Genomic DNA, 494,982 nt, shown 5'->3' with positions numbered 1-494,982 from the left:
GGGCTCTGGGCTGATGGCTCAGAGCCTGGAGCCTGTTTCCGATTCTGTGTCTCCCCCTCTCTCTGCCCCTCCCCCGTTCATGCTCTGTCTCTCTCTCTCTCTCTGTCTCAAAAATAAATAAAACGTTAAAAAAAAAAATTAAAAAAAAAAAATTATTACTTGTAAGAGCTCCTAATATGTTAAGAAGATAAGGACTTGTTGTGGGATATGAACTGCCTGTATCTTTTCTCCAGAATAGTGTTTCCTATTTAAGCTTGTTATGGTGGTTTATGCAATGCAGATTATTCAAAATTATTTTTATATAACTAAATTCATCAATATTTTCTCTTGATGCTGGTGATGTTACACATCTTACATGCTTATGGACCACGTGTATACTTTCTTTGGAACACTGTCTTTTAAAATGCTTTCTGCAAAAGAGCCCAAATGTCCATCAACTGATGAATGGATAAAGAAGATGTGAAATCCTGCCATTTGCAACAACAGGGATGGAAATAGACGGTATTATGCTAAGTGAAATAAGTCAGTCAGGGACGGACAGATATCATATGTTTTCACTCATATGTGGGCTTTGCGAAACTTAACAGAAGACCATGGAGGAAGGGAAAGGAAAAAATAATTTCAAACAGAGAGGAAGGCAAACCATAAGAGACTCTTAAATACAGAGAACAAACTGAGGGTCGATGGGGCGGAGGGAGGAGAGGGGAAAATGGTGGTGAGCATTGAGGAGGGCACCTGTTGGGATGAGCACTGGGTGTTGTATATAAGTTATGAATCATGGGAATCTACTCCTGAAGCCAAGAGCACACTGTATGTTAGCTAACTTGACAATAAATTATAATTAAAAAAAAATCCTTTCCCCATTTTTTAACTGTTCACATTTAAAATGTTAAAAATTTTTAAATGTTAAAAAATGTTTAACATTTTTTAAATGTTTATTTATTTTTGAGAGAGAGAGAGAGAGAGAGAGAGAGTAGTGTAGAGGCAGAGACAGAGGGAGACAGAAGATCTGAAGTGGGCTCCGTGCTGAGAACAGACATCTCGATGTGGGGCTTGAACTTAACGAAACACGAGATCATGACCTGAGCCAAAGCTGGGTGTCTACCTGACTGAACCACCCAGGTGCCCCTAAAATCCTTTCCCCGTTTTAAAATTAGTTTATTTGCATTCTTATTATTGGATTCAAAAAATTTTTAATGTATTCTGAATACAAGTCTCTATTAGATCTCTTCTCTTATTCTGGGAATTGTCCTTTCATTTTCTGGGTGGTGTCCTTTGAAGCATGAATGTTTTACATTTTGATGAAGTACAATTTATCTATTTGTTTCTTTTTGTCTTGGCTTTTAGCGTCATATTAGGATCAAAATCACAAAGATTTGCTCTTGTTTTCCCTTATAAGTTTTATAGTTGAATTCTCACACTTAACTCTATAATCTCTCTTTTTTTTTTTTTTTTAATTTTTTTTTTCAACGTTTATTTATTTTTGGGACAGAGAGAGACAAAGCATGAACGGGGGAGGGGCAGAGAGAGAGGGAGACACAGAATCGGAAACAGGCTCCAGGCTCTGAGCCATCAGCCCAGAGCCTGACGCGGGGCTCGAACTCCCTCCCGGACCGCGAGATCGTGACCTGGCTGAAGTCGGACGCTTAACCGACTGCGCCACCCAGGCGCCCCTATAATCTCTCTTGAATTAGCCTTTCAGTACGATGTGAGGTAGGGGTCCAACTTCATTCTTTTGCTTGTGGAAATCCAGTCATCTGAGCACCCTTTGTTGAAAAGACTACTATTTTGTTACTGAATGAATGGTCTTGGCATCCTTGGGGAAAATGAACTGACCATAAACATAAGGTTTATTTCTGGATCCTCGATTTTACTCCACTGACATCTATGTCTATCCTTATGCCAGCGTCACACTGTCTTGATTACTGCAGCTGTGTAGCAAGCTTGGAAATTGGGAAGTGTGAGTCTTCCAGCTTTGCTCTTCAAGGTTTTTTTTTTCTCTTTCTTATTCCAGATCCTTTGGATTCTCACAGGAGTGTTAAGATCAGCTTGTCAAACTCTGCAACAACAAAACAAAACAAAACAAAACAAAATAGAACAAAACAAAACCCAGCTGGGGTTTTGATAGGGAAACCTCACTGTGCCTGTCATTTCTACCACTTCCGGCATAAGGGGGTTGTTATGGATAAATGTAACATCCAGGTGTGTCAGATGACCCCAGGGCACTGGCCACAGCTAATGTGACCAGGAAAGAGAGCCTGACACCAGCATAGCTGTCTATCCATGACTATGTAGCCTTCTCCATGATCTCAGCCCAGAGACACAATGTGGAGTCAGGGGACTGGCTGACCAATCAGATCTCTTCTCTCAGGTAGTGTGAATTTGGGACAAAGTCTTTCAGTCTTTAAGAGTAACTTCTTTGCAAATAGAGAGCAAGAAACTGAGTCTCCCCATAGTAGCATAATAGAGAAATGAGGAATAAAAAGATGCCAGCTGTTGAGGGGACCTAATGACCCATCTTCTAAAACTGTATTGTTTCTTTCTTTTTTATTTTATTTTTAACTTATCTCTGCTCCCAGTGTGGGGCTCCAATTCACAACCCAGGGATCAAGAGTCACCTGCTCTTCCAACTGAGCCAGCCAGGCACCCTTAGAGTTTTATTGTTTCTTAAGGATATCACAGCCTTGGTTGGGTTGGGCTGGGTTCTTTAAGGCATCCTGAGTGGAGTCTCCTTCTTTCCTGCCTGAATTATCAACACACGGGTCTTTCGGGGTGGGAGGAGGCTGTTCAAGAATTTTTTTTTAGTGCTTATTTGTCTATTTTGAGAGAGAGAGGAGAGGGGCAGAGAGAGAATCCCAAGCAGGTTTCACACTGTCAGGGCAAAGCCCGATGCGGGGCTCAATCCCACAAACCATGAGATCATGACCTGAGTCGAAACCAAGATGTTTAACTGACTAAGCCACTTAGGCATCCCTGTTCAAGCATTTCTTGTCCTCATTTCAACCTCAGATGAAAAAATGCAGACCCTAACACCTGAATAGTGTGCCCTTTACTTGTGGTAGGTGGCTAAGTTCCTTGGGCACGGGGGCAGGAATGTCTGATCCCACGCAGCAGGACCTGGCACATAGTAGGCCTTCAAGAGATATTTGTTCAATGAACAAAATGCTGGATAAACACACTGTGTCCCCTGCAATCTGTTCCTCTCCATGATGGTCAGGAAAATACAACTCAATCCTGCCTTCTCACTCGGAGCTGGCTGTCGGCTGTGGAATCGAGTCCACAGGCAGGCCAGACGGAAGATGTGTCTCAGAGTAGCTGCTGAGTTTCTCCTCAGGACAGGCTAGCTCGGTGCAGGTTTCTGGATGTCCTGTCCAGATGCAGCCACTATAGGCAGATGGGTCCTGACACACAGATCTGGGGTGGGGTGGGGAGACTGGACTAAACCAGGCTGGGCTGGACACGCTCACCCTTCTCCTTCCTTTCCTCTCTCCCCTCCCCTCTTCTCTTGCCGCCTCTCCTTCTTCCAACATTCTTGCTCTTGAGCTAAGAAAAGGGAGCTTGACCTAATCAAAGATAGCCACAGCTATTCTCCTTTCCATCAAATAATTTATATTTCTTCTTTTTTTAATGCTAAAAACAAAATATTCCTTAGGCCATGCTAAATCCATTATTATTCAAGTATCTGAAAGGCCTTATCTCCTTCCACTCTCCTCCTTGCCAACCCTACTCTAGCCACACTGTTGTCTTCACCGTTCCTCAGGACACACAGGCATGCTCCCACCTCAGGGCCTTTGCACTCGCTCTTTCCTCTGCCTGGAATGCTTTCTTCTCCCCTGATGTTCTCATGGTTCAGTCCTTCTTCCCTTTCAGGCCTTAGGGAAATGTCACCTTCCCAATGGAGTATGCCTTGATTTCTCCATTTTTGCTTATTCAGTTTCCTTGCTTTATTTTTCTCCACGATGTGTACCATCCTTTTATACAATGCATGTTTTTGTTTCTTATTTTGCTTAGCATCTGTCTCACACAAGAGGATGTAAGCTTCTTGAGGGCCAGGATCTTTGCCTATTTAGTTTCCTGCTCTCTCCCAGTGCCTAGAACAGCTCCTGCTCTTAGCATGTGCTGAATTTTGAATTAACATGCGACGTCATGAGGTGCTTCGTCTCCCGTTATGCCTTGCTATGTTTCCAGTGACCAACTCTGGCCTTGGGGATCACTCTGCCCTCCACCAGGTGGGAACAGAGGCATGCCACTGGGTAGTCACAGAATGGTTGCCCAGTATCGAGGGCCACAGGCAGGCCCTTGAGTGGCCCAATACAAGTGACTACGTTTGTAGCCATGAAACACGATCAATACTGAATGGACAGTTTGTCCAGTGAGGTGAAGTGATCAGCTGTATCCCAAAGGCTCGGCAATCCAATTGTCTACAGACTTTGTGGTGCAGAGGTAAATGGTGGCAAAGACAGGACAAATCAGGGGCGCCTGGGTGGCTCAGTCGGTGAAGCACCTGACTCTTGGTTTCGACTCAGGTCGTGATATCACAGTGCGTGGGCTCGAGCCCCACACCAGGCTCTGTGCTGATGGCACAGAGCCCGCTTGGGACTCTGTCTCCCTCTCTCTCTGCCCCATCCCTTGCCCTCTCTCTCTCAAGAAAAAACAAAACATTTTAAAAAATAAAGACAGGACACATTATCACTTGGGGTTTGAATCCTAGTGAAGTCTCTTCAAATGGCTGTTACCCAGGATCAAAGAGGGAATCTAGAGAAAGACCAAACATGACCCCCACCACTTTAAGGGTGTCATGTTGCTTATCACGAGTGTGATGGGAGGAGGAAGTTGGAAAACTCATTTGATATTCTGTGGTCTGAAAGTCTTTATCTCCATTTCTTTGTTTGGATTAAAATGCGATATATGTTGTATACGGTTCAGGATACCCTTCCGCCATTAAAACTAAATTAATGGTGGGAAGGTGACAGCGATTTGAGAGATGAGAATCATCCTTAGTGCTTCTCCAGACACCTCACAAAGTTAGGAGAGAGCTTTGCAGGGAACAGTTCCCCCAGGGAACTAGAATTGGAAATGCTTGACGTGTGCTGGCTTGGAAACGGTGACAAGCTAGGATCTGTGATTCTGAAGTGGTAAGTGTTGAAAGCTTAGATGGAAGCATGCCACTTTTAATGATCCATATTTCGTCCTAGAATTGGGTCATGAATTACCCACAATCTCACTTCATGGAGCATGAGTTTCATTAGGCCATTTCTTCCTGTGAAAACCGGGCACTTTTACAAGACAACAGGGCAGGGTGCCTATCCTGCATGGCATGTGAGTAGTCATCTCATCAGACATGGGTCCAGACATCTTCTCTACGTGCTTTTGAGGTGCCTGACATCTGAACATGTACCTGGGATCTAGAAGATTCAGATCACCATTGACTCGCAGCTCACACTGTCTTTGTTACAAGGTCCCCAGAGCAACAACAGCTATTAGTTGGAGGGTCAGAACGTGCGCTAACATATGAGCAGAGATGGCAACAGAGGCTGCTATCGGCAGTAACGAGAACAAATACGTAATGCGACGGGGCAGCTGAGAGAGAAGAGAGAAAACTTGTGAAGTAGGTCAGCACTTCCAATGAGCAGAGGAGGTTAAAATTTGTCTCTTTCGCACATGTGGTCCCTCATTCAGCAAGCATGTAGTTGAGCACCATCCCTGTCCCAGGCATGTTGTAAATGACAGGCGATGCCAAGATGAAAAGGGGCAGTCTGTGTTCCCAAGATGTGCACAGTCTAGTAACCGCCGAGGGGACACTGCCCCAAGGCGTCTGGCACATTCCTTCAGAGGCATTGAAGCAAATCAGGAAAACTAAGCGATATGCAAGGTATGTGGCCCATGATGCGGTGATAGTTAGATGTGACAAGAATACACCACATTTAAGAAAATGTGAAATTAAAAAAAAAAAGAAATGGGAAGGAAATGGTAAAAGACAAGACTCTACAGTTCGGGACAGGACATAAACAAGATGAGAGGAAAACACAGAAAGTTGTTGTTTTTTTTCTTTCAAATTCCTTAACTCTAAAAATCGGATCATTCAAGTAGTATCTATTCAACTTACCTCGTCTGGGTAAAGGTTTTTTATTTTTTAAATGTTTGTTTTATTTTTTGAGACAGAGAGAGACACAGCCTGAGCAGGGAAGAGGCAGAGAGAGAGGGAGACACAGAATGTGAAGCAGGCTCCAGGCTCTGAGCTGTCAGCACAGAGGCCCGACGCGGGGCTCGAACTCACGATCTGTGAGATCGTGACCTGAGCCGAAGTTGGACGCTCAACCGACTGAGCCACCCAGGTGCCCCAAGGTTTATTTTTTTAAATAAAATTTTTTAGATTGATATTTTATAAATAAGGTGGAGAAGAATTTCTTGTTTCTAAAGAGCTCTTCTAATAATGGTGATGGCAAGAAGTGACTCTGGATAGTCATTTTTTTGTTTGTTTGTTTAAAACTTTTTATTTATTTTTAGAGAGAGTGAGGGAGAGCAAGAGAGAGAGAGAGAGAGAGAGGGAACAAGCTGGGGAGGGGCAGAGAGAGAGAAAATCCCAAGCAGGCTCCACAGCGTCAACAAAGAGCCCAACACTGGGCTTGTACTCACAAAACTGTGAGATCATGACCTGAGTTAAAATCAAGAGTTGGCTTAACAGACTGAGCCACTCAGGCACCCCTGTTTGTTTTTGTTAAGTAAACTCTAACCCAACGTGGGACTTGAACTCACAACCCTGAGATCAAGAGTTACATACTCTACCAACTGAGCCAGCGAGGTGCCCAGGCACTGGACAGCTTTAAGGATCCCAGAAAATCTGACCCCCCTAAACTGTATTCATGTAAAGGAATGGATTTTTCTCCAATGTCACTAAAAGAATCATGCCAACATCATTTCCTCACAAGTCCCCTGGCCCTGCCCCCACTCCATCTTTTGCCACCAGACTGTGGCACCTAGGACTCTCTCCGTGTGGATATTCCAGGGATGTTTAACTCTTGATCATGCCTTGGCAAGAGCACAGAGGTGGTGACTTTGTGAGAAGTAAAAGGGGGTGCTGCTGGGTTGAATACTGACCCCAGCTCTCCCAAGTGAGTGTCCACTGGAAACCTAAGAATGTGATTTTATCTGGAAATAGGATCTTTGCAGATCCAAGTACTTAAAATAAGATCATATTGGATTAGGGTGGGTCCTAAATCCAATGACCTATGGCCTCATAAGAAGGCCACATGGAGACATAGACGCCCAGAGAAGACAGCCATATAAAGACGGAGGCACAGAGGGAGTTACGTTGCCTGAAGCCACTGAACACTGGGAGCCACCAGAAGCAGGCAGAGAAGGATTCTCTTCTAGAGCCTTTCAAGGGATCATGACCCTAGTGACCAACACCTTGATTTAGGATTTCTGGCCCCTGAACTGTGAGAAAACATGTTTCTGTTGTTCTGAACGAGCTGACTTGTAACGTTTTGTTAGGGTAGCCCCAGCAAACTATTTGAGGGGGCCTGACAGGAATCATGGCTACAATCAAAACAGCAGTAAATATCGTTTCAAAGATTCAGGGAATGGATTAATGGCTCTTCATCACTGGAACGACCGTGTCCCATCTCCCCTGCTGCACTGAAGCCTCTGAAGCAGGCCCAAGCCCTCAAGATGAAGGGCCATTCGAGATGGTCCCTTAAAATCAGCACTGTAGGTTGTAAGTGAGGGGCGGGAAAGAGAAGCGGCCTCAGGCCTGCCCACGCCTATTGTGGGGCTGGAATGAACTCTCTGGAGTCTCAGAAAAGATGTCCAAGTTTAAAGTCCTTGAAACCGCTCACAAAAACCAGCCTGAACCATACAGATGGCCTGAATTTCCACTCTGTGGCAGAGATTACTGTGTGACCCTGGGCAAATGGAAGCTCTCTTTCAGTCCTGGTTTCTCCTTCCTGAAAACCAGGAATAAGACAGTACTAGACTCTTACTTTCCCAATGTTTACCATGAAGCTGGCAAAATCCATTCTCCAAAGTCCAGAGGTGCTCTAAGTGGAATGAACACATATGCCATTGGGCCCCAGAAACTTCCCGTTTTTGCTGTTATCCCAGCATGATTATCAACAGCTCCCCTTGCACTCACAAAAACTGGCCCACTGTCGGTCATGAATTCTATGGTCACCCAGGTTTTGAGGAATTCTCATGGACGTGGCAGAGAAAAAGTTACAACGCGAGCCTGACCTTAGCCGGACCCTGCACAGAGCACCACAATCATCTCAGGCATGCGCCCTACAGCGATGCAGTTAGCGTTGCTTGCCCTCACTGTGTATCTTTCACATATATGCATATTATTTTCATTACAGTTCGTTTCAGTACAGATGGAAAATACAGTCGGTATGTAGGACTGTATAATATTGTGTATTGAACACAAAATACCCAGTGTGTTTAATAATTGGGTGATTGGCGTGCCTGGGAGGCTCAGTTCTGTGAGCGTCCAACTCTTGATTTCAACTCAGGTCATGATCCCATGGTCGTAGGATCAAGCTTTGCAAAAGGCTCCATGCTAAGTGTAGAGTCTGCTTGAGATTCTCTCTCTCCCCGTCTGCCCCTCGCCCCTGCTCGTGTGCATGCATGCACTGTATCTCTCTCTAAAAAAAAAAAAAGGTGGGGGGTGCCTGGGTGGCTCAGTCAGTTAAGCGCCTCACTCTTGGTTTTCGGCTCAGGTCACGATTTCATGGTTTGTGAGTTCGAGCCCCACATTGGGTTCTGCGCTGACCATGTGGAGCCTGTTGCAGACTAGGAGTCTGAAGTTCTCTCTTTTCCAGCAAGAGAGTGGATGCAGAATTGAATACCAGAAAGGTTAATATCCAGGAAGAGAGAAGAGCCCCGAAGCGGGATTTCTTCTCTGTATTTACTGAGTGCTCAAGATCTTACCCGTATGGTGAACGTGAAGAAAACAAGATCTTACACATGTGAACATGGAGAAAGCAATCAGATAGTAATCATTAACTTGCGTAAGAAGCAAAGGGCCTGGGTGACAAGTGGAATTTATGATCAGAGTGGAAGAGTATATTGGCATCATTTGGAAAGTGATTTCCTGCAGGTGATGTAACAAGTTGCTTGTGTTCCCATTACAGTATCTCACCAGCCCTCCTTGGGCGTTTTTGCCCCGTGGTGGTGGCTTTCCACCCTAAGCTTTTTTTCTAACCATTTATGTAAGTAGAACCTATTTCCCCACAGGATTCTGCTTGGGATACTCTCTCTCTCTCTCTCTCTCTCTCTCTCTCTCTCTCTCTCAATAAATAAATAAATAAAAGATAATAAAAATTAGATGATTGGTGTTAACATTTTATACGATGCAGAAATCCATGATGAACGGTTGTATAGACATCTGAGATGTTTGGTGAAGTCTGGAGCAACTTGATTGCACTTCTGGGTAAGCCTAGAGTTCTCTATGATTTTTTTTTATATTTAAAATAACAGAATATAGTCTCTCTTGTTCTGCAAATCCCCTATCTGGCACATTTTCAGGAGCAAATGAGATTGGTAAGGAAGGATACTTATATGTCACTGGGTTGTGAAAACTAACTAGCACACACATATAGCAAGCACAGAGCTCACAATGGCTGCCTCGTCCCCTCTGTTGAAATGAAAACTTTATGTAGAGAGTAGGAATCCCAGCCCCCATGCCCAGTGTGCAAGAATCCTCACCTGCTTTATTTAGAGTTCTCATTTAGGCTGCGTGACCCACATTTCATGTTGCTTGGAGGGAGCTCGCCTTGCCTTGGATTGTGACGGGAAATTCTGGGGCACTCCTGTGCCACCGGGCAACTGGGTCCTTGGTCACCAACCAACACGGTCATGGGGGGTGCGGAGGGCTTCCCCTGCCCCTGCATGTGGTTCCTTGAGCTCTCCAGCCGGCCTCCTGCTGGGCGCCCCCTGGGGCGCGGGAGGTTCACCGCACAGCCTCCTGGGATCCCTGCCCCCACTGCCTCCACCTGAGCCCCAAGTGCTGCCGTAACAAATTACCACAAACACCACAGATGTATTATTACCTTGCAGTTCTGGAGGGCAGAAGGCCAAAATGGGTCTTAGGAACTAAAGTCAAGCTGTCAGGACCAGCTGGCTCCTCCTGGACGTGTGAGGGGAGAATCTGCTCATTTGCTTTTGCCACCTTCGTGGGGGGCTGGGGAGAGGGCACCTGGGTGCTGGGACGCCCAGCGTTTTCCTCCATCTTCCAAGCCAGCAGGGTGATGTCACCACACCACCGGTGATCCTGTTCACCTGCCTGCCTCTGGCAAGGACCTTGTGCTTACACGGCATCCACCTGGGTACTCCAGGCTGATTTCCCCCATCGTGAGTTCCTTAACTTAATGCTATTTGCAAGGTCCCCTTTGCCGTGTAAGGTCACATACGCATAGATTCTGGAATTCTGGAGGGGCCATGACTCAGCCTAGCACACCTCACAGAGTCGTTCCTCCCTGGGGCCTTGCTGCCTCCCAGGCGCTCCTGGAAAGCAGGGCACAACCCCCTCTGCTCTGGGAACCCCTCTTCACATTTGTGTCCATGCACTCGCCCCTTAGCTCTCCCCATCCCCACCTCAGCCCGGGGGAACGTTTTTTCAAGTTTGGAGGTGAAAGGAAAGCACCCCCACCGGGGCATTTTGTTCAGATCCAGAATCTTCTAAGCTCCCCCCAAGATTTGGGCTATGGTAGCACAGACATAAGTAATTTCTAGGGTGCTTCTGCTTTTTGGCCCGGTACCTCCTTTTCCTGAGGTTATGGACCAGAGCAAACCATCTGATTAAAAGAAGGGTGGGGAAGGGGGGAATGTGACAGAAGTCTGTAAATTAATATCTCAAAGTATTATCCAGTCACATTTGCAAACCAACATAGCTCTGCGTGAGGGATAAAGGCAGAGGCGTGTCAGGAAGGGGTCCCAGAGGATTTCCACCCGAAGGCTGGCTCTTCAGCCTCTCTCTCCCTCTGTTGACTTCTCACCCTTATTTCCACCGCGGCCACCAGCCCGTGTGGCTCTGAAAGCACCCTGCTTCCCCTTCAAAGTATTGCCCCTAATCTGCACAGAACTTTCGCCCGTGCTTCCCTCAGCACACCTAAGACAGGCTGGCACTTTCACAGAGAGTGGTACTCCGTATCAAAACAGACAGAAGGAAACAGCTACACAAAATACAAACAGCATAAAAATGATTATGACTCTGCCAGGCAACCGTCTGGCCATGGTAACAGCCGGCTGTGACAGCCGGCTAAAAAGAGTGTCTGGGGGCGCCTGGGCGGCTCAGTCGGTTAAACAACCGACTCTTGATTTCCGCTGAGGTCACCATCTCACGTTTCGTGGGTTCGAGCCCAGCGCTGGGCTCTGTGCTGACACTGCAGAGCCTGCTTGGGATTCTCCGTTCAACTCTCTCTGCCCCTTCCCCTCCCCAACTTGGGCTCTCTCTTAAAATAAATAAATAAACTTAAAAAAAAAAATAAAGAGTGTGGCTTTCTCTCTTCTCTGCCATTTCTGCTGTCACCCCTATCCTTACCTCTCACTCTAGAGCAGGTGTCATATTATTGTCTGACACACGACAGCAAGCCAGGCAACTCTTCTTTCTGGTCCCCATTAAATAGAAACCCACATCTCCAAATCTGCCACCCACCATACTGCTCAGCCCTGGTTCATCAGGGCTGTTTTTGAGGACGGCACCATGGTGACTGACAAATGACCACAAATGAGAACCAAGAGACGAGGCAGGATCTCGGCCTTCAAGCCTTAGGCTCTGAGCTCCACCTGTGGAGAACTTCAGATGTTTCACACAAGTGAAGAAGACCCCCTAACACGTACACACACATGCACAAAATATCTTGAGAATGTGTAACTGCATTTTCTGTACATGATTACACACTTAGGGAGCAGGCAGGTAAATTTTCAAGGGAGAAGGTATATAGAATTTTAGCGGATAAATCACAATTTCTTCAAATAGAGAAATGACCCAGTTCAAAAGTGGGCAAAGGACTTAATAAACATTTTCCCACAACATATGCAAAGATATGCACAAGATCTGCAAATGGCCATGAGCACATGGAAAGATGCTCAATATTATCAGTCATTAGGGAAATGCAAGCCAAAACTACAAGATACCGCTTCACACCTACTAGGATGACTACAATTAAAACACACACACACACACACACACACACACACACACACACAGAAGATAAAGCATCAGCGAGAATGTGGGTAAATTAGAACCGTCATACATTTCTGCTGGAAATGTAAAATGGTACAGCCACTGCGGAATACAGTTTGGCAGCCCCTCAAAAAGTTAAACGTACCATGACCACATGACCCAGCCTTTCTACTCCTAGGTATACACACGGTGAATTGAAAACATATGCCCACACAAAAACCTATACATGAATGCTCATAGCATTATTCATAATGTTCAAAAAGTGGAAACAATCCAAGTATCCATGAGCAACAATTAACATTATTTGAACAAAGGTCCACAAATTCTTAGCAGCACTGCTGACAAAAACTAAAAAGTGGAAACAACCCAAACATCCCTCAATGAATAAAGAAATCATGGTATCAGCGTAAAATGGAATACTACTCACCCATGAGAAGGAATGATTCATGCTACAATGTGAATGAACCTCAAAAACAGTATGCTAACCAAAAGACAGGCACCAAAGGTCATGTACTGTATGATTTAGTTTATATGAAACATCCAGGAGAGGTAAACCCATGGAGCCAGAAGGCAGATTGGTGGATGCAAGAGGCTGAGAGTGGCCGCTTAATGGGTAGAGAGTTTTCTTTGGGGGCAATGAAAATGTTTTGAAACTAGATAGAGGTAACTGATTGAATGATATTGTGAATGTATTAAATGCTACCGAATTGTACATTTTAAAAGTGTTAATTTCATCCTATGTGAATTTCACCTCGTTTTTAAAAAACGTTTATTTGTTTATTTTGAGAGAGAGAGAGAGAGAGAGAGAGCAATATGCACAAGTTGGGGAGGGGCAGAGAGACAGAGAGACAGAGAGACAGAGAGAATCCCAAGCAGGCTCCATGCTGTCAGTGCAGAGCCCAACATGGGGCTCAAGCCCACGAACCGAGAGATCACGACCTGAACCAAAATCGAGAATCATCGCTTTACCAACTGAGCCACCCAGGCACCCCTCATCTCATTTTTTTTTAAAGAGGAAAAAGAAATACAGAACTAGAAGAGGACCAGAGACTGAATCCTGATCTATTACTTGTTAGCCATTTTACTACAGGAATGTAAATTAAAGTCTCTCTGGGCTTCAGTTTCCTCATCTGTAAAGTGAGACTGAAAATGTTTGCACCATCCACATCATAGGGCTATTGTAAGAACAAAATGAGACATTGTTTAGGACATATGACTGTCATGTCACAGTTTTATAAGATACAGCAAAACCTTCTATTGTGAGTAACTTGTTCTGCGAGTGTTCCCCAAGATGAGCAAACATTTCTAATAAATTTTAACTTGATAAACAAGTAATGTCTTGCAAAACAAGCGGTACCGGATCAAATGTCACATGATCACAACTGAGCCCATGGTTCTTCTCTCTCTCTCGCTGTGGGATTGGGGGTGATCATCACTGCAATGTCACATTTCCACAAAATCCTCAGAAGTAGGCAAAAGCAAGTGTCATTGGACAGGTTCCTTGTTAAAAAAAAATTTGCACGAAAAGAAAAAGATTCCACTGAGCCAACATATAGCAGTGATTCCATTAGTGATAGTGAAAGTTGTCCTACACAATCACCCTCCTCTCTTGTCTCCCTCACACCAGCCACAGAAGTTTGCAAAGGTAATCGCAGGTTAATTTGTTTCTTTTTCTTTATATTTTATTTATTATTTTGTATTATATTACAGTATTATAATCATTTTTATATGAACATTTTTGGGTTGTGGAATGAATCCTCTGAGTTTTCATTATTTTTTATGGGGAAATTTCCTTTGATATACAACTGCTTTGGATTACAAGCATGTTTCTGAAATGAATTATGCTCTCAAACCAAGATTTTACTATACTAGATACGATTATTCAGGTATTAGTCATTAAAATATACATTCCAGGGGCACATGGGTGACTCAGTTGGTTAAGAGTCTGACTTCAGCTCAGGTCATGATCTTGGGGTTCATGAGTTCGAGCCCCACATCGGGCTCTGAGCTGTCAGCACAGAGCCTGGAACCTGCTTCGGATTCTGTGTCTCCCTCTCTCTCTGCCCCTCCCCTGCTCAAGTTCTGTCTCTCTGTCTCTCAAAAATAAATAAAAACGTTAAAAAATATTTTAAAAAAATAGACACTTGATAAGAACATCAAGAGCTTCCTTTCATACTTTTGCAAGATCCGCATTATGATAAATGCACTTGCAACATTCTTTTTTTAATTAATTTATATATTATGAGCAAAGGATTAAAATAGACAATCCTTATCCAAATAAGTAAGCAACATCTTCAAAATTTATTCCAGGCTATCAAGCCTCATTATGGAATTGACCCTCAGGGAGGAAGATAAAACACATGACACAAATTCTTTGATGGACAGGTGACGGAAATGTGAGTCATTTTACATGCCCAACAGGCACAAACACATGGTTCCTTGTGGTATATCAGTCTTCCCTGGAGTAGGTTCTCACAATATTTTCAACAGAGTAGTGATAAAAATATGGGCAGGGACAGTAAAAACATCTGTGGTTTAAGAAAGCATAAATAGGATTTATCTCATGGTGGCAAGGACTTAACGTTTTAGAGGCTCTGTTAGTAAACATAAGGTCCTCCCTCCCAATTTCAATCTGGTTTCAGTCTAATTCAAATCAGGATCATGGGAAATTTGAGTTAAAAATATAAAATAACAGAGGCACCTGGGTGGCTCAGTTGGTTAAGCATCTGACTTTGGCTCAGGTCATGATCTCACGGTTCATTGGTTCAAGCCCTGCATTGGGCTCTGTGCTGACAGCTCAGAGCCTGGAGCCTTCTTCGAATTCTGTCTCCTTCTCTTCCCATCCCCAGCTTTCACTCTGTCTGTCTCTCTCTTTCTCCAAAATAAATAAACATTAAATATATATATATGATATATATTAAATATATATTAATTAATATATACAGTAACATAAAAATCTCTACATATTAAAGAAATTAAGAAATAGTACCAACACATCAAAAGATCTCTCTCTTCCTCTCCCTTCTGCTTTTTTTTTAATGCCACAAACAGTCCCACAGGAATTTGGTAATAAACAAATAAACAGATGAAGTCTCACGAAATCATTAGGGTTTTTATAGTGTATTCAGGAGGCTGGTAAATAGTTACTCTTCTTTGATTTTATATCTCTACCCTATCTCCCCAAAGTATTCTAGCTCATCATGTCTTGAAACATTTTAAAGAGTAAAATGCAAGTGAGCTGAGGGTTTTACAGGATTTCACAAATAATCTGGACTATTTAAGTATAACTCTATTTTTCTTTAGAAGGCCATAATCATTCCATGCCACTGTGAGATTCTGGCCATCTAATAATAAAAGCATGTGGTAAAATGATTCATTATCCACTATTTAGTAATGTGCAAGAAAATCCTCTAACAGAAACTAGATGTGTGCAGTTGTGATGAGTTTCAGGCAAAATTATACTCGCTTAGTCTAGTTGGAACATGTGTTCTTATTGTTGTAAAACTGTTTTGTTTTGTTTTGTTTTTTTTTTTTTTTTGAGGAGAGGGAAGGGGCAAAGAGAGAAAGAGATAGAGAGAGAGAGAGAGAGAGAGAGAGAGAGAGAGAGAGAGAGAGAATCCCAAGCAGGCTCCAAGCTCAGCACAGAGCCCGGGACTCGGGGCTCAGTCCCACAACCCTGGGATCATGACCTGATCTGAAATCAAGAGTCCAAAGCTCAACCGACTGAACGACCCAGACACCCCAAAACTGGTTTAGTTTCATTGCTAAACACACTCAAAATGTCCAGCGGTGAACACCCAATCCTCCAAATTCTGTAAGCCCATTGTAATTACAGAGCTGAGAGCCAGGCCCCAAACACGGGTCATCCTATATAATCAAAGATCCAACGTAGTTCTCAGAAACCAAGGACACTTCTTAAATTTTGAGTGTTTGTACACTAAGTTACATATATGAATAGTTCATTTTTAATTAATCTGAGACATGCATGTTCTGACAAAGATTGCCTACTAACATAAGACAGTAAGTTGATACATCTCCCTAAAGAGCTTAACGTTTTTGTTAATATAACAAAAGTTGAAGTCAATATAACAGTTCTGTTCGTCTTTTTAAACCATTAAAACTAGTTAGCAGCCCCTTCTTACTACTTTCAAGTTCTATTAATCAGGAACCTGCTCGGTGAACAGAAACGATCCAGCATTGCTGAGTACGTATGATGTGCTCGATTCTTAGACCATCCTAGATATATAATTTCACTAAACTCTCATCAAAATCTTGTGAAGGTTATCACCTCCTTTTTAGAGATGAAGACACTGTAGCTCGGAGAGTTTAAGTAGGTGGTCTGAGGCCCCATAATCAATGGGTCAAACTAGGGCTCAAACCCAGGGTCTTTGGACTCTAGGAGCAAGGCTTACAAACCCAAGTTAATGAGTTAATTACGGAACCTAGCATCTAGACACCCAACGAGCTTCCTGGGTGATGAGACTGGAGAGCAAGAACCAAGCCTGTTCCTCTAACAAGGATTTTCTAAGCACCTGCTAGGTGCCTTGTGAAGGGTGAGCTAGACAGACCCGGCCCCTGCCTTCACAGTCTAGAGGTGAGTTAAGACATCTCCAAAGCCAGTGCGACTCAGTGACTCAAAAGAACTACAGAAATGGTAATGATAACATGGCATGGGAGAGGGGCCTTCTGACTCCCAAGCAGACTCTCAGGATGAGGGGGAGGAGGAGAACATAAATCTTGTAACTGTGTCAAGTATAGTAAGTTTAATAGGAGACCTGTGATTGATTTAACAAGCATTGCTGGAACACCACCTTCGTCCAAGGCACCAAGCTAAGCCTTCCTTTTCGTAAGGGTATTCCAATGTTTCACGCATTTCCTGTTTCCTAAATACAGGCATCTCCTAAGAGAAAGCTGTGCTTCCATGGAAAGATCGCAAGTATTTCTTAAAGATCTCATTGATTATCATGAAAGTGGTACGGCTGCAAGAGTCCCTTCCATGTGGGGGAACTGGTCGGACCTGAGGACACAAGGGCAGGGTGTTCCAGACCAGATTACATGCAGGCAATGACCACAGAATTGAAGCATTCAGGCCGTGTCTCCCTCCAATGCATCCAACTGTGGAAACTCAATCAGGTCCAGAAATGAATCAATTTCCTTTGCCTGTGTCCTTAAATTTGATGAATAGAGCCTTTGCTTAGAGCTACTGAAGCTGCTATTCATCTCAGTTAGTTGCTAAATAAAACGTTGTTCTTGGATGTAATTCTGGCGAATATGACTTTGGAGATTTTTCATTTAACTATGTAAGTCCAAATTATTTCCCTAGTGATTCTACATTTGAGCTATTTTTGTTCCACATGCTCCATATTTTTTTCCATGTTAAAGACTAGGAATCTAGGAAGACCAGGTTTTCTTGTTGACCATACAAAAGATAAACCCAAGTGCAAGTGCCAATTTTTGTGACAAACAGCTAAAGTCATCATCAAGAGTTACTTTTCTATTCAACGCAAATGGACAATCAGGAAAGAGTTTGGGACCTTTAGACACACAAAATTTAAAGTAATTATGAAAGATAAGGTTTAAATCAACAAATAAGCTGTATCTGAAGAGAGTAGCAATGATTTTGACTTGAAGTAGAGGGGCCAGTGGAACTTCTCCACAGAAGAGTTCAGAACGCCGTGGTCTTTGCGGTTAAGGACTTGCCTAGTCATGTAACTAATAGTGAGTAGAATGTAATTGGACCTTGAGTCCTTTTTTTCTCTTCTTTCTTTAAATTTTTAAGCAGGGGCACCTGGGTGGCTCAGTCGGTTGAGTGTCTGACTTCAGTTCAGATCATAATCTCACAGTTTGTGGCTTCAAGCCCTGAGTCAGGCTCTGTGCTGTCAGTCTGAAGCCTGGAGCCTGGAGCCTGCTTCGGATTCTCTGTCTCCCTCTCTACCCGTCCCCCTCTCATGTTCAGTCTTTCTCTCTCTCTCTCTCTCTCTCTCTCTCTTTCCTTCTCTCCCTCTCAAAACTAAAACATTAAAATTTTTTTTTTAATTTTTTAAAAAATGTTTTTATTTTTTTGAGACAGAGCATGAGCATGGGAGGGGCAGAGAGAGAGGGAGACACAGAATCCTAAGCAGGCTCCAGGCTCCGAGCTGTCCGCACAGAGCCTGATGCAGGGCTCGAACTCACAGACTGTGAGATCATGACCTGAGCTGAAGTCAGACACTTAACCGACTGAGCCACCCAGGTGCCCCCCCAAAATTTTTTTAATTAAAAAAATAGTAAAAATTTTTGAGTAAATTTTTATTTTTATCTAAGTGAGGTATGCTCATCATTCACAAAGTCAGAAAGTATCAACTAAAAGGCTTTTCATAAAAAACACTGGTCCCTGACTCACCCCTTTACCATACCTCTCATCTCTGTCTTCTGGGAGTACCCCTTTGAATTGTTGCTTCCAGCATTTACACAGCTTTGTTTTTCTAGGTCCTATAACTTTATCCATAAATTTTTATTATGAAAAATTACAACAAGCACATATCTACATCCACACAGTTATGCACTCACATTTTTGATGAATTCTTTAACAAGTAAGTCGCAACCATTGGTCTTAGATACTACGTGTAATTATGCTGTCTTTGCTTCCTCTTTTTTAGACATTATCATGTGACTTTCTGTTTAAGGGATTTAAGGACTGACGTTTTGTATACCAGCATCTATCTCTTTCACATCCCCCATCCTCCCAGTATCATTACAGTACAATTTTTGGATAAACACATTCAATGTTGTATACTCTTTGTTTTTCCTGAAATGAATAATTGCCTTGATTTTTTTTCATTTTCTTACTGTCTTTGCTTAGTTTCTTACTAATTCTCCCTGTACCTTCAATAGCTTTTTTTTTTTTTAGTTTTTTAAATGCTTATTTATTTATTTGAGAGAGAGAGCACATGCAAGCAGGGGTGAGGGGGACAGAGAGAGGGAGAGAGAGTATCCCAAGCAGGCTCCATGCTGTCAGCACTGAGCCTGACGCTCGGCTCAATCTCATGACTGTGAGATCATAACCTGAGCCAAAACTAAGAGTTGGATGCTTAACCAACTGAGCCACCCATCCTTCAATAGCCTTTTAAAACATTAAATAGCCCCTGCACAGCCTATCAGTGTGTGTGTATATATAGGCTATATATGTATATATATATATACACACACACATATATAGGCCATATATATATATATATATATATATATATATACACACACACACATATGTATGGGCTTATTAACACACACACACACACACACACACACACACACACACATACGGGTTTATTTCTTTAGACATCTCTCTGAGAAAACTCTACTCTCCATTGGTTGCCATCTGGAACTGCCTTTGCCTATCTCCAGGTTTAGAATCCCTGTCTCCTGACTCTCATGCTTGGCGCACCCCCTCATTTTGGCAGAACACCACCTCTAATAGGTTCATGAGGAGAAAAGAGGAACATAAGGGACGATGTCTATCTCCTGAGTCACACTGTTCCAGTCGGGACTGGTTTCCCTCCTCACCTGTTGTGCAGCTGTCATCCTGGCATCCTGTTCCCAATTATCCTGAGGATTGCTGTGACCATGCTCATGTGTTCCAGCTCTGCATACAGCATGCTGCGTCTTCCTCTTTCCTGGCTTATTTCCTCCCTTGCCTTGGTGGCACAGTCTCCAGGAGCTTCCTGAGAAAGGGTGCACAGAAGGGAAAAATTTTTAGAGCTTTCACATCTGAAAATGTTTTTATTCTACACTGGACTGATATTTCGGCTGGCAGTGCATTCTGGGCAGGAAATAACTTTGCTTCAGAATTTGGAAGTACTCCTCAATTGCCTTACAGCTTCCCCTGATGCAGCTGAGAAATGTGAATTCTGATTCCTTCACCGTTTTTCTTTTAAGGTTTATTTATTTATTTTGAAAGACACAGAGAAAGTGCCAGCTGGGGAAGGGCAGAGAGAGAGAGAGAGGGAGAGAGAGAATCCCAAGCAGGCTCTGTGCTGTTAGCACAGTCAACATGGGGCTCGATTTCACGAACCATGAGATCACGACCTGAGCGGAAATCAAGAGTGGGATGCTTAACCGACTGAGCCACCTGGGCACCTCATGATTCCTAATCTGTTGTACGTGATGCTTTTTTCCTTTTCTGAATCGTTTAGACTCTTCCTCCTATTTTAACTGTTTAAAGTGACGTCCTTTGCTGTGGATCACCATAATTCATGGTGCTGGATACCTAGTGGTTCCTTCAATTGAGATGGGAACCTTTTCAAAAATTAAAAAAAAATTTTTTTGCTTCCTCCCCCTCTTTTCTCTATGCTCTCTTTTTCTAAGCTATTGTTGAAACATCTGTATTAGTTACCTAATTTTATTGTCTTTAATCTTCTACTTTCCATTTCTTTATCTTTTTTCCTCCATCTTCTGGAAAATTCAACTTTCTTCTTCAACTTTTTTTTTTTTTTTTTGAGAGAGAGAGAGAGAGAGACAGAATGCTCACAGGGGAGGAGCAGAGAGAGAGGGAGACACAGAATCTGAAGCAGGCTCCAGGCTGCGAGCTGTCAGCACAGAGCCTGAAGCAGGGCTTGAACTCATGAACCGTGAGACCATGACCTGAGCCGAAGTCGCATGCTTAACCGACTGAGCCACCCAGGCGTCCCTCTTCTTCAACATTTCTAATCCCAACCCTAGCACTGTTTTTGCTATTTTGCTCTTAGTTTCTAAAAATTATTTTTTGCTCTTTAGAAGTCTTTGGGGTTTTGTTTTTTTGTTTGTTTTGTTTTGTTTTGGCTAATAGCATTTGTTCCCTAAATGCAGTATCTTCCCTTAATTCTCTGAAACTAGTAATGAATTGGGGGGTGTTTTGCCTTGTTTTCTTCTCTCTGCACTGCTTCTAATGTCTCCAATTTGGTTTTCTCCCTCTTGGTTGATTTTAGCGTCTACCTTCAGGGTTAGTGACATCCCTCAGATGTTTGGCAATCTTTGGCTGTTGGCTTACGTTTAACATGGCGAAAATGAAAGCCGAGTGGAAGTTTTGAGATGTTTGGTTTGGGCTTACCCACGGTGGGTTTCGCTGTAGAGCAATCTGTCTTCGGAGAGTTAAACAGCAGAAAAGGCTGAGAGGATTATTTAGTCCACAAACATTTGCTTAGTTTTGCTGTTTACATATGGTAGCCCCCCTCTCTGCCCTCCCGCTTATTGCTGCCTGGCATCTTCCAGTCTGGACATCCTCTGGACTTCTACAGGAAATTAACCTCCAGGGCCCCACGGGGCTGACGAGGGGCCGATGCCCAGGGTGGAGGGCAGTGAGGGGTATATTCCATCCAGGCTACAACGGCTCTCATCAGGCCTCCTGATTTTGCTCTGCATTCCAACCCTCCCCCTCAGATTCCAGAAGCCTCCTCTGCTGCCAGTTCCTAGCCTGTGAGGACTGCACAGACAAGTCAGCTTGGGTCTTCACTGCCCCACTCCAGGTTTAGAATGTGGTTCCCTGCATTTGCTAAGATGCCTCCCATCCATCCATTTTTCAGTTTACAAAACGGTGTTCTTATCTCCTGTTATATCCATCCTGGCCTGGTAAGTTTATCTTTTACCTTAAACCTCTTTACCGTGGTCTTCATAGGGCTTCAAGAAGGAGCAAAATTAGACAAGTATGTTCAATCTGCCAAGTCATCCAGAAAACTCTGTTGTGTTTCTTTTCTACTCTATTATAAATGTTTGTGCCAACTGTGTAAAGTGTGTAATTCAAGATTATATGATAATCTTGAATAACTATGATACTTCTATAAATATGATACTTTTATAACCACCTTATTCAGCTAGAGTAACCATGAGGTAATGACCAGAAATTCTGAATATTTTTAAGAAAAATTTTTTAATGTTTATTTTTGAGAGAGAAAGCAGGAGCAGGGGAGGGGGCAGAGAGAGAGGGAGACAGAGGATGTGAAGCAGGCTCTGCGCTGATAGCAGCCAGAACAAAGTGGGGCTTGAACTCATGAACCATGAGATTGTGACCTGAGCCGAAGTGGGCCGCTTAAGTGACTGAGGCACCCAGACGCCCCCAGAGCTTCTGAATTTTCAAAGGAAAAGATGGTTGAAAATAAGAAAGGAAGAGAAAGCATTTTAATATATTTTGCATGATGTTATAAGTTCCAACTTCCATCAGGGAAAACAGAAATGACTAGGGAAAAAAAAAAGGTAAATGTAGACTAAATCCCCCTTAAATGGTAGAGAGGAAGCTCCAGAAACAAATGTAACGTTGACATGCACAGGAATAAAAGTTGGGAACAATGGATCAATGATACCTTATTGAGTACTTAATAGAAACAAACCCTAATCTGTCCCCTTTTTCTGTATTTTACGTAAAACAACCAAAGTTTTTATTATAATACTGAAACACACATTAATTTGTACATGTCTGTAGGATAGCTGAAATCTACAGTCATGTAGTTAGCATGTTTGTCTCTTCATGTGGACAACTCAAGGAAGATGGTCTCAAAGCAACGAATTTTTCAGCATTTGTTCATTAAAAAAGTTAAAGTGTTGGGTGCCTGGGTGGCTCAGTCAGTTAAGCGTCTGACTTTGGCTGTGGTCATGATTTTGCATTTCATGAGTTTGAGCCCCACGTTGGGCTCAGTGCTGACAGCTCGGAGCCTAGAGCCTGCTTCAGATTCTGTGTCTGTCTCTCTCTACCCTTCTCCCACTTGCACTCTGTCTCTCTCTCTCAAAAATAAATACACATTTAAAAAACATTTTTAATATAAAAATTAAGAAAATAATAAAAAGTCAGTGTCAGACACCTGGGCTACAGGGCACTGCAAATGGAATTTCTTCTGTTTTTAAAAAATATTTATTTTTGATGGAGAGACAGAGCGTGAGCTGGAAAGGGGCAGAGAGAGGGAGACACAGAATCTGAAGCTGGTTCCAGGCTCCAAGCTTCCAGCACAGAGCCCAACGTGGTGGTTGAACTTGTGAACGGCGAGCTTGTGACCTGAGCTGAAGTCGGACACTTAACCAACTGAGGCGCCCCACAAATGGCATTTCTGAAGTAGGTAGTAGAATTTGAACAAGAGGAAAGAGTTTGAAAAATCTTCAGTCAAATAGGTTGTCCTTACTACTCGAAACTTAAAAAAAATATATACCACAATGTATTCATTGCATTGTTATGGGTAAAGAGGATAAGGGGGACATCCTAGGGAATGACCTTCTCCCCTCAGGGAGAAGCAGCCAATGCCAGGCATGATGTATTGAGTTCTCTCTGATGGTCAGCTGCCTGGGCTTGTCCCAAGGTGGATGCCACAGAGATTGAGTTGGGGCTCAAAGCACCACCTAGACAAGCAAGCTGTGTTTTTGCAACAGGATTCTCCCTGCCCCATAAAGCTTCCTTCCCTCTGAACCTCCCCCCTGAACCTCCCCCCACCTGTCAATCAAAGTACTGGTCCTTCACAGTTCTTCTGCATGGGGTTCACCTCATCAGAAGCGAGAACTTAACTTTGGTTTGCTTTTGTTTCTTCCCATTGACTATCTAGCAAAGACAAGCCAAAGTAACCTGAAATGAAAACCTTTTTTTATGATATTTTGGCTGATTGAGCCAAATTGCTTCTGATTTATTTTATATTTTAAACCAAAATACATTTGTGATCTGATGTTAACTTATTCAGTATGGAATTTCCTTCATTCATCCAAAGAATATTCTCTAAAAAATGTCTATGATATCTGGGGAGGAGATAATCATTTCCTCATTTCCTCATGCCATGGGGGAAAAATTCACTAATTACATTTTTAAAAATTATATATATATGTATGTTAACATATATATAATGTATATATATTTAATTAATTAAGTAATTAATTATATATTTAAGTTTATTTATTTATTTTGAGAGAGATACAGAGCACATGAGTGGGGGAGAGGCAGAGAGAGGGAGAGAGAGGGAATCCCAAGCAGGCTCTGCACAGTCAGCACAGAGCCCGAGGTGGGGTTCCATCACACAAACCGTGAGATCATGACCTGAGCTGAAACCAAGCGTCAAACCCTCAACCGACTGAGCCACCCAGGCACCCCGGCCACCGCTCACGTTTGTCATCTCTGCCTCCTAATCCTAAAAATCATGTCTTCTTGGTGACAGCAAGGTCACATGTGGACACGGGCCACAAGGACGACTTGGGGAATGTAGTTTTAGCATTCCAGCCCTCACAGCACAAGAAGGAAGAGAGGGAAGTTAGGAAGGTACTGAGTGAGGCATTTCTGCCGCGCTCTGAACAGAATGGGGGTTCCCGACATTACTCATCTGGGATGGAGCCCTCCCACCCTTGGGCCTGGGGCGTAGCAGCCTAAATAGGAGGATGTTCCCGGGATTCTCTTAAGAAAACAAGATTCTCTGCACAGGATTCTCTTAAGGAAACAAGCTCCTAGATCTGTAAGCAACACCACCTTCCTGTCTCTCACGCTTCTCTGGGCTGGTGGTCCCGGCTGGCTCCCTCACAGGCCTGGCGGCCGGTGCTGCTGGTGGGGCCCGATCCTGCCCCGCGTGGCCTCTCAGCGCCCCCGGTGGAAAGGGCAGAACTGCAAGGCCACTGGAGACTGAGCCTCAGGGACCACCTCACTTCCACCACGTTCTACTGGACACAGCAAACAAGGCCAGCCCAGATTCGGGGGGGTGGGGGGGGGCGCGACCCATCTCTGGATGAGGGGAGCGGTAGAGTGACATCACATACTGGACTGGGGCCTGGGACTGGTTGTCATTAAACGGCCTGCCACACAAGTGGTCAACGAGAACTGATACAAGGCAGCATTCAGGGAGGATACAGAAATTCCACTCTCTTCTTACCAAGGCAAACACAACCATTATTATGATTAATAATTTCCCATGGGGTGTGATAGAGTTAAGAGCAGAAATATTTTTGTGAAACTGCAGTGGAAGGCAGGAATTAAAAAAAAAATTTTTTTTTTAATGTTTATTCATTTTTGAGACAGAGAGAGACAGAGCATGAATGGGGGGAAGGTCAGAGAGAGAGGGAGACACCGAATCTGAAGCAGGCTCCAGGCTCCGGGCCATCAGCACAGAGCCCGACGCGGGGCTCGAACTCACGGACCGCGAGATTGTGACCTGAGCCGAAGTCAGACGCCCAACCGACTGAGCCACCCAGGCACCCTGGAAGGCAGGAATTTTAGTGACCTCTGACGACGGAATTAATAACCTCCTTGGTTTATTTGGAACTGTAGCTTAGAAGTCACCTGCTCATAACAAGAATACCACCGAGGGGCACATGGATGGCAGAATCAGCTGAGTGTCCTTGACTCTTGATTTTGGCTCAGGTCACGATCCCATGGTCATGGGATCAAGCCTCGCGTTGGGCTCTGCGCTGGGAGTGGAGCCTACTTAAGATTCTCTCTCCCTCTGCCCCTCCCCCGCTCATTCTCCTCTCTCTCTCTCTCTCAAATAAAAAACAAAAATAAACAAGTTAGAAAAAAAATGTCACCAGAAAGAGCCCCGTCCAGCCACGAGAGTCTAGACCTCCAGCATCTACATCAAGCCTTGAAGGACTTTACTGGGTCCTGTTACCGAAAATTTCATAGTTTTCAAGTTTCTCTGGCATATTCCCTCAGTGAATGGAAACCTTGGAGGCTTTTCAAAATCGTTCAAAACAGTTTACCATGTGGCCTTGGTAGAAAGAAAGAGAGGTAAAAAGCCTCCTTCTCCCCTATTTAAGAACTTCCATCTGGTCTGATGCTTGCAGACAGGCCGACTGTGGCCCCAACGGCTGGGAAGTCTTTGGGGCACAGCACAGCCACCAGGCGATGCACGAGGGACCCTGCGGTGACAGTCCCACCCAGCACGGACTCTTCCTCCCTTGCCCAGACCTTACATTCGTATCTGTCAGAGGACAGGCACCAGATGAACGCCTTTCCTGTTGTGGTATCAGAAGACTCGAGAAGCTGGGCAGATGGGACTGGGCATTTCTGCCAGCCCCCAGCCACCTTCCTCCCCAGGCCTGGCCAGCACAGAGGAGGCACATGAGGTGTGCCAGGGGCTGGTGTGGCCCTGAGAGCAGGTGGGGATGTGGAGGTCTCACCTGAGATGCGAGCGGGTCTCTGAAGTCTTCCCGCTGAGGCTGGGATTTTCTCCTTCCCCCTGCTACCTTCTCCAATTGCATTTTTCAGTTGCTACATCTGGAAATGACTATGCGGTGTTTATAAGATTTGAAAATCTTAGGGCGCCTGGGGGGCTCAGTTGGTTAAGCATCTGACTCTTGGTTTTGGCTCAGGTCATAAGCTCACGGTTCCGTGGGTTCGAGCCCTGCGTGGATTCTCTATGTGCCTCTCTGTCTGTCCACCCCCCCCACTCTCTCTCTCAAAAATAAACAAACAACAACAACAACAACAAATCTTGTCTTTTGAACATTTTTTTTTGTTTTGTATTGCAGGAGTGACAATACTTACGCTTTTTCATTTCTGTAAGCCATCTTACAGATATCTTCCAAAAACATTTTATACTTATGTATACCATAAAAGACATCCAAGAACATTACATTAGCTGAATGCATTGAAAAAATAAAATTCAAAGTAGGATGAACAGAGTAACCAAAAGTCTGAAAAAGAAATGCCGATATATTAACAGTATTTATTTGGGGGCTTGGGATTTTGAAAAATTTTTTCCTTTCATTTTCCTGAAGCATAATAACTATTTTTTATTATAAGACGTTTGTTTACATACAATTAAAATGAATTTGCTCCAAGTTATTTGTTATATTAGGCTTACACTTAGAGCCACATGTTTAAGGAGCAATTAAGAATTTTGTTTTCACTCCTAAAATAATCCATTAGCTTGTTTGTTTAGATTGATGTGAAAACAGTGGCCTGCAGTTTATCTTATATTTGACTCTAATTTTATGGCCATGGATTAGCCCTATGACAGTGAGTACAGGCTAGATTTACAATATCAGTGTCTCTTCTCTCCAAAGAAAGCATATTAAATGGCCACTCGGGTTCCCTGGGCCACATCAACCTGAAAGCTCCACGCCCTTTAGACCCTACCTTCAGGTAGGAAACAAACAAACAAACAGGGCAGAGGAGAAGAAACATTTTCTGAAACAATTTCAAATATGTACCGTCAGCTCTCTTTCTTGAGCAGGGCTCTTGACCAGAAATCCTCAGAGCTACTAGCTTATCAGCTGATGGAAGAAAGATACTCAGGGAGAAATCCACACAGATGTTGTTAGCCAGTGGCCAGTGCTGAGCGCACAAAATGATAAGAATGCCAATGTTTGAAAGAGCTGGAACTTTTTGAAACAGAGTAGTACATGGATTTTGTCAATCTGATGTTTTAACGAGGAGACAGATGCCACCATGTTCCTTTGCCAACTTATTTTTTTTTTGGGGGGGGGTGTGTTTGTATCTGAGGACACCACTTATATCTCATACTGCAGCCAAAGAAAAAATTGGACCACTGCTCTACCAGGGATCGGGTGTTTTCGTACAACAGTAATGCTGGAAGTCTTTCAATGTCACTTAAAAATCCTAATAATTTGAGCTCTCCCAAATTTCCAGTGTTTAAAGAAAAATCATTCAGGCAATTTCTATCACCAAGAACACAACTGCCAAAGGTGTATTTATAGTGGGATTTCTCTCTTTTTCTACAATCGTGGGGTTTCCTTAAACACACTAAGTCGTTACCAATAGACAAGAGTCAATTTGTATTTCACCTTTTAAATGAAGCCTCATATATGGTATGATTCAGTTCCACAAACATGTTTTGAAGTAGATAACTATGTTCATAGTAACTTCATAAATGTCCCCTTGGATTTATTATTTCAACTGTATCTGGTGAGGGCATTTCATATGCTTATAAATCTCTTCAGTTTCTTTTTCTGTTTTAGTGCTTCATGTTAATGGACTCCATAACTGTTACATAAAACACATCTATCAACAAAGGGTTGGGAACAAACATGTATCCCAAGACTGTTTAAAAGTTGGCAGTCCTGGCGAATAGTAAGTAACAGTGAATAGGAGAGAACATAAATATACACATCAATTAAAGAACAGATTGTCTCCAAAGAATTTTTTAAAACGTTGTCTGAATGGGCAAGGTAGACACATGTAGCACTCAGATCAATGCAGCACCATGTGGGAATCCTCGGAGTTCCGTAGCCCTTGGTTTTAGTACCCTCGCATAAATCCTTTTTGCCTAATTTTGGAATAGAATCAATATTTAACCAATCTCTGACTTCACTCTAAGTTGTAAGAACTATATTCACTGGCTCACCACTTCTCTTCACTCCCCATTTATCATACTGAAATCCAACTGGACTTCCATGTTCCCTGAACTAACCATTTTTTAAAACGTGTATTCATTTTTGAGAGGGGGGGAGGGGCAGAGAGCATGGGGGACAAAAGATCTGACGCAGGCTCTGTGCTGACAGCAGCGAGCCCGACACGGGGTTCAAACTCACGAACCACGAGATCGTGACCTGAGCCAAAGTCAGACGCTCAACCAATTGAGCTACCCAGGCGCCCCTCTAGAGTAGCCATTTTTGACTGTGCACTTTAGAGATTTGTGAGAACTCCATCACACCTGAAATTCACAGAAGCATGGCTCTTGGGCCTCCGGGTTGAGTTCGGTGCCTCAGTTTCATGTAACAGCATGCACCTCACCGGGGTCATAGTGTATGCAAGGTGCCTTGTACACAGTGTTTAGATTTCCCTTCTGCGATCCTTCCACGGGGCTGAATGTTGTCCCACCTGATACCCTCTGGCCCACTGACTGGCATGCAGCCAGGCACTTTACGTAGTTTAAGCCTTTCTCAGGTACACAACCTACCATTGAAGCTCCTTGAGGGCAGGAACCCTTGCAACTGTACGTCTTCGCCAGGGCCACTGCTTCTTCTCTGGCTGGGGAAGGAGCTCAGGGAGGGGGAGAAGGGAGACATCATCTGTCATTAAGCGTGTTGCTCAGCAGAAGGGGGCAGGGGTGGGGGGGGATGGGGAAAACGGTTAACGGGGATTAAGGAGCTCACTAGCTGTGATGAGCACCAGCCGACACGTGGGACAGAGTGAGAATCACTATATTATACACCTGAAACCAATATTACACTATACGTTAACTAACTGGAATTTAAATAAAAACTCCAAAAAAAAAAAAAAAAAGAGTGTTGGTCAGTTTTCTTCAGGTTGGCAAATAAAGAAGGAAGTTACTTTCTAATTCCTTGGAGACTGTGTCACTGAAAGTCTGGCAGGATGGTCCGTAAAGGGGGGAACATTAGGGCAAATAACAGGCTCTGGAAAAATATGCCATGCGTATTAGGCCAAGAACAATAGGAAAGTACCAGCAATTTGATCCCAAACCAGAGCTCTAGCAGGTAGACCCTAATGCCTCCTGATGATCTAAGGGGACTGCTCCCTTCCTCATCTTAACACGTGGAAGAAACGTCCAGGCAAAAAGTTCACCGTTTAGATAGCTAGTTGTTGACAAAAGCCTTAGGCATTTACTTGCTAACCATGAATTTAAGTTACCACAGGTATTTGTGCCAGTTTCACTGTAGTTTGAGGGGGAAGTACTACCTGACTCACCTAAGATGTTATTTATATAAATGAGGATAAAACCTAACACAGGGCACAAAAAATAAAGGGTTTTGAAAGATAGTGAAAGGTAGTTTTGAGAGCCACATTTATTTAAAAAAAATAGCAGAAATCGAAATTTGTTTTTTTTTTTTTTAATTTTTTTTTCAACGTTTATCTATTTTTGGGACAGAGAGAGACAGAGCATGAACGGGGGAGGGGCAGAGAGAGAGGGAGACACAGAATCGGAAACAGGCTCCAGGCTCTGAGCCATCAGCCCAGAGCCCGACGCGGGGCTCGAACTCCCGGACCGCGAGATCGTGACCTGGCTGAAGTCGGACGCTTAACCGACTGCGCCACCCAGGCGCCCCTAAAAACAAAATCTTAAAAAAAAAAAAAAAAGACAGATTAACTCTAAAGGAGGAACAATTAGAATAACAGCAGATTTCTCATTACAAATAATGGAACCTGTAAGTCAGAAGAAATGACGTATTTATGCTGCTGAAAAAAACAAAACCGTCATTCAAGAATGACATTTTCAGGGGCACCTGGGTGGCTCAGTCGGTTAACCGTCCGACTTTGGCTCAGGTCATGATCTCACGGTCCGTGAGTTCGAGCCCTGTGTTGGGCTCTGTGCTGACAGCTCGGAGCCTGGAGCCTGCGTCGGATTCTGTATCTCCCTCTCTCTCTGCCCCTCCTCTGTTCATGCTCCGTCTCAAAAATAAATAAACATTAAAGAATGACATTTTCAGGGGCACCTGGGTGGTTCAGTCGGTTGAGTGTCCGACTTTGGCTCAGGACATGATCTCACAGTTCAGGAGTTCGAGACCCACATGGGGCTGGCTGCTGTCAGCGCAGAGCCCACTTCAGATCCTCAGTCTCCCTGTCTCTGACCCTCCCTCACTTGCACTCTGTCAAAAATAAATAAAACATAAAAAAAAAAGAATGACATTTTCAGATAAACAAAAAATAATTTCTCACCAGCAGACTAGCACTCAACGAAATACCAAGTGGAGTTCTTTGGGCAGAAGGAAAATGATCACGGGTGTCAAGTCAGAAATACAGGAAGTGATGAAGAAAAATGATTATATAAATATGTGGGTACATCTGAATGCATATGAATTTACTAGGCAATAGTGATTACGTGTTGTGGGGATAAAAAGTGCATGATGATAATCGCATACAATTCCAGAGGAAAAGTGTCCTGAGTTTCATATGAGCCAAAAAGAGTAAGAATAACAGGTAATATTAGGCTTTCAAAAATCAAGAATGCATGTTGTAATCTTTGGTAATACTACTGAAAGAGTATTCAAAGGAGTATGTAACTACCACACTGGCAGACAAAGAACACAGAATATTAACATCTATCCCATCAAATCAGGATAAGGAGAGAGAGGAGGGAGGGAGGAACACAAAAGAGGGTACAAAGAGAAAGGAAGCATTAGGATATTAGGATTAAATCTAAACACGTATTTATTTTATTTATTTTTAAGTTGACTTATTTATTTTGAGAGAGAGAGAGAGAGACAGAGCAGGGGAGGGGCAGAGAGAGGGAGAGAGAGAATCCCAAGCAGGCTCCACACCGTCACTGCAGAGCCCAATGAGTGGCTTGAACTCACGAACTAGGAGATCATGACCTGAGCCAAATTTGTACACTTAACCAAATGAGCCACCCAGGTGCCCCTAAGTAAATACTTTAAATGTAAACAAGTTACATATTCTATTTAAGATAAAGATAACCAAACTTTATTTTTAAAAATTATGCTATTTACAAGAGATATATTAAAACATAAGGACACAAGGATTGACAGCCAAGTACAATCACAGAAGAAGACAAACCGTGTGTTCAGTAACCACAGAAAGATGGTAAGTTATAGTAGTATCGGACTTTAAGGCAAAAAGTATCACTACAAATCTCGAATGACACTTCATAATGACAAAAAATTAAATTCATCTAAAGATGGTATTAGATTTGTTTGCACTCAATAAAGTTGCCTTAAAACACATTTAAAAAATACATAAATAACTTAGAGACCTACAAGGAGACATAGATAACCTACAGTCATGATGAGATATTTTAACACACTTGTCTCAGTAACCAATAACAGGCACGCAAGTCAGTAAGGATAAAGATACAAAATCCAGGATTGACAAACTTGATCCCATGGACAGACAGAGAATACAAAATCTTAACAAGGGCAGAATAATACACTGACTACACAGAAAACAGTTTAAAAAAATTGATCAGATCCTATGTCATTAACCAAGTGTCTACGTATTATAAAAGAATACAACTAAGAGACAGGATGTGGAGAAAGGAGAGCCCTCTTGCACCGCTGGTGGGAATGCAAACTGGTGCAGCCACTCTGGAGAAGAGTATGGAGGTTCCTCCAAAAGTTAAAAATACACCTATCCTATGATCCAGCAGCTATTTACTCAAAAGGATACAAAACTATAGATTCGAAGAGGGTACATGCACCCCGATGTTTACAGCAGCATTATCAACAGTAGCCAAACGGGGAAAGAGCCCCAGTGTCCATCAACTGATGAATGAATAAAAAAGACGTGGTATACACATTCAATGGAGTATTACTCAGTCATCAAAAAGAATGAAATCCTGCCATTTGCAATGATGTAGACGGAGCTAGAGCGTATTATGCTAAGCAAAATGAGCGGGGCAGAGAAAGACAAATACCATGTGATTTCACTCAGGCGGAATTTAGGAAACAAAACAGATGAACCTATGGGAAGGGGGGAAAAAGAGAGAGACAGAAAAGCAAACCATAAGAGACTCTTAATGATAAAACAGGGTTGATGGTGGAAGTGGGTGGGGGATGGGCTAGATGGGTGATGGGTTTTAAGGAGGTCACTTGTTACGATGAACACTGGCTGTTACTAAGTGATGAATCACAAAATTCTACTACTGAAACCAATATTACACTATACATTAACTACCTAGAATTTATTTTTATTTTTAAATTTTTTTTTTAACATTTATTTATTTTTGAGACAGAGAGAGACAGAGCATGAACAGGGGAGGGGCAGAGACAGAGGGAGAACCAGAATCTGAAACAGGCTCCAGGCTCTGAGCTGTCAGCACAGAGCCCGATGCAGGGCTCGAACTCACGGACCGTGAGATCATGACCTGAGCCGAAGTCGGACGCTTAACCAACTGAGCCATCCAGGCGCCCCCTAACTACCTAGAATTTAAATAAAACTTTGGAAGAAAAAAAAAAAAGAATACAATCAAGCTAGAAATCACTAACAAAAAGATTTTTTTTAACTCATATTGAGGAAATAAACTACTAATCTTTTTTTTTTTTTTTTTTAAAGAAGGCTCCACTCCCAGTGTGGAGCCCAGTGTGGGACTTGAACTCACAACCCTGAGATCAAAACCTGAGCTGAGATCAAGATTCAGATGCTTAAACGACTGAGCCACCCAGGTGTCCCAACTAACAGACTTTTAAAAAACACATGGGCTTTTAAAAGTGTAAATTAGAAAAATTTTTAAATGGGAAGAATAATGAAAACACTACACATCAAAACTTGTGGGAAGCATCTAAAGTTGTGCTTATTAAGGGGGATTTTATCACTGTAGGTGCACACTGAGCAATACAGAAGAAGAAAGGATAAAAATTGATGAACTAAGTGAAATAAGTCAGAGAAAGACACATACTATATGAGCTCTCTTACATGTGAAAGCTAAAAATACATACATATAAAAAATAAGTTCACGGGCACCTGGGTGGCTCAGTCAGTTAAGCATCTGACTCTTGATTTCACTCCGGTCGTGATCTCATGAGGTTGAGCCCCCAGTTGGACTCTGCGCTGAGCCCGGAACGTGCTTGGATCCTCTGTCAGTTCTTCTGTCTGCTTGAACGTGCACGAGCACATGCACACACCCTCTCGCTCTCAAAATAAATAAATAGGCATCAAAAGAAAAAACAAAAAAAAAAAAACCCAGCATCTAAGTTCATAGATACAGAGAACAGACTGGTTGGTGGCTGTGGTCAGAGGAGAAATGGGTAAACTTTTATTTTTCTCTTACTTTAAATAAATTAAAAAATAAAACTAACTTCTTTGTGTCTTTTCAGAATTCTTTCTTCTCAGGGATGTTGTGATCTTCCTGGATTTAAAAAAAAAAAAAAAAAAGAATTTGGCAGCACCTGAGGTGGCTCAGTTGGCGAAGCATCACACTTTTGATTACCCCTCTGGTCAAGATCTCATGGTTTGTGAGTTCTAGCCCCGAGATGGGCTCTGTGCTGACAGAGCTCTCTCTCTTTCTCTCTGCCCTTCCCCTACGCATGCTCTCTCTCTCTCTCTCTTTCAAAATAACTAAATAAACTTAAAAAAAAAAGAATTTGGCTTATACAATATTATAAGCTAAAATACTACCACCACATGCCTATTAGAATGGCTAAAATCCAAAACACTGACAACACCCAGCACTGCTGAGGACGTGGGACAATAGGAACTGTCATTTATTGCAAGGGGGAAGGCAAACAGGTACAGCCACTTTGGAAGACAGTCTGTCAATTTCGTGTAAAACTAAACATACTCTTGCCATATGATCCAGTAATTACTCTCCTATGTATTTACCCAAAGGAGTTGAAAACTTATGTCCACACAAAGACCTGCACACAGATGTTTACAGCAGCTCTATTCATAATTATCAAAACCAGAAAGCAACAAAGAGATTTCTTTTGCTTGAGTGAATGGACTAACAGTGGCACAGCATATAAGGGACTATTACTCAAAGATAAAAAGAAATGAGCTATATCAAGCCATGAAAAGACACAGAGGAAATACAAATTCATATTACTCAGTGAAAGAAAGAAAGAAAGAGAGTGGATCTAAAGGAGATACAAAAACTAAGAGTAAATTAAACTCAGAGAAAGTAGAGGGAAGGAAATAATAAAGTTAAGAACACAAGCTAATGAAATAAAAACAAATGTAATTACCAGCTCTCTTGGTGAAGCTGTCCAAAGAAAAAGAAACAGTGAGAGGAATGAAAAAGAAGACATTACTCTAAGGCCTACAGATCTATAAAATTATAAAAAGATGTGTTGGGGGGCACCTGGGTGGTTCAGTCGGTTGAGCGTCTGACTTCAGCTCAGGTCATGATCTCACGGTTCATGAGTTCGAGCCCCGCATCAGGCTCTGTGCTGACAGCTCGGAGCCTGGAGCCTGCTTTGGATTCTGTGTCTCCCTCTCTCTCTGCCCCTCCCATGCTTAAGCTGTCTCTCTCTCTCTCTCTCTCTCTCTCTCTCAAAAATAAACATTAAAAAATTAAACAATAAAATACAATTTGAAAAAATTTACACAAAAGTAAAAAATAGAGTAGAAAAAATTTAAAGAAAAATATTTTTAATAAAAATTGAAAATAGAAATGAATTTTTCGGGGTGCCTCGGTGGCTCAGTCGGTTAAGCGTCCGACTACAGCTCAGGTCACGATCTCGCGGTCCGTGAGTTCGAGCCCCGTGTCGGGCTCTGGGCTGATGGCTCAGAGCCTGGAGCCTGCTTCCGATTCTGTGTCTCCCTCTCTCTCTGCCCCTCCCCAGTTCATGCTCTGTCTCTCTCTGTCTCAAAAATAAATAAACGTTAAAAAAATTTTTTTTTAAATATTTAAAAAAGAAATGAATTTTTCCCTTTCTGTATTTAAGAAAAAGAAAAGAAACCAAAAAGAGAAAAAGAAAAAAATTAAAAATAAATAAAAATAAAAAGATGTATTAAACAACTTTATGGGAGAGAATATTAAAATATAAAAAAAATAGAGAAATTCCTCAAAATACCCTACATGTAAAAACTGGTGGAAGAATAGAAACGTTAAATAATTCAACTACTTGAAAAAATTAAGCCTATGATTTAAAACTTTTCAATAAAGAAAACTCCAGGCCCTGATGGATTCTAAGAAACATTCAAGGAAGAAAAGGAGCCACACACACCCGTTCAGAACACAGGAAGGATAGCTACCATTTGCCAACTCCTATTAAAAGGTCCAGAATAACCCTGATGTAAAAACTGACAGGAAATTCCAAGAAAGGAAAATTTCAGGCTGGTCTGACTGATGAATACAGATGCCGACATTGTGAACGTAAGATTAGCAAACTTATCCATTAACATAAAGATGAAGTGTTAAAGATCAGCTTGGTCTGAACTAGAAAGCCAGAACCACTTTACCCACTATTTTTTCCCCAAACTTCAAGAGAAATGCCTTTTTTCAGTTTTCGGTAAGTTTTTTGTTTGTTTTTTTTTTTTTTAAATAAGCATACCATATCTAGCAATATGTAAAAAGGCCAATATGTGTTGGGTGTGTTCCAGAATGCAATACTGGGTTAAGATTTAAAAATCAATGCAACTCACCACATTAACAGACTGAGGGAAAAACACCTTTCAATTCATTTCAATAGATGATGTCGATCAAATTCATCATAAAGACTTTTAACAAATGAGGACTAGAAAGGAATTTTCATAAGCTAAAAATTAATACCCATTCCCAAAAGAACCTTCAGCAAGTATGAGACTTTATGGTGAAATACTGGAAGCTTTCCCTCTGTAATTGGGACTAAAACATGTTGACTTTGTTGCCTAGGGCTGCTATAACTAACTACCACAAACTGACAGCTCAAAACAGAAATTTATTGTCTCACAATTCCAGAGGCTACAAGTCTGAAATCAAGGCATTGGCCTGGCCGTGTTCTCTCTGAAGGCCTTGGGGGAGGATCCCTCCTTGACTCTTCCTAGCTTTTGGTGGTTGCCAAAATCCTTGGAATCCCTCGGCTTATAAATGCATCATTCCAATTTCTGCCTCGGTCTTCACATGGTGTTCTTCTCTGTCTACGTCTTTGTGTCTCGTCTTTTTAAAAGAACACTAGTCACACTGGAGTAGGGCACCTATCCTATTCCAGTATGACTTCATCTTAACTCTACATTAACAAAGACCTTATTTGCAACTACACTCGCATTTACAGATTCTGGGGCTTAGGGCTGCAACTTATCTTTCAGGAGAACACTGTTTAACCCACAAAACAAAGACTCCCCCTACTGTTACTTCCTTTTGTACTGATGGTCCTGGCCAGTGCAATAAGACAAGAAAAAGAAAGGAAAAATGTAAAGATTAGAAAGGAATAAGTAAAACACATTATCTATGGACGATATAGTTGTCTCTGTAGAAAATCCTGAATAATTCACAGATAAATTATTACAATTAGTAAGTTTAACAAAGTCGATTTATTCAAAATTAATATGCAAAATTAATTTTGCTACAACAGCAACAAACAAGAAAATAAATGTTAAAAGGGTATAATTTATAATAGCGCACACACACACACAAACCCAAACACATTTTAGTCAATCTAACAAAAAACATATAAGACCTTTGGGTACAGAACTATAAAATCTTACTGAGAGGGGCGACTGGGTGGCTCAGATGGTTAAGCGTCCGACTTCGGCTCAGGTCGTGATCTTGCTGTTCGTGAGTTTGAGCCCTGCGTCGGGCTCTGTGGTGACGGCTCAGAGCCTGGATCCTGCTTTGGATTCTGTGTCTCCCTCTCTCTCTGCCCTTCCCTTATTCATGCTCTGTCTCTCTGTGTCTCTCAAAAATGAATAAATGTTAAGAAAAATTTAAAAAAATCTTATTGAGATAAATTAAAGAAGACCTAAATAAATGGAGGAATATGCCATGTTCATGAACTGGAATATTACAAATATGGCAAGTCTTTCCAAAAGGATCTATAGATACAAGGCAACCCTAATCAAAATCTCACTTTATGGAAATGACAAAGTGATTCTCAAGATCATACAGACATGGAAAGGGTCAAGAACAGCCAAGAATCTGTCATACAAGGTGACAGCATTTGCATTACTAAATACGAAGACTTATTATAAAGCTATTTTCATTAAGACAATGTGATACTGGCGCGAAGATAGACAAAGATGTCAGGTGGACAGAAGAGAGGGCCTACAAGCAGATCCATGCATGGAGAGACACTTGTTCCATGACAGAAGTAGCATTACAGAGCAGTTAGTAAAGGAGACTTTCCAAAAAATTGTGTTGGGGTAAGTGGATATTCCTAGGGTGAGAAAATGGAATTTCATCCCTACCTTGTGCTATGCACCAAAATAGCTATGTGCAAAAACACAGATGCATTTCACCAGCATAAATTTGAGCAAAAGAATACATGCTATGAGATTCCAACTAAACGAAGTTAAAAAACTAAACAAAACCATAACGTAAGAAGTCGGGATTGTGGTTCCCATTTGGGGGAAAGAACGTGTTAGTAACTGGGAGCAGGTACAAGGGGAGTTTTCAAGGAACTGTTGACTATCCCATCTCTTTGGGGGCAGACAGTTCTAGTGGTGCTTTTGTTGTGATAATTCATTGATTTTCATTCTGTGCACTTTTCTTTATTTGTATTAACCTTCTCAATACAGTGATTTTTTTTTTTTTTTAAAGCAGGCTCCATGCCAAGCATGGAGCCCAACACCAAGCTTGAACTCACCACTCTGAGATCAAGACCCTGAGATCAAGAGTCAGAAGCTTAACTGACTGAGCCACCCAAATGCCGCACAATCAAGTGATTTTTAAAACGTAGGTAGACAGATTCATCCACTGAACAAATATTTACTGAGAAATCACTATATGCCAGACATTGTATTAGGTCTGTGTCATCAACAGGAGTAAAAGCAGGTATGCTCCCTGCTCTGGTAATGCTTACCTTCTGATAACAGAGTCAGACAAAAACGATTACAGTAATGAGTGAGATAAATAAATACAAACATTCCGTGTGATAAGTGCTCTGATATGCTTAGATTGCTACAATTTATATACAAGAAGGGTGACTTTATTGGGGGCGAGAGGTTATGAGGAAAGCCACTAGATCTTTCACTGGACTGAACTATTAAATTCAGAAGTGTTCTACCTGCCCCTCTAAAGTAGAAGTCACTCCTTTTATACATAAGAAATGGTTCCAGTTTAATTTTAGATCTACACTTACACAGAGGAATCCTATCTGCTTAGTCAAGGAAAATCTTGGTTTGAAAGTCATGGCACCAGACACTCGGAAAACCAAGACAGGGGCACCTGGCTGGCTCAGTTGGTTAAGCAGCATCTCCTGGTTCCTGAGTTGGAGCCCCACGTGCTGACAGCTCTGAGCCTGGAACCTGCTTTGGATTCTGTGTCTCCTTCTCCTTCTGCCCCTCCCCAGCTCAGGCTGGCGTGCTCTGTCTCTCAAAAATAAACATTAAAAAAAAAAGAGAGAGAGGAAAAAAAACCCAAGAGAATACTATTCTTAATTTGCAGTTAATTTTGGAGCTATTACTCTAAAACTTTAAAAGTCCTTTGAAGTCCTAATTCAGAAAGCACTGAGCTTTAAAATAACATTTTCCTGATTATAAAGTACTTACATGCTCGGTATAGAACACCTGGGAAATCAGAAAATTACAAAGAAAGCAAAAATCCCTAATTCTGTCACCAGAGCTACCGTAAATATTGTGGTACGTTTCTCACCGTTAAAAAAAAAAAAAAAAAAAAAAAAAAAAAAGCCTTTATATATTTATTTTCACAGATGAGATCAAAATTTCCATGTGATTCTGCAACCGGAGTTTTCCATTAAAGGATATAACGAGCTTTCCCCATATCATGAAATAATCTTCCTAAACCTACTTTTAAGTTTGTAAAACTTGTATCTCCAACTTGCATCATCTCAGTGAAGGGTCGTTCATCACGTGCAATCGAGTCAACACATCCAGGGCTCCCAAAGCTCTGAGAGACGTCCAAACCTTTAAGCTAAAGTCTCGGACGGAGCACGGGAAGCCGGCAGGCGCGGCGGTGGCTCTTCCTCGGATGTCGCGTCACCCACGCGGACCCTTCCGCAGAGACCCGGCCGCGCGCAAGTTGCCAGGCGGCCCCGCAGCGCGGGGAGTCCTGAACTTTGCGGCAGGGTTAACGCGCTCCTACGCCGTAGGTTGCCGGAGATGCCCCGCGCGCGCTCTGCAGCTCTCGGGCGTCGAGGGGCCGCGCCTCCCCCCGGGCCCCGCGGGCTCGCTTGGACCCCCGGCGCCCCGCGCACCCGCCGCAGGAGCGGCCGTCAGCCCCGGCTGCGCCCTCCGCGGCGCGCCGCCCCCAGTCCCCAGCGGGTCGCCGGGCTGAACTGCGGAGGGGCGCGCCCCAGATTCCGGCCCTGCCCCGACCGCCCCATCCCATCCTCCCCGCCTCCACCCCCCAACCCGGGAGCGCGCAGGCGCAGCCGCCCGGGAGTCCGGCCAACGGTCCCGGAGACTGCGGTGGCGCCCGAGCCGCTGCTGCCACTGCCACCACTCGCCATGGGCCCGGGTCCCCGGCTGCTGCTACCTCTCGCGCTCTGCGTGGGACTCGGCGCGCAAGTGCCTTCTGCGGGGGCCTCGCGCGTCGGCAGGCGAGGCCCCTCGGTGACGGCCAAGGTGACTGAGCGGCGGGCAGCAACTTGCCTTCGTGCGCGCCAGGGGGATGGGGGAAGTTTGGGGACTGGGTCCTCAGCGTCCGCGGCGGCGAGGAGGGGGGCTTCCCGGGCGCAGGCGAAGCGAGGCGGCCGCAGGGCTGGCGGGGGGAGGGGGCTGCCGGCGCGCGGGGGCGGCGCTGTCCCGGGAGACTTGGGGGCGCTGGGCCGAGCTGTTTGAACTAACTGAGTACCCCGGGCGGGTGGTCCGGTCCGACGTGACCTGCTGGGGGGCTAGAGGAAGCTTCCGGAACTATTGGGTCCTTTCTCCAGGAAGGAGCCGGCGCGAGTACTTCCTTCGGCGTGGCGGGGACTCGGGAACAGAAGGAGGAAAAGAATGCTGATTGGGGCGGGCGGAAGAGGCGCGCTCTGAGCCGCGGGGGCGCAGTGGGCAGCCGCCGCCGCTGTCACCCGGGCCTGGGGTGGGGGGGGCGGTCCCGGGGCCAGCTTCTGCGTGGGGGGTGTGTGGGTAGGCTTTACGTGCATTGCTCTAGAGACCGACTGGCCTCCTCCTGTATTTAGGACCGTGGTCCTCCCGCTGGGGGTGGGGAGGGAGAGGTGTGCTTTTAGGCTTAGACTTTTTTCGACTTTGGACCCTGAGCTTGGGATGGGACTAGCTCTGCCAGCCTTTTAAAATCTCTATCGGGAATGGAGGGGCGGGGGGAGGGCAGTGATTATCTACCATGAACTGTTTCTCTCCACTTTAAGCTCTTTTTTTTTTCAGCATATTTACCCAGGCTAGAAGATAATGGGAGGGTGCAGAGAGCGAGGGAGGAAGGGAGGGAATCGTTTGGTGCCCTTGATCACCACTTCTGGAAAAACCCACTGGCAGCAGTGTCTTGGAATCTGGAAGGAGGGGCAGCTGCTAGTTGTTTTAACGATAAAGCTGGTGTTTGCCAGTGGAAATGATACTGTGGAGCTAGTGGCCGAGTGCCTAAATCCTCCACCACAGACCCCACGCGAGGTGGTGGGGTGGGGAGAGGGAGATCACCCCAACATCTGATGTAGCCCGAGTGAACAGAAAGGCCATGCGGGTGCGTGTGTGAAAGAGAGAAACTTAGCCCGATTGTTTTGAGCACCGATTTCACTTCCAGCCTCTCCATGTTTTGGGCTGATCTGATTTTTTTTTTTTTTTTTTTTAAGTAACACTGACAAGATTTGCCCACGGTTTAGAAGGGAGTGGGGGATACGAAGTAAACTGCCAGCTGAGATAGAAGTTTGTCAGTTAGGTATGAATTTCAGATAAACCGTGAACAATTTCTTAGTGTGAGCATATCACTGGCAGCACTGGGGAACACACTTGGCCAGGGAAGCTTTAAAACCTAACGGTGCGGTCACCCACCGCAGAGCAAGTGACTCAGGACGTCTGGAGATGTGTAGCCTGGGTTGGGAACTTCTAGAAGGGAGGCCAAGAGGGGAGGAAGCTGGTGGCTGCAGGAGGGGAAGATTTGGAGCCTCTTAGCCCCTAGGCTAGGGTGCTGTCACTGAGGAAGTTTGCATGCACTCTACTCTCAGAATTATTTTTTTTTATGTTTATTTTTGAGAGAGAGAGCACAAGCGAGTGAGGAGCAGAAAGAGACAGAGACAGAATCCAAAGCAAGCTCCAGGCTACGAGCTGTCAGCACAGAGCTGTGACGCGGGGCTGGAACTCACGAGCTGTGAGATCATGACCTGAGCCGAAGTCGGACGCTCAACCGATGGAGCCACCCAGGCGCCCCCACTCTCAGAATTTTTAATATATGTCCTTTTCTTTCCTACCAAATTTGTCATTAAATTCTAAAAGCTAATTGTGTAGGTGAGTCTTCTGCAGATTTGACCCTGTCGAATGACTTTTTCAGTGGACTTTTTAAAACAACTGAACCTACTGGAAAATAGAGACCTTAAAAACTCTCTGAGTCGGGAGAAGTAGATTAACTGGCACTAGTGTTTTCCCCATCAGTCTTTTTCCTTTCCGTCTGATTTCGTTTAAAAGTAGGAATCTGGGGGCGCCTGGGTGGCACAGTCGGTTAAGCGTCCGACTTCAGCCAGGTCACGATCTCGCGGTCCGTGAGTTCGAGCCCCGCGTCAGGCTCTGGGCTGATGGCTCAGAGCCTGGAGCCTGTTTCCGATTCTGTGTCTCCCTCTCTCTCTGCCCCTCCCCCATTCATGCTCTGTCTTTCTCTGTCCCAAAAATAAATAAACGTTGAAAAAAAAAAAAAAAGTAGGAATCTGTTATAAGAGAGGTGGGAGGCTCTGTCACCCACAAGGCCTAAAGTGGCACTCACCGGCCACCGCCTCAGCCACCTGCTCAGCCCAGCCGGAGAGCCTCAGGTCCAGGCTCTGGCTCACCGGTCTCAAAATCCGCTGGATTGGCATGTGCAGCCCTGGCTGTTTCAGCAGATGCCCTGGGGTGTGTGCAAGGTCAGGCACCTAGAGTGGGGAGAATAATGCTGCCATCTTCCTAACTGCCCAACGGCACAGCACGCTGGCACTTTCTACAGCATGGAGGGGCCAAGTGGCTATGGCCTGGTGACCTCCTGTGTGAGGCTCTGTGTCCTCCTCCGTAAGTGGAGACAGAGATACTATCTACCCTCCGGGCTTTTGTGTATTAGATGTGATAAAGCAGGTAAAGTGCTTAGTGGTGATTAAAAAGGCCAGTTGTTACTGTTATTCACGTTACCGTATTAATCTTCCTGTGAACTTGCAGCCCTGAAAGGAGTGGTCATCTCCGGAACAGATCCTCCCTGCATCCCCCCTGGTTGCTCTGGAAAGGGAAGCAGGATTAACCCAACAGGGGTTTGGATCGGGCTCCGAGTGCCTCTTCCCTCTAACCTCTTTGCCCACCTCCAGTGGCCCATCATTTTCAAATGACTTTCAAAAGTAGCCCTCAGGGGATAAAAGAAATGACTGAGGTGCTTACTCTTGAAGGGCAGTGTGGAATTCAGATGCCACCTCGGCCAGGAAGCCCACCCTGATCTGCACAGATAGATAATCATCACCTCCAACCATAACATTTCATCTGTACTTGTCTTGTTATAAACCTGATTTCCCATTATGTTACACCTACTTATATATACATTTTTTCTTTTCTGTGGGACTGTAGCCTCACCGCTTGTCCGCTTCTCAAGGGCACGCAGCAGTTGGAGATGATCTTAGGGTGATAGGGTCTGCCTTGGGTCCCCTGCACCCTCTGTCTACATGTGTGCCCTGGTCCTCCTGTAACATCACCTGGCATTGAACTAGTCACGTTTTGAGGACCCGCTCGAGCTGACGCTGTGCTAAGCACTGGGGACCTAAAAATACCGTTTCTGCCCTTTAAGGGTCCCCTGCCTGGCCCGAGAGAGCCAGGATTAACCGCAGTCCAGTTAGGTGTAACCTGGGACTGCAGAGCTGGCTTTCCTGCTCCCGGCTGGGAAACCTTGGTCAATCACTGAGCCTCCCTCATCCTTACTTTTCTCGTGTGTTAATCGGTGATGACAGCACGTGCCCCTCGCCCAAGGATGTGGGAGGATCAATTATACGAGACACGTGAGACATGTAGGCACAGTGCCGAGACATCACTGACTAGGTCCTGTTTGTTTCCTTCCCTCTCTCTCCTCCTCCTCTCCCTCCTCCCTCTCCTCCTCTCCCCTCCCTCCCCCTCTACTCCTCCCCCCTCCCTCCCCCTCCTTCTCTTCTTGTTCTTCCCTCTCTTCCCCCTCTACTCCTCCCCCTCCTCCCTCTCCTCCCCCTCCTCCTCCTCTCCCCTCCCTCCCCCTCCTTCTCTTCTTGTTCTTCCCTCTCCTCCCCCTCTACTCCTCCCTCTCCTCCCCCTCTCCTCCCCCCTGTTCTCCCCCTCCTACCCTCCTCCCCTTCCCCCACCCCCTCTTCCCCCCCTCCTCCTCCTCCCTGATCTAAGAGCTCCCAGATTCTCCTCCCCCCAGCTTGAGTAATATCCCCCGTCTTCCCTGGATCCTGTTACTTCCCTTTCTACTGCCTAACAAAACCCAGATCTCATAGCCGCAGCCTTCCTTCTGAAACTGGTGAGATTCTCTCCCTGTTGCTTCTGTGCGCAGAGACCACATTTCAGGAGCTCTGCCAGGTGGGGCTCATGATCCTTCTAGTCCCCCCACTCCAGGCTTGCTCCCCATCACGCCTTTTCCAGGATGCCTGCCCTCAGCCCTCAGCCCCCCTCTGGGCCTCCTCTGGCCCCTCACGCGCTTGTTGCCCGAGTAAGATTTGACTTTATCATTTCCACTGGAGTCAGGAAAACTCTGCTGTGTTTTCGTGCTGTCAGTCATGAAGTTGAAAGCTCAGTTTGGGGGAAAAAGCTGTTAGTATGTGTGCTGGGCCGCACGTAAGAAAGTCAGATTTTTTTATTGACGCGTTTTGCTGGGTGACAAGCCCTCTTCTTCATCTTCTGCTGCCCTCCCACATTTTCTTCTTCGTGCTGTCTCAACACTCAAAGGCGATATTTTCTTTTCTTTATTTTACAAGTCTGGCAGGCTTTTCTAGCGTCTTGTATGGTGTCCCTAGAAGACTGTGTCCCTGAGTCTTTTCCAGATGCTGGTTCGTTACTGCCCATCATTGAATTCTCTCGTTGGCTTGTAAATCACTTTGGAGAAATGGCTTCTCTGCGACGTGGGCTCTGCACGACCGGGCTTGTGGCACATTCATGCAGCTTCCTGTCCCCCAGCTGCATTGACTTGTTCTCCTCAAGTGCATCGCCGCACCTCAAGGGCCCGGTCTCTTATACATTCTATCAAGTTGTGCCGTATAAATAATAATACGGTTTTGGCTGCTGTGGCCACGTAAAAACTCTCAAATGCCACACGGAACACTAAATATCACATCACCCCATGACAGACGTGCTGATGTATTGGCAGAAGCTCTTGTCTTGGACTAACGCTTCACAGTCTTTACTTTATGATTTTTCTAAACTGTAAGACATCTTTTTCCTCTGACAACCCTTCTTACATTTTTTTAAAGCTATCTCTTGAATGTCTTTTTTTACCCATTCAAACCGTAAATTGGTTCATATAATCTAAACTTGCTAATAGAATGCCCTTCGACTTGGTAGCCTTTTCAAGCATTCCAGCCCAGAATCCTTGTAACACGGTGATCTGTGAGGCAAAAACGTGGGTGGTTTCGTTTCAGACAGAACAGGTACTTTTAATTTTTTTTTTTTTTTCAACGTTTATTTATTTTTGGGACAGAGAGAGACACAGCATGAACGGGGGAGGGGCAGAGAGAGAGGGAGACACAGAATCGGAAACAGGCTCCAGGCTCTGAGCCATCAGCCCAGAGCCCGACGCGGGGCTCGAACTCGTGGACTGCGAGATCGTGACCTGGCTGAAGTCGGACGCTTAACCAACTGCGCCACCCAGGCGCCCCAATTTTTTTATTTTTTTTAATGTTTACTCATTTTAGAGAGAGAGAGAGAGAGGCAGAGTGTGAGTGGGGGAGGGGCAGAGAGAGGGAGGCCCAGAATCCGAAGCAGGCTCCAGGCTCCAGGCACTGAGCTGTCAGCACAGAGCCTGACGCAGAGCTCGACCTCATTAACTGTGAGATCACGACCTGAGCCAAAGTTAGACGCCTAATCAACTGAGCCACCCAGGCACCCCTCGGATGGAACAGTTTTTTACAACATAGTTTAAGAGAACTTTCTAAGGTTTATCCACACAAGTGACTCACTCATTGTGGGTCTGTGTTTCCTTTTATCTGCTCTAAAATGTGGTGACAGAAAGAGAGAACGCAGTCACCCACCCCCCAATTTCGGGAGCATGACCCCTGAGTTCAGCGGTGGAGTCCCCAGGGTGAACGGTTTTGTCGGGGGTGGGGGTGGGGGGAGCTCTGGATGAGGCTGGGGAGCCGGAGCCTCACAGGGCTCGCAGGGGAGTGGCAGGCCTTTCGGAGAACTTGCTGTGCGTTCTGATGTCTTACAGTTCCCTTGACAGCAGATGTCTATGAGAACTCACTGGGAATTGGGCCCTGTTTGAAGTCACACAAAAATAAATCTGGATGGTTAGACGATTTCTCTCTCCACCAGTTTTTCTCTCCTGCCAAGATTTGGAGCGTCACCCTTCTGGAAGAGCACAGAGCTGGGAAATGGGAGGTGGCAGCTGTGCGGTCGGGGGTGTGTGGGGGCCGGGGAGGGGGGCATGGAGTTTTCTCAGAGACCTCACTGGCTGACCAACTTCAGACCCAGGACCTAGCACAGGGCCCGGCCTGCGGGGGCTCACTGAGTGCTTGTGGAATGAATGTTTACAGGTGCCTTGCACCCACACGAGGGTTTTAGGGCTCCCTTATAAGCTGCTGTGGGGGCAGGGAGGCCTTTCGCATAGCGATGCGTTCTCAGATTTTAACCTTCTCTTACCTTGTGCCTGTGCTCTGCCGGTTCAACCACACGCAGGTCTTCTTTGATGTGAGGATCGGAGACAAAGATGTTGGCAGAATTGTGATTGGCCTCTTTGGAAAGGTTGTGCCCAAGACTGTGGAAAATTTTGTCGCTCTGGCCACAGGCGAGGTAGGTCTCAGCTGTGGGTCCCTTAACTGTGCACAAAATGGGATCTCCCTTCTTTTAAGCCCAGCGTAAATACAGATGTTTTCTAGGAAAATAAGTGTGGAATTAGCAGGTCCAATGAACCCGGGACGTCTTAACAGTATTTTACTTTATTTTTGTACAAAATCTTACTCTTTGGGCACCCTGTGTCCTTGGGGTTCTAGAAATTGAGGGGAACTGCATCATATGAAAACGCAGATTGCTCTGTTTTCACTTATTCACATTAATCCTTGACTTCCACAGTTGGTTTCTTTATTTTGGGTCTGCTAATGAGAACATTTCTATTAGTACCTTGTTGCAGGGACCTCTTCAGGTTCTGCCGATAGCTCGTGTCATTTTCTCATTGTGTCCTTTCCAGATAAACGCTGGGGTTTATCTTTTGGTGTGGGTTATACCTACTCATATATTCAATTGACATAATCTCTTTAGAAAGGCTACGGATATAAAGGAAGCACATTTCATCGCGTCATCAAAGATTTCATGATTCAAGGAGGAGACATCACCAGTGGGGACGGCACCGGCGGTAACGCTGTCTTTTGCATTTTTCCTTTTCTGTCTACCAAACTGACACCTCAGATCAAGTCAGCGTATCCACCCCATGAAGCGAATTCCCAGGTTCAGGAAACCAATTCATCAAGACCACCAGACTAATTCTTCAGAAGCACAGGGTTTGGGCGGGGGCGGGGGGAGGACCTCATCTACCAAAATCTAGTCCTAGGTGTGAATGAGCGAGGCTTCCTAGTTTTATTTATTTATTTTTTTATCTTTCTTTAAATTTATTTTGAGAGAGAGAGAACACATGGGGGAGAGGGAGAGAGAATCCCAAGCAGGCTCCACACCACCAGCACCGAGCCTGACGCAGAGCTTGAACTCACAAACTGCGAGATGGTGACCTGGAGGCTTCCTAATTTTAAACAGTATTGCTTTGGTGTTCCTTATCTTTTCGTGGTGGAGATATATTCATCCAGTAGACCACTGTGCAGTTTTTAAAATGCTAGACTCCCAGTTTGCAACAGTAGAGAAGGCTATCTGACACAGGAAGGAAAGGTTGAGTATAACACCGTGTGCAGGCTGGGGTGGCAGCCAGCCTCAGACGGGGATGCGGGAGAGGAGAACTTGCAGGGGAGGCCACCACTCTGGGAGGGCGAGGCTGGAATTTAGGAGGCAGGATTACAGGTGGCTTTACCCCTTTCTTTCAAAATTCTTTCATTTTGTTGTCAGCTTTTCCAGCAACAATAATAATAAAAAGTAACAGAGGAGTTGTCAAAATTATAACATATGCTTTTGTAAACAAAGGCAGAGCCCTGCGAAGCACAAATAATTAAACTTACGCAACGTCGGATATCCCCGAGGCTGTGGTTCCTCACTGCGGATTGCAGGTGCCCAGCTCCCTGGAACGTATTCCCTCGGGATCGCCGGGAGTTTATGACCTGGACACACACCATAGCTACAACCACATTAGGATTTCAGTTTCGTTCAGGTTTAAGATTTCCAGTTCAGCAAATAACTTGCTTTGATGGGTATTAGATTGCTAACTTTTTAAAGAAACACTCGGGCCATGTGCAAGCACTATTGCTAAGTGTATGCTTACCGCCATGGCTTATCTGTAACAAAATGGTGACCATTCAGCCCTCGGATTGGCCGGGTCCTTCGGGAGAGTTACTTTCACTCCCTGCCAAAATGCCACAGGGGTATGGGGATGTAGAGTGGAGCAGAGAAGTGGTTTGGGTGACTCGGGTCAGTGGGGCCAGCCAGGGTGGATGCCTGGGGAAGCAAGCCCCCGCTGCTGCAGAGCTGGGCCTCTCTGGAAAAGCCTGCAGGTCCGGTGGCAGTGTCCTTTGAGACCCGCATCATCTCAGGGTCCCGCCCTGGGGCCAGGCAGGAACAGTGACTGAGCTTTCCTGTGGCCGCTTTCCTGCTTTTTTCTCCCTCTCTTTTCCTTCCCTGCTGTGTGTGTGCATGCACGTGTGCAAATGTCCACGCACGTCTTGAGTTAAAATTCTCTGAGTTTTGGAGGGAGGACCTTTCGGATCCCTTCACTTCAGTCTCGATCTCTCTGTGAGCAGAGCTTTCTCCAGGCCACCTCGTCTGTCCCTGACCAGTCAGCTGTGAATCGCTTGCCTTGGACACCCACTCCTGGTCCGTCTAACTGAGCCAGGATGTTAAGGTTGGCAAGCGAGGGATAAGGAGCCCGGCAGAAGGGGAGGCGGAGGAGGCGGGCGTGGCAGGCGTTCCAGGTGGGAGAGGACAGAGCAGACACTTCTCATGGTCTCTCCCGCTGTCGTGTGGGGAAACCGTGTTCCGCTCCACTTGGGGCTTTGCCAGAACTCCAGTCCACACGCCTGTGTCTGGTTCTTCTGTTCAGGGGTTGGATCGCTGGGTGCTCCGGTTGCCACCACCCTCTGTCTCCTGATGAGACCGGAGGTCATCGTGCCTGATGACCTCCTGGCGGGCTGCCCTTGCTCGGAGCGCTGATGCAGGAGGGAGCAGCAGCTTTAGTGACAGAAAGTCCTCTGACTTTCCAGTTCTGCTGTGCAGTTTTCAAACTTTGGAACCCCTGTTGCCTCACTCACAATGGGATTGAGAATACCTGTTCTGTAGGGCTGTGAGAATTAGCTGAGGGTGGCAAGTGCTAATTGCATCACAGTTGGGTGCTAAGGTAGGAGTGACACAGGACAAGTGACTTGAAACTCCGGACAGAGATTGAGCCAGGAGGATGGCTCACCCGCCTTTCCATGTGGCTCTACGATATCATCCTGCCCTTCTCTTCCTTAGTTCAGAGTGAATTGTTGGCTTAGCCAACGTTGGGGTCTTGCTTGGAGGCCAGACGGTACTTCCACGTCTTTTGTGTTTATCTGAGTGTCTAGAGCCAAATTGTATCACCTCCTTTGTTTTACCATCTTTTCCCCATCCCCACCTCCAGAGGTTAACCAATTCTATTGAAACCTTATGTCTCCCTTTGAAGAATTTACTTTCATATAACATCTGGTGATTCTCCAGATTCTCTTTTTTTTTTTTCCACTCTGTCTCACCCAGGTATAAGCATTTATGGCGAGACATTTCCAGATGAGAACTTCAAACTGAAGCATTATGGCATCGGGTGGGTCAGCATGGCCAACGCTGGGCCTGATACCAATGGCTCTCAGTTCTTCATCACCTTGACCAAGCCCACCTGGTTGGACGGCAAACATGTGGTATTTGGAAAAGTCCTTGATGGAATGGTAACTTGATATGTTATTATTTCTCATACAAAGCCTTCTATTTATAATGAAGGACTTTTCAGTGATTTATTTTCACTTTAAAATGTGTCTGTTAGAGGTTCATCATTATATGATGACTGGCTTCTTCAGAGGTGAATAAACTGGTATTTTATTTTTTAAATTTTTTTAATGTTTATTTTTGAGAGAGAGAGAGACAGAGCGCGAGTAGGGGGAGGGGCAGAGAGAGAGGGAGACACAGAATCCAAAGCAGGCTCCAGGCTCTGAGCTGTCAGTACGCGGAGCCCCATGCGGGGCTCGAACCCATGAACCGCAAGAACATGACCTGAGCCAAAGTCACAGGCTTAACTGACTGAGCCACCCAGGCGCCCCATATTGTGGTGTTCTGACTGTTAGGATCACCGGGGCAAAAGCTGGAGACTTGACGTGGAAACACTGAGTACTTAATTTATCTTACTACTTGATATAAATGAAAACTTTTTTAATGTAACCAAATAAGACTTGGGTCCCATATGTGTACACAGTAGAATAATATTCTGCCTTAAAAAGGAAGGAAATCCTGTAACGTGTAACGTGGATGAACCTTGAGTATGTTAAGTCAAATAAGCCAGTCACAAAAAGACCGGATGATTCTACTTTGGTATCTAAAGTAGTCAAATGCACGGAAACATGAAGGAGAATGGTGGTTGCCAGGGGCTGGCAAGGAGGAAGAAATGGGAGTTGGTGTTCAGTGGGTGCAGAGTTTCAGTTTTGCAAGATGAGAAAGTTCTGCCCATGAGCTGTGCACTGTGAATATACGTAAGACTGCTGCATTGTCCATGTAGGAATAGATAAGATGGTACATTTTATGTTATGTGTTTCTTACCACAATTAAATATAAACTGTTAAAAAAAAGGACACTGAGCCCCAGGTGCTTCAGGACACAAACAGGTCACTTTCGAAGTCACAGTACAGCAACCAAAACTGCTAGAGAGAACTCAGATTTCTGCTGGTCTGTCTGAAAGAATAGCAGAGAGGTCCGACTCCTAATCCCTGGGAACACGTCTTAAAATCCTTACTCTCTTCAGTTCCCAACACTTCTCCTTAGCAGCTAGCTGCCCACAGAAGCTCTCCCAACTCCTAAACTAGCAGCTGTAAGGTCCGCTCACCCCAACCCTGGACCATTCTTGACTCCCCTGCCCTCTTCCATATTTTTGTTTCATTCTCAGGTCCGAGTTCTGCCTCTTCCCTCCAAACGTTAGCTCCGTTATGGCGATTCTTCCCCACCTTCTCCCCGCTATCCTGATTCTGCCCATCGAAAAGCCAGGAACCGAGCTGACCCCCCTCAGAACCTAACCCACAGAGCAAGCAAGTATTCAGCCTGCACTGCTGAAGATAGGGTTCTCACGGGAGAGTGAGATGAAATATGGCCAACAAGGATGACTTCGCAGCTCACTTTACATCCTGTCACAATAAAGAACACGCCTGTGTTCTCGCGAGACATCACTGTCCTCACAGAACTGTATTCTTACCCAGTCACAAGTGCACCACTCCGCCAGCGTCTTAGGGAACGCTGTTCTTGGCGTGAGCCGAACGGGGGTGTGCGTGTGTTCAACCAGCCTGGGTTTTTGACCAGTGGGCCGAACCAGGTTTTGAACAGTTTAAAAGTAAACTGGTTCAGACATTCCCGCAATGAGTGTTGTGGAATACATCACGCTAACCCGTGAGAGAATGAAGAGTGCACGTGTTGTGTTTTCTTCTTCTGGTCACGGTTTTTCTAGATCTTCTGACCTCTCGATCTTCTTATGGCTGTAACTGACTGCACTGAATTCCTTCCACCCACTGGGGTGCATCCTAGGAGACCTGCCTGGTCTCAGAGGAACAGTCCTTAACATTCTGAGTCATAGACTTCTTTGAGAGATTAATGACAACTATATTCTCTCCAGAAAAAAAAAAAAAAAAAAAATCACCAGACGTTTCTCTCCAGAAGGAAACAATCGTGTGTGTGTGTGTGTGTGTGTGTGTGTGTGTGTGTGTGTGTGTGTTTCGTACTGTTGCCCTCTTTGTCTCAACCCTGTGTGGGAAGCAGGTCAGAAGCCAGTATTCCTAGTCCTGGACAAATCCTCCCTCCTTCAGTGTGAAGCATCAGGTGTGTGCAGCCTTCCCGGGTAGAGATAGGGCTTTCACGCCACTGTGGGGCTGGGGCCTCTAACTCAACCTGGAGGTTAATGGCTGGGGTCGGCTTGAAAATGGACAAACCCAGACCCCGCTCCGCTTCTAAAGGCTGCCTTCTGACCTGGTTTCTTAACGCCTGGACCGTTTACAGGGCAGAGCAGAAACTGATCCCTGCTCCACGTTAATTAACTCTTACTTCGGGTGTGAAGCAGGAAGAAATGTATTTCATGAGAGCCATGTGTGTACAAAAATATCTAATTATGTTTAGAATATAAAATGCTAATTAAAAGAGGGAAATTCACAAATACGTTCTTTCACTAGCAAGGGAGTGGATACATTTTATTCTGTTATATGTAAATTTCCTGAATATGGTAAGTTTACCATGGTTGGCTTGTGTGGTTCTTGAAATCATACCAAGGCCGGTGGGGGGGGGGGGGGCGGTGGAGAAAACCAATAAAAAGCAAAAACGAAAAAACAAAAGAAAAAAAACTAAAAACAACAAAAAAAAAACCCTGGTTTCCCACTTGGGCTTTCAGACTGGGCAGCAGCGATTTCACCTTCTGACCGCCATGGTTGCCAGTCAGAAGCGAGCCATGGGTCTGCTTGTCTTTCCTAGACAGTGGTCCACTCCATAGAACTGCAGCCAACTGATGGGCATGACCGTCCGCTCACCAACTGCACCATCGTCAGCAGTGGCAAGGTAGACGTGAAGACACCCTTCGTGGTCGAGGTCCCTGACTGGTGATACAACGGGCAGAAAACAAAGAACACACTCTGGCAGGGATGCGTGCGTGTGTGTGTGTGTCTTTTGATTCTCCAAAGTTATTGTTTGCCTTTCTGTTTTGTTTTGGTTTGTTTTTACTTCTGTTTTCTACCCCCGATCACAGGGAAGTTCAGAACATCAGCCACTCAGTGTTTACTTTGCATGAACTGCAGTAAATCACTTGCCTTGGGACTTTGCACTTAGAAGACATATCCTCTTTCTCCAATGGTGCTATTTTTAAACTAGAAGACTTTGGATGATCTCTTTTCTTTCTATGAGCACAATCATTATTCTGCTGAATTAAATGTGATCCTCAGGTTGAGGGATGCTGAAGATGTGTATGAAGAAGATGGGGACATGAAGTTTGTTATTTTATATTCAAACAAATTCTCTGCAGGTAAAGAGAGATGTGACTAGTGCAATCAGATAAATGTCATCGGGACTTTTACCTGGTGGAAGGTGCTTCTGTGTTCTCTATATTAAATGCTTTTTATATAGGTCAATTCTTTTTGCAAGAGTTTTTTTTTTTTTTTTTTTTAGTTTAAAGTTCTTTAAAAAAATCCATGTACAAAAATATACGTACTCTGATGTTAACAGTGAACAGACTAGAGGGGGTTCTGTCCATCAAAATACCAACACGATTGGCTAATTTGGGATGGGAATGCACACAAATGACGCCTGACCACATCCCAAACACTTGAGCGGATTAACTCACTAATTTTTAGCCACTGTAACAGTTTGAGAAAGTTCCCTTGAGTCCCACTGCAACAAAAGGGCACCTTTTTTTCCTAGTTACACAGTGAGCACGAAGATTCGGGCTGTGCTCAAACCGGATGAGAAAGTGGAACCCTCCTGGGGCCTTGCTGGAACATACCTGGCTGGAACAGAGTGCCTGGCCTCAAATGGGGGCAGGCTATGCTCAAAAACGGCCCCGGTGCTTCTCCTCTAGGACCCACGCAGTCAGGACCTCCCCAAGATTCCAGCTCTTCAATAAAAAAAGAAAAAGAACAGTAAATAAATTTTGAGAACTACCTTTGAAAAAAAATCCATCTCTTGGGCTGTATTCTAAGCAAATTGTTTCATCTCAACAGGATGGGAGATGAAATGAGCATTCTCACTGCCCATGGGGGTGTTAGCTGCTGTAACCCTCTTGGTGAGCAACCTGCTCATTTTTTTTTTTTTCTAAGAAAAATTCACTGAAGGCCTTCGACATGCCAGGTACCAGTTTGGAGCTCCAGAACAGCAAGAAAAGGACCCCACGGAACTTACATTCTAGAGCTGGAGACAGAATAAATAAGGTGACAGGGTGCTGATGGGGTGAGGAAGAGACACCCATGTGTGTGAAGCAGGTGAAAGAGGAGCCCTGTTCGGTCAAGGAAGGGTCTCCTGAGGGGATGTTGGAGCTGAGGCCTGAGGCTGACAGGGTAGGTGGGGGTCAGGCAGAGAGGCCAGCAGAGGCCGGAGGGTCCCCCGGTGAGAAGGTGTGGGTTCCGGGGCTGCAGAGGAGTCAGGCTGAGACTGGATTGTGCGGGCCTGGGTGCCACAGCCGGCTTCTTCCATTATACACCGTACAATGGGGAGCTATCCGTGTTAAGTTGGGGAAGGGTGTGATGCCGTCTGCATTGAAGAAAGATTATTTTGTCTGCTATGAGGAGAGTCTTTTTCTTTTTTTTTTTTTAATAGGGGAGCTAGTTTACACATCAAGAAACTCAAATGGCACCTGGGTGGCTCAGTTGGTTAAGTGTCGGTCTTTGGCTCAGGTCATGATCTCACGGTTTGTGGGTTTGAGCATTGGAACCTGGGGCCTGCTTTGGATTCTGTGTCTCCCTCTCTCTCTCTCTCTGCCCCTCCCCTGCTTGTGCTCTCTCTCAAAATACACATTTTTACAAATCAGAAGAAAAAAAAAAAGAAACTCAAAGCATTCACATCTGTATTTTAAGTCCTATTCCTGGCACTTTGCTTTTGAAAGAGATGTGAAATGGTCATGGGCCCCAGTGTTTGGTTGGTCCAGCACCCAGTTCTCCCTGCCATCTGGGCATGGCTGCCCATTTTCTTTGGGGAATCACACCACTGCTGCAAGTATTTCGTATCAGTAGGGGAGGCTGACCCTACGGACGGGTACATCCATGGCCTGCCAAACTCATTTATTAGCTCACTTGACAGATATTTATTGAGGGCTGGGTAGAGCTGCTCACAGTGACAGCCTAGTGGTTCCCATGAAGACAAATAATTCAAACATTTGCCACATGAATATATAGCAGGACATCAGGTAGGTGTAAGTCTCTGGAGAGAAATAGCACAGAGAGAGGACAGAGTGAAGAGGTGAGGTGGTCCGGGAAGTCCTGAGTGTAGGCTGAAGGAAGTGAGGGGGCAGCAAGCCCGGGGGACACAGAGGGAAGAGTGTGTGAGGCAGTGGGCCTGGCTGACGGTCAGGCTGGTGGCTTCAAGGAACATCAGAGTCCGGGTGTGCAGAGTGAGGGTGGCAGGGGGTGAGGTGGAAGAGGGAGCGGGGATGTCCTGAAGGCTAACCAGAACATTCCTTCACCCTGGGCCCCGTGACAGGCTCAGGGAAAGGTGTTTGACCCAAGTCATGGTAATGAGTCTCAATCGTGGGACTCCTAGTGGAAATATTGGGAAAGAGTGGCAGTCTTTCCTCTCAGAGACTGTACAGGAGCAAGGCTGAGAATGAAACTGACACAGAGGGAAGCGGATCCAGGAAACGGAAAGATGTATTCTGGAAGACACCATCGAGCCCCTGAGTCCCGCCATGCCTGAAGCCCATCTCCACCCCTAGCTTTTTAGCTATGCGAGCTAATACATTTCCTCTTTTGCTTAAGCCAGGGCAAATTGATTGCTTGTGACTTGGAAGCTAACATCCTTGTCTAACACAGCAATATCAAATAGTTTTAAGTACAAAGGTGTGAATTGCAGGGGTGCATGGCTGGCTCGTTGGGTAGAGCATGCGACTCGACCTCAAGGTTTTGAGTTTGAGCCCCAAACTCATAGAGTTTATGGAAAAAAAAAAAAAAAAAAAAAAAAAAGGATGTGAACTGCAGGCTTATTCATGATACCAAAATCCTGGAAGCAACTTGACTGTCCCAGAATGGTTATAAAATATATGTCCCATAACAGAAGAACATGTGTTCATTAAGACGATGATACAAAACTTAGAGTAACATGAGAAAATGGTTGTTTTTGAGAAAAAAAAGTAGAAATTTTGGATGCAGCTTGATCTCAAGTATGTAAATGCATTCTCATAAAGCAAATGCAACAACATATAAATTGACATGAAGAAAATAAAATGGTGGGATTTTTAAACTCTTTTATGTTTATGGTTTGGTTTTTTTTTTTACCTTTTTGGTCTCCCAATTTTTCTCTAAGATACATTTCTAATAATTAGAAATAATCTATTTTTTCATTTTTTTAAAACTATTTTATTTTAGACAGAGAGTACAAGCTGGGGAGAGGGGCAGAGGGAGAGAGAGAAGGAGGTAGAGAATCCCAAGCAGGCTCTGCACTCAGCGTGAAGCCCGATGTGGGGCTCGATCCCACAACCCTGGGACCATGACCTGAGCTGAAATCTGGAGCCGGCCTATCCGACTGAGCCACCCAGGCACCCCCAAAAAAGGCTATTTGAAAAAGTTTTTTAAGGTAACATGTCAGGAAATTGGCAACAAATACCTGTTAGATATACGAAGTGCCTTAAGTCTCATGTCAGAGGGCACATGAGCCACTGATGTCTCCATGCACAGGAGCACAGAGTTCGCCCTGTAGTGCTTTTATTAGCATGAGCATAATCGTAGACATCTCTCTAGTGACAAAGCAAATAGGAGTTCATTTTCAAAGTGCTGAAATTCTGAGACCACTTATCGCCCACGTAGTAAATTGTCAGGCAAGGTGCTATATGCCAGGCGGCTGATAAGCTCACAACACACACCCTGTTCAAAACTGTCTCTTTCTTGTAGGCTCAGAGTTGCGCCTTATACCAAAACCATCGGCGGACTCACAACTCTAAACTACTGCTTTACAAAAAGCCTCTACTTTCTGCAAAAGCTTTTGAAACTAACAGTTCACTCTTTTGGCCACCGTCTGGTGAAAAGGAAACATAGTAGCCAAGGGCGTATACAGACTCAGAGGAAAATTATACTGGCCATCACCACCACCGTGCCCAAATTATTAAAATTTTGATCCCGAATCACTTTAACAAACAGTTTAAAACATTGCGGTATCCTTAGCCATACGTTGTTTTATTCTAAGTGCTATTTTGCAATTTCGAGGATCATCAAATAAGATAAATTCTAGTAAAATTTGTTCTTGGGACAGACTGATTAGAATGACACTTTCAAAACTTTTAACTACTCCATTTCGGATGAGTTTTTAGGTTTTGAACAAAACTCACCAGCCTCATATTTTAGTTCAGCCGTTTTGAGTTACATAAAGACAAAAACATGGCAAGGATTTTATAGCAGGAAAAGGATTTGTTTTTGTTTTTAACATTCCTATAATTCAGAGGGCTGAAGAAATCTTTGATCTGGAAGGCTTGGAAATCCAAAGCCCCCTCAAGGCATTTTTTTTTTTTTAATTAAGAAAGAGGAAAAACAGTATTTGTAATGGAAAATTTTTGTGCTGTTAAGTACCTAAGGGCTTTCACTTAAGTCTGTAATTCGTCTTGTGGACTTCAGATTTCGGCCAAGCCTAAGTTTTAGGTGTGATACAGTATCACCTGCTTGGAGATTCGCTAGTGTTGCTGACATTCTCGAGTGATGGAAAGAAAACCGGCACTAAAGCAGAATTACAGTGACTAGTCACAGGAATCCTGTCTGGAAGAGGGGGGAAGAAAAGTCCATCTCACAAATATTAAAGTCACAACAATATGCAACCCCAAATCCATACGTGGAATTTTCACCCTGTGACTACTTCTATGAGAACGCTCGAGGCTCTCAGATTTGGAGGATCTGGAGAGAACTCAACATGCCAATATGCCCCCACCGCCCACTTCTGAACTTTTATTAGGAGTCATCTGTTGCCACATCCACTAATTTTTGAGAGGGTGGGAAGGATTTTTCTTCCCAGTGTGCTATTTAAAGTGCTATTCAATTGGCTGTTCAAACTCTGGTCCCTTTCTGTCCTAGGTGGCAAATAGTATGTCCTGTAATTTGGATAGCTATCTCCATTTGAAATTGTTCTTTTTTTTTTTTTAATGTTTATTTTTGACAAAGAGAGCAGGCAAGTAGGGTAGGGGCAGAGAGAGAGGGAGACACAGAATCCGAAGCAGGCTCCAGGCTCCGGGGTGTCAGCACAGAGCCCGACACAGGGCTCGAACTCATGAACCATGAGATCATGACCTGAGCTGAAGTTCGCCGCTTAACTGACTGAGCCACCCAGTCGCCCCTAGATACCTCCATTTGGAAACCTGAATCTTTTCTTCCAACCTGGATACAAAAAGAGGTCTGCTTCCTGTGCCTCTTCTGGGCAGCAGGACCCACACTGTGACGGGACGTCAGAAGGAGAGGAAGAAGAAGTGGTCAGCCTGGAGCAGAGAAAATTCAAGACTTCATTTGTTCCTGTCACAGCAGACCTCAGAACTCCTGAACTGCTTCCCAGCCTTGTACAAGCTGTTCACTCTGCCTCGCCAGCCTCCCGCACGCGTTTCTGCTCCCCGTGGCTTTAGGACTCAGTACAGGGCTCCCTCAGGGAGCCCTCCCTGGAAACTTCCTCCCTGGGGGGGCTCTAACTGCTTGCTTACTTACTGACCTGCTTGCTGTCTCCCATCTCCTCTTGGACTGGAGGCTCCTCTAAGGCAAGGATTAGATCTTCATTGTAATCCTCCCCCTCCCCGGTATTTTACACATAACTGATGCCCAGCAAATACATTCAGAACCGGTAACCAAAAACAATAGGTCTGCATTTATACCATGAGGCACTTAAAATCTCGCAGGACCGTAAAGGTTGTTAAACGCGGCCATGCATCTTCCCACTGTTTCTGCTTTGCTCAAAGACTGTAATCTTCTAACAACTTACGCTTTTCCTCTTTACCTTCTGAGTGGAGGTGTGAAGAGCTTGGTAGAAGTAGATGGTCCAAAATGAGGTGGGCGTCAGACATTAAAGAGGAAGAAACCCAGGGGATGGTGAGGTTAAGGGGCGGTGTCTACGGCGGATGCTAGCCGGCTTCAGTGTCAAACCGTGGTCATGAGCGTGGCTGGCTGTGGGCAGCTGGTGGAGAACCAGGCCCCAGGGGAGTACTTTGGATTTGACCTGAGAGGTGATGAGAAATCACTCTCTCCAGCCTTCAGTACTGTGGAAGTCGTGGCGTCCGCTCTGGAGACCACGGTCGAATCTCCGTTTGTTGGGGGCTTCACGTGGCCTGCCCGGGGGAGGGGGTCAACGACAGAAGTGTGTACATTCACCCCACACACCACCTGGAGACTCAGGTAGGCAGCAGTATGGAGCTCTCTGTGCTTTGCTTTGTTCCCGGCTGCAGAGCATGTTCCCGACCCTCGTGCAAGAAGCGAAAGAGGCTTCGGCACAAACCGATCACCACAGTGGGAAAGATCTAGGCGAGCTTCCTTCAGCCGGGGCGGGGGGGGGGAACAGTGTTGCATCTAGTTTTGCTTTCATGCTGCTGCAGATGAAACTCATAAAGGAGAAGTCACAGTATATCCACTGGAGAAAGAGACCAAGAAGGAAAGGATTTATCCCCAAACCTGGAACTCCCTGGGTGACAAGGGTCCTGTTTGCATTCAGGCTGCTACAACAAAGTACCATCGACTGGGTGGCTTACAAACAGCAGAAATCTATTTCTCACCATTTTGGAGGCTGGTGGCAAACTTGGGGACTGGTGACGAACCTCTTCCTGGTTTAGGACTCACGTGTTTTTGCGACAGCCTTGCATGGTGGAAGCAACAAGGGAGTTCTCTGCCCTCCTGCCCTAATCACCTCCTAAAAGCCCCGCCTCCAGAGACCATCACACAGGGCAGTGGGTTTCAATGTATGAATTTGAGGGGGACACAAACATTCAGCCTATAGCGGGTCCCGACCTCCCACCCCCAGCCCTCATCAATGAATGGCACCACCATCGGCCCAACTGTGCCGGCCAAAAACCCATCCTTGCCTTCTTTCTCCCTTCCTTTTACCCTCCACATTCAAGTCCACCAGCAAGTTCACCGGTAGCTGTGCAATAGATCTCACATATCCGTGTCTCATCCTCGTGCCTGCTACCACCCTAAAGCAGAAGGTCATCTCTCACCCAGATTATTCCAGGGGCCTCCTAACAGTCTCTCTGCTTTGGATCGTGCACGTGGCCAGTCTATGCTCCACGAGCAGCCAGAGTGATCTTGTTAAGTTGGCTCAAGAGGGACAAACCATGTGCATGACCCCAAACTGACGATCGCCTGCTGTTGTTTGCCAGCTGTCTGGAGGGTTTTTAAAAATTCATGTTTTAAAATGTCTCATGCCTAATTAATAAATGAATATGAAAGATAAAAATAAAATTTGTCAACAAACCTGAAATAAATGAAATAAAATAGATCACATCCCTCCTATGAACAACCCATCAGTGGCTTTCCATTGCACGCAGGCTAGGAGTCAAACTCTTGAAGGCCACCTCCCGAGGGGAGCCCTGTGGGATCTGGCCCCAGCCCCTCACTATGCTCCACATTCTCTGGCTTTCCATGGGGAGCTTGGCTACAGCTCTCTCCTGATTCAGGGCTTTAGAACCTGCTGATGTCTCTGTAACACATTCTCCCTACTCGCATTCTTTGCCCAGCTAATTCCTCCAGCATTCTTCAGGTCTCAGATTGAATGTCACTCACTCAGGGAAGGGTCCTGCCCTGCCCCAATCTAAATTAGGTATCTTCTCTGTGCATAAGTAAACCTTCTTCATAGTCCTTCAGAGCCCTTGACACACTTCATAATGACACATTTTGGGGGCTTTTAGGCATCCAATATCACATTATTCTGTAAGTTCCATGAAGTCAAAGATTCTAGTTTACTCAGTTTCAAACTTAGAAAGATATCAAGGATTTAGAAAGACATTTTGCTGCCTTCTGTGCTGAGGAAAAATTACCATGATAACCAGATATAACAGTTCTTGTGAAGGAAGACAATTTCTAAGTGTGATGGTTCTTATCTTTTACTACATTTAAAATACCTTGTTCGTTTTGTTGAGATGCTGACGGGTTGGACTGTTGTCCTAAAGGTATCACAGCCTTCTATTGTACCATCCTGACTTGATTTAACTTTGTGTCCGGTTCCCCTGGAAGTATTGAGGGGTTTTTTTTAATCAAAAAAAAAATTGAAACATATAAAAAAATACACATGAAAATACTTTGAAATGTCCTAGGGTTACAGTTCTCACACTTCCTGTGCACAAGAATCATCTAAAGGGCTTATCAGATCTCCAGGCCCCAGATTCAGAGCATCTAAGACTGTAAGTCTGGGGCAGGACCTGAGAAAGTATATTTCTAACAAGTTCTTGGATGATGCTGGTCCTGGGTCCAAACTTCGAAAACCACGCCCTATGGTGTCGCACAACATAGGTTTGTAATCACTGAATTAGCTTAATCATTTGTTAACAGGAGAGTTTAAGAAATCATCCAAGTGTGTAGTTACCCAACCTATTACCACTCTGTATGTGGAGTTCATGAGCAAACTGTACAAAACAGTTGTTTTCAGAACAATCGGGATGTAATGAAACATTATGGGAACTTGGGAAGATGTTAGCAAATCCTAACTCAAGGTCATTGACTCCACATGCACCTACGAAGCTTCTGCTGTGGAGCACGTAGCCAGCATTGAACTGGGGCTGGGAAGACAGGGTGCTGGCTACCTACTCCTTCCACAGTGGCTCCTGAGATCTACTCCTGGCCCCATAATGGAGTGTAAACAAGTCAGAAAATGGCCCTGCTCTCACAGAGTTCATGTTCTTTGGTTAAATGCTAAGAAGGAACACTTTGCTATGATACACACCACAGTAAGCCAGAGAAAGACAAGTATCATATGATTTCACTCGTATGTGGAATCTAAAACACAAATGAGCAAACACACAAGCAGACTCAGATACAACCTGGTGGTTGCCAGAGGGGAGGGGAGTGGGGAGATGAGCAAAATAGGGTGAAGGGCATTACGAGGCGTGAGCTTCCAGTTATAAAATAAGTCACCGCGATGAATAGTACAGCACAAGGAATATAATCAGCAATAATGTAATAACATCGTATGGTGGCAGGTGGGGACTACACGTACCGCGCTGAGCACTGGGTGAGGTACAGAATTGTTGACTCATTAATGTTGTACACCTGAAACTAATATATGTCAACAATACTTCGACAATAAAAATTCTGAAAACTCATGGTGCAGAGTGGCGGGACCAACGAAGGGCTCTTTGTGGAAGGAATATTTAAGCTGAGACCTAACAGGTGAGTGTGAGCATCTTCTCAAGGGAGACACAAAGGGTGTTTCAAGTAGAGACCAGTAGGAGCTGGGTCTTTAGGGGGTAATTAGGGTTTGGTGCCCTTGTAAGAGGCTCCAGAGAGATTCCTTGCCCCTTTTCCACCATGTGAGGACACGGCAGAGAACGTTCACCAGACACTGAATGTGCCAGTGCCCTATCTTGGACTTTCCAGCTTCCAGAACTTTGAGAAATAAATTTGGTTGTTCATAAGACACCGTGTCTGTGGCATTTCTGTTACACAGCCAGAACCACTAAGACAAGTACCTCCCTGTGGAGCCACCCCAGGGCTAAATTGATGTTCTCCTTAGACTGGGTCCTGCACGAAGTATACAAGTCAGTAACCATTAAAGAAAGGTAGTTCGAGGCGCCTGGTGGCTCAGTCGGTGAAGTAGGGACTCTTGATTTTGGCTCAGGTCACGGTCTCACGGTTTGTGAGTTCAAGCCCCGCACTGTGCTCTGTGCTGACAGCTCAGAGCCTGGAGACTGTTCGGGATTCTGTGTCTCCCTTTCTCTCTGCCACTCTTGTGCTCAGGCTCTCTCTGTCTCTCAAAAATAAACATTAAAAAAATATATATCATTTTAGAATCTGACGTTGTCAGGGATATGAGACTAATACCAAGTAGGTGTGCCAAAATCTGTTCCGCACCCTGGCAAATATCATTAACTGGTTGTTACATCCTTACTCAAAAATCCTTTAAAAACAACTTAAAAGGGGCGCCTGGGTGGCGCAGTCGGTTAAGCGTCCGACTTCAGCCAGGTCACGATCTCGCGGTCCGTGGGTTCGAGCCCTGCGTCAGGCTCTGGGCTGATGGCTCAGAGCCTGGAGCCTGTTTCCGATTCTGTGTCTCCCTCTCTCTCTGCCCCTCCCCCATTCATGCTCTGTCTCTCTCTGTCCCAAAAATAAATAAACGTTGAAAAAAAAAAAAAACAACTTAAAAATTTTTTCGGTAAAATAGGCATAACACTTACCATTTTAACCATTTTTAAGGGTACAGTTCAGTGGTATTAAACATTCACACTGTTGTGCAGCTCTCACCACCATCCATTTCCAGAACTTTCTCTTCCCCAACTGAAATCCCGTGAACGTTAATGCCCCATTTCTCCCTCCCCCCAGCCACTGACAACCACCATTCTACCTTCTGTTTCCATGAGCTGGACTATTCTAGGTACCTCACGTAAGGAGAACCACACAGTAGTCATCCCTGGTGACCGATTTCACTTAGCATATCTTCAAGGTTCATCCGTGTTGTAGCACGTGTCAGAATTTCCTTCCTTTTTCAAGACTGAATAATATTCCGTTGCACGTATCTACCACAGTTTGTTTCTCCATTCATCCATTCATGGACGCTTGGGTTGCTTCCGCCTCTTGGCAAGAACGTGGGTGTTTAAACAATCTGCTCAAGTCCCTGCTTTCACTTCTTTCGGGTCTATACCCGGAAGTGGAATGGTTAGATCACATGGTCACTTTGTATACTTTTCTGAAAAAATGCCATGCCATTCTCCACTAAGGCTGTGCCTTTTTACATTCTCGCCAGCAACGTACAAGAGTTTCAAGGTCTCCGCATCCTTGCCAACAGTTGTTATTTGCTTTTTTTTTTATAGTAGTCACTCTAAAGGGTGTGCCAGAATCCTTATTAAGTAGCCCTTATCATTTGATCACAGGTGACAGATGATATGAGAGCCATGTGTTATTTCTAAACTGTGATCATGAGATTTTGACACTTCTTTAAAATCAAAAAATATTTTTATTGGGGAGGCTAGAATTTTAAAGTAAAAAATTTGTTTAAAATGGTTGGCAATTCACATAGGTTGTTTTCTACTGACATTTTTATTTTTGTAAACCGAGTGGATTACATTTCTACACTTTTCAAAGCAAACTGACTGAGGATTTACCAGGTAGGGACGGTTGGTGTATTCAGGGTGGCAGAGATAGAGAGCTGTTTGAAAAAGTGGGGTGGGTCAAAGAGGACAGAAGGGGTGCTGGTCGGGAAATGGCCAGATGATGGGAGGTGAGGCCCGAGAGCCTGCGCAGGAAGCACCAGGAGACCGTCTGAGACCCAGCCCAGACAGACCACCAGATTCATGAACTAGGAGCACAGCAGATGACAGCTGTCCCGGGCTCCTGCTTTAAGGGACAGTGTGGTTACCCTTCCTTTTATTTTTTCTTCCCTTTACTCTTTTACTGCTCTATTGTCTATGAATCCATGTCTTGGAAAACCCTTGTTTTGTAAAAAAGGGAGAAATGGAATATGTATACTAAACATGATTTTGCATGCATGTGGCTGAAATCTCTGTAGGTACACATATAAACTAAGCACAGTGGTTGGGGGGCGGGGACGGGATGTAGGAGACGGGGTGGGAGATTTTTCTTTTTCTATATATCCTTTTTTATGTTGTTATTAAATTTTCAACCTTGGAAATATATTCCAGCCTCTTTCCAATGTCCATTCCTGCAGTGCAGGGACCAGGCAGTTCCAAGCCCTCCCAGACTCCCTTGAGGCTGGGGATTGATCACAAGGTTCTGCCAACTGGATACGCTTTCATAAGATGGAAAATGGAGGTGGGTGAACACCATCTTCCGGCTGTAGCTGTGGGCAAGCAAAGTCAAGGGTGTTGAGAGGGGATGTTAGTGCAGGTGGCAAAGGTGGACACTCTGTTCCAGGGCCCAGTCCCCAGATTCCTGCTATGAGGCAGTTATAGTGGTAACAATTACCTCCTGATCTTGCTTGCTGATACCCGGATCACAGCTACAACGTAGTTTTTTTGTTTTGTTTTGACCTCAATAGCTCCAGGAGCAGCCTCCTGGCTCCCTGAATTCCTGCTTAAGGCAAAGGTTGTAGCTCCCCTGGCAGGTGGGTATTAGATGTTGCTGGAGGATTCTGGAAGTCATTCCTGGATTATCCACTAGAAGTTCACTCTCCTCATCCTTCCAAAAGATTCTATGAGCATCCAATTTCTCACTATTCCATCCTGCTTAAAATACCTACTGTGGTTTCTATTTCCTATAACAGAATTGAAATGAAACACAAAATTACACATTAAAAATTAAATAAAAAATAAAAGTCATCACTAAATAAAAATCCTCAAAAAATGTTTCCTGAGGTGTGTGCCACCAACAGGGCTTGGTTTATACATTAAAAAAAAAATTCTTACTATCTTGGTAAATCATCAACTATTTAATGGGTACCTACTGGCTTAATAGATGTGGTAATTTAACACTTCAATTAGAGATAAATGTGAGTATGTATGTGAGAAGTTGTGTGTGTGTGTGTGTGTGTGTGTGTGTGTGTGTGTGTGTATAAAGAGATGAGACACAACTGGTGTTTCCAATAAAATCCTAGGAGAAGACAAATTGAAATATTTCTTGATCTCTCTTTTTATTTAACTCAAAATAGCTAACAATGAAACATTTAAAAAATATCTCCCAACACTTGAGCATTCAGTTATTTTCGGTTCATGACACTTGATTATTTAGTCCTTGCGTGTTTCCAGCATGAAGTCACATAGCTATCATAAATGTATCTCTAAAAGTGTGCAGCAGGCTTGAAACATATATATATATGTATGTGTGTGTGTGTGTGTGTGTATATATATATATATATACACACATATATATATATATATATATATATATATATGTATATACACACATACACACACACACACACACATATATATATCCTAACCAAAAACCATGATTCAGTTATTGGTCTTGAATCCAAATATTTTTCTCCCACAAAGCAGCTTAGTAAAATTAATAACCATAAATAGGCTAGCTATGAGTTTTCAATGAAATGCCTGAATAGAGCACATACATTGTTTGCATATATGTTTTTATCCTCGTACTCCTCAAAATACGAACTTGTGTGAGATGTAGAGTGGCGTTAGATGATACACACATTTAACTTACATAAATTCCATAGAGGAGGTAACAAGGAAACGATAAGGAAAATAACAATTAATCCGGTGGCAATTCTACTCATTTAATGAACGAGTAAACCTCGATGAGTGCTGAAGAACCGTGAGGAAATCAAAATGAGGCTTGTCACTCTGGTGTCTCCTCAGGCAAGTCAGTTCACATCTGTCTCTCGGAAAGCAAGCATCTTCCAGGGCCAAGTACGATTCTAGTGTGGAAAGGTATGTGGTTTTATTCAAAAGCGTCCTAAACAAACACCAACTCCCATTGGTCTTCAACAGAAGAAACAGTCATTTCTTCCAACATTGGCAGAAAACCTGGATGTGTTGGATGTACAGAGTTTATTGATGGCGCCTTTCTGAAGGGCAGTCGAGGATGATCTCGATGTTCCATTTTATTTTAGGTACTGGCCCCAGAAGCTGATTCCTAGGTAAGATGCAACCCTACTGCAATGTAAATAGAAATGACATGGTTTTTTAAAAATGCCCTAACATTGACAGCGAGATATAATTTCCAGTTTAGTTCCATCCTCACATTTAGCACAGCATGTTTCTGTGATACTCTCCCGGTGCGGGCACTTCAGAATACACGTATCGCTGACTGAGAAAATCTCATGATGAAAAGATTAGTGTGTCACGAAATCTGAACAACAACGACAAAAAGTTACCAAAGTAGATGAGTCTCTGTATGTTTCAGGATAAGATGTTCAATTAGCAAGTGGTGCAACGAAAGCAGAGAGTACCTTCGTTTTGTTATGCTCGGTGCTCACAGGGACATTCTACAACCTTCTCACCAGGTTCGAAATTGGCAGCTACCTTCTCCTTCTCAAATGCTCGGCCTTAACCTCAGCACTGCCCGGGGTCCAGTTTCTATTTTTAAAAGCACCATTCTAATGGAAATGTCCCTGCCCTGAATTAAGCTGGGACTGTGAATTTTACCACTAGCTAGAGCTGTTATGTCATAGAGTTTAGGTTAATTTGGTAGGTATTGATTTCCGTGAGACCTGCTTCAGCTCCTTCCAGCCATGTAGGATTTCTACCTGGGCTGCAGATGAGGGTAAAATATCCCGTGGAGAACTCCTTCAATAACCACATTTGGAAAATCTGAAAAACAAAAGGAACACAGCTTTTCTTAAGCACATCAGTGAAATACGAAATACAATTGCGTTTGGTAGAATTTAACGAGGTGAGGTGAGGCCCACGGTAACTTAGGGATCCACACCACCTTGTTTAGGATGCGTTATCTGTCACGGTGCCTTGGCCTAAAGCCACTTTAGTGCAGGGCCAGGCACTGCAGGAATGCACGGTCAGATTTGTAGCTTATTGATTTAAGGGATGTTCTAATGGTTAATGCTGCTAGGCCCCAGCTCTTTATCTGAATGTTTTCTCACAAGGAAGATGGATTACACTGGCAATTCAATTTCTAACAAAATCTCAATATACTTGAAGGAATTCCAAGATTTCTACAGGGAATACTCGGCTGCAGTTTTTTCCATTGTGGTTTACAGGAGCGTTTAGTCCAAGTTGTCTCGAGGATGATCGTGCTGTTACGTGAGCTTCCAAGGAGCAGTAACATTGGGGGGCCGTCTTCGTAGCTTAAAAGGGCACATTTACGACAAAAACCATCTTGTCAAACTTGAAACACCAGCCACGTTTTTAGAGGAGATACAAAGGAAACCCAGAGGTGTATGGATGTGGAGCCACGAGCCAGTGATCGGAGCAGGGAGAATACGAATGGTAAGCTGAACAGGGGGACCTATCCATCACACGGCTCAGAGGTTCAATTTCTAAACCTCAAGCTGCACATGATTATACCCAGGATCTATGCTAAGCCACCCACTTTAAATAATACAGTTATTATGTGAGGAAATTAGCTGGTCCAATACTTTACGACAAAAACTTTACGACAAACACTGTTCACGTAGTAATCCAACCTCTAGAGAGTTCCTACCCTGTAAAAGCACTCGCAAGGCAGGGCAGAAATGTTCTCGGAGGAGTGGACTAGGCAGAGGAGCTAGCCATGTGGCACGTCTGTGGCAGGAGGGACCCAGCAAGGATCAAAGACTGAAATGGGGGCCAGGGTGGAAAAGGGAATGAGGGATGCCTGGGTGGCTCAGCCGGTTAAGCAGGTGAAGCGTCTGACTCCTGATTTCCACTCAGGTCATGATCTCATGGTTTGTGGGTTCGAGCCTCGCATCGTGCTGCTCACTGCTGTCAACACAGAGCCTGCTTCGGATCCTCTGCCCCCTCCCTCCCTCACGCCCTCTCTCTCTTTCCCTCTCTCTCTCAAAAATAAATAATCCTTAAAAAAGAAACAAAAAAGAAGAAAAGGGAATGAGGGAGAGGCCTGGGGGCAGGAAGGCCAACTCAAGCACAGGAACTGGTTTCATCTGAAAAGCAACGGGAAGCTCCTGAAGGAATTTAAGCAGAGGGAGAAGGAAATGAATTGTGTTTTGCAAAGATGACCCTGGCTGCCATTGAGAGTAGACAGGAACATGGTCAAAGAGGTGACGAGTTCCACATGACGAGCGAGGGACTTCATAATAGTACCTACCTGATAGGCTGTTGTAGAAACTGGTGGGAGAAACAAAGCACTTGAACGCGACCTGGGCACACGGTGAAGTACCAGCTACCATCAGTACCAAGCGCTGTCTAATTACCGGGGATCTAAGTAAACAGCAGTCCCTGCCCATGCCACAGAACTTCTACGCTAATCAGGGAGGGAAGCAAATGAATACGCAGACAAAATAGGTTTTAAGAATATCTCCAAGGGGTGCCTGGGTGGCTCAGTCGGTTAGGCATTCGGCTCTTGATCTTGGCTCAGGTCATGATCTCATGGTTTGTGAGATCTAGCCCTGCATCTGGCTCTGTGCTGACAGAGTACAGCCTGCTTGGGATTCTTGCTCTCTCTTTCTGTTCCTCCCTGCTTGTGCTCTCTTTCTCTCAAAATAAATAAACTAACTTAAAAAAAATGTCTCCAGTACATGAGCATTCATTCAATCACCTTTGGGCGATGACACTTGATGTCTTATTGTTTGCTCTTATCCAACATGAAGTTAACATAATTTTCCATAAAACATATCTTTCATAATCTGCAACAGAACTTAAGCTTATATATGTTGATCTCAATCAGAAACCATGATTTTGCTAAGTGCATTTTAGTTCTAAAAGTTTTTCTCCCTCACAGAGGTATACTGAAACCAAGAGCCATAAACGGAAATATTGATCAATTTTCTTAAAAATATTTTTAAAAATTCTTTATTTTTAAGAGAGACAGAGAAACAGAATACAAGTGGGGAAGAAACAGAGAGATGAAGACCCAGAATCTGAAGCAGGCTCCAGGCTCTGAGCTGTCAGCACAGAGCCTGATGCAGGGCTCGAACTCATGGACCGTGAGATCATGACCTGAGCCAAAGTCAGATGCTTAACAGACTGAGCCAAGTAGGCGCCCCACAATGATCAATTTTTAATTAGATGCCCAAACAGCATATATGAACATGCATTGTTAGCATATAGGCATTTATCCTTTACCGCCCAAAATATAAAAGTCTATTTGAAGGTTAGTGATTTACATCATCAGCATATTTCGTATGGATTTAAGTAAATAAGCTCGGCAAAAAGGACAATACCATGAATTACTCAGAGAAATTCTGCACCACCTGGACAGGTCCAGCAGTGGCTTAAAGGCAAAGGGGGAAAATGAAACAGGGCACGGGGCTTGAGGGCAACAGGATGGGAAGGTGAGGAAAGACCTCTGTGAGCAGGTGCCATGTGAACGAGGGTGCAGCAGCCAGCTGTCCTCATAGGTGCCAGGATGCACACCTTGTCTGGGTGAAGGGCATTCCCAGCAGAGGGAACAGCACAGGTCAAGATGCTGTATTTACTGTCCAGCGAGTGCTGAGCATTTGCTAGATGCTGGAGATTAGCAGGTAAACACGACAGGGAAAAAGAAGGGAACAAAGTATGCGATCACTACTATAAAGGAAGCAAACGGGCAGGACGCTAATCAAAGTGAATGGAACAGTGGGGTTTTTTTTATTCAAAAAATTTCAGTATTTATTTTTGAGAGAGAGAGAGAGAGAGACAGAGCATGAGCATGAGCATGAACATGAGCAGGAAAGGGCAGAGAGAGAGGGAGACACAGATCTGAAGCAGGCTCCAGGCTCCAAGCTGTCAGCACAGAACCCGATGCGGGGCTCGAACCCACAAACTGTGAGATCATGACTTGAACCAAAGTCGGACGCTTAACTGACTGAGTCACCCAGGGGCCCCTAATGTGTATTTTTTAAACACAGAAGCAAATGCTAGAGAAAGGTGATTAAGTATTCCTCACTGAAAAGGATTTTATAGGAAAAATACTATGCGACTTTACTTTTATATAGCAAAGGAAGCTCCCTCTGATCAGGGTGTTAAGAATGGACCCTCGCCAGAGCCGGGCTGTATCCTGCCAGCCTTCTTTGAACTGACAGCTAAATCAGGGATCTCAGTGCATGGACTGCGGCTACAGAACGGTCCTTTCTCTCATGCTGGTGATAAGGTTTTATTGTCAGAATGTAGGAATGGTTTCAACAGATAATTTATCTACTGCTGTTTAGCTGCCATGCTATTTAGTTACTCTCAGAAACAAAGGCTGAAAATTCACTCTGTGCACAGAGCACACAAGAAGAAATCAGGCACCAGGGGTCTGCCCATCAACTATGGAGACTGGGCAAGTCAGGGACCTCCTTGAGCCCCGATTCTCTCATTAACCAGTGATGATACCTGCCCTGCCTAGTTCATAAGGCTGTTAAAAAAATGCAATGAGATAATGTCTGAGAATGTACTCACAAAGAGCTGGGCAAGGGAACATTTTGAGAGGGACTCTGAATAATTTAAATTTCTTGGCACAAAGAAAGGACCCAACTAAAATATTGATTATATTTATGCTTAAATTAATTCATTATATTTAAGTATATATCTTCTAAAAATATACATCCCATCACCTAAGATGCCATAAATGAAATGGAAGTAGAGATACACATGTGATATATGCAGACAGCTTTTGGGAAAAAGCATTTAAATAAAAAAGAACCAGAGCCTTGGAATCAAACCTCAGCATCTGGATAAAAACATCAGAGACCCAAATAACATCATCAAAAAAAAAAAAAAAATGAAAAGACGATAAATACCTTTCCTCCTTATTACTCTAATTCAAAATCGCCTGGTAAAGTAGAAAGAAAAATTACATTTCTTGCCGAAAGCCCTGCCCCAATTAAAATTCTGAATGTCTCTTACACCAAGAGCACTGTTTTATTGGCAGATTATTAAGCCCTGGACCAATGTCACTCTGTTAGACCTGTATTAAAAACGTGGTTTATGTGGTGCAGGGTCAGATCAGTAAAGAGCTGTTAGCAGATGACAGGTTTGATTACCGCTGGCTGCAGGCAAGACGTATGGATCCCTGAGGAACAGTAGCACCGGCTGGTGGGACAGTTTGCTGGAAAGGTCAAGAACAGGCATGTCAGCATCAGGAGACGACGGTAAACAGAAAACACTACAAACTAGCTTTGAGGGGATCAAACTGCTGTGTGGGGACATCTCAAGGTTTATGTATCTAACCGCGTGGGTGAAGGATAGCAAGCCGAGTTACAGGGAATAAACAAGCCGGGAGCTCACCTTCTAAACATTTCTTTGTGGAATCTGAAGCAGATCTACAATCTATACGATAAATCACTGCTGAATAGCGTTGCTGTCGTCTTTTTTAATCTCGTAGCACAATTATTGATAAAAGAGTATTCTTATTACTTGCACAAAACAATGCAGGGCTCCTATGGCTTCCCTCCTGGATATAACTGTTTACTTCTCTAACTTTCTATCAAATATTTATAATCTGAAAATCAATTTGCTAACAAACGTTTTCAAGAAGATCATGACTTGATACCCTTACACCAGGGTTAACTAAACATTTCACAAAACCACAGTCCTATTCCTGGTTTTATGTAAGTCCTGACTGGCCAGTATTAGTCCTTACCTTGATTCTTCAGATTCTGTCTCATCAAACGATCTAAAAATTTTTTTAAAAGAGGAGAAAAAAGACCATATAAGTTGGGTGACTGTTTACACCAACCAAGGAAAAAAAAACCAGCCAGCAATCCTAGAGCTCCGAAATGGGAAACATTTTGAAAAGAAAGGGGTTTTCCCAGAGTCACAGCATGACTGACGCCTCCTTCTAAGGAATCTTGTGAGCATGATATTCTCGAACGTCAATCTTCCTGACGATCACTTAAAAACCTGATGGTTTTACTTTCAGACTTGTATAAGGGAGAAATGATTTCACTCTGTCATTTCCCACATTTTTTCTTAAAAACATCCCTCTATAAACCCCCACCTCATAGCAAGTACACGCAAGTCAGAACAGGGCACACTGACAACGCCTGCTATTTGGTGAGCAGTGTGTGTGTAATTCTCGCTCTGGGGTGAGTGGAAGGTGGCCCTGAGCAAACACTGCCAGTGAGGGGTCTAGTGTCTGCATCGTCTCGTCCCGCGGACGGCTGGGGTGTAACATGACTTTGGGTGTGGTCAGCTGGAATCTTGTAGTTCGAATGAATACAACCCTTTCCTCTGCTTGGGCTCCCAGAGACTTTGTGATGATGTGTTTCTTCGTAATGGATTTAATTGGTCAGGGGTGTTGCTAACTGCTTTCGGCAACAAGGTTCACGCACGTCAGGGGCCCGGAGCTGGGTGAGGAGCTTGTCTCAGAGTTAATTCTGCAGAAAAACACCTTCCCAAGTGCTGAGGGTAGCCAATGTTTGGTTCCTTGGAAGACAAAGACAGGGGTCTGCAGACCCTCAGGAAAAGGTTCTGCGAGAGAGGCAGCAGGGCAGCAGAGAGAGTTCACACAGGAAGGCCTGGGTTCTACCAACTACAAGGTGGGAGATTGTGGGAAAGATGCTTAATTCTGTGTCTCTACAATAAGGCAATTGGGTAAAATCATCTTAAGGTCCTTCTCAGCTTTATGATTATGTGACTGTATGTGTATGGGGATAGAGACCTAGCTGAAGTATCCACAAATAAATATATGAGTCTCTCAACAGGCTATCTAGGTTCATAACTCCCATCTTGTAACATCACTCCATGAAGCAGCAGAACTTAAAAAGTCAATTCCTTAAGTCTAAAGCTGAGTTACTAAGCCTTGGTCATTTGGCCACAATATAGTGATGAGGGCTGATGAGGAATTCCTTTGACTACAGGCAGGGGGCGCGTGAGCGCTGTCCCAGCAGAGAGAAGGGGTGTGACCAGGCTGGCCCTTTCCAGTACCGATGGGGTTATTGGTTAGGCCAACAAGTGACTGCAGAGTAGTTTCAAATACATGTCCAATGGGTGAACAACAATCCTTACCCACAACTCTCTGCCTTTGGTAGAGAGGGCAAGTGTCGCACATTTAGGAAATCAAGGAACAGCTTGGGGAGCTCTTCATTTTCTAAAATGACAGCCTGCAAAAGTAGAAAACAGAACGGAGAAAGTAAAATTTGCTAGGCGATCTATCCAACGAACTACTTCCAAACATCATGAGCACCCATCTAAGTTCTTAGCAGTATCATTCTTCACACTCTGTATGGGGAGTGGTCCCCATCTTATCCACTAAGAATTCAGGAGCCATGCATGCTGTTCAGTGCCAGCAAATAGTCCATTTCATCTATTCTCTCACCCAGTCGGCATTTACGGAACATCTACTGCATGTCATGTGCTGACAAGGGCGCAAGTCAGTGGGCGACCAGGCAGATGTAGTTCTTGCCTCCATGGGGGTTCCAATGAGAGTATTTTAAAAACCTGGGTACGTCAATAATATTGCTAAGATATGTACATCAAATTTTCCTTACTGAGTGATAAGGTGGTCTGGGCTGTGTGTGTGTCTATAAGAGATTGCTATTGTTTAGGAAATATTACACATGGCTTTGCTAACTGGAAGATTGAGACAAGATCCCTCAGCTCTCACCTCTTTGGGCATTAGGATTAAGTGACATTAAATGCTCTGTGGACAGCTCCACTTAAAGGGTCAGTAACAACTTTACCACTAAGTGTAAATCAGCATATATACTAAAAAAAAAAAAAAAAAATCTATACTGTTCTTCCATTTAGGGAACGCTGCTAAAGACATGGCGTAATGGCAGAACCATGTCAGTTCTCGGCTATCCGAATTATGCAAGTGCAAGGAGAAATCTAATGGAGAATTAGAGAGTGCATTTTCATGGGTACCTATTTTTTACAAAGAGAACCATGGTGTGTGAACCGAGTGCACATCTGCCCCTCCCTCCCGCACCTTTGTTTTTGTTTTTGTTTTCAAAGACCATGGAGAAAGCATCAAACACTGTACAATAATCTCTGAAAGTAACAGAACTCTCTTCAAGGGTCCTTTTCATATTGTATCACGGTTCTCCTCCCCACACCCCAATAAGCATGTGTGGTTTACAGGACAGTAAGAAGTGATGGTCAAGTATCACTCACACGGCTGATCAGGTACAGCTGTGCAGCGTGATGCATAAGGCTCCAATGACAAAAAGGCCAAATGATGTATATTTAAAATACCTAGCTCAACATAATCTGTTGCTTTTAGTCATAATTTACGCACCGAGTGGTTGTATTTCTAGCACAGTTTGCAGATAGTTGCCCAGTTCAGGACATAGAAATGGAATGAACAATATAGGCTGACCCCTGCACTATGCTAGTGGCTCAACCTTCCTGCTGTTCAGTTGCTGGAGAAGACTCATCTGGAAAGCCAGCTCTGCCTTGGTCTCTTCCTATTCCTTACATAGCCGGCTATACCCACTGAGGCTTAAGGACAGTAACTAAAGAAGCAGGAAAACAAAGCAATACACAAAATAGAAAAAAAAAAATCCCTTTTCCAGGGGAATGCTTTCATTACTATTTCCACTGACCTTCACCTAAATTTTTATCTACTTGAGGAAATTTTGGGAGTGCCTCTAAGGTCATTATTTCAGTGCCTGGAACTCAAAGGCTGTAAAAATCATCATATATATGAAGCTCCCAGGAATGTTTGCCGTCAAGTTGCAGTGATTATTTCCTCGTTTCTAGATATCTGTTTAACAGGATGATACAATACCTATCTGAATAATAAAGCTTAATGTTGTAACAAATACAGAGCTGGTAACCCAGGCAATAGTTTTAATTATGTGTACAAGTGGTAGCTTTCAGATTAAAAAAAAAATGGGGGGGGGGGAGGTAACACTCTTATCTCCACCCCCACCTTTTAAAATAAATTAAATCAATAACAAGTGTGGGACACTTTTAATGACCTGAACTACTTAATTTCCAGGATCTTTAGACATGCCATCCATCACCGCAGTATGGAGGAAGACATCTCTTGAGTGTTCAGGGGGTTAGTTTGGTTTTATTAATGCAAGATTTAGGGAATTTTAACAAGGTGAATTGTTTATTTGCCTTGACAGATTGGCTTACAATGCACTGGCTACATCTACAGCATGATCATTAATGACAAAAGACAGGCAAAAAGCTGTTTACACTGCAACACCAGGACAGGAATTAATCCTGCTCAGCCTCCCCAAACAGAGTAACTACTAAGAGATGATCACATTTTTTTTTTTTTTTAGGTAAGATATACTTGCAAAAAAAGGAACATCGAAAACTCCAGAAATTTGTGAGCATTTTTGTTAACTGTTCGCTGAAAATTCTCAAATAATATTTTTCATAAAAGTCACCAATATGGATTTCAGGATTCACAGTGGTAAAGTAAGCAGCATTGGGGGAAGACGGTGGGTCAGTTAAGCATTCAGTTACATGGTGGCAATACCTCCTAAACTCTGCTGAGGCTTGTAAGAAAATGATTAATACTTAAATCCAAACAGAGGTAGAGTGTAAAATGGTAGAGTTTACCTAATGTAATATAATAAGTACAAGTGAAATGACTGTCATTAATTAGCGCGAAGATGCACAAGAGAAATTACATGAGTTTCAACTAGATTGTTCAGTTCATAAACACACGATCTCACTCTCTGAGAACCCCAGCAGTGATGTGGGGCCTCATGACTGTTCATTTACAACTTTTTCTATGAGAAGCTTTCACTGAAGAAGATCACTCCTTAAAACTGCACCCTGGAGCGTTCCACCTTCTTGGGACCTCTGTCAGGTTTAAATACCCAATTTTATTCAATAGGTAAATAAATACATATAAACCTATAATAAATAAAAAATATTCTATATAAATACAAATAAATATAAAATAAATATATAGAAGTTACATTTTAGGTATCAAATTAAATTTCCCCATTGCTATAGCTTGCTTAGTATGATTTTTTATTAATTTTCAATGTTTAGTCATTTCCATTTCTTAGAGAGGCAGGATGGTGTGATAGGACGTATGGAGCTTTAGGACAAGAACTGGGTTCCAACACCCCTTATTTTTCTACCTTATCAGCTTTATAAAATCCTGTGGCTACCTCACAGGATTAGTGTGAGGATAAGATGATGTGATGTCCCCAAGAGTCTTTGGCACACCATGAGTCTTCGACAAAGGTTCATCGTTCCCTCAGAATGTCTTGTTATATCAATTCCCAACAACCTCTTTTATTGGTTTTAGAAGTTTGGATCACTGTCCATCTAGTGAGCCGGGGCTTCTTAACCCTCCATGATTCATGGATCCCTTTCAAAATTGGATCAAACCTGAGAATCTCGTTTGCTGAAAAATATGCATACATATATAACCGTGCTGACAGTGGCAGGGGGGTCACAGGCCCCTGACAGTCCAGCCAAGGACACCCGCTTTCAGTTCCCGTATGACAGTAACGCTGCTGGGCACACTCTTCATTTGGCTGGGAGCCTGCAGCACTCACTGTTGGGCCCGTGCTGTAGGCCAGCTCCCCAAAGGACACGCTGGCCCTCTTGTTCTAGTTTTCTGCCTCCTTGTCAATTGCAACCCCCACTGGGCTGTGTGCTGCCTTGCTATTAGAATTCATTAGTGCTTTCAGCTCTGGGCTGTGGTTGAAAATATTTATCTGGCAGTGGGGCTAACTTTCAGAAGGATTCTTCCTGGTGGTTCAAAATCTACTAGTGCATTGAATTTAGAAAGGAGTTCAGGGACGCCTGGGTGGCTCAGTCGGTTAAGCGTCTGACTTCAGCTCAGGTCATGATCTCACGGTTTGTGGGTTCGAGCCCCGCATTCGGCTCTGTGCTGACACCTCAGAGCCTGGAGCCTGCTTCGGATTCTGTGTCTCCCTCTCTCTCTGCTTCTCCCCTTGCTCATGCTCTGTCTGTCTCTGTCTCTCAAAAATAAATAAACATTAAAAATTTAAAAAAAAAAATTAGAAAGGAGTTCATACTCATGGCTTCTGTGTCTTTCATACGAAATTGTAGAATTTAGCAATCTGTAGTGTTGAGGATTCACAAGGTTAGCAAAACGTGGAGGAAAATATTGTTTATACGCCATCAGTGCTGGGTCAGGGTACAACCGAGGAGACATGAGTCCCCTACATGTGTTACAAGAGGAGCATTTTGAACTGGAGTGCAGTGATGGCCCCAGACCCAGTGCTATTTAATCGATTAACTGATCACTGTGATGGTAAAGGTCTGACACTGGATCCGAGTTTGGACAGATGGCTGGACAACTCACTTATGCAGCAGGACAACACAATTCAAAAATGAATATGGCAAGTTAGAGAAGAACTTGGAAATAAATCCCATTAAATTCCATTTTACAGGTATAAGTAATGAGTCAAATACCCCAAGGGGCAGAATTCACACCACAGATGTAAGACAAAGAGTAGGTGCCTGTATACAAGTGCTGTTGTCTCGAGTGGTAGGTCAGCAAAAAGAGTTGCTTCCAGAACTTTTATAAAACGAGCTAAGCAATCAATCCTCTTGCTCCCCTTAGTGCAATATTATCTAGCACCCCCAAAATGAGAAATAAGAATAAATTTAGAAAGGCCTAGAGGTGAGCAATGAACATGAAGAAAAGACTCAAAATCATTTCCAAAAGAGGTCACCCAATAGCAGGTACCGAGCACAGAATGATGTGTCGCTGGGCCAAGGAGTGTGGTCCTTCGATTAACTGTTTTTGTTTTTTTAAAGGAAGGTGGAGATGTTCAAAGCTGCTGGAATGAGAAGAAAGCACTGTGCAAACCAGCGGAGAAGGTACCTGTCTACTTCTAATTGAAACCTGTGCAATAAAACAAGCAAAAGTGGCCCATGTGGGGGAAGAGCCTGCTATGTTAAGAGTTTCCAAACAGCCTGGGCTCTGAATGTCTTTTAGTTGCGCTTTGATACACATGCAGATTGTAGAAGCTGTAGGATTAACAGAAGAACGCACTGAAGAAATGTGCACGTAATTCATCACGTAGGAGCCATGCAGACTAAAAACCAGGTTATTATTAAGAGGTACATGGGAAACGGGGTAAAATCAAGAAATGGAACAAGTGTGTGCTATACTATGTATGTAATGGAGGGCTGTTGCTGTATCCAACTCGGATACGCATAAAAACTGGGAAATTGAGTGCAACTTGTAAGAAGCAAAAAATAGTAATTATTATTCTTTACACAGTGTTACTCACTTTCAGGATAATAAATAAATGACTTTGCTTACAACAGGTTTCCTGCAGAAACGTCACTCTAAAAGAATGGGTGCCCAAAACAAAAAACAAAACCGAAAAAAACCCCAAACCAAAAACCTCATAGTCTACAAAAACATTTACAAAAAAATTGCCTGAATAGGGCAAAAAAACAACAGCATGGCTACCAGCATCCCCCACAAGCTCAATGTTTACTCCAGGAGAAATGTCTTTTTTATTGAAAAGGTGCAATTATCATCATGTAACACAAATCACAAAATCCCGATTTTTCTACCTTATCAGCTTTATAAAATCATGCTCCCAAAGGATACCATTGATTAGTTGCACATGTTCTTTCTGTGACATCCCAAATACTTAATTGTCAGTTATCTTTTCTTCTTCAGTAAGTAAAATGCAGTCACAAAATTACAGAGGGACCTGTTCTGCCTTAACCTTTGCTAGATGCCATCATGCAGTGGAAAACACTGGTAAAATATCACAGGATAACGCCATCCGACAAGGGAGACATATAAACACTGTAATGATTTCCCACGAGTTTCCATTTTAGAAAATTGTCACTAAGGCGAGCATAAACGGTGACACATCTCCACCGAGGACACGGCGAAATCGAACGCTGGCATTCTAGTTAGGTCCAAACCTACCCAGCAGCCAATTATAACAGGAACGGAACATCTCGTTGAAAACTTGGACAAGACCACTTTGCTAACCTTCCGAGATCGCTGCACAAAGCTGCACTGTTTTCACTGATTTGATCCTTTTATTCTCTCCTCAAAACGTTAAAAAAAAAAAAAAAAAAAATTTCTTCCCTATCGTCGGTCAAGGTTTGTTACAAACTGCAGGGAACCTCTCTTGTCACAACAGCCAGGATGCTGAACTAAGTCGGGAGGTTTTCAGGAGTCTTTAAAGCCCTGTTCCTCCTCCATCTGGTTTGGCTTGAAATGTCCGTTTGTTGGGGTGACAAAGTTCATGACAGGTTTTCCTCTCCTTGCCAGGAAAGATGCTTCATACCAGACCTGCCTCAGAGGTGCAGCTAAGAACAGAGAGGGAGAAAAATCAATGCCTCCTCACTGCAGTAAGCGGGCTGCAGTGTCGCTGTCCTCTGGGACCAAAGCTACCAGTGCACAGAGGCTCTGCAGTCCTCAGGCTTCTGCTCACCTGCACCCCAGCAACTGCTCAGAATTTCAAAATTGAGTCATAGTAAGCTTATCAAAGGAATAAATACTTACTATTGTTTAATGTTTATGTATTTTTTTGAGAGACAGCGAGCAGAGGAGGGGCAGAGAGAGAGGAGGACAGGGGATCCCAAGCAGGTTCTGAGCTGACATCAGAGAGCCTAGGCCGATGCGGGGCTCAAGCCCACGAACCACGAGATCATGACCTGAGCCGAAGTTGGATGCTCAACCGACTGAGCCACCCAGGCGCCCCTCAAAGGAACACTTTTAAAAAGTAAGATGACCACCTAAAAAAAAAAAAAATCAGATGTGTGTCTGAAGAGCCCAGTGTTGCCATGTATCCTTCATTTTGTGTGTGACACCATTCCCAACATGCACCTAACTCTGTGTCTGGAAAAAACTGCACTGTTCACAGAATTCAGAGACAAGTGCTATGGTTTCACAGGGCTTTACAGACTATTTTGGAAGAAATCTGAGGACCTTGAAAGCTGAATGCCACAAGAACCTATTTAAAATGGTAAAGAAAAAAAAAATATGCGAAAAGAAATAATGTAATTTGGCTTACGAAAGATCTTAGAGAAGAAATACCATTTTATAGCTAAAAAGACCAAACTCATCGTGGAACAACAGCAACTGAAACACCAAGCATCTTCAGAGCTATTTTAATATAAAAATTTATGTGCTGTGTACTTCTGGAATATTCATCAAACACCTACTAGGTACAACCACTGACACAATGGTTGGCCAAACAAACAGGGCGTACAGTCTAGTGGGGAAAATGAATGGTGTTCAAACAATCCCAGTAATAAGAGTAGGATTACAAACGGAAACAAGTACTTTGAAGGAAGTGGCTAGCTGTTTTAAGTGCTAGTAACAAAGCATCCTTGTTAACCTATGGAGCAAAGGAATGCTTCCCTGGGAAGGTGATCCAGGAACTGGGAGAATGAGCTGATAGGGCAAAGGAGCGGGATATTTCAGACACACAGCATAGCATGCTCAAAGGGGGAAGCGTGGTCATATTAGAAAAACAGACGCCAGTGTGGCTGTGTCTGAGAAAACAATGAAGCTGAGCTGGAGAGGCTGGAGGGGGGAGGGAGGGCTTCCAGGTCATGTCAAGGATTGTACTCTTTTTCTGTGGATTTTGGGGCCAGTGAGCAGTGTTACCTGTGTGAGTGGTAGGTGGGGTATCCGGGTACACATGATATGATCTGAATGGTATGGTGACTATAAATGGTGACAGCAATAGTGCCCCTCAGATCCAGCATTAAATCCTTTTTCTGGCTGTCTCTAAATTCCTTATTTTATTTTATTTTATTTTATTTTATTTTATTTATTTTGAGTGAGAGAGCATGCACGCATGAGCAGGGGAGGGGCAGAGAGAGGGGGAGAGAGAATCTCAAGAGGCTCCACACCCAGCTGGGAGCCCAACTCGGGGCTTGATCCCACGACCCTGAGGTCATGACCCGCACCAAAACCAAGAGTCAGATGCTTATCCAATGGAGCAACCCAGGTGCCCCTCTAAACCACTACTTAATCAAGCCACTGAGTTCATGGTAACAACTATATTTTCATTTCTACTGGTTCTTTTCTAAATCGACCTGGTCTATTTTTCTTCGATGCTTGATCTTTTCCTATGCCTTCAATTATTTTAACACATCTTCATTTTTGGTTTTCATTAAATTTCCTTTACTTAAAATTCTTGGGGTTTAATCCTGTTGTTTTGTGTCTGTTGACTCTCACTCATAGCTATTTATTTTCTTCTGTGTTTTGTAGTTTTGATTCATAAGCTCATCATCAGCAGGGCATATCTGTGGGACAGTTCAGGTCAGGTTCAGGTATGACCTTTCTGTGTGATTTTGTTTCTGTTCCTAGGAAGCATAACCCTGACAGGGATCCCTAGGATACAATCAGCTTTCAGCCAATGATTACGTTAACTTTTCAGATTGGAACTTACAAGACCCTGCGGAAACTGAAAAATATAAACCTTAAACTCTCATAAAACCTGGTTGGGAAGCATTAGGAAAACTGTCCATGTTCATTATGGCTTTCCTAGGTCAGTGGTCTCTAAAGTAGGCTAGAGGCATGTGGGAAATTCAGCAAGATCACCACGATTCAGGAAAACAGATATTAGAATTTCTTTTAATTTTGGGGCCTGGGTGCCTCAGTCAGTTAACCATCTGATTCTTGATTTCGGCTCAGGTCATGATCTTATGGTTCGTGAGTTCGATCCCCGGGTTGGACTTTGCACTGGTGGTACAGAGCATGCTTGGGATTCTCTGTCTCTCCCTCTCTCTGCCCCTCCCCTGCTTGCATTCTCTCTCTCTCAAAATAAATAATAGACTTTTTAAAATTTTAAATTAAAAAAATAAATCTATTCTTTCTAATTAAAAAAATGTTTATTTATTTATTTTGAGAGAGAGAGAGAGAAAGTATGAGCAGGGGAGGGGCAGAGAGAGGGAGACAGAGAATCTAAAGCAGGCTCCACACCAACAGTACAGAGCCTGACGCGGGGCTTGAACCCACGAACTGTGGGCCAAAACCAAGAGTCGGATGCTTAACCAATTAAGCCACCCAGGCGCCCCTATCCTTCCTAATTGTTAATGTATGGATTTATACAGGAACACAGTTATATAAGTTATTACTAAATGTGCATATATTCGAATGTTTTGCTCAAACATTTTTCATGATAAGGATCTTGGGCCAGTAGACTCTGCCGTTGACAACAGAGCACAATAGAGCTGGTAAGATCTGGTGAGACTCAATCTATCCAGACAACACTTGTGAAACAGTCTACTTAGCTTAGTTTATCCTTTTACTAAGAGAGTAGCTCCATTACCGGAAACGCCCTTCCTGCCTCTTTTCAAATGGCCAACCCCTACCTCCAAGTCTCCGCTCAAGCATTATTTCCCTTAAGAAACTTTCCCCAAACCTTCAGTATGGGCTAAATTCTTTGTGAAAGAAACAAAAACAAACAAACCAGAATCATTTCATGTGCTGTGAGGATTAAGAGTGGACTGAGTCATATTAACTTTCCAGAATTTTGACCTACCAAATATGGACATTTTCACAGTGGTTTAAAACTACAATAATATTTACTTAATGCCTACTTTGTGCCAAGCCCCTCATCTTAGTTAATTTTCACAATACTGTGAGACACCATCATCATGCAAATTCTACACAGGAAAGATTTGGGGCTTGGAAAGGCTAAATCACCTGTGTGAGGTTTCTCAGAGGGTAGGGGGCAGTCAGGATCAGAAGCCAGGTCCCTCCAGGTTGAAAACTACTGGACCAAGTGATGTCTCCATTCGGTCATTCACTCATTCCATAAGTATTTACTGACATGTATTGTACTGTGCTACAAGTTTAGCTCTTTTCTTAGTGAAATTAATTGGAATCCTGATTTTTCCCAAAATATATTTCCCGCTGTATTTATAAATTTAATTGAGCCCGCTGACAAATGTAAAGGAGACACTGAAACTGACTCTCTTAAAATACATTCCTGATTTTCCTTGGATTTTAAATTTATCTTAACATCTCGACTAATTCTTACATCTTACTATTCTTCTTACAGAAGAAGAAAGGCAATAAATTCCATTAATCTCTGCCCTATATTAAAAAAAAAAAAAACAACAAAAACAAAACCACCAACACCTGAAAAAACAAAAGCATAATCCAAAAAAAATCTGGCCTCATAACACTTCAAAACCTATTTGACAATCTCTGACCAACTCAATTCCTTTTTGACTGGGAAGAATACTTTAAAGCCACATTTTATACACTTTTGATCTGTTCCAATGACCTAATTATATGTTGAATAACAATGTGACTCAATTACAGATTATAGATAACACCAGCATTTGTGAGGCATTTCCCTGATGATCCAATAAAAACAAATCAAAACAAACAACCAAATGAAACAAATTCTAAAAGCAATCATAAACTGACTGCTTACCTGTAAGGCAAAAGTAAGACCATGGGATGAACACATTTGAATAAAACTTATTACAAAGCACACCAAACCTGATTTGGTAATTCAAATAATGGGTGTTGGGGGGGTAAGACACTAATTTAAATACAAATTATAGGATATGCTTATGGAAAGGCTGTCTTAATACTTTAAAGAAGAAATAGTAATCAGAACTGGGCTTGTGTGGGGTTGCCTGGAGACAGCCTCAGGAGACTGGTTTTTAATGAAAGATTTACAATTAGAATAGCCTAGGCATGTGGATGAACTGATGTTTTTAAAGTATTTAAAGTGCTTGAAAACAATCTGCTCTCTCAAGTCCCTTAAACCTTCCTCCAACTACCTAATTTATGCCTCTGATTCACTTAAGCAGTCTCCTTCTTCATGAACTGTACACTTGGAGCCAGCTCCGGCACTGGTGGGGTTCATGTGGTGGGGTCAGATCACTTAGGACTTCCTAGGCCTCCACGTCCTTATGGCACAGCAGTTAAGACATAGGACACCAGGCAAGTATCTTTTCTTTTTTTTTTAATGAAGACCCCTAATGCCATTTTATATTTGTCAAATTATGAGTACCGCATTGAGTCTCCTGTGTAAATGCTATAGTTGTTATTTTGCAGGAATTTAAGACCCTTGGATGAGCAGAACTCATGGTGTTTGGTACTCAGTGGGAAGACTTAGTGGAAGAGGCCAGATGGTGAGTGGAGACTGTGTCAAGATGCGGGAACAGGTCCTCAGAGAAATGACACAAAGGATGGAAAGTGGCCCTGGCAGAGACAGTTCAGAGGTTTAAAGTTAAAAACACACCTAGGAGGGAGTAACAAAGAAAAGGGGAAAGAAGCCCTTGACCTCTTGGCTGCAACCAAAAATGTAGTCAATAAAATCGCTTACATAAAACACACTGGTGGGTTAAGAGCAGTCCAGCGGGACCACACCAAGGAGGATGCAACACAATAGCAAGAAGAGAAGAAAGTAGACCTATATGTACATGGCTGTTAATCATTCACAGGAAGTCTAAGTGGGACCCCATTCTTTGCATCCATGGAAAGAGCCTATCTATTCTAGCCCTTCTCCCAAATCTAACGCTGAGATAAATACTCCCATACTTGGAACTAAATTATAGATGTTTATTCAGGGATCATACTCAACAGTGGACATGGACCCTTTCCTGGAGGTTTTCAGGTTATACCAGCCTTTTTCAGATAAACTCCCAGGTATCCCGGGAAGGAGGAACAGAATGAATGCACGGGAAGCTACCCTACACCTAAGCAGAAACATGAAATTTCTGCCTTGCCTTCTGCCACTGGAGGCTGTGGTTCTGACCGTCAGGTGCTCCCCAAGACCCATGCTTCCCTTCATCCTTATAAATGGAACATCAATTTTGTTGGCGGGTGTGACCATTAGCCAAGGTTAAAAAAGCAAACAACAACAAAACCATCACAACACCTGTTCCCCCAACATTCTCCAAATGCCTTTGCCATGGGACACAGAAACGGCCACTAAAATGTCAGTGGAAGTCACTGGATGGCAAAGATCCAAAATGTTCCCGAAAAGGAACGGTCAGGTTCTGCTGGCCCTCCTTCATCTTCCGCTCATCTCTCTACCTGCTTCCTCCCTCTTCTTGCCTGGAACATCAAGTGTGATCTCTAAGTTCAGCTGCCACCTTATGATCAGGAGGGAAAGGCCACAAGAAACAGAGAGATGCAACCCCCGATAATCCTGAGCCACTGAACCAAAACCCACAATTATCTACCATTGGTAGCACGTGAGAAAATACTATGCCTGAGAAAGATAAACCCCAATTTTAGTTCAGTCCTTTTATTTGGGCTGATATCTGTGGTCAAACACATATGCTACTGATGGAAACCTCTTGCTTCCACAGATCATAAAGTCCTATTCTTGGCCCACAGAACAGAGTACTGGGGAGAATACTTTAAAAGACAGAGAAAATGAAAGGAAAAAACCCAACTCTGCAATTCCACCTTTATTACTTCAAAGTGAGTAGAATAAAAAGGAAAGAAGGAAAGAAGGGAAGAGAAACAACCAACAGACCGTGATATTCCATTTTTAACTTACTAAAGATGTCCATACCATAAGGAACAGACTACGAAAAATGAAAAAGCAATTAGGCTCACATATATATTGCACAATCTATAAAAAGCAAGAAAAGGACCATTGTATGAAAAAACATGTCCATCACACACAGCAGGTACCGAGAACATGTATTATGGAACAGGAAAGAAATCAAGCATACAGCTAATGAGATGAAACTAAACAAAGAAAAATGTAAGCTGATTATCCAGAAAAAATAGTCTACCAAATTGGGTCTATTAAACAAATCATAGACAGTATCCCTGTGGAAATAGAAAGGGTTTCATTAAACTTTTTTTTACAAAGGATCGTCCAAATCACTGTAGAATGAGCCATAGGGAATAATTTAGCATTGGCGGGTGGAAGAAAATACAATTCTCCTTACCCGGGTCCTTTTAATCACAAATTTTATGATCTTTTAACAGCTTTCTATTAAGAGCAATTAAAGGAAGATAGTAAAGGTTTACACTAATACTCTAGCAAGTTAAAATGATTATATACATCTTCAAGCAGTTTATAGCTTCAAGATCGTAGCTAAGTTTGAGGGAGAAACAGAAATTTATTTTTTAAAAAAGAAGAAGAGGAAGGAGAACCTGAAAGACATTCAGAGATAACACTTTTGGATTCCTTTCTGCTCCCTGTCCATGGCCTGTCCCTAGTACAGAGGCTGTTGTGGAGCCAGACATCAGTGGGGTAGGTAGAGGTACCTACAAAAGTATGGCCGAACACAACACAGGACCCATTGCATGACAACCTAGACACCTTCTCAGTCCTATCCACTACCCACATTAGTCAACCAGACCAATCATCCCAGGCTCTGGTCGACTCAACTGCCCTCACCTCCAGCCAGCCCCATAGGTGCCCTGGAAAAGGAGCCGGGGAGGTACCTGGGAGCAGTGGACAGCCACACTCCTATTTTTCTGTCAACAAATCTTTTTTGTGTGTTTCCACAAGATTCAGTAGAGGTGATCACCTGGGGCAGCCAATGATCAAGTGAAAATGACACCTGTAATTTCATACTTAGTACCAAGAAGTGATAGGGAGGTAGTTTCAGTTTACAAGAACTGTATGCACTTCCCAGCATTTATCCACCTCCGTTATTTAAAATTAATGTTAGGCAAGTTTCTTAGTTTCTCTGTGCTTTAAGAGGGTCAAGTAATAGTATTCCTCTCAGATGCTGTAGTCATGATGAAATAAGACCCATGGCCATGAAGACACCACTGTGGTACCTGATAGACCATAAGGACCTAAAAAATATCATTATTTCTTCTTCTTCTCCTTCCCCTTCTCCTTCTTCGTAGCAGCAGCAGCAGCAGCAGCAGCAGCAGCAGCAGTATAAGATGAACAAAAAACCCAATCTGACTGTGATATAATGATTTGGTCATTCAGATGATCAAATATGTATTTCTTAGATATATGTGGTCACCATCCATACCATAGTTCCTGAAAATGCTTCCAAGCCGTAAAGTTGAAATCGGTGTCTTGTTATTAATGAAGGTGAATTTCGGACCCACCCAAGGTCAGGGGCTAGTTGCCAGTCAGATCAACCACATGATCAGAGGATTGGAACTTTCAGTACCAGTCCCCACTTCCCCTAACCTCTGGAGAGGGAACAGAGGCTGGAGGTCGAATCAGCCAATGGCCAATGACTTAGTCAACCATGACTATGCAATGGAGTCCCCATAGAAACCTAAGAGAATGGCTTTTGTAGTCCTTTTGGGAGAGCTTCCACACTTGGGGACTCGGAACACTTCCATGCACCCCCAAGCTGGGACCTAAGTTCACGAGCACAGAAGTTCCTTTGTTTGAGATCTCACTCTACATATCTCACCATCGGATTATTCATAAGTAGCCTTTATCCTGTAATAAGCTAGTAAACTTAAGTGATTCCCTGAGTTCTGGGAGCCCTTCTGGCGAGTTACTTGAACCCAAGGAGGAGGTCAGGGGAACCTCTACTCCATAGCCAAGCAGTCAGAAGTACAGGTAAGAGCCTGAAGCTTACCACTGGTGTGTGAAGCCGGGGGTGGGAACAGTGTTGCAGGACAGAATCCATAACCTGCGGGATCTGATGGTATCCCTGGGTAGGTACTGTCAGAATGGAGTTAAACTGGAGGACACCCTGTTAGTGTCTGAGAATTTCTCGGTGTTGTGCGTGGGCAGAACCCCCTCGCCCATGATGGACCTGGATCTGGGAACTCTAAAAGATTATTACGGAAGCTAAATAATGGAAACAGCTGATTTAAAGAAAGGAGACATTTTCTTATATGGTTTTACTTGTGTTATTATTTTAAAAAGCTTGTGCTTTGTATGCGGTCCAACTATGTTGTAACTTCCTGGCCTCTTAATGCAGGCACTAATGCACGCACACAGGCCAAGTATTTGTTCTAAGGAATTTTTATGCAGAACTCATTTAGTCAGATCTTCAAAGCATTATCTCTACGGGCCAGTAAGCTCAGACATGACCTTGCTCTGCTATTACACAGATCCCTTCTTTGCAATGGCACTGCCCTTCCACTATGTGTGAGACCTCCAATGCACCGATCTGGGACTTTCTCATTTCCATCAGGCCCCTCTGGCTTTTCTGCCCTCCTCGTCCAGCTTAAGTTTCCATGATCTACCATCAGAATCAAACACTTCCAACCCCGTGAGTCCCTTTCCCTCTGTTGGACTCCGGACACCACAGTTCTGGTCGAACCCTAGCATCTCTTACCTATGCCTCAACCCAGATGCTAAAATACTACAAGAAAACCACGCAATACGAACAAGCTGTTTTCACTTTAAATTCAAGCTCTTTACTCACAAAATATGGTCTTGCTCCCTTACTCTAGAACAGTCGTTCCCAAACTTCAGCCAGCATCAGAATCATGCTAGAAAGCTTGCTAAAACACAGGCTGCTGGGTCCCATGTCCAGAGTTTCTGATCCAGTAGGTCTGGGGGGTGAGCACTCAGAATTTCCATTTCAACAAAGATTTCACGTTCCCAGGTGATGCTGCTGCTGCTGGCCAGGAGCCAGACATTGAGAACCACTGCTCCACAGGAACCACTTTTCCCCATTTCATACTTTCTCTTCTCTGAATCCCCCTGACTCCCTACGTCTCAGCTGATAACCACTCTTCACAAAGGCTTTGACGAGAATGCAGAAGCCACCAGATTTGAGGTCCCTTATCTTCACCCTACCGACTCTATCCACACGTCTCCTCCATCAACCTCTCTTTCTTCCTCTGCGTGAGTGGAAGAAATGCCCCTTCTTCTGTCAGAGGCCAATTCTTCTAGTTCATGCTCTGGTTCTCAGCCTGCTTCTCAGCCTGCTTCTTGACTTTCCCAAGTATTTCTTTCTTTAGTTACAGCCCTGGTCTCCTCAGCCTATTCCTGATCCAATTCCTTCCTTCTTTCCATCCATCCGCCCTTCTATCATGTCTGCTGAATTGTACCTATCAGCATATAAACTTATTCTAGCATCTCATTTTAAAACAACGGAACAAAACAAATGAAAAAATGAGGAAAAAAAATATCCCCCTAGGAGATACAGCTTATTTCTCGGCTTCCTTTCACGGCAAAAGTTCTCAAGAATGTTCTGCAGATGTTGTGTCCCCTTCTTATCTCCAGTCCATCCATTACACCACTCTCTACAAAATGGCTTTGGTTTCTGCCATTCTCAGCTTGTCAAGATCACAGACCTCTTCCCTGTTGCTAAAGCCAATGGCCACTTTTGTCCAGACCTCACTCAGCTTCTGGGCAGCCAGTACTCAACCAGACAACCACTTGACCCACTTTTCTTTGCAACTCTTCTGGTGTTTTTCCTCATTCTTTTCTACCTGGCCTCAAAATATAGGGATTTTTCAAAGCTTAGCCAGCAGTCTCTTCTCTCCTCCCGGAACACTCTCCCTAACTCAGCAGTACCAACTGCCATGGATTTTTAAGACCTTGATGCTGATGAGGTGCGAATTCACTTCTCCAGGCTGGCTCTCTCTTCTGAAACTAAATACCTATTTAACATCTCCACTGGGAATTTCTTAGAGACATCCTCAATTCAAAAGGTCCAAAGTATAACTTGATATTTCCTTTAAAAAACAAAACCAAAACACAGGGGCGCCTGGGTAGTTCAGTTAGTTAAGCGTCCGACTTCAGCCTAGGTCAAGATCTCGCCATTCCCGAGTTCGAGCCCAGCATCGGGCTCTGTGCTGACAGCTTGGAGCCTGGAGCCTGGAGCCTGTTTCGGATTCTGTGTCTCCCTCTCTCTCTCTGCCCCTCCCCGACTTGTGCTCTGTCTCTATCTCTCAAAAATAAAATAAACATTAATGACAAAAAACAAAAAACAAAAATAAAAACAAAAACATGAACAACCCCATCCCCCACTACCACCCATCACCTTCCTCAATTTCTCATCTCAGCAAAGGATAGCACCACCACCCACCTTTCCCTCACCTTCCACATATAGCCTTTTATTAGCACCCATCTGGAGCTCCTCTCCCACTCGCTCAAAAAGGTGCAGCCACAGGGGTCACCAGAGCCACAAACGTGCCTTTGCTACTTCTGTCCCCAGCCCTTCCCTCTAGCTGCCTTGTACACATCTCCCTGGAGGTGTGCTCCTGGATCAGTGAAACCCAAGCACTCCCTCTTACTCCCTGGGAACTTGTTTTCTGGCTCCCTTATTTGCTTCCTTTAGAGCACACAGCACTTGCAATTATTTCATGCAAATGTCCACCTGGCTTTTACCATTTACCTTTACCTTTTTACCTCTGCATGCAACACAGGGTTTTGAATGCATGAGGATCATTCCACAGGCACAATCGGGGCCAGCTGCGGAAATTGTACTGAGAAGGCCAAGTCTGGCTTACTGTAAACAGAAAACTTTACCACTGGAGTCTGCCATGATTGTTACACTTGCTGGAGGTAACCAGGGCCTCTGAGGCAACTATATGACCAAAAGCAGCAGGAGGTCCAGTTGCTACACGATGGTGTAGCAAGGATTTATTGATAGGTAGGAAATGAAGCAAGGCCTTAGCTGAGAAAAAACTGTAATATGTATTATTTGCAGAATATTTTATGGCTTGCAAAGTTGCCTCACATACACGAGGTCACTTAATCCTCACTACCACCTCTGTGGTAGACAGATCAAAAGTATTCTGTGGATGAGCGGTCATCCAAGCCCAGCAACACCAAGCCCAGATCCAAGTTGGAGAGTCTGCCCCTGGGGGAGGATGAGCTGAGGATCTAGGTCTTGCACTAATTCCTGGCTGTACTCTCTCCCTAAAGGGTTCTAGCAGTTCTGTTCTTTCTCTCACACCCAACTGATCCTTCAAGGGTCAGCAGCACCCCCCTTCACCCTATGGCTGGAGGTGGGCTCAGATCCCCTCCCTCAAGCTCTGGAGCACAGCCACGGTGTGGCTGAATATATAATCAAGATTCAACCAAGGAGGATGACAGAGGGAAATAAACAAAGAACATCATGAGACTAGATGAGGTGCCTTACAAACTGCCAACAAAATAAGCAAGTGCTCATCTACGAAAAATAGCCAAACAGAACAGCGATACCACTATTTCGTGTCTGATTCACCCTGCTACTTGCATGAGACCCTTTTTGACCCCTTTATTACAGCTCATTAAAAGCTAAACATCAATAGGAATAAAAAGGGAACTGGCAAACAGCCTTGTTCAACTTACGTTTGAATGGAAAAAGGTAGGATGAAAAGGAATATGCTTAATTTGTCTTTAATTTTTTACTCCATCAGAGTAAGTGCTGAAAACTATAGTTCCAACTCCAAATGTTTTCATATCTCTCTCTCTTCCCTCCTTCCTTCCTTTCTTCCTTCCTTCCTTTCTTCCTTCCTTCCTTTCTTTCTTCCTTTCAACGCAGCCCACCACGTCGTCATTTTTGGAGAAGGAAAACAGCTACTTGCTAGAGCAATCTTGTCTTGAGCACAGTTTTGCAACCAGAAAATCACGGAGCCAGACAGCAAATAGGAATCTTCTAAAACATGCCCCCAAATAACGAATAACGCGGTGAGAAGCAGCTTCCCGACTGTGATAACTTTTCTTGTTTTGTCTCACTGATATTTTCTTACGAGGGTTTTTGGGTCAGAGTAAACTCCTGAGGACTGAGCTGACATTCCCTCTGAAACTAATTACATTAAACAGCAGGTGCCCACTTCAAGTCTGAGCAGGAGAATGCAAGACGTTCAGGGAATGCAGTGCACTTGGGGTTAATGCTCTCATTTCTTAGGAGCCTCTTTAAGCTTAGAAATCCCCAACTCCACTAACTGTGTCATTTGCATACAGAGAAAAGAAGGATCAATTGGATGCATTGAAATAACAACAACAACAACAAAAAAAAAGATACAATGCACTTGTGGGGAGCGTACAGCAGCTGCTCTTAAAATACACTCTGGAATGTTGAAATGCTTAGCAACGAATTGGCTAATTATATTTTCAGGGGGGAAAGCTACCTTTCAAGGGAAGACTTTGAACAGATGGCTGTGATGAGCATACAAACAGCAGGGGGCAGGAGCTACAGCAAAGAAGGGTGGACTTACCCCTGTGTTTAAACTCTCCACAAGTAAACCCAGTGTTCAAAGAATGGGCATTTCTTCACGAGTTAATGCAAACAGGGATGACTCTGGAAAAAACAGTGGCCTCAATAATTTTTTAGTAGCCGTCTGTCACTGATATGATGAATGACTAGCACAATTAATGGGACTACTTGGCCAACCCAAAAGGATACCTTTTCAAATACACCAGCTTCATCATAAATAAAAACAGGAGCAATACACACATAGTTTTGAAAGAATGGCTCATTACTCTGCTGGCTCTATATGAAGGATCTTGATGAAATTTGAGCAGCCAGTCATGCTAACACTACAAGCTAATTCCTGGTCTTGGCTTCAAAGTCTGCCCTGGTCAGTGACTTAAATGGATTTGACTGAGGTCAACAGAATCTAAGGAAAATAATCTATATTTTACGTAGGAGGTATATGGTAAAGCCAAACACTGCAACAATGCTTAAAAAATCACAGGTTCTAGTTGCCCTAAGGGAGTCAAAGAAGAACAGAAGACAAACTAGAAGATGCCTTTCATTATGCCAAAGTCAATAGGATATGCAAAATTTAAATACTATTCCATTTAAGGGACGCCTGGGTGGCTCAGTCGGTTGAGCGTCCAACTTCAGCTCGGGTCATGACCTCGCGGTCCTTGAGTTCGAGTTCAAGTTCTGCGTCAGGTTCTGTGCTGGCAGCTCAGAGCCTGGAGCCTGCTTCAGATTCTGTGTCTCCCTCTATCTCTGGCCCTCCCCTGCTCATGCTCTGTCTCTCTCTGTCTCAAAAATAAAAATAAACATTAAAAAAAATACTATTCCATTTAAGAGGGAAAAAAAGGGATGGAAGTGAAAGAATGATCAAAATACGACCTAAATTGCTGCACTTGCAAAAAAAAAGTATCAGGAAAGTTCACTTGAGCTCTTTATTAACAACAGATATGAATTTCCTTTACTTTTGTCTTTGGGACTCTTTTAAGCATTGAGAAGAAATATTACTTATTGAAAATATAACTTCCCTTTAGTCTGATTTCATCAATTTCTGTCTTTAAAAAAATTTTAAGTTCATTTATTTCTTTTGAGAGAAAGAGGCGGGGAGAGGCGGAGAGAGAGGGAGACAGAGAATCCCAAGCAGGCTTCGCGCTGTCAGCACAGAGCCCGACATGGGGCTGGAACCCATGAACCGTGAGATCATGACCTGAGCCAAAATCAAGAGTTGGAGGCTTCACCAACTGAGGCGCCCAGGTGCCCTGTGTTATCAGTTAATATTTTAGATGATTGAGACGTCTCTTTTTTTCAGAAGCATAAATAATTAAGTTGTGCTATAATTCTAAAGTTTTGTAATAGATACACCAGTTTACCATGACACAGAGCACTGCATCTTACAGGGTAAATGGGAGAGGATCAAATGGTTGCTAAAAGAACAAGCTTCACCAAGTGGAGTAGGACACAAGACCTCCTTCAGTTCAATCCCTCCACACCTAGGAAGCTAGGAAGACACAGCAGGGGCTCAACAAATGTAAGTTCCCCTTCCCTTTCCTGCTGGATCCACTAGTAGGGGAGGCGTCAGGGACAAAATGAGCATGGAAGAGGTCTCTACTGTCTACCAGCCATTCTCTCCTGGAAAATACACGTGTGTGCCAAAGGAAATGACTAAGGCACAAATAAAAGGAAAGCTCCATTATTTCCTTCCTGTCTTTCCTTTCCCCCACTTCTTACCTCCTCTTTCTCCTAACTGCCTGGGAGTTCGAGTTCCAAAAGCCATATCTGAAGATGCGGCTACAACCTTGCAAGGTGGTCTCCACTGCAAGGACCTGAACTTGAAGGAGACCGCTGAGCAGAGAGTCAAAGACTAATGAATAAGAAAAGGGAGACGCCAGGGGGCCTGGGTGGCTCAGTCAGTTAAGGGTTAAGCATCTGACTCTCCATCTCAGCTCAGGTCTTGATCTCAGGGTTGTGAGTTCAAGCTCCACTGGGCTGGGTGTGAAGCCTACTTGAAGAAGGAAAAAAAAAAAAAAAAAGAAAAGGAGGGACCACCAACTGATAACATGCATTTGGTATTTCCAGTTTATAATAAAAGTTGCTCAAGCTGTGCAGGGGGAAAAAGGAGATTCTGTGGGCACAAAGGAAATTTTGCGGGTGAGAAAAATGTTCTAAGAAATGGATTGTGAGGGGCGCCTGGGTGGCTCAGTTGTTAGGCATCCGACTTCGGCTCAGGTCATGATCTCGTGGTTCGTGAGTTCGAGCCCCATGTTGGGCTCTGTGCTGATAGCTCAGAGCTGGGAGCCCGCTTTGGATTCTGTGTCTTCCTCTCTCTCTGCCCCTCCCCGCTCATGCTCTCTCTTTCTCTCCCAAAAATAAACACTAAAAAATTAAAAAAACACACAAAAAAACAAAAAACAAATGGATTGCGAAAATGGTCACACAGCTCTCTTAAGTTTACAAAGAACTGTCCATGTATAACATGTGTATTCCATGGAAGGGAGTTGACACCTCAGTAAAGTTATAACAAAAAGTGCTTGTTTTCTGTCTTTCCACTCTTCGGCAGGTGACATTCAAGAGAGTGACTGTCAGTTGATAGAGCTAAATAAATACTATATGCTAACCAAGTTTTTCTTGGGTCAGCCAAAAGACTGTTCAATAGGGCTGGTACTCGGTACTGCCACAAGAATGGGGAGGAATTTTTTTTTCTAACAGAAGACTAATTAAACATACCAACTTTTGGTATACATAATTGTAGGTCAGGTGGAAATAGTACTTGCCTACTAAAAATATACTAAATTGGCTCCTATCACCTGTCTTACCTGAATTAGAACAGGTCCAAAAAGAGAAACTCGAAGGAGAGTTCAATAACCTACCGTATAAACTATCTAAGAGAGTCTATCAATCCTAACCTTCATAATTTTGCTTTCATTTCTTTCCAACCAACACAGTGGCATGCAAAGAGAGTGCCGGTCGCTTGGTCCTGAACCATTCTCATCTGTCCCTTACAATCTCGTTGCACCTTCCGCCTCCTGATCACCTGCTGGCCGCATGGACCCAGCGCTTGTTTGTTTGAGACAAAGCAAGAGCACTGCCAGTATCAGAGGTCCTGCCTTGAGTCTCCTTTCTCAGACGCGTCCCACTCGCCCACCTGTAAGAGATGGGCTTCCTTGTCTGCAACTTTCCTTTTCGTTTCACAAACCTGATGCCAACTGCTCTTGTCTATCTACCTTGGAAACAAGAGCTTATTGTTCATAGAAAAAACACTAGGGCACCTGGGGGGCTCAGTCAGTTGAGCGTCCAACTTCCGCTCAGGTTACCATCATGCAGTTCAGCCCCACATTGGGCTCTCTGCTGTCAGCCCAGAGAAGCCTGCTTGGGACTCTCTTTCTCTCTCTCTCTCTCTCCCCCCCACCTCCTCTCTCTCTCTCTGCCCCTCCCCAGCTCAAGCTCTCTCTCTCTCAAAAATAAGCAAACATTAAAACAAAAAGAAAGAAAGAAAGAAAGAAAGAAAGAAAGAAAGAAAGAAAGAAAGAAAAGAAAAGAAAAGAAAAGAAAAGAAAAGAAAAGAAAAGAAAAGAAAAGAAAAAGCACCAAGTAGGTATTCTCTGGGTCACCCTGGTCAGGGGGAGGGATTCAGAGTAAGTAAAATGTGGTGATGGCCAATCAGAACACACAACGCCCTCAACACACAGGCACGTCACACAAGTCTCTTTCCACCTCAAACTCCTCTGGTCTCCAAGTTGGCTTTTCTCATAGGAGGAGAAGAAGAGATGAGAAAGAAACGTGAGGAATAAATGCTCTTTGTTACAGAAGCGAATGAATAAATTTCACCTCCCCAAACCTTTATGGCCAAGGTAGGGGGGAGGCTGGGGGACATGGAGCTCACATGACTCAGGACTCCCCTGGGACCCAACCAGGTGAACTTACCCCTCTCCCCACAAACAAAACAAACTTGCCCCTCTCCCCACAAATAAACAGCCTGCAGTAAAATGTTTCCATTGTAGGGCCGCCTGGGTGGCTCATAGGTTAAGCACCCGACTCTTGATTTTGGCTCAGGTCACGATCTCACAGTTTGTGGTACTGAGCCCCACTTTGGGCTTCATGCTGTCTTTCTCTCTCTCTCTCTCTCCCTCTGTCTGTCCCTCCCCTGCTCACTCTCTCTTTCTCTCAAAATAAACACATAAAACTTAAAAAAATGTTTCCATTTTAAAGAATAACAGTTATGGGAATGTTTTTAGGACTGTCATTTGTACTAACAGTTTATTTACGAGAAAAAAAAAAACCCGGTGGAGTAAATCTGCAAAATTTTGCTATCATTGGGCGAGCAGCTTCATGATAAATTTTTGTTAGGAGTATTTTACTTATATTTAAAATTATAAATTACAAACAAAAATTAAGTTATTCAGCTAAACTTCACTTATATGTGCATCTCTGAGTGACAAATACATGCTTTATGATGTAAATAGATTTGCTATTTGTTCATATTGCTTTTGACAAGTGGTTTTCAGTATTTAATAAGTTTGGAAGGGGGGGGTGAAAGTCACCACGGGTAGGTTAGTCTATCCTTAGTTTTTGAGATGTAAAGTCATTGTTGGATACAGCTTCAAGGGAAATATTTATAAATTCGACATCTGTAACTACCTATTACGGAAAGACATTTCAAAACCAAATGTGATTGCTGACAGAGGCTATGGGCGGACTGTTGTATAAATAGAGATAAAGCACAACTGGTTAAGCAGTGGACCGTCGGCACAGCTTACGCGGACATTTCTGTCTAAGGCCAGAAGGCTCGGCAGTGGACAATACGTGATCTATCTGAAGATTACCTCATTCTACCCCAGAGGCAGGGGGAAAGATTTTATTTAGTTTTCTTTAGATACAACATGCTTAAAATGAGTATTCTCTGATTATTACTCAGTTGGCGATTCACTGGAGACATCTGCCTAAGTGATGACCACCAATGTTCTTTCTCTAAAAACACCAGCACACATCTGATTACATTAATTCAAGTTTCCATTTAAGTGGATATTCATGGTTTTCAAATACGATTTTTTTTTCTCTCCTTAGGATTAGAGGGAGGGCTAGTCGGTCCTTCTTGGCTTCCACCCTGGCCCCCAAACCTGCGCCCCTTTTCACCATGCAGCGGGCATGCAGGGTTGCACGCTGCTCCTTAACTATGGAAGCAAATCGATAGCAGCTGAATGCCATCTGCTTCGGGCCGCAGAACAGAACCAAAGTGTAAGCCATGCATCTTCCCTTATTGAAAGGTTATTTTATGCAAGTAAACAATTCATCGTCTTCTTGCACGCTTGATGCTCATTTACCACTGTGATCAATAAAATATGCAAAACAACAAAAAAATTGAATCCTAAGAGTAGTTCTGATGCCAGCGTGATGGTTAATCAATACCCGGCCTCTGCTCACGAGGGCAAGCGGTGGGGGTACTGCTATTGTAACCTGCGAGACCCACAGCGGTAGACGTGGCCCTTCCCGAAAAGACAGTTTCCAGAAAGGAGATACATTATGCTTACCCTAAAGATTAAACAGGAGAACACATTCTCGTTGAATTAAATCAAAACACTAACATCAACAGGCTTGAATGTTACTGATTCAAAGACAGCACTTCTCAAAGCTCAAGAAAGAAGTAATTTGGGTTTATACGCCTTTTAGAATCTCAAAGACAAATATCAGATGAGATCGCTGACGTGGACCTTTGGACAGCAAGCCCTTCCGCTCTTCCTTACGGTCTGTCTTATTAAGTCTTGCTTCTCAATGTATTCATGTTTCCGGGGAACTCAGTTTTTCTTCTAAAAACAAACTGCTGTGGGAATTTCATGTGCACGGTGTTTCTTTTAGTCATACCACAAGCTGCCTTATTATATTAAACCTCTTGACAATTGATTCAGGCAGAACACTTTTCTCCCAACAAAGAAAACTATATCGTCTCACAGATGCTACCGTATAAAATCCCTCAATTCGAGACTGTTTTCTAGCAAAATACAAAGCACTAAAAAAAAAAAAAAAAAAAAGAAAGAAAGAAAGAAAAGACAAAAAAACCAAAACACATAAAAACCAAAAAACTGGAATTTTTTCCATTTTAACCAGGTCTCTCGAGCTGAATTATGAATTTCAGCATAGCACGGGAATAAGAAAAAAATTAAGATAAATTAAACAGCTTTTCAGAAAGTCTAAAAAAGGAGTTTAAGAGAAAGAAAAACAGTGTCAAGTGAAATAAGGATTGCCCCGAGAAGGTAGCTTTGCTTTTTGCGTGTTTTCAGATTTTCTGTATATTTTACCACAAGAATGACAAGTTTCCTACCAATCAAATACTCTTTAGTTTTCCAGAATACTATTGCAACAGTTTAAAGACCTAACCTTTTTCTTACTTACCCAGATCTACTGAATCTATCACACTTACACGTACCTCTCTGATCACTGGATAGAATGTGTACTGTCCAAAAAACCTATCGTGTCCTCTGTTTTACATATATACCTAAGAGCACTGTTAAAAATCTAAGTGATATAGGAGGAAAATGAGTAATGCTATTTAATCTGTAGGAGGAAGGAAAATAAACAAATATTACAAGTGTTAATGGGGATCTTTAGCATCAAGGAAAAAAAAAACCAAGAAATATCCCACCGGATTTCTATCAGTATGCGTTTGTAGTCATTTCATGTCAAAGAGTTATCTTACAAATACTTTTCTTTACAAAGTAGTTAGAGTAGGCTAAAATCTCCCCAAAGTTCTCCATTATGACACAAGCTACATTAGAGAGCATTGATTGTGGGAAGCAGTTTTCCTTGTCATATTCCTAGTTTCACACACTAAAACTCTCTATTTCTAGCTGCTATTTCAAAATCATCATTCTAGAACTGTATCTAATTCATCTTTGCATTTTAAAAACACCACATAGACAGTGAAATTTAAATATTTATTTAAGTCAAATAACAGTGATGCAATTAATAACAAGAGCTCGACTAGGGAAGTGGAGTAGCTTTGAGTCAATGACCCAACCAGCGGCAAGGGTATAATTTAAAGGCAGAAATTTCCAGTGCACGCACCGTTAGCCACAGTGAACCTGTTACAGCTCTAAAGGGAATTGTTTGCCTCTTATTAGATTTTCTACAGCACAGCCATAAGTGATAAATGTACTGCTGTACTCACTGTCAAGTTAATCAATGCTGCCAAAGTTTTGTTGACCTAACAGTAATCCATAAAGTAAGCAGCATTTTCTCCATGCCTATGACATCTCAGTCCACAGAAGGGCTACGAATCCAAAAGTAGCCACACATGATAAAGACTTGGGGTGGGGGGAAGCTGGAGTCAGAGAGGGTTGATAAGACACACCGGGTGATTTTCCAAATTAGCAGTTATTATGGGTCCCCTGCCTTGATAAAAAAGCATTTAAGATCACGACTACAAAAACAGTTTTTTTTCGATTTTGATGTTCAAAGTCCTAATAAATGACTACCTCTCCCAATGAAAGGCGATTTCTTCCACAACGCTCCCGCCCTGACCTCAGAGCAAAATGAATAAACAAATAATGAAAACACCCAGAGCTTCCAGAATCTCAAATCAAAACAGCCATTTCTAGCGCATGGTCTATGCCTGTCTACAGTTCAATGCACTGATCAAATCCAGTCCAGGGCACCGGTAATAAGAATGGTAATATGGACAAGAAAAAAAGGCCCCAAATTTTGCTTCACTGTAAATCAGGGCATGTGAAAGACATGTCCATTAGAAATGAGGAAAGAAACAACGGGAGAGGCAAAGCCGCCCTGCAAACAAACCAGTGCCATGCTTTCACAAGCAATTATAGACATATGAAATATGAATTGCAATTGATTTTTCTTCCTGGGGTCACTCTGCTCCATGTTTTACGGACTCTAGGCATTTATTTGGGCAGCAAACTGACAAGTTTTGTAGAATGACCTGAGCAGGGTAATCTTTGCTCAGTCACGAGCACTTCATTGTGGCTTCTCATCCTTGACACTTGTCCCTCCCCAAAAACTTACTGGCAAGGGATTCCTTGATAAAGACATGGAACAATGCAATTACCGCCGTAAAGGGCTGGCAGAACCTGACCAGGGGATGCTTAGCAACCTTTTCTGTGCCAATGAAAAATAAATAGCATCAATCTGGAAGAGTGACTGTCATCCTTGTATTTCCACAGCAAATTTTCTTATTCAGCCGGCGGTGATACAGCAGGATACTAAGCTCGTGTGATTTGTCTTGCCAGTAAGAAGAATAGCAAGACAAGGTTGTGGTTATAAGGATAAATAAATACCACGGATTTCTTCTCCTTAAATAAGGCTTTTAAAAACTTCAACCATAAAAAGATAGGATCTTCCCCATTTGTCTGTTTTCTATGACTCCGATTACAAGATTTCCCTGTGTTTTGGTCTTCACAGAGCTCTGAATTGTGAATGTTACTAATCATAAGACAAAGCATTAAAAGGGTCTCTGGAAGACCTCCCTTATTTCTTCTGGCATCAGTCCATAATGCTTAGACATCTTTCCCTGTCCCTACATATAGACAGTTAAAGCATTCTTTGGAACTGCTGTGGAGTATTTTGGAGAGCTTTCCACCGTAGTAGAAAGGAGTAGTGTATTCCACTACATTTTCCACTAATGTGCACCTTATTGGGCAATTTCTAGTATAATTACATTGCAATGAAATAAAAGCCTTACATACAGCATAGCCCAACTATGCAAGAATAATTGTAGGATAAATTCCTAGAGAGGGAAATGCCAAATTGCTTCTCCAGAAGGTTGCCACAACGGGCAGTCACCTTAAAGGTATAGTACAAATGTTTTGTTTGAATCTTTGCAATTCCATAAGTAAATATCTCATTTTAATTTACTACCCTCCGATTAATAATAAAGCATCTTTTTCTCTTGTTTCCTGAGCATTTATAATTTTTTAAATAAGTGAATTCTGTCCATTTTCCTACTGGGTTATCTCTCTCTTAGTGATTTGTAACAGCTCTTTGCATACCACAGCAATCAGACTTCTGTCCTATATATTATGCATATTTTCCAGTCTTTTTGTTTCATGATTCGAATTCGTGGTGACTTTTTTGCTGTATACAATTTAAAATTTCTATGCAGCCCCATTTTAAATGTTGTACATACCAAATAATACAGAAATACCACTATCAACTCAGAGAATACAATGCAGTGAAAAACTGCATGATGAATGTGGGCACTACTGTTATTCCAATCTCAGATTATGTCCCCAACTACCAGAGAGGAACAAAAAATAACACAAGAAAGGGTCAGAATGATACCAGATATCATTAAAACCAAACTATTCATCTTGCAGGCTTGGACAGCCATCAGGGTGGGCTGAACTGAAGTTGGAAGATGTTTAGGGGAGCCCAGGTGGGTGGCAGGCAGGACTGAAAACTTGGTGTGGAGAAGTTTGCCCTAGGAGCTGTAACAGAAGGTAAGATGTGCTGGTGTATGCACAGCTAAGGTGCATTCGGGCTCCAGAGTATCACATCTGTGTGTGGAGAATCAAGAAAGGTCTCACGAAGGAGGGGCAACTGCAAATAAGCCTTTCAGGATGCTCTGGTGAACAGAGATGCGAGAAAGGGACATACGGGGTATGGGGTATCCGGACATACAGGGTACAGAGTAGGGTAAACACAAGGGTCAAGACAAGGGGGCAGGTAGTCAGCTAGTGTGATTGGCACAGAAGAGATAGGAAGAGTAAGGCTGGAATTCTGGACACGTGGCCTAGGAATATGACAGTTTGGTACCTGACAAAGAGCCATGAGACAATTTTTTGGTAGGTCAGAGATGACGGTGAGTAGGAATATCCACCTCAGGGTGAACTAGAGTACCCCAAGCGAATGAGGAAAACTGCCATGAGGATCTAGAAACACTGAATAATGATAATGGCAGGGTGATGACAACCAAGGAAAGTACTTCTCTGACTGATTATGAATAGCTTGCAGGGCACAGTCATGGGACTATTTTTAGTGAAAAGAATGATTTTATAAAGGAACCTATGAATGGCCCAAAATGGCCCAGATTTTTCCAAAATAGTACCCGAGAGGCTCTGTGGAGAAAGTGTCCACCAGAGAGGTGCCAATGCGATGATGAATAATGTTGGAAATAAGCCCGAGGCGCATCCTGGGTACAGCAGTGCCGAATTCCGTTGTGTATCTGGAAGATGAAGACGGTCTCAGTAGGGCATGAGGCATCATCGTGAACGGTTTGAAACAATAACAGAGACAGACAATCAGAGTTCCAACAACATATCCTCTGTTCAGATGTCGCTGCTCTACCTTCCTGCCCAGGTGGATGAGGGAGAAAAAGCGAAAAATCAATTTACGTATCTGCTACATGAAAGGCACGCTGAGGCAAGAGACAATGACTCAAATGTCATCTCAAATCACTAGGAGGGTCAGGGAGCACAGAAAACAGGGTAGAAGCCACAACCCTCACTGAGGAGGCAAACAGCATCTGCGGAAAAAGTAAAGTTAAAATAAAATAATACCCATTCTGTAAATGAGAAGAAAAAGTAGAGAAGGCAAAGCCAGGGAATGCTTTAGTATTAGACATTCCGGGGCACCTGTGAGGCTCAGTCAGGTAAGCATCTGACTTCGGCTCAGGTCATGATCTCATGGTTTGTCAATTCGAGCCCCACATTGGGTGAGCTCAAACCCCACTTAAGGTGAGCCTGCTTCTCTCTCTCTCTTTCACTCTTTCCCTCATGGGATTCTCTCTCTCTCTCTGCCCTTGCTCAGCTGCCTGCTCGCTCACTTGGTCTCTCTCTCTCTCTCAAAAAAAAAAAAAAAGTACTAGACATTCTTTAGACTCTAAGTGTATTGCCACAACTAGAATTTACTCTGGCTTCAGGGATATGGAGGTAAGACTCTTCGTCGAGCCTGAAAATAACCTGCCATTTTTAGTCCAAAAGCAAGATGGGAGTTTGCCAAGTTCTGAACTGGGAAAGGCCCTTCGAAATTTTTTTGGGGAACCTGAGCACTTTGTTTAATAAATTACAAATAAGCCCTACAGGAAAAGAAATTTTTTTTTCACAAGTTCTAAACACACTGTAACTACATTATTTTACTTACTTAAAACACCTTGGCACGAATGGAACAGGGGTTCTGCCAAAGAGGGAGTAGTGTATCCCAAACACTTTTCATCATAGGCCTCTCAAAGGAAAAGGAGTTCAGCCCCCATCCTAAAATATACATATTTACTTAATTATACACCATTAAGGTATCACTGTCTTAATTATGTGCTATGTAAGAAATACACAAAAGGAAATTTTAAGAAATATAAAGATGAAATAAGACATTTATTTATTTATTTATTTATTTATTTATTTATTTATTTATTTATTTATTTTAATGTTTATTTATTATTGAGAGACAGAGAGAGACAGAGCATGAGCATGGGAGGGACAGAGAGAGGAGGATACACAGAATCCGAAGCAGGCTCCAGGCTCTGAGCCATCAGCACAGAGCCTGATGAGGGGCTCAAACTCAGGAACTACGAGATCATGACCTGAGCCAAAGTTGGATGTTCAACCGACTGAGCCGCCCAGGTATCCCAAGATGAAACAAGATTTAAAACAAATTTTATTTTATTGTGCTTATCAATGATACAAAGAATGTTTATTTTTATTAAAAATTACAAATAACGATACTTTTAACATTAGAATGTAACTGAGTATGCTGCCTTAAGGTGATCTCTTTTTTGTTAAGTTTATTTATTTTGAGAGAAAGAGAGATAGGGCAGGGGAGGGGCAGAGAGAGAGAGGGAGAGGGAGAGAGAGAATCCCAAGCAGGCTGCACGCTGTCAGCCCAGAGCCAGATGTGGGGCTCGAACTCACTAAGTGTAAGATCATGACTAGAGCCGAAATCAAGTGTCGGTGGCTTAACTGTCTAAGCTGCCCAGGAGCCCCTCTTAAGGTGGTCTTAAGTGACTATTCTGCACTATGTTCGAGAATGACTGAGAATTTTGTTCATTTCAGAAATATTTGGTGCTAAGAACTGCCTTTGTTGGAAACACTATCTCACAAAGACCGGTAGGTCCAACAGCTGCACTTGCTAAGTCAGAGTACCAATTTTTCCCATTCCAACCTCCAGTAAGACAAAGACGTTTTAATGAGGTTTGGCCAAGAAATTCCCTGCTTTCCTGACGTCACACAGTTGTTCTTGGAGAGCAAGTGGAAAAATGTTGCATTTAGAAAAATCTGGATCCAAGACCCAACTGAAACTCTTCTTGTGAAAGGTTTTTGAACAGGCTAGAAAATTCTGTTTCCAAGTTTTAAGGGAGGTAGAGAGAATTTTAGGTTACACACATTCATCCTGGCAGCCAAATCCCATAATGATAGAAACTTCGTCAGACATCCATTTTCAAAACGTTCTCTCCCAGGCTTGTGTTCTTTCAAAAGCCAGTTACTTTCCCACTTGGGGTTCCCGGAGCCTTCGGAGGTGGGGGGGTGGGGGGTGGGTTGCGCCGAGGCCGCAGCCAGCTGGCAGGAGTTGGGGGACAGCGCCCGCACCGATGCTGCCTCCTTCCTGCTGTTCACCGGGCAAGCAATCTTTAGTTTTGTCTTCAGTCTGCCCTTCCTTTGCTAGGCTCGCTTTTAAGCAACTTGCGCCTTCCGTGAGGTTCAGTTGGTAACACAGCCTCATGAGGCACCTGACAGGCAATAAGCTATAACGAACACGCAATCAAGGGCACCAGGGCGACGCCCCTGGTTGTGGACCCCAGGCTGCCTGACATCTGGACTTGTGAAAGGGTCGGAATCAGTCTGAGCAGCAATATTCATAAAGCTGGCTTCACTTGTTTGTCAGATAAAAAAGAAATATAGTTGCAAGTTTCCTGACTGCTTTCTACATTCCAACGGGGGGACTGTGCACAGTTGGCCTTGTATACGCCAGTAAGAGGGCTACAAGTGCTGCCCCCCAGGGATGAGATGCCTACACCGGCTCTCCTCAAATCGTCTCCCCTGACCAGCAGGTTCTTCAAAAGGTTTAAGCTGATTTACCTGATTTACTTCCTACTATTTTGTCTACTGAGGAAAACAGAGGGGCTTTTCAGAGAGCCTCAGTGCACATCGTCCTAGACGAAATGGTCCATATTTAAACAGACTCACTTCAACCTCAAATACCAGATGACGCTGCTGAGCTGGGACTGGGAAGGACTAAACGTAAAGCGCAGGCAGACTCTGCGGCCCAGCACAGGTCCTCCAAGGGTGTTTATTTTATGAATCAATGAGCGAGTGAATGGATAAAGCATTTCCATTGGAACTTCCTAGTGACAACATCTTGCAGCATCTTGGACATTTCTGCCCAGGATGGCCCTCAATAGTATTTTAAATTAGTCATGGTTTGAGCTGACTTGATGAGATGGTTCCTGAAGGAATATCCTCTAATTTAATTTCCACGGCTAAATAATTAAGATTAGGCATTAATCCTTGTGGCTCTTCGGAGTCCTGAGGATATTTTGGGACTGGGGGCAAACAGATCTAAGGAAGAAGGGAGAGCTGCTCTTCAACGTAGGTCTATTCTATTTTAGGAACTAGATGGTACTTCATATACATTAGCTCACGTGGTCCTCTTTACCAACTCTATGAGGTAGGCCTTTTAAACTCCCTTTACAGAAAAGGTGACTAGGGCACAGACTGGTTAAGTTACAACCCCAGGTGAGACAGCAGTGAGTGGAGGTTCTAGACCGGCTTTTAAATTCAAGGGTCAACTATAGCCCGAGGCCCAAATCTGGCCTGCTGCATCCCCTCGTAAATAAAGTTTTATTAGAACACAGGCCCTCTCCCTTGCTACGTACCGTCTTTTAACATCTTACGGCAGCCTTCACACGACAGTGGCAGAGTCCTGTGGTTGTGACAGAGACTGTATGGCCTGCAGAGCCTAAAATATTTACCAGCTGGTCTTTTACAGAAAAATCATGCTGATTCCTGACTAGTATAGACACTCCGGTGTTTACAACCTTATTCCTTCCTGTCAGAGGGACATTATACTTTTCTCTTTTAATTCATTCGCTGAAGTCATGGGTCAATTTTGATTTAGAACACGTCAAAAGTCTTTCTCACACAACCTGAGATTCGAGAAAGCAAAGAGTTTTCGATACTAAAAACCGTAAGCAATATGGTAACCTTTCATCAATTTCCTTTTTTGATTGGCCAGAAGGTGTGACACTGTTCCCGTGCCAAAAATTGCCCCAAATCATTACTAATATTCGTTCACATGGCCTGTTTTCAGGAATCTGGAACTAACTGGTCTCAATTCATCTCCTCTACTCTTTGATCGCTTATTTATCAGACTGGGAAAGATAGATTTAATGGCGCTTGCTTGAAACAGGTTCCTTAATTGGAAACATCACAGCATTTAGCTCACTTTGTACTCCAGCAATTAAGAACAATTTGGAAAAGTGTTGTTGATTTTTTTTTTTTTTTACACTATTGTCTCCCTGATTAGTTTTCCAAAGATCCAGACAAAACAAATGACAATTGCAGCTAGCACTATTGGTCCCAATGAAAGCCCAACAGCCAGATTACTTACTATGAGAAATGTGAGGCATCCTCATCCATTTCGTCAGTGTCTTACATTTATTTCCCCGTGCCCTTGTCTCTTGTGGAGGTAAGTGGCAATACCTCTTAGAAAAGGCACCACTTTGCACGTACCTTTACACAATTATCTTTTCTCCAAATAAGCCAAATCAACAGAAGAAATTATTTTTCTTGATTAAGGACCCACATTTCTCTTGGGAGGGCCCAAAACAAACAATTAATCTTTCCTTATTTGTTCTCAGAAGTCCCTGCCTCCTTAAACGCAGGCTATCCAGGTACCTGTGGCAGCCAGTCGGCAGCAATTAGGCCTGAGCAGAAAATGAATGGACTCTGGGCTGAGGGCCTAATCTGCTGAGAGTCTGTGTGAGAGGGCAAGGTTAGACCAGGAAAATTCCCTTGTTGTCGGAACAGTGTTCAAAATTACTACCTGACTTCAGCATAATTAACCAGGCTTGGGAATTTATATGAACTAAGTAATTGGAAAGAATTAGCAAGAGATATGGACATTAATCTTTACCAGTTACACAGTGTTTAATGAAATTAAGGGTCTTGTGCTCATTCTCGCCTTGCTTAGTTTGCACACTTTCCCCTTTACCTGTGGAACCAGGAGAATATGCCATATGAAGATCTACAAAAAACAAAAAAACACCGAAAACAAACAAAGACAAACCCCAAAAAACCCCAAAACACTCTAGGTTGAAAATTAAACGGAATCCCAAAACTTAAGAGCAGGCTCTGAAATAAATGATAATGCATCCATAGCATAGAATATAATGGAGCATTTATTAAAATAGTTTTTTTTAAAAAAACTTTATCTATTAGAGATACATCCTGAAATATTTATAGATAAAAGATATCTGTGAGTTTTTTCAAAATAATATGGGAAGGTGGGATATGTCTGGGAATATGGACAAAATTGTCTCTGAGTTGATAATTACTGAAGATGGATGATGGATATCTGCAATTTTATTATATTATTTTATATATCTTGAAAATTTCCATAATAAAAAAATAAAGGATTTTTAAAAACCTTATCTTAGAGGAATACCTAATATAGTTATGGTAAATGTTTGAGATAAGTTTTTATTTTTAAAAATTTTTAAAAATATTTTTATTTATTTTTGAGAGAGAGAGAGAGAGAGAGAGAGCGAGCATACAAGCATGAGTGGCAGAGGGGCAGAGAGGGAGGGAGATACAGAATCCAAAGCAGGCTCCAGACTCTGAGCTGTTAGCACAGAGTCCAATGTGGGGCTCGAACTCATGAACTGTGATATCATGACCCGAGCCAAACTCAGACGCTTAACTGACTGAGCCACCCAGGGACCCTGAGATATGTTTTTAAATTAAGAAAAGAGTTTATAAAACTAGTCTTGCCACTAGTAACATTTTGGAGCAAGTGACTATTTGTTGGGGGCTGTCCTGTGCACTGTAAGATATTGGGCAGGATCCCTGACCACACCCTCCATTAAATGCTGGTAGCACCCCATCCTCAAACTGTGACAACCAAAAATGTCTATATGTGTCATCTAATGTCCCCTGCGAGGAAAAACTGCCCCTGGTTCAGGAACAGTGGTCTAAGTGGAAGAATTACAGAAAATTATTTTTCTCCTTTATGTTTTTCAAAGTTGCTGAATATGAACACCTGTATAAATCAGAACAGTAACAAAAATACTGATATACTAAAAATACATTAATCTGCAAGGAGAGAATTCTTTATCATTTTTTTATTTTAATGTTTATTTAGTTTTGAGAGAGAGAAAGAGAGAGAGAGAGAGACAGACAGAGCGGGAGCAGGGGAGGGGCAGAGAGGGAGACACAGAATCTGAAGCAGGTTCCAGGCTCTGGGCTGTCAGCACAGAGCCCGACGTGGGGCTCAAACCCTCAAGGTGTGAGAACATGACCTGAGCATAAGTTGCATGCTTAACCGACTGAGCCACCCAGGTGCCCCTGCAAGGAAAGAATGCTTGATGTCTGTGAAGAAATAAGACTGTTTATATCAGAAAATAAAAGACCACGGAACAGATTCTTTGATTAAACTGAAGTCATCAACCTAAAACTAAACCTGATGAAAAAAGCCAGTTCTTTCAAAACTCATGAGTCTATCACATACAAATCTGATAAAATACAAATCAAAAGTACCTCAGGAATAATGTCAGTCGGTTAAGTGTCCAAGTCTTGATTTCGGCTCAGGTCATGATCTCACGGTTTGTGAGATCGAGCACTGTGTCGGGCTCTACTCTATGCTGAGCATGGAGCCTGCTTGGGATTCTCTCTCTCCCTCTCTCTGCCCCTCTCCCCACTCACACACGCACGAGCGTGCGCGCGCGCTCTCTCTCAAAATAAACGTTAAAAAAAATGTCAGGCTTCATAAAATCTTCTCTGAATGGAAAGTGGTAGCACCGAAGACAGAGTCAAGCCCACTATAGCCATCTTTGTAAAAGAACGAAAAGTCACAGAAACGTAATGCTGGCTCAGGGTGTTAAGTTTTCATCAGACAAAGGCATCCACATTGTAAGGTGAGTTTGCATGCAAAGAAAAAGAAGTATGTGGCTACCTTTGCATCCATATAGATGAAATGACACGAGGGGGACTACTTGTTTCTAGAAGGGGCTTGGAGCTGGCGTTCTGCAATGAGTCCAAGTCTGTGTGTTAACACCCCACATCTCACCCACCCCCTTTCTAGAAACAGCACGCAGCCCTGAGCTGGCCAACAAGCAGAGACAGCTGTCCAGGACGATTTAGCCCAGACATTCATCTTATCAACCCAAGGCTCCCGTTTAGGGCACTAAAGCTAACTTTATGACTACTAAGAGGGTTTTGGTTTTTAAATCAGTACATACCGCCAAATCAGGTGGTCAATATTTGGTAATTCATAGTCTTAAAAGTCCCCAAGTTTTAAGTTGTAAGCCTCATTCAAGGCACTTTGGTGCATACAGCTTGTTTGCCTTCCCTTCCCTTCTTCCACACAGGTTCCTCCCCATCAGGTGTGAGGTTCCTAGAGCTTTTCACATTGCCTTTACTGCCCTTACCTCCACTGACCTATATGACCTCTGAAGGCTCAATATCCATAGCTCTGCAGGTCAGGCTTCCTTTGCCAGGCTCACCCACCCAAAGTAAGCAAGAATGCACTCTGTGGATTTTCTAAATACCGGCAGGGGCTCCTGGGTGGCCCAATCGCTTAAGCGTCTGACTTTAGCACGGGGTTTGCGAGATTGAGCCCCACTTCGGGCTCTCTGCTGTCAGCACAGAGCACGCTTCAGATTCTCTGTCCTTCTCTCTCTTTGCCCCTCCCCACTCATGCTCACACTCTCTCTCTGTCTCTCTCAAAACTAAATAAGCATTTAAAAAAATACTGGTTTCATGTATTTCCTCGAAAGAAAAAGGTATTGTTTTCTTTAAAGGAGTAATACATATGGCTAGTACCGGAAATTTAAAAAAATTGTTCTGTACTAAAAATTATTTTGTTTTATTTTAAAAGTTTTAAAAATGTTTTTATTTATTTTTGAGAGAGAGAGAGCAAGCAGGGGAGGAGGAGAGAGACAGGGAGACCGAGGGTCCAAAGTAGGCTCCGTTCTGAGAGCAGAGAGCCCCATGTGGGGCTCAAACTCACAAACCACAAGATTGTGACCTGAGCCGATGTCGGACGCTTAAGTGACAGAGCCACCCAGGCGCCCCAAGTACTAAAAATTATTTTTTTTTTTTCAACGTTTTTTTATTTTTGGGACAGAGAGAGACAGAGCATGAACGGGGGAGGGGCAGAGAGAGAGGGAGACACAGAATTGGAAACAGGCTCCAGGCTCTGAGCCATCAGCCCAGAGCCCAACGCGGGGCTCGAACTCACGGACCGCGAGATCGTGACCTGGCTGAAGTCGGACGCTCAACCGACTGCGCCACCCAGGCACTCCACTAAAAATTATTTTAAATGAAGTTCATTTCAAGATGAATGGGAAGCAAGCAAATCACTGAGAAAGCAAAAAACACATTTGATATTAAGTAGCACAATTCTCTATAATTAAAATTAAAAATATTTATACGAGAAGAAATATCATATACTGTGCTAAGTATTTATAGCTTTCGTAGTGTCTTCAGCTTAGCACAAAACAGTCTTCAAGAACTATCATAAAACCTAAGAATCTAGAGGGCAGTGCCTACAAAAATGAAACTTAGGAAACACAATTTTTCTTCTTCACGTTTTGACAATTATTTCGCCAAGTATGACAACTAACCTGCCTTCTCAATTCTGGATAAGTGGTTAGGGTTTTCCTACATGAACAACCAACCAGTGAAACAAGGTTCCAGGATTTCTAACCAGGCACAAGAGAAACGTATGCGCAACAGAATCTGAAAACACTTGCTAGCAATGATGGATTTAAGTTATTAACAGATCAAAAAGAGATGGATGGTGGTTTGCTTTTCTTAATCTACATCATCATCTAGATCTATTTAAAGATACGTGGCACACTAACAAACTTGGTTAAGGTTTCGATGAAATCACTAAAAATAATCTGCCCCGTTACATGGAGTCTGTATCGATCAATAAAATCACTTGTACAAGGAAAGTACTGTTAAGTACTGACAATCCCAGCCATTAATATTATTTAACACCCTGTTCACCATCTTTAACGAGAACAAAGAACAGTTTGTCTCGTGTGATAAGCAGGACCTTTATACTTACTGTGACTTCTCCAGGCTTTTATGGTGATTTGGTGAAGCCCAAATTGTACATCCCTCTTTTCCCGGTACGCCCCCCACCCCCAATACACGAGATCTTGGTCTTTACTTCAGGTGCCTTTTAAAGGAAGTCCTTTGTAAGAAGCGAAACCGCCATCATATGACTTCTTAATTTGTGAGAGAAACTCAAAATTCTAAGGACCTGAGCTATAAGGCACAGATAGGGTGGCCATCGGAACAACATGGGGCTTCCCGGGTATGCACTCCAAGTTCACTCAGCTTCATCAATGACATTACCCTGCCAGGGGTGGATGAAGAGAGAAAATTTCGATAATAATTGAAATTCTGGCTAAATACCTCAGCCAGAACTGGATGGCCAGGAAGAGACACACACATATATCTTAAAAATACCAAAATGGAAGGTAGAGAAAAAGGATGAAAATATTATACAGAGGAAAATTTTCACCTTTGGAAATATCTATGATTATATGAGAATAAAGAGGTGGAAACTCCTTTACGAAGTAAAACTAACTTAATGATAATTCTAAGATCTTAGATAGAAACCTGTTCCAAACTGAACCTTTCTGGTTCTGACCACTCACAATCCTGGAAGCTTATGACACATAGTGCTTTGCAATTTTGCTGGGATAAAGCAAGAGGGAGCCCCTCTCTGGTAAGTGAACCTTGAAAACATTAAAGACTTGAATCTCAGCTCAGTTTCATTTACTTTGTCCTTGTCAGCTCACTTGTGCCTACCTTATGATGCTCATGGAGTGATTAAAACAAAAAAATACATTTTGGGGGGTCTGCACAGTACATGGAGAAAAGGTCCCCCCAAAAGAATATTAATTCCTGGTGCACTTCAAAGAAGTGAACCCAAAATGAAAAAACAGATCTAAAAAATGGCTGTTGGCCACAAAATTGACGTTTTATGTAATGTACGAGTAAAATATCTGGTTTATAAGTGGTTTATGGTCATTAAAAGATAAATCTAGAAGGAAAGGTACAGCATAGGGAATATACTCAGTAACATCTGTACGGTGACAGATGGTAACCGAGCTTATGGCAGTGAGTATTGTGTAGTGGATAGAATGGTCCACTCACTAAGCTGTATGCCTGAAACCGATATAACATTGTATGTCAAGTATACTTCAATTAAAAAAAAGAAAAGGGAAGTGTGGAAGAAAATGTGATTCACAAAACGGTTTAAGGGTGTGCTCCAACTAGTATAGAAGTTGCTTATTAAGCAAAAGAGGACAGTTCTGAGACAATGCCATGATGGTATCAGACACTTAATGACCAAGCAATTCTGGGGGTACCTGGGCTCTTATTCCAGCATTTTCATGTAGCAACAGGTGATAGGCATCCCAACGGCTGTTCACCCAACAATTACCAAAATAAAACGCCACTCCAGCGTGTCAGCCGTAGTTTCTTACTGCAAAATGGGGAACGGGATCAAGTTGCCACAGAATCTTTAGAAGGGTAAAGAAGCTCATGAAAAAAGAAAGATAAAGACAGGTTAAAAATAAAGGCTGGCGTGTCTGGGTGGCTCAGTCAGTTAAGCGTCTGACTCTTGATTTGGGCTCAGGTCATGATCTCAGGGTTCGTGGGTTTGAGCCTTGCATCCGACTCTGCTGACAGCACAGAACCTGCTTGGGTCTCTGTCTCGTTCTCTCTCTTCCCCTCCCTGACTTGCTCTCCATCTCTCTCTCAAAATAAATAAGAATTAAAAAAAAAGAAAAAAGATACGGGAGGCTGGGTGGCTCAGTTGGTTAAGCGCCGGACTTTGGCTTAGCTCATGATCTCAGCTCATGATCTCACGGTTCATGGGTTTGAGCCATACGTTGGGCTCTATGCTGATAGCTCAGAGCCTGGAGCCTGCTCCAGATTCTGTGTCTCCTTATCTCCTGCCTTTCCCTCACTTGTGTTGTGTCTATCTCTCTCAACAATAAAAAATAAACATAAAAAAAAGATAAAGAAAGGCTGGAAAATATGCACAGTGGAATCAGAAAGCCAGCCTACTTTGGAAGAAAGTGTCTTCTTAAGTACACTGGGGTGGGGAGGGTGGTGGCTGAATAAGAGTCAAAGGCAGATAAAAAAAAAAAATTATTCTATGTACCCCAGGGCATTAAGCCTACATACTAGCTATGTAATTTAAAAACAACAACAACAACAAAAACCAAAAAAACATGTTTAGGTCACGACGCAACCTCTTTGGGAACTAACTTGTGGGAATGTTTAAGGTCTATTTTACAGCACATGTATATGACAGGTGGCATTTTATAAAGGCTTCTGCTCCGGTATGGAACATGACAAGTCACTTGCTGAGGCAGGTGGACCCTCCCAGAGATTCCTGCATAATCACATACCCTCCCCTGAATGAACAGGATATCAAATCCATTTTGATTTGGGAAGCAAACACTGTCAAACAGAATCTTATAATCAGTAAAATAATTAAACTTATTTTCCAAACTTTTCTGTGTTTGAAGAACGTATTGTAGCAAATTATGTATGTAACTGCAGAGAGAAGTCCATATGGTAAATCCTGGTAGTAGTATCTGGCTAACCAGGAGGAGTGATTTAGCACTTGAACATTTCACTAAGCCATATTTTCTTGGAAACGAATACTGAGGATCCTAAAAATGCTATATATGTAAATACATTCACAATATATACATTTAAATATATTTCACATATCTTGTATTTATAAATATAAATATATATTTTAAAATATAAATACATATTAAATATAATTACACACACACATACACACACACATATATATAAATATATATAAGAAATTTTTAAAAAATGCATCACTGAGGTAATAAAAAAGTAAGGAATCACGAGCATCCTTACATCAAATGTAAACTGAAATCCTGATAGATAAGCAAGCACCAGAGCTGGTCCTTTCCCACAGGCAAGTCGAACCCTAGAACTTTGAGCATCTACTATGAAAGCTGCATGAACAGAAGAAATGAAGATAAAGCCTAAGCTTTGCTCAAGACAGGTGGGCATCAGGGATCTAAGAGGCGAACTCCAAATGAAGCTGTTGAAGGATACATACCCAGAGGAAGGGAAACAGAGAAATAAACCCACTCACAGGTTTGGAACCTAATCTAATGCCTTTTGTGTGGTCCAAAAAAACTTCCAAGCTAAGAAGTCCCACCCAGTTGGTAGTGCTCCTAGGTGATTAGCAAAAGCAAACAAAAATTCTATCTTGTGTAAAAAGTAAATTGAATCCTGGACATGAAAAAAAATCCCCAAGGATGAAGGTACAAGGAAATGCATTACCCAAGCTAAAAATTGAAACAAACAAAAACCACACATAAATACACTAAGAGGAAACAAAGTACCATGTGCAAAAACTAGCAGAAACAAATGAGACCTATGAAGACATCACTTTTGTCAGACTGAGAATTAAAAAAATAAAAAAAAAAGGGGGGGGGGTACGGAAGAGGCAACAATCAAAGATATGATACCTGGGCATTTTCCAGAGACACTGAAAGGTACCTATATTCAGATTGAGAGAGCGTGTGCGCACCCACACAAACATACACACAATACACAAAAATATAAATGAAAAAAAAATCTATGCCTAGATACAGAATAACTACAGTAACAAAGTTCTACGGTAAAACAGAACACCAAAGATGAAAAGAAGAATCAAAAGAATGACAGATTACATTTAAAAGGCAGAATATTAAGGGCGCCTGGGTGGCTTAGTCCGTTGAGCGCCTGACTCTCGATCTCTGCTCAGGTCATGATCTCAGGGTTCATGAGTTTAAGCCCCGCATCGGGCTCTGCAATGATGGCATGAAGCCAGCTTGGGATTCTGTATCCCCTTCTCTCTGCCCCTCACTGGCTTGTGCTCTCTCTCTCTCTCTCAAGATAAAGAAATAAACTTTTTTTTTTTTTAAAAAGAGAAAATTAAGTGTTTCTATTGATAAAAATTGGTATTTTATGACGTTTATTCTTTCTTACATGTCTTCCAAAAAAAAGAAAATTCGTGTATCTTTAAAAAAAGAGAACCAAATTCCTTCACTCTTAGGATTACCATATGAATCAATTGGATTCTTTCCTAATACACATTACTGAATTTTAGTAATCTTATTTTTCCTATACCTTGCAACACTTTGCTACTTTGTGATTCTAAGTATCATTTCATCATTACTCATCAGTTATTCTCAACTGTGCTAAGAAAATACGAAAATAATAAGAACATCTATAGAACAACAGAATCATTTGGAAAGACAATGAAATAAATAATAATCATTACAATACGCTTTAGCTTTCTTACTGTGTTGCCCAAAGTACTCATTATCTTTCAAGGTTTGGAAAGTTTTCATTGAACACAGTTAAATATTTAGCAATTTTCATTTTCTACCCAAAAGAATAAAGAAAAAAAAAATCAAGGGAGTAAAGTGTTTCCTGATGATTAGATGACTCAGATAATGACAACAGAGAGAGACAGGAATACTCTAGACCACCACGATCCAACAGAAGTAAAATGGAAGCCACAGATATACTGCATAATAATTAAAAATGTAAAATTTGGGGCACTGGGAGGCTCAGTTGGTTAAGCTTCTGACTCTTGGTTTCGGCTCAGGTCATGATGCCGCATTTCATAAATTCAAGCCCCAACATCTGGCTCTGTGTTGATGGTGTGGAGCCTGCTTGGGATTCTCTCTCCCTGTCTCTTTGCCCTTCCCCCTCTCTCCCTCTCTCCAAATAAATAAATAAACTTAAAAAGTAAATTTCACATTTAAATTATTTGGTAGCCACATGAAAAAAGTAAAAAGGAACAATATATTTTGTTCGACCCTATACAAAATATTACTTCAAGTGTAATCATTATAAAAGCTATTGAGATATTTTACATTCTTTCTTGTACAAAGGTTTTGAAATCTGTGTATATTTTACAGAACATCGTGATTCAGACTAGCCGCATTTCAAATGTTTATTAGCCACATCTGACTACTGGCTTCCATAATATATACCAAAATTGGGTGCATAGGTAAAGTCATAGATCATGAAACTTCAGATGCTATCACAGATGAATTTTCTCACACTTAGAGATCAATGACAAAAAAGGAAATACAGTATTCTCTTGGAGATATTCATTCGATAGGAAGAACTTTACCATACATTACTTCACATCCAGAACATGGACCATTTCATTTCGCTAAACGAATGTGGAACACTATTCTTTCACTTTTTATGATGTTTGTGTACCAAGATTTATTTAACACATGCTTTATTTTACTTGACAAAAGCATATACAAAGGTGTCTGGAAGGAAACAGTAGAGTAGAAGTTTAAAAAAAGTTTATTAATTTAGTCATTCTAGTTGTGTCTCTAAATCTAAAAAGGAAAATATTTTGCAATTAGGCAGCAACGATAGAAGCAACTGTCTCTTCAACACATCTATTAACCATCAAGGTTTCCAAAGATTTGGACTGTGAAAATGCATGTCTAAGAAAAAGAACCATTAACAATGGTAAGCTAGAACCTACTAGAGATATACTTAAAATCTGGAAGCTTTTACAAGGCTTACAAGATGATTTATGTTTCAGGTTTATGCAGAGTAGTTCAAGATCAAGGAGGTATACTGTTCAAAAGATGCTGCCCATTTAAAAACTAGGAAAATAAGGACTAAAACTTTTGAGTTTGTGATGCTGAAATTCCGATCAAAATTCTAGTGAAGTTGTATTTCACTTTTCTCATTTGAATTTCTGTAAATTATTCATTAAAAAAACTACAAAAACAGTAGTGATTACTACAAAAAATGGTGATAACCATTTTTCCTGGGAAACCAACAGTTAAAATATTTGAAAAAGATAAAAACAGACCTCCAAAGAAACATCCAGGCAGATTGGGGGGGGGAAAAATCAGACAAAATTTCTAAAACAAAAAAGTATAATATTAAAACCTAAAAACTCAAAGGACAGACTTCCAGTTCTGTTAAGATGGAACAGCTATACTTTTCCCTTTCTCCTGCTGAATGCAACTAAAACATTTTATTGGACATTGTACCTAAGGTTGAGGGAAGAAATGAAACCTGCCAGCACCTAAGGAATGCCACAGAGGTACATTTTATCTTTCCTGGGATTTCGTTTTGCTTCACGTATCTCGACATACAGGAGAAAAAGCTGGCAGCCAGGAAATACCAAGAGTTGCAGACAAATAAAGCCCCAATAAAAGCCCATTTCCTTTAGTAAGAAGGCTGTGAAAACGATAGCCTAGTAAGAGAGAAAACTTTTAGACACCGATCACTCTACTCAACCCAACGACCACAGAAAGAATAGTTGCTCCACTTCCACTCAAGCCAGGGAAAGCCTAGAAGGAAGCCTAGACTTCCAACCTCATGAGACTTCAATGGGGCACTCAATGCCAGGGGGGTGTCAGAGAGGGCCAAGCAGAGAGCCAGGATTCTCACTGCCCCAAGACAGTAACGTGCCCCACCCAAAGCGTCAGTGGCAACCAAGGGAGAGCTGGGACTCCTTTCCTCTTAGCAGTAATGAAGAAGGCCCTTTCCAGCCCAGGTGTCAACCAAGGCCAAGTGGGAAATCTGGTCTTCTACCTGCATCTGGCAGAAATGAGATAAAGTCCCCCCACCTGTCCCCCAGGCTGAGGGGTATCAGAGAAGGCCAGCCAAGATGGGAGGTTTAGATAAGATCCGGAGTCTCGTCACAAAATACAAAAATGTCTAGGAATCAACCAAAATCATTCCTCGTATCAGATCCAGGAAGCTCTCAAACTGAATAAAAAAGACAATCGATAGACGCCAACACTGAGAAGACAAAGATGTTAGATAATGACTTGTAAGGCAGCCAAGATAAAAATATTTCAATGAGTAGGGGCGCCTGGGTGGCTCAGTCAGTTGGGTGTCCGACTTCGGCTCAGGTCACGATCTCGCAGTCTGTGAGTTCGAGCCCCGCGTCAGGCTCTGTGCTGACAGCTCAGAGCCTGGAGCCTGTTTCAGATTCTGTGTCTCCCTCTCTCTCTGACCTTCCCTCATTCATGCTCTGTCTCTCTCTCTCTCAAAAATGCATAAGCGTTAAAAAATAATAAAAAAAAAGAAAAAAATATTTCAGTGAGTAATTATGAACACATTTGAAACAAAAGAAACAGTACAAAAACTCAACAAAGACATATAGGGGTCAGCAAAGAAATAAAAGCTATATAAAGAACAATCCGTGGGAATTTTAAACCTGAAAAATACAATAATCAAAATAAAAAGCTCAGTGGGCAAGTTCAACAGCAGAATGGAAAGAACAGAGGAAAAAGTCAGCAAATGGAAAGACAGAACAACCGAAATGATCTTATCTGACCCACGCAGAGAAAAAAGTCTGAAAAAAAAGAAACCCAGAAGAAGACCCAAGTCTCCGTGGGACTACAGCACAAAACACCCCATGTATCCCTACGATCACAGTCCTAGAAGGAGAGGAGAAAGCAGGGAGCAGAGAAACAAAACTCTAAACAGGAAAAACCCAAAGCAATACACACCAAGGCACACAATGAAGCTTCTGAAAACTAACAACAAAGATAAAATCTTGAAAAAAGACATCTTAAAACCTCACCTCACATACAAGTGGAAAACACTAATATGACAGTGGATTTTATCATTAACTACAGAAGCCAGAAGGAAGTGGCACAGTATTTTCCAAGTGGAAAAAAACAAAACAGGGACCGTCAACCCAGACTCCTAGATCTAGAGTGGTCCAGAGTGATGAGATGTGAAACATCCTAAAATCCTTGTTGTGCTCAAGGAAGAGACTAAAGAGAACAGGTAACTATGACAAGAATAGATGCAAACTAACAGAGGAAGGAAAATGGAAAGAGAAAAAGGGGGGTTGGGGGCAGGGGAAATCTGCCACCAATCCAAACGTGGGCAACAAAAACTAAAGGTCACAAAAAAAGGGACCAAGAGAGAAAGGATGGATGTTTGAACTAAGCTCAATCATAGGAGCAATCCTTGAAATGTAAGTGGAAAATCTGAACACACCTTTTTCTTGCAGATCAAAAAGCCACATTTGACTGAATAGCACACTTAACCAGCTTCATTTGATTATATATAGCTCAGTGCATTCAAGAATTAGAGAAGACGCGTTTTCAAGCACACGATGTCAATTTTAATAAATGTTTCATGCACTAGAGGAAGAGTTAAAAATATAATACTCTGGTCCACCAGACTACTGGCCCAAGGGAACATTGTAGTATATTTTACATGTTCAAAAAACAAATGAGAGGCAGGCTAGTCAGGTAATCGGGTCCTCTGACTATAGCATTCTGCAAGTGCTTTTTGACAAACCCCACACCAGCTGTGGACTGTTTTCTCTAAGTGAACTTTTCTTTTAAGGCATTTCTTTCTGGCTGAGATTATCCTTAGTCTTGATTTCTATGGGTCACTTGGATCTCTAGCTCCCAACACTCACTGCAGAGTTAACTGTTGTTCCCTCCTTATGAATAAGATGAAAACGTAAACTGCTGTTGTTCTTCAGTAAATGACATGAGATGTGTCCCTGTCTCAGAAACATAAATCTCACATTACTGCAACAAGTGACGCATGAGAAATACGCATGAAAAGTCTTTGTCTAAGCCCAGCCAGCTTGCGATTTCACGCTGCTACTGAAGAACGGAGAGGGACCCGCCCACTCGACCAGTCTCAGATAAGAAAATGAGGCCAGGGCGGAACCTCAACCTTGCCCGCTGTTTGTTTTTCTTTTCTGGAAGAGTATGGATCTTTATTTCTGACATACTGAAATTTTGCCAGCTGTGTCCGAGCCCTGGAGGGCTTCTATGGTTCTCTGGGTTCTGCCCTCGGGGCACCTGGTCTATGTAAAGGCTCACAGCCTCCAGCCGGGGAAAATGTTCAACTATTTTTCCTTTGATTATTTCCTCCCCTACTTTTGTATTTTCCCCTCTTCCTTCTTTCTGGGACTCTACGACGTTAGACCTGGTTAGGCCCTCTATGTGTGTCTTGTCTTTCGTTGCAGAGTAGGTGTACCTGTACTTTATGGAACAATTTCACAACCAGAGAGAAGCTATGGAACTTTTCCAGTTGGAAGACACAATGAATCCTAAGAATTCTTTTTTTCTTTTTTACTTTTTTAATGTGTATTCATTTTTGAGAGAGAGAGAGGGAGAGACAGAGCATGAACAGTGAGGGGCAGAGAGAGAGGGAGACACAGAATCTGAAGCAGGTTCCAGGCTCTTGACATGGGGCTCGAACTCACAAACCACGAGATCATGACCTGAGAGGAAGTTGGATGCTTAACCGACTGAGCCACCCAGCTGCCCCTGTAGGATTCTAAATAATCAAGTTATAGATTTTAAAAATTCCCAATCTATCAATCTATCAAGGGAGATGGGGGTAGGTAGTTAAATAAATTGTGAAAGTTTATGATTATAAGGACATTTCTTTTACAATTATTAATATAGCCTTAAGTAAAACTATGTCAAGGCTGAAAAATTAGAAACTCTACAATGCAGCTTGAAAAGAGCCTCCTGAGAGTTAAGAAACTAACATTTCAGGCCATCTCATTAACTAATAAATTCCAGGAAGTGAGGCAGGTTTTGTAACCATACTACACCTCAGTTTCTCCATCTCTAAAATAAAAGAGCAGTGTGGGCCACCTTAGGGAATGGTGTTGCACTCACCCATGGTCCAGAATGTACTAGCTGATCTCTGGACAAGTGTTTTCTGTGGCCCTGTCAAAGGCTAATCTGCCTGTTCTATGGGTGGGAAAGTGAGGCCAGACAGACAATCATGAACGTAAATGAAGGGCAGGAGGCAGGTTGGACTAGGTAACGTCTAAGGTCACAGTGAGCTTTAGATGCTCTGACTTGGGCTATAATACTCTCTCAGGTTTATGGGCCAGAAAAGGGCCAGTTCATGAAAAGACTGGCCTACTCCTTTTTTTTTTTTTATAAGTTTATTTATTTATTCTGAAAAAAAGAGAGACAGAGTGAACAAGTGAGCACAAGCCGGGGAGGGGCAGACAGAGAGGGAGAGAGAGGATCCCAAGCAGGCTCTGCACAGTCAACACAGAGCCTGACATGGGGCTCAAACTCATGAACCGTAAGATCATGGAAGCTGTCTTACTCCTCAAGAGGCTTACATACCACAAGTTATCCCAAAATGATGCATAACCCAGGGTTTTCATTTCACTTGGGACAGATAAAGCATTCCCACTCATCTTTCCAAGTTCCACCTAGCTCCCACTGCCCACAAAGAGAATCAGGTAGAAAAGGGAGAAGAGAAGGCTCCCTGCAACTCCTTGGAGACTGAAGTGACAAGAAAACGAATATTAAACTCACAACAGGAACCAAGCCCTTTTGGTCCCTCAACCACATCTTTCAAGCCCCATTTCTGAGAATAGAAAATTCCAAGCCCAATTTGAGAGTCACTGTAAACTCCTCTCGGTGCCAGATGATTTTATCTGCATATTTATATTCAAAGTACAAACAACTTAAAATGTTTACACTAAGTAGTAATGGAAGTCATGTGTCAAAGACAATGGGAAGAAAAAGAGGAAAGCGTTCTTCACAATGAAAGCTTGAAGATATACAATATCCGTGGAAAATCTGGCTTATGAGTAAGAATGCACTGTTTACCTATTCCATTTAATTACAGAGAACATGACTTTCTACCCTTTGCATACACAATGTCTAAAGTCTCGTGTTTTGGTTTTTTGCTTTGGTTTTGCTCTGCAATGCTGCCAGAAGCTTGGGAACGCTCACAGCTCCATGTACAGAGTCCCAGGGAACACAGCCACACATGTTCCTGTCCTTTGTGGTCCCCCTTTCCTTTAATCTCCCACTTTCAGGGAGAGGCAGTGAAAACCGCCATGCCCAAAGGAAGAGAACAAAAACAGTCAAGACAGCCCTCCTCAGATGATCGCAAGGTCTCCAGCATGTCAACTCTCCTTGGAGAGCACCATCAAGACCAAGAAAACTATGCAAGGCCACCAAGAGGCTCTTGGCATCTCTCTAGTGGGAGAGAGTCATCTGAAGCGTGCGGTGACAGCATATCCTCCCCTTGTAACCAAGAGTGGTTCAGGCACAACCACCCAGAAAAACTCTGTCGTGGAAACTGGGTCCTGGCTTCCCAGAGCCTCCAGCTACCTGCCTGCACAGAACCCACCCTAAGATTAAAGCTTACAGGGGTTACAAGGTATTATTCATAAAAAGGAGAGGAACAGCCGCTGTTTCTGTGATGTAACATGTCTCAGACGGATAGCTCATCACGGCGAATCCATAACCCTCAGGGGAGGTCCAGCTCTGCTCTTCCTTATCTTCCCAGCTATGCTCACCTGGGTCATTCCCATGCATCTGCCTGTCAATTGTTCAGTGTCCTGACTGAACACCCGACCTGTGCCATCCCTGCACCTGCCCCGTGTGGTTCTCTTCGGATTAATGACTACATGAAATATTCATCTGAGGCCTTTAGCCTTTTATATTTAAAAACAGAGAGAAGTTGGCACTGCTCTATCTTTTCTTTTGCTTTTCCTGTCACTTAGGACAAGCGTTGTTCTTTCTTCCCTCAACAGTTCCACTTGCTCCTCTCAGCTGCAGAAAAGAGCCTCCTATCGCATTCTTTCACAAGCACACATTCTAATTTTCAAAGAAGCCGACACTTCATCAGACTTGTTCTCAACTTGATTCCACATATGGACTGGCCAGGCCCAACAAAAATTCAGTTTCTCTATGTCCTCAAAACCCAAAACTAAAGGCTAGGAATGCCATGAGAAAGCAATAAATCTTGGAAAGCAAACGAAAAGCAAAAAGTAATTCACAGAGCTGAATTAAAACATGGACAGATTTGCTTTACATCAGTTTTTACCTTTATACTAAATTTTCACTTCCTTGATCCAGAGAACCAATTACAAAGACAACTTCGTTAAAGCTAAAAGGACCAACTGACAACATATTTTTAATTTTAAACTTTCTTTATTTTAATCTAGAATGTCTGACTGTTGATATATTTTGCATCTCACCCAGAAGTTCTGACAAAAAAAATATCGAGACATAAATTTATTTAAACTGCGTTTTATTGACCGAGGATCTAAACACATCTTACCTGTAAATATGTTTCCAAACCTTGTCGTCGTTGCTCCAAGACTTTTGGGACCCAGTTCCTAACATGTTTAGAAGGGATTTCTGGAGTTTTTATACATTTCTTAAGCTATAAAGATAGAAACAAACAAAAATACAGAAAAAATGTCTCAATTATAAAGACATTATTTGAGGGGGAAAGGCAGTAAAAGAAAATGAGCCACAACTATCTCCAATAAAAAAGATACAAGAAAGTATAATTACAGTGAAATTTCGGTAACAAATTCTTTACTTGGCTTTCCTAAGTGTTTAGGTTTCGGGATAAGCGTTTTATGGTTTTGGTAGATTTTGCTATGCTTGTATATCAGTGAGTATTTCAGACTGGATTACTTTTTTCCAAAAAATTAAAAGCTCAGTAAATGCATTATAATGGAGGTAAAGACATTTATAATCTTTTTAAATTTATTTTTTAACGTTTATTCATTTTTGAGAAACAGAGAGCACAAGCAGGGGAATGGCAGAGAGAGGGGGAGACACAGAACCTGAAGCAGGTTTCAGGGTCTTAGCTGTCAGCACAGAACCCGACGCGCGGCTTGAACTCACAACGCGAGATGGTGACCTGTGCTGAAGTCGGACACCCAACCGTCTGAGCCACCCAGGCACCCCTATAATTTTCAAAATCAATTAATATAATGAAATTTTGCTCAGAAGAAGTAAAGTCTTTCTACATATTATTTCACATAAAAAAGCAAAATAAAATGCAACGTTTCTAACTATCTCGCTGGAAATGACACGTAAACTAGACCAAACTACTTGGAGAGTTTCTCAAAAGGTCTACAATAGAATGAACTTAAGTTTTTTTTAAAACAGAGAGACTGATCCTTCCAATGCTCCTAAGATTTAGGTCCAAATTCTGTTCATGAAAAATCACGGTTCTCAGCTAAGCCTTTCTGGGCAGCAGTTTTAAGGGACAACATATATAAAGAAAAATTCTACTGGAACCTGAGTTAGTGCTGCCTGTGGGAGACTCATCCTATGACATCAACATCCTAACCTGTGAAGGTCACCTTACATGGCCAGGTACTTTGCACAGGGGTCTTAAAATGGAACAATTCTCCTCGACTATCCAAGTGGGCTCAGTGTAATAATAAGATGCCCGATGAGAAGGAAGCAGGAGGCTCCGATTCAGAGAGAGTCTGGAGGATGCCACGTGGCTGGCTTCATTGACAGAGGGAGGGTCGAGAGCCCAGGGGACCTCGAGAAGCTAGAAGGAAAGGGAATGGACGCGCCCCTCCAGCCTGGGGATGCCTTGATTTTAGCCCAGGGAAACTCGTTGTGGACTTCTGACCACAAGAAGAATAAGAAAATAAATATCTGTTGTCTTAAGCCCTCAGTTGGTGCTAACATGTTAGAGCAGCAATATGAAACCAACACACGACTCAAATGGAATGAAGTTTAATGTTCTAATTAAAAATATGGAAAGCCTGCTGAGACTGTGTAGCGGGAAGCCAGACCTGGTGTTGGAAGTAAGAATATACAGATTAAAGGGGCACCTGGGTGGCTCACTTGGTTAGGCGTCTGACTCTTGATTTTGACTCAGGTCATGATCTCACACTCTGTGAGAGCGAGCCTTGCATTGGGCTCTGAGCTGACAGCGTGGAGGCTGCTTGGGATTCTCCGGCTCCCTCTCTCTCTATGCTCCTTTCCAATTCTCATACACACTCTTGCCCTTGCTCTTTTGCTTTCTCTTGCTCGCTAAGATATAAATGAGTAAATAAACAATAAAAAAAGAAAAGAATGTGCAGATTACGACCTGCTGAGTAAGGGGCATACGTCCTGAACACCTGAGCTCCCACTTTGGGGAAATGGACCCTATGGGCTTGCTGTGAATGAAGGCAAGGTTTCACTACACCCACAGAGAGGAAAGAGAGTCAGAAGACTTGTCAGAGACCCCAGAAGTGGGGGAGGGGTGGCAGGTCAGGAACAAGCAGGAGATAAGACAGAAGGGTGGCAAGCACCTATCACTGATCACTTTCAGCTGGTCAGGACTGAGGTCACCAAATTTCCGAGGGCTTGACTCCAAATGGTTATTTTAAAAGGTGCCAGAAAAGCCAAGTGGGAATGTATAGAGGGAATCCTGAACTCAGGTCCTTACCTAAATGTCCGGACTCTGGGTGTGAGTAGGGTTATCATACTGTAAAATGCCTAGACAGTAGCCTAGGAAATCACAATTGTTTTTCAAAGTTTCAAAAACTCAGATAAACAAGTTTTTCTCCTCACACATTGCTCCTTTTTAAAAAAAAAAAATTTTTAATGTTTATTCGTTTTTGAGAGAGAGAGAGAGAAAGTGGGGGAGGGGCAGAGAGAGAGGAAGACACAGCATCCAAAGCAGGCTCCAGGTTCCGAGCTGTCAGCACAGAGCCTGTCATGGGGCTCGAACCCATCATCGAACTGTGAGATCACGACCTGAGCCAAAACTGACTGAGTCACCCAGGCGCCCCCATATCATTTTAAATGGGAAGCTTAGTGAATGTCTTGAGCAAGGGCATGACTTAATATAAATTCACTTTAAGGAGGTCATGAGAGATTCCATAATCAGGCAGCACTATAATGGGGCTCTTTTTCCTGACAGAAACGCGAAGCACTCCTGGAGCGACAGCCGCTGTACTGTAACCAGAAGGGTGAAAGGCGCGTGCTAAGATAAAGATGGTAAAGCAGGAAGACCAGAAGGAACTTGGAATATGGATACTGCGGAACTGCAACATCAACTTGGAGCGTCTGCTTTTAGTTTTGTTGCAGTGTGAGAATCTTCTCTCACCTGTTTAAGAAACCTAATCAAGTTCCTAATATATCCAGTGAAAAATACTCCTGGCTCAAAGGAATCCATTGTTTACTTTTGGTGATTCTAAGTCTCAGATGCCCCCGAGGCACTCACATAGAGATAAAATGTAGGCAGGGGGAAAGGAGCCTAGATCTAGGCATCAGAATACGTTAAGTGGTACTGAGAACCATGAAACTAGATGACGTGACAGTGGGGTGTTTCTCTGTTGGCACAGATGGGAAAAAACTGCTGTGATGGCAGAATCTGAAGACAGCTCCCAAGATCCCTGCCCCTTAGTGCATGTGTGCCTACATAATCCCCTCCCATGGGGCCATATGGGATCAGTGAATGTGGGCAGGACAGCCGTTCCTTTGATGAGGTTACCTTTTATGAGACCCGGTCCTAGCACACAGACTCATGGCTTTGCCATGTTCCAACCACATGGCATAGATGCTGAGAGCTACCCTTGGCCAAAAAATCAGCAAAAAAAAAAAAAAGGGGGGGGGGGGCCAGCCCCATGACAGCAATAAACCTACTTTCATCTAAACAAGCTTAGAAAAGGACCCTGAGCCCCAGATGGGACCATAGCCTTGGCCACACCTGGATGCCCACCTGGTGAGACCCTAAGCAGAGAACCCAGTACACCTGTGCCTGGACTCGTGCTCCAGAGAAACTCCCAAATGATACAGTTGTCTTGTTTTAAGCTGCTGAGTGAGTGGCAGTTCCTTACACTGCAATGGGACATGGCTACAATGGCAGAGATCTCTGATTCTGAGCAGCAGGGCAGAGAAGCAGGCAGGCACCGAGCAGGGGGTGAAACCGCACCTTCAGACAAGAAAGGGTTCCAAGAAGCGGGCACAGTCCGACTGCCCAGCCAGGCTGGGGAAGTCAAACAGTGGGTAAGGAGGGAGTAGGAAGGGATAGAGCAGAGCCTCCATTTTCAAGGAATTCTATCTACCAAGAAAGGAGAGTAATGCGGGCAACATGGGAGTGAAGCAGGGAGGCAAAGGTATTACGTTAAATGGGAAACACTAGCACATGTTCATTTATTTATAAGACTGATCCAATACTGAGGAACAAGGGAGAGAGAGAAACCATTTATGATTGTATGGGAATAAATATATATCTCATCTCTACACCATTTGAGGTATTTCTCAAATAGAGACAAAGCGAAAAATGCTCAAGTATTCTGTGGTAATAAATTTATTCGGTTACAATTTAAACCTCAGGAAACTTCCTTTAAAACTGTTGAATCGTGAGGCGCCTGGGTGGCTCAGTTGGTGAAGCATCCGACTTCAACTCAGGTCATGATCTCGCAGCTTGTGAGTTCGAGCCCCACGTCAGGCTAGGGACCTGCTTCGGATTCTGTGTCTCCCTCTCTCTCTGCCTTTTCCCTGCTTCAGATTCTGTGTCTCCCTCTCTCTCTGCCCTTTCCTGCTCACTCTCTCTCTCTCTCTCAAGAATAAATAAACATTAAAAAAAAAAAAACTGTTGAATCGTGACATTTCTTACATTGTAAAATAGAAAATCAACTCCATTATCTGTCTCTCCTTTTTTTTTTTTTTTTTTTTTTTATATCTTGAAGATAGAGTACTGAAAACACTTTTCCTTTTTATTTATGTCAGGAGTATGGAGGAGGCCGATCATCATAGCTGCGGGGATCTGTGACAGCGTTTGTAGGTGAGTAATGAATTGCTTTAGATGAGGAGAGACAAACCCAAGACAATATGTTTCCAGCAGGGCTCAGCTGCTCACAAGATAAATACTCCTCTGCCACTCCATGGGATGATTAACTGTTCTGGCCATGCTGCATCCGGCCACACGGCCTTTCTGATCCACACGGATAGCCACCAGATTACGTGATACTGAAGGCACAATCCCCTCTGCCTGGAGTCATCTTTTTATTTATTTATTTTTTTTTAATTTTTAAAAGGTTTTTGTAAGTAATCTCTATGCCCAAAGTGGGGCTCGAACTCATGACTCCAAGATCAAGAGTTGCACGCTCCAGCGAGTGAGCCAGCCAGGCACCCCTCCCTTTCCTCTTTATACCATTCAAAGAGTTTACTCAGACTTTCCTCCACACAGATGTCCCACGTATTCACTGGTGATAGTGCCAATCTTCCAGAGAAAGGAACACAGATACTTTCCCAAGCACCTAAACAAAGAGCTGGATATGTGACAAAAAGGTTAAGGAAAGAAGTGAGGAGCCTTTGGGGTAAAATTCAACCTTTCCCTCCACCTCGGTACCCGTCCGTCCTCAGGGTTCCCTCTAGAAGGACTACATGAGGCGCTTTATTCCTGGTGTGACCCCATATGGCAGCTTCGGGTTCTTTTGAAATGTGTACTTCATTAATTTAAATATAAGAATGTACTATTTTATTCAAGCCAAAAGTAGGCAATAACAAGAATGAGGACAGTTAATTTCGTAACAAACCAGCACCGTATTTCCCTGAAACCTCTGGGCCGGAACGGAAAGTGAACAGCTGAGAAGGCATGTAAAATATGCTCCCCAGTTGGCCATGCAGGGCAGGACTTTCTCCGCACGCCCGTGACCGTGGGCCTGGGGAGGCAGAGCTGTTCTCAAGGACCACCATATAAAGTGGTAACTTGCTCGTCTACAGGAGATGCAGGCAGGTGCCACTGGGGCACAGGGGAAACTCATACAAGCCTAAGGCTCTTCCCATCACCGCTGGGCCTCAACAGTAGGGAGAAATCCCCATAACTTTTTTTTTTTTTAAAGATATGAGGCTAAGAGTGAACAGAGAGGAACAAAGCGGGGGCCCGCTTGGGTTGCAGTGTGGTGTGCGTGCTGGTCCCATCTGGGACTACACAGCTACAAAGGAATTACTCGTGTAACCTGGGATGGAAATTACAGGGAACTCAACTCCCACAATCAAAATGAGTTATTTAGCCAAAACATTCTTCCAGTTAATTCATAAATATGCAGAATGTCCTCCAAACATCCCATTTGCCGACTACTTATTTAATGCCTAATAAGTGCCCAACACTAACAGGCAGGGAGGAAGATATGAAAGATAAGATACGGTCCCAACGTGTATAAAACCCCCAAAAAAGTGTCTTCTAGTTAGACAAGACTTAGAGACAAGTAAATTTTAATGATCTCTTACATGCTTTAAATTTAAGCAGAAACGTCTACTCTAAAGGAAGACGAGGAGGTGCCTGGCTGGCTCAGTCAGTACAGTATGTGACTCTTGATCTTGGGGTCATGAGTTTGAGCCCCACGTTGGGCATAGAGATTACTTTAAAAAAATAAATAAATAAAATAAAGGAACAGCAATTCCAAGAACAAAGACCTGAGGGAATAAAAGAAACTCCCAGGAAAGAAGGAGAACATGAAGTATTTCAGTTTGGTTTGAACAGATCAGAACACAGAGGGAAGGCCATTCAGCACAGCAAAGACAGAGAGCGATCTTCTTACACGAGGGTGAGTGGGGAGACTAATTGGCTGCCACCGCTGTTTTCTCATGAGAAAGTGAGAAATAAGGTCAACTAGAAAAGGAGTTTGTGGTTGACAGACTAACGGTTCCCTCCTGCAAAAGATGTCCATGTCCTGACCCTTAGAACTTAAGACTGTGTCACCTTACCTGGCCAAAGAATGGGCTTAAGTCAAGCATCTTGAGCTGGAGACATTATCCTGGGGTATGCAGATACAGCCAATGGAATCTCAAAGGAGAGGCGGAAGTGTCATCATCAGAGAGGGTAGAGGCAGAGACAGCAGAGGTGATGATAGAAACAGAACCTGCAGTGACCGTACTGCTGGCTTTGGAGATGGGAGAGGCCACAAGCCACAGACTCTGAGCAGCTTCTGTAAGTGAGAAAAGGCGGGGAAACGATTCTCTCCCAGAGCCTCCCAGGGGGAATGCGGCCCGCCGATGCATAATAAATGCGTGTTGCTTTAAGCCACTACGTTTGTGATGACTAATCCTACCAGTAATTGGAAACTAATAGAGAGTTTAAGATAAGTGGTCGTGAGGGTCAATGTCCATGATACGGTTGACAACACCGACCCATTTCAATGTATTTGCGCCACAGAATGATGAAAATGGTGCTTTACGGAAACTGATCTGTAGCACAGAAAGAATCAGAAGACAAGGATCAGAAATTGCTAAAGCAATACTTAGACAATTAGTAAGACTCTGGCTTGGGAGGGAAAAAGAGAAGAGGAAAATTAAATGGGGCACATTATAGAAATTTGGAAGAATGAATCAACGGGACTTGGTGACGCTCTGAACACAGGAGGTAAGAGAAACACAGGTAAGACCCCTGAGGTTTCAAACCTTGTGGCTTCAGTGCACCTGATAGGCAGAGGGTGGGTGAGGAGGGTTGTCTAAGAGATGCCTCTAAAAATATAACCACACAATAGGAACTGTCAAACTTCAAGAGGCACTGAGATCACCTGGGATCCTGATTTAAAGGGCAGATAACTGGGGTGCCTGGGTGGCTCAGTCAGTTGAGCATCTGACTCTTGATTTTGGCTAGAGCCATGATCTCACGGTTCATGAGCTCCACATGGGGCTCTGCACTGACAGCGGGGAGTCTGCTTGGGATTCTTTCTCTGCCTCTCTCTCTGCCCCTCCCTGACTCATGCTCTATCTGTCAAAATAAACAAACATTTTTAATAAACAAATAAATAAAAATAAAGGACGCATTACGGGGCTCCATCACGGAGATTCTAACTCAGCATGTCCCGGTAGTACGCAGAATCTTCACGTCATTCAATACTGTTCTGTTACAGATGGTCCAAGGTGCACACTATGAAAAATACCAATCTAGAAAAGCTAAGAGAAAATGGAAGCAGATACTCATCACCACTCTGGAAGAAATGACTACTATTCAGGATCTGAGAGAGTGAAAACTGACATAACAGATAACATACACATTTAAAGCTTTTGTAAGTTAAAATAAATATCAGGGCCAAAAGGTCCTGTGTGAAAAGTACTTTCAGCAAATGGCTAAAATTTTATTAGCAGGCCACACAAACTAACGGGTAAAAATAAATCACACTCGAGTAGATAGACCAGTCCAAAAAAAGGGAATACAACTTCTTTTTTTATTTTTATGTTTCTTATTTTTTTGAGAGAGAGACAGACAGAGCACAAGCAGGAGAGGGGCAGAGAGAGGGAGACACAGAATCTGAAGCAGGTTCCAGGCTCTGAGCTGTCAGCACAGAGCCCGATGCGGGGCTCGAACCTAAGAATGGTGAGATCATGATCTGAGCTGAAGTCGGATGTTTAACCCCATTGAGCCACCCAGGCACCCAGGGAATACAACTTCTAAACAAACTTAAGACACGCCAATGAAAACAGCAACAAGGCAACATACATTGTTTGCTGAAGTAAATAAATATAATTTTGGGGGGTAATATTCAAACACAATGAGATTTTGTGGTACTTTCCAATGTGCTGGCTGCATTTTAAATCTGCTATAACCATTCTGAAAAGAAATTTGGTAGGATATATGCAAATCCTTTGACAGAGAAAGCTTCTTTTTGCAATCTAGCATAAGGAAACCACCCTGAATATGGAAAATATTATATCTAATGAAAGCCATCAATAATTGGAAGTTTACCATATGATGCACACACAATGTCATTTAGTTTGTAAAATAATCCTAAGACGTTAGTACTGTAATTATTCCCATTCTCCAAATGGGGAACGTGAGACACAGAAAGATCTTGTAACTTGCTCCATGAACTTGACGGCCAGGAAGAGGTAAAGGCAGACTCAGGAAAATTCTGCTTCCAGAGCCTACACACTTAACTTCGACCCCGTAATTACCACCATGCAGGAACATGGTTAGCCCAGCAGCATTTGCTTTACTAAAAAATTCAAGAAGAGAGGGGCACGTGGCTGGCTCAGTCGGTGGAGTAATCGACTTGACCTTAGGGTTGTGATTTCGAGCCACACGTCGGGTAGGGAGAATGCTTAAAAATAAAATCTTAAAAAAACAAAAACAAAAACAAAACCTCAAGAAAAGAAGGAAAACAGCCATTATGATAGCAGAGTAGAAATATGTGTGGGTAACAATGGGTTATTTACCCTCTCCCCAAACCTCCTGCAAGGTTTAGCTTTATGGTGTGAAAAAAATGAAAAAACAAAAAACACCTTTTGAATGTTCCCAAAAAATAGAAAGAAATCCTGAGAAAAGTGTAAACGAATGGGGCGCCTGGGTAGCTCAGGTGGTTAAGTGTCTGACTCTTGATTTCAGCCCATGCTTCAGGTCACGATCTCCATGGTTCATAACTTCGAGCCCTGCACTGGGCTATGTGCTGACAGTAACGGAGCCTGCTTCAGATTCTGGGTCTCCCTCTCTCTCTCTGCCCCTTCCCTGCTCTCTCTCTCTCTCTCTCTCAAAATAAATAAACATTAAAAAATAAAAAAAAATAAAATCATAAAAAAAACAATTATTAAAGTTTGGGAGAAGTGATAATCATTAAGAACTTTCTTTAGACAACCAGATGAACTGTGAAATGGGTAACAGTCTCACCTTCTGCCTCCAAATTAGCCTGACAATAAGCCAGGAAGCATTTTTATCTGAGGCACACAGAAGAGCTATGCCCCTGTTATTCTAAAGATGCAAGCACCTGTTAATAGCTCATTTATCATTTTAGAATTAACTTGGGGACAGTGGCCAAACACTTTTAACAAGTGAGAAGTAAAAGTAAAATTTTGGAAAAACCAGGACACTAGCAGCACAGCAAATTGCACACAGCGCAGAAATAGTTGAGGATTGCAAGAAAACTACATAATAGACTTGACTGAATTTAAAAGGAAAATATTTTCGATAAAAATGTAACACCCGAGGTGCGCTGGGCTGGCTCAGTCAGTGGGGCGTGTGACTCACAATCTCAGGGCTGTGAGTTCGAGCTCCGTGCAGGGTGTACAGATCGCTTAAAAATAAAATCTTAAAAAGAAATAGCACTCGGAACAGGTATCAAAATGTAATAAAAAGGTCAAGTTGTACCACAGGCAGCAGCGATCAGTAGTTTGTGGATTCTGAGTAAATTTTTGGCTGATTTCAATCCTTAACACAGTTGTACACTCTAGATGACAGATTTCTGTTTTTTGCACACACCACTACCATGATCTGTCCTTAACTAGCTTCTATGGTAACCTTTTAGCCAAATCTAATACAATCGCAATGGGGCAAGTAAATCCGTAACTAGAACTCTGCCTCACAAAGCCATTTTTATCTCTATGTACCAGCCAGGATGTTTTAAACACACAAAATCGAGACGTTTGAGGGGCGCCTGGGTGGCGCAGTCGGTTAAGCATCCGACTTCAGCCAGGTCACGATCTCGCAGTCCATGAGTTTGAGCCCCGCGTCAGGCTCTGGGCTGATGGCTCAGAGCCTGGAGCCTGTTTCCGATTCTGTGTCTCCCTCTCTCTCTGCCCCTCCCCCGTTCATGCTCTGTCTCTCTCTGTCCCAAAAATAAATAAACGTTGAAAAAAAAAATTAAAAAAAAAAAATTGAGACGTTTGAGAATTTTTACTCTCTCAACTCTGGTAGGCCTGATTATATGATTGTAAGAATAGCTAACCTTCTTAACCGAAATGCAGAAATTGAGACAAGAATCCCAGAAAACCCAGGAATTTTTTTCTGACTCTGAGTATCTAAGAACTGCCTATAATCGCTGGGGAGAAAATAAAATCCTGTTCGAGAAGAGCACAGGGGGAACGACCCTGCACTGGTTGGAAGCACGGCAGGCTCTCGCTCGGGGCGGGCCTAATTGGCAGTCACCCAGCTGTGCCTGGTGTGGAGCTGCTCCTGGAATATCTGCTGGGGACAGCTGGGTTGTGTCGAGGTCATGGTGAGCTAGGAGGTTAGGAAGGCAGCCTGCATGTGACAGGCGCCCTAGTCCGTACCCTGGGCATCAGAGGCTGAGCAGGGGGCTGAGATCTGGTTTTAATCTTAGCGTCAGAATTTATTGCAGGAGGTGCCCAGCAGAAATCTCCCTGGGATCTGCTTCCGTGAAAAACAAGCAAACAAAAACAGAAGCCCTCGCGAAGGCACGGAGACCCAGACTCCAGGTTTGTTCCTCTCTCAGACTCCTAGGTTGGAGCTTTCCTAAAAGCTAACAGCAACGTCTGGTTTAAATCTGTACCCACCTGCGTCCTTTCTTTTGGAAGTGAATCTGGATTTAACAAAATTTTAATTGAGGAATGACTTTTATGTTATCCCCTGCCATCCTAAGAGAAAAGTGTACAGAGGGAAACAGTTTCACTGATTTTTCAATAATATCCTGTTAAAGTTTATACTGAATACTCCATTCTCTTGACTTAAAAAAAAAGTGGGGAAATTCACTTTAAAAAAAATAACTAAAGAACTTTTAATATAGAGTAAGCACACTGTCACATGATTTATGTACTGATAATTTCCAGAACATTTAAGAGGTCTTTAATAAAATTAAAAGAATAGACTCTCTTTCTTAACATATTCACTTAGTATCTTCCCATCTAACTTCTTAGCTAATAAAGTAACAGAAGTGAAGAAAATGAATTGTGGCATACATTTACGTGTGTGTGCATATTCATGCATCTGTTTATATACTCATATATACATATGTATACATGTATATACATATATATATACACACACTGTGTATATATATATATATATATATATACACACACACACACACACACACACACACACACACACACACACATATATATTAAGGTAATGTCAGCACCCCAAAAATAATTTCTAGCCTGCAAAACATTAAATTTTGTCAGAAAATAAAAAGTATTCACTCTTCTCTTCTTTATCATTTCTCCCCAAACTCAGCCATTCCTTTTGAATTCTTGTTTCTTTTATCTCAGACTTTTAATGAAATGAATCCAAGAACTCGAACGCCAATCTTACAAAGTGGCCTTTACAATTCAAAAGGATTGTGCATGTTCTCCTTTTACATTTTCCCCAAATGCTCCTGGACACATGTGACATGCATATTACTTTTCCAGATAACTGTAAGTTGATTTTAATAAATTTCTCCCTGTAAAGTCATCATTTGCTTCTTTCTTTCCTTTTTGTAAAGCACATTAAGTGTATTTCATGGATGAAATAAGGCCTCAGTCTTATTCTTTGTGAACCCATAACACCCAAAGAGCTTACACCCTTACATCTGTTTATGTAAAAGACCTTAACAGAAAACCCACCTACTCAAAAAGCACACCTTTAAGGGACTGAATAATTTATTTTAAAAGGAAACCTCAGTCATGATAAAAGAAACTGTATTGTTCCAGGAACTGTTAATGTTCTCAGAAAACACAGAGAACAGTCTTAACCTTACAGCATCTAACATACAAGGAAAAAGGGAAAAAAAGTTACCTTTTTGTGCAAGGCATGAAATTCGCTGTACCTTTTTTCAACAAAATGTTTTCTTCCATTCATTAGTACTTCTATCTTAAACACCTAAAGAAAAGAAATTTAAAAAAAGATTAATTCCACCAGTTCAAACCTCTCAGTTGTCTGATGTGGTAAGTTTGTGACCATGATATATTTCATCCCTTTAATTACAGTAGCTGAGCCCCCAAAACCCAGAAGGCTCAGGAGACCCTGGTCCAACAGCACTGATTAATGAGCATTCCAGCCAAATGCTTTAGTTAGTACCAAGTGAGGTCTCCCTGTAACGTGTCTAAAAACAACAGAAACTTAAATGCATTCGGATGCTCCTTAAACTTTTTAAATCAGAGCACATTCCTCCCTTAAAATTATTTCACCAATGAGTATGATGGTATTGAAACAAATTGTCTGACAACAGCGAGAGTCTGGCAGACACAGCAGGCTAGAGCATTCCATTACGGGTGGGTATTTCGACGCCCGGCCATGCTGTGTCACCTAGAAGACAATCAGGCAAACAGCAGTGCATTTTAGGTTAATTTCTTCCTAACCTGCATATTCATCTCTAGCCTCAGCTGGGCTTATTCCACTGTTTGCAAAACAGGGAAAATGTAGTAAAGGCTCATTTTCCCTGCATGATGCCAGTGACAGCTTGCGTTCCTACCTCCAGAAGGTTGAAAGGCCAGAAGAAAAGGCTCTCTGGGTGCGCTAATTAGTAGGCACTAACATGACATTTTCTTGATTCTTAGGTCATTGGGGTCAAGACTGGGAACAAGGGATGAGAGATATTGTGAAATCCTCATGAAAACACAATGTTAAGGTGGGGTGGGGGAAGGATGCTTGGCAAGAATGGAAGAGAAGGTGATCTGTTATTTTCAAGAGTTTGTCTTGAACTCCTGTTCTGCTGAGCGAGATGTGGTCAACACCAAGATGAAGGAACACTGTTCAATTACTTAGTAAGCCTTATTTCCTCTTTCAGTCACCCTTCTGGAAAAAGCTAAACTTGAGGTCACAAGACACAAAAGAGTGTTAAAAGCATGCTTACTTTAACCCTAAAGAAAACTACTTAATGGTAGCACATGAAATATGAGGTCACAATGCCGTGATTATGAAATCAGATCCCCTCTGGCTCTGTATATCTACCTTATATGTATTACTTATTTGAAAAGACAAAATTAAATCACCAAACATAAAATATTTGTATATTTGTACTTCTTCGAATCAGAAACAAAGTCGTCTGTTCTTTGACTCCGTTTAAGAAACGTGCTTTTATCAAGCAAATGGTAAATATTTATGAATTTAATCAATATTTTATACTAACATTTGGTTTTTCAGGAAACCTCCCCAAATATACTTTTCTTTGGTCAATTAGTGAAAATAGAAACTATTTTCTTCTCAAAACATATCCATATGCTTCAAAGTCTCATATATATGTATATTATTTTTTTAGAAAAAAAATTGGTTACTAATTCAATAAAGAAAATTCTTTTCCTTCAAAGATGCTGCCAGGAATCCGATGAGGAATACACCCTGAGAAACACAAACAAAAGAAGCACAGCTCCCATGTCCGGGCTTGGTTAATAGGATGCAGAATCCCTTTCTAGTGTCGGGTCCCAGAGTTAAAGCAGGACAGTGTGGAGGCAATAAAAGTAGTTTCCATCTGCTGAACTGCATGAGACAATTGAAGTTATATTCTGAGTCCAGTTACACGAGGCTTCATCGCAAAACCGACCATGATAGATAAAGAACTGAGGGGTTGGTGGAGGGAGGTGGGTGGGGGATGGGCACTAAGGAGGGCACTTGTGATGAGCACTGGGTGTTGTATGGAAGTGATGAATCACTGTATTTTACTCCTGAAACCAGTATTGCACTGTATGTTAACTAATCAGCATGTAAACAAAAATTTGAACACCCAAACCAAAAAATACCACTTTAATTGGCATGTTTGCTGCTGGATACACAGAAGGAGAGTGTTGAAGACTCAGAAAGGCTCAACCTACTGGGTCAGCCCTCAGGGTCACCTCTCTTGAAGGCCAGGGATAAGACACATCACACAGTGGCTGCCTCATGGAATGTCATCCCTTCTATCGACCAGATGGCTCCATTACTAAGTTCCACAGTTACTTTTCAGTCAGTCAGTTCAGGGGGGCGCGAGGGTGTGGGTGGGTGGCGGGGCGGGTGGAGACACACACACACACACACACACACACACACACACACACAGACACCGTGTGTGGTACATTTTCACGCCACTATTTTTACCGTGTTGCCATTTAAAAACCGTACAATATACCTAATATCGTTAGGGGTTTTTCTTTTAAATTCTGGGAAAATATCTTGGAAAGGAAGTTGGTTAATCAGAATTTCCAGGACGATGTGAAGAAATGGCATCAATGTCATAAATCTTATTTTTCTGCGGGCGCCTGGGTAGCTAAGTCAGTTGAGCATCCGACTTGGGCTCAGGTCATGGTGTTGTGGTTTCTGAGTTCGAGTCCCGGGTCGGGCACTGTGCTGACAGCTGGGAGCCTGGAGCCTGCGTGGGATTCTGTGTCTCCCTCTCTCTCTGCCCTTCCCCCACTTGCAGGTGTGTGTGTGTGTGTGTGTGTGTGTGTGTGCGCGCGCGCACAGGCGCTATCTCTGAAAAATTAACATTAAAAAAATTTATTTAATCTTATTTTCTTGAAATCCATGGCAGCACCCCCCACCCCACTTCTTTTTTTTTTTTTTTAAGAGTTTCTGATACATGTTGTCCCTGCTGCCTGGAAAATCTTTTTCCCTGCTTTGTTTTCCTGGCAAACTCCTCAAGGCTGTTACCTGCCTCTAGGGTTGGGACAGCACAGGCAGAGGCTGGGAAAGCAAAAGCACAGGATTTGTTTGATTCACTCATGTCTTTAGCAGATATTTACTGAGGGGCTTGAGGGACTACAATGTACCCAGGGGTTGCTCTAGGCTCTGAGGATTCAGCAGTGAACAAAAGGGACAGGAGCTCAGGCTTCATGGCACATACAGCCTATCTGGTGAGGAAGGCTGACTATAAACACATGAATGAATATGGTGAGGTCAGGAAATAAGCACGTGAAGAACAAGGCATCAGGGTAATGAGACAGAACTGAACAGGGTGCTGTTTCAGACAGCATGCTCTGAGAAAGGTGAGAGCTACAGCATCTAGAGAGAAATACCAGGAAAAAGGTGAATGTGGCTGCCTCTGGAATTTCAGACTAGGAGTAGGTGGACAAGGACTTTTTTTTTCAATTTCTGCTTAAAAATTAAAAAAAAAATTGTTTTTAATGTTTATTTTTGAGAGAGCCGAAGCGAGTGAGGGGTAGAGAGAGAGAGAGAGAGAGAGAGACCCAGAATCCAAAGCAGGCTCCAGGCTCTCAGCTGTCAGCACAGAGCCCGACACAGGGCTCAAAGTCACAAACCATGAGATCATGACCTGAGCCAAAGTCAGACGCTTAACTGACTGAGCCATCCAGGCGCCTCTCCGGCAATTTTTTAAAGTTAAAGTCTAGGGCGGGGTGATTTCCACTTCTGTTCAAGATGGTGTAACAGGGAGTAGATTGACCCTCCCATGTGGAACAACTCAAAACTGGGCAAAATATGTGGAAAAGATGGCTCTCAAGACATTAGACACGAGGAAATGAAGAAAAGTGAGACACAAAAGAAACAAAAAGGAGCCCTATGGTTACCCCAAACAGAGCCCTGAGGTCCCCTGAGTTAGGGTGCAGTTGGTGGGTGTGAGGGGAAGCAAGTTCTGAGGACAGGATGCTGGACAAGAGTGAGGTGCACAGAGGACTCCTGTGACCTGCCAGTGGTCTCTCCCTCCAACATTCAGCTGAATCCTCCCCAACACAAGGGATTGGACACGTTTACCAAAGGATGGGAAGACACAGTGCTCAGAGCTGACAGACAACTGGGCATACAGCCTGTCCCCAAACGTCAGGGTAGAAAACCTTGTAATTCATGAGGCACTAGTTAGAGTTCTCAAAAAGGTCTTGCCTCAGCAGTGGGACAAAATTAACTGTAGACTAAAGGCTCTTTTAGTGCAGCATTAAAAAACAAACAAATAAAACAAACAAACAAAAATCCCAAAAACAACATTAAAGGCAATGCCTAGAGAGTACGAACTGTTTCCAAGTAACTTAACCACATGCCAAGACAAAGCTCAAGAATATTTTTAGGAATATAAAAATACTAGTACCCAACAAGATAAAATTTACAGTGCCTGGCATCCAATCAAAAAGAAGCAGGAAGATACAATCATAATAAGAAAAACCAATCAAGAGAAATTGATGTAGAAATGACAAAGATGATAAAATTAGTAGACAAATGGATTAAAATCATTATTATAAGGTAATTTCTTACACTTAAATATCCAAAAGAAAGGTTGACCATATCCATGGAAGATAATAAAAACACACACAGCAAGTCTGGGTCCCACTGATGAAATCAACAATGTCTTTGATTATCACAAAAATACAATGGATGGGATTTACAGCAGATTAGATATAGCAAAAGAAAAGGTAAGTGATCTTAAAGATCCACCAACAGCAACTATGCCAAACGAAAAAGAGAAGGGGAAAAAAACTAAAAATCAAACAAAGCTTCAGGAAACCATGGAACATCCTGAAACAGCAGAATGTATGTATACTTGGAGTCCCCACAGGAGAGGAGAGAGAGGAGACAGGGCTGATGGAAAAGACAAATAAATTTAAAGAAATCACAACCAAATATTTTCCAAATTGGATGGAAACTATAGCCCCAAAGATCCAACAAGATCAATGGATCCAACTACAATAAACATGTGAAAAATAAAAAATCTAAGGCAAATCATAACCAAATTCTTTAAACCCAGTAAGAAACAGAAAATCTGAAAAGCAGCCAGAGGAAAAAAAAGAGACATTAAGTAGAAAAGAAAGGTCAGTCTGATACCAAATTTGTCAAGTATTTCTGTAAATAAACAAATAAGAGTGATTCCATACACATATACTCATGTTTTTAAACATTATAGAAATATGTGCTACGCGAAGACACCTGGCAGGGACAGGAATGGTGGTGTCCTGAGGTCTTTACCCTCAACTATTTGGAGGCTATGCCCCTGTCAATGGAATCAGACCAATGATCTATATAAAAAGCATACAACTCTGCAGAGTACAAGGTGCTTTTTTTATAGTACCTCCTCCTACCAGGCTCTGTGCTCACACTACCCCCTCGATCTCTTTATACTGTGGTTCCAAATGTTAGCTTGTATGGTTTTTTTCTAAAAAAAAAAAAAAAACATACACCAAAAAAATGTACTGATGGGGGAAAAGTTTCAAAAAGTTCAGACTGTAAACTTAAAAGTAGAAGTTTCTTACAGAAGAGACTTGTATAAGTCCTTGCCAATTCAAGAGGGATCTCAAACATCCTTTCAGAAGTTGTCCGCATACATATAAGCTCTGTAGGTACCCATGTATATAGAAGGTGTTTTATTCTCTTACACACTGGAGCCCCATCACACAGTTGTACTACTTCTACTATTTTTATTTTTTACCTTATTTATTTAATACATGTTGAACATCTTATCAGCACATTTTGAAATACCTAATTCTCTAATGGCTACATAGTACTCCTACGTATAACTGTTACCATACTTTAATTAGGACTCTGAGGTAGATACTAAGTTATGTAAGTACTAAGGTACTAAGTTACAGTACAAGTTACTGTACTGTACAAGTAGAGTACTAAGTTACTGTACTATTCTGTCCCATACATATTTATTGTGTTTATATATGTATATGTTTTATATGTGTGTCTATATGCATGTTTATGCAGTTGACCCTTGAACAGTGCAGGGGCTAGGGGAACCAGCCCTCTCCACCCCCCATGCAGTGAAAAACCTTATATAACTTCTGATTCCCCAAAACTTAACTACGAATGGCCTACTGTTGACTGGAAGCCTTCCTGATAACACAGTTGATTAACATATATTCTGTATGTTATGTGTACATTATACACTGTAATTATAATAAAGTAAGCTAGAGAAAAGAATATGTTAAGAAAATCATAAAGAAGAACAAATATGTTTAAAGTACTACACTATATTTATTAAAAAAAAATCCAGATATAAGTGGACCCATAGTTCAGACCCATGTTGCTCAAGGGCCAGCAGTATACATTTAGGTATATATGTATATATATATATATATATATATATATATATATATATATATATATACACACACATATATAAAATAATGTATATATTATATATGCACCTATACACGTACATATATTATATATTATACATATTATATATAACATAATACATAATATACAATGTATGCATTATATGTGTATCTATATTATAAATGTGTTATATAACATTATATAATCCACATTATATGTATATGTGTATATTATATATGTACACATGTATGTACATATGGAATACACGTATATTTTATAACATATGTACATATATTTTATATGTAATAATATATTCCTTATTTCGGTAAACAGACTTACACACAGAGACGAACACAAGATAAATTACCAAAAATTTTGCCAAATTTGCCCCCACTTATATTTACTAAGTTACAAACCTGCTAAAAAGATATGGAATATATGGAATACATATAATACATATATATATTATATGTACATATATAGAGAATATGGAATACGTAGATACAACTTTAAAGACACTATTCCCATTCCTAAGTATGGTATGATTACATATTAGAGGCAATTTTCTTCCTTTGTGATAGTATCTCTGAAATTAAACTAAAGTCAAGGATAAAATATTTCAAAATTTGGGTGTACACCCGATTTTCCAGGAACTTATTTTAAGAAATAAAATAAACTTTGGCACAAAAAGAGACACATAGACCAATGGAATAGAATAGAAACCCCAGAACTAGACCCACAAACGTATGGCCAACTAATCTTTGACAAAGCAGGAAAGAACATCCAATGGAAAAAAGACAGTCTCTTTAACAAATGGTGCTGGGAGAACTGGACAGCAACATGCAAAAGGTTGAAACTAGACCACTTTCTCACACCATTCACAAAAATAAACTCAAAATGGATAAAGGACCTGAATGTGAGACAGGAAACCATCCAAACCCTAGAGGAGAAAGCAGGAAAAGACCTCTCTGACCTCAGCCGTAGCAATCTTACTCGACACATCCCCAAAGGCAAGGGAATTAAAAGCAAAAATGAATTACTGGGACCTTATGAAGATAAAAAGCTTCTGCACAGCAAAGGAAACAACCAACAAAACTAAAAGGCAACCAACAGAATGGGAAAAGATATTTGCAAATGACATATCGGACAAAGGGCTAGTATCCAAAATCTATAAGGAGCTCACCAAAATCCACACCTGAAAAACAAATAACCCAGTGAAGAAATGGGCAGAAAACATGAATAGACACTTCTCTAAAGAAGACATCCGGGTGGCCAACAGGCACATGAAAAGATGCTCAACGTCGCTCCTTATCAGGGAAATACAAATCAAAGCCACACTCAGATATCACCTCACGCCAGTCAGAGTGGCCAAAATGAACAAATCAGGAGACTATAGATGCTGGAGAGGATGTGGAGAAACGGGAACCCTCTTGCACTGTTGGTGGGAATGCAAATTGGTGCAGCCACTCTGGAAAACAGTGTGGAGGTTCCTCAGAAAATTAAAAATAGACCTACCCTATGACCCAGCAATAGCACTGCTAGGAATTTATCCAAGGGATACGGGAGTACTGACGCATAGGGGCACTTGTACCCCAATGTTTATAGCAGCATTCTCAACAATAGCCAAATTATGGAAAGAGCCTAAATGTCCATCAACTGATGAGTAGATAAAGAAATTGTGGTTTATATACACAATGGAGTACTACAGGGCAATGAGAAAGAACGAAATACGGCCCTTTGTAGCAACATGGATGGAACTGGAGAGTGTGCTGCTAAGTGAAATAAGCCATACAGAGAAAGACAGATACCATATGGTTTCACTCTTATGTGGATCTTGAGAAACTTAACAGAAACCCATGGGGGAGGGGAAGGAAAAAAAAAAAAAAAAAGAGGTTAGAGTGGGAGAGAGCCAAAGCATAAGAGACTCTTAAAAACTGAGAACAAACTGAGGGTTGATGGGGGGTGGGAGCGAGGGGAGGGTGGGTGATGGGTATTGAGGAGGGCACCTTTTGGGATGAGCACTGGGTGTTGTATGGAAACCAATTTGACAATAAATTTCATATATTGAAAAAAATAAAAAAAATAAAAAATAAAAAAAAATTTTTTTAAAGAAATAAACTTAAGCTAAAGAAAGACTTAACCCATATTCCAGGTTGAACAGTCTCTTGCCTTCAGAAATTTGTACTCTACAAAGTTATTCACTTCCAATGAAAGCAAAAATAAAGCTTTTCCTTTAACATGCTAAAAGTATCTAATAAATAACTTAAAACCTTCCAAATACAGATGGGGACTGTATACACAAATAAAGCTTACAGCCCCGTGTTCCAAGTTGTCTGGGTTACAAAATTGTTACGCTGAGGGGCTCCTGGGTGGCTCAGTCAGTTAAGCATCAAACCTGGGCTCAGGTCATGATCTTACAGTTTGTGAGTTCAAGCCCCACGTCAGGCTCTGTGCTGACAGCTCAGAGCGTGGAGCGTGCTTCGGATTCTGTGTCTCCTTCTCTCTCTGCCCTCCCCCACTTGTGCTCTGTCTCTCAAAAATATATAAATGTAAAAAAATAATAATAATAATTGTTATGCTGAGAACATGAGATACACACAAATGGTAAGTACCTGCTTCAAATATGACTTTTCTTATATATGCTTTAATACTTGCTCAGTTAGAAAAACATGGCCCAAATATTAACTCAGGGTTGAAGTCAACTCTGGGTACGAAATATTTTTTTTAATGTTTCATTATTTATTTTTAGAGAGAGATTGTATGTGTGAACAGGGCAGGAACAGAGATAGAGGGAGAGAGAGAATCCCAAACAAGCTCCACACTGTCAGTGCAGAGCCCGATGAGGGGCTTGATCTCATGAACCACGAGATTATGACCTGAACCAAAATCAATAGTCTGACACTTAACCAACTGTGCCACCCAGATGCTCTGAAATATTCTCTTTCTTGACTTGAATGAGCAAGAAAGAAAAAATAAATTTAAGCTTTCTTTTTTTAATGTTTATTTATTTTTGAGAGAGACAGGGACAGAGTATGAGTTGGGGAGGGGAAGAGTGGGAAGGAGACACAGAATCTGAAGCAGGCTCCAGGCTCTGAGCTGTCAGCACAGAGCCCAACGCAGGGCTTGAACTCAGGCACAACAAAGTCATGACCTAAGATGAAGTCGACACAACCGGCACCCCAAGAAAGATAAAATTTAAAAGGTTATTAACTTTAAAAAATTACATCTCTAAAAAAGCCATTAATTGTGTGCCTGTTTGGGGCCTGGCTTATAGCAGGTATGAATTCACCCAACAGTTTTTTATGAGTGAAAGATGGTACTAAACCCTCTAATTATAAATGACTATGATATTCAATGACTAAGTACACAATTCAATAATGCTTGTATAAAAATTTAATTTGTTCTTATTCTGAACCTTCAATCATATTTCCTCTAAGATGCCACAGTAATGAAGTGACAGACATTAATTTAATTGTACTATATTTGGCTGCAGAAAACTGCTAATAACTGTTCTCATGCCTTTGAAAATATGTAAATTTCATACATTTTAAAGTATTTTGAGAAAAAGATGCAGTTTCAAATAAACTACTGCTTAAGGAATAAGAAGAATTCTCTAAATAATTGCCACTATCAAACAGTGCTGTAAGAGTTGGGCATAAGTAAATGTGTGTGTGTAGTTTTTAAATACAATGCTACTTGGGGCCCCTGGGTGGCTCGGTAGGTTGAGCAACCAACTTCGGCTTGGGTCATGATCTCGCGGTCTGTGCGTTCAAGCCCCTCATCGGGCTCTGTGCTGACAGCTCAGAGCCTGGAGCCTGCTTCAGATTCTGTGTCTCCCTCTCTCTCTGCCCCTCCCCCACTCATGCTCTGTCTCTGTCTCAGAAATAAATAAACCCACATTAAAAAAATTTTTTTAAACATGATGCTTCTTTGCAAAGAAAACTCATGATACCAAAAAGACCCCCCTCCCAAAATAAGAAAAATCTCCAAAGAAAGAAGAAAAAATAAAAACACAAGCAAAATTACAGCAAAAGCAAATATCAAATCAAAGGAAGTCTAAGTTTTCGAAGTTGGGAAGATCAAAAGAAATGACCATATCCCAGGGAAAAATAAGACAGTTACCTACTCTGGATTATTATTATTTTTTAACGTTTTATTTTATTTTATTTTTTTTGAGAGAGAGACAGAGAGAGAGAAAGACAGAGCATGAGCTGGGAAAGGTCAGGGAGAGAGGGAGACACAGAATCCAAAGCAGGCTCCAGGCTGTGAGCTGTCAGCACAGAGCCCACACAGAGCTTGAACCCAGAGACCCAAGATCTTGACCTGAGCCGAAGTCAGACGCATTATTATTCACATGAAAAGGCACAAAAAGGCCATCTTAGCTGTGAGCAAACTCAGAAAACAAACGGCCCACCCATACTTTTTGAAAAAATTAATGAAGAATGTAGAATTGTCAGGGCGCCTGGATGGCTCAGTCGGTTAAGCGTCTGACTTTGGCTCAGGTCATGATCTCATGGTTTGTGGGTTCGAGCCCCGCGTCGTGCTTTGTGCTGACAGCTCAGAGCCTGGAGCCTGCTTTGGATTCTGTGTCTCCCTCTCTCTCTGCCCCTCCCCTACTCGTGCTCTGTCTCTCTCTCTCTCTCAAAAATAAAAAAACATTAAAAAAAAAAAAGCTGTAGAATTGTCAAGGGATAGATGAATCAAAACTAAGAACTCAAAAATATATGAAAGTAATATATTTTTATATATTTAATATATATAATTATTTTTATGCATTTATAGTTAATATAGTTTTAAATATATGTAACATATTTAAAATTTTTTAAATATATGTAACATATTTAAAATTTTTTAAATATAATTTGTATTTGATATATAAAATAGATAATATATAATAAAATAACAAATACACATCAAAGTATATATCAAAAAATATGTCAAAAGTAATATAAAAGGCCAGCCATTGTTTTTGTCATTATCAGAGCCTATGATCCATGGACATAGTAAATGAATGTAGAGAAAGGCAACATTATAAAGTGGCCACTATCCAGAGGAGGCTGAGGACTTCTCCAGCAGGAAGCATCATGGCGGCTTCATGGCCACATGGAGACTGCTTTCTCACAAGTTACTTTGTTGCTTGTTTCTACAAAGAAAGCACTTGTGGTTGAAGTACTTGGTACACAGAGAAACAAAAGAGCCTCCAGAGATCCACAGAAAACCCAGTGCAAATGTTTAGCAGCATATACCTTCAAAGTTTGATGGCGAATGATCTTTACCACAGAATTCCACATCCAGGCAAATTCTCCACCAAGAAGAAAGTAAAGTGCTCTTTTCAGATACACAGGAGCACTTTATGGATTATGTAGATTCTGATGGGATTTTCTTTGACGTTATTTCTTAAAAATGGAACTTTTTTTCAGGCCACCTGGGTGGCTCAGTCAGTTAAGTGTCCGACTCTTGGTTTGAGTTCAGGTCATGATCTCATGGCTCATGAGTTCAAGCCCTACATCAGGCAATGCACTGACAGTGTGGGGCCTGCTTAGAATTCTCTCTCTCTGCCCCTCTTGCTCTCTCTCTCTCTCAAAATAAATGAATAAACCTGGGGCACCTGGGTGGCTCAGTCGGTTGAGCATCCGACTCTGGTTCAGGTCCTGATTTCATGGTCTGTGAGTTCAAGCCCCGTGTCGGGCTTTATGCTGACAGTTCAGAGCCTGGAGCCTGCTTCGAATTCAGTGTCTCCCTCTCTCTCTACCCGTCCCCCACTTGCACTCTGTGTGTGTGTCTCTCTCTCTCTCAAAAGTAACATTAAAAATTTTTTTAATAAGAATAAATAAACTTAAAAAAATGGAGTTTTTTTCAAGAAAAGCCAAAAAACTTGTGGCCCTAACCTAGAATAAAATGGTGGAGGGGCACCTGGGTGGCTCAGTCAATTAAGTGTCCAACTTCGGCTCAGGTCATGATCTCACAGTTCATGAGATCAAGTCCTACACTGGGCTTTCTGCGGTCAGCACAGAGCCCACTTCAGATCCTCTGTCCTCTTCTCTCTCTGCCTCTCTCTCTCTCTCTCTCTCTCTGTCTTTCTCAAAAATAAATAAACATTGAAAACATTTTTTTTAATGGTGGAAAAATCCTAAAATGGCAGCTCTGTATCCCCCAAAATATTCAAATTAGAATAAGAAGCCAGAGGGCTCCAAGAAACATGCCTTCAAGAAGAAAACAGGTATGATGAATATCAATCATAGTTAAGAAGGTTTCAGGATGGTATAAAGTATTTGCTTTTCTCTGCCAAGAAAAAAAAAAAAAAAGGCTGCCTAAAAATTCCAAGAAAACCAACCAGATAAAATGGTATACAATGTAAAGTTCCAAACATAAAGCAAAATAAATATAAAGCAAAATAAACGTAATACGCATGAGATAAAGAAAAGAGTGGCTATTTGAAATAATGTTTAGAACACTCTCCAGTGAGCAGTACAGATTTCATAATTTATAAGACAATATTTCATCCTCCACAGTTCCAAACACTTGATTACAAAATGAAAATATAAACAAATATATGTACACACACATATATAATTATAATATCAGGAACATCAACTCTTGTGCTCAATTTTTAGAATCAATCTATATAACACAATTCTTTTTACAGAACAGACTATAAACACTTTTTGTCAGTATAAAAAGTAATGGCATAACCAGCAGAAAATAAGAGGTGAATGGGGAAGGAAACCAAATAGGGTCGAAATTATTTTCATCTTATATCATTGGTAATCAAAGGATACTGCTAAAAATTGGTGGATGAAGAAAATGGATCAAGTTACATTTATTATGTTTAATAAATATAAGTCATGATACTGATATTTTAATAATGAGATTAAAATCATACACATAGTAGAAACTGAGTATGGAGGGGAGGTACGACAGGGGTGGGTGAACTCAGTTCCTATTTCAAAGTGGAGGGACACTAGAGATTTTCTAAGATTCAGATATCAAGAAATAGAGCTTTGAATATATTATTCAGAGTCTGGGTGCTTAAAACAAATCAGCAACCTTTCAACTAACTTATGGTTCTGGAAGGTATTAGACACATTTCGTTTTTCCTTTTACACGTTCATCTAGTATTGGAAGTTTTTCTGTGTATAAACGTTACTTTCAGATATCCTAATAATGACAAAGTCTCTGCTAAATGTTTTAGTTTTAAATCTCTCTGGTTGTAAAGGGAAGGTTTTTCTTCAGTTTGCCAGTGTTTATAGAATTACAGGTTTTCAAAGAATTTATTTTTAAGCAATCTCTACACCCAACGTGGGGCTTGAACTCACAACCCTGAGACCAAGAGTTGCACGTTCCACAGACTGAGCCAGCCAGGCACCCCTAGAATGACAGGTTTTCAGTGTAAACCCTAGTACTGACTAATTTTAGCTGCAGCTCCCTGATTATTTGATTATGAAGTCTTCATTTTTCTTTTCCTCTTAAGCTGTATCTATATGCCATAAATCCAGTCAATTCAGGGTGAGGGGAAAAATGCACTCAAATACATCACGTCATTACATGTTGATTGGCTAACATAGTTTTTCATTAGTTTCAATGGCATATAATTTTGACTTAGACTCTGTAAAAAGGAAATAGTGCTGGTCCTTTGCTTACCTGAATTGTTGTGGCAATGCATCAAATATGGTGGTAAACAATGAAGCATCCTGAAAGACAGATGCTTTATGAGCTTTATTTGTTCTCTTTTGTAACCTGCTTTGCAGGCATGAAAACAGATACCTTTTATCTGCACTACTTTCTAACTTGTGCCAATCTCGAAATACCCTGGAGCCATAGTATCTCCGTTAATAAAACAGGAATGACAAAATGATGTCGAATTATATTCGTTTGTTGGCTAATAAACGTCTTGGTGCTCTGTAAGATGCTCTGAAATGGAACAGGCAATTGCTAATTATGAAGTGGGCAACAAAGTGTCCAGCAGGAAGCACACGATGGTTTCCAGGAGCATGTAGGCCAGCCTTCCTCACAGGCTGCTTGGGGAAGAGATCTGTGCCTGAAAGAGCTTGTCATAGAGCAGAACAAAAAGAATCTATCATTCTTCTCCCAAATTACTCATCTGTAAACTGCCTCGCCTCATCACAAGCTCAAGGCTTCTGCAAAAAGCAACTCTTCCATCTGCCTCCAACCCATCAACCCATCCTGTTTTCCACAGCTTTCCCAAGCCAATGACAGCCAACGCCTTCCTAAATCCTCCCTCACCCAGGCACCAACTACACAGAGCAGGCTCACCTACCCTAGGGCTTATGCTTCCAAGGGAGGCCCTCCAGGCCAAGGAGTCCCATCCTAGCTTCCATCCAGCCTCCATTCCAGTGCCTTCCAGAATTTTAGGCATCGCTGTCTTCCATGCCTTCCCCTTAAACAGACTATCTACATGTTACAATATTATTACTTTTTTTAAATGTTTATTTACTTTTGAGAGAGACAGACAGACAGGCAGAGTGTGAGTAGGGAAAGAGCAGAAAGAGAGGGAGACACAGAATCCGAAGCAGGCTCCAGGCTCTGAGCTGTCAGCACAGAGCCCGACGCAGGGCTTGAACTCACGGACTGCGAGATCATGACCTGTGCTGAAGTCGGACACTTAAACGACTGAGTCACCCAGGCAACCCCAGCATAATCACATTACTTAAAGTGCAGTCACACTCTCTAAGTTTCGCCACATGTATTCCTATTGACGTCATATAATATGTATTATATGCCCCAAACAAACTGGACTTTTTCTAAGGAGAAAATCATCACCAAAAAGAACCTACCACAATGTTGTAAGAAAGCATTTGCAATATATACTAGGTGGAAAAACAGGAGAAAATATTTTATCCATACAAAGCTGCTGACTCTCAAATCTGCAGAACAAATGACAAAGGAAATCAAAATGATGCCAGAGTGGTTGAATTACAAATTATCATGATTTTCCCCGCAATCTGCATTTTTCTTGATAGCATGCATATATTATTTTTACAATGAGAAGGCAAATTTAATCTACTTTCTGCCTTCTTAAGTCCTACTGGGGTAAATGTAATAAATGATTATTGTTCAATTTTTTAACACAAACATCAAGCTCTTACAAAATTCATTTAATGAATTTCCCTAGATATTTACTGTGCATCTCTACATGCCAAGCCCTTCGCTATGCACTATATTAAGAACAAAGGCGGCAGCAGCTAACCTTTTTTAAATTGTCGCTATTTATTTATTTTTAAATAGGCTCCACTCCCCATGCGGGCTTGAACTCATGACCCTGAGATTAAGAGTTGCATGCTCTACAGACTGAGCCAGCCAGGCGACCCTACCAGTTTTTGAGTGCTTCCTATGTATTATGCAGTGTTCCAGGCACTTTCATTTATTAACTGGTTTAATCCACACAAAACCCTATGAGGTAAGTAGGTACCAGTATTATTCCCACTCCATATGTGAGGAAACCAAGCCACAAAGAGGCCCAGAGCTTAAAGACACAGAACTAGGAATGGATTTATAAACTCAGACAGTCTGAGTTCCAAAGCCCACAATCCATTAACTACAGAAACAGTGGTGAGCCAAACCCATCATTCTAGCCTTTGTGGTGCCTACATAGAAGAAAGAGTGAAATTAAGAAAGTAGTCACAACAATATATGATTATGAGGTATGATACAAACTATAAAAGAAAAGTATAAAAACCTATGTGAGCTATACTCAATATAAAAATGCTTATTTTTATTTTATTTTTAATTTTTTAATGTTAAATTTTTAAAAATGTTTATTCATTTTTGAGAGAGACAGAGAGAGAGAGAGAGAGAGAGAGAGAGAGAGAGAGAGAGCAAGAGAGAGCAGGGGAGGGGAAGAGAGAGAAGAAGACACAGAATCTGACGCAGGCTCAGGCTCTGAGCTGAGAGCAGAGAACTCAGTGTGGGACTCGAACTCATGAGCCGTGCATCATGACCTGAGCCGAAGTTGGACAGTTAACCAATTGTGCTACCCAGACATCTCTAAAATGCTTATTTAAAAAAACAAAACAAAACAAAACAAAAAAACAAAACTATGTACATAAGGGAAGACAAGATTTGCTCTCTGGAATCAGGGAAGGTTTCTTTCAAGAGCTGATGTTTCCAAAAAGACCTACGGTAAAGGTAGGCAAAGAGGAAGGGCAAGCACTAGGCAGACCATGTGCAAAGGTCCCAAGGCAGCAGGTGAGACGAGGCAGAAGCTGAGTGTAGGGCACTCATCCCGGAAGCCTAGCACCTCTTTAAGAGGCTGGAAAGCAGACAAACAGTAAACTCAAAGGCTCAACAAGAACAATTACCTAGTGCATAGGGCTTAGTTCTACTCTCTGGAAAAGAAACTGTGAACAAGAGGAAGATCATAAGCTTATTTACATTTGAACGGAAGGGAGACAAAGACAATTACACAAGTAAATGCATATTAGCTGATAAGTGCTACAGAGGCCAAAGAAATCAGGATAATGAGGACAGAGAGGGCCTGGATGGGGGCGGGTATGGCTGTGATATAGGGTGGTCAGGAATGGTCTGACCAAGAAAGTCACATCTGAGCAGAGACCTTGTATTAGTTTTCTACTCGTACTGCACAAACACAAAGTGCCATTTCTACTGTGGGCGAGGAGGGCAGTGTGGCTGGCGGCCTTCTCTGCCTCACGTTCATGGGGCTAAAATCAAGGTACTGGTGGGGCGGTGTTCCCTTAGGTGGTTCACTGGGAGAAAAGGTTTCCATCTCCTTGTGTGTCTAAGACTGTGGTCCCGTTTCCAGGCAGCTGTAGCACTGGGGTCCCCGTTTCCTTGCACTTGTAGAATGGTGGTCCCCTTTTCCTCACTGGCTGTCAGCCTAGTACACGGCTCCTACCTTCTAGAGGCTGCCTGTGATCTTTGGCTTATGGCCCGCTTTCTCCATCTTCAAAATCAGCCAAGTGGTCCTTCTCATGTGACACTTCTCTTACCTGCTTTCCTGCATTCCCTTCCACTTTTAAGGACTCAGGTGATTATACTGGGCTCACTGAGAAAATACAAACTAGCCTCGATGACTCAAGGTCCTTAACCTTAATCACAAGTATGAAGTCCTTTCGACACATAAGGTGACATATTCGTGGGTCTGGGGATTAGGGTATAGACATTCTTGGCCCATTAGTCCCTTTACCATAGGCCTGAAGGAAGTGAGAATACTGGGGGTGGGAAGAGGGGTCCATGGAGATATTTGACATGTTCTGTGCCTGCAGTGATCAGGAGGGAGAAGAGTTGGTAAAAGAGGTCTCAATGGTGGCACCAAGACGTGAATGGAAGCAGAAACAAAAGCACAGACTGACAACGAAAAGTGGAGTCTGTTTAAAAAAAGAGGAACCAGGGTGCCTGAGTGGCTCAGTTGAGCATCAGACTCTTGATTTCAGTCCAGGTCATTACCTTGCGCAGTTCATGAGTTTGAGCCCCACATCGGGCTCTGCACTAACAGTGTGGAGCCTGCTTGGGAGGTTCTCTTGCTCTCTTGCTCTCGTGCTCTCTCTCTCTCACTTGCTCCTCCCTCTTCCCCTTCTCTGCCCCTCCCCCCTCAAAATTAAATAAACATTTTTTTTTTAATTTTCTCAAAGGAAGAAGAAAGAGGAACCAAATATGATGGGGAGGTTTGGGGCCTGAACAACACGAAGGATGGTGGAGCCATCCTGAGCTGGGAAGACCATACGTCCATCAGTCTGTGTCCAGCAAACAGGAGCTCTACAAGCGCAAGGAAACGGGGACCCCAGTGCTACAGCTGCCAGGAAACAGGCACCCCGTGTTAAGTTTGAGATGCATGGGAGAACACCATGTGACCATGTTAAGCAGCAGTGAACTGACAGCCTGGGTCTCAGTCAGACATGTAAATCTGGGAGTCATCAAGAAGACCGGATCTGACCGTGTAGGAAGAGATGCTAACATTGGGGTGTATGGTTTTACCATTGAGGCAGTCGGAAGCCTTTGCTGTGTTTTATTTTTTTTTTTATTTTTTTATTTTTTTTTTTTTTTAATTTTTTTTTTTCAACGTTTATTTATTTTTGGGACAGAGAGAGACAGAGCATGAACGGGGGAGGGGCAGAGAGAGAGGGAGACACAGAATCGGAAACAGGCTCCAGGCTCTGAGCCATCAGCCCAGAGCGTGACGCGGGGCTCGAACTCACGGACCGCGAGATCGTGACCTGGCTGAAGTTGGACGCTTAACCGACTGCGCCACCCAGGCGCCCCTACCTTTGCTGTGTTTTAAAAGCCTTCCCCTTCCAAATTAAATTTCTCTCAAACACCAGATGACTTGGTGCTCAGGTCTTGCAGTACTGACCACCTTTTGGATAAAATACAGATTGTCATTGTTTCTTCTAAAATGTTGAATTCAGGACTCAGGAAAGAGAGGCATTTCTCCACTTAGTGAATGGAACTGACCTCCAGAATTCATAGTTGAAGTACTCTAAAACTCAGCAAGGATTTTCTCATAGAATAAGTATAAAGTATTCCAACTCATAAAAAAAAAAAAAAAACCCTATTTATCCCATAATCTGCATAAACTACAAATGCGAAATTATTTCACCCATCAGATTTGCAGTACAACACAGCGGGTCAGAGTTCTAGCTCTTCAATCAAATTACCTGGGTTTGAATCCTGTGTTTCCTGCTGCTCTCCTCTGAGCTGTCCTAACACTCCATGATTTGGGCCAACGGTACCTTTCAAACAGATCTATTGCTGGGATTAAATGTGATAATCAATGTGAATAATTTGCTGCCCTGTCTGGTATTTAGCAAGAACCCAAACAAGAGTATTACCTACTAATGTCATTATCAACATTGAGTCATGGCTACAACTGTTTTTATCAGCATAAAGGAGGGTAGACGTCTTGGTGGACTAAGAGGGGAAAAGATGACCCCGCATGAGAGTAACTTACTGACCATATCCGTTCATCTCTACGAGTGAGAAGTACTTTTCTCTCCATCACCAGAACTTCTTCACCCTGCAGTGCATACACATGGTGGGTCTCTGCAGCCACCTCTGTCAATATCCAATGGGAATCATGCGCTCCTGAAGAGACTTGACTGGCATCTAAGTCCCAGAGGAATCCTGACTTCGCTCAATCTGCGTTAAAGATTCCAGAGCTGTGATCTGTATCTACCTGTATGGTTTTTGAAGCCCTGTCTCACTGCTGATTCATGATACTGTTGAGGTCAAACAAAATTTCCAGGTCTTCCCCAAGAGCTCTTGAACAAGTGGTTTTCAGAATGGAGGTCAGGCTTTAGAAATGACCTGTTCAGGGCAGCCTGGGTGGTGGCTCCGTTGGTTAGGCCTTCAACTTTGGCTCAGGTCATGATCTCATGGTTCTTGAGTTCAAGCCCTGCATCGGGCTCTGTGCTGATGGCTCAGAGCCTAGAGCTTGCTTTGGATTCTGTCTCCCTCTCTCTTTGCCCCTTCCTTGCTCACACTCTGTCTTTCTCTCTCAAAAATAAACATTAAAAAAAATTTTTTTTTTGGGGCGCCTGGGTGGCGCAGTCGGTTAAGCGTCCGACTTCAGCCAGGTCACGATCTCGCGGTCCGTGAGTTCGAGCCCCGCGTCAGGCTCTGGGCTGATGGCTCAGAGCCTGGAGCCTGTTTCCGATTCTGTGTCTCCCTCTCTCTCTGCCCCTCCCCCGTTCATGCTCTGTCTCTCTCTGTCCCAAAAAAATAAATAAACATTGAAAAAAAAAAAAAATTTTTTTTTTAAAGAAACAACCTGTTCAATAAAACAGTGTCCACTTGAACCCAGTGTACGAGGATATTGTGACTTTTGTGAAAAGTGTCACAAGTCATCCAAGTCATGAGCCAGCATCTTTGCCAACCTTTGGGTCCTGTGCAAATCTAAAGTGTCTTTCTCCTTCCAGGCCTGAGATCTCACCTGCCGACCTCCCAACTGGTCTCTCTGCTCTACTCTTGCCCTGAAACAATGTGTGTTTCAGAGCAGCCAAAGTGGCCCTTGGCAACCCTCTACCAGATCATACCACTGCCCTGCTTAAATCTTTCCAGTGGATTTCCATCACTCCAGAACAGAATTCAAGTCCTTAACCCGCACTACTGGGCCCTACACCCTCCAGCTCCAGAACCCATCCCTCCCCTCCTCCATTTCTCTAGCACACCCGTCATCCTCACCCTGGTCCAGCTATGCCAGTGTCCTTGTTGACTATCAAATGGATGGAGTACATTCCCAACTCTAGGGTTTGACATGCTTCTTCTACTTAAAAGCGTTTCCCTCATTTTGTTCAAATGCTGTACATGGTCACCTTCTCTGAGAGCTGTTATCTAACTACTCCATCTAAATCAGAGACTCTCGTTGCCACCATTCTGTGTCCCCAGACACACACACACACACACACACACACACACACACACGATGCTGGTTGTTTTACTGTTTCTCCACTAAATTACAAATTCTCTAAGAGCAGGCACATCATCTATTTTGTTCACTGTTATTGGTCTGCTGCCTTAAATGGCATCTGGCAATAGAACAGGTTGAATCCACAAAATAAACGAGGAAGGAAAGAGGGACAGAAAGAGTGAGCAAGTAATTAATGGCGGGACAACATGCTGCAGAGAACATGAGTACACCCTAGGCCAGCACAGCAGTCTTACAGCAAAAGGGTAAGTTGAGTTATTTTTGTTAGGAAAACAATCAGTAAGTTAGACATGACAGAGGTAGATTGTGCAAGATAAGATGGTTTCTTATAGAAAATGTGTTGCTCTTGGTCAAAAGAACACTGTTCATGAGAACCCGGAAGCTATGAAAATAGTTTTGAAATGCAGCCCCTTTAGTAAAAACAAACTAGGAGTCAGGGCACCTGGTTGCTCAGTCAGTTGAACGTCTGACTCTTGATTTTGGCTCAGGTCACGATCTCAAGGTTCATGAGCCTGAGCCCCACAGTGGGCTTTGCACCAGGAGTATACAGCTGGCTTGGGATTCTCTCTCCCCCTCTTTCTCTGCCCCTCCCCCACTCACACTTTCTCTCTCAAAATAAATAAATAAACTTAAAAAAAAGAAAGTAGTAGTCCTTTTTTCTAGTTTGTATTTTACTTTTTAAAGAAACTACAAGTCTTCTTAATAATCAGTACTATTCTGTCGAAGCTATACACAATATGGTAGATAGAGCACCAGTCTGGAGTCAGATACAAATGACATCCAGATCTGCCATTTGCTAGTGGTGTTTCGTTGTAGACATTGCTTATCCACTCGAAGCCTTAATTTCCTCATATGTAAAATAGGGAAGATAATACCTACTGCTTGGGGCTGGTGATGGAGTAAATAAATAAGACAAGGCATATGAAACACTTAGCACCCAGCCTGGCATACAGTTGGTACTCCATACGTTCTAGTATCTTCCTGAATATCACTGTGTTTCTTACAAACCTAAATGAAATCTGAGGCTATACGTTGTCTTGATTTCTCTAACACACTGAAGCACCATAATGCACTACACTTATTTCTTAAAAAACATATTCTCGGGGCGCCTGGGTGGCTCGGTCGGTTGGGCGTCCGACTTCGGCTCAGGTCATGATCTCGCGGTCCGTGGGTTCGTGCCCCGCGTCGGGCTCTGTGCTGACAGCTCAGAGCCTGGAGCCTGTTTCAGATTCTGTGTCTCCCTCTCTCTGTGACCCTCCCCCGTTCATGCTCTGTCTCTCTCAGTCTCAAAAATAAATAAACGTTAAAAAAAATTAAAAAAAAAACAACATATTCTCACTACAAAAATCTACACAATTCAGAAGATCAAAAACTTTAAAGCATTCTCTATATAGATATACATACACCTATATACATATACATACATGTGTAGAGAGATAGATTTTTTCTTAACCAAAAAAGGTGTAAAGAGTAAGTTTGAATGGCTGAGAATTACTGGTCTCATTCCTAATGACTTGGGCTCCATATTTCTATAGGCACCAAGAAGGTGAGATCCAAGATTGTCCTGTGTTCTCTCAATGTTGAACTTGGAGTCTTTACTGGACCCCAGAAAGTAAAGGCTGTTTGACTATAGGCAATCTGCAATATACATGTCAGCTTCAAAGCTCTACTGCTCAGCTTTGAAGCATGGGCAGAGAGCAGGTAGGGAGGGACAAGCTCTAAACCCAAGAAAGGCTGCAGACCATTTTGTCAACTCTACAACTGAGAATCCTAAAGAGGTATTCTGTTATTTCCGTTGAGGAGAAAGAAGCTTCTGTTCTACAGAAAGGGGTTAGAGGGGATCTGTCCATACAGAATGGACCTATAAGACCTACAAGAAGTAAGCTCTTTAAGATTGTAGAATTCTCAGCCTTCTTTCTAAACTCAGAATTTCAATTCTTCCCAAGAAAAAAATGTTTATCACGTTTTTTACTGTCCCAATAGAAGCCTGGTTTAAAACTATCACACTGTAGGAGTGTCTGAGTGGCTCAGTCGGTTAAGTGTGAGACTTTGGTTCAGGTCATGATCTCACAGTTCGTGAGTTTGAGCGCCGCATCAGGCTCTGTGCTGGTAGCTCAGAGCCTAGGGCCTGTTTGGGATTTTCTCTCCATCTCTCTCTACCCCTCCCCTGCTTGTTCTCTGTCTCTCTCTGTCTCTCTCTCTCATATATAAAGATTTAAAAAAATTTAAACCATCACACTGTAGGGGGGCCTGGGTGGCTCAATCACTTAAGTATCTGACTCTTGACTGGCTCAGGTCATCTTGGGATTCCATCTCCTTCTCTTTTTGCCCCTCCTCCCCTCACAATCTCCCTCCCTCTACCTCTCTCTCTCTCTCAAAAATAAATAAATATTTTAAAAATAAATAGGGGCACCTACGTGGCTCAGTTGATTAAGCATCCAACTCTTGGTTTCAGCTCAGGTCATGGTCTCGCAGCTTCGTGGGTTTGAGCCCTGCATTGGGCTCTGGGCTGGCAGCATGCAGCCTGCTTGGGATCCTCTCCCTCCCTTTCTCTCGGCCCCTCCCCCACTGGTGCTGTGTCGGTCTCTCTCAAAAAATAAACTTAAATAAATAAATAAATAAAACTGTCCCACTGTAAAGACAATGATGATGAGGACATCAATCACTTTAGCCAAGTATTTATTAAGGACTTAGTATGTTAAGCCCTGTTCAAGGGGTCTGAACTCAAGGTATCAGTGAAGTGAAGTGACAAGGAGTTCTGCCCTCATGAAACATACATTCTAGCAGGGGAGATGGGTAACCACAGATTTATAAAACAATAACTAAATTATACAGTGTGTTTTAGAAAGTGATTATCTGGTATGGGTGAGGCCAGCAGAATCAGGTAAAAGGCATTTGGGAGTGCTGCAGGAAAGTTGCAATTTTATTTCTAGGTTTACTTATTTTGAGACAGAGAGTGAGAGCATGTGTTCAAGTGCTCGAGTGGGGGAGGAGCAGAGGGAGAACGAGAGAGAGAGAGAGGAGAGAGAGAGAGAGAGAGAGAGAGAGAATCCCAAGCAGACTCCACTGCCACCACAGAGCCCGACGTGGAGCTCAAACTCACAAACCATAAGATCATGACCTGAGCCAAAATCAAGAGTTGGACACTTAACCAAATGAGCTGCCAGGCTCCCCAGGAAGTTGCCGTGTTAAATAGAATGGTCAGAGTGGGCCCCACTGGGAAGACAGAATTCCAGACTTGGAAACTGTATCACAGCACTTAACTTAGTAATAGCTTCTATTTCTTGTTTATCTTTTCCTTTAAGTGTCTTGTTTATCTTAAATTTCAGTTAACCTACTTTTTAAAACGCACGGATACACGAGTGTTTAAAAACGAAGTCTATCTAATGTCTAATGAAAAATGCACAACTGAATTGCTGTATTTAACCAATTGCCATCCTTCCTAAGCCTATAGGACACATGCTAGTGGCAGACACGCGGGCAGAAGTTTGGAGCTTAACGAGGCCGGCCTCAACATGTATCACTGTCATTCTTCTGTAGAATCAGCATTTCTAAGCCCATATATAAGGAGGTGCTAAGGAGGAGGCGGGGGCGGGGGGAGGCTATTCCAAGAGCTTCTCATATTGATTTCTTTACCCTAAACAAAGAGATTCTCCTAGTTACATGATATATCATAATCACTTAATTTGTTTCACTCCTTTAAAGCAGGAACAATGAGTTGAGGAAAAGGTGTTGAGTTGCAAAAATGTAATCATTTTGCAGGTGTTTTGTTATCGGTATGGGTCATTTTCCCTTAGTAATATGACATATGTGGTCTCTATAGAGAAACTGAAAATGCAGAACCCAAATCACCCCTGTTCCCTAGAGCCTGGACTAACCTAACGAAGCCTACATCTCAAGACTCTCACACTGTTCCCAAGGGTAACAAGGATAAAGCTTTTCCACAAGCCTCTCTAAGGCTTCATGTATTAGGCATTCATAATTAAACCACCCCCATTGCCTGGACATGAACAGATTTTTCCTCTCTCCATAGTGTTTTTGTACGCACGGAGCCAGTGCAACCATGAACCTCATGCCATGCATTCCCCACAGGGCACAACACACAGATTTAAAGGCAACTTTCTAACAAAGTCTCTTCCTGGACCGGAAAAAAAAAAAAAAAAAAAAAAAAAAAAAAAGGTGCACAAGTAGGGAAACTCCAACCGAAACTAGTACATGAGTTTCATTTGGGAAAGCAAATATTCACTCCCTATATGTCCATTACTCCTCGCCATGGCTCTCCCAAAGCTACCCCTTTACAAAGGTGTGGGGAGGGTGCTAATCTCATAAACCGTGAGATCATGACCCGAGACGAAACCCAGACTCAGAGGCTCAACCAACTGTGCCACCCAGGTGCCCCTAACATTTTTAAACATAAGCAGAGGCTACAGAAAGAGTACACTGTTTTGCATTTAAGTAAATACATGATCAGGGCACCTGGCCGGTTCAGTCAGAAGAGGATGTGACTCTTGAACTGGGGGTCGTAAATTTGAGCCCCACACTGGGTGCACAGATTTAAGTAAATAAATCCTTTAAAAATTAAGTAAATAATACCATAAGAGTGCATATTTGTACGTACTAAGTGCAAAGAAAGATGGGGCGGAAAAAAATACCAAAATGTTCTAAAGGAACAGATAAGATTTTTCTCTTCTTCACTTTTCAAGATTTTTTCCTCCAATTTTTCCTCATCGAAGATGTGTATCTCATAGCATTTTATAAAATTTTGAGTGAAAATGTTCAAAATGAAAAAAAAAAAAGTTGTAACTCAGGCATCTTGGGTTCCAAGTCCCTCTTGGACATCTAGCAGCCATATAGACAGGAAAATCATTTCTCATCTCTATTGCCTGTTCATCAGCCGGGACAGCTCATGTTTGACTTGTGCATGACAACTGCGTACTTCTCGATCGCAAGTGGTTTTCTCGAAGTCTGCCCTCAGGTACAGACTGTGCGGTGTGCACATTTCTGGGCTATGCTTCACACAATGACGAGGGAAAACAAACGTTAACTCATTCGCAACTGACCATGCACGCTTACCTTACTGTTCAAAATCACTGTCTTCCGGATCAGATTCTGTTCAGGGGATTGCCTTCTGCTACCTCTCTTTTACCAAACAGCAAATTCAGTTCTCGAAACAGGCGACCCTGCTCCTCTCCTATTCCTCCTCTACCTCGTGTGCGGTTTCTGGCTGTGAAATCAGAAGGCTCTATATAAGCTCCAGGTCGGTCTGTGGTTTTCAAAAAGACTAGACCACATGCCTTCTCATCCCACCAGCTTCCTTTGTCAAAATGCTCCCCCCTCTCTCTTCCTTGGCCTGAGAGCAGGTGCTATCGTCTGAATGTGACTATTCACCTGAGTTCTCTAGTCTCTGGACATTTCCTCTTACCTTACAGGGACACATCCCAGTGCCACAGGTTGTGAGCAAGCAGAGGCTCTCAGAAAGGATGTGGCCGACCGTTTGCTGTTAAAGGGACTCACCCAGGAAGTCCACGATAATGTGACCCATCACATCAAGCCCTTTTAAAGGCATTGTTCTAAAGCTGTAATAACCTTGTGCCTCCATAGTGTGAGCCCGGCTCACTGACTTGATGCCTGTGCACTATGTAGCTAGAGGGTCTGGTGCCAGGAGGGGAGACAGAGCATGAGAGCCTCCTTGGCCTTGGTCCTGGAGAGTGTGCAAGAACACACTGTCCACCTGACAGGGGGAGAGGAGGTAGTATTTCTGTTCTGCACTTTTACTTAACGTCATTGGAGGTCAGTTTTTATTATTTTCCCAGGACCTAAGCAACTCTGAGTTGATAGACTGTTGGCGTGTCTTTCATATGCTTTCTCAAAACGCAATCAAACTAAAATGACTAATTTTTCCGGCCACACAGTCAAAACCTGACACCAAATGCCACAGAAGTAAGCCACGTGAAGCCCGTCCACCATCTTCCTGGTCGGGTTTCTTTCTGACTGCAAGACAGGACCCCCAAGTGAGTACAGTTTTTAATTTGAAGGTATTCTCACTTCATTAACGCAATTGTTCATTTTTTACTTCTTTGTTAGTACCAAGGAGAAATTCCAGGCTTTAAAAGATTCAAATGACTTGTTCCTAAATCAGGCCTGGACTCTCTCCTTGCAACATGCCGATTTACATGAGATCTCTTGGAGTTTCTCTGCTTCCATAAAATGCGGATGCCAGTGGCCATCAGGCCTGGGTTTGCCTCTCTGCACAAACAGTCCAAAACAGTTTTCCTGATCTGTTTCAACTTGAAGTGTTGTCAATATATGGATTGTCTTGCTTTCTAATTCAGTGAAAAATCTAGTTTTCCATTAGTCTCTGCCTTTCTAATTTTCGATACAGCTTTACTAAATGTAATTATTAAAGGCAGATTCAAGAAAGCAATTACTGAGCTACTGGTTTGTATCTCTGAAGTCTTAATAAGTGGCAAAAAGTTGGAACTGCACCCAGAGTATAAAATAAATTTTTCTACAGATTAGACACACACACACACTTGAATTTGTATGGGGAGAGACCTATTTAAAATAGTACATAAAGTGTGCTTTCGTAAAACACAAGTTTTAATCTTCATTTAAACTTTGTTCAAAGGCAATGCTGTATGTTCTAAAGAGGAGGAAACGACATTTCAGAAATGTCTTTCTGCTCTGTGTCCAGGACTCTGTGACTCTGGTAAACCACCTAACTCCCCGGATTTCCTCTTTCCCTCCATCTGTAACTATGTGAGAATGTTAAACTAGATGGCCAACAAGTACCCTTTCAGCTCTAAAGGCTACAAAATATTTATTAAATTCCTAATGTCTGCTAAGCTCAGTAATACACACAGGACAGAACTTCCAAGGCTTAAAATTTAGTCAAGAAGAAAGATAGAATTAATATTAAGCAGCACACAAAAGTGCTAGCCCAATGAGATAAACCAAATTAGATTTCCAAAATGTCCTAGGAAATAGCTGTAAACGGGGTCTACAACTTCTCTGGTAGGCATCCAAGGACACAGTTTGGCTTTCCATCTCCTGGCAAATGGCGGTACGTGCATTACGTGGTCACTTAACACTGGTCTTGGGCAAACAACAGATTCTGTGAATGGAACCACTATATGCAAGCCAAAACGCCTATGAAACACTCACGGTCATGGATCAATCAGTTAATCATCCTCACTCATCTCAGTAGGGTGATATTATTTACTAACCAATGAGAGGCACAAGGTACAGGTGAATGTTATCATTTTACAGCTAAAAAGACTAAGGATCAGAAAAATAAATGCCTTTTCAAAAGCATCATAACCACGCAACAGTTATGGTCATGAGCAGCCTTTTTTGCAAAATGAATTATCAAATAGTGCCATAGGTGCCCTTGTCCCTATGCTGTCTACACGCTCCAGAAAAATCATCATTGCTCTTAATGATTTGGTCTGTCAGCACCATTCAAAATTGTGCTAAATGATTTACCTTGAACTCCATAAAACTAGAGTAACCATTCTAACTAACTCTTAGATTAATTTAGATGATATGCAAAGAACTCACCTTCATGATTTCTAGAATCTGTGCTAATGGATTTTGGATAGGGTCCTTACCCCGAGGCCTAGAAAGGGATGATGAGCATTATTACTACCACCATTAGCTGCAAATGTAAAACCACCCTAGCGTGGTTTCTTCAAATCCTCCTTCACAAAGGTCGGACAAGCAAGTATGAAGCCAAGGGGAAAAAATTAAAAACAGACACAAGCAAGCAAGCAAACAGCATGCTTCTTCCTTTAATTCCATAATGAAGTTGAAGACCTGCATACCAGGGCCATATTGAATCACTCTTCTACAGGATTACCAGGCTCGGTCTGGAGGCCACATTTTTCATCATGTCATTGTCACATGAGATCGTCTTTTCCATGGAGAAGCCAGAGCAAGACCAGAGGTCTATCCCTATGGCATGTGTAGAGCAGGGAGAGATGTTTACCCCAGGGGAGCAGTCTTTAAGTATTTGTAGAGCAAATGAAAAGGGACTGTGGTGAAGTTTTGTCGATCCCAATAACAAAATTAAGGCCAGCCAGTAAATTTTCTGTACAGTCTAGAGCGGAGAAAAAGAATCATGACTTAGAGTTTGCCATGCAAGCATAACGAGCCCACATCCCAAATCACCCACCAGAGAAGGCTGACCTGACAGTTTCCAGGCAGTCCAGGCAGCTTATGTAAGGAGGGATTACAATTCAACCTAGTTTCGGGTCAGAGATTGTACTATGGGAAAACAGACGACACACCACTGTTAAATAAACAGGCTCTTTCTTTAAAGTGAGTCAATAAGGGCAAAGAAATAGCTACCACAGAATTTGAGATGCATAAAGCCAAAGGCCCCAGATCTACCATTCGAAACAAAAGCATTTTACAAGGAAACACCAAGATTGGGACTCAGAGTCAAAGCTTCTAAAATATAAAAGCACCAAGAATTACAAACACAAAACCTGAAATAGTCACTTGACAGAATTAAGAAAAGTAGGTAAACATTCAACTTCTGACCTTAAAACACCAAAACCACAAAGCAGGGCTCCGGTGATGAAACGCTACAAGGGGGCACAAGGAACGTACCAGAAGGAACCAACCCCACAGAGGAGCTAGAAACAGAACACAGATATCGAGGTACCCCTGGAAACAATGTCAGCAGCACATCTTCCTCAGGCAATCAGAATGAATAAGTCACGTGCATGGACAGAGACTACTAGTAAAGAAACAAAAACTAGGCCGTGCCAAGGGCTGTGAGTTTTATCTCATTTCTGGTAGTAAGTAGTCATGCCATCTTAGATAAATTATTTACTCTCACTTATGACTCCAGTTGATTTGTTTATTCAGTAAAAATGTATGGATCGCTTCTTTTTTTTTTTTTAATTATTTTTCATGTTTTATTTATTTTTGAGAGACGGAGAGACAGCATGAGCCGGGCAGGGGCAGAAAGGGAGACAGAATCCGAAGCAGGCTTCAGGCTCTGAGCTGTCAGCACAGATCCCAACATGGGGCTTGAACTCAAGAGCTATGAGATCATGACCTGAGCCAAAGTTGGATGCTTAACCGACTGAGCCACCCAGGTGCCCTGTATGGTCACTTCTATGTGGCCACATACACTGGATGGTGAGGTTACAGTGAACTAACAACACAATGCACGGTATGACAAGTGCTCTGAGGGACAGACCGCCAAGAGAGTATGAAACAGGACAGCCAGTTAGGGCTCAGTCTCTAAGGAAGTGATAAAGACTTGAGAGCAAGGTGGGGGTGGTTTGAGGCTGAGAGGAAGGCTACTTTAACAAAAGTAGCAGATGCACTTGAGGAAATGGGAGGACTGCAGCTCTTGGGGAGGAAGGATGGAGAGTAGGTAGGCAGGGGCCAGGTCACGCTGGGCCTGAGGACCCTTGGGCCTTTCTCAAGGGAGCAGGGAGAAGCCACTCAATGACTGTAAGCAGGAGCTGCCTTGATGAGATGTGCACAACAATCCTTCTGACTGGGAAATAATGGATTCTGCCAAGTTCTGAGAGGACGGGGAAAACCAAGCAGGAATGTGCTGAAGTCTTCCCCAAAGTTCTGTCCCACATCAAAAATTTTACGTTTCTTAACGTTTTCATGTAAGCATTTTATAATTACACCACGTCAGTTTAAAAATGGACTCAGTCGGAGCGCCTGGGTGGCTCAGTTGGTTAAGTGTCTGACTCTTGGTATCGGCTCAAGTCATGATCTCATGATTCATGGGATCGAGCCCTGTGTGGGGCTCCATGTTGACAGCAGAGAGCCTACTTGAGATTTTCTCTCTCCCTCTCTCTGCCCCTCCCCCATGCGTGCGTTCTCTCTCTCTCTCTCAAAATAAATAAACTTTAAAAAATAATAATAATAATGGACTCAGTCATACAACAAGTTTAAAATGGGACTCTAAAAGTTTGCAAACAAAGTGGATACTTGACATTTTAAAAATGAAGTCACTAAGACTTTTTCTCCCTTCCTCACGCATGTAAGACCAAGAGAAGGTTGCTGGTTACCAGGAGAGAGCAAACCACCATAGGTCTGTGGGCCCCAGTCTAAAGAGGGAAAGCGAGGGGTGGAGCCCCCTCCAGGGTAATGAAGGCAGTGCAACTGAGCAGTCTGCAGGTGTTGGCAGAGGAAACAAATCAAGAAAAAGTAGTGGTGGGGGAGTGGGGAGAAGAGAGTGGAAGAAGGAAGGTCCTATAAAGGCTAGTCTCAGAAGAAAGGCAAAGGCAGAAGGCGCCCACAGGGCTCTATCAGTGCTGGACCAAGGGTGAAGTCAGCAGCCCACTTAGAGTGGCAAAGAGAACACCAAAACCACCAGTGAGAGATAATACCACTGAGAGGGGAGAATTGTGAACGTGAGACTGAATTGAGTTGTCCTATAAAGGACACTGTGGGGGAGAACAGCGAAGTCCTCAGATTAACCCTCCATGCTGAGAGTATCTGATAACAGGGATCTCCATAAAGATGGGCCATAATCTACAATCCCCATGTTAGGGTTAATGAGTATAAAACAATGCATTCTATTAGTGACAGGGATTACATGTTACAATGGCCCACTTTGGGTTCCAGTCAAAACTGCGTAACGATGAGGCTGACACAGGACTCTGATGCATAAAAAGGAAGGGCCTGGCTCTTCCAGAGCATCACTGGGAGAAGGTGTCATGGGTGTGCAGATTTAGCAAATGTATCTGTAGCCTATTCATGCAGTGTGGGAAGTACCTGGAGTACCGAGAAGGTTCTTCAAGTGAGTGCTAGGAAAGGGCTGGGGAGAGAACAGAATGGATTGTATACAAAGCAGTTCCCCCATGTATCTGTTAGCAGCCTTTCATCCTACTTACACCAAAAACCGACTGAAGAGGGAGAGGGTCAGGATCCCACACTCTGTCTCCATCATCACCAAAGCCACCCGCTACCTACAGCCCTTCCTCCTTCCTCTCCCTCTCCCACTTACTCCTCAAAGCCCGTCTACCTGCAGGCTGAGCCTTTGAGGAGCCGTGGGGATGGCCCTAGTTTTGAACCTCTCCCCACATCTTATAATGTGATCCTGAAATTAAAAGGAAAAGAATTTCAGAAGTGAAAATGAAAATAAATAAGACCAGATATGGGGTGGACACAAATGGAGCAGCCAAAAGACAGTCTCCAGGCGCTCAGATATAAGGCAGAATACCTCAAATCCTGAACATCACAATGGCAGGATTAATGTTCTACGGCAACTTTGTTCTACTGGATTTTTTCATTTAGGTTTCCCATTGTCAAGGTGAACCTTTTCTCTGGTGATTTTCTCAAGTTCCTAATCTTCTGCCTTTATAGCTGTGACTCCTATGGTAGGAAAGTGATGGTTCACTATTTATAGACTCAATTGTTATCTTTCAGCCCTGAACCTACAAGCTCTCAATCCACTCTGGCCTCAAGGCTGCATTCCTCATTAGGCAAAGCCATGCCCTAGAAAGAATTATTCCATTATGTAGTTCCCAAAAGATAACCACACCAATGTCATCTTGTCATTACTACAGGGTCCGCCTCTGAAAATAAGTCATCCCTCTAGCAAGTACGGTTGACCTTCGAACCGCACAGGTTTGGTCTACATGTGGATTTTTTTTTTTCAATACAGTACAATAAGTGAATCTTCTCTTAGGATTTTAAAACCTTCTTTTCTCTAGCTTACTTTATTATAATTTTGTGGTATATAATATATATATAACATACAAAATATGTGTTAATCAACTGTTTATGCTCTTGGTAAAGCTTCCAGTCAACAGTAGGCTATTAGTAGTTAAGTTCTGGGGAGTGAAAAGGTATACATGGGTTTTCAGCTGTGTGGGGGATGTCAGCACCCCTCACGCTTGTGTTGTTCAAGCGTCAATATTTATTAAATATTTTTGTGGGTCAGGTTCTGAGCTGGAACATAGCGGGCAGCAAAAGAGACATGGTGTTTCCCCCATGGAGCTCCGAGAAGAGAAAGAGGTTAACCAATTTTAAGCACAAGATTATGACTGAAATACCAGCAGGAAAGAAGTCATCCTACAGGGAAAGCTGGCTGAGTGGGGACACTGAGGGACACACTGCACTCTACTCATGATGTGGGCACGGGCTAAGGCAACTGTCCTTACAGGATGCACACGCCCACGTGGTTTACAGTCCTCTCCACTCTGATACTCACTCACCTCGCTTATGTTTGGAGACCAAAGACCTGGGTTCAAATCCCAGCTTTACCACTTATTGGCCATGTGTCCTACAGTTATTTAAACTCACTGGGCATCAGTCTTTCTTCATCTCTTAAGTAGAGATAATAATACTTTCTCTGTAAGGATCTGAAATAATAAACATAAAGTACATAGTATGGTGTCTAACATACAGTAAGGGCCTTATTTTCGTGACCTAACTGTCCTTGAATTTTAGCCCGTGGTTCTAAAGTCATTTAAACTAGTATTTAATGACCCCTCAATTCTAATATATTTGAATGCCTTTGTCTAGCTTTGATAGTGAAGAATCTAACCAGAGGGTTCTTGGAGTGTCCTTTGTTAATACGGTAATGACGGTATTTCTTTTAGAGTATTTAACACAAATTTCAACATGAAATAAATAAATGTATTTTAATAATTCAGTATTTTGAATAGGTAATACATGCATTTGATTTTAAAAGTGTAAGGGGGGCCTGCATGGCTCAGTCAGTTAAGCGTCCAACTTCAGTTCAGGTCATGACCTTGCGGTTCATGGGTTCGAGCCCCGCATCGGGCTCTGTGCTGACAGCTTGGAGCCTGGACCCTGCTTCAGATTCTGTGTCTCCCTTTCTCTCTGCCCTTCCCCCGCTTGTGCTCTGTCTCTCTCTCTCAAAAATAAATAAAAACATTAAAAAAATTTTTTTTAAGTTTAAGAAAAAAGATATGAATAAACAATGAAGACTCCCTTGAAACCCAAATCGCTCTGTGAGCAAGTCACACAAGTTGCTTTGGGCGCCCAGGCTAACAGGCCTTTCAGCCTGGCGACGTACAAGTTCAAACCACATCAGTCTTATGTGCCTCCCTTCTACACAAAAGGCGCACATTACACACCCAACCATCGCTTGCTTTTTAACTTAGCAATGGTCCTTGGCAGTCTCCCCACGCGACAGGACACAAACTGTCCTTTTCCTCCATTTACTGCTACGTAACATCCTAGCTCAGGGATGCTGTTATAATAAATGCTTTGCTCCGTGTCTTTCTGGGCTGACACAAACTTTCCTAATTATAGTTTTGGCAGTAGGTGATGGAGAAAATGGATAGAAATGTCAGTATTTTTGTTTGACTTCATTGTTCTTAGTCAAAAACTAACAGCAACTAATTGTTTCTGTGATACTTCACGTAAACAACCTACATGAGCACTACCCTACCGTCTACAGTAATAATTTCTCCTTCAATTACTCTAGAACATCTGTTCTGTATTTTACACGTAGCGGGATCATTTTCCTTGATGTTTATACGGGAAAAGTGCCGGCTGCTAGTGTCCAATCGGTTACCCCGAGATGTCAGCTGTCAACCATGTCTCCTGCAGCAATTTCCCTCTCCTCCCCTCCCTTCCCACTCTGGGTGAGCTGTCAAGTTTCTAGTTTCTGACGTGCATTTACATCACTCAATGACATCTGACAGCAGTGAAAGGCCACAGAAAACTGCTTATTGATCAGAGCAAAACTAGTTGACGGAACAGATGAGGTTGTATCACAGAAATGCAGCCACATTCAGGTGATGACATTTTGCCCCCCGTACACGAGAGCTTAATGGAATACAACTTCATTATATCCTGCCACTAGTACTTACGGCCCCAAACCCATCTCCTGACTGTTTTGTCTATGTGGTGATGAGGACAATCTATTTGTGCTGGTATCAATGGATTACTAACCTGATTTGTTCATGAACACTTGCAAACTACTTGTGAATCTGTCCTGACAAATACACCAAGAGACACTGAAATCTCAATCTTACTAAAATCTAATTGGGCTGTCCTTTAAAAAAGAAAAATGGAATGACCACGTAGTGAGCTGTAACTGCTCAGTTTAAAACTTTTATGCCACTGGGTAAAGAAGTTTAAATGGGCATTTCTTTGATTCTTGTTACACTAGGGGAAAAAAAAGGAAGGAAATAGGAAAAAAAAAGGAAGGGGGGGTAACTTGAGAAACACTCAAAATTTACTTATTAATGGAAGAATTTGGGAATTTCTAGGAAGTAAAATACCAGACGAAGGCCCTCTGCATACAAACTGCTCCTTTTACTTTTAAATTTTTTATTTAATTTTGAAAGAGAGAGAGAGAGAGACAGAGACAGAGACAGAGACAGAGACAGAGAGACAGAGCATGAACGAGGGAGGGGCAGAGACAGAGGGAAACACGGAATCGGAAGCAGGCTCCAGGCTCTGAGCTGTCAGCACGGAGCCAGACGCCTGGCTCAAATCCATGAACCGTGAGATCATGACCTGAGCTGATGTCGGATGCTTAACCGACTGAGCCACCAAGGTGTCCCTGTTCCTTTTACATGTAAAGATAACAGTTTTAACCACCTGCTATTTCCTTTGCCAATAAAGACACATGATTGTAAAGTTGAAATCAGTACGTGTCTGGAATAGGGATCAGCAAGCCACACACCTAATACTTTGCCACAAACGTAAGAAAAGGAAAACATAGTGCAAGGGACAAAATTACCAGCCTCCCATCCAAGAAGGGAAAAAGAGCTAACACTTTACCCTGAGGGTTGTCTGGCCTTGATCTTTCCTTTTTAATTTCTCCTTTGAGGTGGGAGAGGTCTCCCAAATTACAAATTCCCAGACAGCCACTGCCCCCGCCCCTCCAACACACACACACACACACACACACACACACACACACACACACACACACAACCTGGCCACATTTGCATCTTCTCTGGACATGATTCTTTTTTTTTTTAACCAAGTAGACTTTTTACTTCAGTAAAAAATAAAGATAACTTTAAAGTGAGTATGAAAAGAAATACTCATTTTTTAAGATATGTTTCTTGCTGAAGGTTCTGAGGCCACAGACTGCTCTCTTCCTTCGAGAGACTGGTAAAACGTGAAGACAAGTGAAAGCTTCCGGAGAACTTTTTAGAGGGCTGGGGAAAATGGGATAGGATTAAAAGTTACATGAGAAGCAAAAACTTTCTCTCTTGTGAATGAATATTAGTTAAGGTCGAGGAATTACTGAAATTATCTCCTGCAGCACCAATGGCCTGTATCCGAAGGCTGGGAATGCAGCCAAAGGACAATGAATGGACAGGTGGTCACGGCCTGCTGCTGGTTCGAATACCTGTCCCTCCCACTTACTGTCTGACCACCTCCACCAAGCTGTTTAACCTCTATGCAGCATCTCACTTTCCTCTCATTTATAAAAGATTTATAAAAACAAATGCTCTCATTTACTGAGAGCAGATGAACTTGAAGAACTGCTCTTAGAAGTAACTGAGATCATACGTTACAGTGCTCCACATATTACCTGACACTAAGAAAGTAGTTAATAAATGTTAAGTCATGGGGCACCTGGGTGGCTCAGTCGGTTAAACATCCAACTTCAGCTCAGTTCATGATCTCGCGGTTTATGATTCGAGCCCCACGTTGGGCTCTGTGCTGACAGCTCAGAGCCTGGGGCCTGCTTCAGATTCTGTGTCTCCTTCTCTTTCTGCCCCTCCCCGCCTCTCAAAAACAAATAAACACTCCAAAAAAATAAAAAAATAAATGTTAAGTCATTACTGTTTATTTTTTCCAATCTTCTTATAGATATAGTTAAAAAATTTTAAGGGGAGGGGTGCCTGGGTGGCTCAGTCCGTTAAGCATCTGACTTTTGATTTTGGCTCAGGGCGTGATCTCACAGTTCATGGGATTGAGCCCCAAGTCGGGCTCCATGCTGAGTATAGAGCCTGCTTAAGATTCATTCTCTCTCCCTCCCTCTCTCTCTGCCCCTCCCCTCCTCATGCACATACTCAAAATTTGTACTCAAAAGCAAATTTTTTTAAGAGTACAGAACAGAAGAAACTAAAGGTATAGGGCACACAAAGAAAATAAAGAAATGGAGAGGAAAGGAAAGAATATCCATACACCTACAAGGAAAAAATGGCATCTGAGCCAAAAGAGGGTGTTCAGACCCACTGCCGTGGCCTCCTTGCTTGGCAAAGCTTCCCGTTCCCACCTTACCGTGTTCTATTTCTTTCAGGCAATGACCACTGCTCTCCTCCGGGCTTCAGTAACACTCCGGTGAAGCCGTTACAAGCTTTGCGTGGCGGCCTCCCTCTGCGACCTGAGACCTTTTGGAGACAGAAGCCACATCTCCTGTGGAGTCCCCAGAGCCCAGCATGGTGCTCTGTCGACACACACAGAGCAGAGCAGTCTTGCTGACCGCACATCTTCCAGTCCGCCTGCCCCAACGCCACTGCTGGCCAGGCCTCAGCGGGGAAGTTACACAGGTCTGAATAAGGGACTTTCTGGTGTAGCTGACTTTTTACTTACAGCCCCGGCTTCCGTGATGAAAAACAGTACACAGTAAAGCAGAAAAGTGTTACGCGTGTTCATTTCAAACACGTTTGATTTTTCAAGAAATAGTCTAAGGATTGCCATGTCACACATCACACTATAAAAATGCTTCAGCTTCCCCAGACCAACACGTATGCCTTAGGACACTTGTCAACTCAGTGCTTCTGAACCACAGGCTACGTGTTGTTTTCCAAATACTTTCGCTTCACACACTGTGTCCTCTGCCTAAAAGGAAGCAAAAAATGGACTCAGATCAAACCCACTCTGCTGTACTCACAGTGAAGAAGATACAAAAAACCGGTGAATATAATCGTGTTAGGGACATGATGACAGACTACAGACATAGCAAGCAGGGTGGGAAGCCAAGTGTGGGGTGATAAGCGGAGAGAGGGACCATGTACCCCAATGACCCTCAGACGTAAGTCCCAGCACAATGATCAGCATTGCCACGTTTTACTTCCCAAAGTACATCGGTTTAGATGATAAGTTTTGTGGTCACCCTAAGACTGGAGAAAAACCGACCCCATGCAGGCTCTCTGGTCTTAGAGTTCTTTGTAGACACATATTGCATTTGTGGTTCACTGGCCTCTATGCCTTCGTTTTTATACACATACCCTGCACCTGACTCTTAGCCATTATTCCAATTCAGTCTCCTATTTTTTTTTTAAGTTTATTTATTTTGAGAGATACAGAGTGCAAGTAGGGGAGGGGCAGAGAGAAAGGGAAAGAGAGAATCCCAAGCAGGCTCTGCACTGTCAGCGTGGAGCCTGACTTGGGGCTCAAATTTACAAAATCAGGTCAGATCCTGACCTGAGCCAATACAAAGAGTCCGAAGCTCAACTAACTGAGCCACCCAGGTGCCCCTCCAATTCTGTCTCCTAATTGAGGCCCTGCCACATAGTAGGTACTTAAATGTGGTTGAACTATTAATCCTGAGACATCCACAATTCATTGGAACAGAATATAACTGGTAGGTCTGAGTTTGACAAGGAAAACCGCATGGTCTGGGCAAATGCATTTAAAGTTGAATTCTTAAGCAATGTCCCAGAACCTGAAAACCATAATTACAAACATAATCTCAGAGACAAGAGTAACATGAGTTGGAAAGTAAGACTGTTAAACTCCTGCTCAGAAAATCTGGTCATATACTCCAAACAGGTGTTTCCAGGGCCACACTGTGATGCTCTACTATGAAGACTTTTGGAAGTAGTTAGCCAGCGCCACCTGTATTTACTAAATCTCCTGAAGGAGTGGCTGATTCAGGCAAGCCCTAACCAACAGAGTGAACATCTAGACTCACAGGCTTCTCAAGGGCACCAACAGAATGAACCTACACATCAGGAACTAACGCTCTGAGACACCCACCTACCCGTCTCCCACCAGCCTCTACTTTTCACTCCTTGCTGATAAGCTCAAGATGATGTCAGGATCCTTACTTACAAAAAAGCAAAAACCACAAACAGAAACCTGAAATGAGACATGCCTACTGTAGTCCTGTGTTATATCTATACAGTCAGAACGAGGCCGTAAGTACACCATGCGTCTTAACATTTACTTCCACCAATGACTTTAAGGATTTGGAAAAACCTTTCTGAAGTGAAATACGTATATTCTTCCACACTTACTTAAAACGCCTGCTGGGAGATAACACTTTCGCCATGCCCCAAAGAACCACCTGTGAGACACTCAGGAGGGGTAGATGCCCCATGGCTGCTCCGAGCCTGCCTGCAGCAACAGACCATGGTCCACATGCACTCAAGGCCTGAGGGAGAGGCATTTCTTCCCATGAGACTCCATGCAGTTTGAGTCAAAGGCAAAAGAAACACCAATCTCAGATTCATTATCAATGAAAAAGCATTTCACATTCTTAATCGTGCTCCCTTGGTCACAGAGTTCATTTTATTTTTATTTATGTATTTGTTTATTTATTTATTGTTTTAATATAATTTATTGTCAAATTGGCTTACATACAACACCCAGTGTTCATCCCAACAAGTGCCCTCCTGAATGCCCATCACCTATTTCCCCCTCTCCCCCACCCCTCCAGCAACCCTCAGTTTGTTCTCTGTATTTAAGACTCTCTTACGGTTTGCCTCCTTCCCTCTCTGTAACTATTTTTCCCCCTTCCTTTCCCCATGGTCTTCTGTTAAGTTTCTCAAGATTCACATATGACTGACAACATGTGATATCTGTCTTTCTCTGACTTCAAAACATTAAAAACAGATCTACCCTATGACCCAGCAATAGCACTGCTAGGAATTTACCCAAGGGATACAGGAGTGCTGATGCACAGGAGCACATGTACCCCAATGTTTATAGCAGCACTTCCAACAATAGCCAAATTATAGAAAGAACCTAAATCCATCAACTGATGAATGGATAAAGAGGATGTGGTTTATATATACAATGGAATATTACTTGGCAAGGAGAAAGAATGAAATGTGGCCATTTGTAGCAACATGGATGGAACTGGAGGGTATTATGCTAAGAGAAATATTTTTTAAAGTAAGCTTTATGCCCAACATGGGGCTTCACTGAACCCACAACCCTGAGATCAAGACCCAAGCTGAGACCAAAGGTCGGACATGCAACAACTGAGCAACCCAGACATCATCCCCCCAGAGTTCATTTTAAACAGCATGTTGAATAGAATTAACACGTTCTGGATTATCTGATAACTTTGTACATTACTAATACTTTAAGGGTCTATAAAACAGACAAAAGTATAACTTTGAGATCATTTTTTTCAAAGTATGTAATTTGAGATTTGTAAAAAGGCATGTAAACATTTCATAACCTTGGGGCGCCTGGGTGGCTCAGATGGTCAAGTGTCCAACTCTTGATTTTGGCTCAGGTCATGATCTCACAGTTCAAAATAAAATTCATGACCTTAAGTAAGAAATGGACATATTTTTAAAGTACTGGGGCATTCCCCTTGATGACTGTGTAATTTCAACAACCTGTCATTCTCAAGTTTTTATTTTTATGTTTTCCTTATTTACTTTGAGAGAGAGACAGAGACAGAGTGCTCGAGCAGGGGAGGGGCAGAGAGGGAGAGGGAGACAGAATCCCAAGCAAGCTCTGTACTGTCAGTGCAGAGCATAATGTGGAGCTCAAATCCATGAACCGTGAGATCATGACCTGAGCTGACGTCAAGAGCCAGATGCTTAACTAGAGTGAGCCACCGTGGTGCGCCTTCTTGCCCTTGTTTTTAAAACTATGTTACACTCGGGGCGCCTGGGTGGCGCAGTCGGTTGAGCGTCCGACTTCAGCCAGGTCACGATCTCGCGGTCCGTGAGTTTAAGCCCCGCGTCGGGCTCTGGGCTGACAGCTCAGAGCCTGGAGCCTGTTTCCGATTCTGTGTCTCCCTCTCTCTCTGCCCCTCCCCCGTTCATGCTCTGTCTCTCTCTGTCCCAAAAATAAATAAACGTTGAAAAAAAAAAAAAAAAAACTATGTTACACTCAAGGCACCTGGCTGGCTCTGGTGGAGCACTTGACTTTTAATCTCAGAGCTGTGAGTTCAAGTAATTAAAAAATAAAAATAAAACTATGTTAGACTTAACCCATATAACTCAATGATTTAGAAGGGGTGCAAAAACAAAACAAAACAAAACAAAAAAAACCCAAACATAAGACACCCTGTCCCTACTATGCCAACTAACCCTAGAACCAACTAGATACAAAATTCATAAATTTATGTTTTTAATTTTAATATACATTATATTTATACATCTTTTAATGTAGTTTCTGGAAGGTATTGTGTACCCTGGAAAAGAAGAAAACCAGAACATATCTTAAGAATAAATGGGGTATTTTAATTAACATTTTCTTTTTTTTTTTTTTTTATTTTTTAAATGTTTATTTACTTCTGAGAGAGAGACAGAGTGTGAGCAAGGGCAGTACTGTTCCTGAAGTATTTTAATTAGAAACAATAATCCACCAAATGGAATGATATCACAAATGCAGAAAGCAGGAGGTTATTAAAAGCATAAAAATTTAGTGGCTCCTGGGTGGCTCAGTTGGTTAAGCATCCAACTTTGGCCTCGGTCATGATCTCGCCGTTCTGGAGCTCAAAACCTGGAGCCTGTTTCTGATTCTGTGTCTCCCTCTCTCTCATACTCTGTCTCTGTCTCTCTCAAAAATAAACATTAAAAAAATTTTTTTTCAAGCATAAAAATGTATAAATTTTTAAAAAACATTTATTCACCTCTGAGAGACAGCGCACGAGTGGGGTAGGGGCAGAGAGAGAGGGAGACACAGAATCCGAAGCAGGCTCCAGGGTCGAAGCTGTCAGCACAGAGCCCAACGTGGGGCTCAAACCCACGAGCCGTGAGATCATGACCTGAGCTGAAGTCTGTGGCTCTTAAATGAGTGAAGCACCCAGGTGCCCCCAAAAGTATAAAAATTTAGAAACACAGTCTTCTCAAATGGATTTGCAGAATAATTATGTTTTAAATCACAGGAGCATGGGGTAGATATACTACGATATACCAAAATTTAAGGATCATTAAGAAATAAAAGTCAGGCGCGTGGGTGGCTCAATCAATGAAACGTCTGACTTCAGCTCAGGTCATGATCTCATGGTTCATGGGTTCTGGCCCTGCATCAGGCTCTGTGCTGACAGCTCAGAGCCTGGAGCCTGCCTGGGATTCTGTGTCTCCCTCTCTCTCTGCCCCTTCCCTTGCTCACGCTCTGTCTCTCTCGGTCTCTCAAAAATAAATAGCAAAAAAACTGTTTTCAGAAAAGAAAGAAAGAAAGCAAGACAGCAAGAAAGCAAGAAAGAAAGAAAAAGAAAACTCAACATTAAACACATGGCCCAAACTTCCCAGGTTTTAAAATTCCATTCAGTGGGGCCCTTGTTTTATCCCACAAAGAAGGACTGTGTAGGTGCCCGGGGCAATGGAGATCACTGAATCCATAAAGCATAAATTGCAAGGTCACAGTTGATACACCAGTGGAGGACAGACTTGTTCAGTGATCATTACAAGAGGGCAAGAGTTGGTACAAGAGACATAGGCAGGGTACAAGAAAATCACAGAGGAGGGACGCCTGGGTGGCTTAGTCAGTTAAGCGTCCGACTCTTGGTTTCAGCTCAGGTCATGATCTCACAGTTCATGAGTTCAAGCCCTGCATCGGGCTCTGTGCTGCCAGCATGGAGCCTGCTTAGGATTCTCACTTTTCCTCTCTCCATGCTCTTCACCTGCTTGCTCATGCTCACTCTCTCTCAAAATAAATTAATTAATTAATTAAAAGAAAAAAAACGCACAAAGGAGAGTGCAACCAAGTCCATCTGGGGCAGGGAGGCAGCAGATTCAGAGGACCAAGTCCTGAGCTGGGTAGTAGGTTCTCCATGTAGAGGACTGACATGGGCCCAGAGGGGTTGAGGATACTCCAGGACTAAGCGCAAAAATGGAGATCCAGAACTGACATGATACATGTGTGCAAGAGAAACAAACTGGTATGCGGTGAATCTCAGCAGACTCTTGAGGGGCAGAGAGAGGGAGGAGACTGGAGGAGACAAGGTTAGGGAGGCAGACTGGGGCAAGACTGGGAAGGGGCTTTTGTCGACCATACCTACAAGTCCGACTTTGCACTGGAGATGGCCAAGAGGCAGCAGAAATATTCAGAAAGGCATATTCAAACTACACGTCAGCGGAGGGCAAAGCGAAGGGAGCCTCCTATGGAAGAGTGAGGCGGCACAGCCTCCAATAGTCCACCGGGAAGGTGGAGGAGGCTGGGGCAGGGACCAGGGCCATGGACATTTCTGGTAAACAGCTCAACGTCCAGATGAGGGAGAGACAATGGTTGCCCATATATTTTATGTTGGGAACCTGAGCAGATGGTAATGTCTGGACTCGAAGATACAGAAGGCAAAATAATTTTTTTTAACTGTTTATTTATTTTTGAGAGAGTGCAAGTGGGGAAGGGGCAGAGAGAGAGGGGACAGAGGATGTGTGTTGACACAGTGAGCCCGAGGTGAGGCTTGAACTCACGAACCATGAGATCATGACCGGAGGAGAAGTCGACCGCTCAACCGACTGAGCCACCCAGGTGCCCCAAGAATATTTTTTGATTCTAGAAGAGGCAGAGAGAGAATGGAGATAATGAAGTCCGTTGTGCACATCTTGAACTGGGAGACTTGCAGGATTTCCAGATGCAGGTGGTGAGTCAGAAGCAGGACAGGGTGGAGTGATTCCATACGAGCCACTCTAGAAGAGGGTCCTGGCATCTAGAGGAAGGATCCCTGCAATCAGGCACCAGCTGGGCACTGTCTTTACCTCCAGAGGCCAAGGTCAGACAGAACAGGAACGAGCGTTCAAGACACTCCAAGCAGAGGATAGAGGGTCAGGATCTTGGAAAATAAATTTGTCAAGTCCAAGGAGCAATGACAAGAGACAAAGTCAAAAGAGTCACAGGCCAGGCAAATCTTGAATTGGAGCAGTACAATGGGACAGAGACAGCAGAGGAATGACGAGGCCCAGAACTTGGGCAGTAATGGGGCTAGAATGCCCAAAATATCTACTGCATGCCAGCCTCTCTGGACCAGGCTGATCGTCCCTAAATTCCAAGACCACTTATTATCTCTTTGTATTTGTTCCTAACCATACACTGGTTTTCATTGTTGTAACTGCAATCTCTTCAAACAGACTATAAATTCCTAAAAGAAAGAAACTGCTTTTTATGTACCTTTGACATCCTCCTTAGCATCACCCACAGTACAAGGCATAAAGGGGAAACGTAACGGAAACTTGCTAAATGAAAAGAAAACAAGCTATATTTCAAGAAACCCCAAAGTAAGATAGTATGGAATAGTCCCTCCTAGTAAACACTAGCAATATTTCCTTTTAAAAATATCTAGATCAGGGGCTCCTGGGCAGCTCAGCTAGTTGGGTGTCCAGACTTTGGTTCAGGTCTTGATCTTGTGCTTCGTGAGTTCGAGCCCCATGTCCGGCTCTGTGCTGACAGCTCAGAGCCTGGAGCCTGCTTTGGACTCTGTGTCTCCCTCTCTCTCTGCCCCTCCCCCCACTCACGCTTTGTCTTCTCTCTCTCTCAAAAATCAATAAACGTTGAAAAACTCTTTTAAAATACGTAGATCATTTCCCCAATACAGGAGCAATACTCTTATTAGTAAAGGAATAAAATCATGCCTCTCAGGACTTTGACAGATAAGATTTTACCATTCTCCAATTATACTTTCTAATACCACACAATACCCATTTTTCCATAAGGCCATACAGAACTGAAATTTGAACATACTTTCTAATGCAAACACCTATGTCTTCCCTGCTCTTAATTTTTTTAAAGGTCTTCTATTTCACATTTTAAAAATTACTTCTACGAAGCCCATTGGTTTTTCTACCTGTAAGTTAATCATCAATGTTAAGACACCCCCACCGCTACCATGAGAATTATCCTCATAAGATCATATGCTGTCCTTAAAAACTAAGATCTCATTGAATTCCTTCATCACTGTAGGAAGCATGCAGCTGAGTCAATGCTCAAGTAACTGTTCGGGGAAGTTTCTACTATTCAACAGAAGCATTACTGACAGACTATATGCTACCAATTTTTCTTCTTGTGCAAATGGTACATTTCCATTGGCTTTATGATAACTATAAAAATAAGTCCACTCAAGCTACTGTTGCTACAGCTAGCGCCTCTGCTTAGAAGCTCTGTTGCCAGAATCCTACCAGTGGCAAGGGATTGACTACACTAGCTCCAAAGTCACGTCACTCAAGCCAGGTGGAAACAAAGGGCAGAGAAGACTGTGCTCTTCCAGATGGGGCAGCGATCTCAGAGGGAGGGATGGCAGTAGGTGGTGAAAACTATTCCAGTGGGAATGGCGAAGACCAAAGCTTTCAAATCGAGAGAAAGACCATCAAAAAAAGCAGCTTTCAGCAATGGCCAGCACCACCAACACATATACACTGTAAGGCTCTAGCCAACAAGGAATACGTAATACCCGCCAAAGGATGGGAAACATGAGGTTCTCTGACTCCCAATTCTTGGACCCTGAGCTGGGAACTGCCCCACCAACCACATCTAGTCCATCTGCTTAGCAATAAGAAGCCCTGGAGGCCAACCATTCCCACTCCTGGCTGCACGGGGGTTACTTGCAGAATGGTTTGAAAGTATCAGTGCATAGGTCTCCAACCAGGCCAATTAGATCAGTCTCTGGGTGGAAAACAGTATCTTTATACTGGTAGATACCTCTACCCATTATCGGGATTTAACAGATGCTTAGGGGCACCCGGGTGGTTCAGTTGGTTCACAGTCCGACTCTCGGTTTCGGCTCAGGTCATCATCTCACGGTTCGTGGGATTGAGCCTTGCGCTGGGCTCTGGAATGACAGCACAGAGCCTCCTTGGGATTCTCTCTCTCTCCCTCTCTTTCTGCCCCTCTCCTGGTCGAGCACACATGCACTCTCACTCTATCTCTCAAAATAAAGAAACTTTAAAAAGAAGATTTAACAGATATTTATATTTTTCTGCGTTTACTTTGATTTTGCTGTCTTTTAAGAAACAACGTATCATTGATTGAGCTAAAGCCCATATTTAACCTTCACAACACTTGTTTCCCTATAAATAGAGAACGGGGACGTGGTGGTGGACTGGCCAGAGCCCCAATTCCCTGGTCCCCTGCACACAGCTCCCTGCCTGACATCACACTGCCTACAGGGACTCAGATTTTAATTATTAATTTAGAAGGTTACAAATGGAAAGGAATTTTGAGTAAGCCCCACCGTGTTTTAATTGTGTACATATCACGTCTAGGAGTCCATTTGCCGCTTGCCATCAGGCAGAACACCCCTCCATTTGTATTACGTACAGGAGGGAAAGTAAGATTGAAGATAACTGAACGCTAACATTACAGGAGCACAGTGAGGCCCTGAAGTTTCACTCAGGTACACTCAGTCACCATGAACCTTCTCTAAGTCACTCTGCATGAAAGTAACATCGGCATTCTTGGTAACAAAACAATCAACTTAAGTATTTCAGACAACAGATAGTAACACGCACACGTGCACACGCAAACATGCACATGCATGGACAAGCGTGTGCGCGCACGCACACACATGCACACAGCTTTCCAGAACATTTGTACAGTCTTCATGCGTACGACTAATCTGAAGAATGTAGTCTATCACGGTGCTTATCTTCACACAAAAGACCTGTACATGAATAACGCACATCTTTCATTATTCCCCCAAAGCAACAGAAGACAAAAAGTCAAATACTTGCCCTTTTTTTAAAGGGACAAGCAGAAGAGTGAGGAGAGTGAGAGAGCCTCAGATATCTAAACAATTAAGCTCTACCAAAATGATAGGAACCACGATCAGGGAACAGTTTTTTCCATTAAGGAAAAATTTAGAAATCAGAAGAGAAGCCTAATAAATCTGTAGAATACTGAAAAATACTTGATCAGAAAATCTTCGGTGGCGAACATGGATGCACCTGCACATACAAAGATTTATTCACTATGTCTACTTATGGCATACTCTTGTATTGTTGTGACTAAATATAAGTTATACCTGAAGAAATCCTGCCTGCCCCTCCCCTGCCAGATAAGTTTCTAGCAATAAAGCTCTATGAGTGACCTACACACGTGCAAAAGAATTCACTCTTCCAATTACTATGTCGGGCTATTTACCGTCTTCTGAGCCTTAGGCATTCACCCAATATATATGTATTTAAGAGCTCATGTAAGGTAATAAGGTAGCAGGATGGGGTAAAGAAAGAACGCTGTCACGTTTTCTTAAATGTGTTGGGAGCTTAGTGTTGGGAGCTCTCTTTTTGAAAGACCGGTAATGATACTTAATTTTGGAAAGGCGCTTAATGACATCTTGGATTTCCATTTAATGTACACAGTGACACCTACTGGCATACTGATGAGGCAAATAAAGACAGGATCTGAAAATTCACACACAGGCAAAGGCCCCTGAGTTACAGATGTTCATGCATTTCCTGTTTAATGACACTTGAGTTAAGTACAATATTCTGAAACGCCATATCCATCTAATAGTGGGGAAAAGCTACAGGAAAGCCCACATTTCTGGTGTCCAATTTCATGTTTCTGAGCACCATGAGAATGACATACACAGGGCTTGGGAGGCTTTACTTAAGCATTCAGCTCACATTTTCCAAAAGCCATAAGCATTTATTTTTTGGTGGTTGGAGTTAAACCTCAGACCTCACTAAAGTCAATATGTTTGGTTGAGAGCAGTCACATAACATGGTAATTTTTAAAAATCATATAAACCAAGAAAATCCTAGCTGGGAGGCATTAGCTGCTGTATAAACAAGGTGTGGCTTCTTATAAATAAGCTGTGGTCTATCACAGAAACAAGGCCAGACTTATAAGACTTTTTTTCTTGACTGTACATGCAATTGTTGGTCACAGGGAAAGAAAGAAGCTCAAGATGAAGCAGGTGGAAAAAATATGGGCAAGCGAGTAGAGCGCTCACAGGGAATGTCTTAAACTACAAGTGGTCTAACTTTAAAATAGAAATAGAGGGTTTGGAACAGGACGGGGGCCACCAAGGTATGAGCTGACCCAGTGGAACCAAATAGAATGCCGTGAATTTGCGTGATCAGTTCTGTCTGTGAAATTAACTTGCTGACAGAATGTAACACTCTTAATAGGATATGCATCCCGCACGCCAAATCTTAGTGACTAGGACGGCTTCACAGTACTGCTAAGGTTTCCAAGGCTGAGTCGACAGAAATGAGTGCTGGGATCAATTAGCAATGTCTGCCATGGGTACGGAGGAGGAAATAACATGCGTGTCAAAGATCTAGTAACTTCATTATCGTAAGATTAAAAACAAAGAACCGTTCTTCGTAAGCTCACTCATTACTATCCTGCTGAATTTTTTGCTTGTGTATTTGGTCTTTCCTTTTGTTTCTCAGTGAAATTTACTTTGAAAACAGCCCTGCTTTGGCTGAAGTAGGGAAAAGGGGAGATTTTCTTGGGCTGGCTGGATAGGCATGGGGAGGGTGGCAGGGATGAAGCAGGGCACACTAACCTGGAAAGGGAGTGGCTGGTGGTGCTCATGGGACACAATTTGCCTAGGTCTCCTTCAACTTATGACAGGTGATCCCCTGAGGGCATACAATGCAACACAGGCCAGGGGTGGCTTTGTGCCAAGTCACCAGGACCCAAAGGTGCCACACTCTTCCCCAAGAGGTTGGTGATGAGATGGTGAGAACTACCCCAGCGTGCTGCCTCTTAAATCTCACTGGCAATGAGCTCTCCACCAGCGCATCGCTTGGACTTTATTATTTTTATTAATGTTTATTTTTGAGAGAGAGAGAGACAGGCAGAGAGAGTGGGAGACACAGAATCTAACGCAGGCTCCAGGCTCTGAGCTGTCAGCACAGAGCCCGACATGGGGCTCAAATTCACGAACTGTGAGATCATGACCTGAGCTGAAGTGGGGCACTTACGCCACTGAGCCACCCAGTGCCCCAGTTACACACTTCAATGGTCAATTCTTGCGAAGTGGAACAAAATCTTAAATAGGAAAGAATCATACAGTTCTCTAAGGCAGAGTCATCTTATCCATATTTACTTACCTTTGGAGAGATAAGTGGATTCCAAATATATTAGGAAAGGGAAGTGCACACTAGATTTAAAGACCTTTAGATAAGACGTGTACCTCCTTAGCTAACCTGCTTATTTCACTGCCAGCTAACACCCCAGGGCTGAATCTGTATTTTCAAGAATCCACAAGAACTTGGTTTCCAGAGGCACTGGCGTTACAAGTGGAACAGAAGGGAAGGTGAGTAGGGCATCGCACACACAACTGAGGGCTGACACAGGGCAGAGGTATTCGAGAAGCAGAAAGGGAAGGAGTTCCTCCTCACAAAAGGATGTCAATTAATAGATGTGGGGAAAAAGTGATCAAATTAGAAAATCACCATTTTTCCACTATCAATGTAGTACCTTATTTAGGCAAAGGACCATTACTCTGGTTGGTTAACCAATGAATCGAAGTAGTGAAGTGTTTTACCTTAGTGGGGAGAGTAAGTGTGCAACTTTCTTTCAATGGGTTCATCCAAAAAAATTAATGTGTGTGTGTGCGTGTGTGTGTGTGTGTGTGTGTAAAGAGAGACAAAGACAGAGGCACAGAGAAAATATAAAGGAGAAGTGGCAAAATGTTACAACGGGTAAATCTGAGGACATATGCATACCCCTGTACTATGTTTTCAGTATTCCTGTAGGTTTAAATTTCTTCAAAAGTAATCATTGGGGGGAAGAACAAAAAGAAGTAAGTCTGCTGCTGGAACGACCTCACTGTTTGTGGATCCTGTGTTACAGTGACTCAGGTCTCTGACCTGACAACACACTCAGGTCCCCACAATGACCATTCATATTTCACTGGCAGAAGGACAGTTTTGGTCCCTAGACCGTCTCCAGCTTACACACATGCTTTCTTCTTACACGTTTGTTCAGAGGTCAGTATCTAATGCTCCTAACATACTTCTTCACAGAAGCCATTTTCCCGGCTGGTCCAAAAAGGCGACTCGAATAACATAACTGAACAAAACAATGAGAGTTTGGGGAAAAAAAATCAGTTCATACATAAATAACGCAGACCACGTTTAATTCTTAATAAAACTTAAAGATGCAGTAATACCTTCCCTAAAATAATGAGAGGTTTTTTTGGAGATTCATTATTGCTGGAATACCAATAAGAATGGGAGGAGACAAGGGAAAATTTCAGGTAACAATTCAAAAATAATCCAAATAACCCAGAAGTTATACTTTGAATGGTATATTTTTTTAATATGGATGAATTATCACTGTAAAAACTGCAAACAAAATAGGGACGTCTGGGTGGCTCAGTTGATTAAGCATCTGACTCGGGCTCAGGTCACGATCTCGCGGTGCACACGTTCGAGTCCCACATCTGACTCTCTGCAGTCAGCACAGAGCCCGCTTTCAGTCCTCTGTTCCCCACACTATGCCCTAACCCTGCCTGTGCTCTCTCAAAAATAAATAAAAAACTAAAAACAAAACAAAATAAATAAAACCTTAAGAGAATGTTTAAAAATAACGGCAGACAAAACAAAGTTAAAATTACCACATTTTCCTCTCACCTAAAATAGTATCTTCCCTAGAGGTAACCATGACTGTCAAGGTGGCGTGTGCACCGACAGAAATAAAACTGATTCGGCATTCTTTCCCACAAATAGTCTTATATGGCACCTAGTATTTAGTAGCTTGCTTTTTTTATCTAACATTTTGCTTTAGAGAGTTTTTAAAGTTTCCTACCCATCAGTATTTTTATGTTAATATTAGGATATTAGATTATAATTAGCATGTTAATATTAGAATAAAATAAAATAAGGATTTTAAAGTCAACACCCCAACAATTTCAACCAGAAAAAAAAATATCCTTAGGTAAAAAGTATTGGGTAAAGTTCCAACAAAGTCAAAACATATGATACACAAATTCTTTATTGGAAAAAAAAATGATTTGCAGGGGCACCTGGCTGGCTCAGTCAGTAGACCATGCGCAATTCCTGATCTTGGGGTTGTTAGTTCAAGCCCCACACTGGGCATAGAGATTATGTAAAAATAAAATCCTTAAAAAAAATTATGTCTGATTCCATTTTTGTCTGGAAGGGCATATAACAAACGATTACCCCTGAGAAGTAAGATAAAGGGAAGAAAAAAGACTTTTAGATTTTATTTCACAAACTTCTGTAATTTTTAAGTTTATAATTTTTGCAGAAAGTTACTGAAGGGATAAAAGTTTCAACTAATAATTGATGTCTGTGAATAAGTACAAAATGGATTAGGATTAAACTCTGCTCATGTAAGGCTCACTTCCTTAAAAATAAGCAATTACAGTCAAAGAAAGGATAATAATGGGGACTCAAGGGTCAAGACAAGGCTGCAAACGCACGCTTTTACAATGCTCTCTGAAGGGAAATCTCTGTCTTATGGAGAAGGAGTGACGGAGTCTGAAAATGTCCACTTTGCCAACATCACAGTCAAAACTTATTCAGGCAAGAATCGCCCAAGGATGTTGACTCAGGGAGGAAACATTTGATCAGGAACAGAGTATTTATATAATCTCAAAGTGTCTCTCCAAATGTGACTTTACTAATTACAAAAGGAAAAACTAGTAAATATTCAACAATGAAAACCACCAATACCTAACCAAGCGGTCAAAATTAGCATCACCAAGAGACCCCTGGATGGCTCAGTCAGTTAAGCATCAGACTTTGGCTCAGGTCATGATGTCATGGTTTGTGGATTCGAGCCCCACATCAGGTTCTGTGCTGACAGCTCAGAGCCTGGAGCCCACCTCAGATTCTGTGTCTTCCTCTCTCTCTGCCCCTACTCTGCTCATGTTCTCTCTCTCTCTCTCTCTCTCAAAAATGAATAAACATTACCTTTTTTTAAGATAAAAAAGCATAAAACAAAAGCACGTCGGAATTAAAATAAAATAACATACAAAAGCACATCAAATGAAACATACATAGGTAGGCATGAAAAAGGACCAAATATGAAACCTAGGTATGAAAAACACCATCAATGAAGTTAAGAACTCAGTGTGTCGGTTTAGCCAGAGATTAGGCAACAATGAAAAGATCACTGTTGGTGTGGAAGAGAAATCCAAACAGGACATGAAAGCATGAAAGAGTAACAGAAGGGTGTGAAGGAGAGACTGAGAAGCCCCTGTATACATCTAAAAGTCATTCTGAGGGGCGCCTGGGTGGTGCAGTCGGTTAAGCGTCCGACTTCAGCCAGGTCACGATCTCGCGGTCCGTGAGTTCGAGCCCCGCGTCGGGCTCTGGGCTGATGGCTTGGAGCCTGGAGCCTGTTTCAGATTCTGTGTCTCCCTCTCTCTCTGCCCCTCCCCCGTTCATGCTCTGTCTCTCTCTGTCCCAAAAATAAATAAACGTTGAGAAAAAAAAAAAAAAATTTTAAAGTCATTCTGAGGGCAAAAAATCACCCAGAAGTCAATAAAGACATGAGTCTCAGAATGAAATGTAAATTGTCAAGTGTACAAAGAATAAGGATATATAAATTCTCGGGGCAGCTGGATGGCTCAGTCGTCAGTTGAGCATCCTTTTTTTTTTTTTTTTTTAAACGTTTATTTATTTGAGAGAGAGACAGAGAAACAGAGCATGAGTGGGGGAGGGGCAGAGAAAGGGAGACACAGAACCCGAAGCAGGCTCCCGGCTCCAAGCTGTCAGCACAGATCTGAGCTGAAGTTGGACATGTAACTGACTGAGCCTCCCAGGCGCCCCATGAGCATCCGACTTTTGATTGTGGCTCAGGTCATAATCTCACCGTTCATGGGTCTGAGCCCTGCGTCAGGCTCTGGGCTGACAGCGCAGAGCCTGCATGGGAATTCTCCCTCTCTCCCTGCCCTTCTCCCACTCTCTCTCAAAAGAAATAAACTTAGAAATAAATAAATAACCTCCTAGACATACTGTATTGAAAATGCTGAACAGCAAAGATGAGGAGAAAAATTTCAAAAGCCATTAGAGAGAAAATCTGATTGTTTACAGCTAAATGACACTTAGGCTGACTACAGACTTTATCAGCAACAAAACATGCATAAGATAACTAAGAAATATATTCAAAGTCCTGATAAAATAATACTGTCACCTTAGGCTTCTGAATGGAGCTAAACCATCAACCAAGAGAGTATGAGCAAAATTAAGACCTTTTTTTCCTTTTTTATTCTATTAATGTTTATCATCAGAGATCCTTGTTTAAAATTAAAGGAACTATATTTCACAGCAAATAAAATGTGAACTCAGAGGGAAAAACTGGGATGTAAGAAAAAAGTACAGATGCTGACAAAACGCTTGTTAAAATAATTCCATTTAAAAATTTGAACAAGAATTCTAGATTTTCACCTCCCCTCCCACCAACTAATATAAAGAGAAATGGAATCGGGGGTATAATTTTTAAGGTGTGCTAAGGTTCTTGCTTTACTCAGGAGAAAGATAAAAAATAATGATGAATTTTAAAGGTTATTGGAAATATATACAACAAAGGATAAATGTTAAATTTTTAATGCTAAGTATTCTAAAATTTATAGCTTGCAAAATGTCTGGGGAGGTACATGGAAAGGAGAGATATAAAAAACTATCCATCCAATGGAACACAGGAAAGGAGAAAGAGGCAGGAATGAAGCCGAACCTCATGATCAGAAAACACAAACTGAAACGGAAAGGCACATGGGTGGCTCAGTCGGTTAAACAGGGACTCTTGATTTCAGCTCAGGTTATGACCTCACGGTCTGTGGGTTCCAGCCTCAAATCAGGCAGAGCCTGCTTGGCATTCTCTCTCACCCTCTCTCTGCCCCTCCCCACCTCACACTGTTACTCTCACTCTCTCAAACTTCAAAAAAAATAAATAAAATAAAATAAAATGAAATGAAATGGTGGAAATGTGTTAGTAATCAAAGTGAAGGAACCACTGTACTAAACCATTGATTTTCTTCTATAAAGGCCTATGTAAATTACTATAATGCTTTCCCAATGTCACTCATCAACTAAATATCTGTAGTCTACTTGAAGTCAAGTCTAAGCTGTCAACCATGACGTTCTAGCATTTCCTTACACTCTTCCTCACCTGCGACCATGCTCCTGAAACTTTTGAGACCTACCCCTTGCTCAGAACCTCACCCTCCCATCCTCTCGCACACACTATATCTAGTTCTATTTCAGCACCTTTACTCTTCTTTTTCCAAAACCCAGAATCCTCCAAACCTCTGTCCTTAAAACCCATTGATTTCTTAACTGTCCACTCATCCATTTAGGTCAGGACACAGGGTTAAGGAAGACCTGCTTGCTACAGGGTGAAGTTGGTAGGCTGAGTATAGGCTCAGGCTTCTCCTCTGCCCTGAATTCCCCAAAATTACATTATATATATTTGTTTTGTTTTTTGTGCTTTTTTCCCCCCAGAACAAGAAATACCATGGTTTTATTAAATTTGTATTTTACAGAATTTATGTCGTTAAATGTCACATATTAAATAAGCTAATTCTTTTTATTTATATTTATTTAAAAAATTTTTTTAACGTTTTATTTTATTTTTTGAGAGACAGAGGGAGACAGAGCACAAGATGGGGAGGGAGAGAGAGAGAGGAGGCACAGAATCCGAAGCAGGCTCCAGGCCCCGAGCTGTCAGCACAGAGCCCTAAGTGGGGCTCGAACTCATGGACTGCGAGATCATGACCTGAGTTGAAGTCAGACACTCAACCAACTGAGCCACCCGGGTGCCCTAAGCTCATTATTTTTAAAACATTCATTTTTTAAGTATTTTTCTCTAATATTGAGTAAAATTCTCAATCTTACAATGTGTAAAATATCCCCCAGCACACACACACACACACACACACACACACACACACACACAGACAACACCCTTACGATCTCTACAAGAAATAAACAATTATTGATTATTTGTGCCTACAGGGTGGGACAGAGGACTAACTTAAATCAAATAATCTTTGCAAATTTCCTTTCAAGTTCATGGGACTGAATTTTTTAACTGCCCACAACACCTGGTGTGGTGTTTTGGCATGAATAGACTGAATAGATGTTCATATTTTATTTTATTTTTTAAAAATTTGTTAATGTCTTATTTATTTTTAAGACAGAGAGAGACAGAGCATGAGTGGGGATGGGGCAGAGAGAGAGGGAGACACAGAATCCGAAGCAGGCTCCAGGCTCTGAGCTGTCAGCACAGAGCCCGACACGGGGCTCGAACTCACGAACTGCGAGATCATGACCTGAGCCAAAGTCGGACGCTCAGCCGACTGAGCCACCCGGGCGCCTCTAATAGATGTTCATATTTTAAAATAACAAATCCATGTCCACATTCGAAAATGAGAACGGGTACTCTCAACCGGCCTAGAACTGTCACAGATAGGAAGGCATCATAGAGAAATGAAGGAGAAAAGCATGATTCTCGGGGCATGCACAAAACAGGATGATATAAAATGAGCAAGAGGTTGCAAGGGACTCCAAGTCCAGAAGTGGAAGGACCGTGGAACAGGAGGGGCCTGGGGGCCCTGAGCACCTTGGGCTAGCCTGTGAGCGACAGCGGTCTAGTCCAGCCGGAACATAGACACTAAGCTTGAGAAGAGGAGGCAGAGCACAAGTAGGGAGGCAGTGACACCCAATACGGTGGGCTGGTTACTGACGTATGGTCATCCAGCCTCTTTTCCTTTTACTCTCACAAAGTGAGACCCTCCCTCTATTCAAGGCCAACCCTTCACTTGGGCTTTCTAAAAACTGAAATCTTGGGGCACCTGGGTGTCTCGGTCTGTAAGCGTCAGGATCTTGATTTCGGCTCAGGTCACGATCTCACAGTTTGTGAGTTCGAGCCCCCACGTCGGGCTCTGTGCTGACAATGTGGAGCCAGCTTGGGATTCTGTCTCCTCTCTCTCTGCTCCTCTTGTACTCTCTCTCTCAAAATAAATACATAAGCTTCAAAAAAAAAAAAAAAAAATACAAACTGAACTCTTTGACCCGTTCACTTCTAAACAGTTTAAACGACTGCCATTTCAAATATGTCCTTTTCCACAAAAAAGCAAAAATGCTTCTGACACGGCCAGTGGAGGTGTGAGAATATGTGAGCCTAGAGGGTACAACTGCCAGAAGGAGAAGTGCTGGTACAAAAGTATTCGGTTTTCTGCAGAGGATGGGTGTAAATCTGTAGCTACCCATTCAGAGGGGTTCCAAACCTTCCATGTGAACACGGACGCCACAGCAGGGAGATGCTCTTTGCTCCAGGTAACGCCTGCTCTCCCATCTCACACCCCTTCTCCACCCTTCAGTCAGAATCTTCCCCTTAATCCCGACCATGCTTGGCAGTCTCGACTGCTTATGCTCTTTAATTTAATTTTTTTAATGCTTATTATTTTTTAGACAGAGAGAGAGACAGAGAGCAAGCAGGGAAGGGGCAGAGAGGGAAGGAGACACAGAATCAGAAACAGGCTCCAGGCTCTGAGCTGTCAGCACGGAGCCCAATGCGGGGCTTGAACTCACGGACTCTGAGATCATGACCTGAGCTGTAGTCGGCCGCCCAACCGACTGAGCCACCCAGGCGCCCCTAATTTTATTTTTTAAGTAGGCTCCCTGCCCAAGGTGGGGCTCGAACTCACAACCCTGAGATCAAGAGTCGCATGCCCTACCAAATGAGCCAGCCAGGCACCCCTCTATGGCTTATTCCCTATTATTTAGGTTTAAGGTGAGTTAACTGCTGTTGAGGCTGTAATTACTGAATAGAGACTTGACTGAGAGAAATGAATTGTCTGACATACGTTTTGTCAGATAAAGAAGCAACTGAGGCTAATTCAATACAACAATAAGTAGACAAACGGTCCATAATTCATTCGACACCAACTTATTCCTACAGAAGCCCAAGGAAAAGTTAGAAAATGTGTTTCCTACCTAACACTTCCAAATCCTAATTTCATAAGTTAAAATGGACATTTATACATTCAACTGAATAAATCAAGGAGTGTTCATTAGCACTCTGACACTAAATCTGCTTTTTCTACAGAACCGATGACGCTGCCACAGAAAATATTTATCAATCCATCCAAGCAAAGTTCCAACCTAAGAATCAATGATGTGACCATCTTGAGTAATACATTTCTGACAGTTCTGAAAGCTTCCTGGATGCATTAACACTTTAATGCAATGGCCAGACATTAATAGAAGTTCACGGAGTTATGGCAGGAGCTAACCATCATGGAAGCAACCAATTAATCAAGTCAGCTTGAAATGTGAAGAAAAAAAAAAAAAAAAAAAGGAATACTCAGGAAAACATGCCGTTTATTCATTTTAAGACACATCAGGAGACTTAACCAGATACTAACCCATGAGCAAATACAGGAAGGTACTACTACGTTAATAATAGGGCTTAACAAAAAAGGAAACACAAATATAACTCAGTGAACAGCTTCCTCTTCGACAGGAAGGTGGTTTGGACCTGGGATCTGGACTGACACTCAACTCTTCTTGGGGTCACGGATATGAAAATCTGGGGACCTCTGTGGAAACATACATACATGCAAGTTTTCCCATGTTATTTCAGGATGAAGAACGTGAGTTGACTAAGAGTTCTCTCCTACCTACTGAAACACGCTAAGCACGCTGACAATGACCGACCTAACTGCAGTACCCGAGATGCTCCTGCCATTCAGCCTGTACACTCCTTGCTCTGTGATCCATTTCCCCTGGCCCTTGATCTGTAATACCCACTCCTACTCGCCATGCCTCTGTGTCTCAGCCCAGCATTCCCCAGTTCCTGGCCCACCCGTTTCTCCATAGATATCCTCCCACCCCCAATTCCTTAACTACTTCAGATATGGAAATAAATTCTATGTTTCAGTGGCTCAACTAACTAAATTTATATGCTGTTATTCCTCATTTTAAAAGCCTGAGCTGAAAATTTTACATTTACAGAGACGAAGAGATTTATCACAAGAGAAAAAAAAAAAAACAGGAAAAAAGAGGAAAATAGAGTTTTTCAAGAAAAAAAAAAAGTTGTGTTATATGTAGCTGTTAATTTTTGTGTCTGTATTCCTCCTCCCCGCCCTGCCCCCCGCCTGCCACAGGTCCATACTAGGAAAAAATGCCTGTGACAATCAGGAGGTATTGGGAACAGAGAGAGCCCTGAGCACCCAGAGTGGGACCAGTACACAGCACACAGGGACAAGGGCAAGAGTTTCTTCCACACTAGGCCAGGACCAGAAGGCCAGGAGGCCAGGAGAGGGCTCTGGAAACAGAACCTGCAGATGCTGAGATGGTACTGAGCCCCAACTCCAGGAGTCAGCAGGTGCATTTTATACACCTCTTCAGGCAGCAGGCATTGCCCATGGCTCTACTATATATTCTAGATCATGATAGGACAATGCCATGGGACAAAGGTCAACAAGATAAGTGACTGGGGTGCCTAGGTGGGTCAGTCGGTTGAGCGTCAGACTCTTGATTTTGGCTCAGGTCATTATCTCGTGGTTCATGAGTCTGATCCCTGTGTCGGGCTCTGTGCTGACAGCGTAGAGCCTGCTTGGGATCCTCTCTCTCCCTCTCTCTGCCCCTTCCCTGCTCATGAGCTCTCTCTCTCCCAAAATAAACAAAACAAGATAAGTGATTATGTATGGAGGGCCACTAAATGCAGCCACACTCAGCTACAGTTCATCTACAAAGTTGATAATCCCTGTAGGGTGGAAATTACTTGCAAGTGAATTACTTCCCAATTAGATCAAATGTCACGCTCTCAAGGTAAAGTCCCTGGAGGCACCACTATACCTCTTTCCTTTATGGCACACTTTCCCCATGCCAAGCACTGACTGAGGTACAGGAAGAGACCTTTCTATCTCTGCGTATTCATTGTTGAACTGAATCATCAAAAGACCCGTATGATGCAGTTATGCAATCCCTGCTCAGATGGGAATGGGCAACTGACAGAACTGACCCAGAGCCAAACATACAGTCACAAAGGTGGACTTTAAACACACCTCTCTCAGACTCCAAAGCCTGTGCTCTAAGCCTGAGTTTCTTCTCAGCTTCTCAAACTGTATCTAATGCGCATGCACACCCCTTGGCCATCTTGTGAGAACGTCGATTCCGGTAGGTGTGGGCTGGGACCCGAGACTCTGTGTTCTCACAAGCTCCCAACCCTGGTGGTGATCGTTGGGCCATGTTTTGAGGAGGAAGGGGCTCAATAAAGTATTGTGTGTGACAGATTCCATACTTACAGCTGTGATTTCTAAACGTCGAGATGGATGCCAATACATTCCCAAGGAGGTAACCGCTTTAACGACAAAAACACGCAGCATGCGTTATAGCTAGTAAACTGTGCAGGGAGGTTTCTTTCTTTTTTCTTTTTTTAATTCAGAAAACACAACCTTATAACCTAAAACCAACTTTTAATGAGGTAAAATGAATATCCAGTTTCTCTGCACACGCTCCCGTTGTCTTTAGCCAGCAGAGTCTCTCCCACGTCCTATGCCCAAACCAGATGCATCCTGTGTTTCTACGAGGAAACCATCAGAACCTATTAAAATTACTGAGCACTGATAGCAGCCGGGACATGACAAATCACAGGCCAAGAGTCAGATACCACAGACTTTCAGGGCTTTGGGGGCAGGCCCATTTGCAACCAAATGATATTGTGTGAGGCTGGCATGCTGAGTACATGACAAACTGATGCAATTTCAGTGCTGTCTGTGGGCCGGGAGAGATTTCTCTGATGCTGGCTGTGGTTAGTTTGCCCAATTGTGCAGAGTTCCCAGATTTGAATCACTTGGGGCTTGAAAGGGCTTCACTTGACAAGCTACAAATAATTACACTCTACTCCTTCCACTGTACTCTATTATTTTGCCCCCCTTATCTCCAGGAGTTGAGCTTTTGTGAACAAGCAAGGTCGGCTTCTATTTTGACCACGACACCACACAACATTGTTCTTTTCTGATATGATAAATAAAACGAGGCCCTGCAGACTAAACATTTTTATCAGGCCCATTTTCCACTTTTATAGGCGAAAGTCAACTTTGGGCCCAGCGGGAAGAGTTGAGCTGGACACAAGCCGGCAGGTAGGTGGCCGGGCCCTCCCTCAGGGATGCGCTCCAGGGCTGCGGTGACTGTCAACGCTCCTTTGAACAATGGGACACCAACTGACAGATAAAGGGCACGTGAGCGGTAACTGTTACAGGTTTCCACAGCAAATCCCTTGCTCCCATTCCTCTCGTCGCTGACTCTGTTCCACCAGCCTCTTCGTTCAGATATTCTTTTTTTTTTTTTAACGTTTATTTATTTTTGAGACAGAGAGAGACAGAGCATGAATGGGGGAGGGTCAGAGAGAGAGGGAGACACAGAATCTGAAACAGGCTCCAGGCTCTGAGCTGTCAGAACAGAGCCCGACGCGGGGCTCGAACTCACGGACCTCGAGATCATGACCTGAGCCGAAGTAGGCCGCTTAACCGACTGAGCCACCCAGGTGCCCCCAGATATTCTTAATGAAAAAGTTTTTCCAACTTGGGATACAATCGGAACCAAGCTGCCTTGTGTCCACGGCGCACTTCTGAGAAACCCCAGGGTCTCAGATTCTAGAGTGCTGTTCCACAGGGGAAAGACACTACCGAAGGCATATCCTAAGAACACTATGTTGATCACTGCTCCAGATATTTTAATTGACTAGATGTAAAACTTTGTGTTTTCATATTTTTCCAAAGTAAAGTCCAAGATTAAAGGAGGCAGGTTTGTGTTTAAAATACAGGCCCAGGGGCGCCTGGGTGGCGCAGTCAGTTAAGCATCCGACTTCAGCCAGGTCACGATCTCGCGGTCCGTGAGTTCGAGCCCCGCGTCAGGCTCTGGGCTGATGGCTCAGAGCCTGGAGCCTGTTTCCGATTCTGTGTTCCCCTCTCTCTCTGCCCCTCCCCCGTTCATGCTCTGTCTCTCTCTGTCCCCAAAAAATAAATAAATAAATAAATAAATAAATAAATAAATAAATAAATAAATAAACGTTGAAAAATAAATAAATAAAATACAGGCTCAAATAACATTTCATAAAGTTCTAGTCCCGAGAAAAGTTTCTTTTTTTGATCTGTAACAATGATGAACGTGGACTCAGACAAAGTCATCTAAATACCTTCTTTTAAAATTTACTTGTGAAGCAGGGACGCCTGGGTGGCTCAGTCGGTTAAGTGTCTGACCTTAGCCTCAGGTCATGATCTCATGGCTTGCGGGTTCGAACCCTGCGTCGGGCTCTGTGCTGACAGCTCAGAGCCTGGAGCCTGTTCGGATTCTGTGTCTCCATCTCTCTCTCTCTCTGCCCTTACCCTGCTAGTGTTCTGTCTCTCAAAAATGAATAAAAATGGTAAAAAAATTTTTTTTAATTTGTTAAGCAATAAGTGGGTCAGCCATCCACATGTAATTCTTACAACAACTCTAATGGTAAATACAGAATTTCCTAGAATAAAATTTGTGATTGCTATCCCCCTTTTATTTACTTATTTTTAAATATATATATTTTTAATGCTTATTCACTTTTTGAGAGGCAGAGACAGAGTGTGAGCAGGGCAGGAGCAGAGAGTGAGGGAGACACAGAATCTGAAACAGGCTCCAGGCCCCGAGCTGTCAGCACAGAGCCCAACACGGGGCTCCAACTCACAAACCGTGAGATCATGACCTGAGCCGAAGTCGTACGCTTAACCCACTAAGCCACCCAGGCGCTCCTGTTATCCCCATTTTAGAGATCAGGAAACTGAGGCACAGAAAGGTACCTGATGCACTCAATGACTCACAGCTGGTAAACGATGGTGCTGGGAACTGAGCCCAAAGAGGGACTGGAGCCCCCTTCAATACTGCTTCCTATTTCCACAGCCCCACCTACATGAGCACAAGTCAAGCACAGGCTCATCTGAGTGGAAACCAAGAGCCTGGAGGGTACTCAGGTTGACCACACATACAAAACACAGTGAGATTAAATTCTCACCAGTAGCAGGGCACCCTGCTGGCTCACTTAATAGAGCATGCAACTCCTGATCTCAAGGTTTTGAGTTCGAGCCCCACACTGGATGGAGAGATTACTTCAAAACAAAATCTTAAAAACAGAAAGATTCTCACCAGTAGCTGAAGAAGCTAAAACTTGAGATTTCAGCTCCCCTGAGTGGAGCGCTTTACCCCTGCCTTGCTAGCGGTTTTCCTGTGAACCGGACCCCTCCTTGTCCTTAAATCTGTCTTGTCCAATATGGTGGCACGTGCCATGTGTTGCCATTGGGCACCTGAAATGTGCCTGGTCCCGAGAGCGAGGTGTCCTGTAAGTGTAAAACACATGCCAGATAGGGCGCCTGGGTGGCGCAGTCGGTTAAGCATCCGACTTCAGCCAGGTCGCGATCTCGCGGTCCGTGAGTTCGAGCCCCGCGTCAGGCTCTGGGCTGATGGCTCAGAGCCTGGAGCCTGTTTCCGATTCTGTGTCTCCCTCTCTCTCTGCCCCTCCCCCGTTCATGCTCTGTCTCTCTCTGTCCCAAAAATAAATAAACGTTGAAAAAAAAAAAATTAAAAAAAAAAAAACACATGCCAGATCTAAGGAATTACTACAAAAAAATAATGTAAAATGTCTCATCAGTAACTTTTATATTGCTGACATGTTGAAATAATACTTTGATTTACTTGGCGAAATGAAATATATTAGTACAGTTCATTTCACCTCTTTCTCTTTACCTTTTTTAAAATATGGCTACCAGAAAATTTAAAATCCTTGTGTGGCTCACATTCTATTTCTCCTAGACAGCGCTGCTCTAAACCTATCCCTGAAGCCCCAACTTTATATGGGCTGAATCCTCAACACACATCTGTAACCTGACAGGAAGAGTAACTCTTAAGAACTGCCCTTTGCCCCCTCTTCTCCCCAAGTCTCATTCCCACTCATTCCCTCTCCTTTCTCACACCCTTGCCTCTTCTTGACCTTGAAACACTCACTGTCTGTGTTCCCAGTGAGAGAAAGCCTTTACCTGACCCTGAGTTCCCTTCCTGCTGCTCCCCCAAGGTCCTGCCTCACCTCCGTGGTTGTTCTCCCCCTCGTTCCAATGCTCTGCCGACCGCTCTCCCGACCGCTCAGTGGCCTCGCCTACCCTGGGCTTCCGTGCACTGGACACCAACCAGGCACTTGGAAGAGGCACCCGTCTCCCTGCCCATTCTCCCAACCCTGGTCCAAAGGAGGATGTTCTCTCATTATCTAGAAATTCTTGCTCGAGAATTGCTGAAGGCGAGGCTGTTCATGGACCCTCCCTGAGTGGCCATCCTTCTGCTGTGTGCTCTCTCTCCCCTCTGCCCTTCCTGTCTAGGAAGAGCCGGACTCAGGGTGAGCCTCAAACATCACCTGACGGAGGGGACATCCATGTGGCTGCCATGCCTCATGCATGGCCAGGGTGGGGTCCCATGGGGAATCCCCACTCATTGGTTTACAGCCTTGAAGACAAGGGAGTAAGAAGAAAGGTGTTGGCTGCCGGGAGGAAGTAAATGAAACTGGAAAACACAGCTGATCAAGTACAGCTGGGGCAGCAGGAGAGGCTTTAGGATGGCAGGAGAGGCAGGAATATGTGAGACTCAGAGGCATGAGCACCGGGGATGTCCAGGCGCTGAGGGAGGCGGGGAGCAGTTCAGGGGTGTCAGGTACGAGGTGCCACATGGAGAGGTAAGTAGAATGAGCCAGAGGCCACTCAATTATTTTTTTATTCATCCTTTTCTGTTAGCTGCCAATTGCAGACAGTTTCTGAAGCCCACTGACATTCTCTTCAGAATCCCTCACGTCCATCCTGTGCCACTGTCCCGGTCCACACTGCCATCCTGATCATCTGCCCGTCCCTCCAGCCTAGACGAGGCCACAGCGACAGCCCAATACGGGGCTCCAGCCGACCCCCTATGCAAACATCCCGTACAGCGAGCTAAGCTTCACCGGCATGACTTCTCACTTCCACGTCGCTCGGCAGCTCGGAAACATGCTAGGCTGCCCTGTTGACTTCTGCACAAAGTTAAAAGATTTCAGAGCTTCGGATCCCACCCGTACCTGATGCCAGTGATGGGTGTTCTCTCCTCCGCACCCCTCCCTCCAAGGCAACGCAGATGTTCCACCCACTTGAACTTGCCCTGCTCTCCCCACTCCTCATCAAAAGTGGAAAGGCCTCTGACACCTTCCACGCTGGTGGCTGCCTGCCCTCCAGGAGCACAGAGAACAAAGCAATCGCCACGGGGCCCCTCTGTAAGCAGCTCTGCCCCAAGTATCCAGAAGACTTCCTTTCTCTCCCTACAACCGCCTCCGGCACACGGGGTACTGCTCCCTTCCCATCCCCTGTCATACGGTGTTCACTTACGTGGTCCCACCTCTACTAGAGAGGGGCTCCTTCATACAAGCCCTATCCTTTCCACTTGCTTATCTAAATCATACAAAGCCTTCAAAATGCACCTGAAGCATGATTCCCTGAGGGCACTTTACTCTTCTGATCTCCTTCTCAGAATCTCCATCCAGTGCAATTTACTATTTTGTATTTGTTACCAAAAAGCATTCATTAGCACTGTCATTTCGTGCAGGCACTAGACTGCAAAATCTTTGAGGGCTGGAATCAGGCCTTACGGCTGTCAATATATATATATCTGAATACGAAGCAGGTATCCAGATACTTGATTTACTAAGTTACGTTGTTAAGTATACTTAAAAAAAATTTTTTTAACATTTATTTATTTTTGAGAGACAGTGTGAGGCAGAGCATGAATGGGGGAAGGGCAAAGAAAGAGGGGGGACACAGAATCCGAAGCAGGCTCCAGGCTCTGAGCTGTCAGCACAGAGCCTGATGCAGGGCTCGAACCCATGGACTGTGAAATCATGACCTGAGCCAAAGTCAGATGCTTAACCGACCGTGCCACCCAGGCACCGCAATTATATTTTTTTTTGAGAGAGAGAGAGAGAGAGAGAGAGAGAGAGAGAACGAGAACGAGAGCAGGAGCAGAGGAGAGGGGCAGAGGAGAGGGAGAGAGAGAATCTTAAGGAGTCTGCATGCTCAGCCCAAAGCCCAATGCAGGGCTCAATAACGCAACCTTGAGATCATGACCTGAGCCAAATCAAGAATTGGATGCTTGGGGTGCCCGGGTGGCTCAGTCGGTTAAGCGTCCGACTTCGGCTCAGGTCATGATCTCACGGTCCGTGAGTTCAAGCCCCGCGTCGGGCTCTGTGCTGACGGCTCAGAGCCTGGAGCCTGTTTCGGAATCTGTGTCTCCCTCTCTCTCTGACCCTCCCCTGTTCATGCTCTGTCTCTATCTCAAAAATAAATAGACATTTAAAAAAAAAAAAAGTGGGGTGCCTGGGTGGCGCAGTCGGTTAAGCGTCCGACTTCAGCCAGGTCACGATCTCGCAGTCCGTGAGTTCGAGCCCCGCGTCGGGCTCTGGGCTGATGGCTCAGAGCCTGGAGCCTGTTTCCGATTCTGTGTCTCCCTCTCTCTCTGCCCCTCCCCCGTTCATGCTCTGTCTCTCTCTGTCCCAAAAATAAATAAACGTTGAAAAAAAAAATTTAACATTAAAAAAAAAAAAAAAGAATTGGATGCTTAACTGACTGAGCCACCCAGGCACCCCTAATTGTGCTTCTTTATAACAGGTAAAGGCTTTGCTTCCACTGTATACTGAGACTAAAAGCCCAGAGGGTCCATGCCAGGGATCATTCATAATCTCTATCCATCTCTTATGGAACTGTTCCTTAAAATTCACTCTCACAATGTCACAAATATATACATATAAATATAGATATAGATGCAGTTTTATTTTTAAATTAATTTATTTAAAATCAAGTTAGTTAACATACCATGTATATGTCACAAATATATTAATTAAGGAGTTGACTGGTTCAAACTGTGTTATGGTGCTTTCAAAGACTAATATTTCTTCATTTTTATAACCTAATGCTATTATAAATGGCCAAAAAAAAAATGAATATATCTGTAACATAAAGCAAATGTTGCCTTAAAAAAAAAAAAAACTCTCCAAATCTAAAAAACTGTAAAACAAATAATATATTTTCAAAATGACAGTACTGTAGCCAACTTAAGAACCCAGGGCCTATCCACATCCATTTAAGAACAGCACCTGAAGGAAACCAGTGGGCATGTTATAAAGGCTTTAGTACAAAATAGTACACCAGAGATTCCGGAGGAAAGGGCATAGTTCCACAGTGTTCCATCATACAGTGAGGTGGTCTTGCACAGACCAAGGGCAGCCAAAGGAAGCAAAAAGTGGGCAAATCAAAGAAGAGAAGTGTTGAAGTCCATTTCAACATACAATCATTTTTGGCCACTGTTATTTAATAAGCCAGTTCTTGGCACTTCTGGTTCTATAACCATTTTTTATGTGAAAATGTTTCCTATAGTTTAACTCTACACATGACTGAACACTTCAGGTTGCAGGGTACTTCTTCAAATTACCAAAACTCACTGTACCACAGATTATCCTTAGTAGAGTTTCTGTTTTCAGTTCCTCTCTAGTGCTTAATGATATTACTGGAAAACTCTCTTTGGTTGCTTAAGTTAACCCCCAATGAACTGGGAGCATGTTTCAAATCTGCCCTCTAAACCTGCTCTTTATATGCCCAAGAACACCCTCCCCCCCCCCCCCAATCAGGCACTTGGGCACCAGCAAGGCAGAGCTCTCAGGACCCAGATGGTTCGGGTAGGATCCTGGTCTTTGGGGCTTCTGGCTCGTTGGCCAAGAATAACTGTGCATGGCACCAGAACCACAGCAGGCTTCACTGCAATTTCCAGAGCACAAAGTCTACCACACGCAATCCACCTGGCAGGTTAAACAGCTCCCCACTACGCAGTGTGAACCCAAGAGACTGCGGGCCTCAGGGCCGGTGGCAACGAGCAAGAGAGCAGAGATGTCCAGGCCAGAGACAGAGGTGACACCACCAGAAGTAAAACGAGAACATACCATTCTCTGCCAGCTTGACGGATGCCCAATGATAAGAGCAGCTGCCTTTCAGTCCATGCCTTGCACTGTGCTAGGTGCCTGTTACTTATTATCTGCATTACTTTTCTCTCTTCGTGGCTCTCAATGCTAGTTCTCATCTTACAAACGAGGCGGCGCACTCCTAGAGTGTAAGCCTCAAGCAAAGGATGGCAGAATACTAAGAGAAGACTTCTTGACAAGTGCATCTTTGGATGGGCAATCCATAAGACTTATATACTTTTCCTCTATAAAAACGGGGTCTTAATATGTGAGCTCTAGTGTTCTCAGTAATCTCTTCCCACAGCATCGATTTCTCATTTGTTAAAACTCTATCATTAATTGGTTTTGATGTTTATTTATTTTTGAGAGAGAGAGAGAGAGAGAGAGAGAGAGCAAGCAAGCATGAGCAGGGGAGAGGCCAAGAGAGAGGGAGACACAGAATCCAAAGCAGGCTCCAGGCTCCGAGCTGTCAGCACAGAGCCCGACACAGGGCTTGAACCCACAAACTGTGAGATCATGACCTGAGCTGAAGTTGGACTAAGCCATCACCCAGGCACCCCTATCATTAATTGGTTTTGACAGGGTGTGTCTACTGCTCAAAAGACACAGTTCTGGATAGTTCATGGATAAAATCAACAGGGGTTAAACTCTAACTCAACTTCATGAGCCCCCACATACTCAATTGTCTCTCAAATTTTTACTTGACAGGCATTCTTCTTGTTGTTTTAGTTTTCCTTTGGTGATAAAGCAGAGGAACAGGAGATGAATTTATGGTTGCAATGGTACTCATGTCAGAAATCCCACACAACCCTCACTCAGGCAACCCTCTCTAGAAATCCAACATAAAGATGTAAGCTTTTAGAAACAAATGCCAACGCTAACTACTACAGAACTAACTACATACGTTAAGGGCTTTACACCTATTATTTCATTTGCTTAAACAATCCCTATTAGTTACGAAGCAGGAACTATCATTCCCACTTAGGGAGCCACAGCTCAGAGCATTTAGGCAACCAGTGGTCATCAAACACATGGTTAGGAAGTGGTTCCATGTCACCAACAGCAAAGTGCACTCTTCAACCGCACTGCTACTTCCCCTCTCATAGAACATCTTCCCAAAGAGGTCAAGTTTGCAAAATAACCACAACCTCAGCTTCTGCCTGACTCACAAGAGCTGGCTGTGATGCCGTGCAGTTCAATATCAGATCAAGTACAACACGCTGACCACGCTCCTCTCCACTTGACCAATCTCGTCTACTTACTGTCCCATCCCTGCTTCCCCAGCATCTGAGACAACCTGTCGAGAGTCCCCTCTCCCAGACATCCTCCTGACTTTCACAAAGGTTTCCTGACTAAACGTTAGTGCCTGGCCTTCTGGGAAAAGGCTAAGCTGAGACTGTGAAGGCAGAGAGAGGCCTAATAACAGGAGTGATACTTACTGAACCAACTATAGTATGGGGCAAACACCTTGCCAGGCATATCACATGCACTATTTCTTTCTTTCTTTCTTTCTTTCTTTCTTTCTTTCTTTCTTTCTTTCTTTCTTTCTTTCTTTCTTTCTTTCTTTTTTTTTTTTTAGAGAGAAAGAGAGACAGAGCACAGCTGGGGAAGGACACAGAAAGAGGGAGACACAGAATCTGAAGCAGGCTCCAGGCTCTGAGCTGTCCACACAGAGCCCGACGTGGGGCTGAAACTCACGAACCATGAGATCATGACCTGAGCCAAAGATGGACGCTTAACCGACTGAGCCACCCAGGTGCCCCTCACATGCACTATTTCATTTAATGGTGGCAAGGACACTGCAGGTTGGGTACTTGGCAATGGCTGTATGGGTTAGGTACTAATGTTAACCCATTTTAAAGACAAGGAAACTCAAGTTCCCAATGTGTTCAAATTTAAGCTTATTAACACAACCATACGTACACGTTCAGCAATCCGCGGGACAACACACGATTAGTTTACTACAGCTCCAGTGTACCTTGTGTTCACAAACAGGGAGAATCCCTTTGCGAGAGAGAGTTTTGGAATGTCGTGAGGGTCTTGGAGAGAAAATAAGGAAATGATGGCATCCCCAGGGCCCAGTACAGTGCCTGGTATACTGCAGGCCTTCCAGCACCATTGGCTGAATAAATGAATACAAGTAAATATTGGGGCTGATAAAATTGTGTCCCACACTCCACTTCTCTGCCTCTTTGCCAACCCTCATCCGCTGCTACCTCTTACAGCTCCCACCTGGCATTTCTTCCTGGCTCTCCCGGGCAGTCCCCTCTTCAGACCACGTAGAGTACCCAGGTTGCAAATGTGCTGCTGTGGAGCAGATCACATAAACTCTGAACTAAACTTCCAATTCAACAGACCGCCAGCCTCCCCTGACAACCATTTAGAATCCTCTGGGCCACAGAAAGATGAGGCCACAGAAGGGCTCCCGGGTGCCTCAGTGGGTTGAGCATCTGACTCTTGATTTCGGCTCAGGTCATGATCCCAGGGACATGGCATCAAGCCATGTGGTCAGACCCTGTGCAGACCATGGAGCCTGCTTAAGATTCTCTCTCTCTCTCTCTCTCTCTCTCTCTCTCTCTGGGGTGCCTGGGGGGCTCAGTCAGTTAAGCATCAACTTTGGCTTCGGTCATGATCTCACAGTCCATGACTTCAAGCCCCACATTGGGGTCTGTGCTGACAGCTCGAAGCCTGGAGCCTGCTTTGGATTCTGTCTCTCCCTCTCTCTCTCTCTCTCTGCTCCTCCCCTGCTCATGCTCTTTCTCTAAAAATAAATAAACGTCAAAAAAAATTTTTTTTAAATATTCTCTCTCTCTCCCCCTCTGCCACTCTCCCCCACTCTTGCATGCTTTCTCGCTAAAATAAAATACAATTTTAAAAAAAGATGAGTTCCACGGTACTTTTTTAGACCCAAGAGTCAGTAAAGGAGCAAACCCTGACTGTAGAAAACAGCTTCAAAACAAAACTCTAGGTTAAAACATGATTTGTGAAAATTGAACCTAGCAAAGCTGAACAATGATGAGTCAGAAGTCAAAAGTTCTACTTCTGGGGGCACCTGAGCGGCTCAGTCAGTTAAGTGTCCAACTCTTGATTTTGGCTCAGGTCATGGTCTCACAATTTGTGACTTTGAGCCCCGTGTTGGCCTACAACTTGTGACTTTGAGCCCCACGTGCTGACAGTGTGGAGCTGGCTTAGGATTCTCTCTTCTTCTCCCCCTCTCTCTACCCCTCCCCTGCACTCGCTCGCTCTCTCTCTCTCTCTCTCCCTCTCTCTCAGTTCAGAGCAAAACACCAAGAATGGGTCTGGATAGGGGATGGCCTCACTCCCACTGCCAAGCCAGTGCCATATACTTAAACACTTATAAATGGAGGCAGGATTGTCTGGCCTCTTCTAAAAAGACTTTATATTTGCAGAATGTAGAAAACCAATTCAAAGTTTTACCTGAGAACACTGTTAAGCATGTAAAGCAAAGAAGAGTGGCTGACACTTCACCTAGGGGTTCTGTGATTGACAAATAGTTGTCAATAACTCGATGTTTAAACATACCATCGGCACTCTTCACGTGTTCTTACAGATGAAATGACTAGGACACTGTAGATGTCATTCTCTAATACGAAAGCACTGCAAGGTTCTTTTGGTATTACTTTTTTAAAAGAATTTGTTTAAAGCAGTGCATTAAATATAGAGTTATTGAAAAGTAAGGAAAAAGGAAAAACTTTCATAGTAGATGACAGGAAGGTAAAATATATCATGACATTTTACCCATACTGTCAAAGATTTAATTAGGAGTACCAGAAATGGGGCACCCGGCGGGCTCAGTCCACTACCCATGTGACTCTTGATCTTGGGGTTGTAAGCTCAAGCCCCACATTGGATGCAGAGATTACTTAAGATAACAAACAAAAAAAAAAGTACTAGAAATAACAAGAGCCGCCCACATGGCGAGTTCCTACTCTGTGCCCAGAACTTACAAGGATGCTTTCAGAGAAAAAGGAGGTAAGCATTTTAGGGAAATGAGGCCCAGGAAGGTTTATGACTTGTACAGCACAAGCACACTCACTAGTATCACACCTAGAATGTGGAACCACGTCTGTCTGGCTCCAAAGTGTAGAAATGACCCTCCTTAGAAGTTCCTCAAACCTGCTGAGGTCAGAAAAGCTTAAGTTCATTTGGTTTATGGCTCTAAAGAATCAAGAGTGGTTCAGGCCCTCAGTCCTAGATGCACTCCTGCTGAATCACAATGTGAACCGGTCCTTCAAAGCTTTAAACAAAGCTAACGTTTCTCCTCCTCCGTGCTAACTCTGCACTCTGTAGGGCGTCTTTTTCAGAACAGGGTAAGTCACTTACTCCATAATTTGCAGGCTTGGCTACAAATTAAAATCAACTGGAGAGCTTTGAAACCATACCAAAGCTGGAGCCCCAGTTACATGAGAATCTCTGGGCAGAGAGTCTGAAAAGTCTGTGTGTTTAATCTCTCCCAAGAACCATTGACTTACCCTATTAAGATGTATGGGGGCAAGTAACCTGCCTTAATGATCTCCACAAGAATCTTGGGGACATTTCTATGGCAGTGCTCTATTTCTACTGCTCATTAGAATCACCCAGGGAGCTTTATAAAAACTCTCATGCTCAACCCATATCCCAGAAGCACCAGACTCCCTGAGGGTGGGACCCAGGCACTGGCAGTTGGTAAAGATCTCCAGGTGATTGCAGGGTGCAGCGTGGGCTGGGCACCACAGCCTTAGCAGCTCATTATTTGCACCGAGAAGCCAAGCCCTGATTTGGACAGAGATCCAAAGTGCTACCTATCAGCGGCACCATCACATCGACTATGAGCCTATTTTCTCCTCCTCCCTGCCTCCTCCCTTAGCATCAGCTGCCACCCAGAAGTCTTTCCATTCATCAATCACTTCTTACGGGCATGCCCACTTAAGAGAAATGCTACATGACTGTCTCTCTGTCCTTCAGAAGCCTTCCCACTACTGAATGATTCATCTCCCGGGCACATGCAACATTTGTCATTCTCTTGCCACTTTCAATTTTAGTATCCCCACTTCCTTTTCTCTCTTCCTACTATTTTCAATACTGTCCCTTCTTTTGCCCTTCTGGGCATTCTGGGGTTAATGCTGCTCTGGGTACACTGAAGCCTAGTTACAAAGCTACCAGCTAAGGACCCACACTGTGGCTGAAACTGAACTGATATCCCAGCACCAATGCCATTCACTGCAGGCAGGCTGAGCAGACGTCCTTTTTGGCTTTGGAGGGGAGTGGAAAAGTTCCTGTGGATGCAATGTTTTAATGTAGAGGAGGTTTGTCCTGCAGCTTCTGGAGATGCCACGCAGCTTCTGGAGAAGCAAAGCTCAGAAGGTTCTCCTGAATTCCCAAAGCACACTCTTGATTGCCTACAAAGATCTTCATGGTTTAAAACAAAACAAAACAACCTTTGTGCATTTCAGTTCTAAACTTCCGAAGTATGTGAACCTTCTGGCATGGGTCATAAATGAAATAAATTCTACACTGATAGCAAAATGCTTTTTATCCAACAATATTTCTATGCAAAAGCAGCAGCATTCATTGTGAAGACAGCGTCTCAAAGGGCAAATGAGCTGTTGATTAAAGCTTCCCTAGAACGTACACTACTTTGGACTACTAATGGCTGGTGGACAAAATCCACTCACATCTGCACCCTGCAAACCATCCTCCTTCCACATACACATGACAACATCAACGAAAAAGTTCAGAGCACTAAGAACACGCATTTGCCTGGTAATGTACTTCCTGCACTACGGAAGACTGTTCATTCCTTTGCAAAATTTATTTTTCAACACTATTTCAGGTTATTTCTGCAAAATTACCCATGTAAAACCCACCATGAATTCAGAGTCTGTGATGCAAAAAACAGCGCATCTGATTTCTTTACAAATTATAAGGTAAAAATGTAGCAATAATTTACTCCAGTAATTTTTATGGGAAAGATCAGGATTATTGACTTTTAAAATAAGGTTTCTCTCGACTAAGTTAATTTCACTCCTGTTCCTAATAATTGGTATTTGAGAAGGAATTTTAGGATAATATTTAAAAGTTAATTAAAAACAGTGTAAGCATTCGTGTCAGTCAAGCATGACCTCTGCTCTACAATGCATTTAAATGCATGCCACCTTGACCTGTAACACAGCAGTGTAAAAAATTTTGGTCAATATAAATCAAATGTACACTAATTTATTCAGCAGGTTCCCTGGTATCTGAATCAACATTAGAAATCTAACCAGTATTTGTTATTCTGTTATTGACAAAAGGAAGCATATTTAAATGATAACTAGTACTCATGGGTGTCATTTGGAAGTTAAATTGTTCCCCAAGGACAGCCTGCGTAAACATCTACATTTAAAGGTCATTTGCCACCAAATTATGAACAACTGTTGCATTTATTAGCACAGGCTCGATAATTTGGAAGCTGCCGCCATCAATTTTTACTGACAATGAGATCTAATTGTCCACTAATAATAAACAAGGAAAGCAGGCCTTTTCTACAAACTTTTATTCCCTGCACTACGATCACGTTTGGGAAACGGAGGTGCAAACTTTCCACGGGTATGCATCTGAAGGAAAGAACCTTCCAAGAGCAAGAAAGCACTAAACATAGTTTACCATAAATATCAGATCCTAAAATATTAAAGTGTGTTTTCTCGTGTCACGTACATCTGAACTAAAACAAAAGAAAGAAAAACACTACCATGTTTATTGATGAAGTGTGTCTTTCAATTTTAGAAGGAAGTGTGATGGTGAATTCTACCGTGGGGTGCCCAGATATTTGGTCAAACATTGTTGTCTGTGTTTCTGTGAAGTGGTTTTGGGTGAGATTAATATTTCAACCTACAGACTGAGCAAAGCAGATTGACCCCTATGATGGTTGGCCTAGGGGTGCCTGGGCAGCTCAGTCGGTTAAGCGTCCGACTTCGGCTCACGTCATGATCTCACAGTCTGTGAATTAGAGCCCCACGTTGGGCTCTGTGCTGACAGCTCAGAGCCTGAAGCCCGATTTGGATTCTCAATCTCTCTCTCCCTCTCTTTCAAAAATAAATAAACATTAAAAAAAAAATTATAATGTGGTGGGCCTCCTTCGATTCTGGAGGCAACTTACTCTGAGTGTGTTATTCCAACCCCTTTACCAAATGACCCGAAGAGCTAATGCTTTCGACTAGGGTCCAGAACAAGAGAAGGATCTGGAAGAGGCCCAGAGTGCTGTGCAAAGTGCTTTGCCACATGGGTCAATATGATCCACCAGATCCCATAGTGCATGAAGTGGCAGAAGCCGATAGGGATGTTGTTTTGAGCCTCTGGCAGGCCCCCACAAGTGAATGACAGCACAGGTCCTTAGGAAGTTAGAGCAAAACCCCGGCCATCCTCCATGAATAGCTACTTTCCTTTTGAGACAGAGTTCTTGGCTTGCTATTGCACCTTAGGAGGGACTGGAGGCTTGACAAGAGACTACCAAGTTACCGGGCGACCTGAGCTGCCCTTCATGAAGTGGGTGTTATCTGACCCACCAAGCTATAAAGCTGGGCACGGCAACACTCGATTACCAAATTAAAATGGCATATGCGTGATCAAGCCCAAGCCGGTCCTGAAGGCACAAATTATGTGAAGAAGTGCCCCTGGTCCCCACTCCTGCCACACTAGCTTCCCTCTCCAGCCTGCACCTGTGGCCTCATGAGGAGTTCCCCAGAATTACTTGACAGAGGAAGGACCTGGTCGATGGAGGAGTCTGTACCATATGCAAGCACCTCCTGTGAATGTACACCTGGGCCATCTAGTCCCTCTCTGGGACAGCTAGGAAGGACAAGGGTCAAGGGAAACCCTCCCTGGGGGCAGATTTCAAGCAATGCACCTAGCAGTTCACTTGGCTGAAAAGGAGAAGCGGTCAGATGTGCGATTAGATACTGATGCACGGGCTATGGTCAATAGTTTGGCTGGATGGTCAGGGAAGTGCAAAGAACATGACTAGAAAACTGGCGCTGAGGAAAGGGGAAGATGAGGTTACCTAGACAGACCTCTCTGAATAGGCAAAAGAAGAAGAAGGAGGAGGCGACAAAGGAGGAGGAGGAGGAGGAGGAGGAGGAGGAAGAGAAAGGGAAGGGGAAGGGAGGGGCAGGAGGAACATGTGAAACTTTTTTGTGTCTCATGTGAACGCTCATCACTAGTGACTGCAGCAAAGGAGGATTTTAGCAATCAAGTAGATAGGATCACTTGTTCTGCAGATGCCAGTCAGGCTCTCTCCCCAGTCTCTCTCCCATTGCCCAATGGGCTCGCAAAATGGCCATGGGGACAGGAATGTAGGTTATGCACGGGTTCAGCAACATGGACTTCCAGTTTGTGAGTCCAGTCTGGGTATGACCACCACTGAGTGCCCAATCTGCCAACAGTAGAGGCCAATTCTGCACCTCCAATCTGGCACCACAGGAGGAGGCTGATTACATTGGTTACACTTCCATGGTGGAAGGAAGAGTGTCTGGTTCTCGCTGAAATAGACATTTATTCTGGATAAGGATTTGCCTTCCCTGTGTGCAATGCTTTTGCTACAACTACCATTCTTGGACTTACGGAATTCCTTATCCATGACCATGGTATTCCACACAGCACTGCTCTGATCAAGTGGCTCATTTCACAGTAAACAAAATGATGCAGTGGGTCCATAAACACGGAATTCACTGGTATGATCATGTTCCCCACCGTCTTCAAGCAGGTGGCTGGAAAGAATGGTGGCATGGCCTTTTACACGCTCAGTTACAGTGCCGGCTGGGTGGCAACACCTTGCAGGGTTGGGACAAAGTTCTCTAAGTGGCCGCATATGGCCTGAATCGGTGTCCAATACCTGATGCTGTGTCCCCATAACCAGAATTCGCAGTTCTAGGAATCAAGGCATAGAAATGGGAGTGACATCACTATCACCCCTAGGTGCCCAAAATTTTTGCTTCCAGTCTCTGTGACTTTATGCTTTGTTGGCCTGGAGGTCTTAGTTCCACAAGGATGAATGCTTCCACAAGGAGACACAGCAATTCTACTGAACTGGAAGCTAAGACTGCCACGTGGCCACTTTGAGCTCCTTGTGTCTCCGAATCAACAAGCAAGGGAGGGGATGACTGTGCTGGCTGGGGTGACTGATCCTGACTAGCAAGGGGAAAGGGGACCACAGTGGAGACAAGGAAGATCAAATGTAGGATAGGAGGAGATCCTTAATGGTGTCTCTTAGTAAGATGCCCTGTGATTAAAGTCCATGGAAAGCTACAACGACTCAATTCAAAAAGGACTACTAATGGTCAGACCCCTCAGGAACAAAGATCTGAGTCACCCTACGTGGTAAAGAACCACAACCAGCTGAGGTGTTCGCTGAAGACAAAGGGAATACAGAGTGAACAGCCAAAAAAGTCGTTATAAATACCAGCCATGACCATGTGACAGGTCACAGAAACGAGGACTGGAATTGTCAAAATATTCCCTCCTTATTTTGTCTTCAGTACGTTCATGTGCTCACCTATTAACATATGTAAAGCAGATAACTTTTTCTTCCCTCTCATCACTTTATCATGGAACATAAGAGGTAATGACTTCATATCGCAGAATTTGAGGAGTGCTAACTTAACATCATAGTATTTAACTTAGGGGATATCAAGGAGAAGAGTACACTTGACTCAGGATTCATCACCTCTTCGGGGTAAGGGGTTCACGTGTTTTCAGTTGCACGCTAGAGAGTTGTATCTTGCTGGGCAGAACTACGACCTTGTCAGTGTTTTTATTTGTAGCTTAGGTATGGTGTGAGATGTGCAGGCGTGTCCACGTGACAAAGGGTAGGTTTGTGATGGTTACTGTTATGTGTCAAGCTGACTGGGGCACAGGGCACCCAGATATTTGGTCACACATTTCAAATTGAGCACGTCCAAAATAGGATTTCTGATCTTTCCTCCACAATCTGCTCAACCCAAATTCTTCATTTCAGTAGTCCTCCTATTGCGTCTTTTTTTCTCACACTCCAAATCCAATCCATCAGTAAATCCCACCGGCTCCATGAGCAGAAATCTACCCACAATGCAACCTCCTTCCACTATGTCTACTTATAGAACTGTTCTCAGCCATCATCATCTTTTACCCAGGAGAGTACAATAGGTTCTTAATTGAGCTTTGTGGCTACACCCAATACTCCTAGAGTGTGTACTCACCAAAATGAGAATGATCTTTTTTTTTTTTTTAATTTTTTTTTTAATGTTTATGTTTATTTTTGAGACAGAGAAAGACAGAGCATGAACGGGGGAGGGTCAGAAAGAGAGGGAGACACAGAATCGGAAGTGGGCTCCAGGCTCTGAGCCATCAGCCCAGAGCCTGACGCGGGGCTCGAACTCACGGACGAGAGATCGTGACCTGAGCCGAAGTCGGACGCTCAACCGACTGAGCCACCCAGGCGCCCCAGATCTTTTTTTTTTTAATGTTTACTTATTTTTGACAGAGAGACAGAGCTTGAGGAGGGGAGGGGCAGAGAGCAGGGGTGGGGTGGGTGGGTGGGAAACACAGAATCCAAAGCTCCAGGCTCTGAGCTGTCAGCATAAATCCCGAGGCAGAGCTCAAACTCACAAACCGTGAGATCATGACCTCAGCCAAGTCAGACGCTCAACTGACTAAGCCACCTAGGCGCCACGATACTGATCCTTTTAAAACAACGCCTGTCACCACCACATAAGGGCAGGGATTTCCATGTGTTTTCTTCACCGGGTCCTCAGCATCTCAAAGAGGGCCCGGCACATGGCTGGTGGCCAATACTTACTAAACCTCATTACTCCTGTTTCCCATCTCTGAAAGTAGAAGTCTTATCAGTGCCTACCAGGCCTACCAGCTCGGTCCTCGCCACCCGCCAGTCTACCTCACATTATCCCTCTACCATATTACCTGTGGCCTCATCTCGGACCACCCTCTATTTTCTGATTCAGTCCAACTGCCCTGGACTCATTTCTATTCCTAAAACACAGGGGGCACATTCCTATCTCATGTCCTGGGTGCACGTGCTGTTCCCCCTGCCTGGAACACTCTTCCTCTAGATTACCTCATAACTCATAGCCCCTCATCAACCTCAGGGCTCAGTTCTACTGTTACTCTCCCAGGGAGGGCTTCTCAGTAGTCTTTACTCCCCTTCCCACGTATATTTGAATCAGTGGCACTTATCACTATCTGAGATATTATGTATAAGGTACTTGTCAGGTCTATGTCTGACCCTCTCCACCCATCCAACTAGAATGTAAGCTCCTTGAGGGGACACTTCACTGCTCTGTTCACTGCTCTATCTCCAACAGGCAGATTAGTGCCTGCCACACGGCTGGCTGTCAATAAACATTTGTTAAACAAACGATTAGTTGCCATATTTTCTTGACATTATAAACAATGTTACAAGGAATAGCTTCATGTGTCTACCTTTGTGCATTTGTGGGTAGAGACCAAAGAATGGGAAAGGTGAAGACTAAGAGTATACATTTCCTTTAATAAATATTGCCAAATTGGCTTCCAAAATACATCTTCCCAGTTACAGTCTCACCAACAGGGTGTTAGAGAACCTGTCCCCCCTCAGCCCCATTCCCATCAGTGCTGGTTTTTATCATTTTCATTTTACCTATTCCTTTTTTTTTTTTTTTTTTTTTCAGTATGCTCTATGCCCAACATGGGACCTGAACTCACAACCCTGAGATCAAGAGTCACATGCTCTATCCACTGAGCCAGCCAGGAGTCCCTTGCCTATTCACTTTTTAAAAGTCTGTTTTACTTTGCTTTTCTTTAATTACTGGTGAGAGTGACTATCTTTGCATATGTTTCGGTCATTTTGTACCTCTGATGTCTTTATTCTCTTACAAACCAACCAAGCAACCAACGAACATGCTCATTATTTACAGCTGCTTCCAGGATAAAATTCTGAGTATCCACAGTCCCACTAACCACTCAACCCAAACTCCAAACTCGTGTTCTACCCCCACTACCTACCCCTCCTTACTGACTCCCATTACTTCCTACCCTTCACCACGTCCTGCCTGGAACCAGAACCGGAAATGATCTTCCCTTGCCCAAACTGGCAAACTTCCACTCATCCTTCCTGAGCAAGCATTCAGGTCAGTTACCCCTGAGCCCACAACACTAGTACAATGCCTGGGAGACCTAAGCACATAATACATAATCACGTGAATGAGTGTTTTCTCTACCTGCCTTGTATAATCCTGACAGTAAGAACAATATCCATCCACTAGCAAGATAGACAGAAGGGTGAGGGTGAAGAGGAGAGAGAAGCTTCTAGTTTCTCAAACAACTTCTAAATGCCTAAATGCAAAGAACTAAAGGAAAGGTGGCTGGTAGGACTCAACTTACACACTGATTCTTCCCTCGAGTGAGAATTATAGGGTGAAAAACTAAGTCATTTGCCTTTTTAATAAAAATCAACAAGGGGACAATAGTTTATTTCAAATACCCACCCACCCAATACCTACTTCAAAAAAAAGAAAGAAAGAAAGAAAGAAAGAAAGAAAGAAAGAAAGAAAGAAAGAGAAAAGCAACCACAAGGAACACTAGCATGTTTCAAACATGCCCAAACTAGTCATCAGCCATTGAGCCAGCAAATTACAAAGAGTGTATACTGAAATACCACTGTTTACCTATCAGATTGGCAAACACCCAAGGGCCTGACAACACATTTAGCTGGCAAGCTTGTGAGGAAACACATAATTTCATAAACTGCTATAGGAATGCAAAATAACACAATCCTTAGGGAAGGGGATTTGACAATGTCTAGCAAAATTAAATAGGCATGTACCTTTTGATCCAGTAACCCACTGCTAGGAATCTATCCTAAAGATGCCCTGACAAAAATACAAAAACACATATGCACAAGGCTAATGACTGCGGCCAAAAATGGAAAACAACTGAGCTATTGAAAAGGAGGTGGCATCTTTAAATATGCCCGTGGGGGGGGGGGGGGGAGGGGTGAACTACAGGTATATTGTTAGGTTAAAAGAAAAAAAAAAAGCAGGTGGAAAAAAATGTTTTAATACACTACTGTTTAATTTTAGACTACAGTTTCATCTAAAGGTACAAAAATGTACCTGTATTTGTTTATATTTTTTTAATGGAAAGATAAACAACTTTTTTTTTTTAATGGTCATCAAAGGGAGAGGAAGAGAGCAGAATGAAGGGAACATAAAAAGAAGCCAGTTTCAGCAGATAAACCTGAGGCAGTACATACTTTACACAAGTATAAAACAAAATCAGTTTCTAAAAAAAAAAAAAAGGCCTAAGGTGGAGGCTGGGTGACACAGTCTGTTAAGCACCCGACTCTTGATCTCACACTGTATGTGTCTGAACCCAGCATCCGGCTCTGTGCTGATGTGTATAATGTAAGACAAAGTAAACTGCTAATCATGATATTCCAATTCCATCAAGCTCAGCATTTAAAGTACTGAGATTTTCGATGTGAGACAAAAGACACCACTGAAGATAAAAGATCAAGATAAAAATTCCTGTTGGCCTCAACTTAAAAAAATTCCTCTGCTGTGACCACCGAAGAGATCTCGAAACCTTCACAAATACCCTGTGCTCAGCTCATGGTCTCTAAATAGCATTTCTCAATACAAGCAACCAGAGGTCTTTAGGGAAAACCCTAATTCCAGACCTGGAGCAGGAAAGGTAAAAGAGGTACCTTGAATACCTCTTTAGGAAGCAAGGAAGTAATCAAAGACCACTAAGATTGTGTCAGTGACACAGCACCCAATTGGAAAATGCCAAACTTGAGGGGGGCCTGGGTGGCTTAGTTGGTTAAGCCTCTGACCTTGGCTCACTCGGGTCATGATCTCGCAATTCGTGGGTTTGAGCCCTGCATGGGGCTTGCTTCTGTCAGCACAAAGCCTGCTTTAGATTTTCTGGCCTGCTCTCCCTGTTCCACCCCCTCTCCAGCTCATGCTCTCTCTCTCTCTCTCTCAAAAATAAATAAAACGTTACAAAGAAACCAAACTTGAAAGATGGCCAAAGAGGGGCAAAAAGTATATCAGAATCATAAATGCAAGGGACTACATTGTATCGAATATGCTAATATCCACAAATTCATAACAATACTAATTTTTTGAGAGCCTCTCTGAAAACCTTTAATTTGTGATCTTTGAGGCAGCCAACTTACAGTTTTGAAAAATAAATAATAAAAGAAAGAAGCAGGCATTTATCCTGCTTTTCCTGGAAAAACTACACCTCAGGGTAACCAAGTTACGAGGCAAAGTTTCTTTGTACACATGTATTCAAGTCAATAAATGAAGGAAGAACGATAAAATTAAACTATCAATACTTAGCAACCACTAAGGAATTAAGAGATCTAGGCAATGCTCTTCAAGGGCTGCTAGCATCACAAATCAAAGCTGAAAATGACCCAGCCTCTGCTTTTTCATGACGTAAGCAAATGAAAAAGGTATCATAGGGATGTAATCAGCAAAATTCAGTGGGGAAAACTCTATGGGACAAATGTCACAGTTTATACAACAAAATAATTGTAAAAGAAAAAAGAGAAAGAGAACAAGATGGTAAAAGAACTTAGAGATTAAGGGGCACCTGAGGGGCTCAGTCAGTTGAGTTTCCGACTCTTGGTTTCTGCTCAGGTCATGGTCTTAAGGCTTCGTGGGGTTCAAGCCCTGGTTGGGGCCTCCGTACTGACAGTAAGGAGACTGCTTGGGATTCTCTTTCTCTGCCCCTCCTCAACTTGCTCTGGGTATCCCTCAAAACAAACAAATTAAAAAAAAAAAAACAAACAAACCCAGAACTGTTTAAAAGAGCCTACAGATTAAAAAAGATTAAGGACACATACTAAGCAATCACATGATATGGACCTAGTTTCAATCAAATTCAAACAAACTACATTTAAAAAAAGAACATGCTTGGGAAAATTAAGAAAATGTAAAAATGAATTGATACTTATGATATTAGAAGAATTACTGCTTTTTTTCTTACTGTTCATTTTTAAAGTGTCTGATAATTATATTAGGATTACATTTTTAAAGGGGAATCTTCGTTTTTTAGACATACATGCTGGAAATACTCAGAGACAGGTCTGAGATTTGATTCACAATGAAAGAGGGGAGAAGGTGAGGGGAAACGAGGCTGGCTGTAAGCTCATTATTTTAAAAGCTTAGTAAAGGCATCATTTTCTTCACTGCTCTATATGTTGGAATTTTTCATAACAAAAAAGGGAGGGGGGCAAGACAACAGGAAATTAAAACAGAAAAAGCACATTCAGAGCAAAATAACAGAAAATTGCATTGAAAATCTGAATAAGAACCTGGAAAACCAGCATAAGAATGCAAGGTGTGAGCCTGATGGCCCCAGTGTTTTGCAGGGGTGCTGGGAGTGGGGTAGAAAAGAGGAGGTGAGAAGCATGTATCTATAGGCTCTCTAAAATATATCTTAATCACTTATGCAGCATCTTGGGGAAAAAAAAAAAACATAGGCAGTAAATAAGGCTAGAAAACAAAACCTGAATTGATCACACAGTTTGAAAGTGGTACTAAGAATATGAAATGAATCCATGGTGTTACTTCTGAAGTACTTCAGAGTATTTGCAAAGATTTTATTTTATATAGCAGATAACTATTTCTCCTGGACTTTTGTTTACATTATTCATTGACATTAAAGAGCTTAAGAAAAAAAAAAAGGTTAACTTCAAGGCAGTCCCTACTATTAAGAATAAATTATAAACATAGCTTGATACATTATTCCTTGCACTTTGCAAGAATTATGTCATTTGAGCCTCAAACCACTCTACAAGGTAGGTAGTAGTATTCTCTTTTACAGATGAGGAAAATAAAGCACAGGGGATGAAGTGACTTGTCCAAAGTCAGACTTCAAGCCAAATGTTAGAGGCAAAATTTGAATGCAGACAGCATGAGTCTCTAGCCTGAGCCTTTCACCGTTAGGCTGTGTCAACCTCTGTCACAAACTTGTGGAACAGAACAAGTAGGCTTTTTGCCAAATGGTAAAAATTACACATAAAGCAACTAAAATAGCTAAAATTTGATTTGATCCATACAGGTTCGTTTCTAATGACACACGTGCCTCATTTTTGAGACAGTGTGCTGTAATTTGGACTACTAACTTAGTTTCACATCACATCAGACAAAACTAAATGCAACATGATATCCTGGATTGGACATTAGTGGAAAAACTGGTGAAATGCAAATAAAGTCTGGAGCTTAGTTAATAGTAATATACCAATGCTAGTTTCCTTGTTTTGACATTACCATGGTGATATGGGATGCTAACAAGGGAAACTGGGTGAGGGGTATACAGGTACTTGCATTTTCTAACTTTGCAACTTTGCTGTAAGTCTAAAATTATTTTACAATTAAAAGTTTATTTTAAAAAACACATATGGGGCGCCTGGATGACTCAGTCGGATGAGCGTCCGACTTCAGCTCAGGTCATGACCTATCTAACAGCTTGTGGGTTCAAGCCTCGCGTCTGGCTCTGTGCTGACAGCTGAGAGCCTGGAGCCTGCTTCAGATTCTGTGTCTCCCTCTCTCTCTGCCCCTCCCCCCATCTCAAAAATAAATAAATGTGTTTTTTTATTTTAATAAAAAAAACACATAAATTACGGGGCACCTGGGTAGCTCAGTCAGTTGACAGTTAGACTCTTGATTTCGCTCAGGTCATGATTTCAGGGTGGTGGGATCGAGCCCCGAGTTGGGCAGAGCATGGAGCCCATTTGAGGTTCTCTCTCTCTCTCTCTCTGCTTGCACATTCTCTAAAATATTAGTATACTAAAATAAAATTAAAAATATATATAAATTACAAAATGAAAACTATTCAAAAAAAAAAAAAAAGGTTAAAATGTATTTCTAGCCCAACGAAAATAAACTTCTGTCCCCAAATTTCTAAGCACCATACTTGCAGAATTCAATCCTGTTGTGCCCTATTTTGATTCTTAAGGTAGTATTGTGTTGGCTAACGTTCAAGAATATTTTCACAATTGTATATCCTGTCTTTAAGGGTAAGGAACATACCCTACCCGTGCCTGGTTTAATTATGCAGCACATATTTAATGTTTGCTGATGCTGTGAATTTACGGGCATGAGGCACTGTGGCGGCTATGTCCTTGTTACACAGAAGCCTCCTTCATCATAGATGCTTATAATGAGTGACTTTGAGATACTGTGGTGGACGTCGTGGTCTCGCTGTCCTTCTGACCTTCTCCCACTGCCGTGCCTACTGGGTTAGGTGGCAGGAAGGGGACTGACCTCATTCCCAGCTCCAGAAAGGCCTATTATTTTAACTCCATCTAGTTAATGTAGTCTTGCCACAGTGATTGGTCCAGGTGGCTGTGGTCTCAGCCAATCAGCTCACGGAGCTCCCCCCGGCAACAGGATTGGTTGAAAACCAACTGGGACTAACAGGATATGAAAGGAAAGGTATTTGTTCCGAGATTCTGGGGGGAAAGTGCCCATATCCTGAAGAAACGTCCTGGCTTCCTCTGGAAGTCAAGCACACACAATTCTTTTTTTTTTTTTTTTTTTTTTAATCTGCAACTTGTTCCTTTCGGTCACCAGGTGAAAGCAGAGGGGAGGGCCACTCCTGAATAGCCAGATGCCCTCATTCAACTTCTTCTCATTTTCACAAACACAAAATGGCAATAAAAATATTTCCTGCAGATCACTGTTAATTCCAAGGCAATACCTGCTTTGGGGTTACGCTAAAAAACAACAAAAACAATTGAGAACTGGAATGATATTAAGGTGTCGATAATTGTGTGACAATACTGACATTTTGGTTATAGGTTTGTTTTTTTTTTTTAAGTCTTTACTTGTTGGATATCCTAAGTGAAATGGCTACAGGTGAAATTATAGCTTAGATTTATTTTAAAATATTCCAGAATTTAAAAAAAATGAAAAATAAGGGGCGACAAATGAAGTAATAATTTAAAATATTGAAAGTGAGTAATGAGTAAATGATTCCTCATGTTGTTCTATTTTTTTGTATTTTAATCCATAAAGTATTCTAAAATTTTTAAAATTTTTTTAACGTTTATTTTTGAGAGAGTGTGCACGCGCAAGCGGGGGAGGGGCAGAGAGAGGGAGAACCAGAAACAGAAACAGGCTCCAGGATCCCAGCTGTCAGCCCAGAGCCCTACATGGGGCTTGAACCCACAGGCCGTGAGATCGTGACCTGAGCCGAAGTTGGGCATTTAACCGACTGAGCCACCCAGGCATCCATCTAAAAATCTTTTAATGTTTATTCATCTTCGAGATGAATTTGAGAGAGAGAGAGAAAGAGAGATAGCACAAGTGGCAGAGGAGCAGAGAGGGAGGTAGACAGAGAATCTGAAGCAGGCTCCAGGCTCTGAGCTGTCAGCACAGAGCCTGATGTGGGGCTTGAACCTACAAACCACGAGATCATGAGCTGAGCTGAAGTCAGACGCTTAACTGAGTACCTGGATGCCCCTATTCCATAAAGTATTAAAACAATAATGTTCCGTACACATATCTCAACATTATGATCATGTATGTATGAAGCTGCCTTATGTAGTAAAAAAAAAAAAAAAAAAAAGCATGATACATCAGGTACATCAGTGAGAGTCCAGAATCCAAGAAAAAGATTTGTATAACCATAACACAGACACATATAACACAGTCACATATAGTTAAAGCAAACTCAAAAAACCACCTAATTCAATGCCTTTTTTCACAGCTATAAAAAATGAAACCTAATACATTCAACTTTTGTGTTGCTACCTAGGGAGCAATTCTGGTGTTGCTACTTTTAGCGACAACATATCTGAAACCTGAAAACAGTAGCCTACGCTGTCCCCCACCCCGCCCCCGGGGACCTGCTTACCACCACATCCAACGAACTGTCCAACATCCTTACAAGACCACTCAGCCACGGCCAGCACCCTCCTTGCGGTAAAGCACCTACCGTTCTCTCTCTTCCCACCCCTTTGCTTCCTTCCCCCTCCTCCCTCAGGATGCAGTGCTGAGACATCTTTGCTCGGGCAGACTCTAGGAGTTTACTTTCAGTCCACCATCTTTCTTCACTCCACATGTTCTTCCTGGGAAGAGCATCAACTTTGATACTGCTTCGTCTTTTGTGCTGAACGACCACCTAGAGCGGTATTTCTAGCCCAGATCTCTATCCTGAGCTCCAAAACTAAGCAGCCTCATCAATCACAACCACCTCAATACATCCAGCCCCAAATGAAGTTTCCTCCTTGCTTCTGCTCTGATTTGGTCAACAGCAACGGCATCCACGGGAGTCACCACTGTTGCCTCACGTCCAGTCGCCAGGCCCTGGAGATTGGCGTTTTCCCCTTTCCCTTCCCAGACGCCTTTAGTTCAGGCTCTCACCCTCTCTCCTTTCTGGTCCTTCTGCTAGCATTCCTTAAATGATTAATGCTCCAGGGTCCTCTTTCTAAATGCAAAGCTCATCATCCTGTATTTACTTCCTTCCTTAAAATCCTCCAACGACTTCCCAAAGTCCGGAGCTGAAGTCCACAGTTCTTTACAGCTCTCAAGGCTACCGAGCTGGTCTCTCCCCACCTCTCTCGAGGGTCAGGAGTCACCCTGCAGAATCCCTGCTGCTACTAGAAACTCCACTCTGCACCCAGACCCCCACCCACCCAGTGAGCTGCTTCACGCCTCATTATCACTGTTCTTCTGGTGTTCCTCTCCTATTAGAAGACTCAATCACTCATTATTTACTCAGTGCACATGTACTGAATTCTGACTACGTGATAGGCCCTGTACTGGAATATAGCTGTGGAGAGGGACACTGAGTCTTAAAAAGTGTTGAGTCCATGGGGCGCCTGGGTGGCGCAGTCGGTTAAGCGTCCGACTTCAGCCAGGTCATGATCTCGCGGTCCGTGAGTTCGAGCCCCGCGTCAGGCTCTGGGCTGATGGCTCAGAGCCTGGAGCCTGTTTCCGATTCTGTGTCTCCCTCTCTCTCTGCCCCTCCCCTGTTCATGCTCTGTCTCTCTCTGTCTCAAAAATAAATAAACGTTAAAAAAAATTAAAAAAAAAAAAAAAAAGTGTTGAGTCTTGCAGGGGAACAGACAGCCAACAAATAAGCTATGGGGACAAAAGGTGGGTAGAGAATAACCCACCAATGAAGTACTACTTGAGTGCATGTGAATTTTGTTAGAATATCCTCTCAGGCTTCTTTATAAACTTAAATGATTTACAAGCGCCCCTCCTCCCAGCTTGTTTGTTTGTTTGTTTAAATCTGGGAGCTTAAAATGCCTTGCCCTTAAGATGAGATTTTTGCCCTGCAATTCCTCCTTCTAGACTTCACAATGTCAGCAAAAACCTCACCTGATTTCTAAAGTCAGCGTTCCTAAGCAGCCGCCCCCGCCCTCCGCCGGCCCCATCCCCGCACACCACCCTAAGGCAGAGCACAAGTGCCCTCTCCCTCTGCCCCGCGAACACCAGGGCACCCTAGCCCTTTCCTACCTTGTCCCTCCAGGCTGAGAGTCCCTAAGGAACAACACCCCTGCACCTTTCAATTCCCCTCTCGACATCATGCAAGCCCACAGTAAATGTGTAAGGGCTCAAAGGGCAAAATTTCACTCTTTAAAGGTAAATTACCTTGTACATGGAGCATAAGTTTGTATAATTTTTTTTTAAATAACAATGGAGCAATATCTATAAAAACTTTAAACAGCCCAGAAGTACCACTTCTAGTTAAGGTTCTAGGTATGTTCTAGTAGTAGGCATAAAAAATGCATGTATGGGGATTTCTCAAGCCAACATTTGACACAGGTGCTAAAAATGAGAAGCAAATGTCCAAGCACCTGGGTGGCTCAGGTGGTTAAGTGTCCCACTCTTGTTATCAGCTCAGGTCATGACCTCATGGTTCATGAGTTCAAGCCCCTGTATGGCATCAGGCTCCATGCTGACAGTGTGAAGCCTGCTTGGGATTCTCTCTCTGTCTCTGTCTCTCTCTCTGCCCCTCCCCACTTGCTCTTTCTCAAAATAAAGATTAAAAAAAATGTTTTAAAAATTAGAAGCAAATGCCAGTCGCCATGAACAAGAGATCTGGGTAAACAAATGATGGAGTATTCCTTAAGAGGAAGATCCTTTGCTAGTAGCTAGGAGGAGACAGACCTATCCATATCGGCACAGGAAGATATCCATGTTGTAGGATGAATCTTACAACTTATTCTAAGGGGAAAAAAGCATCATGTTTTCAGGGCAAACAGAAAAGTCTCTAAGACAGCAGCCCCACGTTTTATGTCTTTAGGGCAAGGGATTAGAAGCAAGGAGATAAAACCACACTTCGCTACAATGAACCTCCTATCACTGAATTTGAGCACACTATTTCTTAATTTTAAAACAGACATAATCACTAGAGTAAAAAGATGTGCTTTACTCCGAAGTATCCATTATTTCACAAGTTTCTTGTTGAGCAACGTGCGATCGTATTTTTAAATTCTGAGGGTTTTTTTAAAGGCGAAATATTATCCGCTAATAAATTCCCAGGACCTAGAATACAGACAGGGAGCAGGCATTCAGTTAATATTTGCTAAATGAGTAACTGCTGAGCAGTTACAAAATAGCTGCTCAGAGGGAACAAAGTATCCAATAGCTGCTTCCTAGACTCACAGAGGAAAAAAAAAATCACTTGCAGTGGTATCTTAATAATATGGTTACCAGTCTAAATGAGATGGGATTTTTGTAAAAAGTTAACTTTTAAAAAGCACGCCAACTGTCATCACATAGGCAACCTTCACACTGCCAAGTTGACCAAGAAACGGGCTCCTTCCAAATCGATTTAATTCACAACCTGGCACATGCCTGGTAGTAATACAAGTCAGGAAAAGGTGTTTGAAAACAGTGTGGGAAAACACAGATGCAGTAAGAGAATCGCTAATGGCCAAAAAGCCTTAATGTTGATTTGAAAGTGCTTCTTTGGGGAAGTAACTAACTTTAGTTTGGATTACTGAGACAGCCTTCATCTAAAAATGACCAAACAACCAGGCTATGATCTTCAGATCCTAAAGAATGTCCCCAAGATGGTAAGCCCTCCATAACTGTTGATGCTGATGGGGGAAGTGACCTATCTGGAAGAATTAAAGACAACCCAGGTTTCAAGGCTTTAAGGAAAAGGGTTTGCATAGTTCAAGCTTGAATTCAATCTCCCACACCGCCCCCCCCCCCGCCCTTTTTAAGTAAAATAGACAATATTTAACCAAATGTCAATTCATTGTAAAGACTTATTTATATAAATAATGGCCAAACAGATCTCAGCTCTGCCCTCCCCCACCCTCCCCAGTTGTAGTTTCCTCCCCAAAGGAAGGCACCCTGAGTGCTTCTTTTGGGACACCTGAACCCAGAGGTCTACTTAATCCTAAAAGCCCACATACTCCCTGATTTTTTTTAATCACTGCTCTTAATTCTCAAAATTCCCTTGAGAGGTAGATTTAATCCTCCCTATGAAAACACACAAGGTTCCAAATAGGCTGTCACCAAAACCCAGGAATGTTTAGAGGACAGAAAGGTTCAAACCCTTGCCTGCCGAATTAAAGTCTCTGGTGTTTAGCAAGTGAGTGAGTTAGAGCTGAATAATGTGATCACTCCTTTCAGGCTGCCCTCTGCAATCTTCTCTGCCTACCTGCTCTTTAACAACTGGAAATAAAATTCTTTCAAGGTCCAACCAGCATGAGGAATTTCTCCCTTTAGCAATGATGGTCTAGATAAAGGTGCCTACGTCCACTGGGAAATCAACCACCCACATTTTACTTACTGAACTCGTTGCCCAAAGGTCCCAGGCCCTCCCTCGCCCTCCCGACACACTCTTCCACGCCTGAGATGAGGGGCCCTGTTTCTCAGTTCTCAGGGATCAGTCTCAGGTACGGAACAGGTGCTCAGAAAGTACCTGATGATGCCATCTCAAGGCACTGCAGAACGAGGAGAGGGGAAAAAAAAAAAAAAAAAAAAACTTTGGAAGCCATCTAAAAGCAACACACGTGCTCACTCGGGCTTTAATAAATCGCTACAAATGATTTTTTTTTTTTAATTAGCATGTTTTCCATCTGAATGGACCCACGGAACTTGGAAACGGACATCAATCCGCCGCGAAGCCACTCCTGTCTGGGCGGAGAGGGGGCAGCCGTGCCAGACACGAACGCAGCCCACCCCGGGCTGCAGAGGGCGAGCGGCGGGGAGAATGGCGAGCGCGGCGCACGAGGGCTGGACTCCCCGCACTCCTGCCCCGAGGCCCGGAGCGGGGCCGGGAGGGGGAAGGGAGCGAATCGGGGCCGCCGCGCCGCGGAGGGGGCCCCGTCTCCCTGACAACCGCGCCGGGGCGCAGCCCAGCCTCAGGCCCGGGGGAAGGGAGGGCAGCCCGGGGACCCCCCGCGCAGGGCGGGCGGCGGCCGGGGGCACCACCGCGCTCAGCAGCCGCGGGCCCCGCTCAGGGGCCCTGTCCGGCAGCGGCCCGCGCCTACCGTGTATCCCCGCTCCAGGTCGCTCTCCTCGTAGCGAAAGGACGGGATGTAGACCTCCATGGCCGCGCCAGCCGGCCGGCGGAGGGCGAGCGGGGGGCGGGCTCGCGGCCGCAGCTCCGCCCCCGGCCGAGCGCCCCGCCTCCCTGCCCTGCGCCCCCGGGACCCACAGGCTGCGCGGCCCGGCCGGGAACCGCCGCTGCCGCCGCCGCTGCCCCCGGCGCACCACTGGCGCGCCGCGCTCCTGGGGGCACGGGGCGGGGGAGCTGGGGGCCCCCCGCGGCGGAGGGCGCGGGGCTCTGGGCTCCCGGGTCCGGGCCCGCAGGGCGGCGGAGCGGAGCTGGGCCCGGAGGAGGCGGGGCCTGCAAACCTGTGAGTCTGCAGAAAAGGGGTGTGCGCGCCTCCGCGCCAGGCGCCGGGACCGGGCCGCACCCGGGCGCTCCCTGTCCTTCGGGCGCCCGCCCGCGCTGTGTCTGCAGTTCCCGAGACGCCACCCGAGCGGATGGCGGGACCGCGGGCGACAGAAAAGCTTGGAGCTCCTGGGTTCGGTTTCGGATGCTTGGGTTTTCGTTTTTAACTCTCGGCTGGCAGGAACAGCAGCGAACCCTCCCAACTTTTTACCCAGACTTTTCTATTTGCCTTATAGTCCAAGGTCAGCGTCTCGTTCGGAGTTCGCCCGCGAAGCTGGGGATGGTATTGTAATACTGAACCTGAAAGTCAGCGGGCCACAGACACCCACGTTCTGGCTTCTAGGTCCAATACTAAAATACTGCCTCTGAGTATCTGTGGCGTTTTAACTAGAAGACAGACACACACACGAGGAAGAAAAGAAAAGAGAGGGCCCGAATGTGCTCTTCAGGCCAGGACCAGTTAAGCTGAAAGTGCCTAACAGATGAAATGTTAGCAGATTACCTTTGCGAACTCTGCCTTAAAGCATGGAGGGGCGCCTTGGTGGCTCAGTCGGTTAGGCGTCTGCCTTTGGCTCAGGTCATGATCTCTCAATTTGTGGGTTCCAGCCCCACGTCCGGCTCCGTGCTCACAGCTCAGAGCCTGGAGCCTGCTTCGAATTCTGTGTCCCCCTCTCTCCCTGCCTTTGCCCCGCTCATGCTGTCTTAAAAATAAATAAACGGTAAAAATAAATAAATAAATAAATAAAGCATGGAGCAGAATAGAAACTTGGAGGTGACTTGTGGGTCACATTATGAAGTGACCAGCCAGTGAGCTTTGGGGCTGCAGGCAATCAGCTTCTCAACCTCACAACCCAGAGATCAAAAAGTCCCACACTCTATTGTCAACCCACAGATCAAAGAGTCCCACACTCTATTGTCAACCCACAGATCAAAGAGTCCCACACTCTATATCCTCAGAGCCAGCCAAGTGCCCCTAAACACCTGCTTCCAACTCTGTTTGCTCTGGAGGCCAGGGGCATTACAACTTGGTAAGCTCTGAAGTTTATCCTGAGCCCCTAAATCTTGGGAAAAGACAAAGCATCAGGCCCTTTCCTTTAAGAACTTGGCTGATGTGCGGGTTGCCTGGGTGGCTCAGTAGGTTAAGCGTCAGACTTCGGCTCAGGTCATGATCTCGGCTGACAGCTCAGAGCCTGGAGCCTGCTTCAGATTCTGTGTCTCCCCTCTTTCTGCCCCTCCCATGCTCATGCTCTGTCTCTCTCTCTCTCTCTCTCTCAATAATAAACGTTAAAAGAAAGAAAGAAAGAAAGAAAGAAAGAAAGAAAGAAAGAAAGAAAGAAAGAAAGAACGGGCCTGATGTGGACCTACAAAACCTCATTAGCCTCATCTGAAGACCTGTCTGCTGACCCACACACTTGCGACTCCAGCATCCCCCCCTCAGAACTCCATGCCTCAGCAGAAATCTGTGCCCCGTGACCAGACTCGTCTTCCTCTTTTCTTCTGCTGGCCAGCACCATCTCATGTTGGGAAACAGCTCTACGGACACCATGCTGTCTGAGTTCAGAGCCCGGCTTATAGGTTCTCTTAAGCCTCTGGTGACTATCACCGGGTGTTTTGTGATTCACTTCACTGCCTCACCCAGTAGGTTTTAGGGCATATACCTTTAAAAACATTTTTTTTTTATCCCCTGCTTGGCACTTTGCCTGGCACATTTTTCTTGAAAGCCTTGCATAAGCATTTAAATAGTCTCTACAGGGGCGCCTGGGTGGCTCAGTCGGTTAAGCGGCCGACTTCGGCTCAGGTCACGATCTTGCGGTCCGTGAGTTCGAGCCCCGCGTCGGGCTCTGTGCTGACAGCTTGGAGCCTGGAGCCTGTTTCAGATTCTGTGTCTCCCACTCTCTGACCCTCCCCTGTTCGTGCTCTGTCTCTCCCTGTCTCAAAAATAAATAAAACGTTAAAAAAAATAAATAAAAAATAAATAATCTCTACAAAAGCAGCAGAATGCAGCAGGTACTATGGCAGATGCCATTAACTACCCTGTCTCAGTATTAAGCTTTCTGATAACCCCATGAGGAGGTGTGATCTGCTGTAGGACTTTAAAGATCTAAGAAGTAGTGTTTCTTTTTGTTGTTGTTGTTGTTGTTTAAGTTTGTTTTTATTTATTTTGAGAGAGAGAAGGGGGTAGGGCAGAGAGAGAGACGGAGACAGAATCCCAAGCAGGCTGTGTGCGGTTAGCACAGAGCGAAACACTGGGCTGGAACTCATGAACCATGACTTCATGACCTGAGCCGAAATCAAGAGTTGGATGCTTAACTGACTGAGCCACCCAAGGCACCCCCTGTCTTGTGTTTTTTTTTTTTTTTTTTTTTTTTTTTTTTTAATAATGGTGAGGTGCCAGGTTGGCTCAGTCAGAAGAGCATAGGACTCTTGATCTCGGGATTTTGAGTTTGAGCCCCATGTTGGGTGTAGAGATTATTGGAAAAAAAATCATGAGTCTTAAAGTTTAAAAAACATGAATAAAATAGGGGCACTTGGGTGGCTGGGTCGGTTAAGCATCTGACGTCAGCTCAGGCCATGATCTCATGGCTTGGGGGTTCGAGCCCCACGTGGGGCTCTGTGCTGACAGGTCACAGCCTAGAGCCTACTTTGGATTCTGTGTCTCCCCCTCGCGCTGCCCCTCCCCCACTCATGCTCTGTCTCTCTGTCTCTGAAAAATGAATAAACCCTAAATAAATAAATGAATAAATAAATAAAATCTTTAAAAAAAAAGTCTCAGTGGTTAATGTAACAGGATTATGCAATCATAAAATCCTTGTGCTAGAGACTGCTGAGCAAACTTTTAGCATGTTTTCTACACTCTCCTACCCCAAAGCCTGCTAGTAACCTGGCATATACATTTTTGTCTGGCATCGCTCACCTGTTTACCTGTTGAACTGAACAGGCAGAAATGTGTGGATCTATGAAGATCTGACAGAACGGTCCAAGTGAAACCTATTTGCTGTATTCTAATAGCTGTGTATAATTTAATTTTGCCTTGCTGAAAATCCAATATGTGGGTGTGTTCTTGGGGTCTATCGGCTCAGCCATAAGTGGTATCGCTATTATTTCAGTTATTATAGATGGCGTAATTGAGGCTTAGACAAAATAAGTAACTATGAAATTCCTAGCTAATAGAAGACCTTAATTTTTTTAAAGAGCTAAATTTCTTTTCTTTTTCTTTCTTTCTTTTTTTGGGGGGGTGTGAGGGGGAGAGGGAGAGACAGAGTATGATTGGGACCAGAAGAGGGACAGAGGGAGAGGAAAAGAGAGAATCTTAATGGAGTCAGATGTGAGGCTTGATCTCAGGACTATGAGATCATGACCTGAGCCTAAATCAAGTCGATGATTAACTGAGCCACCCAGGCTAAATTTCTAACCAAATTCTGTGAGTAACCACTAAGAAGGGGAGAAAAGAAGAACGCTAAAGAGAACATGGCAACTATTTTATCCTGTTGTTCCTACATAATTTTTAGACTTACTCTACGATCAGCGACAAGCCAGCTAATTTTTTTCTCAGAACCTTAATAAAAATACATGGCAAATACATACGTAAGACATTGAACAGTTAGTATCTGTTAATAAAAGTAAAAAATATGGGGCACCTGGCTGGCTCAGTCGGTTAAGCTCTGACGTCAGCTCAGGTCATGATCTCACCGTTCCTGAGTTCGAGCCCCACGTCGGGCTCTGTGCTGACAGCTCAGAGCCCGGAGCCTGCTTTGGATTCTGTGTCTCCCTCTCTTTCTGCCCCTCCCCTGCTCACACTCTGTCTCTGTGTCTCAAAATTAAATGTTCAAAAAAATTTTTTTAAACAAAAGCAAAAAATTTGCATAACCAAAATAATAAAATTCTGTTAGAATCCAGGTATAAAACTCTTACAGTAAAAATACCATATTTACATAATACTGGGTAGAAATATATTTTAGCAATATAAACTACTTAAAACACCAACTTATATTAATTTTGACCTGAGTTCAAGAGTTGAATGCTCTAACGACTGAACCAGCCAGGCACCACTATATTAGAAGTTCTGACCAAAATCTATCAGGAATGGATTACATATTCAACATTCAATTATAAGACTAATACATCATGACCAAATAAGAGTTATCCCAGCAACATAAAGGTGGTTATGTTGGTGGATTTCCTAAACATTAGGAAATCCGTTGACGCATTTCTTAGCATCATATTAGAAAAGAAAAAAACCCAAATGAATATTTCAATGAATCCTAAAAAATCATTAATAAATCAGTGTACCACTTCCTAATAATTCTTAGACTAGGAAGAGCTAGAAACATCTTTTTTTTTCTTTTAAAGCTTATGCATTTATTTTGAGAGAGAGAGAGAAAGAGAGAGAATCATGTGCATGAGTTGGCAAGGGGCAGAGAGAGAGGGAGAGAGAGAATCCCAAGCAGGCTCCACACTGTCAGCACAGAGCCCGACACAGGGCCTGATCTCATGAACCATGAGATCATGACCTGAGCTGAGATCAAGAGTTGCACGCTTAACAGACTGAACCACCCCAGCGCCCACCTTTAGCTTAATGAAGGTTAACTACCATAATCTCACAGCAAATCTATTCAGCATTATATGAGGAGACATCATAACAGTACCAATAAGTGTATCACAACTGTTCTTTCACATTTTGCTGGAAGCCAGTGAAATAAGACACGTAAAAAACCTAAGAGGTACAGGTATTGGATAGGAAGAAAGAAAACCAAGGTTATGTGTAGATGAACTCTACATAGAACACAGTCAACTAAAAACTTATTAGAATTAATTAAAGTTTCATAAGGCACCATATATTAAATCAATATATACTAATCAGTAGATTTCTTATACAATAGCTTTCTTACACACTAACATTAATCAGTTAGAAAACAACATTGGGAAAAACAAAAGATATCACCAGTAACAACCTTTAAAACTTACAATGTCTAAGGATAAACTTTACAATAAATGTTCAAGACCTTTTGAAGAAACATAAAAAACTTTATTAAAGGACAGAAAGAAAGGTCTGCAAATAGTTACAGCATGTTCCCAGATGGAAAGAATCAATTATTTTAAAGATAGGAGATTTCACCAATAGGATTTATAAAGTCAATGCAATTAAAACCCCAATAAGCTAAGAAAAGTGACAAGCTGGTTCTAAAATTCACATGAAAAATGAATACTCAGGGCAAGTTTGAACAAGAAGAAAAATGAATGAAGGCATAAGCTAATTTACAGGACATCAAAACATTATAAAGCCATAACACAGACCTTCTTTGACTTACAATGGGGTTATGGCCTGAGAAACCCATTATCAGCTGAAAATAGCGTTAAGCCAAAAATGCATTTAATACTTGCTTAACCTAGTGAACATCGAGTCTTAGCCCACGATGTCCAGAACATGTCCAGAATGTTTCTGTTAATCTACATTTGGGCAAAATCATCAAACACAAAGTCTATTTTATAACCAAGTATTGACTATCTCCTGGAATTTATTGAATACTGTATGGAACATTTAAAAAAAAAAAAAAAAAAGAATGCTGTAGGTGTGTTAGTTGTTCACCCGTGTGATCTCCTGGTCGATTGGGAGCTATGGCCGCCCAGCATCACAAGAGAGTATCCTACTGCGCATCATCAACCTGAGAGAAGGTGCAAATTCAAAGAATGGGTATTGCTTTGGCACCAGGATAAAGGCAAAAACCCTTGAGCTAAACCAGCATAGGTCAGGGAGAGTCTGTAACGAAGCCAGGGTCATCCTGGAACAGAATGAGACAATGCTCCAGGGACCCAAGTAGTCCGGAAACAGATCCCTGAATATACGGCAATGTAGCATGAACCACACAGTGTTATTTCAAACACATGGGCGGCGGGGGGGAAGTAGTCAACAAATGGTATTTACTTAGCTTTCATAAATGTTTAAATTGTAAAATTTCAACATATGTTAAAAATAAATGGTGTTTAGATAAATGGTATAGAGAAGAGTTTATAGACAACTGGCTATCCATTTGAAAGAAAAATAAAATAGGTTTTAAAAATGAATTCCAGGGGCGCCTGGGTGGCTCAGTCGGTTAAGCGTCCGACTTGGGCTCAGGTCATGATCTCGCGGTCCAGGAGTTCGAGCCCCGCGTCAGGCTCTGTGCCGACAGCTCAGAGCCTGGAGCCTGTTTCAGATTCTGTGTCTCCCTCTCTCTCTGACCCTCCCCCGTTCATGCTGTCTCTCCCTGTCTCAAAAATAAATAAACATTAAAAAAAAATTAAAAATTAAAAATGAATTCCATACAGAGTAAAAATCTCTATGAAAAAGCAAAGCTATAAAAACCTTCATGTGGACGAAATCTTCTTATTACAATATACAAAATGTCAAAGACATTAATGGAAAGCTATTTTAGACTAGATAAGGATTTAAAATTACACTTGACCCCCGAATAAAATAGGGGTTAGGAGCATTGACTCCCCCTGCAGTTAAAAATCCATGTATAACTTGGGGTGCCTGGGTGGCTCAGTCAGTTAAGCGTCCGACTTCAGCTCAGGTCATGATCTTGCGGTTCGTGGATTTGAGCCCCGCGTGGGGCTCTGTGCTGACAGCTCAGAGCCTGGACCCTGCTTCGGATTCTGTATCTCACTCTCTCTCTGCCTCTCCCCTGCTCACACTCTGTCTGTCTGTCTGTCTCTCTCAAAAATAAACATTAAAAAAAATTTTTTTAATCCACATATTACTTTTGACTCCCAAAAAACTAAAGTACGTATAGCTTACTCTTGACTAGAAGCCTTAACCAGAACATAAACCTTCAATTACACATTTTGTATGTTAGATGTATTATATACAGTATTCCTTCAATAAAGAAAGCTTAGAGAAAAGAAAATGTTAAAATCATAAGAAAGAAAATACAGGTACCATAATATACTGTATTTATAAAAAATTCCACATGTAAGTGGACCTGCACAGTTCAAACCCATGTTGTTCAAAGGTCAATTGCAATGTCAGCCAAAGAGAATAAAGTTTAAAAAAACATTCAACAAGCACAGAAAAATATTTTCAACCTGTATAACAGACGACTAATGTACATTATACATGTAAAGAATACACAATTTTTTTAACAGCATAATAGGAAATGTTCACAGTTCGAACAGGCATTTCCCAGAAGAATTCAATTGGGCCCAAAGATCTGTGTTAAATGTTTATTAGCACATAACAAATTACCTCCCGCCACAATTTAGCAATTAATACTTATCATCTCTCATGGTTTCTATGGGTCAGGAATCTGGGAGCAGCTTTGGCTGCCGTCAAAATATCCACCAAGGCTCAGTCATCTCCAGAGTCTACTTACTGTACTACGGGACCCACCAACGAGGTGGGTCACTCACATGCCTGGCAAGTTCATGTTGGTCACTGGCAGAAGGCCTCCGCTCCTGGCCTCTTGGATCTTTCCATCTGTCCCTCTGCATATCCTGAAAACATGGAGGCTGGCTACCCCCAAGGCAAGAAATATAAGAGCTAAGGACAGAGGCCACAGTGAAACCACACAATGAATACTACGTTGCTGTTAAAAAAAAAGAAACAAAGAAAACCTATCTAGAGAGTTCTGGGTTACGATAGCAAATTGAACATCCATAACTGATTTCACGTTTTCCTCCAGCCCCAGTAAAACTACAAGGAACTTTCCCTTTTTTTCCCTTACACCCATAAAAATAGGGAAAACAGGAGAAGAGAGAACAGCAACAAGATATTTGTGAGCTACAAAGCAGATGGATGAGAAGTAACTGTTGTAGCAAACAAGAAAAAGCTGAATTTCAATGGGAAAGCTGAAAACCAGCCTGATTTACACAGCACAACAGTCAAAGGCACAGCAACAGGGAACAGCAGGTGCCTCCCAGAATGGGAGGGGGCCGGCTACAACTCGGAAGATGGAGTGACACCTAGCTGAGAATCGGGAAGACCCCTTCCTTCATCACCTCCTCACCTCCATGCTATTCTAGACGTGCTGGAGGTTATGTCCTCAAGAGAGGGGAGAAGACAGAGTCTTTGCATTGTAAAGACCACCTGTCTGAGGGTCTGGGGGTGGTGGCAATATACATGCCGAACGATGAACGTTGAAAACTTTCCTACCTTCCAGGCAGGAAACAGGAAAAGCATTCTCTGGAAAATCTGACCAGCCCAAGAGGAGAAATCTGGAGACACCCACATTGGAAATTTCCTACAAACAGCTCAGTGAGATCACTCCTCAGTGATGCTTAAATCTCACAGGTCCCACGACTATGCTCAGAGCACCCAACTGGCTTTCGCTGCTAAACATGTTTCACTGCTAAACGTGAAGAGGCATTCAGTGATTAATAGGTATCTGAGGAAAGCATCTAACATAAAAGAGAGGCCAAAATAGAGAAAATAATTTTGAGGATACAGAAACGGGGAGGAAAAGAACTTTAAAAAGTACAATAAAAAGTAACATTCTCAGAGAGATACAGGCCTTAAAGATAGGACTGGTCAGGGGCACCTGAATTCCTGATCAGTTCCATGTCTGACTCCAGCTCAGGTCATGATCACATGGTTCACGAGTTTGCACCCCGCATGGGGCTCTCTCCTGTCAGCACAGAGCCTGCTTCAGATTCTGTCTCCCTCTCTTACCACCCCTCCCCCACTTGCTCTCTCAAAAATAAACATAAAATAATTTTTTAATGTTTATTTATTTCTGAGAGAGAGAGAGAGAGAGAGCTTGAGCAGGGAAGGGGCAGATAGAGAGGGAGACACAGAATCTGAAGGAGGTTCCAGGCTCTAAGCTGTCACCACGGAGCCTGAAGCGGGGCTCGAACTCGTGAACTGTGGGATCATGACCTGAGCCAAAGTCAGATGCTTAAACGACTGAGCCACCCAGGCGCCCCCAAAATAAATAAACATAAAAAAAAAAAAAAAAGGAATGATCACAAAACAAAGAAGTATAATCAGAGAGTAGAAAAAAAAATGACAGAAATGGAAAATAAGAAAGAAAAATATTGGCCCAAGTCCAGGATATCCAATATCCCAATGATGGGTCTTCCAGAAAGAGAAGACAGAGAATACAGAAGGGAAGACATCATGAGTGAAACAATTCAAGAGAATTTCCAGAACTGTATGTCAGGTTTCCAGATTGAAAGCACCCATACTGGATTAAAACAGACATACACAACAGCAAATCTCTGTAAGATTCCAGAACACTAGGGACAAAAGACCTTGTGGAGTCCAGAGGGGCGGCAGGGTTGGGGTGGCAAACAGCTCATACGCAACGGATCAGAAAACAGAATGGCTTTGGAATTCTCAACAGCAACACTGGAAGCTGAAAGACAATGAGGCACTGTCTTCAAAGTTCTAGAGAAAATCATTCTCAACATATACTTGGTTAAATTATCTATTAAGAAGAAAACTAAAATAAAGTCTCAAAAGTATGGTTTCTATGTATCTGTTTTCAGGAAACTACTCCGTATATCCACCAAAATGAGGGCTAAATCGAGAAACAGGAAGACAGGTGCCTGAGTGGCTCAGTAGGTAAAGCGTCCTACTCTTGGTTTCGGCTCAGGTCGTGATCTCACGGTTCGTGAGTTTGAGCCCCACATCACGTTCTGTGCTGACAGCTGTGGGGCCTGCTTGGGATTCTCTCTCTGTCCCTCTCTCTCTACCTGTCCCCTGCTGGTGCTCTGTCTCTCTCTCAAAAATAATAAACATTAAAAAATAATATTGCTTTCTAAAATATATATATATATATATATATATATATATATATATAATGAGGGAAATGAGATATTGAGGGGAACTATTCCCAAGATTCTGTAAGTCTAATACTGTTCTAGAAAATAAAGTTTGTTTTTTAAAAAAGAAAATCATGATTAAATATACTACAACTTTCCATGGTGAACAATATTTGTATAGGCACACTACCGCGAGCATTAAATACGGATTTAACCAGAAACTGTAACCTAACTATACTTGAACGGGGGCGGGGGAGGAGGGGCATGAGGGCATGAGGCAGACGGACAAAAAGCTAGCCGGACACGCACTTTATTTAGAAATGTGGGGGCGCCTGGGTGGCTCAGTCGGTTAAGCGTCCGACTTCGACTCAGGTCACGATCTCACAGTCCGTGAGTTCGAGCCCCGCGTCGGGCTCTGGGCTGATGGCTCAGAGCCTGGAGCCTGCTTCCGATTCTTTGTCTCCCTCTCTCTCTGCCCCTCCCCCGTTCATGCTCTGTCTCTCTCTGTCTCAAAAATAAATAAAACGTTAAAAAAAAATTTTTTTAGAAATGTGAAGGTGATGTAAATGGTAGAACAGCTAAAAGTAGAGAGGTTACCTTTCACTGGGTAACTGAGGTACATGTGGGGCATAGAAGCCCTCTATTTTGTCATTTAGCCTTTCCGATGTTAGTTTATTTTCCTCCTACTCAAGGATATTTATATGTATTTTTTGATATATATATCCTTGAATATATATATATATATGATTTTGTTTCGAAGTAATCTCTACACCCAGCATGAGGCTCGAACTCACAACCCTGAGATCAAGAGGTGCCTGCACCAGCAACTGAGGCAGCTGGGAAACTAGTTTAGTCTCCAAACTGTATGCAAGTAATAACTGGATCAGATAAACATTACTTTAAAAATCAGAAGACTGGAGTTGATTTTTATCTACTGACAAGCAAAAGCTTTCAATTGGTTGGCAAGCTGAAAGGTAAATTTGAGGAAATAACGTGAATCGCACCACTAGAGAGCCCTGGGCAGTTGTTTGGCATATTGATGGTATTTTTTTTTTTTTTAAATGGCAACATACTAACAACTAATGTCAGGAAACTTAGGTTTCCTCCTCTGACCTCATCACTTCATCTGCCTCTCTCAGTTTGTGCCTCTGTAGTCTTTTATTCTTTTATATTAAAAAAATTTATTTTAATGTTTATTTTTGAGAGACAGAACGCAAGCAGGGGAGGGGCAGAGAGAGAGGGAGACACAGAAATCCGAAACAGGCTCCAGGCTCTGAGCTGTCAGCACCGAGCCCGACGCGGGGCTCAAACCCGTGAACCGTGAGATCGTGACCTGAGCCGGAGTGGGACGCTTAACCGATGGAGCCACCCAGGCACCCCTGTAGTCTTACAAACTTATTTCAAAATCCCCTTCCCCTTGACTTTCCCTCACACCCACCACCAATCACTAGTTCTGAATGAATCCAACAATCTGTGTTAGATCCTGCTTTCTCATGGCTGAAGAAACGGCTATTCTCTCTGCTTGGCTTCACTGCAAATTCACGATTTCCAAGCTCATTTGTAATTCCTGTTCCTACCCATCTGTAGGCCAGTTGTCTAAACACATACCATTCTTCCTTGCCCTGCAATCTTCTTTGGCTTTCCTGTTGACATCACTCCCTGATGGCTTAACTTCCTGTTACATCAAGAAAAAAATTTCAGTCTTTATTTCCAAATTCACGCCACCTTCCTTTCCTTTTTGTTCAGAAGAAGCCTCTCTACTTCATTCTGAGGCTCTTTTCCATCTACCTGACTTCTGAACTTCCATTTCCACTTTAGACATTAGCTTCACCCTGGATGTGTCCCCAGCAAACTCATCTCCTCCTGTTTGTTCTCCGAGGCTACTTGCATGAACAATCATGGTTTTAAGGAACAGAGCATGGTCACGTTTCTAAAGTGATGATGCAATATCTAGTCCTGACTCGTTTTCATCCTTCCCCAAACCTCCACTCCTTTTAATATCACGGTTAAGCGGAGCAGCAGTATTCTTAAGTGGTTAAAGCTGGAAACCTGGTCATCATCCTGGGCAACCTTCTTGTATCTCCCTGATCTTAATCCATTGCTTCAGTGCCTGAAGCACGTGGTGGAGACGGAACAGGTATTTATGGAATGGAACCTACTCACTTTTATTTCCACTTCTGTAAACTATCTCCTTTTCTACTTCCACCGAGTGGTCAGACCCTCCCTGTTACTTGGCTGGCCAATTGCTGCGGCCCCATCAACCGCTACCACCATCTTTTTATTCTCCATTATTTTTTCTTCATTGCTTACTACTTCCTTTAGTCTATGGCATCTTCAAAGTTCTTGTGGGTGGAAATAAACTTTTCTCCCTGGGCAACTGCCACATTTCTATCTCACCCTTTCCCCCTTTGTCCTAGGCTTAAGAGTCTCTAGTACATTTCCTGACAAGACCCATTTTGAGGGGGGACAGTGTTGCACTTTTGTTGGCTGGATATAAGCTGATCTCAACCAGAAGCATTCCCCTCCTCCAGCTCCAACCCTCAGCCCCAGGGCTCCAAGAGCGTATCTCAGAGGCAGTGTTCTGAGAGGAAACCCTTCTGATAAGGCCAGTTAGACTCTGGTCAAGCATACACCAATTTTTTTTTTTTTTTTCAAGAAGGCTCAAATACTGGTGAAATAACCCAAAGGCAGGTATTCTTTGCTCAGATGGAGGTATTAATTGTTCAGTCAACACTTAGTGGATACATAATAGCCAACATTTATTAAGCACTTGCTATGGCTGAGAAATTCACATCAATTATCTTAAGCCCCTTAAAGATGACCTGAACAAGCACAATTATTACTTTCCATTTTACAGATATGGAAACTAAGTTTTATTGAAAAATACCATTCTAGGGGCGCCTGGGTGGCGCAGTCGGTTGGGCGTCCGACTTCAGCCAGGTCACGATCTCGCGGTCCGTGAGTTCGAGCCCCGAGTCGGGCTCTGGGCTGATGGCTCAGAGCCTGGAGCCTGTTTCCGATTCTGTGTCTCCCTCTCTCTCTGCCCCTCCCCCATTCATGCTCTGTCTCTCTCTGTCCCAAAAATAAATAAACGTTGAAAAAAAAATTAAAAAAAAAAAAAAAGAAAAATACCATTCTTAAAGTCAGTGCTATAGATTCGAGTCAGGGTTCAAACTGGTGGGCTGGATGCATAACTATACACACCCTGTGGCTGAACCGTACTAGGCTCTACAAGAACTAACAAGGGCACAGTCATTCCTCAAGGGGGCACAGAGACTGGTCGGAGCACTAAGACCAGACAACTATCAACTGTCACGCAATGCAGACATCAATAAGCACAATTTGGAAGGCACAAGGTGTTTAATATTAGAGTCCTACTGAAGGATCAAGAGAGGCTCCTTACTTAACGTCTGGTTAAGAGTCTAAAAAGGATATATGGAAGATGTGGACTTTTAAATTTGGCCTTAGAGTTTAAAGAAAGGATAGGATATAAACAATTGCGGGTAAAGGGGACAAGGTAACTCAGACAAGGTAACAACAACAGCAGACTCAGGAAGGTTCCGAACATGCTCACAAGACAGGGGCTGCACTTGATTACAGCAAAGGGAAGGGGTAAGATCGGGACAGGAAGTAGTGTGAGGCCAGATTTTGGATAATTTGGAATTTCATCTGTAGTCTGTAGGGAGTCTATTGAGGATTTCTGTGCATGGTACTGTGGTAAGAATTGTTCTCTAGGAGGATAATTTTAGCAGTTTGGAGGGCTGACATCGGGGGACTGAAATAATGCGCATTTCAGAGGAGACTTAAGATAGCTCTGGTGCATGGTCACAAGATCCTGACCCTGGGAGAGAAAAACAGGAGAAATGAGAAGGGAATACAATTCAGAAACAGATTCAACTCAAGTTGTTTTGGCAAAATAACGGTACCTAAAGCAATGGAACTGAAAGTATAAACCATTCGCTTTACGTCTCAACTACAAGAGGCTGGGCAACATTTTTAGCTGAAATTTAGAAAACGAAATTTGAAACGTCACTGTGATGCACGGACACATGTATTTATGTACACATACAAATCTGCACACACATATACATAGTGGAAATGTTTGAAATAAAGATCTAGAATATGTAAGTTAAAATCAAAATCAAGAGATATCTCGAGACTTGACTATGGAAGCAACAAGGCAATTTATTGTTTAGTTGTTAAATTTTGTCTGATTTTAGTTTTTTTATCAAACAGATACATACATATATATATATAAATTTAAAATAGAGCCTTCTCTTTCTCCAAGTACTCCCTTAGAGTTCATCCCATTAATTGGCCTTAATTAAAAAAAAAAAATTTTTTTTGTGTACTAACAAGTGGGCAGCTTCACCTTAACTGGCTTTAATTACAAACTTTCCATCTCACCCAGTTAATTAAAAAAAAAAAAATACTCTGAATTAATCCGTAAAGAATTTTTAAAAAGTATGTGACAGAAGAAAGGAAGATGACCATTTTTAATTTCTTCACGTACGTTAAAAGATTAGACCGCAAGCTGCAACTTTCCTGTTTTGTACAGTCTTCTATTCATAGCCACTTCTGAATTAACAGTTGGAAGAAATAAATTGTCTGGATCCCAAAGGACTTCCTAGAATTATATACGTTAACGATTAGAAGCGGAATCTTGAAAAGCTCATCACGTGTTTTCAAGGAAGAATATTCACAGATGGTTAACAGGAAAAATCAGTTCAATCGTAATGATTTAAGCTCTGGATCTGCTCATCAGGAAGAGGAAGAAGTTGTCCCGGAGTCTTGAAGTTGGCTTCTGGCAATACAGCGCTACAATTAATTCACAGTGGATACATGGTATCCACTACTTGCAAAGCACCATGCTACAAAGTCTTGTACCTAGATTGTCCTGCCACAGGCGTTGTTCAAACCTGCAATGTCCAGTATCATAGCCACGAGCCACCCGTGACAACCAGTCGGTTGCTGTGTGGCTAGTGTGAATGGAGAGGTGGTAAGAATGGAAAATACACAATGGATAGCAAAGGTTTAGAATGAAAAACAGAACGTAAAAGATTGCAATCATCCTTGATATACTGGATTACACGTTAAAATAACATTTTGACATGAGCTACTGGGTATACATTTAAATTAATTTTATCTGTTTCTTTTATTCATTAAAATTTGGCTATAAAAAGCTTCAAATTACTTAGGAGGCTCACATTACATTTTTATTGGTCTAAACTCTTAAGGAGGGGCGCCTGGGTGGCGCAGTCGGTTAAGCGTCCGACTTCAGCCAGGTCACGATCTCGCGGTCCGTGAGTTCGAGCCCCGCGTCAGGCTCTGGGCTGATGGCTCAGAGCCTGGAGCCTGTTTCCGATTCTGTGTCTCCCTCTCTCTCTGCCCCTCCCCCGTTCATGCTCTGTCTCTCTCTGTCCCAAAAATAAATAAACGTTGAAAAAAAAAATTTAAAAAAAAAAATTAAAAAAAAAAAAAAAAAAAAACTCTTAAGGACCTCATCCACAGATAACCATGAACTCCCTCCACAGGAATGAGAGTAAAAAGCAGAGTAATCAGCAACTGTTCACACCACTCTTGTAAATTCCTCTCTTCTTCCTAATTCTGCATCTGGCCAACCACGTATCTTCATTATTACTTGAAACCATAGCCTTCACTGTGAGGGTTAGCATTGATACTTACTAGACTCTGGATTCTGGATAAGGAAGGAGACGGTGATTCTATTCAAAGTCTTTTTCTCAATACTTTGAAACAGTGACTGTGTCACATGGAGAAATATATACATTTCCGGACTAGAGAACAGAATATGAAAATGCCTCCAAAGTTCCCCAGCCAGTGACTGGACTTCCTTTCCCCAGATGTTATCTTTCCTTGGGAAAAGGATCCTTGAGCAAGCTCCCATCCTTTAAGACATGAGGACTTTTGCTCAGCCTATCTCTAGTAACTGTTACTGAAATTCTGCTGTCCCCTCGACTTTTGTTAATCGCGACTGCTCAAAAAGGGAGCCACAAGAAAAGTGAAGTCACCATAGCTTTGTCTAAATCACGAGCTTTATTTCAGACAGAAAAATGTCTTTTTAATTCCCCTTAGACCTCAAGATATGAAGCATTTTGTCTTACTTTTCTATTCATCTGATTTCATTCCTTTAGAGAAATATGACTTTGTTAAGAGGTTCATTTATATTTAAAAACCACATATGAAACAACTTGCACGAGGAACTTGCAAAACTACTAGATGTGGATTAATAAAATTAAAAAGTTTAAAGAACAATGAAACGAGGGTGTTATGAGGCTAGTATGTATAAAACAAGCCAAATAGTTGAAAAGAGCTTGTCAAAAAATACAACCAGGAAAACATCTTTTTGTTTTAGAAATCCTATTTTTACATACATTTCTAGCCTTGTTTTATTATACAAGGTGATTTTGATTACAATTTAATTTTCTAACAGAATATTTATATTGAAGTTTGGTATTTTAAGCAAACATTTTATTCTTGAAAGCTTATTTTTGAGAGAGAGAGAGAGAGAGAATGAGCAGGGGAAGGGCAGACAGAGGCAGGGACAGAGGATCCGAAGTGAGCTCTGCATTGACAGCAGACAGCCTGACGCGGGGCTCGAACTCACGAACCATGAGATCATGACCTGAGCTGAAGTCGGACACTTAGCCGACTGAACCATCCAGGTGCCCCTAAGCAAACTATTTTAAAGTGGAAAGGCACTTCAGGAATCAGTCTTACACCCTTGTTTTATAGATGAATTTTATGTGGTAAGGCCAAAGTCACATAGTTACAAAGTGATAGAAGAATGAACACATGTATGCTGACTCCAGGTTCAGCTTGATCCACTGTATTATACTTAGTCCTTATTTGTCTGGTTTAAGGAAAAAAATTAAGTTCAGATGTATAAAAGGCTAACGTTATTAGCACTATTAATGTTCCTATTCTATTTCTTTGGAGTGAAATGATTTCAGTAGTATGAATAGGAGGCGCAAAGATTATAGGTGGAGGTGGGCTCAGTGGTGAAGATATTAAAAAGGCTGGTAGCTACCAGAGGCTCATATAATTTACTTGAAATTTCCAAAAGACTCTTTCTCTTTTAGTAAAGACTATTGAGGGGAATGAAATCTGGAACGGGAACTGGGTCTGTTACTCTCTTCAGCTTGAATAAGACTGAGAATAATTATTACTTTTGAGAGGTGCTGAATACTCTAACGAGCGTACCCCAGTGGAACGGGTGATCTCACCGAGTTATTACCCTGAATGTCAACTGTGTCTCTGCAAGTAATATGACTATGGACATAGTAACAAGACATGACTGTAGCCAAACTATTCCCAGTAAGGCGAGATTTTGCTCAGGGTTAATGGGACCAGAAGACGGCATCTCATACACTCTACTACGAACTGCTCATTTTGCACAACTTTCTAAGTTATCTCCAACAGAAGCAACAGAAGTCCTATTTCTGCGTTAGTTTCTCCTTCTTAAGAGAGTGTCTTATTTTTGCATCTTCCAGGACTTCTTTTTCCTGTTCGATTGATCAAGTCTTTCCTATTAACCTATTAAGAATCAGGTACTCCTCTGAGTTCTAGGAGTATAAAAATCAGTAATGCCTACAGTAGGCTTAAAACTTCAGCTAAAACAGCTGGAAGCAAACACATCCTGAGAACACTCTGAGCTATTAACTGTATCCAGTAAACTGCCAGAGAGGACTCAGTTACACGTACCACATCTGTCTCCTCTGGGAGACGCACATGGTAAGCTTAAGAAGAGGGGTATCTTTAAGAACACGTTAAAAAATGAAAACAACTCTGATGCCAGTCATAACTTGAACTTTCGACAGCCTCAAGGAGCATGTAACAGCCATCTCAAGAGGATACAGAATAGGTAAGAAGGTTGACAAAGACAAATTTCATTTTACTTCAAATTTGCTTTATGTTATTCACGGTTATTCACCAAATCATAGGGGATTTTAGCGTGGTACCATTCTTTGTCCGTTACGAGCACAGATGACCTTACCATTAGTTTCAAACGAAAAACAATGAAAAGGCAAGGAGTCAGTTAACTAAGACACAAAGTCTAGGACTTTGAAGATGAGCGAAATCATAGGACTTGTAATAGAAGCACATAAATACATTTTTTTCCTAATTCCTAAATTGGACATTGGTAACAGGGATGGAGTAAAACAAGAAAGCAATTATTCATTCTCTGCTTTACTAAAGACAAGAACATTCTCCAGAGTAGAATCAAAAGATAAATGTTCTTTGGTTTATGATGATTTCAGAAGAAAACTTAACCTGCATTTACTCATTTATAACAAGAGTTCAGCCTTTTCTGTCAACTAAAAAAAAATTAATGGATCATATCACCTAGGCATATCTAGAAGCAAAAATTTCTTCCCATTAAAAATGCTTTCAAAAGATCTCGAACATGTTTATATACCCAAATAATTTGTTACTAATACTTCACAAGGAATAGCATTTTATTACTGTAATCACAAAATCATAATTTCTGTACAGGAATGTATAAGTGAACATTAATCAACACGTTGATAATTCACTTCATAACGAGGGCAAACACGCTACAGAATGTATCGTAAAGAAAAAAATATGTAAAGTTGTCTGGCCTTGCAGTGCACTGTTTAGTGCAAGTATTTAAGACACAACAGTGTTCAATTCAGCAAAGTACTGCAGAATGTCATGCCACAGTCCACTTAAGTCAAGGAGGGTTGGGACATGCAGCTTGTAATAAAATGGCAGAGTATATATATGTGTATATATATATATATGTATGTATATATATATATTTATATATATATAAAAAACCACATGTAATTCATAAAATATAGAGTGGTTTATTTAGATGGTTTTAAATGATTTCACTGTGGAATTCAGCGTAACTGGAACAAACATCCAAGATCTTCATAACAGAAATCTTCTCACTAGGCAATGGCTTTGGCTTCAGGCAGGAACGCCTCCCAGTATTTTATCAGCTGTGGATCATAACCAAAAATATTCTAATTACCTTTTGTCATTTATATGCACATATTCCGTACGGCACTTAAAAATGTATATGTAAGTAGCTAACAATGACTAACATTTATTAAAGTCTGGTTCTAACTTTTTTTTTAACGTTTATTTTTTGAGAGACAGCACAAGTCGGGGAGAAATAGAGAGAGAGGGAGACACAGAATCCAAAGCAGGCTCCAGGCTCTGAGCTGTCAGCACAGAGCCCGACGCAGGGCTCAAACTCACAAACTGTGAGCTGAAGGTGGATGCTTAACCAGCTGAGCCACCCAGGAGCCCCTACTATAGCCTGTTTCCAAATGGGATCATTTAAATGTCCCTAACTGAAGTCTGTCAACATATTTCGTGTGTAAATTATTTTAAATGTTAACTCCCACTGGCTAATTTCAGTTTTTGATGTAAACAACATAGTTTTTAAAATACCCTAAAACTTCAGATTTTTTTGGCTTATGTGGAATTGTATACAGAAACAGATTGTTACTGTAAATTAAATGAGACTACCTTAAATAATAAAACTGCAATGAACTGTTCCAATATGAAGGGATAACATCCTAATCAGAGGGTATTCACATTTTATGTTATTGGTAGCCAAAAACAATGAAAAAAAAAAGGAGCAAGAAAAGAAAACACTAGGCAGGAAAGAAAGGGACACATGCAGTCTCTCTTGAAACTGGAAGGAATCAGCTGCCAGTGTTTCTTCAATAGTCCACAGAATTAACCAAAGTATAAACTGAAGTTATGTTTAAAACAACTCCTTTAAAAACAAGTTCATGTAAATTGTTCTTTTAAAAAATCTAACTTGGTGAACTATTTAAAGACTAAATGTAATCTGAACATATAATGCCATTGCTTAATCAAAAACTAATCTATTTTATATTACATAATCAAGTTTCTATCCACATATTTTAAAACTGGAGAAAGAAGACATCCTTTTATTCAAAACATTACATATAATTTGATTACTCAAACTTGTAATAGAGCAAACAGAAAAAAAAACCTGTACTGTTTTCTTATTAGAGACTAATTAAAAGCCACGGTCTTGTCTGTTCTCTCGTTAAGGAGACAAATTTTGTGGCATACAATCATCACAAACCACACACAAAATAAAACAAAGACCAAAACAGCACAACCCCCACCCCTGCCTGCTAACCTTAAATAAGCTAGTTTTTCATTTAAGTTCTGTTATGGAAGAGAACTCACTGTAAGAATTTACTCAAACCACTGTGATCACTAGGGAACTAAAACTAGGAAGACAAGAAAAGGGAAAAGACTGTCTAGCAAGTTTCTCATCACCTAACGGTGGGAAAAAAAGCATCTTGCCTGGTGTTCAAGAGCAGAGGCAAAAAGGACCTGAGACTTTCCAGTTTAACTACCAGTAATTATTTCCTCTGTGGTCATCAGTTTTCTCTATCCCATTTCTTATTTTCCGTAAGTATAAAAGCTCCTTTCACTGACGTGTTTAAGATGAAGAAGTATACCAAAGTAAGTCCTAGGAGAATCTATAAGTTATAAAATAAGTCATAAAGAAAACAAGCTTACCTGTTGTTGTGTTTGTACTAATGATTCTAAGTACTTGATAATAACAGTTTTAAAATCTTTCACTCGTTCTTTCTGTAGTACATGAAGAAAAACTCCATTAGTACAAAACTAAATTTGATTTTACTACAAAATCACAGCAAAAAAAAAAAAAAAAAAAAAAAAAGACCACGTTGTTGGGACAAGTGTAAAATTATTATACTTGCCTCAAATCTTCCCACTTCTTTTCGAATTGTTTTAGAAATCTGTTCAAAATCTCTTTCTCCTTGTTGTACCTTTGCCTCCCACTAATAAAAACAAACAAAAAAGCACAAATTTATAACTCTTGTCAGGAAAATATTATAGAACTAGCTCATTTAATGTAAGGTCTGTAGACCCTGAGGAAGCTCACTACTGGCAAAGCCCAATTCAGGATCATTCCAACTTTCATCTAACTTCTAAGTAGCAGAAACGTCTAGGAGGTTAATTTTCATTAATATTTCACTGTCACATTTACTCAAGACGACGATATTAAAAAAATTGTTTTTAATGTTTGTATTCATTTTTCAGACAGAGAGAGACAGAGCATGAGCAGGGGAGAGGCAGAGAGAGAGGGAGACACAGAACCTGAAGCAGGCTCCAGGCTCCGAGCTGTCAACACAGAGCTTGACACGGGGCTCGAACTCATCAATCACGAGATTGTGACCTGAGCCGAAGTTGGACGCTCAACTGCCTGAGCCACCCAGGCACCCCATAATGAGGATATTTCAGTACTTAATCAATTACAATCTCCACAGCTTAATTATACGACTAAGAAAGATGAAAACATTGAGTATAAAATTCACTATGAAATAATTTAGCAGTGTTCTTTTTGGTATCATTAATAATTCCATATTATATCAAAAATATTCTGCCAAGTTCAAGAATACACGTTCATCACAATTTATATGCCCGTGGAAATACTTTAAATTAAGAAAAGTGTACGACAAACATTTAAAAAACATTTAAAAAACATTTTTTAACAGTAAAATGTTCGGCTTAAAAAAAAAGTGTGGAATTATGGTCTACTGAAGACCTTGCTCGTCAACATTAAATTCAGTACAGAAACAACAAAACATGTGACCAGTGACCAATGGAACAGCTAAAATAAAATAACTGAAGACTTAAGCAATGAAATGGTATTTTCCCACTATGTAACCAAAACAGTGGTACATACTCTTCAAAGAGCAGGTACATTTACTTTTAGTAATATAAAGGTTGTCCTACCTCTTCAATTTCCTTATTGAAGCATGGCAAAAGAAGTGTATAAATTATAATAAACTTATACAAATTTACTAAAATACCATATATAGTACATATATATGGGGGATAATGTTGCTTAGAAAGCTAAATATGGGGCAAGTCTATGCTCTAAAACATAAAATAAGTAATTATCTGAAATTAAATGAACCATCTCAAAAGAAATGTGTAATTACTAGTTAGAGGTTAATTTAAATCTTTTCCTTGTGCGCTTCTTTATCCATTCCATAATAATCGTGTGGCAGTAAGAAAGGGCTCTGGAGATTTTTGACGATGATCAAAACATTAAAGTAATTCTAACACAGTTCATAAAATTATGGAGAAATGGCTAGTGTTGAATGGCTCAGAAAAAAATTTATGAAAAATTATGCATATATGAATGACTCATGGAAAATTTGAGTAAAGTGATAAATAAAGCATTTTATATTAATCACCTCTCTTATTTCATTTTTAGCTTGCTGTATTTTATCTGGTTTGTTGGCCACCATCATTTTTGCCTCAGTTTCACGTTTTTTGAGCAAAGTAATTTGGGCATCTTCCCATTTCTGCCAGCACTTCATCCGATGGTCAAACACACCCTATAAGTGAACGACATAATGCTATTAAGTGAGAGAGTTACCACTGAATTACTCTCATTATACTTGAAGTGCTGTAATACTGAAAACAGTAAAAAGTATTTTAAACGCCATTCTCATATGCTAAGATAATGCAAATAAAGATGCCAATATAAAAGAAATTTCTGTGTTCACTTCCTTGAAAACAAAAACAAGTCCCTGTGACTAGAAGAGCTCTGAATAAATAAACAGAAACTACATACAAGATGCATTTATTTCACCAGCCATTTGGGTTTTAAATTTAGCTTGTAATAAGTTTCTAACAGAGTTTTATGAAGACAGATTTAATAGGAAAAGGCTGGTATCATATTTACATTGTAAGTTTTCCTACTTAAAAAAAAAAAAAAAAAAATCAAAAGCAGATTTAAGTGTTGGAAATAGGCCAGAAATTGAAAAGAATAAAATGAGAAAACCCCATAAGACTACAGGAAGTAAAAATGTGGAAGAGATGACCCACAGCAAATAAAAGCAAAGCAATGAGAAAGTAAAGGTGTAACAACAACAAAAGAGAGAGTCCTACACAAGATGAACAGGGAAAATGAGTGTGTGTGTGTGAAACGCACACGCACACACACATCTAGTAGGCAGGACCAAATGAAAAACTAGACCAAAAGATGGTAAGAGACCAAGTCAACCAAATCCAACTACTTCTTTCAAGGAGTTTGGCAAAGTAAGAACAAGAGGATGGAAATAAGAATTGAAATATGAACATAAGAGAGTAATTAGAATCTCCTGAAAAAAGGTGACAGATAGGATGGGAGAATGTAATAATAAATCCTCTATTTTGATATTGGAGATATATTCATATTATTTTAGTATTTACTATTCTAACAGATGAAGCTGGTGTTTATACACTGGGTGAACCAGAAAGCAGTAAACCAGAGTTATTTTCATTATCCCAAATAAAGAACTTCCTGGATCAAGAAATAAATAAATCCATGTTCTTATGGGGACTTGCTGAAGAGTACACAGATAATCTATCTTAAAAATATACGCTTGGGAACAAATCAAATTTGGATCCAAATACTAGCTCTGTCACTGTATGATCCTGGGTAAATTAATTTCTGTAAACCACAGATTCCCCAAATATAGAAGGAAGAAAAGGAGATCTATATTAGTAGATTGGAAATAAAATGAAAAATAGCACAGTGACTTAACCTAGCAGATGTTTAATAATTAGCAGGTACTGTTATGGATTATTCCTAAAACCACACACAAATAAATTAAGGGTTGATTAACTCCTGGATTTATACTAAAAGTACAAATAATAATAACACAATAACATAGGAAAAAACCATAACTGGACCGCATTTATATTATTGCATATTTCAAAAATGTGGGCAACAGCATTAAAAAAAAAAAAACCAAACCTCTAAATCAACCACAAACCAAAGTGTTTTCTTTCCAAAGACCCTGCATATTTCAAATTAACCAGGACAAAAGACATCATGGGCAAACTGATAAGTCAAAGCATCTTATTTCAGGTATTTAAATCTACCTTGTTAGTTTTAATTTGTCATCTCATATAATTTCTCTTCTCACATTACTGAGTAAATCTTACTGTCCCCTTTGCTTTAAAAAAAATTTTTTTTAATGTTTAATTTTTGAGAGAGAGAGCACATAAGTGGGGCAGGGGCAGAGAGAGGCTCTGGCTGTGTGGCTCAAACCTGCGAAATGAGAGATCACGACCTGGGCCGAAGTTGGATGCTCAACTGACTAAGCCACCCAGGTGCTCTGCCTGCTTTTCTTATAGTTAAAAGACATTTTCCTCATGACATTCTTTTATTTTAAATGTTTATTTGAGAGAGAGCAGGTGTGTGCACAAGCAAGAGAGGGGAGGGGCAGAGAGAGAGAGAGACTCCCAAGCAGGCCCTGTGCTATCAGCACGGAAGCTGTCCCAGGGCTCTGATACCAGGAACCGCAAGATAATGACCTGAACCAAAATCAAGCGACCCAGGTGTCTGTCCCAAGGTATTTATCAGAACTTAATTTTGCTTCAGCCAAATTAATTGCGTGAAAAATAAGAAAAACAATACATTTAGCATAAGTAGATGAAGAAAGTCACTACCATTTAAACAACACTTGCCCCTCATTAACCCCCTACACATACACAACACCAAAATTTAAGATTTTATTTCTCATCTTTAAGAGAAGAGGGCCACCACATCAGCTCTTCATTTATAAACTCCTCTGTTTAGTAACAATTTGATTACTTAAAATATGTATGAATACAGGGCAAAAGCTAACCAAAATGCCCTTCAATTTCAATATTTGCTTAAGTTCTCAATATATATAAAATGGTGTTTTTGGTGATACAGTAATTTAAACTAATTTTATCCCTGCCCAATTTATTATCTCATAAGATTCCAGAACCATTACATGTTTATTGTGGCACATATATAGGAGCTCTAAAATAAAGACAGAACTATGAAAGTCAGGTTATAATAAAAAAAAAATTAATCTCAGCTCTAAAGAGAAATAACTTTTCTTCGTTTGTTTTCCTTGTAATCCAAAAAAAAAAAAAAAAAAAAAGGATCAAAACCACACTTGATATTCTAGAAATGCTACCTTAAAAATCAGTTAGGGGTGCCTAGGTAGCTCGGACAGTTGAGTATCTGACTTCAGCTCAGGTCATGATCTTACAGCTCGAAAGTTTGAGAACTGCATCGGGTTCTGTGCTGACCGCTTGGAGCCTGGAACCCGCTTCAAATTCTGTCTCTCTCTCTCTCTCTCTCTCTCTCTCTTCCTCCCCTGCTCATGCACTATGAACTGTCTCTCTCTCTCAAATCTAAATAAACATTAAAAAAAAAATTTTTTTTAATGAGTTAAATCACAACTTAATGTTTGTCTTGTATGTCAAGAACCAAATCTGCTCTAGTAGAACCAGCCTCTCCTGTAAGAGAGACAGATTTACACTGATGAACTACTTTGGACCTCTATCCCTCTGCCAATTTATGTTATACATTTGTATGCAAACAGGCCTAGGTTAGACAAGGCTGCAGTTGTGGAACATTTTCCCTGGTCCACCAAAACACTACAATTTTAATTTTGATTTTTTAAATTTAATTTTTTTTAGTTTTACACTTCATGCCCAGCACAGGGCTTGAACTCACCACCCTGAGGTCAAGACCTGAGTTGACATCAAGAGTCAGACGCTCAACTAAGCGATCCACACATCCATTCCTAGTTTTAATTTTAATTAATATCACCTTCCAATTCAGTGATTCTGAAAATATGCCACTCAGCTTCCTGGAGTCGTCAAAGGATGTTGATTACTTACAGCCAAACAAAGAAGCTTTTCAACTCTTTGGGGAAACCATCTAGTGGGTTTACAAGGTATTTTACATGTTTTATAAATTTACATTCTCTGTAAGAATTCTTCATGACAAGTTCTAGTGCAAAACATACTGAAAACCGTATTTTCAATCCCTGACCCTACTGTAGGGGTTCACAGGCAGCCAATACATGAGAATGCATACAATGAGTACAATGCTTAATATATGTTAGGTAACATTACTAGCCAAAATGTGGAGTCCTGCATTGAGAGGCCATGCCCCGTACAAAGAGAAAAGCAGGGGTTTCCTGGATACACGGCCAGGCTTAAGTAATACTTTAAGTGGCTGGTCTTAGGTCCTTCCCCCACTTTGGCTCTAAAGCACTTTTAGTTTCAAACTTATCATCAGAAAAGTATTTTCAATATGGATAAAAACAAAGGGCTAGGTAGTATTAAGTAGCTATTAGAAATACAGAAGACCAAACACAAAAGAAAACTGGCACAGGACATGAAGAGTTCACACACACAAAAAGAAATGGAAATGGCTTACCATTTGTAAAGAGGCTTAAATTCACAATAACTAAAGAAATGAAAACTTATACCAAAAAGCACCTTTGTTATTTGGGTGGGAGAAGAAGGAACACATACGATGATGGGAGTACAAAGGAGTATAATCTCTTCAGACAGTAACAAAAGAGTATTTACTGAAATTTAAAATTCATATACCCTTTGGCCAAGCAACTCTATCTACTTCTAGGAAGTTTAGCCCAAAGATTGATTTTTCAAAAAACTTACTATTTACAAGTAGACTGAGGCTATCCAATCAAACCTTAAAAAGAATGTAACGTATCTACAGAGGCTAACGTGAACACTTGCCCAAAACGGAGTGGGTGAAAAAGCTGGCAAGGAACAGTACATATAGTATGCTCCTTCTTCAACAAGGAAGAGATGCAGAGAGGGAGGCAAAAAGAGAGAAAAGAGAAAGAAAGGTGGCAAGAAAAAGAAAATTAGTGTCATACACATGCATAGCTAAGGCTGTAAAGACATACAAGAATGTAACAGCATTTGACCGAGGAAAGAGACCCATGGTATTGGGAAGAGAAGGACTTGGCCTTTTTTTTTTTTTTTTTAATTTTTTTAATGTTTATTTATTTTTGAGAGAGAGACAGACAGAGAGACAGAGTGCAAGCAGTGGAGGAGCACAGAGAGAAGAAGACACAGAATCTGAAGCAGGCTCCAGGCTCTGAGCTGTCAGCACGAAGCCCGATGCGGGGCTTGAACCCACAGACCACGAGATCGTGACCTGAGCCAAAGTCGGCCACTTACCTGACTGAGCAACCCAGGAGCCCCTGAACTTGATCTTTTTGGGTTGTGAGATTTAATATGTCCATGGATCACATTTTCAAATACAAATAAATCGGTTTAAAAAAAAAAACCAAACCAAACCAAAGACCACAAAAATTCCCTCTCAATCTATCCCATAATTTCTCAACTCCTTTGTGCAACTGACCTGGGCAAGGTTTCAGCAGAAAACAAAGTCGATGTGAAAGAGCTTAATTTACTTCAAGATATAACTTAAGCATGGCTCTTTAACTTTCTTTCAGTCAAGGAATCACTAATTCAGTTCTTCTCAAAGTCTGTTCCATTTATGTAAAAAGATATTAAGTGAAAAAGAACTCCTGTTCATATGACTTTGTAAATCTCTGGATTACATAACGTTAAATGTTTTATTTTTTACTCCTAGACAGTTATGAGCATTTTATTTATTTTTATTTTTTTTAACATTTTATTTATTTTTGAGACAGTGAGAGACAGAGCATGAACAGGGGAGGGTCAGAGAGAGGAAGACACAGAATCCGAAACAGGCTCCAGGCTCTGAGCTGTCAGCACAGAGCCCGACGCGGGGCTCGAACTCACAGACTGCGAGATCATGACCTGAGCCGAAGTAGGCCGCTTAACCGACTGAGCCACCCAGGCGCCCCAGTTATGAGCATTTTAATGCTCTCTCAATCTGTAAGACAGGGATACTGTATACATCAGCTCCCAAACTCAGTTGATCACGGTACATCTTCTGGTGTCAGTGTTATTCTGCAAAACATGAACTTAAGAGAATTTCAGAGAAGGTAAAAATACAGCAGGAAGACTGAGGCAGCACAGGGCCAGCCCAGGTGAGGGCTCATGATCCAAGACACAAGCAGGCCATTCCCACCAGGGAGTAATCTCCCAGGTTAATGCTCCTCAGCAGGTACTCCTTCTTACAGACACTGCCTGGCTTCCCTTTTTGGATCCATAGGTATTCTGAAAGGTGCTCTACTTTTTTACAGCAGCCCTCATGCTAGGGGGAGTTCTGGAATGAGGTGAGATTGGATGGGAGAGGAACAGGAACCATTATGTGTGAAATGGATTTCTGCATATCACAAGTTGCCCATGTACAATGAAGTACACTCTAATAACTGCTGTCTATATTACCTTAAGTAACTGAAAAGTACAATTAACCACCAGAAATATACAGAGTAACACCTAAGAGTAAATACGACCAAAACTGGTAATTTTACCAATCCCAAGATAGCGCCATTCTTTAGAGCTAAGAACCCTCTAGCAATAACTGTCACCATTAGCTTGAGAAGAGGATTGTAAATAATGTACAGTGTATCAATGTTCTATGTATTAATACTAAATTGGACACAGACTTTAACTGAAAAAAAGGTCTCAGTAACTTTGTCTGAATTCAAAGTAAAAGGTAAATTCCCAGTTCCTCCACCCTATGATGATTAATGCTCATAAAAATAATCGAAAGACACCACAGGATCTTAAAGTACCTTTTGAAGCATAGGATAGATAAAATAACACGCACTTTAACTATACGAATACTGGAGACATCTGTAGAAAACCAATTTTCATTAGTTAACTAGATTACTTTCCCAACTATTCAGAAACTTAACTGTTCATCCTTAAACATTACTACAAGATAACACAATTTATTATCTAATCTAGTCCCGACCCAGCTCTAAATATACAGTGACTACATATTTCAGTGTGTGCAAAGAATGTTTGCTTCTAGTTCAGATGAATGCTACAAGCCACCATTCAACATTTATGCAACAATCAGTTCTGGTTTTGTTCTGCTTCCTATCATACCTTTACTAACGATAACAGAGTCCATGGCTAGTTTTAGTTCAAGCTAGAGTGAACAAATAAATGCTACCGGTTAGGTGCAAGCTTGTATAGGTAAGTATGTAGGTACACGTGTATCGTTTTCACTGTATTTGGCATTGTTTACACCTCTTAAAAACATCAGTTGTATCTACCACGTTGTCCAAGTCACAGTGGAAGAAAGTATTCGGCTATGAATCATCCATCTTGAAGCCATCTATATGTACTGAGAGAATACAGAACTTACACACTTAAATACATGCCTAATGGGTAACCAAATTCTTCTTAAAAGCAAACCACTGAAGTGAGAAAAACTCAAGGAAGATTGCAAAATGAGGCTTACTTTCACTGCGGCAATAAGACGAATGTAGTCACTAAGTAGTTCTGAAAACATATAAAAGTCAGCAAAAGCCTGTTCTTGATGTAACTGGTCTATCTTCTCCTCCACTTCCGCAAGCTGAGACAGAGCTCTAGATAAAGCAGTGTGGTCCTCAGAATTACCTAACATGGCAGCACTTTTAGCAAAGGCAGCTGTGTTGGCTGAAAGTTCTGAAATAAAAAAGTATTCACTTTTACTGTTCACTAGTAAAGTTTTTAAATACTGCATTGATTTCTCTACTTTCTCTCTAAATTTTATCTGTTCATGTATTGCTCAAATAATTATCTTAAAATAATTAACATAAAACAACCAGTCATTAAGACGCCTTCAGCATACATGCCAACTGCTCAGAGCTCTACGGAAAATTAGAAGAACATTAAAGAAAAATCAAGAAGAACCACTGCCTATATTCCCAAGGGATGAACTATGTTTAATTATATATAATCTGCCTCCCCTTCTTCCTGAAGCGCTCACTGTTTTTGTCTATTCCTATAAAAGATAAAACGTATTTTCTTGTCTCTGGAAAGCACTGGGAGGACTTGTAATTGACTTATACTACATTTTTTGGCCTTTACACATTTATTTGAAATTCAAAATGTCTCTAATTTTTAACGAAAACATTATTTAGCTAATAGGAAAAAAATCACGTTAAAACTGTAGAGAATTGTATAATTCATAAAAATCTTATTTTTTTCTTTGTGTACAATGCTTGAACAGTGCTTGGTGGAAATACTAAGAATTTCTAAACAGATTTCTGAACATAATCATTTCAGACACAGATGTTTATAAGCTAAATAATGCCAAGAACTAATAATACATTGCCTAGAAATTGCTCTACGTTACATAATTTTCTCTAAAAGAACCATAAAGTCATTCTTTACAAGATACAGTATAAATGGCAAAAGCTGTTATAAACTACTTTCAATAAAAGCGTACTGATGTATTTCTGTAGTTGTTTTACTGAAATGGTTACTGGTAATGGTACATACTAAATTACTTAGTAAGTACTTTAGAAAGCTAACATGGAAATCCTCATATTCTTAGAAAACAACAAAAACTTCATCACAGAATTAAAAAAATACAACTCAAATTGCCAATCAATTTTTAACGGCCCCTCCCCTAGACTTTTTAATTTGGCTGTTCAAAAAATGAAGAAAATAATTCAAAATTTTCTAGGAAATGCAGGCACACAGGAAGTTTTCAAAGACAAATTTCAAAAATCAATTTTTAAGCTGATATTTTTAACTGTATCAGTTACTAATAAGACATCTTCATTCATTAAACTATACGAATGTTAACAAAGTGTTAATCAAATGAACAACAGTTTTAAACCAAACTTTAAAATATACTTTTACAAGCTCAGGATTTTTATACTTCTCAACTAAGTTACGTTACAACAGAACAAAAAAATATGAACAAGGTTGAAATGGAAAACATTCTCTTTTGTTCTCTCTCTTCTATAGTAGCTCCAGAATGTGCATTTTAATAAAATTTAAATAAAATTTGTAATTAACTAATGGTGTTAAACACATAAATAACGAGGCAAACAAACCTTTTCTATGACAGACCAAGGCTTCAACACTAGCATGAAGTTTCCTAAGTTGCTGATCCAGATTTTCAAATTGCTGCTGCTTTTCTTCAAACCACTAAGAAAAAAAAAAATGAAAAATGGAGCTAATTTAGCAAGAACAAACCGCTGTAAATTAGGTTACCAATAGCAAGCCACATTCCTTGTTTTAAAGCAACAAATTAACCGTGTATATAAAACCATGGTAGTCAACTGATGTGGCTGAGGACTAAACTCAATAAGCAAATTAATATCCTATTTTCTACTTGTACAGCTTTAAAATGCAATTGTTGGGCTCATTAATTCATCTCATTATTCAAGTCGAAAAATCAGCTCTTACTGCATCCGATTCATTCATCTTGATTGTCATTTTGTTGACAGCGTCGGCAGCCTTGTTCACCATCCTCAATATTCCTGCTCCACTCAGAGCCTGTGTGTTAACTGCTCTAGGCAGCTGGAATTGAATGACAAATAAGGGCAAACAAACCGGTTAAAAGGCTGGAGGTTTAAGTGGGCGCAAAAGGAACTGCACACCCCCTCCAAAAAAAGAAAAAAAGAAAAAAAAAAGGAGGTTGTATTTTCTTCACTCTCATACATTTCAATAGTGAGATCTAATTTCTCAAATACACTACTTGTACACTCTCAAAGGAAAACTTAAAAAATAGACTTTCCATTTGCTTTTCTTCAGCACGTTTACATTTAGATGGAACAACACTCTGTTTGTCAAAATATATTAAGAGATTGTCAAGTACCTTAACATTGGCCACCTGTTTGCTTGCAGAAATAAACTTGTTTATAAGGAAAGAAGAAAGTCTTGAGAAAAATCTCCTTATGTTCAGCTAGGAGGGTGTGATTCTAAATTTTTAAAAAATTCTAGTATTCCAGTAAATTAAAAAAAAAATCTCAAATAGTAATAATTAGAACTGTAAACTGTTACAAGCCCCAAATGTACTAAGCATCTCAAATCAAAGGAGCAGCATGGTTATAATTTAAGCTCTTTTAAGTCACAAATTTGCTTTCAGAACCTTGGTAAGAATATTAGAATGTAGACATAAACACATTTAGCTGTCTCTAAAAGGAGGCCTGAATAAACTTACTTCAACACAATGCCTTAACAACCACTTAGGGCATTGAGAATTAGACTATTTAGAGATCATTCTTCTAAATCTGGTTTAAAAATTTTTGAAAAAGAAAGTGGTCATCCTACTGTTACCAAAGCAGAAAAGGCATTTTACTAATAATTTAAATTATTAAAACACTAACCTCAAGGGGCACCTGGGTGGCTGAAATCAACTCCTGATTTCAGGTCAGGTTATGATCTCACAGTCATGAGATTGAGCCCCATGTCAGGCTCAGAACTGGGTGTGGAGCATACTTAAGATTCTCTCCCTCCCTCTCCCTCTGCCTCTCCCCCATGAATGCACTCTCTCTCATAATAAACACTAAGCGCCCCCCCCCCAAAAAAAGAAAAAAGAAAATCAATTTGTTCCATCCACTAATCCCATCATTTACCGAATATCTATTTTTATAAAAATTATCAAAATGACAAACACAGGGGTGCCTGCGTGGCTCAGTCGGTTAAGCATCGACTTTGGCTCAGGTCATGATCTCACAGTTCGTGAGTTTGAGCCCTGCGTCAGGCTCTGTACTGTCAGCTCAGAGCCTGGAGCCTGCTTCAGATTCTGTGTGTGTGTCTCTCTCTCTCTGTGCCCTTCCCCCACTCACACTCTGTCTGTCTTCCTCAAAAATAAATAAAACATTAAAAAAAACCTATTTTTAAAAAATAAAATAAAATGACAAACACAAATAATAAGAAAATTCGTATCATACAAAAATTTAAAGTAGAAATAATACCTCTGAACTTTCCAGGAACTGCCTTAAATCAGGATCCTGTAGTAAAGTTGGATGCTTTACTGTTCTTTGAAGATACCTAGATATAAGAATAAAATTTCTCCTTTATTTGAGTAGCACTTTAAATATTATTTGAACAAAATCACAAAAACAAATCAAAAAAATAGGTAAAATGATGTCCTCAGTCTGCCTCCTAGAATATCAGTCTGCTTTCACTCTAATTGTTTAGACTCTTATAGCAATTTAATGACTAAAAAGCTTTTTATTCCTCTTTTGAAAGTTCATCATATATAAAAAGAGACATGGCAGGCTGTGGAGATGGGGATACAGGAGAGATTAAATAATTTACTAAACTTCTCACTGCAAAGTATAGAGTTGTAAAAAGGTATATGAGTTTGTTGAATAATTTGATCTTCGGGTGGAGTCACCATGTTCTGAGCTAATATTTCAGAGTCCTAACACATATCACTATATATATTCCAATCAACTATTTTTTTTTATTACTGCTGTTATCACCAAAACAGAGAAACACCTACCAGATTTTTTTGCCTGTCAGCAAATTATCAAATCAGCTTTGATCTTTATTGGACAAGGACTGATTTTCTTCAAAATTCTATTTTTAATAAGGTTTTGCTAAAAGTTTGATTCATGTTTTTCTTATAGGACACAACATAAAATAAAAATGGAAAGTAAAGAGAAACACCCTTGCTAAATCACTTTTAGCCCAACTTTAGATATTTTCCTTTACTAGAACATAGAAAAGCCCAAGTTTCTGCCATCCATAATTAACATTCTTTCATAAAAAGAAAAAAGGTCCACTATTTAATTATTCTTGATTACTTATCTAATCTCATGTTCTGCAAAATTATTCTTCCCTTAATGATTACATATACTAGTATTTCAATTATAGTATTTTACCTCACAGATGTTTATCATACATCTACAGAATAAATGTTAATCATTAATTTTCTTCGATCTCATTATAAGATTATAAAACATACCTAAAGCTTCTGAAAAGCAATGGTAACCTTCTATAAAGTCACAATGGCATAAAGTCACAATTCTACCCAGTGGTTAAAACGACTATTTTATCAGGGCTGAAATGTTAACTTCTGTTTTTATATATTTTAATACATTAAACTTCAAGTCATTAGCCCACATAAGAAAACACTGTAACAGAAATAGAGCATTTAGCAGGTATGTGCAATACATTCTACACTGTGGCTTAAAAAAATTTACTGCCAATATTATCAAGCTAAAAACGAGATGCAACAGGAATGTTAATTTTGTGTCAAAGAAATGGTGGTATACTCCCACTGGAATTTTACTTACAGTTTTAATACTCAAGTTTTCCAATAGTATTGGGTTATTTGGTTGTTTAGGCCGTGTACCGCTTAAAGCAGTTTGCATAAGTTGTTCACGGGAGTGCACACAACAACTGGCAAACAGCAAGTACTCAGACATTTGTAAAATGAACCAGCGGGAAGGGAGACGAAACATGTCGTACCCAAACTTTGTACATCCTAATAGTTCAAACCTAAATGTCATTACCTACTACTACTTACATTCTAAAATGGCTTTCCAAAGTGAGCTCTGTAGAATACTAGTCTCCTTCAGTATTTCGGGAAAAAGACTGGTTCTATCATCAGGCAGGTCTGAAACTTATCACATACACATCACTCTCTGAGTCCTAAATAGCAGCGTGTTAAGCGCTGCACAAAGTTTTATAGGAAAAAAAACCTGGTTTAACTTTGTTAAACCCTACATTAACAAAACTCAATTGTCTAGATCTTCCTTTGTCATCCTACCACATACTAGCATTCTGAGGTATCAACATCTTGGAAAAGGGCATTCTAGAAAAAGACAGAAAAACTTTACTTCTTAAGGGTTTCACAGAAGTAAATAGCAGTTAACTGTTTCTTAAAAAGTATTAAGCTTAATGTTAAAATTAGGAACAGGAATATAAAACAGATTTTTTTGTTCCAGAGATAATTACCTTTTAATGTTTTTTTCTAAAGGTGTATGTATATACACAAACTCAGATTTGGTTTTCACAAAAATATTACACCATTATACCTATAGGTGTGTATCCTTTCCCGCAAAACAGTCAGTTGTAGGTACCTTTCTATGTCATGAAATGCTACTAATGTCATTTTTATTTATTTACTACATGGAATTCTATCCTACAGATAAACTATAATGCAGTTATTTTTTAATACTACAATCACTACTCGCTTTCTTATAATTTGCCAAGTACTATCACATACAATGAAATTTTATTCTTCAAATTGATTGTATATAATCTACTTTGCTTATCTTAATACGCACATTTTATGTTTTTAAGATTTTTTTTCTAATGTTTATTTTTGAGAGAGCCAGAATGCAAGCGGGGGAGGAGGAGAAAGAGAGGGAGACAAAATCCAAAGCAGACTCCAGGCTCTGAGCTGTCAGCATAGAGCCTGACGTGGGTCCCGAACCCATGAGCCGAACCCATGAGCCGTGAGATCATGACTTGAGCCAAAGTCAGAAGCTTAACCGACTGAGCCACACTGGTGCCCCTCAATAGGCACATTTTAAATGACAATTCCTATTTTACTAAGTGGTTTGTGTTTTTAAATTAGACAATAAAGGAACAGATTTGCATTTTGCTCTCCCTTCACATCAATCTTTCTACCATTATCACTTTCATCATTTCTTACAAGCCATGAAACTATCCTTCATCTTCATAATCCTTATGTTCATAGGGATGTATTATTTTTTAATTTTTTAAAAAAAGTTTTAAATTTTAGTTCCACTGTAGTTAACATACAGTGTTGGTACTACTTTCAGGCATACTACGCAGTGATTCAAGAGTTCTATACAGTACTCAGTGCTCATCAGGGTAAGTGCACTCTTAATCCCCATCACCTACTGCACTCCCTCCCCTCTCCTCCCCTCTGGTAACCATCAGTTTGTCCTCTATATTTAAGGGTCTGTTTCTTGGTTTTCCTCTCTCTCTTTTTTTCCTTTGCTCATTTGTTGTTTCTTAAATTCTACAGATAAATGAAACCATATTGCATTTCTTACCCTGAATGACTTACTTCATTTAGTAACATACTCTTTAGCTCCACCCATGTTGTTGCAAATGGCAAGATTTCATTTCCTTTTATGGCTAATATTCCATTTTATCCACACACAAACACATCTTGATCCATTCATCTATCCATGGATACTTGGGCTACTTCCATATTGTAAATAATGCTGCAATTAACACAGGGGTGCATGCATTCCCCTGAATAAATGTTTTTGTATTTTCTGGGCAAATACACGATAGGAAGATTCCTGGATTGTAGTAGCTCTCTTTTTAACTTTTTGAGGAACTTCCATACTGTTTTCCATAGTGGCTGCACCAGTTTGCATTCCCACCAACCGTGCAAAACGGTTCCTTTTTCTCTATATTCTTGCCAACACTTGTTTCTTAACTATTTGATTTTAGCTATTCGCACATATGTGAGGTGATATTTCACTGTAGTTTTAATCTGCATTTCCCTGATGATGAGTGCTGTTGAGCATCTTAAGACATATTTTAAATTAATGAATATTTGTAAATATTCACCAATTCAGAATTAAGGTCCGCAGGGTTGTAGATCTATAAAGGATGGATACAGAACAAAAACAGGAAAAGAATACAGGGAGAAGAGGGAACACAGGGAGAAGACCTGAAAAGAGGCGTGGGGAGAAAGAGACACATTTGGAAGAAGAAAGAAATGAAGATACAATGGAAAAGCTGACAAGTATCACACTCAACATGAGACAGTAGTTCTGCAGATTTGCTCCAAGGAAGGGTTACTAAAAAATTTAGAAGAATCGCTTAGGGTTTTAAGTTCTGAGTTACTGAAAACAAAACAAAATAAAGCAGGTTACACAAAATTGAGAGGAATAAAGTTAAAAACATTTCTCTTACTCTTAAAAACTGAGAACAAACTGAGGGTTGATGGGGGGGTGGGAGGGAGGGGAGGGTGGGTGATGGGTATTGAGGAGGGCACCTTTTGGGATGAGCATTGGGTGTTGTATGGAAGCCAATTTGACAATAAATTTCATATTTAAAAAAATAAAAATAAAAAATAAAAAAATGTTTTTGACAAAAAAAAATTTCTCTTGCTTGAAACTCAAACACAGGTGCTAATGATAACGAACAAAAGAACAGAAAGGTAGAAAGAGCCTGGGCTTTGATGACATTCATTTGTGGATTCAGCAAATATTTGTAAAGCATTTACTAACTGCATGTCATTTTCTGTTCTGAACACTCAGAATATATGAGAGAAAACTGTATTTTAGTAAGAGAAGACTGATCATGAATAAACACAGATTATATATACAGTATGTGACCAGTTGGCAGATGCTATGGAAAAAGGAGGGCAGAACGGTAGGTAGAGCAAATGAGATCAAGTGTGCAAGGTATTGTTGGGGGCAACTCAAAGAGAATAGGTTAGAATGAAGCCAATGATCAGAAAAGACTTCAATGGAAAGATGATACTTGAACATCTAAAGTTAAAAGAGGTAAGGGAATTACCACGCAGACATTTGAGAACAAAAGCTTTCTAGGCAACAGGAGAGGCCAGTGAGAAAACTCTAAGGTGGGAAAATGCCAGGGATCTTTGAGAAGCAGCAAAATGACGAGTGTGGCCTGGAGTAGTGTGATCAAGGGGCACAGGAGATAGAACAGATAAGAGTGAGCGGTGCAGGTCATATAAGGTTCTGCAGGCCATCATAAGGACTATGGCTTTTACAGAGTGACATGGGGAGCAAGAAACATGCTGTGATTTATATTTTAAGAGGATGGTTCTGACTGCTGTATTAAGAAAGAGCAGAGATTCAAGGATGGAAACAGAAACCAATTAAGAACCTACTGGAGTTAATTCCAGCATTTGGACTACTATAGTAGTAGTGAGAAATGGTTGTATTCCAGATTATCAGAAACTGGCAATAAGATTTTCAGAAAACTGGATAATCCTAAATACTTCCTGATAGGAAAGTGTAGATTAATTAATCTGTACTAACTGTTAAGGCCAAGCCAGTTGAGTTTTTAGGTTCTTGGACTGAACACAATCCTGATAACATTTAAGATAAGGAAAAATGCTTTTAATGCTTTCAGCAAGTCGCCCAAGGCCACACAAATACTTTACAGTGTGTAGTGAAATACAGGCTTCAACAGAGAAAGGATTCTAACTCCCTACACACTCTATCATGCTACTCTATACTTCTCTGTTTATATCTGCAGAAGTGTATCCTTACCTATGAAATAAAGTCAATATGCTCTTAACATAAAACGTGAAGCACTCTCAAGAAAACCAGGAGAGTGATCTTAGAGAAACTCTTATTAAAAGTACTTTCTGCTTACTTTAGTGAGTGTGGGGGGCCCAGGAGAGTCCCTTTCTTAACGACTCCCTCTCTCTTCCTGTATTTTAACACCAGATGTTCATCCTTTCATTCAAGACCAAAATCTAAATTTTCTGAGTTGAACAAACAAATAAATGCACAAATTTATTACCATAGTATATACAAAGAAAACTACTTCCCTGATCCACTAGATTAAAACTAGTTTAGGCATCCCATAGATAAGCCTGTTCTAATTTTTAAATTTTATGAAATGCTACAGAAAACTCCCTTTAGAAAAAGCATCCCAATTCCTCTGCTTCTTTATACCTATATTTTCTTTAGTCGTATTTTTTAATGCAAAATGAACTTTTCCCTCATAGTATATGGTTTCTTTTGTTTATTATTATTATTACTGCAATAGCCACTAGGGTAGCACTTAACAAGTAACATTTTTCACTAAAGAAACTGTTTTCAAATATCCACTAGATCAAATCCCAGTATTTCCTTACAACTCTCCTCAGTGTTTCATACCACATGATGTTATGGTAAGTACTAAGCAATGCATTCAAGTTGCGAGAAAGGTGAATGTAGAATCAAATTATATGTCCTTGGTACAATAAATCTTCATTAAGTCCCTTATCAAGCATGCCATCTGAAACATTTCAAATTTACTCATAGAAAAATAGGACTTGAAAGGTTTCTCAAAGGGTCATGGTTACACTTTCAGGAAGAACTAAGCGAAATCGAAGCAGAACATTATCTACCTTTACTCTTAAAAACATTTGGTCTGTGACCTCTTTCACAACAGAAACAATTCTAAAGCCTAACCTAAACTTCTCTGGACACAATTTAATCCTTTCCTGAGTAAATGCTTTTCTCACAGGCACAATCTCATCCTTTAAGACTTCTGTAATAATAAGTTGCATAGTCAGCTTTCTTACTGTAAATTGTTCAAACCTGACTGTACTGCAGCATTTTGTTAAAATGGAAACAATTTATTAATAAGACCCAAAAATAAAGTGACTTAAAAATAGTTTTAATAATAATGTGCACCCTGGAGATAGACACACTATTTCTTAAAATCTGTCCTATCCACCTCATCTACTGATTTTAAGCCAAAAGAGAAAATAAAGAATAAGCACATTCAATTAAAATAACAAGCAAAAAAACCCAATGAAATTAGAAAATTTCTATGTCTAGGTGATCACCAACTTACGTTCTAAAAGTTGGGCTTTAAGATAATTTCAAATTTTTTTTCTTAATTTTCAGCATAGCAAGGAAGGAATAAATGTTAAGATCCTGGGAGTAGGTTCCTCCTATCCGTAACTCATTTGGTCTGTGACATTGAAGACAACCCTTCAAAACTAAAGGAAACATGTCAAGTACTATGCAGTAAGGTAGGGCAAATGTATCAGACTTGAAGCATACAGTCAACTCAATAAATGACTCATACAATTGTGCACTCAAGTCAAAATCAATTATACAAAATTAAAGGAGGGAGCACAAACTTAATTTTTTATTGTGTTTAATAACATTCCTAGCCAAGTAATAATTCAATGGAACTATAGTGAGCCAAATTATCCAACAAAGAATGTGAATATGGGTAAAACTTCCTAGAACCTAAATAATACTAAATATTAAAAATCCAAATATTTTTTATCATTTCTTTCTTTCCATTCACAAGTTTCATGGTATCTTTTTACAAGCTTAGCCATTCCTTACTCCTAATGCAAAATACAGCTATGTTTTTAAAAATAGATCTTATTTTATTACAAAAAGTTTTTTTAAATGTTTATTCATTTTTGAGCAAGAGATACGTACACAGAGTGTAAGCAGGGGAGGGGCAAAGAGACAGGGAGACACAGAATCTGAAGCAGGTTCCAGGGTCTGAGCTGTCAGCACAGAGCCCGACACGGGGTTTGAAGTCACGAACCTCGAGATCATGACCTGAGCTGTAGTCAGACGCTTAGCCAAATGAGCCACCCAGGTGCCACAGAAATCTCTACACCTAACGTGGGGCTGGAACTATAACCCCACAATCAAGAGTTACATGCTCAACCAACTAAAGCAGCCAGGTGCCCCTATGATACATTAATTCTATCCCCAACTAACTAATGCCTTTATATTCCTGCTTACAACACAGGATACAAAAGTAGGTGTTATTTTATTAGACACACTATTTGCTAAATACTAATCCACTATGATGATTAATGAAAACAGAACACAGTATTGTGTTGTTGAAAGAAGTAATTTTCTTTTTTTTTTTTTTTTTAATTTTTTTTTTTTTTTTTCAACGTTTATTTATTTTTGGGACAGAGAGAGACAGAGCATGAACGGGGGAGGGGCAGAGAGAGAGGGAGACACAGAATCAGAAACAGGCTCCAGGCTCTGAGCCATCAGCCCAGAGCCTGACGCGGGGCTCGAACTCACGGACCGCGAGATCGTGACCTGGCTGAAGTCGGACGCTTAACCGACTGCGCCACCCAGGCGCCCCAGAAGTAATTTTCTTAATAAAAGTTTAAAGCACTCTTAGTAGAACCATGAAATAATACTGTGAAAAAAAACATTAAAATATAGTTGTGCCATATAATAGAATTAGACTTATTATTACTGAAATAAAAACATGACAGTAATAAAGCATAGCTGTCTACAATTACCTTTCAAGAGCTGCTCTCCGTTTTTCTACAAATTCAGTGGATGACGAGTCTTCTTTGCCCACTTTGACCTTGGTCATGCCTTTGAAAAAACACTCAATGAGACTCATGATAATTTTGTTATTTGAAACAGTTTTTTTATAGTCATTCCTTCATAATCTAAAATACACTTTAAATTTGATGTGATTAAAAAAAAAAGGGCTCCTAAACTTATAACCAGTATCATACTTTAGAGAAATTATAACTCATCATATATTAACATCTCATCTTGCTAAGTACGCATAACATGAAACCAGATAAAGCAGAGGGTGAGCTGTGTCTGCAGTTTTCTAAACTCTATTTGCGTTCCTTATCTGTTACATATTACACTCATGGTAAATTAAAATGTGTTTGCATTTCAATATGCATAAAGACATTCAAATTAGCAAATTTAAGCTCAATTACTATTTTCATTTCTTATGAGTAATAATTAAGGTTCTTTAGTTTGGGGACTAGAAAAATGGAGTATAATCCATGAGTGTGCTAAGTATTTTCCTTGTTGTAGAGTCTAAAAACATCTTGTTTATTTATTATAGCTAGTTTTGTAATAGCTGAAACAACAAACACTTCCATAAAAAATCATGTTAATCATTTCTGTACTGGCAATTTAAATTTTAACAATAATGTATCAAATTGACTATTTTTCTTTTTTCCTTGTGCTTTTTTCTTTCAGAATCAATTCTGTAGAAACGAAGTAATGACATATGCTACAACATGGATGAACTTTAAAGATACGCTATGAAAGCGGCGCCTGGGTGGCTCAGTCAGCTGAGTGTCTGACTCTCGGGTCACGATCCCAGGGTTGAGTCCCGCGTCAGGCTTGGTGGTCATGCTTTGTGCTGAGTGTGGAGCCTGCTTCAGGCTCATATGCATGTGTGCACACGCCCTCTCTCTCTCTCTCCTTCTCTCTCATCTCCCTTGCTTGTTACCTCTCTTAAAAGAAAAATACTATGTGAAGGAAACCTGTCACAAAGGCCCACTTATTTTCCTTTACATGAAACGTTCAGAATAGGTATATCTGGAGAGAAAGAAAATAAATTAAAGACTGCCTAGGCCTAGGGAGTTGGGGGAGTTAGAGGATGACGGGAAGTGCTAATAAAGAGGGGGCGCCTGGGTGGCTCAGTCGGTTAAGCATTTGACTTCAGATCAGGTCACGATCTCGCAGTCCGTGGGTTCAAGACACGTGGTGGGCTCTCTGCTGTCAGCACAGAAGCCACTCTGGATCCTCTCTCTCTCTGTCCCTCCCCTGCGCATGTGCACTTTTTCTCTCTAAAATAAATAAACATGAGGGGCATCTGGGTGGCTCAATCAGTTGGACATCCGACTTCTACTCAGGTCATGATCTAGCAGTTCATGACTTTGAGCCCCACGTCGGGCTGTGTGCTGACAGCTCAGAGCCTGGAGGCTGCTTTGGATTCTGCGTCTCCGTCTCTCTCTGCCCTTCCCTCGCTCATGCTCTGTCTCTCTCTCAAAAATGAATAAACATTAAAAAAATTTTTTTAATAAAAAATAAAATATTAAAAAATTTTATTTAAAAAGAAGATATTCTAAAATTGACTGTGGTGGTGTATGTACAACTCTGAATATACTAAAAGCCTTATATACCACATTGAATTATACACACTTTATTTTTTTTAAGTAAGCTCTACACCCAATGGGGTGCTTGAACTCACAACCCTAAGCTCAAGAGTCGCATGCTCTACCAACTGAGCCAGCCAGACACCCCAAATTACACACTTTAAATGGATAAATCATATGGCATTTAAATTACATCTCAACAAAGCTATTAAAAATAGATTATGTAAAACCATGTAATTCTTATTCAGGCTAGTACATCTGGTAAATAAACATATCATCTATGAATGTTTTGCCTAACATAATTAATTCTTCTGAAATACAAGTTTGAAAAAGAAAACTCAAACACCTAAAATTATCTGCCATGAATGGGCCACTAAAAGTGCGGTGTTACTGATATAACATATTGTTTCCCTCAAAAAAAATCTTACTGCTATGAAGTTCTTTACATTTTACCTTTAAGGATTTTCTGTTCATGCTACTTCATGCTACTGTTCATGCTAGAGGTAACTATTAAGGGCCATCAGAGCAAATAAACACTTACTCTAACCAATTAACTCCTAAAACTTTTCAACTTTGTTGTTCTTTTCTAAAAGCTTAGTGAAACAGTGGTTTTCAGTTAACTAATCTTACAAACAGGTTAACTGTGGGCTAATGAAAAGACTCCTGTTCTTTCAGGGGCAGTTCTAACTTTTCAGCAAAGACAACAAATTACAATTCCTTTTCTCCTGACTCCACTTTAAGTGTTTGTTAGTTGAAAAACACTGGCTGTATACTTAAGAGGGCCTCCCATATATCAACAGTTTTGTGGACAACCTATTCACTTTTTAAATTTTTATTTTATTAAGTTTATTTATTTTGAGACAGAGACAGAGCGCACTTGCGAGCCAGTTGGGGAGGGGCAGAGAGGAGGGGGCAGAATCCCAAGCAAGCTCCGTGCTGCCAGCACAGAGCCTGACACAGGGCTCAAACCCAGACAAACTGTGAAACCAGGACCTAAACTGAAACCAAGAGTCAGACACTTAACCAACTGAGTTTTGTTTTGTTTTTTAAAAAACTGGTAAGACAATCTGAAAAAATGACTGCTTCTGTATTTGCTTGGCTGCCAGGAAGTTCACAACAAATTTGTTACCCACCTTTAGTAATTACCTTTAGTAATTGTTCAGACTTTACATGCACATTTTAAAGAAACTATTTAACTTGGTTTCATCTTACTGTTTGACTATGGTTATTTTTCCTGCTAATTTCTTTCTTTAGATATATATACACATATCTATATAGGTATAGATATGTATATGTGTATATGTATACACACATGCAAGCATACATATACACATGTGCACACGTATATGCACATGTACACATATGTGCGTGTGCATGCACATACGTGTGTGCATACATATATATTTTTAGCTGCATTATATATGTAGTTGCCTCAAGTCGTTCCTGGAATAAAGTAGTATATAAATAAATATAGCACACGACAGGTTATGTAACCTCGATGAACCTTACCTTCCTTACCTATTACATAAGGACAACACTAAGTTAACTTCATAAAGTTGTTGTGAAGGTTAAATGAATCTCCTGGAAATTATTTAGCACAGTAACTTTCAATAAATGTTAATTATGCCTATAATTTAATTGATAACCTTACAATGTAATGGGCAATCTTGGCCACGTGTATGCATAATACAAACATAACCGTGTGACTGTCCCCTAATAACCTTTTGAAGCCTGTGAGAATCAACATCAGAAAAGGATGCTCTTAAGATTTAGTTTCTAACTTCTATTTTAAATTTACACATACTATTTATTATGCTGTAACAATTTGTGGAAGGTTGAAGATCATTAAGGCAAAATATTAGCTTAAAACAATTAACCTGGACATTAAAATTTACTTTTTCAAAAAAATTCTTTTTGCTCATTGTTTATAAACTGGATTAGCATGTTAGCCAGCAAAATGAGAAAAATAATTTATTTTTCCTCTTTTGATATATAAAAATAGTTGCACAACCTAATCAAAGAAAAAAAGGTAATAAATAATTTGTGATACAGGAAACTTAAGATCCATATAAATAGTAGGATGCCAGAAGATACCACTGCCAAAGTTTTAAAGATAAGAGAAATAAGATTATGAAGTAGGTCAGCAGTTCCCAAAATACAGTCAGAATACAAGAAAGGTTTCTGAGATCCTTTTTCAGACAGGTGTCGGGGAAGGGTGTACCAAAAAGCCTATTTTCATAATAATACTACACTATTGTCTTTTTTACTCTCATTCTTCTAGGAAAGCTCAGCAGAATTTTACAAAGGTTATATGGTGTGTTATATCACAAGAGATTGAATGCAGAAGCAGATATAAGAACATAGCTATTTTCTATTAAGCCAGATATCAGAGATTTGGAAAACTAAAACAAACAAAAAGCAAGCCACTCTTGTCACTTAAACTTACACTGCCTTACAAAAATTTAATTTATTGATATTCTTAATTTTTTAAAGTTTTTTTAAAGTAGACTCTACCCACAACGTGGGGCTTGAACTCACAACCCCGAGATCAAGAGTCACATGCTCTACCAACTGAACTAGCCAGGTGCCCCTACAAAGTTTTTTATAATAAAAAAACTCAGAGAATATAATAAATGCATTTAAATATGTCAGGTTTTAAAGTCATAAAAGATACCAACAGAAGTGCTCTTCAAACAAAATGTTTTTAAAAAGTAAAAAAAATTTAAAGATCAGCAAAATTCAATTTGAATATTTTCACAATAAATTGAAAACACTGAGAAAAGAAGCACAAAATTTTAAGAGATGACATATATTTTAATGGGACAATGTAAGTTGTCCTCTTTTGAAATTTTCTGCATATTTTTTTTTTTTTAAAGCTCTACACCCAAAATGGGGTTTGAACTCCCGACCCTGTGGTCAAGAGTTGCACGCTCTGCCAAGAGAACCAACAGGTGCTTGCTCCCTTCTACAGATATTTAACTAAGCCTTTATTACTTGTATAGGTAGAAATGTTTTTAAGCATTAAATTGAGGTATGGAATATACTAACATGATACCTCTTATAAGATCTGGACTGGATCAAATCTTCTTTTTGGACAATGAATAGCTGAAACCCAAATACTTTCATTCCTTAGAATAATGTTAATATGCTACCAATATTAAGTATCTTCTGAATGTTACTTAGTAAAATGTTAGGGTTTGATTGTCTTCAACTTGGCAAATTCAGACCCAATATTTAACATCGTTATATAAATCAAATCCTAAATTGATCCTATATAAATAAAAATCCTAAGAGGTTAGAAAATAAAAGTATGAGCTTATACATTCTTAATTGACAAATGATTATCATAAATGGAATGTTTATTAAATTCAGTATTGCCAGACACTATAATTTATCCTGATAATAAATGATCATGGTAGCCTAATAATCTAGGTAGTTTAAAACTGAACTAGTAGCAGTAACTTTTTTTTTTTTTTTTAATTCATACTTACCTACTATACTCTTTTCTGGAGCTGGTGGCACAATATAACCAACATGTAAATACTTGCTTGCTAATTTGCTATGCAAACCGAGAAAGTCACTGAATCTTCTTTTAACTGAAAATTCACTCTTACTGAACATGGAAAGAGAAGTCTACAAGTGAAGAAGAGGCATTTTAAATTTTGAATACTAAGCAATTCTTCAGAAGTTAGCATCACATAAACCTGTGAACATATGTATACCTACACACACGTTTTACTTTGCAAAAGACCACAGGGTAGCTAACTAATGTGGAATACACATTTCTAACCAAAAAAAAAAAAATTCCTACATTATTATACGTTGTGTTCTGTGCTTTGTTTTGTTTTGTTTTTACAGAGACTTAAAAGGACAAAATGTTTGCTTTATCCTATCCTTGACTCATCTCATCAACTCTAATTACATTTAGGTCAATGACTCTTAAATCTTTACCGCTGGCCCAGATCTCCTCTGAGCTTCAGTCCAATATATCAAAATGCCCAAGGGACACTTCCACTTAAATCTGACTATCACCTCAAGTTCACCACATCTCCTGCTGGAACATAATCTCCATGTGGGAAGGGCACGTGTCTGTACTGTTTCCTATTATAAACTCTTGTGCTTGGAAACGAGCCAGACCCCACGATTAAGTGTTTAATAAATATCTGTTCAATGAATTAACAAATTCTTTACCCCCATCCAAAAACTGTGTTGCTCCCTCTGTGTTGCCTTTTCTCTGAGATCACTCTGACACAACCACAGAGATCCTCTAGTCGGTAACTTAGGCATCTCTCTTTCACTCTGCACATCTAAGCTCTACTGATTCTACTCCCTACACAACTCAGGAAGCCATTATTTTGTTCATCCCCAGAATCTACTCTTTAGTATAAAATATTACTTCTCACAGCTAGGAATGCTGCAGATCCTCTTTGTCTCTTTTAAGATCTGAAGGTCTACAATCCTTTAGAAATGACAATGGAATTAACTGGAAATCTTGACCTATACTTTGCCCTCCCAAATTAGGAATCGGAGAGATCTTTCTAAAAGAAAAATTTAATTGTGCCACACTCTTGCTTGAATCTCTTCAGTTGCTCTCCATTATACTCAGGATGAACCCAAGTTCCTTCATGTGGCTGCTGGTAATACAGGGAGGCTACTGCCGAACAATTCAATCAGGTACCATGTCTTGCAGATCCCAGAAAGCACACTATTTTCTGGAGGTCTGGCCTTTACAAAAGCAAATCGCTTTGCCTGGAGCAAGCATTCTTCTCCTTTCTCCAAGAACCTCTCTCGCCCATCATTTTCCCCTATCTTTGTCTAGATTAGGTTCCTCCCTACATACAAAATGCAAAATACTTTACCTCTACTTTACAGAATACTGTACTTAACAAACCACAACTCATGTAACTACTTATGTGAAATCTTCACTGGATGGTAACCTGTGTAAAGACAGGATGTTGTAATCTCATACTACACATGGTAAGGGCTTACTACTTCTCTGAAGGAGCAAAGGCTTACCTTTGTTGTTACTCTATATGCCATGTAAGCATTCATGCCATCACCTACAAGAAAAGTCAAACAATACTATTAAAAATAATAAGCTTAACACACACACAAAGGTAACTATGTGAAGTAATTCGTTGACTGACTTGATTGTGGTAATGTATTATTGTATACATATATTAAATGTGTACATATATTAAATCAGCATCCTGTATACCTTAAATATATACGATCATTTGTTAATTATAATTTAATAAAGCTGAAAAAAGTAAAATGAGTAAAAAAGTAAAATTTAGAGTAAAAAGCCCCAGAAGCTTAAAAATGAAAGTACCATTTTAATACTGTTAACACTGCACTTAAGAAAAACAGCATATTAACAACCAAGGTACTTATCAAAAAGAACGAAATTAAAGTGTACTAAATATTGACTCACCGACTTTCTCCGGATCTGATACACCAATTTCTATGTCAAAAACATCTCCATTTGCTTCTTCTTCAATCTAGAAAAGATAACTTTTTTGATGTTAAAGATTCCAATTTAGATTACTGTTTTAACACTAATAACTTTAATTTTCACGATCTTTTATTAGGGTCAGTGTCAAAACAATTTAAAAAGCCATTCGGCATTCCATTTCTGAAAAACAAAAGCTTTCATATTTCCTGACAATATTAAAAAAAAACACACACACACACATGTGCACACATTCACAACACACACGTACAGAAACTAGGAAAAGGATAATCTGGAGAAGTTACAGAAAGCCTGTGTTCTCACACCTCCACAGATTTAGTCTTCTGGAAGAGTACTGTGGAAGTTTTCTTTGTTCTATATACAGAATCTTGAGATTCACATTATTAAACTAACACCTTAATGATTTTTAATACTAGCACTTTCTGAAGTTGTCTCTAGTCTTTAATGACCAGGAGGAAGTAGCCATTACTTTTGCCCGTAGCACACTACCTATCAGTAGAAATAATTACACTAGAATCTTCAGCACCATGATTTGTCTAATAACCCAGTAAACACACATTCTTCCTGAAGACAACGAAAGGACTATAAAGCAGTAAGTGGGAAAAATGGTAACCGCATGAGACTGCAGGGAAGCACTTTTTAATGCCATTGTAAATAAGCAATCTAGGAGCAGCTCTGCAGGCAAGACTGGTTATTCTCAAGAAGAAAGCACAGAAATTTGTTAAATCTTGCAAATATTTTAGAGTAATATTAATAACCTAAAATTACCTAAAAGTTAGTTTTTCTAACCATAACCCTTTTTTCCCCAAAGTTGTCTTCTTGTACAGATTTTTAAAAAACTAAACCTTATTTGACTTGTAAGGTCAAGTATATAAATCAGAAACCCTAAAAAAATAGCTCAGAAACTTCCACAAACACCACCCTTACACGCTTGTAGGCCCTCTTGTGCTTCCTCTCCACTCACAACCCACTCTGCACCCTGCCAACGTAACCACTAACATTTACTGCAGGATTCATCAAATAAAATTACTCAAAAGATCACTTTATTAAAGTTTTCAAAGCACTTTCAAACATTTTCTCATTTGACCAACAAAGAAACCCTGAGTCATACATTACCATCATGAGATCACAAATGACAAAATCCTTAAGAAGGAAAGTAATGTGCCCAAGTCATTGGGTTAAAAAGTGATGAGGAGGGGCGCCTGGGTGGCGCAGTCGGTTGAGCATCCGACTTCAGCCAGGTCACGATCTCGCGGTCCGTGAGTTCAAGCCCCGCGTCAGGCTCTGGGCTGATGGCTCAGAGCCTGGAGCCTGTTTCCGATTCTGTGTCTCCCTCTCTCTGCCCCTCCCCCGTTCATGCTCTGTCTCTCTCTGTCCCAAAAATAAATAAACGTTGAAAAAAAAAAAAAAAAAGTGATGAGGATAAGATTAGAAGCCACATCAGTTGACTTCTTTAGTGCAATACGTTTTTCCCCAAATGCTGAAATGGCTTTGATTAGAGACGCCTCACAAGAGAGTGATGCTGAGCAGGGAACAAAAAGCTTACTATTTACATTTCAATCTAGAATAGAAACATTTTCCCATACCTCCTCCCTGGATCTATCAAAGATCACAGGAGCAGATATACTCTTTGATTCCATTCTGGGAGCAATGAGTGTAGTAGGGGTCACAGGTGTAACTGCAGGAGAAGGCTCTGAGGAGAGGATAGGTTCCCTTTCTGGACTATCCAGAGAAACTTCTTCTGTGGCTTCTAGATACAAATGAAACAAGTTACTTACTTAAGGACAGTGATAACAAACCCCTGCAGTCTACATTGCAGTTAATGAGTCATGAAAAATAGTTTTATACTACTCACAAATATCAAAATAATGGCATTTAAAAATGGTTGTTATAATTTAATGAATCATTCCTTAAATGTTTATCAAAACTTTAAAACCAATAGTGACTGCGTTGATTTCAGGAAGAATTAAAGTAGGTCAGCTTAATTATCTAAACTAGTGGTAAGAATAAAGCTAGAAGGAAAGCAATGATGTGGATAATTCCACATTCATTTATGTTTGGGTTTATCATACATCTTATACTTGGGGTAACTTACCTTTCAAAATCTTTTATTCAAACTAACATTACGATTACTTTACAAACAAAAATTTTATGGTCACAGACTGCCCAGAAATATCCCAAATGGGATTAAAAATCCGTTATGGAAAATCCACAAAGTTAGTGATCTAAAGCAATTAACTGCTAAAGATTACTGGATATTAGTTGAATACACAAATATGACACAAAGCAAACAGCTGTTTAGGTTTTAATTTAAAATGCTCATTCACTTGAAAAAATCTAAAATTAAACATAATTAAAACCAAATCAAATCAATAAACTGTCTACAAACTAGGTAACACTGTGTTAAATGCAATGGATAAACACAAAGAAATGTAAAGTATCATACCTGCCCTCAAGGAGTTTATAATCTAGTTGGGAAAACAAGACACAAGCATGTGGAATGTTAAATAATAATAAAAGACAAATAACAGGCAAGAGAAAAATAAAAAAGAATGTTACAAGAAAGACATTTAACTGGTATATGAACTACAGAACAAACACTACCATTTGAGATGAGACAACACGTTAGGGTGGGGAAAATCAGCAGCAGTTTATGAAACTGATCTGGATGCATAGAGAAAAAATGGGTGAAGAAATCTAGGAAAATGAAACAATAGCATAAAGAAAAAGCAAAACCAGAAAAATGAAAATTACATTCAGTGGCTATAATGAAAACCACAGTTCGGTGGGATTATAGAGAATTGATAACAGGAGAAGAAGGCAGGGCTGTAAGGGGAACAGAATCAGACCAGCGGTTTCTAACCTGAGGTTCTTAGATTCCCAGAAGTTTGGGAAGGTAGAAATGGCAGTCAGTGATCCTGAAATACGGTAAATAATGTTAAGATTTACATTTAAATGTGAACAGGGTAAACAGGTCAACATTTTATCAATCTATTCTTACTGGTTTTCTCATGTTGATGAGACCCTCACTGACTCAGCTCTCTTGATATTTTTACATTAAAAATAAAAAGAATAACCAAAATCATACTAACCAGAGGAAGGAAGATAGACTGTAGATGTAAAATACACAGACAATAAATGACCCTGATAGAACGACTAAAAGCTTACACGCGGCTTCAGGCTGTTAACGCTGCTAGTATTTATTCAATTTCTAAGAAATGAAACCAATGAGCAATAAAAGAAAGTAAGAAAGCAGTGTAGCGTAGGTAGGCGGTGTGAGATCCATTATCTACAGACAAGCCAAACAGCAAGCAGCAAACAAAAGAGATAAATAAAAAGAAATCTAAAATTCTCTGAAAGAGGTACTGCTACGCGCAACAAATCCAGAGACAAAAAAAGGGAAAGGCATATAAACTTTATTGATGTATCAGGACAGATACAGTAACTTTAATTTTTCAATCACAGTTTACTTCACTGATACCAGATTCTGTGTTCTTTCCAAGGACTCTGAGTAGCTGTTTCATAAATAGTAGGTAACCTCAAAATAAGAAAAGCTAACTATGATCTACTTAAGTAGCTGATACGGAGAAGGAAAATGGATACAGAAAGAAAGAGATTAGACTTAGCACATTAACTACCATATAGTCAGTCTGCTTTAGTCTTCTCATGACTGTACTACAACAAATTCACATAACTTAATTTAAACCAGAACTTAATTTAAACCTGTGGAGATGCCCCACAGGTTTTAAGCATAAAGATTAACTTCTCCTTGGAAGAGATACTTTGAGGACAAATATAGATTGATTATGTCAATGTCAGAGAAGTAATTTCATTCGTATCATAGATACCAGAGAATTTTTTAAACAAAGGAATACTCATTAAACTTACAATTGGTGTCATAAATGAAATAAGCTAACGACCCTGGCAAAAACAAGATTTAAAAGTATAGCACAATTTCAACACAGGTAATTTGCTCACCCTCAGTTATTCCTCTACGACAATGTCTTGAAGTATGTGCAGTGAAGCTTAGTCTGAAGGATGTAACAAATGGTGGAGAGGCTTATAGTCAACCACATTTGGTGAATGCTCTCCAAGTAAACTAGCAACAGTAACATGTCACACTTACAACCTTTTTCTGGTACCACCCCTGACATAAAAGTACCTGAAATGCTCCCCAAAACATCTTAGCAGAGTACCTATAGTATCTAATCTTTTCATGGTTTTAAAATCAAAATGGCTAGATCACTAGAGCAATATTTATATTCTCTCCCTGATGTAGGGGAAATAAACTAAGTACATGTTCTTTTAGTAATGAACAATAGTTTTCATCACCCTGATGACACAGGCTCCTCTCTGTTATGGTTCCAAGAACCACACCTGCTTAAAGGCATTAAGATGGAAGTGTATAGATAGTATTAATCCTTTCACATAAAAATGATCAGATTAGGAGTGTCTGGATGGCTCAGTAGGTTAAGCACCGGACTCTTGATTCCGGCTCCGGTCATTATCTCAGGGTTTGAGAGATGGAACCCCACAATGGGCTCTGCGCTGACGGTGTGAAGACTGCTTGGGATTCTCTCCCTCCCTCCCTCCCTCTCCCTCTCTCTCTCTCTCTCTCTCTCTCTCTCTGCCTCTCCCCTCCTCGAGCTGTCTTTCTCTCTCTCAAAATAAATAAATAAACTTTAAAAAAAAGATCAGATTAGAAATCTAATGATGTCATTTTGAAATACAGCTGAGTTTAAGACAAAAGATTAAGTACAAAAAGTATTTTTGTTCGGGGGCACCTGGGTGGTTCAGATGGTTAAGCGTCCAACTTCGGCTCAGATCATGATCTCACGGTTGGTGAGTTCGAGCCCCGCGTCAGGCTCTGGGCTGACACCTCAGAGACTGGAGCCTGCTTTGGATTCTATGTCTCCCTCTCTCTCTCTCTCTCTCTGCCCCTCCCTTGCTCACACACTGTCTCTAAAAAAAAAATAAACATTTTTAAACATTTAAAAAATTCTTAACAAAGTGTTTATGTTCTGACAGAGAGAGAGAGAGAAAGAGAGAGAGTCAGTCAGTCAGGGAGGGGCAGCGATACAGGGAGACAGGCTCTGTGTTGTCAGAGCAGAGGCGGAAACAGGGCTCAAACCCATGAACTGTGAGATCATGATCTGAGCCAAAGTTGAACATTCAACTGACTGAGCCCCCCAGACGCCTCTCTCTCTTTTTTTAAAACAAACATTAACACTGACCATCACTGAATCACAATATTTAGTATAGATTGCTAGGTAGAGCAGAACACAAAAAAGATTTTTCTAATTAAGCTAAGTGGGCAAATATCAACGTATACTCCTCATCTGGAAACTGATCAGTTGTGGATACTGGTTTAAAAAAAAAAAAAAAAAAACAACCCTCACATAGTTCTGGCGTTAGAACTTTCAGCGTATTCTTTACGTATGAGTTTTGAGACTTCTGAAAGGGTCCATTATAAAACAGATAATCCAAAACTTCCATGTAAAACCCTCTATTGGGGGAATACACACTTTATTTTTTTATTTTTAAAAAATATTTGGGGTGTGCCAGGTTTTTTTTTTTTAATCTTTATTAAATGTTTTTTAATGTTTCTCTATTTTTGAGAGAGAGAGAGAGAGACAGAGTGTGAGCAGGGGAGGGGCAGAGAGAGGGAGGGAGACATAGAACTCTAAGCAGGTTCCAGGCTCTGAGCTGTCAGCACAAAGCCTGACACAGGACTTGAACTTACGGACCTCAAGATCATGACCTGAGGCAAAGGTGGGAAGCTTAACCGACTGAGCCACCCGGGCGCCCTAGGAATACATACTTTAAATTAGCACCCACTTAGAAGAGAAAGGACTCATGTCTTTTATTTTAAAACATAAATGCCATGAAAAAACTTTAAAGGATGCCTGGGAAAAAGTCTGTAAAAGAAAACAAAAAGAAATATTATGACTTTGGTTAACTGTCATTTTACTATAAGTTGTTAGGTAGCTACTAAATAAATGAATAAATAAATGGGAAATATTATTGGTATTTGGTATGGTATTTTAAATTTTCTGACATGTTAAAATACACGAATTCATCTGTAGTAAAAATTTTTCATAAAACTAATCAAGAAGGAATATATATGGACCTTTGAGATGGAGAAGTGGTTTTTTTTATGTTTATTATTATTTTTTTGATAGAGAGAGAGAACACACATGCGCTTGCAAGGAGGGGAGGGTCAGAGAGAGGGAGACACAGAACCCAAAGCAGGCTCCAGTTGGCTCAAACTCACAAACCACGAGATCACAGCCTGAGCTGAATGTGGACAGTTAACCAACTGAGCCATCCAGGTGTCCCAAGACGTAAAATTTTATCTTCAAAGACACTGATGTAAAAAATACAGAATGGCTCAAATATGCAACTACTGTTAAAGCTGAGGACATGTTGTTAAATTTTAACTCAACGAAAACCAGTTCAGGTAAATCAAGCCATTAAACAAAGATCTACTACTTTAATTTTTTTGTCATTAATCTTAAACAGATTCTGCCTTTTAATATCCAAGCATTAACTTTTGCCTAAGTTTTAATGTTAAAGCAGGTAACTGTTTTGAAGAGAATCCAATTTTTTAAGATTTTATTTTTAAATCATTTCTATACCCAACCCCAAGATAAAGAGTCATATGGCTCCAACTGAGCCAGCCAGGTGCCCCAAGAATCCAATTATTTTAAATTTTTTTTTTTTTAACGTTTTATTTATTTTTGAGACAGAGAGAGGCAGAGCATGAACGGGGGAGGGTCAGAGAGAGAGGGAGACACAGAATCGGAAGCAGGCTCCAGGCTCTGGGCCACCATCAGCCCAGAGCCCGACGCGGGGCTCGAACTCACGGACCGTGAGATCGTGACCTGAGCTGAAGTCGGACGCTTAACCGAATGAGCCACCCAGGCGCCCCATGAATCCAATTATTTTAAAGGCAGGACCACACCAAATCCTGCCCCTGTATCAAAAATAAATACCACAACCAACAATTTACTCATCCACAAGTGAATCAAAACAGAACTATGGTAAATACTAAAGTATTTTATTGAAACAAATATATTTGAAATAATTTTAAAATCGAGTTTAATTTTGCTTGTGTTAACCTGTAAGTAATGAAGACGACAATTACCGCTATTTGTCAAAGTATGAATGCCACAATCATTAGTTTTTTTGAGTCAAAACATAAAATTATAATATGTGATTTACTTTCAAATGCTTCAAACAAGAAAGGATCACATGTTTGCTTCTCTCAACAGTCTGTATTTTTCACAAAGCGATCTAACTGGAACTAACTGGAAATTTCCCATCTTTCCAAGGTGTTAACAAGAAGAGCTACCACTAATACCTTACACGAAATCTCAGTTTTGCGTTACAGAGTATCATGTAACAGGATATATGCTACAATTGACTATTACTAAAAAAATAAAAATATTTATAATTACCTGCAAAAAGATCTTCCCTGTCATCATCTAGGACAACCTCTGCAGGCTTCCGACCATTGGAGTTTGTACTAACATCTTCTGCAGGAAGACTAGCTGGTTCTGGAGATGATGGACTTGACTGTTAAAAAAATAACAATAGATAATGAATTAGCATGTTTAGCTGTTATAATTATGACTCTATACATTATAGAAATAGAACATTCTCTTGATAAAAAGTGAAGAACAAGAACAGCTATTTATCCTACCTCCTCTGAGAGTACGAATGAACCAAAAACACATTTTTATTCATTTTCCTTAACAAAAACTCATTTAAGATTTTTTAAAAAATCTTTTTTGATCATCCTTTTAGAGATACTAATTTATCATGTTGACTTATAATTAACAAAAAATACTTTACAGTCACATATAATATTATATAAGAGCAAAAATCAGATCTTGAAAACATGTTGCATGAATAAAAAGTTCAAAGCATTCCTTTAACGCAAGAGAAAGGTTTAGTATTAATTGAATTAAGAGTAAAATTATTCTAAAATTCTATGGTTTCAAACGAAAAATAAGCTCTCTTCCCAAACATTTACATCTCAAATGAGCATAGGGACTGTTTTTGAACTTCTTAACCTTAAAGTACAAGGACCACCAAAATAGAATCTAGACTGTGAAGGTTTTAGCTTTATTGTAGCTTTTTCCTAACAGTTAAAACCAATACTCCTTTTTAAAATCATCACATAAAAAGTGTGTATGTCAAAAGTGCACTAGATATTTTCACAAACCGAACACACTTGTGTAACCAGCACAGGATCAAGAAAGAGAACCCCAGAAGCTCTACTTCCATTCTTTACTCTCCACCCCCCCAAGCTTCAACCAGCATGGATTAGTTTCCACTGTTGTTCTTCATAAAACTGGAACCATAGAGAATATATTCTTTAGCGTTTTGTTTTCTTTTAATGTTATGTATTCAAGATACTTCCATAGTAACAGATTACTCATTCTTGCTGCTGCAAAATATTCCATTGTGTAAATATACCTCAATTGATCCATTCTATTACCGATGGGACATGTGGATAGTCTTCACTTTCATACTACCATCAATAATCCTGTATGAACCTCCAGTGTATGTATGTTTTAACAAACACGGGATCGAATTTCTGCTTTGTATGTATGAGTAGAATAGTTAGACCACATGGTAGGTGAATATCCTGATTTAGAAGATATCATTAAACAATCTTCCAAAGTGGTTACACAATTTACACTCCCACCAGCAGCACATGAAAATATCAATTGCTCCACATCCTTTTCAACATTTTGATATATTCCATCATTTTCCATGTTAACTATTATGGCAACATAAAGAGTATCTTATTGTGGTTTGAATTTGCATTTTCCTGAGGAATAATGACATTCAGCAATTTTTCACATGTTAAATGGCCATTTGAATATCCTTTTTTGTGAAGTCTCCAAGTATTTTGCCCATTTTGCTGTTTTTCTTAGTGACTTGTAGTTCTTTTTAAAAAATGTTTATTTTTTTATTTTGAGACAAAGAGCAAGCAGGAGGGATACAGAGAGAGACAGAGACAGAGAGAGAGAGAGAGAGAGAGAGAAAGAGAGAATCCCAAGGAGGCTACACCCTGTCAGCAGAGCCTGATGCGGGCCTTGATCCCTCGAAAGGGTAAGATCATGACCTGAGCCAAAATCAAGAGTTGGACACTCAGTCACATGAGCCACTCAGGTGCCCCTCTCATTAGATTTTTAAGTAAACTATCCCCTATGGCATAAGGACATTTCTTTACAGCTTTCAAAATCAGTTTCAATTATTTACTGAATTTAAAGGGGAGGCTCTCTTTTCCCTCAGGAACTCATTCTTACAGCCTCAAACTCTCACATAGGTGGGCCTCCATTTACCTTAGCAATTTTACTTGAAGGAATTTAAAAACAACTAAGCTTATACATTTTTCTTGTGGAAGATGTTCCTGGCAATCTCAACCTCATCTCTAGCTAAGTCTGATTAGGTTAATGGCCTACATGCTCCTACAGAATATCTACTTCTCCTATCATAATTTCTCTTACCACATTATAATTATTAACTGTTTATAGATTATGACTATCTTCTTTTGTTTACTACTTTTTCATTCAATTCCTGGCTGTGCTCAATGACTGTCTGTTAACTGAGTTCTTTTTTGTTGTTGTTGTTAAATGAATTCTAAGAAAACAATTATAAATATGCCTCAGAAGTGGCCACAAGTTTGTCAATGAGATTACCTACAATACTGAACATTTTGAAATAGCTTAAATCACACCTACATAAAAATGTAGCATAGTAGTTCCAACAACCATTCATGATAAAAACTCACAACAAACTAAAACCACAGGGAACTTATTCACGTTGAGAAAGAACAGCTACAAAAAACATACATCAAAATATTTTGAAGTAAGATCCACACCCATCGTGGGGCTTGAACTCAAAATCCCAAGAACAAGAGTCACATGCTCTACTCACTGAGCCAGCCAGGCAGCCCCTACATCAAACTTAATGGTGGGAAACTAAAAGCTTTCCCACAAAGATCAGTAATAAGACAAGGATGTCACCTTTTACCACTGCTTTTCAACATTGTACTTTAAGTCCCTGCTAATGCAATAAAACAAGAAAAGGAAATGAAAGGTATACAAATTGATAAGGAAAAAATAAAATTGTCTTTGTTCACAGATGACATAATCATCTAAATAGAAAATCCAAAAGACAAAACTTTCCAGAACTAATAAGCAATTATAGCAAACTTGCAGCATACAAGGTTAGTACAAAAAATTTAATCACTTTCCTAAATAGTATCAATGAACAAACTGAATTTGAAGTTAAGAACAATACTACTGAGGGGTGCCTGGGTGGCTCAGTCAGTTAAGCGTCTTTTGATTTTGGCTCAGGTCATGATCTCACAGTTCTCACGAGTTTAAGCCCCATGTCAGGCTCTGCGCTGATAGTACAGAGCCCACTTAGGATTCTCTCTCCTCTCTCTGCTCCTACTGGGCTCATATACTCTTTCTCTCTCAAAATAAATAAGTAAAACATAAAAAAAGAGAAGAGAAGAGAGAGAAGAGAAGAGAAGAGAAGAGAGAAGAAAAGAAAAGGAGGGAAGGGAAGGGAAGGGAAGGGAAGGGAAGGGAAAGGAAAGGAAAGGAAAGGAAAGGAAAGGAAAGGAAAGGAAAGGAAAGGAAAGGAAAGGAAAGCCTGGGTGGCTCAGTTAGTTAAGTGTCTGACTCTTGGTTTCAGCTCAGGTCATGATCTCATGGTATGTGAGATCAAGCCCCACACTGGATTCTGCCCTGACGGTACACAGCCCACTTGGGATTCTCTCTCTCCCCCCTCCTCCACTCACACACATACTTTCTCTCAAAATAAATATTAAAAAAATAAAATAAAAACAATACTATTTACATTAGCACCCACCCAAAACTTATGTATAAATCTAATAAAATATGTACAAGACCTATATGAGGAAAACTCCAAAACTATGATGAATGAAATCAAAGAAGAGTTATATAAATGGAGACATTCCATATTCATGAATAGGAACACTAAATAATTTCAAGATGTCAGTTCTTCCCAACTTGACATATAAATCTGATGCAATCCCAGTCAAATTTCCAGCAGGTTACTTTGTGGATTATCAGTAAAATGATACTAAAGTTTATATAGAGAGACAAAAGACCCAGAATAGCTAAAAAAAATACTGAAGAAGAACAAAATTGGAGGACTGAAGCTACCTGACTTTGAGCTTATTGTACTCAACACAATGAGATATTGATGAAAGAAGAGATGAATGAAACAGAAAAGTCCCAAAATAGATCCACATATATACAGCCAACTGATCTTTGACAAAGGAACAAAGGTAATGCAAGAGAGAAAAAAAATAGTTTCTTCAACATATAGTGTTGGCATAACTAAACATTCATATGTAAAAATATGAATCTACACATAGGCCTTACACCCTACACAAAAGTCAACTCAAAATGAGTCATAAACCTAATTGTAAAGCACAAAAGTATAAAATTCCTAGAAGGTAACAGGAGAAAATCTAGGCGATCTTGGATTTGGCAGTGAGTTTTTAGATACAATAACAAAAGGCATAAGCCTTTAAAGGCATATGCCATTAAAGAAAGAATTGATAAGACAGGCGGCTCAGTTGGTTGAGTGATCTCAACTCAGGATTTGATCTCAGAGTCCTGAGTTCAAGCCCTGCATTAGGCTCTGCACTGGGCATAAAACCTATATAAATAAATACATACATAGATAAAATTTACAAAAGAAAGAATGGATAAGACAAACTTCATTAAAATTAAAACTTCCTTTAGGGCAACTGGGTGGCTCAGTCAGTTAAGCATCTGACACTTCATTTCCACTGAGAGGTCATGATCTCACTGTCCCGTGAGATTGAGCCCCCCCGCCCCAACGTCAGGCTCTGCGCTAACAGCACGAAGCCTGCTTGGGATTCTGTCTCCCCTCCCCTGCTCATGCTCTCTCTCTCTCAAAATAAATAAACTTTAAAAAATTAAACTAGGGGCACCTGGGTGGCTCAGTCGGTTAAGCAACCAACTTTGGCTCAGGTCATGAACTCACGGTTCATGAGTTCATGAGGCTCTGTTCAAGTTCATGAGTTCAAGCCAGGCTCTGTGCTGAAAGCTAGGAGCCTGGAGCCTGATTTGGATTCTGTGTCTCTCTCTCTCTCTCTCTGTCCTTCCCCTGTTCATGTGCGCCCATGCTCTGTCTCTCTCACTCTCTCTCTCTCCAAAAATAAACACTAAAAAATCTTAAATTAAAACTTCCTTTGCAAGATACCGTCAAGAGGATAAAAAACAAGCCACAGACTGGGAGAAAAATTTGCAAGACATATCTGATAAAGTGCTGCTATCCAAAATACACAAAGGAGTATGAAAACTTAACAATAAGACAATGGTCAACCCAATTTAAAAGTGGGACAAAACCCACTTTAACAGACACCTTACCAAATACGCATCTAACAAACAGGCATATGAAAAGATGTCCCAAATCACATATCATCAGGAAAATGCAAATTAAAACAACAATGAGATACCACTATGCCTCATGCTGGTATATGTAAACACTTATTAGAGTGGTCAAAAATCTGTAACTCTGACAACACCAAATACTGGCAATGGTGTGGAGCAACAGGAACTCTCACGCTCACTGCTGGTGGGACTGTAAAATGGTCCAGCCACTTTGGAAGACAGTTTGGCAGTTTCTCACAAAACTAAACATATTCTTATCATACAGTCCAGCAATTGCTTTCTTTAGTATTTATCCAGAGGACCTGGAAACTTATGTCCACAAAAAACACAGCACATGATGTTTAGAGTAGCTTTTATTCATAACTGTCAAAATTTGGAAGCAATCAAGATGTCCTTCAGGAGGTTAAAGGGTTAAGTAAACTGGTGCTTCCTTCCAGTCAATGGAATGTTATTCAGCACTAAAAGGAAATGAGCTATCTAGCCATGAAAAGACACAGAGAAAACTTAAGTGCATATTACTAAGTGAAAGAATCCAGTCTAAAAAGATTATATATCCTATCATCCCAACTATGGAATACTCTGGAAAATGCAAAACTATAAAGACAGGAGGTTAGGAGGGAAGGCAGGATGAAGAGGCAGAGTACACAGGATTTGTGGACAGTTAAACTACACGACACTATTAAGGTGGATACATATCGTGTCATTACACACTTGTCTAAACCCACAACATGTAAAACACCATCAACTATAAACTTTAGGTGATTACCATGCCACAATGCAGACTCTGCTATTCTAACAAACATACCATACCACACCACTGTGGTTGGGGATGCAGACAATGAGGGATAATGCATGTGTAGGGGCAGTATATGGGGAACCTCTGTACCTTCCACTCCATTTTGTTGTAATCTTTTTTTTGTTGTTGTTGTAATCTTAAAACTGTTGTAGCAAATAAAGTCTATTTAAAAAAATGAAGCACACTGGCACTAAAGATGTTTATAGTATGCCAATATATGAGAATAGTAGGCACCTATACACGATTCAGCTTCCAGACAATATTCATTAAAACTAAGATATTCTTGTATTGAGCAAGATACGAGCACTAAGGTCCTATATATAACTTGTACACTAAACTGGAGCTGTCACTCACTAAAGGCTGAGTGAGGACTTATTTTTGCCCCTGCCTCTCCATGGGATGAACAGGAGTATGGAGACAGCGGCCAGTGAACGAGGACCAGATGGAACGTTGATGATTTCTTTGCCCGGAGCACATGTTCTGGGTGATCAGAACTAGTTCTCCAAGATACGCAATTGTAGAGACCTCAATATTTTTCATAAATGTTTATTTTTTCTCCCTACATCATCACCTAGTAGCGTGCTGAACATTTCTATAATAAGTTCCAAGGTTGTTGCTAGTATCTCTTCAATTAAAAAGTAGTGTTTAAGATCCCAAGTAACATTAAAGAAGCCCCCTAGACCCCTTTCTCTCCCACTGATTAACACTAAAATCTCTGGATAGAGTACAATGCACAAAGACTTAAAGTAACTAATGGCAGGTAGACTGGGGAAAGAGACAAAAATGTGAGGGTGAATTTTATGGGTTTTCCCCCGTTCTTTTCTCTTTTAACTTTTCCTGAGAATGGCTCCAACTGCAGAACCATACTAGCAGTGTGAACAGCAATGATGCCAAGAAAACTCTTATTTTCTGACTATAACACCAGGGCCCCTGCTATCAAGAGAATGTAGGTGCAAAATTCTTTTCCTTTTCTTCGGATCCCTACCCCGTTGTCTCTCTGGCCCTGACCTGAGGCCAGACCCAGTTGCTTAAGTGCATGAAAGCAGCAGTGCTGACAGCATTGGCATCTAAAACCCCAAGAAAAAAGTTTACTTGTGTAACCAGCTGAACTGGGAAAAGGGGACCCAGAAATCTTCATCAGTATTTTCTCTCTTTTCTTTCACTGCTTTTCTGCAAGGGTGGCCCAAGTTGAGCAAAAGAGTGTGACAATGCAGGCAGCTACAACTCTAATAGATGGCAATGTCCTGGGAAACAGCCTTGGAAAAAAAAAAGGTAATCTGTGTCTTTTCCAAAGACTAGATTTGTTTACTGTCTGGTATAATACAATGTCCCCTCTAGAGCAAAGAACAGGCACACTTACTGCCTATTATAAATGATTTGGGTTCTCTAATCTCAAGTTCTTCAGCTGTGACACAGATCAAAGGCAGGTACAGTATCAACCTCCACTCCCCCCACACCCCCCCCCCCCTTACCCCATCACGCCACCCTGTCAAGAAAAAGGCAAGGGAAATTGTCACAAACATGATACTCATGCTGTCTGCTATGCTTGGAGTAAAAGTGCTTAATCAAGGGGGTGGCGCCTGCGTGGCTCAGTCGGATTGAGCCTCCGACTTGCTTCTGACTTTGGCTCAGGTCATGATTTTGCAGTTCACAGGTTCCAGCCAGGAATCAGGCTCTGCTGACAGCTCAGAGCCTGGAGCCTGCTTTGGATTCTGTGTCTCCCTCTCTCTCTGTCCCTCCCCTGCTCACACTCTGTCCCATTCTCTCTCTCTCTCAAAAATAAATTTTAAAAACACTAAAAAAAAAAAGGTACTTCATCAAGACTTCTTCCAGCAACCATAAAACAAGTTAATGTGTTAGCTTACAAGTATGATAAAATTTCAGACTTTATACAGTTCTTGACAGGGAAAAAATCAGTAAACATGAAGACAGATCATTAGAAAATAACCAATCTGAATAAAAGACAAGAGAAAAAATGGGGAAAAAAAGAAAGCAGAACCTCAGGGACCTGTGAAACAATATTATAAAGTCAAACATTCATGTCACTGAAATCCCAAAAAGAAGTGCACAAAAATATTTCAAGAAATGATGGCTGAAAGCTTCACAAATTTGTTCAAAGACATAAATTTACAGATTTGAGAACAAGCTAACTCTAAGAGGACAGCTTCAGAGAAAACCATACCCAGCCACATCATAAAAAGTGGCTGAAAACCAAAGATTAAAAATAAAAAAACTTGAAGGGTGCATGGGTAGCTCAGCTGGTTAGGTTAGGTGTCCAACTCTTGATCTGAGCTCAGGTCTTCATTTCAGGTCATGAGTTCAAGCCCCGCACTGGGCTCTGTGCTGAGTGTAAAGTCTACTTAAAACAAACAAACAAAAAAACAACAACTTGAAGCAGCTAAAGAAAAAATTTCCATTTAGGGATACAATTACAAAGACTTCATATTTCTCATCAAAAAAACCATGACAGTGGCACAGTGTCTTCACAGCGCTGGGGGGGGGGGGGGGGGGGGGGGGAACAGGGGTGCCTGGGTGGCTCAGTTGGTGAAGTGTCTCCGACTTCAGCTCAGGTCATGATCTCAGGGTTTGTGAGTTCGAGCCCCGCATTGAGCTCTGTGCTGACAGCTCAGAGCCTGGAGCCTGCTTCGGATCCTAGGTCTCCCCATCTCTTGGCCCCTCCCATGCTCATGCTCTGCTTCTGTCTCTCAATGATAAATAAACGTTTAAAAAAAATTAAAAAAAAAAAAAAAAAGAATTGTAAACGTAATTCCATATCCAGCAAAAATATTCTTCAGGAACAAAGTTGGAATAAAGATATTGTCAAATGAAAGAAAACTATAGGGGTCTACCATCACCAGGCCAGATCTTAAAAAAGAAATAAATAAATCTAAAAAATGGGGAGGGCCTTAAAGACAATCTTCAGCCCGAAGATACCAGATATGAATAACAAAGACTTGGAACTTCAAGAATACAGTAAGAATTACAGAAGTAGTAACTAACTAGAGAAATGTAATAGACCATTTTCCTTCTCTTAAGTTATTTAAAATGTGTATGACTATGAAAGCAAAACTTAAAACATTGGTAAGGTTTTTAATGTATAGAGACATAATACATGTGAAAACTAATATAAAGGGAGGTAAATGGTCATAAGAATCTGCATTTTATTTTTATAAGTATAACATTAACTCTAACTGGACTATAAATCATTAGGTATGTATTTTGTAATCCCTACAGCAACTACCTTCTTTATAAATATATGTAGATACACATGTATGTATATATATATTCTATATACATATGTATATAAGTATATTTATATACTTAGAGGAAGGGGAGATAAAGCAAAAAATCCAGTAGATAAATTAAAATTAAATACTTACAAGCATTAAGATAATACAAAAGAAAGGAGAAAGGGAGAAACATAGGTAGAAACAGAGGGAAAAACAAAACAAACAGATCTAATCCAATCACACCAATAATTACATTAAATACACCAATTAGAAGACAGAGGTAGCTAGACTGGATATAAAAATAGCAATACACAACAATATACTCCCTACAAAAAAAAGTAACTTAAAGACAATAGGTAAGTTAACAGTAAAAGAATGGAAAAAATATATCATGCAAACAATCAAAACAGAGACAGAGTGCCACATTAACATCAGATAAAGTAAACTTTGAATAAGAAGTATTATCAGCAATCGATTCTCAGCCTTTTGGCTAAGATCAAGTGTAGTATTATCAGCAATAAAGTATTATCAGCAATAAAGAGGGGATGATACGATAAAATGATCATCAATTTACCAAAAAGTCATAACAATACTAAATGTCTATGTGTCTAACAATAAAGCTTCAATATGAAGAAAAAACTGAACCGAAACTATAAATTAAAAATTTTAAGTCTACAATTATATTGGGAGACTACAGCACTCTTCTCTCAGCAATGGATAGAACAGGTATGTAATAAGGCAACATAGAGGAGAGGTGGAAAATACTTTAGCCAACTTGACTTAACATTTAAAGAACACTCCAACAGTAACATTAGATTATATACATTCTTTTCAAGCGCACACAAAATATTCACCATAACAGACCATATTCTAGGCCATAAGACAAACCTTAACAAATTTAAAAGAACTAAAATCATAAAACATTCTCTGACCATAATCAAATTAAACTAGAAATAATAGAAAGCTACTGAGAAAATTCCCTAATTTGGGAAATTAACACATGTCTAAATAATCCAGAGGTCAAAGAGTAAGTCACCAGGGTAAGTAGAGAAGAGTTTAAATTGAATAAAAACAAAACACAGTAACAAAATTTGTGGGATGCAGCTAAAGCAGCGCTTACAAAGAAATATATAGCTAACTACTAATACTCAAAAAAAAAAAAAAACAAACCAAAAAAACCAACCAAATTTCAAATCAATGATCGAAGCCTCTACCAACAATAGAAAAAAAAAATCAAGAAAGCAAAAAAAAAAGATGATTCTTTGAAAAGATCCCAAGATATGCTCTAGAGAGATTAAAATAAATGAACAAAAAAATACATGAATAAACAGAAGACATAAATTACGAATATTAGGAATGAAAAGGCAAAGGCATCACCAAGAGACCCCACAGACATTGTCACAGGAAAATAAGAGTATTATGAAAAACCTTATGCCTATTTCACAACCTAGACTGAATGAACAAACTCCTTGAAAGACACATACTACAGAAGCTCAACAAGAAGAAACAGTCCTACATCTATTAAAGATAATGAATTTGAAGTTAAAAGTCTTCCAAAAACAAAACTACATGCTCAGGTGACTTCACTAGTGAGTTCTAGCAACCTTTAAAGAAGATAGAAGATTAATCCATACAACCTCTTCAAGAATATAGAAGAGAAATAAACATTCTCCAATTCCTTTAATGAGACCAGCATTTCTGGTACGAAAATCAAACAAAGTCATTGTAAGTAAAAGAAAATACTATACAAATATCTAGCATAACAGATACAATAGCCGAAACAAATGCTATCAAACTGAATGCAGCAACATATAAAAAGGGTAAGCACATTTATGACTTCGGGGCTTATCCCAGGAATGCAAGGTTTATTCAATGTTTTAAAAAAATCAATCAACATAATCCATGTCATCATTAACCTAAGAAGAAAACTACATGATTAACTTATTAAATGCAAAAAAAGAATTTGCCAAAACCAGCATCCATTCATGAGTACAAAATTTCAGAAAATAAATAGAATTTCTTTAACCTGATGAAGGACACCTACAAGAAAAACTTAACAGATAACATATTTGAGAGAAAGAATATTTTTCTTCTAAGTTCACAAAAAGGAAAATGATATCCACCTTACCACTTCTATTCAAAATTATGCCGATAATCTTAGTTATTACATTAAGGCGTAAACATTGGAAAGAAAGAAATAAAACTCTAATCATAGCATGATTATGTACATGAAAATCCCAAGGACTCTAGAAAAAAGCTACTAAAACTAATGAGTGTTTAGCACATTTGCTGCATAGAGGGTCAACATGCCACCAATGAGCAAATGTAAAAGAAACCACAAAACAGGTATAAAACTCACACAACATGTACTAGATTGGTATGCTGAAAACTACAAACACTGATGGAAAAAATCAAATAAACCTAAATAAATAGAAATAGTACATTTATGCTTAAATGTTCAATACTGTTAATATGTTAATTCTCCCCAAACTAATCTATGGATTCATCACAATCCCAATTAAAATCTCAGGTGACCTATTTGGTAGAAGTCAAAAGTTGCTTTTAAAATTATATGGAAAGGCAAAAAAAGGCGAACAACCAAAACAATTTTGAAAGAAGTCAGTGGATTCACATTCGCTAATTTCAAGACTTAGTTACAGTAAGACAGCATACAATTGGCAAAAGGAGAGTCAATAAACAGTGACAAAGACTGGGGTCCAGAAATAGACATACACATATATATACATATATATGCTCAACTGATCTTTGACAAAGATGCAAAGACAACTCATCAAGAAACTCTTTAAGTCTAGCTTCTTTAACTTAGCCTAAAGCATGTGGGATTCACTGGTGATGTTGTATATTTTGAAAAATAAAACGAACCAACGTGACCAACAATTATAGAACACTCCAGCCATCAACATCTGACTACATACATCCTTTTGAAGTGCAAACATAATATTTACCACAAAAGACCATATTTTCAGCCACAAAACAAACCTTAACAATATGATTATCTTCCAATAAATGGTGCTGGAACAACTAGATATCTGTATGCAAAAAACTAGACACTTCAACTCACATGAAAATTAATTCATAATGAATCCTGTTACACCAAAATGTAAAAGAAAAATTACAAAACTTCTAGAAGGAAACATAAGTAAAACCTTTGTCGCCTTGGGTTAGCGTTAGGAAAAGATATCTTATGTGACATACCAAGTGCTATCAACGACAACAAAAGAACTAACCTGAACTTCACCAAAATAATAAACTTTTGCTCTGTGGAAGCTAATGTTAATAGCATAAAAAGACAAGCCAGAGTAGGAAAAAATATTTGCAAAACATTTATCTGGCAAAGGATGCATAATAAGAATACATGAAGAATTCTCAAAACTCAGTAAGGAAATCCAAATTTTTAAACGGGCAAAAGATGTGAAAGGAAGGACATCGCTAAAGATAATTTTCAGACAGTGAATATGCACATAAAAAGACACTCAAAAGCACTATTAGGGACTATATATTAAAATTACAATGGGGTAACAGTAGAAACCTGTTAGAATGGCTAAAAATCTCTAGTGTGCTGATTAATGCTTAGCAACCAGGTCTTTGGGGGGAGAAGACTCTGATTTATAGCTTTTGCTGATGTGTGGTATAAATGTGCCTGCTGTGGCTGCTTACCCCTCCCTGAAAGTGGACTTGAGAAGATACGTACTTTGCACCATAAAATACAATAGACATATGACCTCAAGAGCATAAAAATAATAAAAAGTAGTAATGAAATTAGGAAGTGACAAGTTTTGAATACTTATTACCATAATTTTTAATATAATTCATTTAAATATGTTTGTATAACTTAATTTTAACAATGGCTGTGTTTAATAACCAGCTTACAAATCCCTGAAAATTTAACAATCACTTCTTTCAAGCCAACAGAAGCCAGTCTCAAGCTCAGCACTACCTAAAAGAAAAACTGATACTAATAAATGCAGACAGGATGTGGAACAACTCATATTCTCATTCACTGCTATGGGAATGTAATTAATGATAGATCTACTTTGGAAAGAGCTTGACAGTTTCTTTCTTTGCTTTCTTTCCCTTCCCTTCCCTTCCCTCCTTGCCTTCCCTCCTTTGACTCTTCTATAATTTTATAAAATTTCAAAGATGAAATGAATAGAAACTTGACCAGAGATGAAAACAGACAAATCTAGCTGCACAAAAGTTTCCCTGGGGCTAGCTGTCAAGATTCCAACACTCAGTAATACACATAAAATGTGACTCTCGGAATAAGGATAAAATTTCTATATTAAAATAACTTTTATGACACGAGGAAATACACTGACATGCTTTTATATTGAAACATCATGCTTCTGTTTTAATGAAACCATAGATTAACAATTTTCAGACTCAGAGAACACTGCCCTAACGGATATCGTCTTGAATTACATTATTACTACAGTCATTAACTCATGGGACTAAAAGCAAATGACTTCACCTCCCTTAAACCGTTGTGGCAGAAAGTACGGCAGATTCTTACAAAGTCAAAACATAATTACCATACAACCCGGCAATCCTTAAGTATTACCCCAAAGAAATGAACACTATGTTCATACAAAAACTTGCACATCAATGTTTATATTGGCTTTACTCATTAATGCCAGAAGCTGGAAAGACACAGTTGAAAGAAGCTGTAAAAGACACAACTGTCTTTCAACAACAATCAACTGTGAGACATACATGCAATGGAATATTAAATTCAGAAATAAAAAGGACTGAACTACTGATCTATGCAACATCTCTGAGTCTCACACTTGATACTAAATTAAAGAAGCTAGACTCCAAATTTCATACTGTATGATTCAATCTATATGACATTCTGAAAAAAAGACAAAACTAGACAGAAGACATCACTGGTTGCCAGAGACTGGGAGTGGGAAGGGGTTAACTATGTGAGAGAATTTTTTTAGGTGATGGAAGTGGTCTCTATCCTGAGTGAGGTGGTAATGCACTTTACTAAATTGAATAAACTTTGAGGTATAAAATTTGAATAAAATTGAGGTAAATTTTGCCTCTAGTAAAAACTATCATCACAGGAAAAACAAACAACAGTTCAACTTCATAGGAAAGTGGGTATTTGTAAAATTAACAGTAAAGGCAAATTTCATTCTTTTTAAGAAAAAAGCACAACAAAGTGAGCAACTCTGCCTCAAGCAACTTCGTATAATAACATTTTTTAATAGACACTAAAAACCATTCATTCTAAAATCTCTCACTTCAATAGCTTTAAGGGAAAGTGGTCAACTAGAGTCAGGCTGCTCATAAATCTTTCTAATAATTTTCAGTGCTCACCCCTTAAAATACCTGATTGCAAAATGTTTTTGCTCTGACCACACACGTAATTCATAAAGAAGTTTTCAGAAAAATTAGTACATTTAAAATTGGAGGCCTACCTAGAGATCAGAAAACAGAAGAAAACATATACTGCTACTACCTGTTGCATAGGTACAAGACATACCAATTGAGCAGGTCTTTGTCAACAGTCCCTTGTCATACTTATTTTCTTTTGATAATTCCAACCATTTTCAAGATCTCAAAGATCATTTCTATGTAATTAAGTCACTCTAGTCTTCTACACTATTTTGTAGCACATACATATTTCAATTACACATGTAACATCTGGTATTGCAGGCATTTGTTCACAGAGCTGGGTTTATTACATTGACTTTTGATGGTTTATACACTCACTCCTTAGGGCAGGGACTAGATGTCCAGCCTCATTTAATATAATCATTCAGTAAGTTTATGACACATTCCCAAAACAACATTTCTAGCCCATGGGTATCTCTAGCTGCTTGATGTTCTCTTAAATGCTGTAATGTAGCCCCAAATAAAACTTGTAATTCCTTTGTCTAAGAATCGCCTGAAGAGAGGGAGACATTGTAAGTCTTTAGATGTCTAACTTTTCATCTACTGTTGCATCAATTTCCTTTTCTCCTTTATTACTTGCACTTGCTTTCCTTTTTCAGGTCTTCAACCTCAAACTTATAATAGCTTCCAACTCATCGACTTATCAATAATACCTCCCACTCAAATTTATCCCTCAGACTGCTAGTACATTAATCCTCCTAGATAATCAAGTTACTGCCATGACAATTTTTCATAGCTCTCACCCACCTACTCCAAAGTCCTTCACAATTTCACCACATAGTAAACTTGTAACATCCTCTATTCAGCCACTCTGAACTTTTTATGGTTCCTTAGAATATGGACTGACCCTCAAGTGACCCTTGCTATTCTCCCACTTGGAAATTTCATTACCCCTTTGAGGTCTCTCTTAAATATTACCTCTTCAATGAGCTTTTCCCAGCCAAGAGAAGCATTTAGTGTTCATCTACTATGTGTCAGGAACATTGATAGGAATAAAAATCTCCCCATGTTTCAGTGGTACTTTCAGCGAAAACTGGCTGTGTTTTCAGACCATAAAATCACAATCTGTATCGGAGTTTTCTGTACACCTCCTTCTTCTCCACTGGAAATTTTCTGTCCTCAAAGATTTGCAGTAGCTGCTGATATTTGCACTCTGATGATGATCCATATAGTCCGGGAGAGGGTAAATACCCAAGTATTTGCTAAAGTCAACCAAGTAGGAAGTCTTCCAAACACTTAGAGCAGCATGGGGTTAGAGAAAAGGAAATTTAAGACCTGTGAGCCTCCCATCTGGAAATTTCATTGAAATGCTCTATAATCCCTATCATGGGCAAACTATCCTCCTCTTCTTAACTTAAACTGACCTAAATTTAGACTGAGGTTAGTCTGAGAACCAGGTGTAAGCACCTATGGTCAAGTCATTTTCAACAAGGGTGCCAATTATCATTCATAGGGGGAAAGAATAATCTTTTCAACAAATGGTGCTGGGACAACTGAATTGCCAAATGGAAAAGAACAAAGGTGGACCCTACCTCATTACGTATACAAAAATTAACTCAAAACGGATCAAGGACTTAAAGGAGCCAAAACCATAAAATTCTTAGAAGAAAACACACATGGTCATCTTCATGACCTTAGCTTTGGCAGGGGATTCTTAGATACGACAGTGAAAAGCATGAGAAACACAATTTTTAAAATAAATTTTACTTCATCAAATTTTTTAAAAATGTGTTTAGAAGGACACCATCAAGAACATGACAAGACAACAAAGAAAGTGGGAGAGAACATCTGCAAATTATGTATCTAATAAGGAACTTCTATCTAGAATATATAAATAATTGTTATAATTCAGTAAAAGTCAACTCAATTAAAAAATGAGCAAAGGATCTGAAGAGACATTCCTCCAAAGATATACACATGGCCAACAAACACATGAAAAGATCTGCAACATCTTTAGTCACCAAAAACAATTCAATCAAACCACACAAAAATAGCATTTAACAACCATTAAGATAAACAGAATGGAAAAAAAAGTCATAATAACGGGTGTTGGTGAGGCTGTGGAGAAACTGGTACCCTCATACATGGCTGGTGGAAATGTAAAATGGCACAGCCACTTAGGGAAACCAGTCTGGCAATTATTCAAACGATTAAATGTAAAGTTAACCTAAGACCCAGTAATTCTACTTGTACAAATATCTACTGCAACATTAACAACAACCTGAACGTGGAAACAACCCCTATGTCCATTAACTGATGAATGGATAAACAAAATGTAGTATACCCACACAATGGATTATTCCCTTTCATTCAATTCCATAAAGGAATGAAGTAGAGACTGTGAAAACATTATGTTAAGTGAAATAAGCCAGTCATGAAAAAATACATATCATATGATTTCATTCACAGAAGTCCAGAACAGTTTATAGAGACAAAAATTTAATTAGTGGTTGTTTAAGAGATTTGGGGAATGGGGGCAAGGAGTGATAGCTGAAAACCATAGAGTTTCTTTTTGAGGTGATGAACATGTTCTAAAACTAACTGTGGTGATGGATGCACATATCTGTGAATATAGTAAAAACCATTAAATTGTACACATTAAATGAGTGAAGTGTATGGTATATGAATTATACTTCAATATAGCTGTATAAAATAGAGAAAAGGCATATATTTCCTGACTTTTTTTTTTAAAGGTGTTGTCTTATTTCTCCATGATTCTTTATGGGAAGCACCTTTTAAGCTTAGGGTTGTATCATTTAAGGAAAAAGCAATATTCGTAAACAATTTAAAGCCTTGCTCTCTGGTACCAAAAAGCCTTCACTAGATGTTTTCCCCTTCTCATTCTATTTTCTGCCCCCATGCCAGCTTCCACCAATTTCTTGTTTCATAGTCACAACACAACAGAAACACTGTAATTTTTAAATATGCTTCATTTACTGAATTTGGCTTTATGGGACTGTTCTTAATTGTGAAAGGAAAGGAATCCAATACTGTGTTAAAAATAGACTAATATCATACACCAAATTGTACGGCCATTACAAGCTTACTGTCATCGAAAATGTCTATAATTTGATTTCCACTTCAATGAATTTCAATCAATTTAAAAAGTTTCTACAGAAATAATATAAATTTTTAAATGCTTACTTTTTCTTTAATTAAAGTACATTTATCTGTAAATCTGACTTTCAATTTACAGTTTAGGTTAACTATTTGAAGTAGATGATCTGCATCACAATCATCTGAGGCTTTGCAACTTATTATTGTCTATGGACCAGAAGCAATGCCAGGAGGAATGGGTTAAAAATGCATAATAATGGCCTTATCCCAGCCCTACAGAACCATAATTTGCACTATAACAAGATCCCTAGGTGGGTGATGGGCATTGAGGAGGGCACCTGTTGGGACGAGCATTGGGTGTTGTAGGGAAACCAATTTGACAATAAATTATACATATATGTGTGTGTGTGTGTGTGTGTGTGTGTATATATATATATATATATATATATATATATATACATATATATATATATCCCTAGGTAAGTTAAGTATAAAGTTTGAAGATCTTGAGCATTCAACACGCAGATTCCAGTGAGGAGAAGGCATCTACATTTCAAACAAGAACCCTATGGTCTCCCCTACACTCTCAGGTTTGAGAAGCACTTTTGAAAACAAAAGTGGAGGGCTGAGAAAGAACATTGCTTCAGAGTAGTTTAGGTATACTAAAAAACATCCCCCCCATAACAGTTTGGAAAGCAAGGAAGATTATGATTTTACAAATCTGTTATATTACCTTAAAACTAATAACCTGAATGAGTCTATATAACATAAGGAGTTTAGATTAACAATCAAACCCAACTTTACAACTTTCACACTGCACCAACCAAGATAAATTTATCCACACTCAAACTTCTGCAGACTTTTATTGAAAAAGTCAAATACCTTATTTAAAAGTCCCATCCAAATGGGAAATAGAAATTTACAGCTCCTGCTACTCAACTCTGAAAAGCCTCAATTAAACAGAACGCTTAGCGTTCACAGAATTCTAGTTCACACTAGGTCAGTAGTTTGTTTTGATCCTAGCTGGTGGAAAACCTTCATAGTTCTCAAAGGAAATACAGGTCTTAGAATTCAGCATAGACACTCACTCTCAATACATTTTAAGCCAGCTACATGGTACGTATAAAGGGTTAAAAAGATAAACTCAAAGGTTCATCTGTTTTGCTAGGCAATTTTTACTAATTCTTAGGAGATGCTGGTTTTGACAATAAATCCAGCAAACATTTACTAAATGCAAATGTTCAAGATTTTGTGAGGAACACAAAGATGATCAAGGCACTATCCCCAGCCTCAAGAAGCATATAATCTAAGGGGAGGTGGGATTTGGCTGGGAACCTGTATATACAACTTGCAGAGTATGGTCAGTGATGAAAACGGTTCCCGGAAGTTCCAAGTTTCAGCTGACTGAGTTTTAGATAATGGACATTTTACAGTAATTTCCAATTGATTTGGTGTAGAGTTGCACGAGCCAAGAAAGCTTACAAAAGCACTTTATAAAGAAGTACAGCCTAAGGTAAACAAACCTCTGGGCAATTTTCTTACATTTTAATACACACACACACACACACACACTTAAAACTGGGCTATGAAGTGTGGGTGACTTCATTTAAATGCAAAGCAATTCAAACCTGAAATGGATCTAGGAGGCCAATTAGAGTTAACAGTGTTTCCTCTGACAAAAACAGGAACACTCAACTTCAGAGACCGCTGACCATGCGAGAAAAGAGGAAAAAGGGAGTGAGGACCGGTTATTTCTTCCTGGCAACTTAAAAAAATAAAACAAACAAACAAAAACAAGAGAAAACCCAAACCAGCACTTTCCTGGACTACTCCCTGTCTTCAACTTTGCATTTTATAAACGCTCGTATTCTTAAAAAGTCTAAGAACTAAAGAAGACAAAACCGGTCAAGTGCATTCAACAATACAAAACAGAGGCACCTCCCTCAAGGGGAACTAGCAGTCCATGAAGGGCCATGGCTGGGAAAAGTGCATCCACAAGCTCCCTGGAGAGCCACGGCCACTCAACGCTCCGTTCACTGGTCTCCCCTCCCAGGGGCACACCCTCCCTTGGTAAAGGAAAAGCGAGCACCTCTCCAAAAGGGGCTGCGGAGGTCGCCCGGGAGGGTGGTAAGGTTTGCCAGGACTCAGGGCAAGACACTCGGCTTTGGAGAAGAGGTGCAAATGACACCGAGGAAGGCCGGCTGAACCGGGAAAGGGCGCTGCAACGCTCGGGCCGGTCCCGGCCCCTCAAAGGATCAGGTCGACCCCCAGCCCGCCAGGCTGGTCTCGTGAGGGAGGCTGGCCGCCTAGGCCACGCTCCAGCCCACTGACAGGTACCAGAGGCGGGCCCGCGTCACAGGTGTCGCCCCGACCAGGTCCCCGCAAACCCGGGGGGTGGGGAGGGACAAGTCCCGGCAGGGGAAAGGCACCTAAAGGTGAGACGCGCGGCAGGAGCGGAGCGCAGCACCCATGGCGACGCGGTCTCACCTCTAGGGTGGACACAGTACTGGTGAACAGGTCTTCTCCGTCTTCCAGCTCCTCAAAGTCGGTGGGCTTCCCGTCCCCCAGCGGAGGAGGCTCCCTCTCCGCCGCCATCTTCGCTCGTCCAGACGACTGCGCGAGCGGGGCCTCGCGGACCTGTCACGTGAGCACGCACGGCAAAGCTGGCGCGCTCGCCGCCTCGCTCCCCCGCCCCCCGGCCCCGCCCCTCGCGGCCCCGCCCCGGCCTCGTGATGCCGCCCGCCCCTGAGCGCGGCGCTGAGCCCCGCCCCTCCGCCTCTCCATCCACCTCCGCGTCTGGGTCGCCGTCCCCTCTCACTGCCCGCTTGCTGTGCTGTCGGTGGAAGACTCGTGCACTTTTATTACCATCACCTTCGTAGCCCGTCTGGGCCACTTTTAAAACCGACATTACCGCTTTTCAAGTGTCCTTCAGGAAGGTGGAAGAGTTTGGGGACCAGTCTTCAGGCTTGGATTATACACAGATTGAGGGCAAGATTGAGGTTTGGTGGAAAAGAGACACCTCTTTAGGCTGTCCCACGGATCTCTTTGATATGATTGAAATGTTCTCTGTCAGCGCTGTCCTGTAGAGTAACTATTGGCCAGGCATGACCACTGAGCCCTTCTTGTAACTACTGTGACGAAGGAGCTGAGTTTTAAATTTTATTCCACTTTAGTTAACTCCAAATACATGAGCCACACATTAGTTTTGCTTCATAAAGTAAGAGAAAGCCTGGACAAATAACAGGAAAAGCAGTGAATGATTGGCGAGAGCCTAATAATTCCCTCTGCCAATTACTAGCGCCTCATCCTGGGATGGTCTTTTGGAGACTTGTCAGCTTCAATTTCCTTAGCAGCAAAATGGAAATGTTACTACTAATCCTCCAGTCACTTGATTGCACAGGATTATTCTCAGGATAATATGAGAAAATATGTGAAAATATTCTAAAGGCTAAAAAGTGCTTTGCTAATGCAAAGTATCCTCGTGGAAAATTAAAAGAGGGCATTGCCAACAGCAACCTGGGGTTATAATTTTGCTGGAGGAATAAAAAGCTTTGATGGGATTCTTTACAAATTAAGTACAAACTCTCAACACTCAAAGGCATGGGAATTAGGCCTGGGTGCTACTGACTATGTGCAAAACTTACTTAGCATCTCTGGAACTTATTTTTTAAACTGCATTAGAGCAGGTTTTTCTATTTGCGAGGACTTTTTTTTCCATCCCTAAGTTTTTTTTTTAATGTTTATTTATTTATTTTGAGAGACAGAGAGAGAGATCGCAAGGGGGAAGGGGCAGACAGAGAGAGAGGGAGAGAGAGAATCCCAAGCAGGCTCCACACTGTCAGTGCAGACCCCAACACAAGGCTGGAACAGTGAGATCATGACCTGAGCTGAAATCAAGAGTCAGGCCTTCAACCAACTGAGCTACCCAGGCGCCCTCACTCCTAAATTTCTACATTTCTATGATGATTATCAAGATGCATTAGCCCAAACCATGATTAATTTAAATAAGTATATCAACCTTCAAATGTTGCTTGGGTTAATTTCATGCAGAGACGATTGCCACCATTGTGCTACCATCACCAATGCTTTCTGGAGCCACTGCTGTGTCCCTGTCTGGAAGAATCAGCTGTTGAGGTGCATTCCCCGGCCTGCACCCCACCAACCTACAGTCTGGACCTGTCACTGATCAAACACTTTAACCTCTTCTGAAAGTTCACTGCCTGGGTAGACAGGATTCTTCTCTGCATCCCTAATGTTTACCTCTGTCTCTGTTTATTGCTTACTACTTTCTGTCTTCTGCTATGACCATTTGTATTCCCAGATTATTTTTTGTACTGCACATCTGATTTGGTTGAAATAAGTCCAGCCACCTCTGACTGAAATTAAAAGTGGCTGTTCTGTAAAAGGGAGGTACATGCAGAATGACCTTCAGAGGCTGAAGAGGCTGTAAGACCAAGAAATGGTTTATTAAGGAGACTTACAGACAGAAGCGTTCCTTCGGTGGCAGCAAGCAGAATAGATCTCCACAACCCTACGTCCCATAAGATCTGCTTTTATAGACGTAGAGGCTGGGGAGTACTTGCTTGGGGACCACACAGGAGGAGAGTTTAAAATAGGTGTGTGCCATAGTCATATCTCCAAAGCAGATCAGGGACGTTATGCCCTGAGGGTGTACTTAAGGGTGCGGTTAACAAAAAGAAAGAATGTGTTGGGGGTGTTGGTGGGGCTGTGCTCAGGTAGGCTTCAGGTCACAGAGGGGTCATCATGGTGGATTTGTCCAAGATGGCATTCGTCTGGTTCACATAGTAGCTTAAAAAAATGTAGTTTGTCATGTAGGACCATGGAGGCTGTATGAGATCATTTAGGATTTATGGGCTCCTTCTGTCGCTTTACCCTCCCTAGGATGTAATCTCTTCCTCATGGTCAAGTAAGCTCTCCACCACAACTACTTTCCAGCTGGCAGAAAAGGAGTAAAAGGGAAATAGAATGCCATCCCCTTCCCTTCAAGGGCCGAATGCAGAAGTTGTACACACCACTTCTGTCCACATCTCTTTGAACAGCTCATTAGTTACATGGCTATCTCTAGCTATGGGAAATGAGGAAATGCAGTTGTTATTCTACTCCCTAAAAATTAGAGGTTCTCATACTCTGGAGGAAATGGAAACTATCATAGGGAACCACTAGACTCTGTTATAAAGCATTCATTCACTCTTTTCATGATAGCATAACTGGCCCTCCTTCTGGGTAACCATTCCTTTCTAAAAGTCTCCTCCAACTCAAGAATGGAGGGCTGACCTAAGCTCTAAGCCAAATACTATTGACTCCTTTAGTCCTAGTGATTGATAGGAGGTCAGAATCAGCTGTATTTCCCACAAATTCTTAGGAGCTTTGGTTGTCTTTCTTTCCCTATTCAACCTGAATTCCATGAGCCAGAACTATAAAAATTGTCTTACTATTTTTCTCAGGTGCTTTTTTCTGCCTTGGTTTTTGCTTTTCTGTTTAATCTCTGAAATCCCAAATTCAACCACCAGCCTCTCTCATCTTGTATCCATATTGCTAAGACCATTTGATAAGTAACCCCCAACCTTAATCGAAAGTCGTATAAGTCCATGATCTCGAACCTCCAACTCTGTTATTTATTTCTTTTCCAAATCCTTCATTATTCTTTCTGGTAGAAGTTCTAAAAATTAATTTTCTCCTCAAGCATCCTATCACCTTTTCTGCTCATTTTCTTCAGATGACTTACCATCCTTCTTCAATGACAAAATAAAATCTGCTGAGTGACTCCACTAGCCTTCAAGCACAATTGAAAAATTCTCTTCTCTGTGTTCTCCCATCACTTCTCTGTATGTTTCTAAAACACCTGTCATATTGTACTGTGATCATGGCCTCTTTTCAATCACCCCTAATAGTCTGGAGGATCACTGCATTTAGGGGCTATTTCTTTTTACTTTTTTTTTTTTTTAATTATTTATTTATTTTTGGGACAGAGAGAGACAGAGCATGAACTGGGGATGGGCAGAGAGAGAGGGAGACACAGAATCGGAAGCAGGCTCCAGGCTCTGAGCCATCAGCCCAGAGCCTGATGCGGGGCTCCAACTCACGGACCACGAGATCGTGACCTGAGCTGAAGTCCAACGCTCAACCGACTGAGCCACCCAGGCGCCCCGGGGCTATTTCTTAAGTGACGTTGGATCCTGGGTCACCCGGTATTAGTTATCTATTGCTGTAAAACAAATTACACCAAACTTAAATGGCTTAAAAACACAAAATAGATTTTCTCATGCTACCTGTGGCTCAAAAATCCAAGTGCACCTTAGCTGAGTGCCTCTGACTCGGGGGTGTCCCACAAGTCTGAAATAAAGATATCTGCCAGAGCTATAGCCAATTCAAAACTCAACTGGGAGAGGATCTCCTTCCAAGCTCACCCTCATGGCTGGTGGCATGCCTCAAGTTCCCACTGGCTGTTGACTGGACATGTGAGTTCACTGCCACACAAGCCTCCCTGTAATGCCCCTCACACCATATATGTCAGCCTGCTTTCCCTCTAGGAAAGAGAGAGTGAGACAGCACCAATAACAAGAGATGGTGAGCAAGACAGAAACCAGCATCTTTTTATAACCTAATCTGAGAAATAGCATCTCATTTACAAGTTAACACCCAAAGGGAGGGGCAGAACAAGGGTGTGAATAACAGGAGGCAGGGATCTTGGGGGCCCTTTTAGAGGTTGCCACAAACCTCTAGTGTTTAGTACTCAATAAAATATAAACCCTATTAATACCTTCAATGGAAAAATGAATGAATACACAGAACTCAGAAAAGAGGGCTAAGTGGAAAATATAGTAAAGTAACTAGCACAAAAAAGGATCCAGCAGTCTGGGCAGCACAACCCTAAGGGTCATTTAAGAAGCAGGCAAAGGGGGGAAACTGAGTGGCTCAGTTGGGTATCCAAGTCTCGATTTCAGTTCAGGTCATAATCCCAGGGTCGTGGGATCAAGCCCCACATCTGGCTCCGCACTGAATGGGGAGCCTGCTTGGGATTCTCTCTCTCTCTCCCTCTGTTCCTCTCTCCTGGTCACATACACTTTCTTTCTAAAAACAGAAAAAAAAAAGAGAGAGAGAGAGAGAGATAGGAAGGAGTCTAGGAGAGAGGGCTATAAAGGAAGTAAAAGGACAAAGAAGAGTGTTTATTCATATTAAATGTGTTGGGCATATTACTAAGATGATGACTGAAAAGGGTTAATAATTAATGAGCACAAAAAATGGATACAGCAAGTTGTGATGGTTAATTTCTTGTTAAATTGTTAAATAAACTTGTAATAAACTTGTTAAATAAACTTGTAATAAACTTGTTAAATAAACTTATAAATTAAGTTAACAAGTTAACTTGTTAAGTTAACCTGCCCAGACTGTGGTGCCCAGATATTTGGTCAAACATTTTTCTTGATTTCTCCATGAAGATGTATTTGGGATGAGATTAACATGTAAATCAGCAGACTTTGAGTAAAGTAGATTGCCCTGTATGATACGGGTGGGCCTCATTCGATCAGTTGAGGGCCTTCATAGAACAAAGACTGACCTCCCCTAAGCAAGAAGGAATTTTGCCAACAGACTGTCTTTGGACTTGAACTGCAACATTCCCCTGAGTCTCCAGCCTAGTTCTTTTTCTCTGGAGAACCCAGACAAATACACAAGTATAGACTTTTCTTTCAGGACATATAAATGGAAAGAATGACAGGATAGGTTAGTAACTTGCTGAACACACAGGTTTATTTTTTTGTGTGTATGTTTGTTTTATTTTAGAGAGATTTACACATGTTCATGTATTAGGGAAAGAGGTGAAAGCGGATCAAGAGATTGAAAATATAATACAGAGAGATATGATCAGAAGGGAAGAGATCTGAAAGGATACAGGCAAGAATGGGACAAAGGGCAAGAAGCAGGAATTTGCCTTAAAAAAAGAAGGTACACTTCTTCCTCTGAGAACAGAGAGAGGGAAGTCAGAGTCTTGTATTAGCTATTGTGCATAACAAACCATCCGAAACGTAGTCGTTGAAAACAAAACCATTTATTATTTCTAACAAGTCTGCAGGTCAGTGAGGTGGTTCCACTGGACCAGATTTGGCAAATCTTGTCTTAGGGCTTGTTCAGATTATATCTGTGGTCGACTGAGGGAATGACTAAGGGCTGGCAGGACAAGGCTGGTCTTGGCTAAGACAATTCAATGCTGCTACCTGTATTTTCATCCTTCTAGGCTGGGCTTCTTCTGAAGACTAAGACAGGGTTCCAAAAAAGAAGGTGGAGACACACAAGAACTTTTTCAAGCCTTCAGAGAAGTCGCAGGGCCAACCCCGGGGTGAGAATGGGAGGGGACTACAAAGTTGCAGGGCAAAGGGTGTGGAAAAGAGAGGCCATTAATTTGGGCCACTGATGCAATCAGTTTACCACAGGGTGGATGCATTCATAGACTTATTGTATTATTATTGTATGTAGACTTATTGTATGTATTACATAGACTTGTAAATACTACAGGGACAGGAAATGGAAAAAGTCCACACCTAAGAGCACTTTTTTCCCTATGGGGTAAGAGAGACTAATTTCTAAGAGAAAAGAGGTCAGTATCAGCACAGGTGGCATGAGGAAATTGGAGAGTATTTTCAACAGATCTTGTGAAGTTTTGGAGAGAATATTCACCCGGGACATATAAGGAACTGGCAAATAGTACTGGAAGCCTAAACTGCGGTGGAGACCATATGTTTCTGGTGGCAATAATCCCAACATTTGTGTTATTTTCTCCTGTAGTCTAGCATTGGAGGTGTAGGAGTGGAGGTGGATGGTTGGATTGATTCAAAGTTAGATATTTTTAGAATGAGCTTGGTGGAAAGATAAGGCAGCTAAATATTTTGAGACCCCTGAAAAGGGAGGGGGTGACCAGAAATAGGTGCTTTCCAATGACAAGGAGTGATAGCAGGTGGTATGCATCTAAAGAAGAAGGAACTGTTTTCAAGGATATTAAAAAGTGGTAGTACAAAGTGATTTTAGAACCCAGCATGAGCTATCTTCTTGGGGAAAAGTGACCTACTACTCGAGGCATGGAGGTCAAAGGAGTTTTCTGGGAAGAAATCAATGATTTAAGAACATTTGATTGCATAGGAACTGGGGCTATAGGAGCCACAGTGAAAAGAGAAAAACGGAAGTCAGATATGGATGGAAGGTTGTATAGGGGTGAGGCCAACAGATCCAGAAGACTCTGGAGAGACCTTTTCCTTGAACATAACTTCTACTGAGTGAGGTGACATATAGGGTAGCAGCTATGAACAAAGAAGATTCGTTATGATCTTTGCAATTGTAGTGGGAGAAATAATCCTTTGGTTGCTTAACCAAATAATCCTTTGGCTGCTTAACTTTTAACAATTGTTCAGTGAAAATATTGAAGCTCCTTATTCAAAGATAATGAAGGACTTCACATTTGTTGGAGGAAGGAAGAAAGGAAGTCAAGCATGGTGTTCTCTTTCTCACAGATCATAAATATGCAGACTACCAGTACTCTAAAAGTATCAGTGATCCCTTAACCAGTGACTTCACTAGTAGCTATGAAATGGGTCTGTAGTTGTGACCCCAGTGTCTCAGTCCCTGAATGACACCAGACTCCTAGAGACTAAACCGTTCTTTCAAAATAACTGTTCGCTCACTCATATTTCTTGAACACCATGAAGGGAGACACGCAGATTGTGACACTTAAATGAACAAAAACCCGTTATCCCTTCCCCTCCATGTTTCCCCTCAGATGGCCAACTGCCCGTGCACCTCTCTCACTCCAAAATGCCCCTGCCAAATCCTTCACCGTATGTTTCTGGGCTTTGTTTTCCTGCTACCCACCCGCTGCCCACTTCCCTGGCAACTACCGCAGTCACAGTTGACTTCATGGCCATGAGATGTGTGCACCCGCACTGTATCCTGCACTCAGAAATGCCCCATGCTGAGTTTAATGCTTTAATGCTTTGCTCTCACTGTCTGCAAATTCTTAACAATTATGAACAAGGGATCCTGCATTTTCATTTTGCACTGGGTCCTGCAAATGTTATAGCCAGCTGTGACTCCAGCCTGCCAGTTATGACAGCACTAGAGGACGCAGCAGAATTGGATGTCTCCTGTCCCCCAGGGCAAGGGGAAGAATAGCTTATGCTCCACTCTCCATGCTGTTCTTTAGAGAATTGACTCAGTGGCTTTGGTGGCTTCACCCTTGGCTCTCACCTCTCTCTCCTTCTGGGAGGAGTAATACTGAATGTTGTAGACCCTTACGTATTGACAATTCTTGTCCCATCAATGCGTTCTTTGGAGGACAATAAGTCAAGTTCAGAGATGTATGTTTATAAGGTTAGGTTTCCAGGGACTGGCACATGTGAAGAAATGTTTAAAGGAATTTTTCAGAAAAATAGAATGTTGGCAAACAAAATTAGAGACTATTTGATATTTCCAAGACATGTATTTATGAATACAGAACTCAGGGGGCATAGTTCTTGACCTGGGTGAGCGGAAAATGGAGACGGAAACCATGAAACATGGAGGAAAGACCTAGGGAAAGAAGACCGTGCTGGAGGTCAGGGAAAGAAACTGGACCACGGTGAAAACAACATAAAACTAAAATCCAGTTATCGCAGAGAACAAACTAAGGGTTGCTGCAGCGGAGGTGGGTGCAGGGACGGGCTACATGGGTGATGGGCATTAAGGAGGACACCTGTTGGGACGAGCACTGGGTGTTCTTAGGTAAGTGATGAAACACTAAATTCTACTCCTGAAACCAATACCGCACTGTATGTTAACTAACTTGAATTTAAATAAAATAATAATCATCATCATCATGAAAAAAAAGAAGTCTGTACACAGACAAGTAAGTAAATAAATAAATAAATACCAGGTATTGCAGGGTCTTTTTTTCCATTCTTGTCATCAAGCCCATTTCCTACATCAGAGACTTTCTTGTTCCAAAGAAAGATAGTATCTTTTTGTCCTTCATTGCCCGTGACATGGCACCTTACACATTGTACTCTATCAGTATTTGTTGTTTAACTGAAAATACATCTAAAAAAGACACAAAGCCAATTCTTGTAGATCAAAGGAAGGAAACTGTCAGCCTGTGGGCTTGACACAGATGGGATTTATTTGGCACACAGTGGGTTTTTTTTTTTTTTTTTTACGTTTTAATGAACTGGCAATATTTAAAAATCAGGAATTTTACATAAAAAACACATTTCTGGCTTCTCTTTAAAATATGAAAAGATCTGGGGGCGCCTGGGTGGCGCAGTTGGTTGGGCGTCCGACTTCAGCCAGGTCACGATCTCACGGTCCGGGAGTTCGAGCCCCGCGTCAGGCTCGGGGCTGATGGCTCAGAGCCTGGAGCCTGTTTCCGATTCTGTGTCTCCCTCTCTCTCTGCCCCTCCCCCGTTCATGCTCTGTCTCTCTCTGTCCCAAAAATAAATAAATGTTGAAAAAGAAATAAAATATGAAAAGATCTGGCTATGTATGCTCTCCAGATCTCTCAAGTCCCCAGTTCACCCTGTTGTTCTCCCAACAGGAATGCATTCTCACCTGCCGCTCCCCACCCCCAGGTGGCTTGATCCCCCAAATCCAGCCCTACCCCATTGCTCCTTAAGAGTAAGCATTAGGTTTCAGGAGGCATCATGGCAATCCAGAATAAAGAGAACTTTTCCTCCTTCCTTATAGCCAGGGATGGCCATGTAACTAAGTTCTGGTCATCTTATTTAATGTCAACAAAGTTTTACTCACAACTTTTAGGAAATGTCTTTTTCTTCCTGAGAGAGAGAAAGAGAGATCACAGGTCAGGGAGAAGGGCAAAGGGAGAGAGAAAGAGAATCTTAAGCAGGCTTCACGCTCAGCATGGAGTCTGACTCAGGGCTCGATTCCAAGACCCTGGGATCAAGACCTGAGCGCAAATCAAGAGTTGGACACTCAACCGACTGAGCCACCAGATGAGCCACCAGATGCCCCCTGGGAAATCTCTTTAAAAGGATGAGACTTGCCCTTCACCCTCTTTCTCATTCTGCAGGCTGGAATTCAAATGTAATTGCTGGCACTGTGACAGACGTCTTGGGCCATCAAGGAAACCAGGGACTGGTATAGGAATGCAGCAGAGGGGACATGACTCCCTGGCTCTGAGAATCTGCTGTTCCAGCCCAAAGATGCTTCCCTCCAGGCTTTTACATCAGATAGAAACAAACTTCTTTATGTTTCAGTCACCATTCTTTGGGCATTTTTGTCACACGTAGCCAAACCTAATTCTAAGTAATACAACTACAAATCATCTCTGATAAGCATGGGTTTTCTTTATAATGACCACTGTTATCAGAAGTCAAATACCTTGAAAAATCCTTGTCTTTGGGAGGAAGGATGTATGCAGTAAGACCCCATAGTTTCAGAGCAGTAGGTATACATCCCATGAACACACATTGATTGAAGCTCCTTCATCTCTAAAACTACCGCGTGGTGGTAAAACACGCAGGCTTTGCAGTTTCTGATTATCCTTATGCTTCAATTTCCTCATCTACAAGATGAGGGTAATAAAAATAGTAACTTCCTTAACGGTGTCTTCAAAAGATTAGAGGAGATAACGCACAGAGCCAAACAGAGAAATCTCATTCCTTAAATTCTAGGCAGATGAGGCAGAATGGTGGCCTGGAGGCGGTGACGCATATGGCATTAAAGAGAGACACATTTTATTTTCTGCTTACGCCGCTCTTCCCACAGCAAGAAGCATTACCAAGGGTGGCAGGAATACCGAAAAAGTTTGCAGCCGACCATGAAAGAGCTATGTGGTGACTTCAAGCCAGCATATATATGATCCATTTAAAGTTCAGACTAATGGGGGAGTCTCGAATCTTACCATTTTTATATCACACTTAAATCAGCCCCCAAAGCAGTACATCTGATGACATTTGAACGGGAATTATGTTTTCTTTCAAAGCACCATTATGAGACAAGTGAATTCTCAAAAGAGCCCTGAGGTTTACTGAGAAACTTAATTCCTTAATGGGAATGAGCTCCTGGCCAGCATAGTGCCCGTGAAAAAGAAACACTGTATGTACAAATGGGAATCAGAAGAAATTCCAAGCATTTGGTACTGTTTTGTCAAATTAAAAAAATGTTTCCCTGTGCCAATATCTAACCCCTTCCTGAAACAATTTCTAGTGAAGCCAAAACTTTAACCATAGCTTTAGTTGAAAGTAAAGATAGAGCTTAGAAAAAATAAAGAAGTTGGTGTCATTTTAAGGAAGTAATTTAAAAATGGTTTTATCTTGTCAAACAGAGCGTAAATGGAAAATATTTGCATAGATGGAAAAAGAATATTATACGCAGAGTCAATATGTTACTTACAGAGTTATAGTGTGATGTCGTTGTTCATCACTCAGTATCTTTAATGAGAACATCCTATTCCTCAGTGTGTTTTTATATTAAAGTTGTCACGTTGCAATGAAGAAGCAGGCTTCACATATCATTCCCTGTTGCCCTCCCCGTTTGAAAGAATGTTCTAATTAAATAAGAACCCTGAATCTTCTTTATATTTCATAATATGATGTTTCATGAATAAATTATATAAAAGGACCCTAAATATCTGAGAAATCATATTTGTAATTGGTAGAGACTGTACAATTAATTTTTTTCTCACAGATTTTAAACTCTATGAAGGTGTGATTGTGGGGACATTTAAAAAAATTGTTTTTTAACGTTTATTTATTATTGTGAGACAGAGAGACAGAGCATGAGCGGGGGGGGGGGGGGGGGACAGAGAGAGAGGAGGAGACACAGAATCCGAAACAGGCTCCAGGCTCTGAGCTGTCAGTACAGAGCCTGATGCGGGGCTCGAACTCACGGACCACGAGATCATGACCTGAGCCGAAGTCGGCGGCTTAACCGACTGAGCCACCCAGGCGCCCCGACATTTTTTTCTTTTATTACAGTTGTCTATCTATTTTTGTGGGGCTAAGGCGGTCCAGGTAAACAGCAATTATAGTGAGCCTTTCTGTCTTTGGTGCCAGATTCTCAAAGCATTTGAAGGCTTTAGTTATAAAACAGTCTGAAAAACTAGATTAAATATAGCCCATTTAAGTTTAGGTACCAATGGTGTTTTTAAAATGTTAGTGGGTGATTGACTTTTAGTCCCCTTTTTTCTGTGATTTTGCTTTCTGCAGAATCAGTTACTTGAAGACACACGTGGGTTCGGAAGCAGATGATTTCTCCTTCTGACATACCGTTAGAAGGCCAGTAGGGGTGCCTGGGTGGCTCAGTTGGGTGGGCTTCTGACTCTTGGTTTCAGATTAGGTCATGATCTCAGGATCATGAGATTGAGCCCTGCATCCAGCTTCATGATGTGCTTGGAGTCTGCTGAAGATTTCTCTGTATCAGGGGTGCCTGGGTGGCTCAGCTGGTGAAACATCTGACTCTTGATTTTGGCTCAGGTCATGATCTGGTGGTTCATGAATTCAAGCCCCCATGGGCTCCTCGGCCTGCTTGAGATTCTCTCTTTCCCTCTCTCTGCCCCTCCCCTTCTCATGCTCTGTCTTTCTCTCTCTCAAAATAAATAACAAGTAAACTTAAAAAAAAAGATTCTCTCTCTCTCTCTCTCCTTCTCCCTCAACCCCTTCACTGCTCGTGCACTCTCTCTCAAAAGGAGGGGGAGAAGGAGAAGGGAAGGAGGAGAACGTAATGTATGCATGTATGAATGTTCCCCCACCCATCTCCTCCACTCACCTATGGTGGCTGGAGAAACTGACCCTTGGATATATTTTGGCTAACCATCCTTTCCTTTCTCCCTCACTTGGTCATGAGAGTGTAAAAGATGCCGGTCAATTTGTTACGGCTTTTTTCACTCTCTATGGGACTAGGTCTTTGTGTAAAAGTCAACTTATGGAGAATAGTTACTCTCAAACTTGAGTGTGCACCAGAGTCCCCTAGAGGGCTTGACCAAACACAGATTGCTGGACTCCCCCTTCCCCCACCCCCACCACCTCCCCAGTATTTCTGATTCAAATGCTCTGAGGTAGGGCCAAATTGGAATACCACATTTTGAGAACCACTGATCTTGAAAGAAAAAGCCCATTTTGGCTCTGCTTTTGGAACTAGAAAGTTAGTTTGTTTTTTTTTTTAATTTAAAAAAAGCTTTAAATGTTTATTTATTTTTGAGAGAGAAATACAGAGCGTGAGTGGGGAAGGGGCAGAGAGAGGGAGACACAATCTGAAGCAGGCTCCAGGCTGTGAGCTGTCAGCACAGAGCCCGACAAGGGGCTCCAACTCACGAACTATGAGATCATGACCTGAGCTGAAGTCAGATGCTGAACCGACTGAGCCACCCAGGCACCCCTGGAAAGTTAGGTTTTTAATCAGCTGATATGTAGTAATAGGTCTTCCAGATCTTTGGTTATTTATCATTTGGTTTATTGTCATCATACGTATCTAATGGATTCCTTTGTGTTATTCAAATAAGTGCTCTTTGATAGCATTCAAAGCCTATGGCTCTGGATATAGACCTGAGTTTACATATAGTGGGAGCAAACAGCTACTCTCAGTGATTTGCCTCTCTCTTCATTGGCTTCTTGTTTTGTTGCCAGCCTGCAGAGTGTAGACTGAAATTTCGACAGCTACTGTCTCCTTTAAATAATGAAGGCCAGAGCATTGACTCCAGGAGGATAAGTAAGAAAGAAGGAAGGAAGGAAGGAAGGAAGGAAGGAAGGAAGGAAGGAAGGAAAGAAAGAAAGAAAGAAAGAAAGAAAGAAAGAAAAGAAGAAAATTAAGGAGGGGGAAGGAAGGAAGGAGGGGAGGAAGAAAGAAAGGAAGAAGGAAGGAGGAAGAAAGAAACCTTTACTGGTTTTTAAAAATGTGTTCTTAAAACAATGTGTTTAGATAATACCTTGAAGGAACTATATTGACTTAATAATAATTAAAATAATAATAGCAACTAATGTGTACTGAGTGCTTACTTGTGCCCCCTAACTGCTAATTATTTTACATGTTATATTGGTTCATCTTCACAAAAATCCTATGAAGTAGGTACTGCTAACTATTTTTTTTTTAATTTTTTTTCAACTTTTATTTATTTTTTGGGGACAGAGAGAGACAGAGCATGAACGGGGGGAGGGGCAGAAAGAGAGGGAGACACAGAATCAGAAACAGGCTCCAGGCTCTGAGCCACCAGCTCAGAGCCTGACGCGGGGCTCGAACTCATGGACCGCGAGATCGTGACCTGGCTGAAGTCAGACGCTTAACCGACTGCGCCACCCAGGCGCCCCGGTACTGCTAACTATTATCATCACCAATGAAAATGTTTTTTTTTTTTGTGAATAATATTTAGAACCAGTTTTTAATTAAAATTTTAATGTATTAAATCTGTGGGTAAAGAGTGTTTCCATTTCACATAAGCTGGGCACCCAGAACCATAACACTCAACAAACAGCTTCTTTTCCCCGATCTTACTTTCCGGCTGCTGCATTTGTGCTCCTGCTTTGAATGCCTTTTCTTTCTTTTGTTTTGTTTTGTTTTTTTTTTTTAACGTTTATTGACTTTGACAGACAGCATGCACGAGTGGGGGAGGGGCAGAAAGACTGGGAGACAGAGAATCTCAAGCAGGCTTGCACTGTCAGCAAAGAGCCTGATGTGGGGCTTGAACCCATGAAACCGTGAGATCATGACGAGCCGAAACCTAGAGTCCAACGGCCAACCAATTGAGCCACCCAGGCGCCCCTTGAATGCCTTTTCTATTTCTCTCCCACATTGCTAAAATAGTGCCCTCTCTTCTGGTCATACTCAAATGACACCCCCTGCACGTTTTCTGTTCTCACTTCATCTTCTTTTGAACAAACACTTTGTAATGAAGAGAGGAGTGTGTTGGGGTGCTGAATAGCAGGGGATCATTCTCATTTCTTCCATACATTAGCCATGGAACTTGGGGCAATCAATGCTTCTGCTTCTCTGCTTGAAAAATGGGACTGGGGCACCTGGGTAGCTCAGGCAGTTAAGTGTCTGACTCCAGATTTCAGCCCAGGTCATGATCTCATGGTTCATGGGATAGAGCCCTGCACTGGACTCTGCACTGACAGCACGGAGCCCTGCTTGGGATTCTCTCTCTCCCTCTCTGTGCCCCTCCCCAGCTCATGCTTTCTCTTTCTCTCTGGCTCTCAAAAATAAATAAATAAACATTAAAAAAATGGGACTAAAATACACTGGCAAACTGAGCTGTTTCTATCTTATGGATATTAGGAATCAGTAATTATATGAGTTTTCTTTGAAACTCTTCTAGAAAGCTCACAGATGAATTGGCAGACCCTGTCTAGAAAATGTGCTGGATCTTATGACATATCTTCTCTGTACTACTCATTTTCTCCTTGTACCATTTTCTTCTAGATTTACATGAAAATAATAACTTAAAAAATTTAATCTACAAGGGAGCCTGGGTGGCTCAGTCAATTAAGCACTGGAGTCTTGGTTTCAGCTTAGGTCATGATCTCACAGTTGTGAGATTGAGCTCTGTGTTGGGCTATGTGCTGAGCATGGAGCCTGTTTGGGATTCTCTCTCGTTCTCCCTCTAACCCTCTCTCCCGGTCATGCTCTCCCTTAAAAAAAAATTAAAAAAAAGAAAAAGAAAAAAATAAATATAATATACAAACAAAATTGAACTCTGTGCAAACAAATTAGAAAATTTAAGGGCGCCTGGGTTGCTCAATCAGTTAAGCTTCCAACTTCAGCTCAGGTCATGATCTCACGGTTGGTGAGTTTGAGCCCCCTGTTGGGCTCTGCGCTGAGAGCTCAGAGCCTGGAGCCTGTTTTGGATTCTGTGTCTCCCTCTCTCTTTCTCTGCCCCTCCCCCACTTACACTCTCTCTGTGTCTCAAAAATTAATAAACACTAAAAAAATAATTAAAAAAAAAGAAAATATAGACTTCCCCCAACATGCACACACACACACACACACACACACACACACACACAGACTCACCCACTGAGGAATAAGTCTTTTCAATAAATGGTGTTTGGAAAACCAGACAGCCATGTGCAAAAGAATGAAACTGGACCACTTTCTTACAGCATACACAAAAATAAATTCAGAATAGATAAAGATGTGAATGTAAGACCTGGAACCATAAAACTCCTATAAGAAAACATAGGCAGAAAGCTCTTTGATATCAGTCGAAACAAAATTTTTTTGGGACCAGTGTCCTCCAACGAAGGCAGTAGAAACTAAAACAAACAATTGGAACTACATCAAAATAAAAAGTTTTTTGCACAGTCAAGGAAACCATCAACAATATGAAAATGGAACTTCCTGCGTTGGACAAGATTTTTGCATATCATACATCTGACAAGTGGTTAATAGCCACAGCACATAAAGAACTTACACAAGTTAATAGTGGTGGAATGTAGATTGCTTCAGCCACTACGGAAAACAGGGTGAAGATTCCTCAAAAAATTAAAAACAGAAATACTGTACATTCCAGTAATTCTACTTGAAAACATCAATTCAAAAAGATACATACACCCTCATGTTAACTGCAGCATTACTCACAATATCCAAGATATGGAAGCAACCCTCAGTGTCGATAGATGAACGGATTAAGAAGATGTGGTGTTTACATGCACAGGTGTATTTCTCAGCCATTACAAAAGGATGAGATCTTGCCATTTGTGAAATAACATGGATGGACTTAGAGGGTATTATGCCAAATAAAAGAGGTCAGACACAGAAAGGCAGGTACCATCTGATTTCACTTATACGTGGAATCTAAAAAACAAAACAAATGAACAAATAAAGCAAAACAGACTTACAGATACAGGAAACGAATTGTTGGTTTCCAGAGGGGGGAGTAGTAGGAGAGCAGGTGAAATAGGTGAAAGGGATTAAGAGCATTAATTTTTAGTTATAAAATAAATAAGTCACAGGGATGTAATGTACAGCATAGGGAATATAGTAAATAATACTGTAATAACTGTATGGTGACAGATGGTAGCTACCTAGACTCATCATGAGGATCATATTGTAATGTATAAAAATATTAAATCACTATGATATACACCTGAAACTAATAAAATATTGTATGTCAGTTATACTTGAGTAAAAAATTACTGGGTGACTCAGTCAGTTAAGGGTACGACTTTGGCTCAGGTCATGATCTCATGGTTTATGAGTTCAAGTCCTGCATCGGGCTCTGTGTGGACAGCTCAGAGCCTGGAGCCTGCTTCAGATTCTGTGTCTCCCTCTCTTTCTACCCCTCCCCCACTTCTCTCTCTCTCTCAAAAATAAATATTTAAAAAATTAAACAAAAATTACTCGATAATTTTAATGAATTTGTGTTAAAGTCTTTTTATTTTTTTTTGAGACAGAGCATGAGCAAGCAGGGGAGGGGTAGAGAGAGTCGGGGACCCAGGATCTGAAGCAGGTTCTGTGCTTTTAGCGTGGAGCCCAAAGCAGGGCTTGAACTCAGGAAGATATGAGATCATGACGTGAGCTGAGGTCAGGTGCGTAACCAACTGAGCCACCCAAGATGCAAAAGTGTCTTCTTGAGTGGACCTTTTTTACTGAGGTAAGCACTTACATGAAAACTGCCAGCTTTCTGTCCTACTTCTAACTCTATCCTAGCTGTTTTCTCTAATTACCCTGTCATTTGTAGATTGCCTCATCCATCTTCAGTAAACAAAAGTGATTAGGCAATAGATTTCTCCTTGCTAATAGGGAATTTCAAAAATTGCTTTGGTTTCTACTCAGTAGAGTTTCGAAGCCCTGGGCAGAGTGGCGGTGCTATTCTTGGCTGGCAGTCATGTTGTCAGGCCTTGTAAGTACAACTGGGGAGATGGTGGGAGGACTGCTTGACCTCCTTATGCTTGAGTCTCTGGGGCGCATGTTCATCCTTTGTCATTCCCCCAAGGGCAAACTCACCTTGAACCCCTGCTAGCCAGCTTTCTGTGTTATTCTTGCCAGCCATTTCCTGGGGACTGGGCTCTGAAATGCCTCTTCTCCGTAGTGTATTTTTCCACTCACTTCCGGGGCTCCATGTGACTTTACAGCATTCCCACTGCAAACCTCTGAAGGTGTACCTCTTTTCTGATCTTACATCACATCCTCCACTCCTTACCCTACCATTATCTTCCCGATTACCCCCCTGCCTTGAGATCTCTGCAACCACTCCCAAACTACCAGGACATTTTGGTAAATAGGTCATGAGACTGTATCTAAATTGCCCACCCATTAGGAAATAATCCTTGTAGCTTAAATTTAGAAATTCAAAAGTATGAAGAAGAGTGAAAACAGGGGCCCCTGCCTGGCTCAGTTGGGAATGCCTGACACTCTTGATCTTGGCCTTGTCAGCGCCACATTGGGGGGTAGAGATTACTCAAAAAATCTTTTTAAAAAAGAAGAAGAGCAAAAACATGAGACATATCAGATCGGTGAAGTTCAGAGAACCAACAGAAGCCATTGGGCTATGATGGTTTGTCTTTGACAAGGCAATCTATTCAGAAGTATAGAGAACAGTACAGGCATGTATGGAATGCAATGTTCTTGAGTTGCATCAGAGATGAAGATTAAAATGCTTACATTTATGCAAAATTGAGTCTATTCAAGTTAATGTTTAAATGACAAAAGGAAATTTCCAGCTGAGTGAGGAAAGTCTACAATAATAAAATGTACTCATCTTCTGTTTCTACAACATCCTGTGTCCTAGGTGAATTCTTTCTGTGGATAACAATCTACCTTCCTTGCTTATTTGACTTTACAGCTACTAGTTCTCAAGTATAAACATGTGAGATAAACTGTCACATGGTTAAAAGGTCTGAACAATATAATTCTCTAATGCCATTAGGTTTGTCACGTGTTATAATAAAAAACAAACACCAACTAACAGATGTGGATGTAAAGGTAGAACCAGTTTCTGTGTTTGTATATGCTAGTCCTTAACTTATAAATAAGCTTATTTATTCCCCATAGTAAAAGGTTTACTTTTGAAATGTGGAAATAAGGCAAGTATCACAATAAATCATTATACTTACATATAAATAACTTAAAATGATATAGATGTGATCAATTAAATATAGAAGTCTACTAAGCACAGTAGGTACTTGGGATAAACCAATAAATACACTGTATTCTTATTATCCTCAAGAAAATGACAGGGGCACCTGGCTGGCTCAGTCTGGCTCCGTTGGAAGAGCATGCAACTATTTATCTCGGGGTTGTGAGTTCGAGCCCCATGTTGGGTGTAGAGATTACTAAAAAAATAAATAAACTTATAAAAAAAAGAAATTTACAATATCAAATCCGCAATATTGCAAAGCCTTAAATAAAAGTACAAAAATGTTGGGAATCCAAGCTGGTGCAGCCACTCTGGAAAACAGGACGGAGGTTCCTCAAAAAATTAAAAATAGAACTACCCTACGACCCAGCAATTGCACTACTAGATATTTATCCAAGGGATACAGGTGTGCTGTTTTGAAGGGACACATGCACCCGAATGTTTATAGCAACACTATCCACAATAGCCAAAGTATGGAAAGAGCCCAAATGTCCATCAACGGATGAATGGATAAAGAAGATGTGGTATACATATACAATGGAGTATTACTTGGCAATCAAAAAGAATGAAGCCTTGCCATTTGCAACTACGTGGATGGAACTGGAGGGTATGATGCTAAGTGAACTCAGTCAGAGAAAGACAAAAGTCATATGACTTCACTCATATGAGGACTTTAAGAGACAAAACAGATGAACAAAAGAGAAGAGAAACAAAAATAATATAAAAACAGGGAGGGGTACAACACATAAGAGACTCATAATTATGGAGAACAAACTGAGGGTTACTGGAGGGGTTGTGGGAAGGGGGATGGGCTAAATGGGTAAGGGGAACTAAGGAATCCACTCCTGAAATCATTGTTGCGCTATATGCTAACTAACTTGGATGTAAATTATAAAAAAAAAATAAAAATTAAAAAAAATGTATGAAAATGTTGGAAAAGCTGAGAAGTCAGCCTAATGAGATAGGGCTTGTCCAGAGAGGTTTTGGGTGAAGAAATGATGGTGGGAGATGGGAGGGAATAGTCAGAAAATGCTTTAAGGGCAATAGACAGGACAATGTTGGACATAAACTCACGAAAGCAGTAAAAGGTTCTCGATAAGCAGGCAAAAGTAAGTTAATATGTATTCATCCAGGAGTCATAAGACCCAGGGGTTTATATCTAGGTGAGAATGGAAATTTTGAAAGAGCCCAAAGGCCAAGTTGTAAGACCAAAGAAGGAGCAGAGCCTTTCTGTGGCATTTGCAGGGATCCAGAAAGCATGTTCCATTTCTAGTAATGTTCCTACTTCGTTAAGTTCTATAAGTAGTGAGATGTTAGAAGTACAACTGTGACTGATTAGGATTTTGTAATGATTATGGTGATAGTATAATTTTGGAGTTAAAAAAGGAAGTGCAAGTTTTACTTCTAAGTCATCATCCCACACTGTCTCTAGTGGGGAAAAAGGAATGAGCAAGAGGTAAATGGACCCCTTAGCCGTCAATATATATGCTGTGTGCTTCTGAGTGGTCCTTTGGGGAGGAACGAATGTGGAAAGGGTACTAAACTCTTTGTCGATGTTCTCCAGAAAGAGACACATGTTTCCTTCCACTTGTTGCTTACTCTAACTCATGTTTCTCCTGTTCTTCAAGATTGAGAAGAGGAAGTTGGAACCATGCACCCTGGTTCCCTATCTTAATATGAGGCAACTTGCCCCCTCTGTCTCTTTTTTCATTCTCTCTTTCAGTGTCTGCCTCAGGGAGAAGTATCCCACATGTGAATAGCTTGTAATTTTCTTCACACTCCAGGTCCTTGCCCTTGTCAGATAAAATCTGACCTCTTAAACTGGCAAGGTCACTATGTACCTCCAAGGTTGTTCTGGACGGGGACGACAATAAGCCGAGGGCATCCAGGTATTTGCTAGTTTCAGCATACCAGCGACAGATTTCATTTCCGTTGGTCACATTCCATTGGTCAGAACTAGTTACACAGTCCCAACTTGCATTCAAGGAGGCTTGGAAATGAGGTTTTTGGAGAAATGAAATCCCTGGCTCCCTCGTCTTATGCTCTGAGAACATCCTGTGTAACCTCTCCTCAAAATACCACTGAGGGGTAGGCGAAACTGGGCATCCTTGCAAATGCGATGTGGCTCGTGTGGTGTTGGCCAGGACGATAGTGAAATCTTCTTCGATTAGTTGTCAATATTTGAAAATAGAGACATTTTGACACTTAAAAAAAAATCTACAGTTTGGGTTTCTCTCAAAAAAGCCGGATTATCTGGCAGTGCTAGGCGTGTATTTTGGCATGGTCACAACCGCCGAGAGCCGGATGCTGTCTACTTTGCCCTGTGCCGCCGTCTCATTTAACAATCCCCGTAGTCCATTCTGCTAGATTCACTGCTTTGGATTATCTGCTTTGGCTCTGGCGGCATTTGACTTTGTGATTCTGAAGCAGAAACCCAAATTGTGGCCTCTTTTGGCTGGACGTGGAGGAAAGGTGATTGTTTTGCCACACGTATTGGTTTGTTAACGTGGCTGTGACAAGGTACCACAAACTGGGTAACTCAAACAACAGAGATATATGGTCTCTGTTCTGGAGGCTTAGAAGTCTCAAATCAAGGTTTTGGTAGGGTTTGCTCTCTCTAGGGGCTCTGAGGGAAAATCTCTTCCAGGCCTTTCTCCCTGACTTGTAGCTGGCCATCTTTATGTTCACATGGCATTCTCTCTGTATGGGTATCTCTGTGTCCAACTCTCCCCTTAGTATAAGAAAACCAGTCATACTGATTTAGACCCTACCTTCATGAGCTTGCCTTAACCTCTGTAAAGACCCTATCAGCAGATAGGGTCACATTCTGAGGAACCGGGGGTTAGAACTCCCACATAGGACTCTTGAGGGCATGCAATGCAATTATAATACCATATTCACTCAATTTCACATGGGGGTGACTGGGTGGCTCAGTAGGTTACACATCCGACTTGGGTTCAGGTAATGATCTCGCAGTTTGTGGGTTCAAGTCCTGCGTTGGGCTCTGTGCTGACAGCTCAGAGCCTAGGGCCTGCTTCAGATTCTCCCTCTCTCTCTGTTCCTCCCCTGCTCACCCTCTCTCTTTCAAAAATAAATAAACATTGGGGCGCCTGGGTGGCGCAGTCGGTTAAGCGTCCGACTTCAGCCAGGTCACGATCTTGCGGTCCGTGAGTTCGAGCCCCGCATCGGGCTCTGGGCTGATGGCTCAGAGCCTGGAGCCTGTTTCCGATTCTGTGTCTCCCTCTCTCTCTGCCCCTCCCCCGTTCATGCTCTGTCTCTCTCTGTCCCCAAAATAAATAAACGTTGAAAAAAAAAAAATAAAATAAACATTAAAAAAATAATTTCACATGCATTTCATGATTCCAGAAAGATAAAAAAATAAAACCTAAAAATGTTCTCAGGTAGAAAGGGGTTCATCTTACCATAATATTGGGAAAAAATTGGGCGTATTTCACGGGACAGTTGAGACGCAATATCAAAATGAAACTCCTTCCTTTGTAAGGCGTGCCACGTTCTAGATTTTCACCTTGCAGTTGAAACGGTGTATAATGAGGCCCAGAAGACTATGTCATTCCATGGGCAAAGGCTTTTTCCTATGAGAGGGGTCTGTGCAGAGAACGTTGACAAAAGAAAAAAAGCAAACTTAATAACTATAGCTCTGCTCAGTCTTGCATGTGCTTTCTTCTGTCTTCAGCAGAAAAATAGGTTCCCCTTCATGTCAGTGTCTCCCCACATCTCCTGTCCCCCAAGCAGCTGGGAAGCAACATACTCAGTGGGAAGGGGCTGTGAAGGCTGTCAGTGAGAGCAACCCCCAGCCCCCTCCCCCCGCCACGGCGAGCTGTAAAATGGGACCAAAGTCGAAGTCTGTGTTAAATTCAAGTGTTCACTGAGGTTAAATGGAACAGTTCCTAACTGCCACTCACATTTTTTCAACTCCTCTTACCAAAGCGTGCGCTGACTTCTCTTTCTGAGTGCGGACAACGTGCCAGGGACGGACGGCCAGGACAGGCCGTGGTGGTTGGAATGAAAGAGCTCCCAGCAGCCAGGGTGCAGCGGCATGAAGCAGTGCACACTTTTTCTCTTACGTATCCCTTGACTAGTAACGCACCGGGGCAAAGTTGAAAATAAAAGGTAGGATATTAATAGCACTTCTCAAAACTGTCTGGGTACACTTAGGGGCCCGAAGATCCAAGCCCAGAAGGCCTGACTTCGATACAAAGGGCTAAGTCATCATTATGGAAAGCGGGAACTGAAGCCCAAATTTTGTGTCTTTGTGACGGCCAAGTAGCCACTTGAAAGAGATCAGTTGTTTGGGGACACATAATCATAGTTGCACATAAAATACTATTTTTAAACCGTTAAGTGATATCAGAGGGCTATGAAGATAAACAAACAACCCTGATGGAAACATTAGCGAAACATTCTGCTTACTTTGACCAAAATTCAAAATTCCTTGGAGTTCCTGGGACAAATCAAGAGGTCTTAAGTGCCAGAGCGGTCACATGATTCATTTCCTCCCTCATGACAGGAAAGGCTGATACGATACCTTCTTTCATCAGCATTGGTTGAAAAAGGGGATCTGGGAAGCCTTCTCTGGCTGCTGAGGTGCTGAGTAGCTGAATGTACTGTCAAATTCTGTAACTCAGCAAAATGAAATACGCTATGACTTGGTCTTCTCAGGAGCAATGTAGGAAATAACCCCATCATTTCTTCTCTGGAGTAGAAGTTTCTTTAAAAAGCAGGTGGCTACATCCTCCTTTAACGCAAGGCTCTGCTGCCTGAGTTTCCTAGACTTCTGTCCTTCTGGGGTCACCTTTTCCTTTAATAGCCAAAAAGCATGGCCCAAGCCCCTCATCACTGCAGCCCAGAGCCGTTATAAGAAGACCGCCTTGGGGAGAAGCATCCAGGCTGCTTCTGCATTTTCTCCCATCGCTGTCTGCTCCTTGAGAGCCGCGATGTTCCTTGCACTACTCTTGGCCATCCCACTCGTCCTACTTCTGGGCTTCAAATAGGAGGCTGACTACCAGACCTCTGCTGAAGGCTGGGAGATAAGAGAAGGTAATTACAGCTTAGTAGGTTAGACATTCCTGTCCTAAAATTCCTCAGCTACCTTCCTCACATAAAATCTCTTCTACAGCTTTCTCTCCAGCCTCTGCCTGCCACCATAACGTTTGGGCCCCTCTCTCTTCTAGGTTATTCCAAACTCCCCCCTTTAGCTGCCACTGAGGCACCAACAGCCAATTTTCTTGTTATAGTGCCCATAAAAGCAGGCTTAGCTTGTCACCCATGGTTATAAGAGTTTTTCCTGGGTATCTCTGGTTCTAGACTTGCTGATCAACTCTTGATGATATGCAACTACATCTGGATGGAAACATATTTTCTCAACTTTGCTCTAGAAAGCAAATCCCAAAGGATGTTTATTTGCACCACAGTGTTGCTTGAGTGGGCAGGTGTATGTTTACCCGTGGGATGATTTGGAATTAAATGTAGAAATAATGAAGTAGATAATCCATATCATTAAAAAAATTTTTCTTAGGGATTAATCTATATTTAGATATTTGTAATGTTTTAGATAATTTGGCCTGTTAGGAGGACCCCATAATTCCAATCCAAAGTGAATGAGTGGGGGTGCCTGGTTGGCTCAGTCGGTTAAGCGGCCGACTCTTGATTTTGGCTCAGGTCATGATCCCAGGGTTGTGAGATTGAGTCCCGTGTCGGGCTCTGTGCTGACAGAGCTGAGCCTGGTTAAGATTCAATTCTCCCTCTCTGTCTGCCTGTCCCCCACTTATACTCACTCTCACTCTTTCTCTCTCAAAAAACAAACAAACAAACGAATAAATAAATAAAAATGAATAATTGAATAAGTGTTTTATATTTGCGATTTTAGGTGAAATCTTACTAAGTTTGTAAAGAGTACAATTAGAACAATTAAGAGAATTTAAGATTCATCTTATTATATATTTAACTTATTTGATTTATAAGAGTCACTTGATTAAGGAACATGGGGGCTATGGGGGTGATGCAAATGTTTAAATATTGATTGTGATAATGATTGCACAACTCTATGAAAAACGAAAGCCACTAAATTATATACTTTCAATTGTACGCATTAAATGGGTGAATTGTATGGCATGTGAATCATTACCTCAATAGAGTTGTTAGGAAAAGAATCATTTGAATTCTTGGGAAGGTTTGAGTCAACTGTAAGACTGAAAATGAAATAAAATAAAATATAGCACCTAAAAATTCAGTGGAAGAATATTTGAAAGTCTTAGACGAAATTGTAAAAGCTCCCTTAAAAATTATTGTTAAATTTAATATTAAAAAAACTATTAAGATTCTTCTTATTTTTAAAACTAGAGATTCGATTACAAGCCTAGTGAAAATAAGCCTAAATAAAAGAAATGCACAACATGCATGTATTGTTTTTGCTATTTAACCAAATCAACAATTATCCATACAAAGAGTTTCCAAACACGTTTGAAGGAAGAGATACGACAAGAGGCAGTGCCAGTCACTGTGACAAAATGTGCCAGCAAATCACATATTGAACACATGTATACATTTTTTAAAAGTTTATTTTTATTTATTTCAGGAGAGAGTTAGAGAGCAACCAGGGGAGGGGCAGACAGAAAGGGAGACAGAATCCCAAGCAGGCTCCGTGCTGCCAGCACAGAGCACATTGCGGGGCTAGAACTCACAGACCATGAGATCATGACCTGAGCTGCCGTTGGGCACTTAACTGACTGAGCTGCCTGGGCGCCCCAGCAAGTCACAAGGTTTAAAACGGTCCTAAAAGATTTCGAGTCTAAATACTATTAGCACAGGTCACTTGATTTAGGAACACTATGTTAAATAAATGAGCTTTTAGTAAAGACTGACTATGGGCCAGTCCCTGTGCTGATGTGTTCATGTTCCATCATGTCCATTTTGTTCCTTAAGTACTGTGATGCCACGTGTGGTTGTCAGCTTGATTTCTTTGAGAGCTCTCTTTCTCCGAATCCCCTTCTCTGTTTTGTTCCAAGTTAGAGAAGGACAGAGAAGAGCCTCTGGGGATTTTGTCAGATACGGTGATAGGCAGATGCAGAGGTGCCCTGCAGGTCCCAGTGTGTCCTCACTGTCCCCTGGGCTACGTCCCTGCTGCCTGACTGGGGCCCCAGATTCACCACGCGATGCGTAGCCGTGGGTTAAACAGCCCATGTCTCGGATGAGAAAGTGTTTCCCCTTCCCGTACCACGTCACTCACAAATCACATCCCCTGGAGGGAGGGGCAGGGGATCCCGTCACTGTAGCTGGGGTTTCTGGCCTGCCTGTGAGGACAAGCACTTAGATAGCTCCACTGAGGGTACTGCACAGTGGGAAAGAGGTAACTTCTTTTACCTGCTTATGTGTTTTTTGAGACAGGGGAGGGACAGAGGGAGAAGGAGAGAGAGAATCTTAACCAGGCTCCACGCCTGCTGTGGAACCCCACGCGGGGCTCGATCTCACGACCCTGGGATCAAGACCTGAGCCAGAATCAAGAGTTGGCCACTTAACCGACTGAGCCACCCAGGTGTCATTAGGTCACTTCTTGAAAAGGAAAGCAGAATTGGGTTGGGGGGGATGAGAGGGGCTCCAGCCTTCCCAACTTGCCTGCCTGGACACCAGGCATGTGGCTGCATCATCTTGCACGTTTCAGCCCCTGCTACCGTCCACCTGCAGCTGCATGAGCAGCTCTAAGCAAGAGCTGTGAAAGAACTGCCTGATGGAGTGCAGTCAAGCCAAAGAATTCTGTCTAAGCTGCTAAATCCTGGAGTGCTTTGGAGCAACAGAGGAGGGAAACGTCCGGTACAACAGCAGTGGTCTTCTGGGTGTGGCATCCTCCTGGACAATGCAGACGCCCAGGGCCCTGCATGTGAACACCTACTACTCCGGCCTGGAGGTAAATTTCTCCAAGCGGGAGATTTCTCATGCAGTAGATCTGAATGCAAGTCTCCACACCACTCACTCTGCTGCTTACTGTGGCCGATAACCCCTGGCTTTCATTTTGCATTCTTCGCCTCAGGGGTTAGTGTGATTGGCACATGTTTCCAGATGAACATATTTTAAATTTTAGACAGCTTGCTTTCTGGCAGGGAATTGTAAATATTACTAGCAGTGACTATTCTTTAAAAATTTTTTTGAATGTTTATTTTTGAGAGAGCGAGAGCGAGCGAGAAAACGAGCATGAGCGGGGGAGGGGCAGAGAGAAAGGGAGACACAGAATCCGAAGCAAGCTCCAGGCTCCGAGCAATCAGTACAGAGCCCAGTGCGGGGCTCGAACCCACAAACTGCAAGATCATGACCTGAGCTGAAGTCAGACGCTTAACCGACTGAGCCACCCAGCCGCCCCAGCAGTTAATATTCTTTTCCAGTGTTCTTAAAAAAGATACATTATATATATACATCTATAATCATGTTCTTTTCCAAGATACTCTTTTGGAGATAGTTTCCTGTGGTTAATCTGACTTCTTGATATAGCCCTTTATCCATTTCTAATTTCCCCAAAGTTTTGTGATCTAATTCATTGATTTTCTGCCATAGTCAGCGTGCTTTTAACTGCCTGTGTTTGTAGACATAACAGCATCAGTGCTTAGAAGACCAGATTCTGAGTCAGACTATTTTGGATTGGATTGAATTCAGGGTGAACCACTTGGTAGTTAGATACACTCTTAGTAGTGTGTATCTTGGCCACGACATTTAACTTCCATTAAACCCATTTTATAGCCTGGGGGGAAAAATAGAGAAAGTAGCAAAGCTTAACCTACGGGATCATTGAAAGAATTAAATGCAAAAATACATACAAAGTGCTTAGTGCATCAGTGGGCACATGGGAAGTACTTGATAAATGGTTAATGGTATTACAGTGAGACATTAAAATCAGGGTTGATGACTTTAACCTCCCACCTTCTTATTTATCAAGTCGTTGCAAGTTCATAAATGAAAACTTGGAAAGCAGGTGGAAAAAACGTCACTCTCAATTACATCACCTAATTACATCACCCAGTATCACAGTACTGTTACTGTATTGATGTTATTCCTATTCATGTGTAACAAAACATTACTGTAATTTCCATACTGCTTTGTGGCTCATTTTTTCATTTAGTGTTATATCCCAAACATTTTTTTTTAATGTTTATTGACTTATGAGAGAGAGAGAGAGAGACGGATCACAAGCAGGGATGGGCAGAAAGAGAGGGAGACAGAGTCGGAAGGCTCTGAGCTGTCAGCACGGAGCCCGACATGGGGCTCGAGCCCACAAACTGTGAGATCATGACCTGAGCCCAAGTTGGATGCTTAACCGACTGAGCCATCCAGGTGCCCCATATCCTGAACATTTAAAAAAAATATTTATTTTTGAGAGACGGAGAGAGAGAGAGAGAGAGAGAGAGAGAGTGAGCCAGTGGGGGAGGGGCAGAGAGAGAGGAAGACACGGAATCCAAGCACGTTCCAGGTTCTGAGCCGTCAGCACAGAGCCTGACTTGGGGCTCGAACTCATGAAATGCAAGGTCATGACCTGAGCTGAAGGTGGACGCTGAACTGACTGAGCGAACCAGGCACCTCTATCCTAAACATTTTTACAAATAAATAAATAAATACTATTTGTCTTTTGTTTTTCTTTTGCAAATGTGAATTTATCTTTTATTAAAATGTCTTTAATACGTACTGATTATTTCAGGATCGAACTTACCTTTTTTTATTATTTTAATTTTAGTATAGCTAACATACAGCGTTATATTAGTTTCAGGTTTACAGTATAGTGATCCAACAATTCTATTCATTACTCGGAGCTCATCATGATAACTGTCATTATTTTTCATGATTATCTATATAGACACACAATAATTCTCTCTTAACCAGGTCCCCGATTTTGGATATTTGGACTCTATCCAATTTTCCCCTCTTAGAGGCTGCTGTGAACGTATGCTTGCAATGACATGTGACTAGTTTTTCAGGATAAATTTTGAGAAACCGGATTGTTCTAAGATTATGAAAAACTAACGTTACATATTTTTAAGCTGGCACCTCTTGTTACCTCATTTGAGGTGTATCTTATTTGTAATAGCATTTAAGTTCCATGCGGGCAGGAATTTTGGTCTGTATTATTCACAGTCGTACCCTAGATGTAGCAAATAGCGTGAATGAAAAACAATGGTTTTCAGTAAAGGAAACAAAAAAATTTTTTGAGTACATTTTAGTGTGAACAAATATCAATGAGACGATCTTGAAGACCTCTGCTAATAATATAGAGCTTTATTAAGAAAAAAAGGAAGGAGTATGGCTGTCGGGTAGGCAGTCAACAGCATCTGCTGTGCACATAAAAGCTTTCCTATCGTAAGTTATAAGGAACATGTTACTTCCAATTAAATTTGTAGCAATATTCTTGATTGCCCTATTAGAATGTAGGAGGACAACTGTTTCTGACATAATTAAGATATTGTAGGGGCGCCTGGGTGGCGCAGTCGGCTAAGCGTCCGACTTCAGTCAGGTCACGATCTCGCGGTCCGTGAGTTCGAGCCCCGCGTCAGGCTCTGGGCTGATGGCTCAGAGCCTGGAGCCTGTTTCCGATTCTGTGTCTCCCTCTCTCTCTGCCCCTCCCCCGTTCATGCTCTGTCTCTCTCTGTCCCAAAAATAAATAAACGTTGAAAAAAAAAATAAAAAAAAAAAAGATATTGTACTCTCCTTAACACACACACACACACACACACACACACACACACAGAGTTCTGGCCCTTAAGACTTGAGGAGAAGCCTGCTGAGTGTATAATGATTGAATTCTGGGAAATTCTTCCTTGATCTTAAAAAAAAGACTCAGGGAAGGGGCGCCTGGGTGGCTCGGTGGGTTAAGCGGCCAACTTCGGCTCAGGTCATGATCTCACGGTTTGCAAGTTTGAGCTCTGCATCGGGCTCTGTGCTGACAGCTCAGAGCCTGGAGCCTGCTTCGGATTCTGTGTCTCCCACTCTCTCTCTCTCTGCTTCTCCCCTGCTTGCTCTTTGTCTCTCCCTCTCTTTCTCTCAAAAATAAACATTGAAAAAAAAAGAGAGACTCGGGGAAGAAAAGGGACTTTACTTTCTATTTCCCCTCTCTGAACAATGCATTCATTTCTGGAATTATCCATTGGGGGGGGAGTTAGTCTGAGGATGAGGCTGATATGGCAAGGAATCAAAAGAGAGATGGAAAGAATCTGTGTCCTTGGAAATGTCACTAAGCTGCCAACTTTACCAGTCCGGAACCCCCCCCATCTCATGACCGCTTATCACATGAGAATCAGTTTTCCTATTGTTTTGGAAGACTAAAACAAGGCTTCAAGGCCTTCTGTTCCTAGAAGCCGAAAGCCTTCTAATTAATAAACTATGCCACAGACGTCATTCCACGTATTTTGGAGTAAGCCATGTATTTAGTACATTGCAGCGATTTGAGAATTCTTACAGCATGGGTTTTAATAACAAGAAAGGGGTATAGGCTACATATTTAGCATGTATGGTGACTAAAACATTTATAAAACACTTAGGATATGCCAGGATTAACGTCAACTTTGGGAACCCAAAGGTAAATAAAAGAGGGTCCTTATCCTCTGGGAGAAAAACATGATTGTTTCACAATAATTTTTGTTTTTATCGTATGTTTCCAGAAATGAAAAAAATGAGCTCTGTTTAATATATGTTTATATGGTTTTTTTCTTACTTCACGATCTTCAAAGGATTATACAGAAATTATGCTATTTTAAAACCCTAACAAAAGAACTAAGAACATATGTGAAAAGCTCATGGAAAAAATCCTTATTTAGGAAAATTGCTATATTTATATATATTTTCTGTAGTTCTGTATAAGAACACTGCTTTTGAAAAGACCAAAGGAAGCAAGCTGTTTTGAATTCATAGCACATTCCACTGGAATGGTAAATTTGTATATTAATGTCCTAATAAATTTTTAGCACATATTTTATGAGAAAGGTGAAAAATATTATAATATTTTTGACAGCTAATCAATAAGGTAGGCATTTAGTTTTACTACTTTCTGGGTTATTAAGCTGTTGAGTGAAAGTGATGTGGCTAGTTAAAGGACGTATCCATTTAATAAAAGGCATGTAAAATGCTAATTGGTCTTTAAGATATATGCCATGTTCCTAGTGGCCCTCTCCGATTTCCTTAGGCTGACATTTAAAAAATGAAGTTCCAAAGTTCTCAGGTACCTTTCTCCTCTCTTTATTGATCTTCCTTTATACTGTCACCGACCAACATTTAAACACAATGCACAGATCATACACAGAAAGTTGTAAGGCTCAAAGAGTAATGCAAGAAGTAATAAGATAAAGCTGTGAGACTTTGCCAAACACTGTCTTTATATGAGGGGGTTGTTTTCCAAGGACCGATGATGCTACCTGTGACACCCAGTCCGTGAATTCTTACCCTCCCAGTGTTTCACCACCAGGCATGCTTTTGTAGGAATGGAGTGTTTGATTGCTCTTAAAGTTCATTGCACGGTTTCCCTGCCTCCCACATAGGGAGTGTGCTGGCACCTTCAGGTCAGCATATCAACCAACCAAAAATATTTCAGAAGCTCTTTCAGGGCCTTACCCTTGAATTTTTCTCCTAATCAGGTCGCCAAAGACTCTTGGTGGAAGATCCTTGTCTTTTAGGCTGGTTCCTGGTTTTTGATAGATAATCTCGGGACCACAGTCAACCTGTGATCCCTGGGATCTACCTCACATTCTGCCCAGCTGTATGGACGTAGGTTAGTAGAACTCACAGGAAGACGTTGTATGAATCCAAAGGACACACCAAGTATTTTGTGAAGGTCCTCTGAGGGATAAAAAGGAGACCTAGTTCCTGCTTTTCACTGGGAGTGCCGCATAGCTTCCACATGCCATTCTGGGTTCGTCACACACCCTTCCCCAACCTGCTGTTGGTCCTAGGAAGCAGACTAGTAGAGATTCCATCAATGAGTTCTTGATTCTTCCATCAATGAGCTGTGGTTCCCAGCTTCTGGTTGGGGTCAGCCAATGGGTTGCTTTGATAAGCAATTAGGAGTGGAGGAGAATGAGGTCAGGGTATTTATGATCCTGGTGACCTCCCTGGGAAGTCACCTTACAAGTTGGCCATCACAGAAAGTCTTGGCTCTTCTCAAGGAGACCCACTGGCCACAGATTTCTCTCCTTTTGGTAACCCCTTCTTCTGTTTGTGTCTAAGGAGGTGACAGCACCCAGATTCATAGACTGTCTCTTCTACTCCTGCATCCTGCCTGGAGCTGTGTAACAAGTTCCTTGTGAATTACCCCAACGTGTGTGTGCTGTCTGGTTAGTGTCGGGACCCTGACTGTTTTAGTGAGCTTGCAAGACAGACATACAGAGATTCATAAAGAGATGAACTGTGTTGCAGATGAACCGATACAATAGGATTTTATAAAAAGGAATAATTCATGCTACCACTGGGTGATGAAACAGTTTTCTCTGAGGAGGGGGCTTTGAACAAGGTGCAGGGGAAACGGAAGCATTGATCTCCATTTCTCATGGTCACACCTGAGCACAGGTCTTCTCACAGCATGCTCATTTTGAAAAGAGAGTGGAAAGGTAAGACAAAATGTTCAAGATACTCATCAAGAGCAGTCAAGTATATTTATCAAGTGCCTAATTTAATGGGAGAAATCGGGTGATAAGCAATCTTTAACAAAGCCTTATCTTCACTGTTCCATACATTATCTGAAAGATGTTATAAAACATCTTTTTGCTCCTTCACCATTTTCTATGAATTTGTTCCCTGTTCCTAAAGGATAAGGAATGGGAATAAGTTATAGCTCATTAGTTCTTAGCTGTCTTGCTATTTCATAGGTTGTAAGTTTATCACCGATACTTCTAATTCTCATTTGCTACAGTCAGAAAATCTGTATGTGATTGTCCTAGAGGCAAATAATCATAATTAAAGATTTATTAAAATGTTCGTCAGAATGCTTCTATAATTCACTTATTCAACAAATATTCACAGAAGGTCCATTATGTGCCAGGTACTCTTCTGGGCCCTTGTCATAGAGCAGTGGGCAAATCTCCCTGTCCTTAGGAAGCTCACATTTATGGGGGTAAGACAGCCAGTAGAGAAAACAAATAAGGAAAATATGAGAAAAGTTAAGGCCATAGAGACAAATTAAACAAGGGTAGTGAGTGTTGAAGGTAGGGTTACAATGTTAGACTGTGTGATCCTGGAAAGGGTTACACTGTTAGACTGTGGCTGTGGAACGTGTCACTGGAGCAGGCTGAATGATGCTTCCTTTCTCTGTATGTTTCCTGTGTAATATTTGGAGAGAGGGAGTGAAGCGGCCACCATTGTGTTTTTTATGCTTGAGAGGTCAGGACAGGTTTGACTGTAGCTCATCTAAATTGTAGCTTGTCTGCTGACTCACGTCATCAGCGTAGGGCGGTGGCCAGAACTGCTCCTGTCCTACCTTCCCCTGTCTGCTTCGCCTTCTCTGACTCCTGGGCCAGCTAGATGCTTAGTTCTAGGATGGAGGGGGCCAGTTCTTTAGTCGTGAGGACACCCACACCAACAAGTTGGAGGCACTGAGAACGGATTCGGGTTCCAGTGTGTCCTGCTGGGTCCCAACTTCTCCTTGTTCTTTGCAGCTTTAAATCCGTCCCTGGGTGCCACTCTCTGAGTTGTAGATTTCAAGCTCCAGCATTGGATGTGAAGAAAACAGTCTTACGTCTAAGTCTGCTCACCTTACCTGTTATGTTGCTTCAATGAGTACAGCAGAGATGGTGAGAAAAGCTGGGAGCAAGCCCAACCTTGAGCGTTATCATTCCCCATTGGGTCCTTTGAGAGTTCACACAAATGTTGCACAGACCACAACAATAAAAACCATTCCCATTGTCTCGATAGATACCATGCAAAAGATCAAAAGGCAGTGGGTATATATCATGACAAAAGAACTATTGGTTAACTAAAAGGAAGAGCTTTGGACAGGGCGATTGTTATTAGAATTGTTATACAGTGTAGCTATAAAATCCAAATTCCCAAGATTTTTCAATAGAAGTTAGATAATTATCGGTCTAATATAGTTAACATTCAAACCTATCCTCAGTAATTTCTTCACATGTGCTTAGAGGGCACCAAAATAATTTGTGGATTCAAGGCAAATAAATCCAACTAATCATTTTAGCTTATACATCCACAATACAGAAAAAAGAAAGAAAATAAAATAGCCTCACAGAGACTGTTAACAAGCTCTTACAATCACATGAAGTCAATGTTAACAATCTCTGTAACAAATCTCTCTCATTCTCTCTCTCTAAAATCTATCTATCTATGGGGCTCCTGGGTGGCTCAGTCGGTTAAGCGTCCAACTTCAGCTCAGGTCATGATCTCGTAGTCCGTGAGTTTGAGCCCCGCGTCGGGCTCTGTGCTGACAGCTCGGAGCCTGGAGCCTGTCTTAGATTCTGTATCTCCCTCTCTGACCCTCCCCGCTTCGTGCTCTGTCTCTCTCTGTCTGAAAAATAAATAAATGTTAAAAAAATTTTTTTAAAATCTATCTATCTATCATCTACTTCCATATGATTCTGATCCTTTGATTGAATCATGTCTGGAACAGAAGGTCTAACTTAAAAGGTGATACCTTAGCAAAGATCAAAAGGTGGTGAGGGAGGAAGCTATGCAGAAAGATATCTGGCACAAGAGTGTTTCAAGCAGAGAGAACAGCAAAGGTCCTGAAGCAAGAGCACGACTGGTGTGGTTGAGCAGCAGCAAGGAATCCTGTGAGGTGGAACATGAGTAGGGAAGGGGAGAGGAGCTGGTGGAGAGTTCAGAGAGGCAAAGGGGAGGTGGGGGCGGCAATGTTAAACTGCATGGGACCCTACAGGCCACTCAGTGTGTTTCCTTTTACCTTGAGTGAGATGGGGAGCTATTGGATGCTTTTGGAGCAGACGAGTGCCGTGATTTGGCTGCAATTTTAGCAGGATGTCTCTGGCAGCCTGGTGAACAATCCAGGGTAAGGGAGAAGGAGTAGAAGCAGAGGGTGGGGGCAGTTAGAAGGTATTGCAGAATTCAGGCAAGAAATACTGACGGTTTGGAGTCGTGCTGTAGAGTCAACAGGACTTGATGGTGAAGCCCATAGCGGATGCAAGGTAAGAAGAATGAAGGGTGAATCTAGCGGCTGAGGACTGAGCAGCAAATAACACATGGGGGAATGGTCATGGAGGACGGTTTGTGGGAGAAAATTGAGGACTCAGTGTAGATATAATTTTTGATTACACCAATGCCATACGGATTGTAAATCTGTCTTACCTTCGAGGGGATGGTCTGGAGTTCAGCTGAGGAAAGATCCAGGCTTGGGAAATATATGTGTGAGACGTTACCATGGAATTTAACCCGTGGGACAGGCTGAGAAGTTGGTGACCTTGACAAAGACTGTATCAAAGGAGTCAATGGGATCAAAGCTTACCCGGCACATTTTCAAGAGAAAATAGGAGAAGAGGAATGGAAGATAGCGACTCTAAACAACGCTCTTGAGGAGTTTGCTGTCATCAATACTGATTTACAACCACAGTCAAAGTATACCTAACACACCACCAATCATTTGTGGCTTGTAGACACTTTCATTAGAGAATCAACGATTACATTTTATTTAATTTTCGTTCATATCCATGCCTTTCACACTAGTCAACCAGCTCCAAGACAGAAGAACCTGTGTTTTTCCCATCTTTATATTCTTACCAAGGACAATGAATGAAGTAGACATTTACTGAGTTATAACCTGTCATTAATTGTTTCTAGAGTTAAATGTTTTATCTAACTCTGCACAGTTCTAGGGGATATTTAAGAGTTCAACTAGGCATGGTTTTCACTTGATCACAGTAGTGAAAGAAGACAATAGCATCTAGGGATTTAGTGCAAAGTCTGTTCATTTTTTAAAATGTTTATTTACTTTTGACAGAGAGCAAGCAGGGGAGGGACAGAGAGAGGGCGACAGAGGATCTGAACCTGGGCTCTGTACTGACAGCAAAGAGCCCTATGTGGCACTTGAACTAATGAACCCCGAGATCATGACCTGAGCAGAAGTCGGACACTTAACCAACTGAGCCACCCAGGCACCCCAGAGAGCCTGTTCATTTTAAAAATAATGTTGCTATGAATGGCAAGTACATAATGGCCCTTTTTAAAGGAATTACATGCTTTAAAAAATTTTTTTAACGTTTATTTATGTATTTAAAAAAATTTTTTTTAACGTTTATTTATTTTTGGGACAGAGAGAGACAGAGCATGAATGGGGGAGGGGCAGAGAGAGAGGGAGACACAGAATCGGAAGCAGGCTCCAGGCTCTGAGCCATCAGCCCAGAGCCTGATGCGGGGCTCGAACTCACGGACCGTGAGATTGTGACCTGAGCTGAAGTCAGATGCTTAACCCACTGAGCCACCCAGGCGCCCCTACATGCTTTTTAAAAACAGAATAAGGGAGCAGAAGAATAAGCAGAGATAAATTCAAAACAGGATGCTAATTTGTATTATCTTTTTTCAAAATGAATTTTTGGAATTCCTGTCATTATATATTTAACCTATTTTCATCTTGATATAGTATAGGGAAATAAATAGTACTTACATTTCTGAGAGCTTATTTGCTTAATCTAAGGCTTAAAGTTTCAAGAGGCAGACAGATGGCTGAATAATGTATTACTGTGCTGAACCTAGGACTGGTAACAATTATTAGACGAGAGATCCACAAGAGGGTCTATGGGTAAGATGGATACAGAACACTACACAAACACAAAATTGGAATGAGGGAGCATGAAGATATTAAAAGGCCAAAGAAACAGAATCAGTGTTGCTGTAATGGATGTAGATGTGTCTAACATACAGAATATTTGTTGCGACTATGAGCCCTTTGGTGCCAAGTATTGGGGATGCTAGGACTGTGTCCTCTTAAATGTATACGTCGAAACCCTAAGCCCTACTGTGACTGTATTTGAAGATAGAGACCTTTGCAAGGCAATTAAGGTTAAATGTGGTCATACAGGTAGTTTTCTTATCTGATGAGAATGGTGTTCTTGCAAAAAACAGATGAGACACCAGACAGCCGTCAGGACACAGCAAGAAGAATGTTCTCTATAAGCCTGGAAGAGTTTTCACTAGAAACCGGATCCTGCTGGCACCTTGATCTTGGGCTTTCCAGCCTCCAGAGACGCAAGGAAATAGACTTCTGTTGTTTAAGCTAACCACCCAGTGTATGGTATTTTGTTACGGCAGCCCAAGCCAACTGAGAGAGAGAACAATGGTGAAACATGGAAAGAAATACAGTATTCTTTTATTAACACAAGAAAAAATAGCTAGCGCCCTTGGGAGGGAATGTGTACATTATGCCAGATGCATTTAGTTTCATTTACTCCTGAGAAATATCTTTGAGCTAGGTATCACGATTCCTATTTTAGTGAGACTCAGAGAAATTAAGTAATTTATTCAATGTCACACAGCTAGTAAGTGGAGGGGCCAGGCTTCGTACTTGCCTCCATTTAATACTGCAGGCCATCCATTTCATTCATTCTTCAAACGGTACTTAAGTTTCACCTGTGTGGCAGGAACTAAAATGGATACAGCTATGATTTTGACCAGTTCCCTGCCCTCAAGGGACTTACAACTTGAGGTGTTGGGGTCTCGACCAGGATGCTCTATCTGATATCCCGAAAGCCTGAGCCAGAAATGGAGAGGGAACATCTCAGGGGCAAAGATGCAAACATCTAGTGGTTAAGATTTGTAGTGGAAGGCTAGATTCAGAATCTACAGCATTCTGATATAATGTAGAGCAGTACTTCTCGAAATGTACTGTAGATACAAATCGTCTCGGCGATGTGTTCAAGTAGGTTTCTGATGCGGGAGGGATGGGGGGAGCCTGAAAGTCTGCCTATCTAACAAGCTCCTGGTTATCACAGAAGGTGTTGTTCCAGGGACCACAGTGGAAGTGTCCAGACACTCGGGAACAGGTGCAATACTTGTCTCATGGGCTGTCTCCATCCTTTAGCCCAGGAAGAATCCAGTTAAAGACACTGGTCCTGCATGGGCACACGTATTCGAGCTCACTAATAAGTGAGGTCACAGGGTCTCTTTCGTAAGAAAACAGGTGTTCTTTTCCTGACTTATTCCTTATTGCACACTGTGTTGTAATTAAATCAGGTTTTATGGTTCTACATAACCCCAAGTGATCAGTGTGACAGAATTTTACATTTTACAACTAATTTGTTTCATTTTTTAAATAGAGATCCAGGCTTTCACTCCTTTATTTGAAATTGTTATGACATCCCTTATGTGGAGGGTATACAAAAAAATTCAACAAATTCCCTAAACAAAAGCATTATATACTCAAGAAAGTGTTTTTCGTGAACAGTTGGGCATATAATTAACTTTATTTCAGTTATGGAAACTGAAACTCACTATATTTCCTCTTTCTTTCTCTGCTCTCCCCCAGCTTTATTGAGATATGATTGACCACCTTTCCTCTTTCTTTTTTTTCTTTAATGTTTATTTATTTTTGGGAAAGAGGGTGTGAGTGGGGGAGGGGGAGAGAGAGGGGGGGGATAGAGGATCCAAAGTGGGCCCTGCGCTGACAGCAGCCAGCCTGATGTGGGGCTCGAACTCAGGAAATGCTAGATCATTCGTGAGATCATGACCTCAGCCAGAGTTGGATGCTCAACCAACAGAGCCACCAGGCACCCCTCTTTGTTTTTTATGTTTATTTATTTATTTTTGAGAGAGAGAGAGAGAGAGAGGGGGAGAGAGAGAGAGAATGAGCACGTGTGTGTGTGCACAAGTAGGGGAGGAGGAGAGAGAGAGGGAGAGAGAAAGCTGTGCTATCAGCTTGGAGCCCCATGTGGGGCTTGAACCCACGAACCATGAGATCATGATCTGAACTGACATCAAGAGTCCGACACTTGACTGACTGAGCGGCCCAGACGCCTTACCTTTCCTCTCTCTTAACCACCACTTTCAAGGACAGATCATATCTGAAAATGACCAAAAAAATTATTCATTTTCTGAGCTATGAGTAGCTAGGGAACTCCAATTTATTTTAGGATAAATTATAAATTTTTAGTAGAAAGATTTTGATAAAATCATTCCTGCGGTGATATCAGAGTGAGGCTTTCCTCTTCCTTGGACACTTCTTTATTCTTCCTTATGAATTCAGAGTTTTCAAATTGCTGATGTTTCTATATAGGAAAGGTTTCTATACAGGGAAGCTATAAACATTTTAAACAACCTTCTAAAATTAGTCCTAAATGAGCCTGTTCATTCAAGTCATATACAAATACTTAAAACAAAATTTTTTTTTATATTTATTTATTTTTGAGAGACAGAGTGAGACAAAGAGAGACTGGGGGAGGGGCAGAGAGAGAGGGAGACACAGGATTGGAAACAGGCTCCAGGCTCTGAGCTGTTAGCACAGAGCATGACGCGGGGCTCAAACCCACAGACTGTGAGATCATGACCTGAACCAAAGTCAGACGCTCAACTGACTGAGCCACCCAGGCGCCCCTACAAATACTTTTTAAATGAGAGGATTAAAATTAGTTACAAGAGGGGCACCTGGGCAGGGGCGCCTGGGTGTCTCAGTCAGTTAAGCATCTGACTTCAGTTCAGGTCATGAACTTTTTTGGTTTGTGAGTTTGAGTCCCGTGTTGGGTGAGCCCCGCTTCTCTCTCTCTCTCTCCCTCTCTTTCTATTTCTCCCTCTGCCCCTCATGGGATTCTCTCTCTCTCTCCACCCCTTCTCTTTTTCCCTCACTCACTTGGGCCCTCTCTCAAAAATAAGTAAGTAAGTAAGTAAATAAGTAAATAAATAAAAGAGGGTCGCCTCAGCAGTTCAGTCAGTTAAATGTCTGATTCTTGATTTTGGCTCAGGTCATGATCTCACAGTTCATGGGCTTGAGGCCCACACCGGGCTCTGTGCTGACAATGTGGAATCTGCTTGGGATTCTCTCTCTCCCTTTTATTCTCTCTCTTTCATTAACAGTTCTCTTTCTCCTTTATTAAAAAAATAAAAAAATAAAATAAAGCAGTTATAAAAAACTCACCGTCTTTCTTAGTCTTCTTGTGTGACACCTAATTTATCCTCACGATAGTTATCATTTGGTATTTGCAAAGTGGCTTCCTCCAAATTGCTCAGTACGGATCACACACTTTAAAATATTGTCCCAATACCCCTATGAGACATACAGCTTGAAAGGTAGAGTAAAAACAACTAGTATCTTCTTGCCCTGACAACACCCTTGAAAACAAATCTTCAACTGCAAACAGAACAAAAACTTTTCTAAGGTTACGGAAAATTGAGCTGAAACGATAAGAGATTTGCTTACAGTCACAGATAAAACATTACCCCTGGGAGGGAAGTTACACAGGAAATAGTGGTGACTGGACAGGAAGCAAGTGCGGATTGTAGGAGGATGTGGACCCCCTCCCAGTGCAGGACTTTTTTTTCTTTCCTTTCTGGTCTTAGGATCACTTCCCTACAAGAAACCTTTATCACCATGAAGCACCAGCATTTGCCTCGACTCCAAACTGACATCCCTGCCCCCTGCCCACCCTTCCCTTGCACCTCAGTCTGCCTTCACTCCTGCCCCAGACTCCGAGGTCCTTGAAGGGCAGAATCACAACTGTAGACCCATCCTCATCCCCCGACTCACCTAAAAATCCAGCAGTGCCTCCTTGGATACCTCTAGCTATTGCCACGAACCCCAGACTTTAAGGGGTTTACAACTATGAAGAGTTTTCAAACGTATTCAGAATGAACTCTCATAAACCGGTGCCAATGTCAACAATTTTCAAACTTTGGCCAATCGTGTTTTATCTGTTCCCCAACTTTTTTACTTTTGTTGGATTATTTTTATTTTTTGTTTTTTGAAATTTTTATTCATTTTTGAGAAAGAGATGTGAGCAGGGGAGGGGTAGGAAGAGAGGGGAACAGAGGCTATGAAGCCGACTCTGCGCTGACAGCAGTGAGCCGGGTGTGGGGCTCGAACTCACAAACTGTGAGATCATGACCTGAGCCAGTCAAATGCCCAGCTGACTGAGCCATCCAGGTGCCCCTTGTTGGATTACTTTAAAACAAATCCCACACAACCTTGCATTTCACATACTCCAGCAGGTACCAGTAAGAAATCAGGGCATTAGGTACACTCGCCCATGATGCCATTATCTTAAAGCAATTAAAAAAAATTTTTTTTAATCTTTATTTTTGAGAGAGAGAGAGACAGAGTGAGAGCAGGGGAGGAACAGAGAGAGAGAGGGAGATGCAGAATCTGAAGCAGGCTCCATGCTCTGAGCTGTCAGCATAGAGCCTGATGCGGGGCTCGAACCCATGAACCGTGAGGTCATGACCTGAGCTGAAGTCAGACGCTTAACCGACTGAGCCACCCAGGCGCCCCTTAAAGCAATTTTTAAAATACCATTTAATACCCAGTCCTTAAAATTTTTACAACTGTGGAAAAAGTCTTTTTACAATTGAGATGTTTTAATCATTATCATTTGGCCATTTTACCTCTTATATCTCTTTTCATCTATAACCATTCCTTCATATCACTGGCTAGCTGAAGAAATCAGATCTTCCTCTTTATATTGTCTCACATTCTGGAATTGACTGTTGCTCTGTTGTGTTTATTTGTTCCTGTACCCATTCCTCACCTCTCCCTTCTTATATATTGGTAGTCAGATCTAGATGTTTAATTCTGGGATGGTTTTATTGGTAGTTAGTTCTAGATATTTGATTTAATTCTGGACTGGTTTTATGGGAGATGGGACAAGAATACTTCATAGGATTGCTTTCCATTTGTGGGAGATGACCATCAAGATGGTTCCCAGTGACTCCTGCTTGCTCATATCTATGCCCTGTGTAGTACTCCCCAACCCTCCAATGAATAGCATGACTGACTTGTGAAACAATAGGGTGTAGGTGAAATGATACGTGACTTATGAGGCTAAGTCATAAAAGACCTTGTAGCTGCTTCCTCTCTCTTTCATGGGTCACTCAGTCTCCAGGAAGCCAGATGTCAGGGCAAATGCAAACTCAGTGGCCCTATGGAGAAGACCTCCTGCCAACAGCCATGAGAGTGAGGCATCTTGGAAGTGGATCTTCCAGTCCCAGATGAGACCTCAGATGACTGTAACCATACCTGACATCTTGACAGCAACTTCCAGATTCCTTGAGCTAGAACTGCCCAGATAAATCACTCCTCAATTCCTGATCAGAGAAATTGTGTGAGCTGACAAAGCTTGGTGTTGTTTTAAGCCATTAAACTGTGGAGTAACATATTACACAATAAAAAAAAAATTATTAGTATATCACATCCTGTTTACCTGACATACTTTTAATGATCGATCAATAGGTTCAGGTGTTGTCAACCTGACCATTCCATTATAAAGTTCTTTCATTTCTTTTTAAAGATTTTATGTATGTATGTATGTATATTTAACATTTAGTTAACATAAAGTGCAATATTGGTTTCAAGATTAGAGTTCAGTGATTCATCACTTATATTCAACACCCAGTGCTCATCACAAGCACCCTCCTTATACCCATCCCCCATCTAGCCCATCTCCCCCACCTCCCTCCATCAACCTATAGTTTGTTCTCTATCATTGAATCTCTTGTGTTTTCTTTCCCTGTCTTCTCTTCCCCCACTTTTCCCATATATTCATCTATTTTGTTTCTTAAATTCCACATATGAGTGAAATCATATGGTATTTGTCTTTCTCTGATTGACTTATTTCACTTAGCATACTACCTTCTAGCTCCATTCACCTTATTGCAAATGGCAACATTTCATTCTTTTTGATGGCTGATGTAATATTCCATTGTGTGTGTGTGTGTGTGTGTGTACCACATCTTCTTTATCCATTCATCAGTCACTGGAGATTTGGGTTCTCTTCATAATTTGGCTATTTTTGATAATGCTGCTATAAACATTGGGATGCATGTACCTCTTCAAATCTATTTTTGTATACTTTGGGCAAATACCCAAGAGCGTAATTGCTGGATTGTAGAGTAGTTCTATTTTTAGTTTCATGTGGAACCTCCATACTGTTCTCCATAATGGCTGCACCAGTTTGCATTTCCTCAACAGTGCAAGAGGGTTCCTCTTTCTCTACATCCTCACCAAGCCTGTTGTTTGTTGTGTTGTTAATTTTAGCCATTCTAACAAGTGTGAGGTGGTATCTCATCATGGTTTTGATTTGTGTTTCCCTGATGATGAGTGACGTTGAGCATCTTTTTATGGGTCTTGTAGCCATCTGTATGTCTTCTTTGGAAAAGTGTCCATGTCTCCTGCTCATTTCTTAACTGGGTTATTTGTGTTTTGGGTGTTGAGTTTGATAAGCTCTTTATTGATTTTGGATACAAACCCTTTATCTGATATGTCATTTGCAAATATCTTCTCCCATTCCATTGGTTGTCTTTCAGTTTTGTTGTTTCCTTTGCTGTGCAGAAGCTTTTTATCTTGATGAAATCCCAATAGTTCATGTTTACTTTCGTTTCTGTGTCTTTGGTGACGTGTCTAGTAAAAAGTTGCTCCAGCCTGGGTTCTCCTCTAGGATTTTGGTGGTTTTCTATCTCCCATTTAGGTATTTCATCCATTTTGAATTTCTTTTCATGTATGGTGTAAGAAAGTGGTCCAGTTTCATTCTTTTGCAAGTTGTCTTCCAGTTTTCCCAACACCATTTGCGGAAGAGATTGTCTTTTTTCCATTGGATATTCTTTCCTGCTTTGTCAAAGATGAGTTGACCATATAGTTGTGGGTCTATTTCTGAATTTTCTCTTCTGTTCCATTTATATATGTGTCTGTTTTTGTGCCAGTACCATACTACTTGATGAGTACAGCTTTGTAATATAGCATGAAATCCGGAATCGTGATGTCTCCCATCTTGTTTTTACGCTTTTAGGATTGCTTTGGCTAGTTGGAGTCTTTTGTGGTTCCATACAAATTTTCGGGTTGTTTGTTCTAGTTCTGCAAAAATACTGGTGGTATTTTGATAGGGATTGCATTAATTGTGTAAATTGCTTTGGGTAGTATGGAATTTTAATAGTGTTTGTTCTTCCAATCCATGACCATGGAATGCTTTTCCATTTCTTTATGTCCTTTTCTATTTCTTTTATAAGTGTTCTATAGTTGCCAGAGTAGAGATTTTTTACCTCTTTAGTTAGGTTTATTTCCAGGTATCTTATTGTCTTTGGTGCAAATACAAATGGGATTCCTTGATTTCTTTTTCTGCTGCTTTATTACTGGGGCATAAAAATGCAACAGATTTCTGCACGTTGATTTTATATGCTGTGGCTTTGCTGAATTCATGTGTTAGTACTAGCAATTTTTTGGTGGGGAGATTTTATTTTTTTAAGTCATCTCTACCCCGCAGGGTGGGGGCTTGAACTCGTGTTGCTGAGATTAAGAGTCACATGCTCTTCTGACTGAGCCAGCCAGGTGCCCCATTATAAAATTCTCCATGAATGTTTTGTCTACTAGTGTTAACAGCCACGGATGTTCACTTACTGGATTTATTATTTTATTGAATGTTCCATAAATCTTTCATGTTTATCAATTGGGATTCTTCCATAAAGAACAACATTCCCTTATCAACTACATGGAAACATTACAATATCATTTGTATAGGAAAAACGTGATAAACACCCTATTTAGAAGGTTCTTAATGACAAATGTAGAAAAATCACGAAAAGAAACTGATATTTAAAAGCAAAAACTTGGACCCAAAAACTTGGAAGTTTTATGTTGGTTAAGTTAAGCGACACTTTATAATTTTTAATTGTTAAAAAAGATTTTCTTTTTAAGTAATGTCTACATCCAACATGGGGCTCAAACTCACAAACCGAAGATGGAGAGTTGCTTTATCTACTGACTGAGCCACCCAGGTGCCCCTAAAATTTTTAATTCTTATGTTATTTCGACACCCTCTTCACCGATTGGCCTTAAGCAATTAACTATCAGTGTATTCAAATCAGAACATTTTAAATATAAAGTCATGGGGGTGAGGTGAGGAAGCATTTATGACATGATGCTAAATAGCTAGTCTGTTCTGTTTTTGAAGAATGTAATTGGATGCTTTGGTGTCAAGTGGGAAATGAGATGTGAAATTTGGAGCAAATGGTGCTGTGTTTTGGTTGCCACTGAGCACTGACTTTTAGTGGAGGAATAGGTCTAATATGACTACCAGCACTTTCTGTCCCCTTCAGCTTTAAAGAGTCTCCTGGGCTAAGTATTTTGCAAAGCAGCAAACATTACTGCCTGTGTAGTTCTTATTATGATCACTTTAACACTATTTTATGTAATCACTTCTGGGCTATAAAGCAGGGCAATTCCCAATGCTACAAGGTCATCTGAAATTCTGGCTAAAAATATATACAATAATTGTCCACCATTCCAGAAATTATTCCCCAGCCAGATCTGGCTATGAGGATGGATTTTTCCTCCCTCTTTTCAAATACATCACCTGCCACATGTTATATTTTCTAAATAATGAATCTGTTAAACTATTTTATTTCTTAGGATCAGGAATAGTTAAATGCCAGTGGTGTTGGTTTAAATGGTTTTCAACCATTTCCTCAGGGAAAGCTTTTATGCACATTAAGATTTTATTTCACATTTTGTGAAAACCCACTGTTTGGGGAAAGGAAACTCTGAGCTCTCACATTTTAAATGTTCATGTTAGAAGTGTGTATCCTTAATTCATGATTAGCTTTGACCGGTTACCACTGTCTAACTTACTTTTAGGTTTTCCTTCCATTCAATTAAGTTCCACTTTCCAAACACTTATTGAATGTTTATGCTCATAAGACATGGGGTATTAAAGTTACAAACATGAGCGAGTGAGGATATAATGCCCAGTATTCATCCAAAATGGCCAGTAAGTTTCATTTGATGAGCAACTTTGATTATTAGGGACTTCCAGGAGTGCTATATAGGGAAGTCAATGACCACATTCAAGGTCAGCAGGCAAGATTGCCAACATCAAAGTGATACCTTCCACAGTCGAGAGAGTGGGAATTGGTGGTAAAATTGCAAATTTCAACCTAAAATTTATGAGAAAATTTAGGAGAAAGAATCATTATTCCTCAATTGCTTCAGAGAGGAAGTAGCTATGTAGCAATCTAGAACAGTTGATTGGTGAGGCTGGAGCAAAATTTGCATAAAGAAATATGGGAGGCAAGGTGGAAAGGGCAGTGACTTAAAGAGGAACAAAATCAATATCTCACTAGGTATCAAAGCAATTGGGCTTGATATATTTTATACTTGTATATCAGATCATGGTGCTTATATGACTAAATGACTCTATTTCTTACTTTAAAAAATATAAGCCAGGTCATGGTCTCGCGGTTCATGAATTCAAGCCCCACGTGGAGCTGTGTGCTGATGGGGCGGTGCCTGCTTGGGATTCTTTCTCTCCTTCTCTCTGCCCCTTCCTTGCTTGTGCTCTCTGTCTCTGTCTCTGTCTCTGTCTCTATCTGTCTCTCAAAATAAGTAAATAAACTTTAAAAAGACATAAAAAATATAAGCAAAGTTTAAAACGTCTCTTACTAACATAACAGTATTATTATAGTGGGTACTTACCGTTGCCCAACATACATTTCCATTCTTTCTAGTATTTTAAAATTTCATTGGGAAACCATTCCCCTCTGCTGTCATTATTTGTCCTAGAGTACCGGTTTCTCCTGTTCCAGGGGAAAACCAGTTAGCATTTCCAATCCTCTGGCCAATTAATAGTGAAGGGCATCTAACCCAATCAGAGCCAAGGAGATAAGACAAGACATTGGCTAGTCTTCTGAGAAAGGAGAGTATTCACACCTCCACAGAATTTGGTAATATAAGGATGAAAGGCCTGATCCTGCTGCAGCCATCTTGGTTCTGAAAAGGAAGAGAATCTCAAGATAAAGCCAACATACAGAGGAGGACATATTTGAGATTTGGAGATGAATTGAGTGCAGAGAACACTGCATAAGCCCCTAGATCACTTTATGCCTGAAGCTGGAGTTATTCTTGAACCAGCAGATAGATGAACCAACAAATTTATTTGATTAGGTAAGCAGGTGTGAGTTGGATTTTCCATCATTTGCCACAGAGGGAGTCTTAGCTTGTGCTTTAAATGTGCCTTGTTGGGCACTCGTACCCCAATGTTTATAGCAGCACTCTCAACAATAGCCAAATTGTGGAAAGAGCCTAAATGTCCATCAACAGATGAATGGATAAAGAAACTGTGGTTTATATATACAATGGAATACTACGTGGCAATGAGAAAGAATGAAATATGGCCCTTTGTAGCAACGTGGATGGAACTGGAGTGTGATGCTAAGTGAAATAAGCCATTCAGAGAAAGACAGATACCGTATGTTTTCACTCTTATGTGGATCCTGTGAAACTTAACAGAAACCCATGGAGGAGGGGAAGGAAAAAAAAAAAAAAAAAAGAGAGATTAGAGTGGGAGAGAGCCAAAGCATAAGAGACTCTTAAAAACTGAGAACAAACTGAGGGTTGATGGGGGGTGGGAGGGGGGAGGGTGGGTGATGGGTATTGAGGAGGGCACCTTTTGGGATGAGCACTGGGTGTTGTATGGAAACCAATTTGACAATAAATTTCATATATTGAAAAAAAAAATAAATGTGCCCTTGTTAATTTGCTCCTGAAATGATTTTGATAGGAAGCTTCTGGGGAAACAGACCAGTTACTCTTTTACCTAGTGACTTTTACATCTTTGTATGCTAACAGGTGTCTGCAGGTTTTCTTGGAATACTGGTTTATTTTTTACTTTATGTAGACGAGTTTTAAAATTTCTTTTTGTTTGATTTTCTAAAAAGCTTAAGTGATTTATTTTGAGAGGGAGAGAGAGTGAGTGAGTAGGGGAGGAGCAGAGAGAGAGGGAGAGACAGAATCCCAAGCAGGCTCCGCACCATCAGCACAGAGCCCAACGTGGGGCTCAATCTCATGAACCATGAGATCAAGACTTAAGCAGAAGTCAAGAGCTAGACACTCAACCGACAGAGCCACCAAGGCGCCCCAAAAGATACGTAAACATAGAAAATTAAATCTATAATGCACTTCAAAGCAGTTAAAAAAAAAGGCATAGGCATTCGTAAAAATGTTCAATATCCTAAGAAAAGCCATTCACTTTTTTCTCATGTACTATGAGCTTTTAAAATTGTCATTGTTTTGAAGAAACGATACATTTGGATTTAGATGTGTTAACCTTGAAGTAATGGTGTGTGTACAAACATCTGCTGAGAAAAGGAAAGAGAAGCATGATCAGAGATGTCACCACTGAGAAATGAGGGCAGAAAAAAGGCCACATGGGATCTGGCACAAGGAGAACATGTGAGTCCTCTGGGACAGCAGATTGAGAGAGAGGCATAGAGAGAAGCAATGTCCAGGGAGTCTGGAGGAGGAAAACGCTGTCAAAGTTTGGGCAGTGGAGGTGTTTGATAATTTTCATGGAGAAAAATGTAATGTCAGGGCCAGGTGATTGAACTTTTGAAGTCACTTGGACAGATTCTGTTACGAGAATTCAGTGATTTAAAATAACAAAAACGTACTGTCTTTTAGTTTTGTCGGTTGGAAATCCAACACTGTTCTCTCTCATTGGGTAAAAAGTCAAGATTGCAGAAGAGCTGCATTCTTTTCTGGATGCTCTAGGAGGGAATCTGTTTCCTTGCCTTTTCCAACTTCTAGAGGCTGCCTGCAATTCCTCAGCTCATGGCCCCTTTTCTATCTTTAAAGTCAGTCAACAGGAGGTCAAGTCATTCTCTCCCTGAATCATTCTGACCTCTGTTGTCTCTCTCTCCCATTTTTTAAGGATCGTTCTGATCACAATGGATCCACCTAGATAATCCATGATAAATCTCTCTAGTCTAAAGTCAACTGATTAGCAATCTTAATTCCATCTGTAACCTTAATGCCCCTTTGCCATGTATTGTACCATATTCACAGACTCTGGGACTTAGGATGCAGACATCTTCTCATTATTGTGCCTACCACAGGCTCGGGAAAGATGATGGCTCATGTCAACTCCACACAGCATTAGCTGGAGCATTTAGTCTGGGTCTGGAGGATCCACTTCCTGGATAGCTCAGTTCTTCTCTGGGTGGGCATCTCCATGGGGCAGCTGTGGCTTCCTCATAATATGTTGCTTGTTTTTTGAGAGCTATTATTCCGAAGGACAGGAAATGGAAGCCGTCCATCTTGTAAGGCGTTGGTCTGGAAATTGACACAATGTCACTTCCATCATATTCAGTTGATGGAATTGAGTCACAATGCTCATCTAGATTCAAGGGAGAGAGGGAGGCATAGATCCCCAACTTGCAAAGGAAGGAGTGTCCAAAGACCTTGTAGTGGGTGATAATTCTCCCTATCCCTCAGTGATAAAACAGGGATAATCTTTATGTGCAGTATTGTGGTTAATAGAAATGATATATATTAGGTGGCTAATCACATTCCTGTTACACATATAACAAACAATAAGTGGAGGCAAGACAATTATCAGAGACGTCTGTTGAACATGCAAATATGTATGAACACATGAATGCTGTGATTCTTATTATTTGTGGGTATGGATTTGTATAAAGATCTCTTTGTAAACCCAATGAAGGCGGTGATCCCTCTCAGAAAAACATGCACAGGCACTTATGTATACACCAGAAGACCATTTCAGGGGACTTCCACATTAGGTTAAGATCCTTAGCACTGAAACATAGAGTAACAGTAGACGAAAATACTGCAGGATGACTGTGCGTGTGATGTGGGGCATAATTTGGATATATTTTTTAGATCTGGGGCCAGATAGAGTTTTCATATCTGCTTCCAAGACAGTCTGCTTTGCTTTTTTTGTTAAGTCAGAGATGTTAGGAAAAGACGTTCCATTGAAAGTTCCATTAAAAGTGCCTGCATGTGTTGTTTGATTTTATTTTTCCTGCTCTTGTAAAGGAAACGCTATTAGATAGCAATCATCTAAGAAATATTTCTGTTATTCTTGTCAAAGCTCTTAATCTTTTGTTGTACTTTAATTTTTTTCATTTTTCCATTTCCACTCTGGCATCATGCCTATATAAATCATTGCACATTTATGCAATTAATCATTAATTGTTTCAACAGTAGTTTTTGTTTTAAACTTAAAAAAAAATGTTTATTTATTTTTGAGAGGGGGAGGGGCAGAGAGAGGGTGGGGACAGAGGATCTGAGGTAGGCTTTGTCCTGACACCAAAAAGCCTGATGCAGGGTTTGGACTCATGAACCCAGAGACCATGACCTGAGCCGAAAGCAAGAGTTGGACACTTAATCAACTGAGCCACCCAGGTGCTCCAATAATAGTTTTTATTTTAGAAAGCATTATGTCTTCCTACAAATCAAAGTCATAGATAATCCTGAGAACTTAAACAACACGGAGATAAAACAAAGAGGGAGAGGTCTTTACATACTGTGGAAGCATAACCATGACTAATGGTCTGGAAGACACCCTTCCGGACTTACTATCATGTTTATATATACCTAAAACAAAAATGGGACCATATTATAGAACCTCACAGCTGTTTTCTCTGTTCCCTTAGTATATCAGACACATCTTTCCATGCTGGTGTTTGTTGATCCACTTCAGTATTTTTTTTAAGCTTATTTATTTATTTTAAGAGAGAGGGGAGGAAGCAGGGGAGAGGCAGAGAGACAGGGAGAGAGAGAATCCCAAGCAGGCTTCGTACTGTCAGTGAGGAGCCCGATGCAGAGCTTGAACCCACGAACTGTGAGTTCATGACCTGAGCGAAACCAAGAGTCAGATACTTAACTGACTGAGCCACCCAGATGCCCCCACTTCACTATTTTTAAAAAAAAAAACTTTTTTGAACATTTAATTATTTTTGAGAGACAGAGTATGAACAGGTGAGGGACAGAGAGAGAGAGGGAGACACAGAATTTGAAGCAGGCTCCAGGCTCCAAGCTGTCAGCACAGAGCCCCATGCGAGGCCCGAACTCACAAACCGCGAGATCAAGACCTGAGCTGAAGTCGGACGCTTAACCGACTGAACCACCCAGGCGCCCCTCGACTTCACTATTTTTAATGGCTGGATAATATTCTATTATGTGGATATATCATAATATATTTTACCAAAAATAAAGCCTTAGTTAGAAGATTGGGATGAGAGGGGGTTGTAATAGTTAACTAAATACATTGGAAAAGGAGATTATTTTATGCTTTTCCTTCCTCCCTCTGCTTCCCAATTAATCCTCAAGCCAGGTTCACCGGAAGAACTGGAAGACGCCCTTAATCAATGCCCTCTTGTCATTTTTTTTTTTTTTTTTTAAGAGAGAGAGAGAGTGAGAGAGAGGGAAAGGGGCAGAGAGAAAGAGAGAGAGAATCTCAGGCAGGCTCCATGAGACCCTGGGATCATGACCTGAGCCTAAATCAAGAATCGGATGCTCAACCAACTGAACCACTCAGGTGCTCAATGCCTTGTCATTTATTTCTTTTTATCCAGCCCCATTATGGGCATAGAGATTACTGAAAGAAAGAAAGAAAGAAAGAAAGAAAGAAAGAAAGAAAGAAAGAAAGAAAGAGAAAGAAAGAGAAAGAAAAGAGAGAGAGAAAGGAAGAAACCAAGAAAGAGAGAGAATGAAAGAAAGGACCCAGGATCCCCATTTTTCACACAGAGAATATGATGGGAGGGGGAAATGCAAGAACTCTGTCAAATGACAAAAAGACAATCGAGTAAATTTTGAAGATGTAATCGACTTTACTAATTGACTCATGAAATGAGCAGCATTCCATCTAGCAAGTAGATGGGAGCTCCATAGGGACAGAAGGAATGGGGAAGAAAGGAAATTATTAGCAAAGAATCCATTGTTTTAGGCGATGTCTCCTTCCTTAGGGGAACAGGAGGGGTGTCCCTCAGTAGATTTCCTAGTGCTGATCAGGATACTCCCATGCTTACCCGTTAAAGGTCACATTCCTGGGGGACTGGAACTGCAGTTAGGTTACGTATGTAGCCTAGGTATACCGACTTGTGGTCTTAACCTAAGCGACGCCATTGTGGGCCTGTGGTTTTCCTTCCACCCACTTGAAGTCAAGAAGGAAGCCTGGCATTATCAGAGCCGAGCTGAACCCGATGAAGAGTTGGAGATTCTGAGTTCTAGAAGCAGCTTTCCCTAAACGGAAAGCCTGGAGTTCATGAGGGCTAGACAGCTTATGGTACCATTTCACAAATATTTCTTCACATCTGCTTCCCTGACCCCTGTGTATAGATGGAAAATGTTTTTATTCTCATTTGACGCTGATAAAATAGAGAGGTTAAGTGGCTTGTACAAGGTCGTGCAGGTAGGAAGTGGTATTAGAATGAATTATTGGTTTGCAAATAAGAAAACCTGGCCTTCTAACTAAATTATGGTGATCACTTTCTAATTCATACTTCATTACTTACGTTCACTGAGCCAATCTCCTAGTTGCTATAGAGAAGGACACTGAAACTTGGAAGCAAGAAGCATACATTGGGAAGAAATTATTTTCAGAAATCAATATGCAATATTTGCATAGACAGTTCCAGTTACATTCTTAAAATTCAGTTAAATTTTTATTTCACAACCATTCTTCTTACTTACTGCCTCTTCATGCTTTAATAATAGTATATTAAGGAAACTGGCAATAAGAGTATCTTTCATTTTATTTTTTTATTGTTATTTTTTAAAAGTTTATTTATTTTTGGGGCGCCTGGGTGGCTCAGTCGGTTAAGCGTCCGACTTCAGCTCAGGTCACGATCTCGCGGTCCGTGAGTTCGAGCCCTGCGTCGGGCTCTGGGCTGATGGCTCAGAACCTGGAGCCTGCTTCCGATTCTGTGTTTCCCTCTCTCTCTGCCCCTCCCCTGTTCATGCTGTGTCTCTCTCTGTCTCAAAAATAAATAAATGTTAAAAAAAAAATTTTTTTTTAAGTTTATTTTTGGGAGAGGGGAGGGGCAGAGAGAAAGGGAGAGAAAGAATCTTAAGCAGACTCCACGTTTAGCACAGAGACCAGCTTGGGGCTCAAGCCCACAACCAAGAGATCATGACCTGAGTGAAATCAAGAGTCAGATGCTTAACTGACTGAGCCACCCAGGCACCCCTGAGAGTATCCTTTAAAATGAGTAATGGACTCTGTTAGGCAACAGTATGTCAAGAGAATAACAGCAAAGGAGTATTTTACCACTACACTGAATATCTAGTTTTAATTCCATTTGTGAACCTCTGGCAGGCCCTAGTCCGTGAGGGGATCATCTTGTTCCATGGGCACTTGAGGTAGACACAAATCACAATATGTAAACAAACTCCCTAGTCTTAGGAGAATTTAATGTTTCTGTTGCAGGACTTTTAAAATCTCCCTCTCACCTTAATTTCATTTCCATCCTCACATTCCAAAAGAAAGCTTCCCCACGCATATAAAGCACACAGGAATTTCCCCTCTGATAGAACTATCAAATGGGAAGGGCTTACTCATTGCCCCAAAGTGTCCCTTCTGGGCATCACAGTGAGTCTTGCTTTGAAACAAGTAAGAGATCTCCGAAGCCTTTCATGACCTATTCCGTCTTGATGCATCAACACTGCTCCTACTCAGACTAGGTTTCATGATCTCACTTTTTAAACTTGCACTTTTGTCCCAACGAGTTCTGGTTTCAGTTACACATTTGGCTCAGCTCTGTTAGTCAGCTCCCAGCACGGCTCTTGCAGAATACCAGCCCTGCCCTGCTCTCCTCCCCTCGTCGTCCCCCCCCACCACCCTCTAACCACCAGTCGTTTCAGACCCTCTTGGCTTGGCCTGGGTGGCACACTATTTCCTCTAATCTTATCCAAGTAAGTTTTCTTCCCCCCTACCTCTATGCTCTTCTTATACCAGAAAGAATATTTTTTTTTTGACTTTTCGCCTCCTCAAAGAGAGAATTTGCTGTTTGCCCAAGTAGTTCTTGTTTTATTCCAACTTTATTGAGATGTAATTGACATAATATTGTGTAAGTTTAAGGGATGATTATAAATAATCAAAATGTTTCCCACAGTAAGGTTAACACATCCTTCATCTTACATAATTGTCATTTAGTTGTTGTCATAGTGAGAATATTAAAGCTCTACTCCTACTGCAAGTTTGGAGTATACCACACAGTACTGTTAAGTATAGTCACCACACTGTAAGTTATACCCCCTGAATTTGTTCATCTTGTAATGGGAAGTTTGTACTTTTTGACAAACGTCCCCCATTTTCCCTACCCTCAAGCCACTGGCAACCGCCATTCTACTCTCTATTCTGTGGGTTCAATGATTTTATTTTATTTATAACTTAAAAAAATTTTTTTTAATGTTTATTTATTTTTGAGAGACAGAGTGTGAGTCGGAGAGGGGCAGAGAGAGAAAGGGAGACAGAGAATCTGAAGCAGGCTCCAGGCTGCAAGCTGTCAGCCCCGACACAGGGCTTGAACCCACAAACCGTGAGATCATGACCTGAGCCGATGTCGGACATTTCACGGATTGAGCCACCCGGCGCCCCTTTATTTGTAACTTTTTAAAGTTTATTTATTTTGTGAGAGAATAGGAGGGTGGTGGGCAGAGAAAGAGGGGGAGAGAGAATCCCAACCAGGCTCTGCACTCTCAGCACAGAGCCCTACACAGGGCTTGATCCCAAGAACCGTGAAATCATGTCCCGAGCAGAAACCAAGAGCTGGATGCTAACCAGGCTCCACGATGAGTTCAATGATTTTAGATTACGCATGTAAGTGAGATCACATGGTGTTTGTGTTCTGTCTTGTTTCACCTAAGATAATGACCTCAAGGTCCATCCATGTTGCTGCAAATGGCAGGATGTCCTTCGTTGTTTATGGCTGAATAATATTCCTGTGTGTGTGTGTGTGTGTGTGTGTGTGTGTGTGTGTGTACACGTGTATCACATCTTTATCCATTCATCTATCGAGGGACACTTAGGTTGCTTCCTAACCTGGCCATCCTAAATAATGCGTCAGTGGACATGAAAATATGCTGTCTCTTCAAGACTGCGTTGCCATTTCCTTAGATGTACACGCAGAAGTGGGGAGGCTGGACCATACAGAAGTTCTACTTGTAATTCTTTTTTTTTTTTTTTTTTTTTTTTGAGGAAACTTCATACTATTTTTTGTAGTGGCTATACTTACGTACATTCCCACCAAAGGTGCTCTACTGTTCCCTTCTCTCTGTCCACATCCTCCCCGAACCTTGGTATCTCTTGTCTTTTTGATAACAGCCATTCTCACAGGTGTCAGGTGGTATCTCATTGTGGTCTTGATTTGCATTTCCCTGACAATGAGTGATGTTGAGCACCTTTTCATGTACCTGTTGGCCATTTGTATGCCTTCTTGGAAAAATGTCTATTCAGATCCTCTGCCCATGTTAAAATCAGATGATGATGATGATGATGATGATGACTATGACTTGTTTATATAAATTGGATATTAACCCCTTGTGGAAAAAATGGTTTGCAAATATTTTCTCCCATTCTGTAGGTTGCCTTTTCCTTCTGTTGATCGTTTCTTTTGCTGTACAGAAGGTGTTTGCTTGGATGTAGTCCCACGTGTTGATTTTTCTTTTTGTTGCTATGTGCTTTTGGTGTCAAAGCCAAAAGATCATTGCTAGGACCAATGTCAAGGAGTTTTCCCCTATGCATTCTTGTAGGAGTTTATGGTTTGAGGTCTTATGTTTAAGTACTTAGTGCATTTTGAGTTAATTTTTGTGAGTGGTCTAAGACTGGGGTCCAGTTTCATTCTTTCGCATGTCTAGTTTTCTCAACATCCTTTACTGAAGAGACTACCCTTTCCCCATTGAGTATTCTTGGCTCCCTTGTCAAATATTAGTTGACCATATATACCTGGATTTTTTTCCTGGGCTCTTAGTTCTGTTCTATTGATCTATGTGTCTGTGTTTATGTTGGTATCATACTGTTTTGACTGCTCTAATTTTGTGATATAGTTAGAATCAGGAAGTGTGATGCCTCCAGCTTTATTTTTCTTCAGATTATTTTGGCTATTCCTGGTCTTTGGGGATTCCATATAAGTTTTAAGATTGCCTTTTCTATTTCTATGAAAAATGCCTTCAGAATTTTGATAGGGATTGCACTGAACCTTCAGATGGTTCTGAGTAGAATGAACATTTTAACAACTTTAATTCTCCCAATCCATGAACATTCCATATATTTCCATTTATTTGTATCTTCCCAATTTCTTTCATCAGAGTCTTATAGCTATCCGTGCATACATCTTTCACTTCCTTGGTTAAATTTGTTCCTAATCATTTCATTATTTTTGATGCTATTGTAAACAGCATTGTTTTCTTTCTCTTTTTTTCAGATAGTTCATTGTTAGTATATAAAAACTCAACTGATTCTTCTTCCTACATTGCAGCCTATATAAGCTGACCATACCTAATAAGGCAGCTGTATCATGTCAAGGACAGTTCCCTTCTATCTTGTTGCCTTTAACGTGTGACATCTTTAACATGTGACTTCCATGTTTTTTTTTTGTCCAAGATGTCTTCTCTAGCTCTTGCTACAATGTCCATGTCACAACCTTTAGAAAGAAGAAAAAAGGGAAGTGGAGAGCATGACCCATTTCAACCAGGGTGTTATAAATGTCACTTTTACTTGGCCAGCACTTGGTTACACTGTCAAACCTAGCTTTTAAGGAGCTTGGAAAGTCTAGCCTTAGCCAGGGTGGCTATGTACCCCACTAAAATTTTGGGACTTGACCAATTAAGGAGAATGAATATTGGAAAGATCTAGCAATTTTTGCCACATTACTTGAATCTAAATAATATTTCTCTAAAGTCTGATGTGTGTAACCCTAAAGTAATGGGTTATGTTGGCTCTTCAGTTTTCTTCAGTGGGTCTGAAATATTTTATCCCCAAAATACTCACAACTAGCTAGGACTTTGGAACTCTCTGAATGTTGAAAATGATCCCTTAAAAAGAGGGCTTTTGTTCCTTTCTACCAAGAATCACATAATTCAATATTTTGTTGAAATGGTAGATGGAATCCTCCAGTCTCCAAGGAAACTTTATTTCTTGATGTATGAGGAACTATAATAACAAGGAGGCCAGAAGTTAGCTGGGAGAATTACAACCAAGTTTGCCCCAGCCAAAGTTTAAAATGGTCCTGTAAGGCTGAAAAAAAAAATTTTTTTTTTTCAAATAACTTGCTTTTTGGCAAGTATCTCTGTATAACTCATGGTTCTTCTGAGAAACAGAGTCAATAGATTATATATGTAAATTTATATATATAAATTTATTATAATTAATTGGCTCATGCAATTTTAGAGGTACGGGAGTCCTGATTATCTGTCATCTGCAAGTTGGAAAGCCAGGAAGTTGGTGGTGTGATTCAGTCCAAGTCTGAAGGCCTGAGAACCAGAAACACTGATCCCTGAGGGCAGGAGAAGATAGATGTCCTTGTTCAAGCAAAGGGAGCCATCTTCCTTTGTCATACTTCTTTTGTCTTTTTGTTCTGTTTGAGTCCTTTACAGATCAGATGATGCCCACCCATACTACTGAGAATGATCTTCTTTACTTGGAATACTGATTCAAATGCTAATCTCTTCCATGCGGTGCCTGGGTGGCTCAGTGGACTCCCGCTCAGGTCATGATCTCATGGTGCATGGGTTTGAGCCCCATATTGGGCTCTGTGATGACAACTCAGAGCCTGGAGCCTGCTTCAGATTCTGTGTCTCCCTTTCTCTCTCTGCCCCTCCCCTGCTCATGCTCTTCTCTCTCTCAAAAATAAATAAATATTAAAAAAAATTCAAATGCTAATCTTTTCCAAAAACACCCTCAACAGATACACTCAGAAAGAATGTTTTTCCAGTTACATGGTCATCCCTTAGCCCTGTCAAGTAGACACAGAAAAGTAACCATCACAATCTTTAAAGCGTTACAATCAGGAAGAGACTTAAATATAAGAAAAGTCCTAGGACTGGCTGACTGTAGAGAGGGAAATATTCTGTTTAACTGTCTCCCTTTCTGGGTAAACAGAAAATGGTTATTTGGAGAAGCAGCTGATTCTAGGGCTGGAGCAGGGAAAGTACAAGGTCAGCTAAAACATCCTGTGGTGCCAGAAAGTAAGGAAGTGGTCCAAAAGTGATGTGGAGTCATGTCAAAAGGACACAGGAGCCAACAGGAAGGAGTCCCCAGTGGCCAAATCTGGGACAAATGAGCAAAAACAAATTTTAAGTAATTAATTATAACCCATAAGATAAAATAAATATTCATGAGTTTATATTGATATAAATAAGTAATCAATAACTAAATGGGAGAAAGTAGACACTTCTTCCTTAGAATAAAATTCCAAGTAACAAGGTAGAAGCAATGAGGAAAGTAGAGAATCATCACACAACAAACACTTTGTAGTAATAATTATGGGCACAAATCATTAACGGATGATAACATCAGTGGGTGAAAGTTTGCTGAGAGGCAGGATATTTGCAGAGGCTCAAAATTCCTCTCCATGCAATACTAGTTACAGTGAGGAATTAATCCAGTGAGGGAACTGGGTAGACCTGACCTTTACCAAGAGGTCAAAGTCAACATCATCAGGCATGAGACACCTTATATTACATTCCTCCAATGGGCACTGACAAGGTCACAGCATAACTCTGTGGTATCCTTGACAAAAATGCATAACTTGAATTTAATCATGAGGAAACAGACAAACCAAAAGTAAGAGACATTCTCTAAGCAACTAGCCAGTGCTCTTAAAATATGTCAAAATTAAGAAAGACTAGGAAAGGCTCCAGACTGGAGGAAACAAAGGAGATACGAAACCAAACACAGAGGCACTAGATTGGACCCTGAACCAGTGGATGAAATTTAAGTACTGTAGAATAGTTAATAATATATATCAATGTTAATGTCCTGGTTTTGATTATTATATGATTATATAACATATTAACATTTGGGGAAGCTGGTGGAGGGTATACAAGAAGTCTTCGTAATATTTTTTTCTAAGTCTGAAATTATTTTATTTTATTTTATTTTATTTATTTAAAAAATTTACTGTTTATTTATTCTTGAGAAAGAGAGAGTGTGTGAGCAGGGGAGGGTCAGAGAGAGAGGGAGACAAAGAATCTGAAGCAGGCTTCAGTCTCCGAGCTGTCTGCACAGAGCCTGATGTGGGGCTTGAACTCACTGTGAGATCATGACCTGAGCTGAAGTCGGATGCTTAACCAACTGAGCCACCCAGGCGCCCCTGAAATTATTTTAAAATAAACATTTTGTAAAGGAAGAAAATGGTGATAAGTCTGGGGAGGTGATCCCAAGCATTGCACAGGTTTTTCTCCCTTTGCCTGTAGGTCAATGAATTGAACTTCGAAAGCATTCTGATACATGTACTTTTCAAGCAAAACTTACGTGTTACCAACTTCTTCACCTCTCTCTACATCTTCCTTTTCCTTGGTGCCATATTATAGTTTAACAACCAGATCTCTAAGCAGTATTCCATATGTAGCAATATTGATAGGATCCTGATTTGTATCCAATACCCTGTCCTGACAAAGACTGGCAACGTGTTTAACTTTTGGCTGCAGCACCATAGGATCTATGCTTTTAGGGGCCTATAAATGTGACTTTAAGATTCATCCTGCAGATCGGGACCGGATAGAACTTTAAAGTTTCCTTGGGGAGGGCTGGGATTATCTGTACTCCCTGCCCACCTGCCCTCTGTACCCTTTGGATTATCCTAATTTGTGTGAAGTTTTCATTTGCTTTTTTTTAAAAAAAAATTTATTTATTTATTTATTTATTTATTTATTTATTTAATGAGAGAGAGAGAGTGCACGAGTGGGGAAAGGGCAGAGAGAGAAGGAGAGAGGGAAACCCAGGCAGGATCCATGTTGCCAGTGTGGAGCCCGAGACAGGGCTTGATCCCACCAACTGTGAGATCCTGATGTGAGCCAAAACCAAGAGTCAGATGCTTAACCAACTGAGCCACCCAGGTGCCCCTCCTTTTGCCTTTTTGTTTTCTACTTTTCTTATCATTGCCAGAATCTTATGATTCCTGTACAGGGCGGGAAACATTTGAATCTGGCATGTCAGACATTGGTAGAGCTATCTGGCCAATTCTGGGGCGACTACATTAGAAGTTTATTTGTATGGAGGCTAATAAGCTTCTCTGGGAAAAAACTTATGGGCATGTGTCATCTCTAAGATAATCACATAGGACTAGAACCTCTTGTAGATTATTTACCATTTGATCTGATATCTCTTACTTTGAAAGAGTCTGTGAATGAGTATTTTCCTTATGTCTCCATCACAGCTTTTCTGTTACCTCCTTTTTTCCATTCACTAGGGGAGAGTGCCACTATAGCTAAACATTTTATATATATTATCTCTAATCTTTTTAGGCATTAGTATATATCCTTTTCCAGATGAGAAAACTGAAGTTCAAAGATTATACAACAACTAGAAAAAATATCACTTTGAACTTTGTGATTATTCCAGAATGCCATGATCCCCAAATCTTCAGGTAATCCCAGGGAAGCTCTAACAGATTCTAGCTAGCTATTTACTCTCTGATACATTTAGGTAGCATAACTATCTACTTCTGGCAAATCACATAGGAGTTCTGCTCCCTCTAGAATCAGAGTTCTTTGGAAACCATTCAAAAGGAAGAATAAAGTACACCCAGCAGCTTTTTTTAAAACAAGGATAATTGATTAACTTCCATTAGGTCTGTGGCCTAATTCTTAGGCCTTTAGGAATGACTATGGGCCTTGAACACAAGCTTATTTTCAAATCTCTAAAAAAGTTCTCTGGAGTTACTTCTAGATTTCAACATCCTCACTGGCATCCAAAAAACTAGACTTTCAATGACTGCATAATGCCTGGGAATGGCAAAATTTTACCCTATGAGAGATCAAACTCTAAAACAGTTACTTCTACTATAAATTAACAAATTTTGGGGTTGCCTGATTGGCTCAGTAGTTGCAGCATTGTGACTCCTGGTCTTGGAGTCATGAGTTCAAGCCCCATGTTGGGTGTTGAGATTAACTCAAAAAAAAAAAAAAAAAAAAAAAAAAAAAGAAAGAAACAAATTTTGCTTCCCTGCATCTAATTTTAATAGTATTTTTGGCTCCTATTAACCAGCCTGATAATGCACGGAATTAGGGACTTCAGTAAGCTGCATTTGTAGGAGGATAACATTTTATATCTAGAAATAGTGCTTCCCATTTTTTTATTTTGAGTTAGTTTTATTTGAGTTACTCTATACACAAAAAAATAGATATTTATGACTTATATTATGTTAAATAGTTGTTTCTTCTACTTTTTGTACCGTGCCTTTTTGTTTCATTCAATCTTAGTGAATCCTACAAGGGCAATTTTTTAAAAAATAGCACTTAAGGTAAAGAGCGATCTCGAAATAATTTGAGGCAGAAACTGCTTCTTGTCTGGAAGTTCAGTTACTAGCAACATAATCATTGTTTTATATTTTAAGCAATACAATATGATCATAATACAGCCTACTTACACTTTTTTTTTTCTCAAAATGTGTTTTCTCTGTTCTTATTTTCTAACCCATGGTAGGAGGCTAGAATTATACACTTCCTCTAAGGAAGGAAATGCTGAACACTGCAAAGAGTCACAGAGGAAACAAACAGTATTTGTATAGAAGAGCAAATTCAAGATACCTCAAAGCTATAACACTAACTTTAGAAATTCAGATATTTTGTTCTTATCCAAGTAAATTTACTTTGTTGGTTGGTAATCGGTGACTGAAAAGAAGGTACTGTTAACTAATATTACCCCACTTATTCACCATACACTTGGCTTTTCTGCCTTTTGTCAAAAGCAAAAGAGTTACAGTACTTAGAAGTTCGAGTGCTTAGGTCCTTTGCAGGAAAATAAACTACAGAACACTTTTCCTGTGCTCTACTTTTTATTCATGGCCACACTGTAAGCTAGGAAATATAAAGGGAATATCCAAAGTGAAACAAACCAAAAAGAGACAGAGTCCCAGAGAAAGAGACGTCCCTTAAAATTTGCCGATTTCTTTTTAGGAGTTCACCAGATTTTATGTTACTTTGATGATTTCAGCGATTCTTTTTTTAAATTTTTTTAACGTTTATTTATTTTTGAGACAGAGAGAGAGACAGAGCATGAACAGGGGAGGGGCAGAGAGAGAGGGAGACACAGAATCGGAAACAGGCTCCAGGCTCTGGGCCATCAGCCCAGAGCCCGACGCGGGGCTCGAACTCACGGACCGCGAGATCGTGACCTGAGGATTTCAGCGATTCTTTAGAGAGGTAGGTATAACTATTAGAGAAAAAAGATCAACTTGGTCCTCTCATATTTTTATTGATAGAGTTATTAAGCCATCTGTTTACTGTTGGAAACTGTTCAGGTTTCACAGTCCTTGGGGTTTCTTTCAGAAGAACCAAGGTTGTGATGTTATATAGAGTTATATGTATATTTTATTTATACATACAGGGTTAACCTTTTTGGGTCAATATTTTTTTTATGATCCATTACACAGAAATGATAATGTCTTGCTGGTTTTATTACAATCAATCCTATGATCATAATTTTGTTATTTATGGAAACTTTAGACTCCAGTGCTACGACAAAGGTCTTCTCTTTTGTTTTCTGCCTGTGATAAAATCTTAGAATTGGAAAGGATTATGTATTAATAGAGAGAGAAAGAGAGAGAGAGAGAGAGAGAGAGACAGAGTGCGTCCAAAGCAGGTTCCACACCTAGCACAAAGCCCAACAGGAGGCTCAATCTCATGACCATGAGGTCATGACCTAAGCTGAAATCAACTGGTGGATGCCTAACCGACCGAGTCACAAAAGCACCCCAGAATTGGAAAGGATTTTGAAGATCATTCCAACTTCCTCCTTAGTGTACAATATTTACCATGGTGTCTTAGGCAAATTAGCATTGATGCTTTCACTGAATACCTCTTAATATGACTCTTCTTTTTTCTAGAAGCTCTTTACCATTCCTAGAGAGCTCTAGCTGTCACAGACTTCCACATCTGAACACACAACAAACACAAGTCTATTTCACTTCTACCTGTTAATTTTTTTCTGTCTTCCTGTCTGGAGGATTTGTGGTAAGCTCTAGTCAACATCAAATAATACAGCCTAAAGTTCCACAGATTTTGGAGAAGGAGTTTTGATCCCTATTTGATTTCCTGGGATTAAAGATGGATGTAGGACCCTGGGATAGATTGTGCTCTTGGGGTAGATTATGTGTATTTACTGTGTTCTAATAACTCAAAATGGAATAAGTTAGCAAGGATAAGCTGTAAGATCAAGTTCATTAATCTAAGTACACCCTATACTGTTTGTAGCAAGAATGTTTCCCTTTAAATAAAATTAAGTGAGAGATACAGACCTTTCAAGTCAGAAGTGCTCTTAGATTTGGAGTTCAAATTCTTCATTCTATGGCTGGAGGAACCTTACCCAGTGTATTCGCTAGCGTTTGCTAGCGAAGTTCCCAGGGATCTCTAGGGACCTCAGAGGCTTATCAGATGCTTTAGAGATAGTGTGAAGGTTTCAGGGGGACTAATAAAATAATTTTGTTTACATGCATTTTCTGAATATTGAGGTTTAACATGATTTACTATTTTCACAGGAATCTTTTCTATCTCAATAAGTATGATATTCTTAAAAGTGTGCATGTGTGACAAGTGTTGGTCAGTTCATCTAGTGTGACATATGCAAAATTTCTTCGTTGTTTCCATTTGTTACATTTGCTTTTTTGTCTTCTTTTTGTATATTGTGAAATGCCCAGTTCACAAAAATGAATCAATGAATCAAAGTGACACACATAGCCACACAAAGGCTCCAACTCTGTGTCACTATAAAATGTGACTCTCATGATCTGAGACAAATGAATTAGTACCGGGAAGATTTCACTCAGGCAGCTAGAATAGAAAAGGGCGAAATCTGAAATAAAAAATAAATATCTGAATACTGGGTTTAATAAGACTGGCAGAGTCACTTTCGCGCTCATTTCTGGTGCATTGCCAGTTATGGAACTTCTATACGGTGGTATGAACCCATTTGTGTAATTTTCAAGCAAAGTGGAGTGATTTCACTGGTAAATCAGTAGAATTTTTCCAAGAAAAAGTATAAAAGAATGCTTTCCAGGACAAAACTGCTGGCGTTTAAGAGAAGGGCAGACATACAAAGGCTTCATTCAAAGCTTCAATACTTACAGGAAAAAAAAAAATTACACCAGTCTTAAGAAAGTTACAAAGTAGATAAGAAAGTGAAGATAATTATTATGATCAGATGTAAAGCAAGCAAGGAAAAAAAAAGCCTTCGACAAATTCCTTGTCCAATGACAAGACGGATGGTGTAAAGTCACTAGCACCCAATATGGAGGAACAATTACTGTAAAGAACACGCGAACAGACATTTTATTTTATAATTGGGTGAAATTTCCTTCAATATGTGGGAGGAACATAAATGAAGGGAGAGGTGTCTGAGGTCTGCTTCCTTTGTTTATGCTAAAAAAAAAAAAAAATGCAAGCTTCAAGAAAGTGTTCTTTGCACTTAGGTAATGATGACCGTAAGGGCATCGCAGAGTGTGGAAAACGTTCACTGGTTTAACGTTTTTTTTTTTTAACTTTTGTTTTTTTTTTTTATTTATTTTTGAGACAGAGAGAGACAGAGCATGAACAGGGGAGGGGCAGAGAGAGAGAGAGAGACACAGAACTGGAAGCAGGCTCCAGGCTCTGAGCCATCAGCCCAGAGCCCGATGCGGGGCTCGAACTCACGGACCCTGAGATCGTGACCTGAGCTGAAGTCGGATGCTCAACCGACTGAGCAACCCAGGCGCCCCCGTTCACTGGTTTAGTACTAACAGAACTTTCTGCTCAGCAGGGAAGGGCGCTGCAAAAGGAATAAAGGAAGCCACGGTGCATATCAACCCACACATTGTTTTAGTCACAGAATGTGGTTCGTGGTTGATTTAATGGTGGGAGAGACTGAACAGTTCTGAATATGACAAAATTGTAGCTACTGGGATTATGTCTTCTCAGAAATGTGCTGAGAAATGGGTAACAAATATAAGACTGGCTGCTTTTCAGGGAAAGATGTTTACTATTTATTTATTTGTTTGTTTACTATTTATTTATTTATTTGGAGCGGTGGGTAGGGACAGAGGGAGAGGAAGGGAGAATCCCAAACAGGCTCTGTGTTATCAGCATGGAGCCCAATGTAGGGCTTGATCCCAGGACCCCAGGATCATGACCTGAGCCCAAATCAAGTGTGAGAAGCTCAACCGACTGAGCTACCCAAAGGCCCCCACACTTTTTAAGTGAGGGAAGACATAGGACATTTTTTTTTTCATGTAGGTAAAGACCACTCCAGTGATTTCAAAAGGCTGGTTTAAGTGATGTATCTCAGCAACGTCTCAGTTTATTGACTAGCCTAAAGTGACCACTTGAGGGGTGCCTGGGTGGCTCAGTCGGTTAGGCATCGACGTCAGCTCGGGTCATGATCTCACGGTCTGTGAGTTCAAGCCCCGTGTCAGGCTCTGTGCTGACAGCTCAGAGCCTGGAGCCTGCTTCGGATTCTGTGTCTCCCTCTCTCTCGGCCCCTCCCCTGCTCATGCTCTGTCAATCTCTGTCTCAAAAAATAAATAAAAACATTAAAAAAAATTAAAAAACATAAAGTGACCACTTGAGGGCTGAAGTATCATTTTTAATGCTAAGGGTAACCTATCAAGGTCTTCTCGGATCAAACAAAACTGCAAATGTCTGATTGCCAGGAATTTTAGTCATTCTCAGGAACTAATGATTTTCTCACTCATCAGAGACAGAAAACAATGATGCAGCATCAAAGATATTTAAAAACCACATCCAGCAGCTGTGACAGAACATGAAAAGAGTGGATTATGAAAAGCTGTGGCAGATGTTAATTGTGCATCTACCCCCACCCACCTCAAGAGCTGTTCTTCCCCAAAGGACCACCATTTGGTTCAGGGCAGCCCCAAGGTATGAAAAGCAACAATTCTGAATGAATGAATGAATGAATGAATGAATAAATAAGCGGGCTCCTGGGTGGCTCACTTGGTTGAACACCGGACTTCGGCTCAGGTCATGATCTCACAGTTTGTGAGTTTGAGCCCCGTGTTGGGCTCTGTGCTGACCGCTTGAAGCCTGGAGCTGTTTTGGGCTCTGTGTCTCCCTCTCTCTCTGCCCCTCCCTAGCTCTCTCTCTCTCTCTCTCTCTTTCTCTCTCAAAAATAAACAAAACATTAAAAATATTCTCAAAAAAAGAAAAAAGAAAGTTCATTATAAAAAAATAAGCATTAAAAAATTAAAAGACAAAAATAAAAGCAATAGTTCTATGTGGGACCATGTACACTTTCATGGTTTGTGCACAGTACAACTACTGTGGTCATTTTCTCTTGTCTAGGATAATTCCAGCATTTCTGTTCCCTTTCACTTGTAGAGAGGGGTGGGCATAAGGCATTGTTCTAGAAATGAGACAGAGGATGAGGTGTTTGGGGTCCTCTGGGAAAGCCTAAGGATGATAAGCCAATACACTAAGGGTAATAGAAGAAAGATATAAAGTTTCCTTCCTTGATAACATCAGTGAACCACTAAACCAAGGTCAGAGCAACCTGTCTAAGGACTTGTTATTATGTGAAAAATAAACCTCAGTTTGGTTAAGCAGTGTTACTGGGCATTAATTACTTGCAACCAAAAATCTTCTTAACAGGTACATAGTATACCCATTTTTTAGGAGAAGGATACTGATTCATCTGTGTAAATACAGATGCTATTAATATTTTGGTCGTTTCACTCCCAGATTTTTCTGTATTTCCACATGGCACATAAAATCAAGTCCCTTCTATATTGACATGCAGTGGGGTGTCTGGGAAAACGGAACACCTGACATTGTTGTATTTTAAATGAAGAGATCAAGTCTATAGGAAGTAATTTTTGTTATAAGAATCATTTGAGTACTTTTCCTTACTTATTAGAAGTAAGGCAAGATGTTTACATTGCTCTCCCAAATTTCTATACTGAGATACTCTTTTTCTGTTAGAAAGTCTTTGTCTCTGAGTAACTCCAGTATATAGAGCATAGATACGGCGTGCCCTACTTGGCCTAAGGAGTCTAGAGGCTCTTTTAAGAAAAGGTAACACAGCCACTGTGAAAGTTATTTCACTGGAGCGAAATAACCATGTGTTTAAAATAGACGGACCCAAGAGCTGAGTCTAGGACTATGGTGGCAAAGGGGTGGAACAAAGGGACATAGGTTGGCAGACCCTAGAAGCTTTCCCACCCACTCCTCTTGGGAGCTGGCTTAGACCTGGGATACTAGCTGTGCAAATAAGTCAGTTTCTGTAACTTTGAGAACTGTGCCCAAGTCAATGTGGACCTATCTTGATCCCCCCGAAACACTACAGAATGAGTTTTTCTTCTCAAGAACAATTATAACAAAGGCAGGAATCTGGCCCTGGACAGAGGATAACAGTGGGGAGGATATCAGCCATAGCAAATGGGGGAAGTCCCTTTGGGAGACTGTCACCTCGCCAGAGCAAAACTGCTCCACAATGGAGAAGCTCATCTGCTTACCCCAGAGGCTTACACGTAAATGCCGACGAAGGTCAGGCTGGTAACATAAATGAGTTGTCTTGGTTTAATCATTAATTAGTTGACTTAGTCAACTGCTATTTGTCAAGCCACTGTCCTAAGCACGTGGAATACATCAGGGAAAACAAAACAAAACAAAACAACGCAACCCACTACAATAAACAAAATAAAACAATTCATGTCATAGATTGCAGGAAGGGGTGTTTATATGCAGGTGGTGTGTATGAAGGTAAATGTGAACGAACAATCTCAAGGGAGGCAATAGAACAGAGAGTGGTTAAGTCGGTGCCACAGGTCTGCGCATGCCCTGCCTGGAGGGGGCAACCATTGTCAGGCTCAGGTGATTGCTGCCGGCAGGGAGGTGGGCCCAGGGTCACCAGATCTAATGGTTTTTTTTTTTTTTTTTTTTTAATTTTTTTTTCAATGTTTATTTATTTTTGGGACAGAGAGAGACAGAGCATGAATGGGGGAGGGGCAGAGAGAGAGGGAGACACAGAATCGGAAACAGGCTCCAGGCTCTGAGCCATCAGCCCAGAGCCTGACGCGGGGCTCGAACTCACGGACCGCGAGATCGTGACCTGGCTGAAGTCGGACGCTTAACCGACTGCGCCACCCAGGCGCCCCAGATCTAATGGTTTTTAAGGAGAAGTTATACATCTCTGTTTTTGCATTCAATTTCCTGATTTTTAAATGGAGGTATGCATTTCAACGTGAAAAGCGATCGGGATGATGTTAAGATGTTATGGGGGAAGCTAGAGGAAGGGTATGTTGTTTTCACAGCATCTTGTGACCTAAAATTATTTCTAAATAAAAAACTTATAGGAAAATATTGCAGGTACTAAAATGATCTGGATACAGCTTATAAGTTGTCAGTTACAACTTTTACTTTATAAATTGATTCTCTGGTAAAGGAAATTTGAAAGAGCTATAATATCTGTTCATTAGTTTGTCCATTTTTTTATCCATCTGTTCTTTCAAAACTACTTATTAAGAGTCTATTATGGGGGCACCAGGGTGGCTCAGTCGGTTAAGCATCTGACTTTGGCTCAGGTCATGATCTCACAATTCGTGAGTTTGAGCCCCGTGTCGGACTCTGTGCTGACAGCTCAGAGCCTGGAGCCTGCTTCGGATTCTGTATCTCCCTCTCTCTCTGCCCCTCCCCTGCTCATGCTCTGTCTCACTCTCTCAAAAATAAACATTTTTTTTTTTTTAAAGAGCCTATTCTATGTGTTCAGGTAATAGGGCTATATTAGGGAAGAAAAGAGATCATGTAACACAGTTGATGAATAAATTATATAGTATTTTAGTTTTTAAAAATTTATTTTATTTTAGGGAGAGAGAGAGGGAGGGAAGGAGAGAGAGAGAGAGGGAGAATCTGAAGCAGGCTCCACACTCAGTGTGGAGCCCGATGTGGGGCTCGATCCCATGAGACTGAGATCATGACCTGAGTGGAAACCAAGAGTCAGAACCTCAACTTGACTGAGCCACGTAGGCATCCTAATTATATAATTATACAGTTATAGCCTATGTGTATGTAGTTATATAATTATATCGTTTTAGAGAGTGATAAATGCTATGGAGAAAATGGAGGGAGGATGGAGAGGGAGAGAGGGAGGCAACTTGAAATAGATCACTTTCCTGAGGAGAAAGGCAACCTAGTTGGGTTTGCTCCTGCCCTGACAGAATATGAAGAGTGGACGCTGTTTTTGCTCTGAAGACTGAGCCAGGGACTAGCGACAGGTGGCAATTTTTGCCTCAGTCCTCTAGGGGCGGGGTTAACCCTGCCCCAAAGCCTGGCAGTACAGTGACCCAACCAGAAGTCAATACTCCTGAGGGTGCCAGTGGTGGTCCCCAGACATACACGGGGAAGGATGTTTAAGATTTCAGTGACACTGGTAGGAAGTAGCCAGGTGGCCCTTCTTCCTCTCACCTTCCCTGAGAATCAAAAGACTTTTTAAGTAGCTTGCTTACGGTTGCTCAAAACACTAAGAATTATAAACAGAAAATTACTCAGAGTTCCATAGCTAAAAATAACTCCTTCATTACTCTCACTCTCTCTCCCACACACTCATACATTTCTACATAAGTGGTATATTTTATACTAAGTGTATTTCCTTATGTTACTAAGTAGTTTTCAAAATAATGATTTTTTATGGCTATACGGAGAGCCATCATCTGGATGCACATGATAGATTTATTTATTTATTGAAATGTTTTATTTATTTTTGAGACAGAGAGAGACAGAGCATGGGCAGGGAGGGGCAAAGAGAGAGGGAGACACAGAATCCGAAGCAGGCTCCAGGCTCCGAGCTGCCAGCATAGAGCCCGACATGGGGCTCGAACCCACAAACCGTGAGATCATGACCTGAGCCAAAGTCGGAGGCTTAACCGACTGAGCCACCCAGGCGCCCAACATGTGAGAGATTTAAATGCTTCCTGATTCTTGGACATTTAGGTTTTTATTACTTCCTTATTATATATAATGTAGCAACGAACAAGGCTGAATATAAACTTCTGTGTGAATCTGCGAACTTTAAAACTTGTAATTTTCCTGGCTCAATTGCATTTCAAAATTACTGTACCAGTTTATACTTCTACCAAAATACATGAGAAAGACCATTCCCTGTTATTTGCCAATACTGTATATTACCATTCTTGAAATTCCACATATTTTTCACGGCAAAGAATGGAATTACTATTTTATTTTGCATTATTTTGATGTACTAAGTTCTTTCTAAATATTTGTTTTTAATGTTTATTTACTTTCGAGAGAGAGAGACAGACAGGGTGTGAGCAGGGGAGGGACAGAGAGAGGAGACATAGAATCTGAAGCAGGCTCCAGAGCTGTTGGCACAGCGCCCGATGTGGGGCTAGAACTCACCAACCGTGAGATCACGACCTCAACTGAGTGTCCGAGGACACTCGACTGAACCACCCAGGAGCCCCTTGATGTACTAAGTCTAAGAAAACTTTATTACTTGGGACCTTACACAGGGAATCTGCTAGGTGACGGTGTGCATTGTTTAGACTGTTTTAATGTTTTTCTATTCCCTTAGACCTAAAGTTTTTAGTACGGGTTTATCTGCTAGGTGGATATGCGACCCTGGATAATTGATGAACCACTCTGGGCCTCTTTTTTTTTTTTTTTTTTCAACGTTTATTTATTTTTGGGACAGAGAGAGACAGAGCACGAACGGGGGAGGGGCAGAGAGAGAGGGAGACACAGAATCAGAAACAGGCTCCAGGCTCTGAGCCATCAGCCCAGAGCCCGACGCGGGGCTTGAACTCCCGGACCGCGAGATCGTGACCTGGCTGAAGTCGGAAGCTTTAACCGACTGCACCACCCAGGCGCCCCCACTCTGGGCCTCTTATTTCAACTGTAAGACGATGATCACTAAATTCCTTCTGGAATTTTTCAGTGAGAAACGAGACAGATTTAATACGTGGTTTTTAATTGGCTCGTTCTAAACTGTAACCTCAGGATGGGGCTGTGGACTTGACTCATCTGGAGGTGCTGCTGAAGGCGGAAGAGCACAGAAAAGTAGCAGATTCCTACACGTAGTATTTAACACCTTCACAGTGCCTGCACAAACTAGTGTTTGAATTTTGCGTCTGATGAGAAATAACATCATTTGACATATTCTACACCTCTATTTTTCTAGGCATTTGTATTTTTTTTTAACAGAGAGAAGACTGTGCTTCCTCGTGAGCTTTATAATTGCCAATTAAACATCGCAATGCAATTTGTTAGCCATTTCAAGCACACCTGTGCGTACTCCCCCTAGTGGTTGAAGCTATTTAAAATATTTATTAAACTTTCCAGCTGAATGTGTAGCTATACTGTACCAATGTTGAAATTTGTTCTCTCATAAACTTTCCTCATCTATCCAGAACCACTGTTGCTTAAAAAAAAAAAATTCTTTTTTTAAAATTTAATTTAATTTTATTAAAAAAATTTTTTTTTAACATTTATTTATTTTTGAGACAGAGAGACAGAGCATGAACAGGGGTGGGTGGTCAGAGAAAGAGGGAGACACAGAAGCTGAAACAGGCTCCAGGCTCTGAGCTGTCAGCACAAAGCCTGACGCAGGGCTCGAACCCACGGACCGTGAGATCATGACCTGATCCGAAGTCGGACGCTCAACTGACTGAGCCACCCAGGTGCCCCCAAAGATTCTTTTTTAAATGTTTATTTTTGAGAGAGAAAGACACAAAGTGTGAGCGGGGAGGGGCAGAGAGCGAGGGAGACACAGCATCTGAAACGGGCTCCAGGCTCTGGGCTGTCAGCACAGAGCCTGACCCTGGACTCGAACTCATGAGCCACAAGATCATGACCTGAGCTGAATGAAGTTGGATGCTTAACTGACTGAGTCACCCAGGTGCCCCTAGAACCACTGTTGCTTTTTAATGCATCATTTAAGGTGAAGGCGGAAAAAAAAAAGATATGGGGAGATGATTTTTGTGCCATTTCAATGTAACGGAAAGTGACACAAAGTAATCCATTCAATTCAAAAGAAATTTGAATTGAACTCAATTCAAAAGAAATTTGTTGCTCAGTGTGAGTACAGTACTAAGGTACACAAAGAACGACAGGGTTCTGTCCTCAGGGAGCTGATAATCTACGGAGGGTGTATGTGCTAGAGTCTGGGTTATTCTTTGTCTTTGTCTCCTCCGTGCAGCACGCAACTCTTGGCACCTTGGGAGAGGCATGAGGCTTGCTTGGGAGGTTTTTCACAGGCCTGTGGTCATGGATTTAGTTCTGGGCTTCCGTCCCCACTAGAGTCCTCTGAAATGTTAGTGATCCCACTGGGTTCCCAGCCCCATAGGGCATGCTGCCCTCCAGAGCTGAATCCTTTCAACATAACCATGAGACCCCTTTGAATCTTCCCATCTTCCTTCAGGACTTCCTTATCTCTCTGGTGGAAGGGGAACGGAAACTTCCTGTTGCTTTATTTTGCCATCTGGGCTCCAAAGGAAGCTTTGTCAGGGGGCTATGTCAGCTAGCCATGGCTTCTTTTCTGCTTCGGTGCTGTCTCTAGATTCAACCTTGGCCTTGACATTATAAGTGGGGAAGATGTTCCATGTCTCCCTTCAAAGCTCTGCTGTACCTAAATATCTTGCATTTCTCTCTAGGATCTCTTTTCCCAACCCACGAGAACTCAATTTGGGCAAAGGGATGGGGAATCACAAAGCCTTCTACCAGGAGTTTTGAGTGAAGGGACAAAAATTAGACATCTATCTGTAGCTTCTTTCTGACACTTCAGTCCTGTTTCTTGGAGCAGTGCTAGTCTCAAGTTCACAGCCTGGGTAGGAGAGGACCACAGGAGACACGTGTCAGTTAATTCCTCCCTTATTTCAAGACAAGAAATACCCCAACAGGAGTGGTGTCAACTGTGAGGAAGAATGAAGACAATGTTTGGGGAGAAGGAGGGGGAAAAGAGGAATAGCATTTCATTTGGAGGTTAGGAGGCCATAAATACCTTTGAGAAGTAAATTCCAGGGCGCCTGGTTGGCTCAGTCAGTTAAGACTCCCACTCTTGATTTTGGCTCAGGTTATGATCTCACAGTTGGTGAGATAGAGACCAGCATGGTGCTCAGTGCTGTCAGCTGAATCCTGCTTGGGATTCTCTCTTTCCCTCTCTCTCTGCCCCTCACCTGCTCATGCTCTCTTGCTCTCTCTCTCTCTCTCAAAAATAATGTAAAAAAAAAAAAAAAAAAAAAAAAGAAAAAAGAAAAAAGAAATTCCAAGTCTCTGATAGTCTGTGGTTGAAGGAGGAAGGGGGTAAGGGGTGTGTGTTGTGGGTGGCGAAGTTTAACACATCGCACTGAGCACTTAGTGTACCGAGCACTGCTTTAAGTGCTTTAGGTGAATGAACTCATCTCAAGACAGTTGTCTTTCCCTCCCACTAACAGAGAAACTGAGTTCTAGACAGGTTAAGATGTCTGTCCAAGAACAACACACAGTTCGTAAGCGGGAGAGGCAGCCTGACTCTGCAATCCTATATGCTGTTGCGGTGGGTGAAGAGCTCGTGAAAAGCAGAGGGGAGCCCAGCCCAGAGATTTCATTTTAGACTAAGGATTTCTGAACACCTGTAAAGAGGGGAGGAGGAGCTGGTGGGGAGGAAGGAGAGCCTACCTTTAACCAACATTCATTTGATGAATTACTAACATGCAGGAGAACAAGCAAGTAAGATGTGATAGGAAAAGCAAGGAAGACAGAAGTGCATGACGGGAGGGGAGCCAGGACAGAGGCAGGGTCAGAGCAGAGCGTGGGGAGATCCTGAACCTGAGGGTAGACATCAGGATGGCCCAAGACGGGGGAGGCTATGAACCATTGGCAGGATGACTTTGGTTTTCTCCTTGGTGGAGAGTGGGAAGGACTCTCGAATCTGTCGGGAGTGGCTTTGGAGGAATGCCCTAAGGGGTCAAAGAGAAAGGAAGGAAAAACTGCTGAGTCACGCTGAAGTGTTGTGATGACCCAGTTATGTACCAGACCCTATACTGTGTGTATTATGTACCTTTCATCCCAGTAGCCTTGCGTGATCAACACGACTACCCTGATTGAATTGGACTAAGAGAAGCAGGGAATTGAAGCCATTTGCTTACGGTTATTTAGCTAGTAAGTGGTGGAACTTCCGGTCAAATTCAGGGGTTCGGAAATTCGGGGGACTTCCCGGCCCAGCAGTTCGTGGTGACATAAAGCACCAAGAGATGACCTTTGAGGCGGTGAGAGTCGATGAGGTCCCCCAGGGGAGACTGTAGCGTGGTAAAGATGGTGACCCGTCTGGGGCCAAAGCCCATGTATTTCTACTACTCAATGGTATTGCAGAATGCACCTGTAGTAGACTCCCTCAGTATACTTTGTACCTTTGAGATTCAAGTCTTGGCAGCTTGAGAGCAGAAAAAAAAAATAGATGAGAGGCACCCAGAGTTGGGGGCTGATACGGAGCGAGTGGTCAGGTAGGCGTGGTCAGGTGGGTGGGTCTAGATAACGCCGAATGCAAGTCCTGGCCACTCCAGGTCCGCTTGAAGGGCTGTACTGTGTTCCAGAACTTTCAAGTCCATTTACAACAAGCCGCTTCGAAACTGAAATTTTTAGTCGAAATTTTTTACCTCGCGCAAAGTCTTGGCACTTCAGATCTCTTTCTCTGAGTTTTAGAAAAATCTTTGCGATCTCCTTGCATAGCAGAACACAGGTTGATGAGCCATGTATATTCTTGGGAGAAAACTGCATTTTCAGAACTGGTTTGAAACACGTTTTTCTAAAAATTCTGCTGTTGATGTCTGTTTTCTTCTCGCAGCCATGTGGATGAATACATTCTTACCCTTTATTTTATCTTTCTAAACAAAATAAAATAGGATATCTGTTCAAAAACATTTAATAAGGTAAAAGAAAAGCCAGTTGGAAAAAAAGGTCAGCAGGACACAAGGACGTGTGATATTTGCTGAAAGCGCCTGTCAGAAGATTCTGAGTAAGTTAGATTGGCCAAGGGAAACAAGATACAATTAAGGCGAAACTCATTCCCCCAAGATCGCTGAAATGTGAGTTTATGAATCCGGAGAGGTAGGAGGCCAAATGAGATCTAATTGTGTCTTATTTGACTTGGCCTTTTAAATGGATAACCCTTGGGGTTCTCTGCAAATATCACACTTTTGTCAAACTGACCTTACTCTAATGTGTTTTTCTTTTTGTAAATGTGAAGTATTTTTGATCATACAATAGTAACTCAATTAATAAGATTTTCGAGTACAAAGGCAGACTATGCCCTAAGGGAAACCATATTACCAGTGGAAAAAGTTCCATCCCTCACGATCATATTCTAGCTCAAATAGCTCTCACAGTGGGACCTTGAAAGGGCAAAGAAAAAAAATAGCTCAAGAAATAGTTCTTTTGCAAAGATTCACACTCTCAGTTGAAATACACTAGAAAAATAAGAGACTAGGTCACCCAGATAAAGGGATGTTCACAATCAGGACAGAAAGTGTGAAATATTGTCAACTCCAAATTGTCTTCTAGTTGTGTTATGTAAAAAAGAGTTGTACTATAGAAAAAAAAAAAAAAACCTAAATCAGACATAGTTCTTAAGCTCACTGTCTTAAGTTTACATTGCAACGCATGATATTTTCTGAAGGAGATTTAACTTCTTCATTTTATTTTTTTTGGTCCTGGTTTCCACGAAAGCCTTCAGCCTTGGCTCCGGCTGACCAGGGTTCTAGTCCAAACTTGGCCATCAACTCGTGATGCATTTAGGCAAACCATTCGTTCTCTCTGGGACTCTTCACTTCCCATCTGCAGATGAGTGTTCTGAACTGGGTGATGGCCAGGTTCAGCTCAAACTGCATGTGACCCTACTTGACTTTGAACCCTGTGAATAATCTAAAGCTGAATTAAAGTTGGAAGGAGGAGGGGTTCTCTCAGTGTGTTTGTTCCCTTGTTTATTGATTGGCTTTAAAAAAAATTCAGGAGAGGGGTGCCTGGGTGGCTCAGTCGGTTGGGTGTCTGACTTCGGCTCAGGTCATGATCTCACAATTCGTGGGTGCAAGCCCCACAGCAGCCTCTGTGCTGCCAGCACAGAGCCAGCTTCCGGTTCTCTGTCTCCCTCTCTTCTGCCCCTCACCTGCTCATTCTTGTTCCCCCTCTCTCAAAGAAAAAGAAACATTAATTTTTTTTTTTTTTTTTTTTTTTTAATTTCAGGAGAAGGCATTTTCCATGAAAAATCAACACACCATGTCTTGGGAGAGCTGGGGTCCTACCTGGCACCTTGTGGGAAACACTTCAGGCCCGGATGAAAGAAGAAGGAAGACGGGGCCAAAATGAAGGCAGGAGGAACAGAGGTGATACCCGCCCTCCCCCCACCCCCCCAAAGGATCTGTAACTGTCCTTAACTCACAAAGACTGATTCTTCCTGCCTATCTTCTGGCCCTTGTGTAAGAACATCCTGCCCCCAAATGTTAGCAGTGTGAATGCCCTTCACTCGGTTCAACGATTCACTGATTGTAAAAAAAATGTTTTACCTGGAATAACAAAGCGTATGTATTCCTGGAGCCTATGTCCACTGACCTGAACGGAGCCCCCCACCCCCACCTCCAGAAGTGTGCTAAGTGGATAAGGGAAGCCTGGCTAGTCTATATTTACCTAACCAGATAATTGACCGAACTAAATGGTCTTTTATTACCCTTATGTGGATTACTTACTTTGCAGGCTATCCCTAGTCCTTATTAAAACCATGTGTATTCCTGTCCCCCTTCTGAGCACCTTCTCTGAGAATCAGTCCATTCGTGCTCAGGAATGCAAACCACATGCATTTCAGAGTCAGTGTAAACAAACATAATTACAAGGGCAGATTTACTTCAGAAATTATCTAATGCCGTCTGCATCAAAATAGAAATGACTTCTGGCTGCTTCCATTTACTCCTGTGGGTATTTGTTAAGTTCAGGCCTGATTTTTCTGGAAAAACAACTTTGGATCTCCAACAGGCTTGATCTGGTCTCCCATCCCTGTGGTGTCCCCCTTGTAACAGATCATTCACGGAGATTACCGTTTTAGCATTTGAAACACAACATTCTTGAGACTGGGGTGAAGATAACCCACGTAGATAAGAGTGTAGGTCAAACTCAGAGAAGTTAAGCTGAAGTGAGTAGGAACAGCATTTCTGAGTCCAAAATATTTCTGTTACATAGGAAGAAGAGATTTACAGTTGAACTTTTGATTATAAAGAGGAAGGAAAATAAATAGCCTCAAAATTCCCATTAAAATAGTATTTTAACATATTCTCACCGACACATAAGGACTTGTTTTAAAGAAGTAACATTTCTTGACCCACAGTGGGTTGCCCTATTACTTCTTTTTCTTTTGTTCATTGCTCTTCCTTAGAGCTAAAAATGGGGAAGTATTCGGTGTCCTACGGATCTCAAGCTAGTACAAAAATGCAGTCCATAGTAGCTAATACTTTTCTGTGGTCAAAGATATTTTAGGCTGTAAATATTCTTTTAGGAAACATTAATAAATCAATCAGGTTTGAAAGCGAGACCTTACAGTTATTTTATGAAATAGTATTTTAAGATAATTTCAGAATGTCAAATACATCCCTCTCAATGGTGATTCTGATTAAATATTCTCACTTCAGGGGCGCCTGGGTGGCACAGTCGGTTAAGCGTCCGACTTCAGCCAGGTCACGATCTCGCGGTCCGGGAGTTCGAGCCCTGCGTCAGGCTCTGGGCTGATGGCTCAGAGCCTGGAGCCTGTTTCCGATTCTGTGTCTCCCTCTCTCTCTGCCCCTCCCCCATTCATGCTCTGCCTCTCTCTGTCCCCCCAAAAATAAATAAACATTGAAAAAAAAATTAAAAAAAAAATAAATAAGTATTCTCACTTCATCTAGTAGGGATCTAGAAATTCACCTAGTATATCCATGTCCTTTATAGTTTACCTTAAAGGTGTTAACATGTTTAAGGTTAAGATAGATTGATTTAAACAATGTTTAAATTTAGAATACCTAGTTTCATAAGTAGATCTTTTTTAGTTCTTTTAATTTTAAAATTATTTTAAAAATATTTAATGTTTGATTATACAAGCAATAAATGCATACATTGTCCTGGTTAAAATTCCGACTCGAAAGACCTGGGTAAAGTCCTTTTTGACTAGCATCTGGAATTTAGGTCTCCTTCCCAGACATTAAGAACACTGCTATTTGTTTAGTGTCCTCTCTGCCAGATAACTGCTATTTGTATGCACATTTCCTGTGAAAAGTATCGAGGATTTTGGAGTATGTTTAACATAACTCGCATGAAATAGCTGTGTTATTCCGTAGCTTGCTTCTTCACTTAGTAGTGATGGGGTTTTGGGGGTTCAGAGCTGATGGCCAAAAAGAATTCTTGAAGACACCTCCGGTGCAAAAAGGTGATTTTATTAAGGCACGGGGACAGGACCCATGGGCAGAAAGCTGCACTGGGGTTGTGACCAGTAACTGATTATATACCCTCAGGTTGGGAGGGGGTTAGGGACAGCGAAAGTCTCTAAGGAATTTTGGAAGCAAGGTTTCCAGGACCTTGTGAGGTTAGATGTTGTTAGGAAAATGCCATTTATTGCCATTTACTAAAACCTCAGTCATGAGACCCTTCAGATGTGTATCAGGGCGCCATAAGCTTGGATTATGATTGCCAACATATATCTTGGGGGAGTTGAGATAAAGGAAGGTTCTAAAAATTTTTTTTTAATGTTTACTTATTTTTGAGAGAAAGAGAGAGAGAGAGAGGGAGAGAGAGACACAGTGTAAATCGGGAAGGGGCAGAGAGAGAGGGAGACACAGACTCCAAAGCAGGCTCCAGGCTCTGAGCTGTCAGCACAGAGCCCGATGTGGGGCTCGATCCCACAAACCATGAAATCATGACCTGAGCCGAAGCCAGCTGCTCAACCGAGTGAGCCACCCAGGCGCCCCTTCCCACTTTATTCTGAGAGTAGAAGTCAGAAGAGAGGAGGCATGCTTTACATAAATTTTTTTCCTGAAAGGAAAGACTTTAGGAATTTAAAAAACTAACAAGTCAAAGATGTATAAAACCCCACATTCTGTTATCACTGTGTTGCTGGGTAATTTATTTTTATGATTTCACATTTTGAACCTTGAGCATGTTAAATATTTTTCCTTAAATGGAACTCAGTTATGATTACTTAAATTACTATTTTCTTTAAGTCAATATTGCTCTAATCGAATCACTATAGTTTTATTTGAAACTATCTGCTTAGAGTTCCCTTAAGGGTATTATTCTTTCATTTTTCTTAGATTAGTATATTCCTATTATTTCTTTAATAGTGTCAATCTTTTTGCTTAAGACTTGTTACACAAAAGTAATATGGTAACTGTGTACACACTCACTACTGTGTCATTTTTCACCAAATTATTTGACTGTAGTCTTAGGTTTCCAACACTCATTCAAATGTAAAGTTAATAAACATGCCACAATCTCTATAAATAACTTTCCTGATTTTAGACCTGGGCAATAGAAGGATTCAGAAGTTTGTTTGTGTCAATACCATGATTTTGTTGCCAAGGAAAAAGTATTTGATGACATTGCCTTCTTCCTAATTATTTGAAGAGTAGCTACAATTTGTTGAAGGGCTACTATGTGCCAGGACCAAGTTAAGGTAGGGTAAGCGACCGCGAGACTACAGTAAATAAATGGTTGAAGAAATGTTAAAATCTGTTTCTCTCTCAGGTAAGAGTCTACATTAGTTGCTCTAGTCATTCAGGGACTCAGGCTTACAGTCTGTACCGTCTCTTAAGGTCCCTCTGGTGCCATTCCAAGCAGCAGGAAGTGGAAATTCAGCCTGGAGGATTAGGTGTGCAAGGTTTATGGTCCATGAAGGGTCATTGTGCATTTGGATTCCGTTGGATTGGTCTTGGTCACATGGTCAAACTTAGCTGCAAAGAGGTCTGGGAAATGTAGTCTCTTACCAGGCAGCTATTTTCCAGCTACAACTCCACCATCATGGAAAAAGGGGTGTATAGTTGGTAGATTCTGCTGTGGCATTTTACAGAATTATCTGATTTAATTAGTACTCTAAACCAATAGAAAGGGTAACCAAGGGTAACCAAGTCTCTGAAGCTAATTACTTATCTGAGCTTATAAGTTTTGTTAAGGACAGAGTCAGAATTTGAACCTAGGTCATTTTGGCTGCAAAGTCCATGTTCTTAGTCTCTCTGCTCTATGGTGTAACAAAAGCTGGTCTATACCCCAATCCTTTGGGTTCAATAAATTTCAAATATTCCTCTTCTTCAGCAGATTTCCCACACATTCGTGATACCTAAGCTGTACACAGAATGAATGATACGGTGTTCTTTGACATTGCATTTAGTCTTCCGGTTCTCATTAAAACTACAGATGTTGATCTAAAACAGTTAAGCACATTCTAATGTTTTCTAGTTTAATTCGGATACTTTCATTTTATGTTTTATTTTTTATTTTTTATTTATTTATTTATTAAAAAAAATTTTTTTTTCTTTTTTTTTTTTTTTTTTTTTTTTTTTTATGAAATTTATTGTCCAAATTGGTTTCCATAAAACACCCAGTGCTCATCCCAAAAGGTGCCCTCCTCAATACCCATCACCCACCCTCTCCTCCCTCCCACCCCCCATCAACCCTCAGTTTGTTCTCAGTTTTTAACAGTCTCTTATGCTTTGGCTCTCTCCCACTCTAACCTCTTTTTTTTTTTTTTTTTTTTTTTTTTTTTTCCTTTTTTCCTCCCCCTCCCCCATGGGTTCCTGTTACGTTTCTCAGGGTCCACATAAGAGTGAAACCATATGGTATCTGTCTTTCTCTGTATGGCTTATTTCACTTAGCATCACACTCTCCAGTTCCATCCACGTTGCTACAAAAGGCCATATTTCATTTTTCCTCATTGCCACGTAGTATTCCATTGTGTATATAAACCACAATTTCTTTATCCATTCATCGGTTGATGGACATTTAGGCTCTTTCCATAATTTGGCTATTGTTGAGAGTGCTGCTATGAACATTGGGGTACAAGTGCCCCTATGCATCAGTACTCCTGTATCCCTTGGATAAATTCCCAGCAGTGCTATTGCTGGGTCATAGGGTAGGTCTATTTTTAATTTTCTGAGGAACCTCCACACTGTTTTCCAGAGCGGCTGCACCAATTTGCATTCCCACCAACAGTGTAAGAGGGTTCCCGTTTCTCCACATCCTCGCCAGCATCTATAGTTTCCTGATTTGTTCATTTTGGCCACTCTGACTGGCGTGAGGTGATACCTGAGTGTGGTTTTAATTTGTATTTCCCTGATAAGGAGCGACGCTGAACATCTTTTCATGTGCCTGTTGGCCATCCGGATGTCTTCTTTAGAGAAGTGTCTATTCATGTTTTCTGCCCATTTCTTCACTGGGTTATTTGTTTTTCAGGTGTGGAGTTTGGTGAGCTCTTTATAGATTCTGGATACTAGCCCTTTGTCCGATATGTCATTTGCAAATATCTTTTCCCATTCCGTTGGTTGCCTTTTAGTTTTGTTGGTTGTTTCCTTTGCTGTGCAGAAGCTTTTTATCTTCATAAGGTCCCAGTAATTCACTTTTGCTTTTAATTCCCTTGCCTTTGGGGATGTGTCGAGTAAGAGATTGCTACGGCTGAGGTCAGAGAGGTCTTTTCCTGCTTTCTCCTCTAAGGTTTTGATGGTTTCCTGTCTCAAATTCAGGTCCTTTATCCATTTTGAGTTTATTTTTGTGAATGGTGTGAGAAAGTGGTCTAGTTTCAACCTTCTGCATGTTGCTGTCCAGTTCTCCCAGCACCATTTGTTAAAGAGGCTGTCTTTTTTCCATTGGATGTTCTTTCCTGCTTTGTCAAAGATGAGTTGACCATACGTTTGTGGGTCTAGTTCTGGGGTTTCTATTCTATTCCATTGGTCTATGTGTCTGTTTTTGTGCCAATACCATGCTGTCTTGATGATGACAGCTTTGTAGTAGAGGCTAAAGTCTGGGATTGTGATGCCTCCTGCTTTGGTCTTCTTCTTCAAAATTCCTTTGGCTATTCGGGGCCTTTTGTGGTTCCATATGAATTTTAGGATTGCTTGTTCTAGTTTCGAGAAGAATGCTGGTGCAATTTTGATTGGGATTGCATTGAATGTGTAAATAGCTTTGGGTAGTATTGACATTTTGACAATATTTATTTTTCCAATCCATGAGCAGGGAATGTCTTTCCATTTCTTTAAATCTTCTTCAATTTCCTTCGTAAGCTTTCTATAGTTTTCAGCATACAGATCCTTTACATCTTTGGTTAGATTTATTCCTAGGTATTTTATGCTTCTTGGTGCAATTGTGAATGGGATCAGTTTCTTTATTTGTCTTTCTGTTGCTTCATTGTTAGTGTATAAGAATGCAACTGATTTCTGTACATTGATTTTGTATCCTGCAACTTTGCTGAATTCATGTATCAATTCTAGCAGACTTTTGGTGGAGTCTATCGGATTTTCCATGTATAATATCATGTCATCTGCAAAGAGCGAAAGCTTGACTTCATCTTTGCCAATTTTGATGCCTTTGATTTCCTTTTGTTGTCTGATTGCTGATGCTAGAACTTCCAGCACTATGTTAAACAACAGCGGTGAGAGTGGGCATCCCTGTCGTGTTCCTGATCTCAGGGAAAAAGCTCTCAGTTTTTCCCCGTTGAGGATGATGTTAGCTGTGGGCTTTTCATAAATGGCTTTTATGATCTTTAAGTATGTTCCTTCTATCCCGACTTTCTCAAGGGTTTTTATTAAGAAAGGGTGCTGGATTTTGTCAAAGGCCTTTTCTGCATCGATTGACAGGATCATATGGTTCTTCTCTTTTTTTTTGTTAATGTGATGTATCACGTTGATTGATTTGCGAATGTTGAACCAGCCCTGCATCCCAGGAATGAATCCCACTTGATCATGGTGAATAATTCTTTTTATATGCCGTTGAATTCGATTTGCCAGTATCTTATTGAGAATTTTTGCATCCGTATTCATCAGGGATATTGGCCGGTAGTTCTCTTTTTTTACTGGGTCTCTATCTGGTTTAGGAATCAAAGTAATACTGGCTTCATAGAATGAGTCTGGAAGTTTTCCTTCCCTTTCTATTTCTTGGAATAGCTTGAGAAGGATAGGTATTATCTCTGCTTTAAACGTCTGGTAGAACTCCCCTGGGAAGCCATCTGGTCCTGGACTCTTATTTGTTGGGAGATTTTTAATAACCGATTCAATTTCTTCGCTGGTTATGGGTCTGTTCAAGCTTTCTATTTCCTCCTGGTTGAGTTTTGGAAGAGTGTGGGTGTTCAGGAATTTGTCCATTTCTTCCAGGTTGTCCAATTTGTTGGCATATAATTTTTCATAGTATTCCCTGATAATTGTTTGTATCTCTGAGGGATTGGTTGTAATCATTCCATTTTCATTCATGATTTTATCTATTTGGGTCATCTCCCTTTTCTTTTTGAGAAGCCTGGCTAGAGGTTTGTCAATTTTGTTTATTTTTTCAAAAAACCAACTCTTGGTTTCGTTGATCTGCTCTACAGTTTTTTTAGACTCTATATTGTTTATTTCTGCTCTGATCTTTATTATTTCTCTTCTTCTGCTGGGTTTAGGCTGCCTTTGCTGTTCTGCTTCCAATTCCTTTAGGTGTGCTGTTAGATTTTGTATTTGGGATTTTTCTTGTTTCTTGAGATAGGCCTGGATTGCAATGTATTTTCCTCTCAGGACTGCCTTTGCTGCGTCCCAAAGCGTTTGGATTGTTGTATTTTCATTTTCGTTTGTTTCCATATATTTTTTTATTTCTTCTCTAATTGCCTGGTTGACCCACTCATTCGTTAGTAGGGTGTTCTTTAATCTCCATGCTTTTGGAGGTTTTCCAGACTTTTTTCTGTGGTTGATTTCAAGCTTCATAGCATTGTGGTCTGAAAGTATGCATGGTATAATTTCAATTCTGGTTAACTTATGGAGGGCTGTTTTGTGACCCAGTATATGATCTATCTTGGAGAATGTTCCATGTGCACTCGAGAAGAAAGTATATTCTGTTGCTTTGGGATGCAGAGTTCTAAATATATCTGTCAAGTCCATCTGATCCAATGTCTCATTCAGGGCCCTTGTTTCTTTATTGACCGTGTGTCTAGATGATCTATCCATTTCTGTAAGTGGGGTGTTAAAGTCCCCTGCAATTACCACATTCTTATCAATAAGGTTGCTTATGTTTATGAGTAGTTGTTTTATATATTTGGGGGCTCCGGTATTCGGCGCATAGACATTTATAATTGTTAGCTCTTCCTGATGGATAGACCCTGTAACTATTATATAATGTCCTTCTTCATCTCTTGTTACAGCCTTTAATTTAAAGTCTACTTTGTCTGATATAAGTATGGCTACTCCAGCTTTCTTTTGGCTTCCAGTAGCATGATAAATAGTTCTCCATCCCCTCACTCTCAATCTAAAGGTGTCCTCAGGTCTAAAATGAGTCTCTTGTAGACAGCAAATAGATGGGTCTTGTTTTTTTATCCATTCTGATACCCTATGTCTTTTGGTTGGCGCATTTAATCCATTTACATTCAGTGTTATTATAGAAAGATATGGGTTTAGAGTCATTGTGATGTCTGTATGTTTTATGCTTGTAGTGATGTCTCTGGTATTTTGTCTCACAGGGTCCCCCTTAGGATCTCTTGTAGGGCTGGTTTAGTGGTGACAAATTCCTTCAGTTTTTGTTTGTTTGGGAAGACCTTTATCTCTCCTTCTATTCTAAATGACAGACTTGCTGGATAAAGGATTCTCGGCTGCATATGTTTTCTGTCTAGCACACTGAAAATCTCGTGCCAATTCTTTCTGGCCTGCCAAGTTTCAAAAGAGAGATCAGTCACGAGTCTTATAGGTCTCCCTTTATATGTGAGGGCACGTTTACCCCTTGCTGCTTTCAGAATTTTCTCTTTATCCTTGTATTTTGCCAGTTTCACTATGATATGTCGTGCAGAAGATCGATTCAGGTTCCGTCTGAAGGGAGTTCTCTGTGCCTCTTGGATTTCAATGCCTTTTTCCTTCCCCAGTTCAGGGAAGTTCTCAGCTATTATTTCTTCAAGTACCCCTTCAGCACCTTTCCCTCTCTCTTCCTCCTCTGGGATACCAATTATGCGTATATTATTTCTTTTTAGTGCATCACTTAGTTCTCTAATTTTCCCCTCATACTCCTGGATTTTTTTATCTCTCTTTTTCTCAGCTTCCTCTTTTTCCATAACTTTATCTTCTAGTTCACCTATTCTCTCCTCTGCCTCTTCAATCCGAGCTGTGGTGGTCTCCATTTTGTTTTGCATTTCATTTAAAGCGTTTTTCAGCTCCTCATGACTGTTCCTTAGTCCCTTGATCTCTGTAGCAAGGGATTCTCTGCTGTCCTGTATACTGTTTTCAAGCCCGGCGATTAATTTTATGACTATTATTTTAAATTCACTTTCTGATATATTATTTAAATCCTTTTTGATCAGCTCATTAGCTGTTGTTATTTCCTGGAGATTCTTCTGAGGGGAATTCTTCCGCTTGGTCATTTTGGATAGTCCCTGGCATGGTGAGGACCTGCAGGGCACTTCCCCTGTGCTGTGGTGTATAACTGGAGTTGGTGGGCGGGGCCGCAGTCCGACCTGATGTCTGCCCCCAGCCCACTGCTGGGGCCACAGTCAAACTGGTGTGTGCCTTCTCTTCCCCTCTCCTAGGGGCGGGATTCACTGTGGGGTGGCGTGGCCCGTCTGGGCTACTTGCACACTGCCAGACTTGTGATGCTGGGGATCTGGCGTATTAGCTGGGGTGGGTAGGCAAGGTGCACAGGGGCAGGAGGGGCAGGCTTAGCTCGCTTCTCCTTAGGTGATCCACTTCAGGAGGGGCCCTGTGGCAGCGGGAGGGAGTCAGATCCGCTGCCGGAGGTTTGGCTCCTCCGCAGAAGCACAGAGTTGGGTGTTTGCGCGGAGCGAGGAAGTTCCCTGGCAGGAACTGGTTCTCTTTGGGATTTTGGCTGGGGGATGGGCGGGGGAGATGGCGCTGGCGAGCGCCTTTGTTCCCCACCAAACTGAGCTCTGTCGTCCGGGGGCTCAGCAGCTCTCCCTCCCTTTGTCCTCCAGCCTTCCTGCTTTCCGAGCAGAGCTGTTAACTTATGACCTCCCAGACGCTAAGTCGCGCTTGCTGTTGGAACACAGTCCGTCAGGCCCCTCCGCTTTTGCAGGCCAGACTCCGGGGCTCTGCTTGGCCGGCGAGCCGCCCCTCCGCCCCGGCTCCCTCCCGCCAGTCCGTGGAGCGCGCACCGCCTCGCCGCCCTTCCTACCCTCTTCCGTGGGCCTCTCGTCTGCGCTTGGCTCCGGTGACTCCGTTCTGCTAATCCTCTGGCGGTTTTCTGGGTTATTTAGGCAGGTGTAGGTGGAATCTAATTGATCAGCAGGACGCGCGGTGAGCCCAGCGTCCTCCTACGCCGCCATCTTCCTGGAATCCCCCCATCAAGTCCAAAAAAAATTTTTTTTTCAACGTTTATTTATTTTTGGGACAGAGAGAGACAGAGCATGAATGGGGGAGGGGCAGAGAGAGAGGGAGACACAGAATCGGAAACAGGCTCCAGGCTCTGAGCCATCAGCCCAGAGCCCGACGCAGGGCTCGAACTCACGGACCGCGAGATCGTGACCTGGCTGAAGTCGGACGCTTAACCGACTGCGCCACCCAGGCGCCCCTCATTTTATGTTTTAAAAATTATTTGATTTTGGGGCGCCTGGGTGGCTCGGTCGGTTAAGCGTCCGACTTCGGCTCAGGTCATGATCTCACGGTCCGTGGGTTCGAGCCCCGCGTCGGACTCTGTGCTGACCGCTCAGAGCCTGGAGCCTGTTTCGGATTCTGTGTCTCCCTCTCTCTGTGACCCTCTCCCGTTCATGCTCTGTCTCTCTCTGTCTCAAAAATAAATAAACGTTAAAAAAAATAAAATAAATTATTTGATTTCTTTTTGGTTTTTAAACATGTATTTATTTTGAGTGAGAGTGTGCATGCACGTGCACGAACTGGGGAGGGCACATAGAGAGGGAGAGAGAGCATTCCAAGCAGGCTCTGTGCTGTCAGTGCAGAGCCCAACTCTGGGCTTGATTCCACAAACTGTGAGATCACGACCTGAGCCAAAATCAAGAGTCGGACACTCAACTGTTTGAGCCGCCCAGATGCCCCCAGTTGCTTTCATTTCAAGTGCATTGGTTCTAATCCATTTTGCTGAGTTGGGTTGGCTGAGTCCACACCCATTTCTGGTCATCTGCTTCCTTGTTTTCCTCTAACTCAGAAGCAAAAAGCTGGAAGTGTGTAGCCCAGTTTCATCCAGTGGTAGTCACCAGTTACAGGTCTAACAATGAAATGGAGAGGCAAGTATTCTGAGACTGGCTCCCTCAAGAAGGCGGCTTTGCGTTGTTTGTCTTCTTTTTCCCTGGAGCGTGGATGTGGTTTCTGGAGGCTCACTGGCCACCTCACTACCCTGAGGATGGAGATTTATATGCCAGAGGTCTTCCCCTCACCCCCACCCCGCACTTCTCTTTGTTTCCTCTTTTCTTCTTTTCTAATTTTTTGACTCTAGGTAATGGCAACTTGAGAGCAATCCAGAATTTAGTGTCTGCCTCTGTGTTTAAAGTGAAGCAAGTATTTTAGTGGACAAGGACCAAAGAGTGGTGGTGTGGGAGGGGAAACCTGCCACATGAAAGAAACCACTCCCATTCGCCATTTTGTTCTTTGCAATTCTAGAGATTATATAATCTGGATATATCTGGCCATCTTTATATAATATTTTTTTTTCAGGGTGGGGGCACAGCTTTGCTTTTAAGCTCTGGGAATGGCAATTAAAAAAAAGCAAGTCCTCCTTCTTTTTGGTAATGCACCGTCCTTTCCTCACTAGACTTTTCAAACATTACCTCGTTATAAACATGAAGAAACCAACTTCACTTTCTGAGAGAATTTCTGTTAGCTGAATTTCTCCAGGCTTCAGGTTTCTTGGAGGAAAGAAGTTCTCCATGTGAAAAGTATTGGAGTTTTCAAAGTTAACTTGATTCCTTTTTTTTTTTTTTTTTTTTTTTTAAGTTTCTGTTTATGAAGCTGTCCTTCGAGGGCATGTGAGGACATGGAGGTGGAAGGACTGAGTAGGAAGGAATAGCTAGAAGCCATGGGTGTGGGGGTGGGGATGGTTTCTCAAGGCAGTTGTCCTGTTAGGTTTCTGAGGAGGCAAAAAATCATGCTCCAGGGGTGTCTCTGCTTTGATCTGTTGAGTTCCTGTGTTTGGGGGATGGGATCTAGACATTCCACCAGCCATACTTCTGGAAAGTCCTTTGTGCACCTCTCTGCACACTTCCTTTCTTCCAGGCTATCATACTAGAATGTTGAGGCTGGCAAGTATGCAGGCTCTTAACCTCAAGACCCTGATTTGGTCCTGGTCCAAATGTTTTATTCCTTGACTAAAAAGATCTTCATTCCCGCCAGTGAAGGTGGTTTTCCTTGTGCTTGTTTTGGGGAAGGAACATGTTTAAAAAGATATATAGTACAGAAAATGCTTTGGTTTTCTTACATTTGCACAAAAAGGTATTCTTTATTTTGCATTTTAGATAATGCATGCTTATAGTTCTCTACATAGCTTTTGGATACTGGAATGGAGAGGAATAGGAGAATGTGGATCATTGCAGGGTGTCATAATAATAGGAAATGGTCGGGACCATTGTGTGACCTTGTACGTTGTATGCTGCATGACTCTAGGGGGTGTCATTCATGCACATTTTGAAGTGGCTAATGCTCCTTGGAGTTATGCAACATGGCGGCCTCGTAACACTTCAATAGCATTGACTATGAGTCATGTGTGATGCTAAGAGTAGTCTACTCAATCTTCACCATGATCCTATGAAATAGATCCTAATATTTTCATTTTACAGATAAGGAAACTGAGGTGCAAGAAGTTTCAAGGTGCAAAAAGGTCGCAGAGCTGGGATTTGAAACCAAATGTGGCGTCAGAGTCTGGCCTTATAATCATGATGCCAAACTGCCCCTGAACTAGTTAGTGGCCCAAGGGAAACATTCTTTGCTCACTCATTCGTCACTGCAAAACCATTTTTTGAGTGTTCTGGTCATTGTGCTCAGTGTTGGAGTAAAGTGGTTCAGCAGCCTCGTTTTGGGCCCAGTTTAAACTCAGAAACTTGTAGAATTGTCTTTTCCTGAAGTTGTAAAATAGCTGTGCTGTCATGAATTCCTCAGGTGAAATAATGAGAGGGATAGTTAATGGTTATGTAAAACTTAGAATCTCCTGATGAAACATGAAAGAGATCTTATGAACCCAATAGGTGAGAAAGCGAACAGCGTGACTGATTTATCAGGATCCTTTGGACACTCTTACAAGAGCCCAGAAATGCTAGATACTCTGCTGAAAGACTCCTTGTTACTCTCCTGGATTCCTATATACATGGATCTTACCTCCCTCTTTGGCTTTTTCTTCCTCCTCTTCCTCTCCTTCTAAGACCACCTCTCTCTCCCCCTTCTTCTCCCATCTCTCTTGGTCCATATATTTTCTGCTTATTGCCTGAATGGGAACTCAAGAGAATTACCCAAATCTTCCTTACTAGAGAGAAATGTGTTTGTTCACTCAATAATCTTACCAAGTTGATAGACAACAACACCAAATGAGATATATAAACATTTTACTTCTGAAGATAGACATTCAAATTGTGTTTTATTAAATAAACTGGGTGACCTAAACTCACTCCTTTATGGTCAAATCCGTCAAACATAAGCCAAATGGACTCACAGAGGAGGCAGTGTAGGGAAAGAACGGAAATATATAAAGAGGCAAGAATCCATCTATAATCACCGTGTTCCTTGTGCATTACAGTCTCAGCCAAAGGACCTCTCAGTGAACATATTTTCCCCTTGAGGTTGATCTATATTGACAACCACCCATGGACACTAATTTTTAAAGAGTCGACTGTGGCCTGAAGGAAGCAGAGGAACCTTATACTATATTTCACTGAAGTGCATTTGCCATGAAAATAACAGTTATTGCCGTTGCCACTCAATGGTCAATGCCTTTCAGTATGAATACAGGGAGTTACATAAATTATGTTTATAGCAAGTCCCTTGAAACTGTGACAACGTAGAAGTACAGGCGTGGGGAAGTCCAAAGTTTGAATTATCCCCATGTCCTGTAGTTGGTGTTAGGGAAAAAAGCTGAAATGGCAGGGCACACCAGGGTGCAAATGTAAGCAATATTTAACCCAGTCTGTTAATAAAGAGTATGGTTTGCTTGCTGGTGCCCCAGTAAGCCATGCCTCATAAGCATTGTGGTTTCCAAAATTATTCCAAGTTAGGCACTGCTACAAGTAAAATATGCTGCTGGCTGTGAAATAATGAGAGGGATAATAAATATACAAAACTTGGAATCTCCTGATGAAAAATGAAAGAGATTTTATGAACCCAACCAGTCAAACTCAGATGAAAAACCCCCAGTGTTCTCACCATGATTAATGCTCTGGCCCTTCCATGTGAGAAGTTCAGATTCAATTTCCTATTCTGATATCTTGTTTTGGAGGCAGCTATGGTGGGAATCATGACTAAGAGAGTGAGTTCATCTGGTGGTGGTAAATGTGTAGCTCTAAGTTCCTGGCAGGAGAGAAGGTAAGGTCAAAGCCATGGTGTGTCAGCATGTACCCAAGACTACAGTCATGTGTCTCTACAGAACTGGGTGCAAATATTAGAGGGGACATTTAATGACAGTAATGTTGAATGTTGGTCTATCGATGCAGAATGTTCTTGTTAATGATCCTGCTGTTCCTTACAACCCTGGGGGGCAGGTAGTTGAACGGGGCTCCTAAGATACCTAACAGGTGAGGAGACGGAGACTCAGGGAGCCTTGCCCAAGGTTACATGAATGCTAAGCAATGGAGACTGGAGTCAGAGACCAATCTGACTGCTGGTACAGACTTTCCCTTCATCTCTTCAGTGTTATTGTTTCCCTAACCTGCTGTTAAATGCGCGTGCGCGCGCGCGCACACACACACACACACACACACACACACACACACACACTCTGTGGGGTATGAACAAACCAGGCATCCTGTCTAAATTAATTTATTTCATGAGATCACTTCTCCACACTCCATTTCACATTGCCTGTGGAGACATAAACCTAGTCTTGAGTAAAAGAATGAGGATTTTGGTCCCTAATTTGGCCCTAAATGTCATGCAGAAAATGTTTTCTTAACTCAATGCGAGCCCTGGAAAGCTTGTTTGCTTGACTTTCAGATGTTGCAAGCCAGAGGACACATCACTCTAAAAGGCTTTATAGAGAAGGCTGAGTACGGATGGAAAATTTATGCCTGGAAGGATGTTACCATACAGAAAAGATTTGGGGGTACGTAAGAATTGGTAGAAATTCTTTCTCAGCTGGAAATCCTGGCCCAAGGTTTCCAAAGCAAGCATAATTTTGTAGACTTCAGCTTTTATGAATTACCGTGAGGGCTGATACTGCCTTATGTCAAATTTCTTAAGTAGAGGAATGTCTCTTAATTAATCATTAAAAAAAAATAAGAGAATAAAGCCGGAGGAAAATTACATGTTTGTCTTATTCTAGATAAATGTTTTAAGCTCTTTGACCCCGCAGAGTCCACAGAAACATGTCTGTGATACTGAGAAGTAAAATGAATTGCCGGGTCATCCTACCTTGTTCGTATCAGACCTGCTTTCACATTCAATAAATGACGTGCGATTAGAGACCGGCCATTAACATCTCGAGGGAGGATGTTTTAGGAGCTCTTTTTCTCTCTCTCTTGAACACTGGGGCTATGGCTGAATGCCACAGTACTCTAATCTATCTGTCAGGGATGCCAAGCAAGATGTTCTGATGGCTTTTGGGTGTGCATTCAGAAGTCCTTGTCTGAAACTCACCTCCTTGTCATCAGGTCTATTCTCAGAGCGGTGAAAGCCAGTAGCCACGATGTGGGCTGCTTTGTGATATGCAGTGTGACACCTTTCCCCAGTTTTCATATCATCGTACTTTTAGAACAGGACTTAGAAGCCCTCTTTAAAGAGAATATACATGAATCTGGAAGCGACGATAATCCACTATCACTCATTTATACCCAATAGCAATGTTCCTCAATCCTAAATGTGCATAAGAATCACATGAAGAGCATATATTAAACTTTTTTTAATGTTTATTTTTAAGAGAGAGAGAGAGAGAGAGAGAGACAGAGCTTGAGTAGGGGAGGGCGGTGGGAGAGGGAGACACAGAATCTGAAGCAGGTTCCAGACTCTGAGCTGTTAACACAGAGCCTGACGTGGGACTTGAGCCCATGAACTTGAGATCATGACCTGAGTCGAAGTTGGATGCTTAACCCACTGAGCCACCCAGGTGCCCCATCACATGAAGAGCATATAAAGACACAGATTATGACCCCATTCTCCCACAGTTCATCAGGTAGGGAACAGGCAGAGAATTTACATTTTTATGTTTCCATGTTATGCAGCTGTGGCTGGTAGAGGCATCACGCTTTGAGAAGCATGGTTCTAGAATGAAGGTTTCAGACTAGCCAGTTACCTAATGGAGATTCGAAAGAATGGCCAAGAGAATAGTAGATTGTGACACAGAAAGGAGAACGAGGAAATTTCGGAGTTTAGAAATGTCATGGAGGACAAATACACATGTGGGTGACCAAAAGCGTGTTCTGTAAAGCCTACAGGAGAGGGAGGAAGAATAATAGAGGAAAGCAGATTGAAGACGACTTAATCAAAAATGTCCTCTCTTCACACATTTAGCCAAGGGTAATGCTGGGACTTGCAAACTGGCACCTATATCCTTCCTATTTCCCCCACTTACATATGGATGCACTTGAGAATCTAACCAATCAGGAAGATGTGAATCAACTATTGTTCTTGAGTGACTGGGATATTCTGCCCACCTTTAAAATTGAATCTATCCAAATGAATGATGGGAAGAAATGGGGGTGGGACATGGTGGAGGAGGGAGAGGAAATGGATGCTGGGTGTGGTTTGCACTGGGGTGCTGGGATGCTGCATGGTATTCCTCTCAATTCGCCAAAGAACCTGACACGGGTCTGCCTTGTGGGGGTCCTGGGTAAACCTTGACTGACCATGTTGTCCAGACTGGCAGGAGTTCAGTGCTGTTCTTTGTTGCTTCAGAAATGGAAAGATTGCGAACAACTGCCAAGTCTTTGAAGTGTGTGCCTGTGGGGCTGGGCCTCGCAGCTGCTCAAACCTGAAAATAATTAAGTGTTTCACTACTGCAATGACTCAGCTGGGGTTAGAACCTCACCAGATTGGAGCATGATGGTTTTAAAACATGGGTTTTAAAGATAGTTGAGAGATGTGGCTCAGTATATAACACATCCAGAAAAACTCACATCTTCATGTAGTTTCTGGCAACCCAAATCCCACAGCACCGTTCACACCCACCAGTCCTATTTTCCAAGCAGCTCCCAATTTGTTAGATTTTCCACATTTTTTCCTGTTCTTCTCTCATCACGAATTGTCTACGATGCCTTACCCACATGCTAAAATAATAAATGACGGTGGCGAGGTCATTTAATGAACATCATGGGTGACTTTTTCTTGTCATCCGTGTAGCTTCTCTGAGAAACCTCTCCTAACCACCCAATGTAAAGAAGCAATAATTTCCTCATCATCTCACACTACTTTGTCCGCATCACTTACGAAATGGCATTGTTTTCTTATTTATTTATTTATTTATGATTCCCTCCCCACTTTCTGCACAAGCTCCACGCGAGCCGCCATCTTGTTACTCTATCATGACACTGGTTATGGATCACTAGGTTACACATTTTCGAGTAAAGTGACATCATTTCAAAGCTTTGTACTAGGGCAAAATGAAGTATAAATTCCAAGTACACGAACTCTAATCTTCGCCTAAAACGAGTCCTTACTCGTCTGTTTTGAGTTGAAGGCCTGCACTGTCCTGTACCTTTCATGTCCTTTACTGTTCCAAAAGGATCAGAGGAGGGAAATCATGGGAGATAACGATTTTGACCTCTACGATTCATGGAGATACCATGTTTTTGCTGTTTCCCAGACCTCTCCAGTGAGTTTGAGAAAAGAGAATCTAAGTGTTGAAAGATATTTATCAGTGATAGTACCTCCGCAAGAATATGGCCCAGAACGATAATGTACAAAACATCGTCCTGGGATCAGCAGCATTATCATCACTCGTGCGTTTGTTAGGAATGCAAACCCGCAGGCATCACCCCGACTCAAAGTGATGATAGGGCCAGGCCTCCAGAGGAGGCCCTGGGGAGAACTTATTTTGTGTTTCTTGGAGCTGGCCTTTGTTTCTGCTTTGTTTTTTGGCTATTTGTTTATTTACTTATTTATTTTTTTGAAGTAGGCTCCTCACCCACTGCAGAGCCCAACACGGGGCTTGAATTTTTGACTCTGAGATTAAGACTCAAGCTAAGGTCAAGAGTCGATGCTTAACCCACTGAGCCAGGCGCCATAGTGTTTCTTTGAGTGCTTGGTGGCTGCCCGCAGTCCTTGACTTGCAGCTGCACGGCTCCAGTCTCTACCTCTGTGGTCTTGTGAATCAGATGCTTGGATGAGGGCAGCAATCTGTGTTTTGACTAGGCCTCCATGGGATTCTAGTGCCCTGTGAAGCTGGAGTACCCTTCTCTAGAACCCTGCTACTCAACGTGTGGTCTGAAATCTAGAAGCATAGGCATCGCCTGGGATTTCATTAGAACTGCAGAATATGGGCTCTGCGCCCGACTTATTGACTCAGAATCAACATTTTAATAAGTTCCCCAGGGGATTTTCGTGACCATTAGAGTTTGTGAAACACTTGGTCTACCTAGATGGGTATGTGCTGGTAATAGATCGTATGGAAAAAAAAGTAAAGGATATGAAAATATTCTGTCTCTCCTTTATACTATGTTTTGAAGACCTAAGGTTTTCATTTTTTTTTTTTTTAAACTGAAACATTTGAAGCCTAAGAGCAATCGAAATTCCTTTCTTCCATGACAGTTATTCTTCAAGTGTAGTCTGCAGATGGATCCTCTGGAGTACTTATTAAAATTCATGTTCCATGACCATACCTCAGTTCTACTAAATTAACATTTTATGGAGACATGTCTTGGAATCCCCATTTTTAACATATATCTTGGTGATTCTTATACACTTCGGTCTAAAGTTGGTGAAACTCATCTTAGAGATAGTTTCGCTCTCTTTTCGGTCTTCAGATTTGCTCTCGAACATTAACATTTGTTAATGTCCTAATGAAAAAACCGGTATGAGAATCAGTACTATTCGGAGAACAGCAACGATCAGATTTTATTCTACATTAAAATGCTTGCAATTTTAATAACTAGGAAGAGCTCCTTAAGGCTGCCGTCTCTTCCTTTGATGTTTCTGACAACAGCAGATCTCAAGTCAGAAAGGTAACTTCTCTGAGAAATACGCCAACCCATAAAGGCCTTGGAGAGACTCCAATTTATGTTGGACACGATTCTCTTTTTCTCCGGTCATTATTTTCCCACCAAATTATTTTTCTATCGAGAATATAAAATGTCATGAAAAATTAAAAATGAGATTCAGGAGAACTCACGCCTTCATCCTCGTTCATGCCTTCCCTCCTTCATTTTGTTGGGGATGCGTGAGAGCTGCCAAGACATCCACCCCGGTTAACAAATGGCTAATTGACAACCACCCATCTGTTGATGTGATTTTGGCTGTTTTCAGATAGAGTCAGTGATCATTAGATTTTGTTTCCCCTCATGGGGGAAAATGTGACATACTGGTTACCTGACAGCATTAGAAAGATTTCTGACTTATTGTTTACATAGACTCCATACATCTTTCTTTCGGTTAGTGGTCCTGTCCCACATCTAGTTTCTATCTGAACCCACACAGCTGAATTATGTCTATAATGGCAAACTGCGATTTTTAACGGTAGTGGTGTATCAGTTGTGGTTGATACTTTGAAATATTGCAGAAATAAGTAACTGGCAAACTTGGATGGTTTGCCTTCCTAAGCTTAAGCACTTCGATTCTCCCCCACTCCCTGGCATTCTGCGTCTTCTCATCTGCCTCGTGATCTCTGTGGTTTATAAAATATACAAAAGCATTTTCAGGGTGAGAGAGGGAAGATCCAAGAGTGATGTTTTCATCTTTTCATGGTTGAAAGCCTTGACCGTACTTGGCCCAGAGAGAGTAGGCTTGAAGCAGTACCCAGCCAGTGACAACCAGGTTTGAGGCCTGACACGAATGTAACTTTCCTCTTCAGATAGTATCTCGGCAGCAAAGCTAGGGGATATCAGAGATGCTGTGTGGTGCTATTCTCATTTCTCTCCCCTATCTTCTTGTACTTAACCAATGCCCACTCCTTCTCCCTCCGAGACTGGCCTCTTATGACTGTGACTCATACGTAGAAATCACTTTACGTTCCAGTAACTGTCTCTTCTTAGCAATGAACGTGTAGCTCTTCTCTAAGCATGTACAGTGATGTGAGTTCATTAAAAACATTTAGGATCATTAATTCTGACACAAAGTAGGCAAAATATGCCATGTTACCATTACGTTATTTCATAATTAGAACCACACATTCAACATATCTTAATGAGTACCTACTAAGTCCCAGGAGCTATGCTAAGTACTAGGGATATTATGCTTAGCAAACAAGATATGGACATTGTTTGCATGTAGCTTTGATTATAACAGGAGAGATGGTCATTAATCAAATAGTCACATAAATATAAAGTTGCAGTGTGACGTGTAGCAGGCTGCTTCAGAAAGGTTTCTTCGAAAAAGTGATGTTTGAGCTGAGATTTTAAGGAAGGGTAAGTGTTATGTAGGAGAGGAGGGAAGAAAGAGAAGTTCAGGGCAGTACAGGCCCTGGTTGGGATGGAGTGTTCTAGGAACTGAAAGAAGGCCAGCGTGATGACAGAGTAGAGTGTGATGGGGAATGTGATAGGAGTGAGGTTGGCCAGTCAGGTAGGGGATGCCTTGTGCAGGGTCTGTAACTCAAGTTAAGGACTTCAATTTTTATCCTAAGATTAATGGGAGCCATTCAAGTGTTTTAGGAAAAGGATTAGAGCAAAGAACAATATTTGGGGGGTTCTATCAGTAATCCGAAGGAAAGATGGTAGAGATTTGGTCTATGGTGTTTGTGGTGGGTATCATGAAAATTAAGTAGATTTGTAAGACATTTAAGAAGTAATATCAATGAGGGGTGCCTGGGTGACTTGGTCGGTTGAGCGTTCAACTTCAGCTCAGGTCATGATCTCAGGGTTCATGAGTTCAAGCCCTGCATTGGGCTCTGTGCTGACAGCTCAGAGCCTGGAGTCTGCTTCAGATGCTGTGTCTCCCTCACTCTCTGCCCATCTCCTGCTTACACTCTGTCTCTCTATCCCTCTCTCTCTCTCTCTCTCTCAAAAATAAATAAACATTTAAAAAAAAAGAAGTAATATCAATGGAGTTTGATAAGGGATTGGATATGTAAAGCGACAAAGAAAGATGGTGCCTTTGTATCGGAAAAATGGATACTATGGAGCACCTAGTTTTGGTGGAGGGGGCTCATGAATTGAAATTTGAACATGTCAGATTTGAAATGCCTTCAAGATACTTAGGAACTGATGGGAACCAGGCAGATGTTGGGACTGTTTATATAGGTTTGTTTATAAATGGTCTTCACATTAGTGAAAGTAGCATAATTTACTTGGGGAACTTGCTGGTATAAGTAGACAAGGGAAATTTTCAACACTTAATGGCAGAGAAAAAAGATGAGGCAGCAAAGGGGACAGAGAAGAAGTGGCCACAGAAGAAGAAAAATCTGAAGAATCTGTATTGAAAGTCAAGGGCACAAAGTGTTTGGGGAACCTCCGATAAAGTGAAGCATCTCCAGTAAGGCGACCATTTGAACAGAAGAGGTTGGAGCATGTTTCATGACAATGACAAGGAATGAGAAGGACAGGCTGAATATATGGAGCAGAGAAGCCATAAGAGACAGTGAAAAGTTCCTGAGAAGATAAGAGGGGATGAGATCCAGAGCTTAGGTTGGTAGTTAGCCTTAGAGAAGATGAGGAATGGTTTTGCCAGAGCAGTGGTGCTTAAACTTTAGCTATTCCAGAATCATCTGGAAGGCTTTTTAAGACACAGATTGCTGTCCCACTCTCTCTCAGCATTTCTGATTCAGTAAGACTGGAGTGGGATCTGAGAAGTGGCATGTCTAAAACTCCACAGATGATGCTGATGAGGCGGGTCCTCATTTTGCCCTGTGTATAACAAGTGGAGGTCAGGTTAGTTCAGACATAGGTAGCTTCTTCCATTTTGGTTGAAAGTAGATTGGGGAGCTGTTGTTGATGACTTCTGTAACCATTCTGAAGGGGGAGATGTGGTCCTTTGCAGAGAGTAACAATGTTGTGGGCTTGAGGCCAGCAGAGAAGCCCGAAATACCTTTCAGGCAGAGTAGGAGAGAAAACTGCCCTGAAGTGTTGAAGATCCTCTTGAGGTTGGTGGTCACGAATTTGTAGTGATTTCCATCTGCCCTGTTTTGTGGCTTTCCGTAACCCAAAGTGCTCACATGCGGGCCTGGAGAAAGTGGAATGTTGGCCATATCCAGGATCAGCTTGTCGCAAAGAATGTGTGGCAAAAATAAGGAGGTACAAGGTATTTGCAAGAGTTTTTAACAAGAGGTGTCGAATGACAAATAATGCAATCTAAGCTGAATTCAGGGGAAGTGAAGAGAGGAGAGGACTGGTGAGATGGGAGAAAGCAGACACATCAATGGCTTGGAGGCTCTAGTAAGGTCAACAGGCAGTTTTAGTTGGAGTTATCAAGCAGAGATGCTGGAAGAATGGAAATTTGAGTTTATAGTGTGGGATAAATGAATTAAAAGATCGACACCACAGGCCCGAGAAGATTTTTTTTTCTTAAAAATATGAGATTGGAGGAGTGTTGGTCTGATGGAAGTGTTCTCACTGGGGACGCAGGTTTCATTTAAGGTCAGTGGCAGAGCGGGCAACGGATGAAGAGCTTCAGAATTTGGGATTGTGTGCTGATTATGGGGTATTGATCAGAGAGAGGAAGCAAAATACATACTAGTGGCTATTCCTCTGCCCACCTCCACCCCTCTTTTTAAATAAAAAAAAAAAATAGAGACTTACGTGGGATGGACAGCTTTCTCTAGTCTACTGTGCTAATAGGTAGTGAAGCCAAGACAAGAATCTGGGTTCTCTGATTTCCAGCCCAATTCTTTTTCCACTCCCTCATCAAGCAGCACAGCCAAGTTTTCTAAGTCTGTGTGTCTTCCAGCCTCTCCAAAGGCATTTGTTGTTTCATTTATTCTGGTGAAAGTTTGTGACGGCAAAGTTTGGTTTGTTAACTATAAACCCTTTTAATAAATGTTTTCAGTGGCTCTAAATGATTCTCTGAGTTCGAGCATCATTTATTTTGAATGAGCAAATTGGAAACCGAGAACGATAATACCTATGAGACATGTCTTGGAAAGAGAAGGGAAAAGAGAAACAGGGATAATACTTTCCCAAATAAAGTTACTGAAATTCTCCTTATTCTGGGAGCCCATGTGAACATGAGCTTAACAAATATGTTTGATGTAGGTAGTCTCCCTGTTAACCTTCACCCTGAAGGAAGAGTAAACCAAATTATAGAGAAAACAGAGGTAACTTAAATATTTTCTTGAAATAATTTATGGCTTTTTAATAAGTACCTCCAAGTACTAGACTTAAAATCTAGGCTTGCATTAGCATCAATTTTATTTTACTAAAATGTATTTGGGGAGTAATATATCCACGTAAAATTTGGCAGCAGACTTTGCTTTCCATAGCTAAGTATCTGGAAGGCTCATTAAAATGGAAAATTTTAGAATGGATTTATTCCTGATTCAGATTCTTAAGGCATGTGTTTGTTTGCATGTGTGTATGTCCCAAAGTGCTTGTTTTAGTACAGTGAACACCATCTGTGAAAATGTCTTCCACTCTTTGAACCATTCTCTACTGATAATTAGCCATGAGTTGCTTGAATTTTTGCACACGAACTTGGTCTCAGCCTGTCTGAAGCACAGATAGAACTCAGCTTTTGTTCACAGAAGCATTTGGTTTGTTGGCATTACTTGAATGATTCAGCTGCTTCCATAGCGAATACGTTACTGGGTGATTGTGTTTAATAGGCTCCTGACATCTACCAAACAAGGCAGCACGTCCCACTTTGAGGCAGAACACTCCAGACAGTGTTTCAAACTTAATTCTCCAACTGGAACAGAAGTCAGAAACCACATTTGATACAAAGGAAGTATTGAGTTGGCAGGATTGCTGAAAAATCCTCTTTAAAGCTTGCTGGACAAACTGGTAGTCTCACCTTCTGGAAAAAGAATTAGGTTGCTCATCAGAGGTTCAATTCGACACTCATTGTTCATGTTAGAATCTGTGCTTCTGTCCAGCATGAAGCATGAAAAAGGTAAGAGGAACAGAATACAGCTTTTAATGGAAAAACTCTCACTGCTGGGTTTTATTTTGAACTGGTGATTTGGAAGCAATACGAATTTTAATTTTATACTTTGTAAAAGTGTAGTTCATGTCATCTCAAGGATTGAACCAAGTGGGTAATTAGAAAACAGCAAGTTTGGGGCGCCTTGGTGGCTCAGTCGGTTAAGCGGCCGGCTTCGGCTCAGGTCATGATCTCGCGGTCCAGGAGTTCGAGCCCCGCGTCGGGCTCTATGCTGACAGCTCAGAGCCTGGAGCCTGTTTCAGATTCTGTGTCTCCCTGTCTCTGACCCTCCCCTGTTCATGCTCTGTCTCTCCCTGTCTCAAAAATAAATAAATGTTAAAAAAAAATAAAAAAAAAAACAGCAAGTTTGTAACTGGAAAGATGGTGAGACATAAAAAAAAAAAACAATCAAGACTATGAAAGATGTCAGAGTGCGGTATGAGTGTGACATTCAAGTATGTTTCTAGAACATGGTTTCGATTGGTTTTATTCTTTCTGCAACAAAGTTTACCCTTACTGCTGAGAACAATTCATAACAATATCTATATCTATCATGTCTATAATATATTTACCCATTAAAATATATATTTACCCATAAGGTAATATTTAATTCCTATATTAATTTGTATATACATTATTACACAAAACAAACATCCATGATGTTATTTACATGATCTGATTAAGAGTGGGTATATGGGTGTGTTTATTTATTCATCTATTTATTTTTAACTTATAACTGTATCTAGAGATGTTAGAAATATTGGCTAACTTCATTTCTCTCTCTTTTTTTTTTTAGTAACTTTTTAAAGTTTTTTTGTCTTTTTTCATAATACTATGGGCTTTTAAGGGAGGTTTAATTTTTTCTCTTTTCTTTTAGTATTTGAATTTGTAAAATAAATATTCATATGATATACTATTCTAGGGTGACTGTAGTTTAACAAGGCTTATTCACTCCTTTGAGTCTAGTTTCCTAACTGAATTTAGTAGAGGCTACAGAAGATGAAATTTACCTTGCTTAGTGCCTTTCAGAAAAGTAGATATTCCAACTCCCTTTAACGGTTTTTTAAAAAGTAATCTCTACACCCAACATGGGCCTCGAACTCAAGACCCTGAGATCGAGTCACACGCTCCACCAACTGAACCAGCCAGCGCCAACCCCCAACCCCAACTCCCTTTAAGAACTGATAACAATCATGACTCTCAGTAAATTCCTCCTCATTTCTTAAATAAATCTCAAATGGGAATCAACGAACCCTTGTCCATAAATCAATTATCTTCTTCAATCCTTTTTTTTTTCTTTTGTGGATTCTGTCCAAGATAATCCTTTAACGAAACGTGAAAATAAATCACACAAATAAATGCAGAAGGAATGCACCCTCCGATTCTTGAGAATTCTTTTTTTTCTCTTGTACATCACAAGCATGGGAGTTCAGAGGGTAAGATCTGGGGCTAAACACACTATAGTTTCAACCCCAGCTTAATCTCTTACTATAGGTGACCTTGACTTCGTTAAGTCTTCATTTTATTTTCACCTGAAAAATGGGAGAATGATGATTATTTTCTCATGTGAATGTTAAGAGGAGTAAGTGAAGTAAGGCTTTGCATAGTACCTGGAATTTTTTAAGTGCTTGAAATGAATTAGATAAAAATTCTCGCTCAGATATTGATTTGAAGTATATGGTACTGAATATTGGATTTAGTTTGGGGTAAGATATTCAAGCAGGGAAATTATAAGTTCTTGTTAAATATGCTTATGTGTGAATGAGTTGAATGCAGGTGATTTTAATTTGTTAGCTCATTTTCAAATAAAGTCTTTGCAAACAGGACTTCCTGAATGAAGCTATACCCCAAATGCAAAATTACACTCCCTATACAAACTATATATGGCAGACTTTACCCACAATTGTTGTATAAAGAGATCTACTTTCTGGAGCTTATTCAACTATAACCGATGCTATCTGGAGGCTGTGTTCTCACTTCTGGGTAATAATGCTTTCATTTATACAACATTTGACAAGGTACTTTTACATACATTAGCTCATTTCCTCTTCACACAATTCTAGAAGACAGATTGAGCATGTGTTATTATCCTTATTTTGCAGGTGAGGAAAACCAAACTCTGTAGGAGGTAAGCAACTTGCCTTAGGCCACAGAGCTCGTAAGGAGGTAGAACTCACTTTTTGTCACTAGTTCTTGGATATTTCCCTCCTTGTGGCTGCTACCAACCACAAAAATGACAGGGTTCACAGTTAAGCAAGAGATCAGAGAAGGGCAAGTGTTTGTTCTTTTACCATTTTCCAGGCCCTGTGCTTGGAAGGCATCACAAGAAGGGGACACAAGACAGGCAACTCACTAGTTTCCTGCCCCTCTGGACTCTACCTGTCTCTGTATTAATGTTGCAGGATGGCATTGGGAGGCCGAAATAGGAGCGTTCAGTAGAAAGGAGGGGACAAAACTGAGCTTCAACATGGAGAGGGGGATAACCAGAGTTTGCAAAAGGGGACGTGAGAGTGGAGAGAGCATGTCTGCCTTACCGTGAAGGAACCTCCACGCCTGCAGTTCTAAAGTCTAACATTTTTTTACTAAGGCAGACAGCAAGTAATAATGAGCTGTTCCTTCCTGGAGAGCTGATTTTTTCCAGGATCAAAAAATCCTTGACTACAAAATTTACCATGACTGCTAATGGTAGGGGATTCTTTTTGGGGTGATGAAAATGTTCCAGAATTAGACAGTGGTGATGGTTGCACAACTTTGTGAGTGTCCTAAAAACACTGACGTACACGTTTTAAGAGCATGAATTTTAGGATAGACGAATGTTATCTTAATAAAAAAATCTCACCTAGAATGATGATAATCTCGAACATCTATTCAGGGAGAGTGCTACAAACTGTGTTCTGAGTTTTGTGGATTATCTTAGTTCATTTTCCCAACAGCCACAGGGATACTCTTACCGTTTCCACCTCACAGAGGAACAAAGTGAGGATCACAGAGACTCAACAACTGGCCTCGCGTCACATGGTTTTTACCATCATGCAGCAGCACCTCTGAGATCAGCATGGCTAGACGTTGAATGATTTCCTGTTTGCTCTGTACTGCAGTCACTGGGCTCAGCTCTGGCGTTTTGGGACCTTTGGATATTTTGTTCATTCAGGATTCTGCACTTGGATGCTCTAGTTGCCAGGCAAAGGAATAGATCTGAGTCGTGGTCCACCCCCCACCACAATAAAGGACTTTGTTGAAAGCTGGCTCCATTCCTGGTTTGCTCAAATGCCATTTCCTTGGAGCGGGCCTCTTGATTTCCCACTCTCAATGAAGGGCCTCCCACAAGAGGCTCTCGCTGAACTTTGCATCTCTTTTTTTATAGCGCCCTGGCAGTCTGGTGGAGATTTGATTAATATCTGCCTGCCTCACTGAACTATAAACTTCATGACACCAGGGGCCGTGTCTGTTTTGCACACCACTGTGTGCTCAACAAGTAGCCCTGAGCGCACAGTAGGTGCTCAAGTATCAACTGAATGACTGAACACCAGCCCCGAAAGACGACACCTACAGTCTTCACACTTCTGTGCTGTCTCCTAATGTACAGAGTCCCTTTTTTGGAAACTTATATATAATTTCTCTGGCCTCTGGATCCAGTGCTAAAATGGCGTGGGAGCGTTTCAGAGACACTACTGGCTCCTGCCCCTGGAAAGTGACGCACTGGTGGAAAGTTCTGGCTTCGGTTCTAACCTCAGAGACTTCTCTAAAATGATTCTTGTGTGCTGCCCTTCTCCATTCTGACTGGGACTTTGGCTTTCACCTCATTTCTTGCCTCCATTAGTCCTTCTGAATGTTCATAATAGCATTTCCCATCAACTCCCCCATGATCCGAAACAATTTTACACCTGAAAACCCAACGCTACCGCTTAAGTGGTGAAACACATAGGGCGCCATAATCCCAGGGTAAAAACAGGCGGAGTATCCCAGAAACGTTCACTGCTTCAGGTTATGCAAACAAGCGATAGAGCCAAAGGGACGAACTACTAAGTTCTAAACTCCCGAACGCCTCAGTTTTGTATATTTTAGATTCCCAACCATGCCCAGCACGGTGCCTGGCACATAGGAAAAGCTCACTGAATATTTGCTGAACAAGAACCTAAAATTCTTGCTGGAGGACCTCACATTCCATAGTGGATCAGCTGCTTCTCCAAATCCCACTGAACCTCCCCTCAACTAAACTTTCTAAGCTATATCCATTTCTGAGTTGGAGTGTCTCAATCCCACACGTTCCTCACTAAACCCACCAAAACAATCTCTCTCTCATTTCTTCGTATCACTAATGTTGACACCACCGTTTTTATCCACCTGTTGCTGAAATCCACCTTCTTGATTCTCTAATCTCATTACGAGATGCAACCAGCGTCAAGTCTTATAGATTTTCCTGTCATAGTACCTCTATTTTCATTCAATTCCCACTGCCACCACTCCAATTCCAACTCTCATTACCTTTCAACTGGACCTAGTGTAATAACAGTTTCTGACTTTCTCCACCTCTGGGCTCTCCCAATTCCACAAGTCTGAATACCATTTCTAGGTTAATCTTTCTTCCCTCTCAACCTTTTTTTTTTTTTTTAAATATTGTCTCCTTTTTTTTAAAGTGTTTATTTATTTTTGACACAGAGACACAGAGACAGAGTGGGAGTTGGGGGAGTGGGGAGGGAGCAGAGAGAGGGGGAGACACAGAATCTGAAACAGGCTCCAGGCTCTGAGCTGTCAGTACAGAGCCCAATGTGGGGCTCGAACTCATGAACTTCAAGATCATGACCTGAGCTGAAGTTGGATGCTTAACCAACTAAGCCACCCTGGCATCCCTCTAGGTTAATTTTTCTGATTCTGACATGCTCTTCTCAAAAACGTTCAACAACTCCTTTATGCTATTTTGTCCAATTTCAAATTCCATGGAGTGCCAAGTCTTTCAAAAATGATTCCAACTTAACTTTCTCCCATATTTTTTCCCTATACCTACACAATTATCTGGGGAGACCAAAGGTAACTCCTTGGTATTCCCTGCATATAATTCATTTCCCCTCTTGCTATTTCCTATGACTTCTTCCTTAATGCCTACATCTTGGCCTGGCCATCTCAAACAAAGGCTCTTCAGGATTTTTTGACTCCTGCACCCAGATAAAGTCTTGCCACCTTGTGAGTCCTCTCAAGATCTTTTTAAGCTTCCTCTGTGGCATATCTAGCTTATATTGCAGTTTAAAAACATTTTTTTTAATGTTTATTCACTTCTTGAGAGACAGAGACAGAGTGTAAGCAGGGCAGGGAGGAGAGAGAGGGAGACACAGAATCCGAAGCAGGCTCCAGGCTCTGAGCTGTCAGCACAGAGCCCAACGCAGGGCTCGAACTCACGAACTGTGAGATCATGACCTGAGCCGAAGTCGGATGCTTAAACAACCTGAGCCAGCCAGGCGCCCCTCTTATGTTGCAGTTTTTAGTCCCCATCACCTCCCCTAGTAGAGTGAGGTCAGGGCCCATGACTTACACAACTTTGTACCCTGTCCATCAAGCTAGTGTCCGGTATATAGTGGGCCATCGTGGAATTAGTTCTCTTTCTTTTATTATGCATTTCTTTCTTTCACACACACCAAAAAAAAAAAAAAAAAAAAAAAAATCCCACAACACACACACACAAAACAAAAACAACACAACAACAAAAACCACTTCCGTATATTTAACATTTCATAAAGCTGATAAATCCAAGTCAAGTCTCTGAAGCTCAGGGTTCAGCTCATTCATGTACTTCATGTACATGAAAGTGTTTACTAGTTTCATGTAATTGAGTAATATGTATGCCTACCAAATACCAACTTTTAACGAGGGTCTAGCATACAGTGACTAAAAACTTCACATGGTTATTTCTAGCTCCAATTAACTTTTAAAAAATGCTAATTTATTTTTGAAAGAGAGAGAGAACGCCAGTGTGATCAGGGAAGAGGTAGAGAGAGGGGAACAGAGGATCTGAGGTGGGCTCTACGCTGACAGCAGAGTCCGACACGGGGCTTGAACTTACAAACCGTGCGATCATGACCTGAGCCAAAGTCGGGCGCTTAACCAAAGTCAGGTGCTTAACTGACTAAGCCACCCAGGCCCCCCACCCAATTCATTTTTAATAAGAAACTAACGAGAACAAAATGAAAGATGCAACATATAAAGGCACAATGGCGGAGCCAATAGACTAGTCAGTCTACCCCATGGAATGCACGTTTCTGGCTCCTAAAAGTATTTACAGTTATCTTTTTGGCTGCTTTTGAACAGCAGTGACTGGCATTAGTGAGATTCATCTTGGGGATGAAAAATGAAGTTTGAAAGAATGTTCATTACCATGAGGGTACATGTTGACCAAACTGATTTTTCATCTGCCAAAATGTGTATACTGGCTTCTGTCTCATCCAGAGACCTCTGGAACTAAAAGTAATTGATCAAATTAGCTCTACCATAATCCCCCACTGGTTCTGTTAGGATTGCAGCTTGTTAATGTTAGCACTCTGTTTATTTAAACCATGTGGATGACATCATGAAAACCGCCCCCATTTCATCAAAGCATGATGCAGCCTAGGAAAAACAATTTGGTTTCAAACCACTCTAAGATACGGTCTTTTTTTCTTTTCTTCCTCATATTAAAAGATAAGATGTAAAACCTCAGCTCTTAGTCATTTGATTTTTACTCCAGCTGGCCCTTCACCAGTAAAATGGAAGCATTTTCGTGCCTCCTAGAATCAAGCACACAAACAATATCAAACAAGTCCTGGGAAAGCAGAATTGATGACAGAAACTGTTATTTTGATTTTCTTCTCATCTTTCGTTTGCCAAGTTCACATTGCCATGCCGTCCAATGTTTTCCTCTACTACAGCCTGGCAGCAAATGCCTAGCAAGATACTTCTGCTAGAATGGGCTGCGGGACTAGTAAGCTATCTTCCTGGGGCTTTGATTATTCTCCTTCTTGGTGTCCATATATTTCTGTACAAGCTCTGATCTGCTTTGATTCAAAAGATTGGTGCACGGGGGCGCCTGGGTGGCTCAGTTGGTTGAGTGAATGACTCTTAAAAATTTTTTTTTTTACATTTATTTATTTTTGAGAGACAGAGAGTGAGCAGGGGAGGGGCAGAGAGAGAGGGAGACACAGAATCCAAAGCAGGCTCCAGGCTCCAAGCTGTCAGCACAGAGCCCCTCGCAGGGCTCAAACCCACAAACCGTGAGATCATGACCTGAGCCAAAGTTGGATGCTTAAGTGACTGAGCCACCCAGGCACCCCTAGTGAATGACTCTTGATTTTGGCTCAGGTCATGATCCAGGGGTGTGGGGTTGAGTCCTGCACTGGACTCCGCACTGAGCATGCAGCCTACTTGGGATTTTCTCTTTCTTTCCCTCTGCCCTTCTCCCCTGCCCATGTGCACCCTGCCCCCCTCAAAATAAAAAATAAATAAATAAAAGGTTGGTGCATGTATGTTCCATTTTCACCTCCTGAGGCATGCTGACCTTGGCTCCTACGGTGTCCATGGTCATGTACCCAGTGTCATTCTGCAGCCACAACTTCCTTTTTTTTTTTAATTAAAAAATGAAAAGATTTTTTAAAAAAATTTTAGTATTTATTTCAGAGAGAGAGTGCAAATGGGAGGGGCAGAGAGAGGAAGACACAGAATCCAAAGCAGGCTCCAGGCTCCGAGATGTCAGCACAGAGCCCGACGTGGGGTTTGAACCCACAAACCACGAGATCGTGACCTTAGCTGAAGTCAGACACTTAACTAACTGAGCCACACAGGCGCCCTGAAAAATCTTCTTTCCTAGAAATAGAGTTGACATGTAACAGCTTGCTTTTTAGCCTATCAACATTTATGAAGAAGCCTAATTTTTGAACAGGGGTAGGAGACCAATGAATTGACGATTCGGAAGGGAATTATTGCTTTAATGGGGGCACCAATATGAGCCAACACTCCAAAAGGAGAGATGAAATACAAATAAGCAATGGAACCAATGCCAAGTTTACTCTGTGGGCTTTGCCAATCTTTGTCCTCTTGGATGATAAACCTACCCTGTTAGACTGTGAGAATTCATTAAACTAACATGTTATTAAGCTTTGCTTTAGGTACCATGAGGGGGTTAAAATATATAAAGTCACAGTCACTGTCTATAAGAAACTGATAACTTAGTTCAACATTTCCAGAACTGTCTTCTTTGGAACGCTAGTTCTAAGAGTTGCTCTTGTGAAAAAAGAATTCCATGTACAAAGAAGTTTAACTTCCCTCTTGGAACGTTGTAACATAGTAAAGGACGCGAGAAATCCTGCAGAGAAGAGTCTGTTAAATTTGTTTGTCCTGGAGTTTGCCACATTTATTTGATCATGAATCACTTAATTTTTTTTAAGTTTCTTTATTTGTTTTGAGAGAGTGAGAAAGCACGAGTTAGGGAGGGGCAGAGAGAGAGAATCCCAAGCAGGCTCTGTGCTGTGCTGTCAGCACAGAGCCTGACACAGGGCTGGAACCCACAAACCATGAGATCACGACCTGAGCCAAAGTTGGACACTTAACTGACTGAGCCACCCAGGCCTCCCATGAATCACTTTTTTTTTTTTTAAATTTTTTTTTTCAACGTTTTTATTTATTTTTGGGACAGAGAGAGACAGAGCATGAACGGGGGAGGGGCAGAGAGAGAGGGAGACACAGAATCGGAAACAGGCTCCAGGCTCTGAGCCGTCAGCCCAGAGCCCGACGCGGGGCTCGAACTCACGGACCGCGAGATCGTGACCTGGCTGAAGTCGGACGCTTAACCGACTGCGCCACCCAGGCGCCCCTGAATCACTTTTTTAATACAACACCGATAAACATCTCATGGAGTCTATTTTGGAAAACTGGCTCAGTAAGCTTGGGCACAGTGCTCATGCACACTTTCTTTTGTATTACCCACAGAAAAACCCACAGGAAGTTGCTAGAAATATTTGGTTACATGAGTATACTGCCAAACCTAGGCAGAGAAGTGGGTCTCAAATCCCAGACCAGAGGTAGGTGTCTACTATCTGCATTAGTATTTCTTGGGGGAAGATGTTATAAATACACATTCCTGGGTTCCATTCCTGAGTTTCTAATTCAGTACGTTCGAGGTTGGGTCTAAGAATCTGCATTAAAAAATTCCCAAGTAAGTCCCAGTCATGGCTAGTTTAGGAACCACGGGTTAGGATAATGCAAAAAAAGAAAAAAAAAAAGTTGAACATGCTGGGTATCTTGATTAAGGCTGCCCATTCCACGGTCACAAACTAAGTTCTAGCTCTGAAAATACTTGTCCACTGTCGTCTACCAAGACTGCGAATGAACCTGGCCAAGTCCAAAGCGCTGAGCCTGTAGGTAGGTCAGGTTACACAAAAATTTCAAATTTAGCACAAAACCATGATTTTGAAGAACTTGGACTGGGCCAGGAGAAAATGGAAATAGTAGTAACTTAATTTAAAGTTAATCATCCCCTATCCAGTGTAGACAAATACTGCTGTCAGATGTCATTGCTATCTACATTGCCAAATACTGGTAAACATGGGAAGAGCTAGTGAAATAGAGATTTGAAATGTTTCTGGAATCGAGAACTTTTTGGACTGTTCTTTAAGATTGTTAAAATAATATTGCTGGCTATATATAACCTCCCGAGACTATAAGAAGATGGCTTTAAAACTTGGAAAGCTGGCCTGGGAGCCCGATATAACCATGAACTCAAATCTTGGGTGATATGGCTAACCAGATGATTTTTTCAACAACAGCACTGTAAATATGATCAAATAGCAATAAAAATATCCATGAGACCCTAAACTTCACAGCGCTCCATCACCAAAAAGTTTCTGTAAAGAAATATATACTGAAATGGTTTCTGTATTTTTTTAGCACAAATATCTGAGATCAGCCTGACTGGGTCCTCTTCTTATTAAAATTTGGCTTATAAATGGCTGCTGTTTCATTTAGTTTATAAATTGCTGCTGTTCCTTGGTTATTTTCACACACTGTGAATAAACAGAATTGACCGATTGACAGTTCACCTTTGGAAGCCATCTACAGGAATATCTAATAGGTGGTGAAACCAGCCAAAACTAAAAAGAGTTTGATTGGCTTTTAAAGATTTTTTTTTTTTCTGAGGATAAACAATCAGGAGCATTATAAGGATTGCACATTAGTTTTTTTTTTGTTTTTTTTCATTATATACTTTTTGTGATCAGGGTGTGCTCTCTCCTCCTCCTTCTTTTGACATTAGTTTTTGAAGCCAGTAAAACACTTTCAAAATTTAGTAGCAGGTATACTTTCAATTTTTTTTGGCTCAATAACTTAATTTGGATCTTCATGATGAGGGTATATTATCAAATAATAGATCCGTTAGAACTGTTTTCTTTCATTGGCTACACAACTTGGTACATCCATAGAATTGAATGCTGTGTAGTGATTAAAAACGATTACACAGGGGCGTCTTGGTGGCTCAGTCAGGTAAGTGGCTGATTCTCAATTTCAGCTCAGGTCATGATCTCTTGGTTGTGAGATCAAGCCCCCTCATAGGGCTCCACACTGGAGTTTGCTTAAGATTCTCTCTCCCAGGGTGCCTGGGTGGCTCTGTCAGCTAAGCGTCCGACTTTGGCTCAGGTCATGATCTCATGGTTTGTGAGTTCAAGCCCCGGGTGTGGGGCTCTTTGCTGACAGTTCAGAGCCTGGAGCCTGCTTTGGATTCTGTGTCTCCTTCTCTCTCTGCCCCTCCCGTGCTCATGCTCTGTATCTCTCTGTCTCTCAATCATCAATAAATGTTAAAAAAAAAAAAAAAAAAAAAAAAAAAGATTCTCTCTCTCCCCCTCCCTGTGTTGTGCTTGCTCTCTCTCTCAAAAAAAAAAAAAAAAAAAAAAAAGTGATTATATTCCTCTATATTAATTGACACGGAAAGATATGTTGAATAAAAGGAAATGGAGAATATGCTTAAGGTACATGTCAAGTGAAAAAGCAGAATACCAAACACTATGATTCCATCTATTTAATTCATAAATTTATTTATTTATTTAAAATGTTTTTAACATTTATTTATTATTGAGAGACAGAGCATGAGCAGGGGAGGGGCAGAGAGAGAGAGAGACACACACAGAATCCCAAGCAGGCTCCAGGCTCCAAGCTGTCAGCACACAACCCGACGCAGGGCTCGAACGCACAAACCACGAGATCATGACCTGAGCCGAAGTCAGACGCTTAACCGACGGAGCCACCCAGGTGCCCCATTAATTCACAAATCTAAAAAGGAAATAGCAGCTTAAGTTTGTTAACTGAAGATGATGTCCAGGAGCACTGTTCTAAGAACTTCATATACATTAACCTATATATTTATCATAACCACCAGTAAGGCATCTGCTCTTACACCGTCCTGCCACTTTGAGAAACTCAAACCCAGAGTCCCTTGTTTGGATTCACATGCTCAAGGTCACAAAGTTAGAACTGGTATATCTGGAGTGTGAACCGAGGCAATCGGAATCCACGGCTTCCTTTTGCAATCTCCTGTCTAAAGAAAAATGTACCAAAATACTAATGCAGTTATTTGAAGGTGGCAGAGAGTGAGTTCATTTAACTTTTATTCCTTAGGGACTGCCACAATTTCTCCTTCAACCAGCATGTGTTACTTTCAAACTAGCACAACAAAATTTGGAGTGGGGAAAAAACTCCTCCTCCACCTGAAGAATGCAGCAATAAAAAAATGCAACTGATCCTCACATGACATCATTCCAGTCGTCTGAACTAAACTCTTCAAGGATTGTATATTATCTTAACATTACAGATAAGGATGTAAAATTGTGCCATGGAGTGACTTCTCTAGTCAAAGACGAGTCAGTGGCTGGGGCGCCTGGGTGGCGCAGTCGGTTAAGCGTCCGACTTCAGCCAGGTCACGATCTCGCGGTCCGTGAGTTCGAGCCCCGCGTCGGGCTCTGGGCTGATGGCTCAGAGCCTGGAGCCTGTTTCCGATTCTGTGTCTCCCTCTCTCTCTGCCCCTCCCCCATTCATGCTCTGTCTCTCTCTGTCCCAAAAATAAATAAACGTTGAAAAAAAAAAACAAAGACGAGTCAGTGGCAAAGAATAGTCCAGTACATCTGAGGACCTGAATTATATTTTGAGAACGGATGGATGAATATATTTGATGAATGGATGATATAATTTTTGGTATTATGTTAAAGGGTCCAGGGGAACAAGTCTACAAGGTGAACATGACCATGCTCTGCCCTCTTCCTACACAAACTGAAAACGCTGCTTTCCATCATGTTTAGTGAGCTCCTACTTACTGATCTCAACGTTTCTCACCAGATGACAAGAAAAACATCTTCATGGTGCTCTGAACTCAAACCCTCAACTCATATGCCAACTCTAGTTAAGAGCTTCTTAAAAAATGCCCCCCCTCAAATTCCCAGGGTCCTGCTTCATGATTGCTAAATAATGTAGGAAAATAGCTGTTCTATTGGGTGATGGCTTTTGTGTTTTATAAATCATGTCATTTTCAAATGAAGGAAATCTCTCCCTCCTATGTATTATGGTTTTACTCGATTTTGTGTTAATTCATTTGATCTAGAAAAAAAAACAAAAAACAAAAACAAAAACAAACAAAAACCTCAGCAAAGTATAGTTTATTTCATTTTTTTTACATAACTCAACTTAGCCCTTAAATGAATATCAGACTACCGTGAACAGTGCAGGAAACCTTCCAGAGTCCTTGCGAAATTACATTTGAAGCAGTATTTACTGAGTAAATACTATATGTATTTCTCGCAGAACTGTACTACAAGAGTTGGGGAAGAAAAAGAAACATAAATACCTGTCACTATTCTATCGTTCCGATTGATCTGTTGTGTTCCACATGTCAAGGTCAAGTTAGAAATTGCACATTAAGTGTGCCTGTGTGGCTCAGTCAGTTGAGTGTCTGACTCTTGGTTTCAGGTCAGGTCGTGATCTCATGATACGTGGGTTTGAGCCCTATATCAGGCTCTGGGCTGACGGTGCAAAGCCTACTTGGGATTCTCTCTATCCCTCTCTTTCTTCCCCTTGCCCAATCGTGCTGTTCTTCTTTGTCAAAATAAATAAACTTAAAAAAAAACAACAACAGAAATTGCTATTTAGAAATCCAATGTTCCCAAACAGAGAAAGGGAATCTTTAAAATGACAAGCGATAATTGTGTGCTCTTCTAGAAACTGGGAAAGAGAATGTAAATATGATCAAGTTGAGGTATTTTTGTAATTGTACACATAATAAGTACAATGCAAAAAAGTTAAACAATACAGGTAGAAAAAAATCATAGGAAAGTTCACTGCTTAGAGATTAAAATGTTATTTTATGCACTTTTTTTTTGTTTACAAAACGATGGGACCAAACTATTTTTTCTAATTTTTTTATGTTTATTTATTTTTGAGAAAGAGAGACAGAGTGCGAGCAGGGGAGGGGTGGGGGGGGGGGCAAAGAATCCGAAGCAGGTTCCCAGCTCCAAGCTGTCAGCAAAGAATTCAACACAGGATTCAAACTCATGGAGAGATCATGACCTGAGCCCACGCTGGACACTTAACTGATTGTGCCAACCAGGCGCCCTGAGGCCAAAACCATTTTAAAACTTGGTTTCTTACTTAATAATATACTTGAATTTTCCTGTTGATCAATATAACTCTGCATAATCATTTTTTAATAGTTACTTAATTATAAAAGAGTATCGTAATAAATTAATTAATGGTTTTTTAATATTTTATTATAAATTATAAATAATAATTTAATTAATTAATTGATGGTGTTTTTTTTTAGATAAGAGTCAAGTTTTGGGGGCATTATATATAACACCATCATGTACACATATAAATGTGCATATACATATTTATATATTCATATGTTTTTATTTATATGGTTTGTGTACATATAGCTTTTTGTTCTTTCATTTGGTTATTTCCTTAGGATTAATTCCTGGAGTTGGAATTATTGCATCTAAGGGTGGACATATTTACATCGTGATACAATATTGCTGACTGTTCTCAGGAAAGGTGCGGTCATTTTATCTCCTGAACCACAAAATCAGAATGACTCGTGTTGAGACAAATCACCAATTATTTTTTCGTATAGATTTTAAATTATTCTTTATATATTCACTGTTTAGGTCTTACTTTGTCATGTAGGTCATGTTTTTTCCAGTTCATTTTGTAACTTACATGTTTTTCTTTCATATAAGAGTTAAAAAAATTTGATTAGCAAAATGTTCCCCCAAGGAGCCCCTAATTGTTATTGTTCTTTCTTGATTCAATTTACAGAGGACAAATCTAATAGAAGACCGCTTATGAAATATGGGAGTGCCTATCTACGTTGAAAAATAAATGTATTCAGTATTTTGTAATTGTAAGCAGATGATACTTTGTAAGCATTTTGCCATTATTTAAAGTTTGAACTAAACTGTCTTTTGCCCCATGAAATGTGTGTACTATAAGACACATACACTTTATACTTTTCTCACTTGTTTATAATTTACTGTGTGTGTGTGTGTGTGTGTGTGTGTGTATGCATATATACATATACGTATGCCTTTATATTTTGGGAGCTTGCAAAGTGTAGTACTTTGAGGGAAACACATACACAGAGGTTAAATGATTTGGTAATTTGTATATATTTGCATGTATTTACAGATATGCATATATAACGGCTCAGCATTGTCGGGGAGCATTCGATGAGCTCACAGAATCAATGACCTGTAGGAAATAACGCAGGCCTAACGTGGTTAATAGAAACAGAAATTTGTTACAAGCAGTCATTACTAACAGAGCTCACATTTGCACTGCCTTTTAAGTGTCATGAATCTGACCTTTTTATTTTGGTAACTAAAAGGTAGCAGAAAGGACAATAATTCAGCTGTGGACCAATGTACGAAGTTTTAGTGAAGGCTTGCCAAAAACCATTTTACATGCGCCCACTTACAAAGCAAACAGTGATCTTGCCGCACAGCCCAGCTCCATGTGTTCAGTCAAATTTCCTCTGAAGAAATCGCAACGTGAGCTGCCACCCACAGTTCAAGTTGGTTGTATGTTACCTCTGGCTTTTAATGAAAATGTAAAACCCATGGGCCCAATTCTCCCTACTTGGCTCTCTGTATGTGTAAAGGGTGAGTTGAATAGAAATAATTAAGGACAGACCGGGAACTTTCGGGGGAAAAAAAGAAAAAACAACAACAAAAACTAAAGTAGGGCTTAACTCAGATGCACTAAGACTGGTTTAAATTCTTTTTGACCTTGTCTTATAAACACAGCCTGTTTCAGTAACCTTGACTGCTTTACGGAGTTGACTGGCCGACACAGCATCTCCCTGTGAGGTAGGTTTCCTAAGCGTTCAGTCAAACGTGAGACCGAAAGATAGAAGCAATACTACGTCTAGTATTTGAATTATTACCTCAGGACATGTTCTGTAGACTCTTTAAAAGAAAAAGGGTTTTCACACTCACATTTCTGATGCATTGGGGGGCCATACTTTTATTGCCACATGGACTTTTAGAGACTCCAAGCTCATTTCGATCGCTGGAGCGAGGGTATAATATATTTTAATAATTTGGCATTTGTTTATTATTATTGTCACTGAATCTGCACCTTTGAAATTTATTTTTAGCTAATGAATACTGTTGTACAAGAGTGAGCCTCTCAGATGCCAACAGGACACACGAAGACCCCAGTGTCAATTAAATGTTGAGTAATGGTTTCTGTAGTTTATCTTTTTAGCAAATTTTATAGATTTGGGGCAAGTTCCTTCAGCGTTCTATGGGATAAACCTTTGAGCTTGTATGCAAGACACTAGAGATCGGTCAAACATAAAATAGAAATAAAATATACATCATTTTTTTTTTTTTTGGTACAGCTTTCAGGAAAGATTAGAATAATGCCATTACCTTTTTTTACCTTATCATAAATTGATGTCTTGAAATTTGCAAACAAAGTATGGCCCATAAGATAACCGAATCTGAACATAAGGAATGTGAAGAAGGTACTCATTTTGCATCAAGCATCGCTTGAGTGGATTCGAGATTAGAAGGCATTAGGTTTTCAATAGTACTGGGTAAACTGTGCACAGCAAGGAGTATCCATTTGGTTCATATGTTAAAATTGGGCCTCAGGAAGTGTGTGAGGATTTAATGAAATTACACATAATGTTTCTAGCATGTTGCCTTGCTAGCTAGGAGCCGGGGCTCAAGACATGTTACTCTCTAAAGCAAAGAATCCAGGATTCCTCGATATCGGTACGACCAGGAGCTGTTATCTCTGTTTACAAATGATAAGCATGAGTTTTAGAGACATTAAGGAACTTCCCAATTCACATATTAAGTGACAGAACTGGGATGGAAACCCAGGCTTGTTGTTACTTGGGTTTACTCACCATGACAGTCAATGGTATTTCTCTTTGATACCTTTACTTCTGCTAGTGTGTGTGAAATTATTTTAGCTGAACACACACACATCTTTCAAAATGTAATGTCTGTATGTGTATCTATATATCGATGTATTTATTTTTACTAACCTCACCACTTGTTTTTTGGGGGGGGGGGTGTTTTGTTTCCATTTTCATCAGAAAATTCCGGATTGGCAAAGAAAACTAGTTGCCTTATGAATGAAATATTTGCAGTGTCTCTGAAATGCCTTTGGAATATGTGTTTATTATTTTCATTTTTTTTTAATTTTACTTGTTTGTTTCTTAAAATGTATTTTATTTTTGAGAGAGAGTACGCAAGGGGGGAGGGGATGACAGCGAGGGGGACAGAGGATCCGAAGCAGGCTCTGACCTGACAGCAGAGAGCCTGATGCAGGGCTTGAACTCATGAACTGTGAAATCATGACCTGAGCTGAAGTCGGGGCTCAACCAAGTGATGCACCCAGGTGTCCCTATCATTTTCATTTTAAGTAGCAGTTTTCATTGAGCTGTATTATCAGGTTTATGTTCTAAAGCATCCAATTCAGTGATTTTTAGTACACTGACAAAATATGTTGGTGATCACTACAAATTCCACAACATTTCCATCATTCTAAAAAGAAATCCCATAAGCATCAAGTAGTCACTCCCCGTTGTTCCCCTCCCCCAGCTACCAAAACCCACTAATTTACTTTTTGTCCTAAGGGATTTACCTATTTTGGATATGTCTTGTGAATGGAATCATGTGTAGCCTTTTGTTTCTGGCTTTGTTCAGAATGGTTAGCATAATGTTTTCAGGGTTCATCCATTTTGTATCATGTGCTGGCACCATTTTTTTTTTTTTTAATGGCCAAATAGCATATCATTGTGTGGATGTACCACATTTTGTTTATCCATCCACCAGTTGATGAACATTGGTGGTTTCCCAGTTTGGGCTGTTATGAACATCCCTTTTCCAGTATTTGTCTGAGTCCCCATTTTCAAATTTTCTGGGTAACATGTCTAGCAGGGGGATTAACCTTTTGAAGAGTCACAAACTGCACAGAGGCTACCCCGTTTTACATTCCCATCAGCAACAGTGTGAGAGTTTCAGTTTCTCCGTATCCTCACCAAAACTTGTTCCTCTCCTTTTTCATATTTTAGCCACGGTAATGAGCATGAAGTGGTGTTATGTACTTATCTTTATGCGTGTTTAAAAATACAACGGTCACATTAAACTCACAATCTTGTTTGTTTTCCACCTATGGCAGTGGTAAGATCTCCCAAATATACTGTAAGTAGAAAGAAGGGAATCATTGAAAGAATGTAAGTAGATGAATAACGTATGACATGAGATGTGGCTACTGCAAAATTTGTGAAGGTGTGATCCGGGCCAACTCACTTTTTTTTGTTTTTTGTTTTTTAATTAATTCATTTATTTTGAGAGAGACAGAGACAGTGTGAGTGGGCAGGGGCAGAGAGAGAGGGAGAAAGAGAATCCCAAACACGTTCCGTACTGCCAGCATGGAACCTGATGTGGGGCTCTAACTCACAAAACCGTGAGATCATGACCTGAGCCAAAACCAAGAGTTGGTTACTTCACTGACTGAGCCACCCGGGAGCCTCCCAACTTACTTTTTTGAGCCTCAGTTCCCTCATCTGTAACAAAGGAGAGCACTGGATTGTTATGATTAAATGGGCTAAGATCCATAAAGTGCTTAAAACAGTGCTGGTCTAAATGTGCGCTAAATAAACAGAAAAGGTGGTGCCGAATGACTAAAGTTTGAGAAACTCTCACGTTACTTAGAGTCATGCTCTTTATTAACAGGTACCGGCTCCTCGTACAGGGGGTATTCAGTTAATATTTAACTAATTAAATAAATGGTGGAGTGAATGTAATCGTGATGTTGAATTTCCTCGCTCATCTTGGGCTTGTAGGGTAAAAGACGCTGTGGAAAGGGAAATTTTTCTCAGAGTAGTTTTTGGAGGCGGCCTACAATACAGGCACAGGCGAGTCATTTGCTGACATTTGAAAACCCCAAGCTATTTCCCAGCACCAGCCACCACTCAAGATGCTGATGCTGGCAGAAAGGTGTGAAAAACAACTGTCTTTTCCTTCTGGAATCTTGGCTTACGTTTCTTCTTGCCTTTCTGTTTTTCTTTTTTCTTTTTTAAGTTTATTTCTTTGAGAGAGAGAGAGAGAGAGCACAAGTGGGGAAAGAGGCAGAGAGAGAGAGGGAAAGAGAGAGGGAAAGAGAGAGGATCCCAAGCAGACTCCACACTGTTAGCATGGAGCCTGATGTGGGGCTCAAACTCATGAACTGAGAGACCATAACCTGAGCCGAAGTCAGATGCTTAACCGACTGAGCCACCCAGGTGCCCCTGTTTTCTTCTTTTCCTTTCTCCTCCCTCCTTTCTTCCCTTTTCCTCCTTCCTCTCTTCCTCCAACCCCCACTCCTCTCTCCTTTCCATCCTAATAACCGTCTAAGTAATTGGTGGGCCACCCTCGAGCTCCCTCTCCATGACAGAAAGGGAAATATGCCATGACAAAGGATATGTTACCGAGCCTTCAGGATGGGATTTGACCTAGATATTGTTCTCAGGAAAGATCATGGTTGCAGTAAATGGTAGCCGCTTGACCTTTTGGGCCATGAAATATTATAAACACCTCCCTTCTCTTATCAAAGTCATTCTCTCACACTGGGGTGTTAGAATTTAAACATTCATGAGTCACATGCCCAAGTAAGAGTGATGGTTCCACATGAGATCAGACATAAAGAACCCACGTGAGTAAAGCAAGAGAGTTAATACAGAAAAATATTTCAGCGATATAAAAAAAAAACAAAACACTTTAATTGTCATTTGCAGAATTACGACCAGTGTAATGTTCTCTGCTCAGCAGTGCCACTGTTTTATGCATCTTTACAGTTAATAACTTATTCTAGGTATTAAATCTGTCACATTCCTTTTACTTGCGCCTGCGGTGAAGAATTTACAGCAGGAGACCCAGGACTGACCCAGCAATTTGAAAACATAACACAGATATGAATCCAATTATTCTCCATCTAAATGCTGACATTCACGCCCTACATCGATACGTGACATCTGAACCAGTCATATTTAATACCTAACTCATCATCCAAGCCAACCCAGAAATAAAAGCAAAAGGATTATTTCACACCCACTTTTAGAAGAGTTTAAACCAAAAAAACAACAACCAACCAACCAACCAACCGACCGACCAACCAAACAAACAAAAAAAACCAAGGGAGAGCATGTAAGCCTGCTTTATGTAATTCAGATACTCATATAAAACGTATTTTAAAAAGTTGCTTAGGAACAGAATATGTGCTCCCCCTGGTGTGTGGGTCTTAGCGTTTTACCAACTATTTTGCCATGAAAAAGGGTTACTTTCTCAAGTTCATAAAACAAAACAAATCACTTGTGCAGCAGGAATATATCAGTGGCTTGCTGCTCAGGTCTAAGTGTTCTTGCCAAAAGCTCCGATCATTTCTGTTTTTATTCTTTGTAAAATCAGCAGCTGGAGCTGCTTAAAATGTTTTCCATTTAAAAATGTCACTAGATCAAACAGTGGCCTTGGGAAGGGAAGGCGGTGGCCAGGGGAGATGGTTTTGAAAAAAATCTCCAAGTTCAGGGGTTGTGGGATAAATAAAAACTCCTTTTAATAGGTGTAAAATGAGGTATTTTATTTTATTCCTCTACGATGGGGAGAAAGAGGAGACATTCTAGGGCTGGCTGAAAAGTGAGAAATAAAAAGATTGTGAACGAATGCTTTAGCCAACGAGGAAAGGAGGCTGGTTCTTGTCTTCAGTGTTGAAGGAAGCAAAAAACCAGATTGAGAGACATCGGCATCAGGAGAGAGAGCGTGCGTGTATCGCCCATACTCAAACCACACTCACTTCCCTTTGTAAAGATTAAAGTTAGAGTCGAGGCACAGGAAGCAAGTTGGTTATAAGACCTAGTTACTTCAGTGTGATCAAACCTCAGCTCTAAGGGGGAAAGAATAGAGCCTTTCTGGGTATATTTGACTTCTAGTGGATAACATGATAACGAAGGGATGGTTTATCCAGCAACCCTCAACAAAACATTGCTTAACCATCCTTTGATATTGCTTGAATTAGACTCTGGCTTTTTATTCTGTTACATCTATGAAAGACTAATTTCCAGGCGGTCGCAGTCACAAAGGGAAACGAAGCGAACATGATATAAAGCAATCCAGAATCTCCACAATGTGAAGTAGAAACAGAAGAGAAAGGCTTAAAATCAAAACTCAAAACACAGCAGGAACAACCCTCTTCCAGGAAACATATTCTATATTTGTATATATGCATATTTTTTTGACATTTGTATATATGCATGTTTTAATCCTTCAAAAAATATGACCTGTAAAAATATCAAGATCTTAGCAGTGATAACGTTTTAGGGGAGCTGTGGGATTGGAGGATGGAAAAGGGTGTTTTCAAATATTATTTTATGTATCTTCTTTCAGAGATAGTGCAGAAGGTAACCTAATAAGCACGCATATATGTGCCACTCAGATTTAAGAACTGTTGGTATGCCGTGTTGGTATTATTTCTTCTTCTTTTTAAATTTTTTTTTTTTTTGAGTGAGTGAGAGAGCACACAAGCAGGGGAGGGGCACAGAGCAAGGGGGGTGACAGAGAATCCAAAGCAGGTTCTAGGCTCTGAGCTGTCAGCACAGAGCCCGATGCGGGCCTCAAACACGAGAACCATGAGATCATGGCCCCAGCCAACGGCAGACGCCTAACTGACTGAGCTATCCAGGCACCCCAATATTCTTTTTTTTTCCTGGAGGGAATACCCCCAAGCTTCTCATGGCACTGGTGGTCTCTAACAAACTTCCATGAGCCTCAAGCTCCTCCATGTGAAAGGCAGGTGGTGTTCACAGATAACACTATAAACCAACGATATCCCAAATCCCAGCCTCGTGGCTCCAGGAGTCTGTATATTCCCCCACCGACAAGATAGCTCTCTTCCCTTGCCCCATAAGAAAAGCAAAAAACAGAAATGCATAGACTCACCCCTCTCTGTCGGATGGTGGAGAGAGGGAGACCCGGCGTCTTCCGTATGTGAGTTTTCCTTTGCTCGGGAACATTAATTTCTTAACCTGTTCCAGGTGACAGCGTAGAACTCGTTTCGAGCCCTGGCGTAGAACAGGTGTTTAACCAAATAAGACTCACCTGACACTGCAGGGGATCACCACCAAAACAACTACTTTGTAAAACACACTGTGTTATTTCTTTTTTGTACCCTTCTCAGATCCTTTTTCTACTCTCCCCAGGGGCACCTGCCATTTGAAGTAGACGTGTGCCCATGTTTTTGTATTTCCAGTACATATGAATATCTTTCTCCGTTACATATAGAATTGTTTCGTGAGGGGGTTCCTGGATGGCTCAGTTTGTTAAGCTTCCAGCTCAGGTCATGATCTCGCAGTTTCATGGGTTCAAGACCCCCATCAGACTCTGTGTTGACAGTGCAGCCTGCTTGGGATTCTCCCTCTTCCTCTCCCCTCCCCCACTCATGCTGTGCCTGTCTCTCAAATCAATAAACTTAAAAATAGAAAGAATTGTTTCGTGACTTTTAAAAACTTACATGAGTGGTTTTATTCTCTCTGCAACTTGCTCTTTTATTTAATCATTGCATGTCTAAGATATAGATTCATATTGGTTTTGTATTTCGCTAAATCTGAGAGTCTCCGTCTTTAATAAGCAAATTTAATCTGTTGACATTTATAGAGATTACTGATATTTATTATTATTGTTGTTATTGATGTTGGTGCTTTCAAATTCCCCCCCTCTTTTTTTTTTTTTTTAATTTGCCTTACTAGTTCTCTTTTTCTGTCTTTGTTTAATGAATTTTCTTTATTCTATTGTAAGTCTGCTCTTTTAGAAGTGATCCAAAAGCTGTTTTAAGTGGCTATTCCTAAATTTTTAAATGCATACTGAATCAGGCTAAGGCTGTTAAGAATCTTAGACTGTTTTTACTCTGACTTCCTCCCTCCTGTTTTCCATGTGCTGATGTGTCTCTCCTTTTTAGTAAGTATTTATCTACGTTTGTCAGTATGTGATCAGTTGCTCTGCTCATTGTTGTTCTAATCCATTCCTTCCTTCTGGGTTCAGTTTTTTTTTTTTTTTCCTTATCAAAGACTAACTTTTCATACATGATTTTTTTACTGGAGGTCTGTATTAGTCAGGATTCTCTAGAGAAAACAGAAGCACTAGGGATCGATTTACAGGGGAGAGGGGGGATATACGGAATAAAGACTGACCTAATCTGTATTTACATTAAAACTGACATTTGAAAAGCTTAAAAAAAAGTGTATGCATGCATTTAAAATTTATTTCAGTCAGTAGGTTTTTGTTAAATGTCTACTATGAACAAAGCACCGATTTAAACCAGTAAACTGGTTACTATGGATGTTACAAATACGAAGTTCTTTTAAGTATTACGTTTCAAAATAAATCCTTTTTTTGTCGTACTTTCTTTTTCTTAATGTTTATTTATTTTGAGAGAGAGACACACACAGAGAGACATCAAGAATGGGGGAGGGGCAGAGAGAGAGAGGGAGAGAGAGAAGCCCAAGCAGGCTCCAGGCTGTCAGCGCAGAGCCTGACGTGGGGCTCGAACTCACAAACCACGATATCATGACCTGAGCCGAAACCAAGAGTCAGATGTTCAGCTGACTGAGCCACCCAGATGCCACTTTTGAGGTACTTTCCAATAAGTTTTTCAATTTCCAAAGTACCTCCTTTGAAACAGCAAGGAATAAGTTCTGATAATGCTATTTTCAATGTATTATCTCTCTCTCTCTCTCCATCTAATAGAGATCTATCTATGGAGAGAGGGAGAGATTGATTTTAAGTGATGGCTCACATGATCGTGGAGGAAACCCAGGGAGGAGTTGCAAAATGAGCGAGAAGGGCATCTGCTGGCACAATGCCAGCTCTTTCAGGGAGACGTTTTTGTTTTTTTTTTTTCTTCCTGGTTTTTCTTTAAAGGCTTTTAACTGATTGGATGAAGCTCATCCACATAATGAAGAGTCATATGCTCTACTCAGAGCCTAGTACTATAAATGTCAATCTCATCTTAAAAATACCTTCACAGAAACATCTAGAATAATGTTTGACCAGATATCAGGGCTTAGCCAAAATGACACATAAAATTAACCATGGTAGTCTCTAAGTAGTATAATCTCTTAATCTTTGAAAACCATTTGTTCACTTTTATTCTTGAATAATAGTTTAGTTCTTTACGGAATTCTGATTTGAGAATACTTTCATTCACCTCTGGAGATACAATTCTGCTGTCTTTTCGAAAGTTTGTTTGCTTATTTATTTGAGGGGTGGAGGAGAGCAGGGAAGGGGCAGAGAGAGAATCCCAAGTAGGTTTCGAGCTGTCAGCACAGAGCCAGACTCTGGGCTTGAACTCACGAACTGTGAGATCATGACCTGAGCCAAAATCTAGAGTAGGATGCTTAACCGACTAAGCCACCCAGGCACCGCAATTCTATTGTCTTTTATTGCTGCTGAGAAGAATTCTCTCTGAAACTGATTGCCATTCTAAGTCAACTGTCTTCTCTTTTCAGGTTTTCACTTTGTCTTTGATTTTCTGTAATGTATTTATGAGTGTCCACATGTGGGTTTTGATGTGGGAAACAAAGGCAAAAGAAAAAAAAATTAAATTTCTTTACTGCCTACAGCCCAATGACAAGTCCTTGAAACAGTCAGAGTGGACTTTCTCTGGGAGTTCAGTGGCTTCAATGTTGACACTTTGCCAAGGGCAAAAGTCGATTTTAGCCTGACCCTCCCCAGATTCCCCAGGATCCCGTAAGCCTACTTTAACATATAATAATTCCTTTGGAAACCTCCTTTATCTCTACCGCTTAAGATATATGTTGGCAATTATCCTCCAAGCTTATGGCCCACTGATATACATCTGAAGGGTCTCATGCCTGAGTTTTTAAACAGTTACAAATGAACTTTCCTAACAATAGTTAATGGCTTCAGGATCCTGGAAACCTTGTTTCCAAAATACCTTGGAGGCTGTGCTATCCCTCCAACTTGAAAGTATATAGCTGGCCACTCCTCATGACCCCTTGGACTCTTTCTGCCCATGGGTCCTGTCCCCGTGCTTTAACAAAACCACTTTTTTGCACCAAAGACTTCTCAGTAAGTTTTGGCTGTCAGCTCTGAACCCCAACATTTCCATATCAGGTTTGTTTTGTATCTTTCTTGGGATTTACCATTCTCCTTCATTCTGTGATTGAAGACTATGCCCTTTTCAACGCTAGAAAGTTCTCAGCCTTTAACTACCTAAATATTATCTCCCTCATTCTTTATATTCTCTCTTTTTAACAATCTTCTTGAAGTTTTTCATTTACCCTGTATGTCTTTTAACTTCTCTTTGATATTTTCCATTTATTTATCTCTGTGATGCATTATGGCAATTTCCCTCAAACTCCATCTGTTAATTGACTAACTGTCCCTTCAGTTCTTCTCTGTGGTTTATTGAGTTTTCATTTCAGAGGTCCTTTTCTTTAAATTTCTAGAATGGCAATTTTTTTTTGGGGGGGGGTGCCTGGGTGGCTCAGTTGGTTAAGCATCCAACTCTTGATTTTGGCTCAAGTCATGGTATCATGGTACACGAGTTTGAGTCCTGTGTTGGGATCTACGCTGACAGAAGGGAGCCTGCTCTCTTCTCTCTCTCTCCTCTCTATCTGAAAATAAATAAATACATATTTAAAAAAAAAAGTGTCAATTTTTTTTTCAAATATGCTGGGTTTTTTTTTTTTTTTTTTCTGAAAGGTCCTATTCCTGTCTTATAATTTCTATTTCTTTCTTGATCTTTCTGAGGATATTTCACATATTTACTTTCAAGCCTCTTTCAAAGCTATTATTTATAGTTTAGGATGTGTTAATACTTTGGTCTGTTGTGTCTGCTAAATCTCCCTCTTGGGGTGTGTTTCCTTGGGTGATTTATAATCCTCAACTACGAGCTCATCTTTACGTTGCACTTTTCTCTGCCAGAACCATATGGGTTTCGCTGATTCCCAACTACTTTTCACGTTAATTTCTTGGGTATAAAAGGGCACTACAGGGCTCCCATGCATGAGAACCGCACACACGTGTGTAGTGCGACTTGGGATTCTGGCTTATCAAGAGCGGATTTTTTTCTCTCGTAGTTCTCATAGAAACGTATATAGGACGTTTCTTTACTGTTTGTCTGGAAAGTGATGACAAATTTTCTGGTTCTCATTTCATGGACAGGGTCGTCCGTCTTCACTCCCGGCTTTAAGCCGATAGTTCATTCCCTGCTTGCCATTTGCAGGGGCCTAAGCCATGAATTCTCTGCCAGCTATGGACTTTGATGCTCCAGATCCCTGCCCATAGGGCTCAAATTGTTTCTGATACATCTATAAACTACTCACTCTTCTGCAACTGCTCCGTCACTGAGTTCGCTCTTTATAACAATCACACGGAGTATGTTTTGTTTGTTTTAAAGTTGACTACAGAAAATATTTTGCGGGGCACCTGGGGGCTCAGTCCGTTGAGCATCTGACTTTGGCTCAGGTCATGATCTCATGACTTGTGAGTTTGAGCCCCACATAGAGCTCTGGACTGCCATCGCGGAGCCTGCTTTGCTCTGTCCCCATCTCTCTCTCTGCTTCTCTCCCACTCATGCTCTGTCTTTCAAAAATAAATAAAACATTAAAAAAATTTGCTGTATTGTATCTGGCTTATTTTGCCAAATTGGTCAGCAGCTTACAGTGGTTCGTTTGGGTGTTTTGTTTTGTTTTGTTGAGGAGACGATTTAAAAACCACCAGCAGTGAGAGTGTAATCATCCCTTCCTACTGTCTATTGTTTTGGCTTCAGCCCTGGCCCTAGCTCATTCTGTTTTTCTCTCTGGAAAAGCAGGTGGCTTTGCAGAGAAGTAGTGTCTAAAACCAGAGATTACTTGTTCTGCATTTAAAGCGTTTCTCAAACTTCTAATGCCAGCAGTGGAAACACCAACATCCTGTTAGTTAACTTCTAATTGCCAAAGCTGGCTTTTGTTGCTTACCTCTATGAAGTACGAAACTGATTTGGCCAATATTCTTTTTTAAATGTTTATTTATGTGAGAGAGAGAGAGAGCACAAATGCAAACATGTGTGAGAAGAGGGGCAGAGAGAGAGAAGACAGAGGATCCAAAGCTGATAGCACAGAGCCCAATGTGGGGCTCGAACTCACAAACCACGAGATCATGACCTGAGCCGAAGTCACACGCTTAAGCAACTGAGCCACCCAGGGGCCCCAACCCACTACTTTTTTACACTGAGATAAAAATGGTGTCACATTCACAGTTATATCATAAACATAATTGGAATTGTATAAAAACATTACCCCTGTAATCACAGAGGAACATCTGTATTCCTTCATGATGCATAAAACCAAGCTAAAACTTCCATTGAATCTCTGTGACTAGAAATTTGTTTCTGTAAAAATACCTATTTCATCTGGATAGCTTTTTTTTAAATGATAAATATGACCGAAAAGATGGTAAGAATTGCATTTTTAGTTAATGGAATCACAAACATTTGTCTTTCAGCTATCTTGTCTTCCTTCAAACATAAGTCTTCATGTAATTGCAAACCATTAACAGGAAGTCCACTCTGACTTTATCTGTCTGAGGACTTTCACCGCCTTTTATTGACATTATAATCAAACATTATATTATATTTTTATTTTATTTTATTTTATTTTTTATTATATTTTATTTTTTATTTTAATTTATTTTTTTAAATTTACATCCAAGTTAGTTAGCATATAGTGCAACAATAATTTCAGGAGTAGATTCCTTAATGCCCCTTACCCATTTAGCCCATCTCCCCACCCACAACCCCTCCAGCATCCCTCTGTTTGTTCTCCATATTTAAAAGTCTCTTATGTTTTGCCCCCCTCCCTGTTTTTATATTATTTTTGCTTCCCTTCTCTTATGTTCATCTGTTTTTGTTTTTGAGAGAGAGAGGGAGACAGAGAGACAGACAGAGCGTGAGTTGGGGGGGGAGTGCAGAGAGAAGGAGACACAGAATCTGAAGCAGGCTCCAGGCTCTGCTCTGTCAGCACAGAGCCCGACACGGGGCTCGAACTCATGAACTACGAAATCAAGACCTGAACTGAAAGCAAAAGAGTCAGAGGCTTGATGGACTGAGTCACCCAGGTGCCTCTGTGACCTGAGACACTATTGATTATAAGATTCACCATAATTTTCAGTATTATTAAGGAAAAAAATGCTACCTATTAAACTAATATGTTACTTTCTAATTACTTAGAATTTACTGTTATACTTATTGTAAAGGCTTTTAGACTTACTTACGCTCCTAGATCGCTTTCCCAGTTCCTTTAGCATTGACAGTATGATTTTGAGGCATGTTCAGGAATCTCCAGCCTTAGTCACCACTTCCTATTTGACTAGACTTGGTTTTGTATTTTATCTTTCAAGTCACATGACACTGTCACATCAGCCTTTTCTCACTGTGTAAGATTTCTTCTACCTATTCTCAGGATTTATTAGTTTCTCTTGTATACGTTACTTGCCCTGTGATAGTCTTTTGGGCTTTATCTCAGGAATAAAATGAATCAGAGCTTCATGCACTCATGGTGACCATCCTTGCCCAGCTCCTGTATTCTCAAGAAAATACAGAGTTTTGGTCACGACTCCAATGGCAATTATTTGCTTCACTAACATCATTGCTCTGCTTCTGTGCTATTCACATCTTAATAACTTTGTTTCAAAGCTGAATTATGGTGTCCTCTTTTTGAAGGTATTATATTTTATTTTAAATTTTTCTTGTGTTTATTTTGAGAGAGAGAGAGAGAGAGAGCAGGGGAGGGGCAGAGAGAGAGAGGGAGACACAGAATCCAAAGCAGGCTCCAGGCTCCGAGCTGTCAGCACTGAGCCTAATGCGGGGGGCTCGAACCTACAAAACGTGAGATCATGATCTGAGCTGGAGTCGGACGCTTGACCGACTGAGCCACCCAGGCGCCCTGAAAGTATTTTAAAGTTAGTCTCAACAGTGTGCATACTTCATGTGAAGTGCTGATGAGATGAACAGCAAAGACCATATTTATGCACAGGTAATGACCACTACCCCATGACTGCTCTCTGGCCAACAAGGATTTCAAGATCTCAGTATCTTTTTTAATTATTAAACTTACATTTTAGAAAATTCTTAGGGGGGCGCCTGGGTGGCGCAGTCGGTTAAGCGTCCGACTTCAGCCAGGTCACGATCTCGCGGTCCGGGAGTTCGAGCCCCGCGTCGGGCTCTGGGCTGATGGCTCAGAGCCTGGAGCCTGTTTCCGATTCTGTGTCTCCCTCTCTCTCTGCCCCTCCCCCGTTCATGCTCTGTCTCTCTCTGTCCCAAAAATAAATAAACATTGAAAAAAAATTTAAAAAAAAATAAATAAAAAAAATAAAAAAGAAAATTCTTAGGTTGACAGCAAAGTTGAGCAGAAAATACAGAGTTCCCATACCCACTGGCATCATTCATGGTCAGCCTCCTCAATAGTTGACAGCAACATTTGTGATGGTTGGAAATCTGTCATTATCATGCCATTATCACCCAAAGTCCACAGTTCACATTAGGGTTTATGCTTGGTATTGTGCATGCTATGGGTCTGGACAAATGTATAATGGCATGTATCTACCATAGTAGTATTGCATAGAATAATTCCATTGCCCTACAATTTTCTGTGTTCTACCTATTGATCCTTCCTCGCTCCCTAACCCGTGGCCACTACTATCTCCTTACCTTTGCCTTTTCCAGAACGATACAGTTTGAATCATACAGTATGCAGTATTTCAGACGGGCTTCTTTTGAATTTTTTTTTTTTACGTGTATTTATTTTTGACAGAGAGAGACAGAGACAGAGCACGCGTGGGAGGAGGGGCAGAGAGAGGGAGACACAGAATCCAAAGCAGGCTCCAGGCTCTGAGCCGTCAGCTCAATGCGGACGCTCGAACTCACAGACCGCGAGATCATGACCTGAGCTGAAGACAGAGGCTTAACTGACTGAGCCACCCAGGTGACCCTAGACTGGCTTTTTTCAATTAACAATATGTATTTACATTTTTCCAAGTCTTTTTATGGCTCCAGAGCTCATTTCCTCTTATTGCTAAATAATATTCCATTATTTGGGTGTACCACAGTTTGTTTATCCACTCATCAGTTGAAGGACATCTTGGTTGCTTCTAAGTTTTGACAATTATGAATACAGTTGCCATAAACATTTGTGTACAGGTTTTTGTGTGACTATAAGGTTTTGATTCATTTAGATAAATACCAAGGAGCTTGATTGCTGGAATGTATAAGAGTGTGTTTAGTTGTAAGAAACCATCGCACTGTCTCCCAAAGTAGCTGCACCATTTTGTATTCCCACCAGCATTCCCACCATCTCATTCCAGTGAATGAGAGTTCCTGTTGCTCCACATCATCGTCATCATCTGTTGTTGTCTGTGTTCTGGATAATGGCCATTCTAATGGTAGGTGGTGGCATCTCATTGATGTTTTAATTTGCAATTCCCTAATGACATATAATGTTGAAAATATTTTCATATACTTACTTGTCATCTGAATATTTTATTTATTTATTCATTTATTGATTTGTTTATTTCTAATTTACATCCAAGTTAGTTAGCATATAGTGCAATAATGATTTCAGCAGTAGATTCCAGGGTTTCATCCCCTTCATCTGAATATTCTTCAGTGAGATGTCAAGTTTTGTGGCCCATTTTTTAAGTTGAATTGTTCATTTTCATATTGTTGAACTCTTGTTTCGAGAGTTCGTTGTATATTTTAGATAATACTTCTTTATCAGATGTGTCTTTTGCAAATATATTCTCTGCAACTGCGGCCTGTCCTATTCTCTTGATGATCCCACTGATTTTAAGACATAATCTCAAATACCAACAGTGTGGGAAAAAAATGTGCATTTTTCGATGTTAAGTATAGTAGTTAATGCAAAAGTCTTAATTACCAAGAAGGAGAGGTCAGGTTTTGGTTTATCACAGAAAATAGGTAGTACAAGACTGAATATAATAGCACCTCGATCCCCTAAAGCAAAAGTCTGGAATGATGAGTCAAATTTAATAGGCAGAAAAGTAATAAGAATAAACATAAAATCCTATACTTAGGTACAAACAAAATAAAACAACTCTAATAGTATAAACTAAAGTAGAATTGATTTAGCAAGCATTTGGTCATGTTAAAAATTGCCTGTAAGTTCAACGATGTGAGGTGACTCCAAGAAGAAAAAAGATATATAGAAGAGCTGTTTCTTATGTGGTTCGCTCTCTTTTTTTTAATATGACATTTATCGTCAAATTGGTTTCCATACAACATCCAGTGCTCGTCCCAACAGGTGCCCTCCTCAATGCCCATCATCCACTTTCCCCTCCCTTCCACCCCCCATCAACCCTCAGTTTATTCTCAGTTTTTAAGAGTCTCTTATGGTTTGGCTTATGTAGTTCTCAAAAGTCACACAAAAGACATTTTTGTTGCGTCCAAGGTAACTTGAAACTCTGTAATTTCCCATAAAGAACAGCAATGTGTTTAGGGATAAGGCTAAGCAACACAAAAAATACACATGTTTAAACTCCTGAACCACACTTAGCCCATACTATAAGAAATATTAGATTTATGACCCATCAGTGTCCAGATCCCTATTTCTCATCTTGTGTTTATTCTGGGTCATGTGTTTGCTTGATTTTTATTTATTTTTTCTTTATCCCTTTTTATTTATTTTTGCTGAAATGTGTAATAGTAGCATTACTGTAAGTTAAATGCCTATATAATATAGGCATTTAGTTTTACTGTTATCTCAGGCTTGATTAATATAAGAATAATTTGCACAGGACACGTGAGGTTCTGACATGCTACTATGCTGGCCATTCTGCATCTGGAAGTTTCCGTCCAATCCTGTGGGACACATTTACAAAGCAATGTTGACAAACACGGAGGGGGCCATGTTATTAACAAGGAACCGTCTTGGTGACACATCATGTTGTTCTGTTAAGAAGAGGGATACTTACCTTGGAGAAGGTGGCTTGGAAGCTGTCATCAGATATGTGAAGGGCTGTCATGTTGAAGATGAGTTAGATTGAAGATATGTCACCTTGAAGTCAACGCAATACTCCACGTTGGGTCAACTAGTATGGAGCTTGGTGGGCAGATAACTTCCCTTTTGCTCGGGGACTGGAAGGGTAACCAAAGATTGCTGTTGCTTTTGTGGCTGAGTCATCACATGATTGGCTCATGTCACAGTTTCAGTCAACGTAAAGTCCAGTTCTTTCCCCAAGATCTGTGTTTAGAACAGATCTCCCCACTTCTGTGTACGGAGAGTTAATATCTGGACCTTAGTGATGAGTTTTGCATTTTTCCTTATTAAATCAAGTCTTATTAGCTTTGCTTTTGAAATTCAGTTTCCTGAGGATTATGCTGCTAATACTAATTGTCTGAATTGTTCTTCTGTTTAGCTTTTTGTAATCCACCAATAAGGCTAAATTGTTCTGTACTTCATGATGTAAATAAAAATGTCGGACAGGATGGAACTAAGTGCAAATTAGTGAAAGTTCAACTGAAAGCTTGCTCTAATTTGATGCAATTCATCAACTAATATTATTCATTTTTTTCCCCACTAGCATGCCGCAAAATTATGATATACCATCTTTATGGCTTTTCTTTAAAATCAGGTGAGTAGTATGATGGAAAAATGAAATTAGCTTTGCTTCTTATGAATTATTCTTAGAGCAGTCATGCTGGCTGACAGTAACCATTTTCTAAATGCTTCCAAGTTACTTAAATATCTTAAAATTGTTTTTCTTTCTGGAGACCAATGTCAAATGAGACTTATAATTTTAAATTTCTGGAATATATCTTTATATTCCTTTTGGAAATTGGTACCTTTCACTCATCTTCTGGGATTCCTCAAAAATCCCTGTCAGGCTTCGCACAAATGCAACTGTGGGATCTTTCTGGTGCTGTAGCTGTGATTTGTCTGTGCTTAGGCACCCGAACTTAAAGCAGCATAATTATGACGGTGACCATTCATGGGGGTTAATCTGTACAGTGTGTAAAATGAAAATTGAATAAAGCCAAGAGTACTCTCGAAATCTCTTAAAGTGCCCAGACAGAACATGATTTTGCCTGTACGATTCTTAGGTACGTGATATGAGTAGATACACAGCATAATATAGTTCGCTGTAACATACATACATGTAACATACATCATTATGGGGTAAAATAAAGACTATCTGTGAAAACTACAGTTCACACACCGTGAGGGCACACAGGGCAGAGACTCACTGAGGAAAATTAAGCTCTAGGTTGTCATGTTCGACAGACTGCAGAGAAGTGAATTCAATGAACGAATGTGAGAGAAATTTGCACCTTTTTAAAAAAAAGTTTTTAACGTTTATTTATTTTTTTGAGAGACAGAGACCAAACACAAGCGGGGAAGGGGTAGAGAGAGAGAGAGAGACAGACAGACAGAATCTGAAGCAGGCTCCAGGCTCCAAGCTGTCAGCAGAGTCTGACACGGGGCTCGAACCTACAAATGGTGCGAACATGTCCTGAGCTGAAGTCCTGAGCTGAAGTGCCCCACACTTTTCCTGAGTTCCGAGACTTGCCTTCCCACGAGTAAAATACCCCTTACTGACTTCTCTGTGTACCTTGCCCTGTCTTTTGTGCTTTATTTCTTCCTCAAGTATGCCTTATTCTGCTCTGACAGAATGGTGTTCCCCCCCCAAATCTCGAAGTGTAGAAAGTCAGAAACGTTGGTAACTAACCTTGAGTCAGAAAAGAATCCTGCCTGTCATTTTTGGCAGAGTTTATTTCTCACTGTATTCCCGCCACTTAAATCTGTTACGAATTATTCCATGAAGGCCTCATCATTCAGGTATTGCGTTGGTTTCTTCTTGACATCACCTAACCTGTTATTCACACTCCAAATCCTTTCTATTAAGAGAAATTCTCGGGGCGCCTGGGTGGCTCAGTGGTTAAGCAGCCGACTTCGGCTCAGGTCACGATCTCGCGGTCCGTGAGTTCGAGCCCCGCATCGGCTCTGGGCTGACAGCTCAGAGCCCGGAGCCTGTTTCAGATTCTGTGTCTCCCTTTCTCTCTGACCCTCCCCCGTTCATGCTCTGTCTCTCTCTGTCTCAAAAATAAATAAATGTTAAAAAAAAAAATTATAAAAAAAAAAGAGAAATTCTCTCCAGCTGGAAGATTACATGAAAGAAAAACCTGTATCCCCCCAATCTCTTAAGTTTCCTGGTGATGAGGATATGTGATATATATATAAAAAAAAATCCTGAAATTTTGTTTGTAGGAAAAAAATGAAATGCTAGAAACTTCCAAAGACATTCAGAGCAAGAGAGCCTTATATCTAATATTACTTATTTGGGCAAAGAACTGTGAAACCTTGAGAGATTGCCCAGATAATTCCGACGTGCATTTTCCCCTCACCCCCCCCTCCCACCCAAGCCATTGGGAATATAATCTTTCAAACCACTGGGGTGCCTGGCTGGCTCAGTCAGTAGAGCATGCAACGCTTGATCTCAGAGTTGTGAGTTCAAACCCCATGTTGGGTGTGGAGCGCCTACCTAAAATAGAAATTAAAAAAAAAAAAAATCAAACCTGAGCTGTTTGCATTTTCTCTATTTATTGCTCATGGTGTGGAGCTGCTTACTCACTTCTTACGCAAACACAAAACAAAGAAATGTGCTCTGTCTACTTTAAACACTGCCCCTGAGACACAAAACAGTATTATGTAGAGCAAAACACGGACACAGGGCTGGTGAACACCAACCTTAGCATCAGCTTCGGATCCGTTTGATCTCCTTTGGGAAATAAGATACAGTGAGATGAAGGCCAGTTTTATTGGGAGGTAGGGGGAGAGGGTGGCGGTGGCGGAGGGGAGCGTGTGCAGGTGAACCATCACTTTGAAGGGTCAGGACAGCAGGAAAGAGGCAATAGAGAAAAACCCGTTGTGAAGTATTTCATTTTTGTGATTCTTTAACAATTTACAAAAGCAATGGCACATAAGGGACGTTTTCTTCTCTTTGGGGAATCATAAATAAAATAGTGGTGTAATCAAAGGACAGAAAGAAGAAAAAAGAGACATCAGGTATTTAATTCTTATTTACCTGTTTCTCCATTATGTATGACTCCTGGGCGGGAGGGAAGGTTACAGAAGACAGTAACTCAGCCTGCCCTGCCTGCCAGAGCCTTCCACATTCTGAGCCTGCTGACCTAATTTACCGCTTTCTAGAAGCGATGAGAGAAGGCTTTTGAGGTGTCTTCAGAAAAGAAAAAAGTGGTGAGGCTTCTGCTGGATTTGCTCTCGGGGCGTGTTCATCTCTCTGATGGATAGTGTTTTCCACAGTTTAGATCACCATGGTCTCCAGAGAGCCCGTGCTTCTGCTGGGGGGGGGATCTTCTAGAAGCTTCTACCTGATGTGAAGGCTGGGAGTCAGGAATGGAGACAGTGTTTCACCTGGTCTCCCTGCAGCCTGAGAGGTGTGAGGAGCATTGGGTCAACCCCGAGCAGGGAGATGCCTCTTTTCTCCCATCCTCTATGCTGGAACCCTGTCTATATTGCTGACAATTTCTTTTAGCCTATAACCACTCAAGATATGGTCATTGTAGAATGAATTCTCACCCCTGGTATTGTAGCAGCATCCACTGAATATGCTGAGGAAGAACATGATGTGGTAAAAGGAAGGATTCACCAGGTGGATTCTGGAGAAAAGGACAAGTGACTAAGATTTGGATCTATCTAAAAACACGAAGACAAGCCCTCACTGGAGGTTGTGAGGCCCACCCTTGTAAAGGATAATTTGGAATTGTTCCCCATCTGAAAACAGTCCAGGACTCCTCTGTTTAGTTTTTCTGAAATGCCTCAGAAATGAACCTCCAAGCATTTCTCTCGACAGAATCCTTGCCTCATAAACACACCATACCAAGAAATGATAATTAATGTTTTTTGCCTTGGACTGAGCCCTTACGCTTTGATTGAAAAGCAATGGTAACTTCTCACATCAGCCATGCCTTAAAGGTCCCGTCTAAGACTTTACAGTGATATTAGCAATAGATTTTCAAACCATAATTTGATATGTATTGTTAAACACAAGATTTTAAGGCTGTCACCTTTTCTAAATGCTTTCAATATTAGTTAACATCTGGGTACAGCAAAAGATTTTTAACTTTTTGGGGCACCTGGGTGGCTCAGTCCGCTAAGTGTCCCACTCTTGTTTTTTGGCTCAGGTCGTGATCTCACAGTCGTGACATGGAGCCTGGATTGGGCTCTGTGCCGGGTGTAGCACCTGCTTGGGATTCTCTCTCTCCCTCTCTCTCTCTGCCCCTCCCCTGCTTGCACTGTTTCTTGCTCTCAAAAAACAAAAAAAACAAAAACAAAAACAAAAAAGGATAAAGATTGTTATCTTTTCATAACTGATCACTATTCAGGTAACACAAAGTGCAGAAGAATTGTCACTTGCCTGAGCTAATTCTGCGTAGAGATCAATCTAAATAGTGGGTTTCAGCATCAAAACTAAGGCACGAATATGGACCAGTGAAAGAATCTGTAAGAATGTAGAAGGCTTTGAAAGCCATGGTCTCGTCATTCGCTTTAATCACAATGATGAGAAAAAGTGATCCTGAGTCTTGTAGTCAAAGTTACAGTTTTTGACATCAACCATCTATTGTCATTAGGAAAACAGGATCATACAATAATTGGCACACAAGATAATTTCCACACAAAATTAAGAAGAAAACTGTCTCAGTAAAAATGGCATGAGTTTTCTTTTTTCTTTTCTTTTTTCTTTTCTTTTCTTTTCTTTTCTTTTCTTTTCTTCTCTTCTCTTCTCTTCTCTTCTCTTCTTTTCTTTTCTTTTCTCTTTTTTAATGTTTATTTATTTTTGAGAGAGAGAGGTAGAGAGAATGCAAGAGGGAGAGGGGCAGAGAGAGAGGGAGACACATAACCTGAAGTAGGCTCAAGGCTCTGAGCTGTCAGCACAGAGCAGGGCTCGAATTCACAAACTGCAAGATCATGATCTGAGCAGAAGTCAGTTGCTTAACTGACACCCAGGCACCCCTCTTTTTTTTTTTTTTAAGTTTATTTATTTATTTTGAGAGACAGAGAGAGCGCACATGAGTATAGCAGGGGAGGGGCAGAGAGAGCGAAAGACAGAATTCCAAGCAGGCCCCAGGCCATTGCCATCACCGTAGAGCCTGATGTGGCGCTTAAACTCAGAAACTGTGAGATCACGACCTGAGCAGAGGTCAAGAGGAGGACGCTTAACTGATGGAGCCACCCAGGCACCCCATAAATGGCCTGAGTTTTCTGCCCATACAGGATAGAAAGTATTTGCATAATTCTTAGTCTGTAGTTAGAATTTGAGAAGAGAGCCCTCCCATTATCGTTATCTTTCACCGGAATGGAGAGCGAGGAATTAACTGTCACCTGACAGTTGTGATTAGACAAAATAACAGCTACTTGAATGTGAGTTTAGCAGATTGACTGTCAATTCTATGGGACTGGGACCCATCAGGCAGGGGCTCAGGGGAAGCAAGGAAGGCAGTGAGGGAGCAAAGTTCAAGGGCCCCGGCAGGGCACTGAGAGTGCTTGTCTTTGTGCGTTTTCACCTTCCCCTCAGTCCCAGCCCTGCAGAGAAAGATCAGTTGTAGGAGTTAAGTTCACTGTACGTTTTGAAGACTGATTGTCACAGATGTGAAACGGAAAACAAAGCACAGTCATGGAAATGAATTATTCTCTATTATCTTGCACTTGGATTACATTTCTTTCTCCATCATATTAAAAAAAACCCTCAAGTCAAAGAAAGAAAATATTTGGAAAAAAAAAAACCCACAAAATAATGTTGTTTTGGGAGGGTTGATGCAGAGCCACTGGTAGAAAAATGACTTTATGACTTGGGTGCTTAAACTTTCTTCCAAAGGATTAAGGTTATTTGTTTGTTTGTTTGTTTTTTGTGAGTACTGTATTTCCCTAATGGTCACATATGATGGCTAGGGAGCACTAGTGTAGGTAGAAACCTTATGTATTTACTCTGCTTTAAAAATTCTTACCATCATAGGTAATTCCTTCAAAAGTGATTTTTGGATCAGTTCAAAATTTCTTCCTCGATGTCATACGACGTTGGGATATAAATTGATCAAGGATCGCCTCAAGGTCTTTCCGATGGTCTAGGAAGAAAAAACAGCCAAATATGGATTATTTAATAGTGAAAGGTTGAGGGAAAATCTTTGAGGATCTTCTGAAGGTGAAAACATGTCTTCTTGCAAAATGGCTGGTTTCTCAGTCACCAACTGCACCCACAGCTTTATGCAGAAGCTATATTGGCACAAATGACTTACGTCCATAAACTCTGTTTCGTCAGCACAATTGCCACACTGTCCCTGGAGCACAGAAGATGCAGGCCGAAGCAAACAGATGCTCTCAGCATTTTCCTTTCCTTTCCTTTGCTTTCTTTTTTCTTTCTTTGAGGATACGCTTACCCCCAAGGGTAAAGCATAGATAGGATTGTCTACTTGTCTCTGGAGTAGCAAAGATGTCAATTTTTTGTTTTTTTCATTTTAGCGTCAGTTCAGTTAGAATAGTTATTTCTGGGGGTATGTTTTTAAAATAAATAATACATTGGTAACTGCAAACATTTCAGGCAACTTCCTTGAGTATCAGTTTGCCAGTTTCCTTTTCATGCAGTCTCCGAAGATTTTTCGGCTTCCCACAAAGCCACATACAACTAGCTCCGAAGCTCCATAGTTCAGCAAGCCCAAGGCAAATGACACACATCGAAACTACGTAGAAGCAAACTGTTTCAATGTCAAAGGTTCAATACAAAGGGGAGGCAATGTGCTGATGACAGCAATAATTCACATTTCCAAGGACGCTTGCCATCTCTTCTCCGCAGACAGATTTCTTCTGAGCCACCAGTAGAAGCTTCCCAGGGAGATGCGGCTTTATTCCCTCATGGCAGACAGGAGGAGGACGCTGTGAGAAGGCTGATGCCACCTGGCAGCGATGGTCGCACAGACTGCTGGAGAGGCACAGATTGGAACCCAAGCCTCATCAGAGGGCAGCTGTGACAGTGGCATATTTCACAAGGGTACTGCAGATTTCACACAAGGGGTCTTTAAAATAATTACAGAGTCTCCCTGGATTTCACTGACTTCTAATTAAGCGCGAACACCTCTTCTTTGAAAATCAAAGTGCCTCTTTTACCTCTTTTTGTATCTGAAGGCAGATAGGAACTTGCAGCCGGATTTTCACCAATCTGCAGTTGATGCTACTGTTTTCAAATGGAATAGGCTGCCGGTGGTAATCGGCTTGTTCTAAAGAAACAAAAAAGAAAACAAAAACAAAAAACTGGGCACTTGGGCTCTTCACAGTAAAGGAAACCGGAAGCTACCTGATATCGCCTTTGAGGACATTTGCCTCCACAATCAACTTTCTCACATCACTTAGGATCTTAGCAGCCAATTCTAGTAAGCCTTGTGCACTGGCCGTGATGTTAGCAAATGAAAGGGGACTCATAATGCACGAAGTCGTCTTTTGAAATCCCACATGAAAAAGTGAGAACTATCTGATCTTCTCTGTTAACTTCTATACCTGTCCTGTTCCAGAGAGGCTTCCTGGATCTGGATTGATCATTATTTGAGAAAGTCTAATGGGGATGGGGCTTCAGGCCACAGAATCCCAGACGGGTGCAAACACTTTAAGTATTCAGTTTCTCTTTCAGTCACCATGTAAATATCCCTAAAAGATGAACATCAAGTATGGGTGCTGAGGCTTACTGGGGGTAAGAATAGCTTTATATTCTTTGTTCCAGTGACTTTGTTTTTGCCACAACTAGATCCAGGTCTTTGGAATTTAAAGTTTATCGATTTGGAGGCCTTCTTTAAGCAAACTGATACAGAATTATGAACAAAAAGTTAAGTCCAGGACTTTGTGGTGGTCAGGCTTATGCTTCGTTGACTTCATAGAAAATTCACCTGAGGGTCTTGCAGAAATATACAAGCCCCACTTCCGACATGCAGTGCAGTGGGCTGGGCTTATGCTCATGCAGTGACAATGAGGGTAGGGTTTTGTCTGCATGAGATTCCTGAGGGTGGCAGGGAAACAATATGGCTCCTTCACCATGGAAGTAAGATCTGGAGCCAAGTGGGTCAACTTTTAGGGAAACGTAGAGTAGCCGATCAAATGAGAATAAATGATTAGACTTTTTTTCTTAAAATTTTTTTTCAATGTTTATTTATTTTTGAAGACAAAGAGACAGAGTGTGAACAAGGAAGGGGCGGAGGGAGAAAGACAAGCACAGAATCCGAAGCAGGCTCCAGGCTCTGAGCTGTCAGCACAGAGCACGACACGGAGTTCGAACCAGCAAACAGTGAGATCATGACCTGAGCCAAAGTCAGACGCTTAACGGACTGAGCCACCCAGGCACCCCTACCTGACTAGACTTTTATTCCTTGCCCTATGGTCTCCACAAAATGCAGAGCTTGAAAAGGCTGTAGAGCCAAAGAAACCAATAGCTCTGAAAGGGCATTTGACTCTTTTTAAATCAGCTGTCTGCCCACATGTTTCATCCTTTTCCGGTGTACCTACCGGCCACTCTGGTCTGAAAGGGCAATTCCCACTTTCAGCTACAAGGCTGTGACCTGACTTTGAAGCAGACTATTAAACTTGGCCATTACAGGTTGACAGCGTATCTATAATGGCTCTCGTGGCCACTGCAAAAGAATGCATTCTCCACACGAGGACTACAGGGCCTGGCATCACACGAGGGCGTCAATTTCCCAGTGGGTGAGGACAAGTCCGTGCAGGGCATGATATGCTCAGACACTGTCTTAGCCAATTCAGAATCATTATACCTGAAGTTTTCCAGCTCAAGTTGACTCATAGTTCAATTTAACAGTGGTAGAAATATCCCCCACAACTGGTAGATACAGAGGACACTGAACTCCATTCAGGATGGGGTCAGTATGAGGGCATCATGTATAGGAAGAAAGAGCTCTATTCACTAGCATTTAACCTGTTCTTTTGATGGCTCAGTGGAATTTGACGGGCTGATGTTTTCATTCCTTTCTTTCACATTTCCTGTCCCTTTGCTCCCTCCTAGGGGGCTCTTTTACACAAATCTCTCTGAATCTCTTGCTCTCTCTTCTGAAATAAATACTCAGTGAAATATGCATGCGAGTATTCCTTTTCTTTAGTATGTTTTTCTAGAAGAATACAACCCCACGAGAGTGGTATCATTGCTCTGCACATGATTCATTAAGTACCATATTTCATCACTTTAGAGTAGAGATGGCCAATATACATTGGCTAGACTCAAAAATAGGAACAGGGCCATATGGATGGAAGGGAAATTAAATTAACACTCCTAAGACTGTAGAAAGCTGTGAGGAGTAAGCATTGGCTGATGTCAGAAGCTGGCCAATGCTGAGATTATCCAGCAATTTACTGACAGTACTAAGCAGCCCTGGAACAGTACAGGGAACAAAGTTGTACTTCACCAAAGCGAAGGACTGGAATTAAGACCAGCAAAGAAAAGAGCTGGACAATGTCACTCTGCTCCTGTAGGATCCCGCCTACCTCACAGAATTGTTATGAGGATTAAGTGTGATTATTTATATGACTGCTTTCTTTCTTGAGGTACAATTGACATACATTATTGGTTTCAGGTTACAATATGCATAGTGATGGATATTATGACTGCTTTTATAAACTATAAACCCTTATTTAAAATTTAGACATTGTAATCATCTCAGGCTGGGACATGTTTAAAGGGCTATGGGAGAAGAAGTGTCCTTAAACTTGAATCCCATTGTGATGGTTTCTTCAAACAAAAGTGGACTTACCTATGGACAGGATCAATGAGAAAACCTTGGCCATGGTTGGGGGGGTAGATTGGGGTGATCACCAAGGTGGATGAAGCAGGGAATCCCACAATCTGCTTGGATGTGGAATCTTACATATGGGTTGCATATGACTAATTCTTTGATCCCTTTCAAATAGATATTGAGGGCTCAAGGCAGGGATTTCATTAGCTGAGGGCTAAGCACATAGTGGGGACACAGTTACATTTGTTGAACAAACGAATATACATTTGTAGTCCTGTGTGTCCTAATTTACAAGTACAGAGTAGTTACAAAGAAGTCCAAATAATTAAAATGGAATAAAACAATTTCCCTAAAAGGCAGATTTCTCCCCATTGAGAGACTGTCCTATGAACCTCAGCCTGGTTGAGGCAAAGGATGTAGGAAGGGCTTTAAATGTTATCCATCTACCTACTCCCTCCATCCCCACTCTAGCCACTCAATAAACATTTATTGAGCAACTGCTACCTCCCAGGCTCTGAGCCCAACTTGGGAAATACAAAGATGGCTGTGATTGTATCCTTTATTACCCCAACAAAGTAGGTAGTTTTGTTGCAACCTTGACCCCCACTGTGGTGAAGCCACTGTGAAAGGAGCGTGTAATTTACTATGTAAACACACAGTTGGCAGGGCTCACCCAGGGCCAGAGCTATAAAGGTTGCCAGCTATTGAGAAAGGCAACAGACGCACTCAACAGGTTGGTTAATTATAGGTGTCACTTAGGATGGAAGGTGTGACCTCAGATGCAAGCCTTACTGCAAAGAGAGAATGTAGTCACGTCACACACGCACACACGTATGCAAACATCCACACGGTGTGAGAGAGGGTGGGGGCAAAACCAGAGAGAGACAATAGGGTAGGCATTGCGGATTCATACTCTTCCTTCCAATCTAGGAGCAGACGGTAGAGAGAGCTAGAGAGTGAAGCCCTGTGCCCTTTGCACAACTCCCATTAAAAGGATCTTAAATTCTGCTCTGAGTATCCCGGTCTACCTCTAAACGGGCGTGGAAAGTTTCACGTGTGGTAGGCCTTTCATTGTGTTGTTTGTTTTGTTTTAAAAATTTTTAATGTTTATTCATTTTGGGGAGAGACAGAGACAGAGTGCAAGTGGAGGAGTGGGGGAGGGGCAGGGAGAGACAGAATCCCAAGCAGGCCCCAGGCTCTGAGCTGTCAGCACAGAGCCCAAAATGGGGCTTGAACTCATGAATGGTGAGATCATGACCTGGGCGGAAATCGGACCCTTAACCGACTGAGCTACCCAGGTGCTCCCTTTTCTTTTTTCTTTTAAAGATTTATTTACTTTTGAGAGAGAGAGTGCAAGCAGGGAAGGGGCAGAAAGAGGGGACAGAAGATCTCAAGCAGGGAAGGGGCAGAAAGAGGGGACAGAAGATCTGAAGTGGGGGGTGCCTGGGTGGCTCAGTCGGTTGAGCATTCGACTTGGCTCAGGTCATGATCTCACTGTTCGTGAGTTCGAGCCCCGCATCGGGCTCTGTGCTGACAGCTTGGAGCCTGCAGCCTGCTTTGGATTCTGTGTCTCCCTCTCTCTCTGTTCCTCCCCTGCTTGCACTCTGTCTCTGTCTCTCTCAAAAATAAATAAACGTTAAAAAAATTACAAAAAAAAAAAAGATCTGAAGCGGGCTCTGCGCTGACAGCAGTCAGTCCAATGCGGGGCTTGAACTCATGAACCATGAGATAATGACCTGATTCAAAGTTGGACTCTGAAACCGACTGAGCCACCCAGGTGCCCCTTACTGTTTTATGTCATACAGCTTCCCTCTGTTCTACGGACTTAGTATCTATCAGCAGTCTCAAAACTGTACAGAGCAAGCTAGGGGTGTGCGTGTGCATGTGTTGGGAGGTAGGTGAGTATATGGATAGGTGAAGATTGTTTTTTATAGCACAGATGGTGTGCCAGTGGGTCTTGAAATCAACATAATGGCTTAAAACCAGAAATTAAAAAATCAAATAGAATAAAATGAAAAAAAAATTGGTGTTCAATGCATGTTGTAAGTTGAACTACGATTTTTTGGTGGAGTTTTTGTTTCAGTTTTAGGACTCTGTGTGTGTGTGTGTGTGTGTGTGAGTGCGCGCGTACATGCACTAGATTGTGGTATAAAGTATTTCTTACTCAGTCAAGATAAAACAAAACAAAACAAAACAAAAAAACAACCAATCCCAAAGCTCCTGGTATTGAAACCTCCTGGTAAATTCCCCAGAACAGGTCTGAGGTTTCACTCTGCCAGGTATCTGGCCGCATGAGCTGGTCATGGCAAAGACCAGGCTGCTGCAGGATGTACGCGGAATGGATGTGACAGGAAACCTGAGCTGGAAGTCATGTGACTGGGGCCATGCAAACATCTTAATCACAACTTTGTGACAAGCCCTTCAGGATTATGCTTAGAAATTCTAGAATTTTCTGATGAGAGTAGAATGGCCATGGCTTTTTGGAATTATATATATATATATATTTTTTTTTTTAATTAAGAAAAATTATTCTGGGGGGGAGCTACGTGAGCAGGGGAGAGGGGCAGAGGGAGAGAGAGAATCCCAAGCAGCGTCTGTGCTGTCAGTGCAGAGCCCAACGTGGGGCTCGATCCCAAGACCCCCAGAATCATGACCTGAGCCAAAATCAAGAGTCGGATGCTCAACCGACTGAGCCATCCAGGCCTCTCTGGAATTGTATTTTAATCAGGGACTGAAATATGTAAATAGTAATGAATGGGTATTTTCACTCAGTTTCTCCTTTGCTGTCTTGTGCTGGGGCAGATGAGTTCCGAGAGCCTGGCTTCCCTCAGGAGTCACTCAATGGCAAAAGTCCACAAGGGTCAACTTACCATCTGGCCCATGTTCTCCCTTCCAGTCACTCCCAGCTTAATGCATTGGCCTGGAGTTATATTCTTGGGGGCTGAGTTGGAGTGAACACAAAGGGGATGATGATGTACCCACTCGTTCAATGCATTTTCTTGACTTCAAAGAAGTGGGTTCACTGGGAGGACCCAACTACAAAATCTTTCTTTTCTAGCTTAGCTGTTACCACTGGGTGCTTTTAAGAATTTTTTGTTGTTGTCAGAGACTAGGATAAGCGATTATATCCTAGCAAATGAGACATGATGAAATGGAAAGTAAAAAGGTAAAAGGAAGGGGGCACCTGGGTGGCTCAGTTGAATGTCCAACTCTTGCTTTCGGCCCAGGTCGTGATCTCACAGCCCTTGAGTTCGAGCTCCTCATTGGGCTTTGTGCTGACACTCACGGAGGGGAGTTGGGGGTTCTGGAACTCATGGAGCCTGCTTGGGATTCTCTCTCTCCCTCTCTCTAGGCCCCTCCCCAACTTGCTCTCTCAGTCTCTCTCTCAAAAATTAACTTGAAAAAAAAAAGGTTGGGGCGCCTGGGTGGCGCAGTCGGTTAAGCGTCCGACTTCAGCCAGGTCACGATCTCGTGGTCCGTGAGTTTGAGCCCCGCGTCGGGCTCTGGGCTGATGGCTCAGAGCCTGGAGCCTGTTTCCGATTCTGTGTCTCCCTCTCTCTCTGCCCCTCCCCCGTCCATGCTCTGTCTCTCTCTGTCCCAAAAATAAATAAACGTTGAAAAAAAAAATTAAAAAAAAAAAAAAGGTAAAGGGAAGAAGTTGGGGTGCCTGCCTGACTCAGTTGGGAGAACATGTGACTCTTCATCTTGGGGTCATGAGTTTGAGCCCCATGTTGGGTACGGAGATTACTTAAAAATAAAATCTTAAAAAACAAAGAAAAATAAAAGAAAGAAGGTAAAGTAAATCTCCCTCTTCCACCATCAGTGTTTGTGCTGAAGAAAGGGAGAAATCTTTTTTTTTTTATGTCAATTTATTTATTTTTGAGAGGGACAGAGAGAGAGCAGGGCAGGGGCAGAGACGGAGGGAGACAGAGAATCCCAAGCAGGCTCTGCACTGCCAGCACAGAGCCCAACGCTGGGCTGGAACTCACGAACCCAGAGATCATGACCTGAGCCCAAACCAAGAGTCGGAGGCTTAACTAAGTCATCTAGGCGCCCCGAGGTAGAAATCTTTTAAGGCAGGCATTCAGAGCACAGCCCCTTTTAGTAACTGACCCTTCTAGAGACTTCCAGAGACTCTCAGATTCTCTCCCATTATTATGCTTTGCTGTACTCTGTCATGCAAGCATTTCAAACCCACTTTCATAAAGTAAGATTTGATAGACCTAAAAATGACTTCTTTTTCCTCTTTCTTCCACTGTCTTTCAAGGCACCCCCATAGCACATGGAACTATTAGATTACTTCAAAGTGCTGAGTGTAGCTGGACTGGTGCAAATGTGAAATCTCTGTAGAAATTATGGGAATATGAGACGCTATTAAGCAGAAATTGAATACTCTGTGAGTGCTTCATGTAGAGGAGTTTCCTTTTATAGTTACGAGTGCAATTCATGCATTTTAGCACCTCTGTCTTACTGGACTTTGTACCTGTAGCACGGTGCCTGACACTTAATAGTCGTTGGATGAATGAATGTTTCATCAATTCTAATCGAGAGGCATATTTTGCTTATACAATGTCTGGTAAAATAAAAATGATTACAAACTAAATAAGCCACCATGTAAGGAAAAGATTAGCTAAATCTTCCTTGTGGGACACTTCACACAAGTAATGAATATTTGAGAGTGCATTGTTGGGATGTGATTTGTTTCTTTTTTTTTTCTTTTCGTTTTTAAAGAATAGAGCTTTTCAAGATGTAACAAATAATATGGTAGAAAGAAAAGAAAGGATCTAGCCAAAGAAATGAAGCTTTAGCTTGTGAATAATTAGTGTGTGTGTGCGTGTGTGTTAGAGAGAGAGAGAGAGAGAGAGAGGGAAAGGGTGAAAAAATTCAACAAATGGCTGAAGGGAGAAAGAAATCAGAAAAAAGACACTGTCTCATTTACATCAAGCTGTGAGGTCAGATATTTGTTATTGGCTCTGTGGAATGAGAAATGCAGCTCCTGTTTATTTACATTTGTGGTCCGTTTGAAAGACAGCCCAAGAGGTAAACTAAAATGAGAGCCCTCAAATGCCTTCTAAATTTCCCCTTAAATTGAATTTCTTGTTTTATCAGGGAACAATACTTGCACTGATGTTAGCCAGACAGCTAAAAGGTCAACAAGTTCCCCTGGTTGCCTTTTGTCAAGGGTTTTTGACTTGTCTGTGAATAAAGATCTCCCAGGAGGAAGGCAGACCTGAATTTCCTGTCATCTGGAAGACAGCGATGAATTTGAAAATGTTACAAAAAGCATAAGGGACTTCAGGCACACCTTCAGACCCACCGTGGATGCCAATCGCTGCACATGTAAACATGTACACAGAAATGTCTTGGATTTGTTCTGTCAACTTTTGGTTGTGAAACAAATTGTTCCATAGCAGCCCACCTTGAATACAGAATGAACCCGAGGGTTTTCTGTTGGGGGTGGTGTTACCGTCTGGCGCCTAATGTGAAGATACGGGTCTCTGCTCGCTCAGGATGCGAGAAGCCTGCTCGGTTAGGAGCCCAGGGAATTAGGGCTAGCAAAGCCCCCCGTTCATGACCGCGTTGCTCTCACTTGAACCTCCTCAGATCGTCATATATTTTTCAGGGTCTGAGCTTTCTGTCTGTGGTAACAGCTAAGTCCTCACGACTGGCTTGTGGGCAAAAATAAATGAATCTCTCCGGTAAGTCTAAGTCATTTTTTGAAATAAGTGAATTTTTTACCTCCAAGATAGGCCAAATAAGATCTATTTCCCTCTAAACTTCCTCCCCCCAACCTTTTTTTTTTTTGGCGTTTATTTATTAAAAAAATTTTTTTTAATGTTTATTTATTTTTGACAGAGAGAGAGACAGAGCACGAGCAGGGGAGGGGCAGTGAGAGAGGGGCACACAGAATCCGAAGCAGGATCCAGGCTCTGAGCTGTCAGCACAGAGCCCGACACGGGGCTTGAACCCACACAGTGAGAGATCATGACCTGAGCTGAAGTCGGATGCTTAACCAACTGAGTGACCCAGGTGCTCTACAAATCCTCCTTTTAGTTACCATATTACCCTGCCTTTAGATCACCGGTAGGCAAACTATGACCCACAGGTCAAATCCAGCCTCTGGCATGTTTTTATATAGACCAAAGGCCAAGAATAGTTTTTATATTTTCACATATTTTTTAATTTTTAATTTTTTAAAGTTTGCTTATTTATTTTGAGAGAGAGAGCATGAGCAGAAGGGGCCACAGAGAGAGAGAGAGAGAGAGAGCAGACTCAGAGCTGTCAACATGGAGCTTGACACGGGGCTCAAACTCAACAGACTGCAAGATCATGACCTGAGCCGAAGTCGGACGTTCAACCGACTGAGCCACCCAGGCGCCCAGGCATTTATTTATTTTTGAAAGAGAGAGAGAGAGTAAGCTGGGGAGGGGCAGAGAAGGAGATAGAAAATCTGAAACAGGCTCCTTGCTGTGACGGCAGAGCCCAATGCCGGGCTTGAACTCAGGAAAGGTGAGATCATGACCTGAGCTGAAATCAAGAGTCAAACTGAGAGTCAAACGCTTTACCCACTGAGCCACCCAGGCGCCCCTCTCTCTAAACTTTTTTTTTTATGGAAGTTTGTTTTAGAAAAAGTAAGGGGACTTTTTTAAAAAGAGATTTTATTTTGAAGTAATCTCTACACCCTACATGGGACTAGAACTCACAACCCTGAGATCAAGAGCTGTATGCTCCAGTGACTTAGCCAGCCAGGGACTTCCTCTTCCTCCCCTCCCCTTTTTAATACTGTGTGCAGTATTTTTTTTTTCAGTTTTTTTTTTTTTTAGGCTAAGAATTTACTGTTGCCATCCTTGAGCCCCACTTACGTGTCTGGAAGTGCCACCTGGGGAAGAGAAGGCCAAGTTGTAGTGCACTTTCCTTCAGGCTATGGAGAAAGCGCATGGCTCACTTCCTGCATTATTTCTATAAAATCACAGGTGGATTAAAGAGAATTTTAATTCCTCATTTCAAATGTCACTGGTCAAAATGCATGCGTATGCACTGTTAAGAAACAAAATGCAACTGAGTGAATTTAGACATGTGACTGGCTTTAGGAAACAATTGATGAATCACACCACATCCCATCTAATCAAGGAGAGGGGAGCTCCAAGGAGTTGTACAAAATGGAAGGTTTTAACGGGAAGGAGGGCAGGGCAAGAAGATTATTAGCAAAAGAAAAGGATTGTTCCCAGCAAGGTCACCTTCCCTTGGGGTGAGTGGGGAGAGCAGGGGGGCTTATCATGCAGATGACCTCATCTTCCTTTGGGGGATGGAAGGAGCCCATGGGATAGGTGACCTCACTGGTGCTTATCAGAAAATTCCTGACTGACTTAAGACTACATTTCTGGGGGAGGTTAAAACTGCATCTAGATTAGATATTAAACTCGTTTGGAGACTTGGCCTAACGGATGCCATTTTGGGCCCATGGTTTTCTCTCTAACAACATCCATTTGGCCAATATTTATTGAGTGCCTTCATGCAGAAGAAGTTGAACCAGGTGTTATGGAGAATAAAAGCAACAACAGCAACCAAATGACGACAAGCGTAGAGGACAGTTACACACAGAGAGTGTGTAGAGAGTAGAGAGGCGGACACCGAGGCTTTTCTTTCCAGGAAAGAGCTTTATTTGTGCCGGCACGGGCTCAATGGGCTAAGACCCCAAAAGGCTGAGCCCCAAGTGCAGCGACGTGTGTGTGTGTGTGTGTGTGTGTGTGTGTGTTGTCTTTTGTACAATTTTTGCTCCTTGGTCTCCCATATATGGTAATATACAGTCTGAATGGGCAGTCTATGTTACAGGGTCGTGAGGAAGGTCGTGAGGAAGGTCACGCACAGGCAATAGCCAGATTGCCTTCTCTTGTCCTGAGGCTTTCACCACTTTCCTTAGGGAGGGGCTCTACCACACTAGTACAACCTGAATGTGAACCATGTGCCCGGCAATGTGCTAAGTACTTTATATAGAGTCTCTTTCAAGTCTCAGAGAAACCCTGGAAAAAGGATTTTCTAGGAAGAAATTGAAGTTCAGAGAGATTAATTCTACCTTCCATAGTTACCTGGCTAGAAAAAGATGGAGTTGTGATTTGAAACTAGGACATTCTAAAACAAAATCTTCCATGAATTAAGAAACATTCTTATCGCAAAGAAAGATTTAGCAATTTCAAGTTCATGTGTTATCATGGGTAGTAACACGTTTTACCACGGGGTTGCCAAGAATAGTGAGTTATATACTATGTATTACCGGGTGGTGGGAAAAGTCAGTATCATAAACAGGCTTTAATTCCTCCCCTCTTCTGGATAACCAACAGATTGTCTTATTTCTTTTATTTTTATTTTTTAATTTTAAAATTAAAAAAAATTTTAATTATCTATTTATTTTTTTATTTTTTAAAATTGTATTTATTTTTTGCAATTTCAGGACAAATTCTTATTGGTATTTTCAGAAGAACCAACAAAGATATTCCAACCCTCATCTCCAAAAGTAAGGACACAGAAATGGCCAAGGAATTAGAAAAATGCAGCAATGATGGAACTGCTTGACTGAATCATGAAGTCTATTATGAGGTTATCATATTCAAATATTTACGATTAATCCAGGATTAGACTAATCAACAGAACAAGCCCAGAAACTTCCCCAGAAACAAATAAAATTTTGGTGTATGAGAAATGTGATGTTGCAAATTAGCAAAGGAATTTTTAGGGAATGTGCTGAAAACATGTGCTACACTAATTGGAAAAAAATTAAGTTAAATGTTTACCTCCCACGCTAGTGAAATTAACTCCACACAGATTCCAGAAGTTTCCTTTAATTTGCTTCAGTAATATTTTATAGTTTTCTGTGTGCAGTATTTTTATATCTTCTTTCAATATGTCTATTTCCAGGTATCTAGGAATTTTTGGTGTTAGTATATATGGTATCTTACAATTAAAAAAAAAATTCTAACAGCTTGTTCCTGGTCTGTGTGAATACACTTCCACTTTGTATATTGCTCTTGAATCCAGTGACCTTGTAAACCTACTTCTCAATTCGAATATTTTATCTATAGTTTTCTTATTTTTATATTTACAATGATGTTTGATTAAGAAAGTTCTCTTCTATTTCTAGCTTATCTATTTTATCATAAATAAAGGCTTTTCTGTATCTGTTGAGATGCTTCCATTATTTGTCTCTTTTATTTTATCGACATGATGAGTCACACGGATTGATTTCAAAATTCTATTTCATTTTTTAATTTTTCTTAAAGATTTTATTTTTAAATAAACTCTACACCCAACATAGGGCTTGAACTCACAACCTTGAGATCAAGAGTTGCACACTCCACCAAATGAAATCAGGCGCCCCTGATTTTCAAATTTTAAACCAACTTTGCGTTACTGAAATAAACTTAATTTTGTTGTGTTGGATTAACCTTTTTATATATCACTGGATTCAGTCTGCTGGGCTCTTGTTTAAGATTTTTGTGTCTGTTACTAGTAAGACGGACTTACAATGATCCTTTCTTGTAATGTTCTTGTCAAGTTTTATAGAATAAAAATGAGTTAGAAAGCACTCCCTCTAGGGGCGCCTGGGTGGCTCTGTCGGTTAGACGTCTGACTTTGGCTCAGGTCATGATCTCACAGTTCATGGTTCAAGCCCCACATCGGGCTGTGTGCTGACAGCTCAGACCCTGGAGCCTGCTTCGGATTCTGTGTCTTTCTCTCTGCCCTTCCCCCTTCTCATTCTCTGTATCTCTCTGTCTCTCAAAAATGAAGAATCATTAAAAAATTTAAAAGAAAAAAGAAAGTATTCCCTCTGTTTTAATTCTCTAGAAGAGTTTGTGCAAGAATGGCATTGTTTCTTTCTTAAATATTTGGTACAGTTCTCAGGCCCAAAGTTTTGCTTTGAAGGTTTTAAATTACAAACCTAATTTTAAATATTTATAGGACTGTTCATATATTCTAATTCTCCTTATGTGAGTATCTATAAGTTATGCATTTCCAGGAATTTGTCCATTTCATCTAAATTTGTAATTTAGTGGCATTATATAGTTTATAGTAGCCCTTTATAATTTTTCTTAAATATAATTTTAATTTTAGAATATTTTTGGATCTACGAAAAGGTTGCAAAGATAGGACAAAGATTACCCATAATATTTCACACTCCATTTCCCCTATTACTAACATTGTATGTTATTATGGCACATTTGTCACAACTAAGGAACCAATATTGATACATTTAATTAACTAAACTCCGTGTTTGATTTGGATTTCATCAGTTTTTCCCTGAAGTCTTTTTTTCTGTTCTAGGATCTCATCCAGGGTATCATATTACCTTTAGCTGTCATACTCCACATCCTTCGACTTTCCTTGTTTTTATGACCTCGACCATTTTGAAGAGTACTGGTCAGGTATTACGTAGAATATCCTCCAGTTTGGATTATCTAATGTTTTTCTCATGGTTAAACTGTAGTTATGTTTTTTGGAGAGAAGTGAAATATCATTCTCATCACATATCAAAGCATATGCTATCTACTTATAATTTTTAAAATATCTGCAGTATACGTAATAATGTTTCCCTTTTCTTTTTTTTTTTTAATTTTTTTTCAACGTTTATTTATTTTTGGGACAGAGAGAGACAGAGCATGAACGGGGGAGGGGCAGAGAGAGAGGGAGACACAGAATCGGAAACAGGCTCCAGGCTCTGAGCCATTAGCCCAGAGCCCGACGCGGGGCTCGAACTCACGGACCGCGAGATCGTGACCTGGCTGAAGTCAGACGCTTAACCGACTGCGCCACCCAGGCGCCCCAATGTTTCCCTTTTCATCCTTGACTCTGGTTATGCATTTCTCTCATTTTTTTGATAGTTTTGATAGGATTATTTTGAATTTCATGTCCTTTCAAAGAACTGACTTGGTTTTGATAATTCCCTCTACTGTATATTTGTTTTACATTTTATTTATTTACTTTTCTTTATTTTCTTCCTTCTTCCTGCATTTGGGTTTAATTTCCTGCTCTTTTTCTAACTTCTTGAGAAGAGTCCTTAGCTATTTGATTGTTAGACTTTCCAGTTTTCTGATATTTTTGATATTCTAAATTAAAAGCATTTCTATGCAATGTGTTTGCTGCATCTATAAATTTTGATACGTAATGTTTTATTAACATTCATTTAAAAATACCATCTCATTTCCCTTGTAATTTCCTCTTTGAATTGCTAATTTAGAAGTTATTTTTCTTATTATTAAAATGTATGGGGATTCCATAGTTGGTTTTCGGTTACACATTTCTACCTTAATTCTCCTGTGTTCAGACAACATATTCTGTAAGATTGTAATACTCTGAAATTCACTGAGAGTTGTTTAATGGGCTAACATATGGTCAATATTAGTAAATGTTCCATGCACGTTTGCCAAGAGTGGAGATCTCATTACCAGCTATCTGCTCTACAAGCACAGCAGACCATCTCTACTGGCCTTTTGTGGTTGTTAAAACTCTAACTTGTTCCCTGAGCCTCCAACCCTTAGGCCCCACTAGGGTCCTCTTCTGCCTGATATGCTCCCCTGGCCTCCACAGCATCTGTGAAAATCACTGTATTCCTTTTTCATTTCTAGTATACTATATTCCCCTTTTTATGTAACCTTAGATGTTTACAAAGAAAACGTTTTCTGTTCGACTCTATGTAGAATTCCTATGTTCTTTTAGCAAAGAAGCTTCTCTGCTACACTGTCACAAACTCCACCTTCTAGTCTATGTGAATATTGATTTAGGCTGAGTTCTGAATTTGTGGGGTCAGACGAAAGTCTCACTAGACATATAAGTAGAATGAATGTCACCTCTTCTAAAATGTTTGGGTGCTCACAAATGTAAACATCAGTGTTCAAGATTTTATTTTTAAATAATCTCTACACCCAACTTGGGGCTTGAACTCACAACCCAGAGATCAAGATTCACATGCTTCACCAACTGAGCCAACCAGGTGCCCCCACATAAGCATTGAAAGGTGGACCATATGCACTAATCAGAAGGAAGGAATTTTCCTGTCAGAAGACAAAACTGACCCTTCAGGAGGTAGATAAATAAGAAATGAAGAACCACCACCTCCAATGGAAACTTGGATTGGAAGTGGAAACTCGATTCATTTCACCTCAGTGAATGTGAAGGAAAATGCAAAAGGATCCTAACGTCAACACTTCTCAACTGACAGCTGAAAGTCTGAAATGGAACAGTGTCTTTTATAAGTTAGCAAGTCATCTTCTTTCATCAATACCAGAAAAGAATCTTTCCCTAAAGGAAAAAAAATATGTAACAAAAAAAAAAAAAAAAAAAAAGCTAAAAAGGACAGGTGTTTAAACAGGTCTATATTTCAAAGTAAAAGTCTTTGTATCAGCACTGAGAACACCATGGTTACTCCTACAAGGGTTTGAAAAATACTGTGCTCTATCTGGATTATGTTAGGAATTTCTCACAGCAACCCTGAGGTTCTTACCATAATAAGATGTGAAATGGGAATGTGTAATAAATACAAAGATACAACAGATGCTGCCTTCCAGAGGAGGGTCTGAGAAGGACAGGAAGATTGAAGATCCAGAGGGGCTGTGCTGAGATTCCGAGTTTCACTTCAAAGAGGAAGCTTGTAGATTGCCTCTTACCTTCACTTTTGTGAGAGGGGCTTACAGAAGCCCCCAGAGAGCTCACGATATGTCTTTAGGAGTTGGGAGGGCACGGTGGAGTGCTGTCTGACCCAAGCTTGAGGAATCTGAGGGCAAAATCCATGCCTGAAACAGAGGGGAACTAGGCACATGCTCACCAATGGCAGGCAGCAAGAATGGCTGCGCTTACTTCTGGACCAGACAGAGGCCAGGTAGAGAGAAAGCTGGACTAAAGCTCCTCTACATCTTGTTCAAGAAGACTGCCTGAGAAAGCATTGGGGTCCCAGGGGTATTCAGGGAGTGAGATGCTGAAAAAATGGGCCTGAGGCAGAACAGTAGCTGGAGGTATAATCACATCACATGCTCTCCAGGGGGACCTCAGAAGTTGTGAAAGTGCCCAAGAGAATAAAGGTCATATTTTAAATACATGTTAGGCAGATATTCTGAAACCACAAAGCCATCTCATCATGGGACCGTCAAGAAAGAACTTTTGAGCTTCTCTTTTTAATCCTTTCTTCCAGTTCTTGAACTTTATTGGAGTCAAAGCCAATGCTTGCTAAGATGGGGAAGAGAGGTGAAAGTATGTATCAGAGAATGAGAAAAGGACCATGTCCTTCCCAAGTACACTAAAGGAAGTTCCCTGAAGACTAGGCTCTGTGGCTGTAGATCCCTGCAAAGGCATATCTCTTCACAGTGCAGACACCCACCCAAGTGTCCTGCCTCCTTACTGTCCCATGTCCATCATCTCATGCAAGAGCAGGTCGGGGGGAGGATCATACAGCTCCAGTGGAATGCAAACATCTTGCAGAATCAGAGGTCGTGGTTTTGATGTACGGCAATCACTTTGAGCCACCTATTCACTCCCATGCTACATCGGCCCTTGGCATGGGTCTCTCATTTGCCCACACCCACAGAATATCCAACTGACTAAATACTTATTGGTTACCTATCATGTATCTGACAATCAAGACCAACCGATGAATAACACAATTTCTGAACTCAAGGAGCTTACAACCCAATAGATATGGTGCAGTGTGATAAAAGCTAATGGGGCAGCTAAAAGTTGAGGGACAAGGGAGAAAATGGGTCACATTACGGGCAAAGTTCAAGGAACCCTTTCTATGCTGTGTCTTAAAGCATGGGAGGGAGTTTATGAAGCAGAGGGACTTTCAAAGAGGGTCATGCTGTGTATATGGTCGCAGAATGTGGAAGCCTCATGCCATCAGGCATTTCCACCCGGCTGGACCCGTGGGTGCCAGACCGGAAGTAGTGGAGATGAAGCTGAAAAATGTCAGGAGAAGATCACGGAACACGTTGAACCATGGTTTGAACTTCTCACAGTAAATGTTAGAAAGCTGTGCTTACAAGGTTTCAAGAAGGGTAACTTATTTGATCAGATACTAGGTTGAGGACAGTAGTTCTGGCGGCTCTACGAAGGATGGTTTGGGGGTGGTCACTTCACACCAAAGTTATACCCATCCTTGGTACGTGGATGTGAAATTGAGGGGGTTTATTTTTTCCTACCTTGATCTTAAAAACAACGGAAGGGCCATAGAAATTAGCTTAGCGATTCGTGATACGCTGTTGTATTTCAAATACAGATCCCTGTGCTACGACCATGGCTGTGCCAGCTTTTACTGTGACTTTTGGGAATCATCTGAATGCAGTTAACTATCCATGCATAGAATGCTAGATGACTGTTCCAAGACCTTCCAGGATTTTCAAACGAGATGAATGATACTAGGGATTAGAGATCCATAGGTCTTAACTTTTTGTGAGAATAGATTCATTTCAGAATCCACTGAAAATCACATTATGTGTGTGTGTGTGTGTGTGTGTGTGTGTGTGTGTGCATGTGCACACATACAAAATTTTTCTTATGTTTTCAGGGGTTCTAGACCCACTTAAGACTACCTATTGATCTCCTAGGGACTGTGGAGCCAAGGTACAGAATGCCCGCACTATAAACTCTTAATAAACTGCAGGTTTATTATCAACTCAGGATTGATCAGTCTCAAAAGGATTAAACTTCTCACTTCACCTAGGAACTTTTAGAGTTCACGAGGGAGTCTCCTTGCAGACCAGAGCTGAGAACGGTGGTAGGGCTTTATGTTTGGGAGGTTTTTGTCAACGACCATCAGCTTTAGGAGTGTCACTATTATCTTCCTGCTACTTTGGGTACACAGCCGTAGGGCTTCCAAGAAAATTCTATGAACTCTGGGCATGAATACACAAGTGAAAGCTGGTCCTTTGTGGCTAAGGCAAGAATAGTCCTGATAGCTTACTGGTGTGGGGCTCCTGAGGGATATTTTTTTCTGTCTTCTAGCAATGCTGGCCTTGGGGACCATCTCTGTATAAGACCAGCCAATGTAGTTCTCAAACATTATTTTCTCATTTCATTATCACCCAACTTTTTTCTAGCCCCCAATACATATTATTGTACTCATAAAAGAGCAATGATGAACAGAAAAGTAGAAAAGAAAATATGTCTAATCTCACATTACTGCCTGACTGTTATCTGAGACCCATGAGCCACTGGAAACTCTACTTTAAGTGTCTTGCTGAGTTACTCTGTAACTTAAATTTAATATGTGTGTATTTTTGGCACAGCAGTTGTTTTCATAAGTATTTTTGGCACCTGAGTTTTGGCACTTCAGAATGCAACTCACAGACCTTCACGATTTTTCAAAGACTGCTTTCCCACGTACTAGCTTTCTGTGGTTGTCAAAGAAATCCAGGCACGAGGAGCTTTTTTAAAGCAATGCAAAAGCCCAAAGACTGATACTGCATACACGTGCTTTAGAAAATATCTAGCATCAATATGGTACACACTTGTTTTGAGTACAGAGCAAACCTGCATTTCTTTAAGCATATAGGTACACATCTCGTATGTCTGCAAAGGTCAGCCAAAAGAGAAACCTTTAAAAACAATTCTGCCATTTTGGTAAATAATAATAATTACAACAACACCAAAAAAGAATCTTGCCAGCCTGCAATCTTATCTGCTGGGGTAGCTAGATTTATTATATTAATATGTGCTGCGACTTCAAAAAATAGCGATCTTCTATAATCTGGCCAGGCTTGATTTTTATCATGGTGCGACTATAGAGACATACACAATGTGGCTCTCAAAAATGCGGCTCTCCTTTAATCAGGAACCAATGTGGACTAGACCTTATCAAGACCATGAGGCTGACAGACATTATCTATTCCTTGTTTATTTGTTTACTTTTTGAGAGTGAACTGAAGTCAACTTTTCCAAAGAACAGGAAGACCCCAAGAGCTGTATTTATTTCTATTCAATGAAAATTGCTTTCCTGAGACCCACTGTGTTAAGCAGTATGATCCTTGTTATTGTTCTATACCATAGCCCCGTTCTCTGTTTCCCACTTCCCTTCACCCATTTTGCCCCTCCCCCTCCCCCTCCCCCTCTCCTTCTGGCGACCATCGCTTTGTTCTCTGTATTTATGGGTCTATTTCTGCTTTAGAAAATCATCTTTTGCTGTCCTTGCAACAAGCATTTTTGGTATGCCATAAGTAGTGCACAGGCAAATTCAACAAGTACTATGGTAGGAAACGATGGTGCACAGTTGAGTAGGATGCAGTTCCGCTCAAAACTATCATATCCTTCTAGTATTTCTTCTAGGTTTTCTTCTTCTACAAACGTTATTATTTCTTAGGTGTAAGACTTCATACTTTAAAAAGAAAATGGAGGAAGAATATAGCCTTTGAGGTCAGACTGTCTGGGCACGACCCCTGACTTTTGTTAAAAGCTGTGTGACCGGGGCTCCTGGGTGGCTCAGTCGGTTGGGCGGCCGACTTCGGCTCAGGTCATGATCTCGCGGTCGGTGAGTTCGAGCCCTGCGTCCGGCTCTGTGCTGAGAGCTCGGAGCCTGGAGCCTGTTTCAGATTCTGTGTTTCCCTCTCTCTGACCCTCCCCCGTTCATGCTTTGTCTCTCTCTGTCTCAAAAATAAATAAACGTTAAAAAAAAAAAAAAAAAAAAAAAAAAAAAGCTGTGTGACCTTGGCCAACTCTCTTAGCCTTGGTTTCTTTATTTATAAAACAGGAGGGATAGTACTTACTTCATAGGTTCCTTGTGAATATTCATGCAATAATATATGTATAATTGTGCTTGCCACTGACTGAGTGCTCCAATAACTTTGCCTGTTACTATTACTACTATTTTCCCTGTTGGCTGCCCATGCCAACATGTCCCTTCTCTTCTGACCTGTCTTCACGTTTTCTCCTGAAAGGGGTCATCTACTCATTTCGCAAAGGACTCTTTTTTTAGGCACAATTGTGTTAGCATTCAGAACATTTCTCCCTTTAAATGACACACAATAAATGCACCACAGAGCAGCAAGCTCTTTTGATGGGTGTCACCTCTACCTCTGTCAGAAGGACCTGAGAGCAGCATATGTTTCTTCCTTTGCACAATGAGGCCAAGAGCTGAACATGGCCAGCCTGCCTGGGTGCTGGGGAGTGAAGGGCTGTATACCAACCACTGTGCACTGTTCACAGAGGGTATGGGAAGGAGAGAGGGGAGGGGGAATTCTCATCCTCAGCACTGGCCAGAACCAGAGGCTGAAGCAAGAAGGAAAAAGAAAAGGCTCTGTGGTGGTCTAGGCAAAAGGGGGTGGTCATTGGGACTGACCATTTGCATCCTGCAGCTAAGAGAATATTCTAGTCCGGTTCCACTCCACTGCCCTCAGTGTCTAGGAATGAGCCCAAGAAACCAAACCTAGGAGACTGCCCCACCTTCTTCCCTGGGACGTACACATTCCCCAAGGGAGGAAAACTTCATCCATCAAGGAACCCAAAGGAATTCACTTGGGTTTGTTCCCAGGCAGCAAATTCAGGAGCAAAACTTATGCCAACAGCAGCTTTCTGAAGCCAGAAATTCCCTTCAAAAGAGTTTGGGCTAAGACAAATGCAAATGCAGTAATGTTGATGCTGAAACTCATTTAGACTTAAAAAAAAAGTTATTTACTCAGAACAGCAAAAATCCTTACAAAAATATAACTCATATTGCATCACCTCCCCACATAAAGCACTCCAACAGCCTCTTACTCCATTGAGAGTAAAAGTTAATAATCAAACTCATGACCCTGAACTACATGGACCTACAAAAGAAAAAAATGGCACCACTCCATCCAGCCTCATCTTGCCTCATACTTCCCCCCACAGTATACTTGTGGATCCTCAAAGTACCAGCTATTTGTTGGCCTAGAGCTTTGGCACTTGATGCTTCCTGAGGTCTTTGAATGGCTGTGTCTTTTTTCAGATTCCAGTTTCAACATTACTTACTCAGAGAGACTTATCAACTAAAGTCGTCCACCCTGCCCTCCTTTACTCTTCATTTCGTCATTTTCCTCTTAAAACCTGTCACGATCTATGACCATCTCCTCGGCCTATTATTTCTCCTCCTGCCCCTCCCTCCCCATATGCATTTTCAATTAACTTCCAGGGGAGCAAGAATTTTATTATCTTAGTCACAACTGTGTCCTGTATCTACAACCTGCTTTGCACATGGCAGGCACTCGGTGAATATCGGTAGAATAAATGATCTAGCACGTTACTGTGAGGTTACAGAAAATACTGGCCTCTTAAAATAAGGTAAAAGCATAGCAAAAGCAGAGGAGTGGAGACCATAAAACTGGGAATACTAAAGGGCAAACTTCATTTTATGCTTTTCTTCATTATTGACCCCGTATGCCTTTATTAGACCATGATGAATAGAAGCTTTGTGTACAGATATCTTCATAGTTGCCATGTCACTAAAAAAACTCTGTTCCATGGTTCTCTTTCTCCACATACAGCATGTGTGGATGCCTTATTAATAATAGTAAGGGGCGCCTGGGTGGCTCAGTCGGTTGAGCATCCGACTTCGGCTCAGGTCACGATCTCACGGTTCGTGAGTTCGAGCCCCGCGTCGGGCTCTGGGCTGATGGCTCGGAGCCTGAAGCCTGCTTCCGATTCTGTGTCTCTCTCTCTCTCTGCCCCTCCCCCGTTCATGCTCTGTCTCTCTCTGTCCCAAAAATAAATAAACGTTAAAAAAAAATTTTTTTTTAAATAAAAAAAAAATAGTAAAACCGGTATGCAGCTCTTACCAAGTGCTACAGAAAGACTTAGGGGTGGGTTAAATTATGTATCTTCACAATAAGCCTAGAAGGTAGGAAATATTATTTTCCCCATTTTACAGAAGAGAAAACTGAGGCATAACAAGTTCAACTATTACCTAAGGTCTTGAGGGTAAGGAACAGCAGAGAGGAGATCCGAACCCAGGGAGTCTGGCTCTATGCTCTTTACCCCTGCGATGTACTAATATTTGGTTCTTTGATTAGACTTGTACTTGAAGAACTCTGAGAAGTATTTATTTGCTACCCTTCAGGTACATGGTGTCTTTTTTTTCTCATTCATTTCTGTAGGTCTACACAGGTGGGTTACGAAACCATTTCTTGATGTCTGTGGATTTGAAAGTCTATTCTCAAGGATATGTTCTTTAATTGGGAAAATTAGAACAGCATGTCCTTGACTGTATGGTCTCTCTTGATTCATGCTGACTGTCAACCCCAAATAGCAATAGTCGGTGAATTGTTCACGAAGATGGCAGGCTCGAGTAGATTCAGGTTATAAATTAAATATTTGTGTTTCTGGAACGATTTGCCACATTTTTGTGCTCCCATTTGTTTGATCTAAACGTGGAGATCTTCTAAAGCAAAATGTTGATGAAGAGAGACAATGGCTAACATTAAGAAATGCTTCTCATCCTAAAAGAAGACAAAATCCCTACACAGGCAAAGAGAAAGTGAGATTTGGACCAACGTGCTGATTTCAAGCAGAACCATGCTGATGGAATAACCCTGAGTCCACATCTTCTCTTTTGTTTTTGCCATGGCAAATGGTTTCACTTAGAAAAGGGGGCTTACTTTCTCGAAGGGGCCACTCAGCAATTATTCATAGTAGATACATGTCAAATTTGACAACTTTCTCTGAAGATAAGCCACAGATCCTCTGATGACCCATCCGTAAGTAATTCTCGTTGATGGAAACCCTGCTCAAGGCAGAGAGTCAGAATGCCACCCCCTTGCTGTGTGACCTCAGGCAACTTACTGACTGGTCTGGACCTTAGAATTCTCAGCTGTAAAGTAAGGCTAACTGTGGTCACGTGAGGGTGTTGGGGGGAAGTAAGATAATGTAATCGCAAGGACAGGGCATGGTGGCGGGCACATCTGGGCTGGCACCTCTCATTACTCTCCCCGAGTTCATGCTTCCCCTTCTGTGCATCCACAAAGAAGCACACACATCCGGGCCCATGAGTGTTGGCATCTGCTCCTTCACTGGTTATGCAATGACATTAAGTCTCACAATCAAGAACATAGCATTGCAGAGCCAGCCTCGAGAAATTTCACCAGAGCCCTGATTTTGAAGAAAAGTGTAAAAATGCCCATTTCCCCATGGGTTACAAAATAATAAGGTTTTTCCCCCCTTTTATCTCAGCATATCACGGCATTAAAACGCTTCCATAGAAAAGGTCATCTTGCTCCAATCAAAACATTTCTTTGCTGTTCTGTTCCCAGAGGTGCACAAGGGAACAACAATCAATAAGAGAAGCTTGTGGAACATTTTGACTTACCTTTGAGGAATCACCATTAGGTCAACGTATTTTGTTGTGGTTTTATAACTAATAATTCCTCTCATAATGGCATTTCCTAATCACTGGGTGAAAATGACTGCCGTTGCCATCGTAGGGTTCCATCAGGAAATTGTAAGATGTTTTTCAGAACTCTGACCTTAACATTTTCTTTCCATTTTGGCATTTCTTTGGATAATGTAATGAAAACAATTCCCAAATTTCAGACTAAAGGAATAAAACATTTTCTGCTATGAGATCAGCTGCAGAATAATTAAGAAGGGCTAACCCGTATTTCTCTTTCCCTGTTTTTAACTTTTAAATGTTTATATCTTTCAACTATACATATGAGGAGTGAAGATACACTCATTAGTACAATCCCTCATGATTTTGAGTAGCACCTTTTTTCAGGGTTAAAAATTGTGAAACATAAAACCTCTACATTCTTCCTGTCTCACTGAGACAAATGAAGATAGGTTATAGTACCCTATTCTGAAGTAGAAGAAAAAAGCAAAGATCTTTCTTTCTTTCTCTCTTTCTCTTTCTTTCTTAAATATTTACTTATTTTTGACAGAGACAGAGCATGCGTGGGGAAGGGGCAGAGAGAGGGAGACACAGAATCCGAAGCAGGCTCCAGGCTCTGAGCTGTCAGCACAGAGCCCCACATGGGGCTCAAACCCACAAACTACAAGATCATGACCTGAGCCACAGTTGGATGTTTAAGCAACTGAGCCACCCAGGTGCCCCAGCAAGGATTTTTCAAAAAGCACGCTACTCTGGAGATTCATCAGCATGTAAATCGTAGGACCATTATCAGGATTTCTTTCTTGGTCTCTGAGTCTGCATGCAAAACTCTGTGAAATCCCTTGGGAGGAAGAAGGTCATGCTGCTGAGATCCCAAATGGGAATACGTACAATTGCATTTGGTATTTTAAGCATGACAATTTTAGAGAGTTCCTGGAAGCTCTGTCAAGTAAATGTGACTCTTAGAAGTTCATTTATGAGCCATGATAGATGTGAATAAGGCCTATAAATAACATTGGCAAATTTAAGGCAAGACTTCCAGATAAACTCTGAAAAAGGGCTCACCCATCTTTCCATTGTCAGGAGCTCAGAAATTATCTATCAGGTTGAGGTCTACGTATTTGCTGTTTAGTCTGAAGTCCAGTGACCATTTGTTTTAGGTAAGATTTTTTTAACGGGATTTTTTTTCATGTGATGATTCATACATACAGAAGGATATATGTAATCCATAAGGTATAGTAATAAAATGACCACTAGTGTATCTACTACTCAATTTAGGACCACAAAAGTTGCTAAGACACAGATGTTACTACTTAGGTACCCTTTCCTGCACTGATGCCAATTCCTGAAGGTAAATACTTCCTCAGATTTAATTTTTGCATGATTCCGAGCTTTATAAAAATAGCATCACTATATTTATACATATGTACATATATATAATATATATACGATATATATGTGTGACTTGTTTTTTCATACCTCACTACCCTTTAAAAAATTTTTTTTTTCAACGTTTATTTATTTTTTTTGGGACAGAGAGAGACAGAGCATGAACGGGGGAGGGGCAGAGAGAGAGGGAGACACAGAATCGGAAACAGGCTCCAGGTTCTGAGCCATCAGCCCAGAGCCCGACGCGGGGCTCGAACTCACGGACCGCGAGATCGTGACCTGGCTGAAGTCGGATGCTTAACCGACTGTGCCACCCAGGCGCCCCCTCACTACTCTTTTTAATGTTTGTTTATTTTTGAGAGAGAGAGAGATAGAGAGCGGAGAGAGAGCGCGCATGTGCACACACACAAGTGGGGGGAGGGGCAGAGAGCAAGGGAGCCACAGAATCCGAAGCAGGCTCCAGGCTCTGAGCTGTCAGCACAGAGTCTGACACGGGGCTCCAACCCATCAACTGTGAGATCATGACCTGAGCCGAAGTTGGATGCTCAACCGACTGAACCACCCAGGCACCCCTAAAATTTATTTTTTTTATATGTATTTACTTTTGAGAGAGAGACAGAGTGCAAGGGAGGAAGGTCAGAGAGAGAGGGAGACACAGAATCAGAAGCAGGCTCCAGGCTCTGAGCTGTCAGCACAGAGTCCCACATGGGGCTCGAACCCACCAATTGTGAGATCATGACCTGAGCTGGAGTTGGACGCTTACTGACTGATCCACCCAGGCGTCTCACACCTCAATACATTTTTAATATTGCGATTGCATGAAGATATGATTTATTCAGCTTCACTGCTTTGTAATCTATGGTGGGAAAATAGTACAATTTAATTTATTCCTTCTCCTGTTAGTAGACACTTGGGGCATTTTGTTTTTACAAACAGGGCTAAGATGTATAGTTCTTTGGGTGCACATAGGCAACAATGTCTCTATGGTATATACAAGGGAGTGGAATTGGATATATACGTGAGCTGCAGGGTTTGAATTGATATGAAATTAATGCCAAGTTATTTTACAAGACATTTTACTAATATGTCGTATCCAGCGGGAGACTCCACTTTGCCACCTGGGGTACGGGGTGCTGTGGTAACCTGGCTTTGTATTTCACTTGGAGCAGTTCCCCTTTGACACTTTACTCACATCCTATGGCTGAAAGAAAAAGCACAACTTCTCTCTCATGAGATTTTCTGTCATAAGTGAGCATGGAGTGGGGGGGAAGCTTTTTAGAGAGAGGATATATAATCCAGGATATTACAAAGAAGGCAAGGCCCCTACATACCTAGGCACTTGAGCATACCTCTGCCTTGAGGCAGAGAAACCATGCACAAGTCTTTGAGGAACAAATGGATGCCAGAAGGGTCACAGTGGGCATGTTCCCACTCTTTTCTCCTCAGCCTGTGCTCTGGCCTGCTTTCTAGGTTGTTCCAGTGAAACAAAAGCCACCCATCAAAATCATGATGGTCCTATCTCTATGTTCCCTATTTAAAAAAAAAAAAAAATCTATCTATCTATCTATCTATCTATCTATCTATCTATCTCCAATGCCAAATCCAAGATGTGTCTAGGAATCTACCTCAGTTTTGTAATATCCTCATTCCGTAAGTATCATTGTAGAATTACATCTTCTCAAGCCAAGAGGCCTGTGTTCAGTCCAGTCAAAACCTATTAGGACAGAGTTGGAACCTTGATTGAAATTGGATTCATTTATGCCCATGTGAAACATGGCAGACAGCAACCCATAATAAATTTTCCTGTCCTTAACTGAATGAAAATAGGTTTTTATAATTGAATTTCTTTGATGTTTCTCACATTTGCATCCTAGGGAAAATGGGAAGATATATTATAGGCTTGATACGAATTGCCCATCTGTAAAAAATCTTTTAATAACAGGTTTCTGCAAGGATTGGAAGGATAGAGGGATAAGAATGGGTCTGTCAGTTGTCCTTTAGGATGAACTCAGTCAAAAAAAGAGACACTGTTTTTTGTGTGAAGGTGATACTGGTGGACACTTAAAGAGATCTATAAAAACAGAATGAGTTTTTGGACCAAAAAGTCTGAATCATTAGATTTAGTGGATTTCCCATGAGAGGTACGCTGTAGGTGGATAGAATCCAGATTTTCCCCACCCACCTAGGAAACCTCTCTGGAGGTTTCATACGAGCTCAAAGACTGGAGTTTCCGGCTGTAACTATAAACTGCATGACTATTTAGCTGGAGTATCTGCCGTCATTCTTCTCATTTCTCATAATGCCTGTACCTGGTGGGCTCTCAATATGTATTTGTGGGAATTAAAAAATAATACAGTTGACTGACCCACCCTATCCCTGCCACTACCATGACTTGTGATGGGAAGTTAAAGAAAGAGACAGTAGGGGCTCCTGGGTGGCTCATTCCGTTGGGCGGCCAACTACAGCTCAGGTCCTGATCTCGGGGCCTGTGAGTTCGAGCCCCACGTCGGGCTCTGTGCTGACAGCTCAGAGCCTGGAGCCTGCTTCCGATTCTGTGTCTTCCTCTCTCTCTGCTCCTTCCCTGTTTGCTCTCTGTCTCTCTCTCTCAAAAATAATAAACATTAAAAAAATTTTTTTTAAAGAAATAAAGAGAGTGATAAAATGTCTGCCAAGTTTTATACAGAGTCTCTTCTGGGGTTTCACAAACTGAACTTGCATGAATCTGGTAATAATGACAACAACAAAAACGATAGCGGGCATTTATTTAGTGCTTATGAATGTTCTAGGCGCTGGATCATACGCTTAATATTTAATCTTCTTAACAGGCTTACAATAGAAATCTCTTTCTTTCCATTTTATAGATGAGTAAACTGAGACCCCAGAGGGAAATGACAAGAGACAGCTATGAAACGCAGATCCAATTCACTGTGCTGCACTGCCTCCCATGGAAAACACTAATAAACCCTTCCCCAATGTTGGCTTATGAATGCATTGTAAATGGAATTGGGGGGAAATGAAAAATGTACTTCCGCCTGAAAGCAAAGGCTATCCCATATATTCTATGCATTACGCGGAGCTTTGGTGAAAGTTAACACAGAACCCCGATATAAATTAGACGTGAGAAATACATACCCACTTGCGTTTATGGCCAGAAATACATAGAAAATGTCCCAACGCTCCGGGGAAACTGTGACACGACGGCTGGTGCAAACCACAGTGTCTGGAGAAGCCATCTCTGAACTATGTTTAAACTTTTTTTTAATGTTTTTATTTATTTTTGAGACAAGAGAGAGACAGAGCATGACCGCGGGAGGGGCAGAGAGAGAGGGAGACACAGAATCCCAAGCAGGCTCCAGGCTCCGAGTTGTCAGCACAGAGCCCGATGCGGGGCTCGAACTCACGAACCGTGAGATTATGACCTGAGCTGAAGTCGGACGCTTAACCGACTGAGCCACCCAGGCGCCCCTGAACTATGTTTAAATTACAGTGTTCGTGTCTCTGCTGGGATGGAATGTTGCCCTCAGGCTGACAACCTGCAGAGCCAGGAACTGTGTCTACCACAAGGATTTCGTAATGCAAGGAGCAGGTTCTCTCAATTTAAAGATTCAGTGCCCATCCATCTACTTGGCGAAGTTTTTCCTCAATGCAAATGACACAACAAAACACAACTCCCCACGATTCTTTTACGACCCCCTTTAGAGTGACCCCTCTTTGTAAAACATGGTGAATCTCTTACTGGTTTACCCAGCATCCTATCCTTTTTTAACGTTGGAGTGTGCATCTTCCTGAGGCACGGCTGATTTGTGTCAGAAAGTAAGCAACTAGAGAAAGGTCCTGTCACCGTTCAGCTCTGACTAGAGTAGATTTTCTAGAGGTAATTGCTTAACACCATAATTGCTTTATGAGCCTTAACACACACCAGCTCTTACCTTTGCTCCACAGGACCGCAGACCCCAAAGTGCTAGACATTTGTACCCCCAACTTTCCATCAGTTCGTCTCTTATCTGGGACCAATAAGTGGCAAAGGACAGGTACAGAGTAATTCTATACGGCAGTGAAATTTAGCTCAGTATCTTGAAAATAGTCATACTATTTTGGGATTTTACAGTAAACAAAATCCAGACAGCAGACCAGAGGGGCCATTTATGAGTTATAAAATTGCCTAGGTGAGATAAGGCAACTCATAAATGATTCAGTGAACTGCACAGGATAAATCTTGCTTCTCAGGCACACGAATCCAAGGAAGATTCTGTGATGTTCTTAGCCCCTGATAATGTAAGAGTGGAACACATGTCACATTAAGAACCTGACATGGCATTAGAGTGCTATAAAATGTTCAATTAAACATGGCAACTGCAGGACAAATGGTACCCTGGATACAGTTCTTTGTTTGCCTTTAAGAACTTTAATGTGTGTTATTTATTGAGGGTAAAGAACCTAAGGATAGTAAAGTGACAGACTCCAACCCATCTGAAAATATTTGTGTTCGTGTCAAGACAAATAATAAATGGGGCTGCCTCAGGACCTTAGCCTTTTCAAAAGATGGACAGAGTTGCATTTGGTGGATTGCACCTCACGGAATTAGAGCCAACTGAAGGAAAACTGCTCCAGCATCTGTCTTCTTTCAAGCAGAGTGTCAAGAGGGAAAAAGACTGGGGATTGGGGGCTGGGGGCGTTGGGGGGGGGCAGCGGTGTAATGGGGGAAGGGACAAGGGAGGAGCGGGAGAGGTGGGGTGGGGAGGCAGGGAGGAGGCAGAAACGAGCAGGGACAGCTTGCATGTTTTACACCCTCAAGATAAGCTGTCGCTTAGAACCTTGACGGCTCCAGAACTTGACACACGCGTTTGCCCTCTGGGGGACCTTTCTTGCTGCTTGGCGGGCAGATCACGGCCACTGAGCTGTGACGCCCCGGCACTTGCCTGACCTGATATAATGGGCAGCTATTTACTGCAAACAAGGTAGATGGAAGAACATAGGCTTAAATGATGCTCTGGTGTAAGTAGGAATCCACTGGGATCCCTTGCAAACCAGTCAATCTTCTGGGTTTTCTTCCCCCCCTCCCCTCCAACTTCTAGGTTGGGACTATTTATTTCTTTCCCTCAGGACCAGACCACAGAGGCCTGACTCTGAGCAATGCTCCTCTCCCATCCAACACCCCTGCCTTCCACTCAAGATCGATAGAGTGGGTTAAAGAAGCAATTGCATGACAATAAATAAAAAAGAAAACTAAGTTTGGATGCTACCACTTTCAAACTGACTATTTTCTGGGCTTGTTTTTATCTATTACTAAGAAAAAAAGAAAGGAGAAGGAACAACCCCAGGAGGCCTCCTGGTTAGGCTGTCAGATCGCTTCAATGAGAAACCCAATCAGACTTGATTTGTGAAGAGTGTCAAAAGCTATAGTGAATCATGCAAGCTGAAGGCTCCTCATGCGTGTTTCTGAAGCCCGTGGATGTTTATTTTTCCTGCATCTAAGAACACACATTTGCGCTCTACATTTTCCGATCAAGGGGAACAATCAAAACGGGAAGTCTTGGGTAGTGAATGTGAGCGAACGCACAACCTGGGGGGTGAGGGGGATGGCAGTTTTTGCCTCTGTCTCCTGGATCTGAGCCCATTGAAGTAGAGGAAATTATCCAAAAAGTCTTTCTTCCGTGGCTTCTTGCTTTTCAAAGAGCCAAACGGATTTTATTTCTGGTATAGAATTTATTTCCTGTTAAGTGAGGTAGGGCAGGCAGGTACATATAAAAAAAAAAAAAATCTGACACTCAGCAATGTTGGGCTTACTTGTCAAGGTCATGGCTCCAGGGGCACATTGGGGTCCAAATTGGTCTCTTTCTCCCAAGGACTTAAAAAGAGAAAGCAAATCTCTTTTCTTGAATCTTCAAAAAGATTTCAATGACACAAATAAGTTTAAAAATCCTTAGTTTGGTCTCAGCCCCCAGAGACTTAGTGCATACCCTTCTGTCTGTGAATTTCCTTACATAATGTAAGAAGCTCAAACCAAGAGGCTCTGTTCCTTGGATGTCTGCCATGAATGGAAGCCAGGTTCCTCATGGAAAACGATACTGTTTCTTTTTCTTTTTTTTTTTCTTGTAAGTAGAGCCCACATTAGCTGTAAAGGAGAGAGACGTTCTACAATTTTATTATCAGATGGTAATAGCCGTGTTGGACCTTTACACTACGTGAAGTCTAAGGCCGTACCTGGTTTCCAAACCATTTCATAAACCAAGAGAAGTCATTGTATAACTGCCAACTCTCCTTACTCACTCTTAGATATTTTTACATAACTTTCATGTCACTTAATGATTACTTATGATGAAGTGGAACAGGAGTGAAACAGACACTTGAAATCCACAGATAACCTCTACCTCTCAATTCACCTCATCCTTTCCAATGCGTCTTTGCCTAGAACTGTTTCATGACGATGAAATTACCTTGCTTCAGTGTAAGCTATGGCTGCATCTCCTGTGGGCATCTGTGCAGGCCGGAGGCAGGGGACTGGACAGGTTTTCCTTGCCTTTCCTTCTTTTAAAAATTTCTCTGGGGCTGATTTCTTCCTGCAACCTTCAGCTGAGCACGGTTTTGCACACTGTGAGCACAATGGTCAATTCTGTTTCTTTTTTTTAGGCGGCCAAGAATGATCTCATGCTTTGGGCGACTTTCATATTTTCAAATAAATTATTTCCAAGACTCTTATTCTCCTATCTGCTTTGAGAAATCCCACTCTTGGCCGTGAGAGTGTTCTGTCAGCGGACTGCTCAGAGTACATTTTCGTAGCTACAGTTGTGCCCTGGAGAAAGGGAATAAAGAAGACAGTGTCTGGGCTCCTTAGGAAAGGAAAATGGGGGGTTTGTTAGCCGCACCCCCAACGGCAACTTGTTCAACAATGGCGTGGTAAATTAAAATGGTAACTCTATGAAGAACACGGTATGTGTTGCATAGAAAGGTCCAATTTGAGGCTGTGGCTGTTTTCTTCTCTTCTGACAAAAAAGATGGTAGCCCCTCAACCATGCAGTCAGTGGGAACCATATATGGGACTTCTATACCAACAGCTGGCAGAGGAAGCAGGCCTCCTGGGTCTGTGCGGCATGCTGCCTTCACACTGTCTTCTCAATGTATGCGTGACTTATCTCATGGAGACAGGACATGCACAAGGCTTGAAGGTAGAGTTATGGGTTTTCAGCACTGTCTGGGGGTGCAGTGATGTGCCACGTGTGATATCCACTTTCCCACGCTGACCATTCTGCATTCTTTTATAAACATGGGGGTGTTTAAAAAAATCTGCTGCAAAGCAGTTTTCCCCAACGTGAGCATTACTGACTTTTTAAGCCTGATAGAGGTCTACTTGGGAGATATTGTGGGGCTCGTTCCAGATCACTGCAATAAAGCCAATATTGCAATAGAGTGAGTCAAATGAACGTTTTGGTTCCTCAGTGTGTATGAAAGGGACGTTTGTGCTGTCCTGTAGTCTATTATGTGTGCAATAGCATTATGCCTCCCAAAAGTACATACCTTAACGAAAAATATTGCTAAGAAATCTTAACCTTTAGCTGAACTTTCAGTAATCTTTTTGCTGGTGGAGGGTCTTGTCTTGATGTAGATGGCTATTGACCATCAGGGTGGTGGATGCTGAAGGTTGGGGTGGCCGTGTCAATTTCTTTGTCTTTTTTTTTTTTTGGTAAGTTTATTTGAGAGAGACAGAGAGACAGAGAGAGAGAGTGAGAGAGAGGCAGAGAGAGAGGGAGAAAGAGAATCCCAAGGAGGTTCCACACTGTCAACTGTCAGCATGGAGCCGACGCGGGGCTCAAACCCACGGACTGCAAGACCACAACCTGAGCCCAAACCAAGAGTTGGATGCTTAATGAACTGAGCCACCCAGGAGCCCCAGCAATTTCTTAAATGAAGAACAATGAAGTCTGATGCATTGACGGACTCTTCCTTTCATCAATGGTTCTTCTGTGGCATATGATGCTGCTTGATAGCGTTTTACCCACACTAGGATTTCTTTTAGAGCTGGAGTCAACCCTCTCAAACCCTGCTGCTGCTTTATCAAGCAAGCATATATCATATTCTAAATCCTTTGTGGTCATTTCAATAATATTCATGGCACCTTCACCTGGAGTAGATTCCATCTCAAGGCACCATTGACTTTGCTCATTCCTACGAAGCAACTCCTCCTCTGTTCACGTTTTATCACGAGATTCTAGCAATTCAGTCCCATCTCCAGAATCCACTTCTAATGCTAGTTCTCCTGCTGTTTTTACCACATTTGCAGTAACTTCCTCCACTGAAGTCTTGAACCCCCCCACAGTCATCCATGAGGGTGGGAGTCAACTTCTTCCAAACTTCTATGAATGTTGCTATTTTGACATCTTCCCATGAATCATGGATATTTTTAATGACATCTAGAATGGTAAATCCTTTCCAGAAGGTTTTCAATTTACTTTGTCCAGAGTCATCAGAGGAATTTCTATCTATGGCAGATATAGCCTTATGAAATGTATTCCTCTTTTTAAACTTCATTTATTTATTTTGAGAGAGACAGAGAGTGTGAACAGGGGAGGAGCAGAGAGAGAATCCCAAGCAGACTCTACGCTCAGCATGGAGTCTGACGAAGGGCTTGAACCCATGAACGTGAGATCATGACCTAGGCTGAAATCAAGAGTTGGATGCTTAACGGATTGAGCCACCCAGACACCCTATGAGATGTAGTTCTTAAACAATAAGACTTGAAAGTCAAAATGACTCCTTGGCTGCAGAATGGATGTTCTGTTAGCAGGCCTGAAAATGCCATGAATCTCATTGTACATCTTTATCAGGCCTCTTGGGTGACCGAGTGTATTGTCAATGAGCAGTCGTATTTTGAAAGGAATCTTTTTTTTCCGAGCAGCAGGTCTCAACAGTGGGCTTAAAATATTCAGTAAACCATGTTATACACAGATGGGTTGTCATCCAGGCTTTGTTGTTCTATATATAGAGCATAGGTAGAAGAGATTTAGCATAATTTTTTTTTGGTTAAGATTTTATTTATTCAAAAAATTTTTTAATGTTTATTTATTTTTGACAGAGAGAGACAGACAGCATGAGCAGGGGAGGGGCAGAGAGCGAGGGAGACACAGAATCCGAAGCAGGCTCCAGGCTCCGAGCTGTCAGCACAGAGCCTGACGCGGGGCTTGAACTCACAGACTGAGAGATCATGACCTGAGCTGAAGTCAGATGCTCAACTGAGTGAGCCACACAGGCACCCCAAGATTTTATTTTTAAGTAGTCTCTACACCCCATGTGGGGCTCGAACCTACAACCCCGAGATCAAGTCACATGCTCTATAGACCAAGCCAGCCAGGCGCCCCGATTTAGCATAATTATTAAGGGCCATAGGATTTTCAGAAATGGTCAATGAGCACTGGCTGCAACTTAAAGTTAGCAGCTGCATGAGCCCCTAGCAAGAGTCAATGTGTCTTTTGAAGGTTTGAAGTCAAGATAACAACTTCTCCTCTCCAGCTGACATCTTCTTCCAGATGGCATCTTCTTCCAGTATAAGGCTGTTTCATCTGCAATTGAAGATCTGTTGTTTAGTGTAACCACCTTCATGAATGATCTTAGCTGAATCTTCTGGAAAACTTGCTGCAGCTTCTACATCAGCATTTTCTGCTTCTCCTTGTACTTGTATTTTATGGAGATACCTTCTTTCCTCAAGTCTCATGAAACAACCTCTTCTAGCTTCAAACTTTCTTCTGCAGGGCCTTTACCTCTTCTAGCTTTTATGGAATTGAAGAGAGTTGGGGTCTTGCTCTGGATTAGGCTTTGGTTTAAGGGAATGTTGTGTTTGGTTTGATCTTCTATCCAGACCACTCAAACTCTCTCCCTATCAGCAATAAGGCTGTTTCACTCTCTTATCATTCGTGTGTTCACTGGAATAACATTTTTATTTCTCTTCAAGAACTTTTCCTTTGCAGGGGCGGCTGGATGGCTCAGTTGGTTAAGCTGATCCACCTTCGGCTCAGATCATGATCTCACAGCTCATGAGTTCAAGCCCCACGTTGGGTTCTGTGCTGACAGCTCAGAGCCTGGTGTCTGCTTTGGATTCTGTGTCTCCCTCTCTCTCTGCCTCTCCCCTGTTCATGCGCTCTTTCTCTCTCTCTCTCTCTCTCTCTCTCTCTCTCAAAAACACATAAGGATTAAAAAAAATAAAGAACTCTTCCTTTGCATCCACAACTTGACTAGCTATGTGATACAAGAGGCCAAACTTTCAGCCTGTCTCAGCATTTGACATGCCTTCTCACTAAGCTTCATCATTTACAGCTTTTGATTTAAAGTGAGAATCATGTGACTCCTTCACTTGGACATTTAGAGGCCATTGTAGGGTTATTCATTGGCCTAATTTCAATATTGTTGTGTCTCAGGAAATAGGGAGGCTAAGGAGGGGAGGGAGAGAGAGGGAGAGAGGGAGAAAGACAGAGAGAGAGAGAGAGAGAGATGGAGGAATGGCAGCTGGTCTGTGGAGTCACAACATGTACAACAATTACTGGTTAAGTTTGCCATTGCCATCTTACATGGGTGTGGTTCGTCGTGCTCCCAAATGTTTACAACAGTAACATCAAAGATCACGGACCACAGATCTCCACAACAAAGTAAGCATGAGATGGTAAGCACAGTCTGAAATACTGTGAGAATTACCAAATGTGACACAGAGACACAAAGTGAGCAAATGTCGTTGGAGAAAGGGTGCTGACCATCTTGCTCAACACGTGGGTGCCATGACCCTCTGGTTTGTGAAAAATGCAGCATCAGTGAAGAACCATAAAGCAAAGCACAATACAACAAGGCATGCGTAGAATTCTTTGTCATGGGGGGCTACCCTGTACACTGGAAGATAGTTAGCAGTGTAGGTGGCCTCTATTCTCCAGATGTCAGCCCTCCCCCACCACTTGATGTGAATCGAAATATCTCCAGGCATCACCAAATATCCACCCCCCCCTCCAGGGGCAAAATTACCCCCCAAGTGGGAAACAATAAAGTAAAGTAATATAGTATGTGTGCTTTAAGATTCTCTCTTCCCGGCAGATTGGCATTCTAAGTCGGTTTACTAAGAAGATCTGAAGCCATTATGTCAGTCAAGGAGGTGCGCCACTCAGATGTCCCTTCTAGAGACAACCTGAAGGGAAGGAAGCTCCCGCTGCTACCGCAGTCACACCGTGGCCATGCTTTCCCCGTGCTGCTCTCAGCTAGGGACTCAACACAGCAGGGGCGCTGGCGCTGGGCTGTTGCTGCCCAACGTGGAAGCCCTCTGATGGGCAATGTTTTCTCTACCCCCTGTGACCTGGCTGAAATGTCCTCCGCTCTGCATGGCAGTCTGAAGCTTTTCCTACTTCATCCTCCTTCCCTGGCTCTCTCCTCCCACAGGTGTCAGGCCCACATCATGATCTGAAGGTGGATCAGCCTTTACCTGCTGCTTCTCTCCTATTCCAAGGGCAACACCCTTAATACCTCTCATGCTTTTCTAATTTGGTCTTGGATCTACTTCCAGGATCACCAGACCTGCCACGGGAGCCATTACACACATGCAGTCCCGCCTCGCTTGCTGTTCCCCAGACACCCTGATGTGGTATCTACAGTAGGGCCTTTGCAAAAGTGGTTTCTTCCTTGTGACATGTGCTTTCCTCTGCTCTTTGCTTAACTGGTTTCCTCCTTGGGCTTCACATGAAATGTTATGTCCTTAGTGAACCCTTTTCCTGGTGCACAGACTAACACCGCTTCCAGGCAGGGTCTGCCACATCACCCACTTTGATTTTCTTCCTAGAGTTTGTTTTTGTGTGTGTTTGTGTGTTTTCCTCCTTTAGAATAAGCTCTTTACCGACAGGGACCATGTGTGTCTTGTTTAACACTGCAGTTGTGGACCTGAAAGAAATGGGAGGAACCTAGACTCGCAAGCTGTGACTTTTAGTCCCCTTCTTTTACAAAATTTGTCATGAAATAATGATTTCAAGCTGGTTGGTCCAACCCAGTGTTTGGAGGACATTCCCAAGCTGTGTCTTTACCAAAGATTTAGATTTATAATCATATACTTGTTGACAGTGCTAACTTTCACAGCATGGACGAAAGCGATATATAAAACACAATTCCTGCCAGAACAGATATAGGAATTAAGTTATGCAGCAAAATCCTCCCAAAATAAGAAGTAGGCAATTTTAGCTAGGGCTCTGGAAAGGGGGGCGGTGGTGGAAAGGGGAATGTGAAGGACAAAGTACATATCAAGTTAAAGAACCAATTCCTGGTGGGAAGAGGGCCTTTTGGGAAGCTCCCAGGACACAAATATTTATTTTTGTTAAAAGTAAAGAGGAAGTGGGGCACCTGGGTGGCTAGGTCGGTTAAGTGTCCAACTCCAGATTTTGGCTCAGGTCATGATCTCACTGTTCGTGAGATCGAGCCCCCCATCAGGCTGTATGCGGGCAGAGTGGAGCCTGCTCAGGATTCTCTCTCTCTCTCTTTCTTTGTGTCTTCCTTCACTTGCGTGCTCTCTCAAAAATAAGTCAGTAAACGTTAAAAAAAAAAAAAAGTAAAAAGGAAGCCAGATAAATGGATGGTTTGGGGCATATGCAGGGATGAAGGGCAGGCCTATGTACAGAACCTGAGCCATGCTTCTGATTTTTTTCTCTTTTCTGGTATTAGCACAGATTTTGATAGCAGTAGTGAGAAGGAATCATATGTAATTCAATGGAAACCTTATGGTAGGGTGTAAACTTAAATTCCAGAAAATCTAAAATTCTCAGTTATATTAAGGAAGTAGCCATTTTATTGTGGTTCAGCGTAAATCAGTGCATCGTGGACCGGCCTGAACCAAAGAAGGGGATGGCAAATGATATGGACAAAGGTTAGTGTCAGAAGGGGACCCACAGCATTTCCCTTGGCCATATGTAAGTTAAGTACGGAATCCACGTAACAGCCCTGTTGTTATATATATTCATTATTTGTGTCTATTTTGTATGTGTTTAGGTGCACATATGCGGCCAATAGAATGAAGTGACAATGCCCAAGCTAAGCCTAGGCCTCCTTCTCTTAGGACCTTCACCAGGTGAACAAGGCCTCCAGCTTAACCCATAGACAGAGAGCTCTCTGAGCCAGAGTCCAATCAGCCAGCTGTCCCATCCAAGGCCACAGAGATTTGGACAGCCCAGCCAAGATCACTGGATCCATCCACTTAACCTGCAGCTGACTGCTAGGAATGTAGCAGAGATCACCCAAGCCTGGCCCAGATCAACAGAGCCATGCCCTTGACCTGCAGACTTGTAAACAATGGTTGTTGGTAAACGGGTGTTGCTTAAACCACCAAACATTTGGGGGTGGTTTGTGACGCAGCAACAGATAACTAATCATCATTGGAATGTACTACTCTGTTACGTTTACAGTCTTGTTGGGTAGGTCAGATGAACACACTGAGTTGTCATTCAAACCAGAAAGGAGAAAAGAACTGGAGTAGGTGGGGGAGTGAAAGGATACACCAAGAAGAAAGGGATTTGGGTGGAACCTCTTGGCCATGCAGGGTCTAACGAGCTAGGCAGGATGATGTGTGGGTGTAAGCCATTTCAGGCAGAGGAAAAACCCATAGAAATGTGTGGAGATAGGAAGGAGAACACGGTATGGGTTGTGGACAGTGACGAGATAGGCTTCCCTGGAATGGGGGGCTTCTGAACACCATACAGGCATGTAAGGTAGGGCGTGTGTAGGGAAACAAATGAAACTTGACTGATCCTACAGGACACCAGGTGGCGTGTTGCCAAAGGTGTGTGGTCAGTTTGATCTCTGTTGAACTTGTTTTCTGCTAATTAAGTCTCCTTCTTAAATGTCTTATCAAGCAGACCTGTGAACGGTCAGTTCCATACTCTTTGACTGGAAGATGTTCAAGTCCAGTGCAGTATGTTAGCTTGCCCAGGGAGACATGTCTTTGCACCAGGAATCTCTACCAAGGGGATCATATTCATATTCAGTTTTCTTTTTCAGGACTTAATTGCCAGACACAGATGACTTTCATGCCTTTACATTTCACTTTTTATAGGAATTTAAAGACGACAGTGGTCAAGGGCTGCTGGTGCTAACAAGCAGCTTCTCTCTGAGGACCAACCACTGTCTCTGCTCTATTTTTCTGTCATTGCTGTCACCACACCCAAGGTGCCAGCAATGAGTGACAGCCAAGACTTGTTCCTCTGCCAGTAGATCCTCTCTAGAAGGGTCTTGGGAGCAAGGATTCCAGGAAAAGTCTCACTCCTTATATTTTTTAAAAAACAAAAAGGATTTTGCCCATTAGTGGTATGGAGAACACAATCCAAGATGGCTGCTTCTTGCTGTAGTATAATTGTACCCCTCTGGCAAATTCTTCACTGTGAAATTACTCTGAATCTTTTCCCAAATTGAAATGAAGGCAGAAAGTCAAAGACAAAGGTTCATTTCACTTCAAAGGGAAACATGCATTGCTATCCTGGAATCTCCTAGCCACCGAGAGCCTGCGCGGCTCCTTTCAGTCAATGCCCTTGCCCTGGCTCTTGCGACAGCAGGTGTTTTTAGGACTCTCTGGTAAAGGTAGCCTCCCGACTGCTATTTGGAAAACCTATTACCACTAGACTAGATCTCAAAAAAAAAATAGTAAAAGGTCAATAAGGAGGGCAGTTTGGTGGAAGACAATATATCTACGTGATGCCATTATTTTAAAGCTATTTGCCTCGGTTTGGTCTAGCTCCTGTCTATCATGGCCGTAGCTCACTTGGCCCCTGTCACACTGCCTGTTACTCCCTGTGTGACAGCAATCCTGGCTTATTTGAGTTCCTAGAACTGAAGTAGTCCCTCTTCCCACGTGTTGGTGACTGAACTGTTCTCCTTTTCCTTCCTGCCCTCAACTCTTCCTGTGTAAGTCACTTCATTTTTCACATCTCAGGTCAGTCATTATTTCCTTAGTGAAGACTTCCCTGAACCCTCATTTCAGGTAAAGTTTCCCAATGATAAACTCTCATAGGACCACTTACCTCTCATTCAGAACACTTGCCTCATTTTAAATTTACTTTAAGTTTACTTGGGTTTTGTCATCTGATTAACGCCTGTCTCTTATATTACACTGAATGATCCAGGAGGGCAGAGATGTCATATTTTTTTCCTTATGGTTACATCCCCAGTACTCGTGCATAGCAGGTGCTCAATAAATGACAGAATGAGTAAATGGATACATGAATGAATGAAAAATTGCATGGATGTTCTGCAAGGAATAGCATGAAGTACCCACAATGACTAGACCTTCTAGATATTTCTCCTGTACACTTTCCATGACTCTACTGATGCCTGAAAAAGAGGAAGGTATCTGGATTTGTTCCAGAAAACTGAGTTTCGCTTTTTGCTCAGAATGTATTGTGGCAATTCTTCCGTGATGAGGTTTATAAAATGCTTTCTTGAAATATTTTTGAAACAACGGTGACGCCTGGGCTTCCACCCTACTTGAACCATTCATTTGGCTTCGGATGATGGACACTTCCCCTTAATCCTTACTCCAGCCCTCCCTCTAAGTTTTCTGACATTGAATGAAGCAATCCAAAATTTATATGCCAAACAATAGAAATTACGGAAAGCACTCGAATGAATCCCATCAACTAATGGAATTAAATGTTAAAATGAAGTGAATTTTCCACGTGTGGGTGGAAACGCACTTGCACTATGAATTGAGGATAAATTCAGACAACTCAAGGTGATTCACACCCCAGAGAGGGTCCAAGGAAGACTTGAGGTGAAAGCATGCGACTCCGGATACCTCAAACGAACACGGATTATTCCTGCAACCTGCAGGTAGACTTCTAGAGAAGAAAAAGAAAAAAAGAAAAAACAAAAAAAAAAACAAAAAAAAAACTCCTTGCTCTGCATCTCTCTTTTTTCGTATTCAAGGTCCTCTCTGAAGAACTCTATCCATGAGCAAAGTAATTTCATCCCTGGCAAGGTCTCGCTAAGCCATGTGGCTTACTCTAACGCATCATTGCCACTGTCATGGGCTCTGAGAAATGAGCATCCCGAAACCGACAGCTCCCCTTGCCTGAATAATTTGGCAGGACTAGTCCCAGGGTGCCTCAATGCCAGTAGGGTTCCCTCTTCTGTCCTGGCACTTAAACACTTGAGACTTTAAGAAAAACTCTTACAGTTATTTGCTGCTCTGGGCAAGTGATTAAAAAACTGGGGCAGGACCTCCTCAAGGGCCACAGGACTAGGGTTGGAGAATGTTGAGCTCTAAAGTGGGATCTTGGCTCTGACGAAGCGCTCATCGCCAGCGCGGCCTTGGCACCCAAGTCAATGCTCTGCCTCTGTCAGGTGCGTCTCGCAGGTAAGCTGCTGTCTTATTTTTTCTTTTGTTCTGTCTGGCTACTGTTCATTCCTTGCACAAACAAGTGCTTATGCTAATAGCAAGATATAACCCAACCTTAAAAAGGGTGCAGTGATCAGTATCCATCATCTTTCCAAGTGCCTTGTCACTACATCAATTAATACAATTGAGCAAAAAATGTCACGGCTGGGTGGAAAAACCTTTTCACAGCGTTTCAGGGGGAAGTTTACTTCCAGCTTTTTCCCCTTGCATTAGTTCCTGTCATCTACAAAACAACAGAACCCAGTGGTGTCAATTATATTTGATTGACTGAGTAAAGCACACACACAAATAAGCGAAAACAATGGACACAAAAATCTATATATGACTCCCCTTGTCAGAGAGAATGCTTGTCTTCTCCATTTTCATGCGGCACGGTGTCCTGCTGCTCCTGGCTTAAATGTTTCCTGCAGCCCCCAAACTATCACCAATTAAGTTAGCAGGGTCTTCAAAGGTGTCAAACGACTCCCTAGGCAATCGGCTCTAACTGCTGTTCAATAAATGAGGTCTAATTTATCAGTTTAACTTCACTTCTAAAAACCTAATGCTTCACAGTGCTGGGCGCTACTCACCTACAGGCTCTGCCACAACCAGCCGTGGGGGCAAAAGTTATGGCGCGTCTCCTAACAACTGCACATTTTGTTGGGGGCACAATTCCCCCCCTTCTCCTCAGGTCAGCGTGCCCTCTCCAACTCTGTACTTTTTTGCACCACTTTGCACACACAGGCACATGCAAAATCCCCACGGGCCAACATAAAACCCGAGTCTGGCTTTGAGGCGGGTAGGTGTAACAGTGGGCGAGGAGAAGCAGAACCATTCTCTCTTCTTTACCCTGTGCCTTTGTGCTGTCACAGTGTAAAGACTCACATTTTTAAAAACCCCGGGAGGTTAACTTTGGCAACAGAACAGGAAATTAATGCAAAGGCTCTTGTCCTTAAATAAAGTGAACAGGTACAGATGTGGAAAAAGGACCATTTAAGTAGAAAAGCTTATAAATAGACCGGCCAGAAATTTTAATTAACAGCTCATGAGCGAAAATCATGCAATCCATCGATGAGACAAAAAAGCTATAATTTAAAGCTCAAAAATACTTAACACATTAGAATGACTCATAATTCATTTATTTTAATATCAAATAAAGACAATGAGCAAGATATATCTTGGGGTGCCTGGGTGGCTCAGTAGGTTAAGTGTCTGATTGTTGATTTTGGCTCAGGTCATGATCTCACGGTTTGTGAGTTTGAACCCTGCATTGGGTGCTGTGCTGACAGCACTGAACCTCTCTCTCCCTCTCTCTCTGCCCCTCCCCTGCTCACTCTCTCCCTCAAAATAAATAAATAAACTTAAAAAAGTAAACAACAAATGTTTCTTGATGGATATGGACATAGACCTACATGGAGACTTAAATGGCGTTATTATAGATCCATCTTTATACAGGTGTGCGTATATGACATTCTTACATAGATGTGTATTTACATATCCTTATATAGGTGCTCGTATATCTATTTATACAGGTGTGCATATGTATCCTTACATATGTGCATGTGTATATATCCTTATGTATGTGTGTGGTGTATGTGTGTGCATATATATTCTTATATGTGTGCATGCGTATATATGTATGTCCTTATATAGGTGTGTGTATATATATATATACATACATATATAGGTGCGCATATATATTCTTATATATGTGCGTATATATATATATATATCCTTTTTAAAAACTTTATTTATTTTGAGAGAAAGAGAGAACATGTGGAGGAGGAATAGAGAGAGAAGGGGAGGAGAGAATCCCAAGCAGGCTCCATGCTGCAGAACCGAGCCCAGCACAGGGCTGGAAACCACGAACCATGAGATCATGATCTGAACTGAGACCAAGAGTCAGATGTTTAACCTGCTGAGCCACCCAGGTGCCCCTATATGTATATTCTTATATAGATGCATACACACACACACACACACGCATATATACATATATGTGTGTGTGTGTGTGTGTGTGTGTGTGTGTATCCTTTTTTAAAATTTATTTTGACAGAGGGAGAGAGGCAGAGAGAGAGGGAGAGAGAGAATCCCAAGCAGGCTCAATGCTGTAAGCACAGAGCCAGATGCCAGGCTCAAAGTCACGAACTGTGAGATTATGACCTGAGATGAAGTCAAGTATTGGCAGCTTAACCAATTGAGCCATCCAGACCCCTGTATACATCTTATATAGGTATGCATATATATATCCATATATATGTGTGTACATGTGTGTGTGTGGTGTATATATATATATATATATATATGTATATGTCCTTATATAGGTGTGCATATATATATATATACATATATACATCCTTATATAGGTGTATATACCTATCTCCTTATATAGGTGCATATATATATACACACACACACACATACATATATACACACACATATATATATGTATATATCCTTTTGTAAGTGTGTGTATATATGAATGTCCATATATGTCTTTGTAAGAATACGGATTTATTTGTGGAGTAGATCTATACATAAAATGTGGGCTGAGGTGAAGGGGCAGTACCTTGTACTGTAAGAAAGTGTGACTGAGTATATAGTGACTGTGGAGATGTTTTCATCCTAATGGGAAGACATGTTTGCAAATATTCTTAAATCTGCAGCTCTATATCATGGTAAGGGGTAACCAGAGTTTGGATAAAAATCACATTTTTAAGTAAACTTACAGCATTCTGGAGTCTCAGCATTTTTCCATGATCCTAAAATATTTCTTAAAGCCACCACCCACGATATATCCTGGGGACAAACTTTTATAATTTTATGCTTTCTTTGCTTTGTCTGTACGCACATTAATTTTGCCTGATCCACCTGAGGCAACCATCTGCCTGAGGAAGATTAAGATTTGGTTACAAAAACAAAGCCAGTGGAAACAACATATTCTTCATCTCCTGACATGCACAGAATTTTATAGCAGAAAGAATAACCCTATCAACTAGCTTGGGATGGTATTTTATAGATTTTTTTGGTTTCCCCTTTAACGTATCAAAAACCAGGAGGATCCAGCTCAGAGTTCCTCAGAGTGGTGTAGACGAGATTCCTACCTCCCAGGACCATACAATAGGATACAAAGAAGAAGACGAGGAGATGCTGCTCTCTCTCCTCTACCCTCCCTCCTCGTCTCTTCTCCCCTCTTTAAAGAAATGGTGAAAGAAAGAAAATTTGAGAAGAGAGCGAGCAAACGCTTTGATGAGGAGAGGGTGTGGTGTGTGAGATAAGAACATAACAGTGAGTGAAGAGAACAGCACACACACAAATTAGACTGGGTAGGGCAGCATGGTTTGATGCAGGGGCTTAGCTGTCTTGGAGTTAATTTTCTCAAGCTGTCCTCACTTTCCAACTTCAAAGCCCACAACTGCCGAGCAGAGGTCTCTGGCTGCTCCAACCCGTAAAGATTCCCACCTCCTTCAATTCCTCTTGCCGCCATAATCAACTTCACATAGCATGGGGCTTGATTACTTGCCATTCGCTTTATCTATGGTAGACTTGAATCACTACTTAGCTTGTCAATTTATTGATGCACGCAGACGGGTTTGACTCCATACTCTGCCACTTGTTGGCCAATAAACATTAAACCTGGTTCCTCACCTCAAAATAGGGACAATACTTATCCCATAGAGTTGTTTTGAGAATCAGGTGAATTAATTCATGTAATGGCCCTTACCCAGGAATGGATACTTTTCCCTGACCAAAAATATTCGATGACGTCTCATCAACCCATGGAAAAGACGTCCAAACACATAAACATGCATCATCTAGCCCCGGTCTACCACTCCAGCAGCATCTGCCTGCTTACCCTCACAAAATTAAACTCCAAGCATATTAAATTTCCCATAGGTCTGTGAATGTGACATGCTTAGGTCATGCTTCCTTTCCTTTACGGTTCTACTCACTCTGTCTAGAAAATCCTTTAACAAAATCCTCTATGAAATTGCAGTCTCTCCAAGAGGAATAGATCCTTTTCATAAAAAAAAAAATTAACGTTTATTTTTGAGAGAGAGAGAGAGAGAGAGAGATTGGTGGAGGGGCAGAGAAAGAGGGAGAACCAGAATCCCAAGCAGGCTTCAGGCTCTGAGCTGTCAGCACAGAGCCCGACACGGGGCTCAAACTCACAAACCGTGAGATCATTACCTGACTGATGCTTAACCGACTAAGCCACCTTTTGTTTGATTAATGTTTGTTTATTTATTTTGACAGAGAGAGAGAGAGAGAGTGCGCGCGAGTGAGCACAAGAGGATGAGGGCAGACAGGGAGAGAGTGCATCCCCAACAGGCTCCATGCTCAGAAAGGAGCCCAACTAGGGGGGTCAGTCTCACCACCGTGGGATCACTACCTGGACGGAAATCAAGAGTCGGATGCTTAACTGACTAAGCACCACAGGCTCCCCTAGATCCTCCTTTTTGAGAGCATTCCTGTAGCATAAATGCTTCTTAGAACTTGATCACATTATTGTTATTTACATGCCTTGCTCTGGTAGGTTGTAACGTTTTGAAGGCAGGAACAATGTCTTACTCATCTCTGTATCTTGAGCACCCACGATGAGGCACAGAGCAGGTTTTCAGTAAATGTAGAGTGAGAAATGGCCATTCTCCAGAGCTACAGTAACCCCCCAGCTACAGTAATCCCCGAGCATAGTAAGTTGCCAGGTTTTGATTGATAAGCAGATAATCCTTTGTCTTTTTTTTTTAAAGCTTATTTATACATTTTTTTTTTTTTTTTTTTTTTTTTTTAGAGTGAGCAAGCAGGGGAGGAGCAGACAGAGAGGGAGAGAAGAATCCCAAGCAGGCTCCATGCTGTCAGCGCAGAGCCTCACGTGGGGCTTGAACCCAGCAACCGTGAGATCATGACCCGAGCCAAGATTGAGACCTAGATGCTTAACTGAATGAGCCACCAGATACCCCTGGACAATCCTTTTTATTAAACTTGCAACTGAGCTGTTGTGTAACCAAGAGAGACATTATTAGACACTTTTTTTAATTGGACACTTTAATGCCTCAGATTTCAATTTCTTAATATTTATTCTCTATTGGAACTTCCATTTTTTTCTTTAAGTGTATTTATTTTTGCGAGTGCACGAGAAACAGCAAGCGGAGGAAGGCAGAGAGAGAGAGGGAGAGAGAATCCCAAGCAGATTCTGCACCGTCAGCACAGAGCCTGATGTGGGGCTTGAACCCACGATCCATGAGATCATGACCTGAGCTGAAACCAAGAGTTGGGCACTTAAGTGACTGAGTCTGTCAGTATTTCAAATATTTCACAGATGTGTACTTCACTCCTCCAAAGATCAAATGGTACTATTTGAATAAATTCTTATAGGAAACTCTAAATTAATCAAATACGTTATTCATTTGGAATTTTCATTTAGCATCAATGTTAATAATTTTTCAGTGCTATAGTTTTCTGTATCCTCTATAAGGATACGCTGACTCTTGGTTAGCATTGGACTATGAACAGCAAAGCACATAGGCAGCTGTAACCAATCTTCATACTTTTCCTTAGCAACTTCACATCAGATCTTCCATTTCATCAAAGGGAGAGCAGCTCGCAGGTGGAATTTTAAGTAACGGCTGTTCTCAGAAATGTTGTGCCCATTTAATAGCATGTTCCTGCCACAAGGGCAGTGAAACCCAGCTATAAATGAGCCTGATGAAAACAGGTTGGAGGAGGACCCAGTTGACCTTAGGGATTTTTGTAGGCCAACAGTGAGGTTCAAAGCAGCAGTTCAGCTTTAAGGTCAAGCTTTCATCTTTTCTATGGTAGAACAAATGGGCAGGCCCAACCCTGGAGGGGTTTAGAACCGTGCAGACTTTCAGACAAAGATGCTAACCCAGAGGAACATGGCTTAGGGTTGACTTACATAAACCACCTTAGTGCCTATCAGAGATGGAGTGATGGAGCAGAGTTTCCCAAACTTACTTACTTATTTACTTTATTTATTTATTGAGAGAGAGAGAGAGACAGACAGAGAGAGAGAAAGAGAGAGGGAGACCACGCTGGGAGGGGCAGGGGGAGAAGGAGAGAGAGAAGGAATCTCAAGCAGGCTCCACACTGCCAGTAAGAAACCTCACGTAGGGCTCAAATCCACGAACCGTGAGATCATGACCTGAGCTGAAACCAAGAGTTGGACGCTGAAGTGCCTGGGCCACCCAGGTGCCCCGGGAAGCTTCCCAAACTTTCACGTGCAGGCAAAGACTGTGGGGATCTTGTTAAAACACAGATTCTGATTCAGTTGTGGGTGAGGCCGGAGATTCTGTTTTTCTACTAAGTTCCCCAAAATGCAGACCATACCAGTGTTCTCTGGAGGAGCAAGATGATAAAACCCATGCTGCAGACCGGGGAAGCCTGCTCTACCCAATATCCCCTCATTCAAAAGGCAAAGTGAGTATCAGAAAGTGAGAAGAACTACTGAGAATCTTCAAAAAGACTCCTGCCAGTTCTACACTTGTTGACAGTTCTGGTTTTTTTTTTTGGGGGGGGGGGATTGGCCAGTAAGGTCCACCATATATGAAGCTTAAAAAAAATATAGATTCTCCTAGACCAGGAATCAGAATACATAGGGGAGAAGATCCATACTTATATAACTTCACAGACAACTCTGATCATCAAGCAGGTGGCTCCAGTAAGCTCCCCCTTAGCAGGGACACCTGGAAATGATGCCTTGGTCCCTTCGCTGGGAAAGAAGGGGGGTGGGGTGATGGCGAGCAGGTGATGGGAGCTTGGTATTGTAGTGTTTATTTTTAAATTTTACTTTCTGCACACTACCGTTCAATGCGCGAAAATGATTGTTGCAACCCTTTGATTTTTGGGGGGTTTAGACGGAGGATTGCCTGTTCTCGTTTCCTTTAGCTCCCTGTGTGTGTGCGCATGCCCGTGCATACACCTGCTCTAACCTCACCTGTGTCCTATTTTGAGTCCTAGCAAAATGACTCTGGAGGCTTCTCTTTACAGCTTTGGAGACGATTCTGAAAACTTAGAACTTACTACCACATCACAACTCTTTCCAGAGGAGACAAAAGATCCAGAGAGATGTCCAAGGCAAAAGCATGGTGTGCCTTGTCTGTTTCTTACCTGCTTGCTGTTCCCATTTAGGCCAGAGGCTGATTTCCTGGGTCATAATTGAGGCCTAATTGAATAAAAGGGGAAAAAAGCACATTACTCCATGGAGCGGGTCATGTGAATTGAGGCTAAGTTGGGATCCAGGAGGCATTTTCACAGGACTTCTTATGAAGCTATTACTCAATTTTTCACTTTAAAAGACATCCCCTAGACAGACGCAGCAGAGACAGGAGAAGACGAAGAAAAATGACAGGGCAGTTCTCGAAGAAAACAAAACCCAATTCCAAATGCTGCCCATCAGCTCAAGCCATTCATCTTCCCTGTACTTTCTTGTCATCTTATTTTATTTCAATCGAAAATCCACCAGGCAGGGATATACCTTTTGAGCGATCCGGCTAGCACTGGAGAACCAATTGCTGTGCAGTGATTCTAAGCTCTTCGATGAAGAAAAAAGGAAGATCCAAACAAGAGGCAAATTAGGAGAAATGTCACCAGGTGCTTATTGAAGTAAGCAGAAATTGTAGATGGGGTAAGAGAAAGAGAGAGAGAGAGGCTGAATTACTAGAAGATGGAAATATTTACATTTTTGTCCCAAGATGCCATGGGTTTCAAGTATTAGATTATAGTGCTTCAGTTGGAATTCAGGTGAAAACCCAAATCGAAAGAACGTGTAAAACCCATATTTATCAATCCAGTAAATGGAAGGGAACCTCTACTCAGTTCTCTCCTTTTTAAAATGAGAACTCTGAGGGGTAGCCTCAAGGACTTAGCCAGAGATAGGTAGCACTTAGCATGGTGCCTGGCTCAGAATAGGTACCCAGCCATTGTTAGCTCTGATCAAAGTCGGAAGGACTGCTTCAGTGCACAAAAATAATTAGCAAAGATTAATTTACATTGTAAACTATCTTAGCATTATGAAGTAGAACCATGCAAAAAAAATTGGAAACTTGTAGACAATTATTCTCCATTCATATTGTGAGCACAAGTGATTTCACGTAGTTCCTTCACAAACTGCATTGTGTCCACCTCCTATAATGCCCTATCAGTTAAATAAGTTAGTAAACTAAGACTAAATATAGTGTGAGATAAAAACAAAGAAAGAGAGTGCCTGGGTGGCTCAGTCAGTTAAGCGTTGGGACTCCTGGTTTTGGCTCAGGTCATGATCTCATGGTTCATGAGTTTAAGCACTGTGTCCTGCTCTGCACTGACAATCGGGGAGCCTGCTTGGGATTCTTGTCTCCCTCTCTTTCTGACCCTCTCCTGCTAGCTCGCTCTCTCTCAAAATAAATAAATGAACATTAAAAACACGAAAGCAAAGAAGGAGGTATGCATAAGAGGATATGGGACCACTGAGAAGGGGCATCTTATTCAAGTATTGTCGAGAAGAGAGAAAACTCAAGCCGAGCAAAGTCTTAACAGGAAGAAAACTCACAGGCTGAAGAATTAGCATGTGGAAAACACAGAAGCATGAAATGCACGACACATTCCAGGAAGCAAAGTAATGGAGCATGGCAAAGGAAAGGCTGCAGGTGGGTAACCCTGGAGAAGAAGGGAGCAGTGGGATTCCTGAACCCAACCAAGGTTCAGGCTTGGTTCTTTAAATCACAGAAAGGACACGTTCTGGTTTATATTTCAGTAAGATCACCCGGCGGCAGTATGCAGGGTGGGTAGGTGGTAGCAGGCTCCCGTATGAGAACTTAATTATATACCGTCGTTGCAAACTGCCATCCATTTGTATTGTGGCTCAATAGAATGCAATCAGAATGAATGTTTCCAAGTTGATTCTTTAGCAGTAGAGTCAAAGACATCCAGATAATCTGTGTGAATTCAGCTGTAGACAAATCCATAGTGTCTGGGTGAGAGGCTGCAGACCTTCTTACCCCATACCCTCCTTTCTCTGAGATGTAGGTGGTGAGGTCATTCATTAACAGTGGGGCGGGTGGAATTTGGATTCTAATTTCAAGGTTTAAAGGTCCGATTAGGTCACTGAATTCATCACACCAGGAGCGTGTTCTTTCATCTGGAGGAATTCAGTGCCCATGATCATCAGGGTTATTCTTGGGTCCTCTGAGGACAGCCTGAACCCTAAGAGCTTTAGGAGGACCCTAGGGGTTCCTCAACCCTGATGTGTCCTGTACAACAGTGACCATGTCAAGTGCTTGCTTTGGCAGTAAGTTGAATCATATGAAATCGCTGAAATTGATTTTGCAGACTGTTAACTTCAAAACTGGCAGTTTTATATGGTTCAACCTAATAACGTTTTATACACATTGAGGGCCTCAAATATTTTGAAAATGATTTTGGAAGCAAATTCACACCGGAAGATAGCTGTAGACCATCTGCTCGGCTGGAGGAGCTGGGGGTTTCTGTCAGCGCCCCCTATTCTGAAACTGTTGGAGATGTGTCTACTGACAAAGATTCTCTTCTGGACCAGACTATCATCAGATTCCCCTGAGCTCTTTTCTTTTTCTTTTTCTTTTTTAATTTTTTTTAAACGTTTATTTATTTTTGAGACAGAGAGAGACAAAGCATGAACGGGGGAGGGGCAGAGAGAGAGGGAGGCACAGAATCGGAAGCAGGCTCCAGGCTCTGAGCCATCAGCCCAGAGCCCGACGTGGGGCTGGAACTCGCGGACCGTGAGATTGTGACCTGAGCTGAAGTTGGACGCTTAACCGACTGAGCCACCCAGGCGTCCCCCCTGAGCTCTTTTCAACTAAGCCTCAACTTTTGGACTTCTGTGTTCACCTCCGGATTGTCCAATTTTAGCAAGACTCCTGCTAAGCTGAGTTAGGCAGAATCTCATGCCCTCGATCTCTGATCTCCTTGGTCATTTGATGAGGTTCCTCATAACCTGACATAAGCCCTGCTGATGTGTGATCATCTGGCCTACCTTCAGCAAGAATCCTGTTTGGTCAGAAACTCTTCTTACTTCTGATGTTTTCTTAATAATTTCCCATCCACTGAGCCCCATCCTGTTCCTCGACTATAAGTTCTCTCTTTTCCTTGCTGTATTTGGAGTTGAGCCCAAACTCTCTGCCCTACTGCAAGACCACGTTGTAGTGATCCCTACATCTATCCCGATAGTCTCTTTAAATAGTCTGCCTTACCGTTCTTCAACAAGGGTCAGGAATAATTCTTCCTTAACACTGCTAACCATGGAGAAAGGCAACCTAGCCCAGCTGGAGGCTGCTGCCAATCCCACAGCCCCCAGTGACAATCCCATGCTCCTGGTCATTGGCTTTCTGCTGTTGACTCTCGCCCTCCTCAATGCGGGATGCAAAACCAGCCATGGTTGATGTGGCTCCGGCCTGCCCTCAGCTGGACCCTCTTGGGCCTGTCTGTGTGCAAGGCCTAATTTTTGTCAAAGTCAGGACCGAATCCATTCTGCCTCTGAACTCTGTTCCACAGTTGATGACAAGCATCTCAGGTCATCTATTATTTTCCAAAGTCTCAACCTCTCGTGTGTCTGCCCTTCCCTCCACGTATCCACATCCCTTCCCTCTCCCCTCTCCCAGATCCTTCCAGACAGCTCTGGGGGGCTCCCTCTTAGATGAGTAACATTGCAAGTGGATGGGCAAGTCGGCCTGAATAGGAGTGTGTAATTTTGAGCAAACTTACTGTGGGTATAGATCCAAGCTCTGTTTCCCGACCCAGCTTCATTAGAAATTATTCTGATACTTGAGGTCTATTTCTTTTTTTCATTTTTCTTTTTTCTTTCTTCAAGATTTTATGTTTAAGTAATCTCTACACCCAACATGGGGCTCACACTCACAACCCTGAGATCAAGAGTCTCATACTTTACCAAGTGAGCCAGCCAGGCGCCCCTGAGGTGTATTTCTGAGTCTGGTTCCCCCAGTAGGAGAAGAGTTAAAACTTTCACCTCCATGATTCCAACACAAGGGGCCAGCCCATTGGACGTGGCCTCATCTCCTGCCATGTTCTATCCTAAAACCCCCTTAGACTTTCTTTCTTGTTCTATTTAAAGTCTGTGGTATATCATCCTATTAATTCTCAGTTAAGGAAAGATTAAATGTAGGAATTCTATTTCTCCCTCATTTGAGAAAGAGAAATATAGGCAGACAGACAATCAGAGACACAAATGGTAGCTGAAAAGTCACTTTTTCTTCCAGCGTCTTGTATTTTTAGATAATATTCTCCATCTTCACACCATCTACTTAATGATGGGTGGTTTCGCAATTTCCTGAGGTATTGCCTTTCACTTAAACTCCGGGCCCTGCAGCCAAGCCTTACTTTCTTCTTTCCCACTGGTCTCTCCACTTCCAAAGCAGTCTGTGGCTAAGTCAGGGATCACCTTCCAGAATGATGAGAAAAGTAGGAGGGAACTTAAATTGGTTTTGGGCCCAAGGGTCTCAATGTCTAGAGTTCCTAAAACTCTCTGTGGTTGAAAATTCTGCTCCTTGCAAATCATTGCCAAGGCGTATAAACTTTTCAAATGAAAAGTTCTAGAAAGCCTATGGATTCCAGGGTTCTGTAGAGGTCACGGGGAATGGATCTGGCCAAAGACTTTTCTTTAATGCTATCACAAAACCAAGATACCTTAAACGGATCCTTTTTGTTACTAGCAAAGTATTAGACAAAGGATTTGCCAGTGGAGTAACAAATACTCTGTCGAGCTTTGTCAGCTCTGTAAAAAACTGGGGCCTGTGCTACGTACAATGCCTCATGGAAAGCTGCCATGGCAGCGAAATGACAGTGCGTCATTTCATAGTCTATTTCCCTTCTTTGTCTTGCTTCCAGTCTACTGTTGGTCCTGGTACAGAATTTACGTCACTAAAAATCTGATCTCTTGCAGACAAGGCTAGCTGTTTATAAAAATTCAGGTTCTTCTTTTCTTCCCAACTAGAGCTCCTTTACCAGACTCTTTTGAAGGTGGACATGGCCATGAACTTGAGCGCCAGGCAAATCAGAGGACACTCCATGTCGCTTCCGTGTGTCTTTTAGTCTTTCCCCCTTTATGCTGGCTGGCTGGCTGGCTGGGCTGGGTACAACTGATGGAGAGGCTGTAGGGGTACTCAGGGCCATAGAAGGGGGTCCCTGAGCCACTGTGTGGAACTCCTACAACCAGGAGCCCCTGCTTGGATTTTTCCAGGAGTAAAAGATAAACTTCTATCGTATTGGTCCCTGAGCATTTTTGTCCCTGTGGCCTTGTACCTCAACTCATTCAGTATGTTCACCCGATTCACTTAACTCTTTATAAAGGGTTTAAAAGATCTCTTGTATTTATTCAAGAATATTTTGTTCAGTGTGAAAACAAACAACTAGTCTATCCCGTAGGGCTTTCCAGGTCTCCGATTCTTGACAGGTCAGTGCTGCCATTCGCAGTGCTCACTCTAGACTCCAATCTGTATTACCACGCTCATTTGGAAAGCTCATATTTCACTCTCCACTTCACATTCCTTGTTTACAATGTATTTAGTTGTTCCTGGGTAACTCTTGCTGAACCTGTGTAGGTTTGTAGTAATCCAGTCTTGAAAGGGAAGACATTTGCATAACCATGGTACATAGTATCTTTTACAGATATGGCCTGCTCAGCCCAAACCAGAATGTACGTAAAGCCCTAATTTTTGGCAGTTGCCTAATTATCATCTTTTATTTGTATTTGACGCGGTGATTTTGAGGGATCTGAGAAGGGAGGAATAGGAAAGCCGTGAAACCCGAATCAAGATCCCCTTTACTCAACTCGAAAGGGTATGGAGACTTTTTGCCACATCTTCATGGTAACATTAAACCTTTTTGCTTAGAACGTGGGCTAGGCTAGTGGATGGCTTCCTACCAACACCTAAATCTACAAAGCCCTTGAGAACTTGTATGATTTCATTTAATCTTCACAACAAACCGGGGACATGGTAGGGAGGGAATTTTGATCCTAGGATTCCATTTGAAGAAACCGAGGTGCAGAGAGAATGAGCCATGTGATTAGCGAACAGTGACCCTAACCCAGGAGGCCCGTGCCTGTGTTCTTTGTATTATGCACGATACAATCCAGTGATTCTCAGCCTTCAAGCACACCATTCACACTTCTGTCCTGTGGCATCGTTTTGCCTACGAGGGGGCATCTGTGCAAACTGACTTCCAAGGTTCCCTCCACTTACATGTTTTATGACTACATTCTGCTCTCTGCTTTCATATGAAAAAGTTTCTTGGTTACCATTAGGCTAAAGGCCTCGGGCTTTGCTCTTCTTATTCTGTCTTCACGATGTTGAAAAGGCTTCCGGTTTTGTTTCCCAAAGAGTACTTTCTTCATTTCTCTTCCCTCAACATTGATTTCATGCCCTTAAATACATTACGTGTGAAGCTGTGATTTTTGCCCTGCAATCAAGCCAGGAATGAAGTTAATCTCAGCCCATTACACTACTAATGCTTATCTTCACCTCAGGATGTTTTCCAAAGTACTTACAAGTCATTAAGGCTTATAGGACCGAGTGGTTTGCTAAGTTCCCACTTTGTTTCAAAACTAGTGTGACCATATAATTTATTACCTTAACCAGGATACTTTTAGTGGAAAAGGAGGCTCTATTAATAATTATGCTAGGACAACTGGCATTAACTGGGACTGTCCCAATCAGACAGGCACATATATTAGATGTCCCGTGAAAAGATGTCTCTTGGCGGGAGAAGGCTCTACAATCTAAGACCAGGACCCCCTCTCCCAGGCTTATTTTCTATTTTAACATCCAATTCATTTTTTCTCATGTATCTTCTTGCAATGTATAAGAACA

General features: G+C 41.6%; 3 protein-coding genes and 2 long non-coding RNA genes across 7 annotated transcripts; 2 read left to right on the top strand and 3 right to left on the bottom strand.

Moving 5' to 3' along the window:
• The first annotated feature begins 39,595 nt into the window (after positions 1-39,595).
• On the top strand, positions 39,596-53,377 carry PPIC (peptidylprolyl isomerase C). The gene is made up of 5 exons (XM_045486946.1): positions 39,596-40,184; positions 46,590-46,703; positions 47,169-47,262; positions 49,776-49,960; positions 52,728-53,377. The coding sequence occupies exons 1-5, from the start codon at positions 39,720-39,722 to the stop codon at positions 52,854-52,856; spliced, it is 987 nt and encodes a 328-aa protein (XP_045342902.1). The 5' UTR covers positions 39,596-39,719; the 3' UTR covers positions 52,857-53,377.
• Positions 53,378-63,922: 10,545 nt separating this feature from the next.
• SNX24 (sorting nexin 24) lies at positions 63,923-226,287 on the bottom strand. 2 transcript variants are annotated; one of them, XM_045486958.1, is made up of 8 exons: positions 226,115-226,287; positions 136,017-136,100; positions 123,870-123,974; positions 73,615-73,709; positions 72,248-72,280; positions 71,649-71,713; positions 67,278-67,341; positions 63,923-65,324 (listed from the first exon to the last, which is right to left on the bottom strand). In XM_045486958.1, the coding sequence occupies exons 1-8, from the start codon at positions 226,172-226,174 to the stop codon at positions 65,318-65,320; spliced, it is 513 nt and encodes a 170-aa protein (XP_045342914.1). In that variant the 5' UTR covers positions 226,175-226,287; the 3' UTR covers positions 63,923-65,317. The 2 variants fall into 2 exon arrangements, with proteins under 2 accessions (XP_045342914.1, XP_045342920.1); XM_045486964.1 differs by lacking the exon at positions 63,923-65,324 and having other exon boundaries at positions 66,292-67,341; positions 226,115-226,274.
• A 7,423-nt stretch (positions 226,288-233,710) lies between these two features.
• On the bottom strand, positions 233,711-235,140 carry LOC123602451. The gene is made up of 2 exons (XR_006714491.1): positions 234,507-235,140; positions 233,711-234,086 (listed from the first exon to the last, which is right to left on the bottom strand). It is a non-coding gene; the product is annotated as an uncharacterized LOC123602451 (long non-coding RNA).
• A 9,581-nt stretch (positions 235,141-244,721) lies between these two features.
• Positions 244,722-301,665, bottom strand: SNX2 (sorting nexin 2). Of its 2 annotated transcripts, XM_045486925.1 has the most exons (16): positions 301,511-301,665; positions 281,498-281,615; positions 275,624-275,787; positions 273,999-274,065; positions 273,581-273,624; positions 272,056-272,197; positions 266,951-267,029; positions 258,939-259,014; positions 257,425-257,538; positions 257,070-257,163; positions 255,482-255,687; positions 248,532-248,675; positions 248,065-248,076; positions 247,026-247,106; positions 246,823-246,894; positions 244,722-245,249 (listed from the first exon to the last, which is right to left on the bottom strand). In XM_045486925.1, the coding sequence occupies exons 1-16, from the start codon at positions 301,616-301,618 to the stop codon at positions 245,199-245,201; spliced, it is 1,572 nt and encodes a 523-aa protein (XP_045342881.1). In that variant the 5' UTR covers positions 301,619-301,665; the 3' UTR covers positions 244,722-245,198. The 2 variants fall into 2 exon arrangements, with proteins under 2 accessions (XP_045342881.1, XP_045342888.1); XM_045486932.1 differs by lacking the exon at positions 248,065-248,076 and having other exon boundaries at positions 301,511-301,664.
• A 75,479-nt stretch (positions 301,666-377,144) lies between these two features.
• On the top strand, positions 377,145-392,724 carry LOC123600008. The gene is made up of 3 exons (XR_006713448.1): positions 377,145-377,211; positions 377,392-377,531; positions 392,472-392,724. It is a non-coding gene; the product is annotated as an uncharacterized LOC123600008 (long non-coding RNA).
• The last annotated feature ends 102,258 nt before the right edge of the window (positions 392,725-494,982 follow it).

The sequence above is a fragment of the Leopardus geoffroyi genome, chromosome A1 (assembly GCF_018350155.1).
Source record: "Leopardus geoffroyi isolate Oge1 chromosome A1, O.geoffroyi_Oge1_pat1.0, whole genome shotgun sequence".
NCBI classification, from domain to species: domain Eukaryota; kingdom Metazoa; phylum Chordata; class Mammalia; order Carnivora; family Felidae; genus Leopardus; species Leopardus geoffroyi.
Note: the sequence above shows the minus strand (reverse complement) of the source record. Positions and strands in the feature narration are given on the sequence as shown.

Excerpts from the sequence above, each read along its gene's own strand:
- PPIC (XM_045486946.1), top strand. The coding sequence starts at position 39,720 with ATGCCCCGCGCGCGCTCTGCAGCTCTCGGGCGTCGAGGGGCCGCGCCT. Across the intron at positions 40,185-46,589 it reads GCCCCTCGGTGACGGCCAAG|GTCTTCTTTGATGTGAGGAT; the intron begins GTGACTGAGCGG and ends AACCACACGCAG. Across the intron at positions 46,704-47,168 it reads TCGCTCTGGCCACAGGCGAG|AAAGGCTACGGATATAAAGG; the intron begins GTAGGTCTCAGC and ends TAATCTCTTTAG.
- SNX24 (XM_045486958.1), bottom strand. The coding sequence starts at position 226,174 with ATGGAGGTCTACATCCCGTCCTTTCGCTACGAGGAGAGCGACCTGGAG. Across the intron at positions 73,710-123,869 it reads GTTTGGAAACATATTTACAG|GCTGTCATTTTAGAAAATGA; the intron begins GTAAGATGTGTT and ends CTACTTTTGCAG. Across the intron at positions 71,714-72,247 it reads ACAGAATCTGAAGAATCAAG|CAAACTGTCCCACCAGCCGG; the intron begins GTAAGGACTAAT and ends TGACCTTTCCAG.
- SNX2 (XM_045486925.1), bottom strand. The coding sequence starts at position 301,618 with ATGGCGGCGGAGAGGGAGCCTCCTCCGCTGGGGGACGGGAAGCCCACC. Across the intron at positions 274,066-275,623 it reads TTGATAGATCCAGGGAGGAG|ATTGAAGAAGAAGCAAATGG; the intron begins GTATGGGAAAAT and ends TATCTTTTCTAG. Across the intron at positions 272,198-273,580 it reads CATATAGAGTAACAACAAAG|ACTTCTCTTTCCATGTTCAG; the intron begins GTAAGCCTTTGC and ends CTTCACTTGTAG.